At 41.9% G+C, this 576,716-nt stretch overlaps 2 protein-coding genes and 1 pseudogene across 3 annotated transcripts; all 3 read left to right on the forward strand.

Annotated features, from left to right (window-relative positions):
• Positions 1-2,325: 2,325 nt before the first annotated feature.
• LOC141140045 (CD109 antigen-like) lies at positions 2,326-123,446 on the forward strand. Its single transcript, XM_073626807.1, has 33 exons — positions 2,326-2,390; positions 3,027-3,193; positions 11,994-12,022; positions 14,740-14,970; positions 19,858-19,983; positions 20,360-20,399; positions 22,413-22,500; positions 24,064-24,160; positions 29,306-29,408; positions 39,983-40,092; positions 42,549-42,758; positions 46,633-46,728; positions 46,816-46,881; positions 48,080-48,262; positions 59,337-59,489; positions 59,655-59,684; positions 61,720-61,780; positions 66,210-66,312; positions 72,149-72,266; positions 74,107-74,220; positions 75,809-76,024; positions 79,179-79,329; positions 90,971-91,147; positions 91,475-91,556; positions 94,241-94,472; positions 96,601-96,772; positions 101,275-101,465; positions 102,656-102,811; positions 104,317-104,382; positions 109,176-109,309; positions 110,725-110,875; positions 113,000-113,102; positions 122,151-123,446. Exons 1-33 carry the CDS (start codon positions 2,326-2,328, stop codon positions 122,330-122,332), a joined length of 4,203 nt encoding a protein of 1,400 aa, XP_073482908.1. The 3' UTR covers positions 122,333-123,446.
• A 15,776-nt stretch (positions 123,447-139,222) lies between these two features.
• On the forward strand, positions 139,223-482,521 carry LOC141140046 (CD109 antigen-like). 2 transcript variants are annotated; one of them, XM_073626809.1, is made up of 34 exons: positions 139,223-139,346; positions 139,522-139,677; positions 177,987-178,147; positions 184,819-184,847; positions 188,984-189,214; positions 197,059-197,184; positions 225,263-225,302; positions 234,301-234,385; positions 235,460-235,553; positions 252,234-252,375; positions 264,457-264,566; positions 266,834-267,070; positions 283,034-283,135; positions 288,396-288,458; positions 290,572-290,748; positions 291,630-291,782; positions 298,690-298,761; positions 300,119-300,179; positions 301,241-301,361; positions 303,930-304,047; positions 316,812-316,925; positions 322,484-322,696; positions 328,644-328,788; positions 333,579-333,752; positions 380,705-380,786; positions 391,211-391,439; positions 429,616-429,781; positions 435,988-436,178; positions 436,555-436,707; positions 438,865-438,930; positions 440,672-440,811; positions 466,862-467,021; positions 469,965-470,067; positions 473,221-482,521. In XM_073626809.1, the coding sequence occupies exons 2-34, from the start codon at positions 139,610-139,612 to the stop codon at positions 473,388-473,390; spliced, it is 4,296 nt and encodes a 1,431-aa protein (XP_073482910.1). In that variant the 5' UTR covers positions 139,223-139,346; positions 139,522-139,609; the 3' UTR covers positions 473,391-482,521. The 2 variants fall into 2 exon arrangements, with proteins under 2 accessions (XP_073482910.1, XP_073482909.1); XM_073626808.1 differs by lacking the exon at positions 139,223-139,346 and having other exon boundaries at positions 139,389-139,677.
• Positions 348,703-349,497, forward strand: LOC141140047 (14-3-3 protein beta/alpha-B pseudogene; annotated as a pseudogene).
• Positions 482,522-576,716: the final 94,195 nt, after the last annotated feature.

Consider the following 576,716-nt stretch of genomic DNA (forward strand, 5'->3'; position numbering starts at 1 on the left):
GTAGAAGGAACCATCTCCATAAGGGATTGTATCAGCAACTTCTCAGATTGTGAGGCTGAAAAGTGTTCATCTACCGTTGTTTCCTCCGCAGAGGAGTAATCAGTTTGTCTTTCCTCTTGATCGCCTAAGGGTAACACCTCATCCTGTACCCACTGTTCCCTTTTCAAAGGGTCTAAGGTGGGGGAGGGGGATCTAACATGCTTCCTATCCATTTGGATGGAGGATGCGGTTAAAGCCGCTAGCCTTCATTCTAGGCCCTGCAGGGCGGAGGAAAAGGCATCTTCAGTCACGTATACAGGGGCTGAGATGAGAGAAGCAACTGCACCACCAATTTGTTCCAATGACTCACCCTGGCTTGCCATATCTGGTATTTCAGGTGAGGATGACAGTGTGGAGGCACGACTGGAGTTCCTAGCACCTGGGGGTGAAATCTTTGGTACCTTTTTGGTCTTTGTGGTGTCTTTTTTGGTACGCATAGTCCTAAGCACAAAAGCAGAGGCATTATTTAAATGCACTAATTGCTGAACATAGTCTGATAGTATAATGCCGCTATACAAGTTCAGCATAGTGCTGGGAAAAATGTGCTTTCAGTATTAGGAATGCCCTTTGCAGTCCCACCACTCCTGTGTCCTGAGTGTAGCCAGCTTGCTTCTCCTCGCTTCAGCCGAGGAGAGACTGCTCCAGTAAAACTCTTAAGCCCTTGCACCGTGCATCCTCATGGACGCTGTGTCCTACACACGGCGCTACACCTAGGCCCCGCCCCCTCCGTCAATCCACCCCCTCCTTACGTCTGAAAAAACCGTTCCCACGCACGCCACTGGCAGCCTTCAGGTCGGCAGACCCAACACAAGGGGGGGTGGCAGAGCCCAATGAGCCAAACAGGAAGATAAATACATGTGGAGCGAAACCCTGGACCTCCGCACCCCCCGGTACAACAATTGCTGATTCCCTAACCCTCCTGGTCCCTTCAGGGGGAGAAAAGCATGGCAGATCTCTTACCTCGTTAGGAATCCCCTTGTGCAAGCTGCTGCGGCCACACACAGACTGACACTGAGCTGAAGTGAAGACAACGGATTAAGGTATGTGCACATACTCCCTCTAGTGGAGATTTAGGGCATGACAGCATCTTTCCCTAAAGAAGAAAACCTTAGGTGGACTTTTATAGTTCCTAGGCTTCTTCCCTTACCTTATCCCTGTCACAGGATTCTGCTGAATTAACAGACAGATCCAACCTTCACCCATCACAGCGGGTTGCGTTTAGCAAACCTTCAAGGACCGGGTCCCTTTTTATCGGGGTTCCACTCACTTGGACCTGTAATAGCACCCCGCCAGAAAAAACTTTAGGCAATGTAGAATGACCAAAGCTCTGGGTCCTGGGGTCCAGACCTGCAAAGAGAGGCATTACAGACAAAACCTCATGCTTCATATACGAGGCCTGGCTACAATCCACCTTGGCCTTAGTGACACTTTGGATGGATCCGGTCTCTGGAGGCTATTTAAATCCAGCATGGAACTGAGGTGAACTTCCTGTATTGGGTATACCAGTGTCCATTACCTGAAGGTGCCTATATACCCACATAGTGATTACTATGGTGCTCTGTGTTCCGTGATGTACGATAAAGAAATAAATATTTTTTTATCCATAGGCCCCAGGAGTGATGATGAAAAAGTAAATGACAATGTTTTAAGTGTTGCTACTGTACATAATCTCTTTCTCCCCTACCCTCCATAAAAAATAAAGAACATTGTATTTATCTTTAGCATACCTGCCTAGAACATTTGGAAGTAAAACCTGAATTCCAAGCAAATATAAACATGTTAAAAAAACAACATATATTTTTAAGTGCAGCTAGCATAAGTAAATTAATCTGCATTAATATTAGCCTAATGCAATTGCCAATATAGCAGGACTGTGAAAAGAAGAGGGAGGACTAGGAGCCTTTCATTCTCTGCTGCATGCTCATGTGCAGCAATCCATTGTCCTATTGTGAAAACTAAAATATAATCCTTTTATCTCTCTGGTAATGCTGATACTAGACGTGACAATGTTTCATATTATTCATCTTTGGAATCAAAAAGAAGAGGAAATAAAATCCTAATATAGATTACTATAGGTTGTAAAAGGGATTTTCCAGTTTCTTTATGCAAACATACATGTATGAATTGTAAAGGTGTGTTTGAAGAATTATTCTCTGGAGCTCAAGTTTATGCATACTTGAAAAGACTATTTCTAGGACAACAGATCTTATTTATACAGGCTGGAAGCTATAAAGCACCAGCTTGGCCACACTTTGTGCTGCCTTCTCCATATCTCAGAGAAACAAGATGTGGACACCCCTTCTCAAAGGAATTATACTGATATCACTCATCTTAAGCATTGGTCATGCTGGGTAGGTTACCTTATAGATTTATCTTTTTGTGATATTGTTTGTAGCCAATAAACAAGGAAATTTGCTCCACTTGAGGTTCATACAATCCTTCCCTATTATTTGATCTACAGGGTTCTGTTCCAGTAACATACTTGTTTGTCCCTTTTTGTTTGCATGTATTATTTTTTAAAACAAATTTTTTTAGAAAACTGTCATGATTTCCTACAAATATGCCATGAGGCATATGAGCTGCTATTCCCATGAATGGAGGGGTAAAGTCCTACACATTGGATATATCGGAAATTAGCAAATCTAGTATAGTTTTACTCTAATTGGTTTAGCCAAGGGTTGTGTAAGATAGTTGTCACCTACTTGAAACACCAGCTTTAATGTCAAAATGGATTGCTCATATTCTTGAAATCCCTTAAAATTAAGACTTCATTTCTACTGGTTGTTTTGTTGTTTGTTGCACATTTAAACTTTAGCAAAGTCCTTACTTTCAGGTTTCTCTACAAAATAAGTATAGGATGGATGGGGCACCTACTGGCTATGTGAAGAAGCTTATTCCAGTATTCTTTTCATGTGACAGCTCATAAGGTGTTAGGTTTGTGTTGGCAAATTATACACACTAAGGATTGTCCTTTTTTTTTTCAACAGACCTTCATTCCACATTATTGCCCCAAGCAATATAATTGCTGGCATGGACACAACACTTGCTGTTCACTGGTTTGGTGAACACTGGGAAATTAATGTAACTGCGTCAATTACACCTGCTGATAACAGAGAAGATGTTTTAGTTAGGAAAAGTGAACTATTCTTTAATGGTATGTGATTTTTTGAAGAATTTAATTTCAGTGGCAATAAAGGCAATTAGAAGTTAATTTGTATTATGGTATAAATGTATATATATAGTATAGCGTTTGTTCTAGACTTGTGTAGGTGGGCTTTGTTACCAAATGTTGCCTTTTACTTTCAAGTGTACTGCTGCTAGAACACAAAACATTGCAAAAGGCTGCATTTGATCTGCTATTGCCTGCAGTGCAACTGCATCTCAATAGGACTTGCTGCATCCAAAGAAACATAACATAAAGTAACATAAAGTCAAAGGCAGCATAAAAAATATCATCCATACTACATCATTTAAGGTAATGGTAACCTGATGATCTGTATTTGTTAAGCTTTTAAAATGTACACCAAATACAAAAAACCAACATCTGCCTACAAAAGCCCTTTATAAGGCAGTACATTTCAAAATAGAATTGTGAAAATATGTTCACCTTAAAATGGGTTAATGGGAACTAAAGCACACATACATTTCCATATTGTTCTTGGTATAAAACGTATGCTTGTTCACACTAATGTGTTTAAAGCTCATCTTGTGCAAAATCAAAATTCATCAGTCTTTTAGGCAAATATATATCTTTTTTATTTTGTGCGCTTCTTTATTATTGCTTAGAAGCTGCATTCTCATTATATCATCCTAAAAAGTCGATCTTTTTTGCTATTTCCTGTGCAGAGGAATGTACACTTCTGCCTGCCTTAGGTGCAACCGGTTGTCTAGTCCCTTTTATTGCCCCATTGTGTTTTAAGTGACAACTGTGCTAATGTCATGACATTAGCTTGAACTGAACAGTGGATGATACTCTTATAATTACAGCATCTTCCTGTCCATCTTTTCTTAGCCTATATGTATCCGAATTACCAAATTACAATAGAAACTAATTTAAACAAATCCGAAATATTTTTTTTTTAATTTCAAATAGAATAAATTTGAATTTGAATACAATAGAAAATAATAGAAAAGAAAAGAATAGAATAGAATAAAAAAAGAAGAGAATAGAATAGAATAAAGAACAGAATTGAATAGAATAAAATAGAAAGAATATAACCTTCTTCCGAAATTTGAATTTCAAATAGAATAAATACAAATTTGAGTAGAATAAAAAGAATATAACAATATAGCTGTTTTCTGAAAATTTAATTTCAAATAGAATAGACTCGAATTTGAATATAATAGAAAAGAACATAATATAATAGAAAATAAAAGAATAGAATAGAAAAGAATAGAATAGAAAAAAACAATAGAATAGAAAGAATATAACCATCTTCCAAAATTCGAATTTTGAACAGAATAAATTTGATTCAGAATGGAATTAAATTCAAATGCAATTCGAATGGAATTAAATTCAAATTCTAATGCAATTCGAATAGAAATTGAATCAATTAAAATTTTTTTGTAATTCAGTTGAATTGAGTTCAATTCGACTGAATTAGGAAAATTCCAATCAATTCAAATTTGAATAAATGAAATGAATTCCAAAAACAAACTAAATGAGTTAAACAAATTTAACTAAACAAATTTATGTATGTAATGAATCAAAATGAAACAAATCTTTTCATTCTGCACATGTCTAGGTGAGAATGTGCATAGTGGGTGAAGACATGAAAGCGATGACACCATGCCAATTACACCCACCCACTGGCATCACTACTGTCCTGATACATCATGGAACGTGTCATTTACAAAGACATGTCCAGAATGCAAAGGACGTGATGTTGCCAGCCTCAATAATCCTTCCTCCCTACAGATGGACCTCAAAAATAAGTAATGTTTGAAAAAATGTATGTTCATTTGTCTGGTGGTTGGGGAAAGGAACTCTTTGATAGTAATTACAGAATCCCAGACATGACCTTTAACTACGTATGTATTTAGGCATATCTAAAAAAGTAAGGCATCAAACAATATTCATTTTAGTGAATATAGCTACCATTGAGTTAACAAGTTAGGAAAAATTATGTTGTTGCATTTGGTACAGCCACTAAAATAGAAACCCTAACAATTCATAAAATTCACCAAAGCATTTACGAAATGCATGGATTTTTCACCATTTACATCTTACTCATAAGTTTGCACTTTTATGAATACAATCACTGGATCCTAAACTGTGATATGATTTGGTGAATTCTAAAAGACAAAGCTGTGGCTTATATAAACCAAGCAGTGGGGATGAATGAATCCGCCCAGCTTTATTTACCAAGGGTTCTGGAATATCCGTTTTGAAGTTCAGCAAATATAAACTTGACAGCAAATCACATTGAAGTCTATGGGGATTCAAATATTCTGGCCATTTTTAGGGCTAAAAGGCAAACAACTTTAAAAAAAATGCATAGGAAGCTGGCTTCTGCCATGGGGAACATGTATTACTGAAAAAAAATGTAATATTGTACATTGGGGAGAGGATCTTTTAAAGCGGCTTCAAAGACGATATATAAAATGCACAGAGCCTTTAAATAATGTGCTTGAAGGATGCCTTGTACATCATGTTACAGCACAGGACCATTTTCATGAACATTTTTACCCACAGTGTACACTGGCAGCACATATTTGGCTATGTAATAGATTTTTTCTTTTACAATTAGCATGGCTTACATACAGCACCAGCATCCCAATCTGACCCATTTAAGTTTTAACAAAAGGCTTTTTTATGTAGCAGGGACACGTTTTGTTTTAACCACTTAAGGTCCGCCCACCGCATATATACTGCAACAGGGCGGCCCTAAATGCGCGAAGACACTAAGGGCGTCCGCTGCACAGCAGGGGAGCCAATGAGCAGGTCCGGCTGCCGCGATGTCTGGCAGCCACCCGTGATAGCTCCTCAGAGAGGCAGAATGGGGATCTACCAATGTAAACAAAGCAGATCCCCATTCTGACAGGAGAGTACTGTGAGATTGTCTGTTCCTAGTGATCAGGTACAGCGATCTCTCTGTACTCCCAGTCAGTCCACTCCCCCCACAGTTAGAAACACCTCCCTAGGAAATACTTAACCCCTTGATAGCCCCCTAGTGTTAACAAGTGTCAAAAGTGTCCAATCTGTCCACCGCAATGTCGCAGTCCTGCTAAAAACCGCTGATCACCGCCATTACTAGTAAAAAAAAAATAATAATAATAAAAATGCCATTAATCTATCCCCTATTCTATCCCCTATTTTGTAGATGCTATAATTTTGCGCAAACCAATCAATATATGCTTATTGCTATTTTTTTTACCAAAAATATGTAGAAGAATACATATTGGCCTAAACTGATGAACACATTTGTTTTCTTTACATTTTTTTATTGGATAGGTAGTATAGCAAAAAGTAAAAAGATATTGTTTTTTTCAAAATTGTCGGTCTTTTTTTGTTTATAGCGCAAAAAATGAAAACCGCAGAGGTGATCAAATACCACAAAAAGAAAGCTCTATTTGTGGGAAAAAAAGGCCATCATTTTATTTGGGTACAGCGTCGAATGGCTGCGCAATTTTCAGTTAAAGTAACGCAGTGCCGTATCGCAAAAAATGGCCTGGTCATTTAGGGGGTAAATCCTTCCGGGCTGAAGTGGTTAATCAAGAGGTAATAGGCTTAATTTGACCTGCAGTTAGAAAATGTTCACTAAGTATCTCCTGTTCTTGCTGTCCTAAGATTGACCACTTTCTATAAAATAATGATTAAGGCTTCATGTACACTAGCCTGCACTGGCAGCTCCTAAACATGAGCATTTTTTTGCAAAAGATCCTAAACTCAAGTCCATAAAAGCCAGGCTTTTAGCAGAGTTTAGGAGCTGGCGCGTTTAGGTGAGCTTTAACCTTCCTCTCCTGAACGTGGAAGAATCACATTCGGGAGAGGAATGTTTTGACTGCCTGCCGTGGGAAAACGCAAAACGCAACAAAATTGCAGCAAAATTTTGCCGTATTTTGCATTTTCTTGTGGCTGTGGTAAATGTAGGCCAGTGTACATGAAGCTTAAGAAGTAAAAGACGGCAGATACAAAAGTGTAAAATTGACAAACAGCAGGCCAATTGTGATAAGAAACGCTAGGTTCAAATTTTCCAGAGACAAAGAACACAAGCAGAGGTTTTAATACAAGGATTAAAATACTGCATAGAATGCAGCAACATAAAATTGGCCAGTTTTCAGGAAAGTTTTAAATGCAAGAGTAATCGGTGTTCACCTAAGTTTTACTTTTAATATGGGAATAGAGGGTGCAATGAATATAAGTGATTGTTATATATAAGAAAAAAACTCACTGCGCTCGGGCTAATTGAATGAAAAAGCTGCCAGCACTAAAAATGAATGATAGCAAACTCCCAATGTACATATAAGAAATAAATGCAGTGCTAAAACTCCCTTAGAAATTACATGTATATAATTTTACAAAACACAAAAAAAAAAAAATAAATAAAAAAAAAAGGAAAAACCCCACAGACACAGTAGGAGGATATGGAGAGGTCCACTAAAAATCAATTTGTCTGCGGGCCATAAAAGAGCACGCAATATAGTATTCAGAATAGGAGGTGTATAAAAAGAAGAATCAAGATAACCCAATAGGCATGTAAGTAGCTCAACAGGAATATTTACATCCAGAAGACGTGTGCCATCCACCTCCTCCCAGTATCTCGGGAGCTTTTTAGTCAGGTTTTAGTCAGCCACCAATTGTGCAAGTTCTCCCACTTAAAAGGATGAGAGAGGCCTGTAATTGTCATCATAGGTATACCTCAACTATGAGAGACAAAATGTGGAAACAAATCCAGACAATCACATTGTCTGATTTTTGAAAGAATTTATTTGCAAATTATAGTGGAAAATAAGTATTTGGTCAATATCAAAAGTTCATCTCAATACTTTGTTATATATCCTTTGTTGGCAATGACAGAGGTCAAACGTTTTCTGTAAGTCTTCAAAAGGTTGTCACACACTGTTGCTGGTATGTTGGTCCATTCCTCCATGCAGATCTCCTCTAGAGCAGTGATGCTTTGGGGCTGTCGCTGGGCAACACGGACTTTTAACTCCTTCCAAATGTTTTCTATGGGGTTGAGATCTGGAGACTGGCTAGGCCACTCCAGGACCCTGAAATGCTTCTTACGAAGCGACTCCTTCATTGCCCGGACTGTGTGTTTGGGATCATTGTCATGCTGAAAGACCCAGCCACGTTTCATCTTATCTTCATAATGCCCTTGCTGATGGGAGGAGGTTTGCACTCAAAATCTCACAATACATGGCCCCATTCATTCTTTCATGTACATGGATCAGTCATCCTGTTCCCTTTGCAGAGAAACAACCCCAAAGCATGATGTTGCCACCCCCATGCTTCACAGTAGGTATGGTGTTCTTTGGTTGCAACTCAGCATTCCCTCTCCTCCAAACACGATGAGTTGTGTTTCTACCAAACAGTTCTACTTTGATTTGAGTGTGTTACTGATGGTAGCCTTTGTTACGTTGGTCCCAGCTCTCTGCAGGTCATTCACTAGGTCCCCCTATGTGGTTATGGGATTTTTGCGCACCGTTCTTGTGATAATTTTGACCCCACGGGGTGAGATCTTGCGTGGAGCCCCAGATCGAGGGAGATTATCAGTGGTCTTGTAAGTCTTCCATTTTCTAATTATGGCTCCCACATAATTAGAAAGCTGCTTGCCTATTGCAGATTCAGTCTTCCCAGCCTGGTGCAGGTCTACAATTTTGTGTCTGGTGTCCTTCGACAGCTCTTTGGTCTTCACCATAGTGGAGTTTGGAGTGTGACTGTTTGAGGTTGTGGACAGGTGTCTTTTATACTGATAACAAGTTCAAACAGGTGCCATTAATACAGGTAATGAGTGGAGGACAGAGGAGCCTCTTAAAGAAGAAGATACAGGTCTGTGAGAGCCAGAAATCTTGCTTGTTTGTAGGTGACCAAATACTTATTTTCCACCATATTTTGCAAATAAATTCTTTCAAAAATCAGACAATGTGATTGTCTGGATTTGTTTCCACATTTTGTCTCTCATAGTTGAGGTATACCTATGATGACAATTACAGGCCTCTCTCATCTTTTTAAGTGGGCGAACTTGCACAATTGGTGGCTGACTAAATACTTTTTTGCCAAACTGTATATATATATATATATATATATATATATATATATATATAAACATATCTAATAGAACCATGTATGTTACAGAAATAAGCCCCTTAGTTGACTTCACTTGTACTATTCTATCCAAAACAGGAGAAGGGGAAAAGAACACAACCAAGAAAAATTGGGCACGTAGTTTTGTGGTGCAGCTGAAGAAACTGATAGAACCACCTTGACTTTCTCCCATCTCGCAAAGACCTGCAGAGTAAATAACTCAGGGAACCTATCATTTCACCAGATAGGAGTGTATCTAGTAGGGCAAGAGATCCCCATAATTTTCTTAGCTACATACCTTAAAAATGACATGTTTATCAAAACGTAAAAAGCATATCCAAATGTATGAAATAGGTCCACATATAGTGATCCCGAGAAATCCATAAACGAGTAAAAAGCAAATGTTCTTCACAAACTCAAAAAAGAACACCCAAGTGCTTAAAAATCATATGTGACTATGACAAAGTCATGCACAATGCACCCAATCCTAAAGGAACACACTGCAGCTCCTTATCAGATCCCAATGACCATTGTAATTACAAATAGTCATTCAGTGCATAAAGGGTTCATACCTCCTGCCAGCAGTCCAATGAAAGATATGCAGCTACAATTCTCAAAAGTAAAGCACAAAAAGCACTCGCAGAGTGTAAAACTGTAAGAGCTGCTTTATTAAAAAAAGTAAAATGCACACTCAAAACAAGGAAAAAACTGACAGGCCTCAAGGCGTAGGCCGTAACTTGGTGTTCCTTTGGGCTAGCAGCACAAAACCTGGCATCACTCAACTCCGCATGCGTGATGACATCACTCTCGAAGGCCCCACCCTATGGGCTTTATCACATGTAATGTCCTGGAGGAGATACATCTGCCAGCGGGAGGTTCTAACCCTTTATGCACTGAATGAACATTTGTAATTACAATGGTCATTAAAATCTGGTAAGGTGCTGCAGAGTGTTCCTTTTGGATCAGATAAACTGTGCACAAATTTGTCATAATCACAGATGATTTTCAAGCACTCGGGTGTCCTTTGAGTTTGTGAAGAACATTTATGTTCTACTTGTTTTCATGGGATCACTAACAGTGTAAGAGCCCTTGCACACTGGGGCGGTTTGCAGGCGCTATTGCGCTAATAATAGCGCCTGCAAACCGCCCCGAAAGTGCCGCTGCATGTATTCCTGTGTGAAAGCCCCGAGGGCTTGCACACTGGAGCGATGCGCTGGCAGGACGGTAATAAAAGTCCTGCTAGCAGCATCTTCGGAGCGGTGAAGGAGCGGTGTGTATACCACTCTTTTACCGCTCCTGCCCATTGAAATCAATGGGATCAATGGTTTTTAACCCTTTCTCGGCCGCTAGCGGGGGGTAAAACCGCCCCGCTAGCGGCCGCATACCGACGGTAAAACGCCGCTATTAATAGCGGCGTTTTACTGCCGACGCCGACCCCGCCCCAGTGTGCAAGGGCTCTAAGTGATTGGTTTAGGTGCACATTGTTCTTGCACTTAGTTTCTTTTTCTTTTAAATGGCACAGTAGGGCATTGTGAACAAAAGGCTGCTTGTAAATAAACAAGTGACTATTGCATTTTGAGCACTCCAAACTTAAAAAAGGCCCTATCAACTGACAATACAATTTCCAAAATACCACCCCTGAAACTAAAGCCCACTTAAAAAAAGCAGGTTAACCTAAAATAATCTATCAACATAAAATAATAATTAAAAAAACCTTCAAGTAAAAAAACAAACAAACAAGTTTTAGATGGGATGGAACAGAGCTAAAGTGATCGTGACAGAGCTTAGGACAATACGATCTCAAAAAAAGACAGCAAAGATGTTGATTGACCAATAAACGAGCTAACTGTCCTAATATCTCTCTATGCAGTTTATTAGCTTTCCCTATCATTTTTCTACAGCAGCTTCCAATTCATGGATACTATGGCCCTGTGCACACAGTGAGGGAGCTAGCTTATCCTGAGAACCTCTTATCGTATTAAGCCTGCTGGCCATAGTTAAAACTAAAGTGCAGTGCATCATGGTTGAAAAAAAATTTCCTGTGTAAACCCGCACATAAATTTGCCAGGACTGTAACCCGATTTCTAACCCGCAGGGTTTGCCACAAATCCATGGTAGTGGCAAACCTGACCATCATCCATACTAATCAGAGTCTATACTTCATTTTCCCAGAAAATTTTACAAAATAAAAGGGAGCACTTACAGGTTTAACTACCAAAATGACATGAATGTTGATGTGACATTTAAACATTTTTTGTACCAATTTAAAGGTAATGACCAAATGATATAAATAATAATTTTAACTCTTTGTAAGCCAGGATATCTACTTGTGCTCATTCTTCATTATGAATTATGAAGTTTATGTGTACCAATTCACATTTTATTATCGTTTGATGTATCCACATTAACATCTACTATAATTATTCTATTTAATATTATTTGAACAATCATCATTATTTATTTATTTTTTTAATAAACCCGGCAACTTTGAAAAGAAGTTCATATAACCATCTGACCTTGCAACCCCCCCCCCAAAAAAAAAAAAAAACTGAGCAGTGAGCTTGAAATTTGTTGTGGAGCATGACAGTGACTTATTCCAAAGAAAAAGAAGACTTACATTATTATGCCTATACATTTCCTGTATTATTATTCTACCCTTCATGTAGACTTTATTTACACTTTTGTGCTTTCATTCTTTTTTCAGATTCTATTGGAATGCTGACACTTCCTGAAGTAAGTAGATGCTTCCTAAAGTAAAGAAAGAAACTATATTTTATGTCCATTAAGGTCTTATGCACATGGACAGTGAGAAAAATGCTGGGAGTGAAAATCCCACTCCCTTGGAGCTGCAGTCAAGACTTCCATTATTAATCAGGGTGCCCTGTACAGCCTACCTGTAGGTGCCCCCTGTCCCTCCTTGGTCACCCAAAGGATAAGAATGAGGTGACGTACTGCAAGGAAATGTGGGTGTGGCAAAATTGAGCTGACTGTCAGAGAGGCTTAAAAACATGAGGCAGCATACAGGGTACAGAGATTGGAAGCATGTAATGTACAGATTGCAGTGGTCAGGTGTGTGTAATGTTCAGGTATCAGGACTCTACTTGGCCTTGTTGGTCTCCCATTATTCCCTTTATTCCTGGCCTATTTCAGGTTCCAGATCTGTAACGCTACATGCACACAGCATATTACAATATGCCCACTTATACTAGATCTTTCTGCTAGGAGCTGGCAAAAAAATGCAGCATAAAACTGCTCAATCTGGTGCGTATTTGCACATGTTCAGGTGCGAAAGGCTGGGTTCACAGAGGTGCCCTGCAGTTTGGGTGCAGTGCGATTGTTCAGTTCAGTAGGTCAGTAGTGCAGAGTTCTGAGGTCAGTAGAAATTAATGCACAGCACAAAGGTCAGGAACAAGTAACAGAGTTCAGAAGTATTTAGTATGTAGTGCAGAGTTCAGTAGTGAGTAATGCAGAGTTCGGAGGTCAGTAGTAAATAATGCTCAGTATAGGGGTCAGTAGTAAGTAATGCACAGTACAATGGTCAGGAACAAGTAGCAGGGTACAAAAGTACTTAGTATCAAAAAGGGAAGTGTCCCCCATAAGGGGTTTTAGGCAGCAAAGATAGTAGAAGGATACTACATAGGATTCAAATTTATTCTGTTTTATTAATGACAATCATATCAAAAAGATGACAATGACAGTTAAAATATGAGCTGTGGTACAGGAGGTATAAAACCAACACAATTGGGGCTAAATACAATAGTACACAACATTCAATAACAGAAATGTTGATGATACACGAATATTATATTTTTATATCTCCTGTACCACAGCTCATATTTTAACTGTCATTGTCATCTTTTTGATATGATTGTCATTAATAAAACCGAATAAATTTTAATCCTAAGTAGTATCCTTCTACTATCTTTGCTGCCTAGAAAACCCCTTATGGGGGACACTTCCCTTTTTGACATTATTTGGGGTGTGCAGCATCCTTCTTTTCTCCTATAAGTGTCTTCCCCTTTTAAAAGTACTTAGTATGTAACGCAGAGTTTGGTAGTCATAAGTAAGCAATACAGACTTCGGTGGTCAGTAGTAAGTAATGCACAGTACAGGAGCCAGCGGTAATTAACACACAGTATAGTGGTCAGTAGTAATAAGGCAGAGTTCGGAGGTCAGTAGTAGGTTGTGCAGAGTTTGGAGGTCAGTAGTAGGTATTGCAGAGTTCAGAAGTCAGTAGTAGGTATTGCAGAGTTGGGAGGTCAGTAGTAGGTATTGCAGAGTTGGGAGGTCAGTAGTAGGTATTGCAGCGTTTGGAGGTCAGTAGTAGGTATTGCAGAGTTTGGAGGTCAGTAGTAGGTATTGCAGAGTTTGGAGGTCAGTAGTAGGTATTGCAGAGTTTGGAGGTCAGTAGTAGGTATTGCAGAGTTGAGAGATCAGTAGTAGGTATTGCAGAGTTCGGAGGTCAGTAATAGGTATTGCAGAGCTCGGAGGTCAGTAGTAGGTATTGCAGAGTTTGGAGGTCAGTAGTAGGTATTGCAGAGTTTGGAGGTTAGTAGTAGGTATTGCAGGGTTTGGAGGTCAGTAATAGGTATTGCAGAGTTTGGAGGTCAGTAGTAGGTATTGCAGAGTTTGGAGGTCAGTAGTAGGTATTGCAGAGTTGGGAGGTCAGTAGTAGGTATTGCAGAGTTGGGAGGTCAGTAGTAGGTATTGCAGGGTTTGGAGGTCAGTAGTAGGTATTGCAGAGTTCGGAGGTCAGTAGTAGGTATTGCAGAGTTTGGAGGTCAGTAGTAGGTATTGCAGAGTTTGGAGGTCAGTAGTAGGTATTGCAGAGTTCGGAGGTCAGTAGTAGGTATTGCAGAGTTCGGAGGTCATTAGTAGGTATTGCAGAGTTCGGAGGTCAGTAGTAGGTATTGCAGAGTTTAGAGGTCAGTAGTAGGTATTGCAGAGTCGAGAGAGAGGAGCAGCTGGTTCTACTGTCCTATCTGCGACCCTGGCTGCAGCTGCCGCATATAGCTTACCACACAAGTAAACGGCAGTATATGGCTGTACTGTTGTAAACACAGATGCTTGTTTGCATTGGTCTTTACCTGTGCACATGCATACACCATACACACATGCATGTGAAATATGGGGGCTGACATTGCTGAATTTTTCTGGAAATGTTTGTTGCCTGGCTGTCATTCTGATCACCTGCATTACTTATTTGCTTCCCCTGTCAGGGATTTCTGTGAACCTTATGAACTGACATTCTGTATTGTGGATGAAAGGTTGGTCTAAGGAACACATACATAATCAAGAATTTCGCAGATCACAGTGGGCATAATTTTTTTAATATAATATACAGTATATGTATAATATGCAGGCTTTTCAAATTATCAAATTACAATGGGAATTGTTGAAAGGATATTTTTACCCCTTATAAGGGAATCATATTCTGTTTATTTTTTCAGTTACCAAATCAAACAGCATCACGTTATTATAACCTGATTGTGCGAGGAACACAGGAGTATCAGCTGCTTTTCTACTATGAAAATATGTTGGAGTTGATAAGGAGGAGCATTTCTGTCTTCACACAGACAGACAAAAGGACCTACAGACCAGGAGAAACAGTTAAATTCCGTGTTGTGGCAGTTGATTATGACTTACGACCATATAATGGACAAGTTGATATTATTATAATGGTAAGTTTCTTTTTCCAGATGACCCTCTTTCAGGTCAGATTATATAGATATGTTATAATAAATATTTTAACTGCAAATATCAACTTTTTATTAGCGTGTAGAAACTGTACATTTCATGCGATTGTTATTTTTAGAATATTTCTTTTAATCACCACTTCTGGCATGGATCAGAATGATTCTGATTGGTCCGTGCTGGCACAGAGCATCACTCTGATCTGTCCTGGAAGCGCTGTAGAAAGAAGAGGGAGAAGAGCAGAGATTTGGGTTGGGAGCTCCAACCAGCTTCTTAGGCTGGGTTCACACTATTGGGAATTGGATGCAGATTACCCGCATCCAATTTGCAATAGCAAGAGATTTTGACCGGCTCTCTATGGAGCAGGTTCACACATCTCCGCTGCGGCTCCAGTGCAAATTGCACAGGAGCCCTGTGCATCTTTTGCTCCATTTCAGGTCCGAATTCAGCCAAACATTTTGCTTGAAATCGGACCTGAAACAGTGAACGGGGACGCACTGGATCCCTGCTGTGAGCTGCATTTGAAGATAGTGTGAACCCAGCCTCAAAGTAAGCATGGTGGCACTGGGGAACTGAAGACAGGTGAACAACTGGCCAACAACTGGTGAAGACAGCGATGGATCTCTGGACAAGTAAATGTCTCTTTATTATAAGTTAGCAGCTACAGTATGAAGACCATTGTTAAAATTTGCCCCAAAGGCTTCAATAGGGTTCGGATGTAAGTTTGCAATTTTCAGATTTCATAGTGGGTTAGATGAACTGAACCTAGGAACATTTGTTCATCCCTACATTTGACTCTCTAAATCTAAAAAAAATATTTAAGTTGGCACACCAATCACAGTTTTGATACAGAAATGAGTGCTGCGTTATAAAGTTGTGATTAAGATGAACAAAAGTATACTTACAAAATATTTGGTGGACGGTAAGGTACAGAAATGTACAGTACAAGAACAGTAGAAAGCAATGCAACGATAATCACCGTTAATATGATGACGTTATAAGAAGCTTAACGAAGTAAAGTGTTCACAGTATACACTATACAGTCCGTTGGCCTGTCAAACCAGCCCATCCCTGGCAGTGTAGTGTAGTGTTATTCTAATAATGAAAAAAGTACTAAAGACTAAGCTTTTTTCATTTTGGTAAGGGAGGGTTATAACCCCTGTCAGTTTGTTGCCATCTGTCTCCCACTGGTGAAATTTCCCTTCACTTTCTATCCAAAGCTAAAACATGAAGTGAGAGACCCCTCCAAAGCGAGGGAATCCCTTGTTGTCACCTGAGTCACCAGAACTAGTGTCCCCATTGGAAGGTTTCCCTTATATTACTCTTCTGGGGACAACCCAAAGTTTTAGATTTTCTTTCACTCTCAGTGATAATGCTAAACATAAAAGGTAGATTGGGTGAATCTCCATAATGGGGACACAGGCAGCAATAAAAGGTGACAGGTGCTCTATTCCTTCTCTACTCTATTCAAAACGAAATAAAATGTTTTGCTTTAGTTATACTTTAAAAATGATTCATACACAATCAAACATCAGCTTACAAGCACACCTTGCAGAAAAAAAAATGAGAAAAATTTAAAAATACGCAAACTCATTAAAATCAAAATGCTCATCAAAGGCCACCGCTAACATTTGAGCATTATTAAATACCAATAACATTGAATGAATGCATTCTAGAAAGCCTGGCACAGGTAACATTGTCACAAGGAATATTATATTCCCATTGACGTTGGATATTCCTAGATATTTCATTTAAAAAATCTAAATCCAAAATCCTTTGGGAGAATGGGTTTACAGTTTGAAATGTCAAAAAGCTTTGTAAATGAAAACAATTGGTGAATGTTGCCATCTTGTGGGTAAAAAGAAGAAAGACAAGTTCTATTCTTTGAACGCAGGAATTAGAAGGAAATTCTCACTTGTCACAAATTGAAGTGATTCACTACATGAGAGATTCAATGCAGGTTATTAATATTATTATAATTATAGTTAATATTTTGTTGTAGTATGTTTCTGAAAAATAGAAGAGGTGATAGAAGTCCTGGAGACTAAATGGGATGTACGACATGTACAATAATGTACAAACAATTCTGTTATATATAGCCAAGTCATTTATTAAGGGAACATTTGATACAGGGACAAAAAAAAAAAAATAAAAAACTTTGCCAGGAGTTCTAGCCTTTCCCCACTCTTATGGTAGTGAGAGGAAAGCTGTTTAATGGATAGCAGTAAAAATCTGACATGGTTTATTACGTTACCAGTGTATTCAAAACTAAGAAAAATGTTGGGCTGAACATAAACTTTAGTGAGTGTGTTACCATGATCTCCAGCATTGACATCTCACACAGGAGCAGATCCAACTCACCAGTATCCTTCCATAACCAATATATCATTATTGGGATGGACTATAAAACCTTTCAAAATACAAGTTTTAATGAAAGACATATTTTTCTATTTTTTTCATATTATGAATGTATCACTAAGGGCATGAAAGAGTCTATTTTTTCTAATTAGGTATGACAAAAAAAAAGTTTTTTCTAATCTCAGAATCTATGGAAGTATGCTTATAGTTTTTTTTGTTGTTTATACTTCCTTTTGCTAAAAAATACTAGAGAACTCCTCTAATGCTTTCAGAGCACTCTGGTAATAGAAGAAGCAGGTTTTAGCTATAGAGACAGTCTGCACTCAGCTATTTGTGGGATCATATCAGGATATCTCCTGTATTACCATTATTATTACTATTGTAGAATAATATGGATCCATCATCTTTTGTGGTGTATAAATGCATATGTGATTATGGTTGCCTCCAAGTCCATAGTACTATTCATGGATAAAGGTATTTATTTGGACCCTTTAGAAGTCAGTGCTTTAGTAAAGTATTGACTTTACATTCCTTTTAATGGTTTGAGATGCACACATACCTCCCAACTTTTTGAGATGGGAATGAGGGACACCTATTAGCAAAAGTATGCCTGGGACACACCCTACCACGCCCCCTTAAAGTGGACTTATACAAAACAAAAGAATATATATATATATATATATATATATATATATATATAATACTTTATACTGACGTCTGAAATTTACCAATGCAGACATTTAGAAACTGAATGAAAGGTTTAGCACTGGTAAATAATTTTTGAAAGATGAATAGTGCATTTTATATACTGTACAAATATATAGATCAGACCAAAATGAGGGACAATTAAGGAGGAAAGAGCAACAGATGGACTTTGTTCCAAAGAAGGGACAGTCCCTCAAAATCAGGGACAGTTGGGAGATATGCACTGGCGTAGCATCAGGGGTCACTGGGGTGACCCCACCCATGCCCTAGAGGGCCCCATGCGGTCTTCCTGTCACATTCGGTTTTACACCTGGACAGGAGGGGCAGCTGGGGTGGCACACACAGGAACCAATGCCCTGCATTTTCCAGTCCTGCAACCGCTGAAATTCTTCTTCTCTTCTTCTCTTGCCAGGATTCAGTGGCTGCAGGAGGAAAATGGAGAGGATCAGTTCCTGTATATACCACCACCCTTCCTTTACTTTTTATTTATGCTGGTCCCTTTGTGCTATCACAGCACTGATGGGTTCCCCCTCTCCCGCCGGTTGCTGCTGGGGATCTTTAGGATAGAAAGCAGAGAAGGGACTGGTAAATATATTATTTACCGGCCCCTTCTTTTTCTCAGTGAACACAGTGAGTGAAGGGTACTGATCACTCACTGTGTTTATTCATAACGGAAGCATAGTAAACTATGTTTACTATGCTTCAGTTTGTGAATAAACACAAAGCTCTGCACTATTCCTGTTCATTCATTTTTGTGCAGCTGAGGCGGCAGAGATAGAGACTGAGGGCTGTGTCCTCAATCTAATTTATCTGTCTCAAAAGTGAAACATCAGGGGTCTGTTTAGACTCCTGAGATTTCACCAAACCCCCCCAATGGGACTCCTATTTTTTTTTTTTAATAATAAATACAATTGCAAAAAAATTTTAAAAAAAGGGTAAAAAAAAAATACTGACACTGTCCACTATTGACACTGTTCACTGCCATACTTACACCATCCACTTCTCTACTGACCCTGTCCTCTGCCCTATTGACAAAGAAGGTACCAAACAGATGTAATGGGATAACCAGCAGCAACTCCTCCATTTTCACATTGGGTGGCTGTACAGCATAACTAAGTGTATGTTACAGGAAAAGAGACACTGGCAAAAAATGTAGCATTTAAGGCAAATGCTTGTGGTGCCCTGAGAGGAAACAAAGTCTCTCTCCTTTATTAGGGGGTTGATTGCGGAAGATAGCAGTGGTTGAGGACTTGAACCCCACAGCAGATACCACACAGTTGCTGTATGGCTTCACAAGTCTCTGGTAAATCAGGAAAGACGACTGTGAGCAATGACACCCCACTTGAATGGCTGTGCTGAGGAATCTGTCCGGACAATGCCCACCAATGTGACTGGGTTTTAGGGTAGTGCTGCATGTTTTTATGCCATTTCAGTGGCCTGCCCACCTACTCCGATGAAGAGTGACCCTTACCTGGTTGCAGCTAACTAGCTCAGTCATTGCTGCTCTATCTGGCACACACTGACTGAGAAATGGAAAGTGGACGGAGGCGCAGTTTATATCCCTTGAGTTTGTCCAGGAGTCCAGAGGATAATGGGAGCCCAAGGAATAGTGGGAGCCCAGGGGGTTATTGGTAATGGAATTAAAAAGTCCGACTTCTGCTGCTGGAAATGGTGGGTAAAGGGGCACTCTGGTATGCTTTAATGATTACAGCTTGAACACTCTGATTTAGCTGCTGTTAATTGTATAATGTAGGAAGCATAAACCTTTGATAACTGTTATTACATAGAGTGGTATTTATATTTTTCTGCAGGATTCACATGAAAATATTATTCATCAGTGGTCGAATCTCCGGCTTTACTTGGGAGTAGTGTCTTTGGAGCTAGGGCTTGGTAAATTTTCTACACTTGGATCCTGGAAAATTAAAGTAGAAACAAAGGTATGAAAACTGTTCAAATGTATAATGCTTTAAAAACAGAAGATTTTTGAAAAAATAAATAAATAAAAAGTTTAGGACAAAAGGTCTGGATTTATGTAATAGATGGAAATGCAGAACTGCTCAGGGATCTGAATGTTTCTGGATGTATTATATAATTGCAGTCCTAGCCTATGGAGATTATAATTCCTGTAAATGTTGCTCAGTACTAATCATATTCAGATTAAAATTCATGACATGTGCACTGTTAACAGTGAGGCCAGGAAAATTATAGGATTCATTTTAGTAGGCTGATCAAATTCTTCTACGTTTGACATTTGTACAATTATATCAGTGAGTAGTAATCATCTAAAATTTAACATTTTTATTCTTTTTTTAGACCTCTTCAAATATTGAGTACTTTGTTGTTGATGAAGGAGGTGGGTTAATTATTCTGCCAATTGTATCTTTAGTTTATACAGTACTAGTAATACAATTTAAGATCCAATTTTTATCAACTGAAGGAAAAAGTTATCTTGTCGTGTCAAAAATAAATTCCATAGAGGTCTCCTTGCAAAAGAACAATGTGGACATGTAATTCTCCTATGTCCTCTGCAGCACTCTGGGTTTCTTTCTGCCGATCTCCACATCATTATTGTGTCTGTAGTGATGTAAGGGATGGTAGGAGAAACCAATGGGCGCTGAAGGAGACAGAGAAAAAAAAATTATGAAACCTGCTTGCCCCTACCTGCCACCAGCACTTTTCTTTTTTAGCTTTTTAAGGCATCTTAGTGATGAGGCACCAGAGGAAGTAAAGAAAAGTTTAACAGAATGGCTAATCAGCCGAATGATCAGGCAAAGGGCAAAGGGCAAGTAAATTGTAGTTTATTAAACATGTGCAAAGTTAGTTAGATGCAATAAAGCAAAACGGGTGATTGCAAAGATCCTCCACTTCTTGGGTCCCCCACTGGTGCTCCTGGCTCCTCCTCTTCTTGGTGGGCCACCGTAGGAAAACCGCTTCCTATTGTGGCACACCTGTGTGCTCAATCCCGAGATGCCTCTGTGTATATGAGGCCCCGTCATTGGCTCCTACTGCTGTGTCTTCGCCATTGTGAAGGGAGAGAGCCGAGAGAAGCTCTGCTCTTCTGCATATAGCTGGATCGATATCAGGGTCAGGTAAGTATAAGGGGGGGGTGCTGGGGGTGCTGGTAGGGGAAGCTGCATGCAGAAGGTTTTTTTACCTTCATGCATAGAAATGTTTGAAATCTCTGCAAACATGGACTCTTCACATCAGTTTCAATTTGGGTAACATGTGGTTGCATAACATAATCTCTATAAGACTCTAAAACAGTTCAGGCTGATACTTACTATTTGAGTAAAACAGCTCATAACACAGCTATTGACAATCATCCTCATAGACATTGTCCCTCACAGTCCAGGGTAGATTTGGTAACGCAGGTAAACAGTTTGAGGGATCCAGGGCTGAGGGCAAGATGCCACTCCACTAGAACAGCAGTAGCTGGGTTTTTTAGAGAAGCTGTGTAACATTAGGCTGCTGCCCAGCTGACTGCACGCCAATCTCACATTGGAGAGCCTCTCATCTGTCTGCAAATTACCTGCCCAGCTACCACTACCTTATCAGGTATGGCCCTTCTGAGCTGCAGGGGAGGTAAGCTGAGAAACGTATCTTCCATGGGTGTATCAAAGAGCATGGTCAGTAAATGGGGACTCTACTACAATGAAAAACTCAAACATTAGCAGCCAATGTCACCCACAAAAAACTCCCATAGAATTCCCCACATAGTCATTGATTCACAAAACAATATCATCTTAGCCTATGTGTCCACCTTTGGTTTATTATTGCTTTATTAGTGTCTCACCAGAAATTACATTGACATTACCTTACACAAGGAAATCTGTATTTTTTATAGTGTGCTATGCTTTTTAAATGCTTTTTAAATACAGGGAAAAATAGGGGAGAAGATACTAATGGTCTAGTGAAGATATTCTAGGTGGAAATAGATTGTGTTGCTGTCAATGTTTCATTAATAGTATGTAAAAAATGCCAGTCCTAAAAGAATTATAGACATTGCTATTGCAGATGCTCGCTTTTTAGAACGTTCATTCTGGCTGTCATGATGATCCTTTGGCTTCAGTTCTTTCTAAGTGGTTAATGTGCAACATATATAGGGATACATAATTCTAATATTTTTGGCACTCTTTTACAGCATGCTTTATCCTTGTCTCTGACTTAAAAATATTAAAGCCAAAGACTGCCAGGCAGCTAAAATTTTTGAGCAGGCTAGCAATTGCAGACCCCTACTTCTCTAATGCAGATGTACTTTAAGATGACTACAGAGACTTCTAGGGGATACCCACTTTCTTGGCTGTTTACCTATATTAAATGTTTTTCAATTTTAAATAAGAATTTAATTTCTATTTTTGTCCTTCAGTTTTGCCAAAATTTGATGTCACAATGAAGGTTCCTTCTGTTTATATTGACCCAAAACAGCCAGGTATTTCCGGAACAGTCACGGCAAAGTAAGTAATTACAGTTATGCATATTACATTCAGTGGCTTCTGTTTCTTTAAAGAGGAACTGCAGTCTGCTCACATAATTTGTAATAAAAACATCTTTGCCATTCTGAAGCTTTCCTCCAACCACTTTGCATATTATTTTATATATATACTGTGATTCTGTACTTGCCAAATATGCTGCAGAAATCTCCCTCCACTGAGTCTGGCTGAAACCATTTTAACTGTGGGCAGCTGAAGCTGCTGCCTGTTCACTTCCTGGATTTACACAGACACACAGAGGCACACCTGCAGCCCTGAAGCTCTCATTGGCTCTCTTATGACTCATCTCCCCTCCCTTCCTGGCAAACTCTCACAAGAGTGAGAGACTTAGCTGTGCATGATGTCAGAAGCCTAGGCTAATGACCAGATAAGAAATAGGAAGTGGGCTGTATAAGGTATTTACTGGCAGAAAAAAAAATGTTTTACTTTCCAAAGGTAAAACAATAAGGGCAGAAGATTTAATAGATGGAAAGTTGAAAAAAATTACTGAAGTTCTACTTTAAAGCAGTGTTCCACTCAAAACAAATAAAATAAAAGCCAGCAGCTACCCATACTGCAGTTGCTGGCTTTTAACAATAGGACACTTACCTGTCCTGGAGTCCAGCGATGTCGGCACCACAGCTGGTGTTTCTATCAGCTGTCGGGTGTTTCTGCTGCCATTGTGGGTAAGGGTACCCGGCAGTGTAGCCCTACGGCTTCACGCTGGGAACCCTACTGCGCATGCGCGAGGCCCCGCTCCTCTCTCCTACTGGCCCGGTGACAGGGAGAGGAGGAGGGAGGAGTAGGGAGCCCTGCGGTGATGTCATGGGTTGCAGCCCGGACTCCTGGAAGTGGGAACAGGATACCTGTCAAAGACAGGTATCCTGTCCCCCCTCCCCCCAAAAGGTGGCAATTGTGGCACTGGAGGGGGAGATGAGACAAATGAGCGGAAGTTCCACTTTTGGGTGGAACTCCGCTTTAAGATAAGTTTAAAGATTGGTTGCACTTGTTACCTGAGCTTGCATACAGTGTCATAAACCGGAGTCTACTGCAAAACAAGCTGACACTTTGAGCTGCCTTACACTTAGTAAAGCATGGGTAATTATTTTAGTGAGCTGGAAGGTCACTGAATGGAGGGGAGCACATCCAACCACACAGACAGAATGCATGAACAAAAAAAGTCTAGAAACGGATACAGAAGCTTGTACATCCAAAAGACCCAGCGCCCAAACACAAGAGAAATAACCTGGTATATGCAGTCCAATGTAGCAAGGAATGTAAAGACTGAAACATTGTTGAGTGGTTGTTTTTCCTCCCCAAATAGATGATTCCACATAGGAGGGTAAATTCTACTGGTCAGAACTGGACAAATGTACAGTAAATATGCAATAAAGATCATGCCTGGAGTTCAACCAAACATCTAAGTTCAGCTTTGTCTTTTTGACTGCTTTTTGCAGTCTTCCTCTTAAAATTGCAAATAGGTAAACATGTAAGCGCAGCACATGAAATAAAATGCTTACTGTGACTACTTGTCTGTTTTTATACTAGGTATGCATATGGAAAGCCAGTGGCAGGCAATGTAACAGTATCTTTAGTACCAACATATTCTTATGGGTTTTCATATGAGGTTAACAAAACTTTTGAGGTAAGTGCCATTTAGAAAACTTAAATTAAACATACTGTATATTTAAAACTCCATGTAGCTAACTTTCTCACTGATAAATAGATCCCTAGGGTGTCTCTCTCCATATGTACATTTTGAGATAGTGGTAGAATGTGGATTGCTGGGGATGGATTCAATTGTCCTGATCTGATTTTTGAAACATTGTAGGGAATGTCTACATACTCTGATATGTAAGGGCATACTTAGTGCCGATTCACACAGGGGCAACACAACTTCAGCGTGACTTTGCAAGGCGACTTCAACGCAACTTCAACGCAACTTCAGCGTGACTTTCAGCAACTTACAACGCGACTTCAAGTCGCCTCCAGGACAGGCAACTTTGGCTGTGGCCAATCACAGAATAATCATCTCTCTGGGAGGGAGGGGTTTGCCTGGGTAAACTAATTTCTTTTCCTGTAAAGTCACTTCAATATAGATGGAGATCCAACTTGGAGGCGACTTCCATTGAATTCTATGGGTACAGGTCGCCTAGAAGTCGCCTTGAAGTAGTACAGGAACCTCTTCTGAAGTCGGAGCGACTTCAGTAGTGAATATTAGGATGGCTTTCATTGACTATAATGCAATTCCCAATGTCAAGCGACTTGAGGGCTGACAAGTCGGATCCCAAGTCGTTGTAGTGTGAACCGACCCTTAGGGAATACCTCAGAGTGGTGAGTTAATCACTATCATTTAAAACACATGCGCATGGAAGATTCACCTGAATGTCTAACGAATAGCAGATTCACTGCTTTATAAATATACTCCTTAATTAGGGCTCATTTAAACTTGTAGAGGAGGGAGCAGTAAAATCACTTCATAAAATAGTACAAGTGTGCATACACCAATAATTTTTAAATGTAAACATGTTAGAAATAACAATTATGTGAATATAAATGTGCTACAAGAATTACTATGTCAGATAAGATATGCTAACACAAATCCTACCATGACCTATGTACCAAAAAAATGTGTATTAAGTGTAATAAAAAAATGTAACAAAAAAATGTGTATTAAGTGTAACCAAATACACTACTCTAAATAAAACGTGATAAATGCCTGAAAAAGGAGTTAAAAAGGTTATGTGGTTACGTGTAACCCAATGCGATACAATGTAACTCTAGAGTTGATAAAATAAAGTGTATCAAAGCAAATCAATAACTAAATGTCCATATAAATCCAAAGTTATTCTCATGAACAATAGTCCCAATGTATAGTAGAAAATAACAGCCACAATTCTTCAACACTTAGAAGGAAATCAATGTTCTTCCAGCTGGAACATATATATATAAAAGGGCCGCTTACCAGATATGCTGGATCTCAATCTATAGAGATCCTATACGCCTGATGTATTAGCCTGCCGGCAGCGATGGTCGCCACTCACACTTTGATCAAAGGAGAAAGATATCCTCATCTGATTTTACGACCAAAGGGTAGATGCTTTTCATCTCAGCAACTTGGATCCACAGGTGAAGGAAATTACGGTTTTCTTTTCAAGACCGTCTTGGAGTTAACCCCTCAGTAAAAATACAAACGGGGGGGAGACTTCATAGTGTAGATGTATAGTTTTTATTTAAAAAAAATCACAAAAAATCCACAGCAATTGATCACAGCAAATTATCACCACACGCTGAACAAACTGCAAACTTAAAATCCAAACCACATGGCAAATGCACAGGAAAAAGGGACCGGATAAAAAGCTAGCATACCGCTAGCATAAAGCATCAGAAGATTGAACTAACTGACTGCATATGAAAAAAAGAAAGAACGTGATGGCGTCACAGTCACTTGCTCCACCCGACGCGTTTCCCCTCAACAGGCTTCAACTGGGAACGAACACGTCTGGGTCTTTTGTGTATTTTGGACTTACACGAGCAGCTGCGCCGTTTTTCTCATATATGGTTAGCGCAAATACACCCTTCCCACTAGTAAAATCACTTGGCTGAACTACGTTTTTACTGCCTTCACTTATGCTGCACATTCCACAGCCCTTTCCTTTGTGGCCATGGCAGGAATTAAACTCCCTGTCGCATTTCGCCAGCGGTAGTGCAATGCTGCAACCAGCTTAGCAGCCACGTGTAATGCACATGGTTGCAGCATGGTAGTGTCATTGCCTGTCAAACGCCTTCAGGGGCACAGCGTTCCTTGCTGCTAGTGTAAAGTAGTCCTTAAAGTGTATCAATAGTCTTTTAATGTTGGCTTAAGCAGAGTAGGAAACAATTCCTAACCATTCCCTACTCTATCCATTTTGGCTATATATACACACTTTAATCACTGATTTGCTGAACAGATTTCACATTTATGTGAAAATATTTAAATTGCTAGCAGAGAAGAGGGGGGTCATAGTGTACATAATATGCAATGCACACCATGTGCAGCTTACAATTCAGAATAACTTGCAGGACTCATGTTACTGCTTTGTTCCCACTGGAAAAACTGTACATTTTAATGGAAGCACCTCCTAACAGAGTGGGCTTAAAGTGATACTAAACACATACTTTTTTATTTACATTGTCCCTTCTCTTTCTGTATGTTGATGATGGCACTGTAATTTTTAATTTTTTTAAATTAAAATAAAGTACCCTTTTCCTAATCATTATACAGCTGTCACACCTTGTGTGTCTGTACCAAGGCCAAACCTTCCAGGGTATGTAAACTTTTGATCAGGGCCATTTGGGATGTTTCTGTTATCATTATGATTTAAAAAAGGAGCCAAATAACTATGTGATAATAAAAGGCTTCATATGATCACTATTCTAAACACACACTGTTTAATTTACATTGTCCCTTCTATTTCTGTATGTGGATGATGGCAATTTGATTATTCCAATTAAATAAAAACATCTAAGTACCTTTTTCCTATATTCCTTGATATACAGCTGTCACATGACCCAGCTCTTTCCCAGCCTTTCTGGAGTGAAACATAAGCAGGAGGCGCTTCTAGTCCTCTGCTGCGTGTCACATGTTGTCAGGGCTAAGCTTTCAGCCCTCCCTTCTCAGTGCTCAGGTTGCTCAACTGTCGGTTAATTGCCAGCACTCATCGTTCCACAGTGGCTCACCTGGTGATCATTTCCTGCTTGTCAGTCCAGCCTACAGCCAGCCCCTTCTAGCTATTTAAACTGCCTGATTCATTTCTTCCGTGCCTTCGTCTTGGTCAAATATGGAGATTCTTTGCTGTGTTCCTGTTAAAGACTTGCCTGGCTGATGTCTCTTCTGGTTCCTGATCCTGTCTGCTGCCTGCGACTATGCTGATCTCTGGGTTCCTGATTTACTGACTTGTTCTGACTATCTGCTTTGGCTTACAAACCTGATTAGGTCATATTCTGCAGGTAGTACTGCCCATCGAACACTACAGGGGATTATTTTTGCCATACTATGATACAAAGCATCACAGCCTGGCATGTGTATACCTCCATATACAAAACAATTTATCAAGATTTTTCCTTATATCAAATATTTACTATAATCTGTACCCAGGACTAGCTACACGTTCAAATGCATATCAGGTCTGACATGCGTACTATTACTCTCTAAGAAGAAGGATATTAAGTATACTCTGATATGTGTAGGCATGCATAAGAGGAAGTATGGCAGACCTGATATGCATTAGAATGTATACCTCTATATAGCTGCGTTTGCAACTTAGGGGGTCATTGGGGGATATGGTAGGTTGTAACCATTGCAGCACATTCTGTAACCAGTACATACATTTCAGCACTGCATATGCTTCTCTACACCCCCCCCCCAACTCCTTGGAGGGGGGGAACGCAGTTTGACATTTTCGCCCTGGGCACTAGTTGACCTTGTCCCGCTACTGTCTGCAGATATACATATATATATATATATATATATATATATATATATATATATGTATATATATATATATATATATCCCAGAATTGACAGGAAGAGGAAGAAGTCACCTGCGACTGGACCCCTGCAGCAATCAGCCATATAATAATTAAAGAATTGTTACACCATATATACAGTAACATGGAATAATAACCCAAAAGTAACAACAACAACTAATCACCTGCTTGAATTATCACACCTAAAGGAAAAATGTACACATTATGTTACAGTAAAATCTTGACTATGTTGCCCAAATGTGTTTATTGTGCTTTTTTGGATTATTTTTAGTGGCAGATAATTATTTACAGTGAAATATGAGCCTAAACTGCCATATTAGGAAAACTATGTAATGGATATATTTGATGATAAAATAATACTTACGATGACAGAATATTTTTGCTTTGTGCTGTGAAATGTTAGCAATAGACTGTGTGATGTTTACATGCAATAAGAAAGAACCAAACTTCTCTTAAAATAACATGGCAGGGTGTGTGTCAGTGAGTCAGAGATGACCTCAAGACCTTTGGGTGTAGCCCTGTTTGGGTGTAATCCCGGAGAAGTCGCCATCTTAGTTTCCCATTCATTTCACACGATGGGAGGAGGTGCTGCTGGTGGCCATTTTGAGTAAGGAATTAAAGAAGCACTTCTTATATATCTTATATATAGACTTTGTTAGTATAAAAGCAGCAAATAGAAAATGGGCATTTTACCTAATCCACCACATGACTAGTGCATGAAACACTGAACACTGAATCATTCAGCAATGTTGTAAATAAAACACCTTTCTAATACAAGTTTTAAAACTTCTTTTGTGATGCAAGTACTGACTCTGTATATGCAGCTTAATGCAAAAATTTAAGAAAAGATGTTGGATTGTTTTTAGAATAAGGGCTTATACATACCAGCATCTGAGTTGTAATGTAACTGCTGCTATGCACTGAGTATACAGTGTTGATTCACTAATTACAAAATTCCAACTTTATGGTATGTCACAGAATGATACTCCATTTATGTTTATTTACCACAGTGTTGTGTTGGAGTGTAGGGCATTGCCACGAGTACTGCATGTCCTACTTTTTTTTACAGCACCAAAGCAACAAAGTGGCCTGAACTAAAAAAACAGAACATAAGTCAATTTACTTTGTCCATACATTGGCACTGCGCATTGCACCTAGTGTGAATGGACCCTTAAATAAACACAAATTTGTGTGGATGTGTACATAATTAACAATGCTTTCTGATAAAACACATTAACTTTTGTTCATGTTTTGATTACAGATTTTTGGATCTGCAAATTTCAGCATACCACACGTGGAATTGCTGGACATACTAATGTGGGGCGAAGTAAATATAACAGCCTCAGTTACAGAGGAGTTGACAGGTATCCCTTTATTGTACCGTTAAAATAATTATGATAATTGATACTATGTTATTGAAACAACCTATGTATATGTTGGATGCCTTATATGGTTGAACATGTTCACATAATAATGCCCCAGAGTAATTAACCAAGGCGGAGGGGATGCTTGGTAATAGTTGGTTACTGCAGTCCTCCACACTAACACTACACATTGACAGGTTCATTTTGTAGTAGTTAGTTACTGACAGTCTATTGCCAGCCTATCCATAAATGAACGATATACTGTATAGGTTTGTACTGCCGTCAACTAGAATCAGAGTTAGATAGCACTGCCTATGTAACACTACAGATTGACAGGTTAGTTTGGTAATATTTGGCTACTGAAAGCATCCCGTTGCTAATCTACCCATAACTTAGTAGGTGAGGTTGAAAAAAGACACAAGTCCATCAAGTCCAACCTATGTGTGTGATTATATGTCAGTATTACCTTGTATATCCCTGTATGTTGTGGTCGTTCAGGTGCTTATCTAATAGTTTTTTGAAACTATTGATGCTCCCCCGCTGAGACCACCGCCTGTGGAAGGGAATTCCACATTCTTGTCGCTCTTACAATAAAGAACCTTCTACGTAGTTTAAGGTTAAACCTCTTTTCTTCTAATTTTAATGAGTGGCCACGTGTCTTAACCTCCCTTCCGTGAAAACGTTTTATCCCTATTGTGGTGTCACCAGTACGGTATTTGTGAATTTAAATCATATCCCCTCTCAAGCGTCTCTTCTCCAGAGAGAATAAGTTCAGTGCTAGCAACCTTTCCTCATAACTAATATCCTTACAGGCCCTTTATTAGCTTTGTTTCCCTTCTTTGTACTCGCTCCATTTCCAGCACATCCTTCCTGAGGATTGGTGCCCAGAACTGGACAGCATAACTAGGTGCGGCCGGACCAGAGTCTTGTAGAGTGGGAGAATTATTATTAATTTATCCGTGGAGTTAATCCCTTTTTTAATGCATGCCAATATTCTGTTTGCTTTGTTAGCAGCAGCTTGGCATTGCATGCCATTGCTGAGCCTATCATCTACTAGGACCCCCAGGTCCTTTTCCATCCTAGATTCCTTCAGAGGTTCTCCTCCCTAGTGTATAGATTGCATTCATATTTTTGCCACCCAAATGCATTATTTTACATTTTTCTACATTAAACCTCATTTGCCATGTAGTTGCCCACCCTGTGAGTCTCTAACCCCAAATCCTAACCAGGAAATGGCAAGGCAAACAAATAAAAGTCCTCAAATAATGAAGAGAAAATCTTCCTTGACGTGCAGGGAATAATGTGAAACATCCACACTGGTGAATCCAGAAAAATGAAACAAATGGGTACTCTTACCAGAGCAGGTGGACCCGAATGTCAGCGACACGAATCATAAAAGCTTAAAGATTGAATCCGTGGCACTCTCCGATAGAAGTAAGGGTCCAGGGTCTTCTACGGATGGCTCCAAAGGATCTCAGTGAACTGGACCCGACCAGAAGACGGACATCTCGGAAGAAACCTCAACAGCAACTCTCATCAAAAACAACAGTGTATAAGAAAGAAGAGAGGAAGGGGCTCCAATAGTGCGGATCAAAAAGGTAGGTTTATTAAAACCACAATAACAAATGAATAAAAAGTGATCACAATGAATAAAAAGCAATGTGGGGAGCAGTAAGCGTAGCCCGACGCGTTTCATCCACAAAAGACATCTACAGGGGCCTATAACAGCTCCCCCACATTGCACATGTATATATAATATCCATGAAATATATCCAATCAACCCCAATCAATTAGACATACATAGACTGTGACTTGCTATTGGTAGGAGAGTGGTCAGCTATTTCTGTCTAACCAAGCCTCAATTCAGTTAACCAATAAAATAGGAGAGTGATAAACTGACAACCAATAACAAAACTGATACCTGAAATGTATGAAAGTGAAAATGGCTCATGAACGGTGTATACACCCTCAAAAAGCCTGCGAAAATTACTTCCCCTTCCTATAACTAAAAGTGGCTGTGTAACACTCCTGTCATAGCCAATAGGAGTCATCAAGAACTCAGTATGTAAGCGGTGTAATACTAGGTAAATGACACGCAAAGAACCACCACACGTGACTTGGTGTGCAATGAAAGAGCACATAGCCAGGCCCATGTGGGCCGCGCAACCAATCCGGTGCCGCGGATACGTCTTGGTGTCAGCAATGCTGTATCACGCCGACAAAGACGTCACATGTCCAAGGCGCCAATGGGACGTCGGCACCAAGAACGTGACACGTGACCATGCCGGCATCTGCTACGTTATCAACCATGTCCAGCGGTCAACACAACCACGGGACACATGACAAAGGTCGATGACGTGGGGAGGCATATGGGCGGCACAATGTCTTGTCTAAACAGAGAGAACAGGGCCACCCACCGGCATAGCTGGTAGGCAAAGTGAATGACACAAGCGATACGGGGACACCAATGGGGCCAATGGAACCCAAGGGAGAAATGTAAAAATGGGAAGTGTCTAAATAATACCTAGAATAACAAAACCCAAATGGAAAATAAATAATGATGTACAAGAAAAAAGAAAACGAATGAAAAATAAATTAATAAATAGTAAATGGGAGACAATATGCAAGGTCGACATGGCGACCAGTAAACATATTGACCCCATAAAATAAGTATTGTCCCATGTGGGAGGGCGGCCGGCCCCGGCTGAAGCAGAGGCCGCCATCCCAGAAGGGCAAAAAAGGGAAAAATCAAAATCAAAATAAAAGGTCAAAAAATTATATAAAAATTATATAAAAATCAAGCCTTATTAACTTCCCTGGTGGTATTCCCGAGTCTGGCTCGGGGTGGATTTTTCATACCAAAAGCAGTATCCCCTAGCCAGACTCGGGCTTGCATCGCAGGATCCAGGAAGAGTTTACTGACCTTGTCCCCTGGTTTCTGCGATGTCTCTCCGCTGTGATCGGCGAGCCGCTGTGTCTCGCTCGATTCACAGTGCCGAGCTCCGTTCCCTGCGAGCGTTGCGACGCACGGGGACGGAGTTCGGCGGTAAATTCAAAAGTGAAACACACAGTACAGATACAGTATACTGTAATCTTACAGATTACAGTACTGTATCAAATAATGACACATCCCCTTTGTCCCTAGTGGTCTGCCCAGTGTCCTGCATGCAGTTTTATATATATAAAACTGTTCTTTCTGCCAGGAAACTGGAGATTGTCCATAGCAGCCAAAACTGTCTCTTTACATCAAAAGTGGTTTTAGACCAGATAGAAAAAAGCGATAATAAATTATAATCACTTGCAGAATTGAGCGATAGTGATTTGTGAGGAGATCCGTCATCAAACACTAAAAGTAACAAAAGCTACAATTCTGCAACTGAGCAAATTTCAGTGTTTTTGATTTGATTACATTATTATATAATTTTTATTATTATTATATTATTATTTGTTATAATTATTTATAGTTATTTATTATATTATAATTTTTTATTTCGTTTTTCAAACTTTATCATACCCGGGATGTCTACTAGACTCTTGTTTGGACAGATTTAAGTGAACTATTCCTAAGAATTACAGGCCTACAATATAAAACGCCAAATTTCTGTGCAAAATAATGGTACCGCTTTCAGCACCTAAAATCTGAAATAATCATACCGCCAGGGAGGTTAATGAACGAGTTGATATCCCACTCTATGAGACATTGTGCCGCCCATATGCCTCCCCACGTCATCGACCGTTGTCATGTGTCCCGCGGTTGTGTTGACCGCTGGACATGGTTGATGACACAGCGGACGCCGGCGTGGTCACTAGAGGTGCGCATCTTCACTGGTCTCACGATTCGATTCGATTACGATTATCTGGTCAACGATTCGATTCCACGATGCATCAAGATGCATCACGATTACCGACGAACTCCCACTTCTGCTTGGGCTGCCTAGGCGGCCCTTCCACCCTGCAATCTTCTGGGACACATCACAGGTCCCAAAAGATTGATCGGCCATTCAGAACAGCGCAGTGAGACATGTGATGACAATTGCGCGGTTGTGAGACGTTGTACCCAAACAAAATTGATGTCCTTTTTTCCCCACAAATAGATCTTTCTTTTGGTGGTATTTGATAATCTCTGCGGTTTTTATTTTTTGCGCTATAAACAAAAAAATGCAACAATTTTGAAAAAAACAATATTTTTTTACTTTTTGCTATAATAAATATCTCCATGTTTTTCAAGGAGGACAAAAGAGATTGCTGGTGCTCAATTAGGGGAAATGGGGGGTCCTGGCGCTTAGTCGGGGGAGATGGGGTTGATTAGTGGGGAGAGATGGGGGGGTCCTGGCGCTTAGTGGGGAGAGATGGGGGTCCTGGTGCTAAGTGAGGGGAGATGGGAGGGTTCCTGGGGCCTAGTGGGGAGAGATAGAAGGCTCAAGTGATTAGTGAGGGGAGATAGGGGTCCTGGTGCCTAATGGGGGCAGTTTGGGGGCACTGCAAGTCAGTGGGGGAGGGGGGGCACTGGTGCTCCTTAATCCATATGGAATCCTGTAGAAGAATCATCCTCCTCTGACTTTTCTTGTCTGCTGGTTGTTCTCATCTGAAGGGATGCCAGGGATGCCAGTGCAGTGATAGCTCAGATGATCTCACAAAAGAAAACTTCCTCTGCTCTGACTGATGACATCATCTATTGCAGAGCCCAGCAGAGGAAGCCAGTGGTGTAAATTTTCCTTTGCTGCCAGTTTTTGATTACTTGGCTGAGCTATCACTGCATGGGCTTTCCCCAGCATCCATCCAAACATGCCGTCACTTCTAGCAGCTCTTCAGTTTGCCTTTATGACTACTTGGACAAAACTCTTCCTCACCTCAGTCAGCAAATGAAGTTTGCTCAGAAGCTCCATTGAAAGCCACTCCATCCAGTGCCTGCACCAAGTCAGGAAGACCACGGGATGAAGAATGTGATGGACAGGCCTCCCTGTGCATCCATTGGCTGAGGAGGCAGCAGGAGGCGGTGCCGCCTATAGGCAGCACTGTCTCCTGCTGCCTCCTCTGCCAATGGGTATCTCAAGTTCCTTCATTAGTCCCTCCCTACTGAGTCCTGGCATCGCTCCGGAGTCCCGGTGTCTTGCCGAGAAAGTTCCACCGGCGGATAAGGACCCCCCTGTACTGCGCAGGCGCAGTGCTTGCGCAATACGATCGACTAAGGAGCCGCCGAAGATAGCCGAAGCTGAAAACCTTCAATCAGCTGTACACGGTGCCTGCGTCCTGGGTCCAGGTTCAAGCCCCACCATCCAAGTGGACCTAGAGGTAGAATAAAAAAGTGGCGAGCGAAGCGAGGTCGTGCCCTAAGCGCGGCGAGCGACCCCCCTGTACCGCGCGGCTCGTACTGCGCAAGCGCTGCACCTGCGCGGTACAGGGGGGTCCTTATCTGCCGAGGGGAACTTTCTCGGCAGAACACCGGCCTAGTGAACTATGTGGGTGGGCTAGGAGGACGGGCTGCCTGTACCCCCTTATCAGTGGCCCTGAGCATGGGCACCTCTGATGTGACTGCCCATGCCCGGCCCACCTCTCTGCTCTAAAGTCTCACGTCTCTCCTGACGTATTTGATTGATTTAGATTTTTTTGATTTGATTTGATAGTGACAGTCAGCGGGCGGGGCTGAGAATTCTCCGCTGACGTGAGAAGAGCTGGAAATAAGAGGAGAGAGGCGGGCATTGTACATGACGTGATACGATTGGAGCGCTCTCCCGGGAGGGGCGGGGCAATGACATCACCGGAAATCGATTTCTACGGTCGCATGCATCGATGCCGCATCGGGGACACCCAAATCGCGATGCAGCGATTGATTTCAGCACCCCTAGTGGTCACGTGTTACGTTCTTGGTACCGACGTCCCATTGGCGCCTTGGACGCGTGACGTCTTTGTCGGCGTGATACAGCATTGCTGACACCAAGACGTATCCGCGGCACCGGATTGGTTGTGCGGCCCACGTGGGCCTGGCTATGTGCTCTCGCGCACACCAAGTCACGTGTTCCGGGTGCAGTGGTTCTTTGCGTGTCATTCATGTAGTATTACACCGCTTACATACTGAGTTCTTGATGACTCCTATTGGCAATGACAGGAGTGGAACACTCCCACTTTTAGTTATAGGAAGGGGAAGTAATTTTCTCTGGCTTTTTGATGGTGTATACACTGTTCATGAGCCATTTTCACTCTCATACATTTCAGTTATCAGTTTTGTTATTGGTTATCAGTTTATCTCTCCTATTTTATTGGTTAAACGAATTGAGGCTTATTTAGACAGAAACAGCTGACCACTCTCCTACCAATAGCAAGCCACAGTCTATGTATGTCTAATTGATTGGGGTTGATTGAATATATTTCATGGATACTTATATAAACATGTGCAATGTGGGGAAGCTGTTATAGGCCCCCTGTAGATGTCTTTTGTGGACGAAACGCGTCTGACTATGCTTACTGCTCCCCAGATTGCTTTTTATTCATTGTGATCACTTTTTATTCAATTTTTATTGTGGTTTTAATAAACCTACCTTTTTGATCCGCACTATTGGAGCCCCTTCCTCTCTTCTTTCTTATACACCGTTGTTTTTGATGAGCGTTGCTGTTGAGGTTCCTTCCGAGATGTCCGTCTTCTGGTCAGGTCAAGTTCGGAGAGTGCCATGGATTCGATCTTTAAGCTTTTATGATTCAGTGTCGCTGATATCCGGGTCCACCTGCTCTGGTAAGAGTACCCATTTGTTTCATTTTTCTGGATTCACCAGTGTGGATGTTTCACATTATTCCCTGCACGTCAAGGAAGATTTTCTCTTCATTATTTGAGGACTGTCAGTAAAAATTAGGAACAATGGTCTGGCAATTACTTGACTGAGTTCCCTAAGTACCCTCGGGTGCAAGCCATCCGTTCCCGGTGATTTATTAATGTTAAGTTTCTCAAGTCTAATTCTAATTCTGTCCTCTGTTAGCCATGAGGGTGCTTCCTGTGATGTGTCATGAGGCTAAACACTGCAGTTTTGGTTACTGTAGCCCCCGATTTCCTTGTGAAGACTGAGGAAAAGAATAAATTCAATACCTTTGCCATCTCCCCATCCTTTGTAACCAGATGTCCTTCCTCATTCTTTATGGGGCCAATATGGTCTGTCCTCCCCTTTTTACTGTTTACATACCTAAAGAATTTATTGGGATTTTTTTGCTCTCCTCCGCTATGTGTCTTTCGCGTTCTATCTTAGCCGCCCTAATTGCACCCTTACATTTCTTGTTGCATTCTTTATAAAGTCTAAATGCTGATGATGATCCCTCAACCTTGTATTTTTTGAAGACCTTCTCTACAGGAAGAAAGATGTTGGGTGTATATAGCTGTATACACTACTACACAGATAATAAACACAAATTGTGAGTACATCTATACATGAGAGTCCCTATATACAGGAAGGAAGAAGGTGGGTGTATATAGCTGAATACACTACACTGGACAGATGTACTCACAATCTGTGTATATGTAGTGTATACAGTGTATATGTGTGTGACATCCAGGTAGAGCAGAAAGAAATAGTCCCCAAATGATAGCTCCAGTGCAATCATCCGCCCTGGCCTGGGCCCAGTCTGAGTGGAGAAGAAAATGACTGACTCTGCAGAGAAGTGCAGGGAAGTGTGTACCAAGGAACGGAGGGGCAGCTGGACAAGTGAAGTGAGTCCGAGTGCAGGAGAAGTCTGACTGAGGCAGAGGCTGAGCCTGAGGCCCACATCGCCGGCACTTACCGTTGCTCACAGGCGCCGCTCACTCAGGCCTTCCTCAATCCGTGCGTTCAGTCGACTCCACAGTCACAGATCACAGTGAATGACTGCCGGGAAACCGGAAGTGACGCGATGCTGCAGCGAAAAGCACTGCTCACTGCCCTCCGGTCCCCGCCAATCAAAAACAGATAAGGGACAATGAGTGTAGAGTGGGGCGCATCGCTTGCGCCCTGAAAACTCCCTAAATATGGGCAAATCAGCTTCCCAGCTTGCAATCAGCTGATTGCAAGCTGGGAAGCTTCCCATAGACCACTGCGTGTCTGGCGCCCAGACACTCTTAAAGTGACTTTTCTTTTTGAGACTAGCTTGGTGGGGTGACGCCCTTGCGCCCCCTATGGATGGGCTGCTACTGGTCCCTCTACTTTCCTATTAAAAACTGACCACACTAAGGAGGATAGCACACCGTGGTCAGTTCTCTAGCTATGTGTGCTCTCCTCCAAAGATCAGACTTGACATGCCCCTCCTGCACAACCATCCACTGGGAAGCTCAGTGTGCTGCTGCTTCTCCTCCTCCTAGCTCATGGGAACAGAGAGAAGGTGATCACTTATAAAAAAGTTAAAAAAGGTATTTATAATTATTATTTTTAATCTATACACAAATGTTTGCCTTTCATTTCTACTTCAAACTAAGTGGGTTTTACAAAGTGATCGTTTACAACCATATTAGGTGAATTCCACCACCACTCCAATGATGCAATAAAACAATGAAATCAAGTTCAAACAAGTGAAACTTATATGTTCAGGTGAGTTCCAACACCATTCCAATACTGCAATTGGCCCTAATCTATCCACGTGAACATTATGTGAACTCTACCACCACCTAATGCATGAAGCCTCTTACTGATTAATTAGACCCCAATTACAGTATAGGTGGTCTGAGTAGCTCTCTGGATCAGGGGTCTCACATCCTAAACATGGGAACCACAGGGCACATCAGCAAGGATCACAGCAGCAAGATGTTTCAGAAGCACTTGGAAACCACAGGGCAAATCAGCAGGGATTCAGTAATAATGCCTTTCCTCAGCCATGCATATTAATCTGGCAAAATAAATAAACAGCAATCCATAGTGCAACCTGTTAATTTTATTAACCTGTACTGTGTATCTACTCAAATAAGTTGGCTTCATAATAGCATGAAATGATTCCAGCACCGCCGCTACCTCCAGCAGGTAGCGGCGATGACGTCTGCACAGGCTTTGCCCTGACGTATTTCATCCAATAGGACGTTCCCAAGGGGAGAACGCAGTTTTAAAGATGCAGTGCAACTATATTTTGTATTTATAGTCTTTGTACTGACCTCAACTTGGAGCAGTGTTAGATAGTACTGCCTATGCAATACTACAGGTGCTGCTTGAACAGGGCTGTAATACTCCCATCATGGGCTGCTATGGCAGGAATTCCATCCCTGCTTCCATCCTATAATCCCGAAGGTACATGGATTTCCACTGAGATAATAGAGTTTTCTTTTAAATGAACAGGGCTGCAATACTGCCATCATGGGCTGCTCTGGTGGTAGTTCCATCCCTGCTTCCATCTAGTAAGTCAAAGGCACATGAATTTCCACCTCAAGAGGGGTAATATTGTTTGCTTATAAATGAACAGGGCTGTGAGACTGCAATCATGGGCTGCCATGCAGTAGTTCTATCCCTGCCCCCTTCTATTAAGCCAAAGATACATAAATTTCCACCTCAAGTAAGATATCAGAATTTGCTTATAAGGCCTCTTGCACAATGCAACCTGAAAAAGCTCAGTACAGTTTATTTTTTTACTGAGCTAAAATGCAGCCCATTAATTGTAATGTGCCTATGCACACAGGTGCATAAACAAGCGCCGTGTATTCTTCAGTAAAAAAAAATAAATAGAAAAATCTGCATTTTTGGTCAGTAATTTACTCATTATGCCCGCAAATGCGCTTAAATACGCAAACATTTGCGAGTGATCGCGCACATTTGTGCGCAAATGTCCATTGCTATATTGTGAATGTGAGAATAACTTTGTTTCGAAATTGCGCGACCGCATATGGGTGAAAATACATACTAAATAAAAACAGCTCAAAAAAATAAATGTTCAAACAGGAGTATCGTGTGCAAGAGGCCTTAATGTCCTAAGTTCCAAAAATGTGACACAGTCTTCTGGAAATAATTTATTTGGCTGTAGCAGGGCAGCTGAAAACTGATACTGCATTCTGATGTCGTGGCCAATACTATAAATATGTACAATGTGTACTCTGTGCTTTTTCCTTTATGACTCATTATGGCTAACTTTGGTGTACATAGAAAACATCCTGATATTTTGATAATGGTAGTATAGCAAGGGATTACAGTGATTACAGTGATATAACATGGTACAAGTGTTTTTTGCACATTATTTTACAGGTTTACATTATTGATTTATACACAAGATCTTTTACTTTGTATATGTATAGTGCAGTAGTATGACAACTTTGTTTATAAGTATTTCTGGCATTTCAAAACTTTTCCCTGCTAAGACTGTTCACTCTGAAAAATGAATATTCACAGAGTTTAGTAAATAAGGCAAAGCTGCGTTTACTTCAGTAATCTAGGCATGTTTTGTAAAAATCTCTTTTATATATGATTGAGTATTCAAGGTGAACAGAGCTTCAACTTATTTACTAAGGTCAGTTAGCATGCCCTTTGCTAATTAAACAGTTTGTACTTGAATTTGTAAATCAATCCCACAGCGTAGTTGGACATGTTATGTGTAATTGCAATATTGCATTATTTTGTTTTGAAAATTGCCAAGTGTTATATTTATAGGTATCACAATCAATACATCCTCAAATATTACAAGAGTGTTTTCTGAGTACATATTTATGCTACGTGACACCAATGGACGGTTTATTCCTGGCACAAATTTCACTTCAAAGGTCAGTACAAAGTAATGTCTTGAATAACAATGCTTTAAAAATACAGACCCTCATCACATATGTTTAATTGACATACAGTGCCCCCTTTAAAGTATATGTTAACCCTCACCTTGTAAAACAACCCATTAAGTTTAAAAAATAAATGAAAGGTAAAACATTTGTGTATTGATATAAAAAACATTATAAAACATTTATTTTCCCTTTTTTTTTTATAAATGATCACATTCTTTCTGTTCTCAGCTGCATAAAAACTGGGGGAGGAGAAACAGCAGTTCACTGATCTTCCCAGTAAATGGCTGTGCAGATTTCAAATACTATCATCATTTATGAAAGGGTGGAAATGGTGCATTTATGTTCCATCCTTTACATGACAGCAGCAGTTTTTTTGTCAGCATCCAAATTCCTGGATAATACATCTGAGTGCTGTATTTTTGGCTCTGAAAACAAACACTGATATCCCTGTAAATTCTCATGACCCCAAACTATTATTTTTCCTTACATTTATCTGTATCCTCAGTCCTCACATTTATTCCTATCCCTCCTTGTGACCTTAACACATAGCCTACCCACTTGCCCCATAACAGTATTGGGTCTATTTACAAAATAAAAAGTGAGGTGTGAATGTTTTGGCACTCAAGCAAAAGCTGCATATAATCTCCATAATGTTTGTGATATGTGTAAAATATATAATTTCTATTTTGTACATCCCACTGCTGTCAAAACTACTTTGTTCCTCCTCATGCTAGGTTCAAACCTATGCGTGTGGCTGTGGGTCTGCTCTTAGGAAACACGCAGGGCTGCTATTCATTCTGAATGTCCCCCCCACGCAGCTCAGCTCGTGGCGCGTTTGTGGGTGTGGGAACCGCAGGGAAATCGCATGCTCAAAAAGACCATGCAATTTCCCAGTGGCTGCGTTTTTGAAAAGGTGCATGCACTTTTTTTGTGGAAACACAGGCATGGCAGCCCATTCATTTGAATAGGCTGTTGTGCCCGTGCAAACGCAGGCCGCAAAAATGCTAAGGTGTGAACCTAGCGTCAATCTTGTGGACCAAGATCATGTGTTTTTAATGTGATTATAATAAATTCAATATTTTTACATAATATGAGACCTTAATTATTTTTTCCTATTTTGGGATTTCAGTGGCAACTTTAAAAGGCCTTTTTCCTCTTTTTTCTCTTTTTTTTTCCTGTTATTGCTTAATTACTACTGGATGTGGTGCCACGTTCTGCAGTATATGTCTCAGATATTTTCTACAACGCTGACTGAATGTTCTTTAACTCTTCTGGATAAATGGATAAATGTTCTTAAGGATATTTTCTCTTATGCCCTGTACACACGGCCAGATTTTCTGACGGAAAATGTGTGATAGGACCTTGTTGTCGGAAATTCCGACCGTGTGTGGGCTCCATCACACATTTTCCATCGGAATTTCCGACACACAAAGTTTGAGAGCTTGCTATAAAATTTTCGTTGTTGGAAATTCCGATCGTGTGTATGCAAATCCGACGCACAAAGTGCCACGCATGCTCAGAATAAATTAAGAGACGAAAGCTATTGGCTACTGCCCCGTTTATAGTCCCGACGTACGTGTATTACATCACTGCGTTCAGAACGATCGGATTTTCCAACAACTTTGTGTGACAGTGTGTATGCAAGACAAGTTTGAGCCAACATCCGTCGGAAAAAATCCATGGATTTCCATTGGATGTCCGACCATTTGTACGGGGCATAAGTCTGCAGCAGGGACCAGCCAAATTCCCCTCCTTGTAAATGGCTATCTAGCTGTACACAAGTCGATCCATCGATCGACTTGTGTACAACCAGCCTGTCTGTTTTCTTCCAAATGATTAGTGCTGTTAGCTATAGCCGACAGCACTGACCATTGTATCCTGAGGGAGGGGGAAGTCGCCCTGCCGCAGAATACAATAGCACAGCAGTAGTGATTCCCCCATCCACACCAAATGTATGGATAGGGGAATCATTTAATTTTTTTTCGTTAAACCCAGTGGTTGAATGAAAAAAAAAAAATTATCGCCTGTCTTAGCTAAGCCTGAAAAAAACCCCCAGAACATACCACTTAAAATTTACTTTTAACACTTAGCCCAAACCTAACTATACCCCCATAACCTTTAATCTGTTTTTGTAAATAACACTCTCGAAAAGGTATAAAGCACTTTAGGTGAATAACTTATAGAAAGATTAATAAACTGTAGCTCTTATAAGGATGCCTAACTAGATTGTAAGTAATCCCAGCAGGTTGTTTTTATTGTTCAATAATTCCATATGCATTTACTGGTGAAATAGGAGGTTGGTTAAATCTTAAATATAGTTTCAGGATCATCTGGAACATGTCATTGAAATTGATATTGTCATTGAAATTTGTATTAAAGTTAGCATCATGTTACACAGTATTACTAATAATAAGTGAGCCTAATAACTGTCATCACACTCTCAGATGAAATTCATAAGAGCGGATCAGGAGCCATTGTCAGCTGAAGAAAAAGAAAGCAACATTTCTGTGAATATAACCCAATCTTCATATTACTGGTGGTACAGTTTCAACTTTCCTGATACCTTCGTTCTCCAGCAACGTATCAAACTGCAGAATGGCATTTGCAGAATAGAGTTTGAAGTGCTTCCAAATACTGTAATGATTATACTTGAGGTATGAACATGGTTTTTCTTTTCACTTTATAACAAAAAAAAAAAACATTTGTTATAAGTGATAATAACCACTGGAAACCCTTTTCTCAGTCAGGTAAATATTACATTTTGCATATTAATTTTATTTTATACAGCACTTGAAGGTTTAGGCTGGTTTTCATTTGGTTTTCAATGTTTCTATTGCTGTACAAAGCCTATTGTTGATAGACCTCTATAGCTCTAATGTAAAGGTGGCCATACAATGACCATAATTTGGCCAGCTCAGCGGGGACTAGTAGAATTTTGTTCAGTCTGTGGCAATCCCTGTTCAACAGAAGTCAATTGTTTGATCAACTTCTGTTAAAGAGACATGTAATATTTTCCTTGATTAGTGTATTCCAACAATGGTGGGTGCTGCTGTCAAAATACAATGTCCCAGTGGACGGAAGGATATTCTCTATCCACCTTTTTTGTGTGAATGCCTCAATAAATGAGGATAGTGAAAAAAATAATCTTCCACAAGTACAGTACTAAATAGTATCCCAAACACACACCAATATAAAATATAAACAATGTTTTTCACAAAAATGTGAAATGTTGCAATATAGCAAACACAAAAGATAAGCAATGTGTTACAAATACTTTAAAATACACTCTTGTAATAAAAGATATGTGTTCATAAATGAAAAAAGAAAATAGTCCCTTCCACATTTATTTAGTAGTCAAAGGCTTGAAAAATTGCAGAAAACAAAGTTCAAGTGCAATCACTGATCCCAGAAAGCACCCAGTGAATCTTCAATTCATAGTGATTTTCGTGATCTTTCACCAGTCAATTGGAAGCTCACTCACCAGAAATGTCAGCCTCCTATCTTATTTCATCTTATTTCAGATCAGGCTAATTCGGGTGGGGTTTAGCTGGCCGTACATAGATTGAATGTCGGCTGGTTCAGCAGGGACCAGCCGAGATTCGATCTATTTATAGGCAGGCTGGTTGTACCCAAGTTGATCCATCGATCGACTTGGGTACAACCAGCCTTTCGGATTTTTTACATGCAATTACTGCCAGTGGCATTAGCCACTAGCAGTAATCACTGTGTTCTGCCGGCAGGGATTACTCCCTGCCGGTAGAATACAATAGTGCTGCGAGAGGGATTCCCCCATCAACACTGACCGTGACCATAACTGACCATGTTAATGGGGGAATCAAGCGATTTTCTTTTCTTCCACCTGTGCTGGAAGGAAAGAAAATAGAATTATCTATAGCTTGCCTTGCTCTCTCCTGGTTAGAGTAATCCACCAACAAGGTATCAGAAGTAGCAGTAATCCTCCTCAACTGGTTTCTTTCACAGCTCCACCAGACCCCCAGGTGTATGGGGTCACAAAAGCAGAGACTCACATTGTGTAATACTGTCTCCACAATTATTTATTATTTGAAAAAGAGTTATACTCACATCATAAAATAAAATGACAGTTTTGTACAAATGCAATGCCAAAAGCATGATCTGAAAAGCAGTGGAACCTGTGTCTTTCAATGAACATCAAGAAATGGATTTTATAGTAAGTACAAAAATCTAATTTGCTTTCTCTTTATTGATGGACACAGAGATTCATTGACATGGGACATCCAAAAGCAGTATAACTAAGGGGTGGGCAAAAGAAACAAAACACTAACAGGCTCCATATAACTTAACTAGGAACTGTCTACAAAACAAGGAGCTGCCTGAAGAGGCATCTTGTCACCAGCAGAGACGAGATTCTTCAGGTATCCAAGTCCACTGCACCAACAAAGTGTCCATGACTCCTCACCAGCCCAACAGGCTGGCATCTGTCATGAGGATCTTCCATAAGACTGGAAGTGAGGACTTACTGAGCTACAGAGCAGGGTTCCTGAACCACTAGTCCAGGGACAGTCTGTTCCTTGGTTCCAGATAAATGGGCAGCATAAAGGTCTGATAATCTGTACAGTGAAAGAGATTGAAGACATGAACTGCAGAGGGGGCTGAGAAAGTAAATTCTAGCTTGTAGCCTCAGGTGAGTCCTCTTGCACGCATGTATCTGACATGTGGGCATCCTAAATGCCTGCAAATGCTAACAGACATCCCCCCACTTTGCAAAGTATGAGTGCCTCCCCATTATGGAAGAGTTCGGGGGACTTGGATGCCCAAGGTTTGGGGGTAGGGCAGGAACCAGTTTGAATGCTTTTGTTAACCAGACCCCCAAGCTCTTGAGCTAATCGCTAAATTTTGCTTACAACTGCTAGATAAACCTGGTTGTATCCCTCAAGATTATACACGTAAATGGGAAACAGACCTTGGAGTCGCTTTAACATCAGACGACTGTAATGAAATATGGACTAACACAGGCACTGAGACAAACTACAAGGTTATGATCCGATGGTACCTGGTCCCAGCCAGAGTATACAAATATGTCCTCTCCTACTCGTCGATTTGTTTTTGCAGCTGCGGAGGTATGAGCACCCATTTACATGTGTGGTGGACCTGCCCTACAGTTTGCTTGTTTTGGATGGATGTCTTCCAGGTTCTCCATACCTGCTTTTTGCAAATGATCATCCCTGACCCACTGGTAGCCCTTTTGAATTGTCAACCAGACGACATTATAAAGACCCAATTTAAATTATTATAGCGAGCAACCATGGCTGCCGAGCAAACCATAGTGAAAGCATGGAAATCTTGCTCATTCAACTTGGTTGAAACTAAAATAGGGTGACACAAGCAATGGTTTATGTCAAGATTGAGGCAGTGCTAAAAGATAGGATCACAAAATAGTGAAAGACCTGACAGCCAAGGGTAGACCTCCCTCCACACTTTGACACTGCACTACTACTTCTGAGCTGACCTACTATTCCTTTGACGATACATTGTTTTCATGTGCTTTCACCTGGCAGACCTCTGGGACCCCCAACCCTGACCCCTTTTCCTCTCGCCACCTTTCTTTTCCCCTCTGCTCACTCTTCTCCTCCCCAAAACTGTAGGCAGTTTGGGATGCCCAGCTAGTCACTCAACAATTCTAATGACATTTGGCTATATCTGATCGCCTATCTACACCCGCCGCCCTTGGTTACAACACTATAAACTCTGGCAGGCCCCTTCTAAAGCATTGTTTATGTTAAAAAAGTTATCCTGGCCATAACACTGTTAGGTGACCACTTTTTTACTTATTGTAACCTCTTCTGTTTTGTTATATGATGTTAACCTGGTCTACTTGGCCAAATTTTCAATTATTATAACTATAACCCATGTGCCTTACTACCATTGTAACCTACTAAACCAATAAAAACACATTGAACAAGGGAATTGAAAGTATCAGACAAGGTCTCAGTGGCTGCAGGCTCAGGGGCCATAGAGACAATATGGTAGATGCATTACTTTTGTGAAATCCTCCAGGTATAGAGCTGAGCAGGGGGCCACATTTAACAGGTATAAGGGAGACTGTAAAATTTGCAAGGATACAACCAGACAACAATAATCTATCTGTCAGTGTCAGGTCCTTCAGAAGGTGCACAGCATGCAGCACCAGAACCGTTAGTGGACACTAAATTAGAGGCACCCAGACAGCTGAACCCATGCGTTTGGAATACCGCAGGTTATACCACAACACAGAAGAAATGTAGCTTTGCATGCAAGGCTAGGCCTTGAATACTCATAAAAGCAGCAGATGGCAGCAGGAGAGGTTTTGACAGCTGAAGATGATCAGGTCACTGTAGGTAGGCAGCAAAAAGCAACTAAAGTGCCACGTGTCAGTTGCACCTTGTGTTAATATCCTATGGGCTATTTTAGATGTAGTATTACTATAAATTTAGTAGTAGTTGTTTTCAGGTAATATAAATCCTCTGCATTTTCCTAGCATTATTAAAAACATATATTTTTTATTTTCAGGTTGAGTATCGGAATAACACTCAAACCTGGTACTTGTACAAATCATATGGCATGAACGCATACATCCAGATTAAAGATCCACATTCACCCATAACGGTAATTTAAATGAATGAAAATTTTTTATATTTAACTTCTAAATGCCAAAGTAAAGGATGATACTCACTTGTATTATTTTAATATCAGGTCGGAACTCCCTTTCAATTTGAGATTGATGCCTACCCTACAGAAGTGGAAGAGCTCTTTTATGTGGTATGTTGTATGAAATTTGAACATGCAGAATATATTTATTACAAGTACTTATATAGCACCGTTTACGCAGTGCTTTATATACAACACCAGTCCCTGACCTCAAGAAGCTTACAATCGAACGTCCTTAACTCACATTTATACAGCACATACACATACTAGGGATAATTTTGACAGGAGCCAATTACCTACTAGCATGTCTTTGGAGTGTGGAAAGAAAACTACACGGGCACAAGGAGAACATGCAAACTCCAGGCAGGTAATGTTATGGTTGGGTTTTGAACCAACGACCCTAGTGTTGCTAGGCAGAAGTGCTAACAACGCAGCTACTGTGTTGCCCACACAATCAGTGTACATATTTCTAGTAAACAGCATGTAGGCAGGTGCAGTTTATCCTCCCCACTGTAGGTAACGCCTTTCAGCTGGCTGCTGTGCAGAGAGTAATGGAGGTTGAGAGAAGCTTTGTTCCTCTGAAGGCTCCATAGGTGTCATCAGGAGAGCAGCAGTCCGATTGGACCCTGCTGCACTGGCTGACCTCCAAGTCCATCTTAAGTGGGGGCAATGCTAATAAATAGCACTGTCCCACTGCAGCTGGCACACATTTGTGAAGTGAGAAATGTAGAGACAGGATTTCTGCTGGCTAGGAACAGTGCACTTAACGCTAGGGAGAGGTTCCAGTCTAGAGGTAACAGTGCAGGGACACTCCGCTTGGCTCTGCTTTTCGGAAACCCTAGAGAGTTGGGACAAGGACCCGCCTACCTGGTTACTAAAGGTGCCTGCACCACTGTACTGCCTGTCAGTCACCTCCTTCATCAGATGCTGTTACGGTAACATTACCTACCGAAATCTCCTTCTCAAATACAAAGACTGTGTTAAATTACCACCAACAGTGTTGAGAGCTGTTACATCCGCGTTACCTGTAATATTGGATCTCCATGCCATAGTATTTAGAACTATAAGTGAGCTCCTTGCCGACATCTTCCATGTGTTGTTACTTTTGCTTTACCAAATAATAATGGTGCCACCTACCTTGGACTTTGTGTACCTTTACTCCATCTCAAGGCCCAATCAACTGGCCCTGTCTACAAGTAGATTTATGGTAGGCCCACAATGCTCCTGGAGTTGGTACCAGAATTAACACTATATAAAACAATTATTACTAACTTCTGTATTTTGCCAAACATTTTTTTTTATATTGCAGGTTATGGCTAAAGGTCTGATTGTGTCTGCTGGGAGGCAAAACAGGACCTCATTCAGCCTCACTCCAGAGCACTCCTGGGCTCCCAATGTCAATCTCATCCTTTACTTTTACAATAATAATGAATATGGTGATATTGTACAAACCTCTTACATGTTTCCTGTAAAAGGCTTGTTTCAGAATAAGGTAATTGCTGTTATTTTAATATACCTATCGGTACACGAACAAACTAATATGTTACAGCTGTCAACTTCCATTTTATTTTTACAAAAAGTTAATATTTCTCTGATTTAGTCTCTTTATAATATACATTTTTCTCCTGTATTTTCGCTCATATGGATTGTTGATTATGCACTTTGACATTTCTCATGATCTTCTCTCATGAGCAAGATAAAGGTCAACCATAAAACTCACCATATGTAAAGTGTATGACAGCAAGAACAATATAGGCAAGATTTACTAAAACTGGTACACACAGAATCTGGCGCGGCTGTGCTTAGTAACCAGCTTAGTAACTCAGCTTCTAAGTTTTTTGTCAAAGCCTAATTGAACAAGCTGAAATTAGTAGCTGATTGGTTTATCTCTCCTAACCTGGTTTAGAAACATCTCGGGGTTACCCAGTCAATTGTATAAGTCAGAAGTGATAAATATCAATCTAGAGGACTCTGTGATACAGCGCCTCAAGTCTCAATACTCTTTGTTCTGGTGCTGGTGTCTGCATGTCATACATTTCAAGTTATAATTTTTACATTTATATGGGGAACCAGAGGCAGCAATGTATGCCCCTAAAGACTTAGGGGGTCAGGGGGTTGCTGACTTCCAGAAGTATTATATTGCAACTTAGTTCATTTAAAGAATCCAACTCTACTCCACCCATTATCGACTGGGTTGGGTCTTCTTTGAGGCTCAGGCTTTTCTCCCCTTAATAATTGACTTAGTCCAGTGAGTCTCCTAGAAATTTGGCAAAGCAATTCTAAACCCTACTCTTTCCCATTCTCTAAATTTATGGGACTCTTTCTGTAGGAGATGGCCACTTCGCTCCCACCAAACCCCAGGGGCTCCCCTCTTCAATAACCCTACATTCCCGCCAGGCCTCCAATACTAACAGTTCCAGTATTGGACTGACAAAGGACTCTATAGTATCGGACACTTCATTGATCATAGAGGCATATCGATGTTGTATAGGCTATTTGCGACTCCACCCTCCAAATTGTCTTATCAGATAGCCTGGGAAACAAATCTCAATGTGGAAATTGGGAAACAGGATTGGTGAGCCTGGAATATCCATGTCTATAAAGGTGCCATGGACGTGACTTTGATAGAAGCCGGATATAAAGTCTACTCCAGATGAAATTTAGTAACGGAGACACTTACGAAAATGTATCTGGGCTCCCCCTCCTCTTGCTTTTGAGAGTGTGGACAGGTGGGAACTAGACATGTGCATTCGTTTTCGTCCGAATGCATTTTCGTCCGAATTTCAGGTATTTTCGTTATCATTTTAGCAAACAATAACGAAAGTGCAGAATCTGAAAGACGAAAGATCCAACATAAACAAATGCTTTATTTTCGCTTTCGTTGCGACAACAGTTCGATATAGATAGGAGATTCGACATGATGCTGACAATAACAATCTGTGTCCATCAAACCTGTGGTCGAATGTGCCTAACCTTAGCTCTATTACAACCCCTGGCAAAAATTATGGAATCACCAGTCCCTGAGGATGTTCCTTCAGTTGTTTATTGTTGTAAAAAAAAAGCAGATCACAGACATGGCCAAAAACTAAAGGCATTTCAAATGGCAACTTTCTGGCTTTAAGAAACACTAAAAGAAATCAAGAAAAATAATTGTGGTGGCCAGTAACAGTTAGATTTATAGAACAAGCACAGGGAATAAATTATGGAATCACTCAATTCTGAGGAAAAAATTATGGAATCACCCTGTAAATTTTCATTACAAACACTAACACCTGCATCAGATTAAATCTGCTTGTTAGTATGTAGGTAAAGAGGGTAAATCATCACGCAGTGTTGCACAAGATGTTGGTTGTTCACAATTGGCTGTGTCTAAAACATGGACCAAATACAAACAACATGGAAAGGTGGTTAAAGGCAAGCATATTGGTAGACCAAGGAAGACATCAAAGCGTTAAGACAGAAAACTTAAAGCAATATGCCTTGAAAACAGAAAATGTACAACAAAACAAATGAGGAACAAATGGGAGGAAACTGGAGTCAACATCTGTGACCGAACTGTAAGAAATCGCCTAAAGGAAATGGGATATACATACAGAAAAGCTAAAAGAAAGCCATCTCTAACACTTAAACACAAAAAAACAAGGTTACAATGGGCTAAGGAAAGGCAATCGTGGACTGTGGATGATCGGATGAAAGTCATATTCAGTGATGAATCTCGAATCTGCATTGGGCAAGGTGATGATGCTGGAACTTTTGTTTGGTGCCGTTCCAATGAGATTTATGCAGACGACTGTCTGAAGAAAACATGCAAATTTCCACAGTCAATTATGATATGGGGCTGCATGTCAGGTAAAGGCACTGGGGAGATGGCTGTCATTAATAATAAATGCACAGGTTTACATTGAAATTTTGGACACTTTTCTTATCCCATCTATTGAAAGGATGTTTGGAGATGATGAATTCCTTGAAGAAAGACACATAAGGTCAATGTCATGGCCTGCAAACAGTCCGGATCTCAATCCAATTGAAAATCTGTGGTGGAAGTTAAAGAAAATGGTCCATGACAAGGCTCCAACCTGCAAAGATGATTTGGCATCAGCAATCAGAGAAGGCTGGAGCCAGATTGATGAAGAGTACTGTTTATCACTCATTAAAGGGGTTGTAAAGGTATAAATTTTTTCACCTTAATGCATTCTATGCATTAAGGTGAAAAAACTTTTGATAATACCGCCGCCCCCAGCCCCCCCCGTTTTACTTACCTGACACCTCAAAAACTCGCCTGCTCGTTCCCGTCCTCCATTCAGCCGATCAGCCTGGTCGCTGATTGGCTATAGTGGATGGATTGAAAGCAGCGCAGCCATTGGCTCGCGCTGCTGTCAATCACATCCAATGACTCAGCGCGCCGGGGGGTGGGGCCGAGTGATACAGCGAGCGGCTATAGCCGCCGGCTGTATCACGGGAGCGCGCCCGCAATAACTAACCACCATGCGAGGGAGCTCTCATTAAGGTGGTTCGTTATTGCGGGGAGGAGCTGAGACAGCCGCCGAGGGACCCCAGAAAAGCAGGTTCGGGGCCACTCTGTGCAGAACGAGCTGCACAGTGAAGGTAAGTATAACATGTTTGTTATTTTTAAAGAAAAAAAAAATTACCTTTACAACCCCTTTAAGTCAATGCCTCAGAGACAGCAAGCAGTTATAAAACCCAGAGGTGGTGCAACAAAGTACTAGTGATGTGTTGGAGTGTTATTTTGTTTGTTTGTTTTTCATGATTCCATAATTTTTTCCTCAGAGTTGGGTGATTCCATATTTTATTCCCTGTGCTTGTTCTATAAATCTAACTGTTACTGGCCACCACAATTATTTTTCTTGATTTCTTTTAGTGTTTCTTAAAGCCAGAAAGTTGCCATTTGAAATGCCTTTAGTTTTTGGCCATGTCTGTGATCTGCTTTTTTTCTACAACAATAAACAACTGAAGGAACATCCTCAGGGACTGGTGATTCCATAATTTTTGCCAGGGGTTGTAGTCCAAGATCATTCTATATAGAGAGAAAAGATTCGACATAGAGAGAAAAGATTCGACATAGAGAGAAAAGATCCCTGCTGGAATTGGGTGGGGGGAGTAAAATAAAAATAATGATGATGATGAATGTTATTGGCCGATTGTAACCAAAGAGGAGGGGTAGTAAAATAGCTAGAACTAAGTACACACGTACAATTTTAGTCATACATTTAGGCCAAAATGTATTCGGCCACATGTCTTTGGTAAAAAAAATGTCAATAGGCGTATATTTATTGGTTTGCGCAAAAGTTATAGCGTCTACAAACTAGGGTACATTTTCTGGAATTTACACAGCTTTTAGTTTATGACTGCCTATGTCATTTCTTGAGGTGCTAAAATAGCAGGGCAGTACAAACTCCCCCCAAATGACCCCATTTTGGAAAGTAGACACCCCAAGGAAATTGCTAAGAGGCATGTTGAGCCCATTGAATATTAATTTTTTTTGTCCCAAGTGATTGAATAATGAAAAAAAAAAAAAAAAAGTTGTCACTAAATGATATATTGCTCACACAGGCCATGGGCATATGTGGAATTGCACCCCAAAATACATTCAGCTGCTTCTCCTGAGTACAGGGATACCACATGTGTGGGACTTTTTGGGAGCCTAGCCGCGTACAGGGCCCCGAAAACCAATCATCGCCTTCAGGATTTCTAAGGTCGTAAATTTTTGATTTCACTCCTCACTACCTATCACAGTTTTGAAGGCCATAAAATGCCCAGATGGCACAAAACCCCCCAAATGACCCTATTTTGGAAAGTAGACACCCCAAGCTATTTGCTGAGAGGCATGTTGAGTCCATGGAATATTTTATATTTTGACACAAGTTGCGGGAAAGTGACACATTTTTTTTTTTTTAACAAAGTTGTCACTAAATGATATATTGCTCACACAGGCCATGGGCATATGTGGAATTGCACCCCAGAATACATTTAGCTGCTTCTCCTGAGTATGGGGATACCACATGTGTGGCACTTTTTGGGAGCCTAACCACGTACAGGGCCCCGAAAACCAATCACCGCCTTCAGGATTTCTAAGGGTGTAAATTTTTGATTTCACTCTTCACTGCCTATCACAGTTTCGGAGACCATGGAATGCCCAGGTGGCACAAAACCCCCCCAAATGACCCCATTTTGGAAAGTAGACACCCCAAGCTATTTGCTGAGAGGCATGGTGAGTATTGTGCAGCTCTCATTTGTTTTTGAAAATGAAGACAGACAAGAAAAAAAAATTTTTTTTTCTTTTTTTAATTTTCAAAACTTTGTGACAAAAAGTGAGGTCTGCAAAATACTCACTATACCTCTCAGCAAATATCTTGGGGTGTCTGCTTTCCAAAATAGGGTCATTTGGGGGGGTTTTGTGCCACCTGGGCATTCCATGGCCTCCGAAACTGTGATAGGCAGTGAAGAGTGAAATCAAAAATTTACACCCTTAGAAAGCCTGAAGGCGGTGCTTGTTTTTCGGGGTCCCGTGCGCGGCTAGGCTCCCAAAAAGTCTCACACATGTGGTATCCCAGTACTCAGGAGAAGCCACAGAATGTATTTTGGGGTGTAATTTCACATATTCCCATGGCATGTTTGAGCAATATATCATTTAGTGACAACTTTGTGCAAAAAAAAAAAAAAATTGTCTTTTTCCCACAACTTGTGTCACAATATAAAATATTCCATGGACTCGACATGCCTCTCAGCAAATAGCTTGGGGTGTCTACTTTCCAAAATGGGGTCATTTTGGGGGTTTTGAACTGTCCTGGCATTTTATGCACAACATTTAGAAGCTTATGTCACACATTACCCACTCTTCTAACCACTTGAAGACAAAGCCCTTTCTGACACTTTTTGTTTACATGAAAAAATTATTTTTTTTTGCAAGAAAATTACTTTGAACCCCCAAACATTATATATTTTTTAAAAGCAAATGCCCTACAGATTAAAATGGTGGGTGTTTCATTTTTTTTTCACACAGTATTTACGCAGCGATTTTTCAAACGCATTTTTTGGGGAAAAAACACACTTTTTAAAATTTTAATGCACTAAAACACACTATATTGCCCAAATGTTTGATGAAATAAAAAAGATGATCTTAGGCCGAGTACATGGATACCAAACATGACATGCTTTAAAATTGCGCACAAACGTGCAGTGGCAACAAAATAAATACATTTTTAAAAGCCTTTACAGGTTACCACTTTAGATTTACAGAGGAGGTCTACTGCTAAAATTACTACCCTCGATCTGACCTTCGCGGTGATACCTCACATGCATGGTGCAGTTGCTGTTTACATTTGACGCCAGACCGAAGCTTGCGTTCGCCTTAGTGCGAGAGCAGGGGGGGACAGGGGTGCTTTTTTTTTTTTTTTTTGCTTTTTTATCTTATTTTTAAACTGTTCCTTTCATTTTTATTTTTTTTTTAATCATTTTTATTGTTATCCCAGGGAATGTAAATATCCCCTATGATAGCAATAGGTAGTGACAGGTACTCTTTTTTGAAAAAATTGGGGTCTATTAGACCCTAGATCTCTCCTCTGCCCTCAAAGCATCTGACCATACCAAGATCGGTGTGATAAAATGCTTTCCCAATTTCCCAATGGCGCTGTTTACATCCGGCGAAATCTAAGTCATGAAATGCTCGTAGCTTCTGGTTTCTTAGGCCATAGAGATGTTTGGAGCCACTCTGGTCTCTGATCAGCGCTATGGTCAGCTGGCTGAATCACCGGCTGCATTCTCAGGTTCCCTGTTGAGACAGGAAAGCCAGAGAAAAACACGGAAGACGGTGGGGGGGGCATTCCCTCCCACTGCTTGTAAAAGCAGTCTAGAGGCTAATTAGCCACTAGAATTGCTTTTACATGAAAGCCGACCGCTGGCTGAAAAGAATGATACCAAGATGATACCTAAACCTGCAGGCATCATTCTGGTATAACCACTCAAAGTCGTGAACTGCGTTCCTGAAGACAAAAAAATGGTTAACAATAAAACACAGTAAACGGTAAAGTATAAAAAATTGCATACCTGAAAAGCAAACATGATAAAACATAATAACAATAAAACATTGCAGAATAGAATACAGTAAAAAAGAGCAGAGCAACAGAGAGAGAATAGAGAGAGAGAACAATGAAACGACAACTATTTTTTTTATTTTATATATTTTTTTGTGTTTTTTTTTTTTTTTTTTACACTTTTTTTTGTAACTGTAACTTTTATAACTGTAACCGGTTCCAGGTTCGGGTCTCTAAAAATGCGATGGCATCTTGGGAGACCCTGTGAAAGTGTGCCTAGTTTGTGCAATGCTGTACCCTACGCTAATACTCAACTAGTGTAAGGTAGCGTTCAAAACATTCACCAATGCAAAGACCAGGATTGTCAGGACAGGAGGGACAATAATAGCGGGTGTCACGCCTATATCCGCGCTTGCTGCAGACACGACATCTTTTTTGGGGGGGTTCGTTGGGTAGGGGTACTCAGGAGGACATAAAAATGCCTCTCATGCAGCCGACTGCATTTGGTTGGGGATGTGAATGGGGGAAGTACGGGTGCTGCAGAAGCGGTGGGTTCCCAATTATTAGGATTGGCGAATGCAGCAGGAAGGGCATTATGGGCACGACGGGCCTGTTTGTCTTCTTCTTGGTGGCAGCGGGACACTACTTGTGCTTGTCACCTCACCAGCTTGAACTGTACTTATGGGACTTGCCACGTCACCAAGTGTTACTGCAGTGCTGGTTTGACTACGACCGGGGTGTACTAGGCCGCTGGTGCTTGCCACTTCACCAAAACGCTACCAAAAAAACAGCGATCGCAGGGATCAGGCCTGACTCTGCGAACGCTGCAGTTATGTGTTTTGTAAGTGACAGTGATCGATCGATACTGCACTTGGGTGGGCTGGGCTGGGCCGGGCAGAGGGGTAAAATGCAGGTGCTAGCAGGTATCTGGGCTGATCCCGCTAACACTGCGTTTTTGGGAACCCTAAACTGCTGGGGACGCTAGTATAGATCTGATCGGATCAGATATTGATCCGTTCAGATACTATACCACTAAGGGAGGTGTACGGTGCGTGCGTGGGTGTTAGCGGTACTGGCGCAAACCTGATGCTGCCTGGGGCTGGTGCTTGCCAGTTCACCAAAATGCTACCAAAAAAACTGTTAGCGATCGCAGGGATCAGGCCTGACTCTGCGAACGCTGCACTTATGCGTCTAGTGTTTTGTAAGTGACAGTGATCGATCGATACTGCACTTGAGTGGGCTGGGCTGGGCTGGGCCGGGCGGAGGGGCAAAACGCAGGTGCTAGCAGGTATCTGGGCTGATCCCGCTAACACTGCATTTTTGGGAACCCTAAACTGCTGGGGACGCTAGTATAGATCTGATCAGATCAGATATTGATCCGTTCAGATACTATACCACTAAGGGAGACGTATGCTGCCTGCGTGGGTGTTAGCGGTACTGGCGCTAATCTGACGCTGCCTGGGGGGACGCATATCACCGCCGAGCGATCAGGGGGCTAAACCTTTATTCGGTAATAAACGGCGGGTGCCCTGACACTATAAAAAATAAACTAACTAACCAGCGTCACCCGTAACAGTTATACGGTGATCAGTGGTGAAAGGGTTAACTAAGGGGCAATCAAGGGGTTAAAACATTTATTAGGTAGTATATGGGGGTCCCTGTCGCAGTAAAACGCTGACGGCGAACCTAAATATTTACCTCCCTAACTAGCGTCACCAGTGACACTAATACAGCGATCAGAAAAATGATCGCTTAGCGACACTGGTGACGGGGGGTGATCAAGGGGTTAAAACTTTATTAGGGGGGTTAGGGGGTACCCTAGACCTAAAGGGGGCTAACACTAACTGCCCTACCACACTAACTGTCACAAACTGACACCATGCAGTACACAGAAAAAAAAAAAAAAACTGCTTGGTGTCAGTGTGACAGGGGGGGGAGGGGTGATTGGGGGGTGATCGGGGGGGATCGGGGGGTGATGGGGGGTGTAAAGTGTGCCTGGCATGTTCTACTGTGTGTGTAGTGTTTTACACTCACATTGCAGTCTTCTCTCCTCGGCGCCGGAACGGAAAATACCGAGCCGAGGAGAGATGACATCATTTCCTTTGCTGCTGTTTAGCATACAGCAGCAGAAGAATGATTCTCATTGGCTGGGAGCGATCGCGAGGGGGGGGCCACGAATGGATGGTCTCCTCCTCACCTCTCATCGCTCCCAGACCAAAGCCGACCGCCTCAGGCACCGGGGGGGGGGGGTCCGATCGGACCCCCCACCCGCGGGAGGCTGATCACGTACAGGTATGTGATTCTGCCTGCCCGTGCCATTCTGCCGACGTACATCGGCGTGAGGTGGTCGGCAAGTGGTTAATTCATTTGGATTTTCGGAAGAATGCAATTTTTAATGAAAAATGAAATAAATAAAAAAGAATTTTGGGAGTAACTAAATAAATGTATTTTTCAGACGAAAACGAAATTCCGAAACAAAATATTTCAGTGTGCACATGTCTAGTGGGAACTGTTTTACTTACATATTTGTTGATAAATCTAAGGGAAATTCTACAGAGACTCTATAATCAGATTGTATTAACCAGCTGCATGGCAAGTATTAGACAGCTGGCATTTAAAGCAACACTTATGCAATTTTCATCTGATTTTGAAAAAATAAATTTACATGCAAATTAGTGCCAGTTTAGGTCAATGGCTCACTAATTAAAAGTTAATAAAATGTTTCTTCTATCCCAAAATAGAATGTAGGGACCACATTGCATTGTGGGATGTGGGTGGAACTTAAACACGAAGAAAAGTCAGCATTGGCATACTGCAGGCACCCTGAATTTTAGGGCATCATTTGGCATCTTGAAGCTTCATTGTCCAAATAGGAGATATGTATCAGTACATGGAATATGCTGGTGCCAGCAATTGCATGATATTGCTACCCAAAAACACCTTTTAGGTTCAGATTCTCAAATTCCTGTTGACAATTGAAATCTGAATTAGATTTTTAGCCATAATCAAAACAGACACTTCTTTTTTCACCAGTATGTTAGTGATGCTCAATGATTACTTAATTTCCAGTGTACAAATTGCTGAACTTATTTATTTTTATTTATTTTGCAAAAGTTTTATTAGGCCCCTTTCACACGATAGGACTGCTTGGATCCGCCTGTCTGTTTTTCAACCGATCCGAGCGGGAAACCCATTGACTTATATGGGCAGGCAAATGTCAGCGGAGATGTGTCTGACACGCGCCTGCCATCTGATTGGACAAGATCCACTCAAAACAGACCGTCCAGCGCATCGAATGGGATCAGATGAAAACGGACATGCTGTTTGTTTTCATCCGATCTTCCCATAAAGGAGAGCGGGACTCTGCTCTATGGGAAGTGAGCAGTGAGCACAGTGAGCAGAGACCGACCTGTCATCCGCTGGCTCAGCGGGGATAAATGGATCAATCTCCCGCTGAGCTAGCGGAGTCCGCCGAGCGGATCCGCCAAATGTCAAAGGGGCCTTAAGGTTTAAAAACTCATATTTACACATAGGAAGTTCTTTCAGCAGTAGAAAGAACTTACATGTTCTGTTTTAGAAAAGCATACAGGAGACAATAAAATCAACTTTTTAGCCTCCATATATAAAGCCAAAGTTTCTTTTCCACAGTAATATACAGTATGTTGTGAAATCATATCAATATACAGTAAAAAACAGAGAAAAAAATCAGTAAAAACAGAGAGTAAGTACTTCTCATGGTTTATGGAAGTAAGAAGTAACCAATCCAGTGGCCGCCCATCCATACGCCCCTAATCTACATGCAGGGCGCCGGATGCATGCATTCCAATGATTTTTTTTGGGGGGTGCCTGTGACCCAACCAACCGACAAGGGGGGGTGTGGCGGGTGGCGTGTTTGCTGCCCCCCCCAAAAAAAATATACCACCAGCCACCACTGAACCAATCTATAGGTCGCAGGCAGCTTCAGATTTAGTCTGTTAGCTTTTCAAAAATGCTAGATGACCTATCACTCACCAAGATCCAGTTAAGTGATATGAAAGGCTCCTATTTATTTCCCTCAAATAAAAAAAAGTGTTTTATACTTACCTGCTCTGTGCTTTGTTATTGCACAAAGCAGTCCCTTACCTCCTCTTTCTGGAGTCCCCCACCAGCGCTGTCCACTCCTCATCCCTCGCATGTACATTCATAGCAAGCTATGTGCTATGGGGCACACCTGCAGACTCTCTGCTGAGCTGGGCTATGTGCATCCATAGACACACACAGCAGGAAAAGAGACCAGTGCTGCTGCAGACAGGCACAGCACTGCATTGCGAGAGAACTCAGGTAAGTATTTGGTGGAGGTGGTGTTTTTTTATCTTAACGTAGGTAAGGCATTGAGTTAAAAAACCTTTTGACTTTAGAACTACTTTAAGTTTGTTCTTGACTAAGCCCAATGGTATCACTGACTTTTGCCAGCTCCTAGCTACAGCTTCTCAGCCCGAAATGTGTACAACAGGACTATTTATTTTTATTTCAAAGGTTACTTTATCCTGGAGTGAAAGCAATACAAAGCCATCAAAAAATGTGTCTTTATCCATTAATGTGAAAGAAAGCCATGCTTTGGTGGGGCTGCAGATAATTGATAAACGAGCCAATCTTTTTGAGGGTGGAAGTAACTTTTCTCCAAACACAGTGAGTATAATTCAATACGTCACTCAAGAAAATGTTTATATTTTTATATTATAGTGTTATTTCTTGTTTGCAATTGTTTCTGTTTTATTCTGTACTGTTGAAATGCTAATAGAATAATAAGTGGTTGTTGCACACACATATAAAATATTTTTGTCTTTTCCCTAGTTGGAAAAATCTTATATGAGCTACACCCAGGTACGTCAAGATTTTACATGTACCTATATAAAATGTAATTGGTAAAATGTGTAATAAACAACCAGTCGGAGATTTCAGAATTGTAGCTAGGCTCACTTCTCTGGTACACAAAGAGGCAATTAAAATATAATGTCAACCTTCACTAAGTAAATACAGTATTTAAATGAAACCTATCATGAAAGAAGAATGAAGGATATGATTGTTGCACTTTCTTTCTGAAAATGTGAGCTGACTTGCTGTTATACTGGCTGCAATACTTTGAGTCAGCTGACATATACAGGGATGTTGACTTTTTTCCAAGTCTCTGATCTCTATGTCTGTTAAAGGTCAGTAATACAGAAAGTATTACAGCCTATAGATGTGCAAAACAGTCAGTCAACTAGCATTATTAGGTCAATGGCAGTCCCAAATTACTATCACAACAGGCCTAATTTAATGTGTATGTGCACCTTTGTCTCAAGGTGAGACAAGGGTATTTTAGGAACAGTGTCGGGTTGATATACTAAAACTGGTGAGTACAAAATCTGGTGCAGCTCTGCATAGAAACCAATCAGCTTCCAGGTTTTATTGTCAAAACTTAATTGAGCAAGCAGAAGTAGGAAGTTGATTGGCTACCATGCAAAACTGCACCAGAATTTGCACTCTCCTGTTTTAGTAAATCTACCCCTATATGTCCTACTAAGTATGTTGAAAGAATCAGACACTTACCTGATTGGTGCTTCAGGTTTTTTTAATAAATTTTCTTAGGTGGTGCAAAAAAAATATTTTTAAACCCACATGAAGAAGAACCTGTTCCAATGCTGATCCCACATTTTTAGTCATAACCATAGAAATGGTGATGTAATGATGTAACTGCTTCCAAAATCCTGTAACATTTGCACCTTTATCACAGAATTTGAACACAGGAGTCATAAAAAATTGCAGCACATGAATTAGAAAGATGGGATTTCTCATCCCTCTGTGTCTCACACCCATTGATGAGAATGAGCGCACGGGTAATAAATGACCCGAGCAGTGAGTTTTGTAGCACTTCCCCTGGATTCTATCCTATATTTGAAGCTTCCTTTGCTTTGCCTTTGCTCAACCTTCAAAGGTCAGTCCATTTAAAACTGATATTTCATCTTCAGGTGTCAGAGAGGCAAACCATTGTGGTTTCTTATAATGCTCAGGGACTCCATTAGTGAGACTTTTGTGCATCTGTTCTTAGTCCTGAACACCAAATTTGTCTATTAAGATTGTCACCTAATATCCCTATTGGATTCTTCATTTATTTTGTGTTATATAGTCCATAGCATTGAACAATGGAGCCTCCAAGAGATGTAAGAAGCCAGTGGGTGAAATATCATTTGTGGGTGGATGTAGCATATAGTATTAGTTCTTACCTTTTTGTTAAACTAAATTGCAAGTGTCAATGACCCATTTATCTGGGAGCCCCAACGGGTGAGTGATAGGTTGTCATGCATATGACATTGTGTGAACCCTAAGAAAGTTAGAGGATATCTCCCTAAGCAAGGGGAATTCTCCTCTTAGAAAGATGTTCCTGGAACAGGTGACTGTTAGAAGATGTCCCCTCACTTCTTGTTCTGGGAGCAATTCTAAAATGTTGGATTTCCCCTCACTTTCTTTCTTGACGAAAATGGTTGCCAATACAGATGGGGGGGTGGGGGAATTTCTTTCAATGGGAAGACGGACCACAATAAAAATTATACAGTGAATCAAACCATTTCCTGGATCTAAAAAATGGTTTTGCATAGACAAAGACTTTAAAGAAAATTATTAAGGATTTAACTTTTCAGTGGTTTAGAATAATAAAAATTAGGAAAAAACTATTTCTGATTGGTTGGGGCAGGTTTTTGCACTTTACAGTTTGCTTTACTGCACTTTACTGAACATAAAGGTTTCTTAGTACACATTTAATATTGCTAATTGCTTTTCCTGGTCTATGTCATATACTTTAAAATCGATCCATGAATTGTATGAAGCATGCATCTCCAGTCTTAAAAAAAAAACTAACAATTTCACTTTTTACCCTTAGCCTTGGGGATACTATACTTTGACTGATGCAATGATAAGCACATATTATCTTTCACATGAAGGTATGTTTACTTGATTTTAAAATATAAAACAGATTAGCAACATCCATGTAATGCCACACTGAAAGGAAAGCAGTCAAAGACATTGAAATAAAAGCCCAAACCGTTTCTGCTTAGTTTTGGAGGGTGGCTGACTTAATCTTGGTGTCCATATTTGGAAGTTTCCTCTCCCTTCCTGTCCTGGAGATTGGCATAGTCTGGGACAGGAAATCAGGGGAAACAATCACAGACAGCAATAAAAACATTTTATAAACCTGGAAAACTTTAGGAAACCTGGAAAAAAGTTAAAACATTGGCCATAAAAATCTGATAGTGGTTTTGTATTGTAAGAAAAAGAAGCCTCCATATATTTCAATCTGAGCATCTCTCAGTCCCAACACAAAAAACCAAGTGGCCCGTGGGGCTTTAAGGAGAGTGATGCTCATACACAAGTGCAACAAGGTTTATACAAATACAACATTTTTACTAGAATTTGACAAAACATGTATATAAAAAGGTAACATAACCATCTCTACTTATAAAAGGGCAAATGATATACAAGGTAGTGAGTCATTCACCAGATTACATCCAAATTGCCCGCCTAATAAATTACATACTGTGGCAATGCTGAAGCTGTATTCTCTATGCATTTCACAGGACAAAACCTGCTTCATCAGGAGACAGCTCACGTTCGTATAAGTACAGACCTGTGGAAGAGCCATGTCATAAAAATCAAACAATTAATGATTCATAATCATTTGTGAAAAACAATATCCAATATTGTCAGCCAGGGGCATACCTAGAGCATTTAGCACCCGGGGCGGATCCTATATCTGGCACCCCCCATGTTAAAATGTAAAAACACCCCACTGTGCCCCCTGCATACCTCTGCGTCCTTCAATATCTCTCTGTCATGACTGTGTACCCCCTCTCTACAACTGCATCTCTGGACCCCTTTACATTACACAGCCCCCTGCACCCCTTTACAGTACACAGAACCCTGCACCTCTGGCCCCCTTTACATTACACAGCACCCTGCACCTCTGGACCCCTTTACATTACACAGCACCCTGCACCTCTGGACCCCTTTACATTACACAGCACCCTGCATCTCTGGCCCACTTTACATTACACAGCACCCTGCACCTCTGAACCCCTTTACATTACACAGCACCCTGCACCTCTGGACCCCTTTACATTACACATCCTCCTGCACCTCTGGACTCCTTTACATTACACAGCCTCCTGCACCTCTGGACCCCTTTACATTACCCAGCACCCTGCATCACTGGACCCCTTTACATTACACAGCACCCTGCATCTCTGGACCCTTTACATTATACAGCACCCTGCACCTCTGGACCCCTTTACATTACACAGCACCCTGCATCTCAGGACCCCTTTATATTACACAGCACCCTGCATCTCTGGACCCCTTTACATTACACAGCACCCTACACCTCTGAACCCCTTTACATGCACCTCTGGACTCCTTTACATTACACAGCCCCCTGCACCTCTGGACTCCTTTACATTACACAGCCCCCTGCACCTCTGGACCCCTTTACATTACACAGCACCCTGCATCACTGGACCCCTTTACATTACACAGCACCCTGCATCTCTGGACCCTTTACATTACACAGCACTCTGCACCTCTGGACCCCTTTACATTACACAACACTCTGCACCTCTGGACCCATTTATATTACACAGCACCCTGCACCTCTGGACCCCTTTACATTATACAGCCCCCCACAACTCTGGACCCGCTGCATGTTACACAGACCCCCTTCAGTGCAGACACCCCCTTCAGTGCAGACACCCCCTTCAGTGCAGACTTCCTCCCTTCAGTGTAGACCCCCCCATTCAGTACAGACCCCCCATTCAATGCAGACCCCCTCCCTTCAGTGCAGACCCCCCCTTCAGTGCAGACCCCCTCCCTTCAGTACAGACCCCCTTCAGTGCAGACCCCCTCCAGAGAGGAAGGGGAGGTGGCTTCACTCTACTTGGCTGTGCCTGTGTGACATCCGGGACCGCTCAGGCAGTCCCGCCCACGAGAGAAAGGGATGGTTGGTGCAGTGGTTTCACCCTGCACCCCTGCCCCCCCTGCAACTCCACTACAGCTCGCCTCTCCCTGCTCTTACCTGCCTGTCACCGCGCCTCTGCCTAAACCCACCCCGCGGTGCTGTCACTGCTTCAGTCACGGAGGGGGGATGCCGGCCTGACACCGCCCCAGTGTGTAGCACCCGGGGCGGCCTGCCCCCCCGCCCCCCCCCCACTTGGTACGCCACTGTTGTCAGCGTATTATACTCACATGGGCAGTAAAATCACAGGTAGATCTGTCAGCAACTGCAGAACCAAGACCCAAAGGATGATAGATAAAGGGCCCTGTAAAAGATTTTACAACTAGGTCTTGGTGCTGGGTAACAGCAGCCCAAAATGGGCTGCATTATCTCTCCAGTGTTATAGTAGCTCTGAAGCAATGCTGAGATGGACTGGATAGTGGACCACACATGTGCAGGTGTTTGAGAGCTCACTGATGATGGGAGTGAGCAGTAATAGCTGGGAGTGTCTTAGCAACATCCTAGAAACAAGGCAGGACATGATGCCATCTCTGGTAGTTTTTCAGTCAGGCATCCGGAGGTACATAAATGGCCTACCCCTATAGTAGAGGCATTATCCAACTTTAGTGAAAGCTGCACAGTTTCTTTTTATTTACCTGCATTGGCAGAATTTTTTTTATAAAGGTAATCTAACCTTTTAAACCTTCCCTACTATATCCAAAACAAGCTAATAATGTTTAAAATCCCTTAATATATCTAATTTAAGTATTATGACTGCTTTCTAACTGTAGCAGACACCACAAAGGTTTGTACTTTTAGACTTTTATTTGTTAATCGACGTTTTTCTATGTAGTCCACAATTTCTTTTGAATTAGGATGTGCAAAGCAAGCAGGGCTTAGCCATCCCATGGAGCCTTGTCACTTCCCCTTTGACGTATTCTAGCATGTATATGAGATATTAGAAACTTGGAAAAAGGTATACTTGTTAGACACAGGCTTTTATATGTAAATGAGTGCGTATTTGAACAATTTGGAGGAATGCTGATTCAGAATTATAATTCATGCAACTTGCAGACCTCTGGTAGCCTGCAAAAATATTGCTGTTTGTCGTTAAAGACGAGGCTAGAAAACAAATAACTTACCACTGCTCTTATTTGTGTACAAAATACCGATGAACTTTATTATAGTTCATTACCAAAAATAATTTCACATAAACAGTCTGTAATTTGATATTAGAAAACACAATTCAGCTTCTTGCAATGCATGCAATTTACCTTTTCACAGTATTTTTTTTGTGAAAATAATCACAAGCATTTCTACAAAGTTCTGTTCCATATGATTGTATAAAATGACCACACAGAAATAGGTACAGGTATGTCTGAAATCATTTCACCATTATGTAATGCATTGAATATTTAAAAAACAAAATATGTTTGGAAGCAGTTTAGAAGTGCTACTATGCAGCCAGACATACTAAAAAATACAACAGGTACTACATTACCTAAGCATACAGTATGTGCCAGGTTGTAGGTTGTCTACACAGAAAATATGAAGTCCCTCTAATCACATGTAAAAAATGCTGCTAACATATAACAGCAGTTACATCAACATAGAATTTATCAGGTTTATTTAGGACTATGAAGACTATGACAGTTGATTGATTTTAAAATGCAATGGGGTGGATTTACTAAAACTGGAGAGTGCAAAATCTGGTGCAGATGTTCATGGTAGCCAATCAGCTTCTAACTTCAGCTTGTTCAATGAAGTTTGACAAAAAAACCTGTAAGCTGATTGGCTTCTATGCAGAGCTGCACCAGATTTTGCATGCTGCAGTTTTAGGCCCCTTTCACACTGGGGCGGTGGGGGCGTCGGCGGTAAAATGCCGCTATTTTTAGTGACGCGTTACCATCGTTTTAGCGGCGGTATTCGGCAGCTAGCGGGGCAGTTTTAAAGGGTTAAAACCGCCCGCAAAGCGCCGCTACAGCGGCGCTATGCCGGCGGTATAGCTGCGCTGCCCCATTTTATATACACTGCTCCTTCACCGCTCCAAAGATGCTGTTTGCATGAGTTTTTTTTTCCTCCTGCCAGCGCACCTCTCCAGTGCGAAAGTCCTCGGGCTTTCACACTGGAGAAACAGCAGCGGCAGTTTCAGGTTGGTTTACAGGCGCTATTTTTAGCGCAATAGTGCCTGCAAACTGCCCCAGTGTGAAAGGGGCCTAAGTAAATCAACCCTAATGTCCATACAAGAATTAGATCATTTTTAAAACTACTGCTGTCCTCTTATATGTACTGCTTGTAGCACCTCACTACAGACTTATTATATTCTGGATTCTGGTTACTCGTGAACTGATAGGCCTGTAGCATATTTTAATTATAATTTTTTTCAGATTTTCAGCCAACAGATTTAAGCATACAACCATCATCACCATCAAATCCAAATCTTGGGGCACTGTTTGATAAAACCTGGATATGGCTAGAAGCAAACATCAGGTATAAACCTACTTTCTTTATAAAAAGTGTTTTGAGATATGGGGTTGCTCTACTATGCAGAACCATAGTACATCCACGCACAGGTCTTTGTCCATATTAGAGCAAATTCACTTTATTACAAAGGCATGCCAGTACAAAACTGGCTCCTGTCATGGGGGGGGGTGCATCATTTTAAGGTCACCTATGCCCTGCCCCTTTTTGACAATGTCATGAAGGGGAGGGGCTTAGTTATTATCACATAAAGCGCAGGCATGGAAAGGTTTGAGAAACCTGATGCAAAAGTTTAATAGAAGGATCAAGCTTCCATTGTCTGATTAGAAATTTCTAATCTGTTTTTATGTTTACAGAGGTTTCCACTACTGACTTTTCTTTCTGAAAATGCCAGAACTGTGGCTCTGTTGTTCCAATATTTAAATTCATTAACCTGGAGGAGGTATGCAGATAAGAATTTTTAACTTTCCTTGCATACAGGCTCTGGCTTAGAAAGCATTCAGACCCATGGGTCCACATTACAGCCAGGTAAAGAGCATTATTAAAAGGTTAGCAATGATATCTTCCGCATATCTATCATGAAATAATTGATTTAACACTACTATACAAGTAGTGCTGTTAGATGAGCTCTAGAACATGGACACAAGCTGCCTCCCTTCCTTCCCTCAGGCTCTGAGCCGCACTGCCTGGAAAAGATGGAGGAGGTGGGTGGAGCCACATTTGACCAGGCGAGAAGGAGGAAGAAGTTCCTCCTCTGCTCTGAATGCTGGGGCCTCGCCTCGGCCTCATGACGTGACGTCACTGGTTGCTAGACAACAGGCGGCAGACGAGTCTAGAAACCAGTGCGGTGGGCAGCAGAGAAGCCAGCGGACGATGCGATGAGAGATTCTAGGGAGTCGGGTGGCGCCACTGCTGCTGAATGTAACAGTAAGTGACTGCTACAGCTTCGGCGCCCCCTTTGCATTATTTTGAGGGGACAGCAAATTTACACTGTTATACAAGCTGTACACTCACTATTGTACATTGAAGCAAAGTGTCATTTCTTCAGTGTTGTCACATGAAAAGATATAATAAAATATTTACAAAAATGAGAGGGGTGTACTCACTTTTGTGAGATACTGTACACAGCAGGTAAAATAAGTATTACTCACATCACCATTTTTGCTAGGTAAATATAAAGGTGCTATTGACATGAACTTTTCACCGCATTTCGATAACAACCCATGCAATCCATACATACAAAGAAACCAAAACAAATAAGTTCAGAAATGAAGTTATGTGTAATAAAATGGTATGACACAGGGAAAAAGTATTGAAAACATGTATAAAGAGGTGCAAAAAGGCATGGAAAGCCAAGACACCAGCTGAAATCTATCAGTACTTAAAAAGCAATCCTGCCCCTTGTCAGTACAAATTAATATCAGCTGGTTATGTTTCAATTATTGGCCTATAAAAAGGTGTCTCATTACCAAGGTGTCACACAAGAAACATCTCATGAAAATCTATGGAAAGAACTAACGATCAGAGTTCATAGAAGAGGCCCATGGAACCTTCAAAATTTGAAGACTGTTTGTGTGGAAGAATGGGCCAGAATCACACCCAGGCAATGCATGTGACTAGTTTCTTCATACAGGAGGCAACTTGAAGCTGTCATTACCAACAAAGGATTTTGTAAGAAGTATTAAATACATTTAAGTTAGCGTGTTCAATACTTTTTCCCTGTGTCATTCCATTTTATTACCCAAAAGTAATTTCTGAACCTATTTGTTTTGGTTTCTTTGTATGTGTGAATTGCATGAGTGGTTACTGACATGTGGTGAGAATTTCATGTGAATAGCACCTTTAGAAATATATTTACCTAGAAAAATGGTGACGTGTTCAATACTTATTTTACCCACTGTACATACAGTATAAAGTTTATAGTTAATAGATCATTCCTTATTGGTTGTTCTTCAATCCCATCTCTTCTGCTTATGTGATTAGTGACAGCTGTGTTAGCCCATACATAAGTGGCTATTCTCGTACAAACAAATATTTCTTGAACAAAAAAAATTTTGGTGTACATTTTCATTTAGTAATACCCATTCATTCAAAATCAAATGTTAAAATGTTAAAAGCAAACAAAATCTTTCAAACGACAAACACATTTTGTGAGAATGTTCTGGTAATTTTTGTACAAATTTTCCTATAACTTTTCCTAAGAATTTTCGTTCAAAATTCTATTAATCTATGGCCAGCTTTGTTCGTGCGGCGGTATTTAGCCAGTTTATCAGCCGGATCCGCAGCTTTTTTCGGAGGATACATGTTTCCCCTTGGGTCCCTATGTATAGAGAAGGCTTTGTGGGTCTGTGTAAGTTCAGATGCTTGCTCAGGATATCATGCAGTATAATTGGCAAGAGGAGCTCCCTTCACCCACGTCCTACTCCATCGCTCTCCAGGCCACGCCCCCCATCTATGGCCAGCTTTACTCCAAAACTTGGCAAATCCTCCAAACTTCAGTCAGTTGTCACTGGTTCTCCTTATTTTTTCTCCAAACTCTGGTCACTTGTCAATAGTTCTTTTAAGGTGGCCATATATTGATAGAAAATGTGTTTGGTTCAGCAAAGACTATTTGAATTTTGATCCATGTATGGGCAGGCTCGTTGTATGGAAGCCAATCTACTGATTGACTTCTGCACAACCAGCCTGATGGATTTTCCCTACTCAATCAGTGCCGTCACCTATAGTCCACCTGTTGTCAGAATACAATACATTTTTTTGTGTTTAACCCGCTGGTTGAACAAAAAGAAAAAGACTCCTTTACAGGCCGCTATAGTCATTCTCCAAACCTCACTCACTTGTGGTTGTCCTCAGTCATCGACTAAATCCCAGTCACTCAAGATCATTTTAACTTCTAAAGGTAGTTTGCCTGCCCCTACACTACCTGGAAGAATTGGAGCTTTGACCATTTAGAATTGCCCTGGAATTTGGCAATGAACAAAGCAGCTGAATGGGGATGGTGACTGAAGCTGATGATTAAGGATAATGATTACTTCTGCTTACTGAGAGTGGCTAGTAAGAATGATGAGTGAGACTGACTAATGTAGTGCTACCCCCCCAGGAGCTGCTGGTAATACCTGGTTCTTCCAAATAGTATAGAGGCTGCATGTCCCCACAAGCACCAGTCCACACATGCTGGCTCCAATAACTCAGTCTAGAGAATGTCTTTTTGATATTTATTGGTTGATAAAATTCAACGTTGGTCATTTGACTCTCCAGCCCCATATTCTGGAAACGTCTTCCAGAAGCAGGAGGAAGAAGTCAAGCTCTCAACCTGCAAAACCCTCAATGAACCAGAGCAAATAATCACTGTTCTCTTGTCTGCAGAAGGAGCCAAAAATTAAATCTGCCAGCATTCTATGCTAAGAAGTTGCTACACTAATGAGTATGACAACTGAGGTTTAATGTTGAAGATGTTGCGTGTTATGGAAGAAAGGGGTCTAAAGGAGCTGGGAAGGAAAGGATGTGAGCTGAAATGAGTAAGGATTACACCTGAGGTTGACATTTGGGGGGCAGGAAAACAAAGTTTAAAGGATAAGTAAGGAGGAAGAAGGAAAAGAAAGATAAAAGAGAATTCTAAGGAGGATAATGACCAAAGGATGAGTTTGAAGTATGGCTGTTCGACAAGTGACTGAAAAGCAGGATGACTGACAAGTGACTGAAAAGCAGAGGAGGATTAAGGGGAACATGTGAAGAGGACAACTAACAAGTGACCACATTTAGTAGCTGACCATAGTTTGAGGAAGAAGTGAGCAAAGTCTGGAAAAAATCAAACAAGTCAAATAAATCCATTAAATAGCTCTCACACTATTTATAAAAGGTACAGTGGTCCCCTCACTAATTGTACCTACCTTACAACATAAAACAAAGTGTAATCAAATGTCATCGAATAAGGACACTTGCATGGAAATAAATTATTTAGCCACAATAGACCACACTTTGCAATAATAATAATAGCACATGAGATGCCTTTCAGCATAACAATTTGCCCCTAGGTCAGAAAAAGACTAAATTAATTTTAAGGGAGTGGGCCAGAGTTTTGGAGGAATAGTGGGAAATATATGAAGGCGTATCCTAATATGGACACTGTGCTTGGAAAGAAGAAAGAAATGGCTGCACATCCAGAACTTCTGATTGCCTTTATTTTGTTTCACAAAGATAACACCAAAGACACCAAACTGTGGTCACAATTCACACATACATCTTGTGCTTAACCTCCCTGGCGGTATAATTATTTCAGATTTTTGATGCTCAAAGCGGTACAATTAATTTGCATGAAAATTTGGCGTTTTATATTGTAGGCCTGTAATTCTTAGGAATAACTCACTTAAATCTGTCCAAACAAGATTCTAGTAGACATCCTGGGTATGATAAAGTTTGAAACACGAAATCATAAATTATAATATAATAAATAACTATAAATAATTATAACAAATAATAATAACAATTATTTAATAATGTAATCAAATCAAAAACACTGAAATTGCAGAATTGTCGCTTTCATTACTTTCAGGGTTTGATGACTAATTTCCCCACAAATCACTACCACTCAATTCTGCAAGTGATTCTAATTTATTATCGCTGTTTTCTAGCTGGTCTAAAACCACTTTTGATGTAAAGGGACGGTTTTGGTTGCTATGGACAATCTCCAGTTTCCAGGCAAAAAGAACAGTATTTATAATATAAAACTGTATGCAGGGCACTGGACAAACCACTAGGGACAAAAGGGATGTGAAATAAATTGATATAGTAATGTAATATGTAAGATCACAGTGTACTGTATATGTATTGTGTTTTTTACTTTTTGAATTTGGCGTCGTTCTCCGTCTCCGTGCGTCGCAGAGCTCGGCGCTGTGATTAATCAAGCGGAGGACGGCTCGCACACAGAGCGGGGAGACATCGCAGGATCCTGGGGACAAGGTAAGTTTGCTGTACCTGGATCCTGTGATGCAATCCTGAGTGTGGCTCGGGGTTACCGCTTTTGGTGCTGAAAATCCACCCCGAGCCAAACTCAGGAATACAGTCAGAGAGGTTAATCACTACCATCATTATGATTAAGCACAAGATGTATGTGTGAAACGCTTCTACGTGACCACAATTTGGTGTCTTTGGTGTTATCTTTGTGAAACAAAATAAAAGGCAATCGGAAGTTCTGGATGTGCAGCCATTTCTTTCTTCTTTCCAAGTTTCCCACAGAGGCGGGCTGGGGCTAGCACTCTGCAAGATACTCCAATCAGCCTTATCTTTATACACCTGGAGCAGCTTTTTACTATGGACACTGTGCTGTATGGTTCTAAAACATCTTCATTTTGAAAAAGTAATCCTCAAAGTCAAATGTATTTCTTACTGGGATCAGGTTAGGGCATTGCTTGTATTACTCATGCCATATTGGTCAAGTTTAACATCTATTTTGTTTTGCTTGCAAACAAACAAGGATAATGCAGCTTTTAATAAAGCTGTAAAAAGGGGGAGATTGTTTCAAGTTATTATACTGAGAAGCTTTTTGTAGATTATCCTTGTATCCATGTAGATTATCCAAAAAAGTACCTGTATGTATCAGGAGCTTTTTGTGAATTATTACTCTCATCCGATGAGTGCAATGCAGGAATATGTAATCAGGTATACATAGTCACACCAGTCCTCAGACCTAGTTGATACGTTATGGACTCTCTTGGAGGTCTTAAACTACCCAGCTACATAGCGTGATGATGTCACCTAATCCCGCCCTATAAGTTTTGTCAACAAAAGTAAATGCTTTTTTTTTTAAAACAGTTTCTTTTATTAATTTATTTTGTTTATTCTACAGTTCTGGGAATACTTTTAAACTACCACTATCTGTTCCTGACACAATGACATCATGGTTGGCCAGTGCATTTGTTCTTTCCAACACATTTGGATTGGGATTTACAGAAAAACCAGCTGAGGTGATATAGAGTGTAGAAAGATTTTAGAATGTAAAATGGTATCAGATTTTACAGTAGGGTTATCTATGAACTTACCAAACTTACTTTATAAGACTGAATATTTTTGTTAACAGGGTAAAATGAATACTTTGGGGTCTGTTTATAAAAGTTTTACACAAAATTCACACAATTTAATTTTCCAGTTTAATCCATTTAGAAATATTGAATTTTGAGTGAAAACATTTAACAAAAGATAAATGTTGTCTTCTCATGCAAAATCAAATTCTGCTAAATTTATGGGCCCTCAGAAGCTGTTAGCCATAATGTGCTAGTATGTCCCACATATTACCACATTATGGCAGAATTACCTGACAAACGGTCCCCTCTAGCACTGTGTTGTCAGTGTACCCGCTGGTCGAGGTTGCTTCCATCTTCTGCTGGTCTTCCTTCTGGGCTGGGACTGTTTGGCCACTTGATTGGCTGAGCCGTGTTGAAGTCAATCCCACACATGAGGACAGGGACACATCATCATGGCACAGACCTCTGCTATGTAAACGTGGCTCAGGGAACATTAGTACTTATGATAGAAAATACCAATAGAATCTATTCTGTCATGAAAATCCTACCAGTCAGCATTTTTTTCCAAGTTCAGTTCCACTTTGACTTAAACTATTCTATTTAGGGCCACTATTCCACACTCTAATTCTGATTTCACAGAAACAAAAAGAAGAATGTGGGCTGAAGAAAAAATTGTAGACCATGAGTAACTTTGAAATGATGAACTCTAAAATACATAATCCTTAAGGCCCTGACTTATCTATAATTACTGCTAAGTAGTTTCAGACATAAATTTCAAAGAGCCATTTTGCTGAATAATAGTTCAAGCACCTCTTTATTACCACCGTCTTTATGAGGTACTACTGCATAAGTGACTTTGTGTTTTTTGTTGTTTTTCTACACAATTGCTTAATTAGGCAATTTATCCTGAACACTCACTCATAAGGTGTCCTCCTTAAATGCTGATCCAACAACAATGATTTACACAGGCTCCCTCACTAAGGGCCCATTCACATATCAATGCGTGTGCTGTAATGCACATATTTTTATTCATTAAGGTGGGTTGTGGCAGACTGCATTAGGCAGACTCTTTTAAAAGGAAGGGGTTCGATGCACCTTAATGCATGAGGAAATTGCGCAGGTTGCAATTTATTTGCAGAGCACTGCAATGAACACATTGTGCAGCGCACATAAATTGTAAAGGTGAATGAATGGCACCACAGCAAACGAACACATGTAACATGCATTACTATGCATTTTAGTAACATGCATTAGCACAACACAAAGTTATGAATGGGTCCTAAGTGTGGGCAGAATCCACCTGTATTTGGATAGCTCATTTGTGCTATGTGTCCTGAGCTTTCTGGCACCCTATGTTTGCTAAAGCAGACTGTCCCAGCATCACATGCTGCATTTACATTGTGGTAGCCAGTACTGTACTCCTATCATACTATATATTGAAAATCAAAATATTTCTTTACAGTCAGTGGCACATATAAACAGCATGTTGGCATACGATTTCTTCTGAATAGCTAGCTACCTGAAACAGTTGGAGTTGTCCTATCCAACAATCTTTTTTTGTATCAGCTTAAGGTTTCAGCGAACAGTTCTAAAAATGATATGAAAACAGTTAATGGGAGATATTGCTTTGCTTATAAGCTTATATAAAGTTTTTACAACACAATCTGGATCTGATGTTCCTGAACATACAGGACTACTTACTTTTTGTTCATAATATTTGAAAAGATGATAGATTAATATTGTCTGGTTTATTACAATTTTATTGCTTTACTTTTTCACACAGCTCCAAGTATATCAGAATGTGTCTCTCACTCTGAATCTTCCTTATTCAGTAATTAGAGGTGAAATATTCATTCTGGAAGTTATTTTATTCAACCATTTGAACAAAACAATAGAGGTATTGTATATAATGAATTTGGTCTGTGTATTTTATATTAATACAAGATAATTTTACTTAGTCTTCCTTGGTCACTTTTGATTGAAACTTTCACATTTCATTTAATTCACATTACATGGTTAGTGCAATGCACTGCATTGTATGGCAACGCACTACAGTGTAGTGTACTGCATTAGAACAAATAGCAGAAGTCTGATCTTTAGTCTGTTGTGCTGCTTTGGAATCTCATTAAAATAAATAGGCTGCCTGTGAAGGTATTTTAGGACAGGAATTGAAAAGATGCCTACCACTATGGGTTACCTTTAGTAAGTATTCATTAAAGCATATTTAAAGCCAGATATTGTTTCACCCATTTTGGATATAGTAAGTATCTATTAAAATCAATGTTAGGTTTATTTGCCAGATTTCCCTGCAGTTCCCTTCAGTTCCTATTCTGCTGATACAACAGGAAGTGAGAAGAAATCATGCCAAAGTGAAGAAAATCCTCTCTAATGCCGCGTACACATGACTGGTTTTGCCGTTGGTATAAAATCCGAAGGTTTCTCCGACGGAACTCGGACAGAATTCTGCTTAAACTGTCTTGCGTACACACGATCACACCAAATTCAGATCGTCCAGAACGCGGTGACGTACAACACGTAGGACGGGACTAGTAAAAGGAAGTTCAATAGCCAGTAGCCAATAGCTTCCGTCTTGTACTTGCTTCAGAGCATGCGTCATTTTTGGTCCATCGGAACAGCATACAGACGAGCGGTTTACCCGATAGGAATTGGTTCTGTCGGAAATATTTAAAACATGTTCTATTTCTAGGTCCGTCAGAATTTTCGAAAAAAAAAAAAGTCCAATGAGGCATACACATGATTGGAATATGCGATGAAAAGATTCTGTCAGTCTTTTTCTGTCGGACACTCCGCTCCTGTGTACGCGGCGTCAGAATTCAATTCCTTTTCCATAAAACAATGAATGTAATGTTATTACACAGGAGTAGTATTTACACAGTTTCCACCATAGTAGGCCGGAGACCCCTTTCACTCTGGGGAGTTTTTCAGGCACTTTTGGGCTAAAAATAGCACCTGTAAAGAACCTGAAAAACTCCTCCCCTGCAGTCCCAGTGTGAGAGTCTGAGGGCTTTTACACTGGAGTGGTGCGCTTGCAGGACATTAGAAAAAGTCCTGCAAACAGCATCTTTTGGGTGGTGTGGGAGCGGTGTATACACCGCTCCTCCACTGCCCCTGCCATTGAAATCAATGGGCACTGCTGCCGAAGCGCCTGCAAAGTGCTTCAGCAGCAACGTTTTGCGGGCACTTTTAACCCTTTATTAGGCCGCTAACTGGGGTTAAAAGTGCCCCACTAACAGCCAAAAAGCGCCGCTATAACAGCAGTAAAGCGCTGCTAAAATTAGCGTCGCTTTACCGATAATGCCCCCCCTGCCCCAGTGTGAAAGAAGCATTAGTAATAACAAGGCTTCTGGCAGGTTCAGAAGAGATGTATCAAAAATATATTTTTAGCATATGTAAAAATAGGTGTTACAGACATAACTTGTTAAAATAGAAAACACATTTAATAAAAAATTGATCTACATTTGCAGGTTCTTGTTTCTGTGCAGCCAAGTGACACATTTGAAGTTGTAGTGTCCAATAATGCAAGTACAGTAAACCAACAGACTCTGGATATTCCCGATATGGAAGGAAAAACTTGCCTGTTTCCAATCAGACCAAAAATATTGGGAGAGATCCTAATAACAGTTAAAACAATTTCCAAAGGAGAAGCTTCTGACATTGTTACTGGGAAAGTAATAGTAAAGGTAAATACATAAATTGCTAGAATATAATTTATGGGGTTGATTTACAAATTTTTCATTTATCCTAGTGAATGAGGTGAAAGAAAGTAAAAATTCACTGTGAAAAGAAAACCTAATTGTGTGCAAAAAAAAAAAAAAAAAGTCTACATTACTTTACCCCATTCATCAAGCTAAATTACTGGTAATTTTCTCTTTGCAAAGTGAATTTTCATTTTGTTTTTGATGTGCTGTCTTCAACCATCAATCATGCAAGAAAAAAATGGTTTCATTTTCTTTGAACGTTGTTGAGTATTTCTTGCAAAGAAAGTTTTCTCTTTGTTTTACCTCATTCACTAAGATAAGAAAAAAATCACTTTGCAAAGTTAAATTTCACTTTAAAAGTAAAATTCCCTATTCCTTTAGTTAATCAGGGTTAATGCATGTTAATGCATAACATAAAATGAATCACTTGTGGACATGTGTACTGAATGTAAGCAGAAATCTAAGTTATTAATACACTGCCTATGCAAATCCTGTGCAAATATTGACCTAGCACCACATTTTTAGGAGGCCAGGGGGAGCAAACATTTATGATGGAGGTAGGGAGGTAGTCAGAAAATCTGATAATAGCATGTGGCCTCCCTGATTCACACTGAAACACCTGAAAAAGGGCCTATGAAAAATACTAGCTTTTAAAAACACTGCTAGGTTGCCTTCATGTGACAGCACTCAGGACTGGTAATTGACCTCTCACACATCAAGCTTTGCTCAGTGAGAGACCAGGGGAATTGTAAGGCTTTCTAAAGTTCTCCATAATAAAGATTTGCATTCTCTCCCAATGTTAATGTTGCTCTATGAAAGAGGGATTGCACCTTGAAGGCTCTTCAAAAACTGACACTACTAGGAGTAGTGATTTCTTGGACACCTTTCACACTCACCGGTTCCTCTTGTCTACCTTAAGGTCACCAATGGGCCCTGTAGTGATGTAGGGGTTGGTGGGTGGGAGGACTCACTATGTACAGCAAGGGACCAAGACATCAACACTCACAAAAATGACCATTTCTGAAAAGACTTTGGGGGAAAGTTTTTTCATAAGAGCGGTGTTTCGTGGCTTGGGTCAGTGGGATAAGTATCCACGATCTTCTTTATAGGGAAAGCTTTTATTTAAACTTTCAGTTTAGCACCACAGTCACTTTAAAAGAAACCTGTATTGGAGCAAATGAGTAGACTACCACTGATGATCTTTTTTTTCTAATTGCTTGGCTATCATCATCAGTGGTTTCTAATTCATTGACCTGGAGCTGATGCAGCGCTGTACCCAAATGAATTTTTTATAATTGTTTTCATCACAAATAGAGCTTTCTTTCGGTGGTATGTGATTACCTCTGCGTTTTTTATTTTTTGCACTATAAACAAAAAAAGAGCGGCAATTTTTAAAAAAAAGCAATATTTTTTACTTTTTGCTATAAGAAATATCCCAATTAAAAAAAAAAAATGTTTCCTCAGTTTAGGCCGATATGCATTCTTCTTCTATATTTTTAGTAAAAAAAAAATGCAATAAGTATATATTGATGATTGGTTTGCGCAAAAGTTATAGCGCTTACAAAATAAGGGATAGATTTATGGCATTTTTGTTATTATTTTTTTTTACTAGTAATGGTGGTGATCTGCGATTTTTATTGTGATTGTGACATTGCGGCAGACAGATCGGACACTTTTGACACTATTTTGGGACCATTGACTTCTATACAGCGATCAGTGCTATAAATGTGCACTGATCACTGTGTAAATGCCACTGGCAGGGAAGGATATAACACTAGGGGGCAATCAAGGGGTTAAATGAGAGTGATTCTAACAGTGGGGGATGGGACTGACTATGGGAGGAGACCAATCGGTGTTCCTATATACTAGGAACACATGATTGGTCTCCTCTCCCCTGACAGGACGTGGATCTGTGTGTTTACACACACAGATCCACGTTCCTGCTCTGTCACCAGCAAACGCGGGTGCCTGGCATACATTGCATCCGCCGGGCATGAGCATAGGCTCCCCTATACCGCCGGCAAGCTGAAGACGTTATATGATGCCCGCCCAGGATGGGAGATCCCACCTGTGGACGTCATATGACAATATGCGGGTATTGAAGTGGTTTAATTACCTGTGTTATCTCTTGTGTAATTTGTTCCATCATACTTCAGTGAGATTATTATTTTTTCAGATGCTATAAAATATCTGAGTATTCCAATGGCTCTAGTTCACACCATGCAATCAGTTTCCAGTCAGTTTCCGGTCAGTTTCTGCATCGGAAACTGACTGCATGGTGTGAATTAGAGCCATTGGAATACATGGAAAACACCGTGCATACATTTTTAGGGCCAGTTCAAACATGCAGTCCAGTGCGTTTTTTTTCTGCATCAAAAACGCATAGAAAGTAGGTTATATGGTTTTCAATGGCATAGTTCACACCGGTGCTTGCAGTTCCAGTGCGTTCCAGTTCCAGAAAAAAAAGAACATGCTGCATTTTTCCTGCACTGGACTGTACTGGAACGCTGTAAGTACTAGTTCACACCAGACGCAGTTCCGTTCAGTTCCGTGCGCTTTTTTTCTGAACAAAATGCATGCACAGTGTTTTCTATGTATTCCAATGGCTCTAGTTCACACCATCTAGTCAGTTTCCGATCAGTTTTTGCACCGGAAACTGACTGCATGGTGTGAACTAGAGCCATTGGAATACATGGAAAACACTGTGCATGCATTTTTAGTGCAGAAAAAAAGCACACAGAACTGCACAGAACTGCATCTGGTGTGAAATGCACCAAAAATGCACTGGAACACCCCTGTTCTTATTTAAGGTTAAGGGAAAAAAAGGGGGGAAAAATGCACTGGACTGCATCATAAATGCTCCAAAAAACGCATCAAAAACGCACTGGAACGCATCAAAAACACGCATGCAAAAAATCATCTGGAGCACATCCAGACTGCGTTTCTATGGTGTGAACTGGCCCTAGTGCAGAAAGAAAAAGCGCATGGAACTGCATCTGGTGTGAAATGGCCTTATTATAAGCTTTAGTATAGTAAGATACTAGCATGCTCACTGGTTTTATCTGCCCCTTTAACGATACACTGCAGGTACTAACAATGCAAAACCCTTTACCGTGTTTTGTCTATCTGTCTTTAGGCTGAAGGAGTGAAGATGTATAATTCACAGTCTGCCATTTTGGACTTAAAAACCACTACCGGTCCCAATTTCCCCCTTACAAAAATATTATCATTTACTTTCCCCCCTGATGTGGTGGAAGGAAGTGAGGAGGCATATATAAATATTATTGGTAAGACACCCTTTTTTTGGAAATTGTTATTTTATTTGTTATTTTTAAGTTATTTTATTTAGAATATGTCAAGTATTAGAGACCAAAAAATATTTTCATCTCTTTCATCATATTTCATCCTTCTTTATGTTAGCATTACCAGGAAAGTAGCTCATTTTTGATACGTTGCTACTGGTTACTTAAAACTAAACTCCCTCCATAAACTATTTTTGAACATGTGCACTGTACAAATAAATTACCACTAATGAAATATGGAACATATTCAGCTGCTTCTGTGTTAGGGAAAGAAATTTCGCCTTCATTTAGTTCATTTAGTACATACATTTAGTTCATACAGTACAGTAAGCGCTGAAACTTACAGATCTGGCTGAAGTACACAGATATTAGCGGGTCATTCACGGGTAACTCTTCTATTCAGAAAACATCCTGCATTCTTTTACAGAATGCAAAGCATTCTCTGAATGGAGGGGGTGTGGATGACCAGTCTCCCGTCCTCCAATTACAGAACGCCCTGTATTCTGTGAACAGAGTGCATTACATTTTAGACATGTACAGAACGAAAACATTTGTTTCATTTTAATTAATTTTCACATAAATTCGTTTAAATTTGTTTCATTTGTTTAATTCATTTTCGGAATTTGTTTCATTTATTCGTTTTCGAATCGATTCAAATTTTTAAAATTCAAATTCAGATCAATTCGAAAAGTTTTGAAAAGTCGAATAGATTTCGAATACGAATAGTTTTCAAATTCGAAAAGTTTATGAATTTGAATAGTTCTCCAATTTCCAAAGGGAATAAAATAGAATAGAAAATAAAGGAATAAAATTAATAAAATTGAATAGAATAGAAAAGACTATAACAGAAAATAAAAGACTATAATATAATAGAGTAAAACAGAACAAAATAGGATAGAAAATAAAAGAACAGAATTGAATGGAATAGAATAGAATAGAAAGGAATAGAATATAATTAAAAAAATAGAATAAAATAGAAAGATTATAACCATCTTCTGAAATTCGAATAGAATAGAAAAGAATAGATTTAAAAAAACAATAATTATATAACCAATTTTATATATATATATATATATATATATATATATATATTTTCCAATATGCAAATAGAATACATTTGAATTTGAATAGAATAGAAAAGAGTAGAATATAATAGAAAATAACACAATAGTATAGAAAAAAAAACAATAGAATAGAATGAATATAACCATCTTCCTATTCTATTCTATTCTATTCTATTCTATTTTTCTTTTCTATTCAAATTCAAATTGATTCTATTTGAATTTTGGGATATGGTAATATTCTTTCTATTCTATTCTATTGTTTTTTTATTATTATATTATTTTCTATTCTATTATAGTCTGTTCTATTCTATTCTGTTTTTTTTTTCTGTTCAATTCTTTTCTTATGTATTCAAATTCAAATTTATTCTATTTGAAATTCAAATTTCAGAAGATTGTTATAGTCTTTCTATGTTATTCTATTCTATTTGTTTCTAATATATTTCAGTTTATTCTGTTCTTTTATTTTATTTCCTATTCTATTTTGTTATGTTAGGAAATTGGAAAACTATTCGAATTCAAAAACTTTTCGAATCTGAATTTAAAAACTATTCCAATTGGAAAACTTTTTTGAATTCAAATTTCGTCCAAAATTTGTTTTCATTATTATTATTAGTTTAAACTCAGTACTATTGTAATTCGGAAATTCGGATACATCCAAATTTCCCAAAAAAAGAAAATTCGTCCAAATTTTAATTCGGAACGAAACAAATCACACATGTCTATTACCTTTTCTGAATGGAAAAGGTGACCCCCCCCTATGATCTGTGGAAGTTTGGCACTTATTGCACTGTATGAGCTGAATGAAAGTAAAGGTTTTCCCAAAAGTAGAAGCAGCCACACATGTCATCCATTTCATTATTGGTAATATACTTTTCCTTGTCAAAAGAAGTTTATTGAGTATACAATGTTATAAAGATACATAAAGATACATAAAGTAAGTTTACAAGGATCTATAAAGTAAGCTCATTGTTTTACAGTAGGGTTTATATAGGTAAATATCATGAAATTTCAAATATTAAACATTGGGTTCACGTAAACCTAAATTAAAGATATATATCATTTCCTTAGTTACTTTTGTAGGTATTTAAATGATTTATACCTACTATACATATTGTTTACAAGTAGAGTGTATATAGGTCAAATAAATTCTGATAATGAGCTTTAATCGTAAGGTGGAGAAAAGGAAAGAGAAAGAAGAAAAAGGGTTGAAAGGTAGAGGTATGGTCCACAAGGTTGTCCCGTTCGTCAGCTTATTATTCTTTTTAGTTCTCTTTGAAGCCTTAGCATGGGTGTCTCTGTAAGTCTTTTAATCTGTTACCATGGCAACAGGACAGAGTCATTGAAATTTGACAGGAACTGTTGTTTTATCCAAGGATGCCAAAGTTTTTCAAATTTTGGAATTTGATTTTGATCGATGGCTACCATCTTAGCATGGGACATTGTATTATTCATTCTGTGAATTGTTTCTGCTAGTACCAATGTAGGAGATTTCCATGCCTTGGCCACTGTTTGTTTTGCAGCCGTTATTAGTTGGATCATAAGTTTGAATTGAGAGAGTGTTAACCATTCCGGTTTTAGATTAAGTAAAGTTAAATATGGATCTGGTTGTATTATTTTTTTAAATATTTTAGATGCAATCACGAAGACTTCCTTCCAGAAGGTTTGGATTACTGGGCACGTCCACCATATGTGTAAATATGTGCCTATTTCTGGGCATCCTCGAAAACAAAGAGTTGAGGTATTAGGTGAATATTTTGCCACTCTAGCAGGTACAAGGTACCAGCGAGTTAGGACTTTATAATTTGTCTCCAGTGCCAAGATGTTGGGTGAAGATGACTTAGATGTGAGCCATATATTAGACCAGTCCGTGTCTTCTAAAGTTCGTCCCAGGTCCTCCTCCCACCTCTGAACGTAAGAGGGTCTATTAAGATTTGCTACTCCATATAATTGATTATAAAGTGATGAAATTGTACCTTTAGCAAATGGATCTTTTGTACAGATTGATTCAAAAATGGATAATTGGGATAATGGTGTATCCCCTTTTAGGAATGGTGTATAGAAATTTTTGATTTGGAGATATCTAAATATCTCAGAGTTTGGTAGATCATATTTTTCTCTAAGCGATGAGAATGAAAGGAATGATTTAGATGCTATGAAGTCATTTAGTGTCTGAATGCCTGATGTTGTCCAAGCTTTAAAAGAATTTGGGTAGATCCATGCTGGATAAAAGGCCGGATTTCTGATAAAAGAAAGGAGAGGATTGTGTGGAGATTGTAACTGATATTTGGTTTTTAGTTTATCCCAGAGAGATAAGAAGTGTTTAGTTATGGGATTATGAATTTTAAAGCGGTCTTTAGGATCAAGCCATAATAAATTTGATATTAATAGAGGGTCATTTTCTGAAGCCTCTATAAATACCCATAATGGTATTTCCTGTTTTGCATGGTATTTGGACAGACTGGCCAAATGTGCTGCTCTGTAGTAGTTAGTAAAATTAGGGTATCCCAGGCCTCCTTTATTTTTGGGAAGATGTAGTGTGTGTATAGGTATACGTGGTTTAGAAGAGCCCCATATAAACGAAGTTGCTCTTTTTTGTACTATTCTCAAAAAATAGGAAGGAATTGGAATAGGGAGGACTCTGAATAGATAAAGCAATTTGGGTAGAATAGTCATTTTGATTGCATTAATCTTCCCTATCCAGGATAAAGGAAGTTGCGACCATTGTTTTATTAGATTTGTGATCTGTCTTAATACAGGAGGATAATTGGTTGAGAATAAGTCAGAATGAGATGCTGTTAAATGAATTCCAAGATATGGGATTGATTTTTCTGCCCATGTGAATGGGAGTGCAGCCCTAGCCGGGATCAATTCCATGTTTGTGAGTGAAATATTAAGCACTAGGCATTTCTTAGAATTAATCATAAGGCCGGATAGGGCTGCAAATCCATCAAGAGCTGGTATTAAGTTAGGACCAGAGACCTGTGGTGATGATAGAAAAAGTAATATATCGTCTGCAAATATACATAATTTGTGTGTAATACCTCCTACTTCAATGCCAGTTATAGTTTGGTTTGTTCTGATGTATTGGGCCATGGGTTCGAGTATAAGGGCAAATAATAAGGGAGATAATGGGCAACCCTGTCTGGTACCTCTTTCGATATTAAAGGCTTCAGATTTGTATCCAGCATATTTTATATAGGCTTTGGGTTTATTATATAATGCTTTGATCCATGTTAAAAAGTGGGGTCCAAAACCCCATTTTTGTAATGAATATTGCATATATTGCCAGGATACTGTGTCAAATGCCCTCTTAATATCGAGAGATAGAAAACATAAAGGGATTTTCCGTTTTTTAGCAATATGTGCCAATAACACTGCCCTGCGTATATTATCGCCTGCCTGTCTATTTGGCATGAAGCCTACTTGATCTCTATGTATTAATTTTCCTATAATGCTATTGAGGCGTTTTGCTATTATTTTTGCTAATAATTTAATATCGAGGTTTAACAGAGAGATAGGCCGATAATCTACACAGGAAGTATTATCAGAAAGGGGTTTTGGGATCATACAAACAATTGCCATTAGTGTTTCTTGCCGAAAAGAATGTCCATCTAGAAGTTTGTTAAAAGTTTCAGTGAGAATGGGAGAGAGTATTTCTGAGAATGTTTTATAGTATAAAGCCGAGTAGCCGTCTGGGCCTGGTCTTTTGTTAAGTTTTAGGTCTTTTATGGCGTTAGCAACTTCATCTATAGTTATAGGCTCATCCAAACTGCTTTTTTGATTCTGAGATAACTCAGGTAAGGTTATTTTTGAGAAGAAGGATTCAGCTTCTGTAGGATTAAATTCATTGTTTGTCTTGTATAAAGTTGCGAGATGTGAGTGAAATTTATGGACTATTTTAACTGGATTACAAGTGTAAACATTTTTTGATAATTTCAAACGTATTGGTTTGAAAGATTTGTTAGTTGAATTTAATGCCCGAGCCAAATATGTACCTGGTTTGTTTGTATTCATGTAGAAATTGTGTTTGGAGTGTTTGAGGGATTTATCAACTGACTCAGTGAGAAATAGATCGTATTCCAATCTAGATTTTTCCAGATGAGATTTTGTACTCTGAGATGGATTATCTTGAAATGATATGTAGGCTGCATTAAAATTGAGTTCTAGTTTTTTTGCTAGATTTTTGCGTTCCCGTTTAAATAGTGCCATTTGTCTTTGTATTGTACCACGCAAGACAGGCTTATGAGCTTCCCACAGTGTTATTGGGGAGATGTCTGTTGTATTATTAATTGATATGTATTCCTTTAAAGCTTGTTCAATGGCCATCTGATGTAGTGGGTGTTTGAGCATTATGTCCGGTAAGTACCACGTTGGGTCATGCGCTTTTGGTATGGCTGAGGCTATAGTAGTGTATACTGCATTATGGTCAGACCACGGAATCGGAATTATATCTGATGCAATAATTTCTGGTATCATTCCTATTGTTAGAAAAATATGATCTATTCTGGTGAAGGTTTGATGAGGGTGCGAGAAATAAGTGAATTTCTTTTTCATTGGGTTACTTTCTTTCCATGAATCTACCAGATTGTATTTGGAAAGAAGTTGAGAAAAAGGTAATCTAGAGGTTATTTTGGATGGTGTAAAAGGTGATTTATCTAGAAATGGGAGGAGGACCTGGTTCGAATCCCCACACATTATCACTGTTCCTATTTTGTGTGTATTAATCACTTGTAATATATGTGAGAGGAATGGTGTAGGTTGTTTGTTAGGAGCGTAGTAGGAAATCACCGTGATTGCTGTATCCATTATATAACCCATGAGTATCAGGTATCTACCTTCTGGGTCTTTAATTTCTGATGATAAGGTGAATGGTGTGGATCGGTGAAATGCAATTAGAGTTCCCCTTTGCTTGGTACAGGCAGAAGCCGTGTAAATTTGTTGATAAAAAGGAGAAATATATTTTGGAGTAGAATCTTTGGTGAAGTGTGTTTCTTGGAGGCATACTATGTGAGCCTTCTTGTTATGGAAAGTACGGAAGGCTTTGGTCCTTTTTTGAGGGACATTTATTCCCTGAACATTCAGGGAAAGTATATTCAGTGGTGCCATGGCAATAGATCAAATAGTTTTGACTTACTTTTTGTTATGCAGAGCTGACTGCGCAGATCAACCTGTGTGGACTGAAGAGATGAATAGATAGAAAAGAAACCAGTGAATTCTGGAGTAAAGAGTAAACAAAAAACATATGAGATTAGATGATACATTGTATAAATTATTTTTTGCAAGTAATCACAATTTACCCGTGAAAGAGAATAAATATCTCTCTCAGGGGAATAAGTGCCTTCGTCACACTCCCACATAATATGGTTGGGAGAATGAGGAGGGCTAATGGGGGTACACGGATCTTCCGCTTACAGGAGAGAAGTGCTATGTCAAAAGACATCAAAATGATGTTTCATTAATTGGAGTGCAGAATATAGTTTTTGTTGAAATTATTTATTCCAGGGTGGTTGTATATGGTTAGTCTTGCCCTAGGCTAAATAATTCAGTTAGAAAGGTACTGTTAATAACTTTGGTATTGATGAAGATAGTTTGAATTATTTTGGGATTTTAACCCTTTTAGAGTAAACAATTACACATTTTATTCATATGTAACTGTTTAGATATGTTAACTCATAAAATTGAGGTTGTATTGCTTCAGATTAGAATAAACAAAAACATAATTCTAGGAACTAGTTAGGTAATAATATATTTGTTTTAAGAAAAGAAAGAAAAAGCTTCCATTACTTCTGGATTATTGAACATATTTGTCCTAAAAAGTAATAAATCTATTGTTATTACCTGATAATATATAACTGAACAAGAATTTCCTTATTTCACTTATATATTCTAAGGCTATATGAATCAGAAGTAATAAGAAATATAACTGGAATGTAACATGATCCCACACAGTGTGTGACTATCAGAATGCAGTTACATTCAGTTATAAATATAGGTTTTTTATAGAGAACCATCTCTTAGTATAATAAATGAAGAGATATTAGGAATTAGGATGTCAGTCCATTGAATCTTCTTGGTCCATGGATGATGTGGCATAACGGCCTCTTTTGTGAGAATGATGATTCCCATTTTGTTCTGAAATTTTCTGGGTGCTGCCTGAAGGTGAAGATGACGCCATTCTTCTGCGTGTGGGAGTGTTGCTGCTTGTGGGTTCTGTCAGATTTAATTTTAAAAGGGTTTGTTGTAGTTCATCTGCTGATCTGCTTCTGTAAATTGTACCTTGGTAGTTAAATCTGACTGAAAAGGGGAAGCCCCATTGATACATAATGTTGTGGCGTTGCAGTTCCATTAGTTGGGGTTTCATGGATCGTCTTTTAGTAATAGTAAGTTGGGATAGGTCAGCAAAAATTTGATAATTGTGTCCTTGAAAATTAAGTTCCTTTTTTTCTCTTGCAGCAATTAGTATTTGTTCTTTCGTTCTGTAATAATGAAATTTTGTGATTATATCACGTGGGGGTCCATCTTTCTTTTTGGCTGTGAGGGCTCTGTGTACTCTGTCCAGTTCTAAACGTTCAATAGGGATATCTGGCTTTAGTTCTTGTAATAGAGCAGTAATAGTAGATTGCAGGTCTGTCACAGTTTCAGGTATTCCCCTTATGCGCAAGTTTGAACGTCTGGCTCTATTTTCGTAATCTTCGAGCTTAGTTTGAAGTATTAAATTCTCTTTTTTTAATTGTTCCAATTCTGTTATATTTTCTTGGGTTGTAATTTCAATTTCATCCATTTTTATTTCTAAGGCTGCGGTGCGGTTTCCCAGCTCTCTTATTTCTTTGGTTAGGCTTTTTGTTATTTGGTCTGAGGTTTGTTTTAAAGCCTTATGAAGCATCTTTTCAAATTGTAATAATATTACTGGGGATACTGAGGAGGCTTGTGGAGAAGTTTGTGAGAGGATTTGTTCTGTATCTGACTCAAATGGAGAGTCTTGCTGTGACATTTTCTGTCTGTGAGAGCGCCCTGATGCTGTATCTTGTGAGGTGACTGGAGCTGCTTCAGCTGCAGTGAGTGCCTGTGAGCTCTTTGTGAGGTGATTTTTATTTCTGCCACGGTTTCCTCCCAGTACCATATTTCCTGCCCAAACTTTCACAGTTTGTTCCCTGGGGCAAAAAGGTTCAAATGGATACCTTTTGAGCCTGCAGGCTCCGCTTTGTCCTTCTCTTCTCTCCTCAGCGGTGTGGAGCTCTAACAATGCATGTCTGCTCTGCTAGGCTCCGCCTCCTGCCCTCCGGTAATATATTTTTACAGTGCAAATGTTCAAAGTTTGTTTTTGGAGGGAGTTTAGTGTTAAGTAACCAGTAGCGACATATCAAAAATGAGCTTGTATGTTCCTCGTGATGCTAACATAAAGAAAGATGAAATCTGGTTGCTACAGGTTTCTGTATGTTAATCTTTTCCCCATTTTATTGAACAGACTAGTGCATAAAGTGAAAATCTGTACAAAGGAAGGAACATTTTTTGGGGAGTATCTATCCTACCCCTGCTGTTATTGGCACACATACAATGCCCTCCCCTTGCCCCCAATCCATCCTCTTGCTGGATCTAAGCCTAGCACATTTTATTCTTCTCTGGAAATATTCAACATAGCCTGCATATATCAACTTTGCAACTGAAGATCAGGACTATAACAGACCAAAAAGAAAAAAACAGCCCACACTTAGGAAGGAGAATTCACAAATGTTTTAATTTCCTGTGCAAATATTGAAATGTTCAAGGATAGGCACATTATAAATAATAAGAAAAAAAAAATAATAAGAAAAAAAAGGTTGCCAAAGAAACTAGGACAAACCCCAAAAGATTCTTCAAATATCTTGATAGTAAAAAGTTCATGCCCTTTACAAGATAATTTTGTGGTGTCTAGGGGAAAAAAAAGAAAGCACATTTATTAAATACCTTCTTCAGCTTTGTATAAACTGATGTAGCTCAGAAGCATTTAGACAAAATAAAGATGAATAAAGCACCTGAACCAAATGGCTTAAAGTGGAGTTCCACACAAAAATGGAACTTCCGCTTTTCGGAACCCTCCCCCCTCCGGTGTCACATTTGGCACCTTTCAGGGGGGAGGGGGGTGCAGATACCTGTCTAAGACAGGTATTTGCACCCACTTCCGTCATAGACTCCCATGGGAGTCTACGCCTCTTCCCGTCCCCACCGCGCTGTCTCCTGGGAAACACACAGCTCCCAGGAGAGAGCGGGGACCGCTTGGGACGCGCAGCACGACTCGCGCATGCGCAGTAGGGAACCGGGAAGTGAAGCCGCAACGCTTCACTTCCTGATACCCTCACCTAGGATGGCGGCAGCAGCTGCCGACATTGCTGGACCCTGGGACAGGTAAGTGGCCATGTATTAAAAGTCAGCAGCTGCAGTATTTGTAGCTGCTGGCTTTTAATATTTATTTTTTTTGGTGGTGTGGGTGGACCCCCGCTTTAAACCCATATGTCCTCAAAGTCTTGAGCTCTGTTATTTGCAAAAAGCCATTGTCTCACATTTTTAGAGACTCTTTAATAACTGTTGTTTGATGTTTGCAGAGTAGACTAACATCTTTACAAGATGTCTTGACTGACAAGCCAACCTCAATGCACTATTTAATTGTTCAACTATGTGGCAAATAAGCTTTTATTTTGATAAATGTAAAGTTATGGACTTGGGGGCAAAAAACATTCATGCATCATACATTTTAGGAGGAGAACAGCTAGGGGAGTCAATGGTCAAGAAGGATCTGGGTGTCCTGGTAGATCATAGACTTACTAATAACATACAATGCCAAGCTGCAGTTTCTAAAGCAAGCAAAATACTTTCTTGTATTAAAAGAGGTATAGACTCAGAGAGAAAGACATCGTATTGCCCTTGTACAAATTATTAGTAAGACCTCATCTGGAATATAAAGTTTGGTTTTGGACAGCTGTTCACCAAAAGGATATCAGAGAACTGGAGAAAATGCAAGGAAGGGCAACCAAATTGATAAGAGCTATGGAGGAGCTTAGCTATGAGGAAAAATTAGATGAACTGAATGTATTTCCTTTTGAATATGGAGGTGATATAATCACCATGTTATACATACAGTAAGTGGTCCGTATAATTAACTTGGTGTTGAGTTATTCACTTTCAGGACAAATGGGCACTCATTACATCTGGAGGGAAAGAGGTTTAACCTCCATGTGCAGAAAGGCTTCTTCACAGACAGTGCTACTCCTTACCTAAAATCTATCTATCCACAATATCAATAGTGTATAATATTAGTGTCCACATCATATATCCACAACAATAATAGTGCTGAAATCATATATCCACAGTCCTGTATATCAGGGACTGGGAGTGAGAATTAGGCCACGCGCTTTCATCAGAGGATTGGGAAAAATCTTTTTTTTAAATATATAAATCAAGCCTCTCAGTTTATATACAAGAGAGGAATTATAAAATCTTATCTAGGTGGTATCAATCGATGTCCTGACAGAGTACAAAACATGTTGTCTAACTTTTCATCTAGTTGCTGGTGTTGTGGCAAGGAACTTGGCGCAATGTTGCATCTGTGATGGTCGTGTGAAACCATACTGGAAGGCTGTATTTAAACTTACAGCACATGTTACAGGTAATAAGCCACATGAACTACCAGAACTGGCCTTACATTCTATCTTTCCAGGATCACTACAAATGGCCAAGAAGGGTCCAATATGCTTTATCTTTGCTGCAGCCAGGGATATTATACCCAGACATTGGCATTCTAGTGTCATTCCCAGTATTAAAAAAGGGGGTCTGAACTAAATTATGCGTATATTATGCGTGAGGAATTGACAGTGAGCCTACAAGAGAAATACCCCAAATTCATAGATAAATTGGGGGCTTGGAAAGATTGCAGCACCTCAGATATTTTAAGACTGTACCTGTGATCTATCTTTTCACCACATATGAATATAAGGAACTGTGAAGGAAGCGCGTATGGAAGGGGTCCCCCTTCCTTTTTTGTTGTTTTTTTCTTTCTGTTTTTTGATTTTTGGTATTTATTTTTATGGTTGGTGGTATGGGGATTTGAGAGTCTATGCACACATAAAAACATTTATGACAAGTAGGCTCAAATTGAGCTTTTGTGTTTTCCATAAAAAAATGTTTCAATAAAGCTTTGAAAACTTCAAAAAAAAAAATATACTCCTATGGACTTGAGGATGTGCATATGTGATTTGGGAATTGTAACTATGCAGTATTACGGTTGTGAGCCTGTGGATATATGATTTGAGAATTATTTATATTGTGGATACAATATATAATTTGAACACTATACTTACACACTATTGATATTGTAAATAGATAGATTTTAGAGAAAGCGTAAGTGTGTTTCACACTTAAAGGGGCAGCTGCAATTTATTTTAATCCATTTATTTATTAACTGTTATTGGGTTGGCCCTTTGATTGATAAAGAGTATCTCTAAGCACATTAGGGAACTCAGATTTATGCACACTAGAATTGTATATGTTTATATATGCATATATGCTTTATTAACATTCTTTTAAAACAGGTAATCTTCTTATACCTTCAATTGATGGTCTGGAGTCTCTGATACAAATGCCATGTGGTTGCGGTGAACAAAACATGATTTACCTTGCCCCAGACATCTATGTTCTTCAGTACTTAGAAGCTACTAACCAAGCAACGGAGTACATAAGAGCAAGAACCATACAGAATATGCAACAAGGTATACTACTAGCTGTTTATAACTGGCCAAACAAGGTTAAGACTTATGATTCAGCCAACTTGTTTTATTCTATGTTAATTGGTGGACCAGGCTTTTACTAGACATCAGCACACTGGAGTGTAATTTAGAAGTCTTCTCAGGTCCCAAAGGGGCTCATAGTGTACTGATCCCAGAAAGGCCATGCACACCAGCTGGTACAAACGAATGGGAAACATATGTTTTTTTTTTATTAAACACTTTTGATATTTACATTAAATAAAATCCTCTGCATTTTAGCAATATATGACATTAGTTTTTTTTTGTGTTTGTTTGTTTTTGTAAACCCAGGCTATCAAAATGAATTAAATTATAGGAGAAGCGATGGTTCATTTAGTGCATTTGGAAACTCTGATTCTTCTGGAAGTACATGGTAAGCATATTGTACATCATTATATATATATATATATATATCTACCATATATATATTTTTTAATAGGACTTAACCTGTTGCCGCCTGCCCACCATGATATGACGTGATGGACTTTGAGCGGGGATATCTGAATGATGCCTGTAGCTACAGACATCATTCAGATATTTCCTTTTTCAGCCGGCGATTCCCTACACCATAAGAATGATCATAGTGGCTGTTCCACTGCTTGATCGTTCTTACGGGAGGCGAGAGGGGACGCTCCCCCCTCCCATCGCCCTCCGGTGCTTCTATTGACTCACTGCTGCAATCGGTGAGTTGGAGAATGGATCCGCCACCCCCGGATGTTGATCATAGATATTTCGGGTGGACCAGATGGTCGCCGGACTGTCTATGATCGTTGGGGCCGGGCACGATGTTATGACGTCACGCCCGGCCTCTGCATTTAAAAAAACTGCACCGCCTCGGCTGGGAGCTGTGATCAGTTTATTTATTTTTTATTTCAGGCTTCCCAGCCTAGTGGTGAGATGTGGGGTCTTATTGACCCCATGTCTCACTGTAAAGAGGACCGATCATGCCATATTCCTATTACAAGGGATGTTTACATTCTTTGTAATAGGAATAAAAGAGATCAAAATTTAGTTTTTTTCAAAAAAGTGTCAAACTAAAAAAACATTTAAAAAAAAAAAAAATAATAAAAATAAATTTTTTAAAAGCGCCCCTGTCCCCGTGTGCTTGCATGCAGAAGCGAACGCATACATAAGTCCCGCCCGCATTTGAAACCGGTATTCAAACCATACATGTGAAGTATCGAAGCGAACATTGGAGCAAGAGCAATAATTTTGTCCCTGGACCTTCTCTGTAACTCAAAACGTGTAACCAGTAAAAAAAATTCAAGCGTTGCCTATGGGGATTTTTAAGTACCGAACTTTGGCACCATTCCACGAGTGTGTGCAATTTTGAAGCATGACATGTTAGGTATCTATTTACTCGGCGTAACTTTATCTTTTACAATATGCAAAAGCATTGGGCTAACTTTACTGTTTTGTTTTTTTTAAAACACAAAACTGTTTTTTTTTCCCAAAAAAATGCGCTCGAAAAATTGCTGCGCAAATATCATGTGAGATAAAAAGTTGCAACAACCACCATTGTATTCTCTAGGGTATTTGCAAAAAAAGAACATATATAATGTTTGGGGGTTCTATATAATTTTCTAGCAAAAAAATGATGATTTTTACATGTAGGAGAGAAATGTCAGAATTGGCCTGGGTGGCAAGTGGTTAAATAATCACATGAATGTGACTTTTTCCTGCTTGTTAAAATGAGAAATCTTCTCATGTACAATTATGAGGAGATTTCTTGACCCCTCTAAGAGCATACCTATGAGTGGATATAGACTGAATAAGACTGCAATATCAGATACCCCCCACCTCACAAGATTGGGCTCAGGAAAGTATTTAGGGGGGGCTGCACCTGAAAGGTTTTTCACCTTAATGCAGAGAATGCATTAAGGTAAAAAAACTCTTTATGCCCCGTACACACGATCGGACATTCCGACAACAAAACCGTAGAATTTTGTTCGAAGGTTGTTGGCTTCAACTTGTCTTGTATACACACGGTCACACAAATGTTGGCTAACAATTACGAACGTAGTGACGAACAAGATGTACAGCGAGCCGATAAAAAGGAAGTTCAATAGTCATGTGATATCTCCATTACGAACACTAATTTTACAAGACCGAGCACTTCCGGCTCGTACTTGATTCCGAGCATGCGTGAACTTTTGTGCGACGGACTTTCGGAAAGTCCGACAAAGTTTTGTTGGCGGAAAAATTGAGAACCTGCTAGCCAACATTTGTTGGCGGAAAGTCCAACAACAAATGTTCGATGGAGCATGCAAACGGTCGGACTTTCAGCCAACAAGCTCACATCCAACATTTCCCATCGGAAAATCCGATCGTGTGTATGCAGAATAAGTCTTTACAACCACTGTAAGGATTAATAAAGGTGTTATTGAAAGCTGCTTTTTGTGCTATGCTCCAGGTACCATCAAATAGGCATAGGTAATAGTAACTGTTCCAGGCCCCCTTTCTGTCAACCCTCTTTTACTGCTTCTGTTAAATAAATGTAGCTGATGCAGTGCAATATTTAAGAGGATTCACTACTCAGTATGGCTCTCTATTTTGACCCCCCCCCATGATTTATAATGTAAAGTTAAGGCTACTACCTCCATCAATGTTGGCTAGATTGTCAAAATATATTACACCAGTACTGTCATTGCTATAATAACTTGGAGATGCTCTGTTTCTTTTTTCCTTGACTTATGCAAAGAGTGTACACACATTGGCACCAAAGTGCACCCATCATCTGCTGCTACTTTGCCTGTCCTGCTCCCGCTGGTCATATAAGTAATCAGAACCTCCTAAACACTTACCTAAGGTGCAGAAACCATTATGGCTGGTAGTACCACCAGATGCCTTGACATATGGTCAAACCGTTGGCTGAAACACCACTGGAATCCCAGAGCAGCAGTTTCTTCACAGTCAGTAGGCCCTTTCAGACTTCTGATAATTTGTATGACTGCACATGATAATATGCAATCGATTGGTTTTAGTGGTGGGATCGAAAATCTTTTTTATATAGGTGTTTCTTTTCAAAAACTTTTCATAACACTTCTGTTTTTGCAGGCTCTCAGCTTTTGTATTTAGATGTTTCCTTCAGGCTCGGCCATTTATATATGTCAATCCTGATGTATTGAATCAAACAGTGGCTTGGCTAATTCAGTACCAGGATATGAACACTGGTGTATTCTCTGAGCCTGGGCGTGTTATTCATTTGGATCTCCAGGGTGGGCTGAATGGTCCTGTCACCCTCACTGCTTATATTCTGGCCTCACTGTTAGAAGATGAATATTACAGTGTAAGTATGAAATAATGATTGTAAATACTTATTAACTCATAAACAGATCACTTAGGTACATCACTGCTGGACAGGAACACCAAAATGACCAAGTTGCAGATGGATTAATGTTATAACCAAACAAAATTTTGTAGTATTATAGCTGTAACCTATTTGCAGGCAGTTACACCCTACTTATATAGCGTGTAACTCAGCATATGAAAGTTATCTTTATATGAATCTGCTAATAGGTGAAATGGTGGTGGCAGTTTAAACATTACTCACCATTGCCCTAATTCTAGAGAAGAATTGCAATACAGTGGTAATGCAGTAAAAGTTAAAGTTATGCAATTTCATAGTTACAAAAAGTGTTTCTAAATGCTTTTCTTGTTCATGTCTTATAGCCCTTATACCGTTGTGCTCAAAATTTTGCATACCCTGACAGAAATTGTGAAATTTTGGCATTGATATTGAAAATATGACTGATCATGCCAAAAAAACTGTCTTTTATATAAGGATGGTGATCATATGAAGCCCTTTATTATCACATAGTTGTTTGGCTCCTTTTTAAATCATAATGATAACAGAAATCACCCAAATGGCCCTGATCAAAAGTTCACATACCCTAGAATGTTTGGCCTTGGTACAGGCACAAAAAGTGAGACACATACAGTACAGGTTAAAATGGCACTTAAAAGGTAATTTCCCACATCTGTGGCTTTTTAAATTGCAAGTAAGGCCTGTGTATAAATAGTTAATGAGTTTGTTAGCTTTCATATTGATGCACTGAGTAGGCTAGATACTGAGCAATGGGGGGCAGAAAAGAACCGTCAACAGACCTGCGTAACAAGGTAATGGAACTTTATAAAGATGTAAAAGGATTTAAAAAGATATCCAAAGCCTTGAATATGCCAGTTAGTACTGTTCAATCACTTACTAAGAAGTGGTAAATTTGGGGATTTCTTGCTAAAAAGCCATGGTCAGGTAGACCAAAAAGATTGCAGCCATTACTGTGAGAATAATTTGTAGAGAAACAAAGAAAAACCCACAGGTAACCTAAGGAGAAATACAGGATGGTCTGGAAAAAGACGATGTGGTTGTTTCAGGGAGCACAATATGACGATACTTGAACAAAAATGAGCTGCATGGTTGAGTTGCCAGAAAGAAACCCTTAGTGCACTAATGCCACAAAAAAACCCAGTTACAATATGCCCAACAACACCTTGACAAGCCTCACAGCTTCTGGCACACTGTAATCTGGAGTAATGAGATGAAAATGGAGCTTTATGGTCCCAATCATAAGCTCTATGTTTGGAGAGGGGTCAAGGCCTATAGCGACAAGAATACCATCCCCACTGTGAAGCATTGTGGTGACTCAGTGATGATTTGGGGGTGTGTGAGCTAAAGGCACAGGGAATCTTGTGAAAACTGATAGCAAGATGAATGCAGCATTTAATCAGAAAATACTGGCAGACAATTTGCATTCTTCTGTACGAAGACTGAGCAAGGGTTTCTCTTGGACTTTCCAGCATGACAATGACCCTAAGCACAAGACCAAGTTGATCCTCTAGTAGTTACAACAGAAAAAGGTGACAGTTCTGGAGTGGGCATCACAGTCTCCTGACCTTAAAATCAGTGAGCCACTCTAGAAAGATCTCAAACGTGCAGTTCATGCAAGACGACCAAACACTTTGCATGACCTGGCGGCATTTTGCCAAGATGAATGGGCAGCTATATTACCTGCAAGAATTTGGGTCCTCATAAACAACTATTCTAAAAGACTGCACGCTGTCATTGATGCCAAAGGGGGCAATACACAGTATTAAGAACAAAGGGTATGCAGACTTTTGAACAGGGGTCATTTTATTTGTTTATTTTGTTTTATGTTTTATGATTGTATCATTCTGTTATGACCTACAGTTTATTATGAATCCCATAGGAAATAAAAGCAATGTGTTTTGCCTGCTCACTCATGTTTTCTTTAAAATGGTACGTACTGTATATTACCATTATATAAGCAAACTTTTGAGCACAACTGTATGTGCAATATCGTAAAATAATGACTGTATTAAAAATAATTTAACAGGTTATTTACAATAGTTCCTTGTTTTGTTGATGTTAACACAAATGAAATATGTATATTTTTTAGCATCGTTATCAGTCAAACATTAATAAAGCTGTCCAATATCTTGAGAAAAAGTTTGATGAAGGGATTTCCAGCAATTATACCTTATCAGTTGTTGCATATGCATTAACACTGGCTAACAGCACCAAGGCAAATACTGCCCTGGATCAGCTCAGTTCAAGAGCTACAATTACAGGTAAGCATACTGGTCACAAAAATCAATAAAAACAGAGCTTCTATCCTTTGCCAAAATGTTAAAAAAACGTAGGCTGGAATTACACTTTAGGCCTCAGGCACACTGGACGTTTTTGGACTTTTTTACAGCTGCTGTTTTTGGCTTCAGACGTTTTTTTCTACAGTCAATAAACTCTCCAACAAGTTATCCTATGTGTCAATGCACACAACTATTATCTTATCAACTGTGTTTAGCTGGGGTGGTTTTTAGCTGTAAAAAACCTGAAAACTGGTGGGTTCTGAGAGGAGTTTCAGCTGTAAAAACGCTCTAACGTAAAAAAAAGCCCCAAAACGCAGATAAACGCTCAAAAACGTGGCTCACCAACTTTTTTTAATGTTTTTGATCCATTGGAAAAAAAAAACTGTCAAAAAACGCTAACGCTGAAACATGCTAAATTATGCTAAAAAAAGGCTGAAAAAAACCTTGAAAAACTCACTGCAAAGCTACTGGCGTTTTTACAATGTTATTATAAAGTCCAGTGTGCACGAGGCCTTCAAGTGTATGTGAAGCCACACCTTATTTTTTTATTGAGAAGGGAATGGTTAAGACCTCTTTTAGTTTTTTCTTTTAGCTGTCTGTGTATTGTTGGTAGATTTCCTTTAACTTTTTATCCCAGACACAGCAGATCTCTCTAAAGTGAGGGGATATCCCCTCTTAGACAGCTGTCTCCAAAACACTGGAAGATTTCCCCTCAATTTCTTTTCCTCTAACAACTCTAAAATGTAATATTTTCCATTACTTTCTGAACTAGAGGCAATGGTCACCAGTGCCAATACTGACCAAGAAACTGAATTGATCAAAACCACGTTTTATGTTTATGCTGAGAAGTTAAAAAAAATGATGGTCACACCGAGTATACCTTAAGTGCAAGAAGAATGTCTCTCTGTCATTCCAGTCACACACAGTTTCAAAGCTATGCAGAATGTTTAAATCTGATTGGTGACAGTGGTGAAATGAGTCCAGTTTTCAGTAAGAACCTATTGACACATCAGGCCCTTTTATAAGAAGTATATAGAAAAATCTAAAAAGTTCCTATACAAAAAATCTGTGACTGAAAGCTTGCATTTGAGTCATTCAGACCAGCCAACATAGTCCATACACAAATTACTTGCATGGAAAGCAATCAAATAAAAAAAAAAAAAACTGGAAAAATAAGTGAAAAATTAGCAACTAGCACACCCTCATGGAGCTTGTTAATTAGGTAACAGACTGCTTGAAGTTCACATCTCATATACATTATGGATATAGCGCTACCCCCAGAGGAGCCACTGAATCGTTTTTTGATTTTTCTGCACATCTGAAGAGGACACACCTCGCTTGTCCAGCACTTATTGACACACTCTGATGTGTTTCAAATATATTATTAGGCCATACATAGTCCAAAATAAGAGAATTTTAGTAAGTGTACTTATACAATCAATAAGGCAACAGCATTTCTCTTAGAGATATGGTTAAACACCTGTAGTAGTCTGACTAACAGTAATTAACAGAACTAAAGTGCATTTAACTAGCAACGGTATATAAAGACAGTCCTGACTTGATATAACAGTCTCATTTTACCCCACTGGCAAATGATTGATGGGGAAAAAATGTTGGCCAGCAAAAATGGGGCCCTTGAAGAAAGCACAATAGTTCCCAGCAGACAACAGATTAACTTGTATGATGCTGGTCTGCTACCAATGCCAGGACACCCTCTTCTCTGTCTCTGGTCATGTGCTCTGATTCAGTAAAAATCTAGTTCAAGTCAGAAAGGACATAAATTGTTGATGATCTCTCTTTCAATCCTGGTGAGACAGGCACTCTTTTCCTTGATTAGTTTTGGGAGTGTTCTCTAGTACAGTCAGATCACACTAGGCATCCAAATCATACCCTCCCAGGGAGAAGGTTCTCAGTCTCTTTGCTTCACTGAGTTTTCAACCGATTGTGGTCAGCTATGGTAGGGATCCGTTCATCCAGCAGTAGCAGCAGTCTCTGATCAGACCTCTTCTCCTGGGCAGCACAGCATCAGACAGCTCCAGCAAACTCTGGCCACACTCCACTATTACTCCTACTCCACTATTACTGTTTTACTGCAACCTTATGGTGCTCTCTTTCAGCTGCTCAGCAGCAACACATAGTCCCCACAGTGGGTTCCTCTCTCCATTCTGCACGTTGGTGGCACAACAAACCTCCCTTTCTCCAGCAGCTTAGGTCAACGTCCCCTTGCTCTGTTGCATCAGCCAATCACAGTCCTCTGGACCCATCCAAGATGATTGCCCCCTGCACTGGAGACTTTCCTTGATGAGCATTACAAAGTGGTCTCCTTAAATATGGGTGCAGCACTTCTGCATTCATGAATATTTGGTTTAACCCACACTGCAGAAGGATAATACAGCAGCAACAAGGGGAGAAGTTCCACAGCAGTTATTAGCCATAGTCCAGGTTACATTTATAAAGTCCTTTCCTTTAAATATAAACACAATAGACTAATTACATATTTTAGTGACTGGCAGCTGGTCAACAAGGAGAAACATTGTGTAATAGGCATGCCACAAGATACAAATGGAAATTTCAAGTGACTGACTGGGACTGTTATCTGTAGTATTGTCTGGCTCTTCAAAACAGAAAGTTTGACTTGGGCTGCATAAGGACAGATCTGTCCTGGAACGGAACATCTAATGTGTCTGCTTGTATAATAAGGATAGCAAAACGTTAAAATATTTGTTTATAGCAAGATAAAGGCATTTATACTAATTAGGCTAACAATCAGACAGATTAAGGTATATAAAATGATTTCCTATTTTCCTGTACATAATATATATATATATATATATATATATATATATATATATATATATATATATATATATATATACAGTATCTCACAAAAGTGAGTGCACCCCTCATACAGCTTGTATAACAGTGTAAATTTGCTGTACCCTCAAAATAACTCAACACACATTAATGTCTAGACCACTGGCAACAAAAGTGAGTACAGCCCTAAGTGAAAATGTCCAAATTGGGCCCAATTAACCATTTTTCCTCCCCAGTGTCATGTGACTCGTTAGTGTTACAAGGTCTCAGGTGTGAATGGGGAGCAGGTGTATTAAATTTGGTGTTATCGCTCTCACTCTCTCATACTGGTCACTGGAAGTTCAACATGGCACCTCATGAACTCTCTGAGGATCTGAAAAAAAGAATTGTTGCTCTACATAAAGATAGTCTAGGCTATAAGAAGAAGAAGAAAAACTGAGCTGCAGCACGGTGGCCAAGACCATACAGCGGTTTTACAGGACATCTTCCACTCAGAACAGGCCTCGCCATGGTCGACCAAAGAAGTTGAGTGCATGTACTCAGCGTCATATCCAGAGGTTGTCTTTGGAAAATAGATGTATGAGTGCTGCCAGCATTGCTGCAGAGGTTGAAGGGGTGGGGGGGTAGCCTGTCAGTGATCAGACCATACGCCGCACACTGCATAAAATTTGTCTGCATGGCTGTCGTCCCAGAAGGAAACCTCTTCTAAAGATGATGCACAAGAAAGCCCACAAACAGTTTGCTGAAGACAAGCAGACTAAGGACATGGATTACTGAAACCATGCCCTGTGGTCTGATGAGACCAACATAAACTTATTTGGTTCAGATCGTGTCAAGCGTGTGGCGGAAACTAGCTGAGGAGTACATAAACAAGTATGTCTTGCCTAAAGTCAAGCATGGTGGTGGGAGTATCATGATCTGGGGCTGCATTAGTGCTGCCGGCACTGAGAAGCTACAGTTAATTGAAGGAACTATGAATGCCAACATGTACTGTGACATACTGAAGCAGAGCATGATCCCCTCCTTTTGGAGATTGGGCCGCAGGGCAGTATTCCAACATGATAATGACCCCAAACACACCTCCAAGACGACCACTGCCTTGCTAAAGAAGCTGAGGGTAAAGGTGATGAACTGGCCAAGCATATCTCCAGACCTAAACCCTATTGAGCATCTGTGGGGCATCCTCAAATAGAAGGTGGAGGAGTGCAAGGTCTCTAACATCCACCAGCTCCGTGATGTCATCATGGAGAAGTGGAAAAGGACTCCAGTGGCAACCTGTGAAGCTCTGGTGAACTCCATGCCCAAGAGGATTAGGGCAGTGCTGGAAAATAATGGTGCCCACACAAAATATTGACACTTTGGTCCTAATGTGGACACTTTCACTTAGAGGTGTACTCACTTTTTTTGCCAGCGGTTTAGACATTAATGGCTGTGTGTTCAGTTATTTTGAGGGAACATCAAATTTACACTGTTATACAAGCTGTACACTCACTAATTTACATTGTAGCAAAGTGTAATTTCTTCAGTGTTGTCACATGAAAAGATATAATAAATAATTTACAAAAATGTGAGGAGTGTACTAAATTTTGTGAGATACTCTATATTCAGTAAAATAACTATCCAGACTCTACCGCTTTTACATGACTAAATAAAGCTGTTTTATTATACAGGATCATCTAAGTACTGGTCCTCACCTCGTGACAACGCATTCTACTACTGGATGCCACAGACATCAGATATTGAAACTGCATCTTATGCCTTGCTTTCCTACTATCATCAGAATAAGATTGAAGATGGAATTCTTGTCATGAAATGGCTGAGTCAGCAAAGGAACCACCTTGGTGGTTTTATATCCACACAAGTAAGGCATATTTTCTGTGAATGGCTGTAGTACCCTTGTCTTGTTCTCAAAGATTGGCAAAGGTTTCAGATTAGTGTCACTAACACCAGCCTACCCCTATAGTACCACTGACCTGTGCTGGAATGATAAGTGAATAGCAAAAAAAATGCCCACATCCACTCCTGCTTTTAAATTTGCTGGATCAAGTTCGCCAATCCACTAGTGATTAAAACTGTCATATGTCTGGAATACGTTGAGTACACTGGGGATACAGATTGATATCTGAAGGGATGAATGGCCTCCAGTAAGTAGGCCTATGCAATGTTAATACCATCCTATATGCCCCTCAACAGCAAGTAGGGAAGTTCTCTAAAAACAATAGAAATGTCCTTTCAAAATCACTAGCATGGATCTCTTCTTGATTGGTGCCCCAAGCAATGGTGCAGAAATATGTGTTGCACTACCCCTTTACTTACCTGGGGCTACTGGTAAGTATCGGGTTCTCCAGTGATGACTTCCCCTATACCTTAACCCAACACACAAATAGTGATAAATGATCTTTATTAAAATAGCAATAACCCACGTGTGGAAGCAACTAGGTAAACATGTTTCATAATAGTGGGGTCAACATGTTATTAACCACCAAAATATAAAGTCGTATTCCTGCAGAGCACTGTACCCAGCTCCCAAAAAGGAGAACTGACATTCTGAAGTGACAGCTGCTTCCAACTGCTGTATCTTCATGGACAGTTTCTCCTGTCCTAGACTTTTAAAGGTGGGAGAAATCAGGTTTTTTATTTTTTTTACAAACTGTGAAAATATGGATGGTTGGCAACTCTGATCTAATGCCCATTAGGGACTTCTCACTCTGCAACACAACACTATCCTCTCTCTCTCCCACTTCCTGCAACTTAGCCCCTCTTTCTTTCTCATGGATGGGGTTAAGTCCGACTGCTCAGAAAGGCAGCCAATCTGAGTACTGTTCTCAGATATGTAGCAAAATGGCTGCAGTTTCTCCTTAAAATAGTAATTGGACAGGGCTGCATGTGGATGGGTTTATGTACAATATACCTTTCATTAATATGGATAAATGATTGCTTAATTGTGATAAAAACAAAATGAAAAGAAAGAAAAAAAGAGAACTAACCTGTGAAAAATATACCTGTATATGTGACATGTGACTAACATTTAATGTCTCTTTTTTCCTTAAGGACACAATTATGGCTTTACAGGCTCTGTCCAAATTTATGCTTCTTGCCCCAGCTAATGAAACATCACTCACTCTCTCTGTTACTGGGTTAACTGCAAGGAAGCCAGAAGTATTTCAGGTCAACAGTGAAAATCTCATGGTTTTACAAAGCAAGCAGGTAACTTATTTTGTAAAGTAACATTACTAATCAGATTACATATAAATTAACAGCACTGTTCTTCAGTTGTGGTGAGATAGCCTAATTTACAGTCACCATAGCTTCGCAGACAGTGACTCAATCCGAATTTTATGTAGCAATAACTCTCGGCGGAGCTGCTGGTTTAAGCGGGCTGTTACCTTCACTCTCCTTCCCTCTGTTTCAACGGCACCGGGTCTAGGGCTCCGTTGAGTTTACCTCTGGACAATACACGCACCAACACTTGAGTACGTTTTTAATGCTTTATTGAACAATTAACGAAGGAAGTAGCAGGAAAGAGGCAGAAGGGAAAACTTCAGGGAAAGCTCAAATACCTTTCAGTAGGTTTCTTGACAAATGTCCTTTAGAGTTGAATATTACAATAGAATGCACTCCCCTCGTGGGACACACTCTCTGCTCGCCTGGATAGGCCTCTCTCACTTGCCTAGCAGCCAGTACGCAGCACGAACAAAAGTCTCTGCCACAGACTTGCTTGGGATAAACCCGTACGATCCTCTGCCACAGGATGTATTGGTTTTGTGGTGAATGTCAGTCACAGTGCTTGAACCTTTAAGCCAAACCTGGCAACACTATGCTGTAAAGTTACTTTAGGATATGTCCTCCAACTGAGTCACCAGGCCCCTCTCCAGACCAGCACTCTGCATGATCCTTCCATGATGGGTCCTCCTCTGGGATCTTCTCGGTTGTCCAGCTTCTTTACTCTGGATAGACAGCTCAGGACCATTCCTCGGCTGCTGTGGAAGGCCCCAGACAAGCTTCTGGGCCCACCCATGCGCCGCAGCGGCGGGGGCCTCCGGAACGGAGGACCACGAGATAGCACTCTAACGCATACCTGTCGGCCAGGAGGGACAGCAGGTGGCTGTAAAAAACCCCAAAACATGGCGTCTGTCCCATATATACCCTCTCCCAGAATGCAACTCGGAGGACCAACTCCACCGAGTTGTCTCCGGGACAGAAGAGCATCCATACGCTTTGACACGTTGCCTTTCCAACACTAGCCGATAGTAACAACGACACCCACCGGCCCAGTATGGAAACACACGCAACGTCAGCCAAGCTGGAACAGAGGCAAATCTAACTTCACCTAACGAGCAATTTGCTAAATTTACCTATCAGATGGTAGATCGCAAATCTACCAGCGCTACATATATATTACAGATTGTAGAAAGCTTTAATCCAAAAATTTGTGCAGATCATAAAAGATGAACATCAGTCAAAGTGTGTCCAACCCCAGCAGAATACAGTGCATGTGTTGTATGGATGCTAAAGCATGAAGTAGAAAGGTGGGACTAACTACATAGAGTATCCCCTAGCTACTGTGTGAGGTAGGGAAACAATTATTAAAGGCAAAGAAAACAGAAAATGCATGTGTAACATGATAAGCACAATGGCAAAAAAAAAAACACAAATACACTTTGGGTTTAATACATAAATGCCAACTTATGTTTTTTTTTTTTTAATGTCAGATTGAAGTTTCCCAACCACTTTCAATCAATGTTACTGCTACTGGAAGAGGACTGGCTGTTGTACAGGTACCTAACTAAAACAAACTGTTACATGCAAGGTTTACTCACAGCAAAGAGAAATCTGTAAATGTAAAAAAATAGGAATCAATCCAAATTTTTGGTAGAGGACATTGGCTCTTCTCAGGCATACTGCCTTCTGTTTGGTGTTGAGTTTGAATACTCATCTAATTAACACTGCCTATGCTCATTGTAGTGTGCAATCTTGTTTCGGGCAGAGTTTTATTTGACCTGCAGTAAGTGAATACAGTAGAAACATTAAAATAATAGGATATGTACGCAAAAACCCACAAACAGGGTCAAATTAACATCTCACAAAACTGGTGCCTTACATACCATCCATCAACACTGTTGTACTAAAAACCATGCCTTTTTTTGTGCTAATAAAAACTCTGAGACAAACATATGCTAAAATAAATATAATTCAAAAAATGTAATTCTGTTATTTACAAAGCATCAACCAAATACAGTCTCTTGGACATAAAAGCATGAAAGCCACACAAAAATATAAACCAACAATATCACATATTATATATGTAGCACTGACCCCCGAAGGAGCTGATGATATTTGATTGGGCCTGTACTCTGCCTTTCCAGCCCCAATAAATTTGCTCAACCCGCTTGACACAGCTGTGGAATAGTGTTGGTGTGAAGCCTGACAATAAGGACAACCCCACAATATACAATATACAATATAATGTACCTTTACCAGTACCTGGGTATACGTTGCTTCACCTGTAGGAAAAGGAACAACGCTTTACACCAATTGTAATTAACCAGAGTATAATTTTACTATGACTGGTATAAACAATAGTTACAAAAACTGAACTGCCACACAAACATAATGTGACAATACAATGAACATTTACAACTTATTAGTATATAAAGGTTTCTTGGATGACCTCTGCAAACGTGTCTCCAAGTGGGACCAATGCTCAGAGTGACAGTGCCTTGACACTGGGCACCTTCCCACTTCCAGCACGCTGCACTAAGCACAGTAAACACAATGTTATCAAACACAGTACAGTACAATTTGCTCAAGAGCTCCCCTGAGGTATGATGCAGTCCCGTGTTACTATAACTGAATGCAAAGCCCCTCAGTGGAAGATGCAGTATTTGGTCTTCTGCTAGCTATTATACTGCAGTGTCTGTAATCCAAGCATTTTAACAAGCAAAGAAGTAGTATAAACTGATGTTTTAAACTGTTCTTGTATACCACACTTAACTGCCTCCGGTATAGTTGTCTCTGAACCGCACAGTGTTGGTGTCTCAGTGAAATATAGGCTTGAGGCCTGCTTAGAGTCAGTCTATTTGAGTGAGACCCCTCTGCGGAACTGCAGGTCTCAGTAACACTGGGGTATGAGTCTAAGTGTGTGAGTGCATTAAACAACGTTGGGTGATAGCCCTCTCACCACACCAGGCCTGGAAAGTTGGAAACCTCCTCTCCGATTGTCTCAGTCCTGCTATCAGACAGCTTCATCACGCTACTCCGCTCCGCAAGATGACCGGGACCCTCAAATGGCTCCGTCAGGCGTCTCTGGATCCTTCTCGATCCCATCGCACTGTTTCTCCAGCACATTGGTGTAAGGCAGAGTGGCTGGTTGTTCCGCTCCGTGAGATGTAGGCCGCGCTCTCTCTGGAACACCTCCTCACAGATCCTTGTAGGCAGGCCACGCGTCCAGAAAAGAAAGAAAATGGCCATGCTGGACCTTTTATATCCTATCCAGCATGCAGTTCAGCCACTCGGTGTTCATGAGTAGGTGTGTGGGCATTCTGGGTAGGTAAGTGCTTTTACAAAGTAAATAATTAAGTCACTTCCTGTATGGGTTCCATGTGCAAGATTAACAAGTCTATTCATAAGTACACCAGTAGGGGGAGCCAAATACTAATTTATAACATTGCCCATTGTTTAACATTACAGGGCATTAGAAGGCAAAAATACCAGCGCTACATATATAAAAAATATAACATAATATACCAGAACAATGTACCAAAACCAGACTGAATAATATCCTCATACTATATATATATGTCTCTTACTGGAGTTGGAAATCATTTTGTTTTTATCTTCTGTCAATGACATGTGGTTTAGATATTTTCAATTCTTTCTTGACAAGAGAGGCTTATAGTCTTAGGCTTCATGCACATGGGCATATGAATTTTTGCTGCATTTATTCTGCAAGAATTTGGCCAAAAAAATGTCTCTAATGTAATGTGTTTACAGCATTTATCTGTGTATGGCGTTTATAGGCGCATGAATGTTAAGTCATGGGACTTCAGGTGTCAGGCAATGACCAGCAAGCATGCACATACTAGAATAAAAACTAACGCCCACATTTTTGGGATTAAAATTGGCCATGGCCTGGTTTATTGTTTTAAACAAATTTTTTAATCATAACATCAACTTTATTCACATCAAATAATTTTTCTCAACCAAAATTACTCAGAAATAAACCATACTCAACCCATCCATTAAGACTCAAGCTGACTCAGCATTTATTTTTAACTATTTTCTTCCATCTCCCTTTTGATTTACCACACCAAAGGGAGCCGCCACATAAACCGGGGGGGGGGATTGGGAGGGGAGCTCTGCGCACTGTATCTTCTCTAGCGACTGGCAGAAAACCCTGGAAGACAGCACCTTAAATAGGCCTAAAAACCCTTCCAAAAAGTCATGAAAGGTCACCTGACCCTAATTGACCAATCCCTACGTGACCTACTGGCGTTCCAGGACCTTCTTTGTCTCATGACCCTAATTGGCCAATTAGAATAAGCCCTATTCAAAATCTCTATAAAATCGTAAAAAATGCAGACGCCGCGGTCCCATGAGGTAAAGTTTGGCCCAAAAAGGCTTCCCCCTTTTTTCTCTATTCTTTTGGCTAGAATTTAAATTTATTCTAGACCGTATAATAAAGTCAGCCTCATGCACATATTTATGCTCCCCGAACATAGCTTTTTTTTTTATGCCCCTGAATGCTGTGCTCAAATACATACAAAAGTAGAAACATAGAAAAGTGAAGGCAGAAAAAAGTCGGAGTCTCTAGTCCATAGAGTCTGCCCGTTAATATTCTAATAAAAACCTTCATGTTGCTTAGCCATATTAAATAATATGCAACTGTGTTCATGGGCATAAAAAAAAAATACCAGACTACCCTAACATCGGCATTTTTACTATCTGTGTGCATGAGGCCTTATTGGCTTGTAGCTTACATGACGCACACTCTTTTTTTTTGTGCTAATATGCATTGCTTGTTATGCCTGAGTTCTATGGTGTTATTTTTGCTTGTATTCCCAGGTGTCTAGTGAGTTTGGTAGAACAAAAGATTATAGCGCACACATACAAAATGTCACTTAAAATCCTACAAGGCTAGTGAGTTTGGTTGACACATACTTTATGGACCTACTGTTTTTCTAATAAATGAATAATGTAAAATTGATAGTTCATTGATGACTAACATAGTCTTTACAAAATCTTGGAAGAAGTGAACTACCTGGACTAGAGAACCCGCAGTCATACAGGGGCAGCGATGTCACTTTCTGAACTGTTGGGGTGCTTCTCTTCTAATTCCAGTTAGTCGCTGCAGCATCTGAGGTCTGACAAGAGGGCAATATTTCTACAGTTTGTTAAAAACAACAGATTTTTCTAAAGTTTTACTAATTTGTTCATTTTTTTTTTCACGGACCGTTTGACGGGGTAGAGGGTCCTTATAACTAGTACCCTTTCAGTAGTGGTGCCTGTAGCCACACCTCTAGCTTTCCTGTTGGAAGATCAGACCCTAATAAATAAAAATGTAAAATTATCTGCAATTTGAAAATGCAGCAACATTTGAGTATTTTAAAGCAGTAGTTTATTTTTTTAATGTGTACTTACAGGTAAGCTTATAATAAGGCTTACCTGTAGGTACAGTTAATATCGCCTAAATGTGCACTAGGAGATATTCACAATGGCAGCAGCCAATGACTTCACTGGCACATGTGCGTGTGTCTGCATTCAGGGTGTTAATGCAGATAGTGCTGAGCCGCGATTGTGACTCCCCTGTGCAGGCACGGGAGTGATGTCATCAACGCCTGGCCATTTAAATGGCCAGAGAGCGCGAACCCAGGAAGAAGACTAGGTGAAGATGGAACATGACAGAGTGCCACTGGAGGGCTCTGTTTACAAGGTATATCTGCCATAATGTGCTAGTATGATATGCATACTAGAACATTATTGCATTAACCTGCAGGGGGCCCTCTTTGTTTTTGCACTGGAGTTTACTACTGCTTTAATAATACTGTCAGCAGCAATGACTTACATTTTGTAGTATACAGTATATAAGTATTTGAAAACTCCCCAGAGTTTGAAATATTGGTCATCTGGAAAATCTGTGGTGTAAAGTATGTTGTTAAAAAAAAAAGCAAAAACAAAAAACTTTCTTAAAGTGGCCCTGTGCTTTGCCCATGTAGTTCTGTAAAAAAAAGCCTATTTTTAGCAAAGCAGTAAGCACATTAGCAGCAGCCTAAAATATCCACTGCCTGGCTTTAGCTTTGAAATAACAATAGGTAATATTTTTATATACCTGACTAGAATAAATAGAATATACACAAAACAAATATATCTCCTTCAATGTAATAATCTACTTAAATTGAACAACATACACCAATATGCCTGAGAAAAAAAAATCAGTTAAGCATTTCATATTTTAGTATATTAAGTGGTAAAGAAAAGCATTTTGATTATTTGCTAAGAATCTCATATTTCAGGACAGCTGAACCCAAACCTCTGCACTGACATGTTTTTTTTTATTAATTTCATATTGCAGCTCAATGTAATATATAACCTAAAAGCAACCTCCAGGCATAGGAGTGCTGCCATATCAGAAGCTTTCTCGTTAAAAGTCTCAGTGGAAGAAGACACAAAGAGCACTGATCGTCTTAATGCAGAAATATGCACAAGGTATGTCAATTAAACATCCTCAAAGGCAGGATTACAGGATTGTTTTTCCTTTTATTTTTACCCACCTTCAATAATTTAATAGCTGTTATTACATGTAGTTTTAAGGATGAAAGAAAAAGTCCTTAAAGTAGTTCTGACCCTAATAAAAATAAACACATACAAATAAACATATAAAGGAAAGGATTCATTAAAGCTGGAAAAAAATAAAATAAACATTAATAGAGTTGATGCTAGATGCTAATACTATTAAGCAGAATTACTCTGTAATTTCTGCAGTAAATGAGCAGAAGGGCAAATCTAATTAATTGCTTTAGGCAACAACTCCTCAACTCATGTTAGGTTTTTTTCTGCTGTTTTAATGAATGGGGCCCAAATATTACACTCACTGTGCATTGCGGTAAATTGATAAAACATTTTCATTGTTTTGTGCTGCTTTCAACAAAGGACATTTCCTTTTTGGCAACGCATTTACAATTTTACAACACATTATGGTGCCATTTATTTAGAATACAGGTGGGCAATGCAATGATGGGGTGCACCAAAATGCACATGCTGTTAGAAGAAGCACATGCATTTAGGGGGTGATTCACACCAGATGTGGTCGAATTTGGCGAGATTTCAGTGCAGTGTCCAGGTTCCCAGCATTGCGCTGAAGTGGTTTGCGGGCAGTGCGAACTGAAAAAAGTACTGCTTGCAGTACCTTCTTTCAGCACAGTGTGAGGCACCACCTTGCACCGCCATTGTGACATTTCAATAAAGTTTGTTTAAAAACAGTGCGATGATCCTGCTGAACCACACCACACACCAGCCCTTGCGTTACAATGTAGTGGCTGGTATGAATGCACCCTAAAAATACATCTTGGCAGATTTTATTGATCACATACCAGCAATAATTGAGGTTTTTATATTTTACTAGAGTTAAAGGCTAAGTTCACATTTTCCAGAAAATAGCCTATGCAGTCAAGGGGCCCCAGTAGATATTAGAAAACTACTCAGCTTTGTAAAATAGTTATTAGTTTTATTTTCATACCTGTAGGCCATTTGGGCCAACCCTAGAAGCCCAGCTGAAAAATCCTAGTTAGAAATCCCCACATCCTGCCTTGTTGCTAGAAAGACCAGTGGTTATTCTCATTCTAGTGACAAGGCAGGGTGTGAGGATTGCTTACTAGGAGTTTTTTGGCTAGGCTTCTGGGGGGACCCCAGATAGCCTACATGTATGACAATAAATTTAATAAACATTTTACAGAGCTGCAGAGTTTTCTTTTTTTATATATCCACGGGGGGCCTCTAGACTACATAAGCTATTTCATGTAAAAGGGGAACTTAGCTTTTAAACAAGAGAAATAATATTGGAATGGCTGTCTTCAAGAAGCAAGACATATGCACATGCATAACACCATTTTTTTTCTTTTCAGCTATCTGGGAAAATTTAATCAAAGTGGCATGGCCATCCTAGAAGTTGGATTTGTAAGTGGATTTACCATGAGCCCGGAAGGAATCCCTGTCAGTGAATTAATTAAGAGAGTTGAGACACATAATGAGGGAGTTCACATTTACCTTGATTCGGTGAGTGTTCTTTTTCACTTAAAAAGGTAAAGGTAGAAAATGGATATGTGCCATGAGCCCGCTAACAGACTAGCAAGTGAGTTTAGCAAAGAGCACATATTTTGGTATGATGATGTTTTAGGGCAGAGGTGCTTAGTCTTCTTTGTTATGCCCCTATACATATGTACCTGGTTTTGACAGGTGCCCGCTCCCACTTCCAGGTGATCTCGCCGCGGCAAACACACCTGGAAGCTTGGCCCCCCTCCTCCTTCCCTCGCCACTGGACTATTCACGCATGCCCTGTAGGAAACCAGCCTTGGAGCCACAAGGCTTCACTGCCGGTTTTCACTTAGCCAAGATAATGGCGGCAGTACCCGAGAGCCGATTGAAAAGTTGGCTCGGGTGAAGACATCATTGGATTCGTGGACAGGTAAGTGTCCTAATAATAAAAGTCAGCAGCTACAGCATTTGAGCAAATTGAAGATATATGCTGATTGGTTACCGTGCACAATGGCTCCAGATTCTGTCTACTCCAGTTTTATTAAATTCAGCCTATTGTGTATGTGTGCTCATTTGCTTATCTATCTATACTCCTGCCATTGCTGGCTTTCTTCTAAAAATGCAAGATGCCTGGCTGTTTTGGACTTATTATGTTTCAGTCACAGTCCCAGAACAAGTATGTTATAGAGGAGTGTCAGAAAAATGTCAGAAGTACTGTACTTAGCCCTATACTTGTTCCAGGTCATCAACTCAGACAGCATTGAAGCCAAAGCATCTAAAAGACAGTCAGGGAAGTAGTATTCTCAAAGGAGAGTTTAGTAATGGCAGACTTGATTAATATCTCACAACAGTGTCCCTTTAAATAATTGGTTTAGCTTTGTGTCTTATAAGAAATGTTGTATAGTATATAGCAATAACTAGTTAGAAACACTCTGAAGACTTTTTGGTTCAGGGGCTCAACAATGTTGTGGTAAGAGAAGAATTGTCCCCTGTTTGAGCTATTGCATTATGCATTTTATATGCCTTGCTCTGTACCAAGATTTACATTTTTTTTAACTATTGTCAAACTCCAAAGCTTTGGACATTAAAAAAACAAAAAAGCAAAGCCTTTTTTTGTATATCCTAATATTGTATTTACCTTTATTATGTTTTCTCCACTAGAATAAAGTCTGGCTTTGCCAGTAGATAGAGGATCTGCGGGGCAGGGGTTGAGTTCTATTAGCCTATTAGCCTTCCTCCACTAATCCCACCATTCCCAAATTGCTTGCTTGCTTCTTCCTATTTTCTAAACTCGCAACTCTACCACTGTTACACGTGTCACTAGCCACCTGTATATTGCTAGAGCTTGACTATTTCAAAAGTTAGACTATTATGGCTATTACTATGACTAAACACCTGGGAAATAATGTTACAGCTTCATCTAGGTTACTATTATGTAAAATGAACCATTGGATGAAAGAGTAGTTTGTAGGAATAAGAAGTGTTAAGGAGATGCCCTAAGAGCAGTTACCGTGAAATTCAAAGGTATACACTTTGCTAGGCATTTCACAAAACAAAACAAAAAAGGCTTAAGAGATATTGAAGTCTTGTTTTCTTTTTCGTTTAATAATAACAAACATGTTATACTTACCAGCCCAGATTCGCCTCTTTTCAGGCACTTTGCTGGCGCTACTGGCCCCCTCTCTTCTGCCCGAGTGCCCCCACAGCAAGCAACTTGCTATGGAGGCACCTGAGCCGCTGCTCTGTGTGTCTATTCAGACACAGAGCCACTGTCCGGCCCCGTCCCCTATCTCTCCTCATTGGCTTACTGACATTGATTGACAGCAGCGGGAGCCAATGGCACCCCACTACTGTCTCAGCCAATGAGGAGGGAGAGTCCCGGACAGCCGAGATTCTCATGCAACATCGCTGGATTGAGATGGGGCTCAGGTTAATATTAGGAGGGCTGAGGGGGGCCACTGAACACAGAAGGTTTTTTAACTTAAGGCATAGAATGCACTTTAACAACTTCCTGAAATATGTTTTTTAATGTTAAATTAATTGTATAAATTGAAGATCATATTTGATGCTGTAAAATAGTTTGAACATTCTATGATAAATGTAAGGCAAAACTGGGATAATATACTTAACATGATTACATTTTAGGTGACAGCAAAGCAAGTATGTGTTCCTGTCTCAATGATACGCTCTTCAAAAGTAGCCAGCTCCCAAGATGCATTGGTCAAAATATATGATTATTACAACCCAAGTAAGTAACCGTTTTTTTAAAAAATATAGTTGAATTCAATAAGCATTTCTTTAAAGGAATAGACACGTTATCCTATTGATATAAATAAAAAATAACAGTAATATTAATATTTGGTAAAATTACATTACCATTCTCGTTCTTTAAACTTTATTTCTGCAAAAAGGAAGGTTAAAGTGACAGTAAACAATATCCTTTTTTTTCCTAAAATAATTCTAACACCTTCACTACTTAATGGGCCCATAAAATAATTTTTCATTAAATCACTACCTACTGTGTTTATCTGTCTCCTTGTAATGTCTTCCATGAACCTTCTTGTGGACAGGTACAGTCTACTTTCTCCCCTGCAGGCGGCGCTTTTCCACAGTAGGTGAGGTTGAAAAAAGACATGAGTCCATCAAGTCCAACCTATGTGTGTGATTATATGTCAGTATTACATTGTATATCCCTGTATGTTGCAGTAGTTCAGGTGCTTATCTAATAGTTTTCTAAAACTATCAATGCTCCCCGCTCAGACCACCGCCTGTGGAAGGGAATTCCACATTCTTGCCACTCTTACAGTAAAGAACCCTCTACGTAGTTTAAGGTTAAACCTACTTTATTCTAATTTTAATGAGTGGCCACGTGTCTTGTTAAACTCCCTTCCGCAAAAAAGTTTTATCTCAATTGTGGGGTCACCAGTATGTTATTTGTAAATTGAAATCATATCCCCTCTCAAGCGTCTCTTCTCCAGAGAGAATAAGTTCAGTGCTCGCAACCTTTCCTCATAACTAATATCCCCCAGACCCTTTATTAGCTTAGTTGCCCTTCTTTGTTCTCGCTCCATTTCCAATACATCCTTCCTGAGGACTGGTGCCCAGAACTGGACAGCGTACTCTAGGTGCGGCCGGACCAGAGTCTTGTAGAGCGGAGAATTATTGTTTTATCTCTGGAGTTGATCTCCTTTTTAATGCCAATATTCTGTTTGCTTTGTTAGCAGCAGCTTGGCATTGCATGCCATTGCTGAGCTTATCATCTACTAGGACCCCCAGGTCCTTTTCCATCCTAGATTCCCCCAGAGGTTCTCCCCCAGTGTATAGATTGCATTCATATTTTTGCCACCCAAATGCATTATTTTACATTTTCTATAATAAACCTCATTTTCCATGTAGTTGCCCACCCCATTAATTTGTTCAGATCTTTTTGCAAGGTTTCCACATCCTGCGGAGAAGTTATTGCCCTGCTTAGCTTAGTATCATCCGAAAATACAGGGATTGAACTGTTTACCCCATCCTCCAGGTCTTTATGAACAAAATAAATAGGACTAGTCCAAGCACAGAACCCTGGGGGACCCCACTACCCACCTCTGACCATTCCGAGTAATCCCCATTTATCACCACCCTCTGAACTCGCTCTTGTAGCCAGTTTTCAATCCATGTACTCACCCTATGGTCCATGCCAACGGACCTTATTTTGTACAGTAAACGTTTATGGGGAACTGTGTCAAATGCTTTTGCAAAATGCAGATACACCACGCCTACGGGCCTTCATTTATCTAGATGGCAACTTACCTCCTCATAGAAGGTTAATGAATGACTCTTCACGAGTCCAAGCTGATTACTGCTAATGATATTGTTCTCATTACTAAAATCTTGTATATAGTCCCTTATCATCCCCTTCAAGGGCTTGCATACTATTGATGATAGGCTAGCTGGTCTGTAATTTCCAGGGATGTATTTTGGGCCCTTTTTAAATATTGGTGCTACATTGGCTTTTCTCCAATCACCTGGTACCATTCCAGTCAGTAGACTGTCAGTACAAATTAGGAATAATGGTCTGGCAATTATTTGACTGAGTTCTCTAAGTACCCTCGGATGACAGCCATCTGGTCCCGGTGATTTATTAATGTTGTTTCCCAAGTCTAATTTTAATTCTGTCCTCTGTTAACCATGGAGGTGCTTCCTGTGATGTGTCATAAGGATAAACACTGTAGTTTTGGTTACTGAAGCCCCCTGATTCCCTCGTGAAGACTGAGGAGAAGAATAAATTCAATACCTTCTTCATCTCCCCATCCTTTGTAACCAGATGTCCTTCCTCACTCTTTATGGGGCCAATATGGTCTGTCCTCCCTTTTTTACTGTTTACATACTTAAAGAATTTATTGGGATTTTTTTTGCTCTCCTCCTCTATGTGTCTTTTGTGTTCTATCTTAGCCGCCCTAATTGCACCCTTTTCTTGTTGCATTCTTTATAAAGTCTGAATGCTGATGATGATCCCTCAAACCCATCTCTCCTCTGTGTTTTTTGTTCCTAAGATTTTATCCCAATTCATGCCTTCTAACAAGGTTCGTAGTTTAGGGAAGTCGACACTTTTGAAATTCAGTGTCTTTGTATTCCCCTTATGTTTCCTATTTATGTGATTTATACTGAAGCCAATTGACCTGTGATCGCTGTTTCCTAAATTGCCTGGTATTTCCACATCCGTGATCAGGTCTGTATTGTTGGTAATCAGTAGATCCAGTAACGCTTTATTCCACAGCGGCACTGCAACCGGAGAGGAAATCAGGACGAACATGATTCCTTTATGATTTCCTGGGTCACTGGGAAAGCGATCCTCGAGCAGCCATCTTGGGTCAGGCAGAGCTTATCCCAGGCTTGGCGCACATTTTGCGAGTAGATAAAAGTGCCCCATCTGTTTGAGACAGTAATAGCATTAGGGAGAGGTTCCTGATGAGGAAGGAAAACATAGGGTCCCATTTTTTCTGAACACCTTCCCGAATGGACACTAGATGGCCAAGCTGCATTCTGTCCCCTCTCAACAGACGCTGTCAGTCCAGCTGGAATTTGCTTCTTCCACATGGCTGGCAACAGTGAGTGCACCCGGCTGGGTAGCCCTCCCACCAGGTTTGTTGTGGACTGTTACTGCATTCCCTCAATTCAAGTCTTCTTTGGCACCTACCTGTGTGAATCATTGCCTTCACACCATGCTGCACCACACCTACATCCTGATTCTTTTCTCTCGCCTCCATTTGTTTGGAACAAGCAGCATAGGTGTGCACATGGGGTGTGCCTGAGCACAGGCACTAAGATCTCCTCCTCCCCACATAGCACACTTTGTAGCTGAAATCTGATTCCCTCATACATAGCTATGAACTGCACAGTGTATAGCTGGCTACTGCAGCTGAGCTGGCTTTCCAACCATGGATTTTCACAAGTCTGAACTGCAATACAGTAGCCATCTACATGCTGTGCAGATCATAGCTTTGTCTAAGGGAATCAGATTTCTGCTACAGTGTGTGCTATGTAGGGAGAAGGGGATCTTAGTGCCCATGCTCAGGCTGTGTACCATGCAGGGATGGGAGAAAGAGCTCTGCCCAGAGCCCTGTCAGTGTTGATCCCTGTCTTCTGCCCTGCTGACCCCTGTCCTTGGCTCAGTTGACCCCTATCCTCGGCTCTGCTGATCCCTGTCCTCCACCCTGATGACCCCTCTCCTCTGCTTGCGGACCCCTGTCCTCTGCCCTGCTGACCCCTGTCCTCCTCCCTGCTGACCTCGGTCCTTTGCCCTACTGACCACCAGTACACTGCGTTTATGATTCCTGCACATTCCCCTGCTGACCTCTTATCCTCCACCCTGTTGACCCCTGTCCTCTGCCCTGCTGACCCTTGTTGGGTGCGTACCTTCATACATACAGCGGAACCATGGAGTAAAAATGTAGCCACCCTCTAACAGAAAGTTTGGTCAAAGCAGCAAAATGCATGACAGACTTAAAAGAAAAAAAATCTATATATTGCAGGTTACCAATCTTTAAAGAGGAACTAAACACTACTATCCATTACAGCAAAGGAAGCTGTCATTTTTGCCTCTGTTTAATTTGCAACTACCATAGTGCTGCACATGTAATTATTTATGACACAAGCCTTTTGATGGTTTGACAGTTTGGTTGAAAGCACAAGCAAATATGACAGTTAGCATTCCTGGCATGCCTTGAATATAACTGTTTTTGAAACAATTAAATCAATGGGTTTAGTTCCGCTTTAATTATGGTGGCTGCATTAGTTTTCTTTTTTAGGCTTTTTCCCTTAATCTTCATCTGGTTATCTGGTCATTAAGCCTATTTTTTTTTATTTCTTGTAAGACACTAAGCTGTCAAGCAAACAGGTGACAGGTTACAGTGGTTAGTTTTTATTCATTTATCAAAACTTCTTAAAAAGGGTTAGCTGAAATTGGTCTTTAATTTTTTGCATTTGTACAAACTAAGTTTGCTAGTGCATCTAACGCTACCCTGTCCACAGATTGATACTGCCCTTGTCCAAGATGTCGCTGGTGCTCCTCAAAAAAATGGCGTCACGCTAGAAAAGGAAGTGTGTTACTAGCCAGATCACTAGGTGAAGATAAAGAAAGAAGCTTAAAAAAGCCCAGTGTATTTACCACATTAAAGGATTAGTAAGCTGAAATGTGTCGCTTTCCAGACCTGAAGCATTTGGGCCAACTCCATGTTCTCTTTTTTACCATTTAGCATAGATAGAGCACATTCCTGCTACTACTCCTGACTGCTAGCGACATGTGGCTTTATATTTAGTTTGTCTCTGCTGCCTGCCCACAGATACCTGGTCATCTTCGGTCACCTGAATCTTTTCCTGTTATTAGCAGCTGGTTCATAAGTTATTCAAAGCCTGGCCTTGTACCCTGGGCTATGTTGCCTCTGCTTTGTGGTGGAACATGTCAAAACCCAAACACAGGGGGACCAGTTCTGCTCCCTAGGTGCATTCAGCTTACAATTCAACATACCTGCTAACAGACAATGAAGAAACCAATAACCTAAATGAATAACCTCTTTAATAAGATGTCACATCACAGTATTGATATGGCATTAGCACACCAATTAGTTGTCATTAAGAAAAGTACAAAAATAAAAGAGGGAACACAAGTGTGCCTATGAGTCCAAAAAATGTACGAGCCACTGTATGAGGTATTGTAAAATAGGAAAATGTAGAGAAAAAGTTAAAGCATGGTTTAGGATACACTAAGGAGATCTCTCCCCTATTCTCTCAAACCCTGGAAGGGATCTGCACATCCGTTGTGATGTTATTGCATAGAAAGTATTTATATTCAGAAGTGGATGAGAACTCATTGCAGTAGAACCAAGTCCTTTGAAACTTACCAGGTGTACCTCTATCTGAAGCAGTGAGGCTTTCCATGAGTTCAGTTTCATTTACTTGAGTCATCCACATGGCTATTGAAGGGACAGGAGATTGTTTCCAACATTGTGGGATACAACTCATATTGGCATTAATCAAGTGTGGAAGAACAGATCTCTTGTATGTTTTGAAGGATTGGAGGGAGGGCAGGTCCAAAAGGTATGTAAGGAAGTGCCTGGCGCCGAGTTGTCAGTCCAACATAAGTCAGAGTTTACTGGAAACATAGCATGTAACGTTTGTGGTGTCCTATACCACCGGGTAAGTATCTTTAAACTCAGTCCCTGATATTTTGTGCACATGGATGTTTTGTGAGCATAATAAAGCATCTTGTTCAGAAGTCAGTTGGTGCTGAAGATCTGCTTCCCACTTTTCGAGGTAAGGAGGAATAAAATTGTCGGGTGGATTATTAAGTAAGTTGTACATAATAGAGGCTGTAGGCCTGAGTGGTTCCTGTTGTTCACATTCCTTTTCAAACTGTGTGAGTGGTTTAGAAAATTAAGTTGCAATCGCAATGAATGGAGGAAATTCAATAATTGTGATAACCTTCACGACCCAAGATATGGTATCCGAGTGTTTTACATTGATTGTCCCAGCTTAGGCCAGTTTTGGAATGTAATGAAGAAGTTTGCTCTCTATATCTTTTGCTGGATTTGTTCCCTAAACTGAGGATTTACAGGAATAGGGAAGAGAGGGAAGGATAAAGGAGAAATATTTCCTATTGAGAAGAGATTCCTACACAAAGCCCATGTGAACCGATAGTGGGGTCTTTACTGAAGTAGGGACATTATCTTGACAACAAGAGAGTGTTAATGGGATACTAGTAAAGGCTTGTTCCAAGTATAGCCATTGTTTTGTACGACCGTGACGACACCAGTCAATAATTCTTGTAAGATGATAGGCTGCATAATAAATAGAGGGAAACATTTGAAGCCTCTGACTTTTGATAATTATTCTGAAAATTGGACATAAAGAAAAGACTCTGCCAGTAGGTTTGGGAAGGAGACAATTGGGTTGGTGACATAAAATATTATGTCATCTGCATAAGCTGCAATCTTTTGTACCCTGAGATTGTTCCAAGACATACTTGTAATATTTGGAATTGCTCTAACTATGCACAAGAATGGTTCTAAAGTGAGAATAAAAATAAAAAGAGATAGGGGGCAGCCCAGCCTTGTAGCATTCGTTATTTCTAAAAGGGAGGAAAAAATACCACTCACCTTGAGACTGACAGTCTTTCACTGTGTAAAAATGCAGATAGTTTCTGTTCATCAGGGAAAGGGTCCCTGAACATTTTTGAAGCTGATTCCAGACAAGTGGGTGTTGCCCACAAAAGAGAGGATTCTCTAGTCAGGGCTGGTTCACACCGAAACATGTATGTTCTCATGCATTTCCCGCACGTTCCTGTATGGTCCACTAGACCATGTAAGCACTAATTTTTCAGAATGAACAAAAAAAAGATGTGGGGTCCCCCTCCAAACTCCATACCAAACCCAGCCTGGCAGGTCAGGAAAGGGGTGGAAGAGTGACAAGGGCATCATCCCCACAACCGTGGCTGGTGGTTATGGGGGTCTGTGGGCGGGGGGCTTATCGGGAACCCGTAAGCCCCCTTTAACAAGGGGGCCCCCAGATCCCAGCCCTCCTATGTGAATGAGTATCGGGTACACTGTATCCCTACGCATTCACCAAAAAGTGTACAAAAAAAAAAAAGCCAGAAGACAAGTTTTTGAAAAATTCCTCCCACCCCCCACATGTTGAGGGCATGTGGCCTGGTATAGTTGGGGGGGAGGTGCTCGCTGTGTTTTTTTATTATATAGCTGTCAGTGGGGAAACCCAGCTGATGACTCATCGGTTGTTAAGGATGCCACGGCTAGCTTCCCAGCCCCGCTCCTTAACAGCCAGCTCACATTGAGCCTTGATTGGGCAAGGTTTTTCCTTATAAGGGCACAGAATGCACTGTGCTGTGCTTGTGGGGCGAACACCCAGCGAATACCCTGCAAATTTGGGTGTTCAGTGAATGGCTGAACAGGCAAATATTTGGCCCAAACTCATGCTCAGGCCGAACCGTTCCCCCAACACTATTACCAAGTAATTGAACAGGTGTACCTAATAAAGTGGCCGGTGAGTGTATATGTTATTAGTTATTTATTTTAAAATATTTTATTCTATTTAGTATTTATTAAGATTTTTGTATTTATCATGAGTAAGAATGACTTCCTGTTTTCAAGGACTTGTGCGTGTGTGCTTTCTCTTTTTATATATACTGAATAGATGAGATTGAGGCAGCTCTGTCCTTTATAGTTGTGCAACAAAATTAGCAAGGAGGATGACAGATGTTTGTGTTTGTTGTTATGCTAAACAACCTCTGTGCAGGCAAAACTCTGTAACTTTGATGTTTGGATGAATAAAAGTGGGCAAAAAGCCCTAAAACGCATTCTACTGAGTGGAATGAGTCCTTCAAAAACTCTCCATTTTAAATCTCACAGATGTTAGAAAGGCTTTATTAATGGGTAACAGGAGGTAACAAAGCCCTCACAACTACCAGGAAAACAAGCAGCTTAACTAAGCTTAAATATGTCCCCCATTCTAAGTCCTTTACTAACTACTCTGTAAAAGAAAGATGTGTATACTTACCTAATCTAAGGGTGCTCCAGTGCAGTCATGTGATCGGGTCCCAGAGCAGGCTTCAGGGGAGACGAGGGAAAACAGACAACAAATGCCCTATAGTAAGTCTCTGGTGATGTCACCGCGCAGGTTCTGCAGCTTTTTCCTCTCCCCTAAAGCTGGCCACTGGGGAAATCACGTGACTGGAGCAGCCTTAGATTGGATAAGTATACACATCTTTTCTTTAACAGAATGGTTAGTATAGGGATTAGAATGAGGATGGAAGCAGGTTGAAGATTCAATTTTGACCAGACTTCCATTTTAAGAAAATGAATGTGATTGTAAAGTCAGAAGATTTTTTTATCCTAGTGCATTCTATGCATTAAGATGAAAAAACCTTCCGCGTGCAGCAGCCCCCCTAAAACCTTCCTGAGCCCATCTCGATCCAGCAATGTTGCAGGAGAGTGTCGGCTGCCCGGGACTCTGCCTCCTCAATGGCTGAGATGGCAGCACGGCACCATTGGCTCCAGCTGCTGTCAATCAAAGCCAGTGAGCCAATGAGGAGAGAGAGGGGGCAGGGCTGAACCACAGCTCCGTGTCTGAATGGACACACAGAGCAGCGACTCAGCTCGGGTGCCCCCCCATAGTAAGCTGCTTGCTGTGGGGGCTCTCAGCGGCAAGGAGGGGCAAGTAGCGCCGGCGAGGGATCCGAGAAGAGGAGGACCTGGGCTGCTCTGTGCAAAACCTGCTACACAGAGCAGGCAAGTATAACATGTTTGTTATTTTTAAAGAAAAAAAGAGATTTTAGTGTCACTTTAACTGTAAGAACATGCACAGCTTTTGTTTCTATGGACCTGGAATGTATTGAGCTTTTGAAGCTTTTGAGGTTTTGGAGTGAAAATTGGGCCCTAAAACAGCTGAGTTTTTCTTGATTTTCAGATTTTACTAAAGTGTATAGCATTGTGAATTATGAAACTTTTATCAAAGGTTAGCATTAGGTAATTTGCAGTAAGTAATAAATCTATTACTGAATACTGTATTTTTATTTAAATTGAAGTGACACACATTTTGTTAGATTTTGGATTTCCTGCAAATTTGACCAGTTTGACAAAAGATAAATGTGACATTAGCGTGAAACTGTGAAGTTTCACCATATGTTTTTTTGTGTAATATAAAATGCAAATCATACTACAAGAGCATAAAAACATTAGCAACTATCCTGTTCCCTATAAATGTCATTGTATTGCTATTGTTTCTCTTCTTTTCTTTTTAGGTAGCTCTGCCTCAAGAACATATAATTTGAAGTCAAGTGACATATGCGATGTATGTGGTACAGAATGTGTTTTTTGTAAGACTGTTGATTCTTGGGATGATAATGAAGAATTTAACAGTGCCACTTCACCTGGATTGTCCCTCTTTTGGTTTTGCAGTGTTCTATTGTTGGTTATTTTTTAACAGTAATGTTTACATGCTCAACAAAAATGTTCTTATTCATGTATAATTTATGCGTTAGTTACCCTAAAATAGACCTAAAGCTGAACTTTAGGCAGGCATAAAAGACACAAAAAGATTGCAGGACGGATCACGACAAGGGGCCAATCTGTTCACGTGCTGACAAGAAGCATGTGGATAGAAAGAGAAAGCAGAGTGACAAAGAGATTACTTTACAACTGTGCGGCTTCTCTTTTCATTGCACTGTCACAGGCTGGGGTGGGTTGAGGACAACATGGGCTCATATAAAGTAGGTAGAATGATAATGGCTACTGGAATGAGGATATTTATTAGAAAGACAAAAAATGTACTGTAGACTAAATCTCTAGATTGACGGTATATAATGCAGCAAAAACAAGTTTTATTTTTTACCAGGCTACACATTTTTACAGAGGGGGAATGGGAAAAACCTTATTTATGTGCTTTTTGATAACTGTGTCCTTTTTGATGCAGTTTCCCCTCATTTCGTGTCTAGGCTGTGTTGTTGTCCAGAACAGGAAATTAGGATAAATCTCCCCAGTGCAGAAACAACAACAATAGCGTGATGGAACTCACCCAACACTTCATCCAAAACTTAAAAAATACAGTCTGTGCTGGAGTTCCACTTTAAATCAGAACTCCAAGCATATAGCTAAATGTTTTTATCCCCAATCTTCACACAATTACTCAACTTCATCACACTGCTGACATCCTCTCATCCTCTCTCCTATATCTAAATTTCCTTCCAGCCCTCAGTGACAGAAACATGTCAGATTTGCATCAATCCTGCCATGCACTGTGTCTGATTGGCTCATAAAATATATCCACCCTCACTCAGTTTGATGTCTACTATGTTGAAAATTATTGTAAAAAAAATCAGATTATATAGCATTTTACATTTTAATGAACACATAAATTGGCTAGATGGGGTATGTTTTAACTGTCTGGAGTTCTTCTTCAAACTATCTTTTCTTCTTTAGTTACTGTGGTGTGCTGCTCCTTTATTCTGGTTTACGTGCACACTTGTATAGATAATGGTTTCTCTTAGAGAAGCATATTGTTATTGAACATCATTAATAAATACGTGTGTTCTTCTGCATTTTCTCTGTTTGTGAATCTGATGAAAGGTTTGTCTTTAAATTACTTTTAATTTCGTACATTTGACCATACACCAGGGAACATATAGGGGTTGATTTACTAGAGGAGAAGAAGCTGTTCACTTGGAAAAATTAATGTTTACGTTGCAAAATAAATGATAATAAATAAAGAGAAACTGTGTTCACTCTAATATCCAATCATGTGCAAGCTTTTTAAAGAAAAAAAAAACAGGCTTTTTGTGAGCACATGCTTCGTTGATTGAAATAAATACAAGTTCTTGATATTTACTAAGTGGACACTATTAATCAATCCCATATTCTATACTGAGAAAAGAAGTAGAGGTGGAACTAGGGTGAAGTACAATGTATGTTCCCATGGACAAACACAGTTTTCTCTCATAGCACTTTGTCATATCAAATTCCAATCTTTTAAATATATGTTCAGGTGAATCAAAATCTTATCCCTAGCTAGCAGTGTTTCCTATATACTCACTTCAGCAAATTGTTTCCCCCATTACTGATTTACCATGCGTTTTTTTTTGTGCTGTATCTCTGTAAGGAGGTAGTCATCCTGGTTATAGAGTAGTGTTTTGCTTACTTATCTCAAAGCTTGTGGGTAGGTGCAGAGTGGTGAAGAGGCAGTAAACACTCAGATTCCACTTGCAAAAAAACAGAACTGTATTGAAATTGAAGTTCAGTAGTACACAACAAGCCCAGCGGGAAGACAACCCGAACAGGGGTACTCACAGGATGCACAGCGTTGACTAATAGCAGTAGGTATCAGGTGTGCAGACAGCGTCTGTCATCCAGAAAGGATGGCATGTCCCTGAACTTTCCCTACGGGTTTGGAACCTCTCCCCAACACCAAGCACTGTCCCTGATAGACAGGTGACCTGTCCCTACTCTAGCCACATGTGAAATGTGTGACAAACCCAGGAGTCAGGGTCTTAAATAGACTCTGCCTGACCCAAAATGACCATCAAAGTCATATGGGAAGCCAGCATTTAATTGCATGTTGCCTCCTTGTGACCGAGGACATCATAGAGGAACTAGGTTCCTCTTGACTTCCTCCTCCACCTGCATTGCCGCTGCAGAAGAGCTCCATCTGCAGTGGAGAAAATAGATTGTACTATCCTACAATCTGGCCACCCCCACATGACTGATGATCTGATAACTAATGGGATAATACTCAAGAATCAGCAGGATAGATTTAGAAAGCACAGATCCACAGAATGAGTGAAGAAGAAGCGGGGACATCCTTACACTGCAGGTCTTCAGGTAAGACTTCCTTTCCAGGAAGAACAACAGTGACCTTACCAAATTTGGCTAGACTAGCAGAGGCACCCATTCAGAGGCAGAAGTGTCTTGAATTATTTCACACTGCAGATATACAGCTATGAGGCTTTGGACACAGTTACATTCTAGTAAGCGCATTGCTATTTCCAAGGATGAATTCAAGGCAGAATATTTTTCAGGGGACTGTTTAGGCACAATTAACATTACTGGATGAGCCAGTGGTGCTCCAGATGAGCAGAGACAAGGAGAAAAAGAGGGATACAAAGTCAGAGAGCCTTTTAAGGCCAGAATTCAGTTGTACTATGTCAAAAGTATGGCAAAAAGTGTAGTAAGCAAATACTCATATTCATAAGGTTGCTAGATACCCATCCTAAAGTTAGGAAACATATGTTAGCACATATGGAGTATATGACTTTCTCCATGCAGAGTGTGGGTGGTCGCACTCAAAACATTCCAGGGTTTTCCGGAAATTCTTGCACTGCACTAGGTTACGATCAGATCTAGTGAACAATGTTAAAAAGGATGTAGCCCCAAAATGAAACCAATGTCAAGGTCAACCAAGGACAGCAGAGGCACCCATTCAATATAAATTATAAAGAAGCTTAACCTCAACAGAGACTTTAAAGACAGATAGTGGAAGGGTAGGAGTAAGAAGCATAATATTAGTAAAAAATATAACAAAAGTTGATTCCAATGAATAAAATGTTCCCAAAATGGGGACATATGTACAAAAAAGATCAAAACATAATTTGACATACAGTGGGGACGGAAAGTATTCAGACCCCCTTAAATTTTTCACTCTTTGTTATATTGCAGCCATTTGCTAAAATCATTTAAGTTCATTTTTTTCCTCATTAATGTACACACAGCACCCCATATTGACAGAAAAACACAGAATTGTTGACATTTTTGCAGATTTATTAAAAAAGAAAAACTGAAATATCACATGGTCCTAAGTATTCAGACCCTTTTGCTGTGACACTCATATATTTAACTCAGGTGCTGTCCATTTCTTCTGATCATCCTTGAGATGGTTCTACACCTTCATTTGAGTCCAGCTGTGTTTGATTATACTGATTGGACTTGATTAGGAAAGCCACACACCTGTCTATATAAGACCTTACAGCACACAGTGCATGTCAGAGCAAATGAGAATTGTGAGGTCAAAGGAACTGCCTGAAGAGCTCAGAGACAGAATTGTGGCAAGTCACAGATCTGGCCAAGGTTACAAAAAAATTTCTGCTGCACTTAAGGTTCCTAGGAGCACAGTGGCCTCCATAATCCTTAAATGGAAGACGTTTGGGATGACCAGAACCCTTCCTAGAGCTGGCCGTCCGGCCAAACTGAGCTATCGGGGAAAAGAGCCTTGGTGAGAGAAGCAAAGAAGAACCCAAAGATCACTGTGGCTGAGCTCCAGGGATGCAGTCGGGAGATGGGAGAAAGTTGTAGAAAGTCAACCATCACTGCAGCCCTCCACCAGTCAGGGCTTTATGGCAGAGTGGCCCAGAGTGGAGAAGCCTCTCCTCAGTGCAAGACACATGAAAGCTTGCATGGCGTTTGCTAAAAAACACCTGAAGGACTCCAAGATGGTGAGAAATAAGATTCTCTGGTCTGATGAGACCAAGATAAAAATTTTTGGCCTTAATTCTAAGCGGTATGTGTGGAGAAAACCAGGCACTGCTCATCACCTGTCCCAACAGTGAAGCATGGTGGTGGCAGCATCATGCTGTGGGGGTGTTTTTCAGCTGCAGGGACAGGACGACTGGTTGCAATCGAGGGAAAGATGAATGCGGCCAAGTACAGGGATATCCTGGACGAAAACCTTCTCCAGAGTGCTCAGGACCTCAGATTGGGCCAAAGGTTTACCTTCCAACAAGACTGTGACCCTAAGCACACAGCTAAAATAACGAAGGAGTGGCTTCACAACAACTCCGTGAGTGTTCTTGAATGGCCCAGCCAGAGCCCTGACTTAAACCCAATTGAGCATCTCTGGAGAGACCTAAAAATGGCTGTCTACCAACGTTTACCATCCAACCTGACAGAACTGGAGAGGATCTGCAAGAAGGAATGGCAGAGGATCCCCAAATCCAGGTGTGAAAAACTTTTTGCATCTTTCCCAAAAAGACTCATGGCTGTATTAGATCAAAAGGGCGCTTCTACTAAATACTGAGCAAAGGGTCTGAATACTTAGAACCATGTGATATTTCAGTTTTTCTTTTTTAATAAATCTGCAAAAATGTCAACAATTCTGTGTTTTTCTGTCAATATGGGGTGCTGTGTGAACATTAATGAGGAAAAAAATGAACTTAAATGATTTTAGCAAATGGCTGCAATATAACAAAGAGTGAAAAATTTAAGGGGGTCTGAATACTTTCCGTCCCCACTGTATATGCAACAAAGCACCCATCAGCTCCAGACCAGGTGATTAGACATCTCTCCACAATTTGCCCACCCTCCCTCTGCAGTAGAGGTGACTTACTCATATCCTACTCGTTACAGTCCTCTCATGTTGCATGGAGCTGGTCTTTGATGAGCCTTTTATATGTTTTTATCCTGTAAGTGTGTTTTTACCTGGTGTCATTAAACATCATTTGTTAATACTACACTCAGGTGGCGCTTCCTTCTCTACCCCTCTCTCATCCATCACAGAGCCAGCTCTCTGAGGAAACAGCAGCCGCCTAGCCTACCAGCCTACTTTAACCATTACATTACCGGTTACCACTTAACCCTTGAACTTCCAGCCTGTCCCCTATGGACTAAGTTGCCCAGCCCTTTATATCTCCTGTTATATATGGACTTGTGTGTTTGCGCTTACAGTTACCAATACTCTGTTGGTCTCTTTGGACGCACCTACCTTTGTTATGTTTAGCTGGTCTGGATATGCTGCTGGAACACACTACTAAAATACATTTGCTATTCATACCCATGATGATTACTTTTGTAGACAAATTGCACCCTCATCCTCTCCACTGAGGAAGGAAAATTATATAACATTTCCGAAACGCATTGGGCTTGGGTCAAGCTGTGAACATCTTGGCAATCCTAGTGGCCTCTTACTCCCAGTAGGTTTGGTGCTCCAGTGTACCTCTTGATCAGGGGTGCTTTGTTGCATATATGTCAAATTCTGTTGTGACCTTTTTCTAGTACATACGTCCCCTTGGGGGGAACATTTTATTCATTGTAACCAATAAACTTTTGTTATATTTTTTACTAATATTATGCTTCTTACTATTCCCCTTCACCTATCTGTCTTTAAAGTCCCTGTTGGGGTTAAGTTTCTTTATAGTCGCTATTTGGAATGTTGACAGATTTAGTGGGCTCTTAGTGGCCTATCAAGCTATTCCCTTTGCCCATTCAATATAGAGGTACTTCCAAATCAAATTTCAAGTTTCTTCAGGAAAGTCGGTATTTATTGATCACAAAACAGGTTAAAACACCATCAATGCATTTAGTGGCTCTTTAGTGGCCACTATGCCTGGAAAACGTGTTCAGTACACTGGATAAAATACATAAAAATATGACAAAAACATTTTTAATGTAAATTCAACGGACTGGGCATTTGCCTGGTGGGCATGCTATTCTCCATATTGTGATTGGCTCTTGAAAGCTGTGTACTAAGGATCAGATTACCGCACGATCGCTTTGAATGCAGCATTTTTCGTACACTTTTCTGATCATGTGTACTAGGCATTAGATGTAGTGGTGGCATACTGTATGTAAAGCTTCCAACTGCCCATCATTTGGATGGATTGTCCTCCTTTTGGAACAAAATTCCTCCCCCTCCCCCTAGTTGTCCCTGTTTTTGGTCTGATATATATACAGTACATCAATAAAAAAAGTACTATAAAAGTATCAAAATTGTTATACTATTTATTATTATTTGAAAAACCATGGAAAGTGATGAAAAAGTTACTTATTGGTTTAACCAATCATTTTATGCATATGCATTGTTCATGATCCTCCTAATGGGGGCACAGCAGGGGTATGTCCTTTGCCTACATACCTTGTACTACAAAGTGTCCTTGTTTCGTATTTCAGAAAGTTGAAAGGTACTTTGTCTATGATAAACCAACGTTTAGTAAACAATGAGTAAAGATACTGTAACAACAATACTTCTTTAATTAGCATTTCTGTTAATAGGTACTGTGCAGCAGGATTGTAAACATTTCTACAAGTAGTGGTGGAATTAAAGCGGTATTAAACCTCAAGGCTCCTTTCACACTTATAGGACTTCAAAGTCACGCGATTTTAACGTGATTTCGTGGCCGCTATTTTGCCGCGATTTTACTGCGATTTTGCCACGATTTAGGAGCAGCACTACTTTGTACGATTTTGCCACAACTTTGGCATTAACCATTCTCAGCTTGTGCTTACAAAGTAGTACTGAAATCGTGTCTATATTATTTAGGTACGATTTGCATGCTTCTTGAGGGTTTAACATTGAGGTCTATGGAGTACAAATGTATGGAAGTTGGACCAAAGTAGTGCTGAAATCGTGTCTATATTATTCAGGTACGATTTGCATGCTACTTGAGGGTTTAACATAGAGGTCTATGGAGTACAAATCGTATGGAAGTTGAACCAAAGTAGTGCAGGGACTGCTTTGAAGTCGGCACAACTTAAAGTCGTGCCAGTATGAATGGTAGTCATTGAAAATCATGGAGAATGACTTGTCATATGATTTTGCAGTACAAAATAGTGGGACAAGTCGTATAAGTGTGAAAGGGGCCTAAGGGCCAGTTCACACCACATACAGTCCAGTGGGTTTTTCTGCATCAAAAAACGCATGGACAGAAGGCTATATGGTTTCCAATGGCATAGTTCACACCAGTGCGATCAGTTCCAGGGCTTTCCAGTTCCAGAAAAAAAGTAGAACATGCTGCATTTTTCCTGCACTGGACTGTACTAGGATTCGGTAAAATGCACCAAAAACACACCAGACGCACCAAACGCCGGTACAGTGGGGAAAAAAAAAAAAAACAGGAAAAATGAAGAAAAAAAGCATCTGGAATGCATCAGGAAACGCATCGGGAAACACACCAAAAACACACGTGCATAAACGCACAAGCACACCACAAAATTGAACTTCAGATACGTTCTGGATGCGTTTCTGCATGTACGTTTTTAGCTGGTTTTTGCTGTGTTCCAGTGCGATTTTGATGCGTTTTCTGATGCATTCCAGATGTCTTTTTTCCTGTCCTTTTCCACTGTACTGGGGTCCCGGGCGTTTTTGATGCATTCCAGTGCATTCCGGTGTGTTTTTGATGCGTTTTACAGTGTTCAGTACAGTCCAGCGCAGGAAAAATGCAGCATGTTTTACTTTTTTTCTGGAACTGGAAAGCCCTAGAACTGACTACACTGGTGTGAACTATGCTATTGGAAACCTACTTTCCATGCGTTTTTGATGTATACAAAAATGCACTGGACTGCATGTGGTGTGAACTGGCCCTAAAATAAAAATGTAATATATTGCAGCTTACCAATTTTTAAATGTGGTGGCTGCATTATTTTTTTTTCAGGCTTTATTCCAATTTATTTTCACCTAGTGATTCTGTTGGTGACAAACTTCCTGTTTCCCCACTGTGGATGGAGGAGCAACAAAGCCACCTCTGGGCAGTAGCATTTTAAATCTGGGGAGAGGGTAGTATTAGATGGACTAGCATATCTAGATGGAGTTGAGTATCAAATGAAAGTGTTACTAAACCCACAACAGTAAAATCGGTCTGTACTGTATATGCAGTAAAGCATGCGTGTTTTACTCACTCACTCAACCTAATCCTCCGCATTGTGTGAAAAAGATGCTTTATCCTGTCTTCTCTGATCTGTTCCACTGATTCCAAACAATGTCCGGATAAGACAGAGTTAGTGGAGTCAGTCTGCACATGCTCAGTTTGGTGTGTATTGCTAGAGAGTTTTTCTTTTCCTGAGAAGAGTGCATGTGATCAGCACAGAGCCAATCAGCACTGTCCAGACAGAGGGTCAGGGATCCTGATAGAACAGCTCAGTGCAGTGCATGAAAACTCCTCCTACAAGCTTTACCAAGAACTGATAGAAGTCACAAGACTGCTATATACTGCTGATGAGAAAAGGTATTTAGCAGTTTATATTTACTAAAATAATTGCATTTCCATGTTCTGTGTACTGAGGGAGACCAGATATAGTGAACCCTGCAGAGTTTAGTAACACTTTAACCGCTTAAGGACCGCCCCACGTACATATACTGCGGCAGGGCGGCCCTTAAGCGCAAAATCATGTACCTGTATGTGATCTTTTACTGTGGTTCTGTGGCTCACCCGTGCCGCTGGAGCCCCGCCCCCACTGTGATTGGACACAGCGGGAGCCAATCGGCAGGTCGGGCGGACGCGATGTCTGCCGGGATCCACTGATCGTTCTGAGGAGGGGCAGAACGGCGGTCTGCCTATGTAAACAAGGCAGATTGCCATTCTGCCAGAAGGGAAAATGGAGATCTGTAAGCAGAAACACGGATCTCTGTTTTCTCCCAGTCAAAGCACTCCTTCCACAGTCAGAAAGCACTCCCTAGGGCCACACTTAACACTTTGATCGCCCCTGATTATCCCCTTGCCTGCCAGTGTCATTAGTACAGTAACAGTGCATTTTTTTAACACTGATCACTGTAATAATGTCACTGGTCCCCAAAAAGTGTCAAAAATGTCAATTAGGTGTCCAATTTGTCTGCCGCAATGTTGCAGTCCAGCTAAAAATTGCTGATCACCGCCATTACTAGTAAAATAAATAAATAAATAACTAAAAATTCCATTAAAATATCCCATAGTTTGCAGACGCTATAACTTTTTTAAACCAATCAATATACGCTTATTGAAATTTTTTTTTTACCAAAAATATGTAGCAGAATACATATTGACCTAAATTGATGAAGAAATTAGATTTTTAAAAATTTTTTTATTGGGTATGTTTTATAGCAGAAAGTAAAAAATATAGTTTTTTTTTCAACTCAGAGGTAAGGGGATAAAACCGAGTTTCAGCTAACACTTTTTAACCACTTCAGCCCCGGAAGGTTTTACCCCCTTAATGACCAGGCCATTTTTTGCGATACAGCACTGCGTTAGTTTAACTGACAATTGCACGGTCGTGTGATGCTGTACCCGAATAAAATTGATGTTTTTTTTCCCCCCACAAACAGAGCTTTCTTTTGGTGGTATTTGATCACCTCTGCTGTTTTTATTCTTTGCGCTATAAATAAAAAATACCGACAACTTTGAACAAAAACAATATTTTTTACTTTCTGCTATAATACATATCCAATAAAAAAAAAAAAAAAATCGAATTTCTTCATCAATTTAGGCCAATATGTACTCTGCTACATATTTTTGGTAAAAAAAATCCCAATAAGCATATATTGATTGGTTTGCACAAAAGTTATAGCGTCTACAAAATAGGGAATATTTTTATGGAGTTTTTTTAATTTTGTTTTTTATTTTTACTTGTAATGGCGGCGATCAGCAATTTTCAGCGGGATTGCAGCAGACAGATCGGACACCTAGCTGACACTTTTGACACTTTTTTGGAAACATTATTACAGTGATCAGTACTAAAAATATGCACTGACACAGTATAAATGACACTGGCAGGGAAGGGGTTAACATCAGGGGCGATCAAAGAGTTAACAGTGTTCCCTCAGGCCTGATTCACACCTATCATAGCCAACATTCCTGATTTTCCCGGGACAATCCCGATTTTGGGACCCTCGTCCCGATTGGAGGCCGTCCTGATTCGGGATTTTGCCTTTTGTCCATGGAAAAAAGGGAATGTTTGGCTCTGCAGCAGTTCTGGCTCCTGGCTCCAACAAACTGGCCGCCGGCGCCGCCGCAAGAGCTTCCCCCTTGTGTTCAGCTACATCTCCTCTTGTTCCTCGTGTTCAGTGGAGAGGGGAGGGGCCGATCCGTGCAGCCAATGAATCTGCTTCTCTCTTCCCAATTCTCCAGCCGGGGTTAGCTGCACGGATCGGCCCCTCCCCTCTCCCCTGAACACGAGGAAAGAGAGGAGATGTAGCTAGACTGCAGCCAACACTCTCTCTGCAGCCAACACTGGGGCACTGATTTAGGAGGCACTTGGCTGGGGGCACTGATTTAAGAGGCACTCTGCTAGGGGCACTGATTTAAGAGGCACTCCACTGGGGGCACTGATTTAAGAGGAACTCCGCTGGGGGCACTGATTTAAGAGGTACTCCACTGGCGACACCTGACCTAAGAGGTTCTGTACTGGGGACCCCTGATGTAAGAGGCACTCCACTGGGGATACCTGATGTAAGAGGTACTGTACTGGGGACACCTGATGTAAGGAGGCACTCCGCTGGGGACACCTGATGTAAGGAGGGACTCTGCTGGGAATGCCTGATGGAAGGAGGCACTTCGCTGGGGACACCTGATGGCATCTGGTGGCAGGGGACACACTCAGGGCTCCCGCTGAGTTCAACTCACCATAATGTAGAATATTTCATTTTATATTACAATGTAATAATAATAATAATGCTCTTCAACCATCCACACACCATAACAACCATGGTGTCGGGATAATTGAAGCGCTAACACCAGGTGTTTGGAGTATCTTTATCTACTGATTGTTAAACTTTATGGAATACACATATTTCTATTGTGGTATAGGATCTGGGCCTGCTGTCCCTCCATCCCTCTTTCTTTCCTTGCCTCTCTCTCTCCTTCCCTCCCTCCCTATTTCTTTCTATCTCCCCCCATCCCTCATTCATCTCAGACATGGACCACACCCCCTTTGAGCCACACCCCTGTAAGCCACGCCCACTATTCAGTTGAAACCATGCCAAATATTTCTTCCCCTTCTACACCTCACCTTAAAACGCATGCCCCGCCCCTTAATTATAATAAGACTCTGCCCACATTCAAAAAAGTGTCCCTATACATTTTTTTACAATGTTGGCAACTATAACCTATGCAGGTTGCAGTTTGCATATTCCAGGTTCATTTTGCATTTTTCAATACACGATTTTGATCCATTGAAGTCTATTTTACCAGAAAAAAAGTCCCTGGCCCTTTTCACAAAATGCACAGATGTGAACTACATCCATAGGAAACCATGTTAAATGGACTGTATTGTGTTTCTGCAAAACTGAAAACACACGAAAAAATGCACAGGTGTTCATGTTCATAGGTGTGAACCAGGCCTCAGTGTGTTTCGAAGGGGGGGGATGGGCTCACTGCATGGACACTCTGATCCGTGTTCCTGATTAGCAGAAACACTAGATCACAGTGTCCATGCCTGACAGTACAGCGGTCTGTATGTTTACATTGGCAGGCCACCGTTCTGTCTCTGCGGGGAGCGATCGCGTCTGCCTGGCCTGCTAATTGGCATCCCCTGTGGCCAATCAGTGCGTGATCGCAGCTCCAGCGGCGAGCGTCCCCCAGTGGTTATTGATAAAATCACGTACTGGTACGGAATTTTGCGCAACAGAGCCATCCATGCATGGCAGGCGGTCGGGAAGTGGTTAAGCAGTTACAACATTTTATTCTTTTGTGATAAAAGTTCTACATAAATAAATTAAAGCTGATCATTGTAAGCACCCTTGTCATTGGTAAATGGTTTATCTCAACCCTCTAAATGCTACTTTTGCAGGACAGCTTGGTCTGTTAAAGGAACATAAAAAAATAACAGACTTCTGCCTTGTACACACGATCAGATAATCAGATGATAAAAATCGCTTTTGGATAGTCTGATCATTAGTACACAACTTTCCACAGCTGAACACGACAGTACATCCAACAATATCTGAAGGGACAAACACGAAAACGTTGCTCGGACGATAGGCCAGAGAATGACAATTGTTTAACCACTTAAAGACCGAGCTTCTTTTTGACACTTGTTTACAAGTGTAGCGGTGTAGTTGCCACTAGTAACAGACAATCCACCAATTCACCCCCCTGCCAGACTTCATACATCACTTGCAGAGACAATGAACTGTCTTTTGCTGGTTTTGTTTTTGTTGCTTTATTAGGGGGTACAACTTGGATAGGGGAAAGGGGATATGGGATGCCCATAGAATTGCCATCATATTTTAAGATAAGCACAGCAGCACATAGTTAGAGCCAGAAGATTGGATGTGCATTTAAGCTGAGTATGAATCTCCTCCTGCATCTCCATGCAGACTGTTGCTCCTCCTGTGGTTCACTCCCGCAGACTACTGTTCTCAAGAATTCCCCATCCATCACCGTGTAAAGGAGGACAACACTCTTGACCGTGTAAAAGTGATGGTCTTAGAACTTTTTCTCCTCCTGCCCAAACTTGTTTCCTCCTGCACAACTTCTTAATACTTTAGGTAATGTCACATCTTCTTTTTGAGCAATAAGGATCCACTCTGAATAAGTCCCTAAACAGGCTCTGGTTGGTCGCTGCTACTAGGCCTGAGGCCTGTAGCACCTCTCCCCAGAGGCCTAGTAGTTTAAAAGCAGTCTTTTGGATAGTGGACTACTGTTCCAAGCTAGCCCAACCTGCAAATCCTGTGCCCTCAGGCCACATCGATTTGGCGCAGATACCAACAGTCTCTCCTATTCACCGTGTAAATAATGAAGACTTTGCTAATGACCGTGTAGAAGCAAAATTCCCTCACAGACTTCCTGGCATATCCAGCCCCCCACTGTGGTAACACTCACCGACCTTCCACTGCCCTGAGTCCTTGATGAGGAACTTGACTGGGCCATAGGTTCCGACAGCTTCATATGCCCTCTGTGCTTCAGGAGCTCTTTACCACCGACCGTGTGATGGTAAAGACATTGCCAATGACCGTGTACAGGCAAAGTTCCTTCACAGTTCTCCCCGGGCCTCCTCCTGCGATCGGTACACCCCCCCAGATGGGGGTGCCCTCCTGCTGCTGCCTAATATTTAATTCCTCACTTCACTCAGCCGACAACTCCCCATCAGTGGCATATCACCTCAGTTTATATAGGAGGCTCGCCCCCTGCCAATACCAATTGGGAATTGGTCAGGGCTCCCACATGAGCTGCCTGCCACTCCAGTTCCAGGCCCTGCCCCTCTTCCAGAATATTCTCCCTGGAAGCAGGGGAGGCGCCTCAGAACTAGAGAACAGGTGGTCACACCCACTGCTACTCTGACCACTCCCAGCCCCCAGATCAAAACAGACAGGCCTAGCTTGCAGCATAGGCCTGCCTACATTTGCCTGTGCTGACAGTGGTGGTCATTGCAATACTTTATGTCACACCATATTTGTGCAGCGGTCCTAAAAGTGCAATTTTTGGGGGAAAAAATACACTTTTTGAGTTAAAAAATAAGACAACAGTAAACTTAGCCCAATTTTTTCTATATTGTAAAAGATAATGTTACACAGAGTAAATTGATACCCAACATGTCACGCTTCAAAATTGCGCCTGCTCGTGGAATAGCGACAACATTTGGCACTTAAAAATCTCCATTGGTGATGTTTAAATTTGTAAACATCCCTTGTAATAGAAAAGAAGCATGACAGGACCTCTTAAATGTGAGATCTGGGGTCAAAAAGACATCAGATCTCAAATTTACACTAAAATGCAATAAAAAAAAAAAAAAAATTAATGTCATTTAAAAAAAAAAAAAAAAGTCCCCTTTAAGAGCATTGGGCGAAAGTGACGTTTGACATCGCTTTGGCCCTCCAATGCTATGGAGCCGAGCGGGGCCATCTTTCTCTCACTCAGCATCTAGGCAGATGCAATCTTCAAAATTGCGCCTGCTCGTGGAATGGCGACAAACTTTGGCACTTAAAAATCTCCATTGGTGACATTTAAAATTGTTTACAGGTTACCAGTTATATTATTATATTATTGTTCTTGCTCTAACGATCACGGCAATACCGCACATGTGTGGTTTGAACACTGTTTTCATATGCGGGCGTGACTTACGTATGTGTTCGCTTCTGCGCGCGATCTCTGTGGGACGGGGTGCTTTAAAAAAAAAACATTTTTAATTAATTTTGCCTTTTATTTTTTATTTTTACACTGGCCTTTAAAAAAAAAAATTGGGTCACTTTTATTCCTACTACAGGGAATGTAAACATCCCTTGTAATAGAAAAAAGCATGACAAGACCTCTTAAATATGAGATCTGGGGTCAAAAAGACCTCAGATCTCAAATTTACACTAAAATGCAATAAACAAAAAAAAAATTAAATGTCATTTAAAAAAAAAAAAAAAGTCCCCTTTAAGAGCATTGGGTGAAAGTGACGTTTGACGTCGCTTTGGCCCTCCAATGCTATGGAGCCGAGCAGGGCCATCTTTCTCTCACTCGGCATCTAGGCAGTGAGGGGAATGGATGCGATCGTCTCTGCCGCTACCAATGGCTCCGGTAAGTGGCGGAGATGACCGGAGCGTGGCGGGAGGGGGCCCTCTCCCGCCACCGATAAAAGTGATCTTGCAGTGAATCCACCGCAGAGACCACTTTTATCTGAAAGAGAAACGCACGCCGTTCCTGAAAATATCGAGGTTATGGCAGCTAGCTGTTGCCATAACAACGATTTTTATCGCCAAAGTACACCGATTTGCGTGAAGTGGTTAATTGGTACAGTATGCGTCAGCTAAAAAACAATAGACAAGCACCACGCTTGATCGGAAACACGAAAATAACCTGGTAGGAGATGGGAGAAAAATACGAACGGAAATAGCCAAAAAGCATGGCAGACACAGGGGTCACACGTATTTGACATCATTTTTAATACGTAGCTACGCAAACAGGAAGGTTTTACAGAATCGTACGAAAAAAATCGTACATTTCGTAGAGCATAAAATGCACTGTTGAATTTGATTTTAGTATTATGCAACAAAATGTGAACCATAAGTTGTATGATTATCTGATTTTGTGTACGAGGCATTATAAGCTGGATTACCAAGGTGAAAAAATGAAAAAAAAAATAATAAAAAAAATGTAGACATCACATCTAAGAATTGGTAAGCTGCAATATAATACTTTTTCTATTTTTGAGTTTAACCACTTGCCGCCCGCCATATAGCAATATGACGTTGGCAAAGTGGTCATATGACGTCACATGACGTTCTCAGGACATTAAACCGCTGTACGCCCCGGGGGCGCGCACCATGGCAATTGTTGTTGCGGTGTGTCAGTCTGGTACACCGCAACTCCGATCTAGGTAAAGAGTCTCTGACAAAGACTCTTTACCACGTGATCAGCTGTGTCCAATCACGGCTGATCACGATGTAAACAGGAAGAGCGGTTGATGGGCTTTTCCTCACTCACGTCTGTCAGACGCGAGTAGAGGAAATCCGATCGGCTGCTCTCCTGATGGGGGGGGGTATGTACTGATTTTTTATCAGCACAGCCCCCTCTCGAATGCCTGCCCAGGACCACCAGGATGCCGCCAGGACTACCAGGGATGGCCACCACACTGGACCACCAGGTATGCCACCCTAGTTCACCAGGGAAATGCCAATCAGTGCCCAGGCAGCTGCCAATCAGTGCCAGTGAAAAGTGCCAATGCCATCAGTGATGCCTATCAGTGAAAGCCAGTGCTAGTGCCAGCCATCAGTGCCCATCAATGCCACCTTTCAGCACCAATCAGTGCTGCCTATCAGTGCCCATCAGTGCCCAGCAGTGCCACCTATCAGTGCCACCCATAAGTACCCATCAGTGCAGCCTTTCAGTGCCCATCAGTGTTGCCTATCAGTGCCCACCAGTGCCACCTATGAGTGCCCATCAGTGCTGCCTATCAATGCCCATCAGTGCCGCATATCAGTGCCACCTATCAGTGCTGCCTATCAGTGCCCATCAGTGCTGCCTATCAATGCCCATCAGTGCCGCATATCAGTGCCACCTATCAGTGCTGCCTATCAGTGCCCATCAGTGCAGCCTATCAGTGCCCATCGTCAATGCCCATCAGTGCCACCGAATCAGTGCCATCTAATTGGTGCCGCCTTATCAGTGCCCATCAGTGCAGCTTATCAGTGCCCATCAGTGAAGGAGAAAACGTACTTATTTACAAAATTTTATAACAAAAACAAAGAAAAACTTTTTATTTAAAAAAAATTTCTGTCATTTTTTATTCGTTTTAGCAAAAAATAGAAACCGCAGAGGTGATCAAATACCACCAAAAGAGAGCTCTATTTGTGGGAACAAAATCATAAAAATTTAGTTTGTGTACAGTGTAGAATGACCGCGCAATTGTCATTTAAAAAGTGACAATGCTGAAAGCTGAAAATTGGCCTGGGCAGGAATGTGCGAAAGTGCCGGTATTGAAGTGGTTAATACAGCTTTAATACAGATTTCCTCTGTTCATGTGAAAGTCATTATCACGGCCCACACATCAGTATAAAATGTATTTTGTCGTTCTCTCTGCACAGCAGTAAGCTTCCATATACCTCATAAGGAAAACAGCAGTGTAAGGAGATTCTGTCGGAGACTGTGGGAAGTAATCCTATACAGTGTACCCTTCTACTACTGACTCACTTGTGGCTAGGGCATATTTTCCACATTATCATTAGCTTACTTCACGTCTAAACTCATCAATGAGGGTGTGGTACATACTTTGCACTTCACAGACTCTTCCCACACTCATACACGCTTTTTGAAATGTGTCTTCTTCATCTGTTGTGTTCAGCACAGGTATGTACTGTATTCATCGTCAGCATGGGAATTAACCAGTGCTCGTTACAAGAGCTCGGCAGCCATGTACAGTGTCGGCAGAGAAAGGGAAAGGGGTGGGGATGGTTCTGGGCTGACTGCATGAATCACTGACTGCTGTGCATATTAACACGATTTACTTCTTTGCTCCAATAAGAACTTCCTGAAGATTAAATAAAAATAAAGCCTCTGGAGACACGAGAGAATAAAGCAGCCTGTGGAGAACTTGGAACTGACTGAACAAGATGCTGCTGAAGGGCCTTCTCATTTTTCCTCCCATTCTTTGCCTCTTGGCATCATATGCTGCAGCAGGGTAGGAATCCTAATATTTTTTTTTCTCACAATAGTAACTGTTACATGGATTGGAAAAAGTAACCATATTCTAAATCAGTTGCTGCATTAATGAAGAACAGTCCGATAGGTCGCTTATACAGTAACAGGGAATACTGGGGGGTTCTGTTACGACTTACACATTATTTGTTTTCCCATGTAATAACTATTTTTATTGGGTTTAGTAACGGGGGAATTCACCAAGAACATGTACGATGAGCGAGCAATATTTGTTTTATATCTTCAGTTAAAAAAGGAACGTTTCTGCTTGGTAACTGCAAGGGGTTTTGAGAAGGTCTGGAATATCACTTATTCTATCCTGATGTTTATAAGTTTCTTATACCTTGTTTTACGATTGTACTTGAAGTGAAAGTTACTTTGTATAACGCGATTTCTTCCTAATCTGGCCGACGTTGCTTGCACAAGGATTTAACAACTTTCCTAAGCTTTCTAGAAGTTTTGCAAGCCTTGCAAAAATAAAATAGTGAAGTCCATCTGTTTGGCTGAAAAGGAGACACAAATGCTGCAGATGTCCTACCATCATTTTGGATTAAGTGTGTCCAAAAAATAGGATGTCAGCTATGTAAAAGTAACCCTTGTATAGACAGTTATTACTTCCAAAGCAGGATTACATTAAAATGTCTCTTTTAGGTTGATTGCAATTGCAAAGACTATTTGGAATTATTTTTAAAACTAAGAGCACATTGTACTTCTTTTTAACTCTAGGCCCAAGCTGCTGAATGACATTAGCATTGTGCTGGTACAAAATGTATTCCCTGCAGCTCTATCTGCAGAGTTATCTCAAGTTCCACCTCTTTGGAGAGATAGGGGATATTTTCACTGTGTGTTATGGACCTGTATAAGGCGTCTGAAATTTCAAGGATGGCCTCTTGCACAGTTCCCGTCCAAGCACCCCTGAAAGATAAGACAGGGTCTGCAAGGGCGATGGAAGGGCACAGGGTGCAGACACTGAAGACTGGAACCTGGGAGCACTGGTATCAGGTGAGCAGGGGTACAACTAAGTTTAGTTATGAGCATTCGAGCAACAAGGTCCAGTAACAACAAAGCAAAGGGCAACACGTTGTTGGCAGGATCAGTCAGAAAGAGGCAGAGGCTGGCAACATGCAGGCAGTGAGGTCCTAAGTTGATAGGCAGAATCTTGGTTTGAAGTTCAGGCCAAGGTCAATAATGGATATAAGCAGCAATCAGACAAATGGGGCAATCCAAAGTGTGTCAAGCGGAAGTAGGGAAAATAACAAGGTCAATATAAGTTTCAGGATCAAGAATCATGGGAGTACAGGCTAAAAGATCATTTAGCATGAATCCTATGCAGAGCTCAGACACCAGTATCTGCTTGGCACCAGTATGTACTTGTGCATACACTGTAATGTGCTGTTGTGCAAGCTCCAGTGTTAATTTTGGCATCAAATTTTAAATTTGGTTTTAGTTATAGTCTTTTGACTAAAATGCCATTTTAGTTTTAGTCCCATTTTAGTCATCGGCAATTGTTTTAGTTTTAGTCATATTTTAGTTGACTAAAATCTCCAGTACATTTTAGTCAACTAAAATTGAATGTGTTTAGTGAATAGGCAGCCAGCCATCAGAGTAAGAAGTGGCTCTGTATGTAAAGAGGATGGGAGAGAAGCAGCACCAATCTAAGTGCACTATGTGAAGCAAAAAGGAACATTTATTAGGCATTGCACTTACAGGATAAGACCAAGTAAATGGCATATAAAAGAGACCAAGCAGTGAAGTCTATGTGGATGGAGAGCTGAACTTTTAGACCCCATCTATTGTTTTTTATTTTCTATTATTTTTATCATTTATTATTTTTTATCCTATTTTTTTACTTCCTTTTATCTTGGACAGATCATTTTATGACATTATCTTTTACTTCTATATTTTTTCACTTATGTTTTTATACTATTATTCCTTGCTGTTTGTGTCATGAATAAACCACTGTTTATTTAATATATTACACCACTGGCATATCCCTGTGGCCGCCACTCGCTGTGCTGTTTCTGTGGGGTTATGGCTGGAACTGGTGCACTGAGCCTTGTTCTCCACCGGCACTTTAACCTCAGCTGAAATACCTGCTCGGAAAGCCTGAGCAAGGAGCATGCATACTTCTGAAGCGCGCCACGCCAAAATCCACCACAGTCTTTCTGTCTCCCCGGTGATGCTCACTTGCTCTCCCACCCACTGCCCGGAGTAATGGAAACCACAGGTGTGGCCGACAACGTAAGACACCACAGCTCTCCATCCAGGGGGACTTCACTGCTTGGTCTCCTTTACATGCCATGCACTCAGTCTTATCCTGCAAGTGCAATACCTAATAAATGTTCCTTTTTGCTTCACATGCTGCACTTAGATTGGCGCTGCTTCTTTCCCATCTGAAGTTCATGAGGATAAACGCCCCTGCCTCACAATTTTCTTTCATTTGTTAACAAAAACGTAATAGATTTTCGTCATAGTTTTCGTCATTGGGCGAAAATGTGGTGTACTTTTCATTTCGTTTTCATCACCGTACAAAGGCCGCTGAGGAAAGTTTTGACAAAAAGGTTTTTGTTGACAAAATTAACACTGGAATTCTCACACGTGCATTAACCTGACAGCTGGCGCAATGTTGCTGACACAGTGGCTCTATCAATGCATCTTTATGTCCTATCTTTCCAAATGTGTACTGTATGTCATATCAGGTTCTGCAAGGCAGGCACAATCATATTCCTCTCCTATCAATTTTCGTAAAACAATGAGAGCCTCCTGATGAACAATATATAGTAATAGTAAACATATGATATATATAATAATAGTAAAAATATGATATATATAACAGTATATAATAGTAGTAAATGTTACTTTAATAGCTCAGGCAAGGACAATGCTGAATAACTCCAAAGTACATCTGAAACATTCACAACACGCCTATAAACATTTTGCTGCTCAATTGCTTGTGCCAACAACTGTGCACAGATTACAACGGTGGTAGATGCACTCTCTGTTTTATTTCAGGATGACAGTCTGTAGCTGCTCTAAACATAACTTGCAATGACAGCATTTTTGACAATGCAGTCTAAACGCATCTGTGCCAAGTCTACTGTTCTATGTGGCAATGGGCTCAGATATGGGATTCTTTGGTAGATCCTAGTAATTAGTACAGTAAATTTCTGTGACATGCTTTACACAAATAAAAAAATAAAAAAAAATCAACATGATTTATTATTATAAAACCAATTTTTTTACCTTTAAATAACTAAGAATTATAATAAGCTGTAACGAGCAGGGCCCTCTAAACCCTCCTGTATTGAATTGTATTGTAACTGTACTGTGTGCCCCCATATTGTAAAGCGCTGCGCAAATTGTTGTATAATAATAATAATAATAATAATAATAATAATAATAATAATAAGTATTCAGTGCCTACATGTGGTTTTGCATTGTAATGTAATGCAGACTGACAGATGAAATATGGCAACCATGGCATAGTCTACCAGGCCACCAAATATAATACTAGGCAGGGATAATTACCAGTTTTAAGATCACTGGTAGGGATGAGCCGAACACCCCCCGGTTCGGTTCGCACCAGAGCCTGCGAACGGACCGAAAATTTGCACGAACGTTAGAACCCCATTGACGTCTATGGGACTCGAACGTTCGAAATCAAAAGTGCTAATTTTAAAGGCTAATTTGCATGGTATTGTCCTAAAAAGGGTTTGGGGACCGGGGTCCTGCCCCAGGGGACATGTATTAATGCAAAAAAAACTTTTAAAAACAGCTTTTTTTGGGATTTTAATGATGCTTAAAGTAAAAAAAAAAAAAAAAAGTGAAATATTCCTTTATATATCGTACCTGGGGGGTGTCTATAGTATGCCTGTAAAGTGGCGCGTGTTTCCTGTGCTTAGAACAGTCCCTGCACAAAATGACATTTTTAAAGAAAAAAAAAGTAATTTAAAACTGCTTGCGGCTTTAATGTAATGTCGGGTCCTGGCAATATGGATGAAAATCAGTGAGACAAACAGCATGGGTACCCTCCAGTCCATTACCAGGCCCTTTGGGTCCTGTATGGATATTAAGGGGAACCCCGCACCCAAATTAAAAAAAAGAAAGGCGTGGGGCCCCAAGGCCCTATATACTCTGAACAGCAGTATACAGGCGGTGCAAACAAGACAGGGACTGTAGGTTTGTTGTTAAGTAGAATCTGTTTGTAATTTTGAACTGGTACATTTTTAAAGTGTAGCTCCAGCCAAAAAATCTGTTTTTAAGCTTTTTGGAAAACAGGAAATTTGTTTTGCTGTCTGTGCTCCTCTTCAGAAGATTTCAACTCACTTTTTGTCCCAATGACAAATGTTTTTTGAAAATGTGGGGTTTTTAGTGAAACAAGGATTGGTGATAAAGCATCAGTGGAAAGGAGAAAAGTTTTTCCCATATTAACTCTTACAGGAGAGAACTTCCCTTCCTATGGGGTAGATTTCATCTCATTTCCTGTTGTCTCCTTCCGTTTGCAAGTAGGAGTCGTTTGTAAGTTGGATGTTTGAAAGTAGGGGCCTGCCCTATATACTTAGCAGAAATTTGGGCCTTAGGTGTTGTTGTGGCCTCAACACTGTAAGCCCTCACAGAGCCCTGCTGTGAAATATTAGATCAAGAATTGTAATTACATGCCCCTGTTGAACAGGGCCAGAAAAATTGGGCCTTTGGTGATGGTAATGCTGGTGCCACAACACTGTAAGTCCTCACAGTTACTCTTGGTGGGAGCATGAACGGGCCCTGCTGTGAAATATTAGATCAAGAATTCTAATTACATGCCCCTGTTGAACAGGGGCTGAAAAATTGGGCCTTTGGTGGTGGTGGTGGTGCTGGTGGCACAACACTGTAAGTCCTCACAGTTAATCTTGGTGGGCGCAGAAACGAGCCCTGCTGTGAAATATTATATCAAGAATTGTAATTACATGCCTCTGTTGAACAGGGGCTGAAAAATTGGGCCTTTGGTGCTGGTGGTGGTGCTGGTGGCACAACACTGTAAGTCCTCACAGTTAATCTTGGTGGGAGCAGAAATGGGCCCTGCTGTGAAATATTCAATCAAAAATTGTAATTACATGCCCCTGTTGAACAGGGCCAGAAAAATTGGGCCTTTGGTGGTGGTGGTGGTGCTGGTGGCACAACACAGGGGCTGAAAAATTGTGCCTTAGGCAATGGTGCTGGTGCCACAACACTGCAACCCCTCACAGATACACTAGTTGGAACGCAGGAACGAGCCCTGCTGCAAAGTATTGCATCAAAAATTGTAATAACATGCCCCTGTTGAACAGGGGCTGAAAAATTGGGCCTTTGGTGGTGGTGGTGGTGCTGGTGGCACAACACTGTAAGTCCTCACAGTTAATCTTGGTGGGCGCAGAAACGGCCCAGCTGTGAAATATTAGATCAAGAATTGTAATTACATGCCCCTGTTGAACAGGGGCTGAAAAATTGGGCCTTAGGCACTGGTGCTGGTGCCACAACACTGCAAACCCTCACAGATACTCTAGTTGGAACGCGGGAACGAGCCCTGCTGCAAAGTATTGCATCAAAAATTGTAATTACACGCTCCTGTTAAACAGGGGCTGAAAAATTGTGCCTTAGGCACTGGTGCTGGTGCCACAACACTGCAACTCCTCACAGATACTCTAGTTGGAACGCGGGAACAAGCCCTGCTGCAAAGTATTGCATCAAAAATTGTAATTACACGCCCCTGTTAAACAGGGGCTGAAAAATTGGGCCTTAGGCACCGGTGACGGTGCCCAGAACCAAAAATGTTCTTACAAGCTATCAGCATGATCATTGAGGAGGAAGAGGATAATTACTCAGGATAGTCACTCAGCATCAGCATAGGCAGTCTTTGAAGGGATCTGAGATTTAAAAAAAAAATTATTCGGCTACATCAGCATCAGGTGCTTGGTAGCTGGTGGTGATCCAAGACTGATTCATTTTTATGAAGGTCAGTCCATCAACCGAGTCAGTGGACAGACGCACCCTGTGATCGGTTACAAAGCCTCCAGAAGCACTGAATGTGCATTCCGAAAGAACGCTGGATGCAGGACAGGCCAGTAGCTCAATTGCATACTGTGCAAGCTCTGGCCAGTGATCCGTCCTCAAGACCCAGTAACCCAGAGGATTTTCGGTGGGAAAGGTGTCCAAGTCAGATCTTGCCCCTAGGTATTCCTGCACCATGTAAAACAGACGCTGCCGATGGTTGCTGGAACCGATCATACCTTGGGGCTGCGGACTAAAAAATTGTCTGAACGCATCGGTCAGACGGCCACCTTCTCCACCGCTCCTTCTTTGACTGACCGAAGCCTCAGCAACACGTTGTCCAGAAACAGGAGTTTGTAACCTCCCAGTCTCTGGGAATGCGTTGCACAGACCTTTCTGCAAGGCCTCCCGAGGATGTTTCATCCTCTGCTCCCACTGTGATGGCAAGATAAGGTCCGCAACCTTACCCTTGTAACGTGGATCAAGGAGGGTTGCCAGCCAGTATTGGTCCTTCTACTTGATACCACGAATACGAGGATCCTTACGCAGGCTTTGCAGGATCAGGGAGGCCATGCAGCGTAGGTTTGCTGAGGCATTCGGTCCGGAGTCCTCTGGGTCACTAAGGATGACATGGTCCACAGCCACCTCCTCCCAGCCACGTACAAGTCCATGTGTTTCTTGGGACTGATCCCTTAAAGACTGCTGCTGATGCTGAGTGCCAGTCTCCACCTCCATACTGACACAATCCTCCTCCTCCTCTTCCTCCTCGTCCTCTTCCTGTATGATCGGCGGGCACGCAGGAGCACTGTCTGGATAAAGGGGGCCTTGAGAGCTAAGAAAGTCCTCCTCTTCCTGCCTCTGTTCTGCCTCAAGTGCCCTGTCCATTATTCCACGCAGCGTGTGCTCCAACAGGTGGACAAGGGGGACAGTATCACTGATGCATGCACTGTCACTGCTCACCATCCTCGTGGCCTCCTCAAATGGTGACATGACAGTGCATGTATCCCTGATCATGGCCCACTGGCGTGCCATAGTCACACAGGTACTCATTGATGGCCCTCTGCTGCATGTGCAGCTGCTGCAGCATGGCCAACGTTGAGTTCCACCTGGTGGGCATGTCACAGATTAGGCGGTTCTTGGGCAGGTTGAATTCCTTTTGGAGGTCTGCCAGCCGAGCACTGGCATTATATGACCGGCGGAAATGCACACAGACTTTCCTGGCCTGCCTCAGGACATCCTGTAAGCCCGGGTACCTGCCCAAGAACCGCTGCACCACCAAGTTAAGGACATTGAGCCAAACAGGGCACATGGGTCAGTTGTCCCTGTCGGAGGGCAGAGAGGAGGTTGGTGCCATTGTCGCAAACCACCATTGCTGCCTTAAGTTGGCGTGGCGTCAACCACCTCTGAACCTGCCCCTGCAGAGCTGACAGAACCTCTGCCCCAGTGTGGCTCCTGTCCCCCAAGCACACCAGCTCAAGCATTGCATGACATCTTTTGGCCTGCATTCTTGCGTAGCCCCTTGAACGCCTACAGAGCACCGCTGGTTCAGAGGCCAAAGCACAGGAAGAGGCCATGGAGGAAGAAGAAGAGGAGGGGGTGGAGGAGAGAGGTGTGTCACAATCATTAGTAGTGGCATTTTGGAGGCGTGGTGGCAAAACAACCTCCAACACTACTGCACCTTGTCCTGCATCCTTCCCAGCTTCCAGCAGAGTCACCCAATGCGTGGTGAAACTTAAGTAACGTCCCTGTCCATGCCTGCTGGACCATGAGTCAGCGGTAATATGCACCTTACCGCTGACCGCCCTGTCCAGCGAGGCATGGACATTGCCTTCCACATGCCGGTAGAGAGCCGGAATCGCCTTCCATGAGAAAAAGTGGTGTTTGGGTACCTGCCACTGAGGAACCGCACATTCCACAAACTCACAGAAGGGGGCAGAGTCTACCAACTGAAAAGGCAGCAGTTGAAGTGCTAGCAATTTTGCCAAGCTAGTATTCAACCGCTGGGCATGTGGATGGCTGGGAGCGAACTTCTTTCAGCGGTGCAGACTGCCAGATTGCTGTCCTTCTTGGGCACCCCCTCTGTCCGTGCTCATGTTACTGCCTTTATTTAGATCAGTATCATAAACAGAGCCTTCTAAACGCTGGGCATCCTCCTGGAGCATGTACCCAACACTGTGGTCAAACAGTTTGAGGGACTCCTCAGGAGGACATGGTGGGGCTAGGGAAGGAGTCACTGATGCCATTGAGCCGAGGGAAGAGGCCACGTTGGCAGCTGCTTTGCCAGACAAAGTACCCTGAGCATGGGTGAGAGAGGATGAGGAGGTTGAGGACGGCTTGGTCATCCACTCGACCAAGTCTTCTACATGTTGCGGCTCAACACAGCCAGCTGACGAAAGGCCACGGCCACGTGCTGATGAGGATGCACCGTCTCCACGACCAGCACTGTTGCCTCTAGACACAGAGCCTGCTTGCCCTCTTTTATTGGCTTGTGACTGTCTGTCTCTCCTTGTTGGCCTTCCAGACATACTAATGGCCTGTAGCTGCACTAAGCTGGGATATATATATATATATATATATATATATATATATATATATATACTGATACTGCAGCTAGCAAAATCAACTGCCTGCCTGTAGTATGAGAACACCACCAACCTTCTACAGGTAGCTTTAGCTGAACACTGTGCAGAGCTCGCAAAAAAAGAACTTGTAGCTTACTTATCTGCCTGCGGTAGTGATAGGATCAGGAAAACACCACCAACCTTCTACAGGTAGCTTTAGCTGAACACTGTGCAGAGCTCGCAAAAAACTAACTTGTAGCTTATTTAGCTGCCTGCGGTAGTGATAGGATCAGGAAAACACCACCAACCTTCTACAGGTAGCTTTAGCTGAGCACTGTGCAGAGCTCGCACTACACTAACTTGTAGTTTTAGCTGAACACTGTGAGGAGGACGCACTACACTAACTTGTAGCTTATTTAGCTGCCTGCGGTAGTGATAGGATCAGGAAAACACCACCAACCTTCTACAGGTAGCTTTAACTGAACACTGTGCAGAGCTCACACTACACTAACTTGTAGCTTATTTAGCTGCCTGCGGTAGTGATAGGATCAGGAAAACACCACCAACCTTCTACAGGTAGCTTTAGCTGAACACTGCGCAGAGCTCGCACTACACTAACTTGTAGCTTATTTAGCTGCCTGCGGTAGTGATAGGATCAGGAAAACACCACCAACCTTCTACAGGTAGCTTTAACTGAACACTGTGCAGAGCTCGCACTACACTAACTTGTAGTTTTAGCTGAACACTGTGAGGAGGACGCACTACACTAACTTGTAGCTTATTTAGCTGCCTGCGGTAGTGATAGGATCAGGAAAACACCACCAACCTTCTACAGGTAGCTTTATCTGAACACTGTGCAGAGCTCACACTACACTAACTTGTAGCTTATTTAGCTGCCTGTGGTAGTGATAGGATCAGGAAAACACCACCAACCTTCTACAGGTAGCTTTAGCTGAACACTGTGCAGAGCTCGCAAAAAATGAACTTGTAGATTATTTAGCTGCCTGCGGTAGTGATAGGATCAGGAAAACACCACCAACCTTCTACAAGTAGCTTTAGCTGAACACTGTGCAGAGCTCGCACTACACTAACTTGTAGCTTATTTAGCTGCCTGCGGTAGTGATAGGATCAGGAAAACACCACTAACCTTCTACAGGTAGCTTTAGCTGAACACTGTGCAGAGCTCGCACTACACTAACTTGTAGTTTTAGCTGAACACTGTGAGGAGGACGCACTACACTAACTTGTAGCTTTAGCTGAACACTGTGCAGAGCTCGCACTACACTAACTTGTAGTTTTAGCTGAACACTGTGAGGAGGACGCACTACACTAACTTGTAGCTTATTTAGCTGCCTGCGGTAGTGATAGGATCAGGAAAACACCACCAACCTTCTACAGGTAGCTTTAGCTGAACACTGTGCAGAGCTCGCACTACACTAACTTGTAGTTTTAGCTGAACACTGTGAGGAGGACGGACTACACTAACTTGTAGCTTATTTAGCTGCCTGCGGTAGTGATAGGATCAGGAAAACACCACCAACCTTCTACAGGTAGCTTTGGTGAACACTGTGCAGAGCTCACACTACACTAACTTGTAGCTTATTTAGCTGCCTGCGGTAGTGATAGGATCAGGAAAACACCACCAACCTTCTACAGGTAGCTTTAGCTGAACACTGTGCAGAGCTCGCACTACACTAACTTGTAGCTTATTTAGCTGCCTGCGGTAATAATGGGATCAGGAAAACACCACCAACCTTCTACAGGTAGCTTTAGCTGAACACTGTGCAGAGCTCGCACTACACTAATTTGTAGCTTATTTAGCTGCCTGCGGTAGTGATAGGATCAGGAAAACACCACCAACCTTCTACAGGTAGCTTTAACTGAACACTGTGCAGAGCTCACACTACACTAACTTGTAGCTTATTTAGCTGCCTGCGGTAGTGATAGGATCAGGAAAACACCACCAACCTTCTACAGGTAGCTTTAGCTGAACACTGCGCAGAGCTCGCACTACACTAACTTGTAGCTTATTTAGTTGCCTGCGGTAGTGATAGGATCAGGAAAACACCACCAACCTTCTACAGGTAGCTTTAACTGAACACTGTGCAGAGCTCGCACTACACTAACTTGTAGTTTTAGCTGAACACTGTGAGGAGGACGCACTACACTAACTTGTAGCTTATTTAGCTGCCTGCGGTAGTGATAGGATCAGGAAAACACCACCAACCTTCTACAGGTAGCTTTAGCTGAACACTGTGCAGAGCTCACACTACACTAACTTGTAGCTTATTTAGCTGCCTGTGGTAGTGATAGGATCAGGAAAACACCACTAACCTTCTACAGGTAGCTTTAGCTGAACACTGTGCAGAGCTCGCACTACACTAACTTGTAGTTTTAGCTGAACACTGTGAGGAGGACGCACTACACTAACTTGTAGCTTATTTAGCTGCCTGCGGTAGTGATAGGATCAGAAAAACACCACCAACCTTCTACAGGTAGCTTTAGCTGAACACTGTGCAGAGCTCGCACTACACTAACTTGTAGTTTTAGCTGAACACTGTGAGGAGGACGGACTACACTAACTTGTAGCTTATTTAGCTGCCTGCGGTAGTGATAGGATCAGGAAAACACCACCAACCTTCTACAGGTAGCTTTGGCGAACACTGTGTAGAGCTCACACTACACTAACTTGTAGCTTATTTAGCTGCCTGCGGTAGTGATAGGATCAGGAAAACACCACCAACCTTCTACAGGTAGCTTTGGTGAACACTGTGTAGAGCTCACACTACACTAACTTGTAGCTTATTTAGCTGCCTGCGGTAGTGATAGGATCAGGAAAACACCACCAACCTTCTACAGGTAGCTTTAGCTGAACACTGTGCAGAGCTCGCACTACACTAACTTGTAGCTTATTTAGCTGCCTGCGGTAGTGATGGGATCAGGAAAACACCACCAACCTTCTACAGGTAGCTTTAGCTGAACACTGTGCAGAGCTCGCACTACACTAATTTGTAGCTTATTTAGCTGCCTGCGGTAGTGATAGGATCAGGAAAACATCACTAACCTTCTACAGGTAGCTTTAGCTGAACACTGTGCAGAGGTCGCACTACACTAACTGTAAATACTCTAGCTGCCTGACTGTGGTACTAATAGGATCAAAAGAACACCAGCAATTTTCTTCAGGTAGCTGTAAATACTGTAACAAGACAAGCCTTTACACAATACACTGTAAGTGCAGCTAACTCACTGACTCTCCTGCCTAATCTATCTAACTTAAATCGAATTACACTGTCCCTCTGTCTATCTATCTATCTCAACGCTGGAACACACACTACACAGGGCCGCCGTGCAGGCGGCCTTATATAATGTGGGGCGTGTACTAAATCCCCTGAGCCATAATTGGCCAAAGCCTCCTTGGCTTTGGCCAATTACAGCTCTCTGTTCAGACGGCGCTGTGATTGGCCAAGCATGCGGGTCATAGTGCATGCTTGGCCAATCATCAGCCAGCAATGCACTGCGATGCCGCAGTGAATTATGGGCCGTAACGCGCCACACGAATTTGGCGCGAACGGCCCATATCGTTCGCAATTCGGCGAACGGGCGAACAGACGATGTTCGAGTCGAACATGGGTTCGACTCGAACACGAAGCTCATCCCTAATCACTGGTGGATAAATACAGAGGTGTTATTGAATGATCTCCTTCAGCCTTCCATTTTAAGGTAAATTTAAAAAGCTTGCACTTTTAATATAAATAATTTAAACAATGTTAATAAAAGAAAGCCCGGAGGAACACCCAGGTCATGCTCTGCTGGTTTACCTTTAAATACAGAATTTTCTCCACTATGTTAAGCAGACTCTGTAAGACTATATAGGCCCCATATTGTGGCCTGCATTTTATGAATGGGCTTTATGCTGTGAAACGTCCAAAAGTAATTTTATAATTTTTTTTCATTATCTTTATATTTTAATGCCATTACCATGACCCACCACCAAACCCCCCCCCCCCCCCCCAAAAAAAAAAAAACAAACTGCAAAAAAGCCAATATAAATTCTCCTACACCTTATGTGCTTGGGGATACCATATATGTGTGCATCATTTGTTGTTTTTTTTATAGTAGAGGCAGGAAACATTTGTTTGCATTTTACTTTTTTCCTACTTAAACGCAGTGGGGTTGATTTACTAAAACTGGAGAGTGCAAAATCTGGTGCAACTCTGCATAGAAACCAATCAGCTTCCAGGTTTTTTTTTGTCAAAGCTTAACTGAACAAACTGAAGTTAGCAGCTGATTGGCTAACATACACAGCTCCACCAGATTTTACACTCTCCAGTTTTAGTAAATCAATCCTACTGACAACTACTAAAACTGGAGCAGACAAAATCTGGAGAAACTGTGCATAGTAACCAATCAGCTTTGAGCTTCAGCTTGTTCAGTTAAAGCTGAATTCTAAGTATGGATTTTTTTGCATAGTTTAATTGGACAAGTTTTGTACCAAGGTTAGTATTCATTTGCCATACCTGAACTTCTATGGAAGTGGAGACTTACTTCACCATTTCTTCAGTGATCGTCACTGTCTTCTGAGTCTCAGGCTACCTGCCTATTCACCTCATCCAATCAGAGAACATCTTGCATTCATTGAGAAAAATGTAAGGTGTTCTGTGAATAGTGCCCATGCTAAGCAAGCCATATCGTATATCACCAGCACACCATCAATCTTCAAAATAACGTCCAACTATTTATTAAAGTGATTATATAACAGTGATAAAAGTGCAAGTTTCGGGGCCACAGCAAGTGACTCCATGTGGTTACTATGCAGCAGGGCAGGCACTCGGAATAGGATCCAGAAGAAAGAGGTGTTCACAGTAGCAGCAGCGACTGCATAATTACATTAGTCCAAGCTAGACTAATGTAACTATGCAATAAAACCCATAATTGCAATTCAGCTCTGAAAATGAAAGCTATAAGCTGATTGGTTACCATGCACACTTGGCTGCTCCAGTCTTAGTAAAATTGATTATGTAATTGGGAGCTGGTCTTCCTGGGTCTTAATTATTACCAGGGGTGGACTGACAACTCATGGGGCCCCCGGGCAATAGGAGAAGATTATGGGGCCCCCGGGCAATAGGAGATTATAGGGCCCCCAGGCAATAGGAGATTATGGGGCCCCCAGGCAATAGATTATACACACACACACACATACAGTATACACACACAGACACACAATATACACACACAGTATACACACACAGAATATACATACGCACACTGAAAAGGTACTGGAGAGGCGGGGCAACTATAATCTTGGGATTTTTAAAAAAACACAGATTTTTACATACTGTCCCTGGTGTTATTGAGGCTGGCAACCCTGATGGGGCCCCTTAGTGGCATGGGGCCCTCGGGCAGTGCCCGAGTGCCCGAATGGTCAGTCCGCCCCTGATTGTTACTCAGAGAGCCAGGACTCCATGCTGGGGGCATGCAATTAAGCGTGCACCCAGGACAAACACATTTGCAGCACCACAGCAGAAAGCCCACTTCCGTGAAGCCTCATTAATGTGTTAGGCAGTCATCAATGGTGCTGTCATTTGACGCCACCCCTGGCACCCCAATTGAGAAAGACCAGATTAATATGTTATTGACATCTATGATCACAGTGAAGGGTCTGGTAGTGGAACATCATCAGCTGTACCCCATACCCATTCACATAGGGGGGGGCCGGGATCTAGGGGCCCCCTTGTTAAAGGGGGCTTCCAGATTCTGATAAGCCCCCTGCCCACAGACCCCCACAACCACCGGGCAAAGACTGTGGGGATGAGACCCCAAAGCACCCTCCCCATGTTGAGGGCGTGTGGCCTGGTACAGTTCAGGAGGGGGGAGCGCTCTCTCGTCCCCCCTTTTTCTGTGGCCTGCCAGGTTGTGTGCTCAGATAAGGGTCTGGTATGGATTTTGGGGGGACCCCCACGCTATTTTTTAAAATTTTTTGCACGGGGTTCCCCTTAAAATCCATACCAGACCTGAAGGGCCTGGTATAGATTTTGGGGGGACCCCCACGCCATTTTTCAAAAAATGTTGGCACGGGATTCCCCTTAATATCCATACCAAACCCGAAGTTCATTGTAATGGACTGGGGGTGGGGAAACCAAGCCGTTTATTTCAAGGAATTTTTATGTATGTTGCTGGGATCCAGCAATACACTACAGCCGCAAGCAATTTTAAATGACATTTTTTCCTTTAGAAATGTAATTTTGCTGCGGGACTGTTATGAGCATTGGAAAGATGCGCTACTTTACAGTCAGACTAAGGGGACCCCCCAGGCATGATATTTAAAGGAATATTTCATTTTTATTGTTTTAATTTAAAGCAGAGTTTAGCTAAAAATTTTTTTTAAGATGTCAGCAGCTGCAAATACTGCAGCTGCTGACTTTTAAAATAAGGACACTCACCTGTCCCGGGGTCCAGCGATGTCGGCACCCGAGGCCGAACCGTCCCTCGATCCTCGGGTGCTGCCGCCGCCATTCTCACTGAGGGAATCGGGAAGTGAAGCGTTGCGGCTTCACTGCCCGGTTCCCTACTGCGCATGCGCGAGTCGCGCTGCGCGTCTACACTGGTCCCCGTTGTGTTGTGGGAACTGTGTATTTCCCACAACGGGGGTGGGCGGGGACTCTGCGGCTAGCTGCGGCTAGCTATACCCGGAAGTGGGTGCAGATACCTGTATTATACAGGTATCTGCACCCCCCTCCCCCCTGAAAGGTGCCAATTGTGACACCGGAGGGGGGGAGGAATCCGATGAGCGGAAGTTCCACTTTAGAGTGGAACTCCGCTTTAAGCAATATTAAAATCACTGCTCCTGAAAGAACTTCTGTTTTTAAAAAAATTTTTTTTGCATTGATACATGTGCCTTGGGGTAGTACCCGGGTCCCCATACACTTTTAATGGCAATTTTCATGTTCGTGTCCCATAGACTTTAATGGTGTTCGCACAAATTTTTTGCCTGTTTGCATGTTCTGCTGCAAACCGAATTGGTTTCGATGTGCACCAGTTTTAGTAAATCTCCCCCAGTGTCTGTGCAATAAATGAATAGCAAAAAAAAGGAAAAAAAGGCTAACCCATTTTATTGAAAGTACCACATACAGTTATAAAGGAGTGAAGTAAAACTAAGTTATATCTTGCATGCTTCTGCTGCAGTTTAGATTTATTGATTTGAATTAAACAAACATAAATGTACTTACAAATGTTAAAGCGGAACTAAACTCTCTCAATCAACATAAACTATTTTTGATCCTTATGCTGCTAGCCTTAGTAAATATATAGGAATGTGTAAGGGGGGGATAGGTAGGCGGTTGGTAGTTGTTTGCCACGGTCTTCATGTTTCCCTCCTCATTGGGTGCTAAGCAAGGGTCACATAAGATAGCTACCCTGGGGTGGGTTCTTCTGGCCTACGCTAGGAACCTTGTATAGGGTCACTTTACTACACATAGAGTACCTTTGATTTTGCCATGTTCATCAATTCCCTAAGACAAGGCTGAGGCTGCTGTGGGGGAATACTTGACCTTAAGGCAGGCCTCTAGAAATGAACGTACACCATGTGCGCTTGCACTGCAACTGCTCTCTAGTTAAGGCTCCTTTCACACCAGCGGACCTATCGGGCCTGCCTGTCCATTTTTGAGGTGGACCCAATTAGGCCACTCATTGTCCTCTATGGGGTAGCGGATGTCAGGTGACACCCGCCTGGCATCCAATCCAACAAAACCCGCTGAAAACAAACAGATGGGGATCCATTCGCCATCCGTCCAGCGAGTTGGAACGGATGACAATCAGATGGAAACGAACATGCAGTCCATTTCTATCCAACTGCCCCATAGAGAGCAGGCCCTGTTCTTGTCTGCTCTGCATAGCGAAGCGGACAGGACCTGTCATCCACCTGCTCAGCGGGGATCAGCGGAGAGATTCCCTGCTGAGCAGGCGAATTCCGCTCAGATGGATCCGCCCCGTGTGAGAGTGGCCTAACTCTCGGGTCCCTGTGACAATCTACACCTTTTCTGTATTCTGCATTTAGGAGGGAATAGCGAAGTGGGCCCTGCTGTGCACCTTGCATCGGCTCGACACGTACACTTAACCTAACTACTGAACTTCTGTACCTCTGTACAGAGTGGGAACCTCTACAGCGGCAATCTGGTTGCTCTGGGAGAGAGACCGCCGGCGGAAGGAATGCCGACAACATCTCCCTTAATGCTAGAAGCCATTCCACCTATAACAGGTAAATGCTATCGACAGGCTGCTTGTTAAACCTCTGTTACTAGTTACTCCGTAACCACTTGTGTCTTCACACTACTCACACTACTTCACACTACTCACACTTCACACTACTCCACTCCACACCAATGTCTTCATACCCCAATGTATTTCAAACCCACTCAGTAGACTATGTGTGCCAGTTACTTGCATTATACCTCTTTCCCTAACTCTAACTACAGGATGCACACTGCCCCAACATACCTGCAAAGGAAGAGATCATGGAACACAGAGTCTATCAAAGGCATTCCTCCAGGGCTGATGTCTTGGGGATGAAACCCAGGTCCTGATGACTTTACATCCAGGCAGTGATGAGTGACATCCTCCTGCTCCTCATTGATATTATTTTCTGTCTCATCCCCTTATGGGCCTCAGTCTTGACTCTCCACTAGGCCTTTGTCAGGAACATGCTGTTGGAGATAACTCAAACCCAAACCGACCCATGGACTCTCGCTCCATACTTGCGAGCAAGCTAGCTCTCGGTACTGGACCACTGTCCCAATTTATATCACAGGCTTTGTGGGGCGGGTCCAGAGTAGAACCTGCCAAAAGACCCAAGAACCGGAAAAGGCATTCATTCCCAAGCTCCCAGATGGTACAACACCTAACTAGCTTTTTAACCTGCTTACAAACCTAATATTAAATTTACTCATTTAAATTTTTTTTTTACATTTCTTCAGTTGCTTCCTGGTTTCATACATTCCAGGAGTCCTCATGGGCATTTTTTTCATCAGGTGGAGGGGCTTTCTAAGCAAAGCACACCCTTCCATCTGCATGTACAAATGGTACATAAGTCATCTGTCCTTACTCAAAATGGCCACAGCCAGAAATGCTAGGGGGTGTTTTTCGAAGTGATTTCTGAATAATGTATTGAGACATGGATGGATAAGTGAGTATGCTTTGAATATTAAAGATAAATTAAACAGCATTTTCAGGATTTGTTGTGCTCAAATACAGTTTAGTTCCACTTTAATTATGTTAAAGGGTAAGTTCACCCGCACCTGCACTGACACATCGGGTCGCTGCCTCACCTTTCCGGGGCTTAGAAATCCCCCACAGCTTAATCTCCAAAACGTACCTTGAGGTACACTTAAGAGCATTCTAATTGGTTGGTGCCATCACATGGGCGGCGCCGACCAATCAGAACCCACGTAGCCTGTCCTGCCACCGCGGGGAGGAGGAGAGAAAGCCACTGGGATTTCAAAGCCCTGGACCGGTACAGCGGCAATACGTTCTGTCAGTGCGAGGGATTGCCGGACTCCAGGTTAGCAGGACCGGGGGGGGGGGGGGGTGGAGTCCAGTGTAAATTCACCTTACAGATTTTACCTTCACTCTGCGCATTAGTTTGTCTTAAATAAAAAAACAATAAATTAGCAGCTGTATTATAAACCCCTTAAATATGCAACCTGTGTGCAATATGTACCTCTGAATAAAATACAGCGCTACAACCTCAAATAAATACTAAGGGCAATAATAAAATTACAATGCTATCATATCATAAAACAAACTGTGCACCAAGGCCCCATTTACATTAGGCAATTTGGAATTGCTGTGATTCTGCCCACAAATCCAAATCAAAGAAAAACGTGCAATGTGTTTGGGTGCCTGTATTCTTACTGGCAACCCAAATGAGGTGTGATTCTGCTGCGACTGTCATATAACAGAATTGCGCAGTAACCATTTAAAAACTATGCTACGTTTTTCACCCAAAAAAGAGCAGGAGCTGCTTTTGTGCAACATACTTGCATTGGGCAGCCCATTGCAGTGAATGTTCAACATGTGGCAATCCGTATACGTTGTGTTTTAAAAGTTGCAAGCAAGAACATTGGTTCTCACAATGCGATATCTGAGTGGAGCCTAAGAGATAATGTGTAACATAGTACAGACAAAGATTCTGTGTCCAATCTGAGTGGAGCCTAAGAGATAATATGTAACATAGTACAGACAAAGATTCTGTGTCCAATATCGATCCACAGGTGCCAGAAAAAGTCCCTTGTGTTAAAAAATGAAGCAGAGTGTCCAAAACAACAACAAAAACTCAAGCGATTGTAGTGCACTACTCCCTTGGGAGCTGCTGTTAGTTCATATTTTTCTGTTAGTGGCTGTCCGTCCTTCCTCCCCTGCACATACACCCCCTCCTTAAATCACAACTGTCCCCAGTTGTGGAAAAGGAATCCACAGCTAGAGAACAGTCCTAACCTACCTCCTAAAACGAGGCATCTCATATATCCATATGTATGGTGATGTGTGTAGTATAACAAAATTTTACAAATTAGATATTTACACAAAATTTACAGATCCAGCAATATACAATCATCTAATCTATTGGTCCCTATAGCTATGCTCCATTCAAAGAGAACCAGGCCACTACTCTCGAGAGAGAAATGCTTTGGTTGCTCTAGGCCTTCATCTGTGGGCTTCACATTAACTCAGCCAGCCATCTTCTCCAAAGGTACCTAAAAAAAAACACAGAGCATGCATCCTATTCTGTATACTATCTGCAAATCTTTATTTTGTTGGCATGGGTGACTCTACCAGGACTACCATCCCCTCAAAAGGAGTCTGGGGACTCCTGCAGGACAGAGCCTGAGCAGACACGCCAGATTATTTACACTTGAGTCCATAAGCCAAATACTTTCTGAGTGGCTCCAACGGGAGTTTATAACGTGTTGTTCAACATAAAACTAGCAAAGGGAACTGACAGGGACAGCAAGGAAATAGTGTCCATACTGGCCAGGTAAGCGCTGAAGCTGTTGCCCTGTGTAGGAAGTCAATGGGACAACCCACCCTAAGCCATCTGCGCACTTGCAGTCCAAGGCTAGTCCAGCATACCTGTATAGCGCACTACAGATAATACCGGGGGTCTGGCAGTCTTTTCCACGTGTCTCCTTCCCCTTTGATCGAGATTGAAAAACTCTTAGTACAGGGATATGCAAACCTCCAGCTGTTGCAGAAATACAAGTCCCATGAGGCATAGCAAGACTTGTGAAAGCCACAAGCATGACACCCAGAGGCAGAGGTATGATGGGACTTGTAGTTTTGCAACAGCTGGAGGTCCGCTAATTGCACATCCCTGTCTTAGTATGTTGACTAGGCTTTTGATCCTTATATATGGCCTGGGCCCTGCCGCCATTCTCTAAAAATGTCCTGGAACCTTATCCTCATCTCATGGCCAGGTGTTCTTTGAGGTTTAGGCACATGTAAGTAGTTCCAAATGAGATCCCCTTCCCACTGTTCACGGGAAGCCTCCACAATCTCCATGATTTCCTTTGTCACATAAGGGTAGTCTAACCCCCACTCCTGGGCAACCCACTTCTGAACGTCCCTTTGGAACCGTGACAGCCGTGACAGTTCCTTAGGCCTTCCCCGCCCAGGCAGCACACAAGAGTCCGGGGCTAGGACAGCACTTTGCTGGTACGTGGGTGCTTTGTTATGAGGGACACCTATGATGCATGTAGTAGGGGGAACTGGGGGTGCTGGAGATGTGGCTATGCTCTCCGGAGCCCGGTTGAAGCACTTAATGAAGTGGAGCTTTCCACATACCATTCCTCCTCCTCACTAGAGCCACATTCCTCTGGAGAGGACCAAACAAATAAATGTTCTAGGGACCCAGCACCTCTGGTGAACCCTAGTCCATGGCCTGGCCCTTGCTTCCCCTGCCCAGCTCACCTGAGGGGTCCCCCTCTTCTACCGGCGACTCCTTCTGGACAGGTTCAGCGAGGGGCTTACAAGAAGAGGCCGGAATTTCAGGGAGATTTCCCGGGGTTTGCCCAACAACACCAGCAGCCCCCGGGTCCCCGACCAGACCACAGGCCTTCCCCACAGATCCTACCTGGACCTCCGGTTTATCCGACTCCTCATGGGCAGGCTGGAATTCCTGTGCTGCAGTCTCTGAGATGACTTGACTAACAGAAAGGTGAAAATCTTGGTGGGACCTCCATATAGCACACTACTCCCTTGGGAGCTGCTGTTAGTTCATACCTTTCTGTTAGTGGCTCTCCGTCCTTTCTCCCCTGCACAAAAATCACATCAGCAGACAGTCCAGTAACATTTGAACATAAACTTTATTCTTTTCCTTGCAGCATGTTAGAAAAGAACTTGCAATATTTACAGTCTATGACTCCAGGAAGTATGAGTTGCCTCCTAATCTTTGGTTCCTTTATCAGTATTTATATCCTCTTCCCTTAATGAACTGACCGGTGCCTCTCTGAAAAACACCTTGGTATCTGGATGTTAGAAGTACCAGGCCTCACCTTCCTATCTTGACTCCTGCAATCCTCCCAGGTCAGTTCAGGAAAAGTCTGGGCACACCCCGATCTACTTCATCCTGTTAGCAGCTGCTTCCTGCTCCGCATGTCCAGAACCATCCCAGCCAGTAATGTCTGGCCCATTGCTCCCGGAGTTTCTTTTGGTGGCTTAATGTGATGAACCATCCAGTGCTGAGGTCTCTGAACCCTCATGCCTTCAGGTTCAAGTTCTGCTATCCAGCACTGAAAGCATTACACCCCCAGGCCTTCAAGCCTGGACCCCTGCGGGTCACATTTTTCCTCTCTCACGATCCAGAACTCGCCCCCCCAGAACAACTCCTTCAGAACTCCTTCTCTGAACTTCTTCTCTGAACATGTGACCCCCAATTTATATGTGCCTTAGTCCCTGCCCACTCAAATTAACGATTGGTCTAGGGTAGCCCATACAGACTGACTGCATCCTGCACCCATCCCACTTTCCTTCCAGAACCTCTCACTAGAAGAACAGGGCATCAGTCAGAACAGAATGCAGGTGGTCACACCCCCCTTCCTATTCTGCCACTTCTCCCAACCAAATTAACCAACTAGCTTACACCAACAGGGTAAAACACTGGCAACTTTACCTGACACTAATCCTAATTAACTGATTAGCACACACCTAAGTTGGTGGGCGCTACACGCTGTTAATCCTTCTCTGCATGTGATAATCAAACTCCATATCCACGTCAGTCTTTCCTCAGGTGACAAAATGGCAGCAAATCACAAGTGTTTCCCTCCACCGATAAAATGGACATACAGTCACCAATTAAAATTTCCAATCTCTCTCAAGGCAGACAAACACACTTGGGAAGCTTAATTTCACTTTAACTACTTTACGAAATTCTGCATGAGGCTGTCTTTCTTTACACTCTACTTGATCTTGGAAAATATTTATGTCATATATTTGTGAATGGGTGGAGAAGGCTTGTCTTTTTTTATGGATGATCACACAGTTGTTGAACTTTGGAAGTAATATATGTCAGATTCATAATATTTTAATATTGTATCATTTCACTACAAATCATCATTTACCGCCAGTCACAACTATTGGTATTATTTCAGCGCATACCACAAACCTTAACCACGGACATGCTACACTGTAACCATGTGAACTTTTTATAATTTTCTTCACACAAATAGAGTTTTCTTTTGGTGGTATTTAATCACTCCTGGGTTTTTATTTTTAACTAAAAAAAAAAAAAAGGCCAAAAATTTTGAAAAAATAAAAAAGTTTTTCTTAGTTTCTGTCAGTAAATTTTGTAAATAAGTAATTTTTCTCCTTCACTGATGGACGCTAATGAGGCAGCACTGATGGGCACTGATAGGCTGCACTGATGGGCACTGATGAGGTGGCACTTATGGGCACTGATGAGGCAGCACTTATGGACATTGATTAGGTAGCACTAATGAGGAGGCACGAATATGCTGCACTTATGGGCACTGATATGTGGTGCTGATATGTGGTGCTGATGAGCACTGATGGGTGGCACTGGTGGGCACTGGGCACAGATAGGCAGCACTGGTGAGCAAAGATAGGTGGCACTGGTGGGCACGGATAGGCGGCATGAATAGGCGGCACTGATGGGCATTGATGGGTGGCATTGATGAGCAGCAGTGATGAGCATTGATGGGCAGCAGTGATGGGCATTGATGGGCAGCACTGATAGCCAGCACTGACTGGCATCAATAATGGCCACTGATTGCTGGCACTTGTGGGCACTGATTGCTGGCACTTGTGGGCACAGATTGGCACTGATTGCTGGCAGTGGTGGGTACAGTTCTGGCACTGGTGGCATTTAATTGTAATCAGGGCACTGATGATCAGTGCCCTGATTACATTCCTATATGTCCTCTGTGAGGAGATGCCGCTGATCAGCTCTCTTCTCCACACTCTATCAGTGTGAGGCAAGGAGCGCCTATTATTGGCATCTCTGTGTTTACATGTGACCGGCTGTGATTGGACACAGCCGATCACATGGTTAAAGAGCTGCAGCCACAGCTCTTTACACAGATCGTGGTCGCACCATGCCCTGGCAACATGGCACGGCTGAGATCGCTGAGTTGCGCGCACCCGGGGGCACATGAGAGCGGTCGTTCTGGGTGGCCGTCATATGATGTCCACCCAGAATGAGAGCCGCGCCACCCAGCCTTCATTTGATGGCTGGCAGGCGGGAAGAGGTTAAATGCATTTTGCTGCATGCACCACTATTGGCCCCATCATCTCCTGAACTCTGAAATTTGGAGAGCAGTTTGTCATCTTCTGCCTTAGCAGTATAGTCAGTGTTTAGCTAGAGCTCCAAATGGAGTAATCCTTATGGGTATAGTCTGTGGCTGCCATCCTTTAGAGTGTGTCCAGAACTCTGTAGGACATGTAAGGAAAAAACAGGGAGGGGGAGGCGCCAACCTGAGTATAGTATTAACATTATGACTTTAATAGGATAGGATTAAAAAGATGATAGAAGATGCATGCTCATCAAAATAAAGTGCAGTCCTGGCATTCCACATGGCTCTGTGGGTCCCACCACTGTTCCAGATAGCTGGAAAGGATTGCACAGCTGGCTATAATGGATCACAGTCTTTCACCAGGAGCAAAGAACCAGGAAGCTCCACAATCACCAGCATGGACCAATCACCAGTGTCTGATTGGACCAAGGCAGGGCTGGAATCTTGTCAGTCAGTGGTGAAAGGCTACGTGCTCGGAGCTGGCTGCTCCTTCTATTGGCCTCTCTTTTTTTTTTCTTGGAGTTCGGCACATCTTTTTTGTGTACTGGATTGAATATTGATTTTGGTTTGAAGTGGGTATGTTGAACTGGGGGGGACGTAGGGAAATCCTGAGTGAGCCAATCCAATTCTGAGAAATGTCTCTCATCATAAAGTTCTGCCAGGTCACTGATGATAGAAAGATCACTGATATCTAGCAGTGAGGTATCCTGGTGTGGGGGTTCTTTTCCAACAGAAGCCAATAAAAGGAGCAGCCAGCTCCGAGCGCGTAGCCTTTCACCACTGCAGCCCTGATTGACGAGATTCCAGCCCTGCCATGGTCCAATCAGATGCCGGTGACATCACTTCCTGTTCCACGGTCCATGCTGGTCAGTGTAGAGCTTCCAGGGTCCTTGCTCCTGGAGAAACACTGTGATCTATTCCAGCCAGCTGCTCAATCCTTTCCAGCTATCCGGAAAACAGCGGCGGGACCCACAGAGCCATGTGGAATGCCAGGGCTGCACTTTACTTTGATGAGCATGCATCTTCTATCATCTTGTAAGTTTTTTTAATCTTATCCTATTAAAGTCATCATGTTAATACGACACTCAGGTCTGCGCCTCTCTCTCCCTGTTTTTTTCTTACATGTCATCTTCTCCCTTGGCACTGGATGACCTTGTCCCAGCACTACCAAAGATGTAACGTAATGACATATATTAGTTCAGCTCTATGTATTTCATCACTTTAACTTCATCTGGAATGGATCATGGGCACTAACATTCTCAGCACGCTCTAAATGTTGATTCGCATAAACCTTTTACAAGTTTTAAGATATCATTTACAGTACAAACTATTAATTTTGCCAGTAGAGACATCTAGTGGTCATATGATATATTGCAGGTGAATATATATATTTAAAACTTTTTTATGGCTAATAAAATCACACAATTAATACATAAAGTTCATAAACATTACAAACATAAAATCTGCATATCTATCTATCTATCTATCTATCTATCTATCTATCTATCTATCTATCTATCTATCTATCTATCTATCTATCTATCTATCTATCTATTATAACAACAGTTTTGGGCTTTCCTGCTCTTAATCAGGTGCAGATGTAACAAACCATTAATTGAAGTTCATTACGCCATGGCAAACCCATTCATTCACTTTGGGCTCACATGTATACAAATAATCAATGGTTATCATGGCTTACATTTAAATAAAGTAGATACACTGTAACAAAAAATGATAAGAAAAACTTAATGTTGCACTTTTAGGAGCTAATTAACACCAGCCACTGTGTTACAACGCACTGATCCTGGCACATTACAATATTTACATTTTTTTTGTCATGATTTTTACTGAAATGTCACACAGTGACATTTCATTAGGCTTGATTTGCCAACTCAAGGTGCGAGCCAGTGGATTGCCTCACATTGCACTGCAGTGAAAAAAGTACAACGTGCCATACTTTTTATTAGCGCACACTTCCTGCACTTCACTGCAATGCATAGTGTGAACCAAGCACATGAGAGACAAGGCATTTTGCCTTGTCCTGTGGTGGGACTGTACTGGAATAGCCGCCCGACTCATTCCCACTGAACCAGGAGTAAATGGACCCTGAATTATATACATGTAGACAGGTTGCCGCTGTACCATGTGTTTAGTTACTTTCCTTGGCTGCCCAGGTCAAGGGGAAGGGGTTAATATTTCTTGTCGCCTTCCCTGATCATGTTCGTGGGCTTTTTCAGAGGTCCAGCTTTCTCTCCCATGTGATATAAAAGGGGAAGGGATTCAGGTCTAGCCCTCCCCGGGGGGGGGGGCTAGAAAGTGGGCACAAGAACGGAAACCTCGCAGAAGCTTGCTGGAACCTGTGGTCTAGCATTGAAGCACTGCTTTATCGGGATCCCTGTGACTATGGACACCCCTACTCAAGTTCTTCCAATTGTGAACTACTCCCGAAAGGAGTTCAAAGGGGCCAACACATTAAAATGCGATGTACTTGTAACATACTTGTTGAGCTTTTTTGAACAGGACAGTATTTTAAAGGGAGGGTATGTTGAGGTGGATATTGATAAGGAGATTTAAGAATTTGCATGTATGGACAGAGCTTAATTGGTTATTTAGAAAAAATAGAAAAATGTTGAGGAAACTCTAGTTTTGAAAATGTGTTTATATCTGGTTATTTTACTTGTTATTTAAGTGGAATGGATTATACACAAATTCTGGCATTTATTAAAAGATCTAATATTAGAGAAGAATTTATCAGAACAACCGAAATGCATTTTTAGAAAGATTAATACCGTAGTTTACAGAACTACTTTGCACCTAATATTCTGGATACAGTAAGAAATGTGTCCACTCTCCTAGACAAGGCAAGATTTTTGCTTGTAGAAAACAAAGGGTATGCAAAAACAATCCTAATCCGGGGACAAGCAATAAACATTTAAATCTAACAGTAATGGACAGGGATATCGTGTTGAACAATATCCAACACTATTTATCTACCGGAATGCCCTTTGGCTACCTGAACATGGGTCATGTTGCAAGGCAATTGAGTGTTTACTTAGGGGATTATCTCAATAATATAAAAAAAGTATGAAAACACACAGGTTATCTTTGCACTTTACACTGCATCACAATAGGGATCCAATGGATCTCAGCTTCTTGGGTATAGATTATGTATTCCTGAAATAGATGGACTCAGATCTCACTGGGAAGATATCTAAGAAGGAAGACTCATTAATTAATTACATTTTTTTTTCTTTTTATCATTATAATTCTTATTAAAGTTTTGCTGGAAAAGAAACACAAACATTCACGTAAGTTTACAAGTTGTTCAAGTTGAGTTCCTCAATTCTCTAATATACAAAGGACAACTTATTCAACAATTGACGTCATGAAAGAACCCACCTTAATGGATATATGAACTTGATCCTCTTAAACCAGAGGGATTGATATACGTTGCTTCTTTAGACACTTTTGATTACCTGTAGTTTAAATTAGGGCTCTATACTTGTATTTATATATATAGTGATATTTAGGATTTTTAGCTCTAGTGTAGTGCTCACCAGTGAGTACAGTCCATGCCAGATATGCTATTCTAGGGCTTGTTGGCCCACTTTTAATACAAAAAAAAAAAGTCCAACCAAACAGCTTTTCTCGAAGGGTTTTCCACCATCAACACAAAATAAATAATATTTTGCCTTCTGGCTCTCTGCTCAGGCTTTGTACCTTGGTCCTCCAGACCAACTAACAGAGCACGCACACCTCTATGTTCATATACAGCCACTGTACCTCCGTAAGCTTTCTCAGCTCTGTAGACTCTCTTTTGCAGCTCTCTGCTTGCTCTGGCCCACAGGCATCATCTATCTGGTGCAGACATGTACACCTCTGGCTACTCCCTTGCAACCACACAGACTCCAAGGAAGGGTGGAGCCCTGAAATACTGTCAGGTCTCCACTATAAGAGCATGTTGATGTTAGAATTAGTGTGAACTTTCTATGTATTAATTGCATGATTTTATTAGCGATAACTTGTTTTTGTATTTATTCAGCTACAGTAATTATATAACCACTAGAAGTCTCTACTGACAATATTCATTGTTTATAAATAATACTATGAAACTTGTAAAGGGTTTATATGGATCAGCATATGGAGTAAAGCACCCTCTGTATAAAGTGTAGGAAAATATATTTGGGATCCTCTGTAGGCAGAGGAGTCGGGGTCAATTTGTTTAAAGTTTGCTGACAAAGCTCCAAGGGCTGAGTCTCTGTTACCTCCCCATAGCTTCTAGAACTGCTGGAGGGTTCTAGAGCTTAGATGGCAAAGGAGCAGAGATTAGGCCTGAATATCTATGGAGTCCCCACCAATCCCTGGGTGGGGACGGTCCAGAAGGTGGAGAGATAGGCCATAAATATTCTGGAGCCTGGCCATGAGGGAGCAGAGTCCTGGGTCCAGTTGCCTGGAGAAGGAGAAGCAGCAAGGTGCAATACCCTGCTTGCTCACTAGAAAGAGACAGCTTTGTGCCAATTCAAGCCTGTAAAACCAACCTACATCTCTTGCTTGGGGATCTAAGGAACAGCCAGGTGCAGTAGTACTCTGCTTACAGATGAGCTGAATCTTTGGGAGAATAGTACAGTGATTTTCAGTACTTTCAAGTCCTTAGTTTGCATTTAAGTTACTGTTCTAGGCATCCCATACTTTCCTTTCCATATCCAAGTTCATCCACCAAAAAAACAAAAACAAAACAAAACTCCCTGGACTGGTTCTTGACTTCTGAGAGAGTGCTGGAAAACTCTTGTTGTCTAGCTGTGCAAGAGAGAGAGAGAGAGAGAGGACCCCAAAAAATCAACAGCAGCTCCTAAGGGGGTAGTGCTACAAGAGTGTAATGAGTTTGTGCCTGCCCAACTGTGGTCCTTGTGAAGTCTGAGTGTTGAAATGCATAGGGTGGGACTAATACACCTTTGGCATTTTTGCACTATAGTGAATAAATGGTGCAAACATCCCATATATCTATTTCAATAGGCAGATAAGTTTGGGTGGAGGGGGGGGGGGGGAGTGGTCAGGGCATTTATATTATATACTTTCTAGGTTGGACCAATGTAACTATGCATACAGTATGTTCCAAAAAATAAAAACAGAAAATCAATCAGTGCAAACATAAATACATAAATCCTAACCTATAAAGCAGCTGTGACACTCAAGGCCAATATATACAAATCCTGGATTAAAGTTTACAAATAAAATAGTGCAGCGCTAATAACACCTAATGCTAAAATTAATATATATATATATATATATATATATATATATATATATATATATATATATATACAAATGTATAAATGAAAAAACAGGAACAGGGAGTATAAAGAAAAAAAAATCCTTGGCTGTGATTACTGTGCTTGAAAAGGATTCTCAGCTGTGATAAGACCTCCACCACAGGCAATATAAGCCGCTCATCTCACTTATGGCTGTGTCCGTGGTGAGTATATTAGGACTCACTTTTTATTACAATATATTTGGCACTTTTAGTTGAGACAAAGGATCTCTTATACTAATAAGATGTTGTTTATATATATATTCTTAAATATACCCCTCTGTAATGTTATCTGTAACATGGGAGGGTGTACGTCTGCCTGCTGGTAACCTTTGCCTTGGATGCCCTTTTTAAAACCGAAGGTTGCGCAGACCAGTGGTACTAATTTGAGTGAGACTTAGCATCTGTGTTCCTATGGTTACTAACGACAGGAGGAGGGGGACTGCATATGTTCGCTGATGAGGTGGTGTTTAAAAAGGGCTGATGTGTGAGCCTCCGTATATCACAGAGGAAGTACCACCCACTGGGACGATACTCGTGCAGAAGGACCCGATCATGTCAGCCATAGCCACCTTCCACTCACTGTCTCGCCGAGACGTGCCATTGAAATGCTTCTATGCCTAGCACTGGGCTAAAAGTGCTTTTCTTGTGAGTAAACTTTTATATATAATAAAATGCACCAAACTATACAGAGAGCACTATCCATGTTTTATTGATCTTACATGATACAACGAGTTTATCCGATCCTGATTGTGAGATCTGGCTGGCAATTTGGAGCGGTGGAGTCTTGTAGCTGTGGAATCCCTGCAATGGCACTAATCACCTCTTAACCCCTGTTAGAGGAAGGCTTGTTTGACCTGTCTGTTGGTTCAGAGGGTCCATTCAGTGAGGTGAGCAGCTTATTTTGCCTGTGGTGGAGGTCTTAACACAAATATGCACAGCTGAGAATCCTTTTCAAGCACAGTAATCACAGCTGAGGATTTTTTTCCTTTACACTCCCTGTTTTTTCATTTCTACATTTGTACATGGACTTCTCTATCAGAGTTTGGACTATTGTCTTTTAAGGCTGTGTTTAATGAAATATATATATACATTTTAGTATTAGGTGTTATTAGTGCTGCACTATATTATTTGTATGTATATATTTTACCTGGCTGATGCCCCTGGAAGCTGGAAATAAGAGATATCCGCTTGCTTCTGGGTCCCATGTTGATTGGTTAGCTTGATAGATTGTGAACACAGGAGGTTGGCCACTTGGCATGGGCGAAGCATTCCCTGACTAGACAAGGTGGAGAGTGTGACGTCACTACCAGACTCTCTACCTTGTCTACCTTGTCCAATCATAGAATGCTTTGCATTCATTCAGGAAATGCAAAGCATTCTACAAATGGCACCTGTGTCCAGCAGCAGACCTCCTCTATTCAGAATGTAGCAGTGTGGGTGCTCTACACAGTACTGAAAGTTAGTGGAGATCACTGTAGTAGTGGTGTATACTCCAGTGATTACCAGCTTGCAAGGGCATCAGCCAGGTATAGTATACATGGATCAATGTAATTATGTATATAAGATCAATGCCTGGAATTCTTCTCTAAGCATGTGCCAAGAGATACAAGGTAGTTATTGCTGAACTCTGTTCCTGCCTTGGTGTTGTAAACTTTCTGAACTACTAACCAATGACTTGTAGGCAGCTAGTCCATTCAGAACAATGTGTCTTCATGCATTTTAGTCAGGTATTCAAAAAGTTATTAAAGCCTGTGAACCAACAGAGGATACTAGCACAGTAGGAGGAGAGCTCCGCAATGGAAGCCTACATATAACTCTCAACACAGGTTTAATAATAAAGCCTAACTCTGGGCTCAGTCTACGCCCCCTGTTTTGCTCCCATCCCTTGAAGAATGCCTGCAGAAGGAAAAAAGGAAAAAACAATATACATACCCGTTTTGTTTTCTGGTGCTCCTCTTTGTCTTCAACGATGGGAGGAAAGGTGTGTTGCCACTCCCTTCGGCATTCTCTTGTAAGTTCAAAGGTGGGGGAGCCTTGATGCCTTGAGCTCACCAAAATTAAGTTAAATGATGATGGGTGTCATTTAACACTGGTACTGCATCCATTGAGTCATTGAGTCTGCTAAGTAAAGTGCTAGAGATTGGGTATGCCAAAGCTGCTTGTTTATTTTAAAGTGCTGCTGGGGGATCTTTTTTACTGTATTTGGCCCAAGCTGGAATCGGGCTTAAAACCTGTGAATCAGTACACTTATGAGTAATGCTAAGAAACCGGGACAGAAATAAAATTACCCAGAAGCTGGTTGAACGCAAACACAATAATGCCCCGTACACAAGGTCGGACTTTGTTCGGACATTCCGTCAACAAAATCCTAGGATTTTTTCCGACGGATGTTGGCTCAAACTTGTCTTGCATACACACGGTCACACAAAGTTGGCGGAAAATCCGATCGTTCTAAACGCGGTGACGTAAAACACGTACGTCAGGACTATAAATGGGGCAGTGGCCAATAGCTTTCATCTCTTTATTTATTCTGAGCATGCGTGGTACTTTGTCTGTCGGATTTGTGTACACACAATCGGAATTTCCGACAACGGATTTTGTTGTCGGAAAATTTTATCTCCTGCTCTCAAACTTTGTGTGTCAGAAAATCCGATGGAAAATGTGTGATGGAGCCTACACACAGTCGGAATTTCCGACAACAAGGTCCTATTACACATTTGCCGTCGGAAAATCCGACTGTGTGTACGGGGCATAACTGTTCGATTACACCAGTAATTGTGCATTTATTTCTAAGTGATTGTAAATTAACAGCCTAATTTTCAGAATGCATAGTATGTGCATAAAATATTTAAACAAATAATTGTTACTTTATTGTGTCTTGAAGTAGTCTCTGTTCACTGCTTTTAGTGGCATTGTATTCTGAATCTGATTTGCATATCCTGGAATAAAGACAGTTGGAGTAACCTGGAGCATTTTCCCACAGTAACCAATAATGTTTAACATTAAAGCGGGGGTCCACCTATCTATCGTTTTTTTTTTTTTTTTAGTTCATTCACAAACTTTTCTTCTCAGCATTACATACTCACATATTGTGTGTAATATGTCCGCCTGTGTCAGATTTCGTCGGAAAGAATAACTTATATTATTCACTGCAGGCGGTTTCCATCTTCATTGTGGGCATTTGAAGCCCACAAGCATTTATTTCCTGGATGTGGTGAATGCTGTGCTCCCAGCATTCACCGCTCGTTCAAGTACATGTTCAGTGGCATCCTGGGAAGCCTGAGACTAGCTCCCAGGAGTCTGGGAGAGGCTAGAAACACGCCTACTCCCATGGGAGGAGAACCAGGAAGTGCAAAGAAGAATAGAAAAATAAAAGGTAATTACGGCGATTTAAATTTTTTTAAACGGCATGTCAGCATCTAGGCAAGGAAGAGAATGCATACAGATATTGTTCAAAATTTGGGTGGAACTCCGCTTTAAGCAATCTGATTTTAAAGTGGTCCTAAAGGTAAAAAGTTTTGTTTTTTTACCTTAATGCATTCTCTGCATTACGCTAAAAAAAACTTTCAATAGCAGCTCCCCCCAACCCCCCCTAAAACCATGGTTCCTTTCTCTATCCAGTGCTGTCCCGTCCGCAGCAGCTTTTCTCCCCCTCTCCGTGCTCTCACAGGCCTCACTGAGATCCTGTGAGGAGTGAGAAGGGAAATAGGGCCTGGCCCAGGAGAAGGGAGACACAGCCTGACTCAGGAATGAGTCTGCACATCTGCCCCCATAGCAAGTGGCATTACTATGGTGGCAGACATAGAAGAAGAGGAGCCCAGATTGTTGGCAGGGGACCCCAAAAGAGGAGGTTTGATGCCCCTTTAAAGTTCTTATTTTCTAAAGCAGCACTTCTTGGCTAGGTGAGAATGACGTTTGTGCCTCCGCCCAGATTCTGCATGTGCGCTGATGTGCCGCAGAGCTACTCAAAGGGGGACTAAAGTTCCACTTTAACCCTCAGACAAGCACAACACAGAGGAGCATTAAAGCTGGGTTGGGCAAAGCCTGATAGGGATTCACAGACACTAGTTTCCCATATGGTCTGCTCTACCCTGTGCTCTTGACAACAGTCAGTGGGCAGATCCATAATCAATTGACAGCCTGCTTTTGGCTATAGTATCTGCCTACTGCCACCTGTGATTCACAAGAAGAGGGTGTACCTTATGGGGAACGAGTGTCTCAGCTTTTCTATCAGGCTCTTCACACTGTAATGCCCTGTACACACAATAGGATTTTCCTATATATATATATATCCCATCGAACAGCTGTTCGATGGGAGCTTGTTGTTGGAAATTTCGACCGTGTGTAAGCTCCATCGGACATTTTCCAACAGAATTTCCGACAAACAAAATTTGAGATCTGGACCTCAAATTTTCCGACAACAAAATCCATTGTCGGAAAATTACACGCATGCTCGGAATCAAGCAGAAGAGCCACACTGGCTATTGAACCCTAATTTTTCTCGGCTCGTGTTGTACGTCACCCCGTTCTTGACGTTCGTAATTTCCAACAACATTTGTGTGACTGTGTGTATGCAAGACAAGTTTGAGCCAACATCCGTTGGAAATAAATCCAGGATTTTGTTGTCGGAAAATCCTATATATGTGTATAGGGCATTAGTGTCACTGGTTGCTAGGAGGCTGTTTGTTGTAAAACTGAAGGTGTGCTTAATTACACCAATGACAGGTGGGGAGGAGGTAGAGGCAGCAAATATGCCCCCTGCTACACAACATACATACCCAGATAGCAACGATTACATGCCATACATTTTTGGCAGTGTTGAATTGTAAGTTTTGTTAACTTGCTGCACATTTTCATTGACAAGTTGTACACTTGCAGAACACTTGAAGCACAAGTTCTAGTTGACACTTTTCCAAGTTGGAGCAAATTTGCATGGCAAGTCTCGAGCAAGAGCAAAGTTGCAGTCTTGAGTCTACAGCAAGAGCTCTGCAAGTCTACAGCATGAAAATTCAGCCACAGTGACCTCTGTGGTGGGATGACTATTGCACAGCATAACTGAACCAGAACTTGCAGGAGACTTGCAGAAAGTTTGCTAAGAAAGTTCATCTTAAATCATGCAATGTGGACTTGCTGCAATTGTTCAACAAACTTGTGAAGCCTGGCAAGTCTAGCAACAGCTTAGCAAGTCATTTTCAAATTTGCAGCACAATTGCTTGCTATCTGGGTAGGCAGCACTCTGCCTGTCTATGTACGGCAAGTTAGAGTTGAAAGTAATGATAGAGCTTTGCCTCATCTAGTCGACTAGGTTGCCCATGCTCTCCCATCCCAGCATATCATAAAGAACAAGATTCCTCAAAGTTTGGGACTTTAAATGGAGTTTAAGGCAGTAATATTAAATACATTTTTTTTAATATATTAAATATTAAAAAAGTACAAAATTTATTGGACAAACAATAAATAAATCAACAAATGTAATACAATGTAAATATGAATGTAAACAGATGACTGATGATAAAAAAAAGCCATATAAGGGGAAAAAAACAGCTTAAAAAGAGGGGGGAGTGCGCAAAGGAATAGTCCGATGCGTTTCAAATGCACTCTGAAGTGCGGATCTTCCTCAGGGACTTTTACAGTTTGCACCACTCCCAATGCTGTAGTTCTACAAAGATAACAAAAATATGCCATCAAAATCATGCACTAGATGAAATTGTACATTTTGTAGGTATATATTATCCATACAGCAAGTTCAAAAAATCTTTCTTTAGAAGCTAAACAATATGTATACTGACCCCAAATACACAGTTATTTCACCAGCAGCTAAAGAGACACACTCAAATAGTGAGAATGGAACAATTATCCGTGCCAGATCAAGAAGCGCCATCCACAGGACATCCTGAATTTACCCATACTCCAAGAGGTTGCTATTAGTCACTTTTGGGGGTGTTGTGTTTAAACAGTGTCAGGATAATGTCCAATTGAATGTGATGATAAAAGTATGCATTGCAATCAGAAACTAAAAAATCCTACATAAAGCTAATATTTAATTACCACAAATTGGACCCATACCTTAATATTAAGAGCTTAGTTCATATATGTATAATTCATGGAAGGTGTATCACATCCAGAAAGGATTCTCATATCAAGCGGTGGAGAGATATATCACCTGCAAGTATATACAATGAGATCCTGAAGTCCACATCCTTGAGGACAATTGCTTGTAGAGTGGCAATTGTTAGAACCTAAGGATGATAGAAGACATAAATATATAAGGAGAAAAGTGAGCATCTTGGGGCCAACAAAAGTGACCCCAAAGTGCTAGCCCAAAAGAGTCTACTGTGGTAAGAAAACTTGCCTTAATGGATGGAGCAGAGGTGTGTGGTCCATCAGCTGCAGGGTCAAAAGAGACTGAGCAGTGAGACTATCTAGCTTATAACTGTGTTGCAATTGCTGGTTAATTGGACACAGCTGATGTGTTTCCAAGAAGTGTATTGAACACCATAGAAGGGCCTATCTAGAAGACCAATAGCAGCCCTGACATAGACACTCCCCCATGATAAATAATAAGAAAATAAAAAAGATAGCGGGACTTTATATATAGACACTCGGGAGCGGGAATAAAATTAATAATTTTTAATGGAATCAAATGATTATAGAGTTTCTGTATTCGAATAATTCAATGCATGATGCTATATATAAAATCATTCGTACAACTATTACAATTCATTGAAACCAGAAAAGATATACATACATACATGTTCCAACAAGGAATCAATACATAATACATAATGTAAAAACATTTAGAGCATGATTACATGATTAATTGGAAAAGTTGGAGGTCAAAAAGAAAAGGGAGGGTTACAGATCATAGGGGGCAAAAAACAAATTATTATGGAACGGCCTGGTAGAATGCATCAATATGTACACTAGGTTGATATTGGCTCTACGCGTTTCAAGGTATTTGACCTATCATCAGGAGCAAGGAACCATAGTGATAATCTAAAAATTGAAAGGAAAAATGTTTAATTGAAGGTATAGAGGGGGAAAAAGAAAAAAAAAAAAAAAGGAAGGAAAAAACTCAGAACAGGCAGGAAGGGTCCTCCCTGATGGACCCGAACCGCCTGTGCACTTACATGTGTGGTCCACACAGTGGCGGTGCGGCCACGAAAAGCACAGGCCAAGCCAAACATGCCATGCACGGGAGCTGAGGGGACATGTAGCAACGGGCAAGACACAGGAATGGACGACGTCCCGCAGGAGTGTCATTGTAGATGATGGTGAAACAAAGGGACCAAATCTGTAGGGGAAAGAAAATGAAGTGGCTGTGAAGTGGATGTGGGGCAAGGTGAAGGAATTGTAATAGTTGTACGAATGATTTTATATATAGCATCATGCATTGAATTATTCGAATACAGAAACTCTATAATCATTTGATTCCATTAAAAATTATTAATTTTATTCCCGCTCCCGAGTGTCTATATATAAAGTCCCGCTATCTTTTTTATTTTCTTATTATTTTTCATTCAACCGGGATGGAGGGGGGGACCTGAACGGCACCCCTATACCTCATATAAAGTCCCACTAATTCCCTCTACCCATTTTTTTCCCAATTAATAATAACTCCCCCATGATGTAACAGGCACAACAATCCAAAGTTTAACCCTTAGGCCAAGGGGGCTGATGTAAGCCGGCGCATAATCTAACAAAACTGCGCGCACGCTGACATAGCTTCACCGGCACACAGTCTGTGCGGACTGCGTGCGCAACGGCATTGCTGGTTTCTGTGACAATGGAAAAGCTTGGCTCTAACATCAGGGAAATAACATACCCAGTAATGACGTCACATAGCGCGGCTGTATCACTGTGCCACAGCGTGCAATGACATACATTGCAGACTGGAACAGCGTTCATAGGGGTCAGTACCCCAAACGTCAGGAAAGAAAAGAATTATAGATGTATAAACACAGCAAGATGTTATTGCAAACCCGAGCTTTAAATAAGGAAAACATTTGATGGCTTATGCAAAACTAATAAGTTACTGGATTTACTGGGATAGATTTTAAGAAAATAGTGAAAAAGTAAAGGTAAAAAATATAAAGCAGCAGGGTCAATCCAGTGTCCAAAGTCCGAAACTTCAGAGGATGCCACGGAGGAACATCCATAATGGCATCTGAGCTGCAAATACTGACAATTAAGGAGAGAAAAGAAAAGAAACATTTTCGTAAGTATTTAACAATGTTCCAAAAATTCTACACAATACGGCAACATCAGCAAGATAAAACAGAATAAAAGGAGCTAGAAAGAGGGGCCCCAAACGACGTGCAAGAGGTCTAGTTCTCAGATTGTCAGCCTCGCTCTTAAAGGTACTCTCATCAGAACTAACTCTTAAATATTGCCCATAAAGTATGGATCTAATGAGGTTCTTAGGGTGGAAACTGCTGGCATGCAAAATGCCATTGCCGGCAGTTGACTTCCTATATAGACTACTGGTAATCATACCAGTGTCGTCCTTATGGATGTAAACATCCAAGGATTCAATCCGATTGATATTGGATGTCATGGTAAACGCAAGATTGAAAGCATTCTCATTCAGTTTCTGCACAAAAGTCTGAAGCAACCCATCCGGGCCACTCCAAATAATAAAGATGTCGTCAATATAATGAAACCAGATGATTACATGGTCCATGAAAGGAATCACGTCGTCTGATCTGTTGATCATACGTTCCCACTCCCCGAGGTACAGGTTGGCGTAGGCAGGAGCACAGCAGGTCCCATTGCCACACCCTGTACCTGGAGGTAGTGGGAACCAATGAAAACAAAATAATTGTGGTTCAAAATAAAATCAAGAGCCTCAACAATGCAGTCATTGACTTTCACTTCCAGACCACTTTTCTTCGAAAGAACTCGTTTTATGCAGGCCAGGTCCAGTTTGTGTGGAATGGAACTGTATAATGCTTCCACATCAATAGCCACCAGAATGGAGTTGGGTGGGACCTGTAATCCGTCCAGTTGTCTAAGTAAATGTATAGCGTCCTTTACTTAGCTTGGAATGGTCAGGACAATATTACTGCCTTGCGTCCATTTAAAGTCCCAAAACTTGAGGAATCTTGTTCTTTATGCAAGTTAGAGTTGGTCCTAATTACGTTCAGTATTGTTATCTATGACATGGAGGTTATTATTTCTGAATTTGGTGCAATAGTACCTTCAATTTGTAAAACGGCGCTATCAAGAACTACCTGAATTTGCAGCATGTGTTGGTAAAGCTCCTCCAATGGACAGCAGGGATGTTTTAATTTGGCGCAGGGCATTTTAAAGAGCCATAACTCCAGAAAAGTGTTGCTAGGACTTATTGATATAACTTAAATGTTCCAAAGTATTAGAAGACATAACATTCTTTTTGTCTGGCCAATCTTTGGTACACAGCCATTTATCTAATATCTGCATTTATATCCAAGTCATCTTGATTCCATTTGGCCTGCAGATACACAGCATTTTTGTACTGTATTATGTATGTTGGTTCTTCTTTAGTCTGTGATATAATTTTGTTGGCTGCAATAAATTTACAATTTTAATGTTATGCTGACTCAATCCAAGTTGACACATTTTTTTCCTTTATTAGGCCAACATACCTGCTTACCACTCCTTTAGATATCCGTCCTGGATCAAATTTTATTTTAGGAATTGATATATTAGAAGATAGCCCACCTTTAGTAAAAGTTGAAGCTGAAATTCAAAAAGATAATATTACTCTTCTTGAAGGAGAAGGAGTGTTTCAAAGAGGTAAGTGACCGAATCACACATTTCAAATAATTGCAAAATAACAGACAAAGAAAATGTTTTGGGCTTTGTTGTTTGGTTTGTCTAATGGTAAACAGAAGCTTGGCACTAAGGCCGGGTTCACACTGGTACGGCAAACGCTGTGACATTGGGAGCTCATGTCGCATGACATATGTAAATCAATGTTTCCCTATGGGAGCCGTCTTAACTGGTCTGACACAAGTCGGTCCGACTTTGAAAATGCTCCCTGCACTACTTCGGTCCAACTTTGATCCTACTTCAGCCTATTGATTATCACTGAAGTCGGATCAAAGTTGGATGACCCAACTTTGGCATGCGACTTGTGCTCTGAGGATCTTGAAGGGAAACTCCAGGCAAATAAAAAAAATGGCATGGGTATCCCCTCTAAGAGCATACCAGGCCCTTCGGTCTGGTAGGGATTTCCAGGGGAACCCCCATGCCAAAAAAACGGCATCAAGGTCCCCCCAAAATCTATACCTGACCCTTATCTGAGCACACAGCCCGGCAGGTCAGGAAAGGGGGTGGGGACGGACAAGCGCCCCCCCTCCTGAACCGTACCAGCCTGCATGCTCAACATGGGGGGTGGGTGGTTTGGGGCATAAATTGGCTTGACGTTATAGGCAAGAAGAGACAGGAAAGATACCACAGAAATCATGCTGAAAAAGTATCCCCTCTGTGTTAGATGTAGATGCAATTAATTGCTACATCCACTTTGTTTTTTCAAACTTTTTCCATTTTTTATATTCTTTGCGTAATCCTGCAAATAACACACTTTCTGTGCCAGGATGGCTATGCTCACTCCTTCCACTGCATCTAAGGAGGAAGCCATTGCTCTCACACTTAGGATGCTCTCAATTTGAAATCCAAACACATCTTATTCCTATTTATTACAGTATATGGGCATGGCGGGATTTGTATGCACAGTATGTAAGACAGCCTAAAAGGAACATTGTTTGTGATTTTATTTCAAGTCACAGGATACTATATTTCTGGCAAGATCAAAAGGTATTTTCTGGACTTGTTGAAAATGCTTCCTACCCTGAAAAAATAGAGCTAATGCAGCCACCATATCAAAGGACTGGTAAATTGCAATATATAGAATTTTTGCTCGAGTTTAGATGTCCTTTAATTAGTTGTATTTCAACATACAGTGAGGGAAAAAGTATTTGATCCCCTGCTGATATCCCTCAGGTTCATAGATAAATGTTGTTACTGATGTACACTGATGTAACCTGAATCGGTATTCATCAGTATTCATTCAGTTCATTCATACTAAAAATGTGGCAGAACTGATAACGCCCGCACAAAAAGACCCTTACAATCCCAGTGGTTGTTCAATATGTTTTTCTGGGTCTGGGGTGATGGCTTTTTCTGGCGATTTAGGTGCACACCAGTCTGTTGGACCCTTATGCCGCGTACACACGAGCAGACTTTTCGACCGAACTGGTCCGACGGACCATCCGACTGACTTCCAACGGACTTTCCCAACGAACGGACTTGCCTACACACGATCACACCAAAGTCCGACGGATTCGTACGTGACGACATACGACCGGACTAAAATAAGGAAGTTGATAGCCAGTAGCCAATAGCTGCCCTAGCATCGGTTTTCATCCGTCGGACTAGCATACAGACGAGTGGATTTTTCAATAGGAACTGGGTCCGGCGGAGTTCTGATGTAAAGATTTGAAACATGTTCCAAATCTAAAGTCCTTCAGATTTTCGACCGAAAAAGTCAGCTGCAGGTCCGATGAAGCCCACACACGGTCGAATTGTCCGCCAGACTCGGTCTGTCGGACCAGTCCGGTCGAAAAGTCCGCTCGTGTGTACGCGACATTAGAGAACTACAAATGAGTTGATGAGAGCCTTCTCTATCCATGGAGACAGCAAGAACTATCCTACTGCTGTACTGTCTATTGAGAACCTGAGACCATGAAGTGTGAGTGGTCAGGAATTGGATGTATAAAGCTGAAGTAAGGCTGTGATTCCCTTTTCTTTTGGGACTTATAGGGAAGGGATAATGGGTCCTAAACCTGTGTATAATCCCTGCATCACTGAACCCTTGGAAGCTAATTCTCAGGTGGACATAGAAGTGGTAACCCCTAGCGAGGTAAAGAGTTTTCCACTAGAGGTTTTGACAGGGGAAGCAGAGGAAGCCAGTCCAAAGAGCATGGTACCGCATTATTTTTAAAATGGTGCAGGCACCTTTTTGCACATTTCTCAAGCATAGGGCAGCTGATTGAAATAATGAGCTGCCCTAAATATGGCACGCGGGAACACATTGAAACGAGCTTAAAAGCTAGCATTTGTCTAAGGTGCGATTGGAACCCTATTGAATTAGATGACGTCTCCAAATTAGATGCTTGACTTATGCCCAGGGTAAATGAATTAACTGAGTGACTGGGTCCTGTCCAATATACTGTAAACAATACTTGACCCCACTGAAGGGTATTGGGTAGTACCTCTAACAGACCAGTCTAAAAAGAATTGCTTTTTGTATAGTAGAATGGAACTATTATTATAAGAGTTTGCCAGCTGGCTTGCATTGGGCTCCAGATTCCTTCCAGAAAATGATGAATCATATTGTTAAGCCCCATAGAAACTATGCATCCTGCTATTTAGATGATGTGGTTATTTTCACTACAGACAGAGTCACTTACTCAAGATACAGGCTGACCTAATGGCATTCATAATGCTGGTCTGACTGTCAATCCCCAAAAGTGTGCAATTGTCTTACAGGAATTCTGTTATCTGAGGTACATCATTGGGAGGGTGGGGGTAGTAAAGCCACAAATCACCAAAGTTGGTGTCATACAAATTGACCCAGGCGCAAAATGTACGAGAGCTTTCCTGGGGATAGTTGGTTAACACAGAAGATCTATACCTAATTTTACCACTGTGTTAGCCCTTCTAATATATCTCACAAAATGAAGCAATTCCACAATGATCACCTGGATCCAAAAGAGAGCCTTTCAGGACCATAAAAACAGCCCTTTTAAACGTCCAATACTGATTACCCCCAACGTCAAACAGAAATTTGTAGCAAAAATGAATGCACAGGGGGTAAATGAGGAGGAACACCTTGTGGCCTTTCTTAGCAGAATATGACCCTGGGGAACATGCCATTCTGTAGAGAGAGTGTCTGGACATCATTTGGGCTCTATTACCTGTTAGGGCAGTGGTTCAACCATTGGTTCCTGGTATTACAGAATCTCAAATGTGTATTAGAGCATAGACCAGGAAATCAACAATATAATGCTGATGGTTCATCCAGGATTCAAAGCCTTTCCCAACATACTCAACTCCACAAGTTTGAGCGGGGGTGAGCTTATACAACATTTGTGACATTGTGACTGTAAAATCAGTTATGATGTCCAAAAAATTGTATAATGTGAGGTATATGGCTCTACAGATTTTAAAATGGTAAACCAGCAAGCACTTGTGGTAAAGAGACCCTGATATTTACCTTATGTTATTTAGAAAATATGCTCTGGCACTGGTTTACATGGTAACCCTGTAGAGATTAGGGATGGGCGAACGGTTTGGCCCGAGCATAAGTTCGGGCCAAATTTTAGCTGTTCGGACGTTCGGCGAGTAGCCGAACAAACAGGTCGTTTGACCATTTGTTTGGCCCCCCAAACCGACCACAATGCATTGCGGCACTGAACAGTGCATTGCAAGCCCTGATTGGCTGAAGCCGTGAAAGCTTCAGCCAATCAGGACACAGAGCACTGACAGAGTCATGATTGGACACTGTCATCATGACTTTATCCAATTATGGCATATTCCCGCCCCACAGTATAAAAGTATTCTTTCAATGGCAGCCATTTTCAGTGTGATTTTGGCGTGGAGAGAGATAGAACGGGGCTCTCTTCAGTGCTATTAGTTAGTTAGTGTATAGTGTGCTATACTGTAATATTTTGCTTCAATTGTCAGTGTACAATATTAGTTTAGTGTCAGTCTAGGGATAGTGTGAGTGTAGTGAGGAGGACCTTCATTCAGCTTTGCATAGTGTGCAGCTAGAGTAGGGACAGCTCAGATAAATTCAGTGTAGTGTAGTGAAACTGTGTCAGTAATCTTTACATTTGTGTATAGTTAGAGTAGGGACAGTTCAGATAGCGTCAGTGTAGTGATGGTTGAACACCGTCTATTTTATTGCGTTACTGCTAGTTTAACACCATTTACTTCTGTGTGCGTTACTGCCAGTTTAACGCTATATAGTTCTGTGTGCGTTGCTGACAGTTTAACGCCATATAGTTTTGCGTGCGTTACTGCCAGTTTAACGCCATTTACTTCTGTGTGCATTACTGTCAGTTTAACACCATATAGTTCTGTGTGCGTTATTGCCAGTTGAATGCCATATAGTTCTGTGTGCGTTACTGCCAGTTTAACGCCATATAGTTTTGTGTGTTACTGCCAGTTTAACGCCATTTACTTCTGTGTCTGTTACTGCCAGTTTAACGACATGTAGTTCTGTGTGCGTTACTGCCAGTTTAACACCATATAGTTCTGTGTGCGTTGCTGACAGTTTAACGCCATATAGTTTTGCGTGCGTTACTGCCAGTTGAACGCCATTTACTTCTGTATGCATTACTGCCAGTTTAACGCCATATAGTTCTGTGTGCGTTACTGCCAGTTTAACGCCATATAGTTCTGTGTGTGTTACTGCCAGTTTAACGCCATATAGTTCTGTGCATCACTGTATGTTTGGCGCATTATATTGCAGTATATTATAGTGTATCCGTGGAGTGAGTCCGTGTAGTGTGAGTACTCAAATTAAAGTGCACCAAAAACCTCTTTACATTAATTAAAGTGCATCTATATACAGATTTCAACTTCTTCTTTACATTTGCTTATAAGCACTGTCCCCTCCCTCCCAATAATGTCTGGGAGGACAACAAGGAGAGGCAGACGTTCTCTTGGCACTGTAAGGGGACCAGCAACAAATGTGTCCACAGGAAAAGGTGGACGTGGTGGTCAGTCCTCAGGCAGGGCATAATTTCCTCTGTTTAGTGAGTTTGCCTGTGCTATCCAGCCACAGCATGCAGAGGAGGTGGTGGACTGGCTTACTAAATCTTCCTCATCCTCCTCATCCTCTGTCACGCAAGCAGAGACAAGTGTGCAGTCCCCTGCAGTTGCCAGAGTGGATAAACCTGCCTCCTTGTCCACATCTATTCCTGCTATAGCCCCAACATTAGCCATTGAGGAGTCAGCTGAGTTATTTGACCACAGCGTCAGCCACTTGCTCCTTGATGATGCCCAGCCATTACTGGATTCAGATGCTGGTTCTGAGGTTGAGGGTGACAGGAACATGAGCCTAGAGAGAGAGGGAGGAACACTGGTAGACAAATTGGCATTCATGTTCCCCAAGCCGCAGAGTATTGCCAAGTGGTAATGATGAAGATGGAGGAGATGGAGATGATGATGATAATGATGAGGTCACTGATGCGACTTGGGTGCCAGATAGAGGAGGAAACTGGAGTTGAGGCAGCACAACCCCAAGGAGGCCGACATCAAGAAAGAGTAGAGAGCAGCCACCCTATTCCATCACATTCTGCAGCTGTTATCTCCCGGCCCACTCCCCAAAGCTCAGCTGTGTGGGCCTTTTTCAGCACATCTGCAGCAGATTGCACTGTTGCTATCTGCAAACTGTGTCTCAGGCACATCAAATGTGGCAAAAACACCAACCATTTGGGTACCATGTGCTGAACAAGGCATTTAATGTCCAACCACTCAGCCTGTTGGCAAGATCACCTAAAAGCCACACAAAAGGGGCACAACTCTGTCCCTCCTCCTCCTTACCCACCTCAGTCTGCCCCTGCCCCTGCTATACCGAGTCATTACTTTTCAGCAGCCTCCACTGACAGGGATGATGGTAAAGCACAGGGTGTCCCAGGGCCTAGCAGCACATCTGCCAGCAGCACACCACCAGCTGTAGACGGTAGCAGGCAAATTTCTCTGCCCCATCTGCTGCAGCAGAAAAAAAAAGTACAGTCCCTGCCACCCACATGCTCAGCATCTAAATGCAAGCTTGTCAAAGCTGTTGGCTCTCCAACTTCTGCCTTTCAGCCAGGTGGATTCTGCCCCCTTCCGTGAATTCGCACAATGTGCTGTACCACAATGGCGGATTCCCAGTCGCTACTACTTTTCACAAAAGGCTGTTCCATCTCTCAACCATCACATGGCATGGAAAGGAATGTTCTGGCATCGTTGGGCTAGGCAGTCAGCCGTAAAATCCACCTACTGCTATATATATATATATATATATATATACATACATACACTGTATATGATATAGGGTTGGATTATACAAATTTTATGTACTATGCTACATCATATTAAGACAAGTATTCATTAACCCATAATACTAGGGTTATATTTGGTTTGCAGGGCACCAGGAGGAAGGTTATTGCTGGAGTTCATGGAGTGCTGCTGAAAAATGTGAGCCTGACTAAAATGTGGACACAACTAGGGGAATGGTTAGATAGCCACAGACCTTTTTTTAAGTTCTTATTTTGGACCCATTATAAATATTCTTTAGCTTAAAATTTGATTTCAAAATATGTAACTGAAAATGTTTTAAAATGTAATTATGTAGCATTAATGAATTGTGTTCACTTTCTTTTTTAATTTCTTCCATTCATTTTTAACAGGAGTCATTGGAACATTGGTTCTTCCAAAAGTAAGAACATATATATATATTAAAAAAAACAAAATAGCTAAGGAAATAACAATGGGCTCCATTCACAAAAGCAGATTGCATGCAGTATTTAGATGTTTCCAAATACCACATGCGAGCATGAAAATGTCAATTTTCTGTTGCTTTATGAGGTATTCAACGCATAAAGAAAAAATGCTCAGTATATACCGCATAAAACAGGAGTTAAAGTAAATTCACAAAAGGAAAATAAATAAATAAGTGCATGCGGTAAATAAGTATTGGTCCCTGCATGTAATATTTAAGCCCCCCTGCCCCAAAGCACCCCCCATGTTGAAGGCATGTGACCTGGTATTGTTCAGGAGGGGGGGGCACTTGCTAATCCCCCCCTTTCCTGACCTACCAGGCTTCATGCTTGGATAAGGGTCTGGTATGCATTTTGGGGGGACCCCATGACATTTAAAAAAAAAATTGGCATTGGATTCCCCCTCAAAATCCATACCAGACCTGAAGGGCCTGACGTGGATTGGGGGGATCCCATGCTGTTTTTTTCTGTTTTTTGTTTCTTAATTTTTTATTGCCGGCATATTTTTATTTTTTTTACATTCAGCTGTCAACAGGCAATCCCACTAACAGCTTATGACTCATCAGTTGTTAAGGATGCCGCTTCTTAACAACTATATTGTTTACTGCTTGTTAAGAAGTCTGGCGTCCGACCACTCCTTAACAACCAGCTATTTACAGTGTTTGTTAAGGACACTGACTACCTCCGGTGGTAAAGAACCCCAGGCTTTCACTACTAAAATATTGCAGGACTTCATAAAATAGCGCATGCAGTATTTTAGTAGTGTTTTTTAGTGAATGCCAAAAAAGCACTGTGCAGTATCCTACCACATACTCGGATGTGATAAGAAACAGCTTTGTGAATGGAGCCCGATGTAAATGACTTTTTATTTGAATATAAAACCTGTACCAAAGCAATTTATTTTTAAGTAGATACTGCAGATGAGTATATGTAGATGACTCTTAAAGCTAAACAAATACAATATCAATAATAGTACTTATTTTGGAGTAGGGATGAGCTTCGAGTTCGAGTCGAACTCATGTTCGACTCGAACATTGGCTGTTCGCAAGTTCGTCGAACAGCGAACAATTTGGGGTGTTCGCGGCAAATTCGAATGCCGCGGAACACCCTTTAAAAGTCTATGGGAGAAATCAAAAGATCTAATTTTAAAGGCTAATATGCAAGTTATTGTCATAAAAAGTGTTTGGGGACTCAGGTCCTGCCCCAGGGGACATGGATCAATGCAAAAAAAAGTTTTAAAAACGGCCGTTTTTTCAGGAGCAGTGATTTTAATAATGCTTAAAGTCAAACAATAAAAGTGTAATATCCCTTTAAATTTCGTACCTGGGGGGTGTCTATAGTATGCCTATAAAGGGGCGCATGTTTCCTGTGTTAAGAACAGTCTGACAGCAAAATGACATTTTGAAGGAAAAAACTCATACCCGCGGCTATTGCATTGCCGACAATACACATAGAAGTTCATTGATAAAAACGGCATGGGAATTCCCCAAAGGGGAACCCCGAACCAAAATTTAAAAAAAAAAATGACGTGGGAGTCCCCCTAAATTCCATACCAGGCCCTTCAGGTCTGGTATGGATATTAAGGGGAACCCCGGCCAAAATTTAAAAAAAAAAATGACGTGGGGTTCCCCCTAAATTCCATACCAGACCCTTCAGGTCTGGTATGGATTTTAAGGGGAACCCTGCGCCAAAAAAAAAAAAAAAAACGGCGTGGGGTCCCCCCAAGAATACATACCAGACCCTTATCCGAGCACGCAACCTGGCAGGCCGCAGGAAAAGAGGGGGGGACGAGAGTGCGGCCCCCCCCTCCTGAACCGTACCAGGCCACATGCCCTCAACATTGGGAGGGTGCTTTGGGGTAGCCCCCCAAAACACCTTGTCCCCATGTTGATGAGGACAAGGGCCTCATCCCCACAACCCTGGCCGGTGGTTGTGGGGGTCTGCGGGCGGGGGGCTTATCGGAATCTGGAAGCCCCCTTTAACAAGGGGACCCCCAGATCCCGGCCCCCCCCCCTGTGTGAAATGGTAAGGGGGTACAAAAGTACCCCTACCATTTCACTAAAAAACTGTCAAAAATGTTAAAAATGACAAGAGACAGTTTTTGACAATTCCTTTATTTAAATACTTCTTCTTTCTTCTATCTTTCTTCATCTTCTGGTTCTTCTGGCTCTTCTGGTTCTTCCTCCGGCGTTCTCGTCCAGCATCTCCTCCGCGGCGTCTTCTATCTTCTTCTTCTCCTCGGGCCGCTCCGCACCCATGGCATGGGGGGAGGCTCCCGCTCTTCTCTTCTTCTTCATCTTCTTCTCTTCTTCTTTTCTTCTCTTCTTCATTTTCTTCTCCGGGCCGCTCCTCACACATGCTAGCATGGCGGGAGGCTTCCGCTGTGTGACGGCGCTCCTCGTCTGACAGTTCTTAAATAACGGGGGGCGGGGCCACCCGGTGACCCCGCCCCCTCTGACGCACGGTGACTTGACGGGACTTCCCTGTGACGTCACGGGGAATGCCACAGGGAAGTCCCGTCATGTCCCGTGCGTCAGAGGGGGGCGGGGTCACCGAGTGGCCCCGCCCCCCGTTATTTAAGAACTGTCAGACGAGGAGCGCCGTCACACAGCGGGAGCCTCCCTTCATGCCAGCATGGATGCGGAGCGGCCCGGAGAAGAAAATGAAGAAGAGAAGAAGAGAAGAAGATGAAGAAGAAGAGAAGAGCGGGAGCCTCCCCCCATGCCATGGGTGCGGAGCAGCCCGAGGAGAAGAAGATAGAAGACGCCGCGGAGGAGATGCTGGACGAGAACGCCGGAGGAAGAACCAGAAGAGCCAGAAGAACCAGAAGAACCAGAAGATGAAGGAAGATAGAAGAAAGAAGAAGTATTTAAATAAAGGAATTGTCAAAAACTGTCTCTTGTCATTTTTAACATTTTTGACAGTTTTTTAGTGAAATGGTAGGGGTACTTTTGTACCCCCTTACCATTTCACACAGGGGGGGGGCGGGATCTGCTGGTCCCCTTGTTAAAGGGGGCTTCCAGATTCCGATAAGCCCCCCACCCGCAGACCCCCACAACCACCGGCCAGGGTTGTGGGGATGAGGCTCTTGTCCTCATCAACATGGGGACAAGGTGTTTTGGGGGCTACCCCAAAGCACCCTCCCAATGTTGAGGGCATGTGGCCTGGTACGGTTCAGGAGGGGGGGGCCGCACTCTCGTCCCCCCCTCTTTTCCTGCGGCCTGCCAGGTTGCGTGCTCGGATAAGGGTCTGGTATGGATTTTTGGGGGGACCCCACGCCGTTTTTTTTTTTTTTTGGCGTGGGGTTCCCCTTAAAATCCATACCAGACCTGAAGGGTCTGGTATGGAATTTAGGGGGAACCCCACGTCATTTTTTTAAAAAATTTTTGGCCGGGGTTCCCCTTAATATCCATACCAGACCTGAAGGGCCTGGTATGGAATTTAGGGGGACTCCCACGTCATTTTTTTTTTTTAATTTTGGTTCGGGGTTCCCCTTTGGGGAATTCCCATGCCGTTTTTATCAATGAACTTCTATGTGTATTGTCGGCAATGCAATAGCCGCGGGTAGTTTTAAATGAGTTTTTTCCTTCAAAATGTCATTTTGCTGTCAGACTGTTCTAAACACAGGAAACATGCGCCCCTTTACAGGCATACTATAGACACCCCCCAGGTATGACATTTAAAGGGATATTACACTTTTATTGTTTGACTTTAAGCATTATTAAAATCACTGCTCCTGAAAAAACGGCCGTTTTTAAAACTTTTTTTTGCATTGATCCATGTCCCCTGGGGCAGGACCCAGGTCCCCAAACACTTTTTATGACAATAACTTGCATATTAGCCTTTAAAATTAGCACTTTTGATTATTCATGTTCGTGTCCCATAGACTTTAACGGTGTTCGCGTGTTCGAACGAACTTTTTTCCTGTTCGCATGTTCTGGTGCGAACCGAACAGGGGGGTGTTCGGCTCATCCCTATTTTGGAGTAATAATTGCATATTTATTTCTTTATGCATATTGAACATTTTTTTCACCTTTGCTTTTCACTTTTTACCCATGTTTTTTTTTTTTTTCAGCTTTCACTAAATAGTTTTTATGGGACATATGAACTTCATGTCAGAGGATTTTCTGAGGATAAACAAATATTTTTCAATACAACTAAATTAGATTTTAAATCCAAAAGCTATTCAGTTTTTATTGAAACAAACAGCAACTTTTATAAGCCGGGGCAAGAAGTAAAAATACGAATTTTGGCCTTTTCTCCTGATCTGAAGCCTTACATGTCTACCATTGACATACACATTATGGTAAGTTAATTATGTGGATTTCTCTTACTATCACTTAACATAAACCCATGTTTACAAGTTTGGTGCGAACTGGAGTCTAGACTCCACCCTATGCATTTCATTACTCAACGTTATCCGGACCACTTCTGATGATGTTTATTGACAAAATGCGTAGGGAATGGGTCTAGGCTTGTGACGTCCCCCCACACAGGACACTCAGTTTGCACACAGTAGAGACAGCAGGTGGAACTAGTGTCTACACAATACTTATGCTAATCTTTTAGTTGGACTTGCACAAAATAATTGCTATTTGCACAGACTGTTCACATTAATGACATACATTAAATTACCAAAAGTATTGGGACACCTGCCTTTATAAGCACATGAACCTTAATGGCATTCCGGTATTAGTCTGTAGGGTTCAATATTGAGTTGGCCCACCCTTTGCAGCTATAACAGCTTCAATCTTCTGGGAAGGCTGTCTACAAGGTTTAGGAGTGTGTCTGTGGAAATGTTTGACTATTCATGTTTGACCATTCTTCCAGAAGCACATTTGTGAGGTCAGGCACGGATGTTGGATGAGAAGGTTGAGGTCAGGACTCTGACTGGCTCAGGCCAGTCAAGTTCCTCCACCCCAAACTCGCTCATCCATGTCTTTATGCACCTTGCTTTTTGCACTGGTGCGCAGTCATGTTGGAACAGGAAGGGGCCATCCCCTTCCTTTGTTCCTACAAAATTGTCCAAAATGTCTTGGTATGCTGATGCCTTAAGAGTTCCCTTTACTGGAAATAAGGGGCCAAGCCCAACCCCTAAAAAAACAACCCCATTCCATAACCCCCCTCCACCAAAGGATTTGGACCAGTGCACAAAGCAAGGTCCATAAAGACATGGATGAGTGAGTTTGGGGTGGAGGAACTTGACTGGCCTGCACTGAGTCATGACATCAACCTGATAGAACACCTTTGGGATGAATTAGAGCAGAGACTGCGAGCCAGGCCTTCTTGTCCACATCAGTGCCTGACCCCACAAATGGCCTTCTGGAAGAATGGTCAAACATTCCCATAGAAACACTCCTAAACTTTGTGGACAACCTTCCCAGAAGAGTTGATGCTGTTATAGCTACAAAGTGTGGGCCAACTCAATACTGATCCCTACAGACTAAGACTGGGAAATCATTAAATTTAATGTGCGTTTAAAGGCAGGCATCCCAATACTTTTCGTAATATAGTGTATGTTACACATTTTAATGAGAGTTTCATGGTTTGATACACTTTAAATGTATTTTTTTGCCCTACGTAATGTTCTGTACTTTATAGGGATTAGGTTCATATGTTATATATAAGATACATTTTTGGGAAAGTACTGAACAGTACACAGGTGGGTAAAAATATCAGGGTGATATTTAAATACAGGAGTTGGGAGTAAAAATGAGGCGTGGACACACAGCAAATATCAATGCTATACTATATGCCATGCCATATCAGCCCATTAAAATGGACCTTTCAGTAACTTTAAAAGTCTGCTTGAATACATTCTAGATATAAAGAGACTATATAATTAAAAAAAAAATATATGTTTTATCATTAAAAGGCAGCCCTTGAGCACTAGGCAAGCGATATATGGTAACATAGGTAGATGTTGAAATCAGTCTGGTTTAAGCAGAAGGAATCATTGGCTCAGTCTCCTCTCCTCTGCACCAGAGATTACACTGCAGCACTGTAAGGGCACATTTACACATGCAGTTGGGCAGCAGTAACATGTGGTTGAGCTGCATTTTTACTGACCCTGACCATCCCCTTAAGCTGCAAAGGCAGCCAGATGGGGTTGTACACATGCCAGACAAAAATTATCTGCCACCCCCCCGGCCTCTGAAAAGCGATCTACCATAAGTTGCTTTTCAGAATGCCAGCAAGGTCTGCTACTAATGTATGCAGAGCCACCCCTGTAGGAGCTACATAGAATGAGCCCTCTTTTTTTTTTACCTCAACCTTCTCAAGAACCTCAGCCCCTCTGACACACCAAGTAGAGTGTACAAACATACAATATCACAGGAATTTATTGAAAGTAATGCTTAATATCCAATCATAGTGCTATATCAAAGAAAACAGGCACCAAACATGGTAGTAAAGGCAAACTTATTGTCACTCAATATGGCTGGTAACTAGGCAAGCTTAAAAAGGATTAATAATGGTAATAACACAACTTAGCATACAAAGTGATTAACAGTAGGGACTAGGCATAAAATGACATTTGGCATCCAGATGAGCATAAACAGTAGCAAGGCCACCTCAAGTGCAGCAGTGAGCAGTAGTAAAGTTTAATCTACTGAGGACTGGAACTGTACTGCCAGAGCACATTTATGATGCTAGTCTTATGCCCTGTACACATGGTCGGACTTTCCAACGGAATATGTCCGATCGGAGCTTATTGTTGGAAATTCCGACCGTGTGTGGGCTCCATCTGACTTTTTCCATCGGAATTTCCGACACACAAAGTTTGAGAGCAGGCTATAACATTTTCCGACAACAAATTCCGTAAATTCCAACCGTGTGTGGACAATTCCGACGCACAAAGTGCCATGCATGCTCAGAATAAATTAAGAGACGAAAGCTATTGGCTACTGCCCCGTTTATAGTCCCGACGTACGTGTTTTACGTCACTGCATTCAGAACGATCGGATTTTCCGACAACTTTGTGCGACCGTGTGTATGCAAAACAAGTTTTGAGCCAACATCCGTCAGAAAAAATCCATGGATTTTGTTGTCGTAATGTCCGATCAATGTCCGATCGTGTGTACAGGGCATTAGACCGACTGGATATGCACTTTTCAAAAGAAAAGGGAGATGTTAGTGGAGGGGCAGGGGAACAAAGGAAGCTTGCAGAATAATTATTACGGGAGTGGCAGTCCTTTGAGATTTTCTTCTGCTGGCTATCATTGGGGCACTTTAAGAGCATCAGTGCACTTAACGACAGTCGCAGTCAACTTGCATGCAGTATATGTATAATATAGGTAAGGTATGGTCTCAGCACAGGTGCAGGGTAGATGTGGTTCAGATGCCGTAAAGGTTTGGTATAATGTGGTATAGGGTTGGTATAGGTGCAGTATTGGTGTGGTATGGATTGGGTACATTTGGTGTCCTGCTTTTAGTGGCTCAGGCCCTGCTAGCAGTATCAGCAATAGGCGAGTAACCTTCTTACCAATCCCTGGGATGCTGCTGTAGAAAGGGGGGCCCCCCAGTCTCTCCCCAAAAGCCTCCGGTGATCAGCGGTGGAAAGCAGAGGGTAAGTGGATGCTCCAGTCTTCCTGAGGCATTGGTGCAGGTGTTGTGATGTGGGTGGTGCTGCGCTGCCCCAAGATGTCTTCACTCCCAGTCTCAGGCTTGGATCTCTGCTGGTATGGTTTCCCACTGGCAGAGGTACTCTCTATCTCACTCCCTTGGTCCTAAGAGGAAGAACTTTCCCAGGCAGTTAAAGTGTTTGTTAACCCAAAAACAAAAATGGATCCTGCTCCTTTAACCACTTCCTTCAACGCCCATTGTCATATGACATCCGCAGATTGGATCTCCCATCCTGGGCGGGCGTTGTATGACGTCCTTGGCTTCCCGGAGGTATAGGTGGTGCATGCGCGCTGCCGCTTCACAGAGGAGCCAATGAGTGTGCCCGGTGGCCGCAATATCCTCCAGGCACTCGCGATCGCTCGTTACAGAGCAGGACGTGGATCTGTGTGTGTAAACACACAGATCCACGTCCTGTCAGGGGAGAGGAGACCGATCATGTGTTCATACTAAGTATGAACACCTGAACACCGATCAGTCTCCTCCCCTGGTCAGTCCCCTCCCCCTACAGTTAGAATCACTCCCTAGGTAACACATTTAACCCCTTGATCGTCCCCTAATGTTAACTCCTTCCCTGCCAGTGACATTTATACAGTAATCAGTGCATATTTTTAGCTCTGATCGCTGTATAACTGTCAATGGTCTCAAAAAAGTGTCAAATGTGTCCAATATGTCCGCTGCAATGTTACAGTCATGATAAAAATCACAGATCATTACTAGTAAAAAAAAAATAATAATAATAATAAAAATGCCATAAATCTATCCCCTATTTTGTAGGTGCTATAACTTTTGCACAAACCAAACAATATATGCTTATTGCGATTTTTGTTTTACCAAAAATATGTAGAAGAATACATATCGGCCTAAACTGAGAACATTTTTTTTTTTTTTTTAAATTTGGGATATTTATTATAGCAAAAAGTAAAAAATATTGTGTTTTTTCAAACTGGTCACTCTTCTTTTGTCATTTGGGTACAGCGTTGCATGACCGCGCAATTGTTATTCAAAATATTACAGCGCTGAAAACTGAAAATTGGCCTGGGCAGGAAGGGGGTGCCCTGCATGTTATATGACACAGTGCTTGTCCTGTGTCATTTGGCCCCCTGTAACACCTAAAAAAACCTGGCTGATCCTGTCAGTTTCTCCCCACCCCTCTGTAAACTGACTAGGGTGTATCATGGCTGCTGAAAACAGACACTGTGGTCAGTTTACATGCCTCTGTCATTAGCAGCCCGCTATCTGCTCTCCTCTCTGCTCCTGTGTCCTTCTTCCCCCTCCCCTCCTGCTGCTCTCATAACACTAACCTGTAAACTACATCTGCACTGCCCCAAATTTCAGTGTCCCCCTCTGTGAATGATTTATAAATATAAATGCTGTAAAATCCTCATTTAAGAGCTGAGATTGCGATCACATGACCAGCCAGCTCTCTCCTCCTCTCCTCCTCCCCTCCTCCTCCCCTTCAGACTGACATAAGCATCGAAATCTCAGCCCCGCCCGCTGCATCTCTCAGGGGAGAAAAGGAGAAAGCTGGCCAGTCATGTGATCACAATCTCGGCAGTGAAATTAGGTATTTGCAGCATTTATTTTTATAAATCATACACAGAGGGGGATACTACAATAGGAGGCAGTGCTGATGGTGTATACAGGTTAGAGTGGCTTAACAACCACTTTAAATAAAACTCATCTCTCCAATCCTCCTACTGCACAGTGCCTATTGAGATCTATAGTGTAAGGAGTCTATTAGCCCCAATATAGGGTTGTGGTTTCAAACTACAACTCCCATGAAGCCCTTTTACTCTGATGAACCCTAAAAGGCCTCATGTACACTGCTGCTGGTAAATGGACATTTAGGAGCAGTTGGACATTTTTTTCAGCTGCCCTTGAACTCTCCTCTATGTTATCTTATCAGTTCATGTACACAGGGTCGTTTATAGTCGTTTCTAGGCAGTTGAGTTTAGAAGCCTTTTTTGAAACGCAAAAAAATGGGTTCAGGATGGACGTTCACAGGCATTTGAAAAGCCAAATGCTTGTAACTGCTTGTAGACTCATGTAAAAGCTGCAACCTGAGTTTAGGCATGTTTCCGTTTATAAGAATTCCTAAGGAACATGTAAGATATGGGAGAAACACAATTTTCACCACATGCTGCTGCCTGCAAAGGGGGGGGGGTGAGACAGACATAGAGAGAGAGAAAGAGAGAGAGAGAGAGAGAGGCAACGAGAGAGAGAGAGAGAGAGACATGCAGAGAGAGAAAGAGGGACTGGCAGAGAGAGAGAGAGGCACAGAGAGAGAGAGACTGGCAGAGACAGAGAGAGAGAGAGACACTGGCAGAGAAAGAGAGACAGGCACAGACAGAGAGAGAGACTGGAAGAGAAAGCGAGAGCGAGAGAGAGAGAGAGAGAGAGACTGGCAGAGAGAGACTTGCGGAGAGCGAGACTGGCAGAGAGAGAGAGAGGCACAGAGAGAGAGATAGACTGGCAGAGACAGGCAGAGAGAGACAGGGAGATATGGGAGAAGCACAATTTTCACCACATGCTGCTGCCTGCAAGGGGGGAGGGTGAGACGAAGAGAGAGAGAGAGAGAGAGAGAGAGAGAGAGAGAGAGAGAGAGGGAGAGAGAGACAGGCAGAGAGAGACAGGGAAAGAGAGAGTGAGGCAGAGAGAGAGAGAGTGGCACAGACAGAGAGAGAGACTGGCAGAGAGAGAGAGGCACAGACACAGAGAGAGAGCCTGGCAGAGAGTGAGAGAGAGACTGGCAGAGAGAGACTGGCAGAAAGAGACAGGCAGAGAGAGAGGCACAGACAGAGAAAGAGAGAGAGAGAGACTGGCAGAGAGAGAGACAGGCACAGACACAGAGAGAGACTGGCAGAGAGAGAGAGAGAGAGAGATATTGGCAGAGAGAGAGAGACTGGCAGAGAGAGACTGGCAGAGAGAGAGACAGGCACAGACAGAGAGAGAGACTGACAGAGAGAGACAGGCAGAGATAGAGAGAGAGACAGGCACAGACACAGAGAGAGACTGGCAGAGAGAGAGAGAGAGAGAAAGATTGGCAGAGAGAGAGAGAGACACTGGCAGAGAGAGAGAGGCAGAGAGAGAGACTGGCAGAGAGAGAGAGAGACAGACACAGACAGAGAGAGAGACAGGCAGAGAGAGAGAAAGAGACAGGCAGAGAGAGAGAGACAGGCAGAGAGAGAGAGACACAGGCAGAAACAGAAAAAAAGAGAGACAGGCACAGACAGAGAGAGAGAGAGAGAGACAGACACAGAGAGAGATAGAGAAAGAGACTGGGAGAGAGAGACAGACAGAGAGAGAATACATAATTAAAGCACAATGCACTCTCTTCTCTCAGAGAATGACTGAAATAATTAATAATTTACATGTTTTTCCTGCATCGTGGACATTTGGCAGGGTCTCCTGAGGTTAAAGCGGGATTCCGGCCATAAAAAAAAAAAAAAATAAAAGTCAGCAGCTACAAACAATGTAGCTGCTGACTTTAAATAAGTACTTACCTGTCCTGGGTGCCCGTGATGTCGGCCGCCCGAGGCCGACCCGTCCCTTGGCTTTCGGGTCCCGGCACCGCCATCCTAGGTAAGGGAAACAGGCAGTGGAGCTTTGCGGCTTCACTGCCAGTTTCCTACTGCACAAGCGCGAGCGGCGCGGCGCTCTGTGAATGGCCCCGTGGTGTTCTGGGAACACACACAGTTCCCAGAAGACAACGGGGCCGCTCACCGAGGAGCAGAACACGCCGCGGAAAAGGAAGAGGCAGATTAGGAAGACTGCCTAGCAACAAGGGTTTAGGTAAGTTTAAAAAAATTTTTTTTTTCAAATTTTTTTTTAATTATTTTTTTTAGGATTTTTGGTGATTTTTTTTTTTTTTCAGGGTGGCCCTCCACTCTAACTTTAAAAAAGCTTTTACCCTTTTAACTGCTGATAATAGCTGCTAAACTCAGTATGTAAAAGCTGGTAAATGGACGTCTTTCACTGTCGTTTATCAGGTTTATCAGCTGTCAGTTTCCAGCGGTTTTCAACAGCCCTATGTTCATGAGGCCTAATAGGAGTAGATTGTTTCCCTGCCATGATATATTAGAAGAGTAAATAAATGTGCTACATTTCTTACTAACAATAAACAGGAGCTATGGTTCATTGTTAAGCAAAAAATCTCCTGATTTAAGTGTAGACATACAGACCTATACTGCTACAGGATGAACACAAACTAAAATGTATTGGAAAAAAAATATGTATTTACACTAATGCAACCTTAGTCAGGAAGATTGCGCGTCATCTAATTAATTGTTTAATACTATACACAGTATATTAAATTTAAGTTAGTGTGTGTTCTATTTTTTTTAAATATTTGCATTAAAAAATATTAATGCTGATCTACTTTCAAATAATAAATTCTCATAGTAAACCCATTTCAGGGTTGCAACAAGAGTTTTTTTGTATCTTACTATGGCCAAATGTTTACTTAGATAATAAAGGATAAAGAAGGTAATCATATGTCTCATTGTAATAATAATATTACTCTTAAAGGACCCACGTGGAAACTTACTTGAGCAGTGGATGGAAGAGGAAGCTGAATTAGGAGTTGCATTAAAGAGTTTTCAGTTAAGTGACAACCCGCCGCTTGGAGATTGGTCAATAAAAGTAAAATTACAAGTGAGTATAGTACAGATAAATTCACAATGCTTCTTCAACTGATCTGTGCAAATATGAGTGTTGTGCTGGGCTTTACATTGTATTAACATTATTACAAGGATTTGCTAAAAAAGTGCATAAAAAAAGTAAGCCTACTAAAATTTTATATAATATTTGGATGGAAACGTGGCTGTAGTTTCCCTGTTATACTGTAGTCAATAGCAGTAGGAGATGGGTTACTACATAACCAAACCTAAGCTGCATTGAAGAATGTAAACCAACACTTCAGGCAGGATATCTTCCCTATGGTTAGCACGAGTGTAAAGGAGCCATTAAACTCCTCTGTTAAATTGATCCTAGATTTTGCACATAGTGGGCAAAGTATAATGGAAGTTAAGTAATATACGCCTATGTTCCTTTCACCTCTATCCACCTGATCAACTGCAAAGACATTTGTCTTCTTTTGTAAGTTTTGAACTCTAATTACAATTACTATGAATGATACCACACTCCCATGTGACAGGTGGAGTGTTAAGGAATTATTGCGGAAATGTCCATCCAAGGAAAGGCATCTCTTTAGCCTTGGATAAGATGTCTACTCTTATTGGGTTACATGGACTGGAGACCATGGTGCATAGTCTTTGCTGTCTAGCTGCTTTGAGCAATGGAGTACTGCCGAGAGCATGCATGTTGAAAAAGGCCAGATCACAGTGGGACATTGAATCTTTCCTATAAAACGTATGTATGTTAAGCCCTTTAGCAGGATCCCCTTCAAGGAGGACTAAATGCTAGTATACAAGTTATCAAGTAGTAGTACTCTGTTGATTTTGAATTCTGTTTGAAGGTGCAAACCAGCCATTCGAAGTGTGCCAGCTTTCCTCTAAACTGTCACCAAATGCAAGTTAGAAGCAGTTTTTGAGTATTATATACTTATTAATATGCTAAGCAATTTGGGACATTGGTGCAGAGGATAGGCACAACAGTAACATACTCTGTCACTGCATTGCCAGCAACCAAATACAAAACAAAATGCCTCTTGCTATTTTTCTGGATAGATTGGAGAAGAGTAAAACCTCTGTTAATTTTTTACTACTGTCTTGTTCTTTGTCAGGTGATTACCTTTCTGTCACTTGGGCAGGTAGGGAGTCAGGGATATCCTTCACAATTGCACAGGAACAGCAATAAATATCCGACAGAGGTTACAAATTAACTTTCTCCATTGTATCCAAAACAAAATGCAAAGTTTTGGCTGGCAACAAGTTTTGGCTGGCATTTCCTTTAAACTATTTCTCCTGAAACCACATGCACATTTCAGTCAATTGTGTATGTTTGCCTCATTGGAACCCTTTGTAAGTCATTTGGATCACTGGTGGGCTTAGCTGACGTGCCTTTTGTAAGACTTATGCTGCCAAACACAGAGCAGGTTATCTTAAAACTGCATGGTGTGGACTACTAGTTGCTAGAGTCACATATGATGGGAAGCCACTGACTTGAGATTAGTTTGATACTTGGAAAATTATCAATGACTAAAGGTGGCTGGCTATATGTGGATTAAATTTGCTGTCCAAAATGTGATCCGTTAGTGTCCCTGCTGGCTCAACAACCTTTGATCTGAGGGTTAAAGGAGCCGGACTTAGCTCTGTCAGCCAATCACTGCAACCAATCAGGTGCAATCCCTGTGTGGTTCTTCTGACAGCTGTAAGCACTGTCTCTCAGAATACAATAGCTGAGGGGAGATTCATTCACCCACACTATTTAAATGGAAGAATCTGTTAGATTTCTTTTGTTCAGTTTGCAGACTGAATTAGTGGCGTATCATCCATGGATGCAATGTGTGTGGTGCACATGGGCTCCATGGGAGGGGGCCCACTGTGCCCTCCCACATTGCACAACATTGGGAGATGCCGCTTCCATGTCTTTCTGGTCTGGGCAAGGAAGCTGGTTGCACATAACAGTTAACCCCCCCACCTGCTGAAGGTGGAGCCCAGGGGAGCCAAACCCCACAGCTACCAGCCACATCTACAGTATGTACACAGTTAGTGAGAGCTGTCATCTGGAGAGGGAGGAATGTTTCATCTGATGCTCTCCCCCTGCTGCTCTACTGGCACCTGATTTCCTCAACATCACAGGCGCTAAGCCACTACATGAATCTTTGCTGCAGCTCTAGCACTTGTGATGTGGAGGAGATTGGGCACTAGGGGAGCCGAAGGAGGTAAGGATCAGATAAAGCATTCCTTCCTCTCCAGATGATAGCTGTCAAGTAACCAGCCATCGCTTCGGTAACACCCACTGGTTACATAGTATAGATGTGAAAAACAAATGAGTGGTGTGTACCTCTGCGCTTATGGTTGAAAATAAACATAAATAAAATCAAACTATAATGAATATGTACTGTGTAACTGTTGCTGGAGCCCCTATTGTGTTCTCACAATGGCAGTGATAATGTAGTGTAATGTGGGGTTGCGCAGTCTCACAATAATAAATTAAATCAAAGCAGTGAGTGTGAATAGGTAAATAAAACAATAAGAATAATGTGAAATAGTACATCAATAACAAAGTCCAAAATATAAATGTGAGTTCATAGAAGTAAGTGAACAAAATCCAATCTTCCAAAATGACATATGCCACTACTAGGGATGAGCCGAACACCCCACGGTTTGGTTCGCGGCAGAACATGCGAACAGACAAAAAATGTGTGCAAACACCGTTAAAATCTATGGGACTCGAACGTGAAAAAAAAGTGCTAATTTTAAAGGCTAATATGCAAGTTATTGTCATAAAAAGTGTTTGGGGACCCGGGTCCTGCCCCAGGGGACATGTATCAATGCAAAAAAGTTTTAAAAACTGACGTTTTTTCGGGAGCAGTGATTTTAAGAATGTTTAAAGTGAAACAATAAAAGTGTAATATTCCTTTAAATAACGTACCTGGGGGGGGGGGGGGGGGGGTGTCTATAGTATGCTTGTAAAGTGGTGCATTTTTCCATGTTTAGAACAGTCCCTGCCCAAAATGACATTTCTAAAGGAAAGAAAGTCATTTAAAACTGCTTGCGGCTGTAATGTAATGTTGCCCCCCCCAGCCCATTACCGGGCCCTTTGGGTCTGGTATGGATATTAAGGGGAACTCCGCACCTAATTTTAAAAAAAAAAGGCGTGGGGCCCCAAGGCCCTATATACTCTGAACAGCAGTATACAGGTGGTCCCCGGGTTACAAACAAGATAGGGACTTTAGGTTTGTTGTTAAGTTGAATCAGTTTGTAATTTAGAACAGGTACATTTTTTAAGTGTGTCTCCAGCCCAAAAATCTTTTTTTAAGCTTTTTGAATAATATAGGGAAGGGTTATCACCCCTGTAACATTTGATTGCTGTCTCTGCCCCTGTTCAGAAGATTTCACCTCACTTTCTGTCCTAATGACAATTGAATTTTGAAAATTTTGGGTTATTAGGGAAACAAGGATTGGTGATAAAGTATCAGTGGAGACACCTTTTTTCCATATTAACTCTTACAGGAGAGAATTTCCCTTCCTAGGGGTAGATTTCCTCTCACTTCCTGTTGTCGCCCTCCGCTTGTAAGTAGGAGTCGTTTGTAAGTCAGATGTTTGAAAATAGGGGACTGCCTGTATATACTATACGGCCTGCCCTATACACTCTGCGGAAAATTGGGCCTTAGGTGTTAGTGGTACCAGAACACTGTAACCCCTCACAGTTACTTTTGGTGGGTGCTGGAATGGGCCCTGCTGTGAAATATTATATCAAGAATTGTAATTACTGTACATGCCCCTGTTAAACAGGGGCAGAAAAATTAGGCTTTAGGCGGTGGTGGTCCCACAAAACTGTAACCCCTCACAGACACTCTTGGTGGGCGCAGGAACAGGCCCTGCTGTGAAATATTAGATCAAAAATTGTAATTACATGCCCCTGTTAAACAGGGGCAGAAAAATTGGGCCTTAGGCGGTGGTGGTGACACAACACTGTAAAGCCTCACAGATACTCTTGTTGAGCGCAGGAACGGGCCCTGCTGTGAAATATTAGATCAAAAATTGTAATTACATGCCCCTGTTAAACAGGGGCAGAAAAATTGGGCCTTAGGCAGTGGTGGTGGTGGTTCCACAACACTGTAACCCCTCAGATACTCTTGGTGGGTGCAGGAATGGGCCCTGCTGTGAAATATTAGATCAAAAATTACAATACAGTGCAGCCGTAGTGCAGTTGCTATTACTTTTCTGGTGGTGTACACAGTACACAATACAGTGCAGCCGTAGTGCAGTTTCTACTACTTCTCTGGTGGTGTATACAGTACACAATACAGTACAGCCATAGTGCAGTTGCTACTACTTTTCTGGTGGTGTACACAGTACACAATACAGTGCAGCCGTAGTGCAGTTGCTACTACTTTTCTGGTGGTGTACACAGTACACAATACAGTGTAGTGCGGTGTTACAAAACAAAATATACATCATGTCCAGAAGGCCACCAAGGAGAGGCAGATGCTCACAGGCCACTAAAAGAGGGCAAGCAGGCTCTGTGTCTACATTCAACAGTGCTGGTCCTGGACGTGGTGCATCCTCTGCCAGTGGCCGTGGGGCACACTTGTCCTTTTTTTCTGCTGCTAGCTGTGTTATTGAGCCAGAACATGCAGAAGAGTTGGTGGAGTGGATAACAAAGCCGTTCTCATCCTCCTTATCCTGTCACCCAGGCTCAGAGTAGTTTTCCTTCCTATGCAGCTACCAAAGTGGCCTATTCCACTGGCTCCTTGTCCACAGTCTCTCCTTCCATAGCCCCACCATCATGCACAGAGGAGTCCCCCGAACTATTCGGCCACAGTGTCGGGTACATGCTGCTGGAGGATGCACAGCAATTTGAAGACTCTGATGTTGGTTCCCAGGTTGAGGAAGGGAGTGATGTGAGCCTAGAGAGAGGGGGTGCCCAAGAAGGACAAGAAACTGGCAGTCATGTTCCCCCAGCTGCAGCATAGTGCCAAGTTTGCTCCAGTGACGAGGAGGGAGGGGATGATGAGGTCACTGACTCTACTTGGGTGCCTGATAGAATAGAAGAGGAGGAGGCACAACTCCAACGAGGCAGGATGTCCTCTAGGGGGCAGCTTAAGTGCAGCCACCCTACTGCATCACAGGTGCAGGGCGCTGCTGACTCCCCGCTGATTTTGAAAAGATCCTTGGTGTGGGCCTTTTTTGGACACGTGTGCAGAAGATCGCACAGTTGCTGTTTGCAACCTATGTCTGAAGCGGATCAAGCGTGGCCACAACAGCAGCTGCTTGGGCACCACATGCTTGACCAGACATATGACGACCTCCCATGCAGTCTTTTTCCCGTATACTATATTTGAGATTTAATATCTCTCAGATATGATTTGGGTTAAATGAGAGTTCTTTGACCATGAGTGAAAGCTTTAACACAATAACAACATTTATTGGTGAGTAGTTGAAAGTCTATCTAATACACAACCATCTATCTATAGTCTACACCAAGGAAGAAAATATTAGGTTAAAATAAGAGAATTACATGAAGGAATACAGATTATATTCCTGAAAACATTAATCTACAAACATATTTAGTTACAAGTAAAATGCAGACCTTTCCCATAATTACCCTTTGCACCAAGGTTCGATTCTGATGGTTGCTCTCCCATAAAAGTGTGCGTTTCCCTCCCATCTAGTCTGTGTATATCATTACATGCTGATGCCTCATTGGTTGGCATAGCGTGCCTCTGATTGGTGAGCTTCCCTATTCCTGGTTAAGGACTGGCTACATCTCCAATCCCTATACTTTGCATAAGTCAGCCCCCTTTAATGCAAATTCTTGTGACTATTCTGAGCAGGAGCTTAACTTGAATTTTCACGGGAATTTAAGTATTGATTATGGGTTGGCCTCCCTTCATTGCATATCCCAGCATGGGATCCTTTGAAGTGAGTATGTGTAAAACAATGAGGTTTCGATCCCATTGTTTGTATACACAAACCTAGGCATTGACTTGTCTGGTCTACCAGAGATTTCTGTGAAGATAATATGTTCCGCCCTACATAGATAAAAGCTAAATTAAATATATTCATAATTCCTATATTTTACAGCTATTAATGTAGATTTCACATAAACTCATAAGGCAACAAGTCCATTGGCAACAGCACTTGAAAGACCCACATAAAAAAAAGGTGGACTTCTCCTTGCTCCTCATCTGGGATCTCCAACCCTACTACACCTCCAGTCCTGTCGAAAACCTGCACTGAGAGGAATGAAGGTATAGCAATAGGTGTCCCAAGTACTTGCAGCCAATCTGATTTTAGCAGGCAAATTTCCCTACCCCAGTTGCTAAACCGTAAAAAGAAATTCGGTCCCAGCCATCCACATGCTCAGCATCTGAATGCTAGCTTGGCCAAATGGCTAGCACTGCAACTACTGCTGGTAGACTCTGCCCCCTTTCATGAATTTGTGGAATGTGCTGTACCTCAGTTGCAGGTTCCAAAACGCCATTTCTTTTCATGGAAGGCCATTCCAGCTCTCTACCGGCACGTGGAAGGCAATGTTTTTGTCTTGTTGGACAGGGCGGTCAGCAGTAAGGTGTATATTACCACAGACTCATGGTCTAGCAGGCATGGGCAGGGATGTTACCTTTACTTCACGGCACACTGGGTAACTCTGCTGGCAGCTGGGAAGGATGCAGGACAGGGTTCAGTATTGTTGGAGCTTGTTCCACCACCACGCCTCCAAAATGCTAGCGGTGATTCTGCCACAGCTCTCTCCTCCACCCCCTCCTCTTCTTCTTCCTCTATGGCCTCTTCTGCAGATTTGTTCACTGAACCAGAGGTGCTCCATAAATGTTCAAGGGGCTACGCAAGCACTCAGACAAAAAGATGCGGTGCATGAGTTACATAGTTACATAGTAGGTGTGTCCATCAAGTCCAACCTATGTGTGTGATTATATGTCAGTATTACATTGTATATATGTTGCGGTCGTTCAGGGGCTTATCTAATAGTTTCTTGAATCTATCGATGCCCTCCGCTGAGACCACCGCCTGTAGAAGGGAATTCCACATCCTTGCCACTCTTACAGTAAAGAACCCTCTGTGTAGTTTAAGGTTTAACCACTGCTTAGGGGACAGAAGCCACACTGGGGCAGAGATTCTGTCAGCTCTACAGGGGCAGGCTCAGAGGTGGTTGATGCCACGCCAGCTTCAGCCAGCAATGGTTGTATGCACGAACCTTCTCTCCGCCCTCCGACAGGGACACTTGACCCATGTTCCATGTTTGGCACACATCCTGAATTTGGTGGTGCAGCTGTTCTTGAGCAGGTACCCAGGCTCACAAGATCTCCTGAGGCAGGCCAGAAAAGTCTGTGGTCATTTCCAATGGTCATACAATGCCAGTGCTTGGCTGGCTGACATTGAAAGGGAATGCAACCTGCCCACCAACCGCCTCATTTGTGACATGTCCTTCTTTTCTCCACGCCAGTGGCTATTGATCAAGGATGCATGCACTGTCCTGTCACAAGAGTATCTGTGAGGGGTTACAGTGTTGTGGCACCACCACCACCAAAGGCCCAATTTTTCTGCCCCTGTCCCAGCAGCAGAAAAAAAGGACAACTGTGCCCCACGGCCACCTGCAGAAGATGCACCATGTCAATGGCCAGCACTGTGGACTGTAGACACAGAGCTTGCTTGCCCTCTTTTAGTAGCCTGTGAGCGTCTGCCTCTGTGATGGATCAGAACACAATCTAATCTAAGTTGATGAAGTAAAATTAGAAAAATATATACATTAAACTATTTTTCAGAAAAAAAAAACTGATAATTAGCATGTGCGTATGTATTCACCCTCTTTGTTATGAAGCCTATAAAAAGCTCTGGTGCAACTAATTACCTTCAGAAGTCACATAATTAGTGAAATGATGTCCACCTGTGTGCAATCTAAGTGTCACATGATCTGTCATTACATATACACACCTTTTTGAAATGCCCCAGAGGCTGCAACACCCAAGCAAGAGGCAACACTAACCAAACACTGCCATGAAGACCAAGAAACTCTCTCTCCAAACAAGTAAGGGACAATGTTCTTGAGAAGTACAAGTCAGGGTTAGGTTATAAAAAAAATCCAAGTCTTTGATTATCCCTAGGAGCACCATCAAATCTATCATAACCAAATGGAAAGAACATGGCACAACAGCAAACCTGCCAAGAGACGGGGCACACACCAAAACTCACGGACCGGGCAAGGAGGGCATTAATCAGAGAGGCACCACAGAGACCTAAGGTAACCCTAGAGGAGCTGCAGAGTTCTACAACAGAGACTGGAGTATCTGTACATAGGATGAAAATAAGCCGTACGCTCCAAAGAGTTAGGCTTTATGGCCGAGTGGCCAGAAGAAAGCCATTACTTTCATCGAAAAACAAAATGGCACGTTTTGAGTTTGTGAAAAGGCATGTGGGAGACTCACAAAATGTATGGAGGAAGGTGCTCTGGTCTGATGAGACTAAAATTTAACTTTTTGTCCATCAAAGGAAATGCTATGTCTGGTGCAAACCCAACACATCACATCACCCAAAGAACACCATGCCCACAGTGAAACATGGTGGTGGCAGCATCATGCTGTGGGGATGTTTTTCAGCATTCGGGACTGGGAAACTGGTCAGAGTTGAGGGAAAGATGGATGGTGCTAAATACAGGGATATACTTGAGCAAAACCTGTATCACTCTGTGTGTGATTTGAGGCTAGGACAGAGGTTCACCTTCCAGCAGGACAATTACCCCAAACACACTGCTAAAGCAACACTTGAGTGGTTTAAGGGGAAACATGTAAATGTGTTAGGATGGCCTAGTCAAAGCACAGACCTCAATCCAATAGAAAATCTATGGTCAGACTTAAACATTGCTGTTCACAAGCGCAAACCATCCAACTTGAAGGAACTGGAGCAGTTTTGCAAGGAGGAATGGGCAAAAATCCCAGTGGTAAAATAGGGCAAACTCATAGAGACTTATCCAAAGTGACTTGGAGCTGTGATAGCCGTAAAAGGTGGCTCTACAAAGTATTGACTTTAGGGGGTTGAATAGTTATGCACATTGACTTTTTCTATTATTTTGTCCTATTTGTTGTTTGCTTCCCCAATAAAAAAAAAAATCATCTTCAAAGTTGTGGGCATGTTCTGTAAATTAAATGATGCAAATCCTCAATCCATGTTAATTCCAGGTTGTGAGGCAACAAAACACGGAAAATGCGAAGGGGGTGAATACTTTTGCAAGGCACTATATATATATATATATATATATATATATATATATATAAAAGACTGTCTGTGTATATATATATATATATATATATATACCTGTATATATATATATATATATATATACACACACTGCAGCTAACTGAATAACCTGCCTGCCAGAAGTATATTAGAAAAAGTACACCAGGAATGGCCTGCCGTCAGATATAGCTAAACTGTATGTGCAGTGGAGATATATATATATATATATATATATATATATATATATATATATATATATACATACAAGACTGTCTGTATATATATATATATTAAATACACTGCAGCTAACTGAATAACCTGCCTGCCTGCTCAATCTAAATGACACTCTCTCTCCGTCCATGCCAACAACACACTATATGGGGCCAACGTGCAGGCAGCCTTATATAGTGTGGGGTGTGGACTTAGTCCCCCTGAGCCATGATTGGCCAAAGGCACCCTGCCTTTGGCCAATTATGGCTCTCTTAGCTGAGGGTGCTGGGATTGGCCAAAGCATGCAGGTCACGGTGCATGCTTTGGCCAATCATCATACAGCAATGCACTGCGCTCCCACAGTGCATTATGGGCAGTTACACGCCACTCGAATTTGGCGCGAATGGCCCATAATGTTCGGTTTTTGACGAGTGGGCGAAGAGCCAATGTTCGAGTCGAACTCATGTTCGAACCCAAAAAGAAAGCTCATCCCTAGCCACCACCTTCTTCTATTCACAAATCATACATGTGTGTACTTATATAATTAGATAGTGCACTTCCACCTCTGTGCGGCAATACCGTGCTCACAGAACTCTCACCTCATTAAGGATTAATACAAGCCTTTTGATAATAAGGTAAATAAGTTTCCATGGTACTCCAATGATCTCCAATTTCCATGAATAGATACCCAGAGTAATATGGTACTGGTCCCTTTAAGACGCCTATGGTTCCCTGAGCTCCACTTCCGGCAGGCTGGGTGTTAACCATTAAGTAACCCCTCTACATATAACCCTGATTAGAGCTCAACAACCTCCCAACATTCTAGTAATAATACATGGAATATAAAGAATGAAGCTGCTGTGACTTTTGAATAGAATGGGAGTTTGTTAAGCTCTAATTAGGCTTTTTTTGTACAAGGCGTCACTTCCTACTCATCGCTAATCTCTGAACTCTGCATTACTTCCTTCTGATCCTTGACCTCTGCATTACTTACTGCTGATGTCTGAACTCTGCGTCACTTCCTACTGATCACTGATGATCACTGAACTCTGCATTACTTCGTACTGATCCCTGAGCTGTGCATCACTTACTGCTGATTTCAGAACTCTGCCTCAATTGCTACTGATCCCTGACCTTTACGTCACTTACTACTCACTTGTGAACTCTGCATCACATACTACTGATCTGTGAACTCTGCGTCGCTTATTACTGATCGCTGAACTCTGCGCCACTTACTACTTATCTCTGCTTCCCTTCTAGCAATAGCCAATTGTCAGCGCAATAAAAATGACATCCATTTTTTTCCTGCAGCGCACTTTCTTTTTCTTGTATTGGAGGGTCCAAATTATGATCCTACACACAAGCCCACTGCTTGCATAAAATGCCCCTTGACTGAATGAAAGAAATCTATGTACAAATGGACATTTTAGGGCTGCTAATTATAAATGTAGCGCTATACCTAATGGAGCCACTGATAAATTTGAGTCCTTTGCTCTTTCCTCGGTCCTAAACGGAGCCTCACTCCTGCTGACACCATCAAAGTACCTTGGACGGGGAGTCTCCTAGCAGTTACACAAGAAAGTTACACATGGATTGTGATAAAAAAAAATGGCATGGAAAAGATTCTGCCTGACAGGGAGCAAAGGGTTAACCCAGTTCAGCAACCTGCGGGCAGTGATCACGATGGCAGCTAAGGGATGTCATTTTGCAGCAATAAAGGGCACTGGTGTATTTGTCTCTGATAAAAGCCAATGCTGCAGAATGTTTTTAACCTTGAAATACTTGGCTGGCAACAAACTAACTGTAAATGGTAGCAATGATGTGTGGGTCAGCGATCCTCTCACCCAGTCCTTATGCGACAATCAGAGATGCGATGGGTGACCTGCGATGGGGGGGGGGACCCTTTAACTGAAGATGCGGCTGTAGTGGCTGCAACTCACACACTACTGCAGCTGAAAGGTCTCCCCGGAGCAGCCCTCTCTGCACAATGTTCGGCTTAACAGTCTTCTTCTCAGCATCCCCAGCTACTCTGTACACTCAGGTCCAGAACAGTGCGGCTTGGCACAAACTCTCACACACTCTTTCCATTTGCAAAGTCTCTCTCCAACTTACCCCATTTCTTCCAGGGCTTTTCCTTTTATAAGCATACAGAAAGGACCCTAGTAAAAACTACTCGGGAAAAAAGCAGTTACTATGGCAACAAAGGGTCGCAATAGGGACAAATTATAGTATAATAATTGTAGTCACCCTTGTCACCCTTGGACCACTCACCACAGTCTGGTGTTGTCAACGTAGTCAAACCAATCTAAGCATATAGAAAGGACCCTGGTAAAAACTGCCTGGGAAAGAAAACGGTTACTATGGCAACAAAAGGACTAATTATAAAGATACAAAATGTATTGAGTTCAAAAATTGACAGCTAAAAATATGTGCAGTATGGAAAGCAATATTGTTGCAACTTCACGTATACTAGATCGAGAATTAAAACACTACAATGGTGAAGTGTGGGAATAGACAAAAAACAAAAAGGACGCACAAAACATGACATGTAAACAAAAATTCCAGACGCCAAATAACCATTCACATAGAGACTGTCATGCAATAAATATTGCTTGATGGATATGATGAAAACAGTTGATATTTTCTGACAATCAGTATGTGTATGGTCCCCAGGGAAGTGGAGTCACTCATTGACCTAACCGATGCTGGTTTGGTGCAAGCTGACAGGTACTAGGTTCATTTCTGTTGGAGAGTCAATAATTGTGAAATCATGTGGTAACGATAATATCCTTATGTGATGACTTGTTGGAGCACTGGATCCAGATTTGAGTCCAATAGGTGAAAAATCAATGGGTAGAGTGATGTCCTTATTTTAAGGACTCTTAAGAACACTGGGTCCACTGGTTCCCCTCAGCTCCCACAGCACGATCCCTAAATCTGCCTAAAAATACCTGCCCGTCCCCCTCTTGCCGCCTACAGCATCCCCGGGTGTCCCCCGTCCTCCTGTTAACCGGATTGTAAATGAAAACTGGCACGGGCCTATACTCGGCCGCAACAAACCTCCTGGCCTAGCTGCAAATTGAGGCCCCAGCTTTGGCCTACGCAGATATCACGATCCGGATTAGGGCCTTGATACAACCGGCCCGACTCTCTTCTGCTGCCTGCAGCCCCATCAGGTGCCCCCCCACTCTTCCACGGACCGATCTGGGCCCCAGATTCGGCGCCTGATCCCACACGGCCTATGTCCGGCATAGCCGAAAATTGAGGCTCGGGTTGCGGCCTACACAGACAGCGTGATCCAGAACAGGGCTTCCACACACAGGCCTGCCTCCCTCTCCCAGCAGTCTGTATCCTCCTTGGAGGCAATCCGCTCACCTATGGACCGCTTTGTGAAGAAAACCGGTGCGCGCTCACACGTGACCACTACAAGCTATCCGGCCCAGTCCCAAATTGAGGCCCCAGTCTCGGCCTTCCCGGACGATACAGTGGACAACCCTGCCATGGAGGTGAGCGCTCACACTACACCTGCCTCCTCACTCCAGACCTCTCTCTCCCCGCACTCTGCCTCCTCCTCCCCGTACCTGGGGGACAGCAACACTGACCGTATAGCCCAGGCTGTAGCAGCTCTCCTGTCCCCCATGATAACTGCCTCAGTGGAAAAGGCGGTAGATGTGGTGATGAGACAAATCAAAGCACAATTGGGGGAACATTCCACTAGACTCAATGAGGTGGAACACCGCATATCAAGCCTGGAGGAAGAAGTCTATCAGGCGCAAGCCACCGAACAAGCACAAGATAAGACCAATCAATACATACTCCAAAAACTAGATGATTTGGAGAACAAATCCCGAAGGAGCAATTTAAGATTCGTGGGGGTACCGAAATCTTTACAGTCCTCAGCCCTTGCCGAATTCTGTACCAGACGTATCCCAGAGGCACTTGGTCTTCTTGGCCCTTGCACGGTCGAACGGGCCCACCGCATGGGTACCTTCACCCCTGACCACAAATCTTCCCGCCCGATCATCGCGAAGTACCTCAATTACAATGACAAGACCACCATCCTGAAAAAGTTCAGGCAAAACAGATCTCTCCAAACTGATGGTGTCAAAATTCTGATTTTCGCAGACTATTCTCTGGAGGTCTCAAAAAACAGGAAAGCATTCCAGCACATCTGCACAGCACTGTATCAGTGACAGATGAAGTTCACACTGGCCTTCCCTGCAACTCTCCACCTCAAAGCCCCCAATGGGGACCAACTATCCTTCCAGGACACCTCTGAGGCGGAAGCATTCCTGCGTACTCTGCAAGCTGATGCACACTCTGTCTCTCCGCCCAAAGCTTCCCCAAGCAACCAACCTCTGGATCAGCGAAGCCAGAGGAAAGACTCCCCGAAACGCTTCAGATTGTCTGGGCCTGTGCATCGCAACACCCCACGCTGATATGAAACTTCCCTAATAGCCATGTTTTCCTCATATGGACACAAGCGATACTCCTTTCCTGTTATCTAAGCCTACGCTTACTGCCTACTACTGCCTATTTAGCTTGTTACCAAGTGACTGTTTTTTTTTCTTTCTTTATTTTTTTTTCGGGTTCTGACATGTGTTTGTTGTTGCATCCTTCTGCACCTCCATTATTTTGCCTTTATTGCTCTGCACCTCCTCTTATAGCCTCAACCACGTCTCCATCACCCAGCGGATAGAGACTACACCTTTTATTCCAACCCTCACAACATCTTCACTAGAATTGATTATCTCTTCTGCACTGACAGTCTTATCCCAACGATCTCAGAGGCAATTATCCACGATATCGCCATATCAGACCACGCACCCATATCAACAGACACCCCTGACTTACATCCCACTCCCCGCCCATGATGCTTTCCTTCATACCTTCAAAATAACTCAGATTTTCAACGATACATGGAGGAAGCTTGGTCTGAATTTTCTGCAGCCAACTCCCACCATGCGGACAACCCGAACCTTTTCTGGGAAACTGGTAAAGCCTTCCTCAGAGGCCGCATCATCTCCTATGCTGCTTCTTTCAAGAGAAACACCCTGGCAAAATATAAAACAGTCAGTGCTAACCTGCGCTTGGCGCAACATGCTCTATATGCTAGGGATTCCCCTGAGAACAGAGAGCACTGGCAATTAGCAAAAAAGACATTTGACACATGGGCGGATACCCTAGAATGGACACACAAGGCCCAATTGGAAGCCACCCTCCATAAATTTGGCAATAAAGCCGGCAAATTACTAGCAAGACTCTGCAAAGGCCCGTTCAGCCCAACACACATCACCTCCCTATGGGACACTGTAGGCAACACAAAATCCTCACAACATGATATAAACAGAATTATGTTGCAATACTATTCCTCGCTCTATGCCACCGACCCCATTGACATGAACGCCGCCAAATCCTTACTAGATGAACAGTCCTTGCCCAACTGGAAACCCTAAATGCATCTCCCAGCCAGAAATATCCAAAGCCATTCGAAACCTAGCTCCCTCCAAGGCTTCGGGCCCTGATGGTTTTACAGGGGAATTTTACAAGACCCTACAATCTATAACTGAACCCGCTCTTCTCGCAGTCTATAGTAGCATATGGTCTGGTGGCCCCTATCTACCAACCGGAAATCAGGCCATCATTAAACTACTTTCAAAAAAAGGCAAAGATCCCCAGGAACCTGGCTCGTATCGACCCATCTCACTCCTAAACTTAGACGTAAAGATACTCTCCAAAACAGTGGCCTCCAGACAAGCCATTATTCCCTCTCTGATACACCCAGCCCAATCAGGTTTTGTGAAGGGCAGAACGGCTACCATAAACATTCGTAAAGTAATGTTGGCTCTAGAATGCCAAAAATAACCCGGGGGGGGGGCATGCCATCATCACCCTGGACGTGGAAAAAGCTTTCGACAATGTCAGTTTTGAATGGCTATCAATGGCCCTATCAACAATGGGCTTTGCAGGTCCTTTCACACGTCTCGTACATGCCATGTACGCCTCCCCCGTGGCCAGGTTGGTGGTGGCTGGCCTCCTCTCGGATGAATTCCGCCTGCATAAAGGCACAAGGCAGGGCTGCCCTCTATCCCCTCTCCTCTTCAATATTGCACTGGAACCCCTTTCTCGATATCTCACACAAAAAGCCCCACTACACGGAATCAAAATAGACACACAAGAACTCCGCACATCGCTCTTTGCCGACGACATCCTAATTTTTTCTGCCAACCCCTCCTCTGACATGTCCACCATCAAAACAGTTTTTGACAAATTCAGACTCTGTTCGGGCCTTCACATTAACTACAGCAAGAGCGAAATCCTCCCCATAGGAACTCTATCTGTACCTCCCTGGGCTCATCACTCACCTTTCTCAGTAGCCAACTCCTACATAATGTATCTCAGTATTAAGATAGGGAAATTGCTTTCTTCCATCTATCACCTTAACTATCCACCACTGATCAAAAAAATGACTCAAGAATTGGGTAACTGGATGGATCTGCCTCTTTCGCTCCTGGGAAGATGTCACCTAGTAAATGGTCAGTTTTGCTCGATTACTATATCCGCTCCAAACGATCCCCCTGCTTCTGAAACACAAAGATACCTCAACCCTAAACAAAGCCATCTCCAAATTTCTATGGCACAACAAGAGGCCGTGTATAGCCTTTGCAAAACTCTATCTTCGCAGACGCGAAGGACGTATCAGCCTGGCGGATATTAGAGCATATAACCTTTCTTGCCTATTGAGGGTAGGTTTAGACTGGATATTGCAATTCTCTTGATATTCCAACTATTCCCTGGAATCCTCGATGGTCCACCCCTACTCCTTGGTGGCCCTTCTTCACTGCAAATGGAAATCTACTCCTCCACCCATACAACACAATCTCCTTCTCAGAAATACAGCCATAGCTTGGAGGGAAATTAGAAAAGCGCTAAAACTATCACCCTTTGTGTTCAGGTATCACCCGATTCAAGGAAACCCTTGCTTCCCACCGGGGCTGAAACACAAACCTTTTTCTATCTGGTGACAAAAAGGCCTCACAAACTTTTCCACCCTATGCAACATGGAATCGGGATGACCTCATAAATTCTCTGTCATTGCAGAAGCATTCTCCCTCCCTCAATCCCATGCCTTACACTATGCACAATGCATCAGTTTCCTAGCAGATTCATGCAGAGAAGAACGTAAGAGGTTTCAGACATCCTTCGCAGACCTGCTATTACAAGGTGACTCTTATAAAATCTCAAATATATATAAACCTTTCTTGTTAAAAACTACTCCCTCACTTGCTTCCTCGTCAGTTGCCAACTGGGGTAAAGTGTTTCCTGACTCAGACATAGTGGAAAAGATCCTTCAAGGATATAACAAAACTCAACAGCTGATCCCCAACAAGATCTGGAGGGAAACTCAACTAAAGATCCTACACCGCGCTTACATACCTTTCCTCTCAGAAGAGACTGCCCAAGGTACGGCCTGCTGCCCCATGTGTTACCAGCCGAAACCATCCCTTTGCCACCGGTTTTGGGCATGCACCTCTATTTCCTTGTTCTGGAACCAAGCCATCTCCTACATCTTCGATATAACGCTGCTAAAAATACCTAAAGACCCCTTACTCCTCATCTTCGGATACTGGGATGCCCAACTGTTACCGTGGTCCCCAACCACTCGCCCCTTCTATAAAGACTAGGTTTTGATCAGTCTCTTACTAGCCAGGAGACTAATTCTAAAAAACTGGATCTCTTCACACCGCCCTCAGATCTTACAACTCAAACGGGAGCTTCTAAACCTGCTCTACAAGGACAAACTCAACACTGATTTTACACAAGAAATCTCCTACGCACGTTTCTACTCCAGATGGTGGGCTTTCATGCAATTGACCTTGTCACAAGAGGAACTGCAACATTTCGAAAATTCTTCGTTCTCCTACCATGAGTCTCCCACGACCACTTCTGAGGAGGAAGTTCCTTATGCCTTTAGCCCAACGCATGTGGTACCAAATGCTCTTACTGTCATCCAACATGACCACCCTCTCTCCCAGCCGTCTACTTCAACCAATTCCACTTCTCATGAGGGCACATAGCCCATGCATGGAACCCAGCCCTAGAGGCTTTTTCCCTCTTCATCTCTTGCTAATTATCTCTCTCTTCTTTGGTCAATGTAATGGTGTTTTGCTCCCCCCTCCACCTTTCCTCCTTCCCCCATCCCTGTATTTTTGTTACCACCAGTAGCTCGCTGGGGGCCCCCAGTGTTGATCCATCCAGTTATCTCTACATGGTTATTGTATTTGTGATACCTGTTATCTCATACCTGAGATATTTGTCTCCATCCATGTTTGCAAATGCTTAGTCTACTGGTTTCTGTATACTGTCACGAGAATATAATGTTATGAGAAAACTGTATATCCATTATTGTGATACCCTGTATTGACTTATCTTTTTCAATAAATTCTATTGGAAAAAAAAAAGACAAGAATGTCCACCAGATGGCAGCAAATGATATCTTGTAGCTAATACACAAGCATGGGTGACCCTTTACAAACAAAGCCGCTGTTGATTTGCTTGATAAAGATATATGCAAACTTGACAACTATGAAGTGCAGCTGAAAAAAAAGCATTATGTTGACAATGTAGCAAGCTTCAGCATCTCAGCTGACCTGATATTTAATATCTCTCTCTCTCATCCACTCTGTATGCACCAGTATACTGTATCTCCCTATATGTACTGTTCTGTCCTTGCTAGATTTTACCTTTGACACAAAACAGACAAATTTTCCAGCACACTTACCAGCAAGTCTGCAAAAAACAATAACAAATTGACCCTGTCTAATAATTCCCGTTAAAGAGGTTTTAGTTGCACACATTTGCAAATATACAGAAAGCGGAAGCAACAGTGTCTTCGTCAAGGCTCGTTTGTGTACTGTGGTCCTAACTTAGAATTTTTGTAATTCTCCAAGTTGGAGCATATACAGCAGTAGATAAATTAAGGGTAGGTTTGCCTAAAGGAAGCCCATCCCTCCTTAAAGGCACAGTGGAGTATCCTGTGGCAACAACGGAAGGGGTAAGGGGAAATAACAATGTAAAAGTAGTTATGCAGCATTTCGCATAGTGAAAACACTTGTGGAAAAGAAAAAAAAAATAGCAAAAGCTTAGAAATAAATAACTACTTACAAAGGTGGGGAGACTGGCACCTGACCAATTAAATAGCCATACAGCGTCAGTACTCTAATACAATTTAATTCAAAGCATAAATATACTGTATATTTCTACAATTTGACTAACTAATACCCTGATACTATCTAAAACCATAAACATAAAAGTAAATGTTTCAGATTAGCTGGAGCAAGATAGTCTTGGGTACCTGTAAAGAAACCAGCGTTAGTCCAAACAAAAATATATTCTGGAACTTTACCTCTGAGGAGGTAACCCTCCAACAAATCAATTCAGCAGCCTATCCTAAGCCCTAATTTATAAGTACTAACAATATCCCCAAAGTCTATAGGTCCCTTCCCATACTTAAATTCCACAATCCTGTCACTAATTGCCTGAGCCAACTGAAAGCCCAAAGCCGGCAAATTGTTCTTGACTTGATGTCTATCCCAGAGCCCTGAAACAAAACAGAGAGACAGGCATCCTAACTAACTGAATGTATCTTGTGCTGAAAATCCAGAGTCCTGGTTCTGTAACTCCCTAGGTTCCAAACCATGGAACACAGGAAGTAAGAAGAGAAAACTGTGTAACTTCTAAGAATCATCAGATCATCATGCCAGAAGAACATAAATCCTTCTCAGCATTCTGTGAAAACGTGGGCAGTCTCCTCCCACTACTTGCCAACCAAATTCATTTAAAAGAGAAGTTGGGCTTTAAAAAAAAAAAAAAAATCACACTTACATAGGTAGATGCAGCATCACTTCAATGCTGCATCTGTTCCCCGCCAGCTGTATCGCTTAGTTCTCAGAGCTTCAGGAGCAAAGGGTTGGTCACTGCTCTCTGCTCTGCCCCCCCCCCCCACACTCACTGGAGAGCTGGGCTGAGAGGTTGAGCTGGGTGCTGGTCCAGGCATGTGGACAGAACCCAACTTTATTGTCACGATCTTGCCTGAGCCTGGACCAGCTCTGTGACTTCAGCTGAAGGCAGGCTTCAGCCCGCTGTCTGCTGAAAATGGGTCACAGGAGTGCAGAATTAGCTGCACTCCTGTGATTCACAGGAGAGGTACAGCCAAACAAGCTTTGGCTGTACTTCTCCTTTAACAATGTTCAGTCACCCATTGAGTGGACAGAGTTTCGTCCTACAAGTAACATAGGACCCTTGTGTATGTGACCAGTCAATTCTGAATACAATAGATACTAAGATCAACAGCAGCAGTAGAATTGGGACTTAGCGATACACAACTGTGAGCCATGTGTAAAAAGGAGTCAACCTGACCCCAGCCTACCAGTAGAAAGTTGGTTTAGGGACTTGGGATATCGTTCTATCTGGGTCCCCGGCCTTTTTGATAACTACCTTGTCCTTGTATATGAATCAGCCCAAGCTCCAACTTCTTTTGATACTCAAGAACTTGTCCCAGAATCTGTTAGCTTCTGAATGACGATGGGACTTTGGCACATTGAGAAATCCTCAAATCTCCTTGTTACATCCCTCTTAGTGCTTTGACTTCTTCCATCACTGCTGGGGGGCACATATGGGTACTTGTACCCAAGTTCCAGGGCTACTTTTCTTTTTACAATCTGCTGTAGCCTGGAAAACCTAGGAAGTTCATCTTTGGCCCGTGTGCCTAGCAGGATATAAATATTGGTGGCCCTTTTTATGAGCTTGTGGTGGACCTCACTCTGAGCAACTGTTCTATCCTAAGTACACAGATAGAAATGGCTGCAAGGGCTGGGACAGTGATAATAATGGAGGTTTTTAGCTACCCAGAAATTGAGTGGAGTAATGGCACTGCTGGAACAGTTAAAGGGCAAAAATGTATAAACCTATTACAAGACAATTTTATAGTCTAGTTTATTGAGGCTCCGACTAGGAATGATGCTTTGCTGGACCTGGTATTCTCAAGTCATGCAGAGCTTATTACCAATATTCATACATATTCATATATAGCAGTGACCATAAAACGATTTTGTTTCTTGTTAGCTGTAAGCAACAAACACATACAGGAAATATAAAAACACTTAACTTTAAGAGATCAGATTTTCTAAGGATGAGGGCTGCTCTCCAAGACTTACACTGGGAGGGAATATTGGCATTGATAAACACAGAACAGAAATGGGAGTTCTTCAAAAAGACTATATGCAAACTCACAAAGTATATTCCCATGGGCAATACGTTTAAAAGACTAAAAATAAAACCTATCTGGCTCACGGCCAAAACTAAAAAAGCTATAAATAATAAGATAAGAGCTTTTAAAAAATAGAAAAATGAAGGAACACTATCATCGTTAAATGTTACAAAGAATATAACAGAATATGTAAAAAGGAAATCAAGGACACAAAAATTCATAACGAACGACAGATTGCAATAGATAGAACAAACCCCAAAAAATTCTTAAAATAGATTAATAGTAAAAAGGTCAGATCTGAACATGTAGGTCCTTTACACAATAATCTGGAGTGGGTCACTGGGGACAAAGAGAAGGCAAAGCTCAGCTATGAGGAAAGATTAGAGAAACTGAATTTATTCTCTCTTGAGAAGAGGAGATTAACCACTTAATAACCGGCCCATAGCCAAATGACGGCTACAGGGCGGTTTTTTAACTCTGGGAGGGCGTACAGTGACGTCCTCCCAGAATTCCGCTCTTGTGCGCCCCCTGGGGCGCGCACCCGAGAACATCCGTGACCCCGTAAATGGCCACTGATCGCGGCCGTTTACCATGTGATCGCTCCGTCAAATGACGGAGCAATCACATGTAAACAAACCAGCGTCATCTTATGACGCCGGTTCCTCTCTCCACTCTGTGTACCGATCTGTACACTGTGAGCGGAGAGGGGGAGGGATCGGATGGCAGCAGCACTGTGGGCTGGATGTGTAGTGCCCACAGCACTGCTGACAACTGCCATCCATCCATGCTCAGCCATCCCTCAATGCTCTGCAATACCCTGCACTACTCTGCAATGCCCTGCAATACTGTGCAATACTCTGCAATACCCCACAATACTGTGCAATACTGTGCAATACCCCACAATACTGTGCAATACTCTGCAATACCCCACAATACTCTGCAATACCCCACAATACTGTGCAATACTCTGCAATACCCCGCAATACTGTGCAATACTCTGCAATACCCTGAAATACTCTGCAATACCCTGAAATACTCTGCAATACCCCACAATACTCTGCAATACTCTGCAATACCCCGCAATACTCTGCAATACCCCACAATACTGTGCAATACCCTGCAATACCCCGCAATACTCTGCAATACCCCGCAATACTCTGCAATACTCTGCAATACCCCGCAATACTCTGCAATACCCCGCAATACTCTGCAATACCCTGCAATACTCTTCAATACCCCACAATACTGTGCAATACTCTGCAATACCCCATAATACTCTGCAATACCCTACAATACTCTGCAATACCGCGCAATACTCTGCAATACCCTGCAATACCCTGCAATACTCTGCAATACCCCGCAATACTCTGCCATACCCTGCAATACCCCGCAATACTCTGCCATACTCTGCAATACTCAGTGATACCCAGTCATACTCTGCCATACCCAGCCATACCCAGTCATACTCGGCAATACCCTGCCATACTCTTCAATACCCCGCCATACTCTGCAATACCCCGCAATACTCTGCAATACTCTGCCATACCCTGCCATACCCAGCCATACTCTGCAATACTCCGTGATACCCAGCCATACTCTGCCATACCCAGTCATACTCGGCGATACCCTGCAATACCCTGCCATACCCAGCTATACCCGGCCATGCTCAGCCATACTCCACCATGCTCAGCTACACTCGGCTGTACTCGGCCTCTGTATGTGGCCAGGCTGTGGAAGTCTCACACGTGTGGTATCGCCGTACTCAGGAGGAGTAGGAGAATCTATTTTGGGGTGTCATTTTTGGTATGTACATGCTATGTGTTAGAAATATTGTATAAATGGACAACTTTGTGTTAAAAAAAAAATGCGTTTTAACCACTTCCCACTTCATACGACGTTCTTGACTTTGTGCGGGGATATCTGAATGATGCCTGCAGCTACAGGCATCATTCAGATATCAGCTTTTTCAGCCAGCGATTCCCTACACCATAGGAACAATCATAGCAGCTGTTCCACTGCTCGATCGTTCTTACGGGAGGCGAGAGGGGACGCCCCCCCTCCCGCCGCCCTCCGGTGCTTCTACCGACTCACCGCTACGATCGAATTTTTTTTATTTCAGGCTTCCCAGCCTAGAGGTAAGATGTGGGGTCTTATTGACCCCATATCTCACTGTAAAGAGGACCTGTCATGCCATATTCCTATTACAAGGGATGTTTACATTCCTTGTAATAGGAATAAAAGTGATCAAAAAAATTTTTTTGTAAAAAAGCATCAAATTAAAATAAATAAAGTAGAATGAACAATAAAAAAATAAATAAAATTTAAAGCGCCCCTGTCCCCGTGTGCTCGCATGCAGAAGTGAACGCATACGTAAGTCCAGCCCACATATGAAAACGGTGTTCAAACCACACATGTGAGGTATTGCTGCGGTCGGTAGAGCAAGAGCAATAATTTTGGCCCTAGACCTCCTCTGTAACTCAAAACATGTAACCAGTAAAAAATTTTAAAGCGCCGCCTATGGGGATTTTGAAGTAGCGCCATTCCACAAGCGTGTGCAATTTTGAAAGGTGACATGTTGGGTATCTATTTACTCGGCGTAACTTCATCTTTCACATTATGCAAAAACATTGGGCTAAATTTACTGTTTTGCGCAAATACCGTGCAAGATAAAAAGTTGCAATGACCGCCATTGTATTCTCTAGGGTCTTTGCTAAAAAAAACATATATAATGTTTTGGGGTTCTATGTAATTTTCTAGCAAATAAATGACGATCTTTACATGTACACCTGAAGGTGCATGTTGCGCCTCTGTATGTGGCCAGGCTGTGTAAAAGTCTCACACATGTGGTATCACCATACACAGGAGTAATAGCAGAATGTGTTTTGGGGTGTAATTTGTGGTATGCATATGCTGCGTTTGAGAAATAACCTGCTAATATGACAATTTTGTGAAAAAAAAAACTTGATTTTGCAAAGAATTGTGGGAAAAAATTACAACTTCAAAAAACTCACCATGCATCTTTCTAAATACCTTGGAATGTATTCTTTCCAAAAAGGGGTCATTTGGGGGGTATTTGTACTTTTCTGGCATGTTAGGGTCTCAAGAAATTAGATAGGCCGTCAGTACTTCAGGTGTGACCAATTTTCAGATATTGGCACCGTAGCTTTTGGACTCTATAACTTTCACAAAGACCAAATAATATCCACCAATTTGGGTTATTTTTTACCAAAGATATGTAGCGGTATAAATTTTGGCCAAAATATACGAAGAAGAATTACTAATTTGCAAAATTTTATAACAGAAATGAAGAAAAATGCATTTTTTTAACAGATTTTTTGGTCTTTTTCCTTTTATAGCGCAAAAAATAAAGAACCCAGCGGTGATTAAATACCACCAAAAGAAAGCTCTATTTGTGTGAAAAAAAGGACAAAAATGTCATATAGATACAGTGTTGCTTGACTGAGTAATTGTCATTCAAAATGTGAGAGCACCAAAAGCTGAAAATTGGTCTGGTTATTAAGGGGGTTTAAGTGCCCAGTGGTCAAGTGGTTAAGGGGGATATGATCAACATGTACAAATATATAAGTGGTCCATATAGTGAACGTGATGTTGAGTAATTCACTTCAAGGCCATCACAGAGGACAAGGGGGCACTCTTTACGTCTAGAGGAAAAGAGATTTCTTCTCCATATACGGAAAGGTTTTTTCACTGTAAGAGCTGTGAAAATGTGGAATATACTACCTCCAGAGGTGGTCCTGGCCAGCTCAGTAGATTGCTTTAAAAAAAATTCTGGATTCTTTCCTAAATGTACATAATATAACTGCATACTAACATGTATAGGTAAAGTTGATCCAGGGAATATCTGATTGCCTCTCGGGGGAGCAGGAAGGAATTTTTTCCCCTGCTGTAGCATATCGGATTATGCTTTGCTGGGGTTTTTCGCCTTCCTCTGGATCAACTGTGGGTATAGGATTGTGTATATAGGAATATATGATTGTTTTTTTTTATTGGTTGAACTAGATGGACTTGTGTCTTTTTTCAACCTAATTATGTAACTATGTCAGTGTGAGGAGGTGACAGATCCATCCTGCGGTCCTGAATCTCTTGGCTTAACTGCAGCCTTTGTGTACATTGCAACCCCCGGCGATCGTGTTCCTGGTCTGCTAAATCAGGATCATCTGCCTGTATGGGCAATGTCCCTCATCCTCCAGCACTTTCTTCCTCACTGTTAATGGCCTGTGCTGTGTCTCTGTAATCCTGGTGGTCACCCAGGACCACCCCCCTGAGGTGCCCCACTCACTCATGTCCTCCTCACTTGGATCCCTACTGAAATTTGATGTTTCCAGGTCAGTCTCTGGATAACTCCTCTGATCTCTCAGCTCCTGTGACCCAGTCTCCCCCAGAGGCTCTTTCAGGGGACTGGACACTGGTACCACTAAAGCTGCAGGTTTCTCTGTAGTTTCCTCTCCAGTGGCTACATTCTTGATGCTCCTGAACTCACTGGGATAGAACTCTGCTGGTGGCTGTATACATAGTCCCTGGTCCTCCGCCCCAGTCTGGGAAGTCATTTTCCCCTGATTTTTTCATCAGTAGAAAGGAAGCCCACAACTGTACTCACATTTCCATCTGACAGCTCTGATCCAGTGGCCTCTGTGCAGAAACCTGTGCTCCACTCTACGTTGTAGACAATAGGGGGCAAGCCGCAGAGTAGTAGCTTGAATAGTGGATAGACACATCAGCTTCACATTCTCACAAACGCTGTTGGTGTCTGGCATATTCCACACACACAGTCTTGCCTCCCTGGACAGTGCCCAACTGTACACCTGTATCAGTGAGATGCTTTAATTTCTTGGCCGCCCGGCTCAGTCCCTCCACTGCCATACTTGTGCTCTGAAGTGACCAGCCCGAGTAAAGGAGTGGCATGTGCCCCATTATCTTGGTGCTCCTCATATGTGCAGGGTGTATGTCTCTTCCAGAATCCAGTCCACAACTCTACTCCCTTCACTGGAACTTAATGGTGCTGCTTCTCCTGCGCCACTGTTTAACCCCTTTCTGTCCAAGCGACTGGCAGAGGAATTCACTGCAATAGGTGCACTCTGTACTGACATGGTTGGTAGCAATCGCCTCTCCCCACATGAACATGCAAATGTGACTGACTGTGGATTCACATATTCGTGTTTCCTCAACAGCTACCAGTAGCAATGGCTGCCTGCACAAGGTAGGAGTCCAGGACCGAGGCCCCACAGACCGAGGTAGCACAGACCCCAGACAATCTTGCAGTTTTCCCACAGATTCTATTTCCTATTGGGTACATGGCAGCCAAGCACACTGCGGCTCCACAGTCTCACACTCAATAACCAGGCAGTGAATGCCTTTTTTGAAGTTCCATGCTAGTTAAACTTGGCTGGGGTGTAGGGTGAGCCTTGGGATAATCCAAATTATGTGCAAAATGTGACAGAGGACACTCTCTGGCTATCACTAGACTCTTCAGGGTGAATCCCCATTAGTACTAGGTGCAGGTGTACACAAAGCTCAGGAAACTCTAGTTATAGAAGCAGTCCTAAGCCTGCAACTCTGGAACATTCTCTCCAAGGGTTAAACAACAGCAGTCACTAGTATCTCTCTCTCTTTCTGGCCCCTACGCACTGTGTCCCCTGTGTATTTGGATGCCTTTCTCCAGTACCAGCTAGATTATGTACTATGAGCCTCCAGGACAGATCCTCAGTGGACTTCCTCCAAACTGTTCTCAGTACATTTAGAGATAGGCCCCAAGCTCTCCCTGAGCTGGGACCTTGATGAACTCCTGTGAACTTCTCCAGGCTGGGTCTTCTCTTCTAAAAAAAGGCCCCCGGCTGTTCCAGGCTCTAGCCTATTTATACAGACCTCAGCCCCCCCCACTGGCTATTCTTCTCCCCAGGAATTGGCAGAGGCTGTGTGAATATGTACGTCCAGGTTCTGCTTCTTCTAGCCTATTTAATTCTAGAACTCAATAGAAAACAGGGAGGGGGTAGTATAGGTGTGTGTGTCTTTTGGAATTTAGTTCTGCAACTGAACTTCCTTAATCATTTATGATATCATATTCTGTGCAATGTTATAACTGATAAAATTAGTGAAACAAGCTAACTAAAACATGAAGATGCATTTCTTTCTTTATGAGTAGAGCTGAGAGAAAAGCCAAATATGGGGGTACAAAGGCATGTGGTAGTGATAAGGAAGTGAGTAGAAAATATATTTAACATTAACAGCTGATCGAATTTTGAGTGAAATGAATAGTTTTGAAACAATATGGAGCATTTCTTTAGCTATGGTTCATAGTGTACATCAAAAGACACTAGAGCAAAACAATCAACCAAGTCCATCTGCCTTTGCTTCATGGATAAGGTTAAACTTAGGTTACAATAACTGGCAAAAGTCACAGATGGATAGAAGATGTGATCCTGCACACCTTTTTCCAAAATGTTCAAAATTGGTAGCAGATGTGAGGTTCACGGAGAGACAGTTTAAATATATTGAATTTGTTTAAGTATTTATTACACTTTCAACTTAGTTTATAAATAACAGTATATCTCACGATGGACTTTTTATGCTGCATAGAGTAACAAGAAAATATTTTTATATATATAGCGTTACACTATGGACCATTGCTTGACTGACTGCCAGCCAATACCTTACATGGAATAATGTTAGTTTTCTGGACAATAGTGAGTTTAGTAGAATCATATGCTTTAAACATACATCTGTGCCCCCAGTTTAGGAATCAGTTGCAAATTTCAGGTCCTGGCTTTCAGCTCTGCAGCTGTCCAGAATTAGTACCTGGCCCAGTATATGTCAGTGGGGATTTCCGGTTAATTAGCTGTAGAGTAGTGCTCAAAGAGTGGAACAGTGCTTAGAGCTGAATTTTGCAACTGAAGATCTCTGGATTGAGGGCATTGGGGTAGTAATAAAGCTTGCTATTACAGTCACCTCTCCCTAATCGAGATATCTTGCATTTCTAGAGTTTTTCTTTTTTGACTCTACATTTTTTGGTAAATGCAGCATTTTGTGGAGCTGATTACTCTCCCCCGCATTCGTGTAAAAGGAGGCTAAAGCTTATAAGTAGAGGCTAATAATAATTCCCTTCAGCAGATAACAAGGAGTAGTGCACAAAGAATGAAAAAGTCTAAATAGCTTACTTTTAATTACTTTTTCTATTTTTTCTAGTTCAAATGTTTCCACTACTGCTTGATCAGTAAAACATGGTGGAAAAATTGATAATCTTTTTTTTCAGTTGATTTATTACTAAAAATTACCTTCATCAGATATAGCACAGTATAAAACTCTGACAAGTAAATTATACAAATCTGACCTGTTTTTATTTTTTATTTTTTTTCAGAATCAACCTTATTATCAAACTTTTACAGTAACCCAGTATGGTAAGCATATTTGTAATATAAAATATATTGTTATATGAGTGAGTTACACCAAGTAATTCATGTATGTCCCTATTAATTTCAGTGAAAAAAAAATATTTTTTTATAAATAGCATTTTTTTTTTAAATTTCATAAAATACTGTTTACTTAATTTGATCTTCCTTTTTTGAATCTTGGTGCTCAGATCTTCTCCAGCCTCTTTCAGCTGCTTTCTGTCTACATGCACTTGCTCCAACATTGGTTGCACATTCTTGCACAGGATGGATTGTGGACCATACTTGCACAATGTATGTCAGCCCAGCCACTTGTAGTCTAAACTTGGTGCATATGTAACAGTGTGACAACACGATGTAGCTGGCTTTAGTCTGTTAAAACAGTGCCTCCCTCAAGAATCAGAAGTATAAAAATAATGAAAATGTTTCTAAAAACTTTAAAGTGAATCATGCATGTTAATGCAATGGGTTAATTTAACTGCCACCCTCTCCAGCGGCTCAAGCTCACATTTCATTAGCTTCATCTATTGGGAACATATGGCTAAAGCTATCTATACACTGAGCAAATGTCAGCCAATTCCTGATGAACCAGACAAATTTTGCTCAGTAACTGATCCTGCTCTGTTCAACAAATGTAGATTTCTTTTATTAACCTTTGTTGAAGGAGCCTGCTCGAATATCTTGCTTGAACAGTGGCAGCATGCAATCAGATGCAGCCACTGTATGGATAGTCTGAAGTTGCTACTGGCTGAAATCTGCTTTATTATTTTTGTTCGGACTTCAGGCTGAACAAAAAAAATTAAAAAATAAAACAGTGTATGGTCAACTTTATTACCCTTCCTCCCACATGCTGACGTTTGATGACTAGTCATTTAGGCAGCCAAGTCTGTCACATGGGGGTAGTAAGAGGATCCTCAGCCTGTGTAAGTTTGAGGTGGACTGTAGGGAAGGTAAGTATATATTACAGCAGGTCAGGGTAGATTTTATACCTTCTGACTTGACTTACATTGGATGTCAAATGTTTTAAGTTACATAGATAAGACTTTAAAAATGACCCCAATGGGCCCTGATGCATATACAGATTTCTAATCTGTGAAAAATGATACATTTAAAACTCAGATAAAAACACAGCAGTCATTAACCTAAAACGTGTCTAAATCATTATGTGGTTTCACATGCTCCTGTAATGTCAAAAAGTTTATTTCTTTTACTTTATTGTGTTCTGTTTTCAATTAAATCACACGAGCAGGGCATATCCATAGAAAATTCCTGTCCTAGGGTGGCAATGCTTACTGCAGTTTAGCTACGGTGTTATCACCCTTTCCTGCACATCCCAGACTTGGGTTGAAAGTAGCCATGCCAACACACTACAATTGTGACATTCAGCTTCAACTGAAGCACAAAAACATTCACAAAAAGCTTCTATGAACAGTCTACGTGATGTGCACAGCACATGTAAATGAAACCTAACGAAGTGAGGTGATAACTGTGATTTTATAATGTTGGACATACTGTGTTCTACAAAATTATGCTTTCTTTTTCGAGAGTTTAGTTCTATTTTAACTACTTTCAGACCGCTTCACACACATATACTGTAGTACGTGTTCTGACATCTCTGGGTCTATCATGTGCGCGCCGTCAAGCAACCCACTCCCATTGTGATTGGACACGCCAATCGACAGGCAGAACAGTGGTCTGCCTATGTAAACAAGGAAAATTACCATTCTGTGAGAGCGGGATGTATTGATCCTGTGTTTCTGCTAAGCAGGAACATGGATCTTTACCTTCCCTCCAGTCAAAGCACCTCCCCCACAGTTAGTAAGCACTCCCTAGAACACATTTAGCCCTTTGATCGCCCCTGATGTTAACCCCTTCCCTGCCAGTGTCTTTAGCACAGTGACAGTGCATATTTTTAGCACTGATAACTGTATTGGTGTCACTGGTTCCCACAAAGTGTCAAAAGTGTCACTTAGTGTTCCGATTTGTCCACCACAATATTACAGGCCCACTATAAGTCGCTGATCAACACTATTACTAGTAAGAAAAAAAAAAGAAAGAAAAATATCCCATACCGTGTAGATGCTATAACTTTTGCGTAAACCAATCAATATATGCTTATTGGGATTTTTTTACCAAAACTATGTAGCAGAATACATATTGGCCTAAATTGATAAAACAAATTTGATTTTTTACATTTTTTTTTATTGGATAGAAAGTAAAAAAATATAGTTTTTTTCCAAAATTTTCAGTCTTTTTTGTTTCTGAAAAGGAGGAATCTTCTTCTTTACACCATAAGGCTGAACAATAACCTGTCAAATCCATCTAGAGTTAGTGGATTTCGATGCTGCCTGGCCCTTTTTGGGGCCTTCTGGCAGAATAAATAGACAATCAGTCTTTCATATCTGAGCCGTTGCCTGCAGATAGATTCTGACTGCTCTTACAACATCTAAAGAGTGTAATGCCCTGTACACACGATTGGACATTGATCCAATATTCTGACGATGAAATCTGTCGGATTTTTTCCGATGGATTTTGGGCCAAACTTGTCTTGCATACACACGGTTGCACAAAGTTGTTGGAAAATCCTATTGTTCTGAACGTGGTGACATAAAACACGTACATTGGGACTATAAACAGGGCAGTAGACAATAGCTTTCGTCTCTTAATTTATTCTGAGCATGCGTGGCACTTTGTGCGTCGGATTTGTGTACACACAATCGTAATTTAAACGATCGGATTTTGTTGCATCTCCCCACGGTAATACATAAAACCTGGCCTGTCCTCAGGGCCCACTAACAGGCCAGGTTTTATGTATTACCGTGGGGAGATGCAAACTAGAACACTGCAATCACTGAGCAGCAAATGATATCACCTGTGATGTATTTCAGTTGTCTTGCAAACCTGGCCTATTAGTGGGTCCTGAGGACAGGGTAGATGACCACTGCACTAAGGGATAAATAAAGTGCATAAATATTGTGCAAAAATATTGAAGTGCAAAAATATTTACGTGCAAAATCTTGGTATCTCCACAAAAAAGTGCAAACAATGAAAAAGAAAAGAATGAAAATGTGCACAAAATGTCCAAATGATGTCCAAAAATCCTTAAAAAATAAATGGCTAAATGCGTGAATTAAAAGAAAAAATCACTATATAGCATCCTAAAAAAAGTATAAAGTGTCAGGGGAGACTCCAAATTAAGGAGGAAGTGTACACAGTACATAAATATATAATGGGCAGATGTAAAGTGGTAAATTGTCCTTAAAATGACTCCACGAGTTCCCTCTTCAAACACTAGTCTCACAGAACTCTCACCTTATGAAAATGAAGTAAATCGCTTCAATAGGTAAGTTGGACTGTTCACAGCATCCTATTGGGGCCTTATTGTGTTTACATACACTGCTGGTGGAACCATGGGTACTTCTCCAGCTATATAGATTCTCCACTGAGCCCTCCTAATATGCTGGCTGGCTGGTGTTGGCGCCCTTCTGTCTCAACGTCCTACCTCTGAGAGTGCTATGCATGCTTGTGGCTACTTTTCCAAGAAATTGTCACCTGCTGAGTGCAATTACAAGATTGGTGACAGAGAGCTGTTGGCAATCATTTTAGCCCTGAAAGAATGGAAATCGTGAGTAAAAACCAAGCGCTGAGATGGATATAATAAATCGGAATAAATGCAAATAAATATACGTGAATAAAAATAAAATGAAATGAGTACCGTGAATTGATCAATAAAATTAAGCTGCTATCAATGCAAGGTGATCAGAATCCCATAAAGTATAAAACATAAAATGTAAAAAATTGATGCGCTCTAAAAATTGATCAACCAATGTGCAAAAACTGTATCAAATCGCAAATAAATAAAATATCAGAAAAATGCTCAAATGAATAAATAATCAGATACGCATATAGATGAATAGGTACCCATTAAATAGAGATAAATAAAATCCTGGTGCTAATACATATACACATACCCCTCAAAAAATAATATGTGATGGTGTATAGAAATAAATAAATAAATAGATAATGCCGATCTGATAAAGGCCCAGTAGTTCATTCCTTAATCAAATTAATTGATTCACTGTGTTTGATCGTTATTCATGATTTTTGGCTTTTCTTACATCCCACTTCAGCCATGATACTGTTGGTAGTTTGGTTCTCAAGGGAATGATTTTATGAAAAGCAAGCAAAAAGATATATCATTGCGCAGTGAACTAGAGGAAAGTACACAAGCAAACAGCTTAAGAGATACACTCATATGCGCCTGGTTAAATAAAGGCATTCAGGTATGCAGATTGCAGTCAGCCGCTGTGGACGAGGCTTCCCATAGAGAAACCGCTGCTGTTCAGCTCGATGTGTCATGCAGCAGTGAACGTCCTAGGCTCCTCCGTTCACTGCTGCATGACACATCGAGCTGAACAGCAGCAGTTTCTCTATGGGAAGCCTCGTCCACAGCGGCTGACTGCAATCTGCATACCTGAATGCCTTTATTTAACCAGACGCATGTGAGTGTATCTCTTAAGCTGTTTGCTTGTGTACTTTCCTCTAGTTCACTGCGCAATGATATACGGTCCGGAGAAACGCTCTTGGGTCTCATCCTCGGACATACATGCTCCTGCCCGCCTCCGTGATTTCCATAGACGTTTTCCCCTCAAGGCCGGTGGTCCTCCGAGGGGGAGGGGCCATTGAGGAGGGGATACTGTCAGGGCTGGCTCAGCCCTCCCTTCTCTGAGCTGGCCGCTCAGCTGTTGGCTAATTGCCAGCTCTCATCTCTCTCCACAGTTAACCAGCTGTTGTGGATCTGCTCATCAGTCCCGCCTACTTAAAGATCTCCAGCTCAGTTAATTCCTGCCTTCGCCTTGGTCACATCACAAGAAACCATCTCCTGCGTTCCTGTTTAACTGCTTGCTCACCATCGATTGTCATATGAGGGCCAGGCGGCGCGTCTCTCGTTGTGGGAGGGCGTCATATGACGGCCTCCCATTTAAACAGTGACTGCGCGCGATCGTGCATGGGCATCCCTGTTTCTTCGGTGGCGGCGCGTCATGGAGACACCGTTTGCCACCAAGGGGGGTGAACAGCCATTGGGCATTGCTGTTTACCACGTGATCAGCTGTGATGAAGTCACGGCCAATCACAGATGGTTCCACCCCACTGTGCACGGCGCATGCACGTGAGCTCGCTGTGTGTGCACGTCGGTGGCGGTGTGTTCCCGATCGCCAAATGTCAAAAACTGCGGTAACAAATAGTTACCGGGTTCTCCTTCTCACACACCGATCGTGTGTGAGAAGGAGATTGCGGTAACACCTCATTACCGCTTACAGTGTACACCAATCACACTGATTGCCCCCCCAATAAAGAGGACCTGTCATCACCCATCATAGTACCTGCCACCACCCATCAAACTACCTGTCACAGTCCATCAGAGTACCCGAGTGCCTGTCAAGTCCATCAGAGTACCTGTCACAGTCCATCTGAGTACCCGAGTACCTGTCACAGTCCATCAGAGTACCCGAGTACCTGTCACAAACCATCTGAGTACCCAAGTACCTGTCACAGTCCATCTGAGTACCCGAGTACCTGTCACTATCCATATGAGTACCTGAGCACCTGAGTACCTGTCACAGTCCATCAGAGTACCCGAGTAGCTGTCACAGTCCTTCTGAGTACCCAAGTACCTGTCACAGTCCATATGTGTACCCGAGTACCTACCACAGTCCATCTGAGTACCCAAGTACCTGTCACAGTCCATATGAGTACCCGAGTACCTGAGTACCTGTCACAGTCCATATGAGTACCCGAGTACCTGTCACAGTCCATCTGAGTACCTGAGTACCTCTCACAGTCCATATGAGTACCTGTCACAGTCCATCAGAGTACCCGAGTACCTGTCACAGTCCATCAGAGTACCCGAGTACCTGTCACAGTCCATCAGAGTACCTGAGTACTTATCACAGTCCATATGAGTACCCGAGTATCTGTCACAGTCCATCTGAGTACCCGAGTACCTGTCACAGTCCATATGAGTACTCAAGTACCTGAGTACCTGTCACAGTCCATCAGAGTACCGAATACCTGTCACAGTCCATCTGAGTACCTGAGTACCTGTCACAGTCCATATGAGTACCCGAGTACCTGATGATCCTGTCACAGTCCATCAAAGTACCCGAATACCTGTCACGGTCCATATGAGTACCCGAGTACCTGTCTACCTGTCACAGTCCATCAGAGTACCTGAGTACCTGTCACAGTCCATCTGAGTACCTGAGTACCTGTCACAGTCCATATGAGTACCGGAGTACCTGTCACAGTCCATCAGAGTACCCGAGTACCTGTCACAGTCCATCAGAGTATCCGAGTACCTGTCACAGTCCATATGAGTACCCAAGTAGCTGTCACAGTCCATATGAGTACCTGAGTACCTGTCACAGTTCATCTGAGTACCCGAGTACCTGAGTACCTGTCACAGTCCATCTGAGTACCCGAGTACCTGTCACAGTCCATATAAGTACCTGAGTACCTGTCACAGTTCATCTGAGTACCCAAGTACCTGTCACAGTCCATATGAGTACCTGAGTACCTGTCACAGTCCATATGAGTGCTTGAGTACCTGAGTACCTGTCACAGCCCATATGAGTACCTGAGTACCTGTCACCGCCCTTCAGAGTACCCAAATACCAGTCACCAGGCCATCAGAGTACCCGAGTACCTGTCACCGGGCCATCAGAGTACCCGAGTACCTGTCACTAGGCCATCAGAGTACCTGAGTACCTGTCACCAGGCCATCAGAGTACCCGAGTACCTGTCACCAGGCCATCAGAGTACCCGAGTACCTGTCACCAGCCCATCAGAGTACCCGAGTACCTGTCACCAGCCCATCAGAGTACCCGAGTACCTATCTGCAGCCCATCAGAGTACCCGAGTACCTATTTGCAGTCCATGCCTCGTAGAAAATACGTTGGGGTGTTTGCTTTCCAAAATGGGGTCATTTTGTGGGTAATTCCACTGTCCTGGTGCTCCAGGTCTTCAAAAGTGTGATAGGTAGGAATGAAATGAGATGTGTAATTTATGCTCCTGACGGTACTACTTCAATGTTGGTCCTCTCTATGTGGCCAGGCTGTGTAAAAGTCTCACACATGTGGTATCGCCATTATCGGGAAGAGTAGCAGAATGTATTTTGGGGTGTAATTTTTGCTATATACATGCTATGTGTTAGAAATATTTTATAAATGGACAACTTTGTGTAAAAAAGAATGAGTTTTCATTTTTTTCCCACATTTTCCAAAAACTTCTGGAAAAAAATGAACCCTTCAAAAGACTCATTATGCCCCATAGATTATACGTTGGGGTGTTTGCTTTCCAAAATGGGGGCAATTCCATTGTTCTGGTGCTCCAGGGCCTTCAAAAGTGTAATAGGTGGTTGAGAAATGAGATATGTCATATATGCTCATAGAACGCCTGAAGGTGCTACTTCAATGTTGGTCCTCTGTATGTGGCCAGGCTGTGTAAAAGTATCACACATGTGGTATCGCCATACTCGGGAAGAGTAGCAGAATGTATTTTGGGTGTAATTTGTTGTATGCATTTGCTGTGTGTGAGAAATAACCTGATAATATGACAATTTTGTAAAAAAAAAAAATCTTCATTTTTCAAAGAATTGTGGGAAAAAATGACAACTTAAAAAAACTCACCATGCTACTTACTTAATACCTTGGAATGTCTACTTTCTAAAAAGGGGTCATTTGGGGGGTATTTGTACTTTCCTGACTTGTTCGTGTCTCAAGAAATGAGATACACCTGATGTACTGAAGGCCTGATCAATTTTCAGTGATTGGCACCATAGTTTGTAGACTCTATAACTTTCACAAAGACCAAATAATATACATTAATTTGGGTTATTTTTAGCAAAGATATGTAGCAGTATAAATTTTAGCCAAAATTTCTGAAGAAAAATTACGAATTAGCAAAATTTTAGGACAGAAACAAAGAAAAAGGCATTTTTTTTCACAAAATTTATGTTTTTTAATTATAGCACAAAAAATAAAAAAAACACTAGTGATTAAATACCACCAAAAGAAAGCTCTATTTGTGTGAAAAAAGGATGCAAGTTTCATATGGGTACAGTGTTGTATGACTGAGTAATTGTCATTCAAACTGTGAGAGCGCTGAAAGCTGAAAATTGGTCTGGGCAGGAAGGGGGTGTAAGTGCAATGTATTGAGGTGGTTAAAGAATGGCTTTGCTGACATCCCTTCTGGCTCCTTATCCTGCTTGCTGTTCCTCTACTTGGATCCCTGACTTCTGGCCTGGCTGATTACCCGATCTGGTTACTGAACTCTGGCTTGCCTGACTACCCGATCCGGTTACTGGAGTCTGGCTATGCTTTGAGTACGCTTACTCTATTTACCTTTTTATTTTTATTAATACACAAGTGTGATTTTACTGTACTTCTGTCTCGGTCTGGTTCATGGTTTCTGACACTACCTCCATTCCAATTCCACTATGGAAGGGGTGGACTCTGGACAGCAGTGTCTTAGCATCACTGTTCTTTTCCTTCTGTTTATCAACGTTTTCACCCAAAATTGGTACAACTTTCACCCAAGATTTATACACTTTCTCAAGCAAATTCATTTGAAATATGTTTGAATCTTGGGTGAAGGCTGCATGAGTCTCTGGTAAAACCTTATTAAATAGAGCCTTAAAATGTCCTTTTTTGTAGCACGGGTAAAGCAAGGAATACTCAGTAATACTAGCTGCAGATTATTGTAATTGCTAAATTAATTGCAGACCAATGGTATTTCACTTCCTGCAGTTTTATTGGCAAATAACATTTTGAGGTCTGTTTAATTCTTCTGCTACCTTTCAAACTGGAATGAGCACAATTATAATATTTGAACACACTGTAATTTTGGCTGTACACTGTTGAATAATACATATTATATGCTACTTTTCATTTTGTCTTCCATGTCTACATTACCTATTAGTATTATTCAAATATTCCCTATCTTCTAGTTTTGCCCAAGTTTGAAGTTCTCTTGTCCACTCCCTCATATCAGTCAATAAAAAGTGGGTCATTAGAAGGAACAGTTACAGCCAAGTAAGTCCATTTTTTAAATTTAAATCTGTCTATAAAAACTTTAACAATAAACAATACAGATTTAGACACAATATACTGTATATTGTAAGGATGAAATATTCACAATATGTTATTATGCAGTGGTCTCCAAACTGCAGCCCAGGGGCCAGATGCGGCCCTTTGCTTGCCCTTATCCGGTCCTTGGGGCATTATTCTCCCAACTGATACAAGACACTATACTGCCAACTGTCATCAACAATGGGGAACCATTTCTTCCATTAACACCAACCATGGGACACTATTCCTCGCAATAATACCAACAAGGGGGCACTATTCATCGCAATGACACCAATGATGGGGCACTATTCCTCGGAAGGTAACCAACAATGGGACACTATTCCTGGAAATCATACCAAGGATGGGACACTATTCCTCGCAATGATACCAACGATGGGGCACTATTCCTCACAATGATACCAACGATGGGGTACTATTCCTTGCAATGATACCAACTATGGGGCACTATTCTTCGCAATGATACCAACGATGGGGCACTATTTCTTCACCTTATACTAAATGTGGCAATGTTTACTCCCACTGATGTCAGAAAAATTTCCACTCTCGCTGGCCACAGTTTGGCCCCCCTAAAGTCTGAAGGACAATAAACTGGCCCTTTTGTTTAGAAAGTTTGGAGACCCCTGTTATTATGTGTTTTTAGCTATGGTTTTTTCAATACTTTGATGATTATTATGTGTGGGTGTATGATATTCTGCATACTACATTGTTTTGTTGAATGAGCATTATATTATATATTACTATAAAATATTGTGCTTTCTGGACTAGAGCCGATTCTGATGATAGAACTTGCATTCAGTACTGTAATCATAAAACTGAATTTTCCTCTGATAATAATGTTGTACTGTGAAGTGAACATAGGAACTAGATCTATTGTAGTTATAGGGTTACATTACACCCATAGAGTTGTAAACAATTTAAAACATACCCACATTTTAATTACACAATTATAAACTACTGCAATATTGAGTAAAATTAACATGGGTTAGTTGTCACTATGGTATTTATGATTAATTGTAGGTATACCTATGGCATGTCTGTGAAAGGAAAGCTAAATGTTACCTTATCATATGCAACAATTTTTCATAAAAGAAATGTCACCAAAACCTTTGAGGTAAGTAGACTATAAACTTTTCACATATAGTAAATGATGTCGGAGGGAGAATCTATTCAAAAACACAAATCTTTGTACAGGAGGCAAGGAACTAATAAGGATCTATTTGCATTTCTGCTGTAAAAAGAAGATGCTAAAACCAAGTTTAAAGTCACTATACTGTATATGTATTTGCTACATTTACAATTTACAGCATCTACTGCACAACAATACAATTTCAGATCAGTCTGACAATGGAAGTGCCGCTATAGCTGAAATGTAGAGATACATTATATTACCAAAAGTATTGGGACGCTTGCCTTTAAACGCAAAAAAATTTAATGGGATCCCAGTCTTAGTCCATAGGGTTGGCCCACCCTTTGCAGCTATAACGGCTTAGACTCTTCTGGGAAGGCTGTCCACAAGCTTAAGGAGTGTGTTAAGGAGTTTGTGCACTGGTCTAAATCATTGGTGGAGGGGGGGGGGATTATGGTGTGGGATTGTTTTTCAGGGGTTGGGCTTGGCCCTTTAGTTCCAGTAATGGGAACTCTTAATCCATCAGCATACCAAGACATTTTGGACAATTTCATGCTCCCAACTTTGTGGGAACAGTTTGTGGATGGCCCCTTCCTGTTTCAACACGACTGTGCAGCAGTGCACAAACAAGGTCCTTGGGGGGAAGGGGGGCAGGCATTCAAAGGACAGCTGGTAATGGCATGTTCTTGGAGCAGGTCCTCCACACTGTAATGTAAAGGGGCACTGTAATATAAAGGGGACTGCACTGTAAAGGGGCACTGATTACAAGGGTGTAAATGGGTAAAGGAGTAATTTTTTTTTTTTTTTTTTAATCAATTACTTTTTATTAAGAAAATACAAAAATACAATTGTTTTCCAATCTCCAGAGCTCAATATTAAACAATATACAGTTCCCATGGTAAAAATACATAAACAGGAGAGAAAAAAAAAAAAACAGGATCCAAGAAGAAAACCGTATTTTCCCTCTTTATCATACCATCCCGCCTCCTTCCCCTCCCTTCTCACTCTCTGTACTTACAGACGACTTCCATTCACTTCCAACCTTCATTCATACTCATTCATAATCGCATATTCAGTTTATTTCAGCTCTAACCAATGTTTCCATATTTTAACAAACTTCTTATAATTTCTTCTCTTCCTATATATATATTTCTCCTTCCCAATCGTGTCGTTCACCACTCTCTCCCATTGCATTACTGTCGGGGTTTTTTTTTCTTGCCACTTTCGTGCAATTAGCTTCCTTCCTTGAAACAGACACCTGGTTACTGCAATTTGTACAGATCCCAATACTCCTTCCTCTTCTATTAACCCCAGGAGACATATCTTAGCCTCTGCACCTAAAGATGTCCCGAACACAGCATTTATTTTGCTTATTATACCCTTCCAATACCTATACAGCTTGGGACATCGCCAGATCATATGCACCAAATCACCCCTCCCATCTCCACACCTTTGACATTCTGCATTCGGTCTTCTTCCAAACAAAAACAACCTTGCGGGTGTATAGTAGGATCTGTGTAACAGCTATAGGTGGGATACAGTCTGCGAGGGCGAGAGCGAGACCTTGGGACCCAAAGCCAGAACCCGTCTCCATTGTTCCTCTGTTATTGGCCCCACATCTCTCTCCCACCTAACCCTGTTACCATGTTCCACCTCTGCTTTCTGTACTGCCCCCCTTATATGCTCATACATTTCTGATATTAACCCTTTATATGTTCTTGCATTAACCAATTTCTTAAGAAAGGGCATTTTACTCAACTCTGGTACTTTCCCTTTAAATGTGTCCAGAGCATGCCTAATTTGTAAATATCTGTAAAATAATTGATTTGAGATTTCATGTTCTGCACTAATTTCCTGAAATGATTTCAATCTACCTTCCTTGTACAACTGTGCTAGCTAGGTAGCGGATACCTTTCCGATCCCATTCTTCCACCTTCGACCATTATCTTAAGTTCTTTCAAGTTTTTATTATCCCAAAGGGGGGAGAACTCGGAGAAGCCGTCATAACCCAACATAGTCCTGACAGTGTCCCAGACTCTCAACATTAATTGTGTTGTTGGACATCTACATCCAAAGGAATCCGCTTCCACCGCTTCTACTACTGTACTATGTCTTGTGTCGTTCAGCAATAATTTATTACTTCCCTCCTTTCCTACAGATATATTACTCCCCTTCATATACTGTAATTGTGCCGCCAAAAAGTAAAACTCCGGGTTTGGCAGAGCCAGGCCTCCCACCTCTCTCGGACGTTGCAACGCCTGCAACCAAATTCTTGCTGGTCCTTTCTTCCAAATCAATACCCTGAATACTCTATCTAGCTTTTTGAACCAATGTTTTGGGATCCATACTGGTGAATTGCGCATTATATATAAAATTTGCAGCATCCACACCATCTTTATTAAGTTAACCCGACCAGCCACCGAGAGAGAGAGGCCCCAGACCCTACTCTTCTGCTTAAGTCTTACCATAAGTGGGACTACATTCCTTGCTATAAACTGCCCTGGATCTTTAGTCAGATTAACCCCCAAGTATCTCATTTGATTGGCTACCTTTATTTGGGCTGCCTGTTGTGGGAGTGGTTCCGTAATGGGATCTATGGGCATAAGCACAGATTTCTCCCAACCGGTTTCCAATCTGGAGAAATATCCAAAGTCCTGTACCAATCTCATAGTCTCTTCCAAAGAGGATTGTGTATCCCCCAAGAACAACAAAACATCATCAGCATACATAGCGACTCTTTCTTCTCCTGTTTCCCTTTTAAATCCCTGGATTCCTTGGAAAGCTCTTAAAGCAATTGCCAAGGGCACTATTGCGAGAGTGAAGAGAAGGGGAGACAGGGGGCACCCTGTCTCGTCCCCCTCTCCAGCTGGAACCAATCAGAGCACTCCCCATTTATTTTTACCTTAGCCTTAGGGCTCTCGTATAATAATTTTATCTATCTGACAAATTGGGGTCCAAACTGGAATTCTGTCAGTACCTTCCACAGGTAGTGCCACTCTAAGCTGTCAAGCGCTTTAATTGCATCTAATGATAAAATAGCTCTGTTCCCTCCATTTTTTACCGGAATCTGTATGTTCAGATAAGCCCGCCTTATATTTAAACTCGTAGATCTATCTGGGATAAACCAAGTTTGGTTCGGGTGTATTACCTTACTAATTATTTTATTCAATCTGGCTGCTAATACTTTTGCTAGAATTTTAACATCTGAACATAAGAGGGATATTGGCCTGTATGAAGCTGTTTCTAGATGATTTTTCCCTTCTTTTGCTAAGACAATTATTGTTGCTTTCATCATAGAACGTGGCAATCTCCCTTCCCCCATAGCTCCATTGAAGACCTGTAGAAGTTTGGGAAATAATATGTCCCATGTTTTTTTTTTATTTCTATTGGCAAGCCGTCTGGACCCGGGGCTTTCTGGCTTGCCATATCTGCTACTGCTTTGCATAATTCTTCAAGTGTCAACGGAGCCTCCAACCCCTCCTTATCCTCGTCTGATAGTGAAGGCATTTTTAATTTATGGAAAAAACCCCATATCCATGGGCGTCCACAGGTAGGGGCAAGGGTGGTCAAGTGCCCCCCCTGGAATCAGGCATTGGATCGGCACATTCAGCACAGTGGCGTCACTATGGGGCTGCAGGCAGCCAGCGGGGGGGGACACCATCAAGATGCTGTCAAGCCCCCCAATCAGTGTAATGGGACTGCGGGCTCTTTTCCCTGCTCAGTCCAGCAGAGAACTCGGCAGCGCTGTGTCAGGAAAAAGGTGAGCTGCAGGCTGTCAAAGGTTCCCCCCCGCTCGCCCCCCGCCCCCTTCTCCTGTCAGGGAGAAGAGATGGCGGCTCTCACCAGGTTACCCACCTAGCTTCCTGCCCGCTCCGTTCCTTCTCCATTGGCTATAACTGAGGGCCAGTCAAAGGAGACTAGGAGAGGAGAGCACCATGGGACATGTAGTCCCGAGGACTGGTGGCCCCATTTTCTACATGAAGGAGGCTACAACTTGATCAAGAGAGAGATTGAGAGACTGCAGCCTGGAAAAAAGCTGAGGGAGTGAGTGCTACAAATTTTGCCGGCAATCAACAACTGTAAGTCATCTTTAAATTAATTATTTGATCAGCTTAAACATATCAGTGAAGATGTATTAATTATAAGGCATGATATACAGGAGGTGTCTGCACGAACAACAGCTCTCAAGGGAAGACTTGGCCAGATAGAAGATGATGTAAACCCTATTAAGCAGGAAATGCAACTAATGCGGAAACAGTTGAATATGTGCATCCATAAAATAGATGAGATGGAAAATAGATCATGCAGGAAAAATGTGAGGGTGCTAGATCTCCCCGAGAAAAGTAAAGGAAATACCCCTGTAGATTTCATGGAGATGTGGTTCAAAGACATATTTGGTAGAGACTCTTTTTCAAATTTTTTTGCCATTGAACGTGCACACAGGGTCCCATTCAGGGCATTGCCCTCAGGAAGCCAGCCCAGGCCCGTGATTATTAAATTCCTGTACTATAAGGATAAAAATACAGTTCTCCAAAAGGCAAAAGTGATGAGGACTATACAGTATAACGGTGCAAGAATCTCAATATATCCGGACTTTTCTCCTGAACTACAGAAACAAAGAACAAAATTTGTAGATTGCAAGCGTAAAATGCAACAGCTAAAAATTAATTATGCATTGCTGTACCCGGCCCGATTAAAAGTAACAGCCCTTGGAGAAACCAGGTTTTTTAACACACCAGCAGAAGTGACATTGTGGTTGGAAGCTAATGAAGGGAGGATACGGCAGGGTGAAGAGTAATGAAATCATGGGGCTGACCAGAATATGGATGTTTTTCTCTCTTGTACCTGAACTTTCTTTTTTCTACTTTTTTTATTTTTCAGTTATATGCACAGGAGATGGGAGTGGTGGAGGGAGGGAGGGAAGGGGAAGAGTGACTCAGAGTAAAGTGTGGAAGGGCTGAGTCACCCTTCCCAGTGAGGAGTGGTATTGAAGTGGTAATTGTAAATTGAGGGTTTTTTGTTTTTTTTGCACAATGAACACAATTGAGATTTTTGAGACACCGGGGATGGACTCCCCCTTATTCAATTCAGTTTGCAATATATTGAACGTTTGTTATTTTTTAAAAAGTTGAAAATTCTCACCTTAGGGAAGAAATGCGGTCAATTTAGAAGCCCTCAAATGGGCCCAAAGGTGGGCAGAAAAAGAGGGTTTGGGATAGGTGGGAGGTGTAGGGAGTGGGGAGGAAAGGACTGGGAGGGGGAGAGGGAGGGAGAGGGGGAGGAGGGGAGTGAATGGGATATAGTGGAACTCATAGGGAAGAATGGGAGAGGTAGTGGAGGGATCTGGTATGAATTTGGAGTGAGAGAGGGGGGAGAGAAAGGGAAGATTGTGGGAGGTGTGTTGTGGCTAGGATACGGGAATATATGTGGGATAGGGCTTGAGTTTACACTGGAAAATAAATCACTAAAAACACAGTATATAGGGGAAGTAATATTTGAGCACAATAAATATGAGAAGGAGTGTAATAGAACTAAGGAACTATTTTCTAAAGATAAGAGGAATGGAACAGTGAAATGGTAGGGTCTGGGGATAGGAGAGGGGAGACCTTAGGTCAAACTAGGAAAATCAAGAAAGTTAAAATATGCTCTTGGAATGTGCGGGGGGGGGGGTAAAAGATCCGTCCAAGAGACGGGCAATTTTTTCAGAGATCAGTCTGGATGAATCTAAAATACTATGCCTGCAGGAGACACACCTAGAGAAAGAGTCAACTAATGTTTTGGAACATAAGAAATTTAGGGTACAATATCATTTGACCCACACCTCTTATTCAAGGGGAGTGAGTATACTGATAGATTCTGGGGTGGTTTTCTCCTGTAGACATAGTAAAATAGACGAGAATGGAAGGTATGTTTTCCTTTCTTGTACGACTGAAGATAGTGAATGTGTGCTGGCCAATGTTTATATTCCCCCACCATTTAAGACGGAAATTTTATGTGATCTAATGGGGTTTGTGGCTGATAAACCAGGAGTCCCGGTCGTAGTAGCAGGAGATTTTAACATGATCATGAATAAAAGTTTAGACAGGTTCCCACAGAGGGTCCCTGTCAATGGAACTCCCGGTGGTCCATTGTTTCAATTCTGTGAAGAGACGGGGCTGGTGGATATATGGAGGAGGTGGTATCCCAGGGTAAAACAGTATTCTTGCCACTCTAGATCCTATTCTACTTTGTTCAGGATTGACCTTATTCTGTGCAATGAAGAAGCTTTGAAGATAGTAGAGGAGATAGATTATAAGCTGAGGGGGATCTCAGACCACTCGCCAATAGTTTTTTCAATTAAAGTGGGGGTGAATTATGGTAGGGGGGACTGGAATGTGAACCCATTTTGGTTGGAGATAATTAAGGACACTGAGGTAATTGCTGCTAGTCTGAGGGAATTTATAGACTTGAATACAGGGACTGCGTCATTAGGAATAATTTTGGATACCCTAAAGGCATACCTGCGGGGGATGCTAATACAAAAAATAACTCACGTTAAAAGGCAATCGCAGGCTAAAGAAATTAAGGGGCTAAAGGAGGTGGAATGGGCAGAATCACGATATGTGGAGTTACCGACCCCTGGTAATAATGATGAGTGGCTGAAGAAACAGGATGAATATAAAAAATTAGTTTGAGGAAAAAGTAGAAAATAAAAAATTATTTCAGAAGCAGGCTCTCTATGGGGAAGGTGAGCAAGTAGGGAGAATCTGGCCCTAATATCCAAGGTAAATAGTCCTTCGGCTACCATATCAGTAATGCAAGATAAAAAAGGAAAAATTAGAAAGATCACTTCTGAAACAGTGAGGGAATTTAAGAACTATTATAAAAAATTTATAAAGCACCTCACAGAGAGATGTAGATGGGGCGATGTGGGCATGGGCGCCCGCAGAACTCGGGGGGGGGGCATCATTTTAGGGTCACCCATGCGCCACCCCTTTTCGACAATGTCATTATCACATTGTCATGGTCAGAGACTGCAGGAGTAGTACAGTCCCTAGGATAAGTAATGAATAATGGCCAACAGGCCGTCTTACCAGACCCAGCGAAACTACAGAAGTGATCCCTCCAGCTGGATGATCGCTCACTCTGGGTTCCCCTGGGGCGATTCTGGTCAGTAGTGTAGCATGTGTGAGCCACTGCCAAGGTACAGTTATTCTCTCTCTGGTAGCACTGGGTAGCATGGCTCTCTCTCTGGAGCTGGGTAACGTGGCTCTCTCTGGTGGCGCTGGGTAGCATGGCTCTCTCTGGTGGCGCTGGGTAGCGTGGCTCTCTCTGGTGGCGCTGGGTAGTGTGGCTTTTTTCTCTGGTGGCGCTGGGTAGCGTGGCTTTTTTCTATGGTGGCACTGGGTAGCGTGGCTTTTTTCTCTGGTGCCGCTGGGTAGCTTGGCTTTTTTCTCTGGTGGTGCTGGGTAGCGTGGCTTTTTTCTCTGGTGGTGCTGGGTAGCGTGGCGCTCTCTCTGGTGATGCTGGGCAGCACTCACTCCCTGTATATCATGCCTTATTAATAATACATCTTCACTGATATGTTTAAGCTGATCAAATAATTAATTTAAAGATGACTTACAGTTGTTGATTGCCGGCAAAATTTCTTTCAAGGATGGCTCTTTTCCTGCCATTGAGTTTGATGCAGATGTACCTTCCTCCACCCCTGGTTCCATCTCCAGACCTTGGGGTGTCACTGTTACGGAAGTTGCTACTGGCGTTGCTGCTGTTGCTGCTGGTGTCCCTGCAGATCTTGCTGCTTTTACTGTTGATTTTATCCACAGAGCCCTGGCTTTTCCTCCCCGCTGGTTGAGCCACCAAGGGTGGCTGATGTTACTGTCCACCCCCTTTCTTTGGCGTCTGGTTTGGCGTGTGCGCATAGCGTTCCAACTTTGCAGCGGCTGAGGTAGCCTGGTTTGTTTTTTTTCTGAGGTCCGCGCAGGGTCTGGGTGCTCGTTCCCGCACCCGCTCCTTCCTGTGTGTCCGCCTCATCCCCCCCTCGCCTCCTAGACATGCTAGGCGGTGGGTCCGTTCATGCTTGGTGGGAGTCACGGCCAGCCACTCTATCCCGTGCTCGCGTCACCTCCCCCACGCACTCACCAGGGGTTTGCGCTTGCTCAAAAGTCTCTACGGGAGAGCTACAGGGGGACCCGCTACACACTTCCCCAGCTCCAATACACCAGTGCACCAGCTGTTTGTCCGACCCCCAGCGTCTTCCTCCTTCCTACCCCTCCATCATCGCCAGCATGGAAGTGAGTGCGAGGTCCAGGAGCGCGGCGACCTCTCACCTCAGCATCTGGTCACACCCCCAAAATAGGGGTTGTTACTCACTCGGTAAAAGAGTAATAATTACAGTTCCTCTTTACAGTGCAGTCCCCTTTATATCACAGTGCCCCTTTACTTTACAGTGCCCCTAGCAATCACAGCCCCCCCATCAGGGTGCCTCTTGCAGTCATGCCCTCCTTTCCCCTTTTCTCTCTAATCAAAGTGCCCCCTTTTACTCTCTGCCTCACCTGCACAGACCTACCTTAGGCAGGGTAGAGGCAGGGTAGAGGCAGGATTGAGTCTGTGTATCCTCTTCAGGGCAGGGGGTAGGAGGAGCCTTATATAGCAAAGAGACATCCCAATCCAGCAAAGAAACAGCCCAATCCAGCAAAGAGACATCCCCATATAGCAAAGACACATCCCAATCCAGTAAAGAGACAGCCCAACCCAGTAAAGAGACAGCCCAATCAAGCAGCATAACACTGGATGTATGCATTTTCTACCAGTCAGTTAGTTCAGAAGTGTTGAAAAGTTGTTCCGGATTGCAACACTTCTGAACCTATGCAGTTGATGCTACTAGAAAATCTATTTCTACTCAGGAGAAAAAGATAAAACATTCAAAAACCGTATGCTTGTGGGGTCTATGGACATTATGCACCTGATTGTCCCAACAAAGGTAAAAGGGCTATTGCTGTGACTGATGTTATAGTACCTGAACAAATAAATTCCATTACCCAGTCTATCTCCCCATTGGTTTATGAAGAGAATAAAGTTAATTCTCTACTATCACATTTTGTCGTCCACATTAAACTTATCACTGAGGGCCATGAAATTCCATGCTCAGCTATATTGTACTCCAGGCTGGGGGGAGGGGGGCTTTATAAACATAAAATTCTCTCAAAGTTATAATATTCAAACGAGAAATAAACCACTATTGATATGGAGACAGTTGATGGTTCACCCTTCTCCTCGGGACCTGTTACCCATGAAAAGGTTCCACTTGAAAGACAATTTGAGGCTGACCATCATGAGACCTTTAGCTTTCAGTTAATCACAACACCCAAATTTCCCATCATTCTGGGCGTTCATTGTTTCTCTGTTCAGAATCCCTCTATCAACTGGGGGACAGGTACTATAAATTTTAGGTCTGACAATTACAAAGAGCATTGTAAAGGATCTTACCAAGCAAGTCATCCACTGACCGGGGATTCATGAGTGGTTGTGGTGACTACTCAGTCATATGACAAGCTCCACAGTATCATGAATTCTGGAACGTTTGTGACAACATGAATGCTGATCAGTTACCTCCTCATCGCCCATATGACTGTCCCATTGAATTGCTTCCAGGGGCACAAATACCCTCAACTGCCTCTATTCTCTATCAGAATCTGAATTGAAGGTGCTCAAGGAGCAGCTTGATGTGAATTTAGATGAGGGCTTTATCAGACACTCAACCTCTCCTGCTGGGGCAACCTTATTCTTTGTTCTTTTATACTTTGCCATCCCATTTTTGTCAATCTTCAGATTTCCTAGGCATTCTATAGAATGCGGACACATTTTCGGTGACATATACACTGTACCAAATAATACATAATAATGATAAACGCATTGAGATCAGGTTGGGTAGTAACTATTAACAGCAGTTATATAAAAAAAAGATGTAATAGCTGGCCACAGAGCAGCAGCTCCCAGTCTTGAAGATTCCCTTAACCACTTGCCGACCGCCGCACGACTATATACGTCGGCAGAATGGCACGGGCAGGCAAAAGGACTTACATGTACGTCCTTGCCTGCCCGCGGGTGGGGGGTCCGATCGGACCCCCCCCCGGTGCCAGCGGCGGTCGGCAAATCTCCCCCGGCGATCGGAGGTGAGGGGGAGGCCATCCATTCGTGGCCCCCCCCTCGCGATCGCTCTCAGCCAATGGGATCATTTCCCTGCCTCTGTATTGTACACAGAGGCAGAGGAAATGATGTCATCTCTCCTCGGCTCGGTATTTTCCGTTCCGGGCCGAGGAGAGAAGACTGCAATGTGAGTGCACAACACACACACACACAGTAGAACATGCCAGGCACACAAAACACCCCGATCCCCCCCCCGATCGCCCCCCCGATCCCCCCCCAATCACCCCCCCCCCCTGTCACAAACTGACACCAGCAGGTTTTTTTTTTTTTTTTTTTTTTTTTTTCTGATTACTGTATTGGTGTCAGTTTGTGACATTTACAGTGTTAGGACAGTTAGTATTACCCCCCTTTAGGTCTAGGGTACCCCCCTAACCCCCCCTAATAAAGTTTTAACCCCTTGATCACCCCCTGTCACCAGTGTCGCTAAGCGATCATTTTTCTGATCGCTGTATTAGTGTCGCTGGTGACGCTAGTTAGTGAGGTAAATATTTAGGTTCGCCGTCAGCGTTTTATAGCGACAGGGACCCCCATATACTACCTAATAAATGTTTTAACCCCTTGATTGCCCCCTAGTTAACCCTTTCACCACTGATCACTGTATAACCGTTACGGGTGACGCTGGTTAGTTTGTTTATTTTTTATAGTGTCAGGGCACCCGCCGAATAAAGATTTAGCCCCCTGATCGCCCGGCGGTGATATGCGTCGCCCCAGGCAGCGTCAGATTAGCGCCAGTAACGCTAACACCCACGCACGCAGCATACGCCTCCCTTAGTGGTATAGTATCTGATCGCATCAATATCTGATCTGATCAGATCTATACTAGCGTCCCCAGCAGTTTAGGGTTCCCAAAAACACAGTGTTAGCGGGATCAGCCCAGATACCTGCTAGCACCTGCGTTTTGCCCCTCCGCCCGGCTCGGCCCAGCCCACCCAAGTGCAGTATCGATCGATCACGGTCACTTACAAAACACTAAACGCATAACTGCAGCGTTCGCAGAGTCAGGCCTGATCCCTGTGATCGCTAACAGTTTTTTTGGTAGCGTTTGGTGAAATGGCAAGCACCAGCCCCAGGCAGCGTCAGGTTAGTGCCAGTAGCGCTAACACCCACGCACGCACCGTACACCTCCCTTAGTGGTATAGTATCTGAACGCATCAATATCTGATCCGATCAGATCTATACTAGCGTCCCCAACAGTTTAGGATTCCCAAAAACGCAGTGTTAGCGGGATCAGCCCAGATACCTGCTAGCACCTGCGTTTTGCCCCTCCGCCCGGCCCAGCCCAGCCCACCCAAGTGCAGTATCGATTGATCACTGTCACTTACAAAACACTAAACGCATAACTGCAGCGTTCGCAGAGTCAGGCCTGATCCCTGCGATCGCTAACAGTTTTTTTGGTAGCGTTTTGGTGAACTGGCAAGCACCAGCCCCAGGCAGCGTCAGGTTAGTGCCAGTAGCGCTAACACCCACGCACGCACCGTACACCTCCCTTAGTGGTATAGTATCTGAACTGATCAATATCTGATCTGATCCGATCAGATCTATACTGGCATCCCCAGCAGTTTAGGGTTCCCAAAAACGCAGTGTTAGTGGGATCAGCCCAGATACCTGCTAGCACCTGCGTTTTGCCCCTCCGCCCGGCCCAGCCCAGCCCACCCAAGTGCAGTATCGATCGATCACTGTCACTTACAAAACACTAAACGCATAACTGCAGCGTTCGCAGAGTCAGGCCTGATCCCTGCGATCGTTAACAGTTTTTTTGGTAGCGTTTTGGTGAACTGGCAAGCGCCAGCGGCCTAGTACACCCCGGTCATAGTCAAACCAGCACTGCAGTAACACTTGGTGACGTGGCGAGTCCCATAAGTGCAGTTCAAGCTGGTGAGGTGGCAAGCACAAGTAGTGTCCCGCTGCCACCAAGAAGACGAACACAGGCCCGTCGTGCCCATAGTGCCCTTCCTGCTGCATTCACCAATCCTAATTGGGAACCCACCGCTTCTGCAGCGCCCGTACTTCCCCCATTCACATCCCCAACCAAATGCAGTCGGCTGCATGAGAGGCATTTTCTTTATGTCCTCCCGAGTACCCCTACCCAACGAACCCCCCAAAAAAGATGTCGTGTCTGCAGTAAGCGCGGATATAGGCGTGACACCCGCTATTATTGTCCCTCCTGTCCTGACAATCCTGGTCTTTGCATTGGTGAATGTTTTGAATGCTACCATTCACTAGCTGAGTATTAGCGTAGGGTACAGCATTGCACAGACTAGGACACACTTTCACAGGGTCTCCCAAGATGCCATCGCATTTTGAGAGACCCGAACCTGGAACCGGTTACAGTTATAAAAGTTACAGTTACAAAAAAAGTGTAAAAAAAAAAAAAAAAAACACAAACAAAAATATAAAATAAAAAGTAATAGTTGTAGTTTTATTGTTCTCTCTCTATTCTCTCTCTCTCTATTCTCTCTATTGTTCTGCTCTTTTTTACTGTATTCTATTCTGCAATGTTTTATTGTTATTGTGTTTTATCATGTTTGCTTTTCAGGTATGCAATTTTTTATACTTTACCATTTACTGTGCTTTATTGTTAGCCATATTTTTGTCTTCAGGTACAGCATTCACGACTTTGAGTGGTTATACCAAAATGATGCTTGCAGGTTTAGGTATCATCTTGGTATCATTCTTTTCAGCCAGCGGTCGGCTTTCATGTAAAAGCAATCCTAGCGGCTAATTAGCCTCTAGACTGCTTTTACAAGCAGTGGGAGAGAATGCCCCCCCCCCCCATCGTCTTCCGTGTTTTTCTCTGGCTCTCCTGTCTCAACAGGGAACCTGAGAATGCAGCCGGTGATTCAGCCAGCTGACCATAGAGCTGATCAGAGACCAGAGTGGCTCCAAACATCTCTATGGCCTAAGAAACCGGAAGCTACGAGCATTTTATGACTTAGATTTCGCCGGATGTAAATAGCGCCATTGGGAAATTGGGGAAGCATTTTATCACACCGATCTTGGTGTGGTCAGATGCTTTGAGGGCAGAGGAGAAATCTAGGGTCTAATAGACCCCAATTTTTTCAAAAAAGAGTACCTGTCACTACCTATTGCTATCATAGGGGATATTTACATTCCCTGAGATAACAGTAAAAATGATTAAAAAAAAAAAAATGAAAGGAACAGTTTTAAAATAAGATAAAAAAGCAAAAAAATAATAAAGAAAAAAAAAAAAAAAAAAAAAAGCACCCCTGTCCCCCCTGCTCTCGCGCTAAGGCGAACGCAAGCGTCGGTCTGGCGTCAAATGTAAACAGCAATTGCACCATGCATGTGAGGTATCACCGCGACGGTTAGATCGAGGGCAGTAATTTTAGCAGTAGACCTCCTCTGTAAATCTAAAGTGGTAACCTGTAAAGGCTTTTAAAGGCTTTTAAAAATGTATTTATTTTGTTGCCACTGCACGTTTGTGCGCAATTGTAAAGCATGTCATGTTTGGTATCCATGTACTCGGCCTAAGATCATCTTTTTTATTTCATCAAACATTTGGGCAATATAGTGTGTTTTAGTGCATTAAAATGTAAAAAAGTGTGTTTTTTCCCCAAAAAATGCGTTTGAAAAATCGCTGCGCAAATACTGTGTGAAAAAAAAAAATTAAACACCCACCATTTTAATCTGTAGGGCATTTGCTTTAAAAAAATATATAATGTGTGGGGGTTCAAAGTAATTTTCTTGCAAAAAAAAATAATTTTTTCATGTAATCAAAAAGTGTCAGAAAGGGCATTGTCTTCAAGTGGTTAGAAGAGTGGGTGATGTGTGACATAAGCTTCTAAATGTTGTGCATAAAATGCCAGGACAGTTCAAACCCCCCCCAAATGACCCCATTTTGGAAAGTAGACACCCCAAGCTATTTGCTGAGAGGCATGTCGAGTCCATGGAATATTTTATATTGTGACACAAGTTGCGGGAAAGAGACAAATTTTTTTTTTTTTTTTTTTTTTTTGCACAAAGTTGTCACTAAATTATATATTGCTCAAACATGCCATGGGAATATGTGAAATTACACCCCAAAATACATTCTGCTGCTTCTCCTGAGTACGGGGATACCACATGTGTGAGACTTTTTGGGAGCCTAGCCGCGTATGGGACCCCGAAAACCAAGCACCGCCTTCAGGCTTTCTAAGGGCGTAAATTTTTGATTTCACTCTTCACTGCCTATCACAGTCTCGGAGGCCATGGAATGCCCAGGTGGCACAAACCCCCCCCAAATGACCCCATTTTGGAAAGTAGACACCCAAAGCTATTTGCTGAGCGGTATAGTGAGTATTTTGCAGACCTCACTTTTTGTCACAAAGTTTTGAAAATTAAAAAAAGAAAAAAAAAATTTTTTTTTTTGTCTTTCTTCATTTTCAAAAACAAATGAGAGCTGCAAAATACTCACCATGCCTCTCAGCAAATAGCTTGGGGTGTCTACTTTCCAAAATGGGGTCATTTGGGGGGGGTTTGTGCCACCTGGGCATTCCATGACCTCCGAAACTGTGATAGGCAGTGAAGAGTGAAATCAAAAATGTACACCCTTAGAAATCCTGAAGGCGGTGATTGGTTTTCGGGGTCCCGTACGCGGCTAGGCTCCTAAAAAGTCCCACACATGTGGTATCCCCATACTCAGGAGAAGCAGCAGAATGTATTTTGGGGTGCAATTCCACATATGCCCATGACCTGTGTGAGCAATATATCATTTAGTGACAACTTTGTGCAAAAAAAAAAAAATAAATAAATAAATTGTCACTTTCCCGCAACTTGTGTCAAAATATAAAATATTCCATGGACTCAACATGCCTCTCAGCAAATAGCTTGGGGTGTCTACTTTCCAAAATGGGGTCATTTGGGGGGGGTTTGTGCCATCTGGGCATTTTATGGCCTTCAAAACTGTGATAGGTAGTGAGGAGTAAAATCAAAAATGTACGCCCTTAGAAATCCTGAAGGCGGTGATTGGTTTTCGGGGCCCCGTATGCGGCTAGGCTCCCAAAAAGTCCCACACATGTGGTATCCCCATACTCAGGAGAAGCAGCTAAATGTATTTTGGGGTGCAATTCCACATATGCCCATGGCCTGTGTGAGCAATATATCATTTAGTGACAACTTTTTGTAATTGTTTTTTTTTTTTTTGTCATTATTCAATCACTTGGGACAAAAAAAATGAATATTCAATGGGCTCAACATGCCTATCAGCAATTTCCTTGGGGTGTCTACTTTCCAAAATGGGGTCATTTGTGGGGGTTTTGTACTGCCCTGCCATTTTAGCACCTCAAGAAACGACATAGGCAGTCATAAATTAAAGGCTGTGTAAATTCCAGAAAATGTACCCTAGATTGTAGGCGCTATAACTTTTGCGCAAACCAATAAATATACACTTATTGACATTTTTTTTACCAAAGACATGTGGCCAAATACATTTTGGCCTAAATGTATGACTAAAATTGAGTTTATTGGATTTTTTTTAGAACAAAAAGTAGAAAATATCATTTTTTTTCAAAATTTTCGGTTTTTTTCCGTGTATAGCGCAAAAAATAAAAATGGCAGAGGTGATCAAATACCATCAAAAGAAAGCTCTATTTGTGGGAAGAAAAGGACACAAATTTCGTTTGGTTACAGCATTGCATGACCGCGCAATTAGCAGTTAAAGCGACGCAGTGCCAATTTGTAAAAAGTGCTCTGGTCAGGAAGGGGGTAAATCCTTCCGGGGCTGAAGTGGTTAAGACCCCTTTCACACTGGGGCGGGGGGGGGGGGGGGCGTTAGCGGTAAAGCGCTGCTAGTTTTAGCGGCGCTTTACTGCTGTTATACAGCGCTATTCGGTCTCTAGAGGGGTGCTTTTACCCCCGCTAGCGACCAAGGAATGGGTTAATAGCGCCTGAAAAGCACTGCTGCCGAAGCGCTTTGCAGGTGCTTTGGCAGCGGTGCCCATTCATTTCAATGGGCAGGGGTGGTGGAGGAGCGGTGCATACACTGCTCCCGCACTGCCCCAAAGATGCTGGTTGCAGGACTTTTTTTCCTGTCCTGTAAGCGCACCGCCCCAGTATGAAAGCACTCACACTGGGGCTGCAGAAAAGGCAGTTTTACAGGCGCTTTTCAGGCGCTATTTTTAGCGCAAAAATGCCTGTAAAACGCCTCAGTGTGAAAGCGGTCTAACTGATTATTTAATAAGTTACCATAGCTGTGGATTAATTCAGGTTAAAGGTGTTAGATATAATATATGCATGCCATGAGACTTATTCAGTGGGAGGTAATGCCATACATATTAATAATGTAAATAACTATAATAAATATATAAAAAAAGTCATATTTAAGTGCAGAGATGTATAATAAAATCAGGAATTGAACTGTACTACTAAGCCCCTGAATTGCTATCTCTGCAAATGATATTAAACTAATTTTATACTCATTTCAAGTTTTTATGATCTTTAGAATATTTTCTAAACTTTTCCATTTTAATGCATCTGTAGATAAATGGCAATTCGAAATTTAGTTTTAGTAATACAGAGCTGAGAAATTTTCTGCGATATGAAGAAACACCATCTGATGCCAGAACTTCAACTTTTGCTGGTCCATTGGACGTGATTGCCAAAGTCACAGAGGAGCTGACAGGTAAGGCAAATCTTTTTTTTACTCACATGCTACATGTTTGCCATAAGACATATACTGTAGTGTGTGCTGTTTAATAAGCAGTTAAACACCATCCTGTTCTGCACTTCTTAGGCCTCATGCAAACAGACGTTTTAGACATCTCTCCTAGACTCCTTTCCTCCTGGCAGCAGAGTTTTGGCAGAAAAAATGCTTAACTTGTGTAAATGAGTTTAGGTGTTTCAAGGAGTTGGGCTTTAATTCATTTCATTGGCCAGAATAATAATTTATTCTGGCCATTGAAATGAATTAACACTCAAGCGCTAAACACACCTAGCGTGTATAAAAACCAAAAGGACAGTGTCACGCTTCTAAAATACACTATATTACCAAAAGTATTGGGACACCTGCCTTTACACGCACATGGTATCCCAGTTTTAGTCCATAGAGTTCAATATTGAGTTGGTCCACCCTTTGCAGCTATAACAGCTTCAGCTCTTCTGGGAATGCTGTCCACAAGGTTTAGGAGTGTGTCTATGGGAATATCTGACCATTTTTCCAGAAGCTCATTTGTGCTGTGGACGAGAAGGCCTGGCTCGCAGTCTCTAATTCAACACAATGGTTCGAGTTGAGGTTAGGACTCTGTGCAGGCCAGTCAAGGCCCTCCACCCCAAATTCGCTCATCCATGTCTTTATGGACCTTGCTTTGTGCACTGGTCCAAATCATTTGGTCGAGGGGGATTATGGTGTGCGGTTTTTTTTCAGGGGTTGGGCTTGGCCTCTTAGTTCCAGTGATGGGACTCTTAAAGGGGTTGTAAACCCTTGATTTTTTTTTTTATAAATAACATACATATCATACTTACCTCCACTGTGCAGTTCGTTTTGCACAGATCATCATCTTCTAGGGTCCCCCAACAGCGCTTGCGGCTCCTCCCCACATCAGTTAACCCCCTAGGAGAAGCGCTCTCTCTGGGGGCTACCATGCGGGAGTCCAGCATTTGCATCCATAGACACAGAATGCTGGACTCGGCCCCGCCCCCCCGGCACCCACGTCATTAGATTTGATTGACAGCAGTGGGAGCCAATGGCTGCTCTGCTATCAATCTATCCAATCAAGAGCCGAGAACCCTGGGCAGAGAGGTAAAGGGCACCTCTGCCGTGGGAAAAAATGGGCTCAGGTGACTAAAATGGGGGGGCTGGGGGGCTACTTAGTGACAGAAGTTTTTTCACCTTAATGCATAGGATGTTATATCTGCAAAGGGTGGGCCAACTCAATATTGAACCCTACGGACAAGACTGGGATGCCATTAAAGTTCATGTGCGTGTAAAGACAGAGGTCCCAATACTTTTGGCAACATAGTGTATTTTCCTGCACAACTATATAAACCAAATAATGGGTTTCTCCATCTCCAAAAACACACTTCATATAAATGAACAACAATTAACATAACAACAAAGTCTGCAATCTTGCTATAAATCTCAAACAGTTCTCAACTTATGATATTGTATGTGTCTTCTTTAATTGTGCCTTCACTGTGGTGATTTATTCAAAACAAACTATATTACACCTTCAACCTTTGCACCAGTGCTTGCACCCTAAAAGTGAATACACTCACCAGATGTGCAGACCCCTTAAGTTAATAAGTGGGTCCACATAAGCATTATATAGTACTACATAACGCTTCCAGGATAGTAGGTTGTATTTTCTGATTAATGGGTTTACTTTAGCTTTAACATTAGATCCAATGCCTCACCGCTTGCCAACCATAAAAGCCCAAAAAACAAAAGCCGTATAGTGTATTATTTTTATTAGCTAATAACCGAATGTAATAAAAACATTGCGCCCTCACTTTACATATATAATATATGGGCCAGCATAAATCTCTGTCCGCTTAAGACAGGGGTGTCCAAACTTTTTTCAAAGAGGGCCAGATTTAATGAAGTAAACATGTGTGAGGGTCGACCTTTTTGCCTGACATTCTTTGAACCATTAAAATTCGGTCTAAGTGTGTTAGTCCGAGCACTAATACACTGCCCAACAAGATTTCTCCTGCCTTTGTGGGTGTGTGTGGTGAAGAGATGAGCTTGGGCGTGTTATTTGGATATATCGTATTTATCAGCGTATAATGCGCACCTTCACTTTAAAAAGGAAGTTTCAGGAAAAAATTTACATTTTAAATAAAGAACTGTGAAGCAAAATAAGGGCCAGTGCCCAACAATGCTGCCTAATCAGTGCCCATCTGCAGCCTCACAAGTGCCATGATTGCTGTTCCACCATTGCCATGAATGCAGCCCCACTATTGCCATGAATGCAGCACCCCCATTGCCATGAATGCAGCACCCCCATTGCCATGAATGCAGCACCCCCATTGCCATGAATGCAGACTCACCATTGCCATGAATGCAATCTCACCATTGCCATGAATGCAGCACCTCCATTGCCATAAATGCAGCACTCCCATTGGCATGAATGCAGCAGTCCCATTGCCATGAATGCAGACTCATCATTGCCAATAGTGCAGCCTGATCCATGCCCACCTGCAGCCTCAGAGAGGACAAGGAGGAGGCAGGACGAGCACCAACAGATTACATACAGGAGAATCTGTTTTCTCGGCGGCCTCTTTAATACAACGTCCTGCCTCCTATGATAGACAGAACAGTCGTCCAATGGCAGCCCAGGAGATGGGACTTCCTATTACAGAGGCCACACAGAAAATTCTCCTGTATGTACGGCACTCATCTCGCCCCTCCCTGTCCCCTCCAAGGCAGCCAGCATATATATATTTTGTGGCCCTTGGTGCTCGGGGATTCGTTGGGGGCCATAAAAGATATACATGCCCAAATTACCAGACGGGCCGTTCGAAACTGGAACCCGGGCCGCAATTGGCCCGCAGGCCGGACTTTGGACATGCCTGCCTTAAGGAAATGCAATATGGCCACCACACCTCCTGACTTTTGATACTTCCAGTGCACACCTCTACCTTTAAAAGTGCATGGCTTACATGCAGAGGAGTTTAGAGGCAGAAAAGAAAAAACGCCAGATGTCCCTAAAAGCACCGTTAAACACGTCCAGTGTGCTTAAGGTCTAAGAAAAACAGAATACATTGAAACTTGGTGTAGGACACTTTAAAGATATGTGTTCTGCTTCCTGAGCAGATTGGGCTTATGAGCCTTTGGGTCTCTATTTGTTTGCCTTGGGCAATAGTAGCTGTGTAATATAGAGGGCAGAACATACTGTATATAAACCTTTGAATACTAGAGCAATGTAGTAACTTAAAGTGGTTGTAAAGGCAGAAGGTTTCTATGCATTAAGATAAAAAGCCTTCTGTGTGCAGCAGCTCCCTCAGCCCCCTAATACTTATCTGAGCCCCATCTAGAGCCAGCGATGTTGCAGGAGTTGCCTGGGGCTCCCCTCCTCATTGGCTGAGACAGCAGCATGGCGCCATTGGCTCCCACTGTTGTCGATCAAAGTCAGTCAGCCAATGAGGAGAGAAAGTGGGCAGGGCTGGGCCGCGGCTTTGTGTTTGAATGGACACAGGGAGCTGTGGCTTGGCTTGTTGCCCCCATAGCAAACTTCTTGCTGTGGGAACACCCAACAGGAGGGAGGGGCTAGGAGCAGAGAAGAGGGACCAGAGGGGCTGCTCTGTGCAAAACCACTACACAGGGCAGTTAAATATAACATGTTCGTTATCTTTAACTAAAAAAAAAACAAGACTTTAGTATCACTTTAATGCAGTAACTTAACTTTTATACTAATCATGATAATTTTTGGCATTTGATGTAGATAATCATGACATTCAGGGCCTTTATTAATTACAGTGCTTTATAAATACTGTGCTCATTGGGGGCTGCTTGCTTTCACTCATCATCATCCTCGTATCAGCCCCCATGCATTAGCTAAACTCCAATGTTTACTACAGCAGCCTGTGCCCAATTCGTGTCACTTCTCATTCAGTTGGTTTATTTTAGCTATCATGTGACACTGGCATTCAGGTGTTAGGTAGGGAACATTTTGTGATCTGTTAGTGAGTATAGTGAAACTGACCATATGCAGACAAATATACACACACACACATACACACCGCACACACACACAGTCTTAGGATTCTTTTTTTTTTTTTTTAAACAGTTCTTATGAATAAAAAAAAAATACTTAAATTGAATCCAGAACTTTCTCACCTAACTTGGCTGAATCAGAAGTGAAACCATCAGCCTATAGATCCTAGTTTAACATACTGCCTATACAGGTCCATCACATCTAGTCTACAAACAACTTGGTTTTAGGATTCTACACAATAAAGCGTTATTAAACCCCAAAACAAAAATGTAACATATTGGAGCTGAGCAATTTAGATGTGGTGGCTGTGTTGGTTTTCTTTTTTTTTTTTTTATCGTTTATTTCATTTCACCTGGTGATTCAGCCAATAGTACACGTCCTGTTTTAGGGTGTCTGTGTTCTGTATGAAGCAGTAAATTAGACACCTTTGAACAGCAGCATTGTCAGTCTGGGGAGAAGGTAGTGTTAGACTAGCAGACTTAGATGGACTTGACTAACACATTAATACTGAACTCCAGCTAACACTTCATAAGCAGTTACAACAGTTTTTTTTCTTTAGATATAAAGGTTTTCCATAAATGAACAAAAAAAAAAAAGCTAATCACTGTAGGCACCCCTGTAAGTGGTAAATGGTTTGTCTCAACCCTCTAACTGCTACCTTGTCTAGAAGTAGGTTTAAGGGCAGAGATTAATAGACCCCAGATCTCTCCATAAAGCAATAAAAGTGATAAACAAAAAAATAAAAAATAAAATGAAATAAAAAAATGAAATAAAATAATAAAAAAAAATGTTTTAAAGTGCCCCATCCCCTTGTGCTCGTGCTGAGAGGTCAATGCATAAGTAGGTACCCAAAAAGTGTCAAAAGTGTTAGATTGGGGTTGATTTACTAAAGGCAAATCCACTCTGCACTACAAGTGCACTTGGAAGTGCAGTCGCTGTAAATCTGAAAGAAAGATTTAAAATGAAGGGAAGCTCGGCTGATTTTATCATCCAATCATGTACAAGAAAAAATGCTGTTTCTTATTTTCCTTGCATGTTCCCCCGGATCTACAGCAACTACACTTCCAAGTGCACTTGCAGTGCAAAGTGGATTTGCCTTTAGTAAATAAACCCCTTAGTGTCTGATTTGTCTGACACAATATCGCAGTCCCGCTATAAGTTGCTGATTGCCTCCAATTCTAGTGAAAAAATTTAAATAAATATCCCATAGTTTATAGATGGTACAACCTTTGCGCAAACCAATCAATATACGCTTATTGGGATTTTTTTTACCAAAAATATGTAGAAGAATACATATTAGCTTAAATTGATGACAAAATTAGATTTTTTAAATTATTTTGTGTTTTTTTTTGTTTACAAACTATTTTATTCAGAGAAAAATGGTGGTACAAGTAAAAACAGATCATCAAACAAAAATGCATTGTAAAAAAGACAGGACTGAAAATGTGTAGCATTAAACGGATATGTTTTATAATAGAAAGTAGAAAATATTGTTTTGTTTTTTTTTAAATTGTCGATCTTTTTTTGTTTATAGCACAAAAATAAAAACTACAGAGGTGATCAAATACCACCAAAAGAAAGCTCTATTTGTGGGGAAAAAAAGACATACATTTTATTTGGGTACAATGTCACATGACCGCGCAATTGTCAGTTAAAATAAGGCAGTGTTGTATTGTAAAAAATGGCCTGGTAATGAAGGGGTTAAATCTTTTCCGGAGGTCAAGTGGTTAGAGTTTTTTTTTTTTCAAAAATTGCCCTTGAAAAATCGCTGCGCAAATACTGTGTAACATAAAAAATTGCAATTACCACATTTTTATTCTATAGGGCCTCTGCTAAAAAATATATATAATGTTTGGGGGTTATAAGTAACTTTCTAGCAAAAAATACAGATTTTTACATGTAAACAAGAAGTGTCAGAATAGGCCTGGTCCTCAAATGGTTAAGAAATATACCACACATTAAAGTATACCAAGGCTGGATCAAGGGGGGGGGGGGGTGCTGAGGAGGGCTGCATCCCCCAGATTTTGGTTGCGGCACCCCCAAGCCAACCTATGCCCCTTCCACCCTGGACACTGTGCCTGGCACACTGACTGATGCTGCAGAATGCTGCACTTTCTTTATCCTTGCAGTAGTAAATGTACTGCCTGGCTAAGTTGATAATCGGGTAAAAAGGGGGCCCAGCGGGGTGGGGTGCCTTACCTGTGCCATTCCTCTGTCATCTATAAAAGTCAGGTTCTCCAATCCCAGCTATGCATTGTGTGGGGAGGAGGAGCTCTACTACCTGTGCCCAGACTGTGTGCAGTGCAAGGATGAGAGAAGGAGCTCTGCAGAGTGCCCTGTCAGCAGTGACCCCTGTTTTCTGCTGAGTTCCCTGTTAATAATGACCCCGGTCCTTTGCCCTGCTAGCAGTGACCCCCTATCCTCTGCTCTGCCAAAAGTGACTCCTGTCCTTTGCCTTGCCAGCAGTGATTCTTGTCTTCTACCCTGCCAGCAGTGACCCCTGTCCGCTGCCCTTCCAATAGTGACCCTGGTCCTATGCCCTGCTGACCCCTTTTCTCCACCCTGTTGACCCCTGTCCTCAGCTCTGCTGTCCCCTATACTCAGCTCTGCTGATCCTATCCTCAGATCTGCTGGCCCCTGTCCTCAACCTTGATGACCTCTTTTCTCCACTCTGCTGACCCCTATCTTCAGATCTGCTGACCCCTGTCTTCCCCCTGCTGACCCCTGTCTTCCCCCTGCTGACCCCCTGCCGACCTCCCATTCTCTGCCCCTCTGACATTTTTTACTGCTAAAGCTGGATCCTGGCCTACAGTATACCCCTAGTCATAGCATGCACTATATTTAACTGCATGACTAGACAATTATATAAAGTTGTGATGGTCATTTTTGGAAAAAAAATTGAAATATATTCACATTTGTGAATGTATATATCCAGCCTGTTGCTTAGTCCCTAAGTTTTAATTAACTCAACTTGAACCAATTCATTTTATGGACGATATTCAGCCTATCTGTCTTTTAACTAATGTCACGTAGCATAGCGATGCTTATTTTTATGTTTACTCATGTCTCTAGTTCCTAGGCAGTTAGGATACATTATATAAGCAAATTTTCAATCTAAAAAATAGCCTTAAACCATGTACTGTATATCTTATTTTTGTCATTATTAAAATGCTGGAATTTCACCCTTTAACCTCTACAGTAAGTGCAACAGCAGAACAAAAAAAAAATGTCAAAATAGTCAGTGGCCAAGTATTTACTTAGAACAGTGACCTGATATTTCCCTATTAAGTTACTACATATTCAGAGAGAAAACAAAATGCGTTCCTTTGAGACATATACTTGGAGAAGTCACACAAGTCTCATTTTAATTTAGTCATAGAGAGTTATTTAACTAGTAATTTCATAACAGAGCAACTCATCCCAGAGTTATGCCATAAATTACTGAGATATTTGAAAAATGAATTTTCCTTCCATTTTTGCCATATTCAGTATTTGGAATTCAATTTAAATTCTTATAAAGAATACAGCAGACTAGATATATGAATGATTTTATTTTTTTTTTCTTCATTTGTTGGTTATAAAAATACATAACTTGTGATATTCTTTGAGTTTTGCTCTATTTGTTAACCTTGTATAAGATAAATATAAGCATTGTTGGGGTGGGTATACCAATGTGGCAGATGCCTTTTCCAATGAGTTAGGCCAGTCCAAGCTGCATTTTAGGGCATTTGGAAGCACAAGTGGAGAGGCGCCTCTGGGAGCAGTCGTTTTTTAAAAAATCAATTCAATAGACAACGTAAGATCAACTCACATGTGGTATATAAATGAAAAGCATGGTATCAGAAAGTCGAGATGACGTTCCCACATCCTGTGACAAGATCCGTGCTGTGTATGATGCCCGGGGATCTTCCGAATGATGTAAATGATGTTTGGTCTGCTGAGGAAGGAGCGCGACTTGCAGAGCATACAAGTGCGCACGCTCATGAAACGCATCCATTTTTGATGACGACGTCCCCCTGCTGCCAGCCATCCACTGTGTTCCAAGCCTCGTTCTCAGGCCGCTCTTCCAGAGCCGGCGTTTACATCATTTGGAAGATCCCCGGTCATCATACATAGCATGGATCTTGTCACAGGATGTGGGAACTTCATCTCGACTTTCTGATACCATGCTTTTCATTTATATACTACATGTGAGTTGATCTTACGTTGTCTATTAAATTGATTTTTAAAAAAATGACTGCACCCAGAGGCGCCTCTCCGCTTGTGCTTTTTTTCAGCTCCTTGGAATATGGTTTCTTCCCTTAATTGATGGCAGCCTTGTGTGCTTCCTGTGGACGTTTTTTTCCCTCTCCCAATACCACTACATAACTGATTTGCCTGTGTATGCCAGATGGACTATATTGTCAATTACTAGCAGATTTGTATTGGGACTTCTATGATCTCTGTGTTGACGCGCCTATACTATTGTTCATGTTTGCATTTTAGGGCATTGCAGCCCACTTTTTTAAAACGGAACACAACATAGAAATCGGGTGCCCATGAAGGGGTTTTCACATTATTATCCAGCTCTCCTTGTTCTCTCGAAGACTTCCTGTCACCTGGCTACTGGCTAGGGCCTGCCCACTGGTTGCGTCCTCCTATCTCTTGACTCCTGGCTGGGGCACCTCTGACCCCTGGGTAAGACCTCATGTCTCCAATATGGGAGCTGTCTCCAAACTGGGAGCCCTGAGCTATCCTCAGGCTTGAGTATATAACAACTCTGTACACCTGTGTACTCACTAAAATCTGGACACAGGATTGAAGGTTCCTTCCCACCCAAGACACTTTGGAACCTTTAAGCTTCGGGCCCCAATCCAGGCTTACAGAATCCAGAGAAAGCCAAAAATGCAGCCTTCTCTGTTCAGAAACAATTGTCTGGAACAGTGTTTCTCAACCTTTTTACCTTGGAGGAACCTCTGGCAAAAAGTTTGAGATCTCGAGGAACCCCTGAAATAATATTCACATCTACAGCTCACGGAACATTGGTATGATCAGCGAGCTGTTAATAACAAAAGTTATTTCTAGAAATAGCATTGAATAAAAGAATAAATATTAAAACGTACCTATTTAATGTGAAACTTGTGCTTTCTTTTCCTGCAGAGCTGATCCATTCAGGGGACATTACATGGGGCAGAGCACATGACAGGGGACATTACATGGGGCAGGGGACATGACAGGGGACATTACATGGGACAGGGGACATGACAGGGCACATTACATGGGACAGGGGACATGACAGGGGACATAACATGGGGCAGGACACATTACATGGGGCAGAGCAAATTACATGGGGCAGAGCACATTACATGGGACAGGACACATTACATGGGGCAGAGGACATGACAGGACACATTACATGGGACAGGGGACATGACAGGGGACATGACATGGGGCAGGACACATTACATGGGGCAGAGCACATTACATGGGACAGGGTACATGACAGGGGACATTACATGGCACAGGGCACATGACAGGACACATTACATGGGGCAGAGCACATTACATGGGACAGGGCACATGACAGGGGACATTACACGGGACAGGTGACATTACATGGAGCAGAGTACATTGCATGTTACAGGCCACATGACAGGGGACATTACATGGGGCAGAGCACATTACATGGGACAAGCCACATGGCAGAGGACATTACATGGGACATGGGGCAGGGTACATTACATGGGGCAGGGGACATGACAGGGGACATTACATGGGACATGGGGCAGGGTACATTACATGGGGTAGGGGACATGACAGGGGACATTACATGGGACAGACTGTTGGGCACATTGTGAAGGGACACAGCGGGGCACACTTCAGTACTTGCTTTCTTCTTCTGGCTTCAGAGCTCATTTCATATCTCCTCCAGTGGCGCGCTGTTCCCCCTCGACCCCTCCTCCTCCTATCCTGTCCACCCCAGATGATGTCACATACAACCACTCGGGAAGGACAGGAGGCAGGAGGGGCCTGCGGGGATTTCTAAGCCTTGGTTCACACTAGTGCTATGTTTTTCAGTGCATTTTTGTAGTGCGTCTTTGGTGCATCTTTAATAGGCTATTCGTGCTTCATGCATTTTTTTTATGGGAGACTGGATTTTATACACAGAACTCTGCCAAAACACACAAAAAATACATATACACGCATTTTACATGCATTTTTGGTGCATTTCTATTGAAGTCTATGTGGCCAAAATCACACTGCGACTTCACCAAAATAGCACACACACACACCTTTTCAAAAGAAATGCACTGCAGCTGCAAATCATTGATGTGAATGGCCACAATAGAGAATAATGTGATTTTAATGTTCAGAAAAAAAAAACACTTAAAATGTAACCGCCTATAATCCTAAAGTGTTATTAAACCCAAAACCAATAATGTAATATATTGCAGCTTCAGTCTGAGGGGAAGGGAGAGTAAGATGGACTAGCAGATTTAAATACACAACCAAATTGAAGCCAAACTCCAGCTAATTCTTTATTTACAGTTACAGCAAACACCTGTGTCCTTTTGAGATAAAGGTTTTAAATGAATAAAATATAGCTGATCATTGTAAGTGGTGGTTAAGTGGTTGTAAAGTCTCATTTTTTTTTTTAGTTAAAAATAACAAACATGTTATACTTACCTGCCCTGTGTAGTGGATTTGCACAGAGCAGCCCTTATCTTCTTTTCGGGTCCCCCTTCGGTGCTCCTGGCCCCTCCCTCCTGCTGAGTGCCTCTACAGCAAGCAGCTTGCTATAGGGGCACCTGAGCCAAGCCGCAGCTCCCTGTGTCCATTCAGAAATGCAGCTGCGACCCTGCCCTGCCCCCTTTTCTCCTCATTGGCTGACTGACTTTGATTGACAGCAGCGGGAGCCAATGGCACCATGCTGCTGTCTCAGCAAATGAAGAGGGAAGTCCCGGGCAGCCGAGACAATCCTACAACATCGCTGGATCTAGAGGGGACTCAGGTAAGTGTTAGGGGGGCTGCTGCACACAGAAGATCTTTTATCTTAATGCGTTGAATGCATTAAGATAAAAAAACCTTCTGCCTTTACAATTACTTTAAGGTGTATTACTTGAAAATGTTGAAATAAATGTAATCAACAACCATCTGTTCAAAATTAAAGTTAAAGAAAAAAATTAGCTGCCATTGCTCACCTTATAAAAGATGCTATTTTCATAGATCTCATTGATCTATGGCTTCAGTATTTAGTTACTTACCTGAAACAAGCATAAAGCCCATGATCCACTCAGTAAGCTGTAAAACTATAGAAAGAGAATGACAGCCAAGGAGCTAGCAACCTCTAAAAAACAAAAGTCAGCAAAGGCAACTCCCAATATTCTACCATGACAGGTTTACTTTAAGCATTGTTTTTCCTTAAAAAAACAAAATAGGCAGATTCATGTGACTGTACACATTTGTTCAACAAAGTCCTCAGATTCTGCAGAAAATATAAACTCTCATGAGGTATACACCAAAAGAGGACTGGTTCATGGTCAAGATTTCACTGCATAACGTTCAAAATTCTGTTACATTTGAATACATCATCCCTGGGATTGCTATGCTTTCACATACTGTATTAGGTTCTGGATGATTAGCTAATATTAATCACTAATAATAATAAAATACCATTTCTTCTACCTGCTGGTATTATGCTCTAGAATTTGGCATCCTATAAACCTGCATGGCCAAAGTTATGAGTTTAAAAAAGAGGGCAAAGCCTAATTTCTAGAATATTCCTATTTCTCTAGCCAGCTACACATAATAACTTATGCCTAAAACGTGTAAGTGGATAAGTACATGCAGCTAACGTGGGCTCAGCACTCCACCATCTCCTACACTTTAGGATGGGTTGGTATTTTTAAATTTATAGTAAAATTGCAGTGATAATTAAAATGCATTAATGGGGAGTTACTGACTCTTGGGTGGAATTTCTCTTACTACATGTGATAATTGACTAGCATTGTACATGCATGACAAATATTCATAATAATAATAATATTCTGCGTGCTCTGTTTCCTTAGGTATTTCGCAGAACCAAACTTCCAGCATATATGTTATTGATAAAGATTACTACAGTGAATTTTACAACTATCCCACAGTTCTCAAACCAATGCTTAACTTCACTACATATGTAAGTTAACATTCCCTGTGACACATTTTTTTATGCAATATCTGCATTTGCACACTGTTTTAACCTAAAAGTACTTTTATGAAAGTATTTATTAGAATGAAATAACAAGATTCCTCTTATCTCACTTGGCTGATGTGTACATAGAATACATGAGGTTTAGATGATTGGTTGCAGAAGCTCTGGGAAGATACCTTCCTTCCGAGATTTCTAATATGGAGACATGGAACTGTTAGAATACAGCACATATAACACTAATGGTCCTTAAACTTTCTCAACAAAGGGCCACTTCACTGTCCCTCAGACCTTTTGGGGGGCTGGACTGCTGCCAATGGGACTAAAAGAAATGTGTCAGCGGTAATAAATTATGCACCAGGGCTGGTGGTCAGTGGGATTTTAAAAAATATAACTATACTGTACCTGAACGAAATGGAATAATGTACCATTGTTGGTGTTAGTGGAAGTAATGGTGTCCCATTATTGGTATCAAAGGGAGGAATAATGTCCCCTTATTAGTGTCAATGGAAGGAACATTGCCCCATTGTTGGTGCAAGTGGGAGGATTAGTGTCCCATCAATGGTGTCAGTAGATGAAATTGTGCCCTGATCATTGTTGATGTTAGTGGGAGGAATAGAGCCCCATAATTGGTGACAGTAAGAGGAATATTTTCACAGGAACCAGAAAACAAAGGACCAAAATACCAATAGTAGCAAATTTCAGGCACTGTGCTGATGGTGAAGCCGCTCTTCTAATCTCAAATTACTGGATAAAATGAAATCTAAAGCACAAAAGCAGAAGGAAAATATAAGGCTACACCATCACAATGAAGCTTGACAAAAAATACTTAAATTACTTGGATACGAGTCACATTATACTGTGTACTACTGCTTACTCATGTAAGTATGGTAGTGTAGGTGCTGTGGTCCCCCTCCATCTTTGCTGGGCACTACTCCCATTATTAACTGCAGCTGCTTGTTTTACACCAAATATATCACTGCATGCAGTACCCCTATTAATGATGGCCCTTCAGACAACCACACCACTCTATGTTCTGACAAACAAGATCATAATTATAGCGATAGCAGGTCATAGCTTTTTTAGGTTTTTTAGCCTTGCTTAGCTATAACGATATACTCTCAGATGCGTTTCCTGCTTTTGTGTTCAAACATTTAGTAAGACATACTCAAATTGGTCAGAACTGGAATTATATTTTTAGTAGTACACTCTATTACCAAAAGTATTCGGACTGCCTTTACTCGCTCATCCATGTCTTTATAGACCTTGCTTTGTGCACTGGTGCGCAGTCATGTTGGAATAGGAAGGGGCCATCCTCAAACTGTTCCTTGGTATGCTGACACCTTAAGAGTTCCCTTCACTAAGCTAAGGGGCCAAGTCCAACCCCATACCATAATCCCCCCTCCTCCAAATGATTTGGACCAGCGCACAAAGCAAGGTCCATAAAGACATGGATGAGCAAGTTTGGGGTGGAGGAACTCAACTGGCATGCACAGAATCCTGACCTCACCCCAACAGTACAATAGAACACCTTTGGGATGAATTAGAGCAGAGACTGCGAGCCAGGCCTTCTTGTCCAACATCAGTGCCTGACCTCATAAATGCGCTTATGGAAGAATGATCAAACATTCCCATAGACACACTCCTAAACCTTGTGGACAACCTTCCCAGAAGAGTTGAAGCTGGTATAGCTGCAAAGGGTGGGCCAACTCAATATGGAACCCAATGAACTAAGACGGGAATGCGATTAAAGTTCATGTTCGTGTAAAGGCAGGCGTCCCAATACTTTTGGTAATATGGTGTATGTAATTATCAGTCTGTTAATATTTTCAGAATTTTGGTTGGTTGGTAGATTGATTGTGTGAGAGCACTAATTAGCAAGAAACATTTTTCATATTTATTGAAAAATGTATCTCCCTGTGAACGGTTAGGGAGAAAAAATAAATGATAAAATTAAATCATGTGCGCCAGTATTTTTGGGAAGATACTGTATATACCAGTGGATGGTTGTGCTTATAAAGTATCTATTACTGTTTATGCTGACAATTGACTTTTCTTGTAATATTTTTGCACAGACATTAGTTGTTTACTATTATTTAATTTAGGACAGTTTATGTTTTTTTTTTTTTACATTATGCCCAATATCTAGAACAGAAAACTTTCTGTAACTATTTTCGTAACAATAAAAAACTTATGTCAAATATTAAATAGTGTTTCCTTTATTTATTTATTTATTTATTTTTTATTTCCCTCAGCTTAAAATGAAGAGATACGATGGAAGAAACCTGACTGCAGATGATAGAATGAATGATGTTTCTGTAACAATAATTCAGTCAAAAATGTTTTTCACTGAAGGGACTTTTACAAAAATGTCCCCAGAGGAAGAAGGTAATATTGAAATTCAACAGGTTATAACTTACAATCTTCCTGAAAATGGAATACTTCACATTGAAGTGCCTATAAATGCTGACACAGTTCATTTAAAGATCAAGGTGAGGATTATTTTTGTTCTAATGTGAAATTTCTGAATTGTGTAACTTCAAACGTTGGATATTGGCTTTATGACTTGCATATCTCACCTGGAGGAAGAAACGATACAGAAGTCATAAAACCAATATGACTGTCTCCTACCCTTACAGTCCAACATCCCTTCCCTTAAAATTGTGAAAACTGTACTCATGTATCCGTTGAGTGACTGTAAGTGAAATAGTAAAATCTTCCTTAGTTGCCTACACCTTCTAGCAAGTTTTGGTGGGCAGTGAGGTTCTCCTTTAAAAGAGGAAGAATTTTCAAGACATCAGCAGACATCACAGTATTGATGCCAAATAATGCTCCAAAAATTGAAATGTATAAGTGAATGCACTTTCTTCAAATTAGAACCACAGACACTTAAAGAAAAGTATCTTCTGTGCAAAGAAGGCCAAACAGCATTTAAAATAAATGAAGATAAAAACACGGATTGTCATCACTTACTTGCAAACAATGACCTACTATTATAAGATAACAAATTCCATGTGGACTTCCTTCAACAGATTCAACATAGAGAGAAAATATTCCAAATAAGGTAGTATGGCTGAGACTCTAATTCCATTTGAAACCACATATAAAAGTTACTGCCCAAAAAGTAAAAATGAAGTATCCAGCCATGTTAGTTATATTATAGCATAGAGATTCTACCCCATCAAGCTTTTTCAGAGCTTTCCTAAATGGAAATATGAAGTGCGGATGTCACAGAAAATTCAGGACTGAAAGTTATATTTACTTCAATTCTGCACACTGTTTTTATCTTTTATCTGCCCCTCCTCTTAAACACAGTTTGATCTTCTTTGTACAAAAGTGGTCTTTTGCTTTTGGTAAGTGGTTTTTATTGCATTCACATCATTTTTGGAGCACTATTACACACAATTGAGATTCAATCCTCAAAGTACTGCTGGATAATATACTGTACTAAACTTTGTGAAAACTTTGCTGTTTTAAACAACTAGCTGTTTCTATTTCTTAATACAATGTTCCCATTGCTCATGGATCAGATTTGCAGACTAATTTGCAGAATAGAAAAAGCATACATTATTGCTAGCCTTAAAATATATCCCTCTTATCGATCTACCCTATGTTAATTTCATTTTCAAGCAGCTGGATGATCATGGGAAGAAAGCAATTGAAGGAATACATGAATGCATGAATGTTATAAAATGTGAAAAGGGGTTCTTTTTTCAGCTCATTTTAAGTGCAATGTGTTACTAGATTTTTTTTTAAATTATTCAAAACAGTTGTATATGCAATGTGTTTAACAATGTGCATTTTGATATCTGCCCATAGGGATGACTATGAGTAGTTAGCAGACTTGCGGTTGAGAACAAGTAAACATACATAGCTGACTGTACATGTAGCCAGAAAATGACTGCATTCAGACATTGGTGTGGTCAGGCCCCATTAGGAACATGCCTGATAGTGATCCATTTAAATTCAGTGAGACTTTTTGATGACGCACACAGTAGTATGTGGCCAGTTGGATAATACTTCTGGCATGTTTGCAGCCAACTTACTTAAGTGTTTCTGTATTACAAAGTTATTGGCAGAGTGTTAGTAGAATTGTGCAATATGTAGATATTTGTGTCAACTGTTAATATTCCTACTAATTAGTATGGGATTTCTTTGATCCTGTATGCCAGATTCCTGGTCCTGCAGTATCATTATACTGTATGAGGATGATATAGGATTTACTTTACACGCAAATCTCGCTTTTCTATTGGGAAAAAGGAATAATTCTTTGTTGACCACATATTTTTTTTTAACATATTGGAAAATCTCTGTTAATAATAGCAAGCACTTTGAACAAACCCCAGTTGCCTGATTTCTTGGATGCTAAATCATATATGACCATTTATTGCAATCAGTGCATGGATTATTCACTTCACTTTAGAAAATCAGGTGGTGCATTGCTAAAGTTTGGCTGGTTGTGAAGAATTGATAACAGTGTGTGAACCTATAGACTTGTATACAAATGTGCTTATCCTACAAATTCTACGATTTTACAGACATCCACCAATATTCTAACAATAGATTATCACCTTAAAAATACAACTGGCCAACAGACTCTTACTCTGATAAGGGTGCCTGCTGTAATACAACACACATTCTTTTTATCACCTGAATTTTACCAATATTACCAATTTCATCAGATTTAGATTATAGTTTAAATATATGCCTCAATTAGGGTTTAGATAGGGGTAGGTCCGTATAATTTCCTTTAGAAAAAGAGAGCCTGGGGGTATGGGTAGCATTTGGTAGCATATTAAAAACAACAATACAATTTCCAAATTATGTTCAAGAAAAAACTTTTGGGGCTCGTTCACATGGGAGGTTGAGCTGGGGTTGTACTGCCCTCTGACTGACTCTCTTAATTTGTAATGGTGGCCAGACCGGGTTACAATTATACTCTATGTTGCATTCAGTGGGCAGTACCAATGCCAAATGCCATACATTCAAGTACATGAGGCTATGCCACAACCCCAAGGCAAATGCTAGGCTAATGGTCATAGTGCAGTATTCCCATAAAAAATTCTTATTCAACTGCAAAAAAAAAAAAAACTTTTAGAAGTCAGCAGTATTGGTAACAACTCCTGTACCACACTTCGAAAGGAGAGACACTATGGTTGAGTTTTTGAACTCTCAACATAAAGGTGAAAAAAACACCCATGCTGGCTGATGCAGCTCCCAAGTAATCTCTGTATTTTTCCTCTAGTCAGCTTTTGTATGGTACAGTCAAAGAGTATGTAAACTCAACATATCATATTCCTGATATGTGCCTGCTGTACCATGTACAGTGCCTTGCAAAAGTATTTATACCCCTTGAAATTTTCCACATTTTGTCATGTTACAACCAAAAATGTACATTTATTTTATTGGGATTTTATGTGATAGACCAACACAAAGTGGCATATAATTGTGAAGTGGAAGGAAAATGATAAGTGGAATTTGTATGCAGCCCCCCCTGAGTCAATACTTTGTAGAACCACCTTTCGCTGCAATTACATCTGCAAGTCTTTTTTTGGGTATGTCTCTACCAGCTAGAGGGTGAATTTTTTGCCCATTCTTCTTTGCAAAATAGCTCAAGCTCTGTCAGATTTGATAGAGAGTGAACAGCAATTTTCAAGTCTTGCCACAGATTCTCAATTTGATTTAGGTCTGGACTTTGACTGGGCCATTCTAACACATGAATATGCTTTGATCTAAACCATTCCATTGTAGCTCTGGCTGTATGTTTAGGGTCTTTGTCCTGCTGGAAGGTGAACCTCCGCCCCAGTCTTTTGCAGACTCTAACAGGTTTTCTTCTAAGATTGCCCTGTATTTGGCTCCATCCATCTTCCTATAAACTCTGACCAGCTTCCCTGCCCCTGCTGAATAAAAGCATCCCCACAACATAATGCTGCCACCACCATGTTTCACAGTGGGGATGGTGTGTTCAGGGTGATGTGCAGTGTTTGTTTTACACCACACATAGTGTTTTGCCTTTAGGCCAAAAAGTTCAGTTTCGGTCTCATCTGACCAGAGCACCTTCTTCCACGTGTTTGCTCCCCACATGTCCCCACATGGGACACAGCAAATGGGACTTCTTTTGGCTTTCTTTCAACAATGGCTTTCTTCTTGTCACTCTTCCACAAAGGCCAGATTTGTGGAGTGCACCACAATAGTTGTCCTGTGGACAGATTTTCCTAGATTTTCCCACCTCTCTGCAGCTCTTCCAGAGTTACCATGGACCTCTTGGCTGCTTCTATGATTAATGTTCTCCCTGCCCTGCCTGTCAGTTTAGGTGGACGGCCATGTCTGGGTAGGTTTGAAGTTGTGCCATACTCTTTACATTTTGAAATGATGGATTGAACAGTGCTCTGAGAGATGTTCAAAGCTTGGGATAATTTTTTATAACCTAACCCTGCTTTAACCTTCTCCACATCTTTATCCCTGACCTGTCGGGTGTGTTCCTTGGCCTTCATGATGCTGTTTGTTCACTAAGGTTCTCTAACTAACCTCTGAGGGCTTCACAGAACAGCTGTATTTATACTGTGATTAAATTACACACAGGTGGAGGTGGACTCTGTTTACTAATTAGGTGACTTTTGAAGGCAATTGGTTCCACTAGATTTTAGTTAGGGGTATCAGTAAAGGGGGCAGAATACAAATGCACGCCACACTTTTCAGATATTTATTTGTAAAAAATTTTGAAAACCATTTATCATTTTCCCTTCGCTTCACAAATTGTGTTGGTCTATCACATAAAATCCCAATAAAATAAATGTATGTTTTTGGTTGTAACATAAAAAATGTGGAAAATTTCAAGGGGTATAAATGCTTTTTCAAGGAACTGTATTTGTATGAAAAAGTATCCTGTTGTCTTTGCATTGCTTCCTTTGAGTGACATACCTGGTCCTCCTGCCAGTCCCCCTGCTTTTCTATTAAGAACTGACCACGCTAGGCAGGATCAGTACCCAGTGACATAACTTGGGTGATGTTTAGCTCAAATGAAGCACTCGCCAGAGAGTTCAGTCCATACCAGATATGTCTTTCCAGGGTTTGTAGGCCCACTTTTATTTAAAACAGAAAGAACATTTTACAGCAAACAAATAGCTTCCCTCGCAGGGGGTTTTCCACTATCAATACGAACATAATAATATTCAGCCTTTTGGTTTTCTTTGGTAGCCCTGCTGCTCTTACTCTCAGGCTTGGACCTTTCTCTGTCCTGGACCAGACAGCACTGTGCAGACATGCACACCTCTCTCTGCTCTTTTGCAACAACATAGACTGCTCGGGAAGGTGGAGTCCAGAATCCAAGGTCTGATTACCCTAAGAACCCTAGGATCCCAGCACACACCTGCACTATCAGTAAGCCTGTTGTCAGTGCCGGGACAAGGTCATCTAGAGCCCAGAGCGAACATGCTAAACTGCGCCCACCCCCCCCAAGATGTATGAGCATTATATGTCATTAAAAAATTCCCCCCCAAAATTGAGCACTGCTTGCTTACCCCCTAAGCAAAAAGTTCCTCCAGTACAAATCTGCCCCCCTGCTAAAATCCCCACTCCCAGTACAAGTCTCCCTAATTCCCCCCAAACAAAAAAAGCCCCCTCCCATCACAAATTCCCCCCTTAACACCCCATCTTAGCACAAATACCCCCCCTCCCCCACACACTACATTTCCCTTCCTTGCACAAATACTTTTCAGTCATCCTTACAAGCACAAATCCCCCCCACAAAAAATTCCCAGCCCTACCATGTCCCCTCTTGTAGCACAAACCCCCAAATCCCCCCTCCTAGCACCAATCCTCTTCTCTCATCTCCCATCCCAACACAAATCACCCTAAATCACCACTCCCAGCACTTCCATCCAAATTTCTCCTCCTAGAACAATTCTCACCCTCTGCCGCCCCCCCCCCCAAAATTCTGCCTCCCAACACAAATCCCCTCCCCCCAATCTACTTGCAGAGCCCCCCCCCCACTTTACATGATGCCACAGTTCCCAGGGCAACCACCCCTCCTGCCCACCCCTTGTCCTGGTCCTGCCTGTTGTCTACCAAACCTGACCCAGACTGCCTTTTAACACTGTGACAGGGAACCCCACTGTCACATAAGATAAATTATGATTGGTTGCCATGGCTTATTACATAGGAATTATTTCTTAAGAATTAAGAACTGATGGGGGCGTGGCCTAACTCCGGACCAAGATGGATGCTTAGACCGGGCTCTCCAGCACACAGGAGCAGCTAAAATAAGCATCTGGATCCCACAGCGCATACCTAACCATGGTGAAGGGTGACCGGAGCTCCTCATCTACCCGGGAACCGAAGGACGCAAACCAGCAACAGGTTAGCAGCATCCCAGCGATGTTCCGAACGGCGCAGGGTGAAGGCCTCAAAGCCGCGGCCTCGCCTAAACATCCCGTCCCGCTCGGCGGCTCCAGCCCTGCCGCGGACGGCGCGATCGGCCCCTACAACCCTGAAACACAACCGGGTCCCCCAGCACAACATCAACCTCAAGCCCTATGCCTAGCAGACTTGCAAGCAGTGGCCCTGGACATAAAAGCAACCCTAGCAGCAGCAGTCACAGACCTAAAGACTGAAATACAGACTGTAGCAGCAAGGATGGGTTCAGTAGAGCAGGCCACAGCACGCCATGCAGAAGCTATCAAACAAGTACAGAAAAATTCAGACATGCATCTCTCTCATATCATTGAGATTCACCGTCACCTGGAGGACCTCGATAACAGGGGGAGAAGACATAACATTAGAATAAGAGGAGTCCCAGAATTAGCAGATCAAAACCCAATAGAACAGACTGCTGCAGCAATCTTTAATGATCTACTAGACAGACCCCCTGACTCTCCCATTGATTTTGAAAGAGCTCACAGAGCCCTCAGACCGAGAGGAAGGGACACTGATCCTCCAAGAGATATTATTTGCTGCTTGGTAAACTTCCCTCTGAAAGAAGCTATTCTAAAAAAAGCAAGGGAAAAAAACAGAGTCCTATTCAATGGAAATGAAATCAAGCTATTCCAAGACCTGTCAAATATTACACTACAGCAACGCAGAGCCTTGCGTCCAATTCTTGATCAATTACGTACCAGAGGAATACCGTATAGATGGAAATTTCCATTCTGTCTATCAGCATCATGGAGAGGACACACAGCACTACTGCGCACACCCGACGATCTTCAATCCTTCTGTGACACATTAAATATCCCTTCAATCGAGGTCCCAGAATGGTACAATTCATTCATGATAAATGACTCCTGGATTGAAGTAACCAACAACTATACTCCCAGAGCCCAAAGGAACCGAGATCGCCGTCGCAGATCGCCATCAGATCAACATAACAGAAGAAGACTAAACCAAGGAAGCCCTGGAATCTCACCACCCAGACGCAGGGACCGCATGGATCATCAGGATCATATGGACACCTGAACTTTATCTGTCTATAGCCGTGATGTCTATTATCCTCTGCCCAAATAGGCATCTTCAACTAAGCTATAATAATATGGGGATACAACCCCCAGAGGAAACAGAAACAAGAAGATTAACAGACTTCTATCCAAACACAGAGAACCAAGTTTTCAGTTAAAAGAGAAAAAGGAAAAAAAAAAAAAAAAAGAGAAAAGAAAAAAAAAAGGTTGACTGTTAACTTTTATTTATCCCCAGTTTTTTCTTTTTTCTCCTACCCATTTACATTTATGATACATACCTAAGCCAAGGCAAGTATACCATCCTCTAAAAATACTCGAAAATGTAAAACTACTTTGGAAAAAAACATTATTTTGATGGTATGTTCAATAGGATATGATCTATGGAAAATGATAGTAAATATTGTAATTTATGCTACCACTCTGATACTCGGGTAATCTGAGATGAAGAGAAAATATATAAATAAATGAATAAATAAATAAAAAAAAAAAAAAAAAAAATAATAATAATAAAAAAATAAAAAAAAGAATTAATAGACAAAAATAATAAAAAATATAAATAAAAATAAAACAAATAAAAAATAAATACTCACAAACTTGGTTACCCAGTATCAGACATGTTAGATACTCCAAAATTGCAATATCTACATACACTGATCAACCCAGATAATAAACGAAATTCTAAATGAACATAATTAAAGTTTGATTTGAAATATCCTCTATTATAAAAAGAAGAGGAGAGTTATTAGTAGCTTGTGACTTATATTCACAGATCCAAGCTAAAGTTACATCTAGTTTGTTCAAACACAGCTTACGTTAATATTACTTCATTCTGTTGTTCGATTAAATCTAGTGCAGAGGAAACGTATCACGGTGGATTATATTAAAGGCCTTCAAAAATCCAAGGTCCATGTTATTTAATTCTAAGGCACTCAACCACTGCCCCAATGAACACATAAGGGAAGGTGCTATATAACCCACTGATAACACCCTCAATCAAGTAGAGGTATCAAACATAATAAAACAACAAGCATCTCATTAAGCCACCGTGGTGCCTTTCATTTGTATCTAATGAAAATAGAAATAAAAAAAAAAAGAAAAAAAGTTACAGGTATTAGACACACTCAATAGAAGATTTAACAGTTGCTTAATTCAGTATGGTATAATTTCTTGATAACCTATGACCTCTATCTAACCCCCCTTTTTTTCTCCTTAACTTTCTCTTTGTTTTATTTGTACATCTCATTTCCCATTCATAGATTATGCACTGTTCTTCTTGAATTTACAATATGTTATTGAATACAAGGGCTCCCTCTAGCGGCCAAAAGGCATAATTGTAACAGCTGATCTCAACAATTTCTGACCTGAAGAACTCTACTCATAATATGGCATAGGTTTATGTGTTACCCCATAAACACACAAAAGTTCAACACACTCTAGCCCACAAAGTATATTAAACCTTAATTATCGTAATATAGGTATATTTTATGAAATGCAATAAAATATAGCAGATCCCCGAATTATTAAAACATTATATTATGCTAGCTGCTCCGAAGTGCTTGAAAACAGTAACAAGTAAGAAAGGATTGTTTTATCTTATACTGCATATTAAAAAGAAAAAGAGAGGCAGTGTAGGAGTTCATCTTGCCTTACTTAGACCTCGAACCCACACAAAGGGTAAGAAATTTTTCTGCTCTTTGACCTTTCCGGATCCTTTTTTTTTTTTTTTTTTTTTTTTTTTTTTTTTTTTTTTTTTTTTTTTTTTTAAGGGTAGACTAGCTGGTCTAACCTACCTCCGGAACATTTACCCCTTCCATCTATAGTTGGGGTTTTTCCCCCCTTTTTTTTTTTTTTTTTTTTTTTTTTTTTTTTTTCCTTCCTTTCCCTCCCTTCCCCAATCTTAAGTAATCTTTCTAGACTAACGTAAAGACGAACAGATATAATAATCAGATCCTCCATAATATAGATCAGTATCACAATACCAACATCTTTAAATCCAGTTTTTCGAAAAACTACCTCCAAAATGCCTATCCAAAATCAACAGAAAATTTCTTCAACAATAAAATTACTCTCAATAAATGCAAAAGGACTCAACATACCGGAAAAAAGAACCAAATTTTTTAATGAATTTCATAAACAGAAAGCAAATATCATTTGCATACAAGAAACCCACTTTAAATCTGACAAAATTCCAAAAATACAAGACAAAAGATTTCCAACAGCTTTTCACGCCACCAATCCAGAAGGGAAAACTAAAGGAGTGTCAATTTTGATATCTAAACAAACTCCAATTCAGATCCATGATACAATGCTTGATCCAGGGGGAAGATACATATTTTTGAAGGGTAAGATAGGACCACATCCCATAACCATAGCAAATGTATACGCCCCTAACTCAAAACAGGTGGCTTTCTTTCGCAAGATAAAAGACCTGTTAACAACTTTCAAATCAGGCATTCTTATTCTTGGGGGAGATTTCAACACTCCCTTAAACCCCCTCATTGACACTTCAAGTGGTACATCGAGCCTTCCCTATAAAGCACTGAAACAAATCAAAATTCAATTTAAGGAACTAATGCTGCACGACGCCTGGAGAACTCTAAACCCTCAAACCAAAGATTTCACCTATTTCTCCTCTGTCCATCAAAAATACTCTAGAATAGACTATTTTTTTCTCTCACAACCTGACCTCGACCTACTGACCCATTCCACAATCGAAACCATGACTCTTTCTGATCATCACCCGATAACCTTGACACTGACCTTTCCGGAAAAAAAGACGATTACTAAAACCTGGAGACTTAACACCACCATACTAAAAGATCCCATAGATGTATTACATTTTAATAGTACACTAAAAGAATACTTTTCACAAAATGAAAATGATGAGACTTCTGTAATCACACAATGGGAGGCGCAGAAATGCGTAATTAGAGGAGAATTTATCAAAAAACTAGCCAATTTAAAGAAAGAACAACAATCCAAAATAAAATCACTGATAGAACAAATCCACAAATTAGAAATAGCACACAAAAGAACTGTTGCAATCTCAACATTTGAGGAGTTAACAAAAGCACGAACAGCACTATCAGAAGAAATTAACATGAAAACCAAAAGGCAATATATCCTAAGACATAAGATATATTATGAACAAGGAAATAAGAGTGGGAAATTATTGGCAAAAGCAGTTCAAAATAAGAAAGTTGCTTCCAATATACATCAAATAAGAGATAAACAAGGTACACCACACTCGTCGAATGAGGAGATTGCTAAACAGTTCGAAAATTATTATCAATCCCTATACAACATCCCGTCCAATCCTAGATGCCCACATAACACAGACAAGAGAACAAAACTCATTCAAGACTTCCTAGAGAAATACAGTCCCCCTCAAATAGCAGGAAACATAGCTCAAGAGCTTGAAGCCCCTATATCAGGCCCAGAGTTCGATAGAGCTATAAAGGATATGAAAATAGGCAAAGCCCCAGGACCAGATGGACTACCCCTACAATATTACAAGACATTCACCAATATACTGAAACCAAGATTTCTAAAAACCTTCCAATCACTACATACTGAACAACAGCCCCCAAAACAATTACTAGAAGCTCACATAACTGTAATTCCCAAAGAAGGAAAAGATTCTAATTTAGTCACTAATTACAGACCAATCTCACTGATCAATGTAGACGTAAAAATATATGCTAAAATACTAGCTAACAGACTCTTACCCCTATTAACCTCCCTTATTTCTTTGGATCAGGTGGGATTTATCCCAGGGAGAGAGGGACGCGACAATACAATCAAAGCACTAAACATAAATCATTGGTTAACAACCAATAAGAAACAGGGATTTTTTCTCTCCCTGGATGCTGAAAAGGCGTTCGACAGAGTGGCCTGGGACTTCATTGACGCAGTATTAAAACATATAGGAATTATGCCTCTAATGAGATCATACATTAGAGCATTATACTCAAATCCAACAGCACGAGTTCGTGTCAACGGCCACCTGTCGAACGCCTTCCACTTACGAAATGGTACTAGACAGGGATGCCCTCTATCCCCACTCTTGTTCGTCCTCACACTAGAACCGTTACTAAATAAAATCAGATCAAATCCAGACATTAAAGGAATAGAAATCCAAAATCACACATATAAAGTCGCAGCTTTTGCGGATGATATGCTCCTTTTCCTCTCAGAACCGCACATCTCTATACCCAATCTTATACAAGATCTAGAACACTTTCAACTACTATCAAATCTAAAAATTAATCACTCCAAATCTAATGCCCTCAATATCTCTCTAGCCCCAAGTTCAGTACAAATTAGCCAAAAAAACTTCTCCTTCTCATGGGCCAAACACAGTATTACATACCTTGGAATTGAAATTCCTACAAATCTAAATAATCTCTTTAAACTTAATTTCACCCCTATCCTAAAAGAAACGCATGATGATTTAAAAAGATGGAACTCACTAAACGTATCGTGGTTTGGACGTGCTTCCCTAATAAAAATGACAATTCTGCCCCGATTCCTTTACGTGATGCAAACAATTCCCATCAGACTACCAACGACATTCTTTGAATCCTTTCGCAAAGCCTGTTCTACCTTCATATGGAAAGGCAAGTCTCCCAGAATCAAATTCACTAGATTAAATCTACCCAAAAATAAGGGGGGAATTGCATTACCTGACCTAAAGAAATATCACCAGGCTGCCCTCTTAGCTCGAATAGTAGATTGGAACATCCATAACACAGTGAAAGACTGGGTATCTTTAGAACAAAAACAATTCTCCCAACAGCTTAAATCTCTTCCATGGATTCATCCAAAAAATCACTCAAAAGATATCAAAACTCACCCCCTAATAGGCCCCACATTAGAAACCTTTCGAAACACCTTTAAAAGAATAAACTCCTCTCCTTGGCTTAGCCCCCTCACACCGCTTAGAAATAACCCAGACTTCCCCCCGGGACTAGAACAAAATTTCCTTGCAAATTCATGGCCGCATAAAGAAATTCTAGTCAGTGACTTTTTTCAAAATAAGAGACTTCTATCTAGAGAAGAAATAAACAAAAACAACAACCCTAACCAAATTTCACAGTGGAACTATTTGCAAATCAGACATTTTTTGACCAGGAATGAGACAGCCCAATCATGGACAAGACAACTCACAAAGTTAGAGGAACTATGCACAAGAAAAACCCCACAAAGACACATTATATCTACTCTCTACAATTCACTTTTTGGGGACAAAACTGAGTTCTCCAGTGCGTCGTGCCAAGTATGGGAACAAGAGCTTGATTTATCTCTTTCAAAAGAGGATTGGGAAACAATATACATGCATGCTCATAAAGGATCTCTTAATGTAGCCACCCAGGAGTGTGGCTTCAAAATAATTACCAGGTGGTACAGAACTCCTGCCCTACTACACAAAATCTCTCCAAGCATCTCAGACAGATGCTGGAGATGCAAACAAGAAGAAGGCTCTATGCTCCATATCTGGTGGTCATGCCCCCTAATACAAAACTTTTGGAAAATGGTTCATGAAACCATTACCTCACTCACTTCAGAGAACATAAGTTTTAATCCAGCACAATACCTCCTTCACTACAATTCAATCCCCAAAAAACAATATTTAAAATCTTTACCCATGTTCATGATAAATGCAGCAAGACACTGTATCCCTTGCCACTGGCGCTCAAACTCTATCCCATCGAAAAAAGAATGGTTCCGGAGAATAAACAATATAGAAAAGATAGAAGAACTTATAAGTATTTCCCAGGAAAGGATTTCTAATTTTACATCAACATGGTACAACTGGATTGAATTCAAAAATTCACAGTCTTACAAAGCTATTATTAATTAATTAATTAATAAAAAGAGTCCTTCACCAAAACAAGACATACACAGAAAAACCAAAGAGAATACTAGACTACTATAATAAATAAATAGTCTTTATTCACCCCTTCCCCCCCCCTTTTTTTTTTTTTTTTTTTTTTTTTTACTATTATTTTTCTATTGCCTTTCCATACCTCTCCATACTCATATAATGAGTTAATTCACCTTAATACTCACTAAGCAAATAAGTTTAAATATGTAATATGTATATGCTTTAAATATAGTTATTAATACTGTCCAAATCATCTTGATATTACTATTATTTGTGTAATCCACTTTAACCCAAATGTAACTCAGATGACTATGTGACTTTACTATACTTCATTTATATGACAAAGTTGTATTACATTTATTTGTTCAATCAATAAAAACTTTATGAAACAAAAAAAAAAAAAAAAAGAACTGATGTTAAATAAAGTAAATTAGGTGGCTTCATTTTTTAATTATTCAAATTATTTTGCATAATTGAATCAAACTGTACCCTGTTTCCCTGAAAATAAGATCTACCCTGAAAAAGACCTAGCATGAGTTTCCGAGATGGCTGCAATATAAGCCCTACCCCGAAAATAAGCCCTAGTTAAAGTCCTTGTAAAATCATGTAATCCGGTCTGTAAAAAGATTATATAATGTGCAATATGTCTTCTTGTGTAACTTTATTGTGGAAAATACCCTATTTACAGCGCCACTGGGTGCTCAAGTGACCCGCTGGAACTCTTCTCTTCTCCTCCCACCTGGCGTCAGCAGCCCCTCCCTCCGCAGTGCTTGGTGCAGGCTGATGTCAGCAGGGATCTCGGCCTTTCCCTCTGCAGTATTCAGAGTGGGGAAGAAGAGCTCCGGCGGGTCACGTGAGCGCCCAGCAGCGCTGTAAATAAGATATTTTCCACAATAAAGTTAGGAAACACATTGCACATTATATAATCTTTTTACAGAACGGATTACATGATTTTACAAGGACTTTAACAAAGGTTTATTTTTGGGATTTTACAATGTTGACTCCTGAGCTGACAGGGGGAGAAACTTTTTTTGTACACACTGTAAATAAATAAGACATCCCCTAAAAATAAGCCCTAGTGTGTTTTTTGTAGCCAAAATTAATACAAGACCCGGGCTTATTTTTCAGGAAAACACGGTAGCAAGATTCTTTAAATACATTTAGGAGAACTCTCTTCTCATCTACTGGCTGTACTGGCTTTCACAGGTGCATGCTGTGTGATAAGTCTTATGCCTTGTACACACGGTCGGATTTTCCGACAGAAAATGTGTGATAGGACCTTGTTGTCGGAAATTCCGACCGTGTGTGGGCTCCATCACACATTTTCCATCAGAATTTCTGACACACAAAGTTTGAGAGCTTGCAATAAAATTTTCCGATAACAAAATCCATTGTCGGAAATTCCGATCGTGTGTACACAAATCCGACGCACAAAGTGCCACGCATGCTCAGAATAAATTAAGAGATGAAAGCTATTGGCTACTGCCCCATTTATAGTCCCGACGTACATGTTTTATGTCACCGCGTTTAGAACGATCGGATTTTCCGACAACTTTGTGTGACCGTGTGCATGCAAGACAAGTTTGAGCCAACATCCGTCAGAAAAAAATCCATGGATTTTGTTGTCGGAATGTCCGATCAATGTACGACCGTGTGTACAGGGCATTAATGTAACTGATGTTTTCAATCTTAATTTTAAACCTTTAAAAGGGCTATCATGTTCATGTTTTGTAGATGTATGCACCTTTCACCCTTGATGCTCTTATTTAAAGTCCAATATCATGTCATTAAAGTACATTTTAGAAGGGTTAGAACAAACTAATTGGGTTTGATGTACTAAAGGAATAAAAAGTGTTCACTTTAAATAATGTAAAAGTATAACCTGTTTGTATTCTGCAGCTGTAAGGTTCTCAGTGCTCTCTGGCACTAAAGGGGTGACTAAACCTGCCCAGATATCTGGCTAAACTTTCTCTTTATCATTGCCAATATGTTTATAATTGGCTACTATTCCAAATGTGATACCTCAACGTTTGAAAGGCATCTACATATAGGCATACCCCCCTTGTAAGTACACAATGGGGTTTATTTACTAAAGCTGGAAAGTGCAAAATCAGGCTCACTTCTGCATAGAAACCAATGAGCATCCAAAGCTTAATTGAACAAGCTGGGGTTAGAAGCTCATTGGTTTCTATGCAGAAGGGAGCCTGATTTTGCACTTTCCAGCTTTAGTAAATAAACCCCATTGTGTACTTAAAAGTGGGGTATGCCTATACTTTTTTAGTGCCTTTCAGTGGTTTATAGCCTTAACATGGAGCTAAACTTAACTTTCCTTCAATGGTCCCTGTCCCTCACTGGCACTGTGATCTCCTTCTGGGTGCTGGTCTGCAGCCGTCTTCATTGGTCAGTGTGGGATGCACAGGAGTGATGTCATCCCCGTACACAGGGACCATGCCATGCAAGCAGCTAGACAGGTGTATTTTATTGCAGAAGAGACATTGTATGTCTCTTCTGTAATAAAGAGCCTCCCTGTTCACAGCTTGTGGCAGCAGAACTCTAGTTTAAATTGGTGCTCACAAGTTGCTCCAAGTTCATAAGTTTATTCTAAGATGGAATCTCTGAATCTTATGGAGAGCATTTACCATACCATGCATTTACTTAATGCCAGCTTTCCACAATAAATGGGATTTTTGGACCTAGTTATGGAATAGTACCCTTCTTATAACTGAACCTTTCTACCCTTGTTCTAAACCTAGACTACTTAAACTTAGTACTTTTCTAGAACAAAAAAAAGGTCAGCCTGTTCACATTGAACAAACAGTATAATTAAAATCATAGAAAATCTATGTATATCATATTTGGTAGCACATAACTGGCTACGTCAATGATCCGTAAACATTTAGTAAATCAGCCTCAGTGCACCATTGTAAGACTTGTGAAAGGCTGCTGATAGCAGTACAAATGTGTCTCAGATCCATCCAGTGTTTTCACTGTTAGTTTAAAAAGAAAATTATATAAGTCAGAATTTTTTTTAATGCTATAATATTGTACCATAATTAAGGGATTAAATATAAATTATATATAATGTGCGTGTGTTTATATTGCATATTGTTTTTCAGGCAGTATTTATGGACAGTGTGAATTCAATTGATGTTGATGATTTATTCAATTCACCAAAAAAAGTATATCTGCAGGCCCAAAATGAATACCAGGATCTAAAGGTAAGCCATACGGGACTTGTTTATTAAAAAACAAATTAGAACATGTTGGTGAGTTCTAGTTCTTTTTTCATAAATAGTTTTATTTATGATGAGGCATTATTCAGTAATATTCACCAAAGGGGAGGCACACTCTTCAGGTAAAACCACTAAGTGTCTCAAAATAAGTCATAACAGTCCATCAAGCTTAGATCATGTGAACAGTGCTTAACTGTCATTAGTAAAGTCAACCACACCTGGTCCTAGGTCCCATAGCGTATTCCTTATGAGTATATCTTTAAAAGGAAACTCTAAAGGTTGAGGATTGATTTGTTCTTAAGCATGTATTAGTGTGTAAACTGGGTTATGTTTGTAGTTATTTAAAATATTTCTATTACAAATAATCGTTTACGCCATTTTGGTCAGGAGTGCTCCAGATGTGATAGGCTTGCGGCTGGGTAAGCTGGAAGAGCGGCTGTCCCTGTACGCGAACAACGCATTACTATACCATAACGATGCAGGCCCCTTGTTCTTAGCTGCCCTATGTATTTTTAAAACGTTTGGAGGGTACTTGGGTATAAGGATTAACTGGGCCAAGTCAATCCTTTCCCCTCTAGATGAGGGAGCCATCCGTGGGATGGCCTCCACTCCTCTCCACTGGGTTGAGGAATTTCTTTATTTGGGTGTCCAGGTGACGAAACATCACTCAGGCTTCTTGGGGAAAAATCTGATGCCTGTCTTGTCGACCCTTAAATCCAAGTGTTCAACATGGTCAAATTTGCCACTAAATTTGATAGGCCGCATTAACCTACTAAAAATGATCATACTACTCAAATTTAATTATTTATTCAGAAACTGCCCGATATGGATCCTAGTCAGCTTCTTCAAAGAAATAAACAAATGCATAGGTTCCTTTATATGAAATGGGGCAATACCACGGTTGGCCAGATCCACGCTCTGGCTACCTGCCCACCTGTGCGGATTAGCCCTACCCAATTTTCAAGTTTATTACTGGGTGGCGGTGCTAGTGACAGTCCAGTGGTGGTACCAGGGGGCTAGATCTAATGCGGCGGTGTGCCTGGAGGTGAACTGCTTGGGCTCCCTCGCTGGGCTCCGCAGCTTTCGTGGGCCAGGTTTGGCATCACGACACTGGACCACATAATTCCCCAGGGTACCCTACTGAAGTTTGCGGATCTGAAGGTTAAATATAATTTACCAACCTGGATGGCATTCAGATATCTACAGATTAAACATGCCACTAGAGCCCAATTCCCCCAGCCGAACACACGTAAAGCTGATCCTACAGAGAAACTATTGGCTCCAGGAGATATAACCAAGCCTCTCTCTACTCTGTATAGTGCGTTATTGGGCAATGAGTCCCCCAAACTAGAACATTTATGGGAAACATGGCACAGTGACAGACACTCACTAGATAGGGAGGGATGGGAGGACTGCCTGGAGTATGGCCCAAAATTAGTTATCTCCTCTAGAGATAAGCTAATACAGGTAAAATTTTTGCATAGGGTATATTATACGCCCCAAAGACTTCACAGGATGTACCCAGACAAAGACCCTGAGTGTCCCAGATGTAAAGCACATATAGGAACCTTCTTCCACATGTTCTGGGACTGTCCTGTCATTTCCACTTACTGGATGAAGGTCTTTAGGAAAGTTAATTCCTGACTGCAACTGGCACTCCCAATGTCACCTGAGTTGGCATTACTGATGACAATGACGAACAAAGACCACACCATTTAAAATTGCTAATTGCATACCTATTCTTTTAAGCTAAAAAAGAAATCCTCCTCAAATGGATCCTAATAGACCCCCCCTCCATCTCCTCCTGGAAGGCACTGATCAAAGCTGCACTACCCATGTATAGGATTACATATTTGAACAGAGGATCGGATATTGGACTATTCCCTGAACTCAGCCCGCCTTTCACCTAGACTGCCATTGGATCGGATATTGGACTATTCCCTGAACTCAGCCTGCCTTATTACCTGGACCGTCTTAGAACCACGCTATCTGTCTGCCAAACTGCAAGTAGTCTGTTGTTTGCTCTGTTCACGTCTGCCCTAGTGTGGTGGCCAGGCACTATAGCATTGTGTATAAGTCCTGGGGGCAACCAAGTGCCGGTAGGCCTGCTTGCCTTAAGGGAAAGGGGGCTGCTATAGGTGAAGCACACAGTAGCTAGCTATAGTGTCTGACCACCTGCATTGAGGTAGACGTGGCATTCATGACATTATCACAAGCCTTTAACAAACATTTTCTGTCAAGATGGACACTGCACAGGCCCGTTTATTTGCTGAAGAAATTTGCAAACTGACATGCCAGGAGACAAGTCCAGGAACTGTCTGTGTGTGTAAACACACCTCCAGCAGTAACAGAGGACTCAGAGCCCAAAGTTAACCCGCCTGACTGTTTTTCTGGTGATCCCCATGTGTTTTCTAACTTTAAAAATAGTTGTATACTATACTTTCAAGCCACACTCTTATGGTTCTGAAGCACAGTGGGTCAGCCTGATTATTACATGGTTGCAAGGGGATCCCCAGTCTTGGACGTTTAGTCTCCCTGCAGATGATCCTGTCAGAGGGTCAGTTGAAGCCTTTTTCAAAGCCTTAGGTTTACTGTATGATGATCCCAACCATGACCATTCAGCTGAAGCTAACCTTAGGTCACTATGTCAGGATAAGCGCACCGCTGAACAATACTTTTCTGATTTCCGCTGCTGGGCACCTGACTCACAGTGGAATAACGCAGCTCTAAGAAGCCAGTTCAGGTTAGGCTTATAAGACTCCATCAAAGACTCCTTAGTTCAATACCCTGAACCAAAGTCATTGAATGAAGCCATGCAAGTAGCCATCAGTATAGACAGGCGTTTATGGGAAAGGCAAACAGAGAGGTTTGTTTTTTTGCCCCTTAGTAGGCTGCCCATTTTCTTCATTTCCTGAGCCCTCTCAGCCTCTCCGGGAGGATGAGCCCATGCATATTGGTGCTACCCATTTATCCCCTGGGGAAAAGGCTAGAAGGAGATCTCAGGGTCTCTGCTTATATTGTGGCAACCACGGCCACTTTGTCACTAGCTGTCCTAATAAGCCGAGAAACGCCAAGAGTCTAGTGCGGGTGGGGTCTGCTTCTATAGACCATACTGTGTCGGTTTCCCTCAGAGATGGTTTATTTGTTACTGCATAATTTAGTACTGCCAAGTTTTCTCACCACCTCCCGCTTTCATAGATTCTGGTGCTGCTAGCAATTTCATTGATAGAGACCTAGCACACAGTCTACAGATTCTGGTGACTAAGGTGCACAGACCCTTCTCAGTCTTAGCTGTTGATAATTCCCCCTTGTCCATAGGTCTGGTGACCTTGTGTATGGTACCTATTACCCTGACCATTGGGGAATTTCACAGGGAGACATTCAGCTTCTACCTGATCTCTTCTCCTGCTTATCCCCTTATCTTAGGGTATCCCTGGCTTAAACTTCACAACCCGCACATAGACTGGGCTGCAGAGGAGATTGGGTTCTGGTCCCAGACCTCCATCCAGAATTGCATTAAAACCGCTGACCAGTTGCCCATGTATAACTCTTGTGTGGCCAGTACCAGTCACGTGCCTTTATATGACTCTGTTATAACAAAAGACGCTGACAAGCCTATTGAATTCTCTACAGGTCTCCTCTCCAGCCAATTGCCACAGCCTGAACCCTCTCCTCCTAGAAACCGAGCTTGTCCGTTGTCTCATAGCCTTGAGCCTTGTTTGGAAACTTCCTCTAAATCCTCAGTAGTCAAGCCCCCTGGATTACCCCTACGTTTGCCTGTCGCTAAACTCCCTTGGACGCACAGCCAGGCTAACTTGTCCACAAGTTCCACTGTCACTACACCTAGTGATGTGATTCAGATAGTTGCTACAACTGGTGTTCCAATGCAGACAGTCGCTAAACCTGGCGATGCGGCCCAGTCGGCCACTGCATCAATTATGCCAGTCCAGCCCATGCCCATTGAACTTTCTGCTTTTTCTTATTCTGTACTCACTGGCAATGCGATTCAGACAGTCACTACACCTGGTGATGCGGCCCGGTCGCCCACAGCATCAATTATGCCAGTCCAAGTTATGCTTATTGAACTTCCTGCTTTTTCTTATTCTGGACTCTCAGGTGATGCAATTCGGACAGTCGCTATGCCTGGCGATGCCATTCAGTCACTACACCTGTCGATGCGGCCCAGTCAGCCACTGCATCAGTTACACCAGTCCAGCTCATGCCCATTGAACTCCCTGCTTTTTTAAATTCTGGACTCTCCGGTGATGCAATTCCGAAAGTCGTCACATTTGGCGATGCAGCCCAGTCGGCCACTGCATCAGTTATGCCCATCCATCACATGCCCTATTGAACTTCCTGTTTTTTCTTACTCAGGACTTTCTGGTGATGCGACTCAGACAGTTGCTGCACTTGGTGATGCGGCTCGGTTGGCCACTGCATTAATTGTGCCGGTCCGGCCCATGCCCATTGTGCCTCCTGCTTTTTCTTATTGAGGGCTTTCTGTAACCTGATCTCACCCTACTTCTCTAACCAGTCTAAGAGGTTCAATCCACCCTTTGGATAAATTGCCTCATTCGGGCAGGTGGGGCTTTCAATCCTCTTTTTAGGGCTCTCTGTATGCCGCTCATGTTTCAGCTGTCTGGCTTGACCCGTATGACACGTCCCCTGCTATCCAGCCTGATCTAGTCCACTGACCTCTGCCCAGTCTGTTGGTCCTGTGCTGAGTGTCCAACTGGTCTTTGAGGGTCCTGGGGGCAACCAAGTACCGGTAGGCCTGCTTGCCTTAAGGGAAAGGGGGTTGCTATAGGTGAAGCACACAGTAGCTAGCTATAGTGTCTGACCACCTGCGTTGAGGTAGATGTGACATTCGTGACAATTACAAAGTGATTACAGTGTAACAATAAATGTTCATTTTAAACATTTTACTCCATTAAACTAACACTGTTCCATACTATGACTGTAGTAAATTTTTATTCACAGCTTAAACATTTTGATATTTGTGTTTTATTTCATTTATTTCACACGCAAGATCAACCGATTTCAAACAGCAAATTAAAATATTTAAAGAAAATGTATCTTTGTGACATTTATTAACCTTTTATACAGTATAGGACCTACAGTATTATTCAGGCTTTATCATATAGCCCTATGTTACAGTTACTCTACAGACTGGCAGTTACTTTAAATGTATTTAAATGTGTCAATTTAAATGTAATTATTCTTTATGTATTTATTTTTTATCTAGGTCGGCATTCCATTTAATCTGGATGTACAGAGCAACATCCATTTGGATGAAATAAAATATCTGGTAATTTAGCATGAATTGAGCAAAATGAATTAATTAAAGCCAAATTCCATTAGAAATGTAATAAAAAAAAATTACACTGCAACTTAAAATGGAAAAATAAGTAAACACAGAGCAAGCAAAAAATAATAACAAAGTGTATCAGAGACAGCTGTTCTCTTATATAATATGATATTCAGACATAGACATAAAAAAGTCAAGGAAACACTTTAACATTATGTGTAAATACATGAAAATTAATGTGTTATAGGTTTATTAATCGTTATCTCTTTCTCCAATCACCACCACAGAGATCACTAAAAAAATCCCTTGCCACCACCTCATAAAATGTCACTTATGATATATTACTGACCTCCAAATTATATGCAAGTCAATATGAGTCTGATGGTATTTCTCCATGACATCAAGAAATTCCAACTCCTTCTTTATTCCTCCTTATCTTGACTTTATAGGCTGGTTCATTTAAAATAGTACTCTGAAAAGACAGAGAATTCTTGCAATAGTAAAAGTACCATTTAACATTTTTTTAAAGTATTAAAGCTAGAAAAAACATATACTGTATGCTCCTAGTTCAACACAGACTATGTATGACAGCACTCAAACAAAATAGTTTCTAAAAAGATACAAGCTATATAGTAGCAAATAACTAACTACAAAGTTTCAAAGTGTGATAGCTTCACAAGGTCTTAACCTACGTGTTTCATCATTGGATTTTTTTCAGGGGTACATGGGTAATATGCATCATCACATTTTTATTCCAATCCACTATGCATTGTCAGTGATGCTGCAGCATAAGTGTGCATTCACACCTGTGAAATGCACCCTGCCTGCGATTAGATGTAGAAGTATTTTAACACCTTTGAATCACTAAACTGAAATGTATGTAGATTGACTTCCTTATCTGCATACTTGTTATAAATCGTTACAAATAGAATCAAAAATTTGAATAAAAAATATTTATGCTAGTGGATCAGTATAACAGTTAGGTAGCTGGCATTTTTAGAAAGACACAACAGATTCTGTTTCCTTTAAAACATCAATTTTGTGAAAAAATGTGCTTATGCTATCCAAGTATGCTATAAAAGTACTAAATGTTTTAAGAAAATAGTTGTCAGGTAAAATTACAAATGCAATTCACTTAGACATATGGGCTTTTCCTAAAACAAGAAGAATCAACACGAGGGACGCATCATACTAACTGTAAGGTATGTCCTTTGTGGTGATTTTAAGTTACCTTTAGGGTCCTTTCACACTGGGGTGGTTTGCAGGCGCTATTGTGCTAATAATAGCACCTGCAAACCGACCCGAAAGTGCCGCTGCTTTAATTCCAGTGTGAAAGCCCCGAGGAGCTAACTTTTGCGCAAACCAATCAATATACACTTATTGCGATTTTTTTTACCAAAAAATATGTAGAAGAATACATATTAGCTTAAATTGATGACAAAATTAGATTTTTTAAATTATTTTGTGTTTTTTTTGTTTACAAACTATTTTATTCAGAGAAAAATGGTGGTACAAGTAAAAACAGATCATCAAATATATATTAGCCTAAACTGAGGAAAAAAATTAGTTTTTTTGATAAAAAAATGTGGGATATTTATTATAGCAAAAAGTAAAAGCTAAATCTTCCGGGGCTGAAGTGGTTAAACGGGAGAGCAGATACTGCTACTTTTGGCCTGAAATGTTCATTGTATTTAGAAAATGCATGTCATGGTAACGAATCTGCAATGTTTCATAGAGTTCTCTTTGCCTAATGCTGCAGAGAGAACTCTGTGATTGGCGTTTAGGCTGGTCCCATGACTTTGACAGGTCACATGACTGGGCTTTCCTCTAATTATCATTTTTTTTAATTACACTCTGCTTGCTTTGAAAAAAAAGGAGCTAAGCACATTTTAAAGCAATGATATGCCCACAGTAAGGCCATATTGCTGTTTTCACTTTATTATAATGTTAGAAATAAGACAATGAAAGCTCCAATTGTATGAGGTTGCTTCTCTTAACTGCTCTAAGCAGATTTCCACTTTTTTTTTACCAGTATAACTAGAAAAGTAATGCAATGTTGACCAAGGCAAGTCTTAAGCAAGGCTTTCCTTTTACAGTTGTTTCTGTTTTTCAGGTCATTTCCCGGGGTCAGATAGTACATGTTGGTAAGGAGAATGCTATGTCACTAACATTGAATCCCCAAAGCTCATGGACTCCGGAGGCATGTTTAGTTGTTTATACGACGTTGGATGACGGGACAGTTGTTAATGATGTTACCACTCTCTCTGTGCATCCTAACTTTGAAAATAAGGTGATATTTTTTTTCTGTTGTAAGTCACCATGTGTACCATTTATTATTTATTATTACATTAAGGTGTATCTACAGCCAAATTTTTTTTTTTTTTTATACTATTGAATCCAGTAGGTAAGTATTATCACCATCGTTTTTTTAGCTCTCTGTGTCCTCATTTGGAAAATTCACTCTCTATTTGTCCTAGTAACCATTATCGCTGGCAATGAAAGCATGGGGAAGTAACCATTATCTCTGAAACAGAAATATCGTTTGAATCTTCCAATGGTTCACTTGTTCTGGTGACAACTATCTAAGAGAGGATTTTCCTCACTTTGGAGAGATTTCAAACATTTGTTGTGGATTGATTATTCACTATTCTTGGTAAAACAGTCTATAAGGTGACATGGTAAGAGGGTCTTTCCTGTTTGTAGAGTAGCAGATCCTTTCTGGAATTGGCCAGCTGGCAAGTACCCTTTTTTCTATCTTTTCTATCTAGTAAAGTCATGAAAATCATGGCTTTATTGATGTGCCTGGGCTTCTTGACATAAATACCTTCACTCTGACATTACCAGTATAGACATCCAAGAATCCAAGAGACCCCTTGACTATATTTCTAGTAGTGCTTCCCCTCATTCACTAACCTAAGGAAAAATACCCTAACAAAATGAACAGCCCATTTATCTTTAGTAAATAAACCTCAAAATTTCAAATTTTTCATAGCTGCCAAGCTAAAGATCATATTTGCCATAGTAAAGTTAGAAATGCACCAGTGCATTATGTCACATTAGAATACCATGTTTCTGTTTTGTTTAATGAATGGTAATATACATATCTTTAATGTTAACTATCTTTACATGCCTCCCATTTCAACTTCTCTAAAATAACTATATTACTTGCAGATTTTTGTTTCTTGGAACAAGGAGAAAGCAGGCCCATCAGACAGTGTATCACTAAAGATCAACGTGACTGAATCTAATTCATTGGTTGGGCTTTCAGTTGTGGACAAAAGCGTGAAGTTACTTGGGGACAGACAAGAAATTACTACAAAACGTGTGAGTTCACATTGGTTTTCATTTATAAAACATAGATTTTTTTTTTACAAAGATATCATTGCTCAAGCCTATACAACATTCTTAGAGAAAAATTAGCAGTAAGTACTGAACATGATGAGATGGTTCTATCATTTTAACTTTTTGATTTGAATACCAGCTGTTTTTAATTAAGGCATACTGTTTAGATCTACACATTTACATCAATTTACCACCATTTCTTTGTTAACAATGAAAACATATATACACTATATTACCAGAAGTATTGGGATGCCTGTCTTTACACGCACATGAACTTTAATGGCATTCCAGTCTTAGTCTGTAGGATTCAATATTGAGTTGGCCCACCCTTTGCAGCTATAACAGCTTCAACTCTTCTGGGAAGACTGTCCGCAAGGTTTAAGAGTGTTATGGAAATGTTTGACCATTCTTCCAGAAGCGCATTTGTGAGGTCAGGCACTGATGTTGGACAAGAAGGCCTAGCTCGCAGTCTCCGCTCTAATTCATTACAATGGTATTCTTTCGGATAAAGGCCAGTCAAGTTCCTCCACCCCAAACTCGCTCATCCATGTCTTTATGGAGCTTGCTTTATGCACTGATCCAAATCATTTGGTGGAGGGGGGATTATGGTGTGGGTTTTTTCTTGTAATATAGTGTATATACAGTATATATATATATCTATATATATATAGATATATATTATATATATATCTATATATATATAGATATATATATGGCACAGACGCTTCTTTTTTTTACAATGCTGCTATTATATATATATTATATATAATGTGCCATTTCCTCCCACTCTTTAAAGTGTTTTTAAACCCTAAAACAAAAATTTAGCTTAACACATCCATAGTTGTGATGACTGCATTCCTTTTTTTATTTAGGTTTTTGCTTTTAATTCACCTTGTGATCCAGCCAGTAACGCACTTCCTATCCTTTCCTCTATTTCTGAAGGAGCAAAGGAGCGTCTGTCTGGAGAGTCTTGTGTCAGATGCACTAGTAGATTTAGCTGGAGTAACAATTTAAAGCCAAACTCCAGATAACACTTTTAACCACATGCCAACCGCTGCACACCGATTTATGTCGGCAGAATGGCACGGGCAGGCAAAAGGGCGTACCCGCACGTCCCTTCGAGATTCCCATTTAGCGGGCGCTCACGCCGCTGACCCACCGTGCGCTGACCCCACCTGCGGGTCCCACAAACTCGATGTTTGCCGGTGACCCGCGATTGCGCTGAGGAGAGGCAGGATGGGGAGAGGCATTTCCCTGTTCTGCCTAGCAACATGACATTGATCTACTGCTCCCTGTCATCGGGAACAGTGATCTCTGTCATGTTGTAGTGAGCCCATCCCCCCACAGTTAGAATACACTGAGGGAACACACTTAACCCCTTGATCACCCCCTAGTGTTTAACCCCTTCCCTGCCAGTGACATTTATATAGTAATCAGTGGCTATTTTTATCTCTGATCACTGTATAAATGTCACTGGTCCCAAAATAATGTCAAAAGTGTCGGATTTGTCTGCCACAATGTCACATTACTAGTAAAACAAAATTAATAATAAAAATGCCATAAATCTAGCCCCTATTTTGTAGACACTATAACTTTTGCGCAAACCAATCAATATACACTTATTGCAATTTTTATATGTATATATATGTATATATATTTAATATGTAGAAGAATACATATCGGCCTAAACTGTGGAAGAAATTAGTTTTTTTATATATTTTTTGGGGATGTTTATTATAGCAAAAAGTAAAAAATATTGCTTTTTAAAAAAAATTGTCGCTCTTTTTTTGTCTATAGGGCAAAAAATAAAAACCGCAGAGGTGATCAAAGAGGGGAAAAAGAACGTCAATTTTGTTTGGGTACAATGTCACACGATCGTGCAGTTTTCAGCTAAAGCGACGTAGTGCCAAATCGAAAAAAAAAATGCTATGGTCAGGAAGGGGGTAAATCCTTTCGGAGCTGAAGTGGTTAAGCAGTTAAAGAAACAGTTTTTTACTTTTTTGGCAGACAGGTTAATTAAATGAGTTAAAGCTAGCCTTTGTGAGTACCCCTGCCAGTGTTAAAGTGTTTGTTAACCTAACAAAAAAAAATTGATCCTGTTCCCTTAAAGCATGTTATACAGCACAGTGATTGTGCTGTGTAATTTGGCCCCCATAACACCTGAAATATCTGGCTGACCCTGCCTGATTAAGAACCAAAAGACCAACAGAATTACATGGCGCACTCCAGATGGGGCTTCTAGAAATGATAAAAAAGATAAAAAATGATTGTGACTTAGTCACACAATAGGGCAGTCTTATTTAACCTACTGAAATACTGAATCCATGTGGGGAGAAACATAAAACTATCCTTAGGGACTCTGGAATGTGGAGAAAGACAAAAGCAGTGCCATCCAAGTGTAGCAGTGAAACATTTTAATATTAGAAACATTAGAGTAACACTTACAAGAGAGCGATTAAAACCAGCATGTGTATAATGGGATCTTCCGCTCTGTCCCAGGTAGGGTGCTTTGTGTCTCTAGCTTCAGGGGCTGCCTCGGATCCGGCCTCGCTGGTGGCTCCCAGTGCTTCCAGAGGACTCAGCGGTGCTCACGGACACTCAGAAGCATGGGTGACGTCACTGGCAGGTACAGGACCAGCGTGCTTGACATGCTTTTGTAGCATGCATGCTCCATTCTTAGGCTATCCCCAGGGCTGGTCCACAGTGTTGCTACTGGATCAGATAAAAAAAAATCCCGAAACTACTCCTATGTTTAGCCTCTTCATGCCAGCCCTCCCAAACACCCTGTTTACATGATTTTGTGGCTTAAAACACACCTCAGTGACAAATATCCTGCTGTCAACTATTTGCCCAGAAGGCCACATACCTGCTGCCATTATTTTGCACAAAAGGCCATTTCTGCCCTCCTCCAGCATGTTCTGGCAGTGAGGGAGAGGGTTGGAGTGCTGGTGTTGATAAGGAGGAGAAGTTTTGTGGTAATGACAGTGAGGAGGAAGAGGGTTGGGTGCTGGCAGTGATAAGAAGAAGACATTTTTGGGGGTATATTTAATTTCTCCCTGATACAAGGGGATATCAGGGAATCTACCATCCAAGAGAGTGCCCAAAATGTGTCACTTTGAGGATGTGCTCTGATAACCTTTTTTCAGCATTTCCTGAAGTCCTTATGAGGTGAAAAAGTGCTGACTGGAAATCACACGTAAACACTCCTGTGCTCCAACACCAAACATATCCTCTTACCAGAGATATCAGACCTCTAATGTAAAGGTCCCAAACGCAAAGGGGCTATCCAGGGATACTGCCAGATGAACCCCTTAGGCAGGCATCACAACTCCTCAAAACAACATAAATGGACCATGGAGAGAGGAAAAGGACAGACTCATGGTGCAATACTGTCACACAGTTTTATTATAAAAAGCACCAATCAGTACTTACATGAGAAAAAATTCAATACAGCATGTATCAGTCAAATGCTGTCTGCCAGCAAGCTTGAAAGTGACTCCATTCAGCATGTTTTGTCGTTAAAGAACATCTTCACTGGCCAGTGCCTTGGGCTTCCACAGGGTTCTCACTCTTTGAATTGGTATATAGACAGAGAACTTGGGAATTACTTGACCTAGTAAATGAAGAATGCAAGAGTGATTACACCCTGCACATAGGGTTCCCACCTGTCTGGCATTTACCCGGACAGTCTCGGTTTTAAATCATGTGTCCAGGTTTCAGTCCACCTGAAGCCTGGACACATTATTCAAACCGGATTGCGGCTTCTCATACTCCAGCTGGCCCATGTAGCCTCCCTGTCACACCTGGACACCTAGTTAATGCCCCCCTGCCACCCCTCTTTATTTAGGACATAACGTGCCCATCTTTGTCTTCTGTGAAAGGAAAACGACAAGTCCTGACAGTCTTTGCTGTTGTCGGCTTGTAGTTTTCAATGAACTACCACGGTGCTGTGGAGCGCTGTGGTAGTTCATTCATGCTTTCTGTCAGATTGTATATGCTTGCCCATACGACGTACAGGCACACTGATATAGTGAAAGATCTGCAAAAAATGTTATTATTTTTTTGTTAATCTAAGCATATTTTTTGAGTACAAGAATGCTTTTGTTTTTTTAACAATGCCCCTTTAAGCCCCTCCCACTGTTAACACAATTTGGCCACACCCACTGTTCAATGCTGCATGCTCCTTGGGGCACCAAAAGCTGTCCCAGGTCATTTACAATTCTATAGTGTATACTACAAAAAAAATGCCATGCACTGCTAAAGTGTTTGGGTTTAGCTTGAAGAAAAAGTGGCAACCCTATCTGCACAAGAGTGTGTTAGATGTCTCCCAAATGCAAGACAGAATAGCAAATATAATGACACTGGTCAGAACATCTGGAAAGGGTCTGGGAGGCACAATGGTGGGTTTAAAATAGGTCTGCTAAAGTAAAGAACTTCCAAATGGGTAATCAAGTGGTGGTACTGATTCCAAAAGTGGAAAGTAAGTTCCTGGCCAGATGGCAAGGCCAATTTGAGATTTTGACTAAAATGGGAGATGTGAATTACAGAGTTTATCAACATGGATCTGCTGCCCTGTACTGACTGCATTGTAAATGCCTGTAAATATATTACGTATGCACTTCCTGTCTCTGGGTTGTTAGGTTGAAAACCCCAGAAGAAGGAAAGGGGAGAAAGAGAGAGTAGTGGAAAAATGTTAGCTTTTTTTGTTCTTTTCACGTTAAAATCTAGCAGAAATGGTAAAGTGATTGTAAAGGTATTTTTCCCCTCAAATAACAAACATGTTATACGTACCTGCTCCATGTAATGTCTTTTGCACATAACAGCCCCGATCCTCCTCTTCTGGGGTCCACACTGGTGCTCCAAGCTCCTCCCATTTTACGAGTACCCCCATAGCAAGCCACTTGCTATGGGGGCACTCATGCATGTGCAATCCTGAGCTGGCTCTGGATCTATTGTATCTATCTACCTGCACAAGAGTGTGTTAGATGTCTCCCAAATGCAAGACAGAATAGCAAATATAATGACACTGGTCAGAGAATATCTGGAAAGGGTCTGGGAGGCACAATGGTGGGTTTAAAATAGGTCTGCTAAAGTAAAGAACCTTCAAATGGGTAATCAAGTCGTGGTGCTGATTCCCATAGTGGAAAGTAAGTTCCTGGCCAGATGGCAAGGCCAATTTGAAATTTTGACTAAAATGTGAGATGTGAATTACAGAGTTTATCAACATGGATCTGCTGCCCTCTACTGTCTGTATTTATAAATGCCTGTAAATATATTACGTATGCACTTCCTGTCTCTGGGTTGTTAGGTTAAAAACCCCAGAAGAAGGAAAGGAGAGAAAGAGAGAAAGTATGTCTAGCTCCAGCAATTACACGTGCTCAGAAACTAAAGATACACTGAAAAGAGGGGGGGGGGGTAGCTACATAGAGTATCTCCTAGCTACAGAGAGAGGGAGTAACACAAAACTGTTGCTGTAACTGCTTAAAAAGTGTTAGCTGGAGTTGGGCTTGGGTTTGTTAGTGTATCTAAATTTGCTAGTACAGCTAACACTACCCACCCCAAAGACTGACAATGCTGCTGTCCAAAGGTGTCTCTGTTGCTCCTGCATCCAGAGTGTAGGCACCCTAAGACACAGTGTATGTTACTGGCCAGATCACCAGATGAAAGCAGAGGGGAAAAAAAGCCTAAAAAAAACCTAATGCAGTCACCACATCTAATGATTGTTAATCTGCAATATATTACATTTTTTTGTTTTGGGTTTAATATCACTTAAATAGCATTAACTCCTTCAGATCCGCGCTATAGCCCAATGACGGCTACAGCGCAGATCTGCTTTGCCGGGAGGGCGTCAATAGAAGTTCTCCCCTTTGCAAGCTGACCACACCCCCTGAATGGCGTGCGCAGCGTGCGCTGTGATTACCCAAGTCAATGAGACTCAGGTGATCACAGATCGGAGAAAGGGGTCGATCCCGACCCCTTACCATGTGATCAGCTGTCAGCCAATGACAGCTGATCACGTGATGTAAACAGAAGATCGGTAATCTTTTTTTTTTCTTCTCACGCTGACAGCGTGAGGAGAAAAAAAAGCTGATCACCAGCTTCTGTTGAAGGGACATCGGTCCCGAAGAGGAAGAGGCTAAGCCGCCCTTATATTGTGCACACCAGTTCCGCCTGCCAGTGCCACGAATCAGTGCCCACAGTGCCCACCAATCAGTGCCCACCAGTACATTAGTGCCACCTATCAATGCCCACGAGTGCCACCTATCAATGCCCACCAGTGGTGCCCATCAGTGCCTCATCAGTGCCACCTAGCAGTGCTGCCTATCAGTGTCATCTACCAGTGCTGATCAGTGCCCATCACTGCCACCCATCAGTGCCCATCACTGCCACCTATCAGTGCCCTTCAGTGCCACCTATCAATGCCCTTCAGTGCCACCCTTCAGTGCCACCTCTCAGTGCCCACCAGTGCCACCTCATCAGTGCCGCCTATTAGTGCCCATCAGTGCTGCCTTATCACTGCCCATCAGTGTCCCCTTATCAGTGCCCATCAATGCAGCCTGTCAGTGCCCATCAGTGTAGCCTCTTTAGCATACATCAATGAAGGAGAAAAATGTATTAACAAAATATAAAATGTTTTGTTTTTTTTTTAAATTCGCTGTTTTTTAATTTTTTAAACAAAAAATAAAAAACCCAGAGGTGATCATATACCACCAAAAGAAAGATTTATTTGTGGGAAAAAAAATGATAAAAATGTAATTTGGGTACAGTGTTGTATGACCGCGCAATTGTCATTCAAAGCGTGACAGCGCTAAAAGCTGAAAATTGGTCTAGGTGCCCAGTAAGCAAGTGGTTAAATGCGTTAATTTCTTCATGTTATTCACTCTCCCAGATATCAGAGGATTTGAGAGATTACAGCACCATTCATCCAAGACGTATCACTAATCCACACCAAGTCTTTGAGGTAATTATTAAATCATTTAGGTGTTACTCAATAGTCTGAGAGGGAGAGAGATCTTAGGTTAAATTAATCACAGAGAATCTAAATTATACTATGAGACTATTTCTCATGTTTTTGTGACTGTTTTAATGAGATATATTGTTTGTAGCCACATTTGTGACATTCATTATGAAATATTTATATATAACATGTATTCAATAAATTAACATACTAATAATCACACATTGAAACAATTATTTGTAACTATTGTAGGTCCCAGAAACCCATATAGCATAGCAAAAACCCATGATCACCTGCAGAAGGTTCTCAGCTGTGAAGTGGAGCAATATCATACCTTTCTGTGTAATAGAATACATACCAGCCTTTGAGAAAGTATATGATCCTACTTTTTATGGACACTACAGTTGTTACTTATTCATGTTCATTTAATGTTTGATCATAGATAGATAATAATAGTGAATGGAACCAATCACACTGAAAAACAGGTTTTAAAGCCCTATTCCAGCCTAAACTTTTTTTTTTTTTTACTTTGATTTGGATAGAATAGTTAGTGCCTCTACCAGTTTTTTACTGGTGTATGTGTATTTATTGGGGGTATTTCCCTTATTTCCTGTTAGGACAGGAAGTGATGGGAAAACTCTCTATAGGGGCATTGGCAAAAACAAAGCAAAAATATGCTTTAAGTAACGTGGAAAAAAGTTAGCTTTTATTTGTTCTTTTCATGTTAAAATCTAGCAGAAATGGTAAAGTGATTGTAAAGGTATTTTTTCCCCTCAAATAACAAACATGTTATACGTACCTGCTCCGCGCAATATCTTTTGCACATAACAACCCTGATCCTCCTCTTCTGGGGTCCCCTGCTGGTGCTCTAGGCTCCTCTCATTTTCTGAGTATCCCCATAGCAAGTCACTAGCTATAGGGGCACTCATGCATGTGCAAACCTGAGCTGGTTCTTATCTATTGACACAGCGCACAGCTCGCTCCCCCCCCCCACTCTCTCCTCACCGGCCAATCTGCTGCCTCCTTGTCCATTGAGGGGAGAGAGAGTGCTAAATCAAGATCGGGCTTAGGTAAGCATGGGTGGAGGGGGGCTGTACACAGGTTTTTTTAACCTAATGCAGAGAGTGCATTAAAGTAAAACTTTCTGCCTTTACAACCATGTCTTCTCCATATCATTCAAAACTGAAAAAAGCACCACATGGTATCTGCAATTTGTCTGCTTGTGTCCTGGCATTCATTCTAACCTAGAGTTAAACTTTAATGATTTGTAAGATATATATATATATATATATATATATATATATATATATATATATATATAGTTTAAAGATAACCTCTTCAGAACTTTTTCTTATCATAGAGATGCAATATTGGTGTACTCACTGACGCCATCCTTGAAATGGAAGATGCATACGATATATGTAAGTACATTTGTTCAAATAATACTGACAGTTGATAAATGAAGTTCTACATATTTACTTAGAAATGTACAATTTGCTAATTATTTATTTTAAGACTATAATTAACAATTATACAAATTCATATCTTTGACATTGCTGCTTCATCTGACTTATTGATTTATTTTTCCTTCTTCCATTAAGTAAACTTGAGAAGGGGTCCCTTGGGTTCCCTGCATCTGATGAGAGTGAGGAAAGCAATGGGGATGATGCATTTACTATAACCATTACCTAACCTTAAGAAAATTACCTGGTAGTGGTAAAAAAAAAAAAAAAAAAAAAAAAAAAAAGATCTAAGCCTAGTACATGCGATCAGAAAATTCTGATGAAAAATACCACTTTCGAAGCAGTCGTCCAATAATCTGATTGTTAGTACACAGTTTTCGGGAGCCGATCATGACAGTGCATGCAAAATTATCTGAAGGGACAGACACAAATATTTTTCTCGTACGATACCAGATCCTACGATTTTCATTAAATCAGTACAGTATTCGTCTGAAAAAAAAGTCAGAAGAGCAAGCCCACGCATGTTCATAAACTACAGAATACACTACAATACAACACAACACATTACAGCACTTCTGAAGTTGTGCTCTGTCGTACGAGAATTTTTATAACTTAAGTAACCTCTTTATTTTCGATATGAGACTAGCATGCAACAAAAAAAGGACTATAATTCGTCTGGTATTCTCATCGTGTATACGAGGCTTTACAAATTCAGGAGAAACAGGAGCTTTCAGTAATTAAATATACATTAAAAATTATCACAAGTGATAAAATAAGAAACACAGATGAAAAAAACTTGTATATGTTTCATTTTATTTCGAAAACTGCTAGCATGACCAATTGTTTTAGAAGAATCGTGGTCAGTTTGTATGGTTTTATTTGAGTGTTCCTTTATTGCATAAAAATGGAAAATCTCTGCAATACATCGTCAGGTGTAGTAAACACAATACCATTCCCATTAACACTAGCATTTTGAAGTGCTTTGCTTATCTGTAAAAGGCATTAATTTCTTGTTACAGTGGTTAAAGCAAATTATGATCCAACAGAGGACTTCCTGCCAACATGGCATTCTGATTTTGGTGGCCCACGTGTCAGATCTTATTTTCCTGAGACATGGATCTGGAAGAATATTAATATGAGGTAATATAATGTGACACTGATCTTGCTATATTACATATTATCAAACTGATATGTAGTAGCCACCCTGGCGGTATGATTATGTCAGATTTTTGCATGTCAAAGCGGTACAATTGTTTTGCATAGAAATTGGGTATTTTATATTGTAGGCCTGTAATTCTTAGCAATAACACACTTAAATCTGTCCAAATAAGAGTCTAGTAGATATCCCGGGTATGATAAAGTTTGAAACAAAAAATCATAAATTATAATATAATAAATAACTATAAATAATTATAAAAAATAATAATATAATAATAATAGAATGAATTTTCCCATGATTCACTATCGCTCAATTTACTATCACTGTTTTCTAAAACCACTTAGTCTAAAACCACTTTTGATATAAAGGGACACTTTTTGGTTGCTATGGACAATCTCAAGTTTCCAGGCAGAAAGAACAGTATATATAATATAAAACTGCATGCAGGGCATTGGACAAAGCATTAGGGACAAAAGGGAGGTGAAATGATTTCATACAGTAATGTAATCTGTAAAATTACAGTGTACTGTATGTGTTATGAATTTTCTATTTTTTGAATTTGTCACCGGGCTCCACCCTGTGCGTCTCGGCGCTCGCAGGGAACGGAGCCCGGCACAAAGAGGCATCGGGCGGAGGACACAGCGGGGGGACATCGCAGGTTCCTGGGGACAAGGTAAGTACACTGCACCAGGATCCTGAGATGCAATCCCGAGTGTGGCTCAGGGTAACCGCTAATGGTACTGAAATTTAACCCCGAGCCACACTTGGGAAAACCGCCAGAGTGGTTAAACCCACAACCTGCTCACACAATGGCAAGTGTACATATGCAAAATGATTTATGTCCATCAACTATTTCCATGCATATGACAAAAAAATGTGGTAAATGTTACAGTTATGCTGGGGGAAAGAGGGGATTTTCAATAGTCTTTATGGAGTTTGATGTGTGTTAGCAGCTCATGAAGAAGAAACAGTATAAGAAATCGGCATACAATGAAAACTGGACATCTCTTACATTTTAGAATGCATTGTTGTTAAAAATGAGCTTCAGGTACACAGATGAACACAGAGAAAAGAGAAATGACAAACTTAGCTCATCTCACATCTGTTACTCTGCTCTCTACTTATATCAGCATGTTTCTTGCGAGCACATGAGTACTACAGCCCAACTGATTGGCTCTCTGTGCTGCTTATTCCTATGCTACTATGAGCTCTGCTTCTATGTGCTTAAACTACCAAGGGAGTAACTAGGAATCACAGGACACCAAAACAAAAAAAAAATTAATGGGCCCCTGAACAAAAAAAAACAAAAAACTTTTGTACAAGACTCTAATTGCCATGGCAGGTGATGAAGGAATGTATAGCATGTCACACATATAAAATGTACAACTAATCTTATAGCGGTTGTAAAGGCAGAAGGTTTTTTTTATCTTAATGCATTCTATGCATTAAGATAAAAAAAACCTTCTGTGTGCAGTAGACCCCCTCAGCCCCCCTAATACTTACCTGAGCCCCATCTCTATCCAGATGTTGCACGAGTGCTTTGGGCATTCAGACTCTCCCTCCTGATTGGCTGAGACACAGCAGCAGCACCATTGGCTCCTGCTGCTGTCAATCCAAGTCAGTTAGCCAATCAGGAGGGAGAAGGGCAGGGCTGAACTGCGGCTCCATGTCAGAATGGACACACTGAGCTGCAGCTTGGCTCGGGTGCCCCCATAGCAAGCTGCTTGCTGTGGGGGCACTCGACAGGAAGGAGAAGCCAGGAGCACTGAAAAGGTACCCAAGAAGAGGAGGATTTGGGCTGCTCTGTGCAAAACCATTTCACAGAGCAAGTAAGTATAACATGTTTGTTATTTCCATACAAAAAAACAAGAATCAATCACTTTAAATAAGCCATTGTGGAATAAGGGGGTGCGGAATAGGAAACATACAGCATTGCATATAGAGTGATATAGTGTAGTATATAGAACATACAACATAGCATATGGAATTGGGAATGTTCAGCTTGGTATATGAAATGAGACATTGCAGAGTTGGGAACATGTTGCATGGTATATGGGAGGATGCAGTAGAAATAGGGACAATTCAGCATGGTATATTGAATGGGACATTGAGGAATGGGGAGCATGAAGCATGGCAAATAGAATGAGGTGGTGAAGAATAAGGAATGTACAGCAAGTTATACAGAATGAGGCATTGCAAAATCTGAAAAGTACAGCATGCTATATGGAATGATGTGTTGTAGAATAAGGAATGTGCATGAAAAATGGTATGATGCATTGCGGCATAGGGAATGTACAGTATGGCATATGGACTGAGGCATTAAGACATAAAATGGTATGTGGAACGGGGCAGTGAAAAAAAGAGAATTTACTTTTTGTACAGCATGGAGTATGAAACTGGCTGGCATAAAACTGGATGGCATAAGTTATATACAGCATGGCATTTGAAATAAGGGGGTGCAAAATGAGGAATGTATAGCATGTTATAAAATGATCATGCTTTTTTTTCAATGGTAGGACTTACAGTGCAGCATTCTTTTTCTTTTTCAGGAGTGATACAGAACTGGAGATAAGTACTGTCCTACCTGATACCATCACTACTTGGATAACAAATGCATTTGTGATTTCTGAGAATTTGGGGTTTGGAATTTTAGAGTCTCCTGTGCAGGTATTCTCCTTCTCCACAGGAAATGGTCATGTCTGTGTGGCAACTACAATATGTCAGGGTTTTTAGCATTTAATTGAGGGCCAGCTCACACCACAATTTCTGCATAATGGTATTGTATCGCCCTCCTTAACACCTGCTTTAACCCCTTAAACCCTGTGCAAGCAACCCCATTCACTTGAATGGGTCGTGATTGGCAGGCGTAAAGGGGGTATCATTTTTGCCACAGTTGCGAGGCAAAGTATCACAGCCATGGCATGTGTACACCCCCAGCCACTGCCTCTGCAGCTAAATGGGGTAGCGATTGAAGGATGGTAAAACTGCAGCTCAACCACAATGTTTTACCGCCGCCCCCCGCCTCAAGTGTGAATAAGTCCTAATAGTGCAGCCAGTCACAGTTCACCAGTCACCACCGCACCAACCACAGTGTTGCCAGAACAGTGTAGCTAGAAACAGTGTTCCTGATTGGCCTGTTTATTGACTACATTTCTTGTTGCCAGCCCCAACCATCCCCTGTGGACAACTACACTCCTAGAACAACAAGTACTCTTTTGTTCGTCCTTTCTTTAGACTCTTGTCTTTCCTGGTCAGTGAAAATGGCATTCCTGGGGGCAGCCACATACCAGTAGGCTAGGCCTGCTTGGCTTTTAGAAACAGTGATGCTACACTAAGCTATATTCCCAGGGCACTCATATAGTACATTGGTTTTGATACAATTGGTTCATTTGTGTGGTACACAAGATAAAATGTCTGGTATATAATTGTCAAAACAATAAAAAACGTCTCACACATGTGGTATCCCCATACTCAGAAGGAGTAACAGAATGTGTTTTAAGTTGTAATTCTAAGTATGCCCAAGCTGTATTTGAGAAATATCCAAACTTTGTGCAAACATTGTGTAAAAAAATATTTTAATATTCATTCTGCATCCAAAAACTTGTGGCAAAAAATTAAATTTTCAAAAAACTCACTATGCCTCTTAGAAAATACCTTGTAGAAGTGTTTTCTTTCCGAAATGGGGTCATTTTGTGGTTGTTTCCACTGGGCTCCAAAAATATAATAGGTAGACAGGAAATTAGATGTATAATTTATGGTCCTTGGAAGCCCAAGGGTGTTCCTTGGATTTTGAGCACCTTTATCCATCTAGGCTGTTAAAAAGTCTCACAGATGTGGTATCCCTATGGCATAGCAGAATGTGTTTTAGGGTGTAATTACAGTATCTCACAAAAGCTGAGAAATACCATCTAATGGTAATGTTTATGTAGGAGGATTTAATTAATCACTGTGTATCACCTGAGGTTAGTCAATTTGTTTCAAGTTACAGTATCTCACAAAAGTGAGTACACCCCCTCACATTTTTGTAAATATTTTATTATTATAACACTGAAGAAATTACACTTTGCTACAATGTAAAGTAGTGAGTGCACAGCTTGTATAACAGTGTAAATGTGCTGTCCCCTCAAAATAACTCAACACACAGCCATTAATGTCTAAACCACTGACAACAAAAGTGAGTACACCCCTAAGTGAAAATGTCCAAATTGGGCCCAAAGTGTAAATATTTTGTGTGGCCACCATTATTTTTCAGCACTGCCTTAACCCTCTTGGGCATGGCATTTACCAGAGATTCACAGGTTACCACTGGAGTCCTCTTCCACTTCTCCATGACGACATCACGGAGCTGGTGGATGCTAGAGACCTTGCATTCCTCCACCTTTCATTTGTGGATGCCCCACAGATGCTCAATAGGGTTTAGGTCTGGAGACATGCTTGGCCAGTCCATCACCTTTACCCTCAGCTTCTTTAGCAAGGCAGTGGTCATCTTGAAGGTGTGTTTGAGGTCGTTATCATGTTGGAATACTGCCCTGCAGCCCAGTCTCCAAAGGGAGGGGGATCATGCTCTTTTTCAGTATGTCACAGTACATGTTGGCATTCATGGTTCCCTCAATGAGCTGTAGCTCCCCAGTGTCAGCAGCACTCATGCAGCCCCAGACCATGACACTCCCACCACCATGCTTGACTGTAGGCAAGACACACTTGTCTTTGTACTCCTCACCTGGTTGCCGCCACACACGCTTGACACCATCTGAGCCAAATAAGTTTATCTTGGTCTCATCAGACCACAGGACATAGTTCCAGTAATCCATGTCCTTAGTCTGCTTGTCTTCAGCAAACTGTTTGCGGGCTTTCTTGTGCATCATCTTTAGAAGAGGCTTCCTTCTGGCACGACAGCCATGCAGACCAATTTGATGCAGTGTGCGGCGTATGGTCTGAACACTGACAGGCTGACCCTCCACCCCTTCAACCTTTGCAGCAATGCTGGCAGCACTCATACATCTATTTCCCAAAGACAACCTCTGGATATGACACTGAGCATGTGTACTCAACCTCTTTGGTCAACCATGGCGAGACCTGTTCTGAGTGAAACCTGTCCTGTTAAACTGCTGTATGGTCTTGACCGTGCTGCAGCTGTTTCAGGGTCTTGCCAATCTTCTTATAGCCTAGGCCATCTTTATGTAGCGCAACAATTCTTTTTTTCAGATCCTCAGAGAGTTCTTTGCCATGAGGTGCCATGTTGAACTTCCAGTGACCAGTATGAGAGAGTGAGAGCAATAACACCAAATTTAATACACCTGCTCCCCATTCACACCTGAGACCTTGTAACACTAACGAGTCACATGACAACGGGGAGGGAAAATGTGGCCGAGTGTTGGCTCTGGGCAAAGCAACATACCCGTACATCGCAAACTATTTCCGGGTCTGAGCACGCATGCGTGTGCCCCCCACTGACCCCCTGGCATTTGTTGCAGGAGCAGTTCATCAGCGGGTCCCGGCCAATGATTTTTGCCCAGAACTCTGCTGATCTCCTGCAGCAAATGGAGAAGCAATCCTGTGCCTGCATTTGTAAATATGGGCACAGGATCTAGCTGGTTCTTCTCTTCCTGGACCCTTTTCAGTCCAGGGAGAGAAGAGAGAACACCATACTGCGAGTAAAAGCAGTGCATTTTACATACACAGGTTAGATTAGCACATTTAACTCTTTGACTGTCCCTATTAACTCTTTGATCATCCCTGTCACCCAGCCAGTGCCATTGGTACAGTGTCAGTATATAGAACTTTTCCCTGATCACTGTATTACTGCCACTAGTGTCAGGGTCAGCTACCGCACACAATTACACTCACGCTATAGGTCGCTGATCACTGTCATTAGTAGTATAGTGTTGTATTGATTAATATATTGATCAGCAAGTAGACTAGAGCCCCCTGAGTACAGTGTCCCTAAAAACGCAGTGTTGGTAGGATCAGCCCTGGTCGCTGCCAGCACTATCCATGGGCTGAACAAAAAAAAAATACATGTATGACCAACATGAGAAGTGGATGGATGCACATTCTAATGGTGGGCACACCACACAATTTTTCTGGCAGAGATTTTTTGATCCAGTGAATGGAGGAATCTGTTAGATTCTCTTTTTTAGTTCAGCCCACAGGCCGCATGAAAAAACGATAACATTACATTAATGCCCAACAAAGACCAGCAATGTACTGGTACGTCGGTGGACTTTGAGTGGTTATACCAGGATGATGCTGCAGCCACAGACATCATCTAGGTGTCATTTTCAGTCAGTGGTCGCTTTCATGTAAAAGCTATCCTAGTATCTAAATAGCCGTTGGATTTCTTTAACAAGCAACGGGAGGGGACAACCCCCCCCACCACCACCACCACCTTCAATGGCTTTCTTGGACTCTCCTGTCCCACTGGGAATCCCAAGAATGCAGCTGGTGGTTCTGCCTGCTGGCCATAGAGCTTATCAGAGACCAAAATGGCTCTAATCATCCCTATGATCTAAGAAACCAGAAGCAACCAGCATTTCATCACTTTAGTTTTGCCGAATATAAACAGCGTCATTTTTAAATTGGGAAAGCATTGGATCACACTGATCTTGGTGTGATCAGATGCTTTAAGGGCAGAGAAGAGATCTGGAGTCTAATAGACCCCAGATTTCTCAAAAAAGAGTACCTGTCACTGCCTATTGCTATCACAGGGGATATTTACATTCCCTGTAATAACAATAAAAGTGATAAAAAAAAAAAATGAAAGGGACGGTGTAAAAATAAAAAAAGCTAAATCAATAATTAAAAAATTAAAGCAGCCCCGCCCTCCCCTCCTGCTCGCATGCAAAAGGGAATGCAAATGTCAGTCTTGTGTCAATATGTAAACAGCGATTGCACCATGTATGTGAGGTATCACCGCAAACGTCAGATTGAGAGCAGTTATTCTAGAACTAGGCCTCCTGCGTAAATCTAAAGTGGTAACCTGCAAAGGCTTTTAAAGCATCACCTATGGATATTGAAAATTTACAGAGTTTTATCACAGTTGCACAGGCATGAGCAATTTTAAAGCATGTCATGTTTGGTATGTATTTACTCTGCGTAACTTCATCTTTTACATCTCACCAAACATTATTAGACTATACTGTGTTTTTGTGCATTTAAATTTAAAAAAGGGTATTTTTTCCCAAAAATTTGCATTTGAAAACCGCTGCGCAAATACTGCGTGACATAAAAAATTGCAGCACCCATTGTGTAAACAAAAAGTGTAAGAAAAGGCTTGGTCTTTAAGTGGTTAGAGGAGTGAGTGTAGCATAAGCTTCTAATGTTGGGCATAAAATGCCAGGACAGTTCAAACACCCCCAAAATTACCCCTTTTTGGAAAGCAGACACCCCTAGGTAGTTGCTGAGAGGCATGGAAGATTTTATTTTTTGCCACCAGTTTTTGGAAAATGAAGAAAGAAAACAAAAACATATTATTTCCTTTTCAAAACCTTGTCACAAAAAATGCAAATGGTCATTGGATGTTGGGGGCCTGTACATGGCTAGGTCTCTCACATGTGGTATCCCCATACTCGAGAGAAGTAGCAGAATATGTTCTGGGGTGTTAGTCCATATATACCCATGGCACGTGTAAGCAATATATTATTTAAATGACAACTTTATTTAAAAAAAAATGTAGTTTTTCAAAAACTTGTGGCAAAATATTAAATCTTCCATGGACTACATGCCTCTCAGCAAATTCCTTGGGGTGTCTACTTTCCAAAAATGGGTCACTCAGGGGGTTTTTATACTGCCTTGGCATTTTAGCACCTCAAGAAATGTGATAGGCAGTCAGAAAGTAAAAGCTGCCTAAATTCCAGTATAAACACCATAGTTTGTAGACGCTATAACTTTCACACAAACCCATTAATATACACTTATTGGGTTTTTTTACCCAAGACATGTAGCAGAATAAATTTTGAACTAAATTTATGACAAAATTTTAGTTTATCGGATATTTTTTATAACAGAAAGTAGAATATATATTTCTTTTGTTTATATTGCAAAAAATAAAAAACCCAGTGGTGATCAAATACCCCAAAAAGAAAGCTCTATTTGTGTGAAAAAAAAGGATATACATTTTTGTTTGGGTACAGCATTGCATGACCGCGCAATTACCAGTTGAAGTAGTGCAGTGCTGAACAGCAAAAACTGCCCTGGTCAGAAAGGAGTTCAAGTTTTTATAAAAATGGTCCAAATAAAGAGCTAATTATTGTCAAACCAGGTCTGTTATGTTTCACAGTATAACTACTCTCACTAACAATACCACAATGAGGTGAAAAAACAATTAGGGTGGGAAGTAGGTGAGCTCCCTCATAAGGGTATCTTAAAGGTGGGACGCACAAGATTGCATGGTATATGGAGGCAGAAGTCCTTGCTCTCCTTCTAAACCTCCAGAATTAAGCAATACCTGTTTTCTGCTGATCAGGAAACTCAAGAGGCTCACATGAGCACCTGGCAGATCTTGGTACCTGAGTGGGTGACAGGGCTGACAAATTATCAGTTGCTCACAGATGTTTGTCACTATGGTGAAAGGAGATTACTGCAGGGCAAATCATATGTCAGTTCAGGTCTGTGTATCAGCAGGCCAAAAATATATACAACTGCACGTTGATGGCTGTCAAGGTTGGTGAGTGGGAGGCACAAATATCTTCGATATGCACACCCATGTAAAATTCTTCAATCAGGAAGGCTGGCAATTCAGATGCCTTTAAATAAACTTACTTTATTTGTTACATGAGTACACAGGTATAGGCTATATGTTGACGCATTTCGGTTATGGAGCATTCATCAAAGCAACACCCATGTAATGGTGCCCTTAAAGTTCGGACATAATATGCTGTATCCTATTAAAGACTCTGTAGCACCTTGTAACACACAAGATGAAGCACAGATTCTAGCAGCAATAATCGTGGAAACGTTTTAAAAACACTGTGGCCTAGAACTGCATATCTAAAAATGTTCTGTATTTTGTCATTATTGATGAGCCAACTGGGTGAAGTTTGATTTTTTTGGATTTGATTTGCTGAACGCATTGTAAATTTTGCAAATACCAAACATATTGCAAAAACTCATTAAAGTCTATGGGAGCCAAATATTGTGTTTCTTTTGGCCTTATTAAAAATGGGCATTGGTAACTGGGCACTGGCATGAGTATATATGTACCAGTGCAAACATTTTCCCTTCAGTGGGAAGAACATTAAAACAACACAAACAATCAGTCCTAAATAAGCTTTATTGGAGTGCATGGGTGACATTAAAGGTAAAAAAACACCCAATTTTTTAAGCCTTCTGCCTCACATACACATGTTGGGTGTGCATACATACGAAAACAAGAATAGCTTCACACATATTAGGTATCGCTGCTCATGCCAGGTTAACCACTTCCCGCCCGGCCTATAGCGGATTGACGTCCGGGAAGTGGTTCCGTTATCCTGACTGGGCGTCATATGACGTCCAGCAGGATAACATGCCGCCACGCACCTGCTGGGGCGTGCATCGTGGCAATCGGTGGAGAGGTGTGTTAGTCTGACACACCGCTACACTGATCTTGGTAAAGAGCCTCCAATGGAGGCTCTTTACCACGTGATCAGCCGTGTCCAATCAGGGCTGATCACGATGTCAATAGGAAGAGCCGTTGATCGGCTTTTCCACACTCGCATCTGACAGACACAAGTAGAGGAGAGCTGATCAGTGGCTCTCCTGACAGGGGGGGTCTGCGCTGATTGTTTATCAGTGCAGCCCCCCTCAGATGACCACACTGGACCACCAGGGATCGCCACTAGGACCACCAGGGAAGGGGCAACATGTGGATGGCCAGGTATGTACCCCATGGCCATCCACATGTGCCCAATGTGCCCAGTCAGTGCCCAATCTGTGCCAATCAGTGCCCACAAATGGGCACTGATTGGCACCATAATATTGCCTAGATGCCCTGCAATGCCAATCTTAGGAGCATCAGTGCCACCAATCAGTGTCATCAGTGCCACCCATCAGTGTCCATCGGTGCCACTTGTCAGTGCCCATCAGTGCCCATCCGTGCCACCTATCAGTGCCACCCATAAGTACCCATCAGTGCCACCCATACGTACCCATCAATGCTACCTACGAGTGCCCATCAGTGCCGTCTATGAGTGCCCATCGGTGCCACCTATGAGTGCCCATCAGTGCCACCTATCAGTGCCCATCAGTGCCACCTATCAGTGCCCATCATCAGTGCCCGTCAGTGCCACCTCATCAGTGCCACCTCATTGGTGCCACCTTATCGGTGCCCATCAGTGCTGCCGTATCAGTGCCGTCAGTGCAGCCATATCAGTGCCCATCATTGAAGAAAAAAACGTACTTCTTTACAAAAATTTGTAACAGAAACAAAGAAAAACTTGTTTTTTTTTTCAAAATTTTCGGTCTTTTTTTATTTGTTGCGCAAAAAAAAAAAAACGCAGAGGTGATCAAATACCACCAAAAGAAAGCTCTATTTATGGGAACAAAATGATAAAAAAATTGTTTGAGTACAGTGTAGCATGACCGCGCAATTGTCCTTCAAATTGTGACAGCGCTGAAAGCTGAAAATTGGCCTGGGCGGGAAGGTGTCTAAGTGCCTGGTATTGAAGTGGTTAATAGCAATAATTACAGAGCCAACATTCTCAGTTAACATTAAATTGACAAGCTGTAAAGGCTTTTAAAGTGTTGCCTATATATAATTTTGGGGACTGTAGATTGTTGCCACATCAGTCACATGAAATTTTAAGGCTTGACACGCTTGGTATCTGTCTACTTGATGCAACCTTATTTTTTTAATATGTTACCAAAAATGTGGTAATATATTGTATTTGTGTGGACTAAATAATTTTTAGTGTATTTTTTTTACAAAAAAATATGGTTTTAATACACAGTGGAGCTCATACTATGTGACATTGTAAAAAATGCAACTACTACTATTTTATTCTCCAGTGTCTCTGCTTTCAAATAATGTATAATGTTTTGGAGGTTTTAAATAATCTTTAGACCTAAAATGTGTATTTTAATGGATGCAAAAACGAACCTGTCTTTGGAATTCCTTAAATCTGTACACAAAGTTTTAAATGCAGTACAATATACATTATTTGTTTACAAACAGCGGCCATGGATCTGTCATTTAGCATCAATAATACTACTGTCGCTAAATGATATTCCCACCAGATTCCATTTGTAAGCAAGCTGTCTGGGATGTTGGGTGGCATTATTGATCAAATATGGTTATGAACATAATCAATTACATCACCTAGAATCCCTACAAACCAGTTTACATACAGAAGCTGGTGGGGATCTGTCTTTTGCAACAGGGGTACCAGGGGTATGAGGGAATGAGAGACACCACACACCACTAGCTTAGCAGGTGAAGAGAAATGCAAACAGTCACAAGCTCCTCCTGAGCTCAGCCTCTGATACATTTTGCCCCTCTGATCAGGGCTTAATCATATGATTAAGCCCTGATGGGTGGGGCAAAATGCTTGAGAGCCTGGGCTTAGGAAGAGCCTTTGGCTGAGGTCATTCACATTTCTCTTCACCTGTAGAACTAGTGGTTTGTGGCATCTCTCATCCCCTCATTTTCCACTGATTTCTGGATTAAGCATAAAAAAGCCTGCACCCCTATACTGCTGCGAGACACCACATCTACCAGAGCACCTTAGCGCTATAATTGGTAAGTAGTAACGGGGGGGGGTCACATAGCTACTCGGAGGGTCAATATCACTGGGTGTCAATTATCTCGATTGATGGCTAGGGCCCCCCTAAAATGGTATAAAGGACTCCTAATAGGTCCCCTCAAGCCTTACCAGGCCACATGGCTTAAACATTGGAAGGGTACCGTGCAAGGGAGGGGCAGTGAAGCTTCCTTTTTCCCCTCTTGCAAAGCACCTTTCCTCATGGTGAAAGGACAAGGTACTCATGGCCATATCCTTTCCCCAAAACGACTTATGGGAATCTGAAAGCCCCTTTTAGAAGAAATGGCATGCCAGATATTCCCTCCCTACTCCACATGAATGAGCATAGGGTACATAGTGCACCTTGATAATCATTCACAAAAAATAAGTAAATAACAATAATCATACTGTGAAAATTTTTTTTAATGAAATTACAGTGATGTAAATCCAACATCGATCTTATCTTTCAGTGAAATATTTCCAAATCAATCATAATGAGTGATGTGTGGCAATGTTGACTCACCATAACATAACATATCACTCTGGCACTAATTCCATCACAAATGATAGATCTTTACCAGCTTCTCTATGTAAACAAGTTGGCTTCTAGGTGATATCATTGGCCAAATATGGTCATTGCTGACTTTCTAACTTATGTTTGGCATAAACTTGAAGCTTATCCCTATTTGTGAATGACAACAAAATATCACATGTGTAACGGTTCTTCTGTAAGCCTCATCATCCCTCTAAATACAGACATTTAACAGCACTGTCTTATGCACTGTGAACTTAAGATGGACCCCACTTGAGAGTTTACAATATTAACAAGCACGGTATTGGAAAGACCAGGGCTCTGTGCCTAAAAATAAACAACTTCTAACTTTGGGAGCTGAATTAAATATTGCAATCAGCAAGCTGGATAGCGAAAGCTCTAGACAGTTTTTCTGTACACCAATACATCCATATGTAAAGATGATCATAATCCTACATCTATTTTCATGTACAGATCATTAGTGCATGCTCATTGTCTACACCTGGAACCCTGGTAAAGAGAAGCTAGAATAAACATGGTGGAGCATAACAGCAGCTTTTGTATTTGTTAGATTGGAATGGCTTAATACTTTGAGATTTAGCACACATTTCCTTTTGGTCCGGTAACTAGATCTAGAAGAATTTTACTACTTTAACTCTCACTCTATGGAGCAAGTTATTGCTGCCATTGCTGCTCTCAATTCACTATAAGCACCTGCAGATGAAAGCATGTATTTTGAACCATTCATGGTGAAATATTGAATCGTAACTCCTTCATTGTGGCTGATTTACTAAAGGAGTAGAGCCTGTTCACTTTACAAAGTGATACTTTGTAAGATAATTTTCACTTTAGTAAGTGTGGTAAAAATTCACTTTGCAAAAAACATAATCATGAACAAATAATAAAAAAAAAAGGAATAACAAATTTTGCTTGCACATGATTGATAATAGACGTCAGTATTACCTCATTCACAAAGCATGAAAATTCCTTTGCACAGTGAGAATTCACTTAGCAAAGTGACTAGGCTTTACTCCCCCAGTAAATCAACCACATTTAGCTTAAACATGTCATTATGTTTCAGCTTTTGGGCTAGAATTGAATTGTTTGAATAGTATCAAACCCTAACATTATCCCCTGTTGTTTTGACTTTCACATCCACTGCTCAATGCCTGTCTGGCAATCATGCATTGTTGTCTTTGGGAGAATACCACATGTAGTGCTATGGGCCGCTGATATTGACTGTTTTTTTCCCCAAACAGTACAGAGGCCACCAGCCCCCCAAGCAACAGTCCATTCATTCCTGCTCCAATAAACAGTCTAAGAGTTGTCTTTTTGTAATGTATTATTATAATAATAATAATAATACATTTATTATATTATTTATTTTTAATTGCTTGTAGAACTTGTAACAGGAGAGGGGTTGGGGTATGGGATACTCCAGAATGCTCAGTAACATTGATCAGCGGACACTCTTCTCTTTGTGGGAATGGGGACAGTCTAATGCCCCGTACACACGGTCGGATTTTCCGACGGAAAATGTGTGATAGAACCTTGTTGTCGGAAATTCCGACCGTGTGTGGGCTCCATCACACATTTTCCATCAGATTTTCCGACACACAAAGTTTGAGAGCAGGATATAAAATTCTCCGACAACAAAATCCGTTGTCGGAAATTCCGATCGTGTTTACACAAATCCGACGGACAAAGTGCCACGCATGCTCAGAATAAATAAAGAGATTGGCCACTGCCCCGTTTATAGTCCCAACATACGTGTTTTACGTCACCGCGTTTAGAACGATCAGATTTTCCAACAACTTTGTGTGACCGTGTGTATGCAAGACAAGTTTGAGCCAACATCCATCGGAAAAAATCCATGGATTTTGTTGTCGGAATGTCCGAACAAAGTCCGACCGTGTGTACGGGGCATAAGGCTCACAGCTGAAGACCATGAGGCAAGTCTCTTAGGCATCTGGTTACCCTGCACAGCTGTACAGCTATAGGTAACCAGTGAATTTTAGGGTGCTGCACAGTCAAAGGGGGGGGGGGTTAAGGTCTTTACTCACAATTCCCAAAGACAGCTGCCTCCTCCTAGCTTTCTCCGGACATGGTCCAGTGAGTAAGACTCTCCCTCTTAAGACCCAATTCTCTTGTAGAGGATCTTGCATTCAGCTCTAGATTATTCCCATGTGGCCCTGCCACAGCTGAGACACTGCAGAACAGCAACTCAGTTCATAGGATGTCTCAGGGGCAAGCAGCCCCCTGACGCTCATGGAACCTTCCCTGACAGGGGAAAAGAGCAGTCTCCCCAGAGCTCCAGACTCTTTACCACCTCCCAGACCACCTTCTGAACACAGCTCCCCAGGAATTGGCCAGGGCATGATAACTATTTAGATCAGTTATTTGAATTTTCCACCCTAAACTTTGGAAACTTTATCCAGAAACAGAGGGGAACAATCACACTCCCAGCCTGTGAAACCATGAGCAGACCAAAGCAAGTAATTACTACTCCCTTGATTACAGAAGGAACCAAAAACAAGATTTACCTAGCATTCTACTCTGGGAGGGTGCTACACACATGACCGTTTTTCATTCTATATTGTAATAGGACAGAATGGAGAATTAAATTAGTTCAACCCCACTGTTACTTTCTTCATATAAACATTTATGCAACAAAAATAGTTGCAAGATTGTCCACACTGTGTGACAGTCTGCTCCTCTGTATAACCATCTTTAATCCAGTATGACGAAGGTCTCAATGTCAAGGAATCTCCAGAAGAGGTCAAGTCTATTTCCCTAGAAAACTCCTTTAAATTCTATTTATTTTAAAGCTCATTTGTACATGTTCTAGTTAAGCACTGTTTTCAGACAGTGTAAACATGTTAAAGTGCGTTTAACAGTTCAGGATTTATTACCTATTTTCACAGATGACCTAACAACAAAAATGTTTCAGATGGGTCCAGCATTTGTCTGTGTTTTGTACATTGTTTTCAATGTGTCAGTTCCAGAATTCACCGTTCCCACATCAGACATCGCCGAAGCAAGATCTACAAATTAAACTGGGTTAAGGGGGAAGCCAATTAAACAGATTTAAACATATCAATACAACCATTTTTGACATTTCTTTATTAACTCACGTGTACAACTGCATACTTTTACTTACACTTGAATTGTTGTATTTTCAGCTGGAATCCTTTCAGCCATTTTTTGTTTCCCTGAATCTTCCCAGTTATGTCACCAGAGGAGAACAATTTGTTTTGGAAGCTGTTGTCTTCAACTATTTGGAAGAAGATACTGAGGTAAACAGTAGAAATGGTTTAGTTCCATGTGCAGACTTGCAGTTGAAAACAATAACCAGTTGTATTCAGGCCAGTTGTGTTTTTTTTTTATTTATACATGTAAACATATTGTAACAAGGACAGAGGCCTAAAACAGATCCGGGGGGCATGTCATTACCTCAGTTACTTAGTGCTGCAACCCCGGTTTTTCTTAGTAACCACATTGTGACAACATATGATACAATACATTAGTATCCTGTCCTTTGGTTCTGAAGCACTGGTTTCCTATATTGTGAATTGCAGTGAAGTTGAGTGATCTTTATTTGCTTTAATGGAAAGTTAGTAGAAGTGAATCTGTGTTCAAGCATCCAACATTTTCATTGAACAAGGGAATTTGAAGAAAAATAAAACCAGAACCTTTTTTTGCTTGATTGGATGTCTGAAATGAACACATACACTTTAGCTTACTTTCTGCTCTAAAACAAAAAAACACCTTGTACTTTACTGTAGTGCCTATTCACACTTTAGAAGATCAGATCCCAATGGTCTTTTATATAGTGATAAAAATAAATTTCCCATAGGCACCTCACGCTATAACAAATATTGGGGAAACATATCTAAACCCAAAAGCCAAATATGGAAATATTACAGTTTACCAGTCCCTTGATGAAGAGGCAGCATTCGTATTCTTTTGCTGGCTTTTTTATTTATTTTTACCTGGGGATCCTGCCAGAAACACATTTCCTTTACTAGAGTGACAACACTTACTCACTGTACAGTATCTGTGGAGGAGTTGTATTGTCACCCTAGGTTGCTATCCTGATGTAGACTACAAATGCCTCCCCCTTGCCTCATCTCCATTACATACGAAGGAGGAGGTTTTTAGATCAGAAAACATATTTGGGAAGCAGAAAACAGACAAACATTTTTTGGAGAAGCCAATGTTTTTCTTGATATCTACAACTTCCAGTCCTGGTGATGGCTGCATCTCCAGTTTGTTGTACAGACATTACCGGAACAGGTAGTGAGAGAACAGACCTAAAAACCCAACAGTAATTTTAACTCTTCCCACTCTATCCAAAACTAAAAAACAAATGAACTAAAATTAGGTTTTAAAGAAGATGTTGTTTGAGCTAGATCCAGGGCCGTCTTTAACACAGAGCAAAAGGGGCAGCTGCCCAGGGCCCAGTCATTGTTGAGGGGCCCAAAGCAGCTGCCCCTTGTCATGGCGAGCCCTGGACCGGAGCTGCAGGAGCAGGGTGAAGCAAGAGCCCAGGAGGAAGAAGAGCTCCCTGAGCACCATAGAAGTAAAAAGCAGCATACCTGATGTGTCGGTGCCACCCAGAGCCTGGATTCCTCCGCCCTCCTCTCCACTCCCAGCTGCCTGGAGGATAGGCGGATCGGGGCTCCCCGAAGACCGGTGTGAGGCGCAGACAGCCAGGGACTGCTATCCACCCTCCTCTCCACTCCCAGCTCTGACAATGGGCCCAGAGGACAGGCAGATCGAGGGCCCCCCCAGGACCGACAGGAGGTGCATGCAGCCAGGGACTGCTATAAGCCCTCCTTTTCACTCCCAGCTCTGACAGTGGGCCCTGAGGACCGCTGGGAGGCGCAGGCAGCCAGGGACTGCTATCCTCCCGTGACAGTCCGCAGTCTATGAATCCGCTGGAAGGATCACCTCACCCAGAAGGAGAATGAGCCCTGCCCGCTGCTGGCCAGCGTGAACGTCCTATGGAAGGTACTGGGCATCTCTCTCATGCCCCCGACCTCTCTCTCATCCTCCTTACTGACCCCCCTCTCTCTCTCACCCCCACCTAACCCCTCTCTCTGACCCCTCTTTAACCCCTCTCTCTTATCCCCCTCTCTCTCTCACCCCCCCTCTCTAACCCCACTCTCCCCCCTCTCTCCAACCTCTCTTTCACCCCTCTCTCTCACCCCCTCTCTGACCCCCCTCTCTCTCTTACCCCCTCTCTGACCCCTCTCTCACCCTCCTTCTCTCTCCCTGACCCCTCTCCTTCTCACCCCCCTCTCTGACACCTCTCTCTATCTCACCTCCCTCTCTGACCCCCTCTCTCTATCTCACCCCCTCTCTAAACCCCTCTCTCTCACCCCCTCTCTCACACCCCTCTTTCTCTCTCATCCTCTCTCTCTCGCTCTCTCTCTGACCCCTCTCTCTCTCTCTCACCCCCTCTCTGAGCCCTCCTCTCTGGCCCCCCTCTCTCTCACCACCCTCTATCTCTAACCCTCTCTCTCTTACCCACCCCCCCTCTCTCTCTGTCACCCACTCCCTCTCTGTCTTTCTTCTGCCCACCCACCCCCTTTCTCTCTCTCTCTCTCTTTCACCCCTCTCTCCCTCATGCAGGCAGGGAAACTGAGTGGACACTGACTGACAGGTGACAGCAAGTAAGTGTCACTAATCCCATCTGCACCCAGCACTGCCACTGATCACATCCACCCCAAGCACTGCCACTGACCCCCCCAAGCACTGCCACCGATCCCATTCCCCCTCCCCCTCTTCCAAGCACTGCTATTGATCCCATTCCCCCAAGCATTGCCACTCATCCCATCTCCCCACTAGTACTGCCACTCATCCCATCCCCACCAGCTCTGTCTTCACTCATCCCCCCAAGCACTGCCACTGACCCCCCCGTACTACCACTGATCCCATTCCCCCTCCCAAGCACTGCTACTGATCCCATTCCTCCAGACACTGCCACTCATCCCATCTCCCCGCAGCACTGCCACTGATCCCACCTCCCCAGCACTGCCACTGATTCCATCAAATCCCCAGCACTGCCAATGATCACACCTCCCTCCCCCCAGCACTGCCATTAATACCATTCCACCCCCCCCACCACCACCACCACCACTGCCACTGATCACACCGCCTCTAGCCCCAGTAATCAATGGGTGAGCATTGATGATGTGCAGTAACCTCTGGAAACTAATCAGTGAGTGGTAATGTTATGCTGTAACCTCTAGCAATCAATCACAATTGCTGCTTGATCTGCTACACTAAACTGAGTTTAGCTGCTTTTTAATGTAAGTCTCAAAGCAGGTGAAGAGCAAAATTGCATGTGGGGAGGTCCAAAGAAAATTGTCGCCCAGGGTGCAATCAATATTGAAGACGGCCCTGGGTAGATCTTGTGTGTATCCACACACATTAAATTCCAATAGTGAAGACAAAACTAGTCCTTACCATACGCTAGTGAAATTTTTTTACCATGTAACTTGCAACATCCTGCAAATAAGTCCAAAGAATTAACTTTGCATTAAAACCTGTGTGTGTTCTTTTTTGAACCATAGACACAAATAATTGTAGTCATAATCACCTAGTACCAAACTGCTATTCAATGTTTCTGAAAAATTAAGAGTTGCTACCTTGGGGTTTGCTCTTCTTCATGGTTATGGAAGCGACTGAACGATTGGTCATAGGGATTTTCTAGCATGCTGTGCTTAGTGTGAGCCACATTACATCCCTGTATCCAAAGTTGTAACAAATGTATATGCTTACCTCTATGTGTGCTGCTGACTGGTTCAATTAATTTTTATGCTTGCCAAAACAAACTAAATAAACCCTTTGTTGAAATAGTAAACTATTTTTTTAGAAGATACTGACAATAAATATACATATTTCAAGGAATTATTGGGAAAAACAGATGTGCTAGTCGATACAGAGTATTGTAAACATACACTATATTACCAAAAGTATTGGGACGCCTGCCTTTATACACATATGAACTTTATTGGCATCCCAGTCTTATGCCCTGTACACACGATCGGACATTGATCGGACATTCTGACAACAAAATCCATTGATTTTTTCCGACGGATGTTGGCTCAAACTTGTCTTGCATACATACGGTCGCACAAATTTGTCGGAAAATCCGATCGTTCTAAACGCGGTGACGTAAAACACATACGTCGGGACTATAAACGGGGCAGTAGCCAATAGATTTAATCTCTTAATTTATTCTGACCATGCGTGGCACTTTGTGCGTCGGAATTGTCCACACACAGTCGGAATTTATGCGAACGGATTTTGTTGTCTGAAAATTTTATAGCCTGCTCTCAAACTTTGTGTGTCGGAAATTCAGATGGAAAAAGTCCGATGGAGCCCACACACGGTTGGAATTTTCGACAACAGGCTCCGAACGCACATATTCCGTCGGAAAGTCCGACCGTGTGTACAGGGCATTAGTCCGTAGGGTTTAATATTGAGTTGGCCCATCATTTGCAGCTATAACAGCTTCAACTCTTCTGGAAAGGCTGTCCACAAGGTGTCAGAGTATGTCTATGGGAATGTTTGACCATTGTTCCAGGAGCGCATTTGTGAGGCCAGGCACTGATGTGGATGAGAAGGCCTGGCTCGCATTCTCCGCTCTAATTCATCCCAAAGGTGTTCTATCGGGTTGAGGTCAGGACTCTGTGCAGGCCAGTCAAGTTCCTCCACCCCAAACTCGGTCATTAATGTCTTTATGGACCCTGCTTTGTGCATTGGTTTAAATCATTTAGTGGAAGGGGGGATTATGGTGTGGGGTTGTTTTTCAGAGGTTGGGCTTAGCCCCTTAGTTCCAGTGAAGAGAACTCTTAAGGCGTCAGCATACTAAGACATTTTGGACAATTTCTTGCTCCCAACTTTGTGGGAACAGTGTGGGGATGGCCCCTTCTTATTCCAACATGACTACGCACCAGTGCATAAACAAGGTCCATAAAGACATGGATGACCGAGTTTGTGGTGGAGGAACTTGACTGGCTTGCACAGAGTCTTGACCTCAACCTGATAGAGGGATGAATAGAGGGATGAATTAGAAAGGAAACTGTGAGCCAGGCCTTCTCGTCCACCTCAGTGCCTGACCTCACAAATGCACTTCTGGAAGAATGGTCAAACATTCCCATAGACACACTCCTAAACCTTGTGGACAGTCTTCCCAGAAGAGTTGAAGCTGTTATAGCTGCAAAGGGTGGGCCAACATAATATTGAACCCAACGTACTAAGTCTTGGATGCCATTAAAGTTCATGTGCGTGTAAAGGGAGGCGTCCCAATACTTCTGGTAATATAGTGTATATTTTAGGTTTGATGAGTTGCTCTTTCAAGTGTTATCAAGTCACTCTTGAACCTGTTAGTGATCCAATCTCCCTTTCTGTCTTGTTTTCTTATATCCAAAAAGAAGGAAATAAACTATATGGCAACCACTGGGTGGTGCAAATTTAAAAGAAAAGCCAAATAATAAAGGTGCATTACATGTTGGCAAAGAAGTTCTCCCCAACAATTGTCTACAACTGCTCCTGAACCTGCAAAAGATTCAATTAACATTTCTTTGTAGTGGTATTATTATTAATATTACAACATGAACTTGGCAATATGACAACCAATAAGTACATACAGTATAGCTAAATGCAGATCAGATCAAGTTGTTATTTTACATAGATGTATACTGTTAAGACCAGGCATTGCAATAAGAAATAAACAAAACAAACATAATATGCTGTTTCTTAAAACACCCCAATGTATTACACATACCACTGGCCAGTTTTCAGCAACTCAATTTACCTTTAACCATAATTTCCTTTATAGGTTTCTGTGACCCTTGAACAAAATGATGCATATGAAATCCACATAGAATTTATAAATGCGACTGGAAGCCAACAAACCGTATCTGTCCCAAGTCGAGAAGGAAAAATGATTTTCTTTCCAATTAGACCGATTCAGCTGGGCGAGATTCCAATTATGGTGAAAGCCATATCCTCCCTTGCTTCAGATGCAGTGATTCAAAGGCTCCTCGTCAAGGTAATTTTTTTAAAAATAAAATTTGGATCGATGTCCTAGCAGAATAAAAAGGGTAAAAGTCATATCCTTGCTTGCCTCGAATGCAATGATTCAAAGGCTCCTTGTCAAGGTCATTTTTAAATAACATCTAGATTGATTTCAGACTACCAAAAAAAAATTATGTCAGACTGAAAACCCGTTTTTGACCACAAGTATATGGTATATACAGCTGTGACAATGAGGTAAGCAAGTAACAACAACCCAAAACTTACAAGAGAAAAAAAACTTTTATTAATGCTCCAAAACTTGGAACTGAGACCCAGACCAAATGATTGTGATACTGTTGGACATTGTTCCAGTTTAAATTAGACAGAGGAAATTGTAAATTGTTGATACTTTTTTCCCCATATATATAGCAGGAAATTAAAATTTAGCATAGATCAAGCCAATGCTTTTATGTGCATGGCAAATGACCGATCTGTTGGCACTGAAGTCGTTTCTGAGCCAGGATCCATACACCTCAGGGTTAATGGAGTTCAGCTTGATGTACACTAAACTCCATGTGGAAAAGATCACAATTATCCATTGAGTGGCAATAATGAATTATTCATACGGCAAGTGTAATAAATGGCTAGAAGACATGTCCTAACACCACACATCTGTGGCCTTCTAGTATGTTTCCATTCTCGTTGTTTGCCAGCAGTTTTCTTATGGGGTTCCATAGGAACTCCTTGCCTGAACTCCGTAAACAGAGTTTAGGAAAGGATGCGAAAAATGTATGTACATTGATGTTGATACATTTTTTTTTTAATCTTAACTCCTCAGGACCACAAGGTGTCAGCATTTATTTCTGAATATGCTATTTGGTTATCTTAATGATGTTTGGGACTGAGTACCTACTTGTATTTTATTTATTTATTAGATGTATGTATATAGTGCTGACAATTTATGCAGTGTTTTACATATTATAAATTAACAGCAGTCTCTGCCCTCAAGAAGCTTAAAATTTAGGGTCTCTATATCACACCCATGCATATGCATATACATATTAGGGCCAATTTAGACAGGAGTCAGTTAACCTACCAGCATGTGTTTGCAGTGTGGGAGGAAACTGGATTGCCCACACAAGCACAGGGAGGACATACAAACTCCATACACATAATTATCCTCATCAAATGTCATATGTGATCCTTCTATTTTTTCCAGAACTACTGTACTTACCTGTGGGTATAGTGTTTAAAGGTATATGCACCCAAACTTATATTTTACTTTTGGGTACATCTATTAATGACTAAAGTAACAGAAGTGTTGCATTCTGAGTTCCCATTTCCACACTCCTGCATGTCTGTTTAGGAAAATTTACTGGAATTTACAGTTATTTATTATAAGAAAAGCAGAAACAGTTCTATGAGATTAGAAAAGTCCTGCAAGAGTAGTAAAAAACCTTTCAATTAACATTCAAATCATTTTTATTAATGATGATAACCCTACCCTAGTTTACTGTATATTGTGCTGTCTGAGGAGATTTCCCCTTTTTTCCAGTCCCAGAGATGCAACAAGATATATGGGATTAACAAAGGAATAACCATCATAGAGTAAATTGTTGCTCATCCCTACAATTGGTCAATCCATTCTGTTTGTTCTCCCCTTGGGATTTTAATGCAGACAAACACAAGCAGAACACCATTATATTGAATAAATATATTTAGCAAAAACTTTACTGATACAAAGCATATTAAAACATAGCACGGTTACGGTATGGAAACAATTCCAATGTACTGCATGCTAAAGCAACTATATATTATGGGCAGGTACTTTAACTGATAGTTAACAATATCATTTATCAAATAGTGAATCCTGCAAGAATAAGCTCCAATGCATTTCAAATGCTTTGGTCAAAATCTTCCTCAGGAAGCAAAATAGTAGATATAGCTCTTTAAAAACCAGGTGTGATTACTCCAGGCCCGCAGGCACCAGGAGGACAGGGACACCTATATCAGTGCACACGAGGAACCACATGGGCTCTCCCCTCACCAAGAATGAAGGAACCGCCAATTAGAACAAACCACCATATTGGGAATATACTGTATTATCAGAATGGTGAAATACTTCAAATGAGTGTCTAGCATACAGGCATATATCAAACCCAGGTTCTTAGGACTTGTCAGGAGTAGGGATGAGTCAAACACCCACCCCGGTTTGGTTAACAGCAGAACATGCGAATAGGCAAAAAATGTATGTGAACACCGTTAATGTCTTTGGGACGCAAATGTAAAAAATCAAAAGTGCTCATTTTAAAGGCTTATATGCAAGTTATTGCCATAAAAAGTGTTTGGGGACCCGGGTCCAGCCCCAGGTGACATGCATCAATGCAAAAAAAATGTTAAAAAGGCAGTTTTTTCAGGAGAAGTGATTTGAATAATGCATAAAAATGTAATATTTCTTTTAACATCATGCCTGGGGGGTCTCCTTAGTCTGCCTGTAAAGTAGCGCATCTTTCCCATGTTTATAACAGTACCACAGCAAAATGACATTTCTAAAGGATAAAAATTCATTTAAAACTGCTTGCAGCTGTAATGTATTGTCGGATCCCAGCAATATAGCTAAAAACCATTTTAAAAAAACAGCGTGGGTTCCCCCCCAGTCCATACCAGGCCCTTTGGGTCTGGTCTGAATATTAAGGGGAACCCCCGTGCCAAAAATACCAAAAAAAATGATGTGGATGTCCCCCCCCAAAATCCATACCAGGCCCTTCAGGTCTGGTATGGATATTAATGGGAACCCTGCACCAAAATTAAAACAAAAATGGTGTGGGGAGCCCCCAGGCATTACATACTCTGAACAGCAGTATATATACTATACGGCCTGCCCTATATACTCTGCAGAAAAATTGGGCCTAAGGTGTGGTGGTGCCATAACACTGTAACCCCTCACAGTTACTCTTGTTGGGGACAGGAACAGACCCTGCTGTGAAATATTATATCAAAAATATTATATCAAAAATATCAAAAATATAGCAATTTGGCCAAGCTAGCATTTAGATGCTGAGCATATGGATGGCTGGGACCGAATTCCTTTTTACGCTTCAGCAACTGGGGTAGGGAAATTTGCCTGCTATAATCAATTGGTGGTGTACTGCTAGCAGATTGGCTGCAAGTACTTGGGGCACCTATTGCTATATCTTCATTCCTCTCAAAGCAGGTTTTTTATCTATGATGTGCGTCTTTCAAGTGTTGCCAACGGACTGCATGGCAGGTCATCATATGTCTGGTCAAGCATGTGGTGCCCAAGCGGCTGCTGTTCTGGCCACGCTTGATCCGCTTCAGACATAGGTTGCAAAGAGCAATGGTGCGATCTGCTGCACACGTGTCGAAAAAGGCCCACACCAAGGAACTTTTAAAAGTCAGTGGGGAGTCAGCAACGCCCTGCACCTGCGGAGCTCTGTGGTGTGATGCAATAGGGTGGCTGCCCTTAAACTGCCCCCTAGAGGACATCCTGCCTTGTTGGAGTTGTGCCTCCTCCTCACTTTCTTCCTCTCTTCTCTCAGGCACCCAAGTACAGTCAGTGACCTCATCATCCCCTCCCTCACTGGAGGGCAGTATGCTACAGCTGGGGGAGCATGGCTGCCAGTTTCTTGTCCTTCTGTGGCACCCCCTCTCTTTACGCTCACGTTACTCCCTTCCTCAACCTGTGAATCAACATCGGAGCCTTCAAATCGCTGCGCATCCTTCAGCAGCATATAACCGACACTGTGGTTGAATAATTCTGGGGACTCACTGCATGATGGAGGGGCTATGGAAGGAGTGACTGTGGACAAGGAGCCAGTGGAATAGGCTGCATTGGCAGCTGCGTTGGAAGGCAAACTACTTTGAGCCTGGATGACAGAGGAGGAGGAGGATGAGGATGGCTTCATTATCCACTCCACCAACTCTTCTGCATGCTGTGGCTTAATAACACGGCAAGCAGCAGAAAAAAAGGACAAGTGTGCCCCACGTCCACCTGCAGAGGATGCACCATGTCCACGATCACCACTGTTGACTGTAGACACAGAGGCTGCTTGCCCTCTTTTAGTGGCCTGTGAGCATCTGCCTCTCCTTGGTGGCCTTCCGGACATGATGTGTTTTTTGTTTTGCAACACCACACTACACTGTATTATATACTGTGTACACCGCCTGAAGTGTATTAGAAACTTTACACCCCCGAATGCACTGTAGATATAGGCTACACTGAATGTAGAGTATGTGTGTGTGTATATATATATATATATATATATATATATATATATATTTATTTATATATACACTGCCTGCACTGACTGAATATAGAGTAAACACTGAATATATAGTCTATGCTAAATGCAGAGTATATATGTATATATATATATATATATATATATATATATATATACACTAGGCTGACTGTATATAAATATCAAATAAACTGCCACTAGCTGAATAACCTGCCTGCTTAATCTAACTCAAGCTATCTCTCTGTCCACGCCAACAACACTACACACGGACGCTATGTAAGCAGCCTTATATAGTGTGGGGCGTGGACTTAGTCCCCCTGAGCCAATTATGACTCTCTCAGCAGAGCGCGCTGTGATTGGCCAAAGCATGCCGGAAAGGTGCATACTTTGGCCAATCATCATACAGCAATGCACTGCGATCTCGCAGTGCATTATGGGGTGTTCCAGGGCACTCGAATTTCCCACGAACGCCCCATATGTTTGGTTCGTTTTAGAACAGATGAATAGCTGATGTTCCAGTCCAACTTACATTCGACTCAAATCGCTGGCTCATCACTAGTCAGGAGGACTCTAGTGAACCACTTTTAAACACAGCCCAAAATTTGTAAAGGTGTCTAGCCAGTCCAACGATGCAATACCTTTTTTCAAGGGTTTGAACTCTTGGACTGTCTGAAGACCACATACTAGAGTCCCTCTGATAAGCTCTGAGAACCTGGGTTTGGTATATGCCTGTATTCTGGATTTTCATTCATCATTCTGATGATAACATCATCTGGCAGGATTCACTATTTGAGAAAATCTATTGTAAACTATTACTTAAAGTGCTTGCCCATTATATATATAGGGTTTTTAGTATTTAGTACATTGGAATTGTTTCCATACCAGGGCCAGTGTACATTTTAGGATGTGATATGTTTTAATATGTTTTTGTATCAATAAAACTGTTGCAAAATATTTTTTATACAACACTGTATATAAGGATATCTCTGCAAAGGTAAAGAACTGGTTTAGGTAGATGTTACTGTTATGGGTTTCCACATTGGAGGATTTACTATCACCTCTTCTTTTGATGACAACTGAAAAATGTTCTATATAACATCACTTTTTTTCTCAATGACACAGGCCACCAGGACAATATAGAGGGTGAATCTAACTACAATGGACACTGACAACAATATAGATTGACAAAGGTGTTACAGGCATACCCCACTTTTAAGTACACAATGGGGTTTATTTACTAAAGCTAGAAAGTGCAAAATCAGGCTCACTTCTGCATAGAAACCTATGAGCTTCTAACCCCAGCTTACTCAATTAAGCTTTGGTAATAAAACCTGGAAGCTCATTGGTTTCTATGCAGAAGTGAGCCTGTTTTTGCACTTTCTAGCTTTAGTAAATAAATCCCATTGTGTACTTAAAAGTGGGGTATGCCTGTAATCCTTTCCAACTCCATCTGAAACAAAAAAAAATGTTTGCTTATACATACACTTTAATACATTGGCAGTGTAGCTTCATATTATTACTGTATGCTATCTAATTAGATAGAAATACATGATGTTTTCTATGACAATGAGCACAGGTCATCAGAAGTACATTGTTGTGTGACATAACTCTGGGAATATCTTAATAGTTGGATCACTACGCATGGAATGCTAGCAGGCATGATGCTTTCAGCTAATTGCAGGGGTTTAGAGTTAATCATGTACTGCTTTATTTTGACAGGCTGAAGGAATAGAACACTCGTATTCACAAACTTTACTTTTGGAACTGATGAACAATAAACCACAAAATATCTCTAAAGCTTTGAACTTTACATTCCCTCCTGATGTAGTAAGTGGCAGTGAAAAGGCATTTATCACTGTTGTTGGTAAGGATAACATTAACGTTTTTAAACAATATTGCAATGAAGCAGTAGCAAACATTTCATTTGTTCATCCAAAAGAATATTTTTTATCTGTTCTATGTATCTCTTTTAAATGTACAAAGTTACTTTTCCTCAGTTTGACCTCAGAGATAAACTCCAAGCCAACAGCTAAATACAATGCTTAAAATAAACACAAGGGCTCTTGTACCTTCCAAAACATTTGTATTGCTATCAATGATATAGTGCTGAAATTTACACAGCACAGCCAGGCCCGGGACCCCCTTTTTACTCCACTACAGTTATGCAATGCAGCCTGGTCACATGCCTGTCTGACGGAATGATAATGGATTAGCAACAGACTGATAAAGTCATCACTCTCCTCCTTTTAAAACAGCAATTGCAGTACACTGAAAGCAGTTCTAAAAGCAAAACATTTTTTCACCTTTACGCACTCCCTGCATTAAGGAAAAAAATGTTCCACTGTTTGGTGCCCCCCCACCCCTAAAGATGTACCTGACTCTGCCCACAATCCAGCACTGTCCCCATCTGCAGCACTGCTCCACAGACTTCCTGGATTCACAGGCTACACTGAGGCTACTTTCCCACTGAAAGCGGCAGGCCTCGGCTAGTTTTAGTAGTGCTTTACCGTTGTTTTAGCGGTGGCGCTTTTAACCCCCACTAATGGACCAAGAAAGGGTTAAGAGCGCCTGTGTTGCAGCGCTGCCGAAGCTGGATATACTATGGGTCATTTGTGGCCACTACAGATAATTTATATCCAGACACGGCATCAATGAAATTAACTACTTTTTCCCTTTTTTCCTCTTTCCTCCCTCCCCCCCCCCTCTCCCCTTCCTTTATTCCTCTCCAACTCTTCCCTCTCCCCCGTTTGCTCTATCTCACTGATCTGTCTGATGTTTTAAATGTACTCCCTATTCAGATATTGCTTGGATGTCTATTATATATGACAAATGGAATAATAAAAAAGTGACATATTTAAATGTTTTCCGTACCAAATAGACGCTATATTGCAAGAAATAGGGATGTCAATTGTGCGGACTATCTGTACCTCTATTTTCATCAATTGTTTAAAATCTCAAGACTGAGTACATAAGAGATCGTGGATGAGGGGTTACACAACAATAAAACATTAAAAAGATTGCTACGTATATGAAGTGGCAAACGAACAGCAGACGGTTACACACAGACGGGGTGAGTTTCCTTCACACAGATTAGCTGGGTGGGCGTGTACGAGGAATGGACGGCAATAAGAAGGAGCCCTCGCACGCCACCTACACATCCAGATGAAGCTACACACTCTAGTTTTGTGAAACGCGTTGACGTCATCACGTCCGGACGTCACGCCCGCTGTCATCCCCCGTTGGGGCTAGCCGGCTCGTACACCGAGGGAGCGTTCCGATCGGCTATATGGAACAGCCGTGCAGGAGGGAACAGGCACACTTAGATGGCTGGCCATCAATGCACCTTAGCAGTGTTTCTCAGGAGCACGGAGACCTCGTAGGAAGCACTTGGTACCATGTGCAGTATCCAACTAAGCAGAGTACAGCATAGATGATATACACTATGGCAGTATCTGTGGACTTCTAGACAAGACCCGGAAGTGGTAATGTACTCAACTATCCTCTTTGCATCTCTGCCCAGCACATTATATGAAAGCCATGGTTTCATTCACCGCACCAGTGCTTACCCGGTCAGACTCTTAATACCACCGTATTTATTGTAGCAATCTGCCACTTACATCTTTGGACCTGCTGCTACTCCAGCTCCATTCTAACACAGCAACGGCCACATCTTCTCCATCTACAGGTTGATTGGTACCTGATTACAGGACCCACACCAGTGCCCCACTCCACGGCTGTCTGCTCCCTTTTGCAGTAACCCACCTTCCTTTCCCACCTTTTCATCACCCCACTCCCTCCCTTCCTCCCCCCCCTTCTCAGTGAAAGGTTTTGCAGGGTAGGAGGGGTGGCAGGACAAGTCTGATCATTGGATGAGAGTACACTGAGTTCCCAGCAGAGCTAGAAAAATGACCACGGTGTGGTCTCTCCTGCTTAGTGTGGTCAGTTTATAATCACTTCAGCCCCGGAAGGATTTACTCCCTTCCTGACCAGAGCACTTTTTGTGATTCAGCACTGCGTTAATGTAACTGACAATTGCGCGGTCATGCAACGTTGCAAACAAACAAAATTTACGTCATTTTCCCCACAAATAGAGTTTTCTTTTGGTGGTATTTGATCACCACTGCGGTTTTTACATTTTAAGTGCTATAAACAAAAAAAGAGCGACAATTTTGAAAAAAATGCAATATTTTTTACTTCTTGTTATAATAAATATCCTCCAAAAATATATATAAAAAAAAAATTTTCCTCGGTTTAGGCCGATATGTATTCTTCTACATATTTTTGGTAAAAAAAAATTGCAATAAGCGTATATTGATTGGTTTGTGCAAAAGTTATAGCGTCTACAAAATAGGGGACAGTTTTATGGCATTTTTATTATTATTTTTTTTTTATTAGTAATGGCGGCGATCTGCGATTTTTATCGGGACTGCGACATTATGGTGGACACATCGGACACTTTTGACACAATTTTGGGACCATTGTCATTTATACAACAATCAGTGCTAAGAAAATACACTGATTACTGTGTAAATGACACTGGCAGGGAAGGGGTTAACCACTAGGGGGCGATCAGGGGGTTAAGTGTGTCCTAGAGAGTGATTCTAACTGTGGGGGGATGGGCTACTATACACATGACAGTGATCACTGCTCCCAATGACAGGGAGCAGTAGATCTCTGTCATATAACTAGGCAGAACGGGGAAATGCCTTGTTTACAAAGGCATCTCCCCGTTCTTCCGCTACGTGACACTATCACGAGCACCCAGTGAACATCGGGTCCGCGGGACCTGCAGTCATGGTCATGGAGCACGCAGCGGGCACGCGCCCCACAATGCATATCTTAAAGGGGACGGACCTGTACACCCTTTTGCGCACCCGTGCCATTCTGCCGACATATATCGTTGTGCGGCGGTCGGGAAGGAGTTAATAGAGAAGCAGAGGAACTGGCAGGAACACCAGGGATTTCACAGAAAGGAAGCAATACAAAGAGAATACGATACTTTTTAATACATGTACAGCAGGCACATATCAGGAATATGAATTGTTGGTTTTACATACTCTTTAAGCAGTTAATGAAACAGTTTCCTTTTGGGATAAAAGTTTTAATCAGATAAGTACTATCTAACCATTGTAAACACCCCTATTAAATAAATTGTCTAAGCCTTCTAACTTCCACTTTCGCTGCACAACTTGGTCTGTTAACGAAAGTTGAAAAACAACATGATTACCAATTTAAAAACTTTACAAGAGGGAAGAGAGGGGTTATCCTTTAAGACTGCTTTGTTAACGCTAGTGACATTATATTTGCCATTTTTTATTTTGCCTTCAGTATAATAATTGTGATTGCAAACATTGCATACAACAGGAGAGAGCAGTAATGGGGATTAAAACAGAAATGCCACTGTATAAAGTCAATAGAGTCTTGCCTACTTTGGAGTTCTAAGTAAAGTGAAAATACATTGCCTGATTTCTGTGGCAATTTGTTTGTGAATGGAAACTACTGAAATAATGTTACATGTTCAGACATGTTCTGTTTAGCATGGTCAGGTCTGAATTTACCATTAGGCACAGTAGTAGGCATATGCCTATAAGCAGGCAGGTGGAGATAAAGAGGTGGGATTTCTCTGTTTGTGGCCACACCTGTTTTCCTATCAGTAGAAATAGTTAACCGATTATATAACTGATCATATTTAAATATAATGTGAGGAACTCAATAAACCTGCTGCTCCACTTTTCTGGCATTAATCCCTATTGTTAAGGTATTGAGCCAAATTCACTAAGTATATGAGACACTTTTGGCTTTGACAGCGACTCATGCTTCAAATTCCTAAATGCACCACTTTCACATTGTGTTGCAAAATCGATTTTGGCACATTCAATGCGACAAATTCAAAATAAAAAACTGACAGTTCGTATCTTACAAAAGTGGAGCTAATGAAGACCAACTTTTTTGGCGTATAGAGATAAACTGGCACAGACAGATTTTGTCAAAGTGTCTTGGGTGCATTCTAAAAGGGGCAGAATTAACCAAATTCAAGTAACAGTTTTAGACAGGTATATGAATTTGGTGCATGCTGCACTAGTCTTTATGAATTCCAGGGAATGTGAGGAACTGGAGCAGCTGGAATCTGGAGCAGCTGTGCATGACAAACAATCAGCTTCTAGCTTTCAATTTCAAAGCTTAACCAAATCAACCAAAGTCAGACCCAGATAGGTTAATATGCAAAGCAGCTCCAGATTTTGTCTGTTCCAGTTTTAGTAAATCCCCCCACCTCCCCATGAGAAGAATTTATCAAAACTGGAGCAGCCAGAATCTGGAAGAACTGTGCACGGCAACCAATCAGATTCAAGCTTTCAATTTCAAAGCTTAACCAAATCAACCAAAGTCAGACCCAGATAGGTTAATATGCAAAGCAGCTCCAAATTTTTTCTGTTCCAGTTTTAGTAAATACCCCCCCCCCCCTCCCCATGAGAAGAATTTATCAAAACTGGAGCAGCCAGAATCTGGAAGAACTGTGCATGGCAACCAATCAACTTTGATCTTTGTTTGTTTTTGCCTCTGCCTCATACCGTTGCCACATGGATTGATTCTAATGTATCCTTATAGCCATATTTTATCTTAACTTGTTGATAAAAACAACTCCTTGTTCCATAGGTGATGTTCTAGGACCTTCAGCCAGCAGTCTGCAGTCACTAATTCAACTTCCCTGTGGTTGTGGTGAACAGAACATGATCAGATTTGCTCCTATCATTTTTATAATGGAATATATAACAAATACAAGGCAGACAAATGACCATGCTCCCAAACTGATTTCATATATGAAAGAAGGTAAGAAAAGTCAGGTTATTTGAAATGAGACAACTTTGAATACACCGTTGAGATATGAAGCTTTAAAGCAGAAAAACTGCTAGCAGACAGGCTCTTTATTGCAGAAGATACATGCGATACCTCTTCTGCAATAAAATAAACCTACCTGTCTGCTTATAGACTTCTTCAGAATGTACACTTTTTACATTTTGGCACAGATCTTGTATGCTAGGATGACTGCTCTCCTGCGTCAGTAATGTCATCCCATGCTGGTTAATGAAGATGGCTGGGTCATCAGGGGCACAACGGCACCAGAGGCATCAGGTGCCCCTGATTATGTCTTTTCTGATGAAATGCGTTGGAAAGAGCCGTAAACCATGAAGTCACTATCTATGCACCCTCATCGCAGAATATTTTGGGATATGACGTTTTTCAATGATTTCAAGTGCAACGTTTTATAAGTGGTTTTAACTGATCCTAATAAATTTTTAACCTGATTTACACTATTAGAAGTGTTAGGAGAGTATTATAAGGGGGAACCGCTCTGATAGGAGAGATAGGAGAAATCATTAAATGGGCTGCTGAGCTGGGGAATATTCAACTCTACAAGTGCTGTGTTTGACTTCTCCTACAAGGGTCTCATTGGAGTTTTGCATTTTGTGATTCACTGAAGGATCATACTGTTGGTGTAATGGGGTTTCACATCAACTGTTTGCTTTATTCGGACTGGGTGTTTATCGTTCATGTACCAATTTTTTTCTATGTTTATAGAAGTGTAAAAGGATGTGTCATGGCTCAATACATGTATGTAGGAATATAAAGAGGACTTGTCATGGCTCTATACGTGTATGTAGGAGTATAAAAAGACCTGTCAGGGCTCTATACATGTGTATATAGGAGTATAAAAGGACATGTCATGGCTCAATACATGTATGTAGGAATATAAAGAGGACCTGTCATGGTTGTATACTTGTATAGGAGTATAAAGAGGACCTGTCATGGTTCTATACATATATATAGGAGAATAAAGAGGACTTGTCATGGCTCTATACATGTATATAGGGGTAGAAAGAGAACCTGTCTAGGCTCTATACATGTATAGGAGTATAAAGAGGACCTCTCATGGCACTATACATGTATGTAGGAGTATAAAGAGGACTTGTCATGGCTCTATACATGTGTATAGTAGTGTAAAATGACGTGTCATGGCCCAATACATGAATGTAGGAATATAAAGAGGACCTGTCATGGCTCCACAAAAAGGACCTGTCATGGCTCTATTCATGTATAGGAGTAAAGAGAGGACCGGTCATGGCATTATATGTGTTTATAGAAGTATAAAGAGGACCTGTCATGGCTCTATACATGTATATAGAAGTACAAAGAGGACCTGTCATGGCTCTATACATGTATATAGGGGTAGAAAGAGAACCTGTCTAGGCTCTATACATGTATAGGAGTATAAAGAGGACCTGCCATGGCACTATACATGTATGTAGGAGTACAGTGGGGACGGAAAGTATTCAGACCCCCTTAAATTTTTCACTCTTTGTTATATTGCAGCCATTTGCTAAAATCATTAAGTTCATTTTCATTTTTTCCTCATTAACCTCCCTGGCGGTATGATTATTTCGGATTTTAGGTGCTGAAAGCGGTACAATTATTTTGCATGGAAATTTGGCGTTTTATATTGTAGGTCTGTAAATCTTAACAATAACACACTTAAATCTGTCCAAACCAGAGTCTAGTAGATATCCCGGGTATGATAAAGTTTGAAACACAAAAACATAAATTATAATATAATAAATAAAAATAAATAATTAAAAAAAAAAAAAAAATAGTAATAAAATAAATTTCCCCACAATTCACTATCGCTCAATTCTGCAAGTGTTCTAATTTACTATCGCTGTTTTCTAGCTGGTCTAAAGCCACTTTTGACATAAAGGGACACTTTTTGGTTGCTATGGACAATCTCCAGTTTCCAGGCAGAAAGAACAGTATATATCATATAAAACTGCATGCAGGGCATGGGCCAAAGCACTGGGGACAAAAGGGATGTGAAAGCATTTCATACAGTACTGTAATCTGTAAGATTACAGTACTGTATGTGTTATGATTTTTACTATTTTTTGAATTTGCCGCCAGGCTCCGCCCCCGTGCGTCGCGCCGCTCGCGGGGAACGGAGCCTGGCACGGAGAGGCTTCGGAGGAGGACGGAGCCCTCGGACACTGCGGGTGACATCGCAGGATCCCGGGGACAAGGTAAGTAACGCCGCCCCAGGATCCTGCAATGCGATCCCGAGTGTGGCTCGGGGTTACCGCTAATGGTACTGAATTTTAACCCCGAGCCACACTCGGGAATACCGCCAGGGAGGTTAATGTACACACAGCACCCCGTATTGACAGAAAAACACAGAATTGTTGACATTTTTGCAGATTTATTAAAAAAGAAAAACTGAAATATCACATGGTCTTAAGTATTCAGACCCTTTGCTGTGACACTCATATATATAACTCAGGTGCTGTCCATTTATTCTGATCATCCTTGAGATGGTTCTACACCTTTATTTGAGTCCAGCTGTGTTTGATTATACTGATTGGACTTGATTAGGAAAGCCACACACCTGTCTATATAAGACCTTACAGCTCACAGTGCATGTCAGAGCAAATGAGAATCATGAAGTCAAAGGAACTGCCTGAAGAGCTCAGAGACAGAATTGTGGCAAGGCACAGATCTGGCCAAAGTTATAAAAAATTTCTGCTGCACTTAAGGTTCCTAAGAGCACAGTGGCCTCCATAATCCTTAAATGGAAGACGTTTGGGACGACCAGAGCCCTTCCTAGAGCTGGCCGTCTGGCCAAACTGAGCTATCGGGGGAGAAGAGCCTTGGTAAGAGAGGTAAAGAAGAACCCAAAGATCACTGTGGCTGAGCTCCAGAGATGCAGTCGAGAGATGGGAGAAAGTTGTAGAAAGTCAACCATCACTTCAGCCCTCCACCAGTCGGGGCCTTATGGCAGAGTGGTTCGACGGAAGCCTTTCCTCTGTGCAAGACACATGAAAGCCCACATGGGGTTTGCTAAAAAACACCTGAAGGACTCCAAGATGGTGAGAAATAAGATTCTCTGGTCTGATGAGACCAAGATAGAACTTTTTGGCCTTAATTCTAAGCGGTATGTGTGGAGAAAACCACTGCTCATCAACTGTCCAATACAGTCCCAACAGTGAAGCATGGTGGTGGCAGCATCATGCTGTGGGGGTTTATTTCAGCTGCAGGGACAGGACGACTGGTTGCAATCAAGGGAAAAATGAATGCGGCCAAGTACAGGAATATCCTGGAAAACCTTCTCCATAGTGCTCAGGACCTCAGACTGGGCCGAAGATTTACCTTCCAACAAGACAATGATCCTAAGCACACAGCTAAAATAACGAAGGAGTGGCTTCACAACAACTCCGTGACTGTTCTTGAATGGCCCAGCCAGAGCCCTGACTTAAACCCAATTGAGCATCTCTGGAAAGACCTAAAAATGGCTGTCCACCAACGTTTACCATCCAACCTGACAGAACTGGAGAGGATCTGCAAGGAGGAATGGCATAGGATCCCCAAATCCAGGTGTGAAAAACTTGTTGCATCTTTCCCAAAAAGAGTCATGGCTGTATTAGATCAAAAGGGTGCTTCTACTAAATACTGAGCAAAGGGTCTGAATACTTAGGACCATGTGATATTTCAGTTTTTCTGTTTTAATAAATCTGCAAAAATGTCAAAAATTATTTTTCTGTCAATATGAGGTGCTGTGTGTACATTAACCGCTTGCCGACCGCCTCACGCAGATATACTGCGGCAGAAGAGCACGTAAAGGCAGAATCACGTACCTGTACGTTCCCCTTTAAGAGGTGGCCAGCGATACCCGCGATCGCCTCACGGGAAGGAAGAACGGGGAGATGCTAATGTAAACAAGCATTTCCCCGTTCTGCCTAGTGACAGTGTCACTGTTCTCTGCTCCCTGTCATCGGAGCAGAGAACAGTGACGTGTCACACACAGCCACACCCCCCACAGTTAGAAACACGCCCCTAGGACACACTTAACCCCTACACTGCCACCTAGTGGTTAACCCCTTCACTGCCAGTGTCATTTACACAGGAATCAGTGCATTTGTATAGCACTGATTGCTGTATAAATGACAATGGTCCCAAAAATGTGTCAAAAATGTCCAATGTGTCCGCCATAATGTCGCAGTCACAATAAAAATCGCTGATCGCCGCCATTTAAAACAAAAAAATTATTAATAAAAATGGCATAAAACTATCCCCTATTTTGTAAACGCTATAACTTTTGCACAAACCGATCAATAATCGCTTATTGCGATTTTTTTTACCAAAAATATGTAGAAGAATACGTATTGGCCTAAACTGAGGAAAAAAAATGTTTTTTTATGTCTTTTTGGGGGATATTTATTATAGCAAAAAGTAAAAAATAATGCGTTTTTTTCAAAATTGTCGCTCTTTTTATGTTTATAGCGCAAAAAATGAAAAGCGCAGGGGTGATCAAATACCACCTATTTGTGGGAAAAAAAGGACGTCAGTTTTGTTTGGGAGCCACGTCGCACGGCCGCGCAATTGTCAGTTAAAGCGACGCAGTACTGAATCGCAAAAAGTGCTCTGGTCAGGAAGGGGGTAAATTCTTCCGGGGCTGAAGTGGTTAATGAGGAAAAAAATTATCTTAAATGATTTTAGCAAATGGCTGCAATATAACGAAGAGTGAAAAATGTAAGGAGGTCTGAATACTTTCCGTCCCCACTGTATAAAGAGGACCTGTCATGGCTCTATACATGTATATAGGGGTAGAAAGACAACCTGTCTAGGCTCTATACATGTATAGGAGTATAAAGAAGACCTGTCATGGCTCTATACATGTATGTAGGAGTATAAAGAGGACCTGTCATGGCTCTATACATGTATATAGGAGTATAAAAGGACCTGTGCGTGGCCGGCGGCCACAATGTCAGTCGGTCACCTGCGATCGCTCCACAGAGAGCCAAAACAGGGATCTGTCAATGTAAACAGACAGATCCCCATTCTGACAGGGGAGGAGAGACAGATCTGCTGTTCCTACTGATTAGGAACAGAGATCTCTATCCTCCTCCTGTCAGTCCTATCCCCCAGTTTAGAAACACCGTATTGCAAAAAAAAATTATTGAAGTGCAACATTTCTATTATTATATTGTTATATAAAATAAAATAGTTCAACTCACCATAGTGTAGAATCAGTGGGAGTTCTGAGCAAGTCACTTGCCAACATCACCTGCCTTCAGATGTCACTTGCCGCGTCACCTGTCACCAGATGCGGATTGTCACTTGCCACATGTTGCGGATTGTCACTTGCCACAATGTCACCTGCCACACATTGCGGATTGTCACTTGCCACCATGTCACACATTGCGGATTGTCACTTGCCACAACATCACCTGCCACACATTGCGGATTGTCACTTGCCATGGCATCACACATTGTGGATTGTCACTTGCCACGATGCCACCTGACACACGTTGTGGATTGTCACTTGCCACAATGCCACCTGCCACGTGTTGCAGATTGTCACTTGCCACAACGTCACCTGCCACATGTAGCGGATTGTCACTTGCCATGTCACCTGCCACACATTGCGGATTGTCACTTGCCACAATGTCACCTGCCAAATGTTGCAGATTGTCACTTGCCACAACGTCACCTGCTGGCTGGCGGGCGGTAATTTGTCACCCCCCTGAAAGTGCTGCCTGGGATGATGGTACCATCGGGTCCCATGGTAGGGCCAGCCCTGACTCTGAACAGCAGTATACAGGCAGTGCAAACAAGACAGGGACTGTAGGTTTGTTCTTGTGTAGAATCTGTTTGTAATTTGGAACAGGTACATTTTGTAAGTGTAGTTCCAGCCAAAAAATCTATTTTAATGCTTTTTGGAAAACATAGGGAAGGGTTATCAACACCCCTGTAACATTTGTTTTGCTGTCTGTGCCCCTGTTCAGAAGATTTTACCTCACTTTCTGTCCCAATGGCAATTGGATTTTGAAAATATGGGTTTTTTAAGGGAAACAAGGATTGGTGATAAATCAGTGGAGGAGACACCTTTTTCCCATATTAACTCTTACAGGAGAGAATTTCCCTTCCTAGGGGTAGATTTCCTCTCACTTCCTGTTGTCTCCCTCCATTTTTAAGTAGGAGTCATTTGTAAGTAGGAGTCGTTTGTAAGTCGGATGTTTAACAGTAGGGGCCTGCCGTATATACTCTGCAGAAAATTCGGCCTTAGGTGTTGGTGGTACCAGAACACTGTAAGCCCTTACAGTTACTCTTGCTGGGTGCTGGAATGGGCCCTGCTGTGAAATATTATATCAAGAATTGTAATTACATGCCTCTGTTGAACAGGGTCAGAAAAATTGGGCCTTTGGTGGTGGTGTGGTGGTGTTGCCACAACACTGTAAGCCCTCACAGTTACTCTTGGTGGCTGCTGGAATGGCCCTGCTGTGAAATATTATATCAAGAATTGTAATTACATGCCCCTGTTGAACAGGGTCAGAAAAATTGGGCTTTAGGCACTGGTGCCACAACACTGCAACCCCTCACAGCTACTCTAGTTAAGTGCAGGAACAAGCCCTGCTGCAAAATATTACAGCAAAAGTTGTAATTACACGCTACTGTTAAACAGGAACAGAAAAATTGGGCTTTAGGCACTGGTGCTGGTGCCACAACACTGTAACCCCTCACAGATACTCTATCTGAGTGCAAGAACGAACCCTGCTGCAAAATATTACAGCAAAAATTGTAATTAAGCGCCCCTGTTAAACAGGGGCAGAGAAATTGGGCTTTAGGCACTGGTGCCCAGAACCAAAAATGTTCTTAGAAGATATCAACATGAACATTGAGGAGGAATAGGATAGTCACTTGGCATAACAGGATAGTCAGTCAGCATCAGCATAGGCAGTCTTCAAGGGATATCAAAAGATATTGTTTGGTTGACTGGATCAACCTCCGGAATTACCAAAATTGATTAACAAAAATGTATATAAACATTCATCCACATGGCTAGCATGGGATGCAGTTCGGGTTACCCTATGGGCATACAAGAAAAAACAAAGAGAATAAGGTTCTCTTTAAGAGGGCAAAAACCCAAACACTATGAGAAATACAACTTAATTTTATTATTACAAAAAATATGAACACCGCACTAATTATTCAGTTAAGGAAAAGGGGGGGGCAAAGATAATTGACTACCCATTAAAATAAAGACAACGTTGTCTATAAGTTTAAAACCAAGGGAAGCCGCGGCTATACATCACACATACATAACACAATCACCATACACTGCTGCCGATGACACAAGGGTTAATTAAACAACATTATGCAAATCAGGTTTCTGATGGTAAAGGTTCCCTTAAGCATCGGTCATGGACGTGGTATATAGGTTATGGATGAATGGATGGAAAGTGCTAATGGAAGTTCAAAAACTGTGTGAGTTCAGCTGTATCGGTAGGCATAAAAACCAAACTGTATTGATAAGCAGATTATGCAGCGGATGCAGTCAGCAGACCAGCAAGTTGCAATTGCAAACCATGGATAAATAGCACAGAGACAGCGACATGTAGTGGCAAAAGCAGCATGGGGAGTGCTAGGAGCTAAGGGAACACATCCTGGTGAGCAGACGTAAACTGGATCAATACTTTTCTCACCATCTGGAAGGTATCCGTGGTCCTCGTATAGCAGAACTCTACCCCAGGAGGTTGATAACTGAAGACATCAGACCGTGTTTAGCCGTGCTTCTGCCCGAGAGTATACCTCCTCGCTATGTGTTGGTTACTGCTGATAAGGTTGCACACCATTCGGGATAGGAAAAAGCCGGTCGTCAGCTGTTCATATCATGCTGGCACTCCATCCAGTAAGCCCACGGTTCCGGAATGACGTGCTGACGTCACGTAGCTGACGCGTTTCACCAGCCAATAGATGCTGGTTTCTTCAGAGTCTTCAAGGGATCTCACATTCATTAAAAAATTATTCGGTATTCGGTAAAATTAATCAGCATCAGGTGCTTGGTAGCTGGTGATCCAAGACTGATTCATTTTTATGAAGGTGAGCCGATCAACCGAGTCAGTGGACAGGCGCACTCTATGATCGGTTACAAAGCCTTCAGTGGCACTGAATGTGCGTTCCGAAAGAACGCTGGATGCAGGACAGACCAGTAGCTCAATTGCAATCTGTGCAAGCTCTGGCCAGTGATCCATCCTCAAGACCCAGTAACCCAGTGGATTTTCGGTTGGAAAGTTCTCCAAGTCTGATCTTGCCCCTAGGTATTCCTGCACCATGTACAACAGACGTTGGTGATGGTTGCTGGAACCGATCATACCTTGGGGCTGCGGACTAAAAAATTGCCTGAACACATCGGTCAAACGGCCACCTTTTCCACCGCTCCTTCTATGACTGACCGAAGCCTCAGGAACACGTTGTCCAGGACCAGGAATTTGTACCCTCCCAGGCTCTGGAAACGCATTGCACAAACCTTTCTGCAAGGCCTCCCAAAGATGTTTCATCCTCTGCTCCCTCTGCAACGGCTGGATAAGTTCCGCAACCTTACCCTTGTAACGTGGATCAAGAAGGGTTGCCAGCCAGCAGTGATCCCTCTCCTTGATCACACGAATCCAAGGGTCCTTTTGCAGGCTTTGCAGGATCAGGGAGGCCATGCAGCGTAGGTTTGCTGAGGCATTCGATCCGGAGTCCTCTGGGTCACTAAGGACGACCTGATCCGCAGCCACCTCCTCCCAGCCACGTACAAGTCCATGGGTTTCTGGGGACTGTAAACAATCCCGTGAAGACTGTTGCTGATGCTGAGTGCTAGGCTCCACCTCCATGCTGACACAATCCTCCTCCTCCTCTTCCTGTGAGATCAGTGGGCCTGCAGGAATACTGTCTGGATAAAGGGGGCCTTGAGAGGTAAGGAAGTCCTCTTCTTCCTCCCTCTGTTCTGCCTCAAGTGCCCTGTCCATTATTCCACGCAGCGTGTGCTCCAACAGGTAGACAAGAGGGACAGTATCACTGATGCATGCACTGTCACTGCTCACCATCCTCATGGCCTCCTCAAATGGTGACAGGACAGTGCATGCATCCTTGAACATGAGCCACTGACGTTGCGAAAAAAAGCCAAGCTCACCTGACCCTGTCCTGGTGCCATACTCACACAGGTACTTGTTAATGGCCCTCTGCTGCGTGTTCAGCAGCTGCAGCATTGCCAACGTTGAGTTCCACCTGGTGGGTATGTCACAGATGAGGCGGTTCTTGGGCAGGTTGCATTCCTTTTGAAGGTCAGCCAGCCGAGCAGTGGCATAATATGATCGGCGGAAATGCCCACAGACTTTCCTGGCCTGCCTTAGGATATCCTGTAAGCCCGGGTACCTGCACAAGAACCTCTGCAAATTAAGGACATGAGCCAAACAGGGCACATGGGTGAAGTGTCCCTGTTGGAGGGCGGAGAGGAGGTTGGTGCCATTGTCGCAAACCACCATCCCTGGCTGAAGCTGGCGTTGCATCAACCACCTCTGAGCCTGCCCCTGCAGAGCTGACAGAATCTCTACCCCAGTATGGCTCCTGTTCCCTAAGCAGACCAACTCAAGCACCGCATGGTATCTTTTTGCCTGAGTGCTTGCGTAGCCTCTAGAATGCCTACAGACCACCACTGGTTCTGAGGACAAATCTGCACAGGAAGAGGCCATAGAGGAAGAAGAAGAGGAGGGGGTGGAGGAGAGAGGTGTGGCAGAATCACCACTACCAGCATTTTGGAGGCGTGGTGGTGGAACAAGCTCCAACAATACTGCACCCTGTCCTGCATCCTTCCCAGCTGCCAGCAGGGTTACCCAGTGTGCCGTGAAAGAAAGGTAACATCCCTGTCCATGCCTGCTGGACCATGAGTCAGCAGTAATATGCACCTTACCGCTGACTGCCCTGTCCAACGAGGCCAAGACATTGCCTTCCACATGTCGGTAGAGAGCCGGAATTGCCTTATGAGAAAACAAATTGGCATTTGGGAACCTGCCACTGAGGTACCGCACATTCCACAAATTCTCGAAAGGGGGCAGAGTCTACCAGCTGAAAAGGCAGCAGTTGGAGTGCTAGCAATTTAGCCAAACTAGCATTCAGTCACTGAGCATGTGGATGGTTGGGACAGAATTTCTTTCACCGGTTTAGCAACTGAGGTAGGGAAATTTGCCTGCTACAATCGGACATTGGTGTAGCGATAGCAGATTGCCTGCAAGTACTTGGCACACCTAATGCTACACCTTCATTCCTGTCAGTGCTGGTTTCAGAGAGGACTGAAGGTATAGTGGGGTTGGAGATCCCAGCTGATGAGGAGCAAGGAGAGGTCCACCTTGTTCTTTGGTGTGGGTCTTTTAAGTACTGTTGCCAATGGACTGCATGGGAGCTCGACATATGTCTGGTCAAGCATGTGGTGTCCAAGCAGCTGCTGTTTTGGCCACGCTTGATACGCTTCAGACATATGTTTGTAATACTGACACATAATCACACATAGGTTGGACTTGATGGACTTGTGTCTTTTTTCAACCTCGCCTACTATGTAACTATGTAACTATATATATGTTACAAACAGCAACAGTGTGATCTGCTGCACACATCTCAAAAAAGGCCCACACCAAAGATCTTTTGGAAAAAAGTGCAGAGTCAGCAGCGCCCTGCACATGCAGAGCTCTGCGGTGTGATGCAGTCGGTTGGCTGTCCTTAAGCTGGCCCCTGGAGGGCATCCTGCCTTGTTGGAGATGTGCCTCCTCCTCCTCTCTTCTATCAGGCACCTACGTAGAGTCAGTGACCTCATCATCCCCTCCCTCCTCGCCACTGGAGTAAACCTGGCAGTATGCTGCAGCTGGGGGAACATGACTGCCAGTTTCTTGTCCTTCTTGGGCACCCCTCTTCACTCTGGGCTCACGTTACTGCCTTCATCCTCAACCTGGGTACCATCATCAAAGCCTTCAAAACACTACGCATTCTCCTGCAGCATGTACCTCCATGATGGTGGGGCTAGGGAAGGAGTGACTGATGACATTGAGCCAATGGAAGAGGCCGCTTTGGCAGCTGCCTTGGCAGACAAAGTACCCTGAGCCTGGGTGACAGAGGATGAGGAGGATGAGGGCAGCTTGGTCATCCACTCTACCAACTCTTCTGCATGTTGGCTCAACACGGCCAGCTGCGGAAAAAAAGGACAAATGTGCCCCACGGCCACATGCTCAGGATGCACTGTGTCTACGACCAGCACTGTTTGCTGTAGACACAGAGCCTGCTTGACACTCTTTTAGTGGCCTGTGAGCGTCTGCCTCTCCTTGGTGGCCTTCCAGACATACTGTACAATTAGATTAGCAAAACAACGCCTGAAGTTTACTAAAAACAGTACACCAGGATTGGCTTCAGTAAGGTATAGGCTTGGCTGGACTACAATGCAGTGGATATATATTTTATGAACTGCAGCTCAGTGAGTCACCTGCCTGGCTGACAGTATCTTTGAACACACACTCAGGCAATGGCCTAGTCAGGTATAGGCTTGGCTAGACTATATATATATATATACAAGCCTGTATATATATTTATTAAATGAACTGCAACTCAGTAAGTCACCTGCCTGGCTAAAGGTGTCTTTGAACACGCACTCAGGCAATGGCCTAGTCAGGTATAGGCTTGGCTAGACTATATATATATACAAGCCTGTATATATTTTTATTAAATGAGCTGCAGCTCAGTGAGTCACCTGCCTGGTTGAAAGTGTCTTTGAACACGCACTCAAGGAATGGCCTACAGTCAGGTATAGGCTTAGCTGGAATACAATGCAGGGGATATATATTTTATGAACTGCAGCTCAGTGAGTCACCTTCCTGGCTGAAAGTGTCTTTGAACATGCACTCAGGCAATGGCCTAGTCAGGTATAGGCTTGGCTAGACTATATATATATATATATATATACAAGCCTGTATATATATTTATTAAATAAACTGCAGCTCAGTGAGTCACCTGCCTGGCTGAAAGTCTCTTTGAACACGCACTCAGACAATGGCCTAGTCAGGTATAGGCTTGGCTAGACTATATATATCTATAGCTATATCTATAGCTATAGATATATCTATATATAGATATATCTCTATCTCTATCTATATATATAGATAGAGATATATCTATATATATATATAGATATAGATATATATATTAAATGAGCTGCAGCTCTGTGAGTCACCTGCCTGACTGAAAGTGTCTTTGAACACGCCCTCAGGCAATGGCCTAGTCAGGTATAGGCTTGGCTAGACTATATATATACAAGCCTGTATATATATATATATATATATATATATATATATATATATATATATATATATTGAATGAACTGCAGCTCTGTGAGTCACCTGCCTGGCTGAAAGTGTCTTTGAACAGGCACTCAGGCAATGGCCTAGTCAGGTATAGGCTTGGCTAGACTATATATATATATATATATATATATATATATATATATATATATATATATTAAATGCACTGCAGTTCAGTGAGTCACCTGCCTGGCTGAAGTATATTAGAAACAATACACCAGGAATGGTCTGCAGTGAGATGAAGCTAAACTGTATACAGTGTATGTATATATATATATATATATATATATATATATATATATATATATATATATATACACAAAGCCAGGATTTATATATATATATATATATATATATATATATATATACAAAGCCGGGATTTATATATATATACTAATAACACTGCAGCTAACTGTCTCGCCTGCCTGCCTGAAGTATATTAGCGACAGTACACCAGGAACGGTCTGCAGTGAGATGAAGCTAAACTGTATACAGTGTGTATATATATATATATATATATATATATATACAAAACCGGAATGCATTTATATACTAAATACACTGCAGCAATCTAACTGTCTCGCCTGCCTGCCTGAAGTATGTTAGCAACAGAACACCAGGAATTGCCTGCCTGCTCAAACTAAATGAAATGACACTCTCTCTGTCTCTCTCAAAACAAACGTCACCAACACTCTACATGAGGCTGACGTGTGGGCGGCCTTATATAGTGTGGGGCGTGTGCTTAACCCCCTGAGCCATAATTGGCAACAGGCACCCTGCCTGTGGCCAGTTATGGCTCTCTTCACTGATGGCGCTGTGGTTAGCGAAAGCATGCGGGTTCTAGTACATACTTGGCCAATCATCAGTCAGCAATGCACTGCGATGACGATGAAGCGCCGCTCAAATTTGGCGCGAACGGCCCATAATGTTCGAAATTCTGTGAACAAGCGAATGGCCAATGTCACAGTCGAACTCGTGTTCGACTCGAACAGACAGCCCATCCCTAATGATGGGTAGGCTCCTACTGCTAATAATCACATGTCTTGCCTGAAACGGCACAATCAATTAACAACTTTCATTACCTCTTATACTTGAAATGGTGGAAGGGCAGGCAGGTCATGTGAAGACATGACCTGCCTGGTCACACTATGCAAAATCTATACAAGCTCTAACCAGTGCTTCCTACTTTGCCTATCACCTCTAAGAGCTTCCCTAAAACATGCCCAAATATTTTCATCTTTGGAGAAAGAGGGGATTATGGGCATATCCTCTTGGGGATGCAAAAATGACATGAACCTACAAATCATTCTCAGACTAAAAATTATCTGATCTAATATAGGCGGGACCCAAGTATAAGCATGGGAAAAAGCTGATATTAGTTAAACCTGTAGTAGAAAATGAAAGCACTTTGTTATATACCATTCAAAATTAAATGTACAGGGGCTGTGTGGACTGTAATCCAAGAATTCAGATAAAAATATTAGAGCTTCCGCTAGTCACACATGTGAAAATACAGCCTCTTATTCTGGCCCTTCAGATACATTAGCTAGAATGAAGATGTACAGTATACAATAAGGATATGCATTTAGCATAGCTCCAGCTGTTGCAAAACTACAAGTCCAATCATGTCTCGGCCTCTGGGTGTCATGCTTGTGGCTGTCAGAGTCTTGCTATGCCTCATGGGACTTGTAGTTCTGCAACAGCTAGAGGTCCACTAATTGCATATCCCTGGTATACACTGTATTAATAAGGTTGTTTCAGTCTACAATATGCATGGTTTCAATTCTAATTCTAATTTCACATGCCATACAAACCACCCCTTAGGCATTTGTTGTGTTTCATAATCAAGGGTCTTGTGTTACCTTGTAAATAATGCTAAACTATGTAGAACAAATCAGAAAGATTTCATTTCAGCTTGCTTACTAATGCAAAAAAGCTGTCTCTATTACTGATATTTGTAAACCAAAGCTGTGGGAAAAACTTGCTTGATCACCTCAAAATTAAGAAAAAATATATTTTGGCTGCAAGATTGCCAATAATTAGTAATGGAATCAATATGTTATAATTGTAGGGATAGAATACTGTTTAAGGGAAATACAAGAGATTTGTAGGTAATCAGAACTAGAGATTTGTGTGCCTCCTTTTTAGAAGACCCTGCATCATATTTCTGTTGTGGGATTTACCTTCAAAAGTCTAGATGCTGCCTTCTCTTATCTTTTGGTCCTAAGCACTGGCCATGACTGTCTTATGGAGAGAAAATAGTTTTTCTTGGTGAGCAGGCCCACACAATGATCTGAAAATTCTTGGGAGTCTATTTATAAAGTGGAAAAAAGTGATAATATGGTACTTTTCTACTGCTCTCTTAGTGGTTATCTGTTGGGCTGCCACTTCTTGGTATGCTGTTTATACAGACAGGGGTAACAATCTTTCTTATATTATATTGTGATTAGTAGTTCTGTCTCTAGGTGGTAGTGTATGTATTGTTTTGTCTCTGTGTTACTGTTTTCCATTAAAATAAGAAGGGCTCAGTCTGTCTTTTCATCACAGCGCTGGCCAGCGGCTCACACGGTAAGGAGTGCCCGCCAGGTTTGGCTCCCTGCTTGTAGTCCATTTCCAGCTACAACTCCTCACTTGAGTCACATCTTTGATATTCCTAATTTTATTTCCATATCCTGTGTATACCATATCATACAAAAGCCATGGCAGAAAGAACCGATCTGATCCAGAGGGCCAAGCTGGCAGAGCAGGCAGAACGATACAATGATATGGCAGCCAACATGTAGGCTGTAACAGAATGCGGAGAGGGGCTGTCCAATGAAGAAAGGAACCTTCTTTCTGTTGCTTACAAGAATGTGGTTGTAGCAAGGAGGTCTTCTTGGAGGGTTGTTTCCAGCATTGAGCAGAAGTCAGGTGAATCGGAAAAGAAGTTGCAATTGACTAAAGAATACCGGGAGAAAATAAAGAGCGAGCCTCAAGAGTGTTTGTGACACTATATTTTACCTGAAGATGAAAGGGGACTATTACCGATACCTTTCAGAGGTGGCAAAGGATGCTTAGAGAACCCAGACGCTAGAAGACTCACAAGCAGTTTATCAAGAAGCATTTGACCTCAGCAAGCAGAAATGGAGCCAACCCACCCCATCTGCTTGGGCTTTTTCATATTCTATTATGAAATTCTTAATAGCCCAGAAAAGGCTTGTTCACTGGCAAAGACTGCAATAGATGAAGCCAGCGCAGAGCTAGACATCCCCAATGAAGACTCCTACAAAGATAGTACTCTTATCTTGCAGCTACATAGAGACAACTTAACATTATGGACATTGGACACCAATGAAGGTGGCGAGAGTGGTGAATCAGAAGAGAACAACTAACTGGTGCAGCAGACACATCTTTCCCCGAACAACCCTTTTTACACATCTCCATTCCTAATGGCTCCATGTGGATTTTCTATAGCAAAGAGTCCATCCATGTGTAATGGAAATAAAGTTTTATGTTTCTTCACGCTGAAGCTTTGGGAAACTCATTTTTTTTTGTTTTAATTTTTTTTCCTCCTTTTTTTATGTTGAGGTCATTGACTTTTTTGGTGTGCGGTTACTGCTGTGGAGAAGTATTAACGGTTTCACTTCATGTTAAAATTTAAAACATATATATATATATTTATATGTATATATATATATATATATATATATATATATATATATATATATATATATATATATATATATATATCTATCTATAGATAGATAGATAGATAGATAGATAGATAGATAGATAGATAGATAGATAGATAGATAGATTTATCTATATATAGATATATAGATAAATAGATATATCTATATATAGATATATAGATATATCTATCTAGATATAGATAGATATATATATATTTTTTTAGAAAATGCACATAAGTAATTACAGGACACTTATGTCAAGAACTTGAAATTTTTCTGATATTTAAATAGAAAAATTGGAACCACCAGTTTGTGCAACTGATGTGCTGTGTATTATAATTAGGGATGGGCCAAACACCCCCCGGTTCGGTTTGCACCAGAATCTGAGAACGGACCAAAATTCGCATGAACGTTAGAACCCCATTGACGTCTATGGGACTCGAACATTCAAAATCAAAAGTGCTCATTTTAAAGGCTAATTTTCATGGTATTGTCCTAAAAAGGGTTTGGGAACCCGGGTCCTGCCCCCACATGTATTAATGCAAAAAAAACTTTTAAAAATGGACGTTTTTTAGGGAGCAGTGATTTTAATGATGCTTAAAGTAAAAAAAAAAAAAGTGAAAAATTCCTTTAAATATCATACCTGGGGGGTGTCTATAGTATGCCTGTAAAGTGGTGCATGTTTCCCGTGCTTAGAACAGTCCCTGCACAAAATTACATTTTTAAAGGAAAAAAAGTCATGTAAAACTGCTTGCGGCTTTAATGTAATGTCGGGTCCTGGCAATATGGATGAAAATCAGTGAGACAAATGGCATGGGTACCCTCCAGTCCATTACCAGGCCCTTTGGGTCCTGTATGGATATTAAGGGGAACCCTGCACCCAAATTAAAAAAAGGAAAGGCGTGGGGCCCCCAGGCCCTATATACTCTGAACAGCAGTATACAGGCGGTGCAAACAAGACAGGGACTGTAGGTTTGTTGTTAAGTAGAATCTGTTTGTAATTTTGAACTGGTACATTTTTAAAGTGTAGCTCCAGCCAAAAAATCTGTTTTTAAGCTTTTTGGAAAACATAGGGAAGGGTTATCACCCCTGTGATATTTGTTTTGCTGTCTGTGCTCCTCTTCAGAAGATTTCACCTCACTTTTTGTCCCAATGACAAATGTTTTTTGAAAATTTGGGGTTTTTAGTGAAACAAGGATTGGAGATAAAGCATCAGTGGAAAGAAGAAAAGTTTTTCCCATATTAAATCTTACAGGAGATAATTTCCCTTCCTATGGGGTAGATTTAATCTCACTTCCTGTTGTCTCCTTCCGTTTGCAAGTAGGAGTCGTTTGTAAGTTGGATGTTTGAAAGTAGGGGCCTGCCCTATATACTCAGCAGAAATTTGGGCCTTAGGTGTTGTTGTGGCCACAACACTGTAAGCCCTCACAGGGCCCTGCTGTGAAATATTATATCAAGAATTGTAATTACATGCCCCTGTTGAACAGGGCCAGAAAAATTGGGCCTTTGGTGATGGTGGTGGTGGTGCTGGTGCCACAACACTGTAAGTCCTCACAGTTACTCTTGGTGGGCGCTGGAAGGGGCGCTGCTGTGAAATATTAGATCAAGAATTGTAATTACATGCCCCTGTTAAACAGGGGCTGAAAGATTGGGCCTTTGGTGGTGTTGCTGGTGCCACAACACTGTAAGTCCTCACAGTTAATCTTGGTGGGCGCAGAAACGGGCCCTGCTGTGAAATATTAGATCAAGAATTCTAATTACATGTCCCTGTTGAACAGGGGCTGAAAAATTGGGCCTTAGGCACTGGTGCTGGTCCAACAACACTGCAACCCCTCACAGATACTCTAGTTGGAGCTCAGGAACTAGCCCTGCTGCAAAAGAATTGCATCAAAAATTGTAATTACACGCCCCTGTTAAACAGGGGCTGAAAAATTGGGCCTTAGGCACTGGTGCTGTTGCCACAAAACTGCAACCCCTCACAGATACTCTATTTGGAATGCAGGAACGAGCCCTGCTGCAAAGTATTGCATCAAAAATTGTAATTACACGCCCCTGTTAAACAGGGGCTGAAAAATTGGGCCTTAGGCACTGGTGCTGTTGCCACAACACTGCAACCCCTCACAGATGCTCTAGTTAGAGCGCAGGAACTAGCCCTGCTGCAAAAGAATTGCATCAAAAATTGTAATTATACGCCCCTGTTAAACAGGGGCTGAAAAATTGGGCCTTAGGCACTGGTGGCGGTGCCCAGAACCAAAAATGTTCTTACAAGCTATCAGCATGATCATTGAGGAGGAAGAGGATAATTACTCAGCATAACAGGATAGTCACTCAGCATCAGCATAGGCAGTCTTTGAAGGGATCTGACATTTCAAAAAAAATTATTCGGCTACATCAGTATCAGGTGCTTGGTAGCTGGTGGTGATCCAAAACTGATTCATTTTTATGAAGGTCAGTCGATCGACCGAGTCGGTGGACAGACGCACCCTGTGATCGGTTACAAAGCCTCCAGCAGCACTGAATGTGCATTCCAAAAGAACGCTGGATGCAGGACAGGCCAGTAGCTCAATTGCATACTGTGCAAGCTCTGGCCAGTGATCCATCCTCAAGACCCAGTAACCCAGAGGATTTTCAGTGGGAAAGGTGTCCAAGTGAGATCTTGCCCCTAGGTATTCCTGCACCATGTAAAACAGACGCTGGCGATGGTTGCTGGAACCGATCATACCTTGGGGCTGCGGACTAAAAAATTGTCTGAATGCATCGGTCAGACGCCCACCTTTTCCACCGCTCCTTCTTTGACTGACCAAAGCCTCAGCAATACGTTGTCCAGAAACAGGAGATTGTAACCTCCCAGTCCCTGGGAACGCATTGCACAGACCTTTCTGCAAGGCCTCCAGAAGATGTTTCATCCTCTGCTACCTCTGCGACGGCAAGATAAGGGCCGCAACCTTACCCTTGTAACATGGATCAAGGAGGGTTGCCAGCCAGTATTGGTCCTTCTCCTTGATAGCAAGAATACGAGGATCCTTACGCAGGCTTTGCAGGATCAAGGAGGCCATGCAGCGTAGGTTTGTTGAGGCATTCGGTCCGGAGTCCTCTGGGTCACTAAGGAAGACATGGTCCGCAGCCACCTCCTCCCAGCCACGTACAAGTCCATGTGTTTCTTGGGACTGATCCCTTAAAGACTGCTGCTGATGCTGAGTGCCAAGCTCCACCTCCATACTGACACAATTCTCCTCCTCCTCCTCCTTGTCCTCTTCCTGTGTGATCGGCGGGCACGCAGGAACACTGTCTGGATAAAAGGGGCCTTGAGAGCTAAGGAAGTCCTCCTCTTCCTGCCTCTGTTCTGCCTCAAGTGTCCTGTCCTTTATTCCACGCAACGTGTGCTCCAACAGGGGGACAGTGTCACTGATGCATGCACTATCACTGCTCACCATCCTCATGGCCTCCTCAAATGGTGACAGGACAGTGCATGCATCCCTGATCATGGCCCACTGGCGTGGGGAAAAAAAACAAGCTCCCCTGACCCTGTCCTGGTGCCATAGTCGCACAGGTACTCATTGATGGCCCTCTGCTGTGTGTGCAGCCATTGCAGCATGGCCAACGTTGAGTTCCACCTGGTGGGCATGTCACAGATTAGGCGGTTCTTGGGCAGGTTAAGCTCCTTTTGGCGGTCTGCCAGCCGAGCACTGGCATTATATGACCGGCAGAAATGCACACAGACTTTCCTGGCCTGCCTCAGGACCTCCTGTAAGCCCAGGTACCTGCCCAGGAACCGCTGCACCACCAAGTTAAGGACGTGAGCCAAACAGGGCACATGGGTCAGTTGTCCCTGTTGGAGGGCAGAGAGGAGGTTGGTGCCATTGTCGCAAACCACCATTCCTGCCTTAAGTTGGCGTGGCATCAACTACCTCTGAACCTGCCCCTACAGAGCTGACAGAACCTCTGCGCCAGGGTGGCTCCTGTCCCCCAAGCACACTAGCTCAAGCACCGCATGGCATCTTTTGGCCTGCGTACTTGCGTAGCCCCTTGAACGCCTACGTAGCATTGCTGGATTTGAGGACAAAGCACAGGAAGAGGCCATGGAGGAAGAAGAAGAGGAGGGGGTGGAGGAGAGAGGTGTATCACAATCATTAGTAGTGGCATTTTGGAGGCGTGGTGGCGGAACAACCTCCGACACTACTGCACCTTGTCCTGCATCCTTCCCAGCTGCCAGCAGAGTCACCCAATGCGCCGTGAAACTTAGGTAACGTCCCTGTCCATGCCTGCTGGACCATGAGTCAGTGGTAATATACCGCTGACCGACCTGTCCAGTGAGGCCAAGACATTGCCTTCCACATGCCGGTAGAGAGCCGGAATCGCCTTCCGTGAGAAAAAGTGGCGTTTGGGTACCTGTCACTGAGGAACTGCACATTCCATAAACTCACGGAAGGGGGCAGAGTCTACCAACTGAAAAGGTAGCAGTTGAAGTGCTAGCAATTTTGCCAAGCTAGCATTCAACCGCTGGGCATGTGGATGGCTGGGAACGAACTTCTTTAGGCGATGCAGCAGCTGGGGCAGGGAAATTTGCCTGGTACAATCTGACGTCGGTGTACCGAAAGCAGATTGCCCACAAGTACTTGGCTGTGACACACCTAATTCTACACCTTCATTCCTGTCAGTGCAGGTCTCAGAGAGGACTGAAGGTATCGTGGGGTTGGAGATCTCAGCTGATGAGGAGCAAGGAGAGGTCCTCTTTGTTCTTTGGTGTGGGTCTTTTAGATACGCTTGCCAACGAACTGCATGGCAGGTCAACATATGTCTGGTCAAGCATGTGGTGCCCAAGCGGGAGACGTTTTGGCCATGCGAGATACGCTTGAGACATATGTTGCAAATAGCAGCGGTGCGATCTGATGCACTCGTCTCAAAAAAGGCCCACACCAAAGAACTTTTGGAATAACGCGCAGAGACACCAGCGCCCTGCACATGCGGTGCTTTGCGGTTTGATGCAGTCAGTGTGCTGCCCTTAGGCTGGCCCCTGGAGGGCATCCTGCCTCGTTGGTGATGTGCCTCCTCCTCCTCTCTCCTATCAGGCACCCACGTTGAGTCAGTGACCTCATCATCCCTTCCCTCCTCATCACTGGAGCAAACCTGGCAGTATGCTGCAGCAGGGGGAGCATGACTGCCAGATTGCTGTCCTTCTTGGGCACGTCCGTGCTCACGTTACTGGCTTCATCTAGCTCAGTATCATCATCAGAGCCTTCTAAATGTTGGGCATCCTCCTGGAACATATACCCAACACTGTGGTCAAGCAGTTTGAGGGACTCCTCAGGAGGACATGGTGGAGCTAGGGAAGGAGTCACTGATGCCATTGAGCCGAGGGAAGAGACCACATTGGCAGCTGCTTTGCCAGACAAAGTACCCTGAGCATAGGTGAGAGAGGATGAGGAGGATGAGGACGGTTGGTCATCCACTCGACCAAGTCTTCCGCATGTTGTGGCTCAACACGGCCAGCTGCCGAAAAAATAGCCAAGCGTGTCCCGCGGCCACGTGCTGATGAGGATGCACCGTCTCTACGACCAGCACTGTTGCCTGTAGACACAGAGCCTGCTTGCCCTCTTTTATTGGTTGGCTTGTAACTGTTTGCCTCTCCTTGTTGGCCTTCCAGACATACTAATGGCCTGCAGTGAGATGTAACTGCAATAGTCTGGGATATATATATATATATATATATATATATATATATATATATATATATTGATACTGCAGCTAGCAAAATCAACTGCCTGCCTGTAGTATGAGAAAACACCACCAATCTTCTACAGGTAGCTTTAGATGAACACTGTGCAGAGGACGCATTACACCAACGTTAAAATAATGTAGCTGCCTGCGGTAGTGATAGGATCAGGGAAAAACACCACCAACCTTCTACAGATAGCTTTAGCTGAACACTGTGAAGAGGATGCACTACACTAACGTTAAAATAATGTAGCTGCCTGCAGTAGCAATAGGATCGGAAAACACCACCAACCTTCTACAGATAGCTTTAGCTGAACAATGTGAACAGGACACACTACACTAACGTTAAAATAATGTAGCTGCCTGTGGTAGTGATAGGATCAGGAAAACACCACCAACCTTCTACAGATAGCTTTAGCTGAACACTGTGAAGAGGACGCACTACACTAACGTTAAAAAAATGTAGCTGCCTGCGGTAGCAATAGGATCAGGAAAACACCACCAACCTTCTACAGATAGCTTTAGCTGAACAATGTGTAGAGGACACACTACACTAACGTTAAAATAATGTAGCTGCCTGCGGTAGTGATAGGATCAGGAAAACACCACCAACCTTCTACAGATAGCTTTAGCTGAACACTGTGAAGAGGACGCACTACACTTACTTTAAAATAATGTAGCTGCCTGCGGTAGTGATAGGATCAGGAAAACACCACCAACCTTCTACAGATAGCTTTAGCTGAACACTGTGCAGAGGTCGCACTAGACTAACGTGTAAATAATGTAGCTGCCTGCGGTAGTGATAGGATCAGGAAAACACCACCAACCTTCTACAGATAGCTTTAGCTGAACACTGTGCAGAGGACGCACTACACTAACGTTAACATAATGTAGCTGCTTGCGGTAGTGAGAGGATCAGGAAAACACCACCAACCTTCTACAGGTAGCTTTAGCTGAAAACTGTGCAGAGGTCGCACTACACTAACTTGTAGCTTTAGCTGAACACTGTGAGGAGGACACACTACACTAACTTGTAACTTTAGCTGAACACTGTGCACTACACTAACTTGTAGCTTTAGCTGAACACTGTTCATAGGACGCACTACACTAACTTGTAGCTTTAGCTGAACACTGTGCAGAGGTCGAATTACACTAACTTGTAGCTTTAGCTGAACACTGTGAGAAGGACGCACTACACTAACTTGTAGCTTTAGCTGAACACTGTGCAGAGGTCACACTAAACTAACTTGTAGCTTTAGCTGAACACTGTTCAGAGGACGCACTGCACTAACTTGTAGCTTTAGCTGAACACTGTGAGGAGGACGCACTACACTAACTTGTAGCTTTAGCTGAACACTGTGCAGAGGTCGCACTACACTAACTTGTAGTTTTAGCTGAACACTGTGAGGAGGTCACACTAAACTAACTTGTAGCTTTAGCTGAACACAGTTCAGAGGATGCACTACACTAACTTGTAGCTTTAGCTGAACACTGTGAGGAGGTCGCACTACACTAACTTGTAGCTTTAGCTGAACACTGTGCAGAGGTCACACTAAACTAACTTGTAGCTTTAGCTGAACACTGTTCAGAGGACACACTACACTAACTTGTAGCTTTAGCTGAACACTGTGAGGAGGACGCACTACACTAACTTGTAGCTTTAGCTGAATACTGTGAGGAGGACGCACTACACTAACTTGTAGCTTTAGCTGAACACTGTGCAGAGGTTGCACTACACTAACTTGTAGTTTTAGCTGAACACTGTTCAGAGGACGCACTACACTAACTTGTAGTTTTAGCTGAACACTGTGAGGAGGTCACACTAAACTAACTTGTAGCTTTAGCTGAACACTGTGCAGAGGATGCATTACACCAACGTTAAAATAATGTAGCTGCCTGCGGTAGTGATAGGATCAGGGAAAAACACCACCAACCTTCTACAGATAGCTTTAGCTGAACACTGTGAAGAGGATGCACTACACTAACGTTAAAATAATGTAGCTGCCTGCGGTAGCAATAGGATCAGGAAAACACCACCAACCTTCTACAGATAGCTTTAGCTGAACAATGTGAAGAGGACACACTACACTAACGTTAAAATAATGTAGCTGCCTGTGGTAGTGATAGGATCAGGAAAACACCACCAACCTTCTACAGATAGCTTTAGCTGAATACTGTGAAGAGGACGCACTACACTAACGTTAAAAAAATGTAGCTGCCTGAAGTAGCAATAGGATCAGGAAAACACCACCAACCTTCTACAGATAGCTTTAGCTGAACAATGTGTAGAGGACACACTACACTAACATTAAAATAATGTAGCTGCCTGCGGTAGTGATGGGATCAGGAAAACACCACCAACCTTCTACAGATAGCTTTAGCTGAACACTGTGAAGAGGACGCACTACACTTACTTTAAAATAATGTAGCTGCCTGCGGTAGTGATAGGATCAGGAAAACACTACCAACCTTGTACAGATAGCTTTAGCTGAACACTGTGCAGAGGTCGCACTAGACTAACGTGTAAATAATGTAGCTGCCTGCGGTAGTGATAGGATCAGGAAAACACCACCAACCTTCTACAGATAGCTTTAGCTGAACACTGTGCAGAGGATGCACTACACTAACGTTAACATAATGTAGCTGCTTGCGGTAGTGAGAGGATCAGGAAAACACCACCAACCTTCTACAGGTAGCTTTAGCTGAAAACTGTGCAGAGGTCGCACTACACTAACTTGTAGCTTTAGCTGAACACTGTGAGGAGGAAGCACTACACTAACTTGTAACTTTAGCTGAACACTGTGCACTACACTAACTTGTAGCTTTAGCTGAACACTGTTCATAGGACGCACTACACTAACTTGTAGCTTTAGCTGAACACTGTGCAGAGGTCGAATTACACTGACTTGTAGCTTTAGCTGAACACTGTGAGAAGGACGCACTACACTAACTTGTAGCTTTAGCTGAACACTGTGCAGAGGTCACACTAAACTAACTTGTAGCTTTAGCTGAACACTGTGAGGAGGTCACACTAAACTAACTTGTAGCTTTAGCTGAACACAGTTCAGAGGACGCACTACATTAACTTGTAGCTTTAGCTGAACACTGTGAGGAGGACGCACTACACTAACTTGTAGCTTTAGCTGAACACTGTGAGGAGGACGCACTACACTAACTTGTAGCTTTAGCTGAACACTGTGCAGAGGTCGCACTACACTAACTTGTAGTTTTAGCTGAACACTGTGAGGAGGTCACACTAAACTAACTTGTAGCTTTAGCTGAACACAGTTCAGAGGACGCACTACACTAACTTGTAGCTTTAGCTGAACACTGTGAGGAGGACGCACTACACTAACTTGTAGCTTTAGCTGAACACTGTGCAGAGGTCACACTAAACTAACTTGTAGCTTTAGCTGAACACTGTTCAGAGGACACACTACACTAACTTGTAGCTTTAGCTGAACACTGCGAGAAGGACGCACTACACTAACTTGCAGCTTTAGCTGAATACAGTGAGGAGAACGCACTACACTAACTTGTAGCTTTAGCTGAACACTGTGCAGAGGTTGCACTACACTAACTTGTAGTTTTAGCTGAACACTGTTCAGAGGATGCACTACACTAACTTGTAGCTTTAGCTGAACACTGTGCAGAGGTCACACTAAACTAACTTGTAGCTTTAGCTGAACACTGTTCAGAGGACGCAATACACTAACTTGTAGCTTTAGCTGAACACTGTGAGGAGGACGCACTACACTAACTTGTAGCTTTAGCTGAATACTGTGAGGAGGACGCACTACACTAACTTGTAGCTTTAGCTGAACACTGTGCAGAGGTCGCATTACACTAACTTGTAGCTTTAGCTGAACATTGTGAGAAGGACGCACTACACTAACTTGTAGCTTTAGCTGAACACTGTGCAGAGGTCACACTAAACTAACTTGTAGCTTTAGCTGAACACTGTTCAGAGGACGCAATACACTAACTTGTAGCTTTAGCTGAACACTGTGAGGAGGACGCACTACACTAACTTGTAGCTTTAGCTGAACACTGTGCAGAGGTCGCACTACACTAACTTGTAGCTTTAGCTGAACACTGTTCAGAGGACGCACTACACTACTTGTAGTTTTAGCTGAACACTGTGAGGAGGTCACACTAAACTAACTTGTAGCTTTAGCTGAACACAGTTCAGAGGACGCACTACACTAACTTGTAGCTTTAGCTGAACACTGTGAGGAGGACGCACTACACTAACTTGTAGCTTTAGCTGAACACTGTGCAGAGGTCACACTAAACTAACTTGTAACTTTAGCTGAACACTGTTCAGAGGACACACTACACTAACTTGTAGCTTTAGCTGAACACTGTGAGGAGGACACACTACACTAACTTGTAGCTTTAGCTGAATACTGTAAGGAGGACGCACTACACTAACTTGTAGCTTTAGCTGAACACTGTGCAGAGGTTGCACTACACTAACTTGTAGTTTTAGCTGAACACTGTTCAGAGGATGCACTACACTAACTTGTAGTTTTAGCTGAACACTGTGAGGAGGTCACACTATACTAACTTGTAGCTTTAGCTGAACACTGTGAGGAGGACGCACTACACTAACTTGTAGCTTTAGCTGAACACTGTGCACTACACTAACTTGTAGCTTTAGCTGAACACTGTGCAGAGGTCGCACTACACTAACTTGTAGCTTTAGCTGAACACTGTTCAGAGGACGCACTACACTAACTTGTAGTTTTAGCTGAACACTGTTCAGAGGATGCACTACACTAACTTGTAGTTTTAGCTGAACACTGTGAGGAGGTCACACTAAACTAACTTGTAGCTTTAGCTGAACACTGTGAAGAGGACGCACTACACTAACTTGTAGCTTTAGCTGAACACTGTGCACTACACTAACTTGTAGCTTTAGCTGAACACTGTGCAGAGGTCGCACTACACTAACTTGTAGCTTTAGCTGAACACTGTTCAGAGGACGCACTACACTAACTTGTAGTTTTAGCTGAACACTGTGAGGAGGTCACACTAAACTAACTTGTAGCTTTAGCTGAATACTGTGAGGAGGACGCACTACACTAACTTGTAGCTTTAGCTGAACACTGTGCAGAGGTCGAACTACACTAACTTGTAGCTTTAGCTGAACACTGTTCAGAGGACGCACTACACTAACTTGTAGTTTTAGCTGAACACTGTGAGGAGGTCACACTAAACTAACTTGTAGCTTTAGCTGAACACTGTAAGGAGGTCACTCTAAACTAACTTGTAGCTTTAGCTGAACACTGTAAGGAGGATGTACTACACTAACTTGTAGCTTTAGCTGAACACTGTGCACTACACTAACTTGTAGCTTTAGCTGAACACTGTGCAGAGGTCACACTAAACTAACTTGTAGCTTTAGCTGAACACTGTTCAGAGGACGCAATACACTAACTTGTAGCTTTAGCTGAACACTCTGAGGAGGACGCACTATACTAACTTGTAGCTTTAGCTGAACACTGTGCAGAGGTCGCACTACACTAACTTGTAGCTTTAGCTGAACACTGTTCAGAGGACGCATTACACTAACTTGTAGTTTTAGCTGAACACTGTGAGGAGGTCACACTAAACTAACTTGTAGCTTTAGCTGAACACAGTTCAGAGGACGCACTACACTAACTTGTAGCTTTAGCTGAACACTGTGAGGAGGACGCACTACACTAACTTGTAGCTTTAGCTGAACACTGTGCAGAGGTCACACTAAACTAAATTGTAGCTTTAGCTGAACACTGTTCAGAGGACACACTACACTAACTTGTAGCTTTAGCTGAATACTGTGAGGAGGACGCACTACACTAACTTGTAGCTTTAGCTGAACACTGTGCAGAGGTTGCACTACACTAACTTGTAGTTTTAGCTGAACACTGTTCAGAGGATGCACTACACTAACTTGTAGTTTTAGCTGAACACTGTGAGGAGGTCACACTATACTAACTTGTAGCTTTAGCTGAACACTGTGAGGAGGACGCACTACACTAACTTGTAGCTTTAGCTGAACACTGTGCACTACACTAACTTGTAGCTTTAGCTGAACACTGTGCAGAGGTCGCACTACACTAACTTGTAGCTTTAGCTGAACACTGTTCAGAGGACGCACTACACTAACTTGTAGTTTTAGCTGAACACTGTGAGGAAGTCACACTAAACTAACTTGTAGCTTTAGCTGAATACTGTGAGGAGGACGCACTACACTAACTTGTAGCTTTAGCTGAACACTGTGCAGAGGTCGCACTACACTAACTTGTAGCTTTAGCTGAACACTGTTCAGAGGACGCACTACACTAACTTGTAGTTTTAGCTAAACACTGTGAGGAGGTCACACTAAACTAACTTGTAGCTTTAGCTGAACACTGTAAGGAGGATGTACTACACTAACTTGTAGCTTTAGCTGAACACTGTGCACTACACTAACTTGTAGCTTTAGCTGAACACTGTGCAGAGGTCGCACTACACTAACTTGTAGCTTTAGCTGAACACTGTGAGGAGGACGCACTACACTAACTTGTAGCTTTAGCTGAACACTGTGCACTACACTAACTTGTAGCTTTAGCTGAACACTGTGCAGAGGTCACACTACACTAACTTGTAGCTTTAGCTGAACACTGTTCAGAGGACGCACTACACTAACTTGTAGTTTTAGCTGAACACTGTCAGGAGGTCACACTAAACTAACTTGTAGCTTTAGCTGAATACTGTGAGGAGGACGCACTACACTAACTTGTAGCTTTAGCTGAACACTGTGCAGAGGTCGCACTACACTAACTTGTAGCTTTAGCTGAACACTGTTCAGAGGACGCACTACACTAACTTGTAGTTTTAGCTGAACACTGTGAGGAGGTCACACTAAACTAACTTGTAGCTTTAGGTGAACACTGTAAGGAGGATGTACTACACTAACTTGTAGCTTTAGCTGAACACTGTGCACTACACTAACTTGTAGCTTTAGCTGAACACTGTGCAGAGGTCGCACTACACTAACTTGTAGCTTTAGCTGAACACTGTTCAGAGGACGCACTACACTAACTTGTAGTTTTAGCTGAACACTGTGAGGAGGTCACACTAAACTAACATGTAGCTTTAGCTGAACACTGTGAGGAGGACGCACTACACTAACTTGTAGCTTTAGCTGAACACTGTGCAGAGGTCGCACTGCACTAACTTGTAGCTTTAGCTGAACACTGTTCAGAGGATGCACTACACTAACTTGTAGTTTTAGCTGAACACTGTGAGGAGGTCACACTAAACTAACTTGAACCTTTAGCTGAACACTGTGCACTACACTAACTTGTAGCTTTAGCTGAACACTGTTCAGAGGATGCACTACACTAACTTGTAGTTTTAGCTGAACACTGTTCAGAGGACGCACTACACTAACTTGTAGCTTTAGCTGAACACTGTGCACTACACTAACTTGTAGCTTTAGCTGAACACTGTGCAGAGGTCGCACTACACTAACTTGTAGCTTTAGCTGAACACTGTTCAGAGGACGCACTACACTAACTTGTAGTTTTAGCTGAACACTGTGAGGAGGTCACACTAAACTAACTTGTAGCTTTAGCTGAATACTGTGAGGAGGACGCACTACACTAACTTGTAGCTTTAGCTGAACACTGTGCAGAGGTCGCACTACACTAACTTGTAGCTTTAGCTGAACACTGTTCAGAGGACGCACTACACTAACTTGTAGTTTTAGCTAAACACTGTGAGGAGGTCACACTAAACTAACTTGTAGCTTTAGCTGAACACTGTAAGGAGGATGTACTACACTAACTTGTAGCTTTAGCTGAACACTGTGCACTACACTAACTTGTAGCTTTAGCTGAACACTGTGCAGAGGTCGCACTACACTAACTTGTAGCTTTAGCTGAACACTGTGCAGAGGTCGCACTACACTAACTTGTAGCTTTAGCTGAACACTGTTCAGAGGACGCACTACACTAACTTGTAGTTTTAGCTGAACACTGTGAGGAGGTCACACTAAACTAACTTGTAGCTTTAGCTGAACACAGTTCAGAGGACGCACTACACTAACTTGTAGCTTTAGCTGAACACTGTGAGGAGGACGCACTACACTAACTTGTAGCTTTAGCTGAACACTGTGCAGAGGTCACACTAAACTAACTTGTAGCTTTAGCTGAACACTGTTCAGAGGACACACTACACTAACTTGTAGCTTTAGCTGAACACTGTGAGGAGGACGCACTACACTAACTTGTAGCTTTAGCTGAATACTGTGAGGAGGACGCACTACACTAACTTGTAGCTTTAGCTGAACACTGTGCAGAGGTTGCACTACACTAACTTGTAGTTTTAGCTGAACACTGTTCAGAGGATGCACTACACTAACTTGTAGTTTTAGCTGAACACTGTGAGGAGGTCACACTATACTAACTTGTAGCTTTAGCTGTACACTGTGAGGAGGACGCACTACACTAACTTGTAGCTTTAGCTGAACACTGTGCACTACACTAACTTGTAGCTTTAGCTGAACACTGTGCAGAGGTCACACTACACTAACTTGTAGCTTTAGCTGAACACTGTTCAGAGGACGCACTACACTAACTTGTAGTTTTAGCTGAACACTGTCAGGAGGTCACACTAAACTAACTTGTAGCTTTAGCTGAATACTGTGAGGAGGACGCACTACACTAACTTGTAGCTTTAGCTGAACACTGTGCAGAGGTCACACTACACTAACTTGTAGCTTTAGCTGAACACTGTTCAGAGGACGCACTACACTAACTTGTAGTTTTAGCTGAACACTGTGAGGAGGTCACACTAAACTAACTTGTAGCTTTAGCTGAACACTGTAAGGAGGATGTACTACACTAACTTGTAGCTTTAGCTGAACACTGTGCACTACACTAACTTGTAGCTTTAGCTGAACACTGTGCAGAGGTCGCACTACACTAACTTGTAGCTTTAGCTGAAAACTGTTCAGAGGACGCACTACACTAACTTGTAGTTTTAGCTGAACACTGTGAGGAGGTCACACTAAACTAACATGTAGCTTTAGCTGAACACTGTGAGGAGGACGCACTACACTAACTTGTAGCTTTAGCTGAACACTGTGCAGAGGTCGCACTGCACTAACTTGTAGCTTTAGCTGAACACTGTTCAGAGGATGCACTACACTAACTTGTAGTTTTAGCTGAACACTGTGAGGAGGTCACACTAAACTAACTTGAACCTTTAGCTGAACACTGTGCACTACACTAACTTGTAGCTTTAGCTGAACACTGTTCAGAGGATGCACTACACTAACTTGTAGTTTTAGCTGAACACTGTTCAGAGGACGCACTACACTAACTTGTAGCTTTAGCTGAACACTGTGAGGAGGACGCACTACACTAACTTGTAGCTTTAGCTGAACACTGTGCAAAGGTCACACTAAACCAACTTGTAGCTTTAGCTGAACACTGTGAGGAGGACGCACTACACTAACTTGTAGCTTTAGCTGAAAACTGTGCAGAGGTCACACTAAACTAACTTGTAGCTTTAGCTGAACACTTTGAGGAGGACGCACTACACTAACTGTAAATAGTCTGGCTGCCTGACTGTGGTACTAATAGGATCAAAAGAACATCAGCAATTTTCTTCAGGTAGCTGTAAATACTGTAACAACACAAGCCTGCCTGTCAGTAAGAAGATAACAGGAACGGATCTAGCTAAACTGAATACAGTGTATATATATATATATATATATATATATATATATATATATATACAACACCTGAGATGCATATATATACACAATACACTGTAAGTGCAGCTAACTGACTGACTGTCCTGCCTAATCTATCTAACTTAAATCAAATGACACGGTCTCTCTCTCTGTCTATCTCTCTGTCAAGCTGGAACACACTACACAAGGCCGCCGTGCAGGCGGCCTTATATAGTGTGGGGCATGTTCTAAACCCCCTGAGCCATAATTTTTCCAAAGCCACCCTGGCTTTAGCCAATTACAGCTCTCTCTACAGACAGCGCTGTGATTGGCCAAGCATGCGGGTCATAGTGCATGCTTAGCCAATCATCAGCCAGCAATGCACTGCAATGCCGCAGTGAATTATGGGCCATGACGCGCCACACGAATTTGGCGCGAACGGCCCATATTGTTTGCAATTCGGCGAATGATCGAACAGCCGATGTTCGAGTCGAACATGGGTTCGACTTGAACATGAAGCTCATCCCTAATTATAATGTACAATGTAGAAAAATGCTGCAGCCAATTCTGGTTGTGGTGATTACCATTTTATTGGTTGGACCCACAATACTTTTATTTTGCAAAGCTTTTTTTTTTTTTTCTTTTCCATTTTTCCACAAACCCAAAGTTGTACATTCTGGGGTAGTGAAGGTAGTTAATAAATATTGGGTGTGGCTATTTAATTTAAATGAAATTGCTGTTAGCAGGTTCTGTGTACTTTCTATCTAGCAGATGTTCATTGAAATCAGTGGCTGCTGACAGCAAATGTGGAAAACTTTTTTTTCCCCTCTCTTCTTTCCCTCTGTGCCGCTGTTTAGTTGACACACCTGTGCCTATTCCAATAAACCCATCATTACACTCTCTTGTTGTCCTGGTGTTCATATGTAACAGATGCATGTTATGCACACAGTAATCTGCGGTGTAATCATTTCAGTACACTGGAACTTAAAGTGGAGGTAAACCCAATGCCATCCTTTCTAAACTACTGCCATGGGGGTTATCTATAAGGATATACATGACTCCTGCATGTATCTTTACCTGTCAAATGTCTCCCCTCTGTCTGTAATTAGACCCGAAAAACTGCATATTCTGTGGGTGGGTCTGTTGTCTGGAGGTCGGTGGGTGGAGTCGTGATGTCAGTAGACTCCCCGCCCACCTCTACACTCCTTGTCAATATGCATTTTCTTCTGTGTATTTCTAACACTGAACTTCTGCTGAACTTCTGCTATGATCTCTAACATCCAGTGAAAAGACAGGAAAGTAACCACATGACTTCAGCATGCTAAATCATGCTGAGGTGTGGAACAGCCAATCCTTGCAGAGCTGCTGAAGAAAGGAGTGGGGGAGGGAATTAAAAATAATGCCTGTGTCTTAGGCTGTCACTCACAGCAAGGGGGAGTATTTGACAAAGTTTTTCTCAGTTTGTAAAGATTTTTCTCACTGAACAATAAAAGAGGATTGCTCAGAGATGGATTAACTCTGTGTGGCAAGACTGGGCTCAAATGATAGGAAATCTTATACTCTACAGTATGATATTAAAAAAAAAAAAAATTGGGGTTTACATCCACTTTAAGGGTTAAAAGAAGCCACTGAAATAGTTTTTGAATGACGCATTTATTTTTACAACGTCCAGATGTATTCCTGTAATGAGGGTGTCGCATTTTATCCTGTGAATGTCTGAACACCTCAGTTGGCTTGTTTCTTGTCATTGTATTTTCACATGAGAAGAAAAATCTTGTGCAATTTACCCCCTCTGTTATTGGAAATTATGCATGAAAATAAAAAGACATATTCACAAAAACAACAGCAATGGAAAAATGGGAGGAAGAACTCGGCATTAACTTCTCCACAGAACAATGGCAACTGTGCAATCAAGATGGCCAATAGATGGCATTACACTCCATATAGACTAGCAAAATACTTTCCCGGGACCTCACCACTTTGTTGGAGAGCATGTGGACACATTGGTTCCTTACTCCATATGCTCTGGCACTGTCCTACAGTGAAAAGTATATGGAACCAAGTATTTAGACTTCTCTCATCTATATCTGGAATGATCACATCCCCAGACCCGGCATTAGCAATCTTACACTTAAACATTGAGAACTTCCACACAGATTTTAGACATGTCATAACACACATACTGCTAGAGACGCGATCACTAATTCTACAAAATTGGAAATCCACTACAGCCATAAACATATCAGACATCATTAAAGCTGTAAATAGGAACTATACTTTCGAACGTCTTATAGCGATAAACTCGCTAAAATGCGAAGCATTCGACAAACACTGGTCTATATGGCCATATCAACTCTGAATATAACTACATAAGAGGTTGTTTCGTAGTATTAACACTACCTGTGATAATACTATCTGTATTTACTGATAAAGTACTGTCATAATTAATTAATAATATCCTTCATAGCTGTATATCAAACCAATCTGTATATCACGAATATGTATATCACATTTAAAATCCTTTTTGTTCTGTTATATGTTTATTTTCTGAAATATTCAATAAAAAACTATTGAAATAAAAAAAAATAAATAAAAAGACATTTTGTAAACCAATAAAAAAAAAAAAAAAGGCTCAGCCATGTTAAGTAACATCTTGACTTGTAAGAGACATATCTGCAGCAACAGGTTACGGCCTTGATAATACCAAAGTACCGAATACAGGCATACCCCACTTTTAAGTACACAATGGGGTTTATTTACTAAAGCTAGAAAGTGCAAAATCAGGCTCCCTTCTGCATAAAAACCAATGAGCTTCTAACCCCAGCTTGCTCAATTAAGCTTTGGTAATAAAACCTGGAAGCTCATTGGTTTCTATGCAGAAGTGAGCCTGATTTTGCACTTTCTAGCTTTAGTAAATAAACCCCATTGTGTACTTAAAAGTGGGATATGCCTGTATTGCTTACAGATACAGGTCAGAATTACAGCAAAATGGTCTCTGAAAAGGAAAAATGTCAAAAAGCCTATACGATGGCTGGTAAGAGTACTTCATCTAAATGAAGGGTACATAGATAATGTGACAGACCTAGCCAGAACAGAGGCTGTTGGAGAGGACTCTATGCAAGCCTGTTGCCTTTTGATTATGGGCCCTGGATTTTCAATGGAACAATACTCTTTGTGAGGTGAATGAGAAATCCAGGCTGAACTGTACTAATCGGACTCAGTCGTGTATATATGTATATATTGTATGGGGACTCCTTACTGTAGATTTGTGTCCCTGAAGAGGGAGGGGGGATTCCTCCAGCAGCCCCCTGCTGATAAGACTGATTCATTCTGTTGGGACACATCCTGTGAGGAGATGCTGGTGTCATCAATTCCATCTACCTGTGTTTATGTTAATTGAATGAGCTGATGACATTGTCCTCTATGCAATGTAGGAGACGGGACGACTCCTATTGGAGCTGCTATTGTGTTGAAATAACTGTGTGAAGCTCGGTGACCACAAGTCTGGGCGAAAGGTCATGTCTCAGTCACCTGGGCTGTATAAAGGATTAGATAATTAGCTCATGTTAATTAAGTTACAGTTGTATTGTTAGAGGAGGTTCCAACGGCATATAAAGTCTTGTAATTTTGATTCTAAATAAAGTGAGTTCTTGGTAGCAACAAGCAAGTGTCGCCTTGTTTTGTGCTCAGAGAGGTTGGGATATCTGTATACAGACTGGGAGGAAGTGGTATATGACGGAAGCACTCAAGCGGAGTGTGGGACGTTCCGTGACATGCCTGTATTGCTTACAGATACAGGTCAGAATTACAGCAAAATGGTCTCTGAAAAGGAAAAATGTCAAAAAGCCTATACGATGGCTGGTAAGAGTACTTCATCTAAATGAAGGGTACATAGATGTGTATACAAAAGCCCTAGAGCAAACCCACCTATGAATGAGTAGACAGAGAAAGATCAAAAAGCTCAAAGCACTATATCCTTAAGAATGGCTGATTGTTAAATTGTGTACATATGCAAGCGTGAAACTGCAAAAAAAAAATGTGAAAGGAGCTACAGAAACTGCACAAGAGAACAAATCTTTCAATAAACTACTTAAAGATTTAAAAGTTAGCAGCTATTAATACTGTAGCTGCTGACTTTTAATATTACGACACTTACCTCTCCAGGGACCCGCAATGTCGGCACCCCAGCCGATTTTCCATTCGGCTCTCGGTTGCTCCCGCTGCCTTTCCTCGTAAGGGAAACTGGCAGTAAAGCCTTGCGGCTTCACAGCCGATTCTCTATTGTGCATGCGCGAAGCACTCTACGCTTTCTGAATGGCCCGGCAGCGGTGGAAGGAGAAGGGGGGCTGAACTTTGGAACAGGTACCCCCCCCCCGAAAGGTGGCAAATGTGGCAGTGGGGGGGGGTAGCAAACAAGCAGAGCTTCCCCTTTTGAGTGGAATTCCGCTTAAATAAGAAAGCTATACCAGACTAAGCTGATGAAAGGTTGCATTGGTAAAGTGGGTCTGTGGTGCTGTGAAAGTAACACATACCCCTTCTCCAAGTCAGCCTTCAAAGCACCACAGGCACCCCACCTATTTCAACCTCTTTCCCCAATATTGCAATGCCACTACCTGGGACATTTTATTATTTCCACTAGTCATGGTCATAGCAGACAAGAGACAGTCATCCTTCACTCCAGGATCAGTCTCTCTTACAATTGTGCAACAAGAATGAATGTCTGTAATCAGAGCATACTCAGGGGGGGGCGCGTGAATAAGAAGTGGCTGCTCGAGTAGCCCTTCTATCTTACAGAATGCCCTCAGTGAGGAGGATACTGTTCCACTCCCGGGGCAACTAACAGATGACTGCTTAACTCCTAGGTATTGTGGTACTGAACTTGTTCTGGTTAGATATTGACAATGGGTAATGGAAGGCACATTCTAGTACCTAATACTGGGACATGGGGTGGGTACACAGGACCCTTGAATTGGGTTCGAATTCCAGGACAGTCCCATGAAAATCAGAGCGATTGGGCGGTAGGTGATTGCTATACAGAATAATATGCACTGCACTGGAAGTTTAATAATAGTGTGATAAACTTGTTTTTTTCCAAGATTTGCTTTGCAGTGACGTAGACCAAATAAGCAAAAATGCAGGGCTGGTGCAAGGACTTTTGACATCCTAGGCGAAACCTCCTTTTACCGCCCCCTCTTGGCTCCACCCCTGACTCCACCCCCTTTGACCTGCCTGTGTACACCCCACATTTTTAATGACTGCTACTATTTTGCATGCAACACAGTCTCACCTGTGCCCATCACATACCATCAAATACAGCCTCACCAGCACCCATCAGTTGCAGGCAGTCTTACCGGTGCCCATCATATACCATCAAATACAGCCTCACCAGCACCCATCAACTGCAGACAGTCTCACCTGTACCCATCACATACCATCAAATACAGCCTCACCAGGCTGTGCCCATCAATGCTGCTTCACAGGGGGGGGGCTCAGTACATACTTGGCATTTGGTAGATCAGTTAATATACATATACACACACACATTGCATGTCATTTGTCATAATAAAAGCAACAGTTTTTACTCATGAAGTGAAGAACAACGGTCTTGGGCTCAGCAAACTTGTATCCGACCGACCCTGTGCTTGCTGCCTGTTCCTCGCTTGCATGTACCAATATAAAAATGTATAAAAAACCAAAAGGTTAATGCTGCACTAGAAACCTAGTAATTGATTGGTAGCTATGAAGGATTAACCCTTACAGCCTAAAGCAAGTTAATGCAAAGTTAATGCAAAGGTAAACGAAAAGCAGCCAGCATCAAAAAGTCAGACACAAACTTCAGATGTTAGTAATAAAAAATAATTCAGACACAAACTTCAGATGTTAGTAATAAAAAATAATGCAGCACTAAGGATAACCAAAAAATGAAAGAAAATTGTAAACAAAAAATTATTATGAAAAAATTGTGAACCATAATATCATAACTGATACCACAAAAAACATACCATAAGGTTATTATGACCACTAAAGGATTGTGAATAATTAAAATACTCAAGTGATAGTGTCAAATAAACCGAAAGTAATCATATAAAGAGTCCCATCACAAATAGTGCAATACCAAAAAAATATATAGAGTTCATAAGCATAAAAAAGGCTGATCCAGAATCCGTGATAAGAAGATTCAATCTCCCAAGAGGTGAATGCACCCGAGTGAATAAGAGGCTCCTTACCGACTCAGAAGACCACAACGGTCTGACCAGGCATATGGGAGATTAGAGGTTTCCCAACAACCTATACCGGCAACTGGGGGCTGGGCAACTTGGCCCAGCCCCCAGATGATGTCCTATCATGACAAAACGCGTAGGGTGTGGCCTACGACGCTGACGTCACTACGCTGTTCCTCTCTGCCGAGTTGGATGGGAAGTGTGTGCACAGCGGGAAGCCTGCGGAGACACCGTAACATCGCGATTGCCTTTACACTCGCTTATTGGATTTGTTTGTACGTGCATCTCTTATTCATTAAATTTTTATTGGTTGGAACGATTACACTATGGGAGCCTTTCTTGTTCTTATTCCCGGAGCCATACAGCTTTAGCTGCAGACCCAGTTGCCGGTATAGGTTGTTGGGAAACCTCTAATCTCCCATATGCCTGGTCAGACCGTTGTGGTCTTCTGAGTCGGTAAGGAGCCTCATATTCACTCGGGTGCATTCACCTCTTGGGAGATTGGATCTTCTTATCACGGATTCTGGATCAGCCTTTTTTATGCTAATGAACTCTATATATTTTTTTGGTATTGCACTATTTGTGATGGGACTCTTTATATGATTATTTTCTGTTTATTTGACACTATCACTTGAGTATTTTAATTATACACAATCCTTTAGTGGTCATAATAACCTTATGGTATGTTTTTTGTGGTATCAGTTATGATATTATGGTTCACAATTTTTTCATAATAATTTTTTGTTTACAATTTTTTTTCATTTTTTGGTTATCCTTAGCGCTACATTATTTTTTATTACATGTACCAATATAAAACTCTGCTTTACCTGCCTCTGTCTGTTGGTGCCTCTTCCAGCTCAGGCTCCACCTGTCCCCAAGCCCGGAGATCCACTGCCAGGCACCATGCTGCCTGTATCCCATGATGACTTACTCCGCTTCAGTGACACGGCCAGGAGAGTGTTCTTTTCCGGGGGGGTGGGGGCTGCTGAACCTGATGGACACATGTCAGAATGCTTCCCGCTCTGCAGGAGAGCAGAGAGCGGCCTGGTGGTGGGGGCTGGTTGTGGTGCTGTGTGGACACATGTCAGTGTGTGTCGGAGCGGAGAGCAGAGTGCGGCTTGGGGGGGCGGGGGGATATTGTGCTGGACACATGGCAGTGTCAGAGCGGAGACCCGCACATGGGGGGGTTGGGGGGGTGCTAATGGACACATGTCAGAGACTCAGAGCGTCTGCCTGGTGGATTATAGTTGCAAGCTTTGCTCTGTGGACAGTAGGATAACCAGCAGCTGGGTGCCCTAGGCGGCAGCCTAGTCCACCTAGTGGTAGCACTGGCCCTGCAAAAATGGAAGTAGATTCATTTAAGGGACAGCTTCTCTTAACAAGAGAAAGTGATAATATGTAAAAACATTATGTTTTATAAAAAACGGAAAATTTATATCAAATACTTACCGTAATTTTCCTTTCCCTGATAGGCTCCATGTCAGCATAGGTGTGGGTTAGCCCCGCCTCCATAACTACCCAATAGGACCCCTCTCCCATAAATCTTTGCTCTAGGCTGCTATCCATGTTCTGTAACTAGCCTACTCCAGACATTTGGGAGGGACTCCTGCTGCCATGGAGCCTATCAGGAAAGGAAAATTACGGTAAGTATTTAATATAAATTCTCGGTTTTCCTGACAGTCTCCATGGCAGCATGCATGTGGGAAATAACTCACCAAACATACCCGGGTGGGCAAAAATGTTTGAGCAAAGAAGCCAAAATTTATTTAACATTGTCAACCGACAATACTTGTAAACCAGAATTAATGGATGACAGAGCAGCTGGTTCAACACAGTAGTGAGAGACAAATGTGTTAATAGAAGACCAAGAGGCCGCTCTACAAATGATTTCATTTCATGATACTCCGGGTTGAATGAGCTGTCATTGCCTCTGGAGGAGCCAAGCCCTTTGTTTTGTATGCCCTCTGAATGGTCTGCACAATCCAGGAAGAAATTGATCTGACCGAAGCTCGCATTCCCTTGTTTTTACCATGGAGAAGGACGAAAAGAAATTCTGTTTGTCTGAAAGGAGCCGTGACCTCCAGGTATTGTTTTAGAGTGTGTCCTACATCAAGAGGATGAACATCTTCATTATCTGTTGTTTTAAAAGTAGAAAGCACAATCTCTTGGTTTTCATGAAAGACTGAGGTCACTTTAGAGTTTGACCCTAACATGGGAATCAACACTGCTCTGTCTGGGAAAAAGGTCAGAAAAGGCTCTTCTGAACCTAAATTTCTCATTTCTGACACACTTTTGGCCGAAGTCACAGCTACTAAAAAAGTGGTCTTGAGCGTGAGGTCTCTCTTGGAAAGATGTTTGTCAGGATCTGATCCGAGATTGGAGAGAAAATCCAAGACAAGAGGGAGGTCCCATTTGGGGAACCTAGGTCTTTTTTGAGGTCTAAGCCTGATAGCTCCTTTAAAGAACTGACGGACCAACACATGATTTGCCCATGAAACTCCTGTGAAGGCCGAGATGGCTGAAACTTGAACTCTTAGTGAGCTGACGGCTAAGGACAGGTCAAGTCCTGATTGAAGAAAACTCAGTATGTCTTGTACTGTTGGAAAGTTACAAGGATTCGACCTGGAAGACATATGATAAGTGAATCTAGACCATATACGCTCATATAACCTATTAGTACTTCTCTTTCTGGCACTGAGAAGAGTTGGAATAGCTTCTTCAGGACAACCTAGAGCTTCGAGCCTTCCCCTCTCAAGAACCACACCCTGAGGTGTAGGCAGGATGGGCATGGGTGTAACGTCGTGCCTTGAGACAGTAGATCTGGCCTGAGAGGTAGGGGAACTGGGTCTTGATAGCTGAGGAGTGATAACAGAGGGAACCACGGCCTGTTGGGCCAGAAAGGAATCACTGCAATGATCTCCACCTTCTCTGTTCTGAGCCTCCGGAGAAATTGAAGAATCACCGGTACCGGAGGGAAGGCATAAGCCTTCTGAAACCTCCACTGATCTGAGAGAGCATCTATTCCATATGCCTGACGGTCTCTGAACCTTGAATAATATTTGGGCATTTTGTGATTGCATGGGGAAGCAAACAGATCGACCTCTGGAAATACCACCAGGGTCAGAAGCCACTCGAACACCTCTCTGTGGAGAGACCACTCGTTGTTGTCCATCTGAACCCGCGAGAGGAAGTCCGCCTGTACATTCTGAATCCCCGGAATGTAAACCGCAGAGATGTTGGACAAGTTCTTCTGAGCCCAGGTCATTATTGGCTCTACTTCCTGTATCAGGGACCAGCTGCGAGTTCCACCTTGCTTCTTTATGTAAGCCACCGCGGTTGTATTGTCCAACCTTAACATTACTGATGAATTCATTATTAGATGGCGAAATGCCAGGATTGCCTAAAAGGCGGGCCACAGTTCCTGTATATTGGAGACAATCCCTTGAGCAAGGGAATTCCATCTGCCCTGAGCCACTTCTGAAAGGCAGTGAGCGCCCCATCCCTGATTGCTGGCATCCAATGTTATTGTGACCCATGAGATGGGAATGATCAAATGGTAATTGCGAAGATTTTTCCCTTGAAGCCACCATAGGAGAGACGTTCTCATGGTTGGAGTAAAGTGTATGTGCTGGATTTGGCTGGAAGAGTCCCATTTTTGAAGGAACCCTTTTTGGAAGGGCCGTGTATGCCATTGGGCCCACTTCACCATAGGAATGGTGGCTGTCATTGTGCCAATTACTTTCAGGCATTGGAGAGCAGAGAGGTGAGATGACGCAAGGGCTGCGTGTATTCTGTCCCGAATCACTCCAATTTTCTCCTCTGGAAGGGAGATGGTGCCTTCCATTGTGTTGAAGTGAGCCCCTAGAAACACCAGGGATTGCGTCCGCTCTAGTTGGCTCTTCTCTAAATTCAGAAGCCACCCAAATTCTTGCAGGGTGGAAATGACTAAGCTCTTGTGCTCTAAAAGTTGGTCTTTGTTTTGAGCTAGGAGAAGTAGGTCGTCTAGATAGTGGTGGAGATGAACCCCCTTGATGCGAAGTAGACCTACAATAGATAATAGGACCTTGGAAAAAACCCGAGGTGACGTCGTTAGACCGAAAGGTAGACACGTGAATTGTAGATGCCGATCGCCTACCGCAAAGCGGAGGAATTGTTGGAAATCCGTTGCCACCGGCACGTGAAAGTAAGCATCTTTTAGATCGATTGAAATCAACCAGTCTCCCAGATGTACTGACTGTTGAATTGTAAGTAAGGATTCCATTTTGAACTTTTCCTTCCGGATAAAGGAATTAAGATGGGTTAAGTCTATTACTGGTCTCCATGTACCGTTTTTCTTCTGTATCTCTGCGGTTTTAGAGAAGCAGTGATCACAGAGAGAATTGTCTACTGGAACAGGCATCCTGCACCCCCAGCATGATTTATCTGATCTCTTGCTAGAGTGAGATGAAGGGGGGTGGGGAGGATTTTTACTGCACTGTTCAGATCTGGAAGTAGATTTATGATGGCTAGACCTGGAGGAAGATTGCCGGTGGTGTGATTTTGATGACCCACTTCTTTTATGGGAACTACGATGTGGATCAGACCTAGAAGGGCTGTAAGGAAAGAAGCACAGAAAAGATAGAGACAGGAATCAGCTAGTGTCCTAAAATCCTACTCTCAATCCTTGTACAGGTAGAAAAGCATAACTGCAAACATACCTGCTACAAGCGGGCTGGCCACTAGGAGGCAGTGAGGAGTGCATGGTTTCAACACAATAGGAAACTGCAGAGTCAGATTCACACATCAGCTGGCTGACAAAAGACCTCAACCCCCAGACAATAGAGCTTGTCTTACCTTGAACCGCCAAGATAGTTGCCCCGGGAAGTCGCCGTATCACCCACAAACATTCCCGGGGCTCTGTAAGCTTTCCACAGCTTTTAAAAGTGGCGCCCGTGACGTCATCATCGGCAGAGCGCACGCCGGTACCCGGAAGTGATAGAGAGAGTGGCTGCTGGAACGCAGGAAGTGTCTGCGCCAGCTGGACACCAGTGATGAGGGAGAAACACAGGAAAAAGGTACAAACAACACATAAACACTGCTGCCATGTGTATACATATATAAAAACTTACTCCTCCACCTACGAACACCTGGGTCGAGGAACCGCCACACACACACACACACACACACACACACACACACCGGACTTGGTAGCAGATAATGGTCGCCTGGAACATTAGGCAAACAGACCGTGCGTACATAGATGAACCAATCCCAATCTTCAGCGCTACTCTGCTATACACTCCATACCCTGCTTAACAGTCAGGACGGAGGAATAAATTTAGCACTCGGATGATTCGATCATAGGGAGGTTATCTTCAGGTAGGAGAACTAACACCTGGTCCTACAGAGGAGGACAAAAAAGGAACATGGATAGCAGCCTAGAGCAAAGATTTATGGGAGAGGGGGCCTATTGGGTAGTTATGGAGGCGGGGCTAGCCCACACGTATGCTGCCATGGAGCCTGTCAGGAATCCTTTTTTTTTCATATTACAAAACTATTTAGTCTATCCAATAATGATATTTCAGCTATAGGGGGATAACGGGAATGCTTCTTATGCCGCGTACACAAGGGCGGACTTTTCGACCGGACTGGTCCGATGGACCGAATTTGGTGGACAATCCATCGGTCCTGCAGCGGACTTTTTCGGTCAAAAATCTGACGGACTTTAGATTTTCAAATGTTTCAGACAGACTCGAGTCCGGTCGAAAAGTCCGCTCGTCTGTATGCTAGTCTGACGGACAAAAACCAACGCTAGGGCATCTATTGGCTACTGGCTATGAACTTCCTTATTTTAGTCCAGTCGTATGTCATCACGTATGAATCCGTTGGACTTTGGTGTGATAGTGTGTAAGCAAGTCCGTTCGTTGGGAAAGTCCATTGAAAGTTTACCGGAAGTCCGTCGGATAGACCGTTGGACCAGTCCGGTCGAAAAGTCCGCCTGTGTGTACACAGCATTATCCTCCTGTTGTATTCCCCAAAAGACAAAATTTATTCAAATCTATCAGGGACAGTGGGCTTATTTACTTTACTTTACATCTAACACATTTAATGTCAGCAAGGAAAATTGGCAAGGGATGAGAAAAATGATCAAGAAAAATTTCTGTTTTTGTTAAAATGAGACCTCTGAAAATGTTCTATTTTTTTTTCGATCTCAGCCAATGCCGCTCTTTGGGCCATGTCCTCTTACATCTTTCGCCCCTCCCACCGGTGCTTAATCATAGGGCATTGACTGAGGCTTTCACATGTATACATCCATACTAGGATCGGCTATGACGAGCTACAGTTTCAAGATAAAATGTTAATTGCTCACATTCAGGATAAAAATGTTTTTCTCCTCCTACTAACAAGGAATTGAGAACGGATAAACTATGACCTCATGTAACAGAAAAAAAATACAGCGTGGGGTCCCCTCCAAAATCCATACCAGACCCTTATCCGAGCATGCAGCCCGGAGGACAACCATACCAGGCCACACGCCCTCAATATAGGGAAAGCACATTGCCCCCATGTTGATGGGGACAAGGGCCTCATCCCCACAACCCTTGCCGGGTGGTTATGGGGCTCTGCGGGTGGGGGGCTTATTGGAATCTGGTTAACAAGGGGGCCCCCAGATCCCAGCCCCAAGGCACCCTCCCCATGTTGAGGGCATGCGGCCTGGTATGGTTCAGGAAGGGGGGGTGCTCGCTCGTCCCTCCCCATCCTGACCTGCCAGTTTGCATGCTCGGATAGGAATCTGGTTTGGCGCGGAGTTCCCCTTAACCACTTCAAAACACTGTATTATATATACTACACTGCCTGCACTGACTGAATATAGAATCTACACTGAATATCTAGTCTACACTAAATGCAGAGTATATATATATATATATATATTTTGTATATATATATATACAGTATCTCACAAAAGTGAGTAGACCCCTCACATTTTTGTAAATATTTTATTATATCTTTTCTTATGACAACACTGAAGAATTGACACTTTGCTACAATGTAAATTAGTGAGTGTACAGCTTGTATAACAGTGTAAATTTGCTGTCCCCTCAAAATAACTCAACACACAGCCATTCATGTCTAAACCGCTGGCAACAAAAGTGAGTACACCCTTAAGTGAAAATATCCATATGGGGGCCAAAGTGTTAATATTTTCAGCGGCCACCATTATTTTTCAGCACTGCCTTAACCCACTTGGGCATAGAGTGCACCAGAGCCTCACAGGTTGCCACTGGAGTTCTCTTCCACTCCTCCATGATGACATGACGGAACTGGTGGATGTTAGAGACCTTGCGCTCCTCCACCTTTTGCTTGAGGATGCCCCACAGATGCGCAATAGGGTTTAGATCTGGAGACATGCTTGGCCAGTCCATCACCTTTACCCCCAGCTTCTTTAGCAAGGAAGTGGTCATCTTGGAGGTGTGTTTGGGGGTCGTTATCATGTTGGAATACTGCCCCGCAGCCCAGTCTCCGAAGGGAGGGGATTATGCTCTGCTTCACTATGTCACAGTACATGTTGCCATTCATGGTTCCCTCAATGAGCTGTAGCTCCCCAGTATTGGCAGCACTCATGCAGCCCCCCAGACCATGACACTCCCACCACCATACTTGACTGTAGGCAAGACACACTTTTCTTTGTACTCCTAACCTGGTTGCCACCACACATGCTTCACACCATCTGAACCAAATAAGTTTATCTTGGTCTCATCAGACCACAGGACATGGTTCCAGTAATCCATGTCCTTAGTCTGCTTGTCTTCAGAAAACTGTTGGCTTTCTTGTGCATCATCTTTAGAAGGGGATTCCTTCTGGGACAACAGCCATACAGACCAATTTGATGCAGTGTGCGGCATATGGTCTGAGCACTGACAGGCTGATCCCCCACCCCACAACCTCTGCAGAAATGCTAGCAGCACTCATACGTCTAGTTTCCAAAGACAACCTCTGGATATGACGCTGAGAACGTGCCAACCTCTGGATATGACGCTGAGAACGTACATTATCTCTTGTTATAACAATCAGAGCAAATACAAAAGCAATATTTGTGGAAATGAACTGGCAAATATACATATTCATGCATCTGGCAATAATTATCAGGCTGGCAATGAAAAAGAAACAACAGTAAATAAACCAGAGTATTTCAACATATGTCTAATGATTTGCTTCTCAATCGGGAAAGCCATAGTAGACACGCAAAATTTCAAGTAAGTTCCAGGGTATACAAAAACTTCATGAGTAATGTCACCCATGGCAGTATAAAGTAAAAAATAAGGGTGTAATCCAGGGCATGTATATAGGCACATAAGTATACTCTGGTAAAAACAAAACAACATAAACAAAACCAAAAATCCCCCACCCCCACCCAGCCCGACCATGAAATGTATAGCGGGCTTTTACCCATAACTAACAACAAATGTATAGTGTTTAGTGAAAATACAGTTGCACTTTAAATATATACTTTAAATATTTACAATGCTGCTCCTACTTATTATGATGTCTGAGGTATCAGTGAGCATCCATCTCATCATTTTTGTGCTCCATCCAGTTCCTAATTGCTCAATCCCACCACTCATGATCCCTGCCAATCCTCCAGTACACACAATGGGAAAACAATGACAAACGTCTCTGCAAAGTAGAAAGGTCCACAGCAGCCTTAAGATGAGGGTAGAACCTTCCATAATTCTATCACTATAAAGCATCTGCTATGTAAAATTCAACTTCCGTTTCATGATGGGAACAAACCTGCTTCCATCTAAAATAACGGACCTGCTTATTCTGCAATCTGGAATGTTTGTTCATCTTATGAAACAGATTTTTTTTTTTTGTAAGAAAAAAAATTGCTGAATTACTTAAATATAACTATGAAGCAAGCAATCTTAGAGCATTTATATCATGTGGAGATATTGCTGTGCAATAATCTCAAGCATTTATAAAGCCGTGACAAATAAACCTTGTACTTTGCCCAGTAAGTTTATTTCCTATGATTGTTATGTCCATCTAGTAACCATAATGCAGTATTTTCCTGATTGAGCTATTTAGGAACATACTGAATTATGGCCATTAAATGCTATTTTTTTAATAAATAACCCCCAATCTGTTCAGATTTGATTGATGGTAACCACGTACTTCTGCTCAAGCATTCTATATTCTAACACTTTATATACTTCTCAATATTTGTAATTACGATCCTCATAAAATCTGACTATATGCAGCAATAAATTTATTTCAGGATACCAGAGAGAACTTGTCTATCAAAGAGAAGATGGATCTTTTAGTGCATTTGGAAATGACGACCCTTCTGGAAGCACATGGTATGTTGGATGTTAATAAATAATCGTCTATATATATCACGATGATCTATGATGAAAAATATCATACAGATTAATTGATGTGGGGTGTTTTCTTCTGCTTTTAAGCAATCAGTTCAGCAAGTTACAAAAGCCCGTATTAAATGTAATGCATTTGGAAGCATGAGACTGTAACCTATTTTTTTTTACATCCCTGATCCAAATTAATAATACATCTCTATATAGCTTCACATATGAACAGTCAGACCATATTTAAAATGTAATTTCCAAGTTCATGGTGATGACTGATTTTTGTCAGTAAAAATGCTTATTAAATTTCAACAGTGTATTGGTCAAAGTGCAGTAGAATACATTGATTAGCTGATTTTATTTGTTATAATAAAAGTATTATTCACTGTTTAACAATGTATTTATTATCTTTGTAGTTAGATTATCAATGAATGGAAGATAAATAATGCTTTGTATCTTCTAGTTTGTGTTATTTAGCTGTCAGGATCACTTTTACTAGTTTTAGTCTGCCTCAATGTTTTTCTTTTTGCCAATCTATTTTAAAGCTGAACTCCAGACAAACAGCTAAATATGTAAAGAGGAAGACATGCATACATGGGAGCTGTTTAATGTGACAATACATTTCTTATTTCTGTCCATCCAGTTATGAGATTTACTTAGCTCTGCCTTACAGCACAGCGCTGTTTGATCTTGCACTGACACACAGCAGATTTGGTCCTTGTATTGCTTCTCTCTAGTCTAGCCCATTCTAAGCTCTGCTGTACAGACTACAAGGGAGATTTCAAGTGGTTTATACCTATTCAGATTCAGATACTTACCGTACATTGCTTGCATTTAAAAATGCATTTCATGATGTATTAATGATCAGATATAGTTATATTGTTTGTGACTTTTATATCTGCCTGGAGTTTAGCTTTAAAGAAAACCGGTTAAAAACATGAGAAATTCAAACTAAGCATATAATGACAAAAACATAAACACATGCTACAAAATCATTAGTGATTGCAGAGAAATAAGATGCTGAAGTAAATTTTGTAAACAATGTACAATTGTTTCCTGTACATTTAACCTCTGTCCTTCCTTTTATTCCTCTAGCGTCACTATTTGTCTTTTTATGTGATAGGTGGCTGCATTGATCAATCTAAAGGTTTGAAAGGCAGAACCAAACTTGACTCTTATGCCCCGTACACAGTATCGGACATTGATCGGACATTCCGACAACAAAATCCATGGATTTTTTCCGACGGATGTTGGCTCAAACTTGTTTTGCGTACACACGGTCGCACAAAGTTGTCGGAATTTCCGATCGCCAAGAATGCGGTGACGTACACCACGTACGACGAGACTAGAAAAGGCCAGTTCAGGACCAAGCGCGTCACCAATCTCGTGTTAGTAAAAGTTTGGTGAGAGACGATTCACGCTTTTTCAGACTTGTGGTTTTCAGATCGTTTTCTGCTGTTCAGTTTGTGCTTGTGGGTTTGTATCTGCTCTTCAGTGCGTGCAGCAAGTGACGCGTGACTCTTGTCATTGTGTGCTTGGTCATTCGTTACTGTTTTTCAGGTCGCTCTTCACAGGCCTTGCTGTTCTTCAGTGCGTTTTGCTACTTTGTCCTGAGCAGCCGACCGTTTTCTAGCCATGTTGTGTATACGTACTCCTCGTAGAGTTCATGCTGTGCGGGGGGCTTGGTGTTGGGGTCCTTACCTTGACACAAGTCCAGTCCATGAACAGGGTGGGGAGGAGTTCATGGACCAAGAATTGGTTGCTTCAGCGTGACCAGTTCTGTCACATGCCTTTGCTCCGTGAGATCTGTGAGAATAATCCTGATGATTTCAGGAATTTTCTCCGGATGACGGACCCCGTATTTCACCGTTTGTTGGCTTTGCTGACCCCCTATATCAGCAGGCAGGATACCTGCATGAGGCAAGCCATCACTCCGGAGCAGAGGCTTGTCACCACCCTGCGGTACTTGGCAATGGGGAGAAGTCTGCAGGACTTGAAGTTCTCGACAGGCATCTCCCCCAGGCTCTGGGGATCATTATCCCAGAGACCTGTTCTGCCATCATACAGGTCCTGCAGAAGGAGTATATTAAGGTAAGATTTTTATCCTTTAATATCACATTTTATTGTATTTAATGTTTGATAATATATTGTATTTCTTTCTTCATTCCCTAATTACCATGATTGTAATATGCTGTGAATGTCCCCTTTGTCCTCATGCATGCTGGATTTTTCTTTATTTTTTTTGTCCTTCATACATATTTGCCTTCACTAACCTCCCCAGCCTGGTCTCCTGGCCCTATATTCACCTCATGTAGTCACTTAACAGTGTATTTTATCAGCTCCATAGTAGTGCTTTACCCCAAACACCCCCTAAAATGTTTTTAAATGTGATTTGTGCTTTAAATTCAGGCAAAGTGCCAGAGGCTTTTTTTGGGGGGGTCCCCCAATCCTTTGGAACCCTCTCTCCCCCCAACTACTAAGTCAGCTGATACCAATTCTCTATCTATCCTCAATCATCTATCTCCTGACTTTGCCAAACCCATACACACTATACCCATCTCTTTGTGGTCAGATTTATGGATGAATTCCCCAAAGCATGTAGTGCAAGGGCCTGCCTGTATACTTTCAAATGGTTTCAAAGTTTTTGTATCCTATTATTATCTTGATAGGTAATAGCAGAATGTCCAAATGTGCTCAAATGTGTACAATGTGTATTTATATCTTTGTATTATGACACTTCTTACCTGTCCAGTGGGCTGCCAATAGTGTAACTAAGGAGGGGCTGGCCAAAGTAATACACATTATTTAGGCATTCATCTCTCAATGAAGTGTTGAGGGTTACCTGTCCAAGAGTTCCCCCCCTATAATGTTAGAAATGGCCCATGAGAGGGGGTGGGGGAAGGGGAATCTGATAGGTGTACCTTATACTTTGGTCTTTAAAAACTCCCTCAAATAAATGTTATCTTGATGTTGGCCAAGAATGTTTGTGTCTAATCTGCTTTCCCTGTTTATGTGCAAAATGACTATTTTTTTTCTTGTTTGACACCACAGTTTCCTTCCACGCCACAGGAATGGCAGACTGTGGCCTCCCACTTTGCCCAGAGGTGGGACTTTCCTAACTGCAGAGGGGCAATTGATGGGAAACACATCCACATCGTCCCACCACCCAACTCGGGGTCATACTATTACAACTATAAGGGGTTCAATAGTATTGTGATGTTGGCGGTGGTGTCGGCTACTTACGAGTTCCTGTATGTGGACGTGGGGAAGAATGGCCGAATGTCAGATGGTGGAGTCATCACCCAGACGGAGTTCTACAGGCATCTCCAGAATGGCAGCTTGGACTTGCCACCTCCAGAAGACAATGTGGAAGGACTCCCATTCGTCTTCGTTGCAGATGAAGCGTTTGCGCTGGGGACCATCTTATGCAGCCATTCCCGATGAGGACCCTCACCCCAGACGAGAGAGTTTTTAATTACTGGCTGGCCAGAGCCAGAAGAGTGGTGGAGAACACGTTTGGAATCATGGCCAGCTGATTCTGCCTATTTCTTACACCCATACACATGGCGGAGTACAAACTGAATCATATCATCCTGGTGTGCTGTGTTCTACACAACTGTTTACGGCAACATTCTGCCAACTATGCTGGCTCAGTTGGGCCTGAGGCCGGAATTCAAAATGAACCAACCCTGACGGCGCTTGAAAATGGCCATCTTGGCTTGCCCCCCCTGAGTGCCCGTGATGTCCGTCTAAGATACCTTGAATACTTTGTGGGTAGGGGGGCTATCAATATGCCAGACAATGTCTGAAACCTTTTTCAAATAAAAAAAAAGAATTTAACGACTAAAATCTTTGGTGACATTTACTGCTTGTGTTTCTTTTAGCTGACCCTGACAGAAATGTGGCGAATCCTGAAAATGGCGTGATTGTGTAACATTCCAAAGCACTGTTGGGTGTTATTTACTAAAGGCAAAGACACTTTGCACTACAAGTGCACTTGAAACTGCACTTGTAGTGCAAAGTGGATTTTCCCTTAGGAAATAACCCCTATTGTCACTGAAAACACCAATTAGAGCACAACAAACGTTTTGTAGTGTTGACACAATAATCAACACTTTCTTGATTAACAATCTTTTTAATACCAGCACAATCACATGTGCATTTAGAAAAGGTTTTTAAAACAAACCAACATGTTTGTTGTATATAAGTTTTCGGGGCCGCATTAGAAAAAGTAAAAATGTCCATTTAAGATAAAACAGGCATGTTTAAAACAAACAAGAAAGACACAAATCTTGAACTTACAAAGTTCACATTTGGTAGAACTTGAAGGCAATATCAAACATGAGTATTTACAAACTGTGTTTGATATTGCGTTCAGATGGGGTGAAGTCACCCCTAGAAAAGCCAAAAGAAAAGCCAAATTTTGACAATGCACATCAATTGCCGAATGTCAACATGTGCTAGCTGCCATCATGGGGGATCAAGGGACGTGTTTTGTGGGTGCAACACCTTCCTCACAGCTACTTAATTATTGAGGAAGGGGTTGCACCCCCAAAACACGTCCATTGATCTCCGTGATGGTAGATAGCACATGTTGACACACTGTGTGCCTCTTCAAAATTTGGCTTTTTGCAAATATGTCAAAAAATTATAAAAATTTTTAGGTCACAAAAAGCCCCCCAAAAAATAGGGATTTTGAGGGGTTTTAAACACTCCCTAAAACATCAATGATGTTCTTAATTTTTTTTTGAACATCATTGATGCTTTTCTGGATGTTTTCCAAATCCCTATTACACCCCATGATCTCCCCGATCAGGATCTGTGCACTTTCCGAGGTGAAATGCCCTTGATCCACAACATCACGATCACCTAAAAAGATAGAAAAAAAAAACACACCATGTATTATAAATATGCCGGCATCCATCTCTTACCTGAGCCTGTGGTCACAAACACTCACCTGTTGTGGTGCCAATTTCCACCACGTCTTCCTCCTCCTGCTCTGCTTGGCTTGGGTGGATTTCCCCTTCTTCCAGAGGTGGGGGGTCTGTGGTCTCCTCGGATGAGGGGTGTCCTCCGAGTCTTTTATCCCCTATGTAAAAAAAAATAGGTATACTGAGCACACAGATATTTCGTTTCTGCCTCCGGGTTTTCCTCCTCCTCCTCCTTGTTGGTGTAATAATCAGACACCTGCTCTGATTCCGCCATGTGCTCTTCCCCCACTGTGCCAAACGAGAAAGGGCAGGGAATAGACTAGAAAGAACGTCAGGGGTGGGTGGAGTTTCATGCACTAGATTAAGGCCTGTATTTGCACAAGTTTAGAAGACTTTAGGCTGACATTAGGGTTTGTCTTGTGTTGTGTCTTGCAGTGAAAATGGATATCTTGAAAGATAAGGACTTTATGCCAATCTTCATTGATATGTTCAGGGAGCTGCCCTGTCTATGGCAGATAAACCACCCTGATTATAAGAACCAAACAAAGAGGAAGGCAGCGCTGGATAATTTGTTGGAATTTGTGAAGACGGTGATCCCCACGGCACACATCACTAATTTGAAGATCCTAATTGGTGGCCTGAGGAGCACTTATGTAAGGGAGCACAAGAAGGTCCAGGATTCCCAGAGATCAGGAGCTGCTGATGACATTTATGTCCCCAGGCTGCTGTACTATGACAGGCTGCATTTTCTGGCAGGTCAGACTGAACCCAGGCCAGCACTCTCCACTCTTCCTTCCATGCTTCCTTCCCCCCCAGCTAAGGCTTCTGACGCCCAACCTGGGCCTTCCAGGCAGCAACATGTGGAGGAGCCCATATCGAGCCAGTTATAGCATTCTTCTAAATATTGCTGTCCAATTAATGATGTTAAATAGATGTTAGTTTGGATTGCTAATTTATGATTGTGATTGATGAAGCAAAAACTAAAACCATGTCCCTTTTTCATACACAGGGAAGTCTCAGCCAGGAGGTGGCCTGGCCAAGCAGGCTGCCTGATACCCAGGTCCCTCCCCTACACCTTCAAAGAAAAAGTGTCAGGAAGAGGAGTAACCTGGAGGAGGCTGCCATAGGCCTCTTTTGAAAGGCTACAGAGGCCCTGAGAACCCCCCACACTGTGGAGGAGGACTTTGCTGGCATAACTGCCTGCAAAATGATGCAGATGGAGGAGGGCCAATGACTCCTGTGTGAGTTCTTAAGTTTGGAAGCTCTCAATAAGGGGTTGAGGGGCCAAATAACATGTGCTACCCATATTTGTGACCTCCTCCTCCTCCAGGTCCTACTCCTCCTCCTCCTCTTCCTCCTCCCACAGGTCCTCCTCCTCCTCCTCTAGGTCCTACTCCTCCTCCTCCTCCTCCAGGTCCTACTCCTCCTCCTGCCACATCTCCAACACCAGAGCCACAGCCGGGAAGAAAGCGTGGAAGGAAGACCAGAGAGTGATGACCCTGGGTTTAGTCTGGTCTGGCAAAAGATGCAGCTTCTTGTAGTACCACAGCCTGGGGACACAGATGTCATCTGCTGCTTTCCGGATCTCTGGGACTTCTGGACCAGATTGCACTCCCTTATATATGGACTCCTCAGGACACCAATTTTGCTGTAAAATAATTGATGTGTGCCCTGGGGGTCCAAGTCTTCGCCAATTTATGATGTTTATCTAGTGTTGCCTCCCTCTTTGTTTGGTTCTGAGCCCTTAATAAAGGACTTTTTGGTTCAATTATATTCGCCTATGTGTGTTTTCCTTCAAAAAGGACAGTTTGTTCGTGAGGAGGCAGGTACATTTCAAAAATACAATGTGAAATTAACAAGGGACACCAACACCAAGCAACCTCCTTGAGATTAAATAATACAAGATAATAATGGTGTTGTGGTAACTTGACACACAAAACAAACACAAAAATATTATGGAGTAAAACCAATTAAAAAAAAAAAACAAAACATCAGCCTTGAAAAAAATACAAAACAAAAAAAAAACAACAAAAAAAAAACAAATTTGGTCAGATGTGACAAATCAAAATATATTGAGGGAATCACAATAAATAATAAAAAAAGAAGTTTGTGAGAACTCTGTGTGAATATGAGCAGCAAAACTACTTCATTCTTCTCACATTGTAAAGAAGAAGAGAGTGCGCTGTATTAAACCATTTTTTACATTGCAGCGTGGCGAAAGTGCTCTATCCATTCCGAACGCTAATTTTACCAGACCGAGCTGTTCCGTCTCAGAATTTCTTCTGAGCATGCGTGGCACTTTGTGCGTCGGAATTGTCCACACACGGTCGGAATTGACGCGATTGGATTTTGTTGTCGGAAAATTCTATAGCCTGCTCTCAAACTTTGTGTGTCGGAAAATCCAATGGAAAATATCTGATGGAGCCAACACACGGTCGGAATTTCCGACAACACGATCCGATCGCACATTTTCCGTCGGAAAATCCGACCGTGTGTACGGGGCATAACAGGAAAAGCCTAACATTTTCTGTCTACATCTCTGGATTTACTAATAGTTTTGAAATGCATTTTGAACTAAAAGTTAACATCTGTTAAATTATTATCTGTGCAGTTGGAATTCCTCAGGTTTATCACAGGTTTTTATAGAAGAATAAGTGACTACTACAGCAAAACAAAATCGAATCTGATTATATAAACAAAATATAAAACATAACATACAGTAATCTGCACCGAATAATGGACACGAATACACAGGCTTTTCCTCTTCATTTCAGTTTATAATTAAAAGATTTAAAACAAAAGATTTGGAGACATAGACACAGTAGGGGGAGATTTACTAAAATTGGAGCACTCAGAATCTGGTGCAGCTGTGCATGGTAGCCAATTAGCTTCTCATTTAAACTTGTTCAATCACGCTATGACAATAAAACCTGGAAGCTTGTAGGTGGGGTGCAGCGTGGTGTGGTAACAATAATTCACACAGTCAGGTGCAATCATAAACTTGTATTCGAAGCAATGCAGCAACAGTTCACAACAATCCTGGTAGGAAGACTGCCCAAGAAGGTGCACTCATGATTACAGCAACGTAAAAAGAGCAAGTTCCAACTAGAATGACAGCATCTGTAGAGAGGGTCAAAATGCCACCTGGCCATTCAATGCCCAATTGGGAAGATGTCCTGAAAAGATGCGACCCTATGCTTTCCCTCCTCGTTAGGAAGCTTTCCCTACTGCTAATACTATTCCTAACAGATGGGGTACCTTTCTTTGCACTACAGACTTGCATAAAGCATGCCAATCCCAGGAGCCAGGGCATTAAATAGGCTCTGCCTGACCCAAGATGGCTGCCAGAGCCACATGGGGCAACAACATCCAACCAGATCACTTCTCCAGTGATCCAGGAAACCATAGAGGAACCAGGTTCCTCCTAACTTCCTCTCCAGCTGCAGAGCCACTGTGGTTGAGCGCCACCTGCAGTGGAGGAAACACTTGCCTACAAGCTGATTGGTTTCTGTGCAGAGCTGCACCAGATTTTGCACACTCCAATTTTAGTAAAATCCCCTCAGTGTGTTATTGATCCACAATTTGCCAACTCTTTTGGTGTGTTATCTGTTAAAGAGCCTTTATAAATAGTTTTAGCTTTGTGGCAAAATATTGTCACATCCTCCCAGGTTCTTGAGAATAATTGCAGCATTCTGTAGAGCTCTAATTTAAATGTATACACTGTCTATTTGGCAGTCTTCCTTTCAACCCTGGGACTTTTCTGTTGATACTGAGGGGGGGGGGGGGGTTACCGTGTAGATCATAATTGGGATTACACCTATAACTTTACATAGTTACTAAGTTACATAGTAGGTAAGGTTGAATAAAGACAATTGTCCGTCCAGTTCAACGTGTACATGTGTCAGTGTCTATAATTTTTTTCCATATCCCTGTATGTTGTTTTCTTTAAGATGCACTTCCAAGAGTTTTTTAACCACTTCAGCCCAGGAAGATTTTTTCCTGACCAGAGCACTTTTTACAATTTGGCACTGCGTCGCTTTAACTGACAATTGCGTGGTCATGCAATGCTGTACCCAAACGAAATTTGCATCCTTTTTTTCCCCACAAATAGAGCTTTCTTTTGGTGGCATCTGATTACCTCTGTGGTTTTTATTTTTTGCACTATAAACAAAAAAAGTGGCAATTTAAAAAAAAAAACAATATTTTTCACTTTTTGCTATAATAAATATGTCCAAAAATGTTTTTAAAAAACAAATTTCTTCATCAGTTTAGGCCAATATATATTCTTCTACATATTTTTGGCAAAAAAAAATTTGCAATAAGCGTATATTGATTGGTTTGCGCAAAAGTTATAGTGTCTACAAACTATGGAACAGATTTATGGCATTTTTTTTCCTTTTACTAGTAATGGCGGTGATCAGCGATTTTTAGTAGTACTGCGACATTGCAGCGGACAGATCAGACACTTTTGACACATTTTTGGGACCATTAACATTTATACAGTGATCAGTGCTATAAAAATGCATTGCTTACTGTGTAAATGTCACTGGCAGGGAAGGGATTAACACTAAGGGGCGATCAAGGGGTTAAATGTGTTCCCTAGTGTGTGTTCTAACTGTATGGGGATAGGACTGACTGGGGGAAGGAGACATATCGCTGTTCATACATACTATGAGCAAACAATATGTTTCCTCTCCCCTGACAGAACAGGGATTTGTGTGTTCACACACACAAATCCCCGTACTGTCTCTCATGCCCGCGATTGCAGGTGGCCGGCGGCGATCACGCCCACCGGCCACGTGCATCGGGTCCCCTGCCGTGCCTCGGGCATGCCTCCTTCGGCTCTTAAAGGGAGCAACGTACCCATACATGTTTTGCACAGTCGTGCCAATCTGTCGATGTATATCGGCGTGAGCCGCTCGGCAAGTTGTTAAAAATATGAATACTCCTGGCTGACACCACCAATTCTGGAAGAGAGTTCCACATCCTTATCACTCTGACAGTGAAAAACCCCTGCGCAGCTTAAGGTTAAACCACTTCTCCAATCTCATTGTGTGCCCCATGTCTTCTTACACTCCCTGAGACTGAATAGTTTTTTCCTACACTGGGATCACCATTGAGATAATCCCAGATTTCCAACCTTTGTTGGAAATAATACAACCAGTGGATTTTTTTTTATGCACAATTTCTCAATTTCTAGTTAACATTACAGTTCAAGTCCCACATGAAAGCTGGATTTATATGTGTATACTGTTGATAGTAAAATGAATATAAATTCTTAAGAGTCTGTATATTGTTGTTAAAATAGCACAGTCACAAATTAATGTTTGTATATATGATTCCACGGGTGTCAGTTTTTCTATAATTAGTCACTTATTTAGGTAGCGTTCTTTTAGGAGACTAATTGTATAGAACCGGATTAGCTTTTTTGTACTAACTGTGTTTTTGTAAGTTTTGTGTGTGACAAGTTCATTTTTTTTTTTTCAGGTTATCTGCATTTGTCTTACGATGCTTTTTAAAAGCTCGTCAATTTATATTGGTTGATCCTGTAGTATTACATGATACGCTGACGTGGCTACTGAAGCATCAGAAAAAAAATGGAGAATTTTGGGAACCTGGCAGAGTAATAAATACTCAGCTTCAAGGAGGTCAATATAGTCCAGTGACTTTAACTGCATATATAATGGCAGCTCTTATTGAATACCCTGGGCTCCTGGTAAGAGATCAATTTCTATATAACTGTCAAACTGAAAAACTGTTCCATTTAGAAATATTTCGACCTTACTTTATATCCACCAATAAAGGTATGCGCCAAAATGTGGTATACATGGACCTCCAAACAGAAACATTGTCTTTGGGAACAGTAGGCCTTAACCTAAGTAGCAGCTGGTTACATGACCTCTATGACCCACTTAAAAGCTCCACTGTTTGCGCTATGTATAAAAACCTACCCCTGCAAAAGCAGAAAGCACTGGACCAATGTAGCAGCTCTCGTGTCCATAATATTTGAGTTGACTATACACTCCTTTTAGATACAGGATGTTTGCCTATTGTGTATTTATCCCCTGTAATTGGTAGTTCTGTTGGTATTATACTGTGTAGAGTACACTTCCCTTCACAGAAAGGAGCACAATAGTTGGCTGATTTACACTGAAAGAGAGAAAACTTTGCATTTGCTATGTTCTGCTTCAAAAACTGCCTTATGCAATTGAACATACTTCCTCAGACACAGTCTTTGCAGATAGTATGGCATCTTGCTGAGATGGTAGAATCCACAAACTGCATCAGCTCTCTAAGAAGACTCCAGTGTAGTTTAGTGCAGACTTGCTGTCTTGCAGGTGAAAGAGCACCATGAAACAATAAGCATTCTAATTGTATGGGGGATTCATTTTTTACTTCATGAAGACAAAAAAAACCATAGCAAGGAGTGGCAAATAAGGGCTAGTCTAATTAGTGCATCACATGGGGGGGTGGGTGGTATGTATCAAGACAGAAATAACAATAAACCACAATATAATGGGCTGCTGGAGGCAGCACAGGCTCCTTCTCCTAAGGCAGAAGAGGGAGGCCATGAATCTTGTCAATAAATTGGAATTGGAGATGGTCCACTATTGAGTTCGCGCCAGAACTCTCAAACATAGAGAAAGTTTGGAGCCGAATAACGCTAACACTGTCCAATATACTGCAGTAAAAGTGCACTAACACACGTCAATATACTGCAGTAAATGTGCACTAACGCAGTTCAATATACTGTAGTAAACGTGCACTGACGCAGTTCAATGTACTGCAGTAAACGTGCACTGCGCAGTTCAATATACTGCAGTAAACGTGCACTGACGCAGTTCAATATACTGCAGTAAATGTGCACTAACGCACATCAATATACTGCAGTAAACATGCACTGATGCACCTCAATATACTGCAGTAAACGTGGACTAATGCAGTTCAATATACTGCAGTAAGCGTGCACTAATGCAGTTCAATATACTGCAGTAAATGTACACTAAGGCACGTCAATATACTGAAGTAAACGTGCACTAACGCACCTCAATATACTGCAGTAAACCTGGCCCGAAACACTAAACTGACACTAAAGTAAAAATGAACGGTCACACTACACTCACATTGCACTATCACTATATTCACACTAAACTGACACTAAAGTAAATATGAATGGTCGCACTACACTCACACTGCACTATCACTATATTCACACTAAACTGAGACTAAAGTAAATATGAATGGTCGCACTACACTCACGCAGCACTGTCACTATATTTACACTTCACCTACACTCTAAACTCTATACAATAGAATCACAATAGCACACTATAGCACACTAACCTGCTAGTAACAATGAACATAGCCCTGTTCTATCTATCTCCACTGCAATATCACACTGCAAATGGCTGCTCTGGGAAGGATAATTTTATAGTGGGTCTATGAGCAATAAGCCATGACTGGGCACAGTCATTATTACTTTCTCCAATCATGGCTCTGACAGTGTTCTGTGCCCTAATTGGGCAAATCCTTTATTGCTTCAGCCAATCAGGGCTTCCAATGCACTGTGCAGTGCACAGTGCATTGTGGGGTGCTTGGTAGGCCAAACAATTGGTCAAACGCCCTGACAATTCGGGTGTTTGCCAAACGGGTGAACAGCCAATGATTAGCCTAAATTCATGCTTGGGTTGAACCGTCCCCCCAACTAATTGTAATGTTACTTACATCATTGTACCTCTGACAACATAACAGCAAAATACTTCTGTTTATATAATACTTGTTTATAATACTCAACATAGTACTTTATCCACATGAGCTCCAAAGCATGGTAAAATGCATTTCCAATTGCGTTTCAGTAGTCAAGAGGCTTGGATTGAGGAGGGGCTGATTAGTGGGCAAAGTTTTAAGTGAAACTGTGGCTAGGCTCTGGATGTCACTTTTTCATTTTACGGCTACATAGTAAACATTCTTACTGTAAATGAGGTAAAATACCGTATTTATCGGCGTATAACACACACTTTTTTCCCCTTAAAATCAGGGGAAAATCGTGGGTGCGTGTTATACGCCGATCCCCGCTGATCTCCGCTGATTGTGAGCAGAGCGATCGCGCTGAGATACACATAGCCGAGTGTACTCGGCTCTTCTCGGCTCCACTCACAGTCATGCCCAGTCCCGCCATTGGACCTGTGTTATGTCCATCATAGGGCGGGACTGGGCGTGACTTTGAGTGGTGCCGAGAAATGCCGAGTACACTCGGCTATGTGTATCTCGGCTCCGCCCAGTCCCTGCGATCTCGGCGGCGCTCACTCTGCTCTGCCGTGTCCCTGCTATCTCGGCGGCACCATATTTAAATCTGGACAAGGCTGCAATGGACACTGGAGCAAGGCTGCACTGGGGCAAGGCTGCACTGGGGCAAGGCTGCACTGACAAGGCTGCAATGACACTGATAAGGCTGCAGATAGACACTGATAAGGCTGCATTGATGGGCATTTAAATGTAAGTTTTTTTTTTTCTTAAACTTCCCTCCTAAAAGTTTTTTTCCTTAAAATTCCCTCCTAAACTTGGGGTGCGTGTTATATGCCGGTGCGTGTTATACGCCAGCGCGTGTTATACGCCGATAAATATGGTAGGAAAATGCATGCCATACAATTGTTCATGTGTCCAGCTTGGACCAATGTAACTATTTACATTATACCTGGCTGATACCCTTGGAAGCTGGACACCGCTACTTCAGTGATCTCTGGAACAGTTGTGAACTATCCCAGGAGTGGTCGACCCACAAACATTACTCCAAGAGCATGACGACGACTCATCCAGGAGGTCATAAAAGAACCCAGAACACATCTAAAGAACTGCAGGCCTCACTTGCCTCAGATAAGATCAGTGTTCATGATTCAACAATAAGAAAGAGACTGGGCAAAAATGGCATCCATGGGAGAGTTCCAAGTCCAAAGCCACTGCTGACCAAAAAGAACACAAAGGCACATCTCACATTCACCAAAAAACATCTTGATTATCCCCAAGACTTTTAGGCAAATATTCTGTGGATTGATGGGACAAAAATGTAACTTTTTGGAAGGTGTTGCGTCCTGTTACATCTGGCATAAAACTATAACAGCATTTCATAACAAGAATATCATACCAAAAGTCAGACATGGTGATAGTAGCGTGATGGTATGGGGCTGCTTTCCAGCTTCAGGACCTGGACGACTTACCATAATTGATGGAACCATGAATTCTGAGCTCTACCAGAAAATCCTAAAGGAGAATGTTCAGCCATCAGTTCGTGACCTCAAGCTCAAGTGCACTTGGGTTATGCAGCAGGACAATGATCTAAAACAAAACAGCAAGTCCATCTCCAAATGGTTTAAACAAAGCATAATGTAGATTTTGGAGTGGCCTAGTCAAAGCCCGGACTTAAATCCAATTGAGATGCTGTTTAATGACCTTACACAGGCCATTAATGCTGGAAAACCCTCCAATGTGGCTGAATTAAAACAATTCTGCAAAGAAGAGTGGGCCAAAATTGCTCCACAGCAATGTGAAAGACTGACTTAGTTTGCGGTAACTGACTCATGGTCATTTACCACAAACGATTGATTGCAGTTGTTGCCACCAAGGGTGGCACAACCATTTATTAGGTTTAGGAGGCAATTACTTTTTCACATAAAGCCAGGCAGGTTTGGATAGCTTTTTTGCCTTATTATTATACAGGATTTATATAGCGCCAACAGTTTGCGTAGCACTTTACAACATGAGGGCAGACAGTACACATAGGGCTCTTTCACACGGACGATCCGTATGTCCGTTTTTCATCCTTCCATTTTCGGATGAAAAACGGACATACATGTATCCCTATGGAGCATCGGATGTCAGCGGATGAACTTCCGCTGACATCCAACCTGCTCCGATCTGAAAAAGTGTAACGGAGGAAAACCCTACTTTTCCATCCGTTTTTGGATCGGATCGGGTGACGACGGACTCTACGGTCCGTCATCATCCGATCCCCCATAGGGGAGAGCGGTGCTCTGACAGGTCCGTCACTGCACAGTGTGCAGCGACGGACCTGTCATCTTCCTGCTCAGCGGGGATCGGCGGAGCGATCCCCGCTGAGCAAGCGGGTGTTCACGGGGCGGATTATTACTGATCTGCCCCGTGTGAAAGAGCCCTTACAATACAAATCAATACAGGAGGGATCAGGGGGCCCTGCTCATTAGAGCTTACAATCTAGAAGGGTGGGTCAAGTGGAAACAAAAGGTTATAACTGTTGGGGTGAGCTGATGGAAAAAATTAAAAAAGCGTTGTTGGGTGTGGGTAGGGTAGGCTTCTCTGAAGAGAAGTGTTTTCAGGGATCATCTAAAAGATAATAGAGTAGGAGATAAGCGGACAGATTGGGGTAGGGCATTCCATAGGATTGGAGAGGCTTTGGAAAAGTCCTGGAGGCGAGCATGGGAGGAGGTGACGAGAGAGCTAGAAAGCAGGAGGTCTTGAGAGGAACGAAGTGAATGGGTAGGTTGGTATTTAGAGACTAGGCTAGTGATGTAGCTGGGGCTAAATTGTGGATGGCTTTGTATGTAGTTGTTAGTATTTTGAATATAATTCTTTTGCCGAGCGGAAGCCAGTGGAGGGATTGACAGAGAGGGATAGCAGAGACAGAGCGATTGGTAAGGTGGATGAGACCGGCAGCAGCATTCATGATGGATTGATGAGGTGACAGACTATGTAGAGGTAAGCCAATGAGAAGGGAGTTGCAGTAGTCGAGGCGAGAGATGACCAGCCAGTGAATTAAGAGCTTTGTTGTGTCATTGGTTAGAAAGGGGCGTATTTTGGAGATGTTGCGGAGGTTGAGGTGGCAGGATTTGGACAATTATTGGATGTGGTGCTTAAAGGAGAGTTCAGAGTCCAGGACTACACCTAGAACCTTGGCATGTGGGGATGGGCTTATAGTTGTGCCATCAATTTTGACAGAGAGATCGGGGGAAGGGGCGTATGGGGGAGGAAAAATTATAAAATTGGTTTTGGATAGATTGAGTTTGAGGAAGTGGTGTGACATCCAGACTGATATATCTGATAGTAAATTAGTAATACGTGAGGAGACAGAGGGAGTGGGCTGAGGGGTAGAGAAATAGATTTGGGATTCGTCAGCGTAGAGGTGGTATTGGAAGCCATGGGAGGCTATCAGCTGACCCAGGGAGGAGGTGTAGATTGAAAATAGGAGAGGTCCAAGAACAGAACCTTGGGGGACCCCAACTGAGAAAGGAAGAGGAGAGGAGGAAGTAGAGTTGTAAGAAGTGCGGTTGGATAAGTAGGAAGAGAACCAGCGAAGAGTACAATCACAGAGACCAAAGGCGTGGAGTTTTTTGAGGAGGAGGGGGTGGTCAACCGTATCAAAGGCAGCAGAGAGGTCCAGGAGTAGGAGTACAGAATAGTGTTGATTGGATTTGGCCGTTAGTAGATTGTTAGTTTTAGGAGAGCAGTTTCTGTGGAGTGTTGAGGACGAAATTCAGACTGAAGGGGATCAAGAAGGCTATTATCAGTAAGATGGACGCTCAGTCGGTTGTAGACCAGGCGTTTGAGGAGTTTGGATAAGAAGGGGAGCAAGGAGATGGGGCGTAGGTTGTTAAGATTGGATGGGTCCAGTGAGGGCTTTTTAAGTATGGATCTGACAAGTGCATGTTTTAGAGAGTTGGGGAGGATGCCAGAAGAGACGGAGAGATTGAAGATGTGGGTTAGAGAGAGTAGCATAGAGCCAGAGGGTAAACGTAGTATTTGTGAGGGAACAGGATCCAGAGGGCAGGTGGTAAGGTGGACATTAGCAAGTAGTTTAGTAACCTTGTCTATAGTGGTGGGGTTGAAAGATGGAAGTAATGATTGTGCCTGTGGGCATGAAGTGTAAAGCGTGGAGGGTATCGGAACAGTAGAGATCTCCTCGCAAAATGTATTAATCTTCTGTTTGAAGTGATGTGAGTGGGCAGTGAGTGAGTTGGTAGGTGGAGGCGGTGGAGGACAAAGTAGAGAGTTGAAGGTAGAGAAGAGTTGACGGGGGCGGGATGATAAGTTGTTAATGAGAGTGATAAAATAGGTCTGCTTGGCAGTGAGGAGGCTGGAATTGTATTTTTGGAGGGCAGATTTATATTGGTTGAAAACTCTATGCGACTTAGTCTTACGCCACAGGTGCTCATGAGCACAACTATGGTTTTTCAGACTTCTAGTATCATCTGCCAAGGTTGAAGGGGTCAGGACCTGATTCTGTGTGTAGTGAGGGGTGCCAGTGAGTCCAGTGAGGCTAAAAGTGAAGCGTTGTAAACAGAAGTGGCTAGGTTGGTGCAGGATAGGGGTGAGATTTTGTCGTAGAGGTTGTCGATAGCAGAGTAGAGAAGAGAAGGATTGAGCTGATGTAGGTTTCTGGAGGGAGAAGAGGTGGAGAAGAGGGAGAGAGTGAAACTAATAAGGTGGTGATCAGAGAGAGGGAATGGATAGTTAGAGAGCTTGCATGGAGTGCAAAGGTGAGATAAAATGAGGTCAAGGGTTTTACTTTCGGAGTGAGTAGGAGCATGTATCCACTGCTTCAGGTCAAAGGAGGAGGTTAGGCTGAGAAGTTTGAAAGTGGCAGGAGTGTTAGTATTAATAGGGATGTTGAAGTCCCCGAGAATGATTGTGGGGATTTCAGAACAAAGAAAGTAGGGTAACCAGGCAGAGGAGTCATCAAGAAAGGTTGATACTGGTCCAGGGGGCCTGTAGATCACAGCTATCCTGAGAGAAACTGGAGTGAAAAGACGAATGCAGTGTGCTTCGAAAGAGGAGTGTGACAGAGAGGGAGGTGGCTGAAGTACCTGAAAGGTGCTATGTGGGGCTAGAAGGATTCTGACACCTCCTCCCTTACGTCCACTGGATCTGGGGAAGTGGGTCCAGAGAAGACCACCATGGGATAGGGCAGCAGAAGATGCAGTGTCAAATTCGTGGAGCCAGGTTTCTGTAATGACGAGTAGGTTAAATGAGTTGGCAATAAAGAGGTCATGGAGAGAGCAGGAGTTCCAAAGAGCATAAGAGAAAGGGAGTCTGGTCTTGGGAAGAATAGAAATGGGAACTAAATTGTGTTGATTGCGGCTGCTGCCAGAGGGTGCAGGGTGATGGGTGCATGGGGTACAGTTAAATGATGGATACCCGGGGTTTGGGGATATATCTCCAGATGTTAGGAGAAGCAGGAGGGTGAGGGAGGTAATATGGGAGTGGGATTTATATGAAGAGACATGCCCCAGGGTCTTGGAGATGTTTAGTGTGTGTGGATTTAGAATTAGCAGGAGTTGGTGGGTGCAGTAATAAGGAGAGGACAGAAGTGAGGGTGATATATATATACTGTGGGGGGGGAGAAGAGGGGTGAAGGAGAGATAGTTTAAGGATAGAGGACAGAGCTGTCAAAAGGAGTGGTAGAGAGTGCATGTTACAAGGAGAAAACGCAGAAGGGGTAAACAAGGTCACTTGATGTCTGTGTGGTGTTTTTCAAAGTATTTTCTTGTGTCCCCTTGCTTTGTGCATTTGCTGTAGTGCAGAGTCAGAAGTACTCCCACTTATAGAAATAGCCACACTTTGAGAAAGAGCCCCAGTTGCAAATGTGCCCCCTGCAAATGCTTCCCCTAAAAGAAGCTTATATTTATATTGATAGGGGTGGGGGATGGGTGCATTTCAATTAGCAATCAGGAGGTGATAAAGGTTGGCTGGTTAAGAGGGCAAAATTCTCATTTCAGAAACAGACTAACAAGAGGGCAGTAAAGTTAATGGGCCATAATTTTGGGTAAGACAAGGGAGATAATAAAGCATTGTAATGGGGACAGGTCTACAGACGGTTAAGCAAAAATAACATACCAGCAATTATTAAATAGACATAAGCAAAGCAGATAGCAGTGTTTCAGTTTTTGGGTGGAGATGGTTCAGTTAGCACATACCAGCAATTATTAAATAGACATAAGCAAAGCAGATAGCACGGTTTCAGTTTTTGGGTGGAGATGGTTCAGTTAGCACATACCAGCATTATTAAATAGACATAAGCAAAGCAGATAGCGATGTTTCAGTTTTTGGGTGGAGATGGTAGATAGCGGTGTTTCAGTTTTTGGGTGGAGATGGTTCAGTTAGCACATACCAGCATTATTAAATAGACATAAGCAAACCAGATAGCGATGTTTCAGTTTTTGGGTGGAGATGGTTCAGTTAGCACATACCAGCAATTATTAAATAGACATAAGCAAAGCAGATAGCGGTGTTTCAGTTTTTGGGTGGAGATGGTTCAGTTAGAACATACCAGCAATTATTAAATAGACATAAGCAAAGCAGATAGCAGTGTTTCAGTTTTTGGGTGGAGATGGTTCAGTTAGCACATACCAGCAATTATTAAACAGACATAAGCAAAGCAGATAGCAGTGTTTCAGTTTTAGAGTGGAGATGGTTCGGTTAGCACATACCTGTGGAATGAGAGAAGAGATTTTCAAATGAGACAATCAGATAATGATCAGTGCAGAGTCAGAAGCGCTCACACTTATAGAAATAGCCCCACTTTGAGAAAGAGCCTCAGTTGCAAATGTGCCCCCTGCAAAATGGTTAATAAATGGTTAATAAATGAAACCATCATTTAAAAACTGCATTTTGTATTTACTTGGATTATCTTTGTGTAATAATGATCTGAGTCATTTAAGTGTGACAAATATGCAAAAAAATAAAAAATCAGAAAGGGGCAAATACTTTTTCACATCATTGTATATACATATTAATATATAATGTATATACACAGTATATATAGCCATGTTTGCTAATTGGATGGAATGCATCAAAATAACAATTAGCTAGCACTCTTTATATATACAGTATACATACAAAGCCTCTCATACTGTATCTAATGAGTTTGCTTGACATGTCCTGGGGTCACAAGCTTGTGTCATGATGTGTTTTCCTAATAGTGAACATCAAGCACTATTTAGCTTAATGGAACTGTTTAGTTTTTAAGGGATTTGAAGTTCTTTGCTGCTAGTTTTATCCAGGTACCTCCGTCTTGGCCTTAAAGTATATGTACCTTGTAAAACAACCCATTCGGTTTAAAATAGAAAGGAAAGGCAAAATGTTTGTGCATACAGTGGGCAAACTAATTATATGATCCCCTGCAGATTTTGTAAGTTTGTCCCCTTACAAAGAAATTAAGGGTTTATCATTTTTATCATAGGTGTATTTTAAATGATAGAGACAGAATACCCCATTAAACCACAAATCCAGAAAAAAACACATAATACAAATGTTATAAATTGAGTTACAGTTCAGTGAGTAAAATAAGTATTTGATCCCTGAGTAAAACATGACTTAGTACTTGGTGGAGAAACCCTCGTTGGCAAGCACAGAGGTAAGACATTTCTTGTAGTTGATGACCAGGTTTGCACACATCTCAGGAGGGATTTTGGTCCATTCTTTTTTACCGATCTTCTCTAAATCCTTAAGGTTTCTTGGCTTCGCAACTCGAAGTTTCAGCTCCCTTCATAAATTTTCTATAGAGTTAAGGTCTGGAGACTGGCTAGGCCACTCCATGACCTTAACCTCCCTGGCGGTAATCCCGAGTGTGGCTCGGGGTGAATTTTCACTACCAAAAGCGGTAACTCTGAACCACACTCGGGATTGCATCGCAGTAACCTGGGAAAGTTAATAACCTTGTCCCCAGGATCCTGCAATGTCTCCCTGCTGTGTTTGTGGGCTGTGTACTCCGCCTGATGTACTGTGTGCTGGGCTCCGTTTCCTGCGATTGCCGGCACACGCGGCAAATTCAAAAAACAAAACACATAAGTACACTGTAATCTTACAGATTACATTACTGTATCAAATTATTTTAAATCCCTTTTGTCCATAATACTTTGTCTAGTGCCCTGCCTGCAGTTTTATATTATATATAATGTTCTTTCTGCCTGGAAACTTGAGATTGTCCATGGCAACCAAAAAGTGTCCCTTCACGTCAAAAGTGGTTTTAGACCAGCTAGAAAACAGCGAAAGTGAATTAGAATCAATTGCAGAATTGAGCGATAGTGATTCGTGGGGAAATTCGTCATCAAACACTGAAAGTAACGACAGCGACAATTCTGCAACTGAGCAGATTTCAGTGTTTTTGATTTGATTTTATTATTGAATAAATGTTATTATTATTATATTGTTATTTGTTATAATTAAAGTTATTTATTATATTATAATTTATGATTTAGTGTTTCAAACTTTATCATACCCGGGATGTCTAGTAGACTCTTGTTTGGACAGATTTAAGTGAGTTATTCCTAAGAATTACAGGCCTACAATATAAAATGCCAAATTTCCATGCAAAACAATGTACCGCTGTAAGATGCAAAAATCTGACATAATCATACCGCCAGGGAGGTTAATGTGCTTCTTCTTGAGCCACTTCTTTGTTGCCTTGGTAGTATATTTTGGGTCATTGTCATGCTGGAATACCCATCCACGACCCATCTTCAGTGTTCTAGTCGAGGGAAGAAGGTTCTCATCCAAGATTTTATAGCCCCGTCCATTGGACCCTCATTGCAGCAAAGTTGGTCTGTACCCTTAGCAGAGAAACAGCCCAAAAGCACAATGTTTCCACCTCCGTGCTTGACTGTAGGGATGGTGTTCTTAGGGTCATAGTCAGCATTTTTCTTCCACCAAACATGTTGAGTCCCCCTCCTCACGTAGGCACATATACAGTCACGCCAATGAACATCTAAATGACTCAGAGAAGCATTGGGAAAAAGTGCTGTGGTCAGGTGAGACCAAAATTGAGCTTTTTGGCATTAACTTGACTCGCTATGTTTGGAGGAAGAAAAAATGCTGACTATGACCCTAAGAATACCATCCCTACAGTCAAGCACGAAGGTGGAAACATTATGCTTTGGGGCTGTTTCTCTGCTAAAGGTACAGGCTGACTTTGCCGCATTGAGGGGCCAATGGACGGGGCCATGTATTTTAAAATATTGGATGAGAACCTTCTTCCCTCAGCCAGAACACTAAAGATGGGTCGTGAATGGGTCTTTCAGCATGACAATGACCCAAAATATACCACCAAGGAGTGGCTCAAGAAGAAGCACATTAAGGTCACGGAGTGGCCCAGCCAGTCTCCAGACCTTAATCCTATAGAAAATTTATGGAGGGAGCTGAAACTTCGAGTTGCCAGGAAACCTTAAGGATTTAGAGAAGATCTGCTAAAAAAAAGTGGATCAAAATCCCTCCTGAGATGTGTGCAAACCTGGTCCACTAACTACAAGAAATGTCTTACATTTGTGCTTGCCAACAAGGGTTTTTCCACCAAGTGCTAAGTTTAATAATTCCCCCCTCTGTATATATATATATATATATATATATATATATATATATATATAATGTTATATACTTTTTACTTTTTATTTTTTATTTTTATAGAAGATCACATAATCTCTGTTCTGAGCTGCATAATGGTCTTAGAAAGCTGGGGATTGAGACTGCAGCGGGGGGGGGGGGGTGTCAGCAAGAGACTGAAAAAGAACAGTACACTGATCTTTCTTGTGAATGGCTATGCAGGGGGGCATATCAGCACAAGTCTTGCCATTGCATTATAGGCAGGCTGTGCTTCCAGCACAGCCAGAAAACTGACCACACTGGGATGGATGAGCTCAATTTTATACATTACAGCATAAAGTTTATATTTTAACTACCTCCCGTCTGCTGTTTAGTAAAATGACGGAGGGCAGGATCCCCTCTTGTTCTGGAGCGGCGTCATCTGACATTGCCCCAGTGTCACCGCTTTAATACCCCCGTGGGGGTGCGCAGCATGGTGATCGTTGTTGCGCTGTCTTCCTAGGACATGGCAAGCCCATGATCTGGGTAAAGAGCCGATGATCCGGCTCTTTGACTCTTTGGCTCTGTCCAATCACAGCCGATCACATGTAAACACAGAAGTGCCGTTTTTCAAATCTACTCGCCTCACACTAATGCTCTCTACACACGCTCAGACATTTATCGGACATTCCGACAACAAAATCCATGGATTTTTTCCAACGGATGTTGGCTCAAACTTGTCTTGCATACACACGGTCACACAAAGTTGTCGGAAAATCCGATTGTTCTGAACACGGTGACGTAAAACACGTACGTCGGGACTATAAATGGGGCAGTAGCCAATAGCTTTTGTCTCTTAATTTATTCTGAGCATGCGTGGCACTTTGTGCGTCGGATTTGTGTACACACGATCGGAATTTCCGACAACGGATTTTGTTGTCGGAAAAATTTATAGCAAGCTCTCAAACTTTGTGTGTCGAAAATTCCGATGGAAAATGTGCGATGGAGCCTACACACGGTCGGAATTTCTGACAACAAGGTCCTATCACACATTTTCCGTCGGAAAATCCGACCGTGTGTATGGGGCATAACAGAGTGTGAGGCGAGGAGAGTCGATCAGCGCCATCTCCTCGCAGCAGAGACTGTACAGATAATCAGAGCACTGATCATCAGTGCCCTGATTATCAATGTAGCCCCAGCAGTGCCCATCAAAGTGACACCAATCAGTGCCCATCAGTGACACCAATCAATGCCCATCAGTGACACCAATCAATGCCCATCAGGGATGCCATTCAGTGCTGCCTTTCAGTGCCCATTAGTGCCTGCTCATCAGTGCCGCCTATCAGTGCCCATCAATGCTGCCCTACAGTGCCCTTCCGTGCCGCCTATCTGTGCCACCTATAATTGTCCATAAATGCTGCCTACCAGTGCCACCTATCAGTACCCACAAGTGCCACCTATCAGTGCTCATCAGTGCCGCATATCAGTGCTATCTGTGCCCATCAGTGTGGCATATTAATGCCTCCTCATCAGTGCCACCTAATCAGTGCCCGTCAGTGCCACCTCATCAGTGCCCATAAGTGTCACCATATCAGTGCAACCTATTAGTGCCCATCAGTGGCACCTCATCAGCGCACAGCAGTGAAGGAGAAAAATTACTTATTTACAAAATTACTGACAAAAACTAAGAAAAGTTTTTTTTTTTTAAAATTTTTGGGCTTTTAGTGTTTTTTTCAGCAAATATCATTAAAAGAAAGCTCTATGTGTGGGAAGAAAATTTTAAAAATGTCATTTGGGTACAGCGTTGCACGACCGCGCAATTGTCATTAAAAATGTGACAGCACTGAAAGCTAAAAATTGGCCTGGGCAGGAAGGGGGTTAAAATAAATTTTACTATGTTTGAAATGGAGATAGAAATGCAAATGAATACTTCATCCAAAGTCATCCAAAAGGGTTTAATAAATCTAGGGCCATCTTTTACGTCTAAAACTGGCCCAGTCATTGTTGACCGGCCCAGTCATTCTTGACTGGGACATTTAGAGGGTCATCCCCAATGGAGGGTGCCGAGCCACGCACAGCACAATTCCGGAATAGAGCGTGGAGGAGAGAGCGGGCACCACAAAACACTGTATCACTCCCTCTGCCCTTCTAACCATGCCCACACATGGCATCACCGCCTACACTGGCCACTCCCGCTGTATCACTCTCTCTGCTCATCTAACCACTCCCACCCACGCCATCACTGCTTACACTGGATGTTCCCGCTGGGGACATGCCCCCAGTACTTGAGATACTCTTTCTCCGGAGGCGATACACAACTTGGCAAGATGATATGCTATTACTGGTATTTGGAGGAGAGCGTTGCACATGACGGTTGGGGAGCGGGATGGGTCAGGGGGAGGGAAAGGAAGGGAATTTACTCCAGGCTTCAAGCAGACAGCTAAATATGTATGCATGGCACAGTGTTTTGTCAGGTCTCCTCAGCTCACCCTGCAAACTCCAGGACTGGAGGGGGCGGGGTGTGCGTTTACTAAAAGGGTCAGTCTAATTTACCAAAAATCTGCCGCTGTAGATAAAAAGGAACTGTGTGTAAGATGAAATTAGATGCGCGACCGAAAAAATATACTAACACATAAGTGCAAAATCAACAAACAAATATGTGCAAAATCAACAAACAAATATATACAACCCATGGTTAGAGCATTAGGGCCTGACAACACCACGCACCAGCTGGCTGGCTTGAGCCGCGGCTGGGTCTTTGGTTTTAATTTTATGCTTTTGCTTCTTAAAGTGATGTTCTGGCCAAAATTATACTTTTTAAATAAAAATACCCCTATAATACACAAGCTTAATGTATTCTAGTAAACTTAGTCTGTAAACTAAGGTCTGTTTTGTTAGTTTATAGCAGTAGTTTGTTATTTTATAAACTTACAGCAGGCCGTGGCCATCTTAAGTGTGGGCATCTGAAGCCAGACTGTATTTCTTCCTGGATCTTCACCTTGCAGATCTCGCACATGCTCAGTGCAGCACAAGCAGTGTAATAGCTTTCAGGTCAGGTTTCCATAGCAACGGCAGTGTCAGAGGAAGTTGCCGCCCCTTCCCAGAAGGCATTGCAAACAGGAAATGATGCGATGGGCCACGGACAGGGAGAAGGAAGTGAAAAATGAATACAGCAAATATACAGTAGGTGCTGTGAAAAAAAAAGTAAAAATATTCAATTCGTTTACAGTGCGCAGTTTGGTGAGGGATGCTGAAGAGTTGTAAAAGTGGGTGGAACTCCACTTTAAGATGTCAGTTGTCCATCATATGGAATAAAGGAACCTCTGATTTTAAACCTACTGCACTATGAAGCCCCTTCTCTTCCTTTTATAATATATTCCACGAGTGTACTTACCTTGGTACGGGTCCCACGGAGTGCATTGCAGCATTTGAAATTATTGGTGGAGGAGAGGATCCGGATGGATGTGTTGAGATGACTGCCCCTGCTTGAATGATCTCTCCTTGTATGTGCCCATAAGATTTCCGTAATAGAGATCCTACAGATCTGGTAAGCGGGCCTCTGGCATTTCATTTTTCTTTGGTTGTCTTGTGGGAGTATTCAGTGGACAGAACCATCACCTCTTAGTTCAATGGAACGTTATTAAATATCATCTTCTATGGACGTTTCCAACTTTCTTTACTAATCAATTGATATACTGTATGTTAAACCATGCATGTTGAGGATATACCGTATCTTTTTTGTATATATTTGTTTGTTGATTTTGCACATATTTATTTGTTGATTTTGCACTTATGTGTTAGTATATTTTAGGTCGCGCATCTAATTTCATCTTACACACATTTTTGAGCTGAATATTCCAGTTTTTTAGTTGCAGCACCACTACACTTTTCTCATTATGCATATATCTTTATATATTTGAGTTCATTAGCACAAATTTTTGGGGCAGCGCGGATTATCCACGTTACACAGATAAAAAGGAACTGCACGCTTATGAACAATGTTGAATTATGTACCCCTCCAGATGTCTGTCCAAAAAAACTCCCATAGGTGAGTTCCCTGGCCTGCCCTGTTGCTAGGACATTGCTATGGAGCACAAGCCTTCGTTGCTCACCTCTGTCATCACATGATGTCCACTCCCTCAGATTTAAACACTGCACATGCACTTTCTTTGATGTTGCCATGGTGAGGAGCTCAGCACTTGTTTGACATTTGAATGCAAGAACTTGTGGGGGGCATCAGCGGGTGCGCCACAGCAACATCTCTCTTGGATTCATACGTTGCAGGTGCACAGTGTGCTATCTACCTTATTGTCATGGCATTGAGCTGGTCACCGTAGAAACTGGAGAGAATGCATTAATGGTGTTTGAATCAAGGAGAGCGTGCTCTTGTAATGGCAGAGGTGAGCACCAGTATTTGGAGCACCAGAAGCCTGCATCACGTGTTCCCCCATCCTGTTGCTAGGAAGTTGGTCTTGCATTGATGCCCTCTGCCATCGCAAGAGCGGGCACTCTCAAATTCAAATACTGCACATTCTCTCCCTGTTGTCATGAAGTGGAGCTTAGTGCTGTGGCACCTGGTTAGACGGTGCACTGTGCATGTGTTGCGTGAATCCTAGTATTTTCTTGTGATGGTGGAGGCAAGCATCAATGGCTGGAGCGCCATAGCAATGTCCTAGCAACAGGATTAGAAAATGCTGGCTATGGCAGTGTTTCAGGCAGGCTTTTAGAGCCATCACAAGAGCACAGCTGCAGCTCCAAAAGCCTGCCTGAAAACCCCCCACAGCCAGTATTCCCTAATTCTGTGGTTTATTTATTTATTACACTTGATCTTCTCTCTCTGTGGAGGGGGCTAGAGATGTTTGAATGGAGAACTTTTCTCTCAGATGGAGTCTTTGCCCCATGTGAAAGAATGTCTAGCTTCACCACTGACTACCATGGTTGCAAAGTTAGCTCTTTCACCTGGGTCCTTGTGTTCCTGCCACTGTGGTGGGCCCGTTGACTGAAGAGAAGAACTAGTTTTGCTCGGGTCAGGACTCAGGAGATAGTACACACTTAAACTGACTGACAGGTGACAGCAAATGAGTGTCACTGATCCCATCCTCACCCAGAACTGCCACTGATTCCACCCCCCCACCAGCACTGACACTCCTTCCATCCGCCCCAAGCATTGTCACTGATCCCATCCCCCCACCAGCACTGACACTCAACCCATCCCCCTAGCACTTCTATACATCCCATCCCCCCCTCCAGCACTGCCAATGATCACCCCCCCCAGCAACCAATGGGTGAGTGGTAATGATGTGCAGTAACCTCTATCAGCCGATCAGTGAGCAGTAAGGATGTTCAGTAACTTCTAGCAACCAATCAGTGAGCAGGAATGTGTGCTGTAACTTCTAGCAACCAATTAGAATCATTGCCTGATCTGCTGTAGTAAAGTGATTTTGAGTCTACCTGCTATTTATTGTATGTCTCAGAGCAGGTGGAGAGCGAAATTGGTCTGGGACCCAAGAAAATGTTTGCCCCATCTTTAATCAATATTAAAGATGGCCCTGAATGAATCTGAGTCTACAAATGAATTCTCAGCAGCCTGCCTAGCCACAACAGTCCTAAAGAGGGACACGTTCTCTCTCAAAATTAGTTGATGTTAGGCATTGTATCCATCTACTACCTACATATTTAATACGTTTGAACAAGTTGAAGTTTTAACTACAGACCATTTTCCATTCTGCTTTTCTCCATACCAAAAAGGGAAGGGGGGGGGTTGATGCACAGCATTGAGCTAGACAGGGCTGATATATTTTTTAAGATAAGTAAGCAGAGTGCACAGGACAAAGGACAACAGTAGGATCAACCAGAGATAGCTATTTGCACTTATCAAACAGATATAACAAAGCTCTTCAATCGTATATTTAACAGACGATATAGAACATATAAGAAAGGTTCATCACTGGGATTTACATGCACTTCATGTTATTCAAAGTTAGCGCTGGCTTGAATAGGACTAAAAATGTAGAATTCCCTTCCACTCATTTTTGTCACTTTTACCTCCAATAGATATTCTTTCAGCTTCCAAATATCTTTAGTTATTACATCGATAGTATATGGCTTTTGAATTCAGATTTACACAAATCTATTTTTACTGCATCCTCTTATACTTAATAGTTGGAGACTAGTATGTGGAAGGGAATGGAGAAGTGATCTCAGCATTTTTCTCTGCTTATTCTGTCTCATTGTGCTTTAAATCAAGAGAAATGAGCAATCACTTAGTTGGAGTGGCTCTTGGTGGACTAAATTATTTAGGGAGCACTTTTTTTAGTGGTCTAGAAGGCAGTTCCAAAACACAACAGACATGGTTGTAGCTTAAAGAAGCTTAAAGAAGAATTCCAGGTATGGATTTGTTATACATAGTTACACTGGTCCAGCTTGGACCAGTGTAATAGGTCATGGGGAATTTTATTAAGGCACCAAGTCATGATCTGTGTCCAAATGCTGAAACAGCAGACAAGATTCAAGGTCAAAAGCAGGCAGAGTTCAGTACACCAGTAGCAGGAGATACAGTATGAGGGGGTGAGGCAGATGCATCCTTTGTGATCAAGTCAGCATTTGTAAATAATGGTATAATGGAAGCAAAAAATAGTCGGTTGTCACCCAAAATTTGGTACATGGGTAATAGCAGATGAGATTGGCAGTGTAACAAATGCAAACACAAGCTAGATATTGGTATAAGCAGAGAATTCTGGGAAACATTAAATTCAGAAACATGGCTCAATGAAGATGTCAAAGGGTGGAGCCAAGGCATTCAAACTTCAGGAATGAGTAAAGAAGTAAGATATCCACGATGGCTGACAAGCAGGTCAATTCAGGCAGGTAGCTATCTGAAATTTGAAATAGTTTGGTGAAGTGAGCTGCTGCCTGGCACCCCTCCCTCATTCGAGGACAGTTACTGGATGAAATAGGGGCTGGTATATGGGGAATTGTTTATGGAATTCTCTTATTAGTCTAGGAGTGTGAGCATTTGCCTATTGTTTACAAGAATATCCTTCTGGATCATATCATTTTCATTCAACCAGTTATTGTGTCTTTTGAAAATAATGGGATGGAAAATCTTGTCAACCAAAAAATCTTCTTACATTTAAATGCAATTTGCAGAACTTAAACTTGGAAATATAGGGGTTAATTTACTTACTAAAGGCAACTAGACTGTTGACTTTGCAAGTGAAGTGAATATGGTGAAACTTCACTTTGCAAAAAATACCCAATCATTTGCAAGAAAAACAAAACAGCATTTTTTCTTCACATTTGGATGATGGAAGCCAGCAGAGCTTCACTTCATTCACTAAGCTGTGCGGAAAATTTCCCTGCCCCTGCACTTGCAAGGTTAACAGTCTATTTGCCTTTAATAAATCAACCCTATAAGGTTTGTTTATACTTCATAAATATTCAGAAGGCTAGAGTGAATGTATCCCTACAGTATTCAGAGCAACAAAATCTAGATTTCTTCCATGATCTAGAATCAGGATCAGTCAGGATCAGAATAAGTTCAGTTGCTGAAATACAGCAGTCCGGTTTTACACAGATATCTGCAAATGTAGCTAATGAATTGAGATACTGCCAAATTATGAGGGGGTGAGGCAGATGCATCCTTAGTAACATGCAATAGATCAATTTTGCCAAAAAATTTATCTTTTCTGACTTAGTCCAAAAAAGGACATTCATGTTATGATTACACAGCATTCCCATAGGGCTGTGTACTACATAACAGTATAAGGTGAACTTGCACACACACAATGAGGAAATTAACTGGTAAAGATTAGGAATGGAACCCTATGTTAGTTCACAGAGAAGATCAAGGATCACAGATTAGCCTGGTTGGGTGCAGATTTGAGAAACGTTAAAATTACTTTCCCATCAAAATTCATATGTGACAGGAGTCACTTTGGGTGAGGGGATTGTGGAACTCAGCTTACCTAGGAGAGCTCTGGAGACTCTGTGTCCAGCTCCCCTGGCCCCTCTTATATGTAAATCACCCTGCATCCATTATGGGCACATGGTGATTGAGAACCCCACTATGATCTGTGCTATTTAGACACACTGTACAGCCACACTGGAATGTTGTATATATTGTGTATTGTCTCATGCTGTTGTAGACTCTTTGCTGTGATCATTTGGGGTGGGAATGTATTCCAATGTTCTATTGTGTTTGTCTGCCTTGGATATTAGGGGATGTGTATGTAGATTAGCTGTGAGATTGTTGGGGGCGAATTCCTCCAACAGCTCTCCCTGCTGATAAGACTGTTTACTGGTGAGAAATTTGAATACACCTGACCTGTGTGTCTATTGTGATTGGACAGTTTACCCTGCCCTGAATCCAAGGGTCTCTGAGTTGTATATCTGTTGTAACATGTGCTTTAATAAAGGAGTTTGATGTTGTATATCTGTTGTAACATGTGAGTTATGACTGGTGACTGGGTGAGCTAAAGGGTCTTGGATAGTACTGGTTCTGCACAAAAGAAGCATTTATGGCGGACATAGACCTGTTGAGGACAGGGGTTCATCACAACTGGTTGGCAGCAGCGGGATCATGCTTGCTGGCTGTGAACACGTCCAAATCTCCGCCTGGATCCAAGATCAGGGTAGCAGACTTCAGTCACCCCAACGGAGATATGGATCTGCCTTTAGAGTTTCCAGGGGCTGCTGCGGATCGTCCTTTCAGAATACACCAGGTCTGTGTCTGTGGATGAATACCTGGAGGTCAGGCAGCAGATTTGGGTAGGACTCTGGATTAGAGCCCTCCAGGTTGCTGGTATGCAACCGTTTAAGTGCTTTCCAACCCCAGAGCAACAGGCCAGTGAACAACAAGAGTTACGGATGCAATTCCTGGGAGAACGGCTCCAGGAGCAATGGGTGACTGAGTTGGACAGGCTGGTCCAGCAGGAAATACTGCTGGACAATCGGTATTGGGCTCTGCAGTGGCACGCACAGGAGGAATATTTAGAGAAGACAACAGAATGCTCTCTGGAGGGCTATGACTTTGGTGGCCCTAGATTGCTGTGGGAGAGCCTTTTTTGTTTGGCGATGAAGGGGAACCTACCCTTGAAGACCTGCAAGTATACAAAGAGGCTATGCTCGGTCTTGCAGGGGTCTCAGAGCTTAAACCTGACCTGGACTATTTGCTAAGGAAGGAACAGTATCTGGAAAGGGCATACAGAAAACTGCTAGAACACATTCAGCAGCATGCCAGAGAATCGGCAGTGGAAACTCAGGAGATTGCCATCTCCAAAGCTGAAGCGCTGACAACTGGACAGAGGGTCCAAGACCTCTGCCCCACACCTGCAGCAGTGCCAGGGACCCATGGTGAGAAGGTGACGGTTACTCCCCAACAGTTACCTGGAGTGGATGATGTGGAGTCCCCAGCAGAAGTGCTGGCAACAGGGCAGAGTGCTATCAACCTCTGCCCAGCACCGGCAACAACTACAGAGTTCCAGGGAGACGGGACAGTCGGCCCCTCTCCCCAGTGACAAGCAGATGTAGTGAAGCTTCTACTCCCAGCTAAATCGTTGGCAACAGGGCAGAGTGCCGCTGGCCTCTGCCTAGCCTCTACATTGGCTTCTTGAGAGAAGAGGTAGTCGGCCCAGATCCCCAACAGCATGATGGAGTGAGCCCAATCACCCTGTCTTTTCTCCAGCGGCTGAAAGGACTCCAGGGAGAAGGGCCAGTCCATGCAGTCCATGCCTCTTCCCAGCGGCAGGTATGTTCTCTGAGAGGGGCACAGGTTGGCTGGGTGAGTAATGCTATGTTTGGGACAATTTATTTGGGATACTGTGTGGATAGCGGCATTGGGGGACTGAAACTACTGACTAACTTCGGAGTCAACCCATCTGGGGTCTCCTCCTGTGTTAGTCTCCTGCCGAAAGGGGAGATGTGTGACAGGAGTCACTTTGGGCGGGGAGTTTGTGGAACTCAGCTTACCTCGAAGAGCTCTGGAGACTCTGTGTCCAGCTCCCCTGGCCCCTCTTATGTGTAAATCACCTCGCATCCATTAGGAGAACAGGGTGATTGAGAACCCCACTATGATCTGTGCTATTTAGACACACTGTACAGCCACACTGGCATGTTGTATATATGTATATATTGAGTGTTGTCTCATGCTGTTGTGAACTCTTTGCTGTGATCGTTTGGGGTGGGAATGTATTCCAATGTTCTATTGTGTCTGTCTGCCTTGGATATTATGGGATGTATATGTAGATTAGCAGTGACATTGGTGGGAGCAAATTCCTCCAACAGCTCTCCCTGCTGATAAGACTGTTTACTGATGAGAAATTTGAATACACCTGACCTGTGTGTCTATTGTGATTGGACAGTTTACCCCGCCCTGAATCCAAGGCTGGGGGGGGGAGTGTCTCTGAGTTGTATATCTGTTGTAACATGTGCTTGAATAAAGGAGTTTGATGTTGTTCACCCCACACTGAGTTATGGCTGGTGACTGGGTGAGCTAAAGGGTCTTGGATAGTGCTGTTTCTGGACAAAGGAAGCATTTACAGCAGACATAGACCTGTTGAGGACAGGGGTTCGTCACAACTTCCTTTAAAGTTACCGCTTGCTGATCGCCCTATAGCACCTTTAATGCTACAGGATGGCAGCAGTGGGCGGAATCACACACATATATATATATATATATATATATATATATATATATATATATGAATTTTTCATTTCTGCCTGCAGGGGGCGTGTGTGTGCCCCCTACGGGCTGCCTCTGCTGTGATAATTTACAGCAGAAGCTGGTCTGCCGTAGCCGGGGACTTGATGTTCTACGGCACCCGCCGATCATTAGTAAAACACAGAGAACTTAGATATGCCTATGTAAACAAGGCTTATCTCAGTTCTGACGTGGTGGAAGGGATGATCCTGTGTCTCTGCAAAGCAGAGATTAGAATCAGGCTCTTCCCTTAGTAAAAGCAGCACACTGTGTACTCAAAAACACTAACACTGATCACTGTATTAGTGTCACTGGTTCCCGCAAAATGACAAACATGTCAGTTAGTGTCCGATAGTCTGTCATATTATTGCAGTCCCGCTATAAGTCACAGATCACTGCCATTACTAGTATAGAAAAATAAATATGAAAATTCTATGAATATATCCCATAGTTTGTAGACACTATGAAGTTCGCATAAACCAATCAATATACACTTATTGGGATTTGTATGACCAAAAAACATGTAGCAGAATACATATTGGCCTAAATTTATGAAGAAATTAGATTTTTTTCTATTTTTTTATTGGATATATTTTATAGCAGAAAGTGAAAAATATTGCGTTTTTTTTTTCAAAATTGTCTGTCTTTTTTTGTTTATAGCGCAAAAAATAAAAATGCAGTGTTGATCAAATACCACCAAAAGAAATCTTTATTTTTGGGGAAAAATATGCCACCAAAATAAATCTCTATTTGTGGGTAAAAAGATACATATTTTTATAGTATCACACAACCGCGCAATTGTCAGTTAAAGTAACGCAAGGCCCTATCACAAAAAATGGCCAGGTCAGGAAGGGGGGTAAATCTTCTGGAGGTCAAGTGATTAAAGTATATTCCAAACTAAAGTTATTTTTTCCTTCACTCCCATCACATATTTTCAGGCTGATTCAAAAACCTGTAAAAAGGCGCTTCTCTGTTTTACTAACACATTTTTAAATTCTGGGCCAAATTGTGCGCTCTGAAAAAAAAAGTTGCTCTTAGGAAACCCCACAGTTTTCCAGCACTTATGCATCTCATAAATGATTTAATAGCCTTTGTGTTCATTGTGACTAGAAAACTTTGCAGTGACTCTCTCTTAGGTCCTATAAAAATATTTCTTCCTTTGATACTGGGGATTCCTCTACTTAAGACCATCAAAATGTAATGAAATCATCTGCTTCATACCATGAAGAAAAGGTCATAATAGCATAATTTATATGTGATTTTCTCCACTGATGCAATTTTATAATAGTTTCAGCACAAAAAAATTACATTTAAATTGAAAACATTGCTTATTAAAATGGTGACTTGGAAAATACTTTGTAATGTCTTGCCTGAGTAGAGTTGAGAAAAACTTTCCCATTGCTTCAGATTTTTGGAGACATTACAAAGCCAATACAAATGCACACCAACTGATTATAAGGCTGGAAAATAACAATAAATGTCAATACTACAGCATCATACAAGCTTAATGATTCAGCTGACTTTCTACTGTTCCCTATAACATTTCATCATGATCAAAATGTGCTCAAAGCAACTAATATTTTATCCAAGTTTAGATAAAAATGCAGTATGCTATGACATCAGTATGCAAAGGGGGTCAGAGTTGCCAGCAGCTTTTTTTGCAGTTAGTTCTGCTACTGGAAAAAACAAAGCACTGTTAAAACATGTCAGAAGTGTAGCACCCTCTACCAGAAGGTAGGTGCTAGTAAGGGTTGTTTTACTAGGTTTGTTCAGCACAGGCAAATTTAGGCAGGCCTATGCTGCGAGCTAGGCCTGTCTGTTTTGATTCTGGGGTGGGAGTGGTTAGAGTAGCAGTGGGTGTGACCACCTGGGCTCCACTCTGAGGTGCCTCCCCTGCTTCCAGGGAGAATGTTCTGGAGGAGGAGGCTGGGCCTAGAGCTGGAGTGACAGGCAGCACATGTGGGAGCTCTGACCAATCCCTAACTGGCATTGGCAGGGGGCGGGCCTCCTATATATGCTGAGGTCACATGCTGCTGGGGAGGAGAAGTAGACTGGGTGACGTGAGGAATGGAGTGCTAGACAGCCGCAGTATCACACCCACATCTGGGGGGGGATGTGTGGGATCACAGGAGGAGGCCCAGGGAGAACTGTGAGGGAACATTGCCTCTACACTGGCAATATCTCTGTCACCACACGGTCTATGGCAGGGAACTCCTGGAGCAGAAGGGGCAGGAGAAGCTGTCGGAATGCATGGTCCGGGAAAGTTCCTCATCAAGGACTCAGGGCTGGAAGGTTGGAAGGTCGGTGAGTGTTACCACAGTGGATGGCTGGAGGATATGCCAGGGAGTCTGTAAGGGAACTCTGCTTCTACATGGTCACTAGCAGAGTCTTCATCATGCACACGGTGGATGGTGAGGAGTCCTTGACCAGAAAAGAGACTGTGGGGATGTGTGTGTCAAACCAGTGTGTCCGGGAAACACATGGTTTGCAAGTTGGACTGGCTGGGAGCAGTAGTCCATTTCCTAGAACATAGATTTAAACCTACTAGGCCTCCGGGAGAGGTTCTGCAGGCCTCAGGCCTAGTAGCAGTGAGTCACCAGAGCCAGTAGAGGGGCTTACTCAGAGTGAGTTCTTCATACCCATTAGAAGAGGATGTGTTATACCCTAATGCAATTACAAGTTGTGCAGGAGGAAAACCAAGTGTGCAAGGAGAAGCAAGTTTGGGCAGGTGGTGAAGAGAACTAAGACCATCACTTTTACATGGTCAAAAGTGATGTTTCTGTCCCTCACACGGTGATGGATGGAGAACTCTTAGTAACAGCATTCTGCATGGAGATGCAGTGAGCAATAGTCTGCATAGGAGATTCAGAGGGACTGATGCCGCGTACACACGGTTGGACTTTTCAGCTACAAAAGTCCGACAGCCTGTCCGACAGACTTCCGGCGGACTTTCGGCGGACTTGCGGCAGACTTTCTAACGAACGGACTTGCCTACACACGACCACACAAAAGTCCGACGGATTCGTACGTGATGACGTACAACGGACTAAAATAAGGAAGTTCATAGCCAGTAGCCAATAGCTGCCCTAGCGTGGGTTTTTGTCCGTCGGACTAGCACACAGACGAGCGGATTTCGGGGTCCGTCGTAGTTACGACGTAAAGATTTGAAGCATGTTTCAAATCTAAAGTCCGTCGGATTTGAGGCTAAAAAAGTCCGTTGAAAGTCCGGAGAAGCCCACACACGATCGGATTACCAGCCAGCTTTAGTCCGTCAGCGTCCGTTGGACTTTTGTAGACGAAAAGTCCGACCGTGTGTACGCGGCATAACAGTCTGCGGGGAGTTGCAGGAGAAGATTTCTACTTAGTCAAGTGTACACATTCTATCTTCAGGCTCTACACAGATCAAAGTATATTGAAACCTGTAAATATTATAGCAATAATTAATTCTATGGGCATCCCATATCCCAATCCCTATCCAAGTTGTACCCCCCAATAAAACAACAAAAACAAAGCTTGCAAATGACTGTTCATTGTCTCTGGAAAGGATGCATGAAGTCTGGCAGTGGGGTGCTTTGTCAGTAGTGCTAACACCATGGCTACAGAAGCTACAGCTATAACTCTAGAACATATAGCCGTATAGCACATGGAATGTTACAAATATACATTGTGACTAGAAAGCACTACCGCCACTATAGGTTCTTAGCTAGGGATGGGCGTACAGTTCGGCCCGAGCATAAGTTCGGCCAAACTTTAGCTGTTCGGACATTCGACGAATAGCCAAACAAACACGTAGTTCGACTGTTTGTTCGGCCCCCCGAACTGACCACAATGCATTGCGGTGTTGAACAATGCATTGCAAGCCCTGATTGGCTGAAGCATTGAAAGCCTCAGCCAATCAGGGCACAGAGCACTGTCAGAGTCATGATTGGACACTGTCATCATGTTTTTATCCAATCATGGCTCATTCCCGCCCCATAGTATAAAAGTATTCTTTCAATGGCAGCCATTTTCAGTGTGATTTCAGTGTGAAGAGAAATAGAACAGGGCTCTGTTCAGTGCTATCAGTTGGTTCGTGTGTTATACTGTGCTATTTTACTTCAAGTGTCAGTGTAGAATATTAGTTTAGTGTCAGTCTAGGGATAGTGTGAGTGTAGTGAGGAGGACCATCATTCAGCTTTGCATAGTGTGCAGCTAGAGTTGGGATAGCTCAGATAGTTTCACTGTAGTGTAGTGAGTCCATGTCATTCATACATATATTAGTGTGGAGTAGGGACAGCTCATATAGTTTCAGTGTAGCGTACTGAGACAGTGTCAGTAATCTTGACATTAGTGTACAGCTAGCATAGGGACAGATCAGATAGCGTCAGTGTAGTTGAACATGTCTATTTGATTGTGTTACTGCCAGTTTAATGCCATGTATTTCTGTGTGCGTTAATGCCAATTTAACGCCATTTACTTCTGTGTGCGTTACTGCCAGTTTAACGCCATATTGTTTTGTGTGCATTACTGCCATTTTAACACCATATAGTTTTGCATGCGTTACTGCCAGTTTAACGCCATATAGTTCTGTGTGCGTTACTGCCAGTTTAACGCCATATAGTTTTGTGCGTTACTGACAGTTTAACGGCATTTACTTCTGTATGCGTTACTGCCAGTTTAACGCCATATTGTTTTGCATGCGTTACTACCAATTTAACGCCATATAGTTTTGTGCGTTACTGCCAGTTTAACACCATATAGTTTTGTGCATTACTGCCAGTTTAATACCATATAGTTTTGTGCGTGTTACTGCCAGTTTAACGCCATATAATTCTGTGTGCTTTACTGCCATTTTAACGCCATATAGTTTTGTGCGTTACTTCCAGTTTAATGTCATTTACTTCTATATGTGTTACTGCCAGTTTAACACCATATTGTTTTGTGTGCGTTACTGCCAGTTTAAAGCCATATAGTTTTGTGTGTTACTGCCAGTTTAACGCCATATAGTTCTGTGCGTCCCTGTACGTTTGGTGCATTATATTGCAGTATATTATAGTGTGTCCGTGGAGTGTGTCTTTGTAGCTTGAGTACTCAAATTACATTACGTTGATTAAAGTGCATATACATACAGATTTCAACTTCTTCTTTACATTTGCTTATAATCACCGCCCCTTCCATCCCAATAATGTCTGGGAGGACAACAAGGAGAGGCAGACATTCCCTTAGCACTGTAAGGGGGCCAGTAACAAATGTGTCCACAGGCAAAGGTGGACATGGTGGTCACTCCTCAGTCAGGGCATCATTTCCTCTGTTTAGTGAGTTTGTCTGTGCTATCCAGTCACAGCATACAGAGGAGGTGGTGGACTGGCTTACTAAACCTTCCTCATCCTCCTCATCCTCTGTCATGCAAGCAGAGACAATAGTGTAGTCCCCTGCAGTTGCCAGAGTGGATAAACCTCCCTCCTTATCCACATCTATTCCTGCCATAGCCCCAACATCAGCAACTGAGGAGTCAGCTGAGTTATTTGACCACAGCATCAGCCACTTGCTCCTTGATGATGCCCAGCCATTACTGTATTCAGATGTTGGTTCTGAGGTTGAGGATGACAGGAACATGAGCCTAGAGAGAGGGAGGAACACTGGTAGACAAATTGGCATTCATGTTCCTCAAGCCACAGCGTATTGCCAAGTTGTCTCCAGTGGTAATGATGAAGATGGAGGAGATGATGATGATGAGTTCTCTGATGCGACTTGGGTGCCAGATAGAGCAGAGGAGGAAACTGAAGGTGAGGCGGCACAACCCCAAGGAGGCCGACATCAAGAAAGAGTAGAGAGCAGCCACCCTATTCCAACACATTCTACAGCTGTTATCTCCCGGCCCACTTCCCAAAGCTCAGCTGTCTGGGCCTTTCTCAGCACATCTGCAGCAGATCGCACTGTTGCTATCTGCAAACTGTGTCTCAGGCGCATGAAACGTGGCAAAAACACCAACCATTTGGGTACCACATGCCTAACAAGGCATTTAACATCCAACCAGTCAGCTCGTTGGCAAGAGCACCTAAAAGCCACACAAAAGGGGCACAAATCTGTCCCTCCTCCTCCTTACTCACTTCAGTCTGTCCCTGCTATACATCTGCCAGCAGCACACCACCAGCTGTAGACTGTAGCCGGCAAATTTCTCTGCCCCATCTGCTGCAGTGGGAAAAAAAATACAGTCCCTGCCACCCACATGCCCGATGTCTGAATGCAAGCTTGTCAAAGCTGTTGGCACTCCAACTTCTGCCTTTCAGCTTGGTGGATTCTGCCCCCTTCTGTGAATTCGCACAATGTTCTGTAACACAATGGCAGGTTCCTAGTCGCTACTACTTTTCACATAAGGCCATTCCATCTCTCTACCATCAGGTGGAAGGGAATGTTCTGGCATTGTTGGGCAAGGCAGTCAGCCCTAAAATCCACCTTACTGCTGACACGTGGTCCAGCAAGCATGGGCATTGATGATATATTTAGTTCACAGCACACTGAGTAACGCTGCTTGCAACTCGAAAGGATGCAGAACAGGGCTTGGTGCTGCAGCTTGTTGTGCCCCCACGTCTCCATACAGCTGGTGGTGATGATACCAGACCTGTGAGCTCTACCCCCTCCTCCTCCTCCGCCACCTCCATGCCCTCCTCTGCAGAATTGTCCTATGAACATCAGGTACCCCCTAAGCGTTCAAAGGGCTATTCCATGAGTCAGGCTAAAAGGTGCCATGCAGTGCTTCAGCTGGTGTGGTTAGGGGACAGGAACCACACCGGAGCAGAGATTCTTGCAGCTCTGCAGGCACAGGCCCAGAGGTAGTTCACACCACTCCAGCTGGAGCCAGGAATGGTGGTGTCCGATAATGGCTCAAACCTCCTGTCAGCCCTTAGACAGGGAAAGTTAACACGTGCCATGCCTGGCACATGTCCTCAGTTTTGTGGTGCAGCGTTTCCTAAGTACGTACCCAGGGTTGCAAGATGTACTAAAACAGGCCAGAAAAGTCTGTAGCCATTTCAGGCGGTCATACACAGCCAGTGCTTGGTTGGCTGAAATTCAGCGGGAATTCCACCTGCCTGTAAACCGCCTGATTTGTGACATGCCCACCAGGTGGAACTCAACTTTGGCAATGCTGCAGCAGCTATACATGCAGCAGAGGGCCGTCAACGAGTACCTGTGCCAGTATGGCACGACGACGGGCTCAGGCCGCCTCGGCTTTTTTTTCCCCACGCCAATGGCTGATCATTAAGGATGCATGCACTGTATTGTCACCATTTGAGGAGGCCACAAGGATAGTGAGCAGTGACAGTGCATGTATCAGTGACACAGGGGGTTATTTACGAAAGGCAAATCCACTTTGCACTACAAGTGCAAACTACAAGTGGAAGTGCAGTCGCTGTAGATCCGAGGGGGACATGCAAGGAAAATAAAAAACAGCATTTTAGCTTGCACATGATTGGATGATAAAATTAGCAGAGCTTCCACTCATTTCAGATCTACCCCTCAGATTTACAGCGTCTGCACTTCCAAGTGCACTTTCAGTGCAATTTCAAATGCACTTTGCACTTGTAGTGCAAAGTGGATTCGCCTTTCGTAACTAACCCCCACAATCCCTGTCGTGTTCCTGCTGGAGCAGACTGCGTGGCATTATTGACAGGACACTGGAGGCAGAGCAGAAGGAGGAAGAAGAGGACTTCCTTTCCTCTCAAGGCCCACTTTATCCATACACCATCATTCCTATGTCACAGAACACACAGGAGGAGACAGGGGAGGAGGATGAGGAGGATTCTGGCACTTTCATAGGCTTCGAAGAAGAGGAAGACATGCGTCAATCTATAAGCAATGGCTTTCCAACCCCAGGACCCTTGGGGAGTAGTACGTGGCTGGGAGAAGGTAGTTCCAGATGCTGTCATCCTGAGTGACCCCGAGGAGTCTGCTTGTCAAGCCTCGGCAAATTTGAGGAGCACGGGCAACCTCATGCTTCAAAGCCTGCGAAAGGAGCCAAGAATACGTGGCATAAAGGAGAAGGATGATTACTGGTTGGTTACCCTCCTTGACCACCGTTATAAGGGGGGGGTCTCAGAAATCATCCCGTCCCCACAGAGAGTGCAGATGATAAAATCTCTTGATGAAATGTTAAAGAGAATTTTATTGAACATCTTTCCTGACTCCGGTAGGTTACAGTGTGGTGGAAAACGTCGTATTGAGTCTTCTGTTGGTCAAGATAGGAGCATTGGAGAAGGCGTCCGCCTAAGTGAGGCATTTTGGATTTTCTTTAGTCCTTGCCGTCCAGGGCTGTCAGCTACCACATCCCATTGGCAGCGTCTGCATCACATGGTAGACGATTACCTCGGGGACAAAACAGAGATGGAGAGCTTTCCAGCTGAGGATCCACTAACTTACTGGGTCATGAGAATAGACAACTGGCCAGAACTTGCCCAGTATGCTATTGAGTTGTTGGGCTGCCCTGCATCCAGCGTTCTTTCAGAACGGGCATTCAGTGCTGCAGGAGGTTTTGTTACCAATCATAGAACATGTCTGTCCACAGACTCCGTGAACCGTTTAATCTTTATAAAAATGAATCCGTCCTGGATTACCAGCTATGAAGCCCCTGATGCCGATGTCACTGATTAAGTCTTTTTGGGATGTGGAATCTCTGCAGGACTTTGAGGCTGCCTAGCTATGAGGGTGTTCAATTATTTCATCTGGAAGAATGTTTTTGGTATAGGTTTCATGGGCACAATTAACACCCAAAGACCAATTTTTCCGCACCTGTTTGGCAGGTGCATATCATTGCAATTTTTTCAGCAAGGCCAATTCTTGCTTTTATCAAGAGTACCTCTATAGGGTTAGGGTGGGAAGGCACCGCCAACACCCAAAGACCAATTTTTTTGCACCTGTTTGACAGGTGCATATTATTGCAATTTTTTACAGTAAGGCCAGTTCTTGCTTTAATCAATATTATCTCTATAGGGTTACGGTGGGAAGGCGCCACTGACACCCAAAGACCAATTTTTATGCACCCGTTACTTCTATCCAAAGTCAAAGTGACACCAAAAAATCTCTAATCTTGTTCCCAGTGCACTACATTGTGGCCTCTTCATTCACACTGGCTCCCCAGCTGTTGCTGAGCAAAATAAGGGCAGCTTGCAGGAAAAATGTCATTTTCTTTTGGCTTTATAAATGCAATTATTGCTGCAGCAGATTCTAGACATGGTACACTTTACAGGTAGACTAAGGGGACACCTCAGGCACTATGTTGGAAGGATTTTTTTATTTTTATGCTTTCATTTTACAAATCAAAAAATCACTGCTCATTTAAAAATTAAGTTTTTTACAAACTTTTTTTATTGATACATGTCCCCCAGGGCAGCACCTGGATCCCTATAACCATTGTTTGCCCAATTACTTACATATAAGCCTTCAAAATGGGCACTTTTGATTTTTGACATTAGGGTCCCTTTGACTTTAATGGGGTTCCTTATTCGGGTCCAAACTTTTGCAGTGTTCGGAAGTTCTGGTGCGAACCAAACAGGGGTCTGTTCGGCCCATCCCTATTCTTAACATTCATCTGCACAGAAACATATGTGATCATCTTTGAACAGAGAAGATAATGAACTCTTGATGTACCTGACTTCCTAAATCAATAATGTAAACCTGTCAGGACAGAAATATAAAGCTGACATTGCTGACAGGATTATCATAATTAAAGAAGGATTGGAGTAATTTAAATGCATGCTTAAGCAGCCTGTGCAGTCACTATTCTGAACATAAGCCATTCCAAAATATAAACACACACCTAAAATGTAATTGTTCTGTGTCCTAATAAAGTTTTGCAATCTTTTTCTGTCACATAATCTACCCTTGTATGAGCCACTTATTGTAGATAGGTAGTTTAGTGATCTGCCATGTTTGCTATGAAGCACCAGATGAAATTAGTATAAATCCTTTACTATTGCCATCAACAGAAGAATCCTCCAGTTATCCCTTAGGCTGGGTTCACACTGCCGCGACCTGAAAGTTGTGCGACTTACGGTGCAACTTTGCCAGGCGACTTCCTGGCAATTTGCTAGCGACTTAAGTATGACTTGATGCGACTTTGAAGCACCTTTCAGGGAATGCCTGGGTAATCTTCCTGTAACGTTGGATCCAAATCCCATCAATATAGATGAGGATCCGACTTGGAGGTGACTTCCATTAAAGTGGATAGAAGTCACCTTGAAGTAGTACAGGAACCTTTTCTAAAGTTGGAGCGACTTCAGTAGTGCTAATTAAGACAGCTCTCATTGACTAACATGGGATTTCATATGTCATATGGATTTCATATGACTTGGGGTCTCACACGTTGGATCCCAAGTGGCAGTGTGAACTGAGCCTGATACTGTTGATATTATAGCACTTTGTTTATACCTGAGATCAGTGGCTGTAAAGATTCATATTCATTTTAATGTGATCTACTTTAATTTTACAATTTATTTTAATCTGCTTGTTGTTTCCTTACAGTAGGGAACACTTGCAAAGGTTTTATTTAAATAAGAATAAATCTATGCACAGGGTGCAAGTCTACCTACTTTTTTTAATAAAATAAATAATGTACAATGAAGTCATTAAAACATTCAATTTCATTGTTTATTAATTTACATTGTACGCTGATGTGTCTGAGGGCATTTCTGGTGCCATTTTTTTAACTGCATTCAATGCAAGCATAGCATGCATTGGTAACCATCTCAAGTCTGGACACTTTCACCCCCTTCCAGTTTAGGTCAATTTTCAACACTGTAACACCTTGAATGACAAAACTGCATCTAAATTAAATGTGTACAATTTTTTTAGACAAATAAAGCTTTCTTTTGGTGGTATTTATTCACCATTGTTTTTTTTTTTTGCTATATAAATGAAAAAAGCCCAAAAATTTGGGAAAAAAAAGTTTTTCTTAATTTCTGTTATGAAGAAAGCTGCAAATAATCGTCTTTCATAAGTTTAGGTCAAAATGTATTCTGCTAAATTTTTGGGGTAAATAATAACCCCGATCAGTGTATATTATTTAGTCTGTGTGAAAGTTATAGAGTTCACAATCTATGGCATATATATTTGAAAATCGATTATTCCTGATATACTGACTGCCTATCTAATTTCAAGAGGCCCTAAAATGCATGGTAAGTTTTTTGACGTTGAAATGTTTTGTCACAATTTTTTGGAACTTCACAAAGTTGTCATTTAACAAGTTATTTCTTACACACAGCATAGGCATACTTATGATAACATCACAAAACACATTCTACTACTCCTCCCAAGTATGGGGATATCACATGTGTGAGACTTTTTCACAGCCTAGCCATATAGAGGGTCGCAGAATCCAGGGAGCACCTTCAGGTGTTCTACTAGGAGCATAACTTTCCCAACTACCTTTCACATTGTTAGAGGCCCTGGAGTACCAGGACTGTGGAAACACCCACAAAATGACCCCATTTAAAAAAGCAAACACTCCAAGGTATTTTCTGAAAGGCATAGTAAGTCTTATGAAAATGTCATTTTTTTACTACAAGTTTTTCGAACATGCAGGAAAGTACATAAAACAGTATTTTTTTTACACAAAGTTGTAAATTAAGAGGCTATTTTTAACACACATCATAGGCATACTTAGAATTACAAAAACACATTTTGCTATTCCTTGTATGGTGATACCACATTTGTGAGACTTTTTCACAGCCTAGCCACATAGAGAGATACAAAATCCAAAGAGCACTCTCACGCTATCTAGAAGCATAAATTATGCATCTAATAATGATCAGGGACACTGTAACTGGTGTGGTAGTGATTAGGGGACAATATGACTGGTGTGGTGGTGATCAGTGACACTAACTGGTGTGGCATTGATTAGGGGCAGTGGAAATGATGTGGTGGTGATCAGGGACATTGTAACTGGTGAGGCAGTGATTAAGGACAATATGACTGGTGTGGCGGTAATCAGGGATACTGTAACTGGTGCGGCGGGGATTAGTGACACTGTAACTGGTGTGGTGGTGATTAGGGTCAATATGACTGGTGTGGCGGCGATTAGGGACAGTGGAAATGGTGTTGCAGTGATCAGGAACACTGTAACTGGTGAGAAGGTGATCAGGGACACTGTAACTGGTGTGGCGGTGATTAAGGACAATATGACTGGTGTGGCAGTGATTAGGGACACTGTAACTGTTGTGGCGATGATTAGGGACAATATGACTGGTTTGGCAATGATCAGGGATACTGTAACTTGTATGGATGTGATTAGGGACTCTGTAACTTGTGCTGCAGTAATCAGTGACACCAAGACTGGTGCGGCAATAATTAGGGACATTAACCACTTCAGCCCTGGGAGATTTTACCCCCTTCCTGACCAGAGCACTTTTTACAATATGGCACTGCGTGCTTTAACTGACAATTGTGCAGTCATGCAATGCTGTACCCAAACTAAATTTGCATCCTTTTTTTCCCCACAAATAGAGTTTTCTTTTGGTGGTATTTGATCACTTCTGCGGTTTTTATTTTTTGCGCTATAAACAAAAAAAGAGCAACAATTTTGAAAAAAAAACAATATTTTTTACTTTTTGCTATAATAAATATCCCCCAAATTAAAAAAAAAAAAAAATTCTTCATCAGTTTAGGCCAATATGTATTCTTCTACATATTTTTGGTAAAAAAAAATTGCAATAAGCATATATTGATTGGTTTGCGCAAAAGTTATAGCATCTACAAACTATGGGAAAGATTCATGGCATCTTAATGGCATTTTTTTTTTTTTTTACTAGTAATGGCGGTGATCTGCGATTTTTAGTGGTATTACAACATTGGGACTAACAGATCGGACACTTTTAACACATTTTTGGGACCATTTACAATTATATAGCGATCAGTGCTATAAAGATGCACTGATTACTGTATAAATTTCACTGGCAGGGAAGGAGTTAACACTAGGGGGCGATCAAGGTGTTAAATGTGTATTCCCTCATTGTGTTCTAACTGTGGGAGGATAGGACTGAGTAAGAGAAGAGACATATTGCTTTTCCTACTTACTAGGAACAAAAGACAAGTCTCCTCTCCTCTGACAGAACAGGGATTTGTTCCCCCTGGTGGCCGAAAAGGGGAAGGACGTACCTGTGTGGGGTTTCGCCCAGGAGAGCCATTCTGCCGCAGTATATCTGGGTGAGCCGGTCGGGAACCGGTTAAGGACACTGACTAGAGAGAGTATGTAAAAAACAAATTAACATTTTTATTACAATTAAAATTTTTGTTCTCAATTTTTTTTAACATACTGTCACCAGAACGCTGCAATGTTCTATAGTAATACTGTACTACTCCGGAGGGGGGGGGGCAGGATTTTTTTTTACACTGTAATTGCCTGCAATCACTACAATTTTTCAGAGGCTTTGTAAAAGTTTGAAGCTTGAAATCTTGTGTATTAATGTGATGCTGTGATTGGTCACAGCTATAACGGTAAATAGCCACTGTGATTGGCCCTGTTACCATGTGATCGCTGTGACCAATAACCGAGATCACACAGTAGTAAATAATTACATCATTATTTAGTACTCTTCATGAGCTCACTGTAACCATGGTACCAGGGCCGTGCACAGTGGCCCAGTACAACGATTCGTGTTCCCGCTGCTGCATTCTCTGGGGAGCGCCTATGAGCAAGTAATGGGTATGGGTACATCCACCTGCATCAGTGCTACTCCTGTTAGGCTGTTTATGTACTATGGCCGGAAGGGAAGCAGTTAAAATATATCTAAAGGCAATTTTTTTAAATGTTTTGGATGGAATAGAAAACAATTAGAACACCCCCTCCTCCTCAAAAAACTTTACTCCCTTGGTCTCTGTGACTGTGCTCTTCAGTGGCTCTCATCCTATCTATCCCAACGCACCTTCAATGTCACTTACATTTCTCCTTCCTCCACTCCTCTTCCCTTCTCCGTCGGGGTCCCCCCAAGGTTCTTTTCTTGGACCTCTTTTATTTTCAATCTACACCTCTTCCCTGGGTCAGCTCTCACGGCTTTCAATATCATTTCTACACTGACGACACACAAATCTATCTCTCCACCCCTCAACTCACTCCATCAGTCTCCTCACGCATCACTAACTTACTAACAGACACATCTATATGGATGTCACACCACTTCCTCAAACTCAACTTGTCCAAAACCGAGCTTATAATATTTCCTCCCCCACGTGCCTCTTCCCCTGACTTCTCTGTCAAGAGCAATGGCACAACCATCCACCCATCCCTACAGGTCAGTGTGCTAGGTGTTATCCTGGACTCTGAACTCTCCTTTCGGCCCCACATCCAATCTAACCAAGGAAACCACAAAGCTCCTGATTCACTCCCTGGTTATCTCTCGCCTTGACTACTGCAACTCCCTCCTCATTGGCTTACCTTTAAATAGACCATCCCCCTTCAGTCCATCATGAATGCTGCTGCCAGACTCATCCACCTTACAAACCGCTCAGTGTCTGCTACCCCTCTCTGCCAATCCATTGGCTGCCACTTGCCCAACAAATTAAATTCAAAATACTAACAATAAGTTACAAAGCCATCCACAACTCTGCCCCCAGCTACATCACTAGCCTAGTCTCAAAATACCAACCTAATCACCCTCTTCGTTCCTCCCAAGACCTCCTTCTCTCTAGCTCCCTCATCACCTCCTCCCATATCCGCCTCCAGGACATTTCCCGAGCCTTGCCCATCCTCTGAAATTCGCTACCCCAATCTGTCAGACTGTCTCCAAATTTATCCACTTTTAGGCGATCTCTGAAAACTTTCCTACTGTCTGCCCCAATGTTGTAAAGCGCTGTGTAAACTGTCAGCGCTATATAAATCCTGTATAATAATAATAATAATAACACCTGTCAGTTTTTATTGCTGTCTGTGCCCCTCTATTTGTCCAGTTTACTGTTATCATCGAAAGTGAAAGTGAAAGAAATTCCCAAATCAAAACACTAATACAGAGGAAATCTTCCAATGGGGATACTAATTCTGGTGACACACTGGGATTTCTTTACTTTGGGATGATTTCCTTTCACTTCCTGTTTTCCTGAGTTTCAGAAAGCTATACAACAAATTCACAACCGTGTGAAGGCTTATTGATATGTCAGCACCTGTATATGGTTTTTCTTTTATAATAATAAAAGTATATGAATGTGCAGAGAAGTTTTGTCTATTCCATTTAAGAGGGTACCAACATTCCATATAAACTGACTGTGGACTAACAGATCGCTAATAAACGTAGCTCATCTATATACAATCTATGGGAACTCCTTGACAAATGTGGACATTTATGGTTCATTTATGGTTCTGTTCTTGATAAAAAAAAACAAGATGTATTGATTATTTTCCTAATTTCTTTTTGTTGGTGGTTATATATAGTGATTAACTTAACTGTCTCTTGTTTATCCTGCTGGTTTTTGTTATATAATAGACGTTCACAAGGTTTCTTTTTTCTTTTTGCACACTAACAGACACACTTTAATTACTAATGTATCTTGTAAATTCATTTGGTTGCTTTATCAAAGAAGAAACGTGTATGTGTTTAGTATATTTTCTTCTTTGATCTCCTAAAAAGTGACTCTAAAAATTAAATATGATAATGTTAAAAGTGAAACTCTGTATCATTAAAGGTCTGTGTAGATTTGTGTGCTGTAAATGATTCATTTTCTCTGCCCATTTTGGATGTGTATTAGACAAAAAATTAATAATATCATACCAAGAACTGAGTTTAAAAACTACCATTGTAAAAACACAACATATGAAATGTCTTTGTATAAATAAAATGTCTGTATGCGTTTCCAGAGAAATGTGACTTCATTTGTATTGTTTGATACAAAACAAATGTTTTCTCCCCAGAATTCTACTCAAATGACAGCTGCTACAAGTTACATGGAGTCTCAACTGAATGAAGTCATTTCTGATAACTACACCCTAAGTCTTGTGACATATGCATTATCACTGGTTGGAAGGAACAAAGCTAAAGAAGGACTAGACATTCTTAACAATCGAGCAGAGAGTGAAGGTAACCCCACTGTTGCATTGCCAGTGCTGGTCAAGAATTGATGTTGCCTTGTACTGGCAATTATTCGAACTAAGTAGCATCAGTAAAGCTGATCTGACCCCTGTCAACTGATAATGTTATATAAATAATTACAAAAACTATTTTAGGGAATTTTGGATGTTTAAATTTTTTTTTTTTTTTTAAACAACATGGGCCAAATATCAGAGGTGTTAATGAATAGATGTCAAATAGAATTTACATACATTGGTCTGCTTACTCAAAACTGTAAATCAATATTTTGGGTTTTCTCCATAAGTTACATTCTTTAATGTTGATGTGAAAGGATAGGATATGTACACTCAGGGCCACTGATAAGGCAGTACAGCCAGCCCTCTTGTACCGGGCCCGGGCCTTATCAGTTCAAAAGGGGGGCCCAGGCACCTGACCAGCAGAAGGGCCAGCTGTACTGTATCATCGCTGAAAACTGATCCTCCTGTGTCTACACAGGGAGATCAGTTCCAGTATCTGAACCCCGTCCCACCACACCGCTCAATTGCCCCCCCCGGGTGCTGCAGCCCCTATCCTCTTGTTTTCCCCTCCCCTCCTCCCACGGGCTGCCAACTCTTCTCTTCCCCCTCTCTCTGCCGCTGGCTGCAGCTGTTGCTGGGATACATGGGTGTATCAGGAGGTCAGTACATGAGCAGTCGGGCACACTTAGATATTCCACCGCTGTTACCTGACTTTCATTATTAGCCGCACTTTGATTTCATCATGCTGTCGCCAGGTAGGTTCATGTGTAACTGGCCAGTGTCTGGCTTTATATACTGTATGCCTGTTACAGAGCCAAGAATTGATGTAACAATCTTAAGAGGCTTTTCTGGAACTGATCATTGTACCTATAAAGCTCACACAATTTAACTTTGTAACTGTGCATTTCAGTCACCAACTGAAAAGAACAGCAACCTTATTATCTGGTAATCTTTATGTGCTCTGTCTACTGTATATCATTGGAGAGTTCCCTAAGTCGCTATACCTAGGCAATGGACTGCTGTATCTGCAGTAATCACACTGTGCATGTAAGACTGAGATTGTATCATGGGTATTTTGTGATGTGTCTGTACTGTACATAACACTTTTATTGCATAAATACATTAAGCTACATCATGTATTCTTGCACAGCATGAGGATAAGGCCCCTTTCACATGGGAGATCCAATTAGGTCTGTCAGTTTTTCAGGCGGACCTGATTGGACAGTCCATTCGCTCCTATGCACTGGCGGATACAAACGGACTTGTGCCCATTTACACCCGCCTACTTTCAATCCGCTTAAAAAAGAAACTTAAGGGGATCCCGTACTCCTCCATCTAGGTGGGTTAGATTGGAGGGCAGTTGGGTGTAAACGGACAGTGGAGTCCGTACTCTAGGCAGCCCATAGAGCAGAGCGGGCTGTGTCCTTGTCTGCTCTGCAGAAACTGAGAGAACACAGACCTGTTATCTGCCCGCTATACTACGATCGGTAAGGGATCAGGAGACAGATCCCCTGCTGATCTGAAATGGAGTCTGCCCCATGTTAAAGGGCCTAAGGCAGCTCTCTGTGATCTCACCATAACTATAAAACTATCCATGCAATGCTTGCTCATGTTTGACGGGCCTCATTGGAAATCGGAAATGGCACTGGCACTGAAGATTTGTCTTTCCATCACTACCTGATAAGTATCCATTTACTCTCCTTCTACTTGGGACTATATGCTTTGATCCATGTATGGTCTCCAATGGACCAGGATTGTCAACTTGCATGCATACTCTGGATATCAAATTATGGTTTGCAACAGTGAGAGGGAGGTTACAGGACATTTTTTGCATTCAAATCTCTGGCGTTTCATGGCACAATCATAGTGTGACTGTACCTTTCAATTCCATATACCTCCTCTAGACCACTGTTGACCCAGGATGCCGTCCCTTCCCCCTTGCATATCTCAGCAATTCCCCCCTTTTGGATACATCAAGGAATTAACAACACTCACCACAATATGCCAGCGTGCCTCTTTCCCAGGATCCAGGTCTGATCTTCCTAGGATCCATTTCCTGTTGGGAGCCAACTTATATCCACATCTTGTACACATGCATGCAATTGGAGCTCCCACTCCAATCCTTTTCCCCCCTCTCTCCCTTTTTTGCAGTTTCAAGCGTATAGGGGTTTATATATTTGTAGATGTATTCATAAAGCTGGCACTAGCAGGGATTTGCACCGTGGGGATCCTTATTTTTAGTTCTCAACTAGGCTGTATGGAGCCTCGTGATTTCTAACAGCAGCCTTGTGTACACTCAGATGTTTTTTGCCGGCTTTGTGAATTGGTCAGTTGAATTAGCATTGCCTTGCCATCCGGCCAGGAACCTGGTTGACATTCTGCTGATACTTTTTCCAGTATGCTCCTACTGGGCTTTTCGAAAAACCTGCTGAGCAGTGATACTAAACTGTTCAGAGGGAAAAGGGGTTGCCATAAGCAAACCTTTCTCCTCCAGAGTTCTATGCTAAGATGACATTTTAATTTGATATTTTACTTATTCATAATTACATGTATACATTTTATAAAACTTTTTTTTTATCTTTCTAAAAACTGAGAATCTGCATAGCTTGTGATTATAAAACTTGGAATTTGGCAAAAACATACATCCACTGTGTTATTTCAATTACATGGGGGATATTTTCCAGGAAGATTTAGACGTACATAATGTATATGTGGCATGTATCCTAGCAGGGCCATAACTTCTGGGTCACAGTGAAAGCTGGTATATGCGATATTCAATTCCTGCAGTTTTGAATATCTCTGGCAGTGCCATAAACCTTACAGTATGCAACATTTAAAGAAATTCATAGCTGCAATGAGAGAACTGATGGTTCCTGACAAGCTTGACAATTTTAAAGTAAAGTGTGTTATTTTTTTAAATCCTGTACTATTTTTTATCACAAGTAAATGTATACATTTAATTTACCTTTATATTAAGTTATCTATATAGTTAATATCATCAAGCAAAACATTAAAGGACTTGGTAAATCGGATACCTCCTTTAAAAGTTTGCCATTTTTAACTAAATTTCTGACAGCAGTTGAGAGCCTTTCAAAACAATACAGTCATCTCTTGCACTTGTTTTTGTCATGCATTTTTGGTGTATTATCCTGCCTCCTGAAACACTCACCAGGACCACTAATTCCTTTCTCATATACAGCTGTGCCCCAAACAGAACAATTGGCTTAATATTTCTCCAAACAATTTTTTCAACATTTTCTGACCAGCCCAGAGAGAAACATCATAGGATTTAAATCTGAGCAAGCCTAACAGCATTTTGGGCTATTTCTTTGCACCAATCATATCCGATCCGTCAGACAGATGGAAAATAGGACCTCCATCCATCTGTTTTTTGAAGGTAGGATCGGATAGCGGCGGATGTCAAAAGTGGCGGATGTAAACGCACATCCGCCACTCCATATGGGAGACTGGAGGGGCCGATCAAGTCCTCCTGAAAAACTGACAGGTGGACCTGATCAGACAGCCTGTGTAAAAGGGCCCAAAGGGTAAATTTAGACATGCGTCTAACTCGCCCTTGGCTCTAAAGCCCAAGGCTACCCTCCAGAGGCTACTAACAGGCGGTGAGGGAGCGATGCAATGCCTCCTCACCACCTGTTTTAATCCCATTTTTGCCAACAAATGCGCCGCAACTGCATGCCGCCCCCCTCCCCAACTGTAAGTCTCAACAAAGCCTATGGCCTTGTTCATGCAGGGCATACCACTACAGGGCCATGTTTATCTGCAAAGGGATGCACAGGTATTCCATGCATTTCTGTGCAGGTAGTCCCATTCATGTCAATTGGGATTCAGCAGCTGCATGGACACAACCACTGCTCCCAACTTGACATGTGGGTGCATGTCCCTGAACTCACCCTGTCTGCGTTTGGGTCCATGCACCTACTCCCACATGGATGTCAGATCTGTCCATGCAGCAGCATTTGACATTTATAGGACTGCCTGCACAGGGATGCACAGAATACCTGTGTATCCCTGTGCAGGTAAACATGGCCCTCCATGGGTGTACGCTTTAGTACATCCCACTGAACAAGGCCTTAGTAGGAATTTAGCAGCAATTACATAAGTTATATTGTGTTTATGTGTGCAAATAAGGATTTTAGTGTTTTTTGTGTGAAAATAGTGATTTGATACACATTTGCGCAAAAATTGCAGGGCCTTAAAAATCAGTATGACCTTCTTTTTATTCTACTGGCCCTAGGCTTTCATAAAATATATGGTTTGGGGGGGCTTTCACAAATTCTGAATGCTGTAAGGGTAAAATGAAAACCTTCAGATTTTTAGAAAAATATGAATATTTACATTTTTGCATACGTTCGATTTTAACTATTTTGCAAAAAGGCGCAATGTAAAAATAACAAATATTTGTTATTTATTAACTCCATACAGGTTAAGCTTTTATATTTAGTTGGGAATTAGCAGCACTTTTTCAAATTTGCTGTGTTTTTATCTGCTAATAATGGTTTAGTGTATTTTTTTTCGAATATATTGTTTTGATAAACATTTGCGCAAATACCGCGGGGTCTAAAAAATCAGTAGCACCTTCTTTTTATTCTACAGGTCATGTGCTTTCAGAAAAAATATGGCTTGGGGGGTCTTTTACAAATTCTTAAAGCTGTATGGGAACAATGAAAAACCTTCATATTTTTAGAGGAATTTGGATATTTACACTTTTGCGTCTGTTCGATTTTCACCATTTCGCAAAAAGGTGCAATTTCAAAGTTACAAATATTTGTTATTTTTTAACTCAATACAGGTTAAGCTTTTATATTTAGTGGGAATTTTGTAAAAATTTGCAGTCTTTTTATCTGCGAATAATTATTTTAGTCGACTTTTAGCAAAAATATTGTTTTGATAAACATTTGCGCAAATATCGCGGGACTTTAAAAATCAGTAGCACCTTCTTTGTATTCTACTGGTCATGTGCTTTCAGAAAATATATGGTTTGAACTCTGAAAAATAAAAAAGCAAAGGAAAAATTGCAAAAATGGTCTGGCCACCTGAGTGTACAAATTGGAGCACAGGGCATGGCAGCGAAAGGGTTAAATAAAACACTTTGACCAAAGAGGGTAATAGTAATTATAAATCCAGCTATATTACAGTAAAGAAGAACTAGATTCCTCTGTGTTCAGGTTAGCTCCCACCATAATTACACTAGAACATTATAGCACACTTAACTGACACAGTGCCTTAATCTCAAGACACCATTCTGTCTGAAACCATTGCCATTTCCCCACAGTTTCTTCTGGGTTCAGCAACCCTGTTCTTCAGCCACTGGCAATGTAACTCTTGAACATGCACACAGGAGTTACTTCATTTCAGGGACCCTACTCTATTATCAGCATGTTGTGCAGTATACATTCTAAGAGAAAAAATGCTAGGAGCATGGGGAGATTTTTTTTTTGGCAAAAGGGAAAGGATAATTCAGATTTACATTTTAAAGCTGGTTTTTGGGTAACAGAAAGAATTAGTAATTACCTCTGCAGTGGGGCTTCTCTTACTCCACAAGGGTTTATGCTCATTTAAATCACTTGTCCCTCTTTCCTCCTTCCATATGACCAGAAGGTGGGTCCTATGAATACTTCCCAGGCCCTAGATTCCTGTCTAGGTTTCCATGCAGATGATCCGGCCCTACTTTCTAAGTAAACTTACAATGTCAGCAAAGATCTGGGGTAGACACAAGAAAGACAAAAACAGAACATTCCATAGCTCAACTCACCAACCAGTCTGCCAACTGACCATATTAACCTGTCCAACAGTCTGCGTTAAAAACAGGGGTTTAGTTAGCACGCATTTGCAAATGCATGCATAAGCTGCAAGGCCTCTTAACGGCACCCTGTGTATGCTTGCAGTCCTAACGCTACTGAATTTATAAGCGTCTCCGCAATGGAAGCACATGCATTAAATGGATAGATGAGGGGCAGGTGGGCCTGGAGGCAGCCCAATCCCCCTTAAAGGAACAGGAGCAGGGGTAGACACAATACATTGTTGTTCCCTTGTAGTTTTTTAAATGGGCTAAAAAGGTTGATAGTCCCTTAGGTGTGCACAACCCCTCAGACTATGGCTGCCAGTCCACAGAATGATACATTTTGTATTATGTCCCTTATATTGAATGTTAATATTGAACATATTGTTTACCTACAGGTGATTTAAGGTTTTGGAAATCGGATGTCCAAACAGTTTCTGGATGGTGGCAGCCAAGCTCTAAAGATATAGAAATAGCCTCTTATATTCTAATGTCCCATGTGATTCAAAATCGTGTGTCTGAGGGGATAGCAGTAATGAGATGGTTAAGCCAGCAGAGGAACTCCCTAGGAGGATTCTCTTCCACTCAGGTTTGTTACTGTCACCTAAACTCAGTGCACTTTCCTTTTTCTTATTATTTTGTAAATTGGATTAAATACTTTATAACAGTGTTTTGTTGCCTGGAATGGGCAACAAATGCTTGACAGCAGTCAAAATATCTTTATTCAACTTTATTTAAAAAATTACTTTACTACTGTATATTTATTAATAGCCATTCAATTGAAGTATATATTTTAGTGTAAATCATCGTTTTAAAAACAACTGTGTTTTTATTGTACTTTTAAAAAAAACAATTTAGCACAAATATCAATAGATTGTTTTTAAGTATATTTACAAACACAGTTTGGAAGATTTTGAAAAATACATAATTAATGCTTACTTTGCTTGCATTGTATTCCCAAACAGGATACCATAGTTGCTTTGCAAGCAATGTCACTGTTTGCATCTAGGTACTCCGTAAGTAAACCAGACTTATTCATATCAGTGGAGGGAGACCAGATGGCTTCTACAAGTTTCACAGTCAATTCAGGAAACCGCATGTTGCTTCAAACAAAACCGGTAATGTTCGATATTCTTGGTATTGATTCATTATTAGTAATTGTTGCTGGTGGATCAAGCTGTACGTTGGCAGGCCAATAGGTCATATTTTAAAAATATCAAATGGGCCTCTGCATTTAATAGCCTACAGTATGTAACCATAGATTTTTGAGTTACTGGGAAATAAAAGCATAAACTAAATACCATGGATACTTAGGTTGACTGATAAGATAGCCTTATTGTTTATAGAGAAGACTGTTGATAATTTAGAAAGGTATATTACTGTTAAAATGTATGAATAGATTTTACATACCACCTGGGTAGTCCCATATACAAAATGTAAAATCATTTCTGTCAAGTATAGCATATGGGAACATTTATATCCAGGTTCATCCTTTTCAGGCATTTGTGTGTGATGGAATATACAAGCATAAAATCAATATTTAACCCTTTTCCTACCAAAGCACTTTTTTATTTTTCACCCACGTGTTAAAGGAGAAGTATAGTCAAAGATATTTTGGCATTACTTCTCCTATGGATCACAGGAGTGCAGTTCGTTCTGGGCTCCTGTGATCATTTTCAGCTGATAGTGGGCTGAAACCTGCTGTCAGATGATGTCATAGAGCCAGTCCAGACTCTGAAAAGATCCCAACCATATGGCATTTTGCTCAGCTTCTCAGTGATCCTCTGAGAGCCTGAGCCAGCCGCTCTCACCCCCTCCACAGCCAAGTGCTCTCAGGAGCAGCAGGAGACCCTAGGAATCATGGAAGAGGGGGGTCTGGCAGGGTGTGGGTACTGCAGAGGCGCTTTGCCGGCGGTATAGCCGCGCCGTCCCATTGATTTCAATGGGCAGGAGCGGTGAAGGAGCGGTATACACACCGCTCCTTCACCGCTCCGAAGATGCTGCTGGCAGGACTTTTTTTACCGTCCTGCCAGCACATCGCTCCAGTGTGCAAGCCCTCGGGGCTTGCACACTGGAATGAAAGCAGCGGCACTTTCGGGGCGGTTTGCAGGCGCTATTATTAGCGCAATAGCGCCTGCAAACCGCCCCAGTGTGCAAGGGCTCTAAGAGTTATTGGACAGCTGTGCAGCTGCTCAGATCACCTTTACTTAATAGCTCTGAGGCTCCTGAAAAAATATACAAATAAGCTCACATCTTCTGCTGCTGCTGTGAGCTTGTTTTAACTCTTTCAAAGCCAGGATGTATGGCTTATGTCCTAAGAATCCAAGTGGTTACCAGTCCCACACTGCTTACCCACACACCAACCACGAACACCAAGGAGTCACTCCACAACTTATCAGTGTGCAGGAATAGGATGCTTACATGTATGCCAAAGGGAACATGCCATATAAGGTACTGCATGTGATATAAAGGTATGAGGTATTGAATGTAATATAACATTATAGGGCAGTGTATATAATAGAGAGCGACAAGGCACTGAAGGTGATATTGAAAATAGACGCACTGCATGTAATAAAGGGGTATGTGAAACTTTGGGGTTGATTTGCTAAACGCAAATAGACTGTGCACTTTGCAAGTGCAGGTGCTCCAAAGCTTAGTAAATGGGGGGCTCTGCTGATTTCCATCACCCAATCATGTGCAAGCAAAAATACTGTTTTTTATTTTCCTTGCATGCGATTGGGTAACCTTTGGAAAGTGAAGCTTATCTCATTCAATCTCATTTACTAAGCTCTGGAGCAACTGCATTTGCAGAGTGCAACTGCGCTTGCAAAGTGCAGTCTTTTTGACTCTAATAAATCAACCCCTATGTGTAACAAGAACTGTGAGATACTACATGTATGATATAGCGGTAACAGACAATGCATGTAATAGAGGTATCAGACACTACATGTTAAAGAGAAGTATGGCTAGAGTAGTAATATGTGGTATGGGGAGGCATCGTTACTAAATCCAAAACAGCTGCTTCATGTACCAGAAAGGTATGAGGCACTGTGTGTAAAAGAAGGATATTACAGATGTAGGGTTCATTGTTATGAATATGTGATGCTTTCAGCTTGGAGGTTATGCTGTTCCTAAGTGAACTCACAACAACAATCGTTTTTTATTGGTGATACAGGAAGTCATACAGAGTGAGCTTTAAAGTACATAATAACATAGTAACTGCCATGGCTGATATGAACTGTTATTATGTTTTCACACCAAATATTTCTTTTCAGATAACTGCTGGAGAAAATATCAAACTTACCATTAATGCAAAGGGTATTGGCTTTGCCTTGTTGCAGGTATTTTTTTCTCATAAATATTACTAAGCACTATTCTTTAGATAAACTAAGATAGCAACTTATTTCTTGCAGTCTCAATATTTTTAAAAAATGTATATATTTGAATAATACAGTATTATATATAGGTTTGGTGAGAACTGAACTTCATGCAAACAATTATCATTCATTTCTAAGTTGAATGTTTGTAATTATATATGAATAGAATACATCCGAGCTTATTTATGAAAATAAAAAAGCAACATATAGAAGGTTAGGAACCAGTAGCAGCCAACCAGATATCATTTGCTTTGATGATGGATAAAATATGATTACTATAGAATGCCACATGCACAATCCTAGATAAACAGGTTGAGGTTGAGGCACTCACAAGTCTTGCAGCAGCAGCAGATATTTAAAAACACAGATTTTAATTGTGTCTGATTTTTTGATGGGTCTCAGTCCATGTTTATCAAGGTAACATCTACATGAATTGAGCAAACATATATACAAACTTCACCCCATCCACCCACCTGTCGTAGCACCATCCCAAGTGATGTTAAAGTAGCTAGCTCAGGGGGTAACCAATGGCAACCATAAAAAGTTCCAAATATTTGTCTAAACAACAAAAGAGTCATAGAAGCTCAATAAAAAAAAAGCTAACATAATCCAACAATTAGATTTGAATTAGTCAGCTAATGCATCAAAGGAAAACAAAAACAAAATATAAGAAAATGCTGGGCCCACATGGAGCCATCGGTATCATGGCCACCATGGAAATCCGCCTCTTGGAGCCCGCAGTAAAAACTGTCAAACAGATCTAATTAGATAGGATGCTCTATCAGTATGCAGATGAGTTGTAAAAACATAGACAGATGCCATAAAAGAACAGAGCACCTGTCATTCTTGGAGCAGCAACAAATAAAATAGATAATACAGCAGAACAATATAACTTGCAAAAAAAAAAAGAAAAGGTTAACACACAAAAAGGTCAATATAATCCAGCAAAGCAATAGAGTAAAAATGTTAATAGGCAGTGAAAGCAATAGAAACAACAATTTGCTAGATCCAGGTAGCCAACAAAGTGATCAGGGTTAGTGCTGCTAATAGAAAAGGTGAAATCAGTGCTAGAAAGAGCAGACAAATTGAATAATTAAATGCATAGCAGAACCCTACTACCCCCTTATTACCCAACCTGGGACCCAAGAGGTTTTATTATATGAGAGGTATTGTCCAAGAACAAAGCCAGCAGAGCTTGCAGGCTAAACCACCTAGTCACTCAATGCCATATTGCTTCCAAGGGTTATTTCAACTGTAAATACAGTTTCCAACCTATATGGCTGCCTCCTACTCTGTCTGCCATTAGGCGATCTCTGAAAACTCATCTCTTAAGGGAGGCATATCTTGTCATTATCTAACAACTGCATTTTACTTTCTCAAACAACTTATCCCCAAAGAGTTCTACTTGTAGAAGCTGAAGTCCATGGAATAGAAGGGTGCTCAAAATCAATTCAACCACTAGTATTTATTAAGACACCTATGCTAAGATTATAGATTAAAAGTTGAGATAAGTAATAACTCATCAGCGCAAATTAAAAAGGAAAGACAAATGAACATTGCTAAGAACAGACCAGTTTGATTTTTGGCTTTATTTAGTTATTCTATATTATATTTCTGCTGTTGCTTAAAGTATAGATTGTAGATTAAAGTATAGATATCATAACAAAGTGCTTTATACTGATAATTATATCTTCCTTCATTTTAGCTTCATGTCATATATAACGTACACCCCGTTTCCTCCAGGACTCGTAGATCGGCAGATATTAAAGATCCGTTTAGTTTAGGAATCATAGTACACGATGACAAGGAAAACATTAATACTGTAACACTGAATGTATGCACAAGGTATGTAGCTATTTCCAAAATGTTGCAGTTACTCTTTTCTACCGTTGTTCAATGATTAAGAATAGCAAAGGGTTGCTGCTAATGGGATAACTTAGAAGCATGAGCGAAAAGAATACCGTAAAACTTCTGTCCAAACCTAAACCAATGAACCCACCCTCAAGAAAAGTTTCTATATAGTTCAAGAAGATATTTTATTATTCAGTGATTAGGTCAGTTTTTAAAAATGTTCCCAGGTTTCTCTGCGGTAATTGAAAAGGCTTGATCACTATACAATAACATTCTTAGTAAACAAGATAACCAAATGTGCAATGCAAATTTTTCATTATGCTTGCCCTGGTGAATTAATTTGATGATGTTTGTTCCAGCTTGTTGTCTCTTGCATGCAGTACACATGTTTGATCCATTTATGTCCAGAAGAATTATTCTGTTATAAATTTCTTGGCTGTACAACATATTATAAAATGGTGTTGGGGAAGTCTTGGAACATCCTTGTCTAAATCCAATGCCAGGTAAAATGAGCACAAAATGCAGAAACTGGTTTAGTTATAAATCCAAAAAAATAAGTCATTTAGCCAAAGTTTTGTATTTTTTTTGTATATTCTCTTTTTATTAGTATAAATGATCACTTAATGTCTAATAAAGAAATTAAAGGTGAGTTATAATGCCAGTGGTATAATCTACCCAATCCGTCCCATATCCTGAAAGTGTTTTTTGTTAGTGGATTTTTGCTTTTTGATAATTTGCAGTATTGTCGTGGAACCCATACCCTTTTCCCTAAGTCTCCTTTGCTTTGAGCGTTTTCAATAACCACCCACCCATTACCATCTTTGTTGTGTATCCAACCTGCTATCCGTGAAATAGTTATTGCCTGGTAATATTTCTTAAAATCCGGTGCTGCTAATCCCCCTAATTTTTTCCCTTTTACAAGTGTTGCATATGAAATTCTAGGATGTTTGTGCCTCCATACATATTTTAGCACTAAAGTTCTTAATTTCACAAAAAATTTCTGTGGGACTCTTATTGGGATCATTTGGAATATGTATATTAATTTTGGCAATATGAGCATTTTTAAGATTAGACAAAGATTTGAAGCTGTAATATAAGGTTCCACAGATAGGTAGGGGGGTAATAACCAGAACTTTTCTTATTTGTAAGTGGAAGATACAAAACATCAAGTCATATACATTTTTGTGCTTGTTAAACTTTAAGAAAATGCATAAACATTGTGAGGTCCAAAATCAGTATCACATCCGTATTCACATAATAGCCTAGAAACAAAATATCTATTTGGAGTTTACAGGTACCAAACATAGGAAGTCCAATCTAAAAGCATGTAATTTTTATTCAATTTCAAAAAATCTTTTAAGACAAAACATTCAAAAACTGCAAATAAGTACAAGATAACCATAATTTTACACAACGGGACCCAGTTTCTAATGACATGCTTGACACAATTTTCTAGGTAAGTATTTATTTGAACCCTTTCCTCATAGATAAATATCATTATCAAATATACTTTAAACTTTGTAACATCATAACATGATACAGAGGCATCCATTTCTCAATGTTTTACAGTCCACTTTCTCAGGATAGAATGGTGAAATTGCTCTGTAAATCATACAATAAAGAAAAAGTTTTAGAATACATTACATCAACCCAGAGAGTTTGCAAAATATATGTAAAACAAGGAGTATCAATACATACATCAATGATGTATGATATTTGATGAATATACTGTATATTTGTTGATTCGGCGTTGCAGATGATTGGTCTGATTGTCCCCCAGGAAGTCTGCTTTCAATCCTGCTTAGAAATAATGGGCAAATATTAAAGAAATAATAATAAGGCTTTTTGAGGGTGGTGGGATGGTTGGCTGCCATCTAGTGGACTTTTTTATCCGTTGCCTGTATGCATTCTATCCACCAGCAGTTTATGGTTAAAACACTGAAAAAACACTGAAAAAACACTGTGGAGGCTACCTTACCAGTGGCAACCCGTCCACACATGGTGCAGGTGCGTCGCCCCCCCAATCCATGCCCCCAACCCCTAATCTACATGCCGGACACATTGATTTCAATGGGGGTTTTTTAAGTGCATGATTAGAGCCTAATTGGCTTAAAAAAAGGGTGGGCTTGAGGCGCAGAGAACTGTGCCCTGAGTCCACCCAGTTGTGTGACAATAGTGAATTAATATTCACTATTGTCTTCCTGTTTCCTCTTCTGGCCAATCAGGAAGCAGGTCCTGAGACCCGACTGGCCGAGAGTCTTAGAGCAGACCAGGGAGATGAGGACAGCTATGAGCAGAGCAAGAACAACGGGGGCAAGCTCAGCAGGAAGAAGCCCAAGGAGCAGAGGTCCCTGAGGCTGAGTATCAACTCCCGAGAGAGGAGGAGGATGCACGACAAACAATGCTTTGGACAGCCTCTGGTCCGTCGTCCCCTATGTCCACAGCCCATCCATCTGGGAATGTTCCAAGATTGCCACCCATCTGTTCAGCCGGAAGGAGAAGCCCTGGCTCTTCTCCTGGAGCACCCAGAGCAAGAAGCCTTCCTACAGTAAGGCCTCTGATTGGTGCCGTCGGGGGGGGTTTTGGCAGCGAGTGAGGGCGGGAGGTTTGCTTGCCGCCCCCCTCCCCAAAAAATATTGGGCATCCGCCGCCACTGCCTTAGACCCCTTTGTGACATGCCTAAATAGGGGTATGTTTTCTATGCTATGGAAAGAATGCATTATAACACTCAGTGATATACCTCCTTATCTTATTTTATTTTTGTCATTTAGTGGTGACAACTACAGTACATGTAAAACAATAGGAGATTAAGTGCTTCTGCATTAGTTCCTGGTGCCATAGTGTTGTCTTGGTTATCCAGATCAGTAGTAGTTAAGATGAGTGATGGCCTATAATGCTGTGAGTGACAATTGTTATAAGCCAGGAGAACTGAAATTATTTTTTGCTTAGCCTTTATTTGATTGTATAACAGATAAAGATTTTTAAAAAGGTACAGATAATCCATGATTTCCCTAGCTGTTTTGCCCCTGGAAGTAGTTGTAAAGGTGGTCTGGCTATAGCGCACACACGCAAGACACCACAATAAATCATTGATGTATTTATCAATACTCGTATGTAATATTTATATTTTTCAGAAATTATATTAAAGTAATGCATTAAAAAAAATAGTGCTTTATTGTATAATTTCCAGAGAAATTCCAGAGTAATAAGTGGACTAAGTCAGTGAAACGCGTTAAGAAATGGATGCCTCTGCATCCATTATGATATTATGAAGTTTAAGTTTTGATACTTTATTTATGATGAAAGGGTTCAAATAAATACTTACCTAGAAAATTGTGTTAGGCGCGCCGCTAGGAATATTGAAACTGTTTGCAATTTTTTAATGTTTTGTCATAAAATTATTTTTATATATAAAATAAATACAAATTACATGAATTTAGATGAGAGATCCCTATGTGGTACCTGCAAAGTCCAAATAGATATTTTTTCTAGGCTGTTAAACTTAGAAATACAGAATTTCTCAATGAAAGTGTAACTGAAGGCAAAACTTTTTTTTAGTTGTAGAGAGTGGAGAGGGATTTAACAACACGTGTCAGATTCTTATTACTGTCAGTGTCCCAGTTAGGGAGTGTCATCCCCACTATTTGTCCTGGTGAACTGAAAGTAAAAGAAAATTTCAAATTTTAAAGTTGTCACTAGAATAAAAGTTGAGGGAACATCTTTTAATGGAGACAGTAATTCTGGTGACCCTAGTGACTACCAGGGATTTCTTTAATTTTAGAGGAATTTCTGCTCACTTCCTATTGTAGCTATGGGACGGGAAGTAAAGGAAAAGATCCTGAATAGGTCTGAATAACCCTTCCTTACTCTATTCAAAATGGGAAAAAAGTTTTACCTTCAGTTCTACTTTGAACAAAGGTAGTACTTAAATAGGTGTTTAGGTTCCCCTACCCCTTCCTTGTCTTTTATACCTAAAATAAGACCACAGATGCAGTATGGACCCCTTTTTTTAATTTCCCTGCTCTCTGCTGTGATTTCATCCAATTATTTCCCTGGTGTCTCACCACTCATCTCTTTTATTCGTCTTTGTAGAGCTTATAGCCAAAGCTGCATATGGGTAGGTGCAGCGCGATGGGAAGGAAACACACGGAGTCTAGGTGCAGTAACATGAATATATTGTAACAGAAGTCCAGCAATACAAACAGGCACAACAGGAAGGCAACCTGACCTGGAGCACTCACAGGATGTAACGGCGATTAGTCAGTAGCAGAAGGTCTCAGGTGTGCTGGCAGCATATGTCTTGAGGAGCAGAATGTGGCCTGGCTGGTCTGTACCCAAATGGGGATGCTTCCAGGAAGGTTGGCGTGTCCCTACACTTTCCCTACTCCACAGGAACCTCTCTCTGATGCTAAACTAGGTTCCTCTTGACTTCCTTTCCCTCTACAATGTCACTGTGGTTGAGCGCCAACCGCAGTGGAGAAAATAGACTGCACCTGCCTACATGCACATTGTATGCACCGATTTATGTAAACATTGCTGTGGGAACTGAGTACTATAAATCTGGTCCATGCAGCATCTGACCTCTTTCTGTCTGTGTAATAGAAAGGGGGAGGGCTCATACGGGTAAAAAAAAATGCACCTGTACTTGTATTGCTTGGTGTCATTCACGTGGTTACCAACCTCCTAATCTGCCTTCAATGTATTTTCCTTACAAAGGAGCCAAGAAAACTGTTCAGCCTGTTACTTTATGGTGACTGTAAGCACGTGTTTCATTATTTCCTCAAACCCAGAACCATATCTATATATCATTGATGTTTGCCATGCGGAAATACTTGTACTTAAACAGTGATCCTTGAGATAATGATAATAATGATTACATAGATGATAATAATGCTGATGATGATGGCAAGCTATTTGTTTTACCCTTGGGAAAGAACTGTGTTAGAAGTAGAACCACATCTCTAGCAACATTACAGAAAAAGTATAGAAGGTTAGCTTTTGGAACCATTAGAAAAAAATGTAAATTAATTGGAACAAGAACCATATTCAGTACGTGAGGGTAAAAAGTTTAAAAAAAAAAATCTAAAAAAAACAAAGTTAATATTAATAATATTTTGTAGAATTGGGAAAGCACTGGGGTGAGAACTGAATAAAAGGAATAATACTATGCCTAACTAAATTCCCCTATTTCCTTTATGGTAAAGTGGCAGTAGTGACACAACTGTGTGTCATCTGGGGACAGAAGTGGTGCAGCTGTGCCACCAAGCACCCACTGTAAAAATGCACATGAGCAGAGAAAAAGTACAGTACGTAAGCTGGGAGAGAATTAACGCTGGTGAGAAATAAATTTAGCCACATACTAGACCATCATTGCTCTTTGCACAGCCATTGTCTAAGACAATTTTTTTTTAAATGGATGCATATTTAGACCTTGTCAGTAGCATTAAGCAAACATAGAGATATTTTTCACCATTTGGCATAACGCTACAAAAGCTGTAATCTTGCTGTACATGGCTAGAAACTAAGCACTCAAATTGAACAGACCAATGGCACTGCAGCAAACTGCAGCATGCTACTGTGTGAAAACTCGAATGGAAGTGTATATTTGTACATTCTCAGTGTAAATACAAACAGTGCAATGCACTAAAAAGCACATTACACCACCCCCTCACTGAACAACTACTTCTACCAGCTCTTGTGCATTTCCTGACCCAGTCTTTCAGTTATGTAAAACTTTTTAAAAAAAGTAATGCTCCTACCTTAAAGCAATATTAAACCTAAAAAAAAAATGCAATATGTTAAATCTTCATTACTCTGGGAGTTAGTATAAATAATTGCAGAACTTGCCCTTCTTTCTGCCCTTTCCGTCATTTAGAGAACTTGTATTACTAATCTCACACAATGCATTGCCTTCTGTGAATGGAGAAGAAGCAGTTGAAGGACTGGGTAGGCTGAGAGGGCAGAAGATGGGGTACACTAGCTGTGGCTTCTGTTAACTCTACAGAATATAGCAGCTCAGAGCAATGTTAAAAACTATGAAGGAGGCATGAAGGGAAGATTTTTACAAGAAATAGCATTCTGCAATTATTGTGATACACACCATTATATGTAGGTATCAGTAAAGTAAGTAAACTCTAAACTTCAGCTATACCATTAATAATGGTTTGCTATGTCTGTTTGCTAAGGGCAAAAAATACCTGTTGATCTTAGCAGTTGGCATAACTTCCTTTGAATTTTGCCTGTGATAAATTCGTATTAGTGCATTATTTTAAGCTATCTCTAAGGACTACACAACTCCTCCACTCTGTTATGGAGAAGAGAGTGGAGTGTTTGTAGACCTGTCTTCTGGTGACAAAGCTGCTTCTCCATAGCTATAGTATGGTGAGTGAGCACTGTCACCCTGAGATAAAAAGTGAACTACTGGCAGGATTACCAGATTAAACGGGAAATAAAAGCTTAAAAAAATAAAATTCATCTATCACATCTAAGAACTGGTAAGCTGCAATAGATTAGTCTTCTTTTTGGGTTTAGATACAATTTAGAATGCTAGCTCAAATTCTCAGATTGTGTTTCCCTAACTTCATGACAAAGCTGCACCAACTGCCCTTCCTGTCCAGTGAGAGTCCCCTCATGATCAATAAGGCAATCCTGTTGGACATTTGAAACTCATTTGGCATGGCTTACCTATGAAGTCCAAGAATACCAGACATAAATGACAAAATTAAACTAAACCTAAAAGAAACATCAAAGAGAACTGAGCTTAGGACCCCATACACACTATTAGATTTTCTGAAGAGTTTTGTCTTCAGATTTAACAAAACCATATAATATGAGGTCAAACCTTAAGAGTTTCAATTAGTATACAATCAGGCAGGCCCTTGCACTACATGGTTTTGGTAAATCTGAAGACAAAAGTCTGCAAAAAATCTGAGTGCGTATGGGGTCTAAGACCCCTTTCACATTGAGCCGCAGGCAGCGTTAGCGGTAAAGCGCCGATGTTTTAGCGGTGCTATTCGGTCGCTAGCAGGTGCTTTTAACCCCCGCTAGTGGCCGAAAAAAGGGTTAAATGCATCCGTGTAGCGCCACTGCCGAAGGGCTTTGCAGGCGCTTTGGCAGTGGTGCTGATTCATTTCAATAGGCAGGGACGATTTAGGAGCGGTGTATATACCGCTCCTCCACCACCCCAAAGATACTGCTTGCAGGACTTTTTTTATCGTCCTGCCAGTGCAGTGCTCCAGTGTGAAAGCACTCGGGCTTTCACATTGGGGTGGCAGGGGTGGCATTTATCAGATGCTTTACATGCCTGAAAAACGCCTCAGTGTGAAAGGGATCTAAAGGAGTTGTAAAGGTTGTTCAGCTTGATGAATTCTATGCATTAAGGTGAAAAACCTTCTGTGGTGCAGCTGACCCCCAGAGCCCCCCTTTTTCTTACCAGAACCTGATCGTTCCAGCGACGAGAACGAGCCCAGCAGCTGCAGCCGCTGTCTCGGGTCCTCATTGGATAGATTGATAGCAGCAGAAGCCATTGGCTCCCGGTGCTGTCAATCAAATCAAGTGACACGGGAGCCGGGGGTGGGACAGAGTCCTGCTGTCTGTGTCAATGGATGCAGCAGCAGGATTCGGGAGCGTGCCCGCACGAGTGCCCCTATGAAAAACGGGTCTCCGTGTGAGCACTCTATGAGGAGGAGGAGCCAGGAGCGCCGCCAGGGGACCCCAGAAAAGGAGGATCGGGGCTGTTCTGTGCAAAACCCTTGTACACAGCAGGTAAGTATAACATATTTGTTATTTTAAGAAAAACAAACCTTTACAATCACTTTAACTGGCTGCACTGGGAAGTAGAACAGACAGGATTTGAAACTAAGCATTAAAAGCTTTGCCTAGTATATAATGATCTCAGGAAAAACCATGAAGCATTAACAGAGAGCTTTTTGCAAGCCCAAGTAGAAGACCTCGATAACAGAAACAGGTGTAATAATTTATGCATTCGAGGGGTTCTTTAGTCTGTAAAAGATCTTATGCCAGCAGTTTCCAAGTGATTTCACTCCCTTATCCCAGAGGCCCTAGCATCTTCATTTGCCTGCAAAATAATTCACAGGGCTCTTTGCTCTAAACCACCACCGTATAAGCCTCCCTGGGACTTAGTCCTGTGTCTGAAAGATTTTTTGGTCAAAGAGGTCCTTCTGTGGGCCTCTAGAATCATGTCGAATATAGAACTGGATGCCATTAAAATACAGCTGTTCTCTGATGTTGCTCCAACCACCCTCAATAGGAGGCACAAAATGAAGGAAATCACTTCTGTATTAATGTCTGCCAGAATTCACTATTAATGGGGGTTTCCTTTTAAGCTGATTGTTCCCCATAATGGAACAAGCTAAATGGCCTCCTTAGTTGCAGAAGAGAAAGAGCTTGAATATCCCATGCACTGATCTAGAGATTGCGGAAATCATTAAATCTCTTAAACCTTTGAAAGCTTTGTGCCTGGATGGGTACTCTATGTCCTATTACAAGAAATTCACCACTTTTGTCCCTAAGCTGACCAAGCTGTTTAATTACATCCTTTAACCACATTTAACGGTGGCAGAACGGCTCCCCTGTGCGAATCCCTGTAGCTGTACAGGGGACGCGCGCACCGTGTCACTGAGGAGCCGATGCGTGTGCCTGGTGGCCTCTGGATCTAATCAGGTGCTTCAAAAAAATACACCCCCTCCTGCCCCCGGGATAGGTGTCCATGCATCCGGCGTCTGGAAAGGGGCCCGTGCGCCCACAATGCACGGGCCGCAACTGTTGAAAACAAAGTTTTACAACATAAGTATGCCATATCAACTTTATAGATGACATTGAGGCATGAGGGATAGAAAGAACATTTCTGAGGACCCTTAGAAATGGGACTCACATGAGATCTTCTAGCAACATTTTATATTTGAAAACCAATAGCTTTGCACATTTTTAAAGCAGAATTTTTGATTGTCATTAAAGAAAAATCACAGGGTAACACTGCCTATATATAAAAGTATTATACTTTGTCCTAATGTATTGTAACCTCTTATAGATACATTATAGCCCTTAGATTTTTAAACAAAAAAAACATTTTTTCCTAAAGGAGCTCTCATTACACTACAACATATAATTACATTTAAGTGTCTAAAGTTTTGCTGTCTATTCCAGTGACTTATCTAGCTTTTCAGTGGCCCTACACCATATTTTGATCCTTGCTTTTTGGCAAGTTCTAAGCTGCTGTGTGTTACTAAGTAGTCGGAACTAATCACTGTATCTAGTTCCCTCTTCATATTTTTTCATTCCTCTCTTAGTTCATGGTATGACATATGGTTTGAGTTACCTCTAATCTGAAAGCCAAGTTAAGTCAGAATTTGCTCTTTGTTTCCAGAAAAGAAAGGTTTGAGTTTGAGAAATTATTTTGGGTTCATACTTGAATTTTTTTAAGTTATACACTTGATATGTATACTTATATGTAACTTAATTTTTTTAAGTTATACACTTGATATGTATACTTATATGTAACTGAAGAAACAAAATACATATTAGATTATCTAATTCATTGAATGCTGTGGTAAAGAATTCATTAATGTCAACTTCCAACTGTGATTTGTTCAGGTCTTACAAAAGCAGCATGGCGCTATGCTTTAAAATAGCTGTTTATTTTGTTGTACTTTGTGACGAGATCCAATTTGGCATTGAGCATTTAAAATGAAACCAGCATGGTCAAAGGTTTAGAATGGATAAAAATGAAGTCATGTGAAAACAGGTAATGCTGTGCTTACATATTTTTTATGGCTACCAAAGTGGTTGTGACCCTTTGGTACGAGTCCTGCTCTGTATTAAAGAGAATGCGGGATCATTTTAGAGAAAGCTGTAATATTTAGCCCAAACATTCCTCGTCTACCACTTTATTTCCCTTATTTCCAGACTTACGTATTGCTCTCCTACTTTAAATTGTTAAACAATGGAAGCCTCTATAGAATAAATGCCTGCATAAATCCATTTGGCATTTAAGTATCAAATTATTTCCAGGACAAATATAAAGCTATAGCAATGAAATACATTAACTGTTTTAAGCTATTTCTTTGGATTTTTTTTTACATCCCAAGATGAATATAACATTTACAAAATCTTTTTAAAATAATAAATTAACACTCCCCTGTAAGGTCAAATACTGTTCTTTTAACTATTCTTTGGACATCTAAGGTAATCTTCATAGATTATTGAGAATATGAATTAAATGTAGCTCAGCAATATTTTGGAACAAGTCCTCATTTATGTAAAAAATGTAAATAAAGTGTAGCGCTATGTGTAAAAAAACATAAAAATTGAATTCAAGCTATCTTACGATAGTAAGGTAAATAGAAAATATTATAGAAAATTGAATGACATGTGACCTGAAAAAGAAATAGCATACAAAGCATAATAGCAATACACCTGTGAATAGTGAAAAAACCAGACCAAAAAATTCATATATATATATATATATATAAAATCCGTGAATAAAGTCCATATATGTTAATAAAAAGTGTTCTTGAAAAAAGTGATTTTAAAATCAAAAACCACCACCAACAGTCTCTGAGGATTAGCTGATGAAGACAACAACGGAGTATCACTGATGGATGAAACGATAAAGCACCAAATCCAATGTGACATCTAAGTGTGTGCCAAAGCCATCACCATAGCATCTGAGGAGGCTTACCAGAAATAGAGGACTTGAAAAAGACATATGCCTTACAAGTCACAAAAAGCTTGTATAGCCGCCAAGGCTAGCAGGAAAAACATCGGATATCCACAACTTCAATTAAGGAGGAAAGGGGGTCTGTCAGCAGCCTCAATCGTCCCGACGTGTGAACAGGCCAACCGGATGTTTATTTGGAACCATGAGAGAAAGAAGACTCACATGGCATAATATCGTTTTTAAAAGGCATACATTTATTAAAAGTAATAAAAAAGGAACACTCACATGGTATAAAGATGTAACAGCTTAAATGGTATCAGAAGCGGTGATCATAGGGGGTCCACCCAACATGTTTCGGCTCATTAGCCTTCATCTGGGGTGTGGACCCCCCTATTTCACCGCAATTTAAACAAGAAATGACCCCCACTGGGAGTGTCACAACCCAGGAAGTGACCAACTGACATCATTTCCGGTTCTCAAATGAATAAATATAAACTTTATTATTTAGTAAAATGTACAAGAATGCGGTATTCACGCCGCTGTTCTAAAATGTCAAAGTTGAAAAATAAAATATAAAAGTAAAAACGTGAAAATAGGCTTGGATTAGTGCTAATATTATGGCCGGCCGATCCGGAAATGCTCAGGATAGAAATCCAAGCCTCCTTCTCGGCACGGCCAGATTACATTGGCCGGAGCGTCGTCACGCTCTGCCCTCTATTTTCAATCTATTTTACTTAGTTCATACAATTAATTTATTTTATTTTTATTTTATTTTTATCCTGTGGGGTTAGTAAGTAATATTTTTAACGGATACTTGTCAATGTTGGTTAAGATATCAACCCCTCGACCAATTTTTGAATTTAGTTTCCATCTGACTAATGTTTTCTTATATATAGGTCTTTACTGTTAGTTTTTCTGTATGTGTTAGAATGCATAAGCTACGTGGGGTGCCCCTCATTGGTAGTGTCACTAATATGTAGTACTCAGTTCATGTTAGGTCATATTTAAATTTTAGTAATATTTCCGGACTCCTTCTAATTAATAAAATTTTTAACCTATGGCATAGGTTTAATAAACATTTTTCCTTTTCACCACCTTTGCTGACACTGGCATCTATTGCCGGGGCGCAGTGACTCATTTCCTGTTTTTTCCATCCAATCGCTGCCCTCTATGAAGATTGTGTGCCGCCGAGGGCGGGGGACCTGCCGTGACCCCAACGGTGGGGGCGGCGATTTAGGTGGGTGTGGTTAGCCACACTCTTTACTAGTGTGAGTAACGCGAGATAAGGGGGCGGGGTGTCATGGTGTCCTGACCCATGTGATCTATTTTTCAAAACGAGGCGTGGTGTGGCGGCGGACTTCCTTTTATGACTTCCGCTACTACACACACCTCCTACACTTGGCCGAATAAAGAGGGCAGAGCGTGACGACGCTCCGGCCAATGTAATCTGGCCGTGCCGAGAAGGAGGCTTGGATTTCTATCCTGAGCATTTCCGGATCGGCCGGCCATAATATTAGCACTAATCCAAGCCTATTTTCACGTTTTTACTTTTATATTTTATTTTTCAACTTTGACATTTTAGAACAGCGGCGTGAATACCGCATTCTTGTACATTTTACTAAATAATAAAGTTTATATTTATTCATTTGAGAACCGGAAATGATGTCAGTTGGTCACTTCCTGGGTTGTGACACTCCCAGTGGGGGTCATTTCTTGTTTAAATTGCGGTGAAATAGGGGGGTCCACACCCCAGATGAAGGCTAATGAGCCGAAACATGTTGGGTGGACCCCCTATGATCACCGCTTCTGATACCATTTAAGCTGTTACATCTTTATACCATGTGAGTGTTCCTTTTTTATTACTTTTAATAAATGTATGCCTTTTAAAAACGATATTATGCCATGTGAGTCTTCTTTCTCTCATGGTTCCAAATAAACATCCGGTTGGCCTGTTCACACGTCGGGACGATTGAGGCTGCTGACAGACCCCCTTTCCTCCTTAATTGAAGTTGTGGATATCCGATGTTTTTCCTGCTAGCCTTGGCGGCTATACAAGCTTTTTGTGACTTGTAAGGCATATGTCTTTTTCAAGTCCTCTATTTCTGGTAAGCCTCCTCAGATGCTATGGTGATGGCTTTGGCACACACTTAGATGTCACATTGGATTTGGTGCTTTATCGTTTCATCCATCAGTGATACTCCGTTGTTGTCTTCATCAGCTAATCCTCAGAGACTGTTGGTGGTGGTTTTTGATTTTAAAATCACTTTTTTCAAGAACACTTTTTATTAACATATATGGACTTTATTCACGGATTTTTTATATATATATATATGAATTTTTTGGTCTGGTTTTTTCACTATTCACAGGTGTATTGCTATTATGCTTTGTATGCTATTTCTTTTTCAGGTCACATGTCATTCAATTTTCTATAATATTTTCTATTTACCTTACTATCGTAAGATAGCTTGAATTCAATTTTTATGTTTTTTTACACATAGCGCTACACTTTATTTACATTTGTTGATTTTTTACTTCTGTGTCTCAGAGGCGTGTTAGCTGCTTATTGTGTAATTATCTCTCTTAACATTATCGGAGCAGCGCTGTACTCACTCCTCACTCATTTATGTAAAAGAATATCTAAGAGGGGTGTGTTAGAATGTGCAAGCATTTTGGGTTCAATGCCTTGATTTCCTCTGTATAGTCTCATTTTCACGGTTGTGGCTAACACTGGATTACAGCCTAGCACATATATTTAACAGAGCGTACTCTCTGAATAATTCTATAACTATCTTAGATACATTAAAGTGGAACTAAACTCACTTCAACAACCCCCCCCCCCATCTTACAGAGTAGCTAAAAAATCTATTCTATTTTTTACCTTTTACCTTTATCTTTTTGTGCTACTAAGCAGCACTTCAGCACTTCAGTGGATTTGTGCACATACAGTATGCAAAAACACTGCCAGACAGTATACTGGCAACCTACTATAAGCTGGCAGTATTTGTGGGCATGCAGAGAAATCCCAGCACATGCAAGCATATGTGCCACTGGTCTCTGCCAGATCCTAGATAACAGAGTCACATATGTGCATGAGCTGGAGTTTTAAAGATGGCAGTGTGTAAGAAGGGCAGGGGGTGTTCATTCAGCAGTTTAGTTCTGCTTTTTTGATTAACCCATAGCAATGGTGCTGTACCCTATAGTGATAATGCTGTAACCCATAGCACATTAGTGCTGTAACCCATAGCAATAGCCAATAACATGGTAGCCCATAGTAATAACGCTGTTACCCATAGCAACAGCCAGCCCCAGCCTTCATTAATGAACAGCTGACTGCTTCCTATTGGGATGTGAGAGCCTCTCGATTGGCTGGAGGTGTTGTGATCGGTCAGGATTATCTCCGGGAAGGAGCACCGTGTCCTCTTCTATTCAGTTTACTGTACACACCCGTCCTTTCTGTTTCACCGGTCACTTCCGACTCTCCACACCCCAGACGGTGATAGGGCTGTGCAGTCACAGAGGACATGGACCGATCACTGGGTACTGCACTGATTAGTGCAAGATGTGATCACTGTCAGTGGGCAGCAGTTGGAATATGACCGGTCAGATAATAGTCAGACGCCATAGTGACTGACAGGGAGCAGTACCATACAACACACTGACGGGAAGGTGTACGTACTGTATACATTAGCTGGCATCTCATCTACTGACTGTACCCCCATCATCATCATAATCCCCCATCATCATCATCCCCCTCAGGCATCATCATCCCCCATCATGTATAAGTTCCCGCACACAGGATGGGGAGTCTACAAGTCTTTGCCCCCTCCTGTCACCGGTGACCACTGTCAGATCTCTGGATGCTCTATGTCCTACCGGTTGGGCACAGCTGTCCTTCCTCCGGGCTGCATGCTCTGACTTCTTACACTTCTTGCTTCACTCTGCCAGATGACAAGTCAGCTCATCCCCAGGGGAGCCAGCCATGCATTGGTGGTGGGGAGGAGCTGCACCACCTTGTCCTTGTCTGCTCGGCGCTGTGGTCGGGGGTGGTGCCACTGTCACTTGGCGGGGCTGGGCTCCCCCTACTCCAGGCTGATGATGACACAGGCTCGGTGACTCCTATCCTGGGGGCTGGACCTGCCAGCTCTCCAGCCCCTGGTGCAGGGAGCAAATAATGGAGCTCAATAGGTGGGCCAGATCGGTATTTCGGCCTGCCCCAATAAGCGCCATTTAAACACAATTGGAGACTGGCAGGCAGCCAGTAAGCGTGAAGAAACTATTACTCAGTGTTTCTAAATTACAGTTGTAATGATTTTTTGGTTGGACTGTCTGTTGCTAGGCAGATTAGAAAAAAATCACAATTAAACTTTTTTCTAATCTACCTAGCAACAGCAAAGAGAGAGAGAGAAAGAGAGAGAGAGAGAGATATCAAAATTTACAGATTTACAGAAAGTTAAAAACTCAACCGAAAAAATTCTTATATAGTTTATTTTTATTTATTTTTTTCCTGCAAACTGGTGGGGCGCTGCCCCAGGAGCCCCTGTGGATGAGCCTCCACTGGTGTGCAGCTGTCTGATTGGATGCCCCCTGGCCATCTTTAGTGAGGGCAGTGCTTATAAACTGGCTCAATGCAGTTGGTGCACATCTTGCGTGTGGTTAGGACAAGGACAGGAACCCGCTGGTCAGGGAGAGTGTGCCTAGCATGAGAGGCTCCAGTGGAGGAGGGACAGAATAGAAACTGGTTGCCAGTTCATGAGTGTGAAGCCTTTCCGCTACAACTCCTTGTTGCCTCAATGCCTGCAAACTGCCTCCGATGCCAGGTGCTGTTGGCATTCGAATGTTACTCTCTGTAAGGGGTGCATAGCTCACTGTGTGTGTTATTACCAGTTTGGTGCTTCCACGACTATATTGTGTTGTTGAAACTTTCACATTAAAACACCACATTGCAATCTCAGATCTCCTTGTGTCTTTCCTCCCTTCTGGATATCCAATACTGGGCCCTGCCCACAAGCTTGCAGCCAATTAATTAATTGCATTTCAGAGAAGATTTGCTGTTGTTTAGGCTGTTATATACTGTAATAGCTTTTGCTGTAGTAAGTGGCAATGGGTTCCAGTAGCTGTATGTGACACTTTTCTGCTGTAGAATATAGATAGAGTCAGTTGAATCACATCTCCATAATTTCAGAGAGGTCTTGTATTTTTTTATTGAATTCAAGGCTTCCTCTGATTGGTTGAGGTAGAGAGGTGGGCGATCTCCAATTCAGCCACTCAGAGGAAGCCTTGCAATTTTTTTTTCCAGACTGGTCCAAATGATTTATTTAAAGTACCAGGAAACCTGGAATTCTTTTGTAATTTTCATTCTTAACCCTTTTTGTTTTGATGTTATGTTATTTCCTCTTTTCTGATGTAATTTGTTCTTCTATTAATATTTTTTCAGCATTGTTTTGCCTTTTCTTTTATTAAATAATATTTTAAATCATTGTGCTTACCTCTAATACACTAAAATGTACGTTTATTAAACTTAGATAATTTACCTCACTTCAGTTCCTGGCAGTTTTCAGGGAAAAATCATCTCATCTGACACCTATTATGACGCCGAGAACATTTGTTCTCAGAGAAAGAAGAGATGTTTTTCCTCTGAGAACGGCAGAGATCTGAGCAGAAGAGGAAGGACTGCCTGTGATCTTGTGAGATATTGTGAGATTACAGTGCAGCCTTGTTTAAAAATTGAAACCAAAGTTAAAAAGACCATGTTAAAAAGTTAAATAAAATATTAAAAACATTAAAAAAAAAGTTAAAAAGACATGAAAATAATAGGCACTTTTCATGAATAGGAATGAGCTTCGAGTTCGAGTCGAACTCATGTTCGACTCGAACATCGGCTGTCTGCCAGTTCGACGAACAGCGAATAATTTGGGGTGTTTGCGGCAAATTCGAAAGAACGCCCTATAAAAGTCTATGGGAGAAATCAAAAGAGCTACTTTTAAAGGCTTATATGCATGGTGTTGTCATAAAAAGTGTTTGGGGACCTGGGTCCCACCCCAGGGGACATAAATCAATGCAAAAAAAAGTTTTAAAAACGGCTGTTTTTTCGGGAGCAGTGATTTTAATAATGCTTAAGTGAAACAATAAAAGTGTAATATTCCTTTAAATTTCATACCTGGGGGGTGTCTATAGTATGCCTGTAAAGGGGCGCATGTTTCCCGTGTTTAGAACAGTCTGACAGCAAAATGACATTTCAAAGGAAAAAAAGTCATTTAAAACTACTCTTGGCTATAATGAATTGCTGGTCCGACAATACACATAAAAGTTCATTGATAAAAACGGCATGGGAATTCCCCACAGGGGAACCCCGAACCAAAATTAAAAAAAAAAATGACGTGGGGGTCCCCCTAAATTCCATACCAGGCCCTTCAGGTCTGGTATGGATATTAAGGGGAACCCCGGCCAAGGTGCCGGACGAGAACACCGGAGGAAGAACCAGAAGAACCAGAAGAACCAGAAGAAGAAGATGGAGGAAGAAACCGAAGGAAGATAGAAGTCAGAAGATAGAAAGAAAGAAGAAGCATTTAAATAAAGGAATTGTCATTTTTAACATTTTTGACAGTTTTTTAATGAAATGGTATCCCCTTGCCATTTCACACAGGGGGGAGGGCCGGGATCTGGGGGTCCCCTTGTTAAAGGGGGATTCCAGATTCCGATAAGCCCCCCGCCCGCAGACACCCACAACCACCGGGCAAGGGGACAAGATGTTTTGGGGGGCTACCCCAAAGCACCCTCCCAATGTTGAGGGCATGTGGCCTGGTACGGTTCAGGAGGGGGGGCGCTCTCTCGTCCCCCCTCTTTTCCCGCGGCCTGCCAGGTTGCGTGCTCAGATAAGGGTCTGGTATGGATTTTTGGAGGACCCACACCATTTTTTAAAAAATTTTGGCACGGGGTTCCCATTAAAATCCATACCAGACCTGAAGGGTCTGGTATAGATTTTGAGGGGGACCCCACGCCATTTTTTAAAAAATTTTGGCTGGGGTTTCCCTTAATATCCATACCAGACCTGAAGGGCCTGTTATGAAATTTAGGGGGACCCCCCACGTCATTTTTTTTTTTTATTCTAGTTCGGGGTTCCCCTGTGTGGAATTCCCATGCCGTTTTTATCAATTAACTTTTATGTGTATTGTCAGACCGGCAATTCATTAATAGCCGCAAGTAGTTTTAAATGACTTTTTTTCCTTTGAAATATCATTTTGCTGTCAGACTGTTCTAAACACGGGAAACATGCGCCCCTTTACAGGCATACTATAGACACCTCCTAGGTAAGAAATTTAAAGGAATATTACACTTTTATTGTTTCACTTTAAGCATTATTAAAATCACTGCTCCCGAAAAAATGTTTTTTTTTTTAAACTTTTTTTTGCATTGATCCTTGTCCCCTGGGGCAGTACCCAGGTCCCCAAACACTTTTTATGACAATAACTTGCATATAAGCCTTTAAAATTAGCACTTTGGATTATTCATGTTCGTGTCCCATAGACTTTAACGGTGTTCACGTGTTCGAACAAATTTTTTGCCTGTTCGCAAGTTCTGGTGTGAACCGAACAAGGGGGTGTTCGGCTCATCCCTAGTCATGAATATGCAGTAATGTTTGTCTGTCAGCTTACCTCTCCATGTGTTCAGCTTAAGAGGCCAACCACTCTCACCTGGCTGCTTAAGTAATCTCTCCTCAAAGCATGGCTCCACCCCAGCCCCTATCAGGGAACTCTATATTAACATGTGCACTGCAAGCCAGCCCTGCTGATCAATATTGTGTGTCTGACTTCCGTGTGCTATTTGCTGTGTGTTCTATGTCTGATTCCAGTTACCGATCTTGGCTTGTTCTTGACTATCCTTATCTGCTTGCTGCCCTGACCTTTGGCTATCTCCTGACTACCCTTACCTGCTTGTTGCCCCGACCTTTGGCTATCTCCTGACTATTCTTTGTTGTCTCAGTCTGCTGCTTCCTCTCTACCTCCCTGTAGTCTACCGTGAGTGTGAGCTGAGAGGCCCCAGGGGTCGCGATCGGGAGCCAGATTGCAGCTAAATCCATCCCCAGCACTAGGGGCCTCTGGTGAACACTCGCTGGCTCTTAGATTCCACGCCCTGGGAAATCTCATGTTCTTGCTCCCAGTGTCATCCATGTTGGTACTACAGAGTACCTGCTCTCTTGTGTCACCTACAACTCCATCCGCAGCGATCAGCCATAGGGTCCACTACCTTGCGGTGCACCCCAGACCCCAACGGGGTGCATCTGTCACCTGGATTTAGGTGACCTGACAGTTTGATCACCCATGAACCCAGCTGACATGCCAGTATCCTCAGATGATCCATTGCAGGGCATAGTCTGCAGACTTGAGACCCAGGAATCGAATCAGACTCAGGTGATGCAATTCCTCCTGGATCTGGCTTCCCACTTCGAGCAGCTTCAGGACTCCTTGGGAACCCTGAGTCAGCAACCCCAAGTACAATCAGTGGATGCACCTATTCTGGTCACAGTTGCAGCCACACATTCACTACAACTGCCAGCTCTGTCCCATTTCTTTGGGGACTCCAAGGCCTGCACGGGGTTCCTCAGCCAATGCACCATTCATTTTGAGCTCCAGCCTCAAAACTTCCTGTCTGATTGGGCAAAGGTAGCCTATATTATTTCCCTCCTCTCCGGTAAAGCTTTAGCCTGGGCTGCCCCTCTTTTGGAGAAGAATGATCCTGTGGTTTCCAGCCTGTCTGACTTCTTAAAGCTCTTTCAAAACATCTTCGAGGAGCCGGCTTGGGTTTCTTCAGTGGTCAGTGCCCTTCTCCGTCTTCACCACACATTCACTACAACTGCCAGCTCCGTCCCATTTCTCAGCCAATGCACCATTCATTTTGAGCTCCAGCCTCAAAACCTCCTGTCTGATCGGGCAAAGGTAGCCTATGGGTTTCTTCAGCGGTCGGTGCCCTTTTCCGTCTTCGCCAAGAATCTTCTTCAGTGGGATAATATGCTCTTCAGTTTCGTATCCTCACAGCTGAGTTGAGCTGGAACATTGAGACCCTGGTTGCAACATTTTTACATGGCCTCTCTGACTGAGTGAAAGACGAATTAGTGGGAAGAGCCATCCCCGCCGGTCTGGAGGATGTAATTTCATTATGTAACCAGATCGACATTCGTTTTCAGGAGAGGTCCCTAGAAAAAAGACGCCAGCACTCCCTGGGCCCTAGCCAGTCTGAGCTCCCCTCCCTTTGTTCCCTGGAGCATCTTCTGCCTGCTGAGGGACCTATGCAGCTGGGCCGTACCAGGCTAATCCCTGAAGAACATGCTAGGTGCAGAACTCTGGGCTTGTGTCTCTATTGTGGGGGCAAGGCTCATTTTCGTGACTCCTGCTCACTTCGGAAACGCTTGGGTCTAATACATCTGGAAGGTGGAGTATTGGACCCAGAAACATCACCTTCTCGTCTCGTTTTCTTCTTTCGGTGTTGCTTCATGTAGGTGCTTCTCCTCAATCAATCTTTGCATATTTGGATTCTGGGGCTGCTGGCAATTTTATGAATTGGAGGACTGCTTCTTCCATGAAGCTTACCCTTTTGCCCCTCACTACTCCACTGGTAGTCTCAGCAATTGATGACACTGTTCTCCCAGGGGCCCTATCTGCTTCCAGACTCTACCTATTAAGATGTCTGTAGGGATTCTCTACCAGGAGTGGATATCCTTCCTCATTCTACCCCTGGCCTCTACCCCCATTGCATTGGGCCTTCCTTGGCTACAGCTCCACTCTCCACATGTGGACTGGGTCTCTGGGCAGATGCTGATTTGGGGTTCCTCATGTTTCTCATCCTGCCTTCTCAAGGTGGCTCCCAAGGAGAGACTTCCGGTTGCTACCACATCTGTATCTTCTGATTTTCCCGCTGCATACAACGATTACCAGGATGTGTTCTGTAAGAAATAATTTGAGGTGCTTCCTCCCCACAGGTCTTTTGACTGTGCTATTGACCTTGTCCCTGGAGCAACTTTGCCCAGGGGTCATATCTACCCTCTGTCCATCCCAGAGACCCAGGCCATGTCAGAGTATGTCGCCGAGAAACTAGAGAGAGGTTTCATCCGTAAATCCTCATTGCCTGCAGGTGCAGGGTTATTTTTCGTTGCCAAAAAGGATGCTACCTTGAGACCTTGCATCGACTATCAAGGTTTAAATGTGGTGACTATCAAAAATCAATACCCCTTACCCTTAATATCTGAGCCATTCGACGGGTTGAAGGGTGCCTCCATTTTCACCAAGTTGGATCTCAGAGGTGCATACAATCGGATTTGGATATGGAAAGGTGACTAATGGAAAACCGTGTTTAACACTAGAGACGGACATTACGAATATCTGGTTATGCCTTTTGGTTTGTGTAATGCCCCAGCTGTGTTCCAAAACTTTGTCAATGAAATCTTCAGGGATCTGCTGTACCAGTTTGGTGTCATCTATCTGGATCACATTCTCATCTTTTCGGAAAATCTGCTTGTCCACAGAAACCATGTCTGCACTGTACTTCAGCGCCTTAGAGAGAATAATCTGTTCGTCAAGCTGGAGAAATGTTCCTTTGAATGTTCTGAGGTCCTGTTTCTGGGATGCTCTGTCTCAAGTTTGGGTCTTCGTGTGGATCCTGGAAAGGTCTTGGCCATTGCCAACTGGCCTCTTCCTGCTAGGCTCAAGGCCACGTAGTCCTTTCTTGGGTTCACACATTATTATAGGCATTTCATAAGGAATTACTCTTCCATCGCTGCGCCTATTATCGTTTTGACCAAGAAGGGTGCAAATGCCAAGGACTGGCCTCCTGAAGCTGTCTCTGGATTTCACGACCTGAGACAGGCCTTTGTTTCTGGACCTCACTTGACAAAACCTAATCCTGGGGACCCATTTTTTATTGAAGTGGATGCTTCTTCAATGGGTATGAGAGCTGTGCTTCTTCAATCCCTCAAGAAGAGATGTCAACCATGTGCGTTCTTCTCCAAAAAAAATTCTCAGGCAGAGAGAAATTATGCTATCGGTGATCGGGTACTTCTCGCAATTAAATTAGCATTAGAGGAGTGGCATCATCTCTTGGAGGGTTCCCCTCACTTCATAATGATTTTTACTGATCACAATAATCTACAGTACCTACAGAATGCTAAATCCCAGACAGGCCAGGTGGAGTCTTTTCTTTTCCCTTTTTAATTTCACGATCACGTACAAACCTGATCCCTGCAACGATCGGGCTGATGCACTCTCCAGGTCATTTAACACTTTGGATGAGGAGCCCACCCCTGAACCTGAGCCGATTGTTCCGACCTCATGCATTGTTGACCATTCTACCACCCTGGAGTCAAAAATTCCTCCTGGCAGGACCTTCATCCCCACTGAGATAAGAGCTAAGATCCTTAGCTCATGTCCTTTGGGGACATGATTCCAATGTGGCAGGTCATACTGGGTTCCTCCGATCCTACCTGCTCATCAGTCGTCACTATTGGTGGCCTAATCTCCACTTGGATATCAAAGACTATGTTAAGGCTTGTCATGTCTGTGCTCAGTCTAAATCCTCCACACAAGCCCCTGCTGGTCTTCTCATGCCCTTGCCCATTCCTAAGGAGCCCTGGTCTCACATTGCCATGGATTTTATCACGATCTCCCACTGTGAGAGAATAATATGGTAATTTGGGTGGTAATCGATCGGTTCTCCAAGATGGCTCATTTTGTTCCTCTTCCTGGTCTTCCTTCTGCTTCTGCCTTGGTTCCCATTTTTGTTCAAGAAATGTTCTGCCTCACGGGGTTCCTTCTCATATTGTCTCCGACAGGGGTGTTAAATTTACGTCTCGTTTTTGGAAAGCCTTTGCAAATCCCTCAATATTGTCTTGGATTGTTCCTCTTCTTTCCACCCTCAATCCAATGGACAGACTGAGAGGGTTAATCGGGAGTTAGAGGTCTTTCTTCGCACCTTAGTCTCTGCTCATCATGACGATTGGTCCTCTCTACTCCCGTAGAATTCTCTCACAACAATCACGTAAATACCAGTTCGCAGAAGACACCCTTTTTCACAGTTTATAGGAAAACACCCTCAACTCCCTCTTCCCATGACCTGTTCTCCAGATATTCCAGCTTTGGCTATGGCTCAGAAGTCTTTCAATTCTATTTGGGGTGACGTTCATGATTCCCTCCGGGCAGTTGCTGACAAATTCAAAGGCTTTGACGACCGCAACAGGCATAAACCGCCTTCTCTAAAGCCAGGGGACAAAGTCTGGCTCTCCACCAGGAACATCAAGCTCCGATTTCCTTCTCTGAAGTTTGCCCCAAGATTCTTTGGTCCGTACACTATACCCTCTAAACTGAATCCGGTTTGCTTCCAACTCCAGATTAATAAAAGCCTCAAAATCTCTAACTCCTTCCATGTTGCCCTTCTGAAGCCTTTAGTCCTCAATAAGTTCTCTCGTCCCCTCCCTACCATGGCCCCGGTCTCTGAGGATAATCAGGAGTATGAGGTTAGTCAAATTCTGGATTCCCGGCTCTGTAGAGGCATTCTTCAGTACCTCGTGCATTGGATAGGGTTTGGTCCTGAGGAGAGGTCTTGGATCACTGCATCTGAGATCTTTGCACCTCGTCTGTTGAAGAGGATTCATCTGAAGTTTCCCTCTAATCCTGGGCCCAGGCAGGGGAGGGGGAGTCCTCGTAAGAGGGAGGGGTACTGTCATGGATATGCAGTAATGTTTGTCTGTCAGCTTATCTCTCCATGTGTTCAGTTCCCCTATCAGGGAACTGTATATTAACCTGTGCACTGCAAGCCAGCCCTGCTGATCAATATTGTGTGTCTGGCTTCTGTGTGCTACTTGCTGTGTGTTCTACGTCTGATTCCAGTTACTGATCTTGGCTTGTTCTTGACTATCCTTACCTGCTTGTTGCCCTGACCTTTGGCTATTGCCTGACTACCCTTACCTGCTTGTTGCCCCGATCTTTGGCTATCTCCTGACTATTCTTTGTTGTCACAGTCTGCTGCTTCCTCTCTACCTCCCTGTAGTCCTCTACCTCCCTGTAGTCTATCGTGAGCGTGAGTTGGGAGGCCCTAGGGGTCGCGACCTGGAGCCAGACTGAGGGCTAAATCTTTCCCCACCACTAGGGGCCTCTGGTGAAAACCCACTGGCTCTTAGATTCTGCACCCTGGGAAATCTCATGCTCTAGCTCCCAGTGTCATCCGTATTGGTACTACAGAGTAGCTGCTCTCCTGTATCACCTAGAGCTCCATCCGCAGCAGTTAGCTGTAGGGTCCACTACCTTGCGGTGCACTCCAGACCCCAATGGGGTGCATCTGTCACCTGAACTCAGGTGACCTGACAGCAGTCAGAACTGGAGCTTTTAGTAACGCATAGATTTTTTTTTTTTTTTAATGTGCAATTTGGCAAGTTTTTAAAAGTTTTTTAAAGCTTGCTCCACCTTAAACTAGTATATGGTACCACTTCTATTATGATATATACTATAGAAATATTACTGTACCAATCTATATATTAATCCATAGTGACATAGGCTTTTGATAACGTCACACTTAGATGACGAAACGCACCAAGCTGACTCTCCCATGGGTCACTCCCGGCCTAGAGAGTGGAACACATGCCAGGTAACTGGCAGCGACCATTACTCTCAATCTATAAAAGCCAATTTTAATAGTGACGTTTTGTCCTTTTTTACCTACGTTTTAAATGACCAATTTCCAGTAGTTTTTATCTTGTAAATTGCCTTATATTGAATAAAATCACCAAAGGATTTTACACTATGAGGTTCTCTCTCTCCATTCATCGCACGCCTGTATGATCCAGTTTTGGAGCTCTGGAGCCATTATTGGAGGTAATCTGTACCATTGGGAGCCACCAGAGGACACCGCAGTGGGATAGGTCTCCCATAACCAGACCTACAAGCACAGCAGACTTTCCTTACTATATGGTAGGGGAGTCAATTATATCTGGTGAGCGCAGAATGTTTACAGTCTCCCACGTGGTGGATTCACAGTTCTCATGGGAATGGAGCATGACAGCACTTGATTGTACAGAAAAGAGACTTTGTTTTGCACAAAAATCACTTTATGCACTATAATTGTTGATTTTTGTTATGATTGATTTTTTTGTACAAAAAATATTTTGGTTTATGTTTTTGCCATTGTCACTATGGATTAATTTACAGTATAGATGGGTACAGTAATATTTATATAGTGTCTGTATTTTTATTCATTTACATTGACTTACCTGAGGGGATAGCATAGATAGCAGGGGCTCACCCACACATTAATAATTTAGATCATATACCTAGGGGTGGGTGTTTTGCCACTTTGCCAAAAGTGCCCTTCAATGTCCTGTGGGTTAGTGTGCTGGGAGTTGTGACTACTGTGACTAATGAAACTCGACTTACAGAGTTTCTGAAAGGTCCACTTTAAAATTGTACAGTGAACATTTCCAGCTTTGGCCTGCTTCTTCCAGCAATGAGAGAAATCTCTAAGTTGGAGAGACATTGAAGGGGACCTAAAGGGAGCCGGCCACGTTGCTATTCTAGACTGGAAATTAAAAAGCGCTGTTAGACCCACTTAAAACCTGGGTCTAAAGATCTGTGAGTTATAGCCTAAGAGGGGGCTGTGGTGTGGAGACATGGAGGAGCATGGGTTTACTAAGCACTCTATACCTGCATGAAGGCTCTGAGTTGGAGAGACATTGAATGGGACCTAAAGAGAGCCGGCCACATCGCTATCCTAGATTGGAAATTAGAAAAGCGCTGTTAGGCACACTTAAAACCTGGGTTCAAGGGTCTATTGGAGAGACATTGAAAAAAAAAAAATTTAAAAAGTGCTGTTAGACCCACTTTAAAACCTGGGTCTAAGGATATGGTGAGTTATAGCCCGAGAGGGGGCCGTGGTGTGGAGACACAGAGGAGCACGGGTTCTCTAAGTACTTTATACTTGCATGAAGGGTGTGGAGCATGCTTTATAGGATATTGAAGCATACTGATGATTTCATTTTGGACACTGATGAACTTTTATAACATTGCACTTAAAATATGGTGGCACTATACAGATATTTTATTGTTGTAGTTGTTTTATTTTGATATTTGTGTGATGCATAATTAATGACACCTAGTGCTCATCCATTTTTTGTTTATTTGATGTATCATCATTGTGTATATTGCACAGGATAGTAGGAAGAGCAGCAGGGGTGGTGTATGAAAAATTGTGAGGTTAGCCTGTACCGTAGTGTTTTATTGGATCAGCTTAATACATGTTGCTTATATTTTAACTTAGTAGTACAATATGATGCTCATTTCTTCCCACAAACCTGAATAACCTCATTTGTTTATTTTTAATCCACTATAATAGCTACCTTGAAACAGAGACCTCAGCTCAAACTGGGATGGCTGTTATGCAAGTGGATTTGCTTAGTGGCTTCAAATTAGCTTCAGAAGGTGTATCACTGAGATATCCCATTAAGAAAATAGAAGAAACTATGGATGGCAAAGTCAATATTTATTTTGATAATGTAAGTGGAATGACTATTACTATATATACAGCATGTGAGTAGATATTTAAACAGTTGTATAACACACAAGTTTTTTGAAAAAATAATTCTATACAAAATAAAATGGATACAATTGTTTCTGGCACAACACTAATTTATCTACAATGTTGGCGAGCTTGTTCCTATTCTTCTGGTTGGACTGCACCATTGTGGACTATATGAACTATATGAACTATATGTGCCACCATATAGACACAAAACTGAAGGAGATATCAGATACAGTATATTGCAAAGCCGGTTATTATTTTTTTCTGATGGACTTGAATCATGTATTATACCAAGCTATGATATATATCCATACATGTATGGAGAAACTAGTACCCATGTTGTAAATTATTGGCAATCCTTTTAAAAATGAGTTTGCATATACAGTACATCTTTATGTATCCGCATGAGTCTGTGGTTGGTTATGAAAACTGAAAGCTAAAAGTGCTGTCATTTTTGGTGTTTATGTCTGGTTGTTATTTCCAATACCAGCCATTACCATTGCCAGTAATTTATTATTTGTGCTGAATTTGGGATAATATTCCTTGATGATATGAGCCATCCATACACAGTTCGCACAGTTTGGCTGCAATAACTTTTATGATTCTACTGCATGTAAAATATCCATGGATACATAGCTGGCTTCATCAACAACAGTTTTTGGGTATTGTTCTTAATCAATCAATGCATGCTGCATTTTTTGTGAAATATGTTTATTAGCTATAGCTATAGTTGATGAATTTTTACCAACTTCAGTAACAAGATTCTCCAGGGGGGTTCTATTTGACTGTTATATGCTGCGTACCTTTAGCCAAAAAAAAATAATATAACTATGAAGTTTTTTGTATCCACATCTAAGATTAACCTAAACCTTGCAAACTCTTTTTAATATGACAGGTGATAGGTATTTTCTGTTTTATATTAAAAAAAACAAACATTTATTTTATCTTTTTCTTCAAATATCATACTCCTTTTTTCCTTTACTCCCCATTTTTATATACTGTACATTAATGTGAAACTGGAAGTAAATTTAAAGGAGGGGATGAGAATTAAAATACAGTATAGCTAGTGGTCGAAGTTTGGTTGGATATGCACCATTTTGTCTCCCTTGTATATTTTATATATATGTATGTACACCCCTCACATTTTTGAACAACTATATCTGTTCATGTGATAACATTGAAGAAATTACACATTGCTACAAAGTAAAGTAGTAAGTGTACAGCTGGCATAACAGTGTAAATTTGCTGTCCCCTCAAAATAACTCAACCCACAGCCATTAATGTCTAAACCGCTGGCAACAAAAGTGAGTACACCTTAAATTGGGCCCAATTAGCCATTTCCCCTACTCCTACCCCTGGCGTCATGTGACTCTTTAGTTTTACAAGGTCTCAGGTGTGAATGGGGAGCCGGTGTGTTAAATTTGGTGTTATCAATCTCACTCTCTCATACTGGTCACTGGAAGTTCAACATGGCACCTCATGGCAAGGAACTCTCTGAGGGTCTGAAAAAAAGAATTGTTGCTCTACATAAAGTTGGCCTAGGCTATAAGAAGATTGCCAAGACCCTGAAACTAAGCTGCAGCACGGTGGCCAAGACCATTCAGCAGTTTAATAGGACAGGTTCCACTCAGAACAGGCCTCTCCATGGTCGACCAAAGAGGTTGAGTGCACGTGCTCAGCATCATATCCAGAGGTTGTCTTTTGGAAATAGACGTATGAGTGCTGCCAGCATTGCTGCAGAGGTTGAAGGGGTGGGAGGGGTCAGCCTGTCAGTGCTCAGACCATATGCGGCACCTGCATCAAATTGGTCTGCATGGCTGTCGTCCTAGAAGGAAGCCACTTCTAAAGATGATGCACAAGAAAGCCCGCAGTTTGCTGAAGACAAGCAGACTAAGGACATGGATTACTGGAACCATGTCCTGTGCTCTGATGAGACCAAGATAAACTTATTTGGTTCAGATGGTATCAAGCGTATGTGGTGGCAATCAGGTGAGAAGTACAAAGACAAGTGTGTCTTGCCTACAGTCAAGCATGGTGGGGGGAGTGTAATGGTCTGGGGCTGCATGAGTGCTGCCGGCATTGGGGATCTACAGTTCATTGAGGGAACAATGAATGCCAACATGTACTGTGACATACTGAAGCAGAGCATGATCCCCACCCTTCGGAGACGGGGCCGCAGGGCAGTATTCCAACATGATAACGATCCCAAACACACCTCCAAGATGACCACTGCATTGCTAAAGAAGCTGAGGGTAAATGTGATGGACTGGCCAAGCATGTCCCCAGACCTAAACCCTATTGAGCATCTGTGGGGCATCCTCAAACGGAAGGAGGAGCGCAATGTCTCTAACTTTCACCAGCTCCACCAGAGTGGAGGAGGACTCCAGTGGCAACCTGTGAAACTCTGGTGAACTCCATGCCAAGAGAGTTAAGGCAGTGCTTGAAAATAATGGTGGCCACACAAAATAATGACACTTTGGCCCAATTTGGACCTTTTCACTTAGGGGTGTACTCACTTTTGCTGCCAGCGGTTTAGACATTAATGGCTGAATGTTGAGTTATTTTGAGAGGACAGCAAACTTACACTGTTATATAAGCTGTACACTCACTACTTTACATTGTAGCAAAGTGTCATTTCTTCAGTGTTGCCACATTTTGTGAGATACTTGATATATATATATATATATATATATATATATATATATATATATATTTATATTAAGTTAGTGACTCAAAAAATATTGAAGCCAAGGGTGGACAGGCAAAAATATTGTAATGAAAGCCTACATATTTTTCTCAGTATAGGTTTCCTTTATGTTGATATGAATGTACTGTATATATCAAATATTTCATGTGTAGTGTTATTTGACTGTGTTAGTATTTACATCATTAACTACATTATGTCTTTGTATCTTAGATTAATCAAACAGAAGTGTGCGTGGATATACCTGCTACCCGTAATTCAAAGGTTGGCTACACTCAGGATGCTTTTGTTTCTGTTATTGATTATTATGAGCCAGGTAAAAAACAGCAGTACATTTTTGTATGTCTCTGTGTTTATTTGTGAGTATATACAAAATATATGCATTACTAAAATAATATGTGTAATATTTAGTCAGTTTTGTTCTTGTCAATGCGACCCATATTACTAGTGTTCTCTCCTTAGACAACAAGGAAAAAAAAAATCATACATATTTATTAGCAAAATTATGCGAGTAGAAATGAGTAAACTGATTTGCCAGGTTTAGGATCAAGGGCAGATTTAACTTATTCTCTGCCAATTGATATTCACAAGCAATACCTGCCAGACTCTGTCTACCTTTTGTTTTCTACTTTTCTTTACACAAAATAACATCTCATGAGAGCTAGTCTAGTTTGACAGGTATATTAGCTTGTAAACCTACAGCAATATGGTCCCAAGAATATGGCCTCACTATGGCCTCACTATGTTAATACCAGTCCTTGAGTATGTGGATAATAATTTATGAAGGTCTGCAGGCCTACACTCTCTCAGCTCTGTATTCACATACTCCTTTTATTTGAACAAGTTGTTCCCAGCCAGTAGAGGGTGCTTTTAGAAAGTTATAAGGTCATTAAGGAAATTAACCTAACTGCCCTTTTGTGGGAAAATATTTATTTGCACAAATCGACAAACTCTTCACTATTCCCTGTTACTTTCTCACCAAAAAAAGTACACAAACATGCATGCAATTATCTTGAATCTTTGAAAGTCAAAACTTACTCCTCAGGCAATAAAATATATCTTACTGTTACAGGTTGTTTTGCCTTTGCTAGTGATACAAACATTATCTGGGTAACTCAGTTTCTCTCATTTTCTCTTCAGTGTTTGTGAAAATGCCACTGTTTTAAGGGCCTCATTCATTGTATTATGACAAACAAATTTAGATAATATTATTATTATACAGGATGTATATAGTGACAACTGTTTACGCAGTAATTTACAACATAAGGGCAGATAGTACAGTTACACAGTTTAAAACAGTAAGAATCAGAGGGCCCTGCTCATTAAAGCTTACAATCTAAGAGGGAGGGTCAAGAGATACAAAAGGTAATAACTGTGGGGAATGAGCTGATGGAGAAAATAAAAGTACAGTTGTTAGGTGGAGGCAGGGTAGGCCTTTCTGAAGAGAAATGTTTTCAGGGATCATCTAAAAGTGGACAGAGTAGGACATAGTTGGACAGATTGGGGTAGGGAGTTCCAGAGGATGGGAGAGGCTCTGGAGAAGTCCTGGAGGCGAGCATTGGAGAGGTGACAAGAGAGCTAGAGAGCAGGAGGTCTTGGGAGCAACAAAGAGAGTGGTTTGGTTGGCTGGGGGCAGAATTGTGGATGGCTTTGTAAGTTGTTGTTAGTAATTTGAATTGAATTAGTTGGGTGAGCGAAAGTCAGAGAAGGGGTCAGCAGAGAGGAGTAGCAGACACTGTTGGTAAGGTGGATGAATCTGGTGGCAGCATTCATAATGCACTGAAGGGGGGAGGGATAGGTAGGCCAATGAGGAGGGAGCTGCAGTAGTCGAGGAGAGAGATGACCAGGAAGTCAACTAAGAGCTTTATGGTGTCATTGGTTAGAAAGGGGTGTATTTAGAGATGTTCTGGAAGTTGAGTTGGCTCAGTTAAAAAGTAAAAATAAAACTGCCGGAATTTTTTTTAAGGTGCAACTCCACCACATTTTAGCAAACCAGACAAAATAAAAAAAAATATTTAATTTTTTACAGATAGTGTAAAGTCATGCATTTGAGACACAGGAGTGAGATTTACTAAAACTAGAGAGTGCATAATTTGGTGCAGCTCTGCATATAAACCAGTCAGTTTCCAGGTTATATTGTCAAAGCTTAATTGAACAAGCTGAAGTTAGAAACTCATTGGCTACCATGCACATCTACACCAAATTCTCAGTGCTCCAGGTTTAGTAAATCTTCCCCACTGTGACCATGGATACATGGTACTATTTACAGTGAAAGGCAGTGTGGCAGCTGAAGGTATTAATCACTTGCCGACCACCCCATAGCACATTTACTGCTACAAGACAGCCGCGCTACGCAGAATCACATATATATATGTGATTCTGCACTTCCGGGTTAGGGGTGTGAGTGCACACTGCCGGCGACTTGCTCCCACTATGATTTTACACAGCAGGAACTGATCAGCGGGTCCCGTGGACCTGATGTCCACCGACACCCACTAATTGCAATCACACTAAGGTGAACTGGTTAAAAGCCCAGCTCCAAGATATTAGCCACCCCTCCTACTATGCCTTCTTCCCACTCCTTTTTAAATACTGGTATGAAAAAAAAGAAACCTGTCCAAATGTCAGTTTTAATTACCTGAAGCCATGTTCACATGACAATCCTTATCTCTTCTTCTGTTTACTTTGGGCGATTCTTCCTCAGGTGTACACATCACTGCTTGTGTGATGTAGACACCTCCTTTTAGTGGAGGCCATTCTTCCAAAAGGTTAAAGCTCAGCTACAACATGGAGCATCAGAAAGAAGTGCCATAGCCCAAGATACGTAATGCATATTATTCCTGTCACTGTAGACTTAAACTGGAGTTCAGCAATTTTCTTTTTTCTACAGCTTTAGTGACCTAACTTATCTGTAATCATAATAAGTATATCTAATGACATGCAGGTAGCTGGGTCGTCCAGAAATCTTCTCAGCTGGGTGCCCAGTCCGCTTCCTGGTGATGAACTTCTGATCTTGTGAAAGCTGATAGCTTGGGTCTAGGGGCTAAACTGTATTAGAGTCCTACCGGGACCATTCCTCTCCTCGCCCATTGAGCAAATTTCTTTATTATTTACACTGGCTATATAACATGACCTCTGAATGGTGGAGGGGATCCTGTTATTAATCTAAATCTCAGAAATTGTATTAATGGAGGAAGAGATGTTTCTCCGACAGATTATCTCTAATGTAGTTCAGCCCAAAGAACCAAAGCTACTAAGGAGCCCCACACAATTACAGCAATTTCAAAAGTGACAACGGCTATGGGAGAGAAGAAACCCCAGCACGCTGTCATGGGGGGGCTTTGCACCATGTTACACCCTAAATATGTAACATGGTGCTAAATGTGGAGTTAGCCTTTAATGAAACAATGAAACAAAATGTGCTACTGTTTGTATATTCTAATGCTTTTTGTCTTTTTTTTTTCTCTAGGAAGAAGAACAGTAAAGTGCTACAATTCAGAGGTGATGCAAAATCTATCCCCATGTACATTCTGCAAAGATGACTGCAAATCATGTAAAAATAATAGTCACAGTTTCCATCTATCAACAGCCAAATTTCTTTCAACACTGATGCTGATTTTATATTGTTTACTACTCTAAAGAAATCTGGAGGGCATTATGTTTTGCAATCTACAGGTGTTGACTTTATAGCAAGTCTTGGAATTTTTCACCTTGTATTACAGGGTAATTTTGTGTGAATCAATTGATAAAGCTGAGGAACTGTCAAAATCTGCAAATAATTGGATTTATCTGAACATTTGCACACAGCTTAGTCCAATTTGTGGAAAAATCATACAATTATACAATCATGATGTTTGGCCTGAATTATATGTGTCTCTGCAGACCAAACAGGTCAACATGTAAATATATATACAGGTGAATAAAAAAATTCTCCCAATTCAGTATTTACCTCTTAGAAGCCAAATTACAAGTACTGGTGAGGTAAACTATACCAACTAGACAAAGATTGCACTCTGAAGTCCTTTCTTAAGTTTAGACCATTTTAAATTATTTAGATTGTAATAGCATAAAACCAATAATAATTTATTCAAAGTATATAATGCAGCAGGTGCAGCCAAGAGGCATCTGAGAGCCACATATGGTACTATGTGCCACTAACTGAGGATAAAAAAAATGAGGGCAAACAAAAACAGCAGTTTTACAAAATTCTCAGGAGCATGATGTGTTTTTTTTCCTTTACTTGCATGAAATAAATTTGTAGATGGCTTTAGAAAAATACATGCAGTAAAAGCATAAAATAAATTTAAAGGACCAGTCCACCAGAAATTTAACCACAGCTGGGGTCTGATGGTTTCAGCTTTCTTAAATCTTATAGAACTCCAGAAACAAGCTCTTGCACCATACCTTCCCACTGCGCTCAATAAATCACAATACAAATCTGACAAGGAAGGTGGGACTCGAACAGTAATTGAGATTTAGGTCTTCAGCATCTACCAAAAAACTAAAATACCAGTTTTGCATGGACTGGCCCATTAAAATAGAATACCTTTATGATATTAACATATATTTCCAAAATCTTGGCAGAAAACGCTATATAGTTCTTTATAGTGAACATTTCATCTGTAATGAGGACTTTTCTAAAGCTGTACGCTATATTAAAGTGGTGTTCCAGCTGAAATTATACTTTTTAAATAAAAATACCCCTATAATACACAAGCTTAATGTATTCTAGTAAAGTTAGTCTGTAAACTAAGGTCTGTTTTGTTAGTTTATAGCAGTAGTTTGTTATTTTATAAACTTACAGCAGGCCGTGGCCATCTTAAGTCTGGGCATCTAAAGCCAGACTGTATTTCTTCCTGGATCTCATCCTTGCAGATCTCGCACATGCTCAGTGCAGCACAAGCAGTGTAATAGGTTTCAGGTCAGGTTTCCATAGCAACGGCAGTGTCATAGGAAGTTGTCGCCCCTTCCCAGAAGGCATTGCAAGCAGGAAATGATGCGATGGGCCGGGGCCAGGGAGGGGGAAGTGAAAAATGAATACAGCAGATATACAGTAAGTGCTGAGTAAAAAAAAACTATATATATCCAATTCGTTTACAGTGTACAGTATAGTGAGGGATGCTGAAGAGTTGTAAAAGTGGGTGGAACTCCACTTTAATGTTAAAATGTAAATGTATGTTACAGGCCTAGCTTCATTCTAATGTTAAATGTTAGGGGGCACTTACAAGTGAACCTATGGGTAAATGTATAAGTGTGCATGAAAAAAACTGAGTCATGCTATGATATATACATTGTAGCATACAGAATAATTTTATAAATAAACTATACCTTCACTGAAAACAGTCCTTGAATTACAGCCAAGTGATATTGCCAAGGCCTGTGTAGAGCATTTTTAGAAGAATAATGTCATTGGTCTTCTGCAGGCAGAAAGAAAAGTGTTTCCCCTGTCATCTTTCACTTAAACAGGAGATAACCTCAATCTGTATTGTACAGATTTGTATCTGTACAGATTGTATTACAGGAAGTAATACAATCTGTAAAAAAAACTAAGGCATAAAGATTACAAATTACACCACCGCTTACAAGGTAATGTTGTATACTTATCGGCATCTTAGTCCAAGATGTAGATGATGATGCTGGATGGTGCCTGATCAAAGATGATATCAATCTTCTAGGGAGACAGGAAGATGGCAGGTTTCTCTTAGATAGCATAGTGTGTATATACAGTACTTACATTTTATGTCAGGAAAAAAACATTCATGTAGTATGAGAGATTAGAACAAGGAAAATGTGGGGATTTTAGCGGTGCCAAAAAGAGTCCCAAAGAAATACATTTGTTTAAAAATATTTTGTAATATTTTTTATTTTAGCAAAGTTAAAAAATCCAAAGAAAACATTCACAATAATGACAATAATATAGTGGTCACAAGAATTTAGTAGGTTACAGCAAACCAATACATTGCACATTAGCCCGACATGTTTCGCTGATTACTTCTTCAGGGGATGTGACAAAAGTAGCGTAAAGAACTAAATAAAACAAATATAAAGACAGAGAATTACAATGAGTTACCAAAAAATACATATATAATTGTTTTTAATGAGAGTGTGGTGTTGAAACAGACATCACGGACAAAAACGCTCACCCTACAGCAAGTTGCCACCAAAGAAAAACAAGAGCTGGACCCAACAATCCTGTAATAACCCCCATACACAAGGGAGATGGTCAGAAAGAGGACAGAAAGGCGAGACTATGAAACAAGAAATTTTTATTAATTGTATCATTAGTAATAAAAAAGTATAAAAAAAGTATATAAATGAGAATTATGTAGTGAGTATAGAATAGGAAAAATATCTCAAATGATAAATACTCACTGAGGGCAGTATAATGCTGAACACATGAGATCAAACTCAGCCTTAGAATGCCTACACCGATATTAACTGCAGGGAGTAATGCTAAAAATAAATAGAAAGAAAAAACTAAATTTCAATGAAAAAACTGGGATCGCAGATAAATAAATAACTGAGATTCAAAGAGATATGTGTTGTGAGGGATACTATGTAGATAAGATAAGTCAAAAAGTCGTAAGAATGAAATAATTACAAACTTATTGAATATTAAGTGGGACAAATGTCTCTCAAAAAATCTTGATTGATAGTGAATAGGGTACCAATTGAGAAGGAACCCGTGCTGATGAAAATGAATTGGACAGTAAATAGGGTTCAAAGGATATTATAATAAAGCTTCCATATAAGAGTGTTCAGAAATGGTAAGCTAGAAATCGTTTAAACAGCTGCGGAACTTACCGGTAAAAGAGACGCCGCTCGATAGAGTCTGGCCCTCCGGCTCTGGCTGATCAAACAGCCAGACAAGCCGATCTTATCTGTCCTCCATCGAGCCGGCGTCTGATGTCACTGATTCAATGCAGACGAAAAGAACGCCAGAGCGCATGTACGGGAGTCCGAGGAAACCCTATTTACTACACTACCCATAGAGCCCTGCTGGGGAGGGAGGAGTCAAGACCGTCCACATATAGTTTACATTTATGTAGTATATTTCTACACTAAATGCACATTTCCTCATGTTTTATCCATTTAAAGCAAGTGCAGAAAGATGGCAGTTGATTAGCCAGAAGTGCTTTTAGCTACTAATTCCTATTGTGTGCTGACCACACAGCATAAACGCAATACTAAATCACACACATCATGAACACGATTTGACCTGTAGTTCAGATAAGAACTAGCAGGCTGATTAAGCTCCTTGAGAAAACACTGAAAGTTTACACAGGAGACAGGACAGGTCTGAATTTCTGATAAGAATTTGTTTTTTTTTATTTTTATCTTTTTATTATTTTTTTTTTTTATGTATTTTTTTTTTTAGTTAGCAAACCAACAGGGAGCAAATTAGAGAAGGATCAATGTTAGGGTTTACATAGACTTTAACATGACACATTGGCCAAGTGTGATTTCGAGGAAGATGCAAACAGGTACAGTAAAGCCGACCATAGACAGTTCGACAGGGAGTGGCCGAGATTCAAACCATGTATGGGCAATCTGAATGCACTTAATTTGATTCATCGATCAACTTGGGTACAACCAGCCTGTCGGATTTTACATGCGATTATTATATCATATATTAATCACTGATCCCCCAGGGTTCTGTGCTAGGACCAATCCTATTTATTTTGCTCATAAACGACCTGGAGGATGGGGTAAATAGTTCAATCTCTGTATTTGCGGACGATACTAAGCTAAGCAGGACAATAACTTCTCTGCAGGATGGGGAAACCTTGCAAAAAGATCTGAACAAATTAATGGGGTGGGCAACTACATGGCAAATGAGGTTTAATGTAGAAAAATGTAAAATAATGCATTTGGGTGGCAAAAATATGAACGCAATCTATACACTGGGGGAGAACCTTTGGGGGTATCTAGAATGGTAAAGGACTTGGGGGTCCTAGTAGATGATAGGCTGAGCAATGGCATGCAATGCCAAGCTGCTGCTAACAAAGCAAACAGAATATTTGCATGCATTAAAAAGGGGATCAACTCCAGAGATAAAACAATAATTCTCCCAATCTACAAGACTCTGGTCCAGCCGCAGCTGGAGTATGCTGTCCAGTTCTAGGCACCAGTCCTCAGGAAGGATGTACTTGAAATGAAGCGAGTACAAAGAAGTGCAACAAAGCTAATAAAGGGTCTGGAGGATATTAGTTATGAGGAAAGGTTGAGAGCATTGAACTTATTCTCTCTGGAGAAGAGATGCTTGAGAGGGGATATGATATCAATTTATAAATACCGTACTGGTGACTCCACAATAGGGATAAAACTTTTTTGCGGAAGGGAGTTTAACAAGACACATGGCCACTCATTAAAATAAGAAGAAAAGAGGTTTAACCTTAAACTAAATAGAGGGTTCTTTACTGTAAGTGCGGCAAGGATGTGGATTTCCCTTCCACAAGCAGTGGTCTCAGCGGGGAGCATCGATAGTTTACAAAAACCATTAGATAAGCATCTGAACGACCGCAACATACAGGGATATACAATGCAATACTGACATATAATCACACACATAGGTTGGACTTGATGGACTTTTTTCAACCTCACTTACTATGTAACTATGTAACTGTGTTCTCCCACTGAGAACGGCTTCCCCCACTGGGAAAGCACAATGGCTGTGTTGCTGGGGGAATCAAGCATTTTTCTTTTCTGCATCCCGTGTTTGCAGGAAAGAAAATTGCTCTGTCTAAGGCTGGCCTAAGGCAGGACATACATTAAATATTTTTCTTCATTCAACCAGCAGGTTAAACGGAAAAAAAAATGTACCAACTTCCCCATTCACACTTTCAAGGTGGATGTGGGGATCCCCGCCACTGTGCTACTGTGTGTTGATGGTGGGGAGCCTCCCCTGCTCTCAGAACACAATGATCAGTGTTGCTAGCTATAGCCAGTGACACTGATCATTTGGAAAAAACCTGACAGGGTGGTTGCCCAGAAGATGAATCGACTTCTGTAAATCCAGGGTGCCTGGTTTAAAATTCGGTCACTGCTGAACCAGCCATGTATGGCCAGCTTAAGTCTGTTTAAGCTGTGCATGATTGTAAGTGAAAGTTGTTAGCACAGATGACAGACCGATACATACACACAGGGCAGCCATCAGAAATTGTGGGGCCCCTTAGACAGCTTTAGGCCTGGGCCCCCCAGGCCTGACTGCCAACATTCCCCAGGGCCTGCCCACTGGCCGTCCCATCAAGTCCTTCCATGCAATTTTATTCTAACACTTACAACGTCATATATGAAAATGAACAGTGTATTATAAGTCATCAGTGCTTTCATATTTATATTTTGCCCAAAAGAAACATCCCAAACCAGCAGTTGTACGCTCGCAGCCCCCCTCACACTAGTAAGCTCGAAGCCCCTCTTCACATATGTTCTTTCTCAACCCCCTAACACCTGTACGTTCTCAGCCCCCCTCTCACCTGTACGCTCTCAGCCCCCCACACACCTGTACACTCTCAGCCCCCCACACACCTGTACGCTCTCAGCCCCCCACACACCTGTACGCTCTCAGCCCCCACACACCTGTACGCTCTCAGCCCCCCACACACCTGTATGCTCTCAGCCCCCCAACACCTGTACGCTCTCAGCCCCCAACACACCTGTACGCTCTCAGCCCCCCACACACCTGTATGCTCTCAGCCCCCCTCACACCTGTACGCTCTCAGCCCCCCACACACCTGTACGCTCTCAGCCCCCCACACACCTGTACGCTCTCAGCTCCCCTAACACCTGTACGCTCTCAGCCCCCCACACACCTGTACGCTCTCAGCCCCCCACACACCTGTATGCTCTCAGCCCCCCTCACACCTGTATGCTCTCAGCCCCCCTCACACCTGTACGCTCTCAGCCCCCCACACACCTGTACGCTCTCAGCCCCCCACACACCTGTACGCTCTCAGCTTCCCTAACACCTGTACGCTCTCAGCCCCCCACACACCTGTACGCTCTAAGCCCCCCTCACACACGTACACAGGCACATACAGACACACACATAAACACAGGCACACACACATGTACACATGCACTGGCACACACACACACACACACACACATATGTACACAGGCACACACACATATGTACACAGACACACACACATATGTACACAGACACACACATGTACACCACCCCACCCCCGTTCCTCTTCTGTTGTACATTAGTCCTTACTTGGAAGGTGCTGTTCCTGGTCCCAGCTCTTGTGGAAAATACACGAGGAGTGCACATGCTGGAATTTACCAGAGGTGGCAGCAAAGAGCCCGATGTAAGTGACACAGCAGCAGCTGCTGACTTGCACACATTCTGAAAGCCAGCGCAGACACGGAGCTCTCATGCACCCCTCCTTGCCTTCTCTCATCCCCGCCAGACAGCCGGGCCCTTCTAGACTCTTGGGCCCCTTACAAGTGTGTGGGCTGTACCCCCCTGATGGCGGCCCTGCATACACATAATAGAACCATCACATGCCAGTTGGTTCAAGTTTCTAGAAACACATCACTGCACGGTAACTTAGAAGACCTTAAATTCTGGGCCCATTCAGATACCCCTGGCAACTTCCACATTGCAACATATCATCTAAATTTACTGAGAGGTGCTTCACATTGCATCCTTTGATATTCTGGGGAAGTTCTTCAGAACTGATTTTTCTAAATGGTTGAAAGGTATAATTTAGGCAAACAAATGTTTAGGTGCACCCTACAGTGAAAAAAATGTATAGTATGTTATACTGATATTTAGTTGTATGCTGGTTTAATCTGTCACATGGTGTAACATGGTTGTAACATTGTTGTAACAGACATGTACAAGATGATTCTCTTTTCATTACCAAGCTAGAAGAGCTGCCTTTAGAAAAATATTAATAACCACTTAGATTACATTTTTCACATGTAGCTACAGTACATGTCCTGTGCAGCATTTAGGCCACGGCTGGGCATTCACATTTATTGATCCACCTAGTAGCAGGCCCTCCTACCTATAAATCATTGTGATTGTGGCTTAAACACATGGGTGATTGGTGCTCTTCTGCCAAGCCCTAAGCAAAAAAAAAAAACAAGCTTCCGGGAGAAATAAATATATAAAATGTGGCCTCTAAAGGTGTCACATTTAGAGAAGTGAAAAACAATAATTAACAAATTAATTACAAACCGCGCTCCCTGTAAAGTGCAAGTGCAGATGACACACTCTAATGTAAACAAAGTAAATGTAGTATATATATATATATATATATATATATATATATAGTGTCAATAATGATACTCATAAATAAATATCACCTAAGTGAAAACAGCAGATAATCAAACATCAAAAATTGAAAAATCAAAAACAAAACAAAAACAAGTGAAAACAACAGTTCAAATCCAAAATAAATTCAAAAAATTAAATTCAAAAATTGTAATCAAAAAAGTGTTCAAATAATGTTGAAATCGGACTCCTGTGGCCGGTGATGGTGGTGAATTACTGTTGTCTGATGCCTTGCTGAACCAACCCCAGGAGGATTTATCCAGGAGTCCGATTTCAACATTATTTGAGCACTTTTTTGATTACAATTTTTGAATTTAATTTTTTGAATTTATTTTGGATTTGAACTGTTGCTTTCACTTGTTTTTGTTTTGTTTTTGATTTTTCAATTTTTGATGCTGTTAGGTGATATTTATTTATGATTATCACTATATATATATATTACATTTACTTTGTTTACATTAGAGTGTGTCACCTGCACTTGCACTTTACAAGGAGAGCGGTTTGTAATTAATTTGTTAATTTTTTTTTTTCAATCACCATTATAACGTGCTGCTCCTTCATCTATATTAGTTTAACCAGCTTCCATTTGCGTGGGTTGGTAGTTTCTACCATCTATTATACATTTAGAGAAGTGTCACAATACATTCACCTTGACCCATGTATATTAAAGCGGAGATGTGTTTTTCACAAAAGAAAACCCCTATATCTAGGATTATATTTTTTAAAGGTTTTAGCATATAAGGTCTGACATACATCCCCTTATGCATGTCATATCCCACTAGTCTCAATAAACTTTAGTTTAGTCGATATGTATACATGTATACATTATTTGTTTGTTTTTATTTGATTTGATATATATATATTTTTGGGGGGCACTGAGAACATGCCACTTTTTGTTTTAGACACTCCTGACGAAACACGTTGAGTTGTGGAGTTTTTTTGCTTGATTTTTTTCAAAAAAAGTGGGTGCTTCTTTAGTTAGTAAAATGGATTTGAGATCAGTTGAGTTTACTAATATAGAACAAGATGGCAATTTGGCATATATAATTGAGAGTACATGTTTACAACTAATAGTTTGGATAGGGTAGAATCGGTTGGCAAGATAGAGTTCCTACTGCTTGCTTGAAGCCTGTAGAAGTATTCTGCCAAAATAAAATAAAAGCTATGTTCCAAAGTAGACCATGATAGTATAGGTAGGTGACTGTGTACAGCATATAAAACCTGTTACCAGACAAATGTAAAGGCTTCTTTGAAAAAGACAAGAAGACTTCTATATGAAACTGGGGCAGATATGCCAAGGAGGTTGATATTATTGGCCTAGAATATGTTGAATACTGTACTGTACTTGTCAATTTTATTTAAAAAATTGATTCTTTTTATACAACCATTTTACATTGAAAATAGTAATTTGAGCTTTTAAGTTAAGGTTATTTTGCTTTGCTTGCTTTGCCTCATTAAAATTCAGTTTTTTTAAATAGTTTCTGTGTTTTATTTTTTTTGTGTATTAATTTATATTTACCATTTCAAGGCATGGTAAAGAATGTCTACTATAATTTTTGCAAGTAATCCAGAAAGCCTAAACACATCAAACTAAGGAGCCTGATTTTTCCTATGCAGGTTTCTTACTATGAGTAGGGTAAATGTTCTATGTGGAAACATTTATTCCAGCACAGAAAAAAAACCTGTGGCCTTGTAACATGCAAGAGATAGCTACCCTATGTGACTTCAACTTTGAAATTCTCACTTGACCACAGTAAAGTGGAGCTGACAGCTGACACCTGCATTCAGTTAATGGTTAGTTTGTCAATATTTTTCACAGGAGGACTGGAAACATTTAGCCTTGAAGGAAAAACATGTTCCTTTTCATGATAAGGACAAATTTCTGTGGGATAAAGAAAGTGTGCCTTGCGAAGTGTGCCTCAGTGTCACAGTGACTGGTTAGCATCAGTTTCTTTTGCAGCTGTCAGCATTTAGTTATATGATACTTTACAGACTAAGGAAGTCAACTTCACCAATTGCTACTCTACTAACTCTACTTTACCCCTACCAACTGCTGTGACCGTATGCTAGAATGATTTACAGGTAGCTATATAATGCCTCACATGTGTTACTTACTGATTCCGCTCTGATCAGTGTCTGAATGGAGAAGCATCTACACACTGGACCACCAGCCCAGTTATATTTGTTAGTACTGATCTAGGGGGCAAACACCCCAGTCCTATATTCTTATAGTACCTTTATACTCCCAGCACCCTCTCTATGCTGATGACACACAAATCTAGCTCCCTACTCCTCACCTCACTCCTTCAGTCTCCTCTCACATTACACACTTACTAATTGACATACCAGCATGAATGTCACACCACTTCCTCAAGCTCAATCTTTCTAAAACTGAGCTCATAATATTCCCCCCTGCCCGTGCCCCCTCCCATGACTTTTCCATCAAGATCAATGTTACAGCCATCAGTCCCTCCCCTCATGCCAGGGTGCTAGGTGTACTCCTGCACTCTGACCAGTCCTTTCAGCCCCAAATCCAATCGCTGTCCAAATCTTGCAGACTTCACCTCCGTAACATCTCCAAAATATGCCCCTTTTTAACTGTTGAAACCACTAAGCAACTTATTCACTCCCTTGTTATCACTCGAAAATTGTAACTCCCTCCTCATTGGCCTTTCTGCAGAATATCCCCCTTCAGTCTATCATTGATGCTGCTGACAGACTCATCCACCTTACCAACCGTTCAGTGTCCACCACCTCTCCATGTCAATCCCTCCTCTGGCTTGCCATTGCCAAACAAAAAAATTAAAAACGGTAACAATAATATACAAAGCCATTTACAACACTGCTCCGAGCTACATCACCAATCTTGTCTCCAAATATCACCCAAACCGTCCTCTACGCTCCTTCCAAGACCTCCTGCTCTCTAGCTCCCTTGTCTCCTCCTCCCATGATTGTTTCCAGGACTTCTCCAGAGCCTCTCCCATCCTCTGGAACTCATTACCAATCTGTTTGGCTATCTGTCCACTTTTAGGTGATCCCTGAAAACTCATCTCCTCAGGGAACTCTATCCTGCCTTTAGCTAATAGCTGAATCTTCTATTTCTCCAATCAGTTCATTCCTCACAGTTATTACCTTTTGTTCCAGCAGCCCCTCCCTTTTAGACTGTAAGCTTGCAGGAGCAGGGCCATCCTAACCCTCTTGTATTCAATTCAAAATACCTTTAGGGCTGAAGATTACTTAAAACTCCCAAACATTATATATTTTCTGAAAGCAGAGAATTAATTTGTGGTAGTTAAAAATTTTTATGTTGCATGATATTAGCACATGAAATGCAACATTTCAGTAATAGATACACTAAAGTTAACTTTAGGACACACAAATGCAATAAATTACCCAATATTTTTGGTAAAATATAAAAGATGAAGTTGCACCAAGTAAAAAGATACCCAACATGTCAAGCAATAAAACACAAGAAAACCTTCAACACCCTAAATTTTCCATAGGCGATGCTTTAACAGCCCCTACAGGTCATCAGGTTAGCGTTACCCAGGAGCTCTGGTGCCAAAATTATTGATCCCACTCTGTCATGTCTGGTGATATATAACATATATCTCCATTTTTGTGTGTAGGCGCCAAACGCGTGTGTTTTTGTATGTACACTTGCACATGTGGGGGGGGGGGGGGGGAGTCGTACTTTTTTCGTGTCTTTTTTAAATGTTTTTTTTTTTTTTTAAACATGACTTTATTGTTATTACATAGGCCAATGGCCCCCTATGTAATAGCATATAGGTGACATGTCCTCTCTATGGTAAGGGAGGTGGAGAGATGGTGTGTGCAAGGAAAGGGGCAGGGGAGGAGCAGTGTTTATAGTAAAGGGACAGTGTGTACATACAAGCAATGTGACTTGCAATGTGACTTGCCAGCTCTGGATGTCATTGCCAGCTCTGAATGTAATTGCCGATTCTTTGTTTACTCTAAAGCGATGGAGAAGGAGCTGTCATGCGGCTCTCCACTAAAGTAAACAAAGGGTCAGGGTCACCCGGTGACATCACTGGGGGACCCCCACCCCTTTCTCTACTTCAGCAAATGACAGCTCCTTCTCCAGCGCTATAAAGTAAACAAAGAGCCAGCAATTACATTCAAACTGAGGTAATGACAGTCAGAGCAAGCTAGTGACATAGCCTCCTCACTGTAAACACTGCTCCTCTCTGCAAACACTGCCCACCCCCCCCTTGTCTATTGTACATACTGCGTCCCACTGTATTCAGCCTGGGCTGTCAGAATCCCCACTGCAGCAATAAGTCACTGGTTGTTAGGACGCTCCTAACTAATGCAAAAACTGACCGTTTGTCTGTTTACATCCGTTTTTCGTCCGTTTCATTTTTTTAATGGAAATAGGAAATAGGAAATTTTTAAAGAAAAATAGGTTCCAAAAAAAACAGATTTTAATGGATGCAGATTTAAATGGATGATCATCCGTTTACATGCATTTTTCCATAAAGATGCATTGATGTTCATTTTTCAATTGTCAATTAATGGATGAAAAACGGACAAACGGCCTGCATGTGTGAAAGGGGCCTAACTCTAATCTTTGAGAGCTTCCAGCTTGGAGCATATATAGCAATGGATATTTTGAGGGCAGGTATGACTGGAGGTAGCCCATTCCTCCATAAAAATTCACTCCAGCACCTGGGGTGTCCCAGAGCTCCTCTACCACATGCTGAGATCTTTGGATGGCTTCTTATGGGTTCCCATCTTTGGCCAGGGTCAAGATGATGTGCACAGCTCAGTGTATAGCGCAGATAAGCTGGTAAGAAATGGTTAAACATGCCTGTTCACAAAATTTCAAAATTTTAGAACAAACACTGTTTAACAGTATGCTTTAGAAAGAGGGGTTTTAGTTTGCAACATTTGCAAATATATGTGGAAGCCATAATATCTCATCAAGGCCCCTAAGTGTCTTCATGAGAGCCCCCAAATAGGAGCATATATAGAAATAGAGGGCAGGTACCCAATACCTCTTAACCTCCCTGGCGGTATTCCCGAGTCTGGCTCGGGTTGGATTTTTTATACCAAAAGCGGTATCCCCGAGCCAGACTCGGGCTTGCATCGCAGGATCCAGGAAGAGCATACTTACCTTGTCCCCTGGATCCTGCGATGTCTCCCCGCTGTGATCGGCGAGCCGCTGTGTCTCGCTCGATTCACAGTGCCGAGCTCCGTTCCCTGCGAGCGTTGCGACGCACGTGGATGGAGTTCGGCGGTAAATTCAAAAGTGAAACACACAGTATAGATACAGCATACTGTAATCTTACAGATTACAGTACTGTATCAAATAATTACACATCCCCTTTGTCCCTAGTGGTCTGCCCAGTGTCCTGCATGCAGTTTTATATATATAAAACTGTTCTTTCTGCCAGGAAACTGGAGATTGTCCATAGCAACCAAAACTGTCTCTTTACATCAAAAGTGGTTTTAGAGCAGCTAGAAAAAAGCGATAATAAATTAGAATCACTTGCAGAATTGAGCGATAGTGATTTGTGGGGAGATCTGTCATCAAACACTAAAAGTAACGAAAGCTAAAATTCTGCAACTGAGCAAATTTCAGTGTTTTTGATTTGATTACATTATTATATATTTTTTATTATTATTATATTATTATTTGTTATAATTATTTATAGTTATTTATTATATTATAATTTTTTATTTCGTTTTTCAAACTTTATCATACCCGGGATGTCTACTAGACTCTTGTTTGGACAGATTTAAGTGAACTATTCCTAAGAATTACAGGCCTACAATATAAAACGCCAAATTTCTGTGCAAAATAATTGTACCGCTTTCAGCACCTAAAATCAGAAATAATCATACCGCCAGGGAGGTTAAAGGTGTAGGGACACACAAGAAGCTTAACACAGCACATTGGCAGCTGAGGCCCTTCAGTGTGTCCTTTCACCAAACCCAGCAAGCTAAAGAAAAATGGCAATGGCTTCACATTAAAATTAGCTTTTTAAAGCAAGGTGCTTATCAATGGGCTTTACACAGGAAATACAACAGAAATGTTCCAGCACACTTACCAGTGAGCCAATGAAAAACAAAACACTATTTAACACTTTGTTTTAAAAACAGGTATGCCTAGAGGTAGCCCATTTCTTGCAGGGGCACACTAGAAGCCCAACACAGCACAATGGCAGCTAAAGACCTCCAGGGAGCCCCCATGCTAAAAGTTTACCTCTATCGAGTTTTCACCATTGTTTGTGTTGCCTTTGAAGAATTTTTCTTAATTTCCTGTAAAGTGCAAAGGGTGTCACAATAAAAGAAAGCAAGGGAACATTTTTAAAGTGAGGTAGACCCAGACAAAAGTAATATCCTGACAGACATCTAACCTATGATGGGAGCTGGGTTTCCTGATTTCATAATGATATTGATAATATGTAAATCAATATATCATTAAAAATCCTAATATAGCATAGCGGATGATTGACCAACAGGTTTTGGGATTTTAACTTATTCTTAACTGGAGATGAGCAGATTTCTAAGAAGTTTGATCAGTTATGGTTCAGCTGAAGATTTAAAAAATGTCCAAATTTTGGAAATTTGGAACTTTTGAACTGGAAGTGCAATAAAGTCAATGGAATTCTTAATCAGGCTCCAAAAAGTTTGTATAACTGAGTTGCAAAAGATACAAATTGTGCAGAATAGTTTTCGAAGCTCCTGCCAGTCCTGCCTAATAATGATGAGAACAAAATGTCTGGGCCACCTTCCTTAAACATTTTACTATGGGTGTGACCTGGCAAGGCAAAAATAGCCTTGAGAGCAGCATTTGGTCATTTTTACCCAGAAATCTTTTGGCAATCAAAACTAAAAATCACACTTAGATTCAGATTGGGCCATCTGAATGCAAAAAGTTCTGTTTGAATTAAAAAAAAGAAGTATGGCATGTGTGAAAAAAAAACTGTACTCACCTAGGTGGATGCAGCACTAATTTGATTTTGCATCTATCCCTCACCGGCTCCAGACTAAGAACTGAGTAAACAAAAACTGCTGATCGCTCAGCTCCTGGTGTTCAGGCTGCAGAGAGCTGGTGACTTTCAGTCACTGACTCTCTCTGCTCTGCCCCTCCAGTGCATAATGGAGCACAGGGTTGGCTCAGGCTCTCAGCAGCTCTTTGAGCGGTCCTGATCTGGGTGGATCCTAACCATACGGTCGGGATCTTTACAGAGCCTGGACTGGCTTTATGTGTTCTGTAAGCTGAAAACGGGTCACAGGAGTGCAGAACTGTGATCCATAGAAGTACAGGCAAAAAGCTTTTTTAGCAACATCTTAAATTCAGGATCAACTTTGCTCTCAGCAGACAGGTTGTTCTTGTTTACTCCAGAAAGTATGGCACAGCGAAAAAGCAAAATCTAACATATGATACATTAAAGATTTTGATAATGTCCATGGGTTGATCATTGTCTGCCAAAACTTCATTACACATTCTTGAATGTGTACTTGCAGATATGCACTTGTGTGTGGATAAAGTTTGTACTTGGCCCTATTTATTTCCAAATTCTTAGAGCTGTACTGTAACTGTAATTACTTTAAATGTGAATCTACAAGACATTTCCCACTTGTAGCCTAATATTATTCTGCATACGACAGGTTTCCATTGACATGGCATCTCCCCAGCAAAGGATTAGGAACCCTCAAATGTTCTGCACTTTTGCAGTTTTTTGACACTAGCAGACTGCTTTGTGGATAATTTTTTCCTTCAAATATTAAATACATACTGAGAAACCATTTGTAAATTTCCCATTGGCTAAGAATGTTCTTAAGAATATAACATTAGTAATGCATGAAATGTATTCCCCATACATTATTTATTTTAATAAATAGGCTGAAGTTTAACTGAAAGCGGGTAATGAAGTCATCTGTATGTATTAACACATAATTGTTGTATATATCTTGGATAATATATTTAAAAGAAAATGGCTTAAAATTTTGACATTGTAAGAATGTAATGTCCTGGAAACCAAAACACAAATGTGCTAGGTCTTTAGTTTTCATATTTAGCAAATCCTATGTTTTACTGAGATGCGTAAAATGCCTAAATGATGGATGATTTTATATTTTAGTTCACTCCCCAGGGTAGAAAGGCTGCTCCTTCATACTGAGATGAGGCAGCTTTTTTGAATTTGACACATTATATAGATCCTGCCTGGAAGGCTTTCATTGGAGCTGTTCCATGCATTTTCAACTAGGAGAATGCCTCACAGCAAACTAACAACACGCTGGTAGGATCACATTTACCAGTTGAGTTAAAGAAGCCTCTGAAGTGGGGAAATTATACTTTCCAGCTTAAAGTAGAACTAAAGACAAAACTTTTTTTGTCATTTTGAATAGAGTAATGGAGGGTTATAACCCCTTTCAGCTTTTTTTTTTTAGCCTTCTGTGTTCCATTGGGGAAATTCTCCTTCATTTCTTGCCCCACTGCCAAAACAGGAAGTAAGAGGAAATCCATCCTAAGTGCTGATGTTCTTGTTGTCACCAGAACTGGTGTTCCTATTGGAAGATTTCCTGTCTATTCCTATTCTGATGACAACCCAAAATTTGGGATATTCGTTTACTTTGAATTATAACAATAACCAGGACAGAGAGCAATAAAAACCTGACAGGTGTTCTAACCCTCTTCCAGTCTAAAACTAAACAAAAAGTTTTCACTTTAGTTACACTTTAAGTTGATTAGCCAAACACCAACAACACAAAATGAAAATCATAGAAGGCTTAAAGTGATTGTAAAGTCTTGTTTTTTTTAATAAAAAACATGTTATACTTACCTCCTCTGTGCAATTGGTTTTGCACAGAGCAGCCCGGATCCTCCTCTTCTTGGGTCCCTCTTCACTGATCCTGGCCCCTCCCTCCTGTCGAGTAACCCCACAGCAAGCAGCTTGCTATGGGAGCACCCAAGCCGAATCACAACTCTGTGTGTCTATTCTAGTCCCCTCCCCTCTCTCCCCTGATTGGCTAACTGACTTTGCTTGACAGCCGTTGGAGCCAATGGCACCGCTGCTGTGTCTCAGCCAATCAGGAGGAGAGTCCCCTACAGCTAAGACACTAGCGGACATCACTGGAGAGAGATGGGGCTCAGGTAAGTAATTAGGGGGTGCTGGGGAGGCTGCTACACACAGAAGTATTTTATCTTGATGCATAGAATGCATTAGGATTAAAAAACCTTCTGCCTTTACAAATCCTTTAATGTTGAAGTTGTAACAATTACAGTGGGCTCAGGCCTGTAAGGAATCTTTGCCACCAAAAGTTATTTTGAGTTATACCTTCCTTAAAGTGTATGTCTAGCCAAAATGATTATTTAATAATATATTTAATAATGAAATATGAGTGGTGTATCCGCGCAACGGAACAGAAAATTAAAAAAGTGGAGAAAATGGAAAAAAAATGGAAATAATGGAAGAAATCGCATAAAGGACTGCTGCCTCCACAGATGTGATTTCCACCTAGGTGGAAAAAACAGAAGGTAAGTGAAGGGTTAGTGTGTGGGTGTGGCGCTGTCCTAATTTATAGAAATACTTGGTAAATTGTGTGTAGCCAAATCCCATATATAAAGTCGCATAAACCAAAATTGCAAATAAAAAAATTCAACGAAAATAAAAACAAAACATAAAACAGCAAAGTGACTCCCTTTGGAGTGTGTAGGTGTAACGTTGTCCTAGTGGAGAAAAAAGTGGAGAAAATGGAAAAAAATGGAAAAATGGAAGAAATCGCATAAAGGACTGCTGCCTCCACAAATGTGATTTCCACCAAGGTGGAAAAAACAGAAGGTAGGTGAAGGGTTAGTGTGTGGGTGTGGCGCAGTCCTAATTCATAGAAATACTTGGTAAATCGTGTGTAGCCAAATCCCACATGTAAAGTCGCATATAAAGTATAAACCAAAATTGCAAATAAAAAATTCAACGAGAATAAAACCAAACATAAAACAGCAAAGTGACCCCCTTTGGAGTGTGTAGGTGTAACGTTGTCCTAGTTTAAAAAATACTTTGTAAATCGTGTGTAACCAAATCCCACATGTAAAATCGCATGTAAATTATAAACAAAATATAAACAAAATCGCATATAGCAAATATAACGGCTAGGTTGGCCCCCTTTGAATTGGGGAGGGGGAAGGGGAACAGGGGATGAAATCAAAAAATGACTTTAGCCAAAGCTATTCCATCCGCATAAAAACCCCATATAGTGATTGACAAACATAACATTGCTGAATAATTACATAGGTTAAATTGTGACTAGTGCTCAGTGCAATTTAAGTGAAAAACTTGACATCTTTGTAAAACAAGGCAGGTATTTGTATAAATCTTTGTGACCAGGTGCTCGTGTCTTGTGATCATGCGGACACTCACCAGCTTCTTTAACCCCTGCGGGGGTAATGCGCAGTCACAGTGTATGCCACTGTGCGGCAATCCACAGGCTGTTTCTGGGTCACGGTGACGTTTTAGACATAAGAGAAGAAAGAGGAGATTCCATAGCGTAAAACCATAAAACACTCTTTATTGAACGCAGATGACAGAATGGTACTCACATTTAAGCAGTTTATAATAGGCAACCAAATGTCATCAAAACAGGAGAGCGTCAGATTTAGGTTGGTGATCCTCTGGGAGATGATGCAAAAGCGTCAGAATAGGCCACGCCCTACGCGTTTCGTCATAGGGACGTCAACTGGAGCGTGCCCCCTTTGCGTCACCTCCCCTCCTTTTATACTGTGCGATGTGCTGCATGCCTGCACACCGGAAACCTCCGGCGGCCATTTTCCCTTAGGTTTTTGCACGGCCATCTTGCATGTGGCTATTGCAGACCGGAGCCTTATGTATAAACCTTTAGTGGAATATCCCTAGTGTTGTAAAAACAGGAAATGACCCTAGTGTTGCAAAAACAGGAAATAAACCAAAGGGAAATCCGTGGCCATTTTGTGAGAGATTTTGCAGACCGAAGCCCAATAGAGCATTTGATAGGTATATGCTATTTTGCAGGCCGAAGTCCGCGGCCATTTTCTTGTAGGTTCTGCAAGATCTATGTAGGTTATATGCCTGAGTCCGCGGCCATTTTCTTGTAGAATGTGCGGGGTATATTTGGATTATACGGTGACCCCGTACGAAAAAACTTCTCCGTTCGAGTATGTGTCACTCTGAGCCACGGATTTACTCTATCAAGATGGAAAATAAACCCGTAAGGAATCATCATAGGCAGGGGCAGTATTACTTATTCGCACAGTATAATTAAATATACCTGACGAATTATACATAGAAATATAAAATATAAAATTTAAAATACATATACACAGAAATGTTTAATATTTATTGCTCCAAAGTACTAAAAATAAATTGCATATCACTATGTACATGCAATATTATAAAATAAAAAGTTAACTAAATATGAAAAAAAATAATATTTTATAAAAATTTAATAATAAAATTAAAATTAAAATGATAAAAAGGGGGGTAAAATAAGAGGGGTGGGAAGGAGACCGAGGGAAGATGGTGTTTGTGTCATCATGGAGCCTAAAATTAATGTCATACGTCAGGAACCTTTTTCATTTTTCACGCCAAAAAAGATTAAGCTAACTAATAGTGGTAGTTTACTGGTAGTACTAATAGTTAGTGAGAAAGCAATTTAGGTCGACTTCTATATTCATTCCTGATGGTTGTAGTGTGTCTAGCTGGAAAATCCATCTAGTTTCGTTTTGCGACACTTTAATTTTCTTGTTGTCGCCCCTCCAGTGCCCTTTGATTTTATCAATAGCATAAAAAACAAGGCCTGAGGGGTCCCTGTTGTGGTGGTCTCTAAAGTGTCTGGATACACTGTGCTTTTTAAACCCGTTTTTTATATTTGTAATGTGCTCTCTGATCCTTATGTGTAATTTTCTAGTTGTACGCCCCACGTACTGTTTCCGACATGGGCATTCTAATACATAAGTGACGTGTGTATTATTGCACGTGATCAGGTCCCTGATGGTATATTCATTTCCATTAGATGTAGACCTAAATTTAGTTGTCTTTTTACTTGTTTTCTTACTTACTCTACATGGTAAACATTTACCACATTTGTAAAAGCCTCTAAGGTTATTCCCTATTTTAATTTGTTTTGGGGGGTCAAGGGCATTGTGCACTAGTTTGTTCCTAAGAGTTGGGGCCTTCCTGTAAATTTGTTTGGTAATATTGGTTTAAGAATCTGATCTGACTGGAGAATTGGCCAATATTTTTTAATGATTGATTCCATAGTTTTATATTGCCTGTTGTATCCTGTCAGGAAAGCAAAGCCTATATTTCTATTCTTTTCTTGTTTACGTGAATTTTGTGTTCCTTCTATCAGCCCGTTTCTATCCATACTTTTCACTTTTTGTTTCAATAATAATAGGTCCCTATTATATATATATATATATTTAATAATATTTAACAAAATTATAGAGATTTCCCTTTTTCCACCAGAGAGGAAACGGGAAATGTTCTAACTTGTGAACAAGGTGCATGGTGTAGCGGGCAGTGAACACACAGGGGTTGATTTACTAAAGCTGGAGAGTGCAAAAATCAGGTGCAGCTCTGCATAGAAACCAATCAGCTTCCAGATTTTTTTTCCCAAAGCCTAATTGAACAAGCTGAACTTAGAAGCTGATTGGCTACCATGCACAGGTGCACCAGAGTTTGCACTCTCCAGTTTTAGTAAATCAACCCCACAGAGTCCAAGATAAACAAGAGCAGTATATTGTAGAAAGTTAAAAAAAAACAAAAAAACAACTAGGCCCGGGCTAGTAGGCCCAGCCGTCTGGAGCCACTTACAAACAGTAACAGTGTTCTATAGTCTTGGATGATGCCAGCAGTCTCTGCAATGAGGCACAGGAATGCAGCCTGGCCTGTCCACACCCAAAGGGGTGACTTCCTGCCAGGAAACGGCCCAGTCCCTGCACTTTCTCTACTCCTCTGGAACCTCTCCCTGATGCTAAACACTGTCCCTAACAGATGGGGAACCTGCTCCTACACTGTTAATATTGTCCACTCTAGAATTAGATGCTGACAGTTTATCATCCTTTCTCGATATGGTGGAGTTCCCAGAGCTTACCCCTGAAACACGCAATAGACTAGATGCCCCCTTTACTTTGAAAGAAGTACAGACTGCTGTTGCCTCACTCCAGACTGCAAAAACGCCGGGTCCGGAAGGTCTTCTGGCAGAATTCTATAAAGAACATGCTGAAGGTATAATTTCCCACTTCCACACTTTACTTCTTACTGTGCTAGAAGAGAACTGCATCCCACAGTCCATGATGGAGGCAGTCATTGTGGTGGTGCCCAAGCCGGGAAAGAACCCCGAAATGTGTGCATCCTGATTTCACTGCTCAATGTCGACACCAAGATTTTCACCAAGATACTGGCCAACCGCTTGAACTCGGTGATATTGTCCTTGGTGCACGAAGACCAATCTGGCTTCATGCCTGGCAAGGGCACTGACATCAATATCCAGCGATTATACACCAACATCGCCCATTCCCGAGATTGTGCCCCCTCTGGGGTGGTGGCATCTCCCGATGCAGAGAAGGGCTTTGACTCTGTCGAATGGCCCTTCCTGTGGCAAGTCCCAGCTGAGTTTGGCTTCGGCCCGAACTGCATCTCCTGGATACAGCTATTTTACAGATCCCCTACAGCCAGAGTTAGAACTAATGTGATCCTTTCGCAACCCTTCCCTCTCAGCCGAGGTACCAGACACGGATGCCCACTATCCCCTGGCCTATTCACACTGGAGATGGAGCCCCTAGCTATCCTGATCCGAGCGTCCCCACGAATCACTGGTATTTAAATTGGTCCCCTACGGGAGAAGATCTCCCTGTATGTGGACGATGCCCTGCCATCCCCCCATCCCATTTCTGGCTCATCCATCCCATTTCTGGCTCAATCATTCCACCATCCCATTTCTGACTCATTCATCCTATTTCTGGCTCATCCATCCCGCCATCCCATTTCTGGCTCATTCATCCCTCCATCCCATTTCTGCCTCATCCATCCCATTTTTGGCTCAACCCTCCATCCCATTTCTGGCTCATCCATCCCGCCATCCCATTTCTGACTCATCCATCCCATTTCCGGCTCATCCATCCCTCCATCCCATTTCTGGCTCATCCATCCAATTTCTGCCTCATCCGTCCCATTTGTGACTCATCTATCCCTTCATCCCATTTCAGGCTCATCCATCCCATTTCTGACTCATCCATCCCTTTATCCCATTTCTGGCTCATCCATCCCTCCATCCCATTTCTGGCTCATCCATCCCATTTCTGACTCATCCATCCTTCATCCCATTTCTGGCTCATCCATCCCATTTCTGGCTCATCCATCCCTCCATGCTATTTCTGGCTCATCCATCCCTCCATCCTATTTCTGGATCATCCATCCCATTTCTGGCTCAACCATCCCATTTCTGGCTCACTCATCCCGCCATCCCATTGGACTCATCCATCTCATTTCTGGCTCATCCATCCCTGCATCCCATTCTGGCTCATCCATCCCTCCATCCCATTTCAGGCTCATCCATCCCATTTCTGGCTCATCCATCCTATTTATGGCTCATTCATTCCACAATCCTATTTTTGGCTCATTCATTCCATTTCTGGCTCATCCATTCCTCCATCCCATTTCTGGCTAATGCATCTCATTTATGTCTCATCCATCCCTCCATCCCGTTTCTGGTTAATGTATCTCATTTATGACTCATCCATCCCTCCATCCCATTTCTGGCTCATCCATCCAATTGCTGCCTCATCCATTCCTCCATCCCATTTCTGGCTCATCCATCCCTCCATCCCATTTCTGAGTCATCCATCCCATTTCTGTCTCATCCATCCCATTTCTGGCTCATCCATTCCTCTATCCCATTTCTGGCTCATCCATCCCTCCATCCAATTTCCAGCTCATCCATCCCATTTCTGACTCATCCATCCCATTTCTGGCTCATCCATCCCTCCATCCAATTTCTGTCTCATCCATCCCATTTCTGGCTCCTTCATCCCTCCATCCAATTTCTGGCTCATCCATCCCTCCATCCAATTTCTGTCTCATCCATCCCATTTTTGGCTCATCCATTCCTCCATTCCCATTCCTGGCTCATCCATCCCATTTCTGGCTCATCCACCCGTCGATCTCATTTCTGGCTCATCCATTCCTCCATACCATTTCTGGCTCATCCATCCCTCCATCCAATTTCTGGCTCATCCATCCCATTTCTGGCACATCCATTCCTCCATCCCATTTCTGGCTCATCCATTCCATTTCTGGCACATCCACCCCTCTACCCCATTTCTGGATCATCCATCCCTCCATCCTATTTCTGACTCATACATCCCATTTCTGGCTCACCCATCCCGCCATCCCATTTCTGACTCATCCATCTCATTTCTGGCTCATCCATCCCTCTATCCTATTCTGGCTCATCCATCCCTCCATCCCATTTCTGACTCATCTATCCCTTCATCCCATTTGTGGCTCATCCATTCCATTTCTGATTCATCCATCCCTCCATCCCATTTCAGGCTCATCCATCCCATTTCTGGTTCATCTATCCTATTTATGGCTCATTCATCCCACCATCCTATTTTTGGCTCATCCATCCCATTTCTGGCTCATCCATTCCTCCATCCCATTTCTAGCTAATGCATCTCATTTATGACTCATCCATCCCCCCATTCCATTTCTGGCTCATCCATCCAATTGCTGCCTCATCCATTCCTCCATCCCATTTCTGGCTCATCCATTCCTCCATCCCATTTCTGGCTCATCCATCCCTCCAACCAATTTCTGGCTCATCCATCCCATTTCTGGCTCATCCATCCCATTTCTGACTCATCCATCTAATTTCTGGCTCATCCATCCCTCCATCCAATTTCTGACTCATTCATCCCATTTCTGGCTCATTCATCCCTCCATCCAATTTCTGGCTCATCCATCCCTCCATCCAATTTCTGGCTCATCCATCTCATTTTTGGCTCATCCATTCCTCTATTCCCAATCCTGGCTCATCCATCCCATTTCTGGCTCATCCATTCCTCCATCCCATTTCTGGCTCATCCATCCCTCCATCCCATTTCTGACTCATCTATCCCATTTCTGGCTCATCCATTCCTCCATCCCATTTCTGGCTCATCCATCCCTCCATCCAATTTCCGGCTCATCCGTCCCATTTCTGACTCATCCATCTCATTTCTGGCTCATCCATCCCTCCATCCAATTTCTGACTTATCCATCCCATTTCTGGCTCATTCATCCCTCCATCCAATTTCTGGCTCATCCATCCCTCCATCCAATTTCTGGCTCATCCATCCCTCCATCCAATTTCTGGCTCATCCATCCCATTTTTGGCTCATCCATTCCCATTCCTGGCTCATTCATCCCATTTCTGGCTCGTCCACCCCTCGATCTCATTTCTGGCTCATCCATTCCTCCATCCCATTTCTGGCTCATCCATCCCTCCATCCAATTTCTGGCTCATCCATCCCATTTCTGGCTCATCCATTCCTCCATCCCATTTCTGGCTCATCCATTCCATTTCTGGCACATCCACCCCTCCATCCCATTTCTGACCCATCCATCCTATTTCTGGCTCATCCATCCCTCCATCCTATTTCTGGATTATCCATCCCATTTCTGGCTCAACCATCCCATTTCTGGCTCACCCATCCCGCCATCCCTTTTCTGACTTATCCATCTCATTTCTGGCTCATCCATCCCTCCATCCCATTCTGGCTCATCCATCCCTCCATCCCATTCTGGCTCATCCATCCCTCCATCCCATTTCTGACTCATCTATCCCTTCATCCCATTTCTGGCTCATCCATTCCATTTCTGACTCATCCATCCCTCCATCCCATTTCAGGCTCATCCATCCCATTTCTGGCTCATCCATTCCTCCATCCCATTTCTGGCTAATGCATCTCATTTATGACTCATCCATCCCTCCATCCCGTTTCTGGCTAATGCATCTCATTTATGACTCATCCATCCCTCCATCCCATTTCTGGCTCATCCATCACATTGCTGCCTCATCCATTCCTCCATCCCATTTCTGGCTCATCCATCCCTCCATCCCATTTCTGACTCATCCATCCCATTTCTAGCTCATCCATTCCTCCATCCCATTTCTGGCTCTTCCATCCCTCCATCCAATTTCCGGCTCATCCATCCCATTTCTGGCTCATCCATCCAATTTCTGGCTCATCCATCCCATTTTTGGCTCATCCATTCCCATTCCTGGCTCATCCATCCCATTTCTGGCTCATCCACCCCTCGATCTCATTTCTGGCTCATCCATTCCTCCATCCCATTTCTGGCTCATCCATCCCTCCATCCAATTTCTGGCTTATCCATCCCATTTCTGGCTCATCCATTCCTCCATCCCATTTCTGGCTCATCCATTCCATTTCTGGCACATCCACCCCTCCATCCCATTTCTGACCCATCCATCCTATTTCTGGCTCATCCATCCCTCCATCCTATTTCTGGATTATCCATCCCATTTCTGGCTCAACCATCCCATTTCTGGCTCACCCATCCCGCCATTCCTTTTCTGACTTATCCATCTCATTTCTGGCTCATCCATCCCTCCATCCCATTCTGGCTCATCCATCCCTCCATCCCATTCTGGCTCATCCATCCCTCCATCCCATTTCTGACTCATCTATCCCTTCATCCCATTTCTGGCTCATCCATTCCATTTCTGACTCATCCATCCCTCCATCCCATTTCAGGCTCATCCATCCCATTTATGACTCATCCATCCCTCCATCCCGTTTCTGGCTAATGCATCTCATTTATGACTCATCCATCCCTCCATCCCATTTCTGGCTCATCCATCCAATTGCTGCCTCATCCATTCCTCCATCCCATTTCTGGCTCATCCATCCCTCCATCCCATTTCTGACTCATCCATCCCATTTCTAGCTCATCCATTCCTCCATCCCATTTCTGGCTCTTCCATCCCTCCATCCAATTTCCGGCTCATCCATCCCATTTCTGGCTCATCCATCCCATTTCTGACTCATCCATCCCATTTCTGGCTAATCCATCCCTCCATCCAATTTCTGACTCATCCATCCCATTTCTGACTCATTCATCCCTTCATCCAATTTCTGGCTCATCCATCCCTCCATCCAATTTCTGGCTCATCCATCCCTCCATCCAATTTCTGGCTCATCCATCCCATTTTTGGCTCATCCATTCCTCCATCCCATTTCTGGCTCATCCATCCCATTTCTGGCACATCCACCCCTCCATCCCATTTCTGACTCATCCATTTAATTTCTGGCTCATCCATTCCTCTATCCCATTTCTGGCTCATCCATCCCATTTCTGGCTCATCCACCCCTCCATCCCATTTCTGGCTAATCCATCCCATTTCTGGCTCATCCATCCCTCCATCCTATTTCTGGCTCATCCACCCCTCCGTCCCATTTCTAGCTCATCCATCTAATTTCTAGCTCATCCATCCCTCCATCCTATTTCTGGCTCATCCATCCCTCCATCCCATTTCTGGCTCATGCATTTAGTTTCTGGCTCATACATCCCTCCATCCCATTTCTGGCTTATCCATCCAGTTTCTGACCCATCCATCCCTGTCATCCCCCACCATGTCATAGCGTTTCACCAATCCTCCACCCCGTCATTGTATGTCACCTATCCTCCACCCCGTCATTGTGTGTCACCCATCCTCCACCCCCTCTATCTGTGACACCCATCCCCCACACTGTCATAACGTGTCACCCATCCTCCACCCCGTCATTGTGTGTCACCCATCCTCCACCCCCTCGATGTGCGTCACCCATCCATCACCATGTCATAGTGTGTCACCCATTCTCCACTCCGTCATTGTGTGTCACCCATCCACCACCTTGTCATTGTGTGTCACCCATCCTCCACCTTGTCATTGTGTGTCACCCACTCCCCACAACGTCATAGCATGTTACTCATCCTCCACCCCATCATTGTGTGTCACCCATCCTCCACTCCGTCATTGTGTGTCACCCATCCTCCACCCCGTTATTGTGTGTCACCCATCCTCCACCCTGTCATTGTGTATTACCCATCCCACACCCCATCAAAGATTGTGTGTTCATTGTACACAAAAACATCACAGAGCTGATCAAGAAAAAAATTACTTTATAATTACTATAACAAATTTAAATTGTATAATATAATATTAAGTATAATGAAAAAACGGAATCTCTACTTTATTATGTATTTAAAATTTTTGTTATAGTTTATTTTTTACGTTACCGTATTTATCGATGTATAACACTGGGCGGGACTGCGAGAGGAGCCGAGTACAGCCGAGTACACAGAACAGGCTCTATCTCTGCGGCAACATTTAAAAACCATAAAGCTTCATTTTTGGGCACGGCCGCAGATGGACAACTGGGAGAGGCTGCAGATGGACACTTGGGACAGGCTGCAGATGGACACTTGGGACAGGCTGCAGATGGACACTTGGGACAGGCTGCAGATGGACACTTGGGACAGGCTGCAGATGGACACTTGGGACAGGCTGCAGATGGACACTTGGGACAGGCTGCAGATGGACACTTGAGACAGGCTGGCTGCAGATGGACACTTGGGACAGACTGGCTGCAGATGGACACTTGGGACAGACTGGCTGCAGATGGACACTTGGGACAGACTGGCTGCAGATGGACACTTGGGACAGACTGGCTGCAGATGGACACTTGGGACAGACTGGCTGCAGATGGACACTTGGGACAGACTGGCTGCAGATGGACACTTGGGACAGACTGGCTGCAGATGGACACTTGGGACAGACTGGCTGCAGATGGACACTTGGGACAGACTGGCTGCAGATGGACACTTGGGACAGACTGGCTGCAGATGGACACTTGGGACAGACTGGCTGCAGATGGACACTTGGGACAGACTGGCTGCAGATGGACACTTGGGACAGACTGGCTGCAGATGGACACTTGGGACAGGCTGGCTGCAGATGGACACTTGGGACAGGCTGGCTGCAGATGGCACTTGGGACAGGCTGGCTGCAGATGGCACTTGGGACAGGCTGGCTGCAGATGGACACTTGGGATAGGCTGGCTGCAGATGGACACTTGGGACAGGCTGGCTGCAGATGGACACTTGGGACAGGCTGGCTGCAGATGGACACTTGGGACAGGCTGGCTGCAGATGGACACTTGGGACAGGCTGGCTGCAGATGGACACTTGGGACAGGCTGGCTGCAGATGGACACTTGGGACAGGCTGGCTGCAGATGGACACTTGGGACAGGCTGGCTGCAGATGGACACTTGGGACAGGCTGCAGATGGACACTTGGGACAGGCTGCAGATGGACACTTGTGACAGGCTGCAGATGGACACTGATCACTCTGCAATGATGGGCAAGGCTGCAGATAGACACTGATAAGGCTGCATTGATGGACATTTCAAATGTAAGTTTTTTTCCTTAAGCTTCCCTCCTAAAAGTTTTTTTCCTTAAACTTCCCTCCTAAACTTGGGGTGCGTGTTATACAATATTATAACAATAATATTTAATAAGTTAAAATATTTCAGAATGCCGAGTTGTTTTGTGAAATCGTGCTCCGTTTCATGGAGAACAGAGAATACTTCATTGTATGCCTTTCCCCGTGATCAAGATCGAATCAGAATATGGCTAGATAAACTAAAAATTCATGGACAATATTTTGATTATCTTTTAGAAAGGATTTATGAATCAAAAAAAGGGAAATTTAGAATTTGTTCCAGACATTTTCAAGAAACCGATATTGAGATGAGAGGTACACAAATGGTTCTAAGGAAAACAGCGTACCCTACAATAAATTTGGAAATAAATAGTGAAAACTCTCAAGCAGAAGACAAACACAATTATTACAAAGGTCAAAGAAAAGAGAGTTCTATGGTTTCTGAATCCTCTCTAAATATCATAGGGATTAGCTCAGGAGCTAATCTAACTCCTATGGAAACAACTTTGGAAGCGATAGATTTTTAGGTTTTTTTGGGCATCTGTATCCGAAATCACTGACTGTGATATTGAAGAGAGCCAATATGTGGACTGTAACTTGGATGCAAGTATTATTGGCAGTTATGTGGATACAGAACCGAGTATAGATATTGATCTATCTTTTACACAGAGATCAAAACAAAGGCACTGTAATATTTGTTTGCATGCTCTTACAATCCCTCGTAATCCAAAAATCAAGAAAATGCATCCTGGCATCCAGTGTCACCGAAAAAAGGATGTTGTCTACATTGTCTGTTGATACACAGTGCTCTCTGGTTGAACTACCTCTATTAACCCTACTACCAACATCGGAAACAAGTGTATTAAATTTTGTACCTCAGGAAACAGCCTATGATGACATTTTACGTTCTTTTTTTGTGTAAATCTGTCTCAGGAAAACAACAGAGAACAAGAACATGTAGAGGACCAACAATACAAGCCAATAGTACCTCACGATCCTAACATCTTCGTTCTTGGATTGTTGCCAATTAAAACTACAGTACAAGAACTGGTAAGATCTGTTGTAGAAAGTAATGAATTGGATATTTCTTTCACTCATCCTAAAAAAAGGAAGGACAGAGACGACTCTTATCGTCCATCACAAGAAGAAGAGGAACAAATATATTACGAAGAAATGGAGGAATTAACAATTAAATGTTGATTTCAAGGATCCCGACCTTTCTTTTTTGTATTTGCCACAAGAAAAAAGGACCTGCCAATGTGGGAAGACAAAATACATTTTTCATTTTTGAAGAATGCTTAGATGAATTGTTGATGAAATCTCATTGCTTGCAAGATCTACATTGCATTGGGAGCATAATAGCAGTTAAAAAATACATAGCTGGATCTGCATTATTAGTGCATGCCGAGTGCAGTCGTAAACATAAATTTAAACTGTGGAGGAGCCAACCCTTTATAGGGCACATGCCAGCAGGAAACTTGCTGATTTCATCAGCAATAGTATGCAGTGGATCCAATTTTTTTGAAGAATTAGATTTTTTTTTTCAATATTGGAAATGTATACCATTTCGGCAACAACTCATTATAATAACCAAAGAAAATTAATATTTCCAACAATTGAGCATCATTGGACCACTTAATGAAAACAGATTATTCAAAATATAGGAGAGAATGGTGTTGCATTGCTTGGTGATGGCCAACGTGATTCACCTGGCTTCAATGCCAAGTATTGCACCTATATGTTAATGGATGCAGAAAAAGATTGTATAATTGTATAATTAATTTTTAAGTTGAGCAACTACAACCAGGTCAGTCCTCAGTGTCTCTTGAAAAGTTGGCGTTTGTTGAGGCCTTGAAGCATGTTTTAGGGGATCAAGCAAGGTCAAAATCATAGCAACCGACAGACATGTCTCAGAAAAATAATAAAGGAGAAATATCCTGAAATAAAGCACGAATTTGATGATGTCATATGGCCAAATCTATTGGAGAAAAACTTGTCGCTGCTAATAAAAAAAGTAATTGTAGAGAACATGCAGGCTGGTTTCCTTTATCAAAAAATCATTTGTGGTGGTTATCTAGTACTTGCCAAGATAATGCAATGCTACGTAAAGAAAAATGGCTTTCCATGAGTTATCATTCAGCTAATGTCCATGAATGGACAGGAATTTGTCTATACCATCACTGTTCTCATCCATCACTGACAAATGATGAAGAAAGGCAATAGGAGTGGCTAAAACATGGATCTGCAGCTCTACATAACCTTAATGCCATAATACAAGATTCAAGACACCTAAAGGACCTTGATCATCTTTCTGGTTTTTACCATACTGGAGAAGTGGAAGTATTTCATAGTATGGTTTTAAAATATCGATCCAAATGTTATTATTTCTATATGAATGCCATGGTTGCAAGAACACAACTGGCTGCCATGGACCATAATCATAACATTAGTAGGCTCCAATCAGTTTTAGAAAAAAAAAATGAAATCACAACCCAAGGGGTCCTTGTGTTACCGGCTTCAGCAAGGCAGAAAAAGATTGGGTTGTCAGCAAATTATATGAACCTACGTCTCAGGAATTAGCGCTACTAGCGCTAAAACGATATTCACTATAGCGCTGGTGAGAAAATACTCCCAAAATCGAATTTACTATAGTTCCCTGAAACTAAATAGCGCCCAAACCCTTACTCTGCTAAAAGCTGGAGAATTGCACATGGAAATAATGATATAATTGCCTAAATGGTACTGAATTATGCTGTATATTATTTAAAGATAATCTGCTTTTAAACTGTGCGAAAAAGTGATTTCTACGCTGAAATATCTTTAAAAGTCTGAGAAGAGATAAATTCCCCATTTTTGTACAACTAGGTGCCAACACAACTGAGCATGCTCAGACCCGAAAATAACTCTCATTTTTCCTTGTCAAAAGAAGTTTATTGAGTATACAATGTTATAAAGATACATAAAGTAAGTTTGCAAGGATCTATAAAGTAAGCTCATTGTTTTACAGTACACACAGGAAGTATCATCAGCAGGGCCGGTGCTAGATTATTTTGCACCCTAGGCAAGACCAGCTACTTGCGCCCCCCCCCCCCCCTCCAACAAAAAAATTTAAAATTAAAACTACCATTTTAAAACCTGTAGAAAATATTAAAACATCTAAATATAAAACTGCTACATTTCTTTTCATTCAGACAGCCCAATCCAGCAAAAAAAAAGAAAGAAAGAAGAAAAGAAAAACAGCCCAATCCAGCAAAGAGACAGCTAAATCCAGCAAAGAGACATCCCTACATAAAAAAGACATCCCAATCCAAAGAGACATAAAAAATCCAGCAAAGAGACATCCAAATCCAAGTGTGATAGGTGGGGGAGAGTGTGACAGGTGGGGGGGGTGATAGGTGGGGGGCCAGTGTGACAGGTGGAGGGGGGGCAGTTTGACAGGTGGTGGTGGGGGGCAGTGTGACAGGTGGGCAGCCAGTGTGACAGGTGGGGGGCCAGACAGGTGAGGGCCAGTGTGACAGGTGGAGGGGGCAGTTTGACAGGTAGGGGGAAGTGTGACAGGTGGGGGGTCAGTGTGACAGATGGGGGGGTCAGTGTGACAGGTGGGGGTGGGGGGCCAGTGTGACAGGTGGAGGGGGGGCAGTTTGACAGGTGGTGGTGGGGGGCAGTGTGACAGGTGGGCAGCCAGTGTGACAGGTGGGGGGCCAGTGTGACAGGTGAGGGGCCAGTGTGACAGGTGGAGGGGGCAGTTTGACAGGTAGGGGGAAGTGTGACAGGTGGGGGGGTCAGTGTGACAGGTGGGGGGGTCAGTGTGACAGGTGGTGGTGGGGGGCCAGTGTGACAGGTGCAAGAACTTCACTCACTGTGTTGGCTGTTAGTGCCAGCTTCTCAAGAGGCAGGCGCGCTGCATGGAATCCTATGTCAGCAATAAACAGCCCATCAGAGCAGCTAATCATGGAGTCGCATGCTTGTGGATCCACGGGCAATCGATAGCAGGGGTGGGCGTTCCGTGTGGTGGTGGGCGTGGCCAATGGCTACCAGTGTGTTGTTCTGTCCCAGGGCTCAAGTGAGCGTCGCATAGAGGCAGGATGGCGGCGTACGTATAGTCACCTGTCAAATGTTCCTGCCCCGGGGCAGGACGGCCTCCCCCGTTATTGGGAAGGGATTCCCACACTTTCCTCGCTCCTCCCCTTCAGTAAACAATGAGAAACGGCCCGGGAAGTGAAGGTAGACTGGGGGGGCAGAGCACCCACGAACATGCCGCTCTGTGTGTGTGTAAGTGGAGCTGAGGCGGCCGGCCGTGCTAGTATGCTGTCACTGTGCGCGCCCTCCGCATGCTGGACTACGGAGAACTAGGCACTGACAAGCTCCCGGCGGAAATTAGGGAAACCAGCGGTCAAGGCTGCGCCCTAGGCGGCAGTGCGCCCTAGGCGGTTGCCTAGTCCGCCTAGTGGTAGCACCGGCCCTGATCATCAGAAAGGGGTTTTGGGATCATACAAACAATTGCCATTAGTGTTTCTTGCCGAAAAGAATGTCCATCTAGAAGTTTGTTAAAAGTTTCAGTGAGAATGGGAGAGAGTATTTCTGAGAATGTTTTATAGTATAAAGCCGAGTAGCCGTCTGGGCCTGGTCTTTTGTTAAGTTTTAGGTCTTTTATGGCGTTAGCAACTTCATCTATAGTTATAGGCTCATCCAAACTGCTTTTTTGATTCTGAGATAACTCAGGTAAGGTTATTTTTGAGAAGAAGGATTCAGCCTCTGTAGGATTAAATTCATTGTTTGTCTTGTATAAAGTTGCGAGATGTGAGTGAAATTTATGGACTATTTTAACTGGATTACAAGTGTAAACATTTTTTGATAATTTCAAACGTATTGGTTTGAAAGATTTGTTAGTTGAATTTAATGCCCGAGCCAAATATGTACCTGGTTTGTTTGTATTCATGTAGAAATTGTGTTTGGAGCGTTTGAGGGATTTATCAACTGACTCAGTGAGAAATAGATCGTATTCCAATCTAGATTTTTCCAGATGAGATTTTGTACTCTGAGATGGATTATCTTGAAATGATATGTAGGCTGCATTAAAATTGAGTTCTAGTTTTTTTGCTAGATTTTTGCGTTCTCGTTTAAATAGTGCCATTTGTCTTTGTATTGTACCACGCAAGACAGGCTTATGAGCTTCCCACAGTGTTATTGGGGAGATGTCTGTTGTATTATTAATTGATATGTATTCCTTTAAAGCTTGTTCAATGGCCATCTGATGTAGTGGGTGTTTGAGCATTATGTCCGGTAAGTACCACGTTGGGTCATGCGCTTTTGGTATGGCTGAGGCTATAGTAGTGTATACTGCATTATGGTCAGACCACGGAATCGGAATTATATCTGATGCAATAATTTCTGGTATCATTCCTATTGTTAGAAAAATATGATCTATTCTGGTGAAGGTTTGATGAGGGTGCGAGAAATAAGTGAATTTCTTTTTCATTGGGTTACTTTCTCTCCACGAATCTACCAGATTGTATTTGGAAAGAAGTTGAGAAAAAGGTAATCTAGAGGTTATTTTGGATGGTGTAAAAGGTGATCTAGAAATGGGAGGAGGACCTGGTTCGAATCCCCACACATTATCACTGTTCCTATTTTGTGTGTATTAATCACTTGTAATATATGTGAGAGGAATGGTGTAGATTGTTTGTTAGGAGCGTAGTAGGAAATCACCGTGATTGCTGTATCCATTATATAACCCATGAGTATCAGGTATCTACCTTCTGGGTCTTTAATTTCTGATGATAAGGTGAATGGTGTGGATCGGTGAAATGCAATTAGAGTTCCCCTTTGCTTGGTACAGGCAGAAGCCGTGTAAATTTGTTGATAAAAAGGAGAAATATATTTTGGAGTAGAATCTTTGGTGAAGTGTGTTTCTTGGAGGCATACTATGTGAGCCTTCTTGTTATGGAAAGTACGGAAGGCTTTGGTCCTTTTTTGAGGGACATTTATTCCCTGAACATTCAGGGAAAGTATATTCAGTGGTGCCATGGTAACAGATCAAATAGTTTTGACTTACTTTTTGTTATGCAGAGCTGACTGTGCAGATCAACCTGTGTGGACTGAAGAGATGAATAGATAGAAAAGAAACCAGTGAATTCTGGAGTAAAGAGTAAACAAAAAACATATGAGATTAGATGATACATTGTATAAATTATTTTTTGCAAGTAATCACAATTTACCTGTGAAAGAGAATAAATATCTCTCTCAGGGGAATAAGTGCCTTCGTCACACTCCCACATAATATGGTTGGGAGAATGAGGAGGGCTAATGGGGGTACACGGATCTTCCGCTTACAGGAGAGAAGTGCTATGTCAAAAGACATCAAAATGATGTTTCATTAATTGGAGTGCAGAATATAGTTTTTGTTGAAATTATTTATTCCAGGGTGGTTGTATATGGTTAGTCTTGCCCTAGGCTAAATAATTCAGCTAGAAAGGTACTGTTAATAACTTTGGTATTGATGAAGATAGTTTGAATTATTTTGGGATTTTAACCCTTTTAGAGTAAACAATTACATATTTTATTCATATGTAACTGTTTAGATATGTTAACTCATAAAATTGAGGTTGTATTGCTTCAGATTAGAATAAACAAAAACATAATTCTAGGAACTAGTTAGGTAATAATATATTTGTTTTAAGAAAAGAAAGAAAAAGCTTCCATTACTTCTGGATTACTGAACATATTTGTCCTAAAAAGTAATAAATCTATTGTTATTACCTGATAATATATAACTGAACAAGAATTTCCTTATTTCACTTATATATTCTAAGGCTATATGAATCAGAAGTAATAAGAAATATAACTGGAATGTAACATGATCCCACACAGTGTGTGACTATCAGAATGCAGTTACATTCAGTTATAAATACAGGTTTTTTATAGAGAACCATCTCTTAGTATAATAAATGAAGAGATATCAGGAATTAGGATGTCAGTCCATTGAATCTTCTTGGTCCATGGATGATGTGGCATAACGGCCTCTTTTGTGAGAATGATGATTCCCATTTTGTTCTGAAATTTTCTGAGTGCTGCCTGAAGGTGAAGATGATGCCATTCTTCTGCGTGTGGGAGAGTTGCTGCTTGTGGGTTCTGTCAGATTTAATTTTAAAAGGGTTTGTTGTAGTTCATCTGCTGATCTGCTTCTGTAAATTGTACCTTGGTAGTTAAATCTGACTGAAAAGGGAAGCCCCATTGATACATAATGTTGTGGCGTTGCAGTTCCATTAGTTGGGGTTTCATGGATCGTCTTTTAGTAATAGTAAGTTGGGATAGGTCAGCAAAAATTTGATAATTGTGTCCTTGAAAATTAAGTTCCTTTTTTTCTCTTGCAGCAATTAGTATATGTTCTTTCGTTCTGTAATAATGACATTTTGTGATTATATCACGTGGGGGTCCATTTTTCTTTTTGGCTGTGAGGGCTCTGTGTACTCTGTCCAGTTCTAAACATTCAATAGGGATATCTGGCTTTAGTTCTTGTAATAGAGCAGTAATAGTAGATTGCAGGTCTGTCACAGTTTCAGGTATTCCCCTTATGCGCAAGTTTGAACGTCTGGCTCTATTTTCGTAATCTTCGAGCTTAGTTTGAAGTATTAAATTCTCTTCTTTTAATTGTTCCAATTCTGTTATATTTACTTGGGTTGTAATTTCAATTTCATCCATTTTTATTTCTAAGGCTGCGGTGCGGTTTCCCAGCTCTCTTATTTCTTTGGTTAGGCTTTTTGTTATTTGGTCTGAGGTTTGTTTTAAAGCCTTATGAAGCATCTTTTCAAATTGTAATAATATTACTGGGGATGCTGAGGAGGCTTGTGGAGAAGTTTGTGAGAGGATTTGTTCTGTATCTGACTCAAATGGAGAGTCTTGCTGTGACATTTTCTGTCTGTGAGAGCGCCCTGATGCTGTATCTTGTGAGGTGACTGGAGCTGCTTCAGCTGCAGTGAGTGCCTGTGAGCTCTTTGTGAGGTGATTTTTATTTCTGCCACGGTTTCCTCCCAGTACCATATTTCCTGCCCAAACTTTCACAGTTTGTTCCCTGGGGCAAAAAGGTTCAAATGGATACCTTTTGAGCCTGCAGGCTCTGCTTTGTTCTTCTCTTCTCTCCTCAGCGGTGCGGAGCTCTAACAATGCATGTCTGCTCCGCTAGGCTCCACCCATCTCCCTCATAACTCTCATTTTTAACTCAAGTGTCTTTTTTACCTGGCGCTATAGTAAATACCAAAATTAGCACTTGGCTAAAATGCGTTTTTGAGAATGAAAATTCGCGCTATTATAGTCCAAGGCAAGTTTCAGCCATTGATTTTAATGGTACAATAAATACTTTTAATGTTGAAATGAAATGTATCTTTCTCTGAAATAAATGTTCCTTGCAACAATGTTGCTGCTTCTATTTTGTTTTTTCTCATCTATTTTGTTTTTAAGAATACTAGAATGTGGAATGTTTTGATGTTTTGGTAAAATATATTTCCTGACGCCACCATGGCAGCATACTAGTGATAGGCTACGCCTTTCTCCCCTCCCTCAGGACCAATGAAATAGCATAAATTAAAAGGCCAGTTAGGCCCCGCCCCATTCTTCTTTTTGTCCTCATACCTCAACTCACCAGTGAAGAGTAATTAAGAAAGGGCAAAACTACGCGCTATATTCAAAAATTAGTACATAAAAAACATATTGAGAAAATGAAAATGAAAAGATGAAAAAAACAAAAGTGACAAATCAGTGAGTAAATAAATATACAAGCAGCCGCTAAAAGTGGGATACACACATTACAAAATATTCAATAAGGAGCAGCGCTGTGACAACAATGGTTTGTATGATATAGACCAAATCAAATAAAATGAATATTGGGGTTAATTACAAAGTTCATATTAAAGTACATAACCAAGAGAGGTAAAAAGTCCTATCCAGAATCAAATTCAGATAGTGGATATTGTGAGAAACGTAGATAGGTGGAAGTACAAATAAATTCAGTGTGTCCTTCACCGCACCACTGTGGTATTAGTAGGAATGCGCGCTTACCAAACGGCAAGCTTAGGGGAGCTTGCGACCTTAACCCGGTCGGGGCCTTTCAGGAATGGAAACACCAAAAACACACCACCTCCGCTTGAAATAAGCACGCTGTTCACCAAATATCCAGTATTCACTGTATTGTAGAGATATGACCTCCTGGCTAAGGGTAAATCTCAAGGGAGGTACACCAAGGAAAGAAAAAGAGCAACATAGCGTAATCCTGCTTTCACCATTTATTAAAGGAATATTAAAATCGCACTTACACTCAGATGAATAAATAAAAGCACATAAAGCCGGCCGGCTAAGAGCGAACGCCCGTCCTGCAGACGGTAGATGCAGCACGTCAGCACGTCAGCACGCCCGACGTACGTTTCGTCACACTCTGACATCGTCTGGGGCACACTCTGACGTCGTCTGACGTCGTCTGGTGCCCCAGATGACGCCAGAGTGTGACGAAACATACGTCGGGCGTGCTGACGTGCTGCATCTACCGTCTGCAGGACGGGCGTTCGCTCTTAGCCGGCCGGCTTTATGTGCTTTTATTTATTCATCTGAGTGTAAGTGCGATTTCAGATGCTCTGCTTGCTGTACACCTGTGTAAGGTGGACAGCTGTCAATTGCTGCAGATCCAGCCCTTGTGGATGTATTCCCTACCATTCAAGAACATTTCTTGGAGTCAGTGGATTTCCTGGCACTAAACCTGGAATATAATTGCCAGGATTCTAACCTACTGCCAACATGGACAGCCTATAAGGATCACCAGGTAAAAATAAAGGAAAACAAGCATAAAGAGAAGAAAACTAATGCAGCCACCACATCTAATGACTGAACCTGAAGAAGAATCTAAAGATTTTAGTGTTTGGTTTATCCCCCACAAATTGTAATGGCAATCTGGAGAGCAGTAAAAATCTTATGGCATTTAACATACACACAGCTATAACTGGGACAGGCGCCACCTTCTTGGGATATGATGTCAACAATTTCCTCCCTGTATCTTCAGGTAAAATAGGTTTGATGGAGTATTAGAACTACTGATCCTGCATTGTACCTTGGGTTTTGGGAGACCATAATCCCTATGCTGGGCGAGACTGCCATAATAGCAGTCGTCGCCGTCTGGTAAGCAGACTCTACTCATACACGTTTTGGTGGATCATATCTAGGCACCTTTCGTCACAACCTCTCTTGGATGGGTGTTCTTTATTTGTGGACTTATTTAGAACTTTTGTTTTTTTCTTACATACACTTGTGATTTCAGTTTTGCTTCTTATTTATATTTGCAATATGTTTTGTCATTAATTGTTTTATATGTCACTTGGCAGAACTCAATTGTATTTTCTCACATATCATATTAGCGCTGCACTTTATTGTTTATTATACTTTTGGAAGTCAGATACAGGATTTTTTCAGGGTGCTGGCAGTTTTTTATATTTATTTTTATTAATCTAAGCGCAGCTTTTACCCAATTTGGGTCTCCTTTTTTTTACATCCTTCTTACCTTTGCCTTTGTTTGTCTCCTGTCATTTTCTGCACATCCTGTTCTTTTCCTCCTGCAGTGGCACTGGTCTGGGTACATTACTCCCCCTAGACAGGTTCTCTGTCCTTTGCTGTCCTAGGCCAGCTGTAGGTATAGCTTATATTTGTAGGTTGTATATGTATAGGTTTGAGGTAGGTGGGTATGTGTGTGTGTGTGTATATGTATGTGTGTGTATTGTAGGGTATCAGATGGGTGGACAGCTGGCTCAGAGACAACCCATTAAAACAAAAGTGGCTTTATTCAGCAAAATGGCAAATTAAACATAAGATAAGACAGACTTGTCTTGTCTTAAGGTTGTGCACACAGGAACAGCTCACAGTTCAGCAGCACACAGGCTTATAGGTAATAGTTCATGGCTCCAATCAGAGCTACAGTCTTTATGTGGTTAAACTCACCCAGCACACCATCCAGCAATGGACATTTTCACACACAGCATGCTGCTGTCTCTCTCCTACTCAAACAGCTCCTCTCTGAGACTTTCAGGCCAGCTGACAATTAGCAGGTCTGAAGGGGAAATATCTGCCCTCTTCGATTAACCCCTTCTTAACCCTGCCCCAAGCTTACCCTCTGCAGTATGTATATGTTTGTGTATATATGTGTGTGTTCTTATATTGGTTGGTGTGTGGGGGGTGTTATATGGAGCGGTATGTGCATGTATTTATATATGCATGCATATTGTTTAAAAAAAAAAAAAGGATAAAAGGAGAGAGTGTGTAGATGTATATATTTAGATATACATTATTAGAGGGAGAAGCGAAGTCGCTGTTGCCTTATCTATTTTTCCTCTTCTCTGTCTTTCTGCGGCTGGCCGTCTCTCAGCTGGTTGTCCCATTTCTCCATGGTTCGAGTATCAGTCACCACTCATACAAAAGACCCTCAACACTTAGGGTGGGGGCCACCGTGTCGGTAAGTTTTCAGGAAAAGAGTGCCCTCTCATGCGGAATGCTTTGATTTGCTTCAGCTCCGCGCGCCCACGCTCTCAAAGACCAGAGCCAGAGGCCATAGAAAGGCGGACGTTCTTCAGTGAAGCATAGTTCGGATGCCGCTCCCACTCAGGAGAGAGGTTCCAAGGAAAATGTCTTAGCTCTTCTTTCCCAGACCCAGCACCCCAACAAGAGTCCTGCAGGACCTGTGGCACAGTGCCTATGCCCAGGAGGCTGGTGAGTGAAGTCGGCCGGGTTGAAGTTTGCAGCTGACAGGTAATACCGAATGTCCTTATTACTTATAAGGTGGCACAAAACTTCTGTTTTAAACTCACTGTAATTACTCTAGCTAGTCAGCCCCCTTGTTGCGGGTCTAGCCACTAGCAGAACAATCTGCCTCATGGATCACTCATCCTCTCAGTACTCCTGAGGAGGGGGCGCAGCCTGCAAATGATTTTAGCTCCCTTGCACCAGAGGAAGATCTGGAGCTACTTGGTGTCAGTTTTTCTTTGGAGAACTGTGCATCCAGGCAGTCATGCAGACCATTACATGGGTTAAAAGACAAAGTCATATTTACCCTTTCAATGAGCAATCACTTTTCCATTAGGAAACTGGTTTAATTCAAGGCGGATATAGCATCGCTGAAATCCATGCCTACAGTGGGACCGGCTGTTGTCCAATAGGGTGGCGGCTGGGAAGGGCCTGCCACTCAACAGAGGCCCTTACCTTGGTGACGGGTACTTTGGGTTTCTGCTCCCAGGATATGGTTGGAGAGTATCCTTAGGGGTGATATCTTGGGACCCGGCCAAGATGTATCGGCAAATTTCACTGCGGGTGCAGCAATAGTCTCAACCTGGTGCCTGGCCAAGGCAATGCTATACTCAGTTACGGCTAGGGGTACCCATTAGGTTGAGACCCGGGGCTGTGTTTGGCTTCCTTGAAACAAAATTGAAATAGTCACTTTATAGTGCAAGATCTCTGTTTGATATGAAACCAGAGACAGCCATGTCGGAAGTGACAGGAGGAGGGTCTGTTCTTCTCCCATAACAGAAAGCAGGAAATTAAAAAAAAATAAAAATAAAAATAAATAATAAAAAATAAAGGGCGAAATATGTTTCTCCCGCTAGGTTCCGCTCCTCTAGGGGCAACCTTTCATAAGGTCCATAAATTAAAATTTTTGGGTGTACCGCAGGTACCCACAAAACCCTTTTACCAGGTGCATGCCCAGACTTTTAAGGTAAGTTCCAGTGGGCACACATCATGGGTTACTGGACAGTGGATTGTGGAGATCCTTGGAGGATAGGCACTCATGGTCACTTCGGTGGATTCCTCACTGTTCCTTCTCCGGACCTTTTTCTCCCCCTCGGAGCTGCCAGATCCACCGCAACCACGGCGGTTACAATACTTACAGACACTTCAGACTCAGAGGGGAGCTGTCCTGGTCCCATCTCACAGGAGAGATTGTAGGTTTCCTACCCACCCCTGTTTGTAGGTTGCGGGGGTTGGAGAGAAGCATTCGCTTGCAGCAGATGGCTGCAGGCTTTCGCTAGATCATCTGACTGGATCAATGTGTTGAATCATATCGGCAAGACAGCCTGGAAGGCGTACTGCGAGGGTCAGTTGGTCAAGGCAAGTGGAGTTTGCTAGCCAAGGAAGGTAGTCTTGAAAGCACCGGAAGGTCAGGCAGCCTTTTTTATCACTTTGACCTTGCTACACAGAATCAAGGGTGACCAGTCATCTTGCGGTTGAGCAGCAGGACAGCAATTGCGTATTTTCAGCTCCAGGGAGGATCTGGCGGCAATATGCTATTGAGAGATGTAGAACCCAGATCACCAGCAAATTCTGGAAGCAATTTACTTCCTCGGTGACTGGAATACACGGACATACTGTCCATCATGCAAGCTTGCCAGAGCATGAGGGGGAGGCTTGTCCACAGGAGGCCTACCACAGACAGGCTTCTTTGCTTCTCACAGCAAATGCCAATTTAAGAAGAGGTCTGACTCTGTTTCCGCTCCCCAAAGCAGAGAATAGAAGCTGAGTTTCTCCATGAAACTGCAATCAAGCCTACTGTATATGTTTCCCCAACTTCTCTCCTAATGAAATTCCTCTGGAAGCTGTCAGGAATGAGCATGGTAGTCACGACCACCCCTCCATTCTGACCATAGGAGTCTTGGTGCTTCCTGGCTATCTACTTCAGAATACAGAAGTCGATTCCCCTTCACACATGCACAGACCAGAGATGCAAGCATAATGGCGGGAAGGGGAAGCCGCAGAACCTAGATTGCGCCAGAGTTGCTCCAAGAGTGAGCTCTACTTTGGGGGGTGCGAAAGGCACTCTACTAACAGCCTCTATGCCAAGATCTGGAACAAACTTGTATTTTTTTTCTATTTTGCATGGCAAGATATTATTCTTACTGCGCCTCTGGTGGCAGCTGTTCTGGTCTTCTTGTAGGTCAGATTGGACATGAACCTTACCCTATACTCTTTTGAGGTTGCAGGTGTCAGCAAGCACAAGGTTTAATTTGGCCAAAGGCCCTTTAGTTTGCAAAATTTTGAAGACAGTCAGGAGGTTTCGTCAACCGCGAGAGAGAATCTTTCACAATTAAAATCTTTCGATGCTGTTGGGGTTTATTTCAACTGTTTACTCCAACAGGGCAGTGTTCGGTTTAAGACATCGCTTACTAACCAGTAGGGATGAGCTTCGTGTTCGAGTCGAACCCATGTTCGACTCGAACATCGGCTGTTCGATCGTTCGCCGAATTGCGAACGTTATGGGCCGTTCGCGCTAAATTCGTGTGGCGCGTCACGGCCCATAATTCACTGCGGCATCGCAGTGCATTGCTGGCTGATGATTGGCCAAGCATGCACTATGACCCGCATGCTTGGCCAATCACAGCGCCGTCAGTAGAGAGAGCTGTAATTGGCCAAAGCCAGGGTGGCTTTGGCCAATTATGGCTCAGGGGATTTAGTACACACCCCACACTATATAAGGCCGCCTGCACGGCGGCCCTGTGTAGTGTGTGTTCCGGTGTGCTGAGAGATAGAGAGAGAGAGAGAGAGACAGTGTCATTTGATTTGAGTTAGATAGATTAGGCAGAACAGTCAGTCAGTTAGCTGCACTTACAGTGTATTGTGTATATATATGCATCCCAGGTGTTGCATATATATATATATACACTGTATTCAGTTTAGCTAGATCCGTTCCTGTTATCTTCTATCTAGACTATTTACATTTAATGCAGTGCGTCCTGCTCACAGTGTTCAGCTAGATCCGTTCCTGCTATTTACATTTAGTGCAGTGCGTCCTGCTCACAGTGTTCAGCTAGATCCGTTCCTGTTATCTTCTAGACTATTTACATTTAGTGCAGTGCGTCCTGCTCACAGTGTTCAGCTAGATCCGTTCCTGCAATTTACATTTAGTGCAGTGCGTCCTGCTCACAGTGTTCAGCTAGATCCGTTCCTGCTATTTACATTTAGTGCAGTGCGTCCTGCTCACAGTGTTCAGCTAGATCCGTTCCTGCTATTTACATTTAGTGCAGTGCGTCCTGCTCACAGTGTTCAGCTAGATCCGTTCCTGCTATTTACATTTAGTGCAGTGCGTCCTGCTCACAGTGTTCAGCTAGATCCGTTCCTGTTATCTTCTAGACTATTTACATTTAGTGCAGTGCGTCCTGCTCACAGTGTTCAGCTAGATCCGTTCCTGCAATTTACATTTAGTGCAGTGCGTCCTGCTCACAGTGTTCAGCTAGATCCGTTCCTGCTATTTACATTTAGTGCAGTGCGTCCTGCTCACAGTGTTCAGCTAGATCCGTTCCTGCTATTTACATTTAGTGCAGTGCGTCCTGCTCACAGTGTTCAGCTAGATCCGTTCCTGCTATTTACATTTAGTGCAGTGCGTCCTGCGCACAGTGTTCAGCTAGAGCCGTTCCTGCTATTTACATTTAGTGCAGTGCGTCCTGCTCACAGTGTTCAGCTAGATCCGTTCCTGTTATCTTCTAGACTATTTACATTTAGTGCAGTGCGTCCTGCTCACAGTGTTCAGCTAGATCCGTTCCTGCTATTTACATTTAGTACAGTGCGTCCTGCTCACAGTGTTCAGCTAGATCCGTTCCTGTTATCTTCTAGACTATTTACATTTAGTGCAGTGCGTCCTGCTCACAGTGTTCAGCTAGATCCGTTCCTGTTATCTTCTAGACTATTTACATTTAGTGCAGTGCGTCCTGCTCACAGTGTTCAGCTAGATCCGTTCCTGCTATTTACATTTAGTGCAGTGCGTCCTGCTCACAGTGTTCAGCTAGATCCGTTCCTGTTAAATTCCTACTGACCGGCAGGCTTGTCTGGTTACAGTATATAAAGCTACCTGAAGAAAATTACAGGTGTTCTATTTGATCCTATTAGTACCACGGTCAGGCAGCTAGACTATTTACATTTAGTACAGTGCGTCCTGCTCACAGTGTTCAGCTAGATCTGTTCCTGTTATCTTCCTACTGACAGGCAGGCTTGTCTGGTTACAGTATATAAAGCTACTTGAAGAAAATTACAGGTGTTCTATCCCAGCTTAGTGCAGCTACAGGCCATTAGTATGTCTGGAAGGCCAAGAAGGAGAGGCAGACAGTCACAAGCCAATAAGAGAGGGCAAGCAGGCTCTGTGTCTAGTGCTGGTCGTGGAGACGGTGCATCCTCATCAGCACGTGGCCATGGGACACGCTTGGCCTTTTTTTCAGCAGCTGGCCATGTTGAGCCGCAACATGCGGAAGACTTGGTCGAGTGGATGACCAAGCCGTCCTCATCCTCCTCATCCTCTCTCACCCATGCCCAGGGTGCTTTGTCTGGCAAAGCAGCGGCCTCTTCCCTCAGCTCAATGTCATCAGTGACTCCTTCCCTGGCTCCACCATGTCCTCATGAGGATTCCCTCGAACTGTTTGACCACAGTGTTGGGTACATGCTCCAGGAGGATGCCCAGCGTTTGGAAGGCTCTGATGACGATACTGAGCTCGATGAAGGCAGTAACATGAGCGCAGACAGAGGGGGTGCCCAAGAAGGACAGCAATCTGGCAGTCATGCTCCCCCTGCTGCAGCATACTGCCAGGTTTGCTCCAGTGATGAGGAGGGAGGGGATGATGAGGTCACTGACTCAACGTGGGTGCCTGATAGGAGAGAGGAGGAGGAGGAGGAGGAGGAGGCGGCAGCACATCACCAACGAGGCAGGATGCCCTCCAGGGGCCAGCCTAAGGGCAGCACATTGACTGCATCACACCCCAAAGCTCCACATGTGCAGGGCGCTGCAGTCTCTGCGCGTTATTCAAAAAGTTCTTTGGTGTGGGCCTTTTTTGAGACGAGTGCATCAGATCGCACCGCTGCTATTTGCAACATATGTCTCAAGCGTATCTCGCGTGGCCAAAATATCTCCCGCTTGGGTACCACATGCTTGACCAGACATATGTTGACCTGCCATGCAGTTCGTTGGCAAGCGTATCTAAAAGACCCACACCAAAGAACAAAGAGGATCTCTCCTTGCTCCTCATCAGCTGAGATTTCCAACCCCACTAGACCTTCAGTCCTCTCTGAGACCTGCAGTGAGAGGAATGAAGGTGTAGAATTAGGTGTGTCACAGCCAAGTACTTGTGGGCAATCTGCTTTTGGTACACCGACGTCAGATTGTACCAGGCAAATTTCCCTGCCCCAGCTGCTGCACCGCCGAAAGAAGTTTGCTCCCAGCCATCCACATGCCCAGCGGTTGAATGCTAGCTTGGCAAAATTGCTAGCACTTCAACTGCTGCCTTTTCAGTTGGTAGACTCTGCCCCCTTCCGTGAGTTTGTGGAATGTGCGGTTCCTCAGTGGCAGGTACCCAAACGCCACTTTTTCTCACGGAAGGCGATTCCGGCTCTCTACCGGCATGTGGAAGGCAATGTCCATGCCTCGCTGGACAGGGCGGTCAGCGGTAAGGTGCATATTACCGCTGACTCATGGTCCAGCAGGCATGGACAGGGACGTTACCTAAGTTTCACGGCGCATTGGGTGACTCTGCTGGCAGCTGGGAAGGATGCAGGACAAGGTGCAGTAGTGTTGGAGGTTGTTCCGCCACCACGCCTCCAAAATGCTGATTGTGACACACCTCTCTCCTCCACCCCCTCCTCTTCTTCTTCCTCCATGGCCTCTTCCTCGGAACCAGCGGTGCTCCGTAGGCGTTCAAGGGGCTACGCAAGTACGCAGGCCAAAAGATGCCATGCGGTGCTTGAGCTGGTGTGCTTGGGGGACAGGAGCCACACTGGGGCAGAGGTTCTGTCAGCTCTGCAGGGGCAGGTTCAGAGGTGGTTGACGCCACGCCAACTTAAGGCAGGAATGGTGGTTTGCGACAATGGCACCAACCTCCTCTCTGCCCTCCGACAGGGACAAATGACCCATGTGCCCTGTTTGGCTCACGTCCTTAACTTGGTGGTGCAGCGGTTCTTGGGCAGGTACCCGGGCTTACAGGATGTCCTGAGGCAGGCCAGGAAAGTCTGTGTGCATTTCCGCCGGTCATATAATGCCAGTGCTCGGCTGACGGACCTCCAAAAGGAGTTTAACCTGCCCAAGAACCGCCTAATCTGTGACATGCCCACCAGGTGGAACTCAACGTTGGCCATGCTGCAGCGGCTGCACACGCAGCAGAGGGCCATCAATGAGTACCTGTGCGACTATGGCACCAGGACAGGGTCAGGGGAGCTTGGTTTTTTTTCCCCACGCCAGTGGGCCATGATCAGGGATGCATGCACTGTCCTGTCACCATTCGAGGAGGCCACGAGGATGGTGAGCAGTGACAGTGCATGCATCAGTGACACTGTCCCCCTTGTTCACCTGTTGGAGCACACGCTGCGTGGAATAATGGACAGGGCACTTGAGGCAGAACAGAGGCAGGAAGAGGAGGACTTCCTTAGCTCTCAAGGCCCCCTTTATCCAGACAGTGTTCCTGCGTGCCCGCCGATCACACAGGAAGAGGACGAGGAGGAAGAGGAGGAGGAGGAAGATTGTGTCAGTATGGAGGTGGAGCCTGGCACTCAGCATCAGCAGCAGTCTTTAAGGGATCAGTCCCAAGAAACACATGGACTTGTACGTGGCTGGGAGGAGGTGGCTGCGGACCATGTCGTTCTTAGTGACCCAGAGGACTCCGGACCGAATGCCTCAGCAAACCTACGCTGCATGGCCTCCCTGATCCTGCAAAGCCTGCGTAAGGATCCTCGTATTCGTGGTATCAAGGAGAAGGACCAATACTGGCTGGCAACCCTCCTTGATCCACGTTACAAGGGTAAGGTTGCGGACCTTATCTTGCCATCGCAGAGGGAGCAGAGGATGAAACATCTTCGGGAGGCCTTGCAGAAAGGTCTGTGCAACGCGTTCCCAGAGACTGGGAGGTTACAAACTCCTGTTTCTGGACAACGTGTTGCTGAGGCTTCGGTCAGTCAAAGAAGGAGTGGTGGAGAAGGTGGCCGTCTGACCGATGCGTTCAGACAATTTTTTGGTCCGCAGCCCCAAGGTATGATCGGTTCCAGCAACCATCGCCAGCGTCTGTTTTACATGGTGCAGGAATACCTAGGGGCAAGATCAGACTTGGACACCTTTCCCACCGAAAATCCTCTGGGTTACTGGGTCTTGAGGATGGATCACTGGCCAGAGCTTGCACAGTATGCAATTGAGCTACTGGCCTGTCCTGCATCCAGCGTTCTTTCGGAACGCACATTCAGTGCTGCTGGAGGCGTGGTAACCGATCACAGGGTGCGTCTGTCCACCGACTCGGTCGATCGGCTGACCTTCATAAAAATGAATGAGTCTTGGATCACCACCAGCTACCAAGCACCTGATGCTGATGTAACCGAATAATTTTTTTTGAAATCTCAGATCCCTTCAAAGACTGCCTATGCTGATGCTGAGTGACTATCCCTGAGTAATTATCCTCTTCCTCCTCAATCATCACGCTGATAGCTTGTAAGAACATTTTTGGTTCTGGGCGCCACCACCAGTGCCTAAGGCCCAATTTTTCTGCCCCTGTCTAACAGGGGCGTGTAATTACAATTTTTGATGCAATACTTTGCAGCAGGGCTCGTTCCTGCGTTCCAACTAGAGTGTCTGTGAGGGGTTGCAGTGTTGTGGCACCAGCACCAGTGCCTAAGGCCCAATTTTTCTGCCCCTGTCTAACAGGGGCGTGTAATTACAATTTTTGATGCAATACTTTGCAGCAGGGCTCGTTCCTGCGTTCCAACTAGAGTGTCTGTGAGGGGTTGCAGTGTTGTGGCACCAGCACCAGTGCCTAAGGCCCAATTTTTCTGCCCCTGTCTAACAGGGGCGTGTAATTACAATTTTTGAAGCAATAATTTGCAGCAGGGCTCATTCCTGCGTTCCAACTAGAGTGTCTGTGAGGGGTTGCAGTGTTGTGGCACCAGTGCCTAAGGCCTAATTTTTCAGCTCCTGTTCAACAGGGGCATGTAATTACAATTCTTGATCTAATATTTCACAGCAGGGCCCTGTGAGGGCTTACAGTGTTGTGGCCACAGCAACACCTAAGGCCCAAATTTCTGCTGAGTATATAGGGCAGGACCCTACTTTCAAACATCTAACTTACAAACGACTCCTACTTGCAAACGGAAGGAGACAACAGGAAGTGAGATGAAATCTACCCCTAGGAAGGGAAATTCTCTCCTGTAAGAGTTAATATGGGAAAACAATTTCTCCTTTCCACTGATGCTTTCCAATCCTTGTTCCACAAAAAAACCCAAATTTTCAAAAAACATTTTTCATTGGGACAAAAAAGTGAGGTGAAATCTTCTGAAGAGGAGGAAAGACAGCAAAACAAATGTCACAGGGGTGATAACCCTTCCCTATGTTTTCCAAAAAGCTTAGAAAAGATTTTTTGGCTGGAGCTAAACACGTTAAAAATGTTCAAAATTACAAACAGATTCTACTTAACAACAAACCTACAGTCCCTGTCTTGTTTGCACCGCCTGTATACTGCTGTTCAGAGTATATAGGGCCTGGTGGCCCCACACCTTTCCTTATTTTAATTTGGGTGCGGGGTTCCCCTTAATATCCATACAAGACCCAAAGGGCCTGGTAATGGACTGGGGGGTACCCATGCCGTTTGTCTCACTGATTTTCATCCATATTGCCATGACCCGACATGACATTAAACCCGCAAGCAGTTTTAAATGAGATTTTTTCCTTTAAAAATGACATTTGGTGCAGGGACTGTTCTAAACATGGGAAACACGCGTCACTTTACAGGCATACTATAGACACCCCCCAGGTACGATATTTAAAGGAATATTTCACTTTTTTTTTTTTACTTTAAGCATCATTAAAATCACTGCTCCCGAAAAAACGGCCGTTTTTAAAAGTTTTTTTTGCATTGATACATGTCCCCTGGGGTAGGACCCGGGTCCCCAAACCCTTTTTAGGACAATACCATGCAAATTAGCCTTTAAAATGAGCACTTTTGATTTCGAACGTTCGAGTCCCATAGACGTCAATGGGGTTCTAACGTTCGTGCGAACTTTCGGTCCGTTCGCGGGTTCTGGTGCGAACCGAACCGGGGGGTGTTCGGCTCATCCCTACTAACCAGTATTTAGCGCAAATCGTCAAACAGAAGTCGGTTTGAGTTTCAAGCCCTTAGAGCTTCAGAAAAGCATATTGCTTTTGTTACAGGAGTAGAGCTGCATCCTGTAGTTCAGCTTATATCAGAGGTAGCGACAGCCCTCCATCTATCAATCATCTGTCCATTACCAAACTTTCCAGACGTTCAAGCAAGAAAACCACACCAATTGGTCATTCCCAGAGCTTTAAAGAAGTTTCTGTCCACAATTGCTTTTTTCAGTTCATATGATAAGTCTTTCACTGTTCCAGATGGAATTCATCAGGCAAGAGAAGTTGCCTCCTGGACTTTAGCAAGATTGGTTGTGCAGATGAGAAATGGGTCATGAGCCTCCTTCAGTGACAGGATGCATCCTCTTCGAGAGGGTTGAGGCCTCATAGGTGGCCCAGTTGAAAGCATCTATGGATTCATTCTAAAGGAAAGTGGCATGCTTTTCCCAGCATACCTTTCCAACCTTTACAGAATAGATATGAGTGCCGTGTCATCAGTGGGCTTCGGAGGAATGACTGTTCAGTCTTCTGTCCCATTTGAAAATATATAAAATAATTATTTTGGTTTGTTCAGTAGAACCCACCCTGTCAGCTAGGACATGTATCACTAGTATGCTGCCATGGTGGTGTCAGGAAAACGGAAAATTGTATCATACTTACCGTAATTTTCCTTTCCTGACGCCAATCCATGGCAGCATACGGACCCACCCTTGTGCGTTTTGGTATCTAGCTAATTACAAAGAATGGGGCGGGGCCTAACTGGCCTTTAATTTATGCTATTTCATTGGTCCTGAGGGGAGAAAAGCGGAGCCTATCACTAGTATGCTGCCATGGATTGGCCTCAGGAAAGGAAAATTACGTTAAGTATGATACAATTTTCCGTTTTTTCTCTCTCACTTTCACTTGTTACTCTCCATCTCACAACAATCTTTACCCAAACTCTCACAGGTGTCTTTACAAAGCACAAACAATACCATTGCTGATGCAAATTTAAAATGTGTCACAATTTTTTGTGCTTTTTATTATTTCCAAATATTCATAATTTGAGCCCAAAAAATGTGATATGTGTACCAGCTTTAGAAAGCAAAATGTAATTCCCCAAAATTTTGAGGATAATATCACTATTTACTACTAATATCACTATACTCTCACTCCCAAAGAACCACCAAATATCACAAAATAAATCAAAAAGAATAACTCTTGAGTAATGTAATTCCATCACCTCTCCAAAGAAATTCAGTATTTATGAGTATTTATGTGTAGGAGGCTCTCATCTGTGTAAGCTCTGTGGCTTAGAGGTTAGAACTTCTGCTTAGCTATCTCTGAGGGTCTGGGTTTAAATCTCAACCATGTTGCTTCATGTAGAGTTGTCTCATCTCCCAGGTCCTAAAACTATGTCTAAATGTAGTATTTATGTGTAGGAGGGTTCTACCATCTTTGTAAATCTTGCCAGATAAACTATCTAGCCAAAAGTATTGGGATGCCTGCCTTTACACACACATGACCTTTAATGGCAGCCCAGTCTTAGTCCAAAGGGTTAAAATTTGATTGGGCCCAGTCTGTCCAAATACCATGCAAAACAGGAAATCCCATTATGGGTATTTATAGAGGCTTCAGAAAATGACCCTCTATTAATATCAAATTTATTATGGCTTGATCCTAAAGACCGCTTTAAAATTCATAATCCCATAACTAAACACTTCTTATCTCTCTGGGATAAACTAAAAACCAAATATCAGTTACAATCTCCACACAATCCTCTCCTTTCTTTTATCAGAAATCCGGCCTTTTATCCGGCATGGATCTACCCAAATTCTTTTAAAGCTTGGACAACATCAGGCATTCAGACACTAAATGACTTCATAGCATCTAAATCATTCCTTTCATTCCCATCGCTTAGAGAAAAATATGATCTACCAAACTCTGAGATATTTAGATATCTCCAAATCAAAAATTTCTATACACCATTCCTAAAGGGGGATACACCATTATCCCAATTATCCATTTTTGAATCAATCTGTACAAAAGATCCATTTGCTAAAGGTACAATTTCATCACTTTATAATCAATTATATGGAGTAGCAAATCTTAATAGACCCTCTTACGTTCAGAGGTGGGAGGAGGACCTGGGACGAACTTTAGAAGACACGGACTGGTCTAACATATGGCTCACATCTAAGTCATCTTCACCCAACATCTTAGCACTGGAGACAAATTATAAAGTCCTAACTCGCTGGTACCTTGTACCCGCTAGAGTGGCAAAATATTCACCTAATACCTCAGCTCTTTGTTTTCGAGGATGCCCAGAAATAGGCACATATTTACACATATGGTGGACATGCCCAGTAATCCAAACCTTCTGGAAGGAAGTCTTCGTGATTGCATCTAAAATATTTAAAAAAATAATACAACCAGATCCATATATAACTTTACTTAATCTAAAACCGGAATGGTTAACACTCTCTCAATTCAAACTTATGATCCAACTAATAACGGCTGCAAAACAAACAGTGGCCAAGGTATGGAAATCTCCTACATTGGTACTAGCAGAAACAATTCACAGAATGAATAATACAATGTCCCATGCTAAGATGGTAGCCATCGATCAAAATCAAATTCCAAAATTTGAAAAACTTTGGCATCCTTGGATAAAACAACAGTTCCTGTCAAACTTCAATGACTCTGTCCTGTTGCCATGGTAACAGATTAAATGACTTACAGAGACACCCATTCTAAGGCTTCAAAGAGAACTAAAAAGAATAATAAACTGACGAGCGGGACAACCTTGTGGACCATACCTCTACCTTTCAACCCTTTTTCTTCTTTCTCTTTCCTTTTCTCCACCTTACGATTAAAGCTCATTATCAGAATTTATTTGACCTATATACACTCTACCTGTAAACAATATGTATAGTAGGTATAAATCATTTAAATACCTACAAAAGTAACTAAGGAAATGATATATTTCTTTAATTTAGATTTACGTGAACCCAATGTTTAATATTTGAAATTTCATGATATTTACCTATATAAACCCTACTGTAAAACAATGAGCTTACTTTATAGATCCTTGTAAACTTACTTTATGTATCTTTATAACATTGTATACTCAATAAACTTCTTTTGACAAGGAAAAATTTGATTGGGCCCACCCTTTGCAGCTATAACAGCTTCTGGAAGGCTGGGAAGCCTGTCCACAAGGTTTAGTGTGTCTATGGCAGTGGTTCTCAACTCCTGTCCTCAGGACCCACTAACAGGCCAGGTTTGCAAGATAACTGAAACACATCACAGGTTATATCATTTGCTGCTCAGTGATTGCAGTATTCTAGTCTGCATCTCCCCATAGGTAATACTTAAAATCTGGCCTGTTAGTGGGTCCTGAGGACAAGAGTTGAGAACCCCTGGTCTATGGGAATGTTTGACCATTCTTCCAGAAGTGCATTTGTGAGGCCAGACACTGATGTTGGATGAGAAGGCCTGGCTCGCAGTCTCTACTCTAATTCAGCCAAAAGGTGTTCTATCAGGTTGAGGTCAGGACTCTGTGCAGGCCAGTCAAGTTCCTCCACCCCAAACTCTCTGATCCATGTCTTTATTGACCTTGCTTTGTGTGCTGGTGAGCAGTCATGTTGGAACAGAAAGGGGCTTTCCCCAAACTGTTCCCACAAAGTTGGGAGCATGAAATTGTCCAAAATGTCTTGGTATGATGATGCCTTAAGAGTTCCCTTCACTGGAACTAAGGGGCCAAGCCCAACCCTTGAAGAACAACCCCACACCATAATCCCCCTCCACCAAATGATTTAGACCAGTGCACAAAGCAAGGTCCATAAAGACATGGATGAGTGAGTTTGGGGTGGATGAACTTAACTGGCCTGGACAGAGTCCTGACCTCAACACAACAGAACACCTTGGGGATGAATTAGAGTGGAGACTGTAAGCCAGGCCTTCTCGTCCAACATCAGTGCCTGACCTCACAAATGCACTTGGAAGAATGGTAAAACATTCTTATAGACACACTCCTAAACCTTGTGGACAGCCTTCCCAGAAGAGTTGAAGCTGTTGTAGCTGCAAAGGGTGGGCCAACTCAATATTGAACCCTACGAACTAAGACTGGGATGCCATTACAGTTCATGTGCATTTAAAGGCAGGCGTTCCAATACTTAGGCCAGTATATTGTATATTGCTGGTGACACTGAGCATGGCTATGGACTTAGGGCTAGTTCACACCACAGAGATGCAGACACCATGTGTGAGGCTGAGTGGGTAGCAATTCTGTCTAGCAGCAATGGGGTTGTTGGTTCAATTCCCCAACATGCTAATGCTTGTGTTGAAGTTTGTATGTTCTCCCTGTGTGGGTTTCTCACCACAATCCAAAGACATGCTGGCATGTTATTTGGCTCCTGTCAAAATAGTCTCTAATGTAAGAAAGTTAATTTTGGACTTTAGATTGGAAGCTCATTGCAGCCAAGGACTGATGTTAATGGGGGTTATTTACGAAAGGCAAATCCACTTTGCACTACAAGTGCAAAGTGCACTTGAAATTGCACTGGAAGTGCAATCGCTGTAGATCTGAGGGGAAGATCTGAAATGAGGGGAAGCTCTGCTGATTTTATCATCCAATCATGTGCAAGCTAAAATGCTGTTTTTTATTCTCCTTGCATGTTCCTCTCGGATCTACAGCGACTGCAATTCCAAATGCACTTTTAGTGCATTTTCAAGTGCACTTTGCACTTGTAGTGCAAAGTGGATTTGCCTTTCATAAATAACCCCCATGGCTTGTTAGCACTAATCATGCCCAGGGACTTGGACATTTAAAATTGTAGGGTTTACACTGCACAGGTACATATGCTTAGAAAACTGTTGCTTTGTGGATGCAAATAGCCTTTGATCTTTGTCCTGTAGTTGGCGATTTGATGCACATAGCCAAGGGCTAACAGTTACAAATACTATTACATGTTCCTGCTCATCAGGTGCAATCACTTTAGACATACATGAAGAGACAGATTGAAAGATACTGATGGGAGTGTACTTCTATTGGGTGTGTCAGTGTGCTAACAATACAACCTCTCTTATATAAAGGCCTGCAGTAGGGGGGTTCATTTGGCCTGAGAAGGTCAGGTTTTTTGCTGTGATTTGGGGGAGGGGAGGAATGATATTGTGCAGATTGACAAACGGCCAACTAGGGTTGTTTGTGGAAATTCTTGTGCTTTTTTTCCATCAAAAGTGGCTTTTTGTGGCCATGCCGTCACTGTTATTTGTGTATTGTTCCTGTCTGACCAGGCAAACATGGTTTGGGAGTATGTGCTGACATTCTACTCTTTGAGCTTATTGCTTAATCATGTACACAGAAATGCAGCTTCCAGCAGAACATGGTCACCTATGTATGTATGTGTGGATTGTGGGCTGGTGGTGGGTGTTATGTATTGAATAAGTGCCTTTTTTAATATTATGTTGGAATGCTTTGTAAGAATGACTGTTAAGTATGTTTCTATAATCTTGCAGATAAAAATGTGATGTGTTGCCCATTATACACTGAAAGTAAAGCTGTGTCCACTCTAAGGTTTAGACAAATTTTAGATTGTAAGCTCCTATGAGCAGGACCCTTAAAATCCAATTGCTAAATGTAGCACCATATATCCTGTAGAATTTTTTTTTTTTTTTCTTTTTGCTAGTAAATGAATGTACATCATTTTGTTTCTGCTGGAAAAATAAAAGTACATTATTGAGCCTGTTTGTTGTGGTGGCTTCTTTTTTCTCTTTTCTTTCTTTTAATTAGTTTTGGGGGTGGTGGTTTTGGGGTAGTGCAATCTTTTTATATCTTATAATTTCTATATGTATTTGTGCACCAAAAAAGCTAGTCTCTGCACCCTGGTTCACATTGATACTACTTAGAGCCGGTTCACACGGGTGCGACTTGTCAGGCGACCTAGCCGCCTGACAAGTTGCCTCCCGTTCTGTACAATGGAACCGTTCTAATCGGAGCTACGCAAGTCGCTCCTACTTAGAAAAAAGGTTCCTGTACTACTTTGGGGGCGACTTGCATAGACTTCTATACAGAAGTCGTTTTGCAAGTCGCCGTGGCAGTTGTGTGCAGGTCGCCTTGGTGAGGTGACCTGTAAGTCGTGCCGCTTCTAGTGTGAACTGGCTCTAACGTAAACGTAGGCTTCAGCACACCTGCAAGTGATAAAAGTGGAATCTTTATATATAACAGCTGTGGAGAATTGCAGATAATGAATTCAGCTGGTGGATAGGCAGTGTTGTATGTGTCAGCTCTGCTTCACATTGGTGTGAATTGACATGTCAAATCGGTGGCAATTGCACTGTTTTAATTGGTGCGATTTGTATTGATATTGGTGCAGAAACCTGCACCGATGTCTCTGATGTTGGCCTCACAGTCGGGACTGACATGCAGGAATGAAATTGTGGGAGTTCAGCTGGACGCTTTCCTCCTGCTGTCAGTGTGAACCAGGGCTCAAACTGGGCCTTTCGTCTTTGTAATTCACCTGCTCCTATCCCAGGGACACCATTTCTTATCAAACTCCCTTAAGTTTACCTTCAACTATATGTAGAAATACAGATTTGCATATCTGAAAATAAAAAATACTAATCGTGGTTGAGATCAAATATTCGCAGCTGCAATCAAAAGCCTGGTTTCACCTTCTGACCTGGAAATCAGTCATTGTATGCACCCGGAAGTTGTTGTGGTGGACATGGCGAGGTCCCTTTAGCAAAGACGAGGTGCTGCTCATTGGCCGGGTAAGTGTAGGATATGTACTTGTACTTAATCAATGCGGGGGTGGATTTGGTAGTTAGATTTGGTGTGGGTGGGGTTCATTGATTTGTTTGGCATCACCACACATTTGCTTCTGTCCCATGTGCACACATCACTTCCTGCATTTGTTCTGCTGATGTAACTCAGTAAGGATTATGCAAGTATAAATGAGAGCTCCTTTTATTAAAATATATATGACTTGTTTCACAGTTGGGCAAATTATCCAGCAACTTTGAACCTCTGAGTTGCATGACAAGTTGTACCCCATGATTCTCAATGATAACCATTCATATCTGTGCTACTTTAAGTCGCACCAACTTCAATGTAGTCCCTGTACTACTTTGGTGTGACTTTCATGTGACTTGAGGTCTATCGGGTACAATATTACACAGGCATTCCCAGAAGTTGGGGCCAAGTTGCAGCGGCAAAGTGGCAGCAAAATAGTGTGACTTTCAGGTCGCAGCAGCGTGAATGAGATTCAAGGATAACACCTTTGAATTTGGCCCTATTGTCACTTGTGCATCCTGAAAGTGTAGCAAATTCATCCCTGCACTACCTTGGTTTGACTTTGATGCGATTTGAGGTCCATACACCACAAGATTATACAGACGTTGCTTCAAGTCATGGCAAAGCTGTGCAATTTTAAGGTCGCACAAGTGCAAATGGGGCCTTATTCAAAGGTGTTATCAATTAATCTTAAAGTAGCAGAATATCGGTATATGACAGTTGGACAAAGAACTCTGGTATGGGAGATTTTATTCCATCTTTCTGGCCAGAAAAGAATGGATTGATTTCAATGGGAAGGAGCGGTTTAGGAGCGGTGAACACACCGCTCCAAAGATGCGACTCGCAGGACTTTTTTTACCATCCTGCCAGCGCACCGCTTCAGTGTGAAAGCCCTCGGGCTTTCACACTGAACAAACAGCGGAGGCTGTTTAGGGGCGGTTTGCAGGCGGTATTTTTAGCGCAATAACGCCTGCAAACCGCTCCAGTGTGAAAGGGGCCTAAGAATGCAAAAAGAGTAAAAATATTAGCACTCCATACACTATAGGGAGAATCAGAAAATAATTAAAACTTGTCTCTGCAATACTTGAGTTGGTGATCAGGGTATGGTTTACCAGCTTACCGGTGGAGCTAAAGCTCCGGATGGTTAGCCAAGTTTTATAGGGAGCATAAGTGGGATCATAACAGGTTATCTGATTTTCAACGGAGCACATTGAATAGGTAGTCCCATTATGTATGCAAGTACCAGTCTCTGTGCCCTTGCATTGATAATGAGAGTGCCACAGGAACATCTTGGTAGCTATGGATCCTACTCTGGTGGTCCTTATACAAGGGTCACATGAATTACCCTCCCCCCTTTTTAGCTCGGCCAGTATCACTGCTATGATTATCACAAGTCTCGTTATAAAGATTTTAGTAAACATTACACCGATGAATATCCTCAGGCTTCAGCTTGTGCGTCAACCAACCAGCGTCCGGGGTGTGGTTGGAGCAGAGCTTAGTAGATATCCTTTATCTTCCGCTGTGCGTTGAGCCAGCAGCTTCCAGGAGTGTGTTGGCTGCAGGGCTGCAGTCTGTCTATCTTCTGCTGTGCGTAAATTCAGCAGCTTCCAGGGGTGTGCTGAACACAGGGCTGGAGTTCTTCCTTCTGATTTCTCTGGTCAATCTCAGTCTCAAAGGATCTTGGGGATCTACTATACTGTGTCAGCAGCTCGTTTTACCCTGGAGTGGTGTATCCAGGGTGTCACCTCAGCTACCTTAATGCCTGTACTTGGTGTGGGATTCGGACACAAGTCTCCTGACCCAATGACAACTTGTCAGCTTCGGCCACAAGGAGGGCTGTTGCTGCGATGGCCCGCAGGCAGGATGGTCATCCCTGAGCTACAGTGTCCAGTTGTTTTGAAAGGTATGCTACAAGGCGCTGCCAAGACCAGAGTATTGTGTCAGGACTCCTACTGCTATTCCTTGTTTTTCACTGACATATAAATAGAGGACTTTTTGGCTATCTGGCAAGCCTAGCGCAGGAGCCTGCATTAGGGAGACCTTAATGTCTTGGAATGCTCTGTTTTGTTGTTCTCCCCATTGAAAGGGTTCCTTTTCTCCCCCCTTTGTGGATTTATAGAGGGGTCTGGCTTTTGTGGCAAAGTCCGGTATCCAGATTCAGCAGAATCCTGCCACCCCCAGGAATTCACGTACTTGCCGTCTGGTAGTCGGGGTGGGAATCTGATAAACAGCTTCTTTCCTGCCTTCTCCCAATTGTCTCTGTCCTTGTGATACTCTGAATCCCAGGTACTTTACAGTCTCTTGTCAAAATTGCACCTTTCTCCGGGACACCTTATAATGGTCATTACAGCCTGATTGACCGCTCTGAGGTCTTGAACAGGACGACAGTGAGCTGTTCCGGGTTTCTGCACTGGAAGTAGAGGTGTATTCCAGGGAGACTGACAGGGTTTTAGAATCCCATAGTGTAGGAATTTGTTTAAGTACTTTTGTATTCCTAATAGGGCTTTTAGAGGGACTGGCTACTGTTTCAGGCTGACTGGAGTGGCTCCTGATTTTAATTCAATAAGGATTGGGGGAATGTGTCTGGCTAATCCTGGTGGGTTGTCTTCTGCCCATAGTCCCGGGATGTCTTGCAGTATGCGGGCTTCAAAGGGATGGGGCAATTTTAGGATAGCCTGTTCGTCAAATTGCAAGTATATGTATGCTCTGAGTTTAGCAAGTAAGTCTCTGCCCAGCAAGGGAATAGGGGAATCTGGCATGTACAGGAACTGATGTTGGACTTGATGCCCCCCCCCCCCCCCCAAAACTACAAAGTCTTTCTAATAGGAAGGGTCTTTTGCCTTTATACTTCTGCACTGCTTGGTTAATTCTGTGTCTCTCCTCAGTATTAAAAAGGGTCAATAAAAGTTGCTGGCAGTCCGACCAAGTGGGGTTATGGGTCTGAGTTATTGACCGGAGCAAATCTGTGATGGCTTGGGGCTTCTCAGAGTAGGCAGGGTTATGAATCTTCCAGTTCAGTAAATCTGTTGTGGTAAAAAGGGGTGTAAACTAGATTCCGATGTTCCTCCACCGCCTTTTTTCTTAGGGGCATTTGCAGAGGTATGTTGAAAGACAGGGCAAGGGTCTGGCTGTTTGCATCAGGATTTCTCAGAGTGGAAGTGGACACTTGATTGGGGAGCCCATTGACTACTACTGAGTTCCCTATTTCTGTCCTGCCTATACCCAAAGTGTTACGGTTCGGAGTATATTTACTGAGATTTGGCATTGACAAACTTGCTGAATCTGATGTAGGTGGACAACAACCTGAGTCCCCTTGTTTACTGGACAGGGCATTTGGACATGGCTCTGACCTGTCTCTATCTGAGGTCCGTTCATCTACATACGGGAAAGGCTGATCTGTCTCTTCGGGTTGAGAATATATGTGTTTTGTTTGTTTTGTCAGTGGTACTACTCTTGTCATAGCTATAATTCTATACTGTTCCTTTTTTTTTTTTTGGCTTCTATCCACTGCAGGTCTTTATCTCCCATTTGTCCAAAGGATGCACAATCATCCAGACGGACATTTTCTCCTAGCTGACTGACTGACTGACTGAGGATTTGTCCGGAAGATGCACAATCATTTGGACGAACATTCCTCCTGACTGACTGGCTGAGGATTTATCCGAGAGATGCACAATCATCTGGACAGATATTCCTCCTGACTGGCTGGCTGAGGATTTGTCCGAGAGATGCACAATCATCTGGACGGATATTCCTCCTGGCTGGCTGAGGATTTATCCGAGAGATGCACAATCATCTGGACGGATATTCCTCCTGACTGGCTGGCTGAGGATTTATCCAAGAGATGCACAATCATCTGGACGGATATTCCTCCTGACTGGCTGGCTGAGGATTTATCCGAGAGATGCACAATCATCTGGACGGATATTCCTCCTGACTGGCTGGCTGAGGATTTATCCGAGAGACGCACAATCATCTGGACGGATATTCCTCCTGACTGGCTGGCTGAGGATTTATCCGAGAGACGCACAATCATCTGGACGGATATTCCTCCTGACTGGCTGGCTGAGAATTTATCCGAGAGAAGCACAATCATCTGGACGGATATTCCTCCTGACTGGCTGGCTGAGGATTTATCCGAGAGACGCACAATCATCTGGACGGATATTCCCCCTGACTGGCTGGCTGAGGATTTATCCGAGAGACGCACAATCATCTGGACGGATATTCCTCCTGACTGGCTGGCTGAGGATTTATCCAAGAGATGCACAATCATCTGGACGGATATTCCTCCTGACTGGCTGGCTGAGGATTTATCCGAGAGATGCACAATCATCTGGACGATATTCCTCCTGACTGGCTGGCTGAGGATTTATCCAAGAGATGCACAATCATCTGGACGGATATTCCTCCTGACTGGCTGGCTGAGGATTTATCCGAGAGATGCACAATCATCTGGACGATATTCCTCCTGACTGGCTAGCTGAGGATTTATCCGAGAGATGCACAATCATCTGGACGGATATTCCTCCTGACTGGCTGGCTGAGGATTTATCCGAGAGACGCACAATCATCTGGACGGATATTCCTCCTGACTGGCTGGCTGAGGATTTATCCAAGAGATGCACAATCATCTGGACGGATATTCCTCCTGACTGGCTGGCTGAGGATTTATCCGAGAGATGCACAATCATCTGGACGATATTCCTCCTGACTGGCTGGCTGAGGATTTATCCGAGAGATGCACAATCATCTGGACGGATATTCCTCCTGACTGGCTGGCTGAGGATTTATCCGAGAGATGCACAATCATCTGGATGGATATTCCTCCTGACTGGCTGAGGATTTATTCGAGGGATGCACAGTCATCCGAACGAACAGTCCTCCTGACTGGCTGAGGATTTATTCGAGGGATGCACAATCATCCGAACGAACAGTCCTCCTGGAAGGTGTGTCTTGGTCATGTTTCTGTGAGTCTGAAATAATAGTCTCAAATAATCAGTCAATGGTCTCTAAGTCAAGGGTTCCCTGTGGGGGCCACCGCGCTCCATAGCGGGGCCAATCTTTCTCACACAATGTTATCAATTTCTCAGGGCTAAGTTTTAAATTGCAGTTCTTAGCAAATCCCTTCCTAAAGTTGGAGATCATGGATTGCAGGGGAGATTCAACACTATATTTCCCAGCCATACTTATAACCTAAAAGACACCAAGACAGACACAGAAGGTAGGGTAAATGATGAGAATTCAGTAAGGGGTCTGAATCCTCGACACAAGTAGGAACAATAGACAACGCTTCCCTCGGTCAGTGGCCTGGGCGCGGTCTCCCGGCCAGGAGCCGCACTTAGAAGAGGACCACGGTCACTTCACCACAAAGTGATGTCTCATACACACATCAATCATACCAGACACTCCCACCCAAAAATTACTGACTGACTGAGGATTCGTCCGAAAGATGCACAATCATCTGAACAGACGTCTCTCTCGGAAGGTGATCAGGCTTCCCTTCTCTCGATCCGTCGAGAGGCTGGCTGGCTGTCTGACTGTTATCCAAAAACAGAAGTAAAAAGACTCTCACCTGTTCCCGTTGGAGCTCCAGCTATCTATTTCTCAGATTCCCAGGTCCTTTTGACGCTACGAAGGTCGTCCACAGCAGGCCACCAAATGGGACACAGCGCAGTCTCCTAGATAACAGTTCTAGAAGGCGCCTTATGAGACTATGATATAGCCCGCAGGGCTGGCCTCTCGGACCACTCCTTGTAGGTCTGGTGGAAAACAGTGCCACCTGCCTCAACAGGTCACACCGATATTCCCCCCTCACGGCCAAATGCACCAAATAAAGTAGCAGAATATCGGTATATGACAGTTGGACAAAGAACTCTGGTATGGGAGATTTTATTCCATCTTTCTGGCCAGAAAAAAATGGACACTGCTGACCCGACTCGTGTCTACACGTCAAGAGTGTCAGATACAGTGAATACAGTGTACATATATATTTTCAGCATATTGCGTCACAAGCGAACAGGCGGTACACTTCTGTTTTAACAGACATTCTAACCTTTTAAAAATCAACCTATGCATCCTAAAACCAGACAAGTTCCGCAAAACCATATATATTTTTAGCCTTATACAAAACTCGTCTCTCTGCAGTATGCTCTTGCAGGTTCCTTCATCTGTCTTAAATGATGTCAGCAAGCAAGCTTTTTGCACAGAAAGAGGAATGTAGCAAATTGATGGGGAAGTCACAAGTAGCTTCAACATGAAATACAAGAAATATGATGCTTAGCTGAAATTCTAAATCAGTCTTACTACACACATAACTATGGCCATATAACCTGACCCCCGTTCCTACTTCAATCTCATTAGGTTACTTTCACACTTGGGTGACTTTTCATGCAGCTTTGGACCTCAGAGTCACATGAAAAGTTGTCCCCCAAGATTTCCATTCATATTTATTAGAGCTGCACGATTAATCGTCATCGTGATTTTTTTTTTCCCCTTTGTGATCTTGAAAAAAGTGTTTCATGATTCTTGCTATGCAAAGAATTTTCTCTGCTCTTCTGAAGCCACAGCAAAAGAAAGGAATATAAAAACTGGGAAGTCTGCCAAGAATTAGAACATTCTTTATCAGTGAACTTAACTAGAAACATTGTAACAATTTGTCAATGAAATAGACTTCTGTGTAATTGAGGAAAGTTTAACCACTTAAACACTAAACCTTTTTCTGACATTTGTTGGTTTCAGGTTAAAATCATTTTTTTTTGCTAGAAAATTACTTAGAACCCCCCAACATTATATAGATATATTTTTGTAGAGACCCTAGAGAATAAAATAGTGGTTGTTACAATATTTTATGTCACACTGTATTTGTGCAGCGGTCTTTCAAATGCAATTTTTTTGGGAAAAAATTACTTTAATGAATTAAAAAAAAAAAACTTAGCTCAATTTTTTTGGGGATAATGTGAAAGATTTTACGTGATGAGAATCGTGATCTTTTTATTCTAAGCAAAAAAATGGTGATTCTCATTTTGGCCAGAACCGTGCAGCTCTAATATCTATGCAACTTCACCCATGTTCACATAGCTCTGAATTGACATGTCAAATTGCAGGCCAAATCGGCACCTATTGATGGCAATGGAACTGTCTGAACTGGTGCGACGCCACAACGATTCCCAAAAGTAGTTCCTGCACTACTTTGGGCGACTTCAGGGGGCGATTTCTTACCTCCCAACTTTTTGAGATGGGTATAAGGGACACCTATTAGCAAAAGTAGGTAGGCATAGGACACCTTCTTAAGACTGGTTTCACACCTATGCATTTTTAGTGCATTTTGCATATTTACACTACAGTCCATTTAACGTGGTTTCCTATGGAACACGTTCTGTAGTGCAAATCTGCAAAATGCAAAAAGCACTAAAAATGCATAGGTGTGAATCCAGCCTAAAGGAGAACAGTTGGGACCTATGTGATTTCACTAGACATCTGTGCAGGAAAGTGCACTGATGTCTCTGAAATCGCTCACAAAGTCGGGCTGAGTCACACTTGTGCGACTTTGGACATAAGAGTCGCATGACAAGTCATACCCCATGATTTTCAATGTGTACCATTCATATCTGTGTGACTTCAAGTAACACTGAGTTCAACGTAGTCCCTGTACTACTTTGGTCTGGCTTTGATGCGAGTTGAGGTCTATAGACCTCAAGTTTACACAGGCATTCCGTGGAATTGCGGCAAAATTGCTGATGCAAAATCGCGGGAAAGTTGCGTGCCTTTCTCTGCAACTCCTGTGTCCATAGACCTCAAGATTACACAGGCATTGCTTAACCACTTGAGCCCCGGACCATTATGCTGCCTAAGGACCAGAGGTCTTTTTCCAATTTGGCACTGCGTCGCTTTAACTGCTAATTGCGCGGTCATGCAATGCTGTACCCAAACGAAATTTGCGTCCTTTTCTTCCCACAAATAGAACTTTCTTTTGATGGTATTTGATCACCTCTGCAGTTTTTATTTTTTGCGCTATAAACGGAAAACGACGAAAATTTTGAAAAAAAATGATATTTTCTACTTTTTGTTATAAAAAAAATCCAATAAACTAAATTTTAGTCATACATTTAGGCCAAAATGTATTCGGCCACATGTCTTTGGTAAAAAAAATGTCAATAAGCATATATTTATTGGTTTGCGCAAAAGTTATAGCGTCTACAAACTAGGGTACATTTTCTGTAATTTACACAGCTTTTAGTTTATGACTGCCTATGTCATTTCTTGAGGTGCTAAAATGGCAGGGCAGTACAAAACCCCCCCAAATGACCCCATTTTGGAAAGTAGACACCCCAAGGAAATTGCTGAGAGGCATGTTGAACCCATTGAATATTTATTTTTTTTGTCCGAAGTGATTGAATAATGACAAAAAAAAAAAAAAAAAAATATTTACAAAAAGTTGTCACTAAATGATATATTGCTCAAACAGGCCATGGGCCTATGTGCAATTGCACCCCAAAATACATTCAGCTGCTTCTCCTGAGTATGGGGATACCACATGTGTGGGACTTTTTGGGAGCTTAGCCGCGTACGGGGCCCCGAAAACCAAGCACCGCCTTCAGGATTTCTAAGGGTGTAAATTTTTGATTTCACTCTTCACTGCCTATCACAGTTTCGGAGGCCATGGAATGCCCAGGTGGCACAAAACCCCCCCCAAATGACCCCATTTTGGAAAGTAGACACCCCAAGCTATTTGCTGAGAGGCATATTGAGTCCATGGAATATTTTATATTTTGACACAAGTTGCGGGAAAGTTACACTTTTTTTTTTTTTTTTTTTTTTTTTGCACAAAGTTGTCACTAAATGATATATTGCTCACACAGGGCATGGGCATATGTGGAATTGCACCCCAAAATACATTTAGCTGCTTCTCCTGAATATGGGGATACCACATGTGTGGGACTTTTTGGGAGCCTAGCCGCGTACGGGGCCCCGAAAACCAAGCACCGCCTTCAAGATTTCTAAGGGTGAAAATTTTTGATTTCACTCTTCACTGCCTATCACAGTTTCGGAGGCCATGGAATGCCCAGGTGGCACAAAACCCCCCCAAATGACCCCATTTTGGAAAGTAGACACCCCAAGCTATTTGCTGAGAGGCATGGTGAGTATTTTGCAGCTCTCATTTGTTTTTGGAAATGAAGAAAGACAAGAAAAAACTTTTTTTTTTTTCTTTTTTCAATTTTCAAAACTTTGTGACAAAAAGTGAGGTCTGCAAAATACTCACTATACCTCTCAGCAAATAGCTTTGGGTGTCTACTTTCCAAAATGGGGTCATTTGGGGGGGTTTTGTGCCACCTGGGCTTTCCATGGCCTCCGAAACTGTGATAGGCAGTGAAGAGTGAAATAAAAAATTCACGCCCTTAGAAAGCCTGAAGGCGGTGCTTGGTTTTGGGGTCCCGTACGCGGCTAGGCTCCCAAAAAGTCTCACACATGTGGTATCCCCGTACTCAGGAGAAGCAGCAAAATGTATTTTGGGGTGTAATTTCACATATTCCCATGGCATGTTTGAGCAATATATCATTTAGTGACAACTTTGTGCAAAAAAAAAAAAAAAAAAAAAAAAAATGTGTCTCTTTCCCGCAACTTGTGTCGCAATATAAAATATTCCATGGACTCGACATGCCTCTCAGCAAATAGCTTGGGGTGTCTACTTTCCAAAATGGGGTCATTTGGGGGGGTTTTGAACTGTCCTGGCATTTTATGCACAACATTTAGAAGCTTATGTCACACATCACCACTTTCTGCCCTTTCTGACACTCATTGTTTACATGAAAAAGTTATTTTTTTTTTGCAAAAAAATTACTTTGAACTCCCAAACATTATATATTTTTTTAAAGCAAATGCCCTACAGATTAAAATGGTGGGTGTTTCATTTTTTTTTTTCACACAGTATTTGCGCAGCGATTTTTCAAACGCATTTTTGGGGAAAAAACACACTTTTTTAAATTTTAATGCACTAAAACACACTATATTGCCCAAATGTTTGATGAAATAAAAAAGATGATCTTAGGCCGAGTACATGGATACCAAACATGACATGCTTTAAAATTGCGCACAAATGTGCAGTGGCAACAAAATAAATGCATTTTTAAAAGCCTTTAAAAGCCTTTACAGGTTACCACTTTAGATTTACAGAGGAGGTCTACTGCAAAAATTACTGCCCTCGATCTGACCTTCGCGGTGATACCTCACATGCATGGTGCAATTGCTGTTTACGTTTGACGACAGACCGCCGTTTGCGTATGCCTTAGCGCGAGAGCAGGGGGCGACAGGGGTGCTTTTTTTTTTTTTTTTTTTTTTTTATTATTTTTTTGCTTTTTTATCTTATTTTTAAACTGTTCCTTTCATTTTTTTTTTTTTTAATCATTTTTATTGTTATCTCGGGGAATGTAAATATCCCCTATGATAGCAATAGGTAGTGACAGGTACTCTTTTTTGAAAAAATTGGGGTCTATTAGACCCTAGATCTCTCCTCTGCCCTCAAAGCATCTGATGACACCAAGATCGGTGTGATAAAATGCTTCCCCAATTTCCCAATGGCGCTATTTACATCCGGCGAAATCTAAGTCATAAAATGCTCGTAGCTTCCGGTTTCTTAGGCCATAGAGATGTTTGGAGCCACTCTGGTCTCTGATCAGCTCTATGGTCAGCTGGCTGAATCACCGGCTGCATTCTCAGGTTCCCTGTTGAGACAGGAGAGCCAGAGAAAAACACGGAAGGCGGTGGGGGGGGGGGCATTCCCTCCCACGGCTTGTAAAAGCAGTCTAGAGGCTAATTAGCCACTAGGATTGCTTTTACATGAAAGCCAACCACTGGCTGAAAAGAATGATACCAAGATGATACCTAAACCTGCAGGCATCATTCTGGTATAACCATTCAAAGTCGTGAATGGCGTACCTGAAGACAAAAAAATGGTTAACAATAAAGCACAGTAAACGGTAAAGTATAAAAAATTGCATACCTGAAAAGCAAACATGATAAAACATAATAACAATAAAACATTGCAGAATAGAATACAGTAAAAAAGAGCAGAACAAGAGAGAGAGAATAGAGAGAGAGAGAACAATAAAACGACAACTATTTTTTTTTATTTTATATATATTTTTTTTTTTTTTACACTTTTTTTGTAACTAACTTTTATAACGGTAACCGGTTCCAGGTTCGGGTCTCTCAAAATGCGATGGCATCTTGGGAGACCCTGTGAAAGTGTGCCTAGTCTGTGCAATGCTGTACCCTACGCTAATACTCAACTAATGAATGGTAGCGTTCAAAACATTCACCAATGCAAAGACCAGGATTGTCAGGACAGGAGGGACAATAATAGCGGGTGTCACGCCTATATTCGCGCTTGCTGCAGACACGACATCTTTTTTGGGGGTTCGTTGGGTAGGGGTACAACGATAAAGAAAATGCCTCTCATGCAGCCGACTGCATTTGGTTGGGGATGTGAATGGGGGAAGTACGGGCGCTGCAGAAGTGGTGGGTTCCCAATTAGGATTGGCGAATGCAGCAGGAAGGGCACTATGGGCATGACGGGCCTGTGTTTGTCTTCTTGGTGGCAGCGGGACACTACTTGTGCTTGCCACCTCACCAGCTTGAACTGCACTTATGGGACTCGCCACGTCACCAAGTGTTACTGCAGTGCTGGTTTGACTACGACCGGGGTGTACTAGGCCGCTGGTGCTTGACAGTTCAATAAAAAGCTACCAAAAAACTGTTAGCGATCGCAGGGATCAGGCCTGACTCTGCGAACGCTGCAGTTATGCGTTAAGTGTTTTGTAAGTGACAGTGATCGATCGATACTGCACTTGGGTGGGCTGGGCCGGGCGGAGGGGCAAAATGCAGGTGCTAGCAGGTATCTGGGCTGATCCCGCTAACACTGCGTTTTTGGGAACCCTAAACTGCTGGGGACGCCAGTATAGATCTGATCGGATCAGATATTGATCCGTTCAGATACTATACCACTAAGGGAGGTGTACGGTGCGTGCGTGGGTGTTAGCGGTACTGGCGCTAATCTGACGCTGCTTGGGGCTGGTGCTTGCCAGTTCACCAAAATACTACCAAAAAAACTGTTAGCGATCGCAGGGATCAGGCCTGACTCTGCGAACGCTGCAGTTATGCGTTTAGTGTTTTGTAAGTGTCAGTGATCGATCGATACTGCACTTGGGTGGGCTGGGCTGGGCCGGGCGGAGGGGCAAAACGCAGGTGCTAGCAGGTATCTGGGCTGATCCCGCTAACACTGCGTTTTTGGGAACCCTAAACTGCTGGGGACGCTAGTATAGATCTGATCGGATCAGATATTGATCCGTTCAGATACTATACCACTAAGGGAGCTGTACGGTGCGTGCGTGGGTGTTAGCACTACTGGCGCTAACCTGACGCTGCCTGGGGCTGGTGCTTGCCAGTTCACCAAAATGCTACCAAAAAAACTGTTAGCGATCGCAGGGATCAGGCCTGACTCTGCGAAAGCTGCAGTTATGCGTTTAGTGTTTTGTAAGTGACAGTGATCGATTGATACTGCACTTGGGCTGGGCCAGGCGGAGGGGCAAAACGCAGGTGCTAGCAGGTATCTGGGCTGATCCCGCTAACACTGTGTTTTTGGGAACCCTAAACTGCTGGGGACGCTAGTATAGATCTGATCGGATCAGATATTGATCCGATCAGATACTATACCACTAAGGGAGGCGCATGCTGCGTGCGTGGGTGTTAGCGGTACTGGCGCTAATCTGACGCTGCCTGGGGCGACGCATATCACCGCCGGGCGATCAGGGGGCTAAACCTTTATTCGGTAATAAACGGCGGGTGCCCTGACACTATAAAAAATAAACAAACTAACCAGCGTCACCCGTAACAGTTATACGGTGATCAGTGGTGAAAGGGTTAACTAGGGGGCAATCAAGGGGTTAAAACATTTATTAGACAGTATATGGGGGTCCCTGACGCTATAAAACGCTGACGGCGAACCTAAATATTTACCTCACTAACTAGCGTCACCAGCGACACTAATACAGCGATCAGAAAAATGATCGCTTAGCGACACTGGTGACAGGGGGTGATCAAGGGGTTAAAACTTTATTAGGGGGGGTTAGGGGGGTATCCTAGACCTACAGGGGGGTAATACTAACTGTCCCAACACTGTAACTGTCACAAACTGACACCAATGCAGTAATCAGAAAAAAAAAAAAACTGCTGGTGTCAGTTTGTGACAGGGGGGGGGGGTGATTGGGGGGGATCGGGGGGCGATCGGGGGGGGGATCGGGGTGTTTAGTGTGCCTGGCATGTTCTACTGTGTGTGTGTGTGTGTTGTGCACTCACATACCTGTCTTCTCTCCTCGGGCCGGAACGGAAATTACCGAGCCGAGGAGAGATGACATCATTTCCTTTGCTGCTGTTTAGCATACAGCAGCAAAGGAATGTTCTCATTGGCCGGCGGCGATCGCGAGGGGGGGGCCACGAACGGATGGCCTCTCCCTCACCTCCGATCGCCGGGGGACAAAAGACGACCACCTCGGGCACCGGGGGGGGGTCCGATCGGACCCCCCACCCGCGGAAGGCAAATCACGTATATGTACGTGATTTTGCCTGTCCGTGCCACCTTGCCGACGTAAATCGGCGTGAGGCGGTCGTCAAGTGGTTAAAGTCGCATCAAAATCTTGCAACTTTCAGGTCGCACAAGTGTGAAAGGGGCCTAAGTCACTGTGCTGAGTACTATTATACCTATAATATAAAGTAGTCCCACCATCAAACACTAGTAAACATATGTTCTCAATATAATTGTGCTCAAATGGCTGAAAATCACACAGATGGTATCACCTACTGAAAGCTTGCATTAGACTCAGCAGCATATGCTGAAAAGAGGTGAATGCCTATTAGCCAATGCCACATCAGCATGAGCATGGTTGTTACTATAATATTAATGCCTGAAATGCAAAACATTATTGTATAGAATCAAACATTATTAAATGTATTTTCTCCATAGGTGTGTGCTCAGCTCTGTAGCATAGCGGTATACCCTGCTGCCCCCAAAGGTTCAAGCCATGAGTTCAAATCCCACTGACAGCATCACCTCCTGGAAGTGTGCATTGTACTCAGAAGCATAATGCACATCAGCTTGGTTTATTCCATATTTTAACTCTTCAAATGCATGCAATGGTGTGTACTTATTCAATAATATTATGGTATTGTAAAATAATGTAAAATAAATTTGATGTGGGGCCCCCCAAAATCCATACCAGACCCTTATCCGAGCATGCAGCCTGGAGGTCAGGATAGGGGGGACGAGTGAGCACCCTCTCCTTCTGAACCTTACCAGGCCACATGCCCCAAAGCACCTTTTCCCCATGTTGATGGGGACAAGGGCCTCTTCCCGACAACCCTGGTCGGTGGTTGTCAGTCTGCGGACAGGGGGTTTATCAGAATCTGGAAGCCCCCTTTCACAAGGGGGCTCCCAGATCCTGCCCCCCTATGTGAATAGGTATGGGGTACATTTTACCCATACCCATTCACCAAAAAAAGCAGTGAAATGTAAAAAAATCAATAGCCGCTTTTTGACAAGTCCTTTAATTGTAAAATTGCTCCGAGCTGTCTTCTTGCCTGAGCCATCTTCTCCAGACGCTGTCTCTCCCTCCTCCATCTTATCCCCGAGCTCTATTCTCCCAGAGCCGTCTCTCCTGCCGCAGATCTTCTCCATCTGCTGTGTTCTTCCTCACCGCTGGTTACCCACTAATAAAAAAAAGCTGCTCTTCTTCCATGGTGGTCTTCCTCCGCTGTGTTGTCACCCGCTGTGTGGCGTCTCTTACATAGCCATGGAGCAGACTCTCCGGGTGACATTATCGGATGGCCACAGAAGACTGCCACAAGAAGAGCGGCTTTTTTTTATTAGTGGGTAACCGGCTGCACGGAAGAACACATCAGCGGGAGAAGACGTCGGCAGCAGGAGAGACAGCTTGGGGAGAAGAAACATCAAACACTAGTGAATGTATTTTCTATGTACCCTGTTTCCCCGAAAATAAGACCTAGTGTGATTGTTGGTGATGGCTGCAATATAAGCCCTACCCCCCCAAATAAGCCCTAGTTAAAGTCCTTTTAGGTCTTATTTTCAGGGTAGGGCTTATTTTCGGGAAAACAGGATAGGGCTTATTTAGGGGACAGGGCTTATATTGCAGCCATTACTGACAATCACGCTAGGTCTTATTTTGGGGGAAACAGGGTATGACTGTGCTATGCCCAATAGGCTAGTGGTCAGCACTTCTACCTTGAAGAACTCATGGGTTCAAATCCCACAGAGAAATACTGAAAGATACTAAATGCCAATTAGCCAATGCACTTTAAATTTGTCTGATTCTATTATATTAACTCTTCAAATGCATGCAATGATATGTAAGTATTCAATACTATTACGGTGTGAAATTCCAAACACCACACACTAACTAATGGGCAGATTACATTTTTTTGTTTATTTTAATTCGCTTGTGCACTGAAAAAATAAACACAGCTGGTGGATGGTATTTGAACTTGTACCGTGAGTGCTGTGGAGACATCTGAGCAGACCACTAAGCCATTGTGCTAAGTACGAGACCTTCTTAATAGTGTAGTATGATTAAAGAATTAATATAAATAATTATCGCTTTATAGTCACCTAAATTAAAAAATAAAAAACAACATACAACAAATAGGTAACCTAAATGTTTAATACATGTAACTTTACAGAATAGCAGACATTACTTTGTAATAATCATTCATAACTGCATTCGTTAGCAAGAGAAGGAAAAAAACTAGGAATACTCATTGCAACATACATCAATAGATGTACCCGAGGTAGAGCATATCTCACATAAAAATGTTTCTTTCACATACATGGATCATGGTTACAGTGCAGTACTATATAACAACTTGGTAGGAATTGGCATTTGCATATATGCGGAGGCGCTAATTAGCGCCAAATTAGAATTTACCGTGTGTTTCTCACCAATAGCGCTAATTATCATTCTCATATTCGCCTATTGAAATTTTATTTGGCTAAAATGGGAGCTATTATATGCCATAGTGCCCAGTACTTCCTGGCGCTATAGTAAATGACCCCAATGTCTGTGATGTTATTGACCTTGCTGCAGGAATTAAAAATTTTCCATGGAAATCTAGACAGGACACTGTTTGTGCAAACATTGCTGTCTTTCTACGACCTGAAAAGAATTATCTTCTCTCCAAGTATCTCTCTCGCTTTACTTGAAAAAATAATTTCTTTAGAAAATATTTGTTAATGGTTTTGAATTTGTGTTTTTTAGATTTTGAATTGCGCTTGTTATATTTAAAAAAAAAAAAAAATATATATATATATATATATATATATATATATATATATATATATATATATATATATATTTAATGACATTTTTAAATCTAAAAAAAAAAAAAATAATAATAAAAAATTTTGGTTGAATTATTATTTGTTGAAAATTCTCTTATTTTAATCATGTTAAAATTAAATGTAATTTAAAGTGAACAATTTCACAATTCATAGAATCTTAATATTTCTATATTCAGTCTTGCATCCTCATAGGGTTAAATAAGTTCCCTGTACAGGGGCCATAAATAAGGGGGGGGGGGGGGCGGCGAACACTGTGTACTCTCACATTTACTACAAGTCAATTGTTTTTCCGTTTTTTAAATAAGCAAAATCAGATCAAGCAATATGCATGAGTGCAGCTGCCCATCATGCTTTCTTGATCCAAATTGTGCATATTGATACCAGCGGCAGCCATTGGCTCACGCTGCTGTCAATCAAATGCTGTGACACATGATTAGGGCTATGCAGCTAGCACACAAGGGTGCCCCCCTGTAAAGCGGCTCAGCATTTTTGGCAACCACCAAAGAGGAATAGAATTAAGCGCCAGAGGGGGACCCCAGAAAGTCACACCTCCCTGTGTCCACTCAGACACAGAGCCATGACCCAGCCCTGCCTCATCTCTCCCCTCATTGGCTAAATGCCTTTCATTGACAGAAGCATTAGCCAATGGTGCGGCTGCTGTGTCTCAGACTATCGGGAAGGAGAATCTCAGACGGCTGAGACACTAGTGGACATCGCTGGACAGAGGGACATCGCGTAAGTATTAGGGGGCTGAGGGGTGTCTGCTGCACACAGAAGGCTTTTGTCAGGGAAGAAACTGAGAATGGAGAAGAACTGGCAGATATGCCAATATCCATTATGACTGTGCGAATCTGCGCATGAGCAATCGTCGCGTAACGGCGAACGCATGTTAGCGACGGCTAATGTGCATACGCAAACTGTGCTAATTACCAGTGTTTTGCTGGCCTATATAAGGACTCCAATTGCTCTCATAAATCGCTAGATTACCGTCAGCTCTGTATCCTGTGTTCCTGTGTTTCTTGCTCCTGTTTGATTACCTGTTACCGACTCGGCTTACCCTGACCTGCTCTGGCTTCTCTCCTGGCTCTGAACCCAGCTTGTTTCAAGGACCTGCTCTTGCCTGTTCCAGATTGGCTTCCTGTGTTTGACCCCAGCTTGATCACAACTACTCCTCCTGCCTCTGCTTCTGACTGCCTTCCTGTGTTTGACCCCCGGCCTGGCTTCTGACGACGTCAGGTCCACCAGTACCTCCAGGAAATCATTGGCTGTGACCACCTTCTCTGCTCCTGGGTGTCCGCTTCTGGAACCATCAGACAGCTTCACCGGCAGTCAACCTGTGCATCTCTGGGCATAGCACCCTCTGTTCCCAACTTCAGGGGTACTCTGCACTCAGCCTGTAAGGGGAGTCCACTCGTCACCTCAACCTCCAGCCTGGTATATGACAGCTTTTTGTCTTAATGCATACAATGCAATAAGATTAAAATAATTCTGCCTTTACAACCCATTTAAAAATTTGAAATTATGTCAAACTCACTTTATCCTTTTTTTTATAATCAACTTTTTTTTTATAAAAGACCTTAGAAATTATAGGAAGAATACACATTTCAATATTTTTTTTAATTCTAAAAGAGGAGCTCCAACCCCCACAACTAAAAATCAAAACTCAACAGCCACAAATACTTAGAACACCGACCTGTCCATGGATCAAGCAATGTCTTTACCCCATGCAGAATTTTCAAAAGACTCTTGTGTGCTGCTGTCGGCATTGCTTGTAATATTAACCAGCAGGGAAGCCTTGCTTTTTCACAACATTTTTCTACTGCGTGTGTGCAAATTGCACAGTGCTCTGCAAAATGTAAACTTTAACATAAAAATATTTTCAAAAGACTCTCGTGTGCTGCTGTCAGCATTGCTTGTAATATTAACCGGAAGGGAAGCCTTGCTTTTTCATGCCATTTCTCTACTGGGTGTGTGCAAATTGCACAGTGCTCTGCAAAATGTAAACTTTAACATAAAAATATTTATTTAAGCAAAATTTTCTATGTACATATTTAGATTTTATACATACAAACATCAAAATATAAAATAAAAATTGCAAAAATTATACAGGTTGCTATTATAAAAAAAAAAAAAAACGAAAAAAAAAAGATTGATGTTATAAAAAAAGAAAAAAAAAAGGTTTGATGTTATATATAAAAAAAAAGTCATCCACATCAATCACAGCGCCCAGCAAAGTGCTTTGCATACTAGCTCATTATGAAATACATAGTAATACTTATTATGAAATACTTACCTTTAAACGATGCCCTGAATCGGCTCCGGTACACCAAGTACATGGCTAACATCTTTCACCAGAGTTACTTCCAGGTTTGGGGGCTCCGGCGCTGTGATTGGCCAACGCAGCAATGACATCACTCCCCTGTATGCGCACGGGCCATTTCTTCAGTGCACATGCACCGATGATGTCGGCAGCAGCGTTTATAGTGAATAGACATGTGCACAGCAAAAAAATTCGTTCATTTTCGTTTTTGTTTCATTAGTTTATTTTTTTTTTTCATTTTTCAGGTCATTCGTTATGATCGCAATTCGTAAATTCGTTCATTCGTACATTCGTAAATTCTTACATTCGTTCATTCGTACATTCGTAAATTCGTACATTTGTCAATTCGAAATTTGAAAATCCAAAAACCCGAAAATTCAAAAATCTGAAATAGTAACTAACTATTAAATTATAGGTATTGTAATTTCCTTTCAAATTTGGCTGTCAGTGAACGTAAAAAATACAAATTTATCCGAAGTTACACATTATACGAAATAACGAATGCTGCATCTAATCAAATGGAACGGAACAAATTAATAATAAATAATACTAATAAAAAGTTTTTATTATTATTATTGTTATTTATTATTATTAATTTATTACGTTCTATTCATTTAGATACGGCATTCGTTATTTCGTATCATTCGACCTAACAGCCAAATTTGAAACTATTAAAATGTAATGGTAAAATACAATGTAAATAAATAAGAATTTATTTACAGGACGATAAATAAATTGTTACTATTTAGGACGGTTTACTAACAGCCAAATTTAAAAGGAAACTACAATACCTATAATTTAATAGTTACTAGCAATAGTAGTTAACTTATTATTAGTTAATTATTATTTCAGATTTTCGAATTTCCGAATTTACAAATTTACGAAGTCACTGACTTACTAATGTACGAATGTACATTCGTAAATGACAAATGTATGAATTTACGAATGTATGAATTTACGAATTTACAAATTTTTTGAATTTACGATTATTTGGAAAAATTTGTTAAACGGGTTTTCGTTAATTCGGATATTTCCGAATTAACGAATTGCACATGCCTAATAGTGAATATCTCCTAAACTGTGCAAGTACCGTACAGGTAAGCCTTATTACAGGCTGTAGGTACAAGTGGTGAATCAGAATTTACAACCACTTTAAATCACATTACTAATTGCATATTGTACTTGTTTGTAGCCTAAATACTGCAATTTGCAATTAAAACTGTAATTTTGTAACTTTTGGAAATGTCAGTAAATTTTTGGTGTCATGTCAGTAAATTTTGGGTGTCACGTCCGTAAATTTAAATCTGGTAGGTTAGCAACACTGGTCAGGGTTCACTCTCATCATCACTGGTACAGTTCACTGGTTGCAGATTCTTCAGGAGCCTCTTCCGGGACATCCTATTCCCTTGAGCCTTAGTATTTATCAGGATTGTTGAGCAGACAGAGGCCCACCCTGTGTAAAGCCCTCAGAGACACTGCATGCAGACACCTTTATCCTATCGCTTTACATTAAAGCATAAAAGGAAACACTTTGCACATGCTTTTTTCTGTTGCTGGTTGGATTGCTGGCACAGCAATCCTTTTGGCCTGTTGTTGAGCTAGCTGAAGACTTTGACAGACAAACAATCTACATCACAAGGACTCCTCCACTCTTTTCTTCTCCCCCCACTTAAAGGACTCTGAGGACAATATCTGCACACTTAAAGGGGAGAGAAGAAAAGATTGCTTGCACACCTGAATCCAAAAGATACTGTAGAAATTTCTTTATTGATGATCAGTTGATGCGTTTCACACGAAAAGAACCGTGCTTGTTCACAACAATTGAAATGTTCACAATACAAGCTATTTAAAGGCGTATATCAAATCAAACATCAAACACAAAACACCTGTAGTCAAAGAGCAATCAGCACAAAACTTTGCAGACATAAAAACATTTCTTAAATACTAAAACATCATGACAATAAAGAAATTTCTACAGCAACTTTTGGATACAAGTGTGCGATCAATCTTTTCTTCTCTTCTTGATGTTGCCTACGGTGATGAGCCGGGATTAGCACCTTGGATCGGGTGTGTTCATTTTTTGCCTGAAGCGGTGTGTGTGCCCTTGTTCTGTTTCCTGATTACACTTAAAGGGGAACTCTACTCAGAGATCAAATATTGCATTTCTTGTAACTTGTCGTTTTATGATTGTGCCACAAAGTTTGTTGGGCCTGTGGCATCAGGATTGGAAGGCAGCAGTCTGACATAAAAGGTCATTCTCTTTTATACCTGGGGTCATAGATTGTTTTAGGACCTACTGGTTGCTGTTTAATTTATTGTGATTTTCTTTGCATTGCATACCCTTTGCATATTTACCAAGAGTAAGAGTTTAACACTAAAATATATCTGCTCAAGTTATTCTTGTTCTTATCTGCTTCAATAATCTTAAGTAAAATACTTGTTTACTTTGCTACAGTCTTGTGTCTGTGTAATTGCATTATTACTTTGAAATATGTCTGAACCTAGGGGGTCAGAGATGTCGGGAGGCTTGCAAGGTCAGGGCAACCTTTGGGCTCAGTTATCTTCCAGCGGCCCTCATTGGGGTGGTGCTACAATTGCATGAATTGTAACAAACTTTATTGCAGATTCCTACCTTTTATTATGCAGAAGAAATAACTGTTTGCATGTGCAAAATGAATGTGAATGGGAGTGATTTTATAATTATCAATCATCTGCTGCACTTGCAGGGTTCCAAATCCCTTTAGACATGATTTTTCTTTAGGAGTATTTCACCAAAAAATGAAATTTTTGTTGCAGGGGATGCCCAAAATCTGACTCGGTGCAGGCTTCTAGGAAAATCAGTAAGCCAATCACACAAACAGGAAATTACATTTCTAGGGGGCGTTCTGTCAACAATCTGTGTGCAGAATGTCTCCAGGTTGCCATATTGCATTTCATTTTACAGAAAATTACAGTGCTCTAGATTGAAAAGGAAAGGCATTTTTTAATAGCATTGTATTACAATATGGCTTGTGATGAAATTGTATATGCTATATTATTATTTTTTTATTTGCTATTTTTTTTCCCATGAAAAAGGAATTACCCTTTAGAACTATTTTATCGGTACCTATTATTATAGCCAGGAGTTACTCCACCAAACCCCCAGAAAGAGGAAAATTGACTATCTCGGCACTCAAGAAGTAGCACAAATTATGTAATAAAAAGGTTTTTACATCTTATTGATTCAAAAATTGATTAAAAAAGGACACATATCCAAATACATAAAATAGATGCTTGCAATAACATTTTTGTTGTTATGTTGGTATTGCTGGTAATAAGGTATTCTCAGGTGAGTCCTAAGGACATGGGATGTAATTAATTCTTCATTTAGAGCAATTTCTCTACATGTTTCGCGGTAACAACTGCTTCTTCAGGAGGGATTAATTACTACCATCCAAAGAAGACCAGCAGCCAACATATAGCAGCAACAGCAGGGGAACCCGAAGGTACTCCCCCACAGCAGACATGGGGGATAACCACAAGCACATATATCTATATAACAGCAAAATGGTCTTATAGATCAACCTGGAGGAAGGGGTATTTTACCGCAGCCACTGAACACCTCACCAGAGTAGATAATCACTTTAACGTAGTTCTTGCAGTATATTAAGGATATCTGTACCACGCAATCCACTGGCCTGTGGCCCGGCTTTCCAAATCGCCTTGAGGCCCCAATGGTGGAAAAAATTCCCCCAAGTTGGCAGCCTCTATTTTGTAGCGTCCTAACCTTTTTGAGGCATACGCTCGTTTATTGGTACTTATATTGAACAAAATACAGAGCAGTACAACATATGTAATAGGAAGACCATGCCAATGTATCCCAAATTGATAAAGCATGACAATCTTGTCAATGTCCAAGCTAATATGCTAGATGTTTACTCCAACACACAGATGGTATTCAGTTAGTTTGGCCTCAACTGGGGGACATGTTTATGTCTACACCGAATTGCAACATCTTGCATTACTTTTCTGTCATTTGTTTTGTAAAGCAAAATAAAGTACCGGTAAAAGAAAAAACAGCAATTATAAATAAAAGCAAAAAATGTTTGACTAATGAATATAAGACGATTTCCTATCAGCATGCAGAGCTGTGTAGTGCTGTGATTTATAATGGAAGAGGGGAAGGTCCACTTTAATGATACCATTAGCAAGTGGGTAAAGGTTAAAGAAATAACAGTGTCTTGTAATTCATGAGAATGTATTGTATTCCCAAAACAAAAACAACATGGAAGGAAGATTTAACCACGGAATCTTTTATACATATTTTCCAAACCATTCACTTTAGCCACATAAAATTACTGACTGCTTATGCCAAACATGAGTCATAAAGTGTGCAGGTCATATTGTGATACATCCTGACTGGAATTCAGTTGTGTCATATAGAATGCTCGTAGAAAGCTTTCATTCCTTCACAGTTTACATAGTGGTTTCTGAAAATTACAAAAGGCTATTTCTACAGAAAATATAAATAGAGGGGGGAATTCTTAATATCTTCCTAAAATAGAAATGGCGTACATTATGTGTACAATAGTTAAACTGTTTCTGAATTAAGTGCTTCTTACACTTCATATACAGTACATGAAAACACAGTAAGGCATTTGTTAACATTTGTGACATTTCTAGTAGTGTGGATGTAGCCGCCAACCTTGCTCCAAATTAATGAACACCGTGCAATATTTTAACGCAGTAGTAAAGTCTGCTTTGTGATTTTTACCTACGGCTAAGCTTATATTAAAGCTTACCTGTAGGTTTAGGAGATGTTCATTTTTTTGGCAGCCAGTGACATCACCAGTGCATGCGCTCAAAAGGAACGGCATAGCCGTGTCATTCCTTCAGAGTGCTGTGCCATGTGCGTGACGTCATCGCGGCTCGGCCAGTCAAGCTGTCAGAGCCTGTAAACCTGGAAGACCAGGTGAAGATGGAAGCCCTGTCAGCGGTGACAGCTCACCGCTGGAGGGCTTTGTTCTAAGGTAAGTATTTCATTAAGTCATTGCCTTGCAGGGGATTTTTTTTTAAATTCTGCAGTTTTGTACCGCTTTAAACACTTAAACCCCGTAAGGTTACCCCCCTTCATGACCACGCTATTTTTTGCAATACGACACTGCACTTCTTTAACAGACAATTGCACGGTCATGCAACGCTGTACCCAAATACAATTTACAGTATCTCACAAAAGTGAGTACACACCTCACATTTTTGTAAATACTTTATTATATATTTTCATACCACAACACTGAAGAAATTACACTTTGCTACAATATAAACTAGTGAGTGTACAGCTTGTACAATAGTCTAAATTTGCTGTCCCCTCAAAATAACTCAGCACACAGCCATTAATGTCTAAACTGCTGTCAACAAAAGTGAGTACACCCCTATGTGAAAATGTCCAAATTGGGCCCAAAGTGTCAATATTTTGTGTGGCTACCATTATTTTCCAGCACTGCCTTAACCCTTTTGGGCACAGAGTTCACCAGAGCTTCACAGGTTGCCACTGGAGTCCTCTTCCATTCCTCCATGAAAACATCACGGAGCTGGTAGATGTTAGAGACCTTGCGCTCCTCCACCTTCCATTGGAGGATGTCCCACAGATGCTCAATAGGGTTTAGGTCTGGAGACATGCTTGGCCAGTCCATCACCTTTATCCTCAGCTTCTTTAGCAAGGCAGTGGTCATCTTGGAGGTGTGTTTGGGGTTGTTATGTTGGAATACTGCCCTGCAGTCCAGTCTCCGAAGGGAGGGGATCATACTCTGCTTCAGTATGCCACAGTACATGTTTTGCAGGCTTTCTTGTGCATCATCTTTAGAAGAGGCTTCCTTCAGGGACAACAGCCATGCAGACCAATTTGATGCAGTGTGCGGCATATGGTCTGAGCATTGACAGGCTGACCCCCCACCTCTTCAACCTCTGCAGCAATGCTGGCAGCACTCATACGTCTATTTCCCAAAGACAACCTCTGGATATGACGCTGAGCATGTGCACTCAACTTCTTTGGTTGACCATGGTGAGGCCTGTACTGAATGGAACCTGTCCTATTAAACCACTGTATGGTCTTGGCCACCATGCTGCAGCTCAGTTTCAGGGTCTTGTCAATCTTCTTATAGCCTAGGCCATTCTATATCAATATAGAAGCAAATGGTTATGAGGCTAAAGTGGACTTTAATGGTACCATAATACTTGGGATACACACATATTGATAAAACAAGATACATTTTATTGCATTTTACAACATATTTAAAACATACAATTAAAAAAAAACTTGGTCAAATCTAAAAAAAGAGATACAACTGAGAGGAGTAATGATACCAGTTCACTCTGTAGCAATCATATTAACATGCTCGAAATGTTTCGCGGACAGTATTCCGCTTCTTCAGGAGAGCTTTGTTTTTACATATATGATGTTTATAGGACAGAGATCCTGTAAAATACTACAAAATAGAAGAAGAAAGACATATTTAAGCATAATAACAAGAAAAAACACATTTAAGGCCATTGAAATGGCCGAGCAACCATAAAGTAAGTTTATTATGTGCAGCCCCACCCCCCTATATATAAATGCAGCCCTCAATGTTTGTGTGGGTGCCCGTTTTGAGACATTTTGCATGCACTCTGAGGGACCGGGCCCGGTGACGTCACATGCCCATTGGAGCCTCACACAGATAAGAGAGGGCTGTGTGGAGCTCAGCGTTCTGCTGCTGCAGTCTTGCTGTGTATTTCTCCCCCTCCCCGTTGTGGAAGGTAAGTTCTGATTACACTTGCACTACAGTTTTTATACTTTGTAAAAGATGGTTCAATGGCATTTTCCTTGGAACCTTCTATGATAGGGACTCCTTTCCCATGGATACAATGGATGCTTGCTGGACCCCTGTTGGCTCCTGTTAGCTCCTGTTAGCTCCTTACTTTACCATCCTCATTTGATGGTGGGCTTGTTAAGCCTCTGCAACCCCTACACGGCTTGCGCATGCCTGCCGCGTACAGCGTGACTGTGCCTGCAGGACTGGCGGACTCAATGTCTCCCGGTGATCGTGTCACGGAGCCTCAGAATGGGGAAGTGCCTATGTAAACAAGGCATTTCTCTGTTCTGGCTTGTGTCATGACAGAGATCACTGCTCCTTGTCATCGGGAGCGGTGATCGCTGTCATGTGACTTGATGCCCACCCCCCCACAGTTAGAATCACTCCCTAGGACACACTTAACCCCTTCATCGCCCCCTTGTGGTTAACCCCTTCCCTGCCAGTGTCATTTACACAGTAATCAGTGCAATTTTATAGCACTGTATAAATGACAATGGTCCCAAAATAGTGTCAAAATTGTCCGATGTGTCCGCCATAATGTCGCAGTCCCGAAAAAAATTGCAGACCGCCACCATTACTAATAAAAAAAAATTAAAAATGCCATAAAACTATCCCCTAATTTGTAGACGCTATAACTTTTGCGCAAACCAAACAATATATGCTTATTGTGATTTTTTAAAATAAAAATATGTAGAAGAATACATATCGACCTAAACTGAGGAAAAAAATTGTTTTTTTATATGTTTTTGGGGGATATTATTATAGGAAAAAGTAAAAAATAATGTGTTTTCTTCAAAATTGACGCTCTTATTTTGTTTATAGCGCAAAAAATAAAAACCTCAGAAGTGATCAAATGCCACCAAAAGAAAGCTCTATTTGTGGGGGAAAAAAAAGTCATTTGTCAGTTAAAGCGACGCAGTGCCCAATCGCAGAAAGTGCTCTGGTCAAGAAGGGGGTAGAATCTTCCGGGGCTGAAGTGGTTAAACTGACAGGTGGCATGTGTATTTTATATGTTTCCATAGGCCTGTATGGTTCCTACCTTTGCTGGTATAGCATACCTCCCAACTTTTTAAGATGAGAATGAGGGACACCTATCAGCAAAAGTATGCAGGCATAGGACACACCTTTTGCCACGCCCCCTTAAAGGAGAATTGTACAAAAAACAAGATTGGTTAAAACCAAGTCCTTTTTTTTTTACCACTACTATTCCTTTATATTGGCTTTTGGAATTTACAAATGCAGCAATTTAGAAATTAGATGAAAGGTTTAGCGCTGGAAAACATTTTTGATAGATAAAAAGTGTATTATATATACATCTATATAGATCAGACCAAAATGAGGGACAAATGAGGAGGAATGAGGGACATTGCTCCAAATCAGGGACAGTCCCCCGAAATCAGGGACAGTTGGGAGGTATGGTATTGGACTCACCCTGTGATAGATATCGCAGTTGAGACTTATTTACTGACATGCCCAGCTGAGGATACCTACCTATTTGATGTGTGTATGTAGACACTGATATTGGCTATTGTCTACTGATGCCTAAGATCTCCTAGAGGCCTATAAAGCTTCAACTCTGGTATGTTTTCCTCTGGAGATGACCTTATTGATTTATCTATCACTATGGTAGGCATACTCCTACTAGTTTCTCTATCATGTTTTTTCAAATACTGCATGGTCTACAATGGTGTCTATTATGTTTTTTACCAGTTCTCATCACCTCCCTTTTGTGTCTGTGGGAGTTCCCATGCCCGCCATGGCAGACCCACTCCCTTTGGACTGTAGTGCATTTTTTTGCTTAGGGTAGAGGCTGCATTTTTATATGGGGGGTGACGCTGCACATACTAAACTTACTTTATAGTTACTTGGCCTTTTCAATGGCCTTAAATGTGTTTTTTCTTGTTATTATGCTTACATATGTCTTTCTTCTTCTATTTTGTACTATTATACATGATCTCTGTCCTATGAACATCATATACATGCAAACAAAGCTTCTGAAGAAGCGGAGTACTGTCCACGAAACATGTCGAGCATGTAAATATGATTGCTACAGGGTGAACAGGTATCACTACTCCTCTGAGCTGTATCCTTTTTTTTCAGATTTGACAGAGTTTTTTAAAAATTGTATGTTTTAAATATGTTGTAAAATACATAAAAATGTATCTTGTTTTATAAATATGTGTGTATCCCAAGTATTATGGTACCATTAAAGTCCACTTTAGCCTCATAACCATTTGCTTGTGTATTGCTAGAGATGCATGTGATCAGCACAGGGCCCATCTGTACTGTCCAGACAGAGGGCCTGGGGTCCTGCATCCTCAATCGACAATCAGGAGATAATGAAAACTCCTACAAGCTTTAACCAAACACTGATAGAAGTCACAAGACTGCTATATACTGCTGAGAAAATGTATTTAGCAGTTTATACTTACTAAAATAATTGCATTTCCATGTTCTGTATACTGTTGGAGACCAGATATAGTGAATGCAGGGTCTTGGGTTTAGTAACACTTAGTAGTTTTATTTCTAGCAGCATTACAATGGACATTAAAGTTGCGACTCTCTCTGCTCTGCCATTAATTGGTTATAACAAGAAAGAGTCCAAGGCAGGATACAGTACCTGGGTCCTCCATGTCATAGCAGGGTGAACCTGTAAGACCCCTTTCACACTGGAGGCTTTTTTCAGGCGCTTTAGCGTTAAAAATAGCGCCTGTAAAGCGTCTGAAAAAAGGCTCATCTGCAATCCCAGTGTGAAAGCCCGAGTGCTTTCACACTGGGGTGCTGCACTGGCAGGACGGCAAAAAAAGTCCTGCAAGCAGCTTGTTTGAGGTGCTTTAGGAGCGGTGTATACACCGCTCCTAAAGCGCCCCTGCGCCACTGAAGCGCTTGCAAAGCGCCTCGGCAGCGGTGCTTTGCTGGTGCTTTTAAATCTTTATTCGGCCGATAGCGAAAGTTAAAAGCACCCTGCTAGCACCCAAAAAGCGCTGCAAAAATGACGCTAAAGCGCCGCTAAAACTAGTGGCGCTTTACCGCTTATGCCCGGGCGCTGGCAGTGTGAAAGGGGTCTAAAGCATCCTGAAAAAAAAAAAATTTAATTCTTGACTACACAACAACGCAACATTATTGTTCCTCACCATTTCCAAAGCCAAGAATATAAATGCAACACTACTCAAACAAATGCGTTTGGGAACAGGGGCTGTGTTTGACCTGCTTTGCCTGCAGTATGATTGGATCTCAATAAGAACTACTGCATCCAAAGAAAACTGTTATCCATGTTACATATTTGAAATAAATAGCAATTTGCAATTGAACTAAAACCCAACTTTATGAGCCCTTAAGCATCATGTAAAAAATAATTTACAGTATCTAATCATCGATGGGCGATAGATAATTTAGCCCAGTAGGTGTCAGTGTTTAGCTGTTTTTGGAATCTTTAGTCTCTTCCCAGTACTTTCAAGAAAAAGGATACTTGCTGTGAACTGTCTTCAGTCATAGACACTGCCAGCAACTCCTTATTTTTGTCAAATTCCTCTCTTTTAACTTTCCAAAGTCTACAGCTATTGCAACACACTGATTTTTCCACTACCATATTTAACCTCAGAGTAACCTCAAAAAATCCAAAGACATTTTGTTTGAAATTATGCAAACTTCTAAAGTGTGTCATTATTTGTTATATAAAACCTAGCAACTAAAGAATTTAGGTTGCACCTTTAATAATGTAAATAAACATAACTGAGTTTAGATTGTAAGGCATTTTTGGAGGAATAGTTCGCTGCGGTCTGAAGTGTTAGGGTTCGTGTACACAGGCTTTTCCTTGTGTCTGAATTGTTTTTCTTTCCCATACAAGTAAAAAAATAAATAAATGACAAAGTACCCCAAAGCAGCAGTGATATTCAACCCAAAATCAAAAATCGATTATATTGCAGTTTACCAATCATTGGATGTGGTGGTTGTATTAGTTTTCTTTTTTTAGGCTTTTTTCCCACAGGGGTACAGCAGACAGCAGTATTGTCAGTTTGGGTGAGGGTAGTGTTAGACATAATGATCTAATACAAAAGTTGTACACGCTAGGACTTAACCCCCCTTGGGTAGTTCAGTTGATATGCAGTTGGCTAAAGGATGGATACCAGAGTGTGGTTGTAAATGGGATTCATTCAGAATCCAACAGAAACCAGTCACTAGTGGTGTACCACAAGGCTCTGTACTAGGTCCTGTTCTATTTAAATAATATGTAAATGATATATCTAAAGGTTTGTTGGGCAAGGTATGTCTTGTTGCTGATAATACAAAGGTGTGTAATAGGGTTGATATCCCTGGAGGTGTCTGTAACATGGAACATGATTTGGCATTGCTGTAAGATTGGTCAAAACAGCGGAGACTGCAGCTCAATGTTTCTAAATGTAAAATAATGCACATAGGGAAAAAGAATCCCCTGAGAATACAACATTGGGGGTACGGTGTACTTATGTCAGATGTTTGCAAAAGAATGCATCACTAGAGGGATCACCAGCAGGAGGAAGGAGGTCCCGATTCCCCTATATAGATCTTTAGTGAGACCTCATTTAGATTACTGTGTCCCGTTCTGGAGACCTCACTTACAGAAAGATATTGATAAGATGGAACGAGTCCAGAGACTGGTAACAAAAATGGTGGAAGGTCTGGAGGATAAAACATATCAAGAGTGACTTCAGGAACTTAATATGTGTAGTCCGGAGGAAAGAAGGGAAAGGGGAGACATGATTGAAATCTTTAAAAACACCAAGGGAGTGAATAAGGTTCAGGAAGGCAGGATTTTCAATATGAAACCAAAATCAACAACACAGGGACATGACCTCAAACTAACTGGAGGAAAGTTTAAAACCAATCATAGAATGTATTACTTTACTGAAAGGGTAGTTGATGATTGGAATAAACTACCAACAGAGGTAGTGAGGCAGTCAACAGTAAATGGCTTCAAACATGCTTGGTATAAACATAGATCTATAGTCAGACAACAAGGTTAATGAAAAAAAAATAAAACCACAAACAAAAAAATAAAATAAAATAAAATAAAATGGGCAGACTCGATGGACTCCTCAGTCTTTTTCTGCCTTCGCTTTTCTATGTTTCTATGTTACTAACAAATTGAAGCCAAACTTCAGCTCACACTGCAATTACACAAGCGGTTGCAGCAACAGTTTGTTTTTGGATAAAAGTTTTATGAACAAATAAAGGCGGACCATTGTAAGCACCCCTGTCAGTGGTAAATGGTTTGTTTCAACCCTCTAACCAATACATTTGCAGGAGAGCTTGCTCTATTTAAAAAACAACAGACTTACTGGCAGGATCAACAGGTCAAAATAAAGGAAAGAAAGACTAAACAAGAAGACATCTAACAATTGTTACACTGCAATATATATATATAGTAAGTGTTTGCTTTTGGGTTTAATACCACTTTAAAGCCACTCTATAACTCTGAGGCAAATGAAAGCAACTCAGAACCTTCTGAAAGTACACTACTTTGGATCTGATGGCATAAGCTATTATTGTTATTATGTGTGAAGTCTTAAAGCCAGGTTTACTTCCACTTACTTGTTGGCTCAAACAAACCATTGTATTTAAAGTGAAATTATATATAAAAATTGGTGTTTAAGGTTATTTCTTTAGTCATTTCCAGGTATTTATTCTGCTGGAAATGTTGTCACCATGACCTTTTTTAACCTGCATTTTATTTATTTATTTATTTATTTATTTATTTATTTAGAATGTTTACAAAACTATTTATGTCTAAAAACTAGTTTTCCGATTGTAATACTAAAAGTGGCATCTTTTGCTGAATCAGGTTCCAGACTTTGCCAAACTGAAAAAAATCACATTGCACTTCTGGGTTCCATTGCAGTGGTATTACCAAATGCAATTTAAGCAATATTGTAAGAACTTTATCCACAAAATATCAGACTATGTCTGGCTCATGAGCTGGGATAGCAGCAGGGGCAGTATCATACTTACCAATGATTATAGTCAGGGCTTTTTTTCTCAGAGAATAGGTACAGGAACTCAACCATGCCCGCTAAACACACACATACCTGCCAAATGGCATCAAATAGTAGCTCTTCCCTCTGCATACAACCCCTCCCTCCACTGCCCTCATCTTCTACCCCCTCCTTAAAAGCTCCACCATCTGTCATATTTCTTACCTTTGTTGCAATACTAAGCTGAAGCACCTATCCGGCTGTAGTACCTCCCAGAATACTATACTATACTACAGTTACTTGCAAGGGAGATCATGTAGTAGGAGCATCAACAACTGGTCACCAGGGAAAAAATGGAGACCACAGAGGGTGCAGCCGACCATGCACCCTCTCCTGCCCATGACTGCACTGAACCCTGGGCACCTGTTCTGTATCTCCCTTGGCCCTGTCCAGCACTCAGTGGGATCTGAGCAGGGGATCTGACCTGTGGGAGCTGCTGGGAGATAAGCTATCACTTGTAAACGCTGAAGCTGGACTTCAGTGTTACCAAGTGATAGTGGTGAGCAGGGAGCAGAAGACCTGAGCCTGAGGTGGTGGAACTGAGTTCCCCCTAGTTCCTACTGAAAAAAAATCCCTGATTATAGGCTAATCCTTTACAAAGAATTAAAGTACAGTACACCTGTGCCTCTCCCAAAGTCTCTTCTTGTCATCCAGTCTGTTGTTCTCACTTTGCACTGTAACTATATATAGTTGCTTCTTTAGTCTGAAAAGTGTGATGTCATTGTTTTTAATGCACAGGCCTTATTAATATTCTGGTCTGTCCAAAACCCTATCGTACATAAAACATGCCTAGGTCTGCTTTAAAGCAAACCTGTTTGAAAGGAATATGTAGGTTAGCAGTGCTTTCCTCTCCTACAAAAACTTCTAATTGCCTGGTTTCCGTGCTGGTTAAATAGCTTAAGCACTTCTTGAGCTGATGACCTGAAACAAGTAGGTATCAGAAGATCCGATCTTCCTCTGATGTCAAATACTCTATGTTTGTTCTAAGCTAGAGTATTGAAGACACAAACACCCAAGCAGCTAATATTCTCAAAAGGAGGCCAGGAATGACATCTTACATCTCTCTCTCTCTCTCTCTCTCTCAAAGTTTACCATTGTAAATTAGGACTTTAATTTGCACTTTTCAAACAAATTGTGTCTTCAGCGGGTGTCTTTCACTTGCCTTAAAGTAAAACTGGAGAGATTAGGGTGATTGTATATTTTTTAACTTTACCAAAGATAGCAAAGCTGGTCTCCAGGCTATTCCCCCCATCACTAATAATTACCGACCCCACCCCACTCTATTCAATTCTCCACCTAATTTTTATCTGCCTGCAAATCACAAATGCTTTCCTGATTTGTTAGTTACTTGATGCTCCATGTTCTAAGACTTCTTTATTGTGGATTGTAGGGTCCTTCTTCTGGAGCCCACATTGCTGCTTGGTGATGGGGCACTTCCTGTTGCCAGTCCACTGGCCTGGTCCTGAAGACTACGGCAGTGGTGTGAGGATATCATAACAAGAAACAGCAATATGACCTGTCAGCAATGAGCCTTACATACACTTTCAGGATGGCTTGCTCAAAGAGGTATACTTACAGTGCCTTGAAAAAGTATTCATACCCCTTGAAATTGATCACATTTTGTCATGTTACAACCAAAAACGTAAATGTATTTTATTGGGATTTTATGTGATAGACCAACACAAAGTGGCACATAATTGTGAAGTGGAAGGAAAATGATAAATGGTTTTCAAAACCATTTATTTTACAAATAAATATTAATAATAAGTGCAGAATGCATTTGTATTCAGCCCCTCTGTGTCAATACTTTGTAGAACCACCTTTTGCTGCAATTACAGCTGCAAGTCTTTTTTAGGTATGTCACTACCAGTGTTGCACATCTAGAGAGAGACATTTTTGCCCATTCTTCTGCAAAATACCTCAAGCTCTGTCAGATTGGATGGAGAGCGTTCATGAACAGCAATTTTCAAGTCTTGCCACAGATTCTCAATTGGATTTAGGTCTGGACTATGACTGGGCCATTCTAACACATAAATATGCTTTGATCTAAACCATTCCATTGTAGCTCTGGCTGTATGTTTAGGGTCGTTTTACTGCTGAAAGGTGAACTGCCGCCTCAAACCCTAACAGGTTTTCTTCTAAGATTGCCCTGTATTTGGCTCCATCCATCTTCCCATCAATCCTGACCAACTTCCCTGTCCCTGCTAAAGAAAAGCATCCCCACAACATGATGCTGCCACCACCATGTTTCATGGTGGGGATAGTGTGTTTAGGGTGAGTGCAGTGTTAGTTTTCCGCCACACATAGTGTTTTGATTTTAGCCCAAAAAGTTCAATTTTGGTCTCATCTGATCAGAGCACCTTCTTCCACATGTTTGCTGTGTTCCCCACATGGCTTCTCACAAGCTGCAAACAGGACTTCCTATGGCTTTCTTTCAGCAATGGCTTTCTTCTTGCCACTCTTCCATAAAGGCTAGATTTGTGGAGTGCCCGACTAATAGTTGTACTGTGGACAGATTCTCCCGACTGATCTGTGGATCTCTGCAGCTCCTCCAGATTTACCATGGGCCTCTTGGCTGCTTTTCTAATTAATGCTCTCCTTGCCCGGCCTGTCAGTTTAGGTGGATGACAATGTTTTGGTAGGTTTGCAGTTGTGCCATACTATTTTCATATTCAGATGATGGATTGAACAGTGCTCTGTGAGATGGTCAAAGCTTGGGATTTTTTTATAACCTAACCCTGCTTTAAACTTCTCCACAACTTTTTTCCTGACCTGTCTGGTTATGCCCTTGGCCTTCATGATGCTGTTTATTCACTAAGGTTGTCTAACAAACCTCTGAGGGCTTCACAGAACAGATGTATTTATACTGAAATTAAACTACACACAGGTGGACTCTATTTACTAATTAGGTGACTTCTGAAGGCAATTGGGTCCAGCAGATTTTAGTTAGGGGTATCAGAGTAAAGGGGGCTGAATACCAATGCACGCCACACAGATATTTATTTGTAAAAAAGTTTGGAAACCATTTATCATTTTCTTTCCACCTTACAATTATGTGCCACTTTGTGTTGGTCTATCACAGGGATATGCAATTAGCGGACCTCCAGCTGTTGTAAAACTACAAGTCCCATCATGCCTCTGCCTCTGGGTGTCATGCTTGTGGCTGTCTGTGTCTTGCTATGCCTCCTGGGACTTGTAGTTCTGCAACAGCTGGAGGTCCGCTAATTGCATATCCCTGGTCTATCACATAAAATTCCCAAAAAATACTTTTCCGTTTTTGGTTGTAACATGACAAAAGGGGTATGAATACTTTTTCAAGGCACTATACACTTTAAGGATTAATTGCTCAAAAGAGGTATAACAAAACTCTTTTGATGGTATATTTAGCAGACCAAAAAGAAGCAAAAAAGTTCCAAGCTAGGGTTTACATACACTTTAAGGATGACTTGCTTCACAGGGGTTACTAAAACTGGAGAGTGCACAATCTGGTGCAGATTGTGCATGGTAGCCAATTAGCTTCTAACTTCTGCTTGTTCAAGTAAGTCTCCATAAAAAAAACCTGGAAGCTGATTGGTTTCTATGCAGACCTGCACCCGATTTTGCACTCTCCAGTTTTGGTGAATCAACCCCATAGTTCCTAAAACTACAGAGGTTAATAGGGACTTTCAAAGCTCAATTATTGTTAAAATTATATAAATATGTGAATGTCAATAGCCTGACCACAGGTTCACTTTAAAAACAGTCCTTGAACTCAAGTCAAATGACTTTGTCTAGGTTGAGATAATTTCCTTATGCTAGTCTCCCCCCAGTGATCAGACTGTAATACTGTAGCTCTGTAGCAAATCACATAAGAGGCAGCAACAGGGAAAAAATATATAATGATTTATTAATCTGAACTGTTTCTACTGAACATATGTATTGCTAAATTTAGTGGTAGGTGTAGAGAGTAAATATCAATTTATTACTACATAAATGATTAAATAAGCAGCATACAATCAATATAGTATACTAAAATAAAAAATACACAGAAGTGGAAGAAATAGACAGCTTAGAGCACACTCCTATCTAGCACCTAATTTTTTTCTGCTTCTCTTTCCTAGAATTTGGGACAGGAAGAACAACAGCATTAATAAATCAGACAAAAATTCCACAGACTGTTAAATATCAGACTCCACTGTGCATTTTATTTGACTTTTGCCAAGATATTCCAATAACAGTATATGAACATTTCCACTGAGCAAAGTGCGAGGACAGGGAAAAATGACTATTCCCGACTCCAGACGTCACCATCTGCTGTAAATGGGGAACATGCATTTCACACACATTTGTCTTTCATTTACAATCCTTGCTTTTGCGTATACAAGAGCTGTCTCAGAGGTGCATTACATCTCAGTGATAATTAAACAATGGCACATCGCTCTAACAACCCAAATCTATTGCATTTGCTAGCTATAACTCAAATTTTGTTAGTTACATTATTATTAGTCACATTTTGGGTGCAGACAGTACTTTAAATGATAATGGAAGAAGTCAGAATTACCAGAGAAGAAGGACACTGAGGTTCAAAACCAAGAATGCAAACGGTGGCATAGGTCTAGCACCCACACATGCTCAGCAGCAACCAATTTCTGCCTGCAGCAGAAGTATGTTGAAAGCATCCAAGCAGCTTCTTTAAAAGCATAGCCAGCATCAATCCCGATCTTTGCAACATCATTCTTGTGTTGTCTCCCCACAACCCCACTGGTTGCCAGACCAGGACAACATCAGTCTTAGAAAGGAAAGACAACCAGCTTACTAGCTGCATAATATTCATTCCTGGTCCAGTATGCCTAATGTCAGATTATGCATCTGAAAAGTAAGTGTGCTTTTGGAAATTTTCTGCAATATTTACCTGTTTGTGTTACATTAGTTGTCACAGTAGTATGCATCAGTACATACTGTGTGCTGTTACAGGTTCTTTATCTGTACCTCTGCCTCAGAGGCGTAGCTTGAAGCTTGTGGGCCCCGATTAAAAAGTTGACTTGGGCCCCCCCACCCACATCACCCACCTCTTTCACTGCATGCTTGCCCCATCACCCTGTGTAGATGAAACAGGAAACTCTGAGGTCTCGGACAGGCTTGGATGGACCCCTGCCTGGCTGGCCCAGGCCCTCTGAGTTTACGGAATGACCTACACACTGTGACAGTAGAGCAGAGGACGGTGTCAGTAGGGCAGTGGACTTTTTTGATATTTTTAAAACTTTTTTGTATTATTGTTTAGAATTACATTTTTAATTATTTTAACAGCCCTGTTTGCGGGCTTTGGATAAATATCAGGGGTCTAAAGAGACCCCTGATGTCTCATGTTTGAGACAATGAAAGGGACTCAGGGCAGATATTCCCCAGTCCCTTTCTCTGGAGCCTCAGCTGCACTGGACAGTGAATTAAAAGCAAAAAACCTTAATGTAGTAATTGCTCAGGACCAATCTACCCTGGTGAACAGTAAGACTAACAATATGCATATGAGGATCAGTCTCACTGTGATGGAGTAGCAGAATCGTAAGGCAGATAATTCTGGCAGTCATTATCCGTCAGTATATGGGACTGATCCAGTCAAGGCCCAACTGAACAAGGACTGCAGGTTCCCAAACCCCTTAGGAAAAGGAACACTGGCAAAGGACCAAAAGAAACAAGAAGCAAAATCTGTAGCACAGTCAAACCAGTGTTGGCAACCATACTGAAGTGAAATTTACTGACAGGACACCAAAAAATTAAAAACTGCACCAATTTTTACTGACACAACAAATTACATTTACTGACAGTCATTTTTTTAACTGACACTTTAAAAAACTACATAAGCTGTCCATTTTCAGTGCAAAACAGTGCAAATATCAATATTTTAGCTATTAGCAATGTGTTTAAGGTATAACTAAAGGCAAAAAACTCATATCTCCATTTACATGAAGGTCAGGTTAATATAACCCAGCATAGAGTTCCCCCTTACATCAGAGTCTGCAGGGTTCCTCTTTACAGTGCAAGGGAGAACTCTGCAGACTCTGATGTAAAAGGGAACACTGTAGACGCTGATGTAATGGAGAACCCTGAGGGTTCTGATGTAAGAGGAAATGCTGCAGACTCTGTGTAATGGGAAACTCTGATTTAAATGGATTTCTGGTTACCTGAGCCCCCCTTACACAAGTTCTCCCTTGCATCAGAGCCCTGATGCCCCTGAGCCCCCCTTTACATCAGAATCCGCAGGGTTACCCCTTACAGTGAACTGACAACAAAGACTCTGATGTAAAGGGGAACTCTGAAGACACTGACTTAAAGAGGAACACTGGGAACTCTGATGTGTGTGTGTGTGGGGGGGGGATCTGGTGATCATAGACCACCTTCTGGAAAGTGAATACACTAAGGCTGGGGGGTGTGTTATTGATATAAGGGGGAACTTTTATATCAGTGTCCCCCCTTACCTTAATGTATTAATTCCCCCCTTACCTTATTGCTCAAGCTTCGGCTGTGCACACCCTGCCCAGAATCGGATTACACCACCTGCATGAGCACAGGGGACTCTCCGCATATAGATGGGGGCATAGAGGAAGTTAGTGATGACCCTCCTAAGCTGGATGTGAATTGAGGAAGGATAGTTCTGTCACTGATCACCTTCCAGGGAAGGGCTGAAAAATTCCTATGTATAAACAAGCATTTCCAATGAATCAATAGCTGAGCTGTGCTGGAGTCCATAGAAGATCTTGGATCACACACAGAGATAGGTGAAAGTAAGATCTCTGTCCATAGAGTGCACTGGGTGGGGTGTAGTACATTCAGGTGAGGCTGTACACTATGGGAACATGTCAGCTCTATACAGGTGACAGCTACTTGTCAGTGGGGCTCCACACACACAGCACAGGCTCTATCTGGTCTGGGCTGTCCTGGGTGTATGGGGCTGTCACTCACTCACCCGGACAGGAATCAGGATCCGGTCTCCTCCACTGCCGCATAATTGATTGCGGTCCTGAGGATCTTATCACAGCTGTCCACAGGAGAGTTAGCGCACTGACTGTCCCCGGGGAGGGGAAGGTGGAGAGAGAGGCACCTGAAGCTGGCGATGCAACCGCTGCACTAGCAGATGGAGGAATTCCAACTGGCACTGCACACCACTGATATGGGGATCAGGAAAGCACACAGGGGGCCCGGGCAACAAGAGGAACAATGTGAAGCCAGATGAACACAGGGACAAAAGTATGTCCATGTGGTAGATAATGTAAAAATGAGGTTTACATATTAAGGTTCACATAATAATGGGTGGAGTAAAAAGTAAGTAGGTGGATAAAGGGTTAAAGGTGAAGCCAGACGAACACAAGGACAAGAAGTGTGTCCATGTGGAGGCTAATGTAAAAATGAGGTTTACCTTTAAAGTATAAAGCATGGGTATCGTCCAAGCTGCAGCCGATGAACTGACACTGGATAGCCAGACGTCAGTTTAAATGTGGCATATGGTCTGAGCACTGACAGGCTGACCCCTCATCCCTTTAACCTCTGCAGCAATGCTGGCAGCACTCATATGTCTATTTCCCAAAGACAACCTCTGTATATGAGGCTGAGCATGTGCACTCAACTTCTTTGGTCGACCATGATGAGGTCCTGTTCAACCGCTGTATGGTCTTGGCCACCATGCTGCAGGTCAGTTTCAGGGTCTTGGCAATCTTCTTATACCCTAGGCCATCTTTATGTAGAGCAACATTTCTTTTTTTTCAGATCCTCAGAGAGTTCTTTGCCATGAGGTGCCATGTTGAACTTCCAGTGACCAGTATGAGAGAGCGAGAGCGATAACACCAAATTTAACACACCTGCTCCCCATTCACACCTGAGGCCTTGTAACACTAATGAGTCACAGTGAGGGAAAAAGGCTAATTGGGCACAATTTGGACATTTTCACTTAGGGGGTACTCACTTTTCTTGCCAGTGGTTTAGACAGTGATTTAGACATTAATGGTTGTGTGTTGCGTTATTTTGAGGGGACAGAAACTTTACACTGTTATACAAGCTGTACACTCACTACTTTACATTGTTGTCACATAAAAAGATATAATAAAATATTTACAAAAACGTGAGGGGGGTAATCACTTTTGTGAGATACTGTATATGTTGTGCCAGGGTTGTAGCCATTGAGCCTGCTCTAATGATACCTGGTGGTCTAGAAAGCGGACAGAAACAAATTTCAATCTGTCAGCACAAGGCAAATCCTGTGCATAAAGTAACGGCTGAGGCATAACTTGAAGCTGGCGGCAAGCAACCATAGATGGGTAACAAACTAGTCAGAGAAGGTGGCAAATGAATAGACTGGACAAGTTAAGAAACTGAATGACAATATTCTCTGTATAAACTAACACCAAAGGACTAGAAGGAAAATATTTGCTCACTGTCTGAATGCACTGGGCAGAATTAATTTTTGGAGCTTGCTAATGCAGTCCCTGAAACCCTATTGGATAAAATGGGCATTTGCCTAATAAGAAAATACCTGATCAGGTTAAATAAACATTCCATACCTCCAGACAACCATGAAGAGAGAGAACCACTGGTTTGAGGTAAATGGAACCCAGATATTTTCATTTTCATAGTGTCTGTTTATAGTTGCATCTAAAAACGAGTCTAATAATGCTGTCTCTTTTGTCATAACCTTGTACTTCTTACTAAAGCCTGCTTTCTAGATAAATGTGGCTGTATCTGAAGACAGAGTGTAACATCTGTCTTGCATTAGAGGGGTAAGTGACTGTGTTCATCCTAGGACTGAAAGTGTTTTAATGGCAGGATCACAAGGTGTAAATAAAGAGTCTAAGGACTGGTAAGCTCCGAGATCTAACAATTTTTGAGAAGTTTAGATGTGCTTAAATATGAGACAGCAGTAACATTTTATTTTTTTAATGTCTATAGTATCCAGTCTGTCCCAGAAATGACATTGTGCAGTTCTTTCTAGTCAAAATGCTCTAGATTACATGGCAATTTTAGATTTTGAATCTGTGAAAGGGGATTCTGGGAGGTCCAGTTTGCAACTTGATCATGATACCTATGATCTAGCACTGAAGAAACCAAGTAATGGTATTTTTTAGTTCTGGGAGGAAGTGGTTGGAACGCAGCCTGAGAAAATCAAGGTTAGGGACCTTAAAGATCCAGGGCCAAGCACAGCCCACTGCTGTCACAGAAAAGATTAGAATAGACAGTTGTACCAACAAATATGAATTCATTAAATGTCAAGAACACTTTGTTCCTTTGATAAAGAAAATTAAAGTTTGCACTTTCAAATGAATAAGATAATACATGACTGGTTTCATGAATACATTAGAAATAGTAATTTGAGCTGAAACATGACAGACAATATGTTTAAGACGTTTGTTGCAAGTATATATATATATGTGGTATATGGTCAGGAATCATTTGCCACTTTAACACCAAGAAACACTGGAAGATGGGCCATATTTACAGAGCACATTTGCTATATGTATTCTCCTCCTGTTTCCACCTGTTCAGCAATATTTTCTACCATTCAACCAATACCTGGATTTCCTGTTCTTCAATGGGAAATCCATACCTAGGTCAAATGCATTGTGTTAAAAATATCCCCAATGTTACATTTGCATGCACCAATTGCTTTGAATCTTTCACCATTTGCCATTCACTTGTTTTCTCAATGATTCCCTTTTGCTTCATATGGTGCGTCAGTGCACTTATAAAATTCACTATTACTACACATCCAATTCTTTGCAAATTCAAATAAGAACTTAGCTTCAAATTCCATTTTGCATATGTTGGAATTCCATGAGCCCGTTTCCTGTTCCACAAACTGCTGTCATTTCAGTGAATAGCGAAGCCAACCGCCATCAAATAAGCTGTAAATGTGCGCTGACTCTACCATTTTTTTCAAGATATGCGCTCTGTTTTTCTTGGTAAGTTCCAAGGCAATGGATACTTGTTATGATTTCCTGAACATATTTTTACGATTGCTCCCTAATGTACAGTATTTAGATGTAGTATGTTTTGTGAATAAAAGTATTATGCTATATTCTATTTTTATACTTTAGCTCTCGTTATTACCATATCTCTGACAGTGTTTACTACCAATTCACTTAATTCGTGAAGACACATCCATATGTATCTTATCAGTGTAACAGAGAATTGGAAGGATTTCATTCTCTCACATTTGTTTGTAGGCAGATACTCTAAGGAGAACTGGAAATATTGTGCAACCAATATCACAGCTGCTTCATACCTGTGCATTTTAAAGAACTGTAAAAAATGTCTTTTATGTCATCACTGCAATTCATAATTTTACATAATATGGAACAAAACTAAAACAGTATATGCACATACATTTCTGTAAAAATGCACTTTTTTTCTAAGCACATACATTTCTAATGATGAAGTCCAAAATGTTTCATTCATTTATATATGTAGTATATGTTTGCACAATAATGAATTGCAGATCACAGATCAGTATGTACATTTTTATGCTCAAGTGACTTTATGCCCAGGAAGCTCCCAATTTACATACAAAAGGATGACTGTGGAATACAGCATCATGAAGTCATTACCCTAAGCCATGTAACATTACCCATTTTGAGTTTCATCTGCAGCACAGTATTCTCCTGCTGCTCAATGTTTTCCTATAGACATTGTAGTGATAATAAAAATGAAAAAGTATTGATGCTGCCATAGAGGAAAAGGCTATTTAGGGTCCATTTGCACTGAAAACCCCATTGATTTACCTCTCTGGCAGCTGTTCATTCTGACTGCGGTAGGGGGTGGTGTGGTGCAAGATTCAGTGAATCACACAGCCCCCCTTTTTTTGTAGAATCTTTATTTGTAGTGCATACAAGTGACACTTCATTCATGTCGCTGTACAGAGGGCTTGATGCACTGGGCTGCTGTAAAGTAATATGCAAACCTGTAGGATGTTCTGCAACTCCAGGCTGTGTTATAGAGTGAATAGGACACACAGAAAACAACTGTGACCTACAGTAGGGCTTTGGCCCTACTTCTCCTTGAACAATGATCCTTTATATTGTTTGGCCAAGTCCTATAACTCTAAAATGGTGTTTATGGTCTTACATTATGATCACATGAACAAGCTTTTGGTAAATAATGTCCCACTTTAGCTTATGTACCATATTTGTTTGTACTGTCTGGTCCACACGGTGTGCAACCCCTGTGTTAAACTGACATTATAGTTTATATTCAGACATTCTGGGCCGAGGTTACCTTCTTCTCTTTTTGCCTTTGATTCTTATGGGAGATAACTGTTGCAGTTTAACGGAACAGAGGAAGATTGATGACATCATACATCACATGACTAATACACGAGAAGGTCTAGACTGTCTTAAAATAGAAGTCCATGTTTTTGACCATATTTCATGTTACATCCATATTTACTGTATAACTTGAAACATGGTCACAGTCTGCAGCCCTCCGCCCCCTACCGAATAGCCACCCCTCTTCCCCCGTCCCTGTCCCCATCCCCACAGAATCCAAGGATTCTTCTTCAACCAGCTACTGTGATTTTTTCATTCTGAGTGAGTGTGACAGACCTAGCCGGGACAGAGGCTTTTGGAGGGGACTGAATGCTAGCCTCTTGCTGACCGGTTATGGGCCCTGGCATTTGGGGGAACGGTGCCCTTTGTGAGCTGTATGCCTGGGGACCCTTGAGGTGGCGTTACTTTAGATTCGGGTCCATATTCCCCCAAGAGACACAGACTCTGGGGACCCTGTATATGCCATATTACAAATCGTGACTGATTCATACTGTTGGGACACATACTGTAAGGAGATACTGATGTCAATTCCAGCCACCTGTCTCTGTCTGTGTCTACTGTAATGTAAATTAGTCTAGTATGACTTGTCATAGCTCCTAAAGAGTCTTTTCATCCAGTGTGCTAATTAACCCTGCAATTGTATTGAGATGTATGATAATGTGTATTGTATAGCTAGGAGAGCTAGGAGACATGAAGTCTGTCCGAAAGGTCATGTCTCTGAGTCACCTAGTTTGGGTAAATGATTAGATAATTAGCTCATGTTAATTAGGTGTCTGCTTACAGGTTGTGTTTTCATCTTGCTGTATATATTTGTGTGAGATCTCAAAATAAAGAGTCAGTCCTGTTTGAACATCAAGACAGAGCCTCGTCTCGTATTTGGGGGAGAATTATTCGTATGGGTTTCTTGTTTGACTGATCGGAGTGTTCGGTAGCTGCCTTCGTGTTCGGGAATGGAATGTCCTAAACAACTTTAACCCCTTTCATATTTGGGGTGTCGTTACACTGAGCATCTGTGCATGGCTCCACTCACACAGCCATTTGATTCATTAACAGGAAGTCCCATCTTCCACTGCAGCAGTGGGACTCAATGGAGCATAAGTGTGTTGATAACACCGCACTTGTAGTCTTTTGATACGTCAGTTCTATAATTGAAGGTTCATACCTAGGCACTGACCTGTGGTTGGAGGAATAGTCTGCTGGTGGCCGAGCATTGCACCATTGATCCACACTGCAATAAATGCACATTTTTAATATATTTAATGTGGATTTTTTATTTTCTTTTTTTGCAAAAGGTAGTATTCCCTTTTAGAGGGAAATTATGTTTTAAAGATATATGTATTCTTTTTTATAGCGTAGCACTACCCACGCAGGAGCTGCTTGGTATGAGGGGTCCTCTGTTCTCTGCCACAACTCTGTAAACTGCTTTGTCCCCTTTAACACACCTGGATATAGCTTAGTGTCAAAAAAAGCAAGGCGAATGGCAGTACGCCAGCATCAATAAACAGGTAAATAATCCAGTAAATTATGTAAGATACATAGTAGGTGAGGTTGAAAAAAGACACAAATCCATCAAGTCCAACCTATGTGTGTGATTATATGTCAGTATTACATTGTATATTCCTGTATGTTGCAGTCGTTCAGGTGCTTATCTAATAGTTTTTCAAAACTATCGATGCCCCCTGCTGAAACCACTGCCTGTGGAAGGGAATTCCACATCCTTGCTGCTCTTACAGTAAAGAACCATTTACGCAGTTTAAGGTTAAACTTCTTTTCTTCTAATTTTAGTGAGTGGCCATGTGTCTTATTAAACTCCCTTCCATGAAAAAGTTTTATCCCTATTGCGGGGTCACCAGTATGGTATTTGTAAATTGAAATCATATCCCCTCTCAAGCATCTCTTCTCCAGAGAGAATAAGTTCAGTGCTCACAACCTTTTGTCATAACTAACATCCTCCAGACCCTTTATTAGCTTTGTTGCCCTTCTTTGTTCTCGCTCCATTTCCAGTACATCTTTCCTGAGGACTGGTGCCCAGAACTGGACAGCATATTCCAGGTGCGGCCGGACCAGAGTCTTGTAGAGTGGGAGAATTATCACTTTATCCCTGAAGTTAATCACCTTTTTAATGCATGACAATATTCTGTTTGCTTTGTTAGCTGCAGCTTGTCATTGCTGAGCCTATCATCTACTAGGACCCCCAGGTCCTTTTCAATCCTAGATTTCCCCGGAGGTTCACCCCCTAGTGAGTAGATTGCATTCATATTTTTGCCACCCAAATGCATTATTGTACATTTTTCTACATTAAACCTCATTTGCCATGTAGTTGCCCACCCCATAAATTTATTCAGATCTTCTTGCAAGGTTTCCACATCCTGCGGAGAAGTTATTGCCCTGCTTAGCTTAGTGTTGTCTGCAAATACAGAGATTAAACTGTTTACCCCTTCCTCCAGGTCGTTTATGAACAAATTAAACAGGATTGGTCCTAGCACAGAACCCTGGGGGACCCCTCTTCCCACTCCTGACCATTCCCAGTATTCCCCATTTATCACCACCCTCTTTACTCACCCTTGTAGCCAGTTTTCAATCCATGTACTCACCCTATGGTCCATTCCAATGGACCTTACTTTGTACAGTAAACGTTTATAGGGAACTGTGTCAAATGCTTTTGCAAAATCTAGATACACCACGTCTACAGGCCTTCCTTTATCTAGATGGCAGCTCACCTCCTCATAGAAAGTAAATAGATTGGCTTGGCAAGAACGATTCTTCATGAATCCATGCTGATTACTGCTAATGATACCGTTTTCATTACTAAAATCTTGTATATAGTCCCTTATCATCCCCTCCAAGAGCTTGCATACTATTGATGTTAGGCTAACTGGTCTGTAATTCCCAGGAATGTATTTTGGCCCTTTTTAAAATATTGGTGCTACATTGGCTTTTCTCCCATCAGCTGGTACCATTCCAGACAGTAGACTGTCAGTAAAAATTAGGAACAATGGTCTGGCAATTACTTGACTGAGTTCCCTAAGTACCCTCGGGTGCAAGCCAGCTTGTCCCAGTGATTTATTAATGTTAAGTTTCCCAAGTCTATTTCTAATTCTGTCCTCTGTTAGCCATGAGGGTGCTTCTTGTGATGTGTGATGAGGACAACCATTGCAGTTTTGGTTACTGAAGCCCCCCTATTCCCTTGTGAAGACTGAGGAGAAGAATAAATTCAATACCTTTGCCATCTCCCCATCCTTTGTAACCAGATGTCCTTCCTCATTCTTTATGGGGCCAATATGGTCTGTCCTCCCTTTTTTACTGTTTATATACTTAAAGAATTTCTTGGGATATTTTTTGCTCTCCCCTGCCATGTGTCTTTTCGTGTTCTATCTTAACCGCCCTAATTGCACCCTTACATATCATGTTGCATTCTTTGTAAAATCAAAATGCTGATGATGATCCCTCAGCCTTGTATTTTTTGAAGGCCTTCTCCTTTGCTTTTATATGCATTTTTACATTGGAGTTAAGCCATCCAGGACTTTTGTTCTCTCTTTTAAATGTATTTCCTAATGTGATGCACTGGCTAATGTCCTTATTTAATATGCTCTTAAAGCAAACCCATCTCTCCTCCATGTTCTTTGTTTTATGCCAATTTATATCTTCTAGCAAGGTTCGTAGTTTAGGGAAGTTGGCTCTTTTGAAATTCAGTGTCTTTGTGTTCCCCTTGTGTTTCCTATTTGTGTGATTTATACTGAAGCCAATTGACCTGTGATCGCTGTTTCCTAAATCGCCCCATATTTCCACATCCATGATCAGGTCTGTATTGTTGGTAATCAGTAGATCTAGTAACGCCTTGTTTATAGATGGTGCGTCTACCATCTGACCCATGAAATTGTCCTGCAAGACATTTGGGAACTGGCGAGCCTTAGACGAATGCGTGGTTCCCTCTGTCCAGTCTATGTCTGGATAATTAAAATCCCCCATTATGATAACACTTCCCATCCTTGCTGCTAATCCAAATTATGATAGGAGGTCTGTCTCCCCTCCTCCCTCAGGTTAGGGGGCTTATAGCATACTCCCAGTATTATTTTCCATTTAGCTTCATCCCTTTGGAGCTCTACCTATAAGGATTCCATCTCCTCCCTAGCTCCCTTATTGATGTCATCTCTCACATTCACTTGTATATTATTCTTGATATATAGGCATATCCTCCCCCTTTTTTTAGCCTCTCTATCCCTGCCATAAAGGGAATACCCTTGAATGGTTGGGAATACCCTTGAATGGCCAATCATGAGAGCTGTTGAACCAGGTCTCTGAAATTCCCACAAAATCTAAATCGTCCTCGTTCAACAGTATCTCTAGTTCACCCATCTTGACCGCCAGGCTCCGGGCATTGGTGAACATGCCACATTTCGTTTAGACCTGTCGCACACTGTCCTCTTATTGGGT

This window comes from Aquarana catesbeiana, linkage group LG04 (genome assembly GCF_042186555.1).
Source record: "Aquarana catesbeiana isolate 2022-GZ linkage group LG04, ASM4218655v1, whole genome shotgun sequence".
NCBI classification, from domain to species: Eukaryota; Metazoa; Chordata; class Amphibia; order Anura; family Ranidae; genus Aquarana; species Aquarana catesbeiana.

Coding starts and splice junctions, on each gene's coding strand:
- LOC141140045 (XM_073626807.1), top strand. CDS start 2,326: ATGTGGACACCCCTTCTCAAAGGAATTATACTGATATCACTCATCTTA. Junction 48,263..59,336: donor AAGGCTTGTTTCAGAATAAG/GTAATTGCTGTT, acceptor TTTATTTCAAAG/GTTACTTTATCCTGGAGTGA. Junction 101,466..102,655: donor GTGGTTTTATATCCACACAA/GTAAGGCATATT, acceptor TTTTTCCTTAAG/GACACAATTATGGCTTTACA.
- LOC141140046 (XM_073626809.1), top strand. CDS start 139,610: ATGCTGCTGAAGGGCCTTCTCATTTTTCCTCCCATTCTTTGCCTCTTG. Junction 184,848..188,983: donor GAACATTGGTTCTTCCAAAA/GTAAGAACATAT, acceptor TTTTTTTTTCAG/CTTTCACTAAATAGTTTTTA. Junction 225,303..234,300: donor TTTTACAGTAACCCAGTATG/GTAAGCATATTT, acceptor CCTATCTTCTAG/TTTTGCCCAAGTTTGAAGTT.